Below are 551736 nucleotides of genomic sequence, written 5' to 3'. Positions count from 1 at the left end.
TAGGATGGCAGGTCCCCATCCAACCTCCAATGTAGGAGAGTCCACAACTTCCCAAGGGAATCTGTTCCACAGAAAGAGCTCTAACTGTTGTAACTTAAGGCCATTGGTTTGAGTCCATCCCTCCAGAGCAGGAGAAAACAAGCAGGGGGGGGGGCAGGGGGGTGATGAGGACCTCGCCCAGGAGCTGGAAGAGAAAAGAGAGAGTGACACCTTCTGCCAGGGGGCCCATGTGTGGGTCACCCTCTCCCCACAACAAATCCCACAATGGATTCAACAGATTGAGGTTGAATCCTGACAAGACAGAAGTACTGTTTTGGGGGACAGAGAACGGGCAGGTGTGGAGGACTCCCTGGTCCTGAATGGGGTAACTGTGCCCCTGAAGGACCAGGTGCACAGCCTGGGAGTCATTTTGGACTCACAGCTGTTCATGGAGGCGCAGGACAATTCTGTGTCCAGGGCAGCTGTCTCCCAGCTCCATTTGCTTTGCAGGATGAAACCCTCACTACCCACAAACTGTCTTGCCAGAGTGGTGCATGCTCTGGATATCTCTCGCTTGGACTACTGCAATGCACTCTATGTGGGGCTACCTTTGAAAACTACAATTAATACAGAATGCAGCTGCCGAGACCATATAACACCGGTCCTGAAAGACCTGCATAGGCTCCCAGTACGTTTCCAAGCACAATTCAAAGTGTTGGTGCTGACCTTTCAATCCCTAAATGGCCTCGGTCCAGTATACCTGAAGGAGTGTCTCCACCCCCATTGTTTAGCCCAGACCATGAAGTCCAGCTCCCAGGGCCTTCTGGCAGTTCCCTCACTGTGAGAGGTGAGGTTACAGGGAACCAGGCAGAGGGCCTTCTCGGTTGTGGCTCCCGCCCTGTGGAATGCCCTCCCACCAGCTATCAAGGAAATAAACAACTAACTGAAATCTGAATGCAACCCTGTATCAGGAAATTTTTAATGTCTAATGTTTTACCATGTTTTATGTCCTGTAAGCCACCCAGAGTGAGACACACACACACACACACACACACACACACACACACACACACACACTGCACCCCCTCAGCAGCCCCTTGGGGCAGGGGAGCAGCCTCACTCTGAAGTTGAGGGGGTCCACGTGGAGCTTGTTGCAGAGCAGTTCACTCAATTCGTAAAAGGTCTCCTTGACCTTGTCGAGGTCCATTGATGGCGGAAATGGTGACGGGGAAGACGATCAACATGCTGGAGTGAAGGAAAGAAGGAAGGAGAAAGGTAGAGGCACGGATGCTTGTTATCCAGGTGGAAAGAGGAGCACCTGCCCAACCTGCCTAGAGAGGCAACCACCCCTGGCCTTACCAGACAAGGATATCCCCACCAATGGTGGCCATGTTGACTTTGCTGCAGGCAGTGTTGATGAGCTGCTTCTCCTTTGCGGTCCAGTGCACCATGATGGCTGGCTGTGGGCTGTGAGCTTCTCTCTGCTGCTGGAGAAAACCTTCTGGGCTGAGCTGGAGCTTCTTCCAGGACTGGAGCCTTTTATGCCCTGCGCCAAGGCTCCTCCTCCCAGATTTACAGAAGCCGACCTGGTTTCTGATTTGATCTAAGAATGTCCTGCTTTTCCTTAGGGCATGCCTATTTTCTCTGAGAAAGCCTGAAGGGTATGGAGTAATTGTGAGGATATAGTTCCATTCCACCTAAAAGGGTCAGGCATGTTAGGGAAAAAAATCTAGGTGCAAGGCTGCTCAGTCCCCCAGCTGGTCAGGCAGAGCCCGCGGGTCCCTGCGGAATAAAGGAAGGAGTCCAGCCAACAGGAGCAAATAGCTGTAGACCAAAGTTTATTGCGCAATAGGTTCAAAGAGCAAATTTTGAACCCCGAGGATGGGGTGACAAAGACTTTTAAAACTTTCCCAGCACATCCCAGAATACAGTTTGAAGGGGAGGGGTTAACCTTGGCAAGCATGTTCAGACAAGTCCTTGGTACAAGATTAGCATAAGCAGACATGGCAGGGCAAGACTCAGGTGTAAAATTAGCATAGACAAATATGTCTTAAGTACCCACCACCCAAAAGTACAATAGAAGTTCCTTTGCATGTCTGGAGCCTGAGGCAAGTCAGGTGATGAGATTTGGCTTCCTTTGCCTAACAATGAGCCCAGCAATTGTTACCTCTGATAACTTCCTGGAGTCCTTTTGCAAGGGGAAAATAGCTTTGGAATGGGGGGAACTGGGAAAGGAGATGATTTTATATTATTTTTAAAGCTAGGTGACTTCCCTGAGCTGTCAAAGTTGGAAGGATATATTCAGGCATAATATTTGTAATATTTAACTTTAAAGATGTGCCGCCCCCCTGTAATTGCCGTAACAGGCATGACTGTTGTGTATCACATGCCTGTTTACGTCCAGCACATTCTGCTGGGAACCTCTGTTGTATGTTGCTTTTGTGTTCCTGCTGTTTTGCCAGAGACGAAGGGATGCAGACATGTTTTCCTGTGTTCCTGAACAATGCTGAATAAATGTTGTAAATAATGCTTACATCTGCCTCTGTCTGCCTCATCTGCTGTGTGATGATTTACACACTCTGCTGACAGAGCGGGCACGGGTCTCTAAGCGTATCTGAGGCTTGTGTCGCTGGCTGACTGATGCTGCTCCACAGGAGACCGGTGATCGTCCAGAGTAAGCTGAGGGCCTGCCTGATGCCGTCGTTTCCCTGGCAGCATCCCAACAGTGATGCCGCTCCAGAGCCAAGGAGACAAGCAACTATACAACTTTTAAAAGACACTTGAAGGCAGCCCTGGATAGGGAAGTCCCAAAGGAGCGTCTCCACCCCCATCGCTCAGCCCAGACACTGAGGTCCTCCTCCAGTGATTCAATTACAGTGTACCAGGCAAAGGGCCCTCTTGGCAGTGGCTCCCTCCCTGTGGAAAGACATCAGATGTCAACCTGGGTGGCCTGAAAGACGGACTAGACACATTCATGGATGAGAAGCTATAATGGCTCCTAGTCTGGCTGGCTCTGCTCTCCCTCCACCATCAGAGGCAGCGATGCTTCTGAATCTCACTTGCAGGAAACGGCATCAAGGGAGAGGCTCTGGGGCTCCAATCCTGCTTGCCCATTGGGGTCCATAGTTGGCCATTGGGAGAAGAGGATCCTGGACTCGATGGTCCTCTTTGGCCTGACCCAGAAGGCTCTGACTTTTGTCATTTCCACTCTTAAGGAACCTTGGGAAATGGAGTCTGTGAGGGAGAACTAGGAATTTCCAAGAGAACTTTCAGCAGACATTCTAGACCTTCAAGTCCCCAGAATTCTGCAATACTTTGTTCAACTATTCTCATGCCAATAAAACTTGGTTGTGTGAATTTGCCCAGACTTGGTTGTGTGTATTTCTGGCTGTATGACTTTGGGTCACTTTAGTAGTCTTCAGATCTACCGTAGCTCCTGTCCCCTTTTGGACACCTGTACAGTTGAGCCTTCTGTTCTGCTTCAAAGCCCATATTCTGAGTGAAGCTCTTGCTCAGGGATGGGGAACCTGAGGTCTTCTGGAATGTGGTCTGACTCTGCTTCCCATTGGCAGGCAGTGGGCTCCCAATCCCTGCCCTTGTTGAACCTCCCTGTCTTCCTACCCCTGCCGCTTCCAACTCTCCCTCTGCTGTTCTCTCCCCACGCTGTCAAACCTGAATGTGAGCTCCCTGGGGCAGAGTCTTGTCCTACATTCCAAGGGCCCTCAATTGATACATGGTAAAATAATCATCATCTGAAAGTGCAATTAATTATCCTCAGTGGGCTCAATTATCCTCAAGATACAAGCGATTGAAACTCTGTTTGCAATGCTTTCTTGGGCCCTGCTTCCTCCCAGACAACATCCACACCTTCCTCCCTTACCTGGCCTTGGACACGGCTGTGCGACCTCCGGCCCCCATAACCAGCAACTCAGCCTCACTAGCGCGGACTGCAGAGGGTGAACATGAAACCCCTGTGGGAATGTTCAGGGATGCAGGAGAGGATATATTGTGAGATTATATCCTTATCCAACTTGTGCTAACAAGTTCCCAAAATATCTGCAGAATTTATAGACATTCCCCTTTTAAGTTCGCAACGGTAACGTGTGCTCAGGTTCGCTAGAACCTCTATGATAATTACTCTGGTAATTTCTCCTTTGTTCCCTCTTAAAATAGAAGATACGACACAGACTTTCATAAAAGAGTTTACTCACGTTCTGTTCACAATAGGATCCCAGAAGGCAGACAGGCTTAAAAAGGTAATATACATTTAGAATCTATCTTATAGGAAGATAGTCCTTCTCTACTCTCTTGGCTGAGAGCCAAGAGGGCATCTTTAGTCAGTAGATGTTGCAAGAGCGATGGAGGAGAAGCAAGAGAGATATGGCTGCCCCTGCCCTGTGCTTTTATCATTACTTGCACAGGTGAGGCCACACCCACCTCTGGTCACATGTGGAGGAAGTCTGTCCCAGGAAGTTTACCTGCTGGCTGGACAGACATCCCTCCCCATGTCTTAACATGTACACTCTAGGAATGTTGTAATTGACTGCTCCTGTGTTTACATCCCACAGTTGAGACGGCTAGAGCGCTGGTGGCAGATGACCCATTCTAAAGCTGACCGGACATAGGTTAGAGCTCAATGTCGAGCCTACCAAATGGCGGTAGTGACGGTGAAGAAGACTTTCTTCACCGCCTCTATTGCATCTGTAGAAAACAGCAGCAGGAAACTTTTTCAGGTGGTCTGCAATTTAGCGGAACCACCTGCTACATCGGGGCCCAGTACGGGCCACATGATCTCCTGCAATGATTTTGCAAAGTTTTTTGCAGATAAAATCGCTCAGATTCGGGAAGAAGTAGACTCCACCGTGAGTGCAGGGCCGGGGTGGGAGAGTGCTAGAGTCCTGTCTAGTCAAATTGTGTGGGATCAATTCCAATCTGTTACCCCCGAGGATGTGGACAGGCTGCTTGGACGAGTGAAACCAACCACCTGTCTCCTGGATCCTTGCCCATCCTGGCTTATAAAAGCTAGCCTGGAAGGGCTGGGCGATGGGCTTCGTGGGGTGGTGAATGCTTCCCTCCATGAGGGAGCCTTCCCAGACCCGCTGAAAGAGGCGGTTATTAAACCGCTTCTTTAAAAACCATCTCTAGATGTGGCCACGATGGCCAACTATCGCCCAGTCTCAAATCTTCCATTCTTGGGCAAGGTGATTGAGCGAGTGGTTGCTGTACAACTCCAGGCACGCCTGGAAGAAGCAGACCATTTGGATCCCTTCCAGTCAGGATTCAGGCCTCATCACGGGACTGAAACTGCCTTGGTCGCACTGGTGGGCTAGGGACAAAGGTGAGAGCTGTTTCCTAGTTCTGCTGGATCTCTCAGCGGCGTTTGATACCATCGACCATAACATCCTTCTGGACCGTCTTGAGGGGCTGGGAGCTGGGGGCACTGTCATCCAGTGGTTCCGCTCCTTCCCCCTGGGCTGTGTTCAGAGAGTGGTGGTGGGGGATGAGTGTTCAGACCCCTGGGCTCTCACTTGTGGGGTGCCTCAGGGTTCCATCCTCTCCCCCATGCTTTTCAACATCTACATGCAGCCGCTGGGAGAGATCATCAGGTGGTTTGGGCTGGGTGTTCATCAGTATGCGGATGATATCCAGCTCTACCTCTCTTTCAAATCAGAATTAGTGAAGGCGGATGTTGGAATAGAATTATGTGGTTTTAGCAGAAAAGATATAAAGGATTAAGTAAAAATAATTTGGTGAAAGAAGAGAATGCAAAATTACAACATATTAAGATAAACTATTATGATAAAAACAAAGCTGGAAAGGATTTGCTGTAATATTTAAGTGAATTAGAATACAAAAATGGGAGGTGTGAGGAGGTCAAGGAAGTAAGTGAATGAAAACATGTGATGTAAAGGTTTGATCTGTATTTTTTTTTCAACTGTTTGTATTTTTTCTGTCCTTTCTAATTTTTTTTCTTTTTGTATTTTTTCTCTTCGTAATTTTTAAAATTTGAATAAATATTATTTTTTTTAAAAAAAGAATTAGTGAAGGCGGTGACAGTCCTGTGTGAGTGTCTGGAGGCAGTTGGAGGATGGATGGTGGCTAACAGATTGAGATTGTATCCTGACAAGACAGAAGTACTGTTTCTGGGGGACAGGAGGCGGGCAGGTGTTTTACATCCCACAACACCTAGGGGTTATTTGTATAAATATATCATATACATCCCCTCCTGTAACACTCCCAATCTTCTAGCGCCACCAACCCTTCACATTCCACCAAATTTAATCCTCAATTTTACATACAACCAGCTCATTAAGAAAAATGCAGAATCCATTTCTCTTCTTTTGCGTCTCAGAAGCCGTCAAGATGCTGCACAATGTGGTCCGTCCTGTCCCTTTTCCCTGCTCTTATTTCCACCTTCAGGCTCCAAGGAGATGGGCTGATGTAATCTCCACAAAATCCTGGTCTCCTCTCCTTCCTCCCTCCTAAACTCATAAATCTTCCTGCTTAGCAGACAGTCGATCCAGTTGTCACCCCTCTTTTCTTCTTTACTGCTTTTATTTCTCATGAGGAAGTCCCAAGGGGGGAACAAAATCCCTAAAAAGTCCCTCAAGGTTGTTGCTCTCTGTTATGTATGAGTTGAATAGGATCCAAAATGCAGCAGTCTGTCGACTTCCGGGTTTAGCGCCATCGGTAATGGCGGATTCCCTCTGAGCTGGAGGGACCCACTCCGTGGAAATTGGGTCAAACCGCTGCGGCGAAGCAGAGACCCTTTTTAAATCACAGGCAGGGTGAAGCCTGTGAACGTAGGGCTCGGCGGGCACTTTTCGCGCCCCCCCAACTTGCAAAGGAGTGAAGCGGGTGAGTGGCGCGGTGCTGAGAGCAGACTGCTACCTCCACGGAGCGAAGCCGGAGAGCGCTGACTTCTTCCTCAGACAATTCGACTTCAAAAGCGACTACCCGTGAGTAGGATTAATTGGAAAAAGCTAAGGAAAAAAAGGGTTTTAAATTTGGCCTGAAGCGGGAAGGTATAAACAGGAAGTCTGCCTTCCGCTTTTGTAAATAGACTAAAGCAAAGAAGTTGCAAGCTAAAGCCTCTAAAATTGACTTGAAAGGACTAAAATCCCAACACCCAAGTAAGCGATACCCCCCTTTGATGCAGGAGAAGAGGGGGGGAGAGGCTTGAATTATGTTTACGTTTACCTGCAAGAGAGAAGGAAGGAAATAAAGATCTACTGCTCAAAACCTGCTCAAAAACTTGGGAATGGGCTGCCAATGGACAATAAGATTGCCGTTTTTGAAAGTGCACTGTCTGTGAACAGAGCTACTTTTGACAGCTAGCTCTGCAAGGGGGATACATTGTCTTCTCCTGGTTTCAGAAAGAAAGGATGTAACTGAAAAGTATTAGAAATTGAAACTGACTTTTATTTTGTTTGAAGTGGGGGTCTTAAAGTGCTACTTTGGAACATAACTACTATAGACTGATACTGTGTCCCCCAGAGGAAGTTTCTGAAACTGTTAACAATTAGGCCAGGGGGATTTTCCACTTTAAATTTTCCACCTTAAAACAAGTTGCCGTGGGACTGACCTTGGGTTTTTTAACTGAAGTGTTATGGCAGATGGGAAAGAAAAAGCAGACTATCCTTTAGACAAAACAACGAGGTCTGGGAAATCTTGGCAGCGAAGACCGTCAACATCGGGCCCTTCTGCCCAATCTGTGGCTGCACCTACACAATCTAAGTCAAAAGGTATGTCATCTGAAGAAGCTCTTGCAGCCGCATTAGGCAAAATAAATCAATCATTGGAAAAATTAAGTAAACAGGTGGCTGAAGCATCAACTAAAATTGATCAAAATACTATAAGTATCAACAATTTGGGACAAAAGGTGAATTCTAATACTGAAACTATTGAGAAACTGCTACAGGAATCTACTCTGACTCCTTCCAGTAGCACCTTAAAGACCAACAAAGTTAGTTCTAGGTATGAGCTTTCGTGTGCAAGCACACTTCTTCAGATACCAGATACGTATCTGAAGAAGTGTGCTTGCACACGAAAGCTCATACCTAGAACTAACTTTGTTGGTCTTTAAGGTGCTACTGGAAGGAATTTTTTTTATTTTGTTTTGACTATGGCAGACCAACACGGCTACCTATCTGTAACTGGAACTACTCTGACTCGACAGACAGCTGAAGAAGCTAAGGAAAAAGCAGCTGCAATAGAGGAGAAGATTCCAGGAATACAGAGGCAACTCGAGAACCATAGGTTGACTTTTTCTATGATTGAACTCAAGTAGAAACAAACTAATTTGAGGATCAGAGCAGTGCCTGAATTAGAGAAGGATAACTTGACAGACTTTCTTATGCAGGAATTTGCAGACTTCTGGGGACTGGATCCGGGAAAAGAAGAATTTAAGATCGTGAGTGCTTTTAGACTTGGAAGAGGGGGGAAGAAGAACAGGGTGAGAGACTGTTTGATTACCCTCCGATCAAAAGAGGAGAGAGACAAAATTTTGGGTCTGCACTTCCAGAAGACCTTAGAAATACATCAGTCAAGAGTTGAGATATTTAAAGATATCCCTAAACATCTTTTAGACCTTAGGTCTAACTACAGAGATTTGGTTGCCTTGTTGAGAAGGAACAGATTTATCTTTAGGTGGGAATTTCACCAAGGCCTTTCTTTTAGGTTTAAAGGAAGAAAGATAAAAATAAGGTCTGTGGAAGATAAAGAAAAATTCTTGAAAGATTACAGAGAGGATCTACAGAAAGAATCTGGAGAAGAGCCAGGAGCGCTGGACAGAGAATCATTTGACAGAGGCCTAGAGCAAAGAGCATTCGACAGAGGATCACCGAAAAGAGGAATACTAGACATATCAAGACTATCTTTTGGATTGGACTGTCCAGAGAAAGAAACAGTAATACTGCCGACTGAACAAGAGCAAGCACTTGGTGCAGTTGGAGGAAAAGTAGTATAACTACATCATGGCCTTGCAACTATTGAGTTGGAATACTAATGGTTTGAACTCCCCTCAAAAAAGGAAAAAAATCTTTCACCTATTAAAAAAGGAACAATTGGACTTGATTTGCCTACAGGAAACACATGTGATAAGGCTCCATAGAAAAGTATTGATTAATAAAAGATTGGGCCAAGAATTTATCTCTTCAGATAAAGTCAAAAAAAGAGGAGTAGTAATTTTTGCAAAGGAGAGCCTATCACCGAAATTTATATTTAAAGATGATCAAGGAAGATTTTTGGCAATTGAAATTCAACTACAAGGAGAGAAATTTTTGATAGTAGGCGTTTATGCTCCGAATGAGGGAAAATCAGAATTTTTTAAAAAATTGTATGAAATCTTGTGGGATTATTTGGATTATAATGTCATTATGATGGGGGACATGAATGGAGTGGTATCTATGAACATGGACAAGTCACAGAGACAGGTAGTTACTAAGGACGGCAGATTACCAAAAATCTTTTTTGAAATGACGGACAATATGGATTTAGTTGATATTTGGAGAACAAAGAACCCCCTGGGTAGAGAGGGAACTTACTTCTCGGAAGCCAAAATGACATGGACAAGAATTGACCAAATTTGGATAACTAGAGGAATGGCCCCAAAGATTAGAAAAGTGGAAATTTGTCCTAAAACTTGCTCCAACCATAATGCCGTGAAAATGGAGATGAAATTAACACCAATTGGCTCCTTCAGATGGAGGATGAATGACACCTTATTTAGAGATGAAGAAGTGACCAAGAAGGCCAAAAAAAACCTTGAGAGACTACTTTGAGATAAATATGAATACTACTGTTGAAAAAAGAGTTATGTGGGACGCAAGCAAAGCGGTTATGAGAGGGCTTCTGATACAACAGGATGCAATAAAGAAGAGAACTCAAAATGAGAAAAAAGATAAAATCTTGGAGAAAATAAAAGAAGGTGAGAAGAAATTAAGAGCGAAACCAAAGTCGCAAGAGATTCTGAGAGAAATAAAGTTATATCAAGTACAATATATGAAAATGATAAATCAGGAAATAGAATGGAAAATCAAACAGATGAGACAAAATATATTTGAATCGGCTAATAAATGTGGGAAACTGCTAGCTTGGCAAATGAAAAGAAGACAAAAACTTAACACCATTACAAATTTGGAAGTGGAAGGAAAAAATATACAGAATCCAGTAGAGATTAGAAAATGCTTCCAGAGATATTTTAAACAATTATATACACAAGGGCCACAGAAAGAGATTGATATAGATCAATTTTTGAAAACAAATGGACTACAAAAAATCTCTCGAGAAAATAAGTTAATGTTGAACTACAGAATAACAGAACAGGAGGTAGAAGGTGCCATACAGAATATGCAACTGGGTAAATCTCCAGGGCCGGAGGGTTTAACTTCAAAATATTATAGATCCTTGAAAGATTGGTTAATTCAACCACTAAAGGAAGTTTGTAATGGAATTTTGGAGGGGGGAAAAGCACCAGAGTTGTGGAAGGAAGCTTATATTACACTTATACCGAAAACTAGTTCGAGAAGACACAACTTAAGAATTACCACCCCATATCTCTGCTTAATGTGGATTACAAAATTTTTGCAGACATTTTGGCTAAAAGATTAAAAAAAGTATTAGTGGAAGAGATACCTAAAGACCAAGCAGGCTTTCTCCCGGGCAGACATTTGTCTGATAATACGAGAAATATAATCAATATCTTAGAAAAATTACAAGTGAACATTAATACTAAAGCAGTTTTGATATTTGTAGACGCGGAGAAAGCTTTTGACAACATTTCTTGGAGTTTTATGAAGAAAAATCTTCAGGGGATGGGGGTTGGTCAAGGTTTTGGAAATGGTATAGGTGCAATTTACTCAGAACAAAAAGCTAAATTAATTGTTAACAATGTGGTGACGGAGGAATTTAAGATAGAGAAAGAGACACGACAAGGTTGCCCAATTTCTCCATTGCTCTTTATTTCGGTCCTGGAGGTTCTCCTAAATATGATTAGAAGGGACCAATTGGTTAAAGGTATACAAGTTGGAGCCAAACAGTACAAACTGAAAGCATTTGCAGATGATCTAGTATTGACATTACAGGAGCCAGAATCTAGTACCAAAAGAGTACTTGAACTGATTCAAGAATTTGGTCAGGTTGCAGGATTTAAGTTGAACAAGTTTAAAACCAAGGTTTTAGAGAAAAATCTAACCACAATTGAGAAAGAGAGGTTTCAGAAGGAAACAGGCTTAATGCTGGTTAAAAAAGTACCGGTAAAATACCTGGGGGTTAACATGACTGCTAAGAATGTGAATTTATTCAAAGATAACTATGAAAAATGCTGGTCAGAAGTGAAAAAGGATTTAGAAATATGGTCAAACTTGAAGCTTTCCTTGTTAGGCCGTATTGCTGCTATAAAGATGAATGTATTGCCAAGAATGTTGTTTTTGTTTCAATCATTGCATGGACCACAGGTATGAAATTTACGGCATGTAGTGCCTTAAGAGAAAATATTATGAAAATGATATACAGGTGGTACATGACACCAGTCAAGCTTGCAAAAATATATCATTTGCCCGATAATAAATGTTGGAAATGTAAAGAAAATGAAGGTACAATTTTTCACCTTTGGTGGACGTTCCCAAGGATTAAGGATTTCTGGGAGATGATTTATAACGAAATGAAAAAGGTATTTAAATATACTTTTTTCGAAAAAACCAGAGGCCTTTCTCCTGGGCATGGTCGGCCAATTGGTGCCAAAGAAGGATAGAACTTTCTTTATGTATGCAACAAGAGCAGCAAGAATACTCCTCGCAAAGTATTGGAAGACAAAAGATCTACCCACCCGGGAAGATTGGCAGATGAAGGTGATGGAGTATATGGAACTGGCGGAAATGACTGGCAGAATCCGAGACCAGGGAGAAGAGTCGGTAGAAGAAGATTGGAAGAATTTTAAAGTCTATTTACAGAAACACTGTAAAATTAAGGAATGTTAGAGGGAGGATGGAATGGAGCTAAGTGGTTTTAGCAATAATGTGGTTAAGGGGTACGTAAAAATGGATTGTTAACATGTAAAAATGTAAAGTTATAATATACGACAAAGTATCAAGATAAATGCAAAAAAGGGTAAGGACTTGCTGAAACAACTATTGAACTAGAATACAAAAGAGGGAGGTGTGAGGAGGTCAGGGAAATAAGCAAATGAAAGACAAGATATGGAAAGACTGAAATGTTTTTAATTGCTTTTTTATATTTTCTGTATTTTGTATTTTTTTTGTTTTCTTTTTCTTTTTTCATTTTTTTAATTTTTTGGAAAACTTTAATAAATATTATTTAAAAAAACAAAAAAACAAAATGCAGCAGTCTGATTGGTCTGCAGGAGCCACCCAATGCAGCTCCAGATGGAAGTGAATCCACAACCTGATTGGCTTACAGGAGAATTCCAGAATTAGCAAATCACATGCAGCCTATTTTGTAAATAATGTATATAAAGCAGATACTGTGGGGAAACAATTCATTCCTGCTCACCACTATGAGCTGAATAAAGAGCATGAAATCACTGTGCGACTCTGAGTATATTTCACTCTCCATCTTCTTTCAGGCAAAGTCCTGACTTCTAAAACTAATCCATCGCAAAGAGGCAAATTTAAAGTCCGCTCTTCCCGAAATCTTTGCATTCCTTGCTTCAGGGGAAGGGAGATGACGCAGATCCCGAAAAAGCCCCATAACTTATAACATTCCCTCCCCTCCTTGCCCCGTTCAAGCAAAGCAGAAATCAGCGTCTTTCCAAAGAGATGCTTTTCTCCTGCAGCAGAAATCAGGCTCTTCGCTTGCCTTTGTGTCCCCATTCAAAGCTGTTCCCCGCCCTCCCCACGGGAGTTGGCCAGGGCTGAAATCCTTTGCTGGAGGAGCCAGGCAGCTTTCTGGGGCAGCGAATGGCCAGAGGGCGCAAGGAAGGCGCTTGCTCTGCGCCCGAGGACACCTGGCTGGCAGTCAGAAGGACAAAAGCCACAGGGGGAGCGGCTGCTTCCAAGCCTGGGACGGGGGGAGAACCTCGCCTCTGCTTCGTCTGGGAGACAGGGATGTCCATCCCGGCTCACAAACCCCCCCAAAAATAAATTACCGGGCGAGCGCGGGTCGTGCCCATTCTATACCCTCGGAAGATTAGGGGAGACCTGCCCCTTTCCCCCCATAGACCTCCGCCTGGGACCCCCAAAGGGCGACTTGCCGGGTTCGCTGCCCCTCTGGCGTTTTATTTTGGATCGCTTTGTATGATGTTCCAATGAAGGTGGTAAATTCTTTTGATGCTATTATGGGTGTGAAGTATGTTGGCGGGGGTGTTTATTGGGTTGTATTTGTTTTTATTTGATTATGTGTTTTGTGTTTTTATATCGTAATTTCATCCTGTGAACCCACAAATTTAATGAAGAAATAAATGGATAAAACGAAATGAATTCCCCCCTCTCCCTGCCGATTCGGAGGCAGCTCCGTCCCCGACACCCATCTGGAAAGAGGCAGGGAGGGGCATTGCGGGGGGAGAGTGGCCCTTGGGGGTCTCCCTGGGTGGCCATGTTGGTACCCCCACCCCTTATTCAGAGGGATGGAATCCAGAGCAGGGGAAGGGTCCGCATCCCCCTCTGAGTCTCTCACCCCCAATTTCTCCAGAGTAGGAAGAACAGAGAGGGCAACAGAACAGGAGCAAATACCATGAAATGGGTGGGGAGACAACCAATGAGACCGGGGGGGGGGGCTGGGAGCATCGGGGGGGACCTTGCCAGGAATTTTGGGGATTAAAGATTTGGGGACACAGCAGGGGTCTCTGGCTCTGAAAAGCACTGCAGCTTGGAGGGGGCAAAATGCCATAGCGCCCTAAAACCCCCCACTGGTGCTTAATGATTCCTCTTGAGTGACAGAGAAGACCCCCCCTTTCCACGCCCCCCAACTAACCCCCCACCCCCAGGCCTGTCCCCTCCCTCTGTCCCAGAGAAGGAGACACAGGAAGCCAGGACAGATTGCAGAGGAAGGATTTATTAGAGGGTCAAGCGTCACATGGGGGCAGGAAGGGGTGGCCCCCACCCCACCCGGTGGGTGGCGAGACCAGCAGGAGGCGGCCGCTTCTCCCTGGGGGTGTCTCAGTGGTACCGGTGGGCCAGCGCATGAGCCACCACCTTGACCAGCTTGTGGAAGGCATGGTGGTAAGCAGGGGTGAATTCCTGTCCAAAGGGGGTGGGGGTGGGTGATGAAGACTTCAACAGGAGCTGGAAGAGAAAAGAGGGGGTGACTCCTTCTGCCAGGGGGCCCATGTATGGGGCACCCTCTCCCCACAACAGATCCCACAGCAGATTCAACAGACTGAGGCTGAATCCAGACAAGACAGAATTACTGTTTTGGGGGGACAGGAGGCAGGCAGGTGTGGGGGATACCCTGGTCCTAAATGGGGCAACTGTGCCCCTGAAGGACCAGGTGAGCAGTCTGGGAGTCATTTTGGACTCACATCTGTCCATGGAGGCACAGGTCATTTCTGTGTCCAGGGCAGCTGTCTCCCAGCTCCATCTGGTCCACAGGATGAGACCCCACCCCCAGCTTGTCTCGCCAGAGTGGTGCATGCTCTGGCTATCTCCCACTTGGACTACTGTAATGCACTCTATATGGGGCTACCTTTGAAGGCGACCCTTTTGGCGGTTCCCTCACTGTGAGAGGTGAGGTTACAGGGAAGCAGGCAGAGGGCCTTCTCGGTTGTGGCCCCCGCCCTGTGGAATGCCCTCCCACCAGATGTCAAGGAAATGAAAAACTAACTGAAATCTGAATGCAACCCTGTAACAGAAAATGTCTAATGTCTTACAATGTTTTATGTCCTGTAAGCCACCCAGAGTGACACACACACAGCACCCCCCCAGTCCCCCCCCCGCCAGGCAGCCCCATGGGGCGGCGGAGCAGCCTCACCCTGAAGTTGAGGGGGTCCACGTGGAGATTGTCGCAGAGCAGTTCACGCAGCTCGGAAGAAGCCTCCTTGACCTCGTGCAAAGGGGGCTGGAGAGGATCCTAATGAGAGGACAGGGCCAGACAGGTCCCCGAAGTTAGAGAAGAAACGCCGGGTCCAGGGGAAGACGATCAACAACCTGGAGAGAAGGAAGGAAGAAAGGAAGGAAGGAAGGAAGGAAGGAAGGAAGGAAGGAAGGAGAAAGGGAGAGGAACGGATGGTTATTATCCAGGTGGAAAGAGGAGTTCCTGCCCAACCTGCTTAGAGAGGCGACCACCCATGGAATTACCTGGCAAGGGCATCCGCACCAATGGCGGCCACGTTGACTGTCATCATGACAGTTGCCATGATGGGAGCTTCTCTCGGCTGCTGGAGACAACCTTCTGGGCTGAGCTGGAGCTCCTTCCAGGGCTGAAGCCTTTTATACCCTGCGCCAAAGCTCCTCCTCCTGGATTTGCAGAAGCCGACCTGGATTCTGATTTGATCAAAGAATGCTGTGATTTTCCTTAAGACATCCCTGTTTTCCTCTGAGAAATCCTGGAGGGTATGGAGTAATGCCAACCCTGGGCCAAGGAGACAAGCAAGTATAAAGGCTTTAGAAGACATCTGAAGGCAGCCCCAAAGGAGCGTCTCCACCCCCATCGCTCAGCCCAGACACTGAGGTCCTCCTTCTCCGGTGATTCAGCTACAGGGTACCAGGCAAAGGGCCTTCTTGGCTGTGGCTCCCTCCCTGTGGAAAGACATCAGATGTCAACCTGGGTGGCCAGAAAGACGGACTAGGCAGATTCATGGAGGAGAAGCTCTAATGGTTCCTAGTCCGGCTGGCTCTGCTCTCCCTCCACCATCAGAGGCAGCGATGCTTCTGAATCCCATGTGTGTATTTGCCTTGACTGATTCAGGGGACCTTTCAAGGGGCGCAGAATCATCTTTCTCCTGAGAAACACCTGCCTGGGACCTCAACTTTTCTGGCTGTACGACTTTGGGTTACATTAGAAGTCCTCAATTCTTTCGTCATTCCTGTCCCCTTTTGTACACCTGTTCTGCTTCAAAGCCCATATTCTGAGCGAAGCTCTTGCTCAGGGATGGGGAACCTGAGGTCTTCCAGATGTGGTCTGACTCTGCTTCCCATTGGCAGGCAGTGGGCTCCCAATCCCTGCCCTTGTTGAACCTCCCTGTCTTCTTACCCCTGCCGCTTCCAACTCTCCCTCTGCTTTTCTCTCCCCACGTTGTCAAACCTGAATGTGAGCTCCCTGGTGTAGAGTCCTGTCCTACATTACAAGGGCCCTCAATTGATACATGGTAAAATAATAATCATCATCTTTAAGTGCAATTAATTATCTTCAATGGGCTCAATTATCCTCAAGAGACACGCAATTGCAACTCTGTTTGCAATGCTTTCCTTGGGCCCTGGTAGAGATCACGGCATGTGGCCAGGATTGCCCAGGGCCACCCGTGTCATTGGGAGTGAGGTGGCTGCTTCAGGGGCAGATGCTGGGCTGGAGGACACAGTGGTGAGGCATCGTAGGACAAACACAGCCTACCACCCCCAAGCTGGCTTGCTGCCTTCAGGTGCAGGAGAGAACATTGTCCCATCTCCAGCACTGAAGACAAAGATTCAGCTTCCAGATGAATCACGGGAGCTGCAGTTTGTTAAGTATTGTGGCTCTTTGAGGGGTTAACTACACTTCCCAGCAGTCTTTGGGGGAAATCATGTGCTTTCACTGTACGTTGAGAACAGAGCCTTAGAAGATTTGGGTTTCCCCATCCTTGCTGAGGGTGGGGACAAAACCCATCACCCTCATGCCCTGGCTGACCACCATCAGTGACAGAGCACTGGGCTAAATGGAGCTTGGTCCAATCTGACAGGGCAGTTTCAAATTTCCCAGGAACTCGCATTAAAGCCCTGATAGAGGTATCTACTTCTCTGTGATGGGAGTTACCTGTGAGTAAGACCCTTCAAATTCAAGAAGATATCCCTCTAGCTAGACACGCCGAGAACTGCGCTGTTACTTGTTGCTCTTAAATCCCTTTTATATTGGCCATGATTAACATGATTAACTTGATGGAAATCCCTTTCTCCCAGATGAAGAAGAGGCGAGGTTCTCCCCCCCCCCTGTCCCAGGCTTGGAAGCAGCCGCTCCCCCTGTGGCTTTTGTCCTTCTGACTGCCAGCCAGGTGTCCTCGGGCGCAGAGCAAGCGCCTTCCTTGCGCCCTCAGGCCATTCGCTGGCCCAGAAAGCTGCCTGGCTCCTTCAGCAAAGGATTTCAACCCTTGCTGGGTCCAGGAATGAGAAGGGACTCGCTCCAGCATCCTACTGGCTAAGCCACCCACCCCAAACTCAAACAATATTTCAGAATAAGATATTACATTCACAGCAGCAGAAGACGACCTTTCCGTGGCCCTTGGGCACAGTGGCTACCAGGCTCCTTTAAGGCAGCCCATGGCACACTGTCAAATGCCACAGGGAGGAAAAGCGGGACCCCATCTTCTGGGGCCGCACTCCTGCATGAATCACGTGACCCACACAAGTTCCCTGGCTCCCCAATGTGCTTTTTTGAGGGGAGATTGCATTCCAAAATCGCGTGAGAGCAGGGGCCCCCAAATGACTGCCATGCTCACGCAGGGAAAAATGAGATGTCCCGTTTGTTCTGGCACAGTTGAGGGGATATGCTCTGAGCCACTGAGTGCCTGTGACTGGGGGAGGGGAGAGCAAAGCACGGGAGGGGGGCTGGGGGAGGGGGGGCTTCCGTTGGACATCTGGTTGGCCCAGCTCTCCTCATTTGTTTATTTCCTTCATTCACATGTATTTATAAAAACATTTCATATTCATTTATAAAAATATTTGTACACCACTGTGTCATACAAAACTATATCCAAGAGATTTACATCAGTAAAGAAATAATACCTGTTTAACCTTTGAAAAAGTGAACAACAAACATCGATTAACCATTTGCAAAAGGATGCGTTCTTAATTGCCTGCACAGTCCGGGAGGAATAGAAATGTTTTCAGCAGGCAACTAAAGCTTTGCATGGAAGGCGCCCCCAGAGTCTCCAGTGGCAGAGAGTTCCACTGGCCTGAGGACACGAAAGGTTCAGTTTCTCTCTGTTGTCAAACGAGTCTCGCCAACAACCAGCGATGCTCCTCCAGACTGAGTTATGCTCCTTTAATTCCAAAGCTCGCTGGGCGAAAGTGTATTTTTGCTGTGTCAGAATTGCTGCTGCTTGGGTGATCTGCAGCAGAGTCATTTTCACCTCCTCCTGAGCAACAGGTCGGCCTCTTGCAGCCGGAGCTATGAGGGGGAGCCAGGCCTGACTCAGCAGGAGGCTGGGCAGATTTGCAAAGTGGTGAAGAGAAGAGGCTGCAGGATCAGGACCCCGGAGCAGGGACCGTGCACCAAAGCCTTCCAGAAAGGGATGCCTGAGCAGCTCCTGTTCCACCCTGTGAAGAAAGCAAGGGGAGCTCTCAGTGGAGAGGAGAGGCAGCTACAAGGCGCCATGTTAGGATTGAATCATCATCATCATCATCATCATCATCAAAATTTGTAGGCCACCCTATACCCGCAGGTCTCAGGCGGTTCACAGGATAAAATCACAAGACTAGAATAGTATTCCCTTTTTTTGCTGCTGCATCACAGTGTGGACTCATGTTGAGCTTGTGTGTCAGTGTTAGTAAAAAGCAAAAAAAAGAAGGAAAGGGTTCTGACCTCCCTTTGTCTCTTCAGCCTGGTCCTTGGACCCTTGTCTGTATAAAAGAGTCCACGAGAATATCCTTGCAGAGTTTTATTCTTAAAAGTCCTTGTGCAAAACATGACTGAATAACTATACACACCAGCACTAACCAACCAACCAACCCAAACACCAGCCTCAGCACCAAACTAACATTTCTCAATATATATATATATATATACAACCTGCTGCAAGCCGCTGAGTCATGCTGACCCAGCTTTATTCGCATTAAAGAAACAGTGGCCATTTTAGCCGTGACATTGTGGTCCACCAAGACCCCTAGATCCTTTTCACATGTACTGCTAGTAAGCCAGGTCTCCCCCACATTACATTGATTTTTATTTCTCCATTCCAATTAGGCATAAAATAGTCTTTTAAAGTTTATTGTGCTTTTTCATATATTTCTTGATCATCTAATAAATTCGCATTCAATCTCCAACGAATAGTCTATTCCTATAATTTCACACAAAATTGCATTTTGATCTGAAAGAGTTTTTGGTTGACTGCTGAGGTCATTTTGAATCCTGATTGTGTCTTCTGCGGCATTAGCTACGATTTCCAGTTTGGTTTCAACTGCAAATTGGATGAGCACCCCCTCAATTCTTTCATCCAAGTCCTTTATAAAGACGTCAAACAACGACAGACCCAGGACAGCACACTGCGCACATCACTTATCACTTCTCCCCAGGTTGATGAGGAACCATTAAGGAGTCCTCTTTGGGTTCGGTCAGTCAACCAGCTACAAATCCACCAAATAGTTACCTTGTTCAACCTCCATTTTAACAGCTTCCTCGCTAGAATATCATGGGGGATTTTGTCAAAAGCCTCACTGAATTCAAGATACACTATGTCCACAGCATTCCCCTAATTTACCAAGTTTGTAACTCCGTCCAAGAAGAGAAAAAAGAAAGAAAGAAAGAAATCAGATTGGTCTGGCTGACTTATTTTGGGGAAACCTATGCTGGGTCTCAGTAATCGCAGCATCTTTTCCTAAATGCTCGTAGACCGACTGCTGATGTATGTAACAGGCTGAGCAAAAGAGCAACTGCTCTAGCTTACCTTCCGCTTCAGTTGGGGAACTCAAGCCCAGATCCTCAGTTATAGACGGCCCAGAGAGCCCCTCTTGGCTCTGCAGATCAGCTCATCCAGCTGACGGGACAAACGACCTTCCAGCCATCTTCAGCAGCCAGGATCACATACCCTCCAGCATTTCTCTGATGACAAGAGGGCCGTCCATCAGGCTAGCAATTCCCTCTGCCAGGAGAGCAAGGCAGCTGATGGACGGGCAGTTTTCAGGCCCTGATCATGCGCAAGACCTTTGGTGCTGTTCTCTCACAGGAAAGTGTTTCTGGTTTTGTTTTGTTCAGAACTTTCCCCAGCCCTGCATCTGGGAACTGGTCAGTCAAATAACCAGGTAGCAACATGTCAAATAACCAGGTAGCAACAGGTAGCAACAGGACATAGAAACCCAACGCAAGTGCTTTTCATATCAACATTGAGGGTCTTTTCTGCCTTGCAATGCACCAGTTACTCCACTAATGTTTTCATTTGCTTTTGCCAAGGAATTACGATCGCATCAACACCAGAAACTTAAATCACCTGCAAATCACTTCTGCTCCTTGCACTAAATAAACTTGGGTGCCGTAGGTTTCTTGAATTTAGATTTCTGTTAAGAGACCACTGACACTTTTACACTTTTATTTATTTATTTATTTTGAAAATAATATTTATTAGTTTTCCAACAATTTAAACACTACAAACAACAAAGAGGAAAAAAAATGAACAATACAATACAATACAAAAACACTACATAACACAAACACATTAAACTAACAAAACAAAGCAAAAACAGTTTAAAACACATCAAACAATTTCAATATCTTATCTTTCATTCACTTATTTCAACGACCTCCTCACACCTCCCTTTTTGTATTCCACTTCTGTTAATTGTTTCAGCAATTCCTTTCCATCTTCCTCTGTTTTCTATCCTATAATTATCTTAACACATTCTAACCTTATTTTTTCCTTTAATGCTCTATTAATCTGTTTATATTTGGTTCCTTATAACATTTCTACTGAAGCCATATAATTTCATTCTAACATTTTTCTAACATTCATTAATTTTATAGTATTTCTGTAAATAGTCTTTAATCTTTTTCCAGTCTTCTTCCACCGACTCTTCTCCCTGGTCTCGGATTCTGCCAGTCATTTCCGCCAGTTCCATATAGTCCATCAACTTCATCTGCCATTCTTCCCGGGTGGGTAAATCTTGTGTCTTCCAATACTTCGCAATGAGTATTCTTGCTGCTGTTGTTGCATACATAAAAAAAGTTCTATCCTTCTTTGGCACCAATTGGCCGACCATGCCCAGGAGAAAGGCCTCTGGTTTCTTCAGGAAGGTATATTTACATACCTTTTTCATTTCGTTATAAATCATCTCCCAGAATGTCTTAATCCTTGGGCATGTCCACCAAAGGTGAAAGAATGTACCTTCAGTCTCTTTACATTTCCAACATTTATTATCGGGCAACACTTTTACACTTTTACACGCCCCAAGGTTGGTAGCAAGGATGAATCTTCAGTGGGAGATCTGCTCAGTTGTCCACTGGGTGCCGTCTGAGGGACAGCCTGTCCTTTGGGTTGTTGGGAATGAATTCAGCCACGGTCGGGGGGGGGGGGGCATGTGTTCTTTCCCCATGAGCTCAAGCGTGTGCTGGGTGAATACTTCACACTCCGCAAAGGACACCCCCTTCCATCTCTGCTTTCTCTAGCAGCACTTGTCATGGCGGACTAGCATGGCCTTTCTTAATGGCGCTGCAACTTGCAAAGCTCATCAGGAGCATAAGGGGGCAATGTATTAGGCACCTCTGAGAAGCCCAGAAATGCTGCCTGATGGTTAGCAATGAATAATCTAGCACAGTCCTTCAAAGGAAGTCCCTATTATTCCCATCTGATAGATAAGAACATACAGTGGAATCCAAACCAAGTTTGTTGAGCTTAGAACTCATCAAAATCAAATTAATCATGGCCAATATAAATGGGATTTAAGGGCAACAAGTAACAGCGCAGTTCTCGGCGTGTCTAGCTAGAGGGGTGTCTTCTTGAATTTGATGGGTCTTACTCACAGAAATTGGGATGCAGGTGGTGCTGTGGGTCGGACTTGCCGATCAGAAGGTCGGCGGTTCGAATCCCCGCAACGGGGTGAGATCCCATTGCTCGGTCCCTGCTCCTGCCAACCCAGCAGTTCGAAAGCACGTCAAAGTGCAAGTAGATAAATAGGTACCGCTCCGGCTGGAAGGTAAACTGTGTTTCCGTGCGTGACTCTGGTTCGCCAGAAGTGGCTTAGTCATGCTGGCCACATGACCCAGAAGCTGTATGTCAGCTGCCTCGGCCAATAAAGCGAGATGAGTGCCACAACCTCAGATTCGGCCACCACTGGACCTTAAGGTCACGGGTCCCTTTACCTCTACCTTTTTACTCACAGGTAACTCCCAACACAGAAAAATAGATACCTCTGGCAGAGCATTAAGGCGAGTTCCTGGGAAATTTGAAACTGCCCTGTCAGATTGGACCAAGATCCATTTAGCCCAGTGCTCTGTCACTGATGGTGGTCAGCCAGGGCATGAGGGTGATGGGTTTTGTCCCCACCCTCAGCAAGGATGGGGAAACCCAAATCTTCTAAGGCTCTGTTCTCAACGTACAGTGAAAGCACATGATTTCCCCCAAAGACTGCTGGGAAGTGTAGTTAACCCCTCAAAGAGCCACAATACTTAACAAACTGCAGCTCCCGTGATTCATCTGGAAGCTGAATCTTTGTCTTCAGTGCTGGAGATGGGACAATGTTCTCTCCTGCACCTGAAGGCAGCAAGCCAGCTTGGGGGTGGCAGGCTGTGTTTGTCCTACGATGCCTCACCACTGTGTCCTCCAGCCCAGCATCTGCCCCTGAAGCAGCCACCTCACTCCCAATGACACGGGTGGCCCTGGGCAATCCTGGCCACATGCCCTGATCTGTACCAGGGCCCAAGAAAGCATTGCAAAGAGAGTTGCATTCGCTTGAGGATAATTGAGTCGATTGAGGATAATTAATTGCACTTTCAGATGATTATTATTATTTCACCATTTATCAATTGGAATGTAGGACAGGACTCTGCCCCAGGGAGCTCACATTCAGGTTTGACAGCGTGGGGAGAGAACAGCAGAGGGAGAGTTGGAAGCGGCAGGGGTAGGAAGACAGGGAGGTTCAACAAGGGCAGGGATTGGGAGCCCACTGCCTGCCAATGGGAAGCAGAGTCAGGCCACATCTGGAAGAGAAGACCTTAGGTTCCCCCTCCCTGAGCAAGAGCTTCATTCAAAATATGGGCTTTGAAGCAGAACAGGTGCTACAAAAGAGAACAGGAGCGAAGATGGATATGTAGACTACTAAAGTGACCCAAACTCATATAGCCAGAAAAGTTGAGGCCACAGGCAGCTGTTTCTCAGGAGAAAGATGATTCTGCGCCCCTTGAAAGGTCACCTGAATCAGTCTGGGCAAATACACACATGGGATTCAGAAGCATTGCTGCCTCTGATACACACAACCAAGTTTTCTTGGCATGAAAATAGTTGAACAAACAATTGCAGAATTCTGGGGATTTGAAGTTCTATAATGTCTGCTGAAAGTTCTGTTGGAAATTCCTAGTGCTCCCTCATGGAACTCTATTTCCCAAGGTTCCTTAAGTTTGGGAATGACAGAGCCTTCTGGGTCAGGCCAAAGGGGACCCATCGAGTCTAGGATCCTCTTCTCCCAATGGCCAACTATGGACCCCAATGGGCAAGCTGGATTGGAGCCCCAGAGCCTCTCCCTTGACGCCGTTTCCTGCAAGTGAGATCCAGAAGCATCGCTGCCTCTGATGGTGGAGGGAGAGCAGAGCCAGCCGGACTAGGAGCCATTAGAGCTTCTCCTCCATGAATCTGCCTAGTCCGTCTTTCAGGCCACCCAGGTTGACATCTGACGTCTTTCCACAGGGAGGGAGCCACTGCTAAGAAGGCCCTTTGCCTGGTACCCTGTAGCTGAATCACCGGAGAAGGAGGACCTCAGTGTCTGGGCTGAGCGATGGGGTGGAGACGCTCCTTTGGGGCTGCCTTCAGATGTCTTCTAAAGCCTTTATACTTGCTTGTCTCCTTGGCACAGGGGTGGCATTACTCCATAGCCTCCAAGATTTCTCAGGGGAAAACAGGGATGTCTTAAGGAAAATCACAGCATTCTTAGATCAAATCAGAATCCAGGTCGGCTTCTGTAAATCCAGGAGGAGGAGCTTTGGCGCAGGGTATAAAAGGCTCCAGCCCTGGAAGAAGCTCCAGCTCAGCCCAGAAGGTTTTCTCCAGCAGCCGAGAAAAGCTCCCAGCCCACAGCCAGCCTTGGGTGGGGATTCCCTTGGTGAGTAAGGCCAGGGGTGGTTGCCTCTCTAGGCAGGTTGGGTAGGAGCTCCTCTTTCCACCTGGATAATAACCATCCATGCCTCTCCCTTTTTCCTTCCTTCCTTCCTTCCTTTGTTCCTTCTCTACAGCACACTGGTGGTCTACCCCTGGTGCCAGAGGCTCTTTGCTAACTTCGGGAACCTCTCCAGCCCTGACCTCTCATTAGGATCCTCTCCAGCCCTCTTTGCACAAGGTCCAGGAGGCTTTTTCCGAGCTGCGTGAACTGCTCTGCGACAAGCTCCACATGGACCCTGTCAACTTCATGGTGAGGCTGCTCCCCCACCCCAAGGGGATGCCTGGTGAGGGGGGGACTGGGGGTGCCGTGTGTGTGTGTGTGTTTGTGTGTGTGTGTGTGTGTGTGTGTCACTCTGGGTGGCTTACAGGACATAAAACATGGTAAAACATTTGACATTAAAAAATTTCTGATACATGGTTGCCTTTAGATTTCAGTTAGTTGTTTATTTCCTTGACATCTGGTGGGAGGGCATTCCACAGGGCAGGGGCCACAACCAAGAAGGCCCTCTGCCTGGTTCCCTGTAACCTCACCTCTCACAGTGAGGGAACTGCCAGAAGGGAGCTGGACCTCAGGGTTTGGGCTGAACAATGGGGGTGGAGACCCTCCTTTGGGTATACAGGGCTGAGGCCTTTTAGGGCTTTCAAGGTCAACACCAAAACTTTGAATTGTGCTCGGTGGTCTTAGCGGCCGCTCCCAGTCACCAGTCTAGTTGCCGCATTCTGGATTAGTTGCAGTTTCCGGGTCACCTTCAAAAGTAGCCCCACATGGGGGGCATTTCAGTAGTCCAAGCGGGAGATAACCAGAGCATGGACCACTCTGGCCAGACAGTCCACTGAGGCGTTCCCAAAGTAAAGGAAGGATTAAACTCTGATTAATAAGAATACACACAGAGACTTGAACCAGCAAGACTCTGGGAAGGGTGTGTATAATAATCTCTCTCTGTGTGTGTGCCTCCAGCCCCTGGACCAGGTCGTTTTATTCACAAAAGAGCTTTTTACAGAGTGTTCGCAAGAACCAATCAGATTTCTTCTGAGCATTTCAACAAACCCAAGTAGGGACAAAGTTAAACTACAAACACTAGTTAGGCATGCATACTTTTGGGTAAATGAATGAAAACTACAAAGGAGTGCATTCAGCAACCCTGGAGGTCATAAACAATCAATACACATGAGAAGAAGGATGGTCAGGAGGACAGCGATCATTCTCACCTTTGTGTGAGACCTGTTTCCTGGCCCTAAGATTAACATATCAGAAGAGCTACTTCAAAGAAGCTTGCCCTCTATCTTTATGGCCCAGGATGCATGCCTGGCAAAGCAACTGGACTGTGTATGTGACTTGACAAGCAAGAGAGATGGGCAGTAGAGGAAATGGCCAGAGGTGCAGAAGGTTGTGGGATTTGGTCAGAAATTATTGTCAATGAATCAAACCCAGTCAGTGCAATGCATTCATCGTGGACACAACGGCTTGATGCATATTTTATAATTCCTCATAGTAATCCCACCTGACCCCACACTCTGGATATTTGCACCCCTACAGTAGGCAGGGAGGGTCTCATGCTGTGTACCAGACGGAGCTGGTAGACACAGAATTGACCCGCACTTCTATGGACAGCTGAGAGTCCAAAATTACTCCCAGGGTGTGCACCTGGTCCTTCAGGGGCACAGTTACCCCATTCAGGACCAGGGAGTTCCCCACACCCACCTGCCCAAAGTCCACCCTAAGCAGTGCTTCTGTCTTGTCAGGTTTCAGTCTCAATCTGTTGAATCTGTTGTGGGATCTGTTGTGGGGAGAGGGTGTCCAACACATGGGTCCCCTGGCAGAAGGAGTCACCCTCTTTTTTCTCTTCCAGCTCCTGGGCAACATCATCATCATCATCCAGCTACTCCTCCCCCCATTAGACAGAAATTCACCCCTGCTTGCCCCCATGCCTTCCACAAGCTGGTTGGGGTGATGGCTCATGCGCTGGCCCGCCGGTCCCACTGAGACACCCCCAGGGAGAAGTGGCTAGCTCCTACTGATCTCACCACCCACCGGGTGGGGTGGGGGCCACCCCTTCTTGCCCCCATGTGATGCTTGACCCTCTAATAAATCCTCCCTCTGCATTATGACCTGGTTTCCTGTGTCCTCAATTCTCATGGCGGACTGATCCCCCCCCCATGTTCCAAGGGCCCCCCCCATCTCAATGGTCATCTCCCCACCCAGTTCTGGTCGGTTGCCCTCACTCTTCTTCCTACTCTAGAGAAATTGGGGGTGAGAGACTCAGAGGGGGATGCGGACCCTTCCCCTGCTCTGGATTCCATCCCTCTGAATAAGGGGTGGGGGTACCAACATGGCCACCCAGGGAGACCCCCAAGGGTCACTCTCCCCCCACAATGCCACTCCCTGCCTCTTTCCAGATGGGTGTCAGGGACAGAGCTGCCTCCGAATTGGCAGGGAGAGGGAGGAATTCATTTTGTTTTATCCATTTATTTGTTTATTAAATTTGGGGGTTCACAGTATGCAGTTACGATATAAAACCACAAAACACATAAACAAAACAAAAACAACCCAATAAACACCCCCGCCAACATATTTCACACCCATAATAACATCAAAGGAGTTTTGCAGCTGCATTTAAACATCAAACAAAGCGATCCAAAGTAAAACGCCAGGGGGGCAGCGAACCCGGAAGTCACCCTTTGGGAGTCCCAGGCAGAGATCAATGGGGGGTAAGGGGCAGGTCTCCCCTAATCTTCCGAGGGTATTGAATGGGCATGATCTGCAGCCGTCCAATAATGTCTTTTTGGGGTTTCTGATCCGGGATGGACATCCCTATCTCCCAGACGAAGCAGAGGCGAGGTTCTCCCCCAGTCCCAGGCTTGGAAGCAGCCGCTCCCCCTGTGGCTTTTGTCCTTCTGACTGCCAGCCAGGTGTTCTCGGGTGCAGAGCAAGTGCCTTCCTTGCGCCCTCAGGCCATTCGCTGGCCCAGAAAGCTGCCTGGCTCCTTCAGCAAAGGATTTCAACCCTTGCTGGATCCAGGAATGAGAAGGGACTCGTTCCAGCATCATATGGGCTAAGCCACCCACCCCAAACTCAAAGCAATATTTTGAAATTACAAAGGAAGCTTAAGTATACAGAGGACATTTAGTGCAGCAAAGTGAACAAAACAATTCTCTTAAACAATTATCTTCAACAAAACATTGCTTAAGGAGGTCAACTTTAAAACAGAGCAGAGCAGGAAGGTTGGAGACTTTAGCGAGGCACGTAGGCAATGGCGGAGGAAGAGGAGTGCGGGGGGAGCGCAACGCCCCCAGCAGTTGCATCCCGGTAGGGGGCCATCTCGGCTGCCCCCTCCCGGGCCCGTGCTGGGCACTATGCTCCTGCAAGTGGCATGCCCTGCCCCCAGGACGCGCGTTGGACCGTCTATTGGAATGGTATTTAAAAGATGAAGAAGTCAAATCAGTAATGATGCGTTCTATTTGCAGTGAGTAAACATTTCAAAGCACGTCTATGTTAATGGCAGCCCGTTTCCAGGTTCGGAGCGGTAGTGTTCTAACTTCCTTCACTCTCTCCTGCAGGCATGTACGATCCAACACTTCCCCTCTCTTCTCCTGCTTCCAAGGGAGGGGGGGTTAGATGTTTTTTACTGATGGAAATTTAGTCCTTTAGAATAGGCTTTCCAAGACTTTAGCTTGCAGCCTCTTTGCTTCAGTCTATTTACAAAAGGGGAAGGCGGACTTCCTGTTTTGAACCTCCCCCGTTCGATGCCAAATTAAGACGTTTTAAAAATCCAATTCTTCACTCTACTCACGGGTAGTTGCTTTAAAATCTAATTGTCCACAGGAAAAAGTCAGCGCTCTCCAGCAACAGCTGTGCGGCTTCGCTCCATGAAGAAAGCAGTCGGTTCGAAGCACCGCGCCACTCACCCTGCGTCGCTCCGGATCCCCGAAACCGGGTTTCCCTGCGAGTAGGGGAGGCGCAGAAGGTGCCAGCTGAATCCCATGTTCACAGGCTTCACCCGCCTGTGATTTATAGTAGGTCTCCGCCTTCGCCGTGGCAACCAGACCCAAATTTTCATGAAGCAAATTCCTCTCAGTCAGAGGAATTCCGCCATTGCCGATGGCGCTAACCCGGAAGCCAGGGACCTGATGGTCTATCAGCGAAATATTACAAGACATTGAAAGATTGGCTTTTTCAACCCCTGGTAGAAGTATCTAATTTGATTTTACGAGGGGGCAAAGCATCTGAAACCTGGAAGGAAGCTTATATCACTCTGATTCCTAAACAGGGCCAAGATAGATCCAATGTTAAAAACTATAGACCAATCTCCCTACTCAATGTGGATTATAATTTTTTTGCAAATATAATGACTAACAGGCTAAAGAAGGTTTTATCTAAGTATATCCACAAGGACCAGGCAGGATTTCTGCCTGGAAGACATATGAAAGACAACATTACAAATGTGTTGGATATCCTGGAAAAGCTGGAAGCAAGAAAGAGTTTAAAGCAATGTGAATGTTTATTGATGCAGAGAAGGCCTTTGACAATATATCTTGGAGTTTATGTTATATAATTTTGAGAGTATGGGGGTGGGCCAAGATTTTTAAATGGTATTAAAGGGATTTATCAGGAACAAAAAGCTAAAATTAATGTAAATAATGTCGTTTCGGAGGAAATTAGAATTGAGAAGGGAACCAGGCAAGGGTGCCCACTTTCCCCTCTGCTGTTTATTTCAGTTCTTGAGGTCTTGCTAAGTATGATTAGAAAGGATGAACAAATTAAAGGTATTACAGTAGGATCCAAACAATACAAATTAAAAGCCTTTGCGGATGACCTAGTATTGACATTACAAGATACAGACTCCAGTGCAGTTAAAGCACTGGAGCTGATACAAGAGTTTGGTCTGGTAACAGGATTTAAATTAAACAAGAGCAATACCAAAGTATTAGAGAAAAATCTGGATAATGAGGAAAGAAAATTATTACAAGAAAAGACGGGCCTAGATATTGTGAAAAAAGTTAAATACTTGGGGGTGAATCTGTCTGGGGAAAATTTGAACTTATATGAAGACAATTATGAGAAATTATGGAATGAAATCAAGAGAGATTTGGAGATAAGGTCAAATTTAAAATTGTCATTAATGGGTCGGATTTCAGCGATTAAGATCAATATGTTCCGCCAAGATTCCGTCAAGCCTTGCGGGACCTTGCTCCCCCTGGCGACTCATTGACTGAGCTTGTTGAGGGCTGGAATATCCAGCTCCTGGCAGCCATCGATGAGATCGCACCGAAGCGCCCTCTGTGACCCCGCAGAAACCGGGCTCCCTGGTTTACCGAGGAACTCCGGAAAATGAAGCGGGACCTCAGACAGCTGGAGCGAGTATGGCGGGGTGCCCGTGACGGAGCCTCAAGAACATCTTATAGGGTTTCATGAAAACCTACGAGATGGCGGTGAAGGCTGCTAAGAAGTCTTACTTCTCGGCCTCCATTGCCTCCGCTAGCTCTCGCCCGGCACAATTATTTAGTATAATTAGGTCTTTAACGTCCCTTGAGGGACAGCCAAATTTAAATAACAATTTGACACGCAGCTGTGAGGCATTTGCGAGCTTTTTTGCGGAGAAGGTCTTGTTGCTCCGCCATGACCTCCCTGCCAATTTGGTTACAATAAAGGAACTGGAGGCCCCTCAACTGTCCTTGGGTCCAGTATTGGACCACTTCGACCGGATATCCCCAGCCGATGTAGACAGACTCCTCCAATCTGGAAAGCCCACCTGTCCTCTCGACCCGTGCCCGTCTTGGCTGATTAGAGCGTGCCCAGACGAGGTGCGGGCCCTCCTGGGGGATATCATCAATTTGTCCCTTGGCACCGGGACATTTCCAGGAGAACTGAAGGAGGCAGTGGTGCGCCCGCTCTTAAAGAAAACATCATTAGATCCTTTAGATCTATCCACTTACCGCCCGGTCTCGAATCTTCTGTTCCTGGGTAAGGTGATTGAGAGAGCGGTTGCTGAACAGATTGGCAGGTTTCTGGATGAAACATCGGCTCTGGATCCATTCCAGTCCGGCTTCCGCATTGGTCATGGGACCGAGACGGCTCTGGTTGCCCTAACAGATGATCTTCGTAGACAGCTGGATCAAGGTGGGTCAGGGCTGCTGATTCTTCTAGATCTGTCAGCAGCTTTCAACATGGTCGATCACGAACTCCTGGACCACCGCCTTGCCGACCTGGGGATCCAGGGCGCAGTCCTTCAATGGTTGCGCTCGTTTCTCTCTGGTCAGGGACAGAGGGTGGCGCTTGGGGGGGATTTGTCATCGCGCCACTCCTTGGTGTGTGGAGTACCTCCGGGTGTGATACTCTCCCCGATGCTTTTCAACATCTTTATGTGCCCCCTCGCCCAGCTTGTCCGGAGTTTTGGACTGGGTTGCCATCAGTATGCTGATGACACCCAACTCTATCTGTTGATGGATGGCCATCCTGACTCGGCCCCAGACACACTGACCAGATGTTTGGAAGCTGTGGCTGGATGGTTACGTGGGAGCTGGTTGAAGCTAAATCCTTCGAAGACAGAGGTCCTGTGGCTGGGACGGGGCGATATGGGATTGAGGGGGCAACTCCCATCTCTTGCGGGGGCACAATTAGTGCCAGCACCGTCCGTTAAGAGTTTGGGTGTAATCCTCGACACCTCCCTTTCAATGGAGGCGCAGATTGCAGCTATAACAAAGGTGGCATTTTTCCATCTCTGCCAAGCTAAACAGTTGGCTCCTTACCTCTCTCGCCTTGACCTAGCCACTGTGATCCACGCAACGGTCACCTCCAGACTGGATTATTGTAACTCGCTCTACGTGGGGCTGCCCTTGAGACTGACCCAGAAACTCCAGCAGGTGCAGAATGCTGCAGCGAGACTCCTTACGGGGTCTTCGCTGCGAGATCACATTCACCCGGTGCTATACCAGCTGCACTGGCTCCCGATGGAGTACAGGATCAGGTTTAAGGTGCTGGTTTTAACCTTTAAAGCCCTATATGGCCTAGGACCCTCGTACCTACGGGACCGCCTCTCCTGATATGTCCCACAGAGAAACTTACGGTCTTCAAATAAAAACATCTTGAAGGTCCCAAGCCACAGAAAGGTTAGGCTGGCCTCAACTAGAGCCAGGGCTTTTTCGGCTATGGCTTCGATCTGGTGGAACACTCTGTCACAAGAGACTAGGGCCCTGCGGGACTGGACATCTTTCCACAGGGCCTGCAAGACAGAGCTGTTCCACCAGGCCTTTGGCCAGGGCACAGCCTGACTCCCTCCTTCAGCAATCTTCACTGAGCTCTGGCCCAATGGTTGCCATTGGTTTGATTTGAATTAATTTTATAAGGAATGATTTTAGAGTGTTGTGTTGTACTGCTGTACTGTTTTATTGTTGTTAGCCGCCCTGAGCCCGGCTTCGGCTGGGGAGGGCGGGATATAAATAAAATTTATTCTTCTTATTATTATTATGTTGCCAAAGATACTTTTTTTGTTTCAAGCCCTACCAATTATAGACAATGTAAAATGTTTTTAAGAATGGCAGAAAGCTCTGTCTAGATTTATCTGGAAGGGGGGGGGGGAACATAGAATTAAGTATAAATTACTCACAGACTCTAAAGAAAGAGGGGGATTTTCCCTGCCAGATCTAAAAATCTATTTTGAAGCAGCAGCATTCTGCTGGATTAAAGAGTGGATGCAACTAGAAGATACAGATCTATTAGATTTGGAGGGTTTTGACAATGTGTTTGGTTGGGATGCATATTTATGGTATGATAAGGTAAAGGCCCCCTCCCCCTCTTCATGGATCACTGCCTTGCCGTGGCGAAGGGGCTTGAAGAACTCAGAGAAGCTATGAACTATGCCGAGCAGGGCACCCAAGATGAACAGGTCATAGTGGAGAGTTTTGACCAAACGTGATCCACCTGGAGGAGGAACCGGCAAGCCACTCCAGTATCCCTGCCAAGAAAACTCCATGGACAAAGACAACAGGCATATAAAAGTTATGACGCTGGAAGATGAGCCCCTCAGGTCGGAAGGCGTCCAACATGCTACTGGGGAAGAGCGGAGGGCAAGTACAAGTAGATCCAGAGCTGATGAAGCGGCTGGGCCAAAGCCGAAAGGATGCTCAGTTGCGGATATGCCTGGAAGCGAAAGGAAAGTCCAATGCTGTAAAGAAAAATATTGCATAGGAACCTGGAATGTAAGAACCATGAACATGGGTAAGTTGGAGGTGGTCAAAAATGAGATGGCAAGAATAAATATTGACATCCTGGGCATCAGTGAACTAAAATGGACGGGAATGGGTGAATTCAGTTCGGATGACCATCATATCTACTACTGTGGGCAAGAAACCCGTAAAAGAAATGGAGTGGCCCTCATAGTCAACAAAAGAGTGGCAAAAGCTGTACTGGGATGCAATCTCAAAAATGATAGAATGATCTTGATACGAATCCAAGGCAGACCTTTTAACATCACAGTAATCCAAGTTTATGCACCAACTACTGGTGCTGAAGAAACTGAAATTGACCAGTTCTATGAAGACTTACAACACCTTATAGAAGTGACACCAAAGAAGGATGTTCTTCTCATTATAGGGGATTGGAATGCTAAAGTAGGGAGTCAAGAGATAAAAGGAACAACTGGCAAGTTTGGCCTTGGAGATCAAAACGAAGCAGGGCAAAGGCTAATAGAGTTCTGTCAAGAGAACAAGCTGGTCATCACAAACACGCTTTTCCAACAACACAAGAGACGACTCTACACATGGACATCACCAGATGGGCAGCATCGAAATCAGATTGATTATATTCTCTGCAGCCAAAGATGGAGAAGCTCTATACAGTCAGCAAAAACAAGACCTGGAGCTGACTGTGGCTCAGATCATCAGCTTCTTATAGCAAAATTCAAGCTTAAACTGAAGAAAGTAGGAAAAACCACTGGGCCGGTAAGATACAATCTAAGTCAAATCCCTTATGAATACACAGTGGAAGTGAGGAACAGGTTTAAGGATTTAGATTTGGTGGACAGAGTGCCTGAAGAACTATGGGTGGAGGCTCGTAACATTGTACAGGAGGCAGCAACGAAAACCATCCCAATGAAAAGGAAATGCAAGAAAGCAAAGTGGCTGTCCAATGAGGCCTTACAAATAGCGGGGGAGAGAAGGCAAGCAAAATGCAAGGGAGATCGTGAAACATACAGGAAATTGAATGCAGATTTCCAAAGAATAGCAAGGAGAGACAAGAAGAACTTCTTAAACAAGCAATGCAAAGAAATAGAGGAAAGCAATAGAATGGGAAGAACCAGAGATCTGTTCAAGAAAATTGGAGATATGAAAGGAACATTTCGTACAAAGATTTCCATAATAAAGGACAAAAGTGGAAAGGACCTAACAGAAGCAGAAGACATCAAGAAGAGGTGGCAAGAATACACAGAGGAATTATACCAGAAAGAAACGGATGTCTCATATACCCCAGGTAGTGTGGTTGCTGACCTTGAGCCAGACATCCTGGAGAGTGAAGTCAAATGGGCCTTAGAAAGCACTGCAAATAACAAGGCCAGTGGAAGTGATGGTATTCCAGCTGAACTATTTAAAATTTTAAAAGATGATGCTGTTAAGGTGCTACACTCAATATGCCAGCAAGTTTGGAAAACTCAGCAGTGGCCAGAAGATTGGAGAAGATCAGTCTACATCCCAATCCCAAAGAAGGGCAGTGCCAAAGAATGCTCCAACTATCGCACAATTGCACTAATTTCTCACGCTAGCAAGGTTATGCTTAAAATTCTACAAGGAAGGCTCAAGCAGTATGTGGACCGAGAACTCCCAGAAGTGCAAGCTGGATTTCGAAGAGGCAGAGGAACCAGAGACCAAATTGCAAACATGCGCTGGATTATGGAGAAAGCTAGAGAGTTCCAGAAAGACATTTACTTCTGCTTCATTGACTATGCAAAAGCCTTTGACTGTGTCGACCATGGCAAACTATGGCAAGTTCTTAAAGAAATGGGAGTGCCTGATCACCTCATCTGTCTCCTGAGAAATCTCTATGTGGGACAAGAAGCTACAGTTAGAACTGGATATGGAACAACTGACTGGTTCAAAATTGGGAAAGGAGTACGACAAGGCTGCATTTTGTCTCCCTGCTTATTTAACTTATATGCAGAATTCATCATGCGAAAGGCTGGGCTGGATGAATCCCTAGCCGGAATTAAGATTGCCGGAAGAAATATCAACAACCTCAGATATGCAGATGACACAACCTTGATGGCAGAAAGTGAGGAGGAATTAAAGAACCTTTTATTGAGGGTGAAAGAGGAGAGTGCAAAATATGGTCTGAAGCTCAACATCAAAAAAACGAAGATCATGGCTACTGGTCCCATCACCTCCTGGCAAATAGAAGGGGAAGAAATGGAGGCAGTGAGAGATTTTACTTTCTTGGGCTCCATGATCACTGCAGATGGTGACAGCAGCCACGAAATTAAAAGACGCCTGCTTCTTGGGAGAAGGGCAATGACAGGCCTAGACAGCATCTTGAGAAGTAGAGACATCACCTTGCCAACAAAGGTCCGTATAGTTAAAGCTATGGTTTTCCCAGTAGTGATGTATGGAAGTGAGAGCTGGACCATAAAGAAGGCTGATCGCCGAAGAATTGATGCTTTTGAATTATGGTGCTGGAGGAGACTCTTGAGAGTCCCATGGACTGCAAGAAGATCAAACCTCTCCATTCTGAAGGAAATCAGCCCTGAGTGCTCACTGGAAGGACAGATTGTGAAGCTGAGGCTCCAGTACTTTGGCCACCTCATGAGAAGAGAAGACTCCCTGGAGAAGACCCTGATGTTGGGAAAGATGGAGGGCACAAGGAGAAGGGGGCGACAGAGGACGAGATGGTTGGATAGTGTTTTCGAGGTTACCAGCATGAGTCTGACCAAGCTGCGGGGGGCAGTGGAGGACAGGAGTGCCTGGCGTTCTCTGGTCCATGGGGTCACGAAGAGTCGGACACGACTAAACAACTAAACAACAACAAGGTAAAGGTCCATAATGCTTTCAAAAATCATGTAATTAGGAAATTGTTGTATAATGTTTGGATAAAATATGAAGATCTTTTAGAAAGTCAGACACCCAGATGGCTTTCACCAATGGAGGCAAAGGCCCAGAAAAAGTTAGATATGGATACCAAATGGTTGAGATATTCTGATTTATTGTCGGAAGATGAAGAAGGATATAAATTAAAACCATTTGAACAAATTAAAGATAAGTTAAACTGGTTACATTACCACCAAATTAATTGTATAAAATGGATAAGAAAAACGGTTTTGCTTCTGAAAAATCCAAGGTGGAGACGGAGTAGTTGGATAATAAAGGTAAAAATTTGTCGAAAATGTATAAGTTATTGTTGGAGTGGCATACAAAAGATGAACAAGTTAAATCTGTGATGATAGATTGGGCAAGAGACGTAGGACACAATACAGTGTTTGAGGATTGGGAAAGACTGTGGAAGAAAGGGGTAAAGTTCACTGCATGTACAGTGGTACCTCGGGTTACATACGCTTCAGGTTACAGACTCCGCTAACCCAGAAATAGTTAAGAACTCGGGTTAAGAACTTTGCTTCAGGAGGAGAATAGAAATCATGCTCAGCAGCAGCAGGAGGCCCCATTAGCTAAAGTGGTGCTTCAGGTTAAGAACAGTTTCAGGTTAAGAACGGACCTCCGGAACGAATTAAGTACTTAACCCGAGGTACCACTGTACTGTGTTAAAGGAAAGTATAATGAAAACGATGTACAGATGGTATTTGACTCCTGTTAAATTAGCAAAGATATATCATAACTGTGATCATTTATGTTGGAAATGCAAAGAAAAGGAAGGAACTTTTTGCCACATGTGGTGGACCTGCCCCAAGGTGAAAGACTTCTGGGAAAAGATTAAAATGAACTGAAAAAAATGTTGAAATATACATTTATAAAGAAACCAGAGGCCTTTCTTCTTGGAATAACAGGTTTGGAATTGCCCAACAAAGATGTTAAGTTGTTTTTGTATACCACAACTGCTACTCGAATTTTATCAGCTAAAAAGTGGAAAACCCAAGAATTACCAATGGTGGAAGAATGGCAGATGAAGATGATGGGTTTTTCGGAGCTAGCCGACCTAACCGGAAGAGTCTGCGACCAGAAGGAGGAGGAGTATCAGGAAGAATGGACAAAATTTTATGATTATTTAGCTAAATTTGTTAAGTTAAATTAATTGGAAATAGCTTGCAAGAAACAGATTGGCTTAGGAATTAATATAAGTGAAGTGATGCTGAACATGTTTAATTTTGAATTGATAAGATATAAGGATGTAAATAGGCTAAGTTAAGTTTATAAGAATTATGATTTGGAAAGCAGTTAAAAGGATATGCATGGAAATTCAACCAAGGGGAAGCGAGGAAGTCACTTAACAATGTTAATAAGTGTAATTATAATAAAGTTATGATTTAGGTTTGTTTGTTTGTTTATAATTTTGTGAAAATTAATTTAAATTTTTTTGGAAAAAAAAAACTTTTTTTGTATGCAACTAGTGCAGGAATAATATTACTACCCCAAAGTTGGAAGCAAGAAGAAATACGGTACCAACAAAAGAGGAGTGGCAAATAAAATTTATGGACTATGCTGAGCTGGCAAGACTTACAGGGAAAATTTGAAACCAGCAGGACCAGACTTTTGAAAAGGACTGGAAAAAATTTATGTTGTATTTGAAAGACAATAGTAATTACATAACGTCACTTGTAGAGTTGCAAGAAGTATTGTGAAAAGGACTAAGATTAGCTGGTGTAAGGTTGGACTTACAACAATAAGCATAGTAATAAAATACGTAACCAGAAAGGAATTTAGAAAACCATTGGAAGGGTTTGAAGGAAGTCCTAGGCTGTGACAGCCAAAGATTTGTTACATTGTGTTCGGAGATGTTGTGTTGGAAAAATCTGTGTAAAATTTAATAAAAATTATATTAAAACAAATAGAGAAAATGACATTAACAGATTGGAGAACTGGGCACAAGCTAACCAGATGAATTTCAACAGGGAGAAATGTATTGTAAGGTTGTGGACTTAGGCAGGAAGAACTAGATGCACAAATATAGGATGGGGGAGAACTGGCTTACTAGCAGTGCATGTGAAAAGGATCTAGGGGTCTTGGTGGACCACAAGCTCAACATGAGTCCACACTGTGATGCAGCAGCAAAAAAAGGGAATGCTATTATAGTCTGCTTCCACAGAAGTCTAGTGTCCAGATCCAGGGAAGTCATAGTCCTGCTCTCTTCTGCCTTGGTCAGACCACACCTGGAACACTGTGTCCACTTCTGGGCACCACAGTTTAAGGAGGATGTGGACAAGCTGGAAGGTGTGCAGAGGAGGGAGACCAGGGTGATCAAGGGTCTGGAAGGCAAGCCGTATGAGGAGCGGTTGAAGGAGCTGGGTATGTTAAGCCTGGAGAAGAGGAGACGGAGAGGAGATATGAGAGCCATCTTCAAATATCAAATATCAAATCTTCAAATATCTCAAGGGTTGTCCCATGGAGGAAGGAGCGTGCTTGTTTTCTCCTGCTCTGGAGGGCAGGACTGAAACCAATGGCTTCATGTTGCAAGAAAGGAGATTCTGATTAAATGTTCAGAAATGTTTTCTGACAGCAAGAGCTGTTTGGCAGTGGAACGGTCTCCCTTGGGAGAAGTTGGACTCTCCTTCCTTGGAGGTTTTGAAGCAGACGTTGGATGGCCACCAGTAATGGATGCTTTAGCTGAGATAACTGCATCACAGAGGGCTGGACTAGATGACCCTTGGAGTCCCTTAAAGTTCTGTACTTCAGTTTCTGGATCTCTTGTGTTATGTACTGAGTTGAATGGGATACAAAATGCAGCAGTCTGATTGGTCCTGGAACAATAGGATCCAGAATGCAGCAGTCTGATTGGTCCGCAGGAGCCACCCAATCCAACTCCAGGTGGAAGTGAATCCGCAACCTGATTGGCCTACAGGAGAATCCTGGAATTAGACAATCACGTGCAGCCCATTGTGTAAATAATGTATATAAAGCGGATACTTTGGGGAAACTTTCATTCCTCACTATTATGAGCTGAAATCCACACACAGCTCCGAGCATATTTCAACTTGGCTCTTGCAAACCCAACCTGCTCTGCTAGTAACTGGGCACGTGGGACTCAGTGCAAGGACGGCTGTCGTAACTTGTGTGTTGCACGAACTCTTTAGGTAGAATGGCGTTGGCACCAGGCTGGGGAGTGGGCTGAAACAGTCGATTGGGCAGCGGTCCCCCTTAATGGATGCCACGTGGCTGTTGCATCAAAGTGCCGGCTCCCCTGACATACCTCCTGTTACGGGAACATCCCCCAGGCTCACTTGGATTGTCCAACAAAGACACCAGTCAAGAGTATTGGAGCAAAACAGCAGCCACTTGGCCTAATCTTTATTGTTGCAACAAGACTTCAAACTACCACATGGAAGAAGCAGGAAGAAGCACTGGACAAAGGAAGGCTCCTCTTCTTCCCTGGGGGGGTGGCGAGACCAGCAGGACCGGCAGGCCAGCGCATCTGTCACCACCCCAACCAGCTTGTGGAAGGCATGGTGGTAAGCAGGGCTGAATTCCTTCCCAAAGTCGGCGGCCAGGAGGGTGATGAGGACTTCGCCCAGGAGCTGGAAGAGAAAAGAGCGAGTGACTCCTTTTGCCAGGGGGCCCATGTGTGGGTCACCCTCTCCCCACAACAGACCCCACAACGGATTCAACAGACTGAGGTTGAATGCTGAAAAGACAGAAGTACTGTTCTTGGTGGACAGGGAACGGGCAGGTGTGGGGGACTCCCTGGTTCTGAATGGGGCAACTGTGCCTCTGTAGGACCAGGTGCACATCCTGGGAGTCATTTTGGACTCACAGCTGTCAATGGAGGTGCAGGTTAATTCTGTGTCCATGGCGGCTGTCTACCAGCTCCATCTGGTACGCAGAATGAGACCCTCCCTGACTGTCTGGCCAGAGTGGTGCAAGCTCTAGTTATCTCCCACTTGGACTACTGCAATGCACTCTATGTGGGGCTACCTTTGAAGGTGACGCGGAAACTGCAACTAATCCAGAATGCAGCAGCTAGACTGGTGACTGGGAGGGGCTGCTAAGACCGCCGAGCACAATTCAAAGTTTTGGTGCTGACCTTGAAAGCCCTAAAAGGCCTCAGCCCTGTATACCCACAGGAGTGTCTCCACCCCCATTGTTTAGCCCAAACCCTGAGGTCCAGATCCTGGGGCCCATATTTTGAATGCAGCTCTTGCACAGGGATGGGGAACCTGAGGTCTTCTGGAATGTGGTCTGACTCTGCTTCCCATTGGCAGGCAGTGGGCTCCCAATCCCTGCCCTTGTTGAACCTCCCTGTCTTCCTACCCCTGCCGCTTCCAACTCTCCCTCTGCTGCTCTCTCCCCACGCTGTCAAACCTGAATGTGAGCTCCCTGGGGCAGAGTCCTGTCCTACCTTCCAAGGGCCCTCAGTTGATAAATGGTGAAATAATAATAATAATAATAATAATAATAATAATAATCTGAAAGTACACTTAATTATCCTCAATTGACTCAATTATCCTCAAGAGATAAGCCATTGAAATTCTGGCCCCCATAACCAGCAACTCAGCCTCACTAGCGCGGACTCCCAGGGCCACCCACCCTTCACATTCCACCAAATTTAATTTTACATACAACCAGCTCATTGAGAAATATGCAGAATCCATTTCTCTTCTTTTGCGTCTCAGAAGCCGTCAAGATGCTGCACAATGTGGTCCGTCCTGTCCCTTTTCCCTGCTCTTGTTTCCACCTTCAGGCTCCAAGGAGATGGGGTGATGTAATCTCCACGAAATCCTGGTCTCCTCTCCTTCCTCCCCCCTAAACTCGTAAATCTTCCTGCTTAGCAGACAGTCGATCCAGTTGTCACCCCTCTTTTCTTCTTTACTGCTTTCATTTCTCATGAGGAAGTCCCAAGGGGGGGGGTCAAAATCCCTCAAAACTCCCTCTTCTTTCAGGCAAAGTCCTGACTTCTAAAACTAATCCATCGCAAAGAGGCAAATTTAAAGTCCGCTCTTCCCGAAATCTTTGCATTCCTTGCTTCAGGGGAAGGGAGATGACGCAGATCCCGAAAAAGCCCCATAACTTATAACATTCCCTCCCCTCCTTGCCCCGTTCAAGCAAAGCAGAAATCAGCGTCTTTCCAAAGAGATGCTTTTCTCCTGCAGCAGAAATCAGGATCTCTTCCACGGGGGCGGGAGCCTCTTCGCTTGCCAATTCTGTCCCCATTCAAAGCTGTTCCCCGCCCTCCCCACGGGAGTTGGCCAGGGCTGTTCGGGGACAGTCTGAAATCCTTTGCTGAAGGAGCCAGGCAGCTTTCTGGGGCAGCGAATGGCCGGAGGGCGCAAGGAAGGCGCTTGCTCTGCGCCCGAGGACACCTGGCTGGCAGTCAGAAGGACAAAAGCCACAGGGGGAGGGGCTGCTTCCAAGCCTGGGACGGGGGGAGAACCTCGCCTCTGCTTCGTCTGGGAGACAGGGATTTCCATCCCGGCTCACAAACCCCCCAAAATAAATTACCGGGCGAGCGCGGGTCGTGCCCATTCTATACCCTCGGAAGGTTAGGGGAGACCTGCCCCTTTCCCCCCATAGACCTCCGCCTGGGACCCCCAAAGGGCGACTTGCTGGGTTCGCTGCCCCTCTGGCGTTTTATTTTGGATCGCTTTGTTTGATGTTCCAATGAAGGTGGTAAATTCTTTTGATGTTTTTATGGGTGTGAAGTATGTTGGCGGGGGTGTTTATTGGGTTGTATTTGTTTTTATTTGATTGTGTTTTGTGTTTTTATATCGTAATTTCATCCTGTGAACCCACAAATTTAATGAAGAAATAAATGGATAAAAGGAAATGAATTCCCCTCTCTCCCTGCCGATTCGGAGGCAGCTCCGTCCCCGACACCCATCTGGAAAGAGGCAGGGAGGGGATATGCGGGGGGAGAGTGGCCCTTGGGGGTCTCCCTGGGTGGCCATGTTGGTACCCCCACCCCTTATTCAGAGGGATGGAATCCAGAGCAGGGGAAGGGTCCGCATCCCCCCCTGAGTCTCTCACCCCAAAGTTCTCCAGAGTAGGAAAAACAGAGAGCGCAACAGAACAGGAGTAAATACCAAGAAATGGGTGGGGAGACAACCAATGAGACGGGGCGGGGGCCTGGGAGCATCGGGGGGGACGGACCTTGCCAGGAATTTTGGGGATTAAAGATTTGGGGACACAGCAGGGGTCTCTGGCTCTGAAAAGCACTGCAGCTTGGAGGGGGCAAAATGCCATAGCGCCCTAAAACCCCCCACTGGTGCTTAATGATTCTTCTTGAGTGACAGAGAAGACCCCCCCTTTCCATGCCCCCCCAACTAACCCCCCACCCCCAGGCCTGTCCCCTCCCTCTGTCCCAGAGAAGGAGACACAGGAAGCCATGTCAGACTGCAGAGGGAGGATTTATTAGAGGGTCAAGCGTCACATGGGGGCTGGAAGGGGTGGCCCCCACCAAACCTGGTGGGTGGCGAGAGCAGAAGGAGGCGGCCGCTTCTCTCTGGGGGTGTCTCAGTGGGTCCGGCAGGCCAGCGCATGAGCCACCACCCTGACCAGCTTGTGGAAAGCATGGTGGTAAGCAGGGGTGAATTCCTGTCCAAAGGGGGTGGGGGGTGGGTGATGAAGACTTCAACAGGAGCTGGAAGAGAAAAGAGGGGGTGACTCCTTCTGCCAGGGGGCCCATGTATGGGGCACCCTCTCCCCACAACAGATCCCACAGCAGATTCAACAGACTGAGGCTGAATCCAGACAAGACAGAATTACTGTTTTGGGGGGACAGGAGGCAGGCAGGTGTGGGGGACTCCCTGGTCCTAAATGGGGCAACTGTGCCCCTGAAGGACCAGGTGAGCAGCCTGGGAGTCATTTTGGACTCACATCTGTCCATGGAGGCACAGGTCATTTCTGTGTCCAGGGCAGCTGTCTCCCAACTCCATCTGGTCCACAGGATGAGACCCCACCCCCAGCTTGTCTCGCCAGAGTGGTGCATGCTCTGGTTATCTCCCACTTGGACTACTGTAATGCACTCTATGTGGGGCTACCTTTGAAGGCGACCCTTTTGGCGGTTCCCTCACTGTGAGAGGTGAGGTTACAGGGAAGCAGGCAGAGGGCCTTCTCAGTTGTGGCCCCCGCCCTGTGGAATGCCCTCCCACCAGATGTCAAGGAAATGAAAAACTAACTGAAATCAGAATGCAACCCTGTAACAGGAAATGTCTAATGTCTTACCATGTTTTATGTCCTGTGAGCCACCCAGAGTGACACACACACAGTACCCCCCCAGTCCCCCCCGCCAGGCATCCCCTTGGGGTGGGGGAGCAGCCTCACCATGAAGTTGATGGTGTCCATGTGGAGCTTGTCGCAGAGCAGTTCACGCAGCTCTGAAAAAGCCTCCTTGACCTTGTGGAAGGAGGGCTGGAGAGGTTCCTAATGAGAGGGCAGGGCCAGAGAGGTCCCCAAATTTAGGGTCCAGGGGAAACAAACGCTGGATCCAGGGGAAGACGATCAAGCTGGAGAGAAGGAAGGAAGGAAGGAAGGAAGGAAGGAAGGAAGGAGAAAGGGAGAGGAATGGATGGTTATTATCCAGGTGGAAAGAGGAGTTCCTGCCCAACCTGCTTAGAGAGGCGACCACCCCTGGACTTACCGGGTAAGCACGTCCCCACCCAATTCTGCCACGTCGACTCTCATCATGACAGTTGCCATGATGGCTGGATGTGGGCTGGGAGCTTCTCTCGGCTGCTGGAGAAAACCTTCTGAGTTGAGCTGGAGCTTCTTCCAGGGCTGGAGCCTTTTATACCCTAGGCCAAAGCTCCTCCTCCTGGATTTACAGAAGCCGTCCTAGTTTCTGATTTGATCAAAGAATGCTGTGATTTTCCTTAAGACATCCCTGTTTTCCTCTGAGAAATCCTGGAGAGTATGGAGTAATGCCAAGGGGATAAGCAAGTATAAAGGCTTTAGAAGACATCTGAAGGCAGACCCAAAGGAACGTCTCCACCCCATCGCTCGGCCCAGACACTGAGGTCCTCCTCCTCCGGTGATTCAGCTACAGGGTACCAGGCAAAGGGCCTTCTTAGCAGTGGCTCCCTCCCTGTGGAAAGACATCAGATGTCAACCTGGGTGGCCTGAAAGAAGGACTAGGCAGACTTATGGAGGAGAGGTTATCAATGGCTCCTAGTCTGGCTGGCTCTGCTCTCCCTCCACCATCAGAGGCAGTTTTGTACACCTGTTTTGTACACCTGTTCTGCTTGAAAGCCCATATTGTGAAGGAAGCTCTTGCTCAGAGATGGAGAACCTGAGGTCTTCCGGATGTGGTCTGACTCTGCTTCCCATTGGCAGGCAGTGGGCTCCCAATCCCTGCCCTTGTTTAACCTCCCTGTCTTCATACCTTTGCCGCTTCCAACTCTCCCTCTGCTGTTCTCTCCCCACGCTGTCAAACCTGAATGTGAGCTCCCTGGGGCAGAGTCCTGTCCTACATTCCAATTGATAAATGGTGAAATAATAATAATCATCTGAAAGTGCAATTAATTATCCTCAATCGACTCAATTATCCTCAAGCGAATGCAACTCTCTTTGCAATGCTTTCTTGGGCCCTGGTACAGATCAGGGCATGTGGCCAGGATTGCCCAGGGCCACCCGTGTCATTGGGAGTGAGGTGGCTGCTTCAGGGGCAGATGCTGGGCTGGATGACACAGGGGTGAGGCATTGTAGGACAAACACAGCCTGCCACCCCCAAGCTGGCTTGCTGCCTTCAGGTGCAGGAGAGAACATTGTCCCATCTCCAGCACTGAAGACAAAGATTCAGCTTCCAGATGAATCACGGGAGCTGCAGTTTGTTAAGTATTGTGGCTCTTTGAGGGGGTAAACTACACTTCCCAGCAGTCTTTGGGGGAAATCATGTGCTTTCACTGTACGTTGAGTACAGAGCCTTAGAAGATTTGGGTTTCCCCATCCTTGCTGAGGGTGGGGACAAAACCCATCACCCTCATGCCCTGGCTGACCACCATCAATGACAGAGCACTGGGCTAAATGGATCTTGGTTCAATCTGACGGGGCAGTTTCAAATTTCCCAGGAACTCGCCCTAAAGCCCTGCCAGACGTATCTATTTCTCTGTGATGGGAGTTACCTGTGAGTAAGACCCATCAAATTCAAGAAGACACCCTCTAGCTAGACACGCTGAGAACTGCACTGTTACTTGTTGCCCTTAAATCCCATTTATAGTGGCCATGATTAACATGATTAACTTGATGGAAATCCCTGTCTCCCAGACGAAGAAGAGGCGTGCTTCTCCCCTTGCTGGGTCCAACCCTTGCTGGGTCCAGGAATGAGAAGGGACTCGCTCCAGCATCATATGGGCTAAGCCACCCACCCCAAACTCAAAACATTCACAGCAGCAGTGAATGCTTTCCGTGGCCCTTGGGCACAGTGGCTACCAGGCTCCTTTAAGCCAGCCCATGGCACACTGTCAAATGCCACATGGGGGAAAAGTGGGACCCCATCTTCTGGGGCCGCACTCCTGTGTGAATCACCTGACCCACACAAGGTCCCTGGCCCCACAATGTGCCTTTTTCGAGGGGAAATCGCATCCCGACATCGCCTGAGAGCAGGGGCCCCCAAATGACTGCCATGCTCACGCAGGGAAAAATGAGATGTCCCGTTTGTTCTGGCACAGTTGAGGGGATATGCTCTGAGCCACTGAGCGCCTGTGACTGGGGGAGGGGAGAGCAAAGCACGGGAGGGGGAGGGGGCTGGGGGGGCTTCCGTTGGACATCTGGTTGGCCAGTGGGAGCAATGGGAGCCCAGCTCTCCTCATTTGTTTATTTCCTTCATTCACATGTATTTATAAAAACATTTCATATTCATTTATAAAAATATTTGTACACCGCTGTGTCATACAAAACTATACCCAAGAGATTTACCTCAGTAAAGACATAATACCTGTTTAACCTTTGAAAAAGTGAACAGACATTGATTAAGCATCTGCAAAAGGATGCGTTCTTAATTGCCTGCACAGTCCAGGAGGAATAGACATGTTTTCAGCAGGCAGCTAAAGCTTTGCATGGAAGGCGCCCCCTGAATCTCCAGTGGCAGAGAGTTCCACTGGCCTGAGGACACGAAAGGTTCAGTCTCGCCAACAACCAGCGATGCTCCTCCAGACTGAGTTATGCTCCTTTAATTCCAAAGCTCGCTGGGCGAAAGTGTATTTTTGCTGTGTCAGAATTGCTGCTGCTTGGGTGATCTGCAGCAGAGTCATTTTCACCTCCTCCTGAGCAACAGGTCGGCCTCTTGCAGCCGGAGCTATCAGGGGGAGCCAGGCCTGACTCAGCAGGAGGCTGGGCAGATCTGCAAAGTAGTGAAGAGAAGAGGCTGCAGGATCAGGACCCCTAAGCAGGGACCGTGCACCAAAGCCTTCCAGAAAGGGATGCCAGAGCAGCTCCTGTTCCAGCCCTGTGAAGAAAGCAAGGGGAGCTCTGAGTGGAGAGGAGAGGCAGCTACAAGGCGCCATGATAGGACTGAATCATCATCATCATCATCATCATCATCATCCAAATTTGTAGGCCACCCTACACCCGCAGGTCTCAGGCGGTTCACAGGATAAAATCACAAGACTAGAATAGTATTCCCTTTTTTTGCTGCTGCATCACAGTGTGGACTCATGTTGAGCTTGTGTGTCAGTGTTAGTAAAAAGCAAAAAAAAGAAGGAAAGGATTCTGACCTCCCTTTGTCTCTTCAGCCTGGTCCTTGGACCCTTGTCTGTATAAAAGAGTCCACGAGAATATCCTTGCAGAGTTTTATTCTTAAAAGTCCTTGTGCAAAACATGACTGAATAACTATACACACCAGCACTAACCAACCAACCAACCCAAACACCAGCCTCAGCACCAAACTAACATTTCTCAATATATATATATATATATATACAACCTGCTGACCCAGCTTTATTCGCATTAAAGAAACAGTGGCCATTTTAGCCGTGACATTGTGGTCCACCAAGACCCCTAGATCCTTTTCACATGTACTGCTAGTAAGCCAGGTCTCCCCCACATTACATTGATTTTTATTTCTCCATTCCAATTAGGCATAAAATAGTCTTTTAAAGTTTATTGTGCTTTTTCATATATTTCTTGATCATCTAATAAATTCGCATTCAATCTCCAACGAATAGTCTATTCCTATAATTTCACACAAAATTGCATTTTGATCTGAAAGAGTTTTTGGTTGACTGCTGAGGTCATTTTGAATCCTGATTGTGTCTTTTTTTTATAAATTTTTTATTAGTTTTCCAATTTTTAAAAGACACAACAAGAACAACATACAAACAAACACATAAATTCATAATTTCTTAACCTCATTTTCATAAGCCTCTTTTCTCGGACTTCCCCATACCTTCCCCTTTTTGCATCCTTTTTTTTTTTAACAATTATTCAACAACCCTTTTAACCAATTAAATTTAAATTCATTCTCCTTTTCAGTTTCACCCTAAGTCCAACAAGATTTACCGCTGTAATTCTACGTCTTCCTCTCCCTTAACATTTTAGCACTCCTCAATTTTATAGTAGCTCTTAAGATATATTTTAAACTTCTTCCAGTCTTCCTCCACAGCCTCTTTCTCTTGGTCACAGATTCTGCCGGTCATTTCTGCCAATCCCATAAAGTCAATCACTTTCGCCTGCCATTCCTCCAGCGTGGGTAGCTCTTGTGTCTTCCAATATTTTGCTAGAAGAATCCTTGCTGCCGTAGTAGCGTACAAAAAAAAAATTTTGTCCTTCCTCGGCACCAATTGGCTGACCATACCCAAGAGAAATGCCTCTGGTTTTTTATGAAAGGTGCATTTAAGTACTTTCTTAATCTCATTATAAATCATTTCCCAGAAGGCCTTAATCTTTGGGCAGGTCCACCAAAGGTGGAAGAAGGTACCTTCAGTCTCTTTACATTTCCAACATTTATTATTGGGCAGATGATAAATCTTCGCAAGCTTGACTGGGGTCATGTACCACCTGTAAATCATTTTCATAATGTTTTCTCGTAGGGCATTACATGCCGTGAATTTAATACCTGTGGTCCATAACTGCTCCCAGTCAGCAAACATAATGTCATAACCTATGTCTTGTGCCCATCTAATCATAGCTGGCTTCACTGTCTCATCTATTGTATTCCACTTCAGCAGCAAGTTATACATTCTTGATACATTCTTAGTATTGGGTTCTAACAGTTCTGTTTCTAATTTCGATTTCTCCACCTGGAAACCAATTTTCCTGTCTTGTTTATAGGCCTCCATTATTTGAAAATAATGGAGCCAATCTCGTACCTTGGACTTTATTTTCTCAAAACTTTGTAGTTTAAATTCACCACCTTCTTGTTCTGAAATTTCAGAATATTTTGGCCAATTAGTTCTCATATTAAGTTTCTTTACCTCCTTAGCCTCCATCGGTGAAAGCCACCTGGGAGTTTTATTTTCCAATAAATCCTTATACCGAATCCAAACATTATACAGTGCTTTCCTAACAATATGATTTTTAAAACCCTTATACACTTTAACCTTGTCATACCAAATATATGCATGCCAACCGAAACTATTATCAAATCCTTCCAAGTCTAGAATGTCTGCATTTTCAAGAAGTAGCCAGTCTTTTACCCAGCAGAAAGCTGCCGATTCATAATACAGTCTTAAGTCCGGCAGGGCAAACCCCCCTCTTTCTTTGGAATCAGTGAGTATCTTAAACTTTATTCTGGGCTTTTTGCCCTGCCAGACAAATTTAGATATATCTTTCTGCCACTTCTTGAAACAATCCAGTTTATCAACAATTTGTAATGTCTGAAACAAAAATAACATTCTAGGCAATACATTCATTTTAATTACTGCAATTCGACCTAACAAGGAAAGCTTCAGGTTCAACCATATTTCTAAATCTTTCTTTATCTCTGTCCAGCACTTATCGTAATTATCCTTAAATAAGTTTACGTTCTTAGATGTCATGTTAATCCCCAGGTATTTTACTCTTTTTGCCACCGTTAACCCAGTTTCCTCTTGGAATCTCTCTCTTTCAACATCTGTTAAATTTTTTTCCAGTACCTTAGTTTTTTGTTTATTCAACTTAAATCCTGCGACCTGACCAAATACTTGAATTAATTCTAGGACTCTTTTGGTACTAGTGTCTGGCTCCTGATTGTGTCTTCTGCGGCATTAGCTACGATTTCCAGTTTGGTTTCAACTGCAAATTGGATGAGCACCCCCTCAATTCTTTCATCCAAGTCCTTTATAAAGACGTCAAACAACGACAGACCCAGGACAGCACACTGCGCACATCACTTATCACTTCTCCCCAGGTTGATGAGGAACCATTAAGGAGTCCTCTTTGGGTTCGGTCAGTCAACCAGCTACAAATCCACCAAATAGTTACCTTGTTCAACCTCCATTTCAACAGCTTCCTCGCTAGAATATCATGGGGGATTTTGTCAAAAGCCTCACTGAATTCAAGATACACTATGTCCACAGCATTCCCCTAATTTACCAAGTTTGTAACTCCGTCCAAAAAGAGAAAAAAGAAAGAAGGAAAGAAAACAGATTGGTCTGGCTGACTTATTTTGGGGAAACCTATGCTGGGTCTCAGTAATCGCAGCATCTTTTCCTAAATGCTAGTAGAACGACTGCTGACGTATCTAACAGGCTGAGCAAAAGCGCAACTGCTCTGGCTTACCTTCCGCTTCAGTTGGGGAACTCAAGCCCAGATCCTCAGTTATAGACGGCCCAGAGAGCCCCTCTTGGCTTTGCAGATCAGCTCATCCAGCTGACGGGACAAACGACCTTCCAGCCATCTTCAGCAGCCAGGATCACATACCCTCCAGCATTTCTCTGATAATAAGAGGGCCGTCCATCGGGCTAGCAATTCCCTCTGCCAGGAGAGCAAGGCAGCTGATGGACGGGCAGTTTTCAGGCCCTGATCATGCGCAAGACCTTTGGTTCTGTTTTCTCACAGGAAAGTGTTTCTGGTTTTGTTTTGTTCAGAACTTTCCCCAGCCCTGCATCTGGGAACTGGTCAGTCAAATAACCAGGTAGCAACATGTCAAATAACCAGGTAGCAACAGGTAGCAACAGGACATAGAAACCCAACGCAAGTGCTTTTCATATCAACATTGAGGGTCTTTTCTGCCTTGCAATGCACCAGTTACTCCACTAATGTTTTCATTTGCTTTTGCCAAGGAATTACGATCGCATCAACACCAGAAACTTAAATCACCTGCAAATCACTTCTGCTCCTTGCACTAAATAAACTTGGGTGCCGTAGGTTTCTTGAATTTAGATTTCTGTTAAGAGACCACTGACACTTTTACACTTTTATTTATTTATTTATTTTGAAAATAATATTTATTAGTTTTCCAACAATTTAAACACTACAAACAACAAAGAGGAAAAAAAATGAACAATACAATACAATACAAAAACACTACATAACACAAACACATTAAACTAACAAAACAAAGCAAAAACAGTTTAAAACACATCAAACAATTTCAATATCTTATCTTTCATTCACTTATTTCAACGACCTCCTCACACCTCCCTTTTTGTATTCCACTTCTGTTAATTGTTTCAGCAATTCCTTTCCATCTTCCTCTGTTTTCTATCCTATAATTATCTTAACACATTCTAACCTTATTTTTTCCTTTAATGCTCTATTAATCTGTTTATATTTGGTTCCTTATAACATTTCTACTGAAGCCATATAATTTCATTCTAACATTTTTCTAACATTCATTAATTTTACAGTATTTCTGTAAATAGTCTTTAATCTTTTTCCAGTCTTCTTCCACCGACTCTTCTCCCTGGTCTCGGATTCTGCCAGTCATTTCCGCCAGTTCCATATAGTCCATCAACTTCATCTGCCATTCTTCCCGGGTGGGTAAATCTTGTGTCTTCCAATACTTCGCAATGAGTATTCTTGCTGCTGTTGTTGCATACATAAAAAAAGTTGTATCCTTCTTTGGCACCAATTGGCCGACCATGCCCAGGAGAAAGGCCTCTGGTTTCTTCAGGAAGGTATATTTACATACCTTTTTCATTTCGTTATAAATCATCTCCCAGAATGTCTTAATCCTTGGGCATGTCCACCAAAGGTGAAAGAATGTACCTTCAGTCTCTTTACATTTCCAACATTTATTATCGGGCAACACTTTTACACTTTTACACGCCCCAAGGTTGGTAGCAAGGATGAATCTTCAGTGGGAGATCTGCTCAGTTGTCCGCTGGGTGCCGTCTGAGGGACAGCCTGTCCTTTGGGTTGTTGGGAATGAATTCAGCCACGGTCGGGGGGGGGGGCATGTGTTCTTTCCCCATGAGCTCAAGCGTGTGCTGGGTGAATACTTCACACTCCGCAAAGGACACCACCTTCCATCTCTGCTTTCTCTAGCAGCACTTGTCATGGCGGACTAGCATGGCCTTTCTTAATGGCGCTGCAACTTGCAAAGCTCATCAGGAGCATAAGGGGGCAATGTATTAGGCACCTCTGAGAAGCCCAGAAATGCTGCCTGAAGGTTAGCAATGAATAATCTAGCACAGTCCTTCAAAGGAAGTCCCTATTATTCCCATCTGATAGATAAGAACATACAGTGGAATCCAAACCAAGTTGTTTCCGTGCGTGACTCTGGTTCGCCAGAAGTGGCTTAGTCATGCTGGCCACATGACCCAGAAGCTGTATGTCAGCTGCCTCGGCCAATAAAGCGAGATGAGTGCCACAACCTCAGATTCGGCCACGACTGGACCTTAAGGTCACGGGTCCCTTTACCTCTACCTTTTTACTCACAGGTAACTCCCAACACAGAAAAATAGATACCTCTGGCAGAGCATTAAGGCGAGTTCCTGGGAAATTTGAAACTGCCCTGTCAGATTGGACCAAGATCCATTTAGCCCAGTGCTCTGTCATTGATGGTGGTCAGCCAGGGCATGAGGGTGATGGGTTTTGTCCCCACCCTCAGCAAGGATGGGGAAACCCAAATCTTCTAAGGCTCTGTTCTCAACGTACAGTGAAAGCACATGATTTCCCCCAAAGACTGCTGGGAAGTGTAGTTTACCCCCTCAAAGAGCCACAATACTTAACAAACTGCAGCTCCCGTGATTCATCTGGAAGCTGAATCTTTGTCTTCAGTGCTGGAGATGGGACAATGTTCTCTCCTGCACCTGAAGGCAGCAAGCCAGCTTGGGGGTGGCAGGCTGTGTTTGTCCTACAATGCCTCACCCCTGTGTCATCCAGCCCAGCATCTGCCCCTGAAGCAGCCACCTCATTCCCAATGACACGGGTGGCCCTGGGCAATCCTGGCCACATGCCCTGATCTGTACCAGGGCCCAAGAAAGCATTGCAAACAGAGTTGCAATTGCTTGAGGATAATTGAGCCCGTTGAGGATAATTAAATGCTTTTACAGATGATGATTATTACTTCACCATGTATCAATTGAGGGCCCTTGGAATGTAGGACAGGACTCTGCCCCAGGGAGCTCACATTCAGGTTTGACAGTGTGGGGAGAGAAAAGCAGAGGGAGAGTTGGAAGCGGCAGGGGTAAGAAGACAGGGAGGTTCAACAAGGGCAGGGATTAGGATGGGAAGCAGAGTCAGGCCACATCTGGAAGAGAAGACCTTAGGTTCCCCATCCCTGAGCAAGAGCTTCGTTCGAAATATGGGCTTTGAAGCAGAACAGGTGCTACAAAAGAAAGCAGGAGCGAAGATGGATATGTAGACTACTAAAGTGACCCAAACTCATATAGCCAGAAAAGTTGAGGCCACAGGCAGGTGTTTCTCAAGAGAAAGATGATTCTGCGCCCCTTGAAAGGTCCCCTGAATCAGTCTGGGCAAATATACACATGGGATTCAGAAGCATCGCTGCCTCTGATACACATGAAAATAGTTGAACAAACAATTGCAGAATTCTGGGGATTTGAAGTTCTATAATGTCTGCTGAAAGTTTTGTTGGAAATTCCTAGTGCTCCCTCATGGAACTCTATTTCCCAAGGTTCCTTAAGTTTGGGAATGACAGAGCCTTCTGGGTCAGGCCAAAGGGGACCCATCGAGTCTAGGATCCTCTTCTTCCTATGGCCAACTATGGACCCCAATGGGCAAGCTGGATTGGAGCCCCAGAGCCTCTCCCTTGACGCCGTTTCCTGCAAGTGAGATCCAGAAGCATCGCTGCCTCTGATGGTGGAGGGAGAGCAGAGCCAGCCGGACTAGGAGCCATTAGAGCTTCTCCTCCATGAATCTGTCTAGTCCGTCTTTCAGGCCACCCAGGTTGACATCTGACGTCTTTCCACAGGGAGGGAGCCACTGCTAAGAAGGCCCTTTGCCTGGTACCCTGTAGCTGAATCACTGGAGGAGGACCTCAGTGTCTGGGCTGAGCGATGGGGTGGAGACGTTCCTTTGGGGCTGCCTTCAGCTGTCTTCTAAAGCCTTTATACTTGCTTGTCTCCTTGGCACAGGGGTGGCATTACTCCATAGCCTCCAGGACTTCTCAGAGGAAAAGAGGGATGTCATAAAGAAAATCACAGCATTCTTAGATCAAATAAGAATCCAGGTCGGCTTCTGTAAATCCAGGAGGAGGAGCTTTGGCGCAGGGTATAAAAGGCTCCAGCCCTGGAAGAAGCTCCAGCTCAGCCCAGAAGGTTTTCTCCAGCAGCCGAGAAAAGCTCCCAGCCCACAGCCAGCCTTGGGTGGGGATTCTCTTGGTGAGTAAGGCCAGGGGTGGTTGCCTCTCTAGGCAGGTTGGGTAGGAGCTCCTCTTTCCACCTGGATAATAACCATCCATGCCTCTCCCTTTTTCCTTCCTTCCTTCCTTTGTTCCTTCTCTACAGCACACTGGTGGTCTACCCCTGGTGCCAGAGGCTCTTTGCTAACTTCGGGAACCTCTCCAGCCCTGACCTCTCATTAGGATCCTCTCCAGCCCTCTTTGCACAAGGTCCAGGAGGCTTTTTCCGAGCTGCGTGAACTGCTCTGCGACAAGCTCCACATGGACCCTGTCAACATCATGGTGAGGCTGCTCCCCCGCCCCAAGGGGCTGCCTGGTGAGGGGGGGACTGGGGGTGCCGTGTGTGTGTGTGTGTGTGTGTGTTACTCTGGGTGGCTTACAGGACATAAAACATTGCAAGACATTAGACATTTCCTGATACAGGGTTTCCTTCAGATTTCAGTTATTTGTTTATTTCCTTGACATCTGGTGGGAGGGCATTCCACAGGGCAGGGGCCACAACCAAGAAGGCCCTCTGCCTGGTTCCCTGTAACCTCACCTCTCACAGTGAGGGAACTGCCAGAAGGGAGCTGGACCTCAGGGTTTGGGCTGAACAATGGGGGTGGAGACCCTCCTTTGGGTATACAGGGCTGAGGCCTTTTAGGGCTTTCAAGGTCAACACCAAAACTTTGAATTGTGCTCGGTGGTCTTAGCGGCCGCTCCCAGTCACCAGTCTAGTTGCCGCATTCTGGATTAGTTGCAGTTTCCGGGTCACCTTCAAAAGTAGCCCCACATGGGGGGCATTTCAGTAGTCCAAGCGGGAGATAACCAGAGCATGGACCACTCTGGCCAGACAGTCCACTGAGGCGTTCCCAAAGTAAAGGAAGGATTAAACTCTGATTAATAAGATTACACACAGAGACTTGAACCAGCAAGACTCTGGGAAGGGTGTGTATAATAATCTCTCTCTGTGTGTGTGCCTCCAGCCCCTGGACCAGGTCGTTTTATTCACAAAAGAGCTTTTTACAGAGTGTTCGCAAGAACCAATCAGATTTCTTCTGAGCATTTCAACAAACCCAAGTAGGGACAAAGTTAAACTACAAACACTAGTTAGGCATGCATACTTTTGGGTAAATGAATGAAAACTACAAAGGAGTCCATCCAGCAACCCTGGAGGTCATAAACAATCAATACACATGAGAAGAAGGATGGTCAGGAGGACAGGGATCATTCTCACCTTTGTGTGAGACCTGTTTCCTGGCCCTAAGATTAACATATCAGAAGAGCTACTTCAAAGAAGCTTGCCCTCTATCTTTATGGCCCAGGATGCATGCCTGGCAAAGCAACTGGACTGTGTATGTGACTTGACAAGCAAGAGAGATGGGCAGTAGAGGAAATGGCCAGAGGTGCAGAAGGTTGTGGGATTTGGTCAGAAATTATTGTCAATGAATCAAACCCAGTCAGTGCAATGCATTCATCGTGGACACAACGGCTTGATGCATATTTTATAATTCCTCATAGTAATCCCACCTGACCCCACACTCTGGATATTTGCACCCCTACAGTAGGCAGGGAGGGTCTCATGCTGCGTACCAGACGGAGCTGGTAGACACAGAATTGACCCGCACTTCTATGGACAGCTGAGAGTCCAAAATTACTCCCAGGGTGTGCACCTGGTCCTTCAGGGGCACAGTTACCCCATTCAGGACCAGGGAGTTCCCCACACCCACCTGCCCAAAGTCCACCCTAAGCAGTGCTTCTGTCTTGTCAGGTTTCAGTCTCAATCTGTTGAATCTGTTGTGGGATCTGTTGTGGGGAGAGGGTGTCCCACACATGGGTCCCCTGGCAGAAGGAGTCACCCTCTTTTTTCTCTTCCAGCTCCTGGACAACATCATCATCATCATCCAGCTACTCCTCCCCCCATTAGACAGAAATTCACCCCTGCTTGCCCCCATGCCTTCCACAAGCTGGTTGGGGTGATGGCTCATGCGCTGGCCCGCCGGTCCCACTGAGACACCCCCAGGGAGAAGTGGCTAGCTCCTACTGATCTCACCACCCACCGGGTGGGGTGGGGGCCACCCCTTCTTGCCCCCATGTGATGCTTGACCCTCTAATAAATCCTCCCTCTGCAATCTGTCCTGGTTTCCTGTGTCCTCAATTCTCATGGCGGACTGATCCCCCCCATGTTCCAAGGCCCCCCCCATCTCAATGGTCATCTCCCCACCCAGTTCTGGTCGGTTGCCCTCACTCTTCTTCCTACTCTAGAGAAATTGGGGGTGAGAGACTCAGAGGGGGATGCGGACCCTTCCCCTGCTCTGGAATCCATCCCTCTGAATAAGGGATGGGGGTACCAACATGGGCAACCCAGGGAGACCCCCAAGGGCCACTCTCCCACCGCAATGCCACTCCCTGCCTCTTTCCAGATGGGTGTCAGGGACAGAGCTGCCTCCGAATTGGCAGGGAGAGGGAGGAATTCATTTTGTTTTATCCATTTATTTGTTTATTAAATTTGGGGGTTCACAGTATGCAGTTACGATATAAAACCACAAAACACATAAACAAAACAAAAACAACCCAATAAACACCCCCGCCAACATATTTCACACCCATAATAACATCAGAGGAGTTTTGCAGCTGCATTTAAACATCAAACAAAGCGATCCAAAGTAAAACGCAAGGGGGGCAGCGAACCCGGAAGTCACCCTTTGGGAGTCCCAGGCAGAGATCAATGGGGGCTAAGGGGCAGGTCTCCCCTAATCTTCCGAGGGTATTGAATGGGCATGATCTGCAGCCGTCCAATAATGTCTTTTGGGGGTTTCTGATCCGGGATGGAAATCCCTTTCTCCCAGACAAAGCAGAGGCGTGGTTCTCCCCCAGTCCCAGGCTTGGAAGCAGCCACTCCCCCTGTGGCTTTTGTCCTTCTGACTGCCAGCCAGGTGTTCTCGGGCGCAGAGCAAGCACCTTCCTTGCGCCCTCAGGCCATTCGCTGGCCCAGAAAGCTGCCTGGCTCCTTCAGCAAAGGATTTCAACCCTCGCTTGGTCCGGGAATGAGAAGGGACTCGCTCCAGCATCATATGGGCTAAGCCACCCACCCCAAACTCAAAGCAATATTTTGAAATTACAAAGGAAGCTTAAGTATACAGAGGACATTTAGTGCAGCAAAGTGAACAAAACAATTCTCTTAAACAATTATCTTCAACAAAACATTGCTTAAGGAGGTCAACTTTAAAACAGAGCAGAGCAGGAAGGTTGGAGACTTTAGCGAGGCACGTAGGCAATGGTGGAGGAAGAGGAGTGCGGGGGGAGCGCATCGCCCCTGGCAGTTGCATCCCGGTAGGGGGCCATCTCGGCTGCCCCCTCCCGGGCCCGTGCTGGGCACTATGCTCCTGCAAGTGGCATGCCCTGCCCCCAGGACGCGCGCTGGACCGTCTATTGGAATGGTATTTAAAAGATGAAGAAGTCAAATCAGTAATGATGCGTTCTATTTGCAGTGAGTAAACATTTCAAAGCACGTCAATCTTAATGGCAGCCCGTTTCCAGGTTCGGAGCGGTAGTGTTCTAACTTCCTTCACTCTCTCCTGCAGGCATGTACGATCCAACACTTCCCCTCTCTTCTCCTGCTTCCAAGGGGGAGGGGGTTAGATGTTTTTTACTGATGGAAATTTAGTCCTTTAGAATAGGCTTTCCAAGACTTTAGCTTGCAGCCTCTTTGCTTCAGTCTATTTACAAAAGGGGAAGGCGGACTTCCTGTTTTGAACCTCCCCCGTTCGATGCCAAATTAAGATGTTTTAAAAATCCAATTCTTCACTCTACTCACGGGTAGTTGCTTTAAAATCTAATTGTCCACAGGAAAAAGTCAGCGCTCTCCAGCAACAGCTGTGCGGCTTCGCTCCATGAAGAAAGCAGTCGGTTCGAAGCACCGCGCCACTCACCCTGCGTCGCTCCGGATCCCCGAAACTGGGTTTCCCTGCGAGTAGGGGAGGCGCAGAAGGTGCCAGCTGAATCCCACGTTCACAGGCTTCACCCGCCTGTGATTTATAGTAGGTCTCCGCCTTCGCCGTGGCAACCAGACCCAAATTTTCATGAAGCAAATTCCTCTCAGTCAGAGGAATTCCGCCATTGCCAATGGCGCTAACCCGGAAGCCGGGGACCTGATGGTCTATCAGCGAAATATTACAAGACATTGAAAGATTGGCTTTTTCAACCCCTGGTAGAAGTATCTAATTTGATTTTACGAGGGGGCAAAGCATCTGAAACCTGGAAGGAAGCTTATATCACTCTGATTCCTAAACAGAGTCAAGATAGATCCAATGTTAAAAACTATAGACCAATCTCCCTACTCAATGTGGATTATAATTTTTTTGCAAATATAATGACTAACAGGCTAAAGAAGGTTTTATCTAAGTATATCCACAAGGACCAGGCAGGATTTGTGCCTGGAAGACAGATGAAAGACAACATTACAAATGTGTTGGATATCCTGGAAAAGCTGGAAGCAAGAAAGAGTTTAAAGCAATGTGAATGTTTATTGATGCAGAGAAGGCCTTTGACAATATATCTTGGAGTTTATGTTATATAATTTTGAGAGTATGGGGGTGGGCCAAGATTTTTAAATGGTATTAAAGGGATTTATCAGGAACAAAAAGCTAAAATTAATGTAAATAATGTCGTTTCGGAGGAAATTAGAATTGAGAAGGGAACCAGGCAAGGGTGCCCACTTTCCCCTCTGCTGTTTATTTCAGTTCTTGAGGTCTTGCTAAGTATGATTAGAAAGGATGAACAAATTAAAGGTATTACAGTAGGATCCAAACAATACAAATTAAAAGCCTTTGCGGATGACCTAGTATTGACATTACAAGATACAGACTCCAGTGCAGTTAAAGCACTGGAGCTGATACAAGAGTTTGGTCTGGTAGCAGGATTTAAATTAAACAAGAGCAATACCAAAGTATTAGAGAAAAATTTAGATAATGAGGAAAGAAAATTATTACAAGAAAAGACGGGCCTAGATATTGTGAAAAAAGTTAAATACTTGGGGGTGAATCTGTCTGGGGAAAATTTGAACTTATATGAAGACAATTATGAGAAATTATGGAATGAAATCAAGAGAGATTTGGAGATAAGGTCAAATTTAAAATTGTCATTAATGGGCCGGATTTCAGCGATTAAGATGAATATGTTCCGCCAAGATTCCGTCAGGCCTTGCGGGACCTTGCTCCCCCTGGCGACTCATTGAGTGAGCTTGTTGAGGGCTGGAATATCCAGCTCCTGGCAGCCATCGATGAGATTGCACCGAAGCGCCCTTTGCGACCCCGCAGAAACCGGGCTCCCTGGTTTACCGAGGAACTCCGGAAAATGAAGCGGGACCTCAGACGGCTAGAGCGAGTATGGCGGGGTGCCCGTGACGGAGCCTCAAGAACATCTTATAGGGCTTTTATGAAAACCTACGAGATGGCGGTGAAGGCTGCTAAGAAGTCTTACTTCTCGGCCTCCATTGCCTCCGCTAGCTCTCGCCCGGCACAATTATTTAGTATAATTAGGTCTTTAACGTCCCTTGAGGGACAGCCAAATTTAAATAACAATTTGACACGCAGCTGTAAGGCATTTGCGAGCTTTTTTGCGGAGAAGGTCTTGTTGCTCCGCCATGACCTCCCTGCCAATTTGGTTACAATAAAGGAACTGGAGGCCCTTCGACTGGCCTCGGGTCCAGTATTGGACCACTTCGACCGGATATCCCCAGCTGATGTAGACAGACTCCTCCAATCTGGAAAGCCCACCTGTCCTCTCGACCCGTGCCCGTCTTGGCTGATTAGAGCGTGCCCAGACGAGGTGCGGGCCCTCCTGGGGGATATCATCAATTTGTCCCTTGGCACCGGGACATTTCCAGGAGAACTGAAGGAGGCAGTGGTGCGCCCGCTCTTAAAGAAAACATCATTAGATCCTTTAGATCTATCCACTTACCGCCCGGTCTCGAATCTTCTGTTCCTGGGTAAGGTGATTGAGAGAGTGGTTGCTGAACAGCTTGGCAGGTTTCTGGATGAAACATCGGCTCTGGATCCATTCCAGTCCGGCTTCCGCACTGGTCATGGGACCGAGACGGCTCTGGTTGCCCTAACAGATGATCTTCGTAGACAGCTGGATCAAGGTGGGTCAGGGCTGCTGATTCTTCTAGATCTGTCAGCAGCTTTCGACATGGTCGATCACGAACTCCTGGACCACCGCCTTGCCGACGTGGGGATCCAGGGCGCAGTCCTTCAATGGTTGCGCTCGTTTCTCTCTGGTCAGGGACAGAGGGTGGCGCTTGGGGGGGATTTGTCATCGCGCCACTCCTTGGTGTGTGGAGTACCTCCGGGTGTGATACTCTCCCCGATGCTTTTCAACATCTTTATGTGCCCCCTCGCCCAGCTTGTCCGGAGTTTTGGACTGGGTTGCCATCAGTATGCTGATGACACCCAACTCTATCTGTTGATGGATGGCCATCCTGACTCGGCCCCAGACACACTGACCAGATGTTTGGAAGCTGTGGCTGGATGGTTACGTGGGAGCTGGTTGAAGCTAAATCCTTCGAAGACAGAGGTCCTGTGGCTGGGACGGGGCGATATGGGATTGAGGGGGCAACTCCCATCTCTTGCGGGGGCACAATTAGTGCCAGCACCGTCCGTTAAGAGTTTGGGTGTAATCCTCGACACCTCCCTATAACAAAGGTGGCATTTTTCCATCTCTGCCAAGCTAAACAGTTGGCTCCTTACCTCTCTCGCCTTGACCTAGCCACTGTGATCCACGCAACGGTCACCTCCAGACTGGATTATTGTAACTCGCTCTACGTGGGGCTGCCCTTGAGACTGACCCAGAAAGTCCAGCAGGTGCAGAATGCTGCAGCGAGACTCCTTATGGGGTCTTCGCTGCGAGATCACATTCACCCGGTGCTATACCAGCTGCACTGGCTCCCGATGGAGTACAGGATCAGGTTTAAGGTGCTGGTTTTAACCTTTAAAGCCCTATACGGCCTAGGACCCTCGTACCTACGGGACCGCCTCTCCTGATATGTCCCACAGAGAAACTTACGGTCTTCAAATAAAAACATCTTGAAGGTCCTAGGCCACAGAAAGGTTAGGCTGGCCTCAACTAGAGCCAGGGCTTTTTCGGCTGTGGCTCCAATCTGGTGGAACACTCTGTCCCAAGAGACTAGGGCCCTGCGGGACTGGACATCTTTCCGCAGAGCCTGCAAGACAGAGCTGTTCCACCAGGCCTTTGGCCAGGGCACAGCCTGACTCCCTCCTTCAGCAATCTTCACTGAGCTCTGGCCCAATGGTTGCCATTGGTTTGATTTGAATTAATTTTATAAGGAATGATTTTAGAGTGTTGTGTTGTACTGCTGTACTGTTTTATTGTTGTTAGCCGCCCTGAGCCCGGCTTCGGCTGGGGAGGGCGGGATATAAATAAAATTTATTATTCTTATTCTTATTATTATGTTGCCAAAGATACTTTTTTTGATTCAAGCCCTACCAATTATAGACAATGTAAAATGTTTTAAAGAATGGCAGAAAGCTCTGTCTAGATTTATCTGGAAGGGGGGGGGGGACATAGAATTAAGTATAAATTACTCACAGACTCTAAAGAAAGAGGGGGATTTTCCCTGCCAGATCTAAAAATCTATTTTGAAGCAGCAGCATTCTGCTGGATTAAAGAGTGGATGCAACTAGAAGATACAGATCTATTAGATTTGGAGGGTTTTGACAATGTGTTTGGTTGGGGTGCATATTTATGGTATGATAAGGTAAAGGCCCATAATGCTTTCAAAAATCATGTAATTAGGAAATCGTTGTATGATGTTTGGATAAAATATGAAGATCTTTTAGAAAGTCAGACACCCAGATGGCTTTCACCAATGGAGGCAAAGGCCCAGAAAAAGTTAGATATGGATACCAAATGGTTGAGATATTCTGATCTATTGTTGGAAGATGAAGAAGGATATAAATTAAAACCATTTGAACAAATTAAAGATAAGTTAAACTGGTTACATTACCACCAAATAAATTGTATAAAATGGATAAGAAAAACGGTTTTGCTTCTGAAAAATCCAAGGTGGAGACGGAGTAGTTGGATAATAAAGGTAAAAATTTGTCAAAAATGTATAAGTTATTGTTGGAGTGGCATACAAAAGATGAACAAGTTAAATCTGTGATGATAGATTGGGCAAGAGACGTAGGACACAATACAATGTTTGAGGATTGGGAAAGACTGTGGAAGAAAGGGGTAAAGTTCACTGCATGTACAGTGGTACCTCGGGTTACATACGCTTCAGGTTACAGACTCCGCTAACCCAGAAATAGTTAAGAACTCGGGTTAAAAACTTTGCTTCAGGAAGAGAACAGAAATCGTGCTCTGGCGGTGCAGCGGCAGCAGGAGGCCCCATTCGCTAAAGTGGTGCTTCAGGTTAAGAACAGTTTCAGGTTAAGAACGGACCTCCGGAACGAATTAAGTACTTAACCCAAGGTACCACTGTACTGTGTTAAAGGAAAGTATAATGAAAACGATGTACAGATGGTATTTGACTCCTGTTAAATTAGCAAAGATATATTATAACTGTGATCATTTATGTTGGAAATGCAAAGAAAAGGAAGGAACTTTTTACCACATGTGGTGGACCTGCCCCAAGGTGAAAGACTTCTGGGAAAAAATTAAAATGAACTGGAAAAAATGTTGAAATATACATTTATAAAGAAACCAGAGGCCTTTCTTCTTGGAATAACAGGTTTGGAATTGCCCAACAAAGATGTTAAGTTGTTTTTGTATACCACAACTGCTACTCGAATTTTATCAGCTAAAAAGTGGAAAACCCAAGAATTACCAATGGTGGAAGAATGGCAGATGAAGATGATGGGTTTTTCGGAGCTAGCCGACCTAACCGGAAGAGTCTGCGACCAGAAGGAGGAGGAGTATCAGGAAGAATGGACAAGATTTTATGATTATTTGTTAAGTTAAATTAATTGGAAATAGTTTGCAGGAAACAGATTGGCTTAGGAATTAATATAAGTGAAGTGATGCTGAACATGTTTAATTTTGAATTGATAAGATATAAGGATGTAAATAGGCTAAGTTAAGTTTATAAGAATTATGATTTGGAAAGCAGTTAAAAGGATATGCATGGAAATTCAACCAAAGGGAAGCGAGGAAGTCACTTAACAATGTTAATAAGTGTAATTATAATAAAGTTATGATTTAGGTTTGTTTGTTTGTTTATAATTTTGTGAAAATTAATTTAAATTTTTTTGGAAAAAAAACCTTTTTTTGTATGCAACTAGTGCAGGAAGAATATTACTACCCCAAAGATGGAAGCAAGAAGAAATACGGTACCAACAAAAGAGGAGTGGCAAATAAAATTTATGGACTATGCTGAGCTGGCAAGACTTACAGGGAAAATTTGAAACCAGCAGGACCAGACTTTTGAAAAGGACTGGAAAAAATTTATGTTGTATTTGAAAGACAATAGTAATTACATAACGTCACTTGTAGAGTTGCAAGAAGTTTTGTAAGGTGGACTGTTCAAATTATTGTGAAAAGGACTAAGATTAGCTGGTGTAAGGTTGGACTTACAACAATAAGCATAGTAATAAAATGCGTAACCAGAAAGGAATTTAGAAAACCATTGGAAGGGTTTGAAGGAAGTCCTAGGCTGTGACAGCCAAAGATTTGTTACATTGTGTTCGGAGATGTTGTGTTGGAAAAATCTGTGTAAAATTTAATAAAAATTATATTAAAACAAATAGAGAAAATGACATTAACAGATTGGAGAACTGGGCACAAGCTAACCAGATGAATTTCAACAGGGAGAAATGTATTGTAAGGTTGTGGACTTAGGCAGGAAGAACTAGATGCACAAATATAGGATGGGGGAGAACTGGCTTACTAGCAGTGCATGTGAAAAGGATCTAGGGGTCTTGGTGGACCACAAGCTCAACATGAGTCCACACTGTGATGCAGCAGCAAAAAAAGGGAATGCTATTATAGTCTGCTTCCACAGAAGTCTAGTGTCCAGATCCAGGGAAGTCATAGTCCTGCTCTCTTCTGCCTTGGTCAGACCACACCTGGAACACTGTGTCCACTTCTGGGCACCACAGTTTAAGAAGGATGTGGACAAGCTGGAAGGTGTGCAGAGGAGAACAACCAGGATGATCAAGGGTCTGGAAGTCAAGCCGTATGAGGAGCGGTTGAAGGAGCTGGGTATGTTCAGCCTGGGAAAGAGGAGACGGAGAGGAGATATGAGAGCCATCTTCAAATATCTCAAGGGTTGTCCCATGGAGGAAGGAGCGTGCTTGTTTTCTCCTGCTCTGGAGGGCAGGACTGAAACCAATGGCTTCATGTTGCAAGAAAGGAGATTCTGATTAAATGTTCAGAAATGTTTTCTGACAGCAAGAGCTGTTTGGCAGTGGAACGGTCTCCCTTGGCAGAAGTTGGACTCTCCTTCCTTGGAGGTTTTGAAGCAGACGTTGGATGGCCACCAGTAATGGATGCTTTAGCTGAGATAACTGCATCACAGAGGGCTGGACTAGATGACCCTTGGAGTCCCTTAAAGTTCTGTAATTCAGTTTCTGGATCTCTTGTGTTATGTACTGAGTTGAATGGGATACAAAATGCAGCAGTCTGATTGGTCCTGGAACAATAGGATCCAGAATGCAGCAGTCTGATTGGTCTGCAGGAGCCACCCAATCCAACTCCAGGTGGAAGTGAATCCGCAACCTGATTGGCCTACAGGAGAATCCTGGAATTAGACAATCACGTGCAGCCCATTGTGTAAATAATGTATATAAAGCGGATACTTTGGGGAAACTTTCATTCCTCACTATTATGAGCTGAAATCCACACACAACTCCGAGCATATTTCAACTTGGCTCTTGCAAACCCAACCTGCTCTGCTAGTAACTGGGCACGTGGGACTCAGTGCAAGGACGGCTGTCGTAACTTGTGTGTTGCACGAACTCTTTAGGTAGAATGGCGTTGGCACCAGGCTGGGGAGTGGGCTGAAACAGTCGATTGGGCAGCGGTCCCCCTTAATGGATGCCACGTGGCTGTTGCATCAAAGTGCCGGCTCCCCTGACATACCTCCTGTTACGGGAACATCCCCCAGGCTCACTTGGATTGTCCAACAAAGGCACCAGTCAAGAGTATTGGAGCAAAACAGCAGCCACTTGGCCTAATCTTTATTGTTGCAACAAGACTCCAAACTACCACGTGGAAGAAGCAGGAAGAAGCACTGGACAAAGGAAGGCTCCTCTTCTTCCCTGGGGGGGTGGCGAGACCAGCAGGACCGGCAGGCCAGCGCATCTGTCACCACCCCAACCAGCTTGTGGAAGGCATGGTGGTAAGCAGGGCTGAATTCCTTCCCAAAGTCGGCGGCCAGGAGGGTGATCAGGACTTCGCCCAGGAGCTGGAAGAGAAAAGAGCGAGTGACTCCTTTTGCCAGGGGGCCCATGTGTGGGTCACCCTCTCCCCACAACAGATCCCACAACGGATTCAACAGACTGAGGTTGAATGCTGAAAAGACAGAAGTACTGTTCTTGGTGGACAGGGAACGGGCAGGTGTGGGCGACTCGCTGGTTCTGAATGGGGCAACTGTGCCTCTGTAGGACCAGGTGCACATCCTGGGAGTCATTTTGGACTCACAGCTGTCAATGGAGGTGCAGGTTAATTCTGTGTCCATGGCGGCTGTCTACCAGCTCCATCTGGTACGCAGAATGAGACCCTCCCTGACTGTCTGGCCAGAGTGGTGCAAGCTCTAGTTATCTCCCACTTGGACTACTGCAATGCACTCTATGTGGGGCTACCTTTGAAGGTGACGCGGAAACTGCAACTAATCCAGAATGCGGCAACTAGACTGGTGACTGGGAGGGGCTGCTAAGACCGCCGATCACAATTCAAAGTTTTGGTGTTGACCTTGAAAGCCCTAAAAGGCCTCAGCCCTGTATACCCACAGGAGTGTCTCCACCCCCATTGTTTAGCCCAAACCCTGAGGTCCAGATCCTGGGGCCCATATTTTGAATGCAGCTCTTGCTCAGGGATGGGGAACCTGAGGTCTTCCGGATGTGGTCTGACTCTGCTTCCCATTGGCAGGCAGTGGGCTCCCAATCCCTGCCCTTGTTGAACCTCCCTGTCTTCCTACCCCTGCCGCTTCCAACTCTCCCTCTGCTGCTCTCTCCCCACGCTGTCAAACCTGAATGTGAGCTCCCTGGGGCAGAGTCCTGTCCTACATTCCAAGGGCCCTCAGTTGATAAATGGTGAAATAATAATAATAATAATAATAATAATAATAATAATAATCTGAAAGTACACTTAATCATCCTCAATTGACTCAATTATCCTCAAGAGATAAGCCATTGAAATTCTGGCCACCATAACCAGCAACTCAGCCTCACTACCATGGACTGCAGAGGGTGAACACGAAACCCCTAGGGGTTTTTTGTATAAATATATAATATACATCCCCTCCTGTAACACTGCCAATCTTCTAGCGCCACCCACCCTTCACATTTCTCCAAATTTAATCCTCAATTTTACACACAACCAGCTCATTGAGAAATATGCAGAATCCATTTCTCTTCTTGTGCGTCTCAGAAGCCGTCAAGATGCTGCACAATGTGGTCCGTCCTGTCCCTTTGGCTGTTCTTGTTTCCACCTTCAAGCTCCAAGGAGATGGGCTGATGTAATCTCCACAAAATCCTGGTCTCCTCTCCTTCCTCCCCCCTAAACTCGTAAATCTTCCTGCTTAGCAGACAGTCGATCCAGTTGTCACCCCTCTTTTCTTCTTTACTGCTTTTATTTCTCATGAGGAAGTCCCAAGGGGGGGGGGTCAAAATCCCTCAAAACTCCCTCTTCTTTCAGGCAAAGTCCTGACTTCTAAAACTAATCCATCGCAAAGAGGCAAATTTAAAGTCCGCTCTTCCCGAAATCTTTGCATTCCTTGCTTCAGGGGAAGGGAGATGACGCAGATCCCGAAAAAGCCCCATAACTTAAAACATTCCCTCCCCTCCTTGCCCCGTTCAAGCAAAGCAGAAATCAGTGTCTTTCCAAAGAGATGCTTTTCTCCTGCAGCAGAAATCAGGATCCCTTTGAAGGGGGCGTGTGGCTCTTCGCTTGCCAATTGTGTCCCCATTCAAAGCTGTTCCCCGCCCTCCCCACGGGAGTTGGCCAGGGCTGTTCGGGGACAGTCTGAATTCCTTTGCTGAAGGAGCCAGGCAGCTTTCTGGGGCAGCGAATGGCCGGAGGGCGCAAGGAAGGCGCTTGCTCTGCGCCCGAGGACACCTGGCTGGCAGTCAGAAGGACAAAAGCAACAGGGGGAGGGGCTGCTTCCAAGCCTGGGACGGGGGGAGAACCTCGCCTCTGCTTCGTCTGGGAGACAGGGATGTCCATCCCGGCTCACAACCCCCCCAAAATAAATTACCGGGCGAGCGCGGGTCGTGCCCTTTCGATGCCCTCGGAAGGTTAGGGGAGACCTGCCCCTTTCCCCCCATAGACCTCCGCCTGGGATCCCCAAAGGGCGACTTGCCGGGTTCGCTGCCCCCCTGGCGTTTTCTTTTGGATCGCTTTGTTTGATGTTCCAATGAAGGTGGTAAATTCTTTTGATGTTTTTATGGGTGTGAAGTATGTTGGCGGGGGTGTTTATTGGGTTGTATTTGTTTTCATTTGATTATGTGTTTTGTGTTTTTATATCGTAATTTCATCCTGTGAACCCACAAATTTAATGAAGAAATAAATGGGTAAAAAGAAATGAATTCCCCTCTCTCCCTGCCGATTCGGAGGCAGCTCCGTCCCCGACACCCATCTGGAAAGAGGCAGGGAGGGGATATGCGGGGGGAGAGTGGCCCTTGGGGGTCTCCCTGGGTGGCCATGTTGGTACCCCCACCCCTTATTCAGAGGGATGGAATCCAGAGCAGGGGAAGGGTCCGCATCCCCCTCTGAGTCTTTCGCCCCCAATTTCTCCAGAGTAGGAAGAACAGAGAGGGCAACAGAACAGGAGCAAATACCAAGAAATGGGTGGGGAGACAACCAATGAGACGGGGGGGGGGCCTGGGAGCATGGGGGGGGGACCTTGCCAGGAATTTTGGGGATAAAAGATTTGGGGACACAGCAGGGGTCTCTGGCTCTGAAAAGCACTGCAGCTTGGAGGGGGCAAAATGCCATAGCGCCCTAAAACCCGCCACTGGTGCTTAATGATTCTTCTTGAGTGACAGAGAAGACCCCCCCCTTTCCACGCCCCCCAACTAACCCCCCACCCCCAGGCCTGTCCCCTCCCTCTGTCCCAGAGAAGGAGACACAGGAAGCCATGTCAGACTGCAGAGGAAGGATTTATTAGAGGGTCAAGCGTCACATGGGGGCTGGAAGGGGTGGCCCCCACCAAACCTGGTGGGTGGCGAGAGCAGAAGGAGGCGGCCGCTTCTCCCTGGGGGTGTCTCAGTGGGACCGGCAGGCCAGCGCATGAGCCACCACCCTGACCAGCTTGTGGAAGGCATGGTGGTAAGCAGGGGTGAATTCCTGTCCAAAGGGGGTGGGGGTGGGTGATGAAGACTTCAACAGGAGCTGGAAGAGACTCCTTCTGCCAGGGGGCCCATGTATGGGGCACCCTCTCCCCACAACAGATCCCACAGCAGATTCAACAGACTGAGGCTGAATCCTGACAAGACAGAATTACTGTTTTGGGGGGACGGGAGGCAGGCAGGTGTGGGGGACTCCCTGGTCCTAAATGGGGAAACTGTGCCCCTGAAGGACCAGGTGGGCAGCCTGGGAGTCATTTTGGACTCACATCTGTCCATGGAGGCACAGGTCATTTCTGTGTCCAGGGCAGCTGTCTCCCAACTCCATCTGGTCCACAGGATGAGACCCCACCCCCAGCTTGTCTTGCCAGAGTGGTGCATGCTCTGGCTATCTCCCACTTGGACTACTGTAATGCACTCTATGTGGGGCTACCTTTGAAGGCGACCCTTTTGGCGGTTCCCTCACTGTGAGAGGTGAGGTTACAGGGAAGCAGGCAGAGGGCCTTCTCAGTTGTGGCCCCCGCCCTGTGGAATGCCCTCCCACCAGATGTCAAGGAAATGAAAAACTAACTGAAATCAGAATGCAACCCTGTAACAGGAAATGTCTAATGTCTTACAATGTTTTATGTCCTGTAAGCCACCCAGAGTGACACGCACACAGCACCCCCCCAGTCCCCCTTGCCAGGCAGCCCCTTGGGGCGGCGGAGCAGCCTCACCCTGAAGTTGAGGGGGTCCACGTGGAGATTGTCGCAGAGCAGTTCACGCAGCTCGGAAGAAGCCTCCTTGACCTTGTGCAAAGAGGGCTGGAGAGGTTCCTAATGAGAGGACAGGGCCAGACGGGTCCCCGATGTTAGAGAACAAACCCTGTGTCCAGGGGAAGACGATCAACAACCTGGAGAGAAGGAAGGAAGGAAGGAAGGAAGGAGAAAGGGAGAGGAACAGATGGTTATTATCCAGGTGGAAAGAGTAGTTCCTGCCCAACCTGCTTAGAGAGGCGACCAACCCTGGACTTACCGGGTAAGCATGTCCCCACCCAATTCTGCCACGTTGACTGTCATCATGACACTTGCCATGATGGCTTGCTGTGGGCTGGGAGTTTCTCTCGGCTGCTGGAGAAAACCTTCTGAGTTGAGCTGGAGCTTCTTCCAGGGCTGGAGCCTTTTATACCCTAGGCCAAAGCTCCTCCTCCTGGATTTACAGAAGCCGTCCTAGTTTCTGATTTGATCAAAGAATGCTGTGATTTTCCTTATGACATCCCTATTTTCCTCTGAGAAATCCTGGAGGGTATGGAGTAATGCCACCCCTGTGCCAAGGGGATAAGCAAGTATAAATAAAGACATCTGAAGGCAGACCCAAAGGAGCGTCTCCACCCCCATCGCTTGGCCTGGACATTGAGGTCCTCCTCTGGTGACTCAGCTACAGGGTACCAGGCAAAGGGCCTTCTTGGCTGTGGCTCCCTCCCTGTGGAAAGACATCAGATGTCAACCTGGGTGGCCTGAAAGAAGGACTAGGCAGACTTATGGAGGAGAGGCTATCAATGGCTCCTAGTCTGGCTGGCTCTGCTCTCCCTCCACCATCAGAGGCAGCGATGCTTCTGAATCCCATGTGTGTATTTGCCCAGACTAATTCAGGTGACCTTTCAAGGGGCGCAGAATCATGTTTCTCCAGAGAAATGCCTGCCTCAACTTTTCTGGCTGTACGACTTTGTGTCACTTTAGAAGTCCTCAATTCTTTCTGCACTCCTGCCCCCTTTTATAAACCTGTTCTGCTTCAAAGCCCATATTCTGTGTGAAGCTCTTGCTCAGGGATGGGGAACCTGAGGTCTTCCGGAATGTGGTCTGACTCTGCTTCCCATTGGCAGGCAGTGGGCTCCCAATCCTTGCCCTTGTTGAACCTCCCTGTCTTCCTACCCCTGCCGCTTCCAACTCTCCCTCTGCTGTTCTCTCCCCATGCTGTCAAACCTGAATGTGAGCTCCCTGGGGCAGAGTCCTGTCCTACATTCCAATTGATAAATGGTGAAATAATAATCATCATCTGAAAGTGCAATTAATTATCCTCAATGGGCTCCCCTCGCTGCGTCCAGGAATGAGAAGGGACTCGCTCCAGCATCATACAGGCTAAGCCACCCACCCCAAACTCAAAAGAATATTTCAGAATAAGATATTACATTCACAGCAGCAGAAGAAGATCTTTCCGTGGCCCTTGGGCACAGTGGCTACCAGGCTCCTTTAAGCCAGCCCATGGCACACTGTCAAATGCCACATGGGGGGAAAGCGGGACCCCATCTTCTGGGGCCGCACTCCTCCGTTAATCACGTGACCCACACAAGGTCCCTGGCTCCCCAATGTGCTTTTTTGAGGGGAGATTGCATTCCGACATCGCCTGAGAGCAGGGGCCCCCAAATGACTGCCATGCTCACGCAGGGAAATATGAGATGTCCTGTTTGTTCTGGCACAGTTGAGGGGATATGCTGTGAGCCACTGAGTTCCTGTGACTGGGGGAGGGGAGAGCAAAGCACCGGAGGGGGGCTGGGGGAGGGGGGGCTTCCGTAGGACATCTGGTTGGCCAGTGGGAGCAACGGGAGCCCAGCTCTCCTCATTTGTTTATTTCCTTCATTCATAGGTATTTATAAAAACATTTCATATTCATTTATAAAAATATTTGTACATCACTGTGTCATACAAAAGTATATCCAAGAGACTGATGCTGCTCCACGGGAGACCGGTGATCGTCCAGAGTAAGCTGGGGGCCTGCCTGATGCCGTCGTTTCCCCAGCAGTATCCCAACAGTGATGCCGCTCCAGAGCCAAGGGGACAAGCAACTATACAACTTTTAAAAGACACTTGAAGGCAGCCCTGGATAGGGAAGTCCCAAAGGAGCGTCTCCACCCCCATCGCTCAGCCCAGACACTGAGGTCCTCCTCCTCCGGTGATTCAGCTACAGGGTACCAGGCAAAGGGCCTTCTTGGCAGTGGCTCCCTCCCTGTGGAAAGACATCAAATGTCAACCTGGGTGGCCTGAAAGACGGACTAGACACATTCATGGAGGAGAAGCTCTAATGGATCCTAGTCTGGCTGGCTCTGCTCTCCCTCCACCATCAGAGGCAGAGATGCTTCTGGATCCCATGTGTGTATTTGCCCAAACTGATTCAGGTGGCATTTCAAGGGGCGCAGAATCATCTTTCTCCTGAGAAACACCTGCCTGGGACCTCAACTTTTCTGGTTGTATGACTTTGGGTTACATTAGAAGTCCTCAATTCTTTCGTCATTCCTGTCCCCTTCTGTACACCTGTTCTGCTTCAAAGCCCATATTCTGAGCGAAGCTCTTGCTCAGAGATGGGGAACCTGAGGTCTTCCGGATGTGGTCTGACTCTGCTTCCCATCCCCACTGACCTTTGGCAGGCAGTGGGCTCCCAATCCTTGCCCTTGTTGAACCTCCCTGTCTTCCTACCCCTGCCGCTTCCAACTCTCCCTCTGCTGTTCTCTCCCCACGCTGTCAAACCTGAATGTGAGCTCCCTGGGGCAGAGTCCTGTCCAACATTCCAAGGGCCCTCAATTGATACATGGTGAAGTAATAATCATCATCTGAAAGTGCAATTAATTATCCTCAATGGACTCAATTATCCTCAAGCGAATGCAACTCTCTTTGCAATGCTTTCTTGGGCCCTGGTACAGATCAGGGCATGTGGCCAGGATTGCGCAGGGCCACCCGTGTCATTGGGAATGAGGTGGCTGCTTCAGGGGCAGATGCTGGGCTGGAGGACACAGTGGTGAGGCATCGTAGGACAAACACAGCCTGCCACCCCCAAGCTGGCTTGCTGCCTTCAGGTGCAGGAGAGAACATTGTCCCATCTCCAGCACTGAAGACAAAGATTCAGCTTCCAGATGAATCACGGGAGCTGCAGTTTGTTAAGTATTGTGGCTCTTTGAGGGGGTAAACTACACTTCCCAGCAGTCTTTGGGGGAAATCATGTGCTTTCACTGTAGGTTGAGTACAGAGCCTTAGAAGATTTGGGTTTCCCCATCCTTGCTGAGGGTGGGGACAAAACCCATCACCCTCATGCCCTGGCTGACCACCATCAGTGACAGAGCACTGGTCTAAATGGATCTTGGTCCAATCTGACAGGGCAGTTTCAAATTTCCCAGGAACTTGCCTTAAAGCCCTGATAGAGGTATCTATTTTTCTGTGATGGGAGTTACCTGTGAGTGTTGTTGTTGTTGTTTAGTCGTTTAGTCGTGTCCGACTCTTCGTGACCCCATGGACCAGAGAACGCCAGGCACTCCTGTACTCCATGCCCCCCGCAGCTTGGTCAGACTCATGCTGGTAACCTCGAAAACACTATCCAACCATCTCGTCCTCTGTCGCCCCCTTCTCCTTGTGCCCTCCATCTTTCCCAACATCAAGGTCTTCTCCAGGGAGTCTTCTCTTCTCATGAGGTGGCCAAAGTACTGGAGCCTCAGCTTCACAATCTGTCCTTCCAGTGAGCACTCAGGGCTGATTTCCTTAAGAATGGAGAGGTTTGAACTTCTTGCAGTCCATGGGACTCTCAAGAGTCTCCTCCAGCACCATAATTCAAAAGCATCAATTCTTCGGCGATCAGCCTTCTTTATGGTCCAGCTCTCACTTCCATACATCACTACTGGGAAAACCATAGCTTTAACTATACGGACCTTTGTTGGCAAGGTGATGTCTCTACTTCTCAAGATGCTGTCTAGGCCTGTCATTGCCCTTCTCCCAAGAAGCAGGCGTCTTTTAATTTCGTGGTTGCTGTCACCATCTGCAGTGATCATGGAGCCCAAGAAAGTAAAATCTCTCACTGCCTCCATTTCTTCCCCTTCTATTTGCCAGGAGGTGATGGGACCAGTGGCCATGATCTTCGTTTTTTTGATGTTGAGCTTCAGACCATATTTTGCACTCTCCTCTTTCACCCTCAATAAAAGGTTCTTTAATTCCTCCTCACTTTCTGCCATCAAGGTTGTGTCATCTGCATATCTGAGGTTGTTGATATTTCTTCCGGCAATCTTAATTCCGGCTAGGGATTCATCCAGCCCAGCCTTTCGCATGATGAATTCTGCATATAAGTTAAATAAGCAGGGAGACAAAATGCAGCCTTGTCGTACTCCTTTCCCAATTTTGAACCAGTCAGTTGTTCCATATCCAGTTCTAACTGTAGCTTCTTGTCCCACATAGAGATTTCTCAGGAGACAGATGAGGTGATCAGGCACTCCCATTTCTTTAAGAACTTGCCATAGTTTGCCATGGTCGACAAAGTCAAAGGCTTTTGCATAGTCAATGAAGCAGAAGTAAATGTCTTTCTGGAACTTTCTAGCTTTCTCCATAATCCAGCGCATGTTTGCAATTTGGTCTCTGGTTCCTCTGCCTCTTCTAAATCCAGCTTGCACTTCTGGGAGTTCTCGGTCCACATACTGCTTGAGCCTTCCTTGTAGAATTTTAAGCATAACCTTGCTAGCGTGAGAAATTAGTGCAATTGTGCGATAGTTGGAGCATTCTTTGGCACTGCCCTTCTTTGGGATTGGGATGTAGACTGATCTTCTCCAATCTTCTGGCCACTGCTGAGTTTTCCAAACTTGCTGGCATATTGAGTGTAGCACCTTAACAGCATCATCTTTTAAAATTTTAAATAGTTCAGCTGGAATACCATCACTTCCATTGGCCTTGTTATTTGCAGTGCTTTCTAAGGCCCATTTGACTTCACTCTCCAGGATGTCTGGCTCAAGGTCAGCAACCACACTACCTGGGGTATATGAGACATCCGTTTCTTTCTGGTATAATTCCTCTGTGTATTCTTGCCACCTCTTCTTGATGTCTTCTGCTTCTGTTAGGTCCTTTCCACTTTTGTCCTTTATTATGGAAATCTTTGTACGAAATGTTCCTTTCATATCTCCAACTTTCTTGAACAGATCTCTGGTTCTTCCCATTCTATTGCTTTCCTCTATTTCTTTGCATTGCTTGTTTAAGAAGGTCTTCTTGTCTCTCCTTGCTATTCTTTGGAAATCTGCATTCAATTTCCTGTATGTTTCACGATCTCCCTTGCATTTTGCTTGCCTTCTCTCCCCCGCTATTTGTAAGGCCTCATTGGACAGCCACTTTGCTTTCTTGCATTTCCTTTTCATTGGGATGGTTTTCGTTGCTGCCTCCTGTACAATGTTACGAGCCTCCATCCATAGTTCTTCAGGCACTCTGTCCACCAAATCTAAATCCTTAAACCTGTTCCTCACTTCCACTGTGTATTCATAAGGGATTTGACTTAGATTGTATCTTACCGGCCCAGTGGTTTTTCCTACTTTCTTCAGTGTAAGCTTGAATTTTGCTATAAGAAGCTGATGATCTGAGCCACAGTCAGCTCCAGGTCTTGTTTTTGCTGACTGTATAGAGCTTCTCCATCTTTGGCTGCAGAGAATATAATCAATCTGATTTCGATGCTGCCCATCTGGTGATGTCCATGTGTAGAGTCGTCTCTTGTGTTGTTGGAAAAGCGTGTTTGTGATGACCAGCTTGTTCTCTTGACAGAACTCTATTAGCCTTTGCCCTGCTTCGTTTTGATCTCCAAGGCCAAACTTGCCAGTTGTTCCTTTTATCTCTTGACTCCCTACTTTAGCATTCCAATCCCCTATAATGAGAAGAACATCCTTCTTTGGTGTCACTTCTATAAGGTGTTGTAAGTCTTCATAGAATTGGTCAATTTCAGTTTCTTCAGCACCAGTAGTTGGTGCATAAACTTGGATTACTGTGATGTTAAAAGGTCTGCCTTGGATTCGTATCGAGATCATTCTATCATTTTTGAGATTACATCCCAGTACAGCTTTTGCCACTCTTTTGTTGACTATGAGGGCCACTCCATTTCTTTTACGGGTTTCTTGCCCACAGTAGTAGATATGATGGTCATCCATCAGTAGTAGATATGATGGTCATCCGAACACAGGTAATCAAGTTCGGATTACCTGTGAGTAAGACCCATCAAATTCAAGAAGACATCCCTCTAGCTAGACACGCCGAGAACTGCACTGTTACTTGTTGTCCTTAAATCCCATTTATATTGGCCATGATTAACATGATTAACTTGATGGACATCCCTGTCTCCCAGATGAAGCAGAGGCGAGGTTCTCCCCCAGTCCCAGGCTTGGAATCAGCCGCTCCCCCTGTGGCTTTTGTCCTTCTGACTGCCAGCCAGGTGTCCTCGGGCACAGAGCAAGCGCCTTCCTTGCGCCCTCAGGCCATTCGCTGGCCCAGAAAGCTGCCCGGCTCCTTCAGCAAAGGATTTCAACCCTCGCTGGGTCCAGGAATGAGAAGGGACTCGCTCCAGCATCATATGGGCTAAGCCACCCACCCAAACTCAAAACAATATTTCAGAATAAGATATTACATTCACAGCAGCAGAAGACGACCTTTCCGTGGCCCTTGGGCACAGTGGCTACCAGGCTCCTTTAAGCCAGCCCATGGCACACTGTCAAATGCCACAGGGAGGGAAAGCGGGACCCCATCGTCTGGGGCCACACTCCTGTGAGAATCACGTGACCCACACAAGGTCCCTGGTCCCCCAATGTGCTTTTTTCAAGGGAAAATCACATTCCAACATCGCCTGAGAGCAGGGGCTCCCAAATGACTGCCATGCTCATGCAGGGAAAAATGAGATGTCCCGTTTGTTCTGGCACAGTTGAGGGGATATGCTCTGAACCACTGAGCGCCTGTGACTGGGGGAGGGAAGAGCAAAGCACGGGAGGGGGGCTGGGGGAGGGGGGGCTTCCGTTGGACATCTGGTTGGCCAGTGGGAGCAATGGGAGCCCAGCTCTCCTCATTTGTTTATTTCCTTCATTCACATGTATTTATAAAAACATTTCATATTCATTTATAAAAATATTTGTACACCACTGTGTCATACAAAACTATACCCAAGAGATTTACATCAGTAAAGAAATAATACCTGTTTAACCTTTGAAAAAGTGAACAAACATCGATTAACCATTTGCAAAAGGATGCGTTCTTAATTGCCTGCACAGTCCGGGAGGAATAGAAATGTTTTCAGCAGGCAACTAAAGCTTTGCATGGAAGGCGCCCCCTGAGTCTCCAGTGGCAGAGAGTTCCACTGGCCTGAGGACATGAAAGGTTCAGTTTCTCTCTGTTGTCAAACGAGTCTCGTCAACAACCAGCGATGCTCCTGCAGACTGAATTATGCTCCTTTAATTCCAATGCTCGCTGGGCGAAAGTGTATTTTTGCTGTGTCAGAATTGCTGCTGCTTGGGTGATCTGCAACAGAGTCATTTTCACCTCCTCCTGAGCAACAGGTCGGCCTCTTGCAGCCGGAGCTATCAGGGGGAGCCAGGCCTGACTCAGCAGGAGGCTGGGCAGATGTGTTAAGTCATCCCTGCATATGGAGCTCATGCAGCAAGTCAGGAGGGGGGGGGAGAGCCCATGAGTGGTGAAGAGAAGGGGCTGCAGGATCAGGACCCCAAAGTAGGGACCATGCACCACAGCCTTCCAGAAAGGGATGCCAGAGCAGCTCCTGTTCCACCCTGTGAAGAAAGCAAGGGGAACTCTGAGTGGAGAGGAGAGGCAGCTACAAGGCGCCATGATAGTACTTCATCATCATCATCATCATCGTCATCATCCAAATTTGTAGGCCACCCTATACCCACAGATCTCAGGCGATTCACAGGGTAAAATCACAACGTAAAAACACGAAATGCATATTGAAAACAGAAGCAGCCCAATATGTGCCATGGACCTGGGGAGTGTTGAAGGAGAGGCAGCTGTCGTCAGGTGCAGGATAAAGGGTCAAGGCGCTGCCCTCCAGAGCAGGAGAAAACAAGCACGCTCCCTCCTCCATGGGACAACCCTTGAGATATTTGAAGATGGCTCTCATATCTCCTCTCAGTCTCCTCTTCTCCAGGCTTGACATACCCAGCTCCTTCAACCGCTCCTCATACGGCTTGCCTTCCAGACCCTTGATCACCCTGGTTGTTCTCCTCTGCACACCTTCCAGGTGTCCACATCCTTCTTAAACTGTGGTGTCCAATTTCTCCATTCCAATTATGCATAAAATAGTCTTTTCAAGTCTTTTGTGCTTTTCCATATATTTCTTGATCATCTCATAAATTATCATTCAGTCTCCAACGAAAAGTCTATTCCTATAATTTCACACAAAATTGGATTATGATCTGAAAGAGTTTTTGGTTGACTGTTAAGGTCATTTTGAATCCTGATTGTGTCTTCTGCGGCATTAGCTACCATTCCTGGTTTGGTGCCAACCGCAAATTGGATGAGCACCCCCTCAATTCTTTCATCCAAGTCCTTTATAAAGACGTCAAACAACAACAGACCCAGGACAGCACATTGCGCACATCACTTATCACTTCTCCCCAGGTTGATGAGGAACCATTAAGGAGTCCTCTTTGGGTTCGGTCAGTCAACCAGCTACCAATCCACCAAATAGTTACCTTGTTCAACCTCCATTTCAACAGCTACCTCACTAGAATATCGTGGGGGATTTTGTCAGAAGCCTCACTGAATTCAAGATACACTATGTCCACAGCATTCCCCTGATCCACCAAGTTTGTAACTCCGTCCAAAAAGAGAAAAAAGAAAGAAGGAAAGAAATCAGATTGTTCTGGCTGACTTATTTTGGGGAAACCTATGCTGGGTCTCAGTAATCGCAGCATCTTTTTCTAAACGCTCGTAGACCGGCTGTTGACGTATCTAACAGGCTGAGCAAAAGAGCAACTGCTCTGGCTTACCTTCCGCTTCAGTTGGGGAACTCAAGCCCATATCCTCAGTTATAGACGGCCCAGAGAGCCCCTCTTGGCTCTGCAGAACAGCTCATCCAGCTGACGGGACAAAGGACCTTCAGCCATCTTCAGCAGCCAGGATCACATACCCTCCAGCATTTCTCTGATGACAAGAGGGCCGTCCATCAGGCTAGCAATTCCCTCTGCCAGGAGAGCAAGGCAGCTGATGGACGGGCAGCTTTCAGGCCCTGATCATGCGCAAGACCTTTGGAACTGTTTTCTCACAGGAAAGTGTTTCTGGTTTTGTTTTGTTCAGAACTTTCCCCAGCCCTGCATCTGGGAACTGGTCAGTCAAATAACCAGGCAGGAACAGGAAACAGAAACCCAACTCAAGTGCTTTTCATATCAACATTGAGGGTCTTTTATGCCTTGCAATGCACCAATTACTCCACTAATGTTTTGATTTGCTTTTGCCAAGGAATTACGATTGCATCAACACCAGAAACTTAAATCACCTGCAAATCACTTCTGCTCCTTGCACTAAATAACCTCGGGTGCCGTAGGTTTCTTGAGCTTAGATTTCTGTTAAGAGACCGCTGACACTTTTACACTTTTACACGCCCCAAGGTTGGTAGCAAGGATGAATCTTCAGTGGGAGATCTGCCCAGTTGTCCCTGGGTGCCGTCTGGTGGACAGCCTGTCCTTTGGGTTGTGGGGAATGAATTCAGCCATGGTCTGGGGGTGGGGCATGTGTTCTTTCCCCATGAGCTCAAGCGTGTGCTGGGTGAATCCTTCACAGTCCGCAAAGGACACCCCCTTCCATCACTGCTGTCTCTAGCAGCACTTGTCATGGCGGACTAGCATGGCCTTTCTTAATGGTGCTGCAACTTGCAAAGCTCATCAGGAGCATAAGGGGGCAATGTATTAGGCACCTCTGAGAAGCCCAGAAATGCTGCCTGATGGTTAGCAATGAATAATCTAGCACAGTCCTTCAAAGGAAGTCCCTATTATTCCCATTTGACAGATAAGAACATACAGTGGGATCTAAACTAAGTTTGATGAGCTTAGAACTCATCAAAACCAAGTTAATCATGGACAATATAAATGGGATTTAAGGGCAACAAGTAACAGTGCAGTTCTCGGCGTGTCTAGCTAGAGGGCTGTCTTCTTGAATTTGATGGGTCTTACTCACAGATATTGGGATGTGGGTGGCGCTGTGGGTTAAACCGCAGAGCCTAGGACTTGCCGATCAAAAGGTTGGCGGTTCGAATCCCCGTGATGGGGTGAGCTCCTGTTGCTCAGTCCCTGCTCCTGCCAACCTAGCAGTTTGAAGGCACGTCAGAGTGCAAGTAGATAAATAGGTACCGCTCTGGCCGGAAGGTAAACAGTGTTTCCGTGCGCTGCTCTGGTTCACCAGAAGTGGCTTAGTCATGCTGGCCACATGACCCAGAAGCTGTATGTCGGCTGCCTCGGCCAATAAAGCGAGATGAGCGCCACAACCCCAGAGTCGGCCATGACTGGAACTAATGGTCAGGAGTCTCTTTACCTTTACCTTTTTATTCACAGGTAACTCCCATCACAGAGAAATAGATACCTCTGACAGGGCTTTAGGGCAAGTTCCTGGGAAATTTGAAACGGCCCTGTCAGTTTGGACCAAGATCCATTTAGCCCAGTGCTCTGTCACTGATGGTGGTCAGCCAGGGCATGAGGGTGATGGGTTTTGTCCCCACCCTCAGCAAGGATGGGGAAACCCAAATCTTCTAAGGCTCTGTACTCAACGTACAGTGAAAGCACATGATTTCCCCCAAAGACTGCTGGGAAGTGTAGTTTACCCCTCAAAGAGCCACAATACTTAACAAACTGCAGCTCCCGTGATTCATCTGAAAGCTGAATCTTTGTCTTCAGTGCTGGAGATGGGACAATGTTCTCTCCTGCACCTGAAGGCAGCAAGCCAGCTTGGGGGTGGCAGGCTGTGTTTGTCCTACGATGCCTCACCACTGTGTCCTCCAGCCCAGCATCTGCCCCTGAAGCAGCCACCTCACTCCCAATGACACGGGTGGCCCTGGGCAATCCTGGCCACATGCCCTGATCTGTACCAGGGCCCAAGAAAGCATTGCAAACAGGGTTGAAATCGCTTGAGGATATTTGAGTCCATTGATGATAATTAATTGCACTTTCAGACGATGACTATTATTTCAACATTTATCAATTGGAATGTAGGACAGGACTCTGCCCCAGGGAGCTCACATTCAGGTTTGACAGCGTGGGGAGAGAACAGCCGAGGGAGAGTTGGAAGCGGCAGGGGTAGGAAGATGGGGAGGTTCAACAAGGGCAGGGATTGGGAGCCCACTGCCTGCCAACGGTCAGTGGGGATGGGAAGCAGAGTCAGGCCACATCTGGAAGAGAAGACCTCAGGTTCCCCATCCCTGAGCAAGAGCTTCGTTCAAAATATGGGCTTTGAAGCAGAACAGGTGTACAAAACGGGGCAGGAGCGAAGATGGATACGTAGACTACTAAAGTGACCCAAACTCATATAGCCAGAAAAGTTGAGGCCACAGGCAGGTGTTTCTCAGGAGAAAGATGATTCTGCGCCCCTTGAAAGGTCACCTGAATCAGTCTGGGCAAATATACACATGGGATCCAGACGCATCGCTGCCTCTGATACACACAACCAAGTTTTCTTGGCATGAAAATAGTTGAACAAACAATTGCAGAATTCTGGGGATTTGAAGTTCTATAATGTCTGCTGAAAGTTCTGTTGGAAATTCCTAGTGCTCCCTCATGGAACTCTATTTCCCAAGGTTCCTTAAGTTTGGGAATGACAGAGCCTTCTGGGTCAGGCCAAAGGGGACCCATCGAGTCCAGGATCCTCTTCTTCCTATGGCCAACTATGGACCCCAATGGGCAAGCAGGATTGGAGCCCCAGAGCCTCTCCCTTGACGCCGTTTCCTGCAAGTGGGATTCAGAAGCATCGCTGCCTCTGAAGGTGGAGGGAGAGCAGAGCCAGCCGGACTAGGAGACATTAGAGCTTCTCCTCCATGAATCTGCCTAGTCCGTCTTTCAGGCCACCCAGGTTGACATCTGACGTCTTTCCACAGGGAGGAAGCCACTGCCAAGAAGGCCCTTTGCCTGGTACCCTGTAGCTGAATCAATAGATCCAGAAACTTAATCGTAGACCTGTAAGGGACTCCAGGGGTCATCTAGTCCAGCCCTCTGCAACGCAGGAATCTCAGCTGAAACATCCCTGGCAATTGGCTATTCAACCTCTGCTTCAAAACCTCCAAGCAAGGAGAGTCCACCTCCGCTTGTGAGAGTCTGTTGCACTGCTGAACTGTCCTTACTGTCAGAGAGCTTTTGCGAATGATCAGCGGAATCTCACTTCTTGCATCTTGAAGCCTTTGGTTCGAGTCCTGCCCTCCAGAGCAGGAGAAAACAAGCACGTTCCCTCCTCCATGGGACAACCCTTGAGATATTAGAAGAATGCTCTCATATCTCCTCTCAGTATCCTCTTCTCCAGGCTTAACATACCCAGCTCCTTCAACCGCTCCTCATACGGCTTGCCTTCCAGACCCTTGATCATCCTGGTTGTTCTCCTCTGCACACTTTCCAGCTTGTCCACATCCTCCTTAAACTGTAGTGCCCAGAAGTGGACACAGTGTTCCAGGTGTGGTCTGACCAAGGCAGAAGAGAGCAGGACTATGACTTCCCTGGATCTGGACACTAGACTTCTGTGGAAGCAGACTAGAATAGTATTAGCTTTTTTTGCTGCTGCTGCATCATGCTGGGGACTCATGTTGAGCTTGTGGTCCACCAAGACCCCTAGATCCTGTTCACATGATTTTTATTTCTCCATTCCAATTATGCATAAAATAGTCTTTTAAAGTCTTTTGTGCTTTTTCATATATTTCTTGATCATCTAATAAATTATCATTCAATCTCCAATAAAAAGTCAATTCCTCTAATCCTCTAATCCTCTAATCCCAAAGAGTTTTTGGTTGACTGTTAAGGTCATTTTGAATCCTGATTGTGTCTTCTGCAGCATTAGCTATAATTCCCAGTTTGGTGTCACCTGCAAATTGGATGAGCATCCCCTCAATTCCTTCATCCAAGTCCTTTTTAAGATGTCAAACAACAACAGACCCAGGACAGCACATTGCGCACATCACTTATCACTTCTCCCCAGGTTGATGAGGAACCATTAAGGAGTCCTCTTTGGGTTCGGTCAGTCAACCAGCTACCAATCCACCAAATAGTTACCTTGTTCAACCTCCATTTCAACAGCTTCCTCGCTAGAAAATCATGGGGGATTTTGTCAAAAGCCTCACTGAATTCAAGATACACTATGTCCACAGCATTCCCCTGATCCACCAAGTTTGTAACTCTGTCCAAAAAGAGAAAAAAGAACGAACGAACGAACGAACGAACGAAAGAAAGAAAGAAAGAAAGAAAGAAAGAAAGAAAGAAATCAGATTGTTCTGGCTGACTTATTTTGGGGAAACCTATGCTGGGTCTCAGTAATCGCAGCATCTTTTCCTAAATGCTCGTAGACCGACTGTTGTTATATCTAACAGGCTTAGCAAAAGAGCAACTGCTCCGGCTTACCTTCCTCTTCAGTTGGGGAACTCAAGCCCAGATCCTCAGTTATAGACGGCCCAGAGAGCCCCTCTTGGCTCTGCAGATCAGCTCATCCAGCTGACGGGACAAGCGACCTTCCAGCCATCTTCAGCAGCCAGGATCACATACCCTCCAGCATTTCTCTGATGACAAGAGGGCCGTCCATCAGGCTAGCAATTCCCTCTGCCAGGAGAGCAAGGCAGCTGATGGACGGGCAGCTTTGAGGCCCTGATCATGCGCAAGACCTTTGGTGCTGTTCTCTCACAGGAAAGTGTTTCTGGTTTTGTTTTGTTCAGAACTTTCCCCAGCCCTGCATCTGGGAACTGGTCAGTCAAATAACCAGGCAGCAACAACTCAAGTGCTTTTCATATCAACATTGAGGGTCTTTTCTGCCTTGCAATGCACCAGTTACTCCACTAATGTTTTGATTTGCTTTTGCCAAGGAATTACGATTGCATCAACACCAGAAACTTAAATCACCTGCAAATCACTTCTGCTCCTTGCACTAAATAACCTCGGGGGCCGTAGGTTTCTTGAGTTTAGATTTCTGTTAAGAGACCCCTGACACTTTTACACGCCCCAAGGTTGGTAGCAAGGATGAATCTTCAGTGGGAGATCTGCCCAGTTGTCCCTGGGTGCCGTCTGGGGGACAGCCTGTCCTTTGGGTTGTTGGGAATGAATTCAGCCACGGTCTGGGGGGGGGGCATGTCCCCATGAGCTCAAGCGTGTGCTGGGTGAATACTTCACACTCCGCAAAGGACACCCCCCCTTCCATCGCTGCTTTCTCTAGCAGCACTTGTCATGGCGGACTAGCATGGCCTTTCTTAATGGCGCTGCAACTTGCAAGCTCATCAGGAGCATAAGGGGGCAATGTATTAGGCACCTCTGAGAAGCCCAGAAATGCTGCCTGATGGTTAGCAATGAATAATCTAGCACAGTCCTTCAAAGGAAGTCCCTATTATTCCCATCTGATAGATAAGAACATACAGTGGAATCGAAACCAAGTTTGATGAGCTTAGACCTCATCAAAACCAAGTTAATCATGGCCAATACAAATGGGATTCAAGGGCAACAAGTAACAGTGCAGTTCACGGCGTGTCTAGCTAGAGGGGTGTCTTCTTGAATTTGATGGGTCTTACTCACAGATATTGGGATGCAGGTGGCGCTGTGGGTTAAACCACAGAGCCTAGGACTTGCCGATTAGAAGGTAGGCGGTACAAATCCCCGCGACGGGGTGAGCTCCTGTTGCTTGGTCCTTGCTCCTGCCAACCCAGCAGTTTGAAAGCACGTCAAAGTGCAAATAGATAAATAGGTACCACACTGGCAGGAAGGTAAACAGCGTTTCCGTGCACTGCTCTGGTTCGCCAGAAGCGGATTAGTCACGCTGGCCACATGACCGGAAGCTATATGCCGGCTCTCTCAGCCAATAAAGCGAGATGAGTGCCACAACCCCAGAGTCGGCCACGACTAGACCTAATGGTCAGGGGTCCCTTTACCTTTACCCTTTTACTCACAGGTAACTCCCAACACAGAATTATAGATATCTCTGGCAGGGCTTTAAGGCGAGTTCCTGGGAAATTTGAAACTGCCCTGTCAGATTGGACCAAGCTCCATTTAGCCCAGTGCTCTGTCACTGATGGTGGTCAGCCAGGGCATGAGGGTGATGGGTTTTGTCCCCACCCTCAGCAAGGATGGGGAAACCCAAATCTTCTAAGGCTCTGTACTCAACGTACAGTGAAAGCACATGATTTCCCCCAAAGACTGCTGGGAAGTGTAGTTAACCCCTCAAAGAGCCACAATACTTAACAAACTGCAGCTCCCGTGATTCATCTGGAAGCTGAATCTTTGTCTTCAGTGCTGGAGATGGGACAATGTTCTCTCCTGCACCTGAAGGCAGCAAGCCAGCTTGGGGGTGGCAGGCTGTGTTTGTCCTACGATGCCTCACCCCTGTGTCCTCCAGGCCAGCATCTGCCCCTGAAGCAGCCACCTCACTCCCAATGACAGGGGTGGCCCCGGGCAATCCTGGCCACATGCCGTGATCTCTACCAGGGCCCAAGGAAAGCATTGCAAACAGAGATGCAATTACGTGTTTCTTGAGGGTAATTGAGCCCACTGAGGATAATTAAGTGCATTTACAGATGATGATTATTACTTCACCATGTATCAATTGAGGGCCCTTGGAATGTAGGACAGGACTCTGCCCCAGGGAGCTCACATTCAGGTTTGACAGCGTGGGGAGGGAAAACCAGAGGGAGAGTTGGAAGCGGCAGGGGTAGGAAGACAGGGAGGTTCAACAAGGGCAAGGATTGGGAGCCCACTGCCTGCCAATGGGAAGCAGAGTCAGACCACATTCCGGAAGACCTCAGGTTCCCCATCCCTGAGCAAGAGCTTCGCTCAGAATATGGGCTTTGAAGCAGAACAGGTGTACAGAAGGGGACAGGAATGACGAAAGAATTGAAGACTTCAAAAGTGACCCAAAGTCATACAACCAGAAATGTTGAGGCCACAGGCAGACGTTTCTCAGACGAAATCTGATTCTGCGTCCCTTGAAAGGTCCACTGAATCAGTCTGGGCTAATACACACAATCAAGTTTTATAGGCTTGAGAAAATTAACAAACAATTGCAGAATTGAAGGTCTAGAATGTCTGCTGAAAGTTCTCTTGGAAATCCCTAGTTCTCCCTCACAGAACTCCATTTCCCAGAGTTCCTTAAGACTGGGAATGACAAAAGTCAGAGCCTTCTGGGTCAGGCCAAAAGAGACCCATCGAGTCCAGGATCCTCTTCTCCCAATGGCCAACTATGGACCCCAATGGGCAAGCAGGATTGGAGCCCGAGAGCCTCTCCCTTGACGCCGTTTCCTGCAAGTGAGATCCAGAAGCATCGCTGCCTCTGAAGGTGGAGGGAGAGCAGAGCCAGCCGGACTAGGAGCCATTAGAGCTTCTACTCCATGAATCTGTCTAGTCCGGCTTTCAGGCCACCCAGGTTGACATCTGATGTCTTTCCACAGGGAGGGAGCCACTGCTAAGAAGGCCCTTTGCCTGGTACCCTGTAGCTGAATCACCAGAGGAGGAGGACCTCAGTATCTGGGCTGAGCGATGGGGGTGGAGACGCTCCTTTGGGGCTGCCTTCAGATGTCTTCTAAAGCCTTTATACCTGCCTGTCTCCTTGGCACTGGGATGGCATTACTCCATACCCTCCAGGATTTCTCAGAGGAAAAGAGGAATGTCATAAAGAACATCACAGCATTCTTAGATCAAATCAGAATCCAGGTCGGCTTCTGTAAATCTGGGAGGAGGAGCTTTGGCGCAGGGTATAAAAGGCTCCAGCCCTGGAAGAAGCTCCAGCTCAGCCTAGAAGGTTTTCTCCAGCAGCCGAGAAAAGCTCCCAGCCCACAGCCAGCCATCATGACCGAGATGCAGATCATCATCAATATGGATGTGGCCATCATTGGTGCAGAAGCCCTTGGCAGGTAAGGCCAGGGGTGGTCGCCTCTCTAAGCAGCTTGGGCAGGAGCTCCTCTTTCCACCTGGATAATAACCATCCATGCCTCTCCCTTTTTCCTTCCTTCCTTCCTTCCTTCCTTTGTTCCTTCTCTATTTTTTTTTTTGTCATTTTATTTATTTATTTAGGTTTTTAAAAGATTAACATACGAATCCTAATTTGCAGGTACCAGCTTGGAAAAGACATTCTTTTTTTATATATATAAATATTTATTGAGATTTTTTAAGTACAAAATGCAAAAATAATAAACAATATGACATGTATCATAACATATTTTCAAAGCTTCTTTGGACTCCCTCACGTCTCCCGCTCCCACTTACATCATTGTAAACTTTTTCCAGCAATTTATCATCTTGTTTACATTCTTAAATCTCGTTCATTTAATTTAGTCTAATAATTCTCCAAAAGATTTATATTTTCCTCAATCTCACTTATCGTTAGATTCAAATCTAATTCAGTGGTAGGCAATTATTTATGATCTAGCATCCTTCTTAGCATTCAACCAAATTACAATACTTTTGTAAATAAATCTTGAATTTCTTCCAGTCTTCTTCAACCCTCTCTTCTCCCAGGTCTTGAATTCTACCAGTCATCTCGGCCAGTTGCATATAGTCCATCAGCTGCATCTGCCACTCTTCCAGTGTGGGTAGATCTTGAGTTTTCCAGCTCTTAGCGATGAGTATCCTTGCTGCCGTTGTTGCATACATAAAAAATGTTCAGTCCTTCTTTAACACCTTCTGGCCGACAATGCCCAGAAGGAAGGCCTCTGGTTTCTTAGTGAAGGTATACTTAAATACCTTTTTCAACTCATTATATATCATTTCCCAGAAAGCCTTCACTCTAGGGCAAGTCCACCAGAGGTGAAAGAATGTTCCTTCATGTTCTTTACATTTCCAACATTTATTATCAGACAAATGGTATATTTTGGAAAGTTTAACTGGGGTCATGTACCATCTATATATCATTTTCATTACATTTTCCTTCAGAGCATTACATGCAGTGAAGTTCCGCCCAGTGGTCCACAACCTTTCCCAGTCCTCAAACATAATATTATGCCCAATATCCTGAGCCCACTTTATCATAACCGATTTAACCATTTCGTCTTGTGTATTCCATTTTAACAGCAAGTTGTACATTCTTGAAAGTATCTTAGTCTTTGGTTCTAACAATTCTGTTTCCAACTTCGATTTCTCCACCTGGACCTTTGTTCCTTCTCTACAGCACACTGGTGGTCTACCCCTGGTGCCAGAGGCTCTTCTCTTTCTTCGGGAACCTCTCCAGCCCTGACCTCTCATTAGGATCCTCTCCAGCCCTCTTTGCACAAGGTCCAGGAGGCTTTTTCCGAGCTGCGTGAACTGCTCTGCGACAATCTCCACATGGACCATGTCAACTTCATGGTGAGGCTGCTCTGCTCCCCTGCCCCAAGGGGCTGCCTGGCGGGGGGGGGGGGACTGGGGGTGCCATGTGTATGTGTGTGTGTGTGTGTGTGTGTGTGTGTGTGTGTGTGTGTGTCAGTCACTCTGGGTGGCTTACAGGACATAAAACATTGTAAGACATTAGACATTTCCTGTTACTGAGTTGCCTTCAGATTTCAGTTAGTAGTTTATTTCCTTGACATCTGGTGGGAGGGCATTCCACAGGGCAGGGGCCACTACGAAGAAGGCCCTCTGCCTGGTTCCCTGTAACCTCACCTCTCACAGTGCCTTCCTGGCGCCCTCCGGCCATTCGCTGCCCCAGAAAGCTGCCTGGCTCCTTCAGCAAAGGATTTCAACCCTCGCTGGGTCCAGGAATGAGAAGGGACTCACTCCAGCATCTTACTGGCTAAGCCACCCACCCCAAACTCAAAACAATATTTCAGAATAAGATATTACATTCACAGCAGCAGAAGAAGACCTTTACGTGGACCTTGGGCACAGTGGCTACCCGGCTCCTTTCAGCCAGCCCATGGCACACTGTCTAATGCCACATGGGGGTAAAGTGGGACTCCATCTTCTGGGGCTGGACTCCTGCATGAATCACGTGACCCACACAAGGTCCCTCGTCCCCCCAATGTGCTTTTTTGAGGGGAAATCGCATTCCGGCATTGCGTGAGAGCAGGGGCCCCCAAATGACTGCCATGCTCACACAGGGAAAAATGAGATGTCTCGTTTGTTCTGGCACAGTTGAGGGGATATGCTCTGAGCCACTGAGTTCCTGTGACTGGGGGAGGGGAGAGCAAAGCACGGGAGGGGGGCTGGGGGAGGGGGGGCTTCCGTTGGACATCTGGTTGGCCATTGGGAGCAACTGGAGCCCACCTCTCCTCATTTGTTTATTTCCTTCATTCATATGTATTTATAAAAACATTTCATATTCATTTATAAAAATATTTGTACACCACTGTGTCATACAAAAGTATACCCAAGAGATTTACATCAGTAAAGAAATAATACCTGTTTAACCTTTGAAAAAGTGAACAACAAACATCGATTAACCATTTGCAAAAGGATGCGTTCTTAATTGCCTGCACAGTCCGGGAGGAATAGAAATGTTCACGGCAGGCAACTAAAGCTTTGCATGGAAGGCGCCCCCTGAATCTCCAGTTGCAGAGAGTTCCACTGGCCTGAGGACACGAAAGGTTCAGTTTCTCTCTGTTGTTAAACGAATCTCGCCAACAACCAGCAATGCTCCTGCAGACTGAGTTATGCTCCTTTAATTCCAATGCTCGCTTGGCGAAAGTATATTTTTGCTGTGTCAGAATCGCTGCTGCTTGGGTGATCTGCAGCAGAGTCATTTTCACCTCCTCCTGAGCAACAGGTCGGCCTCTTGCAGCCAGAGCTATCGAGGGAGCCAGGCCTGACTCAGCAGGAGGCTGGGCAGATCTGCAAAGTGGTGAAGAGAAGGGGCTGCAGGATCAGGACCCCGAAGCAGGGACCGTGCACCAAAGCCTTCCAGAAAGGGATGCCAGAGCAGCTCCTGTTCCAGCCCTGTGAAGAAAGCAAGGGGAGCTCTGAGTGGAGAGGAGAGGCAGCTACAAGGCGCCATGATAGTACTTCATCATCATCATCATCATCATCATCATCATCCAAATTTGTAGGCCACCCTATACCCGCAGGTCTCAGGCGGTTCACAGGATAAAATCACAAGACTAGAATAGTATTCCCTTTTTTTGCTGCTGCATCACAGTGTGGACTCATGTTGAGCTTGTGTGTCAGTGTTAGTAAAAAGCAAAAAAAAGAAGGAAGGGTTCTGACCTCCCTTTGTCTCTTCAGCCTGGTCCTTGGACCCTTGTCTGTATAAAAGAGTCCACGAGAATATCCTTGCAGAGTTTTATTCTTAAAAGTCCTTGTGCAAAACATGACTGAATAACTATACACACCAGCACTAACCAACCAACCAACCCAAACACCAGCCTCAGCACCAAACTAACATTTCTCAATATATATATATATATACAACCTGCTGCAAGCCGCTGAGTCATGCTGACCCAGCTTTATTCGCATTAAAGAAACAGTGGCCATTTTAGCCATGACATTGTGGTCCACCAAGACCCCTAGATCCTTTTCACATGTACTGCTAGTAAGCCAGGTCTCCCCCACATTGCATTGATTTTTATTTCTCCATTCCAATTAGGCATAAAATAGTCTTTTAAAGTTTATTGTGCTTTTTCATATATTTCTTGATCATCTAATAAATTCACATTCAATCTCCAACGAATAGTCTATTCCTATAATTTCACACAAAATTGCATTTTGATCTGAAAGAGTTTTTGGTTGACTGCTGAGGTCATTTTGAATCCTGATTGTGTCTTCTGCGGCATTAGCTACGATTTCCAGTTTGGTTTCAACTGCAAATTGGATGAGCACCCCCTCAATTCTTTCATCCAAGTCCTTTATAAAGACGTCAAACAACGACAGACCCAGGACAGCACACTGCGCACATCACTTATCACTTCTCCCCAGGTTGATGAGGAACCATTAAGAAGTCCTCTTTGGGTTCGGTCAGTCAACCATCTACCAATCCACCAAATAGTTACCTTGTTCAACCTCTATTTCAACAGCTACCTCGCTAGAAAATCATGGGGGATTTTGTCAGAAGCCTCAATGAATTCAAGATACACTATGTCCACAGCATTCCCCTGATCCACCAAGTTTGTAACTCCGTCCAAAAAGAGAAAAAAGAACGAAAGAACGAAAGAACGAAAGAACGAAAGAACGAAAGAACGAAAGAACGAAAGAACGAAAGAAAGAAAGAAAGAAAGAAAGAAAGAAAGAAAGAAAGAAATCAGATTTCTCTGGCTGACTTTTTGGGGGGAAACCTATGCTGGGTCTCAGTAAGCATCTTTTCCTAAATGCTCGTAGACCGACTGCTGACGTATCTAACAGGCTTAGCAAAAGAGCAACTGCTCTGACTTACCTTCCTCTTCAGTTGGGGAACTCAAGCCCAGATCCTCAGTTATAGACGGCCCAGAGAGCCCCTCTTGGCTCTGCAGATCAGCTCATCCAGCTGACGGGACAAGCGACCTTCCAGCCATCTTCAGCAGCCAGGATCACATACCCTCCAGCATTTCTCTGATGACAAGAGGGCCGTCCATCAGGCTAGCAATTCCCTCTGCCAGGAGAGCAAGGCAGCTGATGGACGGGCAGCTTTGAGGCCCTGATCATGCGCAAGACCTTTGGTGCTGTTCTCTCACAGGAAAGTGTTTCTGGTTTTGTTTTGTTCAGAACTTTCCCCAGCCCTGCATCTGGGAACTGGTCAGTCAAATAACCAGGTAGCAACATGTCAAATAACCAGGTAGCAACAGGTAGCAACAGGACATAGAAACCCAACGCAAGTGCTTTTCATATCAACGTTGAGGGTCTTTTCTGCCTTGCAATGCACCAGTTACTCCACTAATGTTTTGATTTGCTTTTGCCAAGGAATTACGATTGCATCAACACCAGAAACTTAAATCACCTGCATATCACTTCTGCTCCTTGCACTAAATAACCTTGGGTGCCGTAGGTTTCTTGAGTTTAGATTTCTGTTAAGAGACCACGGACACTTTTACACGCCCCAAGGTTGGTAGCAAGGATGAATCTTCAGTGGGAGATCTGCCCAGTTGTCCCTGGGTGCCGTCTGGGGGACAGCCTGTCCTTTGGGTTGTTGGGAATGAATTCAGCCACGGTCGGGGGGGGGGCATGTCCCCATGAGCTCAAGCGTGTGCTGGGTGAATCCTTTAGACTCCGCAAAGGACACCCCCCCCTTCCATCGCTGCTTTCTCTAGCAGCACTTGTCATGGCGGACTAGCATGGCCTTTCTTAATGGCGCTGCAACTTGCAAAGCTCATCAGGAGCATAAGGGGGCAATGTATTAGGCACCTCTGAGAAGCCCAGAAATGCTGCCTGATGGTTAGCAATGAATAATCTAGCACAGTCCTTCAAAGGAAGTCCCTATTATTCCCATTAGACAGATAAGAACATACAGTGGAATCCAAACTAAGTTTGTTGAGCTTAGAACTCATCAAAATCAAGTTAATCATGGCCAATACAAATGGGAGGAAGTCAAGGAAATAAGTGAATGTAAGTGAGTTAAAGGTTTGACTTGTTTTTTATTTCTTTTTTCATTTTCTGTTTTTTGATGATTTTATATATATATATATGTATTGTTTTTTTCTTTTTCTTCCTTGATTGTTTTCTTTTCTTTTCTTTTTGTAACCTTTAAAATCTTAATAAAATTTTATTTTAAAAAAAATACAAATGGGATTTAAGGGCAACAAGTAACAGCGCAGTTCTCGGCGTGTCTAGCTAGAGGGGTGTCTTCTTGAATTTGATGGGTCTTACTCACAGAAATTGGGATACGGGTGGCGCTGTGGTTTAAACCACAGAGCCTAGGACTTGCTGATCAGAAGGTTGGCGGTTCAAATCCCCGCGACGGGTTGAGCTCCTGTTGCTTGGTCCTTGCTCCTGCCAACCCAGCAGTTCGAAAGCACGTCAAAGTGCAAGTAGATAAATAGATACCGCTCCAGCGGGAAGATAAACAGTGTTTCCATGCATTGCTCTGGTTCACCAGAAGTGGCTTAGTCATGCTGGCCACATGACCCGGAAGCTGTATGTCGGCTGCCTCGGCCAATAAAGCGAGATGAGCACCACAACCCCAGAGTCGGCCACGACTAGACCTAATGGTCAGGGGTCCCTTTACCTTTACCCTTTTACTCACAGGTAACTCCCAACACAGAATTATAGATATCTCTGGCAGGGCTTTAAGGCGAGTTCCTGGGAAATTTGAAACTGCCCTGTCAGATTGGACCAAGCTCCATTTAGCCCAGTGCTCTGTCACTGATGGTGGTCAGCCAGGGCATGAGGGTGATGGGTTTTGTCCCCACCCTCAGCAAGGATGGGGAAACCCAAATCTTCTAAGGCTCTGTACTCAACGTACAGTGAAAGCACATGATTTTCCCCAAAGTCTTCTGGGAAGTGTAGTTTACCCCCTGAAAAAGCCACAATACTTAATAAACTGTAGCTCCCATGATTCAGCTGGAAGCTGAATCTTTGTCTTCGGCGCTGGAGATGGGACAATGTTCTCTCCTGCACCTGAAGGCAGCAAGCCAGCTTGGGGATGGCAGGCTGTGTTTGTCCTACGATGCCTCACCACTGTGTCCTCCAGCCCAGCATCTGCCCCTGAAGCAGCCACCTCATTCCCAATGACAGGGGTGGCCCCGGGCAATCCTGGCCACATGCCCTGATCTGTACCAGGGCCCAAGAAAGCATTGCAAAGAGAGTTGCAATTGCTTGAGGATAATTGAGCCCGTTGAGGATAATTAAATGCATTTACAGATGATGATTATTACTTCACCATGTATCAATTGAGGGCCCTTGGAATGTAGGACAGGACTCTGCCCCAGGGAGCTCACATTCAGGTTTGACAGTGTGGGGAGAGAAAAGCAGAGGGAGAGTTGGAAGCGGGAGGGGTAGGAAGACAGGGAGGTTCAACAAGGGCAAGGATTGGGAGCCCACTGCCTGCCAATGGGAAGCAGAGTCAGACCACATTCCGGAAGACCTCAGGTTCCCCATCCCTGAGCAAGAGCTTCGCTCAGAATATGGGCTTTGAAGCAGAACAGGTGTACAAAAGGGGGCAGGAATGATGAAAGAATTGAAGACTTCTAAAGTGACCCAAAGTCATACAACCAGAAAAGTTGAGGTCACGAGCAGGCGTTTCTCAGGAGAAAGATGATTCTGCGCCCCTTGAAAGGTCACCTTGAAAAAGTTCTTTTTTCATTGCTGCCTCTGATGCTGGAGGGAGAGAAAAGCCATCCAGACAAGGAGCCATTAGAGCTTCTCCTCCATGAATCTGCCTAGCCCTTCTTTCAGGCCACCCAGGTTGACATCTGATGTCTTTCCACAGGGAGGGAGCCACTGCCAAGAAGGCCCTTTGCCTGGTACCCTGTAGCTGAATCACCAGAGGAGGATGACCTCAGTGTCCAGACTGAGCAATGGGGGTGGAGACGCTCCTTTGGGGCTGCCTTCAGATGTCTTCTAAAGCCTTTATACTTGCTTGTCTCCTTGGCACAGGCGTGGCATCACTCCATACCCTCCAGGATTTCTCAGGGGAAAATAGGGATGTCTTCAGGAAAAGCAGGACATTCTTAGATCAAATCAGAAACCAGGTCGGCTTCTGTAAATCCAGGAGGAGGAGCTTTGGCGCAGGGTATAAAAGGCTCCAGCCCTGGAAGAAGCTCCAGCTCAGCCCAGAAGTTTTTCTCCAGCAGCCGAGAGAAGCTCCCAGCCCACAGCCAGCCATCATGACCGAGATGCAGATCATCATCAATATGGATGTGACTGTCATTTCTTGGAATGAATCCCTTCGCATGTAAGGCCAGGGGTGGTTGCCTCTCTAAGCAGGTTGGGCAGGAGCTCCTCTTTCCACTTGGATAATAACCCTCCATGCCTCTCCCTTTTTCCTTCCTTCCTTCATTTGTTCCTTCTCTGCAGCTTGCTGGCCGATGTAACCCTTAAACGAGAGGCTCTTCTCTTTCTTCAGGAACCTCCCCAGCCCGCCCTCTCATTAGGATCCTCTCCAGCCCTCCTTGCACGAGGTCCAGGAGGCTTTTTCCGAGCTGCGTGAAATGCTCTGCGACAAGCTCCACATGGACCCTGTCAACTTCATGGTGAGGCTGCTCTGCTCCCCCGCCCCAAGGGGCTGCCTGGCAGGGGGGGGGGACTGGGGGTGCCCTGTGTGTGTGTGTGTGTGTGTGTGTGTGTGTGTGTGTGTGTCACTCTGGGTGGCTTACAGGACATAAAACATTGTAAGACATTAGACATTTCCTGTTACAGGGTTGCCTTCAGATTTCAGTTAGTTGTTTATTTCCTTGACATCTGGTGGGAGGGCATTCCACAGGGCAGGGGCCACAACCAAGAAGGCCCTCTGCCTGGTTCCCTGTAACCTCACCTCTCACAGTGAGGGAACCGCCAAAAGGGAGCTGGACCTCAGAGTCTGGGCTGAACAATGGGGGTGGAGACCCTCCTTTGGGTATACAGGGCTGAGGCCTTTCAGGGCTTTCAAGGTCAACACCAAAACTTTGAATTGTGCTCAGCGATCTTAACAGCCACTGCCAGTCACCAGTCTAGTTGCCGCATTCTGGATTAGTTGCAGTTTCCGTGTCACCTTCAAAGGTAGCCCCACGTAGAGTGCATTGCAGTAGTCCAAGCGGGAGATAACTTGAGCATGCACCACTCTGGAGAGACAGTCTGTGGGCACGTAAGGTCTCATCCTGTGGACCAGATGGAGCTGGGAGACAGCTGCCCTGGACACAGAAATGACCTGTGCCTCCATGCACAGCTGTGAGTCCAAAATGACTCCCAGGCTGTGCACCTGGTCCTTCAGGGGCACAGTTACCCCATTCAGAACCAGGGAGTCCCCCCCCCACCTGCCTGCCCCCAGTCCACCCTAAACAGTGTTTCTGTCTTGTCAGGATTCAGTCTCAATCTGTTGAATCTGTTGTGGGATCTGTTGTGGGGAGAGGGTGTCCCACACATGGGCCCCCTGGCAGAAGGAGTCACCCTCTCTTTTCTCTTCCAGCTCCTGGGCGAGGTCCTCATCACCCTCCTGCTAGCCCCCCCTTGGACAGGAATTCACCCCTGCTTGCCATCATGCCTTCCACAAGCTGGTCAGGGTGGTGGCTCATGCGCTGGCCTGCCGGTCCCACTGAGACTCCCCCAGGGAGAAGCGGCCGCCTCCTGCTGGTCTCCCCTTCCTGCCCCCATGTGACGCTTGACCCTCTAATAAATCCTCCCTCTGCATCTGACCTGGTTTCCTGTGTCTCCTTCTCTGGGACGGAGGGAGGGGACTGGCCTGGACGTGGGGGGTAGAAACACCTCCTGTTAGTTGGGGGGCTGGGAAAGGGGGGGCTTCTCTGTCACTCAAGAGGAACCATTGAGCACCACTGGGGGGGGGGGTTCAGGACTCTGTGGCACTTTGCCCACCTCCCTGAAGCTGCAGTGCTTTTCGGAGCCAGGGACCCCCGCTGTTTCCCCAAATCCTTCATCCTCAAAGCTTCTGCCAGACTGACCCCCCCATGCCCCCATTGCCCCCCCCGGTCATCTCCCCACCCAGTTCTGGGCAGTTGCCCTCTCTGTTCTTCCTACTGTGGAGAAATTGGGGGCGAAAGACTCAGAGGGTGTTGCGGACCCTTCCCCTGCTCTGGATTCCATCCCTCTGAATAAGTGGTGGGGGTACCAACATGGCCACCCAGGGATACCCCCAAGGGCCACTCTCCCCCCGCAATGCCCCTCCCTGCCTCTTTCCAGATGGGTGTCGGGGACGGAGAGAGGGGGGAATTCATTTCGTTTTATCCATTTATTTGTTCATTAAATCTGGGGGTTCACAGGATGAAATTACGATATAAAAACACAAAACACATAATCAAATAAAAACAAATACAACCCAATAAACACCCCCGCCTACATATTTCACACCCATAATAGCATCAAAAGAATTTACCACCTTCATTGGAACATCAAACAAAGCGATCCAAAATAAAACGCCAGGGGGGCAGCGAACCCGGCAAGTCGCCCTTTGGGGGTCCCAGGCGGAGGTCTATGGGGGGAAAGGGGCAGGTCTCCCCTAACCTTCCGAGGGCATCGAAAGGGCACGACCCGCGCTCGCCCGGTAATTTATTTTGGGGGGTTTCTGATCCGGGATGGACATCCCTGTCTCCCAGACGAAGCAGAGGCGAGGTTCTCCCCCCGTCCCAGGCTTGGAAGCAGCCCCTCCCCCTGTGGCTTTTGTCCTTCTGACTGCCAGCCAGGTGTCCTCGGGCGCAGAGCAAGCGCCTTCCTTGCGCCCTCCGGCCATTCGCTGCCCCAGAAAGCTGCCTGGCTCCTTCAGCAAAGGATTTCAGCCCTGGCCAACTCCCGTGGGGAGGGCGGGGAACAGCTTTGAATGGGGACACAATTGGCAAGCGAAGAGCCACACGCCCCCTTCAAAGGGATCCTGATTTCTGCTGCAGGAGAAAAGCATCTCTTTGGAAAGACGCTGATTTCTGCTTTGCTTGAACGGGGCAAGGAGGGGAGGGAATGTTTTAAGTTATGGGGCTTTTTCGGGATCTGCGTCATCTCCCTTCCCCTGAAGCAAGGAATGCAAAGATTTCGGGAAGAGCGGACTTTAAATTTGCCTCTTTGCGATGGATTAGTTTTAGAAGTCAGGACTTTGCCTGAAAGAAGAGGGAGTTTTGAGGGATTTTGACCCCCCCTTGGGACTTCCTCATGAGAAATAAAAGCAGTAAAAAAGAAAAGAGGGGTGACAACTGGATCGACTGTCTGCTAAGCAGGAAGATTTACGAGTTTAGGGGGGAGGAAGGAGAGGAGACCAGGATTTTGTGGAGATTACATCAGCCCATCTCCTTGGAGCCTGAAGGTGGAAACAAGAGCAGGGAAAAGGGACAGGACGGACCACATTGTGTAGCATCTTGACGACTTCTGAGACGCAAAAGAAGAGAAATGGATTGTGCATATTTCTTAATGAGCTGGTTGTATGTAAAATTAAATTTGGTGGAATGTGAAAGGTGGGTGGCCCTGGGAGATTGGCAGTGTTACAGGAGGGGATGTATATTATATATTTATACAAAAAAACCCCTAGGGGTTTCATGTTCACCCTCTGCAGTCCGCGCTAGTGAGGCTGAGTTGCTGGTTATGGGGGCCGGAGGTCGGACAGCCATGTCCAAGGCCAGGTAAGGGAGGAAGGTGTGGATGTTGTCGGGGAGGAAGCAGAGCCCAAGAAAGCATTGCAAACAGAGTTTAAATCGCTTGTCTCTTGAGGATAATTGAGCCCATGGAGGATAATTAATTTCACTTTCAGATAATGATGGTGATTATTATTATTTTGCCGTTTATCAATTGAGGGCTCTTGGAATGTAGGACAGGACTCTGCCCCAGGGAGCTCACATTCAGGTTTGACAGCATGGGGAGAGAACAGCAGAGGGAGAGTTGGAAGCGGCAGGGGTAGGAAGACAGGGAGGTTCAACAAGGGCAGGGATTGGGAGCCCACTGCCTGCCAATGGGAAGCAGAGTCAGACCACATCCGGAAGGCCTCAGGTTCCCCATCCCTGAGCAAGAGCTTGGCTCAGAATATGGGCTTTGAAGCAGAAGATTTGTACAAAAGGGCGAAGGAGTGCGGAAAGAATTGAGGACTTCTAAAGTGACCCAAAGTCATACAACCAGAAAAGTTGAGGTCCCAGGCAGGTGTTTCTCAGGAGAAAGATGATTCTGCGCCCCTTGAAATGCCACCTAAATCAGTCTGGGCAAATACACACTTGGGATCCAGAAGCATCGCTGCCTCTGATGGTGGAGGGAGAGCAGAGCCAGCCAGACTAGGAGCCATTGATAGCCTCTCCTCCATGAGTCTGGGTAATTCATGAGTCATGAGCAATGGGGTGGAGACCCTCCTTTGGGACTTCACTATCCAGGGCTGCCTTCAAGTGTCTTTTAAAAGTTGTATAGTTGCTTGTCTCCTTGGCTCGGGGGTGGCAATACTGTTGGGATACTGCCGGGGAAACGGGGGCATCAGGCAGGCCCCCAGCTTAATCTGGACGATCACCCGTTTTCTGTGGAACAGCTTCAGTCCGTCAGTGACACAAGCCTCAGATATGCTTAGAGACCCATGCACGCTCTTCAGCAGAGTGTCTAAATCATCACACAGCAGATGAGGCGGACAGAGGCAGATGTAAGCATTATTTACAGCATTTATTCAGCATTGTTCAGGAACACAGGAAAACATGTCTGCATCCCTTCGTCTCCGGCAAAACAGCAGGAACACAAAAGCAACATACAACGGGAGTTCCCAGCAGACTGTGCTGGACATAAACAGGCATGTGATACACAACAGTCATGCCTGACTCTGTTAAGGTGGGATGGAACTATATTCTCACAATCACCATATTTTTCGCTCTATAGGACGCACTTTTCCCCCTTCAAAAATGAAGGGGAAACGTGTGTGCGTCCTATGGAGGGAAGACGCCATAGCCCTGTGACCCTCTCCTGGCTGGAGAGGTGACGCGCGGCTATGGCAGGAGCCTCTCCGGTGCACCTTTCCGCTGCTCCCTGACCTGCTCTTTGGGGCTGGTGGTGGGCTTCCCCCCACTAGCCCCAAAGAGCAGGTCGAAGGGAACCTGAAGCCTGGAGAGCGAGAGGGTTCGTTGCGCACCGACCCCTCTCGCTCTCCAGGCTTCCAGGGTAGCTGCCTGAACGCACCTTAAACGGCACCTTGTTTTAGAGTGGGAAAACAAGAGGGGGGAAATTCTTCCCCTCTCTGCGCAGCACCTCTTGCCGCTTTGCTGAAGGGGCGCTGGGCAGAGAGGGGGAGATTTTTTTTCTTGTTGTCCCCCCTCTAAAACAAGGTGTGTCCTATTGTCCGGTGCGTCCTATGGTGTGAAAAATACGATACTCCATACCCTTCAGGCTTTCTCAGAGAAAATAGGGATGTCCTAAGGAAAAGCATGACATTCTTTGATCAAATCTGAAACAAGGAAGCTTCTGTAAATCCAGGAGGAGGAGCTTTGGCCCAGGGCATAAAAGGCTCCAGTCCTGGAAGAAGCTCCAGCTCAGCCCAGAAGGTTTTCTCCAGCAGCCGAGAGAAGCTCACAGCCCACAGCCAGCCATCATGGTGCACTGGACCGCAAAGGAGAAGCAGCTCATCAACATTTGATGGAGCAAAGTCAACATGGCCGCCATTGGTGGGGATATCCTTGCCCGGTAAGGCCAGGCGCTGGTTGCCCCTGTTGGCAGCTTGGGCAGGAGCTCCCGTTCAGGACTAGGGAGTCCGTTCAGGACTAGGGGGGGACAGCCTATCTCCCCCCCAAACAGTACTTCTAATAAATCCTCCCTCTGCAGTGTGACCTGGTTTCCTGTGTCTTTTTCTCTGGGACGGAGGGAGGGGACACGCCTGGGGGTGGGGGGAAACGTCTCAAGTTAGTTGGGGGGCTAGGAAAGGGGGGGTTCTCTGTCACTTAAGAGGAACCATTGAGCACCAGTGGGGGGGGGTTCATGGCTCTGTGGCACTTTGTCCCCCCCTGTCGCAGGAACCCCCCCAATCATTCAGTTTGTACAAACTTCACACACACTCACACTCACACACTCCATACGCTACGCTTCTGTTATAAATTCATAGAAAATCAACCATACATCGGATTTGCACTGTTCCACTTTTATTTTACTCCATGAAGGAAGGACTACAAAATGGGGAAGGTTTGATACAGGGCAGCCATAATCCCTTCAGCATCCCAGCACATCCACAGGAGCCCTGCCCAGTTGCTATGCCAACCCTCATGGTCCTAGACAGAAGACCATCAAGATCGCAAAGAACTTGCATATGGGAGAGGATTCAGCACAGACTGGAACAAAGGACAATAACCAGCTCTTCCCTCTGGGGGCAGGAAACTGCAAACTCCCCTCTGTCACCTGGAAAATACTCATGGGGAGGGGGAAAGGGGGAACCAGCCAGGTGACAGGAGACTCAGGTTACCACCACAACTCCTCCCTCAACCCCTCCTTTCTGTGATGTATGTATGATGTTTCTGGGGGTGGTCTTGATCTACAGGGTGGCAATTTCAAAAGTCTTTATAAGGTCTTGCACACCATTTTTGTGGGTCCTTCCTCTCTCCTGCAAGTGAGGGGAGCACCCTGTTGCAACAGATCAATAAAGGCCAAGCCTACAGGCTGCTGTTTTGCTCCAAGTTATCCTGGTTGGTGTCTTTGTTTTTGTCCAAGGGAGCCCTCGGATTTTTCCGTTAACACCCCCCAAAGCTGCAGTGCTTTTGGGAGCCAGGGACCCCCGCTGTTTCCCCAAATCCTTCATCCTCAAAGCTCCTGGCAGACTGACCCCCCCAATGCCCCAATTGCCCCCCCTGTCTCGTTGGTCATCTCCCCACCCAGTTCTGGCCAGTTGCCCTCTCTTTTCTTCCTACTCTGGAGAAATTGGGGGTGAGAGACTCAGAGGGGGATGCGGACCCTCCCCTGCTCTGGGATTCCATCCCTCTGAATAAGGGGTGGGGGTACCAACATGGGCAACCCAGGGAGACCCCCAAGGGCCACTCCCACCCCGCAATGCACATCCCTGCCTCCTTCCAGATCGGTGTCAGGGACGGAGCTGCTTCTTAATCGGCAGGGAGAGGGTGGAATTCATTTTGTTGAAATAAACGACAGACGAGTGGTGGGTGTCATATGGGAGGCATCTACCGAGCATGTCTCGGGGAGTCCCTTTTATTGAATATTACAGCATTGCCACATATGTGGTTGTTGCTGATTGGTTAACGCAAGTACAAAGCAAAGGTTACCTATAGACATTAATCATCAATAGATTAAAGGGTGGGAAAAGGAACACAGAATTGGACAGGCGTGAAAGCTTCCTTATTAAATTATAACTAGTGATTAAAATAGGAAGACTTAAACTATTACTAGTGATTAATATACAGCATTCATCCATATATGTGGTCAACCAAGCACTAAGAACAGGTCAGACTAAGAACGAGTCAGAATGCAATGTTTTCATGAACTCATGGTGAACTGAACATTCTAGGGTGATGTGCAGAAACAAAACTTTCCTTAACTTTTTTTAAAAATAATTTTTATTAACCGGCCAAACAAATCAAATTAAATCACATCACATAAATTCTGAATTACAAAGCCGAATTTCAAATTTTGTTGGGGGGACCCATATTTCAAGATCCGAAGGAGGATTCTGATCATCTTCTTGCTACTGTGTTAATGTCCAAATCAATCCAAATCAGTCCAAACAGAGTTCATAATTCTATCCAGTCTTCTCTTGCTGTTTCACATCTTGTTCATATATTGTTCATATATTTCCTCTTTTTTCTTTATGATCTCTTCTGATAGTCTCCTTAAGCCAATAAACACCAATAATAATCCTGTGTGAATTTTCCGTTCTTCCAATCCTCAAATCGAGATGGTTTCCATATATCATCACCTTCATAAATAACAGCGCTCTTTCCATCATGAATTACAGAACTGTCATTCTTAAGTCCCACTGAGGAGTTTCACCCACAATATAAAAACAGCTCTATTTCTCTATTTGTCCTCTCAGACTTAAGTCCTCCAACAGAACTTCCCAATATGGCGATGGCATTTTTAACTGCATCATTCCAAAGCTGTTATACATTCCACGCTCTTCTTAAAACATGCTTTGGTTCGAAAGTTTATCCCCACACAGCCTTAAATCCACAGCTTAAGTCCTTAAAACGACAATTCTGACTTGTGAGGGGAGGGAATTCTTGTTAATCACATAAGGAAAGAAAGGAAAGTTTTCCCCCCTCCCCCATCAGTCATTTGCCATACCGTGTCTTGGCGTATCTTCTCATGATTTAATCTTGACTTGTTTTATCAGAGATCTCTTCTGTTAGCAGTCTTTACTCCCCCTCCTTCCTTGAGATATGTGCATTCCATCATCCAAATTGTTTCTTTTGAAGTTCTTGCAGCTAGTGGCACGGATCAGGGACGGTGTCCAGGAGTGCCGGAATCCCACAGGAGGGCTTTGTGCCTAGTGCCCTCATCCCCACAAATTTGGGGGTGGTATAGGGCACAGCAGGCAAGGGCAGTCCCCCCCACCATCCTGTGGGGGGGGTAGGGAGGCTAATTACTCCCAACATATCCTCCAAATTACCTCGTGTGGGTCGGAGAGATGTTATTGTCAGCCATCTTCCGATGCGCCCCCTAGTGGCCCCCCAAATTCATTTCGTTCTATCCATTTATTTGTTTATTAAATTTGCGGCTTCACAGGATGGAATTACAATATAAAAACACAAAACACATAAACAAAACAAAAACAACCCAATAAACACCCCCGCCAACATATTTCACACCCATAAACTCACCTTCATTGAAACATCCAGGACTCCCTGGTCCTTAATGGGGTAACTGTGCCCCTGAAGGACCAGGTGCACAGCCTGGGAGTCATTTTGGACTCACAGCTGTGCATGGAGGCACAGGTCATTTCTGTGTCCAGGGCAGCTGTCTCCCAGCTCCATCTGGTACGCAGGATGAGACCCCACCCGTCCCCAGTTTGTCTCGCCAGAGTGGTGCATGCTCTGGTTATCTCCCGCTTGGACTACTGCAATGCCCCCCATGTGGGGCTACCTTTGAAGGTGATAAGGAAACTGCAACTAATCCAGAATGCGGCAGGTAGACTGGTGACTGGCAGTGGCTGTTAAGATCGCTGAGCACAATTCAAAGTTTTGGTGTTGACCTTGAAAGCCATGAAAGGCCTCAGCCCTCTATACCCAAAGGAGCGTCTCCACCCCCATTGTTTAGCCCAGACCCTGAAGTCCAGATCCCGTGGTCCATATTTTGAACGAAGCTCTTGCTCAGGGATGGGGAACCTGATGTCTTCCAGATGTGGTCTGACTCTGCTTTCCATCCCCACTGACCGTTGGCAGGCAGTGGGCTCCCAATCCCTGCCCTTGTTTAACCTCCCTGTCTTCCTACCCCTGCCGCTTCCAACTCTCCCTCTGGTTTTCCCTCCCCACGCTGTCAAACCTGAATGTGAGCTCCCTGGGGCAGAGTCCTGTCCTACATTCCAAGGGCCCTCAATTGATACATGGTGAAGTAATAATCATCATCTGTAAATGCACTTAATTATCCTCAGTGGGCTCAATTATCCTCAAGAAACACGTAATTGCATCTCTGTTTGCAATGCTTTCCTTGGGTCCTGGTAGAGATCAGGGCATGTGGCCAGGATTGCACAGGGCACCCCTGTCATTGGGAGTGAGGTGGCTGCTTCAGGGGCAGATGCTGGGCTGAAGGACACAGTGGTGAGGCATCGTAGGACAAACACAGCCTGCCACCCCCAAGCTGGCTTGCTGCCTTCAGGTGCAGGAGAGAACATTGTCCCATCTCCAGCGCCGAAGACAAAGATTCAGCTTCCAGCTGAATCACGGGAGCTGCAGTTTGTTAAGTATTGTGGCTCTTTGAGGGGTTAAACTACACTTCCCAGAAGACTTTGGGGGAAATCATGTGCTTTCACTGTACGTTGAGTACAGAGCCTTAGAAGATTTGGGTTTCCCCATCCTTGCTGAGGGTGGGGACAAAACCCATCACCCTCATGCCCTGGCTGACCACCATCAGTGACAGAGCACTGGGCTAAATGGAGCTTGGTCCAGTCTGACAGGGCAGTTTCAAATTTCCCAGGAACTCCCCTTAAAGCCCTGCCAGAGGTATCTATAATTCTGTGTTGGGAGTTACCTGTGAGTAAAAGGGTAAAGGTAAAGGGACCCCTGACCATTAGGTCCAGTCGTGGCCGACTCTGGGGTTGTGGCGCTCACCTCACTTTATTGGCCGAGGAAGCCGACATACAGCTTCCGGGTCATGTGGCCAGCATGACTAAGCCACTTCTGGTGAACCAGAGCAGCACACGGAAACACTGTTTACCTTCCGACCGGAGTGGTACCTATTTATCTACTTGCACTTTGACGTACTTTCAAACTGTTGGGTCAGCAGGAGCAGGGAACGAGCAACGGGAGCTCACCTCGTCATGGGGATTCGAACCGCGACCTTCTGATCAGCAAGTCCTAGGCTCTGTGGTTTAAACCACAGCGCCACCCGTATCCCAATATCTGTGAGTAAGACCCATCAAATTCAAGAAGACACCCCTCTAGCTAGACACGCCGAGAACTGCGTGGTTACTTGTTGCCCTTAAATCCCATTTATATTGGCCATGATTAACTTGATTTTGATGAGTTCTAAGCTCAACAAACTTAGTTTGGATTCCACTGTATGTTCTTATCTGTCTAATGGGAATAATAGGGACTTCCTTTGAAGGATTGTGCTAGATTATTCATTGCTAACCATCAGGCAGCATTTCTGGGCTTCTCAGAGGTGCCTAATACATTGCCCCCTTATGCTCCTGATGAGCTTTGCAAGTTGCAGCGCCATTAAGAAAGGCCATGCTAGTCCGCCATGACAAGTGCTGCTAGAGAAAGCAGCGATGGAGGGGGGTGTCCTTTGCGGAGTCTAAAGGATTCACCCAGCACACGCTTGAGCTCATGGGGAAAGAACACTATGCAAAAGCCTTTGACTGTGTCGACCACAGCAAACTATGGCAAGTTCTTAAAGAAATGGGAGTGCCTGATCACCTCATCTGTCTCCTGAGAAATCTCTATGTGGGACAAGAAGCTACAGTTAGAACTGGATATGGAACAACTGATTGGTTCAAAATTGGGAAAGGAGTATGGCAAGGGTGCATATTGTCTCCCTGCTTATTTAACTTAAATGCAGAATTCATCATGCGAAAGGCTGGGCTGGATGAATCCCAAACTGGAATTAAGATTGCCGGAAGAAATATCAACAACCTCAGATATGCAGATGACACAACTTTGATGGCTGAAAGTGAGGAGAAATTAAAGAACCTTTTAATGAGGGTGAAAGAAGAGAGCGCAAAATATGGTCTGAAGCTCAACATCAAAAAAAACGAAGATCATGGCCACTGGTCCCATCACCTCCTGGCAAATAGAAGGGGAAGAAATGGAGGCAGTGAGAGATTTTACTTTCTTGGGCTCCATGATCACTGCAGATGGTGACAGCAGTCACGAAATTAAAAGACGCCTGCTCCTTGGGAGAAAGGCGATGGCAAACCTAGACAGCGTCTTAAAAAGTAGAGATATCACCTTGCCAACAAAAGTCCGTATAGTTAAAGCCATGGTTTTTCCAGTAGTGATGTATGGAAGTGAGAGCTGGACCATCAAGAAGGCTGATCGCCCAAGAATGGATGCTTTTGAATTCTGGTGCTGGAGGAGACTCTTGAGAGTCCCATGGACTGCAAGAAGATCAAACGTATCCATTCTTAAGGAAATCAGCCCTGAGTACTCACTGGAAGGACAGATCCTGAAGCTGAGGTTCCAAGACTATGGCCACCTCATGAGAAGAGAAGACTCCCTGGAAAAGACCCTGATGTTGGGAAAGATGGAGTACACAAGGAGAAGGGGACGACAGAGGACAAGATGGTTGGACAGTGTTCTCGAAGCTACAAACATGAGTCTGACCAAACTGTGGGAGGCAGTGGAAGACAGGAGTGCCTGGCGTGCTCTGGTCCCTGGGGTCACGAAGAGTCGGACACGACTAAACAACTAAACAACAACAACAACATTCTAGTCTGCATCCACAGAAGTCTAGTGTCCAGATCCAGGGAAGTCATAGTCCTGCTCTCTTCTGCCTTGGTCAGACCACACCTGGAATACTGTGTCCACTTCTGGGCACTACAGTTTAAGAAGGATGTGGACAAGCTGGAAGGTGTGCAGAGGAGAACAACCAGGATGATCAAGGGTCTGGAAGGCAAGCCGTATGAGGAGCGGTTGAAGGAGCTGGTTATGTTAAGCCTGGAGAAGAGGAGACGGAGAGGAGATATGAGAGCCATCTTCAAATATCTCAAGGGTTGTCCCATGGAGGAGGGAGCGTGCTTGTTTTCTCCTGCTCTGGAGAGCAGGACTCGAACCAAAGGCTTCAAGATGCAAGAAGTGAGATTCCGCTGATCATTCGCAAAAGCTCTCTGACAGTAAGAACAGTTCAGCAGTGCAACAGACTCTCACAAGCGGAGGTGGACTCTCCCTGCTTGGAGGTTTTGAAGCAGAGGTTGAATAGCCAATTGCCAGGGATGCTTCAGCTGAGATTTCTGCATTCCAGAGGGCTGGACTAGATGACCCCTGGAGTCCCTTACAGTTCTACGATTAAGTTTCTGGATCTCTTGGCTCTTGCAAAGCCAACCTGCTCTGCTAGTAACTAGGCAGGTGGGCCTCAGTCCAAGGACGGCTGTCGTAACTTGTGTGTTGCGCAAACAGTGTGGGCTGCATGGCTTTGGCACCAGGCTGGGGAGTGGGCTGAAACAGTCGATTGGGCAGCGGTCCCTCTTAATGGATGCCACGTGGCTGCTCCACCAAAGTGCCGGCTGCCCTGACATACCTCTCCGTCTGGTGGAAATAGGGACATCCTATTCCATAAGAGAATATAAATCATGCCCTGCCCATCTGACTGGGTTGCCGCAGCCACTCTTGGCGGCTTCCAACATATACAAAAACACAATAAAACATTCACAAACTTCCCTTTCCAGGGCTGCCTTCAGATGTCTTCTAAAGGTCGTATAGTTACTTATTTCCTTGACTCGGGGGTTGCATAACTCCATACCCTCCACCATTTCCCCGATGAAAACAGGGATATCCTAAGGGAAAGTGGGACATTCCGGGATCAAGTCAGAAACTGGCAAAGAGGGACGCTTGGAGGGCCTGCCTTGACTGTCATGCTTAGAACTAGGAGTAGCCTCTCGTTTATCGATCCTGGTTGTGTCCTAGTAATCTGCGAAGGAGTTTGGGATATGGGTCTTCTTGTCCCATTGAATCCCCACAAAGACCCTGGGAGGTGGCCAGGCCAAAGCAGAGGCAAGCTTTTTGGCGGGGTTCGAACGCAAGTCTTCTAGGCCCTTTATCCTGCACCTGACAACAGCTGCCTCTCCTTAAACACTCCCCCAAGTCCATGGCACATTTTGGGCTGCTTCTGTTTTCAATGTGTATTTCGTGTTTTTATGTTGTGATTTTACCCTGTGAACTGCGGGTATAGGGTGGCCTACAAATTTTGATGATGATGATGATGATGATGATGATGATGATGATGCAGTCCTATCATGGCGCCTTGTAGCTGCCTCTCCTCTCCACTCAGAGCTCCCCTTGCTTTCTTCACAGGGCTGGAACAGGAGCTGCTCTGGCATCCCTTTCTGGAAGGCTTTGGTGCACGGTCCCTGCTCCGGGGTCCTGATCCTGCAGCCCCTTCTCAGTCATTTGGGGGCCCCTGCTCTCACGCAATTTCGGAATGCGATTTCCCCTCGAAAAAAGCACATTGGGGGGCCAGGGACCTTGTGGGGGTCAGGTGATTCATGCAGGAGTGCGGCCCCAGAAGATGGAGTCCCGCTTTCCCCCCATGTGGCATTTGACAGTGTGCCATGGGCTGGCTTAAAGGAGCCTGGTAGCCACTGTGCCCAAGGGCCACGAAAAGGTCTTCTTCTGCTGCTGTGAATGTAATATCTTATTCTGAAATATTGTTTTGAGTTTGGGGTGGGTGGCTTAGCCAGTAGGATGCTGGAGCGAGTCCCTTCTCATTCCTGGACCCAGCAAGGGTTGAAATCCTTTGCTGAAGGAGCCAGGCAGCTTTCTGGGCCAGCGAATGGCCTGAGGGCACAAGGAAGGCACTTGCTCTGCGCCCGAGGACACCTGGCTGGCAGTCAGAAGGACAAAAGCCACAGGGGGAGCGGCTGCTTCCAAGCCTGGGACTGGGGGGGGCACCAAGACCTTGTGGGGTGCAGTGCTATGAGCCCCTCCAGCCTATGCTCAGCTTGTATATATATATGGAAATAAAAGCAGATTTTTAAAAGGGACCCCAGTCTCCTCTGAACTTCAGTCCAAGGAATATGAATTCTTGGTAAGCGCCTGAAACTCATGGCGTCCTGCACATTTTGGAGATTGGGGTGGCGGTTAGCAATATTTTAAGGTAAATGGACCCCTGACCATTAGGTCCAGTCGTGGCCGACTCTGGGGTTGCGGTGCTCATCTCGCTTTATTGGACGAGGGAGCCGGCGTACAGCTTCCGGGTCATGTGGCCAGAAGGACTAAGCCGCTTCTGGTGAACCAGAGCAGCGCACGGAAACACTGTTTAACTTCCCGCCAGAGCGGTACCTATTTATCTACTTGCACTTTGATGTGCTTTGAACTGCTAGGTGGGCAGGAGCAGGGACCAAGCAACGGGAGCTCACCCCATCGCGGGGATTCGAACCGCCAACTTTCTGATCTGCAAGTCCTAGGCTCTGTGGTTTAACCCACGGCGCCACCTGCGTCCCTTAGCAATATTTTAGTTCTCTCTAAATTATGTTGCTTTGAATGCATCCCTTAGATTTTATTTTGCCAATTATTTTCATCGATTTCCCATACTTTTTAACAAGTTGTCACCAAATGAATACAAATTCAATACAGATTTAAAAGCTGCCTTCTCTCCCACCCCCAAAATGCCCCCTCTGTTTCCCCGACTGCTTCACTCCTTCACTTCACATCCACTTTCCTCCAGGCAGCGGTGATGAGCTGCTTCTCTTCGGCCGTCCACTGCACCATGATGGATGCCTGTGGGCTGGGACAGGGTTACCAGACGTCCCCGTTTCCCGGGGACAGTCCCCGGGGTTGCAAATAAGTCCCCAGACAAATTCCATTCCCTTGTTTCAGACATTACAAATTGTTGATAAATTGGACTGTTTCAAGAAGTGGCAGAAAGATATATCTAAATTTGTCTGGCAGGGCAAAAAGCCCAGAATTAAGTTTAAGATACTTACCGATTCTAAAGAAAGAGGGGGGTTTGCCCTGCCAGACTTAAGACTGTACTATGAATCGGCAACTTTCTGCTGGTTAAAAGATTGGCTACTTCTTGAAAATGCAGACATTCTAGACTTGGAAGGATTTGATAATAACTTCGGTGGGCATGCATATATTTGGTATGACAAGGTTAAAGTGTACAAGGGTTTTAAAAATCACATTGTTAGGAAAGCACTATACAATGTTTGGATTCGGTACAAAGATTTATTGGAAAATAAAACTCCCAGGTGGCTTTCACCAATGGAGGCCAAGGAGGTAAAGAAACTCAATGTGAGAACTAATTGGCCGAAATATTCTGAAATTTTAGAACAAGAAGGTGGTGAACTTAAACTACAAAGTTATGAGAAAATAAAGTCCAAGGTACGGGATTGGCTCCATTATTTTCAAATAATGGAGGCCTACAAACAAGACAGGAAAATTGGCTTCCAGGTGGAGAAATCGAAATTAGAAACAGAACTGTTAGAACCCAATACTAAGAATTTATCAAGAATGTATAACTTGCTGTTGAAGTGGAATACAATAGATGAGACAGTGAAGCCAGCTATGATTAGATGGGCACAGGACATAGGCCATGACATTATTTTTGCTGACTGGGAGCAGTTATGGACCACAGGTATTAAATTCACGGCATGTAATGCCCTACGAGAAAACATTATGAAAATGATTTACAGGTGGTACATGACCCCAGTCAAGCTTGCGAAGATTTATCATTTGCCCAATAACAAATGTTGGAAATGTAAAGAGACTGAAGGTACCTTCTTCCACCTTTGGTGGACCTGCCCAAAGATTAAGGCCTTCTGGGAAATGATTTATAATGAGATTAAGAAAGTACTTAAATGCACCTTTCACAAGAAACCAGAGGCATTTCTCTTGGGTATGGTCGGCCAGCTGGTGCCGAAGAAGGATAAGAATTTCTTTTTGTACGCTACTACAGCAGCAAGGATTCTCCTAGCAAAGTATTGGAAGACACAAGAGTTACCCACGCTGGAGGAATGGCAGGCGAAAGTGATCGACTTTATGGGACTGGCAGAAATGACCGGCAGAATCCGCGACCAAGAGAAAGAGACTGTGGAAGAAGATTGGAAGAAGTTTAAAATATATCTTAAGAGCTATTATAAAATTGAGGAGTGCTAAAATGCTGAGGGAGAGGAAGACGTAGAATTGCAGCGGTAAATTGTGTTTAGTTCAGGGTGAAATTGAAAAGGAAAATGAATTTATATTTAATTGGCTAAAAAGGGTTGTTGAACAATTGTTAAAATAAAGGATGCAATAAGGGGAAGGTATGGGGAAGTCCGAGAAAAGAGGTTTATGGAAATAAGGTAAAGAAATTATGATTTTTTGTGTTTGTTTTTATGTTGTTTTTGTGTTTGTTAAAAATTGGAAATTAATAAAAAATTTATTAAAAAAAAAAAAAAGACAAATTCCATTCCCAGAATGTCCCCGGATTTCATCTAATGTCCCTGGGAAACGCAGCAGCGGCAGTCTCAGCAGCCCGGAGCAGTTGGCTCTGGCTGGCTTCAGGAGCTGCTGGGAAGTGCCCATATGATGGTGGCGCAGGGGCTCAAAGATGCAGCTTCCGGGCTGCCTCCACCTTCCCTGACGCCAGCAACTAAGCTGTGAAGAGAGGCTTCATGCTGCCTATCAGAGCAGCCTCCCAACTCCTACTCGCGTGCAAGCAGGAGGGGGCAGGGATCTCTCAGTTAGGCAACGGGAAGCCTCCCTTCCCAGCTGACGGATCCCCGCCCCTTCCTGTTTGCACGCAAGTAGGAATGGGATTGGGGCTGTCCAATGGGAAGGGAGACAACGCGCTGACCGAGCCTCACAGCCACCGCCACTCTCAGCCCTCCATCTCCGCCTTCCATGCCTGACCCACCACACACCGCTTCACCACCACCACTGAGCTGGGCTAAACTGGAGCTCCTTCCAGGGCTGGAGCCTTTTATACCCTGGGCCACAGCTCCTCCTCCTCCTCCTCTGGGGCCCATCTTGGTGGGGCTGAGGAGGAGCAGGAGGGGGGAAGAGGCTGGCCGTGGGGTGTGGCGCCCTGGGCAGAGCAGGAGGCCCCAGATAGCTGCTTCTCTCTAGAAGACATCAGGCCCCAGCTGCTCTCTTTATCATCTCCTCGCAAGCAGCAGGACCAGGACTGAGCACACAGCCCAGGAGACTCCCCGGAAGCTCACACTCTGAGAGCCATTTTGCAGGGGCAAAACACACCCCACAGATCTCTTAAAAAATATATTATTGAGTTTTCATATTTAATTTCATCTCATTGCACAAATCTATAATATAAAGCATTGCTCAAACAGAGCACCCACTTCCTTCCCTCCCTCTTTCTGACTTCCAAACATCTTTTACTAAATTCTCGCATTTCTATAACCACTTTTTTACCTTAAAACTACTTCTTTTTTATAAAAATTATCTCCTTATATGTAAACCAGTTCCTTATTTTCACATTACAAAGCATTTCAATTCAAACCTATGAACATTTTCAAATGTCTACAATTTTCTTTCATATAGAGTATAAATTTGCCCCAGTCCTTCTGAAACAGTTCGTCTCACTGATTCCAGATCTTCCCCATCAGCTTTGCCATATCCACCTATTCTACCATCTTTATCTGCCAGTCTTCCAATGCAGGAAGTTCCATTTCTGGGCCAGGAGTATTCTTGCAGCCGTTGTGACGTACATAAACAAATTTACATCTTTTTTCTGAATTCCCTCTCCAATTAACCCTAACAAAAATGCTTCTGCTTTTTTATTAAAATTGTATTTAAAAACCTTTTTCAACTCGTTGTATATTATATCCCAGAATGCTTTCACCTTGGTACAAGTCCACCACATATGAAGGAAATTCCCCTCTTTTTCCTTGCATTTCCAACAATTTTTATCTTGGTTTCTATACATTTCAGCTAATTTAGTCGGTGTAATGTACCAGGTATAATGTACATCATCTTCATTAGCTTCTCTTTAAGTGACACAAATGCTGTAAATTTAATGGGTTTTGTCCACAATTTTTCCCACCTTTCAAAATCAATAATAATAATAATAATAATAATAATAATAATAATTTATTTATACCCCGCCCATCTGGCTGAGTTTCCCCAGCCACTCTGAGCAGCTCCCAATCAAGTGTTAAAAATAGTACAGCGTTAAATATTAAAAACTTCCCTGAACAGGGCTGCCTTCAGATGTCTTTTAAAGAAAAGATAGCTGATTATTTCCTTCACTTCTGAGGGGAGGGCATTCCACAGGGCGGGCGCCACCACCGAGAAGGCCCTCTGTCTGGTTCCCTGTAACCTCACTTCTCGCAATGAGGGAACCGCCAGAAGGCCCTCTGATCTGGACCTCAGTGTCCGGGCTGAACGATGGGGGTGGAGATGCTCCTTCAGGTATACAGGACCGAGGCCGTTTAGGGCTTTAAAGGTCAGCACCAACACTTTGAATTGTGCTTGGAAATGTACTGGGAGCCAATGCAGATCTCTCAGGACCAGTGTTATGTGGTCCCGGCGGCCACTCCCAGTCACCAGTCTATTATGTCCCAAAAACACACCCCACAGATCTCATGTGGCATTTAAGACCCATTGCACAGATGAAGGCGCAATGGGAGCCACAAGGGAAATGTCCGGGATGACTCAAACCCAGAGCTTCTCTCAATGAGCCTCCCAAAAGGGGGTGTCTACAATTGGCAGGACGCCGGGGGAAGAGGGGCTGGAGTCTGGCTTGAAAGAGGGGGGCAGTGATTTGTGGGGAACTGGGCCAGTCGGGAGGCAAGAGGCGGAGGCAGGGGACGCTTCAGAGCTGGAGGAAGAGGAGGAAGAGGCAGGGAAGGGCCAGGGGCTTCCCCACCTTCTCCTGAACCTCCGTCTCCCAGAACCAGGACCGGACTGAAGAGGGAAGAGCAAAACAAGGATTATTGGGGGCTAATTATCCTTGCAACTTTCACCCAGAGACAGGAGGGAAAAGGCTTCCCTTGCAGTTCGTCTCAATGCCTGGCTCTCGTTCTGGCATGGATTGTGGGAGGCAGGGAGGCCCTGAGTGCAAAAGCACTTTGCCTGCCAAAGAACCTCCTGTGCCACCATTAAGAAGCAGATGTTCTCTTGTTAATTAGAGCTTAATTGGACTAAAGTACAGGTCATGCTAGAAAAGATGAGATCATAAACTGCAAAACAGAACCAGCGGCAAGGTTGTTAAGGTTGGAACTTGAATCATTGGAAATTAATAACAATGATTAAACAAAAGGAATAAGAAGAGGGAAGATTGCCCTGAAGCCACCCCCCACTGGTGCTCAATGGTTCCTCTTGAGTGACAGAGGACAGAGAAGCCCCCCCCCTTTCCTAGCCCACCGCCAGCCAGCTAACAGGAGGCGTCTTCACCCCCACTCCCCCCCCCCCCGTCCCAGAGAAGGAGACACAGGAAACCAGGTCAGATTGCAGAGGAAGGATTTATTAGAGGGTCAAGCGTCACATGGGGGCAGGAAGGGGTGGCCCCCACCCCACCCGGTGGGTGGCGAGACCAGCAGGAGGCGGCCGCTTCTCCCTGGGGGTGTCTCAGTGGTACCGGTGGGCCAGCGCATGAGCCACCACCTTGACCAGCTTGTGGAAGGCATGGTGGTAAGCAGGGGTGAATTCCTTCCCAAAGCGCGCGGCCAGCATGGTGATGAGAACCTCGCCCAGGAGCTGGAAGAGAAAAGAGGGGGTGACTCCTTCTGCCAGGGGGCCTGTGTGTGGGTTGCCCTCTCCCCACAACCCCCACCCCACGCAGCCACAGCTGGCAGCTGTGGGGTCAAGCCCAAAGGCCAGCTGGGATGGATGAAGGGGTTTGGGGTCCCCTGGAAGGAGGCCGGTCCAGGAGGCAACAGACAGAACCCCACACCGTCCCAGGCTGGCACTGCCATGCCAGGAGAGGTTTGGTGCCAAGAAGCAAACTGGCCCCTGCCAGGGACCTCCTGGGCTCGGCCTCTGCTAGCCGGACAGATCCTTGCTTGACCAGGGACAAGTCAGAAGGAGGAAGGGCAAAGGCCCGCAGGCTCCATTTGAAGGGCCAGAAGGCAAGAGAGTCCATCGAGTTGCCCTTCTTTCCGAGGTAAAGGGGTCGGCTTGCTCAGGGCGTGGCTGAAGGTGCCCACGGATGAGGGGAGCCCACTCTGACTCGCCAGGAGATGACGAGGATTGTGAAAGATAGCCAGGAACTCTCCCCTACTTGGGTATGTGGGTTTAGTTAAAATTCATTGATTTATATCTCTATATTGCTGCTCCATAAAAAACGCATCACATAAAAATAATATGGTAAAATCACAAAAAGTTCAAAACAACTTAAAAGCATGAGAGAGGAGAAGGCTGGAACTTGTTTTCTGGTGCGCAAGAGGGCAGGATCCGAACCAATGGATTTAAATAACAAGAAAGGAGGTTCCCATTAGATATTAAGAGGAACTTTCTTTTAGGGACTCCCTTGGAAGACCCTCCTTCCCTGGAGGTTGTTAAGCAGAGGGTGAGGAGCCGTCTGTCATGAGATTCCTGCAGAGGGGTTGGACTAGATGTCCCTCGGGGTCCCTTCCAACAGAACGGTTCTATGATTTGTGTGTGGGGATTGTGACCCTGCAGAGGGGACCTCGGGCACCCATCCCCCCGCCCTCCCCCAGGCAGCCCTTGGGGCAGGCAGGCTCACCCCGAAGTTGACGGGGTCCACGTGGAGCTTGTCGCAGTGCAGCTCGCTCAGTTTGGCAAAGGTCTCCTTGATCTTGTCGAGGTTCTTGATGGCCTCTCCGAAGGAGGCCAGGACCTTGTGGCCGTGCTGCTTGACTTTGGCGTTGGCACAGATGGCGGCAGGGCTGGAGAGGTCCCCAAAGTGAGTGAATAATCTCTGGGTCCAGGGGAAGACGATCAGCATGCTGGAGAGAAGGAAGGAAGGAGAAAGAAAAAGAAGAGGAGGAGTAGTTTGGATTTGATATCCCGCTTTACCCGAAGGAGTCTCACAGCGGCTAACATTCTCCTTTCCCTTCCTCCCCCACAACAAACACTCTGTGAGGTGAGTGGGGCTGAGAGACTTCAGAGAAGTGTGACTGGCCCAAGGTGACCCAGCAGCTGCATGTGGAGGAGCAGGGAAGCGAACCCGGTTCACCAGATTACAAGTCCACCACTCTTAACCACTACACCACACCGGGAGAGGCATGGATGGTCATTCTCCAGGTGGAAAGAGGAGAGCCTGCCCAGCCTGCCCAGAGAGGCAACCACCCCTGGCCTTACCAGGAAAGGGTCTCCCCACCCAAGGCGGCCACGTCCACTTTGCTCCAGCAAGTGTTGATGAGCTGCTTCTCTTCGGCGGTCCAGTGCACCATGATGGCTGGCTGTGAGCTTCTCTCAGCTGCTGGAGAAAACCTTCTGGGCTGAGCTGGAGCTCCTTCCCGGGCTGGAGCCTTTTATACCCTGGGCCAAAGCTCCTCCTCCTCCTCCTCTGGGGCCCAGCTTGGTGGGGCTGAGGAGGAGCAGGAGGGGGGAAGAGGCTGGCCGTGGGGTGTGGCACCGTGGGCCGAGCAAGAGGCCCCAGATAGCTGCTTCTCTCTAGAAGACATCAGGCCCCAGCTGCTCTCTTTATCATCTCCTCGCAAGCAGCAGGACCAGGACTGAGCACACAGCCCAGGAGACTCCCCAGAAGCTCACAGTCCGAGAGCCATTTTGCAGGGGCAAAACACACCCCACAGATCTCATGTGGCATTTAGACCCATTGCACAGATGAAGGCGCAATGGGAGCCACAAGGGAAATGTCCGGGATGACTCAAACCCAGAGCTTCCCTCAATGAGCCTCCAAAAAGGGAGTGTCTACGATTGGCAGGACGCTACACTGGAAGAGGGGCTGGAGTCTGGCTTGAAAGAGGGGGGCAGTGATCTGTGGGGAACTGGGCCAGTCGGGAGGCAAGTGTCAGAGGCAGGGGACGCTTCAGAGCTGGAGGAAGAGGAGGAAGAGGCAGGGAAGGGCCAGGGGCTTCCCCACCTTCTCCTGAACCTCCGTCTCCCAGAACCAGGAGGGGACTGAAGAGGGAAGAGCAGAGGGAGCTTCTGTGCAGGCGCAGTCTCTGGCTGTGAGGAGCGTAAACGGAGGGAGGGAGAGTCGCCCCTGTTGTTGCAGCTGCTCATGGAGTGCAGACCTGGGAACAGCTGCATCCTAGTGAGTCTTATATTGGGCAAGAAAGAGATAGCTCTCTGCCATGTGCCTTCCTTGGGCTGGGAAGAGCCCCTGAAGCCAGCCATGCCAGCTCCATGGGAGGAAACAGAGCTGGGAGTGGATGGCTTTCAAGCACCGAGAGACTCGACTCCAGAGCTGGAGAAGAAGGTCTGTGAATGTTCACAGTTGGCTCTCTGTCGTGTGTCTCTTGTTGACTGTGAAGGGCAGCCCTTGGAGCTTCATGGAGAGGCTGGTGCAAGGAGAGTATTTATTTATGATCCACCCTTCCCGGCAAGGTCTCAGGAGGGGCTGCAAGCTCAAAGCGCCTTCTCGGTAGTGGGTCCCGCCCTGTGGAACGCCCTCCACCAGATGTCAAGGAAAAAAACAACTGTCCAACTTTTAGAAGACATCTGAAGGCAGCCCTCTTTAGGGAAGTTTTGAATGTTTGGTGTTTTCTTGCTTTATTATTCTTAATATTCTGTTGGGAGCCATCCAGAGTGGCTGGGGAAACCCAGCCAGGTGGGCGAGATATAAATAGCTACTACTACTACTACTACTACTACTACTAATAATAATAATAAACAAGAGATTAAAGTAACTTGCCACATTTGTCTCTGTGGCCATGCAATGCCTCCAGCTGCAGAGGCAGTCTACCTGTCTCCTTCCCTGGGGAACCTGGGTGGGGAGAGGGCTGCAGAAGAGGCGTCTGGTTGGCCAGACAGGATGAGGCCCTTCTGAGGTGGCCAGCATGCCCACATTGGCCACAGGATGGGCCAGAATTCTCCCAAGGGAAACCAGCCCCCAGAACCTGAGCCCAAGAGGCCCTTTCCCCTCTCCTCAGAAGGATCTTTGCCTCCAACCGACTGTGGAGCCACAGCAGAGCCCTCCTGGCAGGAGCCATTGGCAGCCCCCTCTTCCTCCATGAAATTGTCCGATTTTCTTTCAGATTCATCCAAGTTGGTGGCCATCTCTGCCTCTTGTGGCAAGGAGTTCCACAGATTAACTCTGTGCTGCATGAAGAAGGACTTTGTAACCAGTCCTGAATCTCTTCCTGACATGTCAGAAGTTCTAGTGTTAGGAGAGAGGGAGGAAAGCTTCTCTCTTCCACTTTCTCCAGGCCAGGCGTCGGTTTATAAACCTCTGTCGTTTCACCTTTTACTCTCCCCTTTTCTCTAAACTAAAACGGCCCCCAAACGCCAGTCTTTCCCCACAGGGCAGCTGCCCCCTCCCCTGGATCATTTTAGAGTGCCCTCCTTCCCCCTTTTCTGCCAGGGGGCTCAGGAGAGTCTCCCCTCCCCTGGCCACCCAGAGAATCATAGAATCATAGAGTTGGAAGAGACCACAAGGGCCATTGAGTCCAACCCCCTGCCAAGCAGGAAACACCATCAGAGCACTCCTGACATATGGTTGTCAAGCCTCTGCTTAAAGACCTCCAAAGAAGGAGACTCCACCACACTCCTTGGCAGCAAATTCCACTGTCAAACAGCTCTTACTGTCAGGAAGTTCTTCCTTCCTAATGTTTAGGTGGAATCTTCTTTCTTGTAGTTTGGAGCCATTGCTCCGTGTCCGCTTCTCTGGAGCAGCAGAAAACAACCTTTCTCCCTCCTCTTTGTGACATCCTTTTATATATTTGAACATGGCTATCATATCACCCCTTAACCTACTCTTCTCCAGGCCAAACATGCCCAGCTCCCTTAGCCGTTCCTCATAAGGCATCGTTTCCAGGCCTTTGACCATTTTGGTTGCCCTCCTCTGGACACGTTCCAGTTTGTCAGTGTCCTTCTTGAACTGTGGTGCCCAGAACTGGACACAGTACTCCAGGTGAGGTCTGACCAGAGCAGAATACAGTGGCACTATTACTTCCCTTGATCTAGATGCTATACTCCTATTGATGCAGCCCAGAATTGCATTGGCTTTTTTAGCTGCCGCGTCACACTGTTGGCTCATGTCAAGTTTGTGGTCAACCAAGACTCCTAGATCCTTTTCACATGTACTGCTCTCAAGCCAGGTGTCACCCATCTTGTATTTGTGCCTCTCATTTTTTTTGCTCAAGTGCAATACTTTACAATACGGGAGACCTGCCCCTTTCCCCCAATGATCTACCCTGGGACCCGCAAAAGTTCTTCCTAATGTTTAGGTGGAATCTTTTTTCCTGTAGTTTGGATCCATTGCTCCGTGTCTGCTTCTCTGGAGCAGCAGAAAACAACCTTGCTCCATCCTCTATGTGACATCCTTTTATATATTTGAACATGGCTATCATAGAACATGGCTATCAGAGACTTCTGGGCCCCTGAGCATCCAGCTGGTCCTCTCTGACCAGGCCCCACGGAGGCCCCCCCTGGGCCCCCCTGGGCAGAGCCCTCTGCTGCCTCTCCCCACAGACACCAGCCTTCCTCCTTCTTGGCGCCCAAGATCTCCGAGGTCCACTGGGGGCAAGTGGCCGGCAGATGCTTGAAAAAGGGAGGCTGGTTGAGACAGAAGTTTCCCAGATTTGTGCAGCGACTCGACTGGACTTGGGGGGGGGGTCCCAAGGTGGGGGAGCCCTGCTGCTGCCCCCAGAGTCTGGGGGGGGCATCTCTGGCCATGTTCCCAGAAGCCACCAGGGCCAGTGAGGTGTAGTGGTTAAGAGCGGTTGACTCGTAATCTGGGGAACCGGGTTCGCTTCCTTGCTCCTCCACATGCAGCTGCTGGGTAACCTTGGGCCAGTCACACTTCTCTGAAGTCTCTCAGCCCCACTCACCTCACAGAGGGCATGTTGTGGGGCAGGAAGGGAAAGGGGAATGCTAGCCGCTTTGAGACTCCTTAGGGTAGTGATAAAGCGGGATATCAAATCCAAACTCTTCTCTGCCTCCACAGTCAGAGGCAGCGATGTTTCTGAATGCCAGGTGCTGGAATTGCAGGAGGAGAGACTTGCTCTGGGGCCCGGATCCTGCGTTTGAGCTTCCCCTTGGGGAGAACAGGAGGCTGGACTCATTGGGCCCCCTTTGGCCTGACCCAGCCTGCTCTTCTTATGCTGAGAGAGAGAGGGGTTACAGTGTTGGTTTGCCATAGTCGAAACGAAATTTAAAAAATCCTTCCAGTAGCATATTTTAGTGTTGGTCTCTAAGGTGCTACTGGAAGGAATTTTTAAATTTTGTTTTGAGAGAGAGGTTGTCTGTTTGTCTGGACTCTTTAGGACGGGGCGGGTCCGGATTGAGGAGCGCATGAGGCCCCCCAGGCCCCCCCATGTGGCTCTCCAGACTGTTTTGGGCCAGCCCTGTGGGGCAGGTCCAGGTGGGGTGGAGGCCACTCTTCCCAAGTCCTGGCACCCGGCTAACGGGCCCCTGGAGGACCTGGAGGAGGACTTTGCCTGGGGCTGTGGGCGCAGCAGGAGGGTGTGTGAGTGGAGCAGCCCTGGGTGCCTCTGAGGAGACCTGTTTGTGGGAGATTTGGGGGATATCAGGCAGCAGGAGCCTCCTGGCAGGCAGCTGATAAAGGCGGCCCCTCCTGATAGCTCCGCGGAGGAGACCTCAGCCTCTGGCGCTAGGAGCTTGTGGGGGGGGGGGGTGGCATTCGCTGCCTGAGCAAAGGGAACGGGTGGCACCAGCCAGGAGAGGTGGGGGCTCTGGGTGGGTTGTGGGGCGTCTGCCTGAGGCATGAGAGAGCAGCAGCAGCAGCACCCAGTGGCAAGCGAAACAATTCTGGATTATGATACATGAAGAGCTTAAAAAGACATTCAGGAGTTCAATCTTTAAAAAAAAAAACCAGGCATTTTTGCTGGGCTTGGTACTGAGTGACATCCCTAAGGATAAAAAGAATATATTCCTTTAGGCAACTGCAGCAGCCAGAATTGTAGTGTCAAAAAACTGGAAAACCAATAAAATACCAGAATTATTAGAATGGAGAGCCGAATTTCTTGAATTCGCGGAGATGGCAAAATTAACAGCATCAATTAGAGGCTGCTACTCTAAGGGGCAAGGGAACAGTGGGGCAGGCCTTTGCCTCTGCACCCCACTGCGAAACCCTCAGGGCAAAGCCAGGGTCCTCTAAGCGGCAGACTTTGGAGAGGTTTGAGCAACCCTGGAAGAAGACCCCCCCCAGCCCCCCCCCCCCCAGTGCCAAGTATGGAGAGCAGCTCCTTTACTTCCCATTGCTGCCTGGCTGGTCATCCACAAGGATCACATTCGCTTCATTTGCTGTCACTTTGCAGCATTTCTGCCCCCCTCCCCACCCCCCACAGGCCCTCTGGGTGCATTTCAGCTCTTAGCTGGGATTCCTACATGGGACCCCTGCCAACTCTGCCATTCTACGCCCCCCAAAGCAAGCCCCACTGCCAGCCCCCCAAATGCACCCTCTCCCAGTCACATCACTGAATGTGCTGTCTGCCACCCTGTCCTTGCAGCGGTCAGTTACCCCATGGACCTAGGAATCCAGACAGACTGCCTCTGCCCCTGGAGGCTCTATAAGGGCGGAAGAAGAGGTGGCTGGATCAGGCCACCGAGTCCATTCATTCTCCCGTTCTCGCAGGGGCCAAGCGGTTGCCTGTGACACAAGAGAAACACTCTTCCTGGGGTCCCGGCGTCTCCCTTTCTCATTTAGCAAAACACAGGAGATGGTGTTGGACTTTCGGAGGAAGAGAGAGCAAGCCCCGCTGGACATCGGGGAGAGCTGTGTGGAGTCCTTGGAGTTTATCTCAGTGAAGACCTTACTTGGAAAATAAATACAACCCAGGTGGTTAAGAAAGCCCAACAGATACTCCATCTCCTCAGAGTCTTGCAAAAGAACGGTGTCAATCAACATTTGATGATCTCCTTCTACTGGTCCACAATAGAAAGTGTCCTTCCCTACTGCATCACTGGTTTGACATCAACTGACAGGAAGTGCCTACAGAGGGTGGTGAATACAGCACAAGATATTATGGGCTGTCCCGTGAATCCGCTGGATAAAATAGAGGAAGAAGAGTGAAGAAAATTCTCAGGGATGATTCACACCCTGGCTGGCACTTTCGTGATCGCCTGCCCTCAGGCAGAAGATATAGAAGCAGGATTAGTCGCACCAACAGGGTAAAGAACAGCTTCTGTCCTTTGGATGTTAGGCTGCTGAATGAAAAGATGAAAGCAACAGGGCAACTGAATTTCGGGTTTGGGGAATTAAGACTAAGAGAGCTGAGTGGGGGGGGGGGGGGCTCGTGTAATCTCACTGTACAGTGGTACCTTGGGTTACATATGTTTCAGGTTACGTACGCTTCAGGTTACACACTCCGCTAACCCAGAAATAGGTTAAGAACTTTGCTTCAGGATAAGAACAGAAATTGGGCTCCAGCGCCACGGCAGCAGCAGGGGGCCCCATTAGCTAAAGTGGTGCTTCAGGTTAAGAACAGTTTCAGGTTAAGTACGTACCTCTGGAACGAATTAAGTACTTAACCCGAGGTACCACTGTATACAAGTTGTACAAGTGACAATCAAGCATTTCAATTTCAATCTCTACATTCTTCAGTTGGGTTCTCCACACATCTTTAAAACAAAACAAAAAAATTGTGACTTTAAAACAAAACAATTTTTTATTATTTTGAAAGGCCTTTTAGAGCAGCCCTCCCTGCTCTAGAATTCTAGGGTCTTCTTCCAACTTGGCACTCCGGAGTTCAGCTGAGTTAGACCTGCAAGTAGAGACCCATCGAAGCCAAGGCAACCCCCCAGCCTGCGGCTGTGCCCCCCTGAGCCCCCGATCGCCCCCTGGGAGGGAATCCCCGCCCCGCCCCGCCCCGCTCCCGCGGCTCCGCTTTCCCTGCGCAGTCGCTCCGGAGTCCCCGTGTAAACGGAGTCACTCCGCCTGCGCCGCTTCCCTTCGGGGCGCCTGGGGAGAGAGAGAGAGGGAGAGGGAGGGAGAGAGGGAGGGAAATACCCCCCCCCGTCTTCCTCCCCCCCTAACCCAAGAGGCGCCGGCCACGACCGCGCAGAGGTCTCTGCCCCGAGGCGCCGCCTTCGCCCCGCTTCCCTCGCCGCCCGGCGGCAGCAGCAACAGCAGCAGCATCTCCCCACCCGGCCGCCAGAGGCGCTCGAAGCCCGCCTCCGCCGCCGCCTCCGCCGCCGCCCCTGTCGCGCTTAGGCATGCCGGGAAACGTAGTCTTCCTGCCCGGAGTCGGCGCGGCCGCTCTTTCGCCTCGCCTCCCCATTGGCCGAGCCGGCGTTCGACGGGCGCTGATTGGCTGCGGCGTCGCAGGCGCCCAAGTTTGAACCGGGGAGGCGGCGGAGCGGAGCTCGCGGGGAAGCGGCGGAGGAGAAAGAGGCAGGTAGGAAGGAGGGGAGGGGAGGGGAGGGGAGGGGAGGGGAGGGGAGCCCCCCCTCTGAGCCCCCCCCTGAGCCCCCAAATATATCCCCAAAGTCGCGGGGGGGGGGAAGAAAGGAAATATCCCGCTCATAAAAAGTTTATTAAAAAACACCATTGGGCCAATAATAATAATAATAATATTCTGTGGTTGCAGGATGGAGGGGAGGGGGCCTGACTCCTCATGCCCTGGGGGGAACTTGTTGTTTAGTCGTGTCCGCCTCTTCGTGACCCCCTGGACCAGAGCAAGCCAGGCACTCCTGTCTTCCACTGCCTCCCTCATGTTTGTAGCTTCGAGAACACTGTCCCACCATCTCGTCCTCTGTCGCCCCCTTCTCCTTGTGCCCTCCATCTTTCCCAACATCAGGGTCTTCTCCAGGGAGTCTTCTCTTCTCATGAGGTGGCCAAAGTACTGGAGCCTCAGCTTCAGGATCTGTCCTTCCAGTGAGCACTCAGGGCTGATTTCCTTCAGAATGGAGAGGTTTGATCTTCTTGCAGTCCATGGGACTCTCAAGAGTCTCCTCCAGCACCAGAATTCAAAAGCATCAATTCTTCGGCGATCTGCCTTCTTTATGGTCCAGCTCTCACTTCCATACATCACTACTGGGAAAACCAGAGCTTTAACTATACGGACCTTTGTTGGCAAGGTGATGTCTCTGCTTCTCAAGATGCTGTCTAGGCCTGTCATTGCCCTTCTCCCAAGAAGCAGGCGTCTTTTAATTTCGTGGCTGCTGTCACCATCTGCAGTGATCATGGAGCCCAAGAAAGTAAAATCTCTCACTGCCTCCATTTCTTCCCCTTCTATTTGCCAGGAGGTGATGGGACCAGTGGCCATGATCTTCATTTTTTTGATGTTGAGCTTCAGACCATATTTTGCACTCTCCTCTTTCACCCTCAATAAAAGGTTCTTTAATTCCTCCTCACTTTCTGCCATCAAGATTGTGTCATCTGCATATCTGAGGTTGTTGATATTTCTTCCGGCAATCTTAATTCCAGCTAGGGATTCATCCAGCCCAGCCTTTCGCATGATGAATTCTGCATATAAGTTAAATAAGCAGGGAGACAAAATGCAGCCTTGTCGTACTCCTTTCCCAATTTTGAACCAGTCAGTTGTTCCATATCCAGTTCTAACGGACTCTGAAATCCTCAGGTCCTCAGCCTCCGGCCCCCCACTCCAGCTGCCAAACCCAGCTGTGCAGCCCTGACAAAGGGACCAGGCTAGGGGGTGTCAGAGGGAATTGAATTTTATTATTACGGTCACAGACCAGTTCCGGCTCACTTACAATGTCAGAAAAATAATAAAACACAACAGGAATACATTGGGTTGCAATTGGTTATAACGGAGACAATTCGGATATAGCGGCAGTTTAAAATCTTGATCATTAAAATATAGCCTAAAATTGACATTTAAAACCTTAATCATTTTGGTAGTACAGCTTGTTCCCTGAGTTTTATGGCAGACGCACAGAATTTGGCCACCCTTAGCGTGATCTCTAGATGAGACCGTGGAAGAGCAAATGAAGGGCCCAGGGATCTTTCCTGGCCAAGGGATACGTAAACATTGACATGTGTGAAGTGGGAGCCTGCAGGACGGACAGGGGCATGTCTGGATTTCACACACCTTTTCTGTGATGATTGGATCGTGCTGTGTGAAATGTGCTATGGGAAATTGTGGGAAGAGGCCATGTGCCCTTTGTTCTGGGCTCCCTCTTCCTCCTGATCATCATCATTTTTAATTTGTATACCGTCTTTCTATCTTACAATACTCAAGGCAGTTTACAAGCTGAAGGAACAAAAAAATGTACATCCTATAACAATCTAATGCTATACAGAAATGCGATAATAAAACAAAACTTTAAAATAAGCAACTACATCAAAAAAAGTAACATTCAACCATTATTAAAAGGTAAAGGTACCCCTGCCCGTACGGGCCAGTCTTGACAGACTCTGGGGTTGTGCGCCCATCTCACTCAAGAGGCCGGGGGCCAGCGCTGTCCGGAGACACTTCCGGGTCACGTGGCCAGCGTGACAAAGCTGCATCTGGCGAGCCAGCGCAGCACACGGAAACGCCGTTTACCTTCCCACCTCTAAGTGGTCCCTATTTATCTACTTGCACCTGGGGGTGCTTTCGAACTGCTAGGTTGGCAGGCGCTGGGACTGAGCAGTGGGAGCGCACCCCGCCGCGGGGATTCGAACCGCCGACCTTTCGATCGGCAAGCCCTAGGCGCTGAGGCTTTTACCCACAGCGCCACCATTATTAGAATAGTATAAAATAACAGGTAAAGGGACCCCTGACCGTTAAGTCCAGTCGCAGACGACTCTGGGGTTGCGCACTCATCTCGCTTTATAAGCCGAGGGAGCTGGCGTTTGTCCGCAGACAGCTCCCAGGTCATGTGGCCAGCAGGACTGAGCCGCTTCTGGCGAACCAGAGCAGCGCACGGAAACGCCGTTTACCTTCCCACTGGAGCGGTACCTAGTTATCTGCTTGGACTTTGATGTGCTTTCGAACTGCTAGGTTGGCAGGAATAAAATAATAATATCAGCATATAAAAGTTAAACAGAAATCCACTCGACAGTTACAATAAATAATTTCTAAGCTATAATCAATAAAACAACGGTAAGCCGCAGTACATAAAATAATATAGTACAGATTGGGAAGCAGAGACTAGACGGTAGAGCAAGGCAGGTGGAAGGAGGCCAGAACTCTTCCTGGTTTCCTTTGCCACAGCAATAAACAATCTGGGTTTCCTAGCCGCTGTTCGGCTTCCATTTGCCTGGCTGCTGTCTCTTGTTTGACCCTGACCCGTTCTGAGCCCTCAGGGAGAGACCCTAGCGAAGTTGGGGGACAGTTTAAGTACCACACCCCCCAAGATTTTGTCCTTATCAGGATTATCATTGCTGCTGTTTGCATGTTCATCTTCCCAGGGAAAGGATGGGGACGTGATGAGGGCTTATTTTGCACCCAGGTTGCTAGAGAAGGGGCTGCATTTGGAATCACTTAGTTGGAGGGGCCCCCAAAGGTCATCTAGTCCAAGCCCCCTTGCAATGCGGGAAGCAGAGCTAAATAATCCCTGGCAGGGGGCCTGCCCCCCCTCCTGCTTTAAAATCTCCAAGGAAGGAGAATCTGCCACTTTCAAGGGTAGCCCCTCCCCCAGCCATCAGAGCAGCTTCCCTCTCTCTCTTTTTTTTTGATAATTTTTTTTAATTTTCAATGCAAAATTACAACAAAAATTACAAACACTGAATCCAAAACAAAACAGTACAAACAAGAAAAAAACACCCAAGAGAAAAAAGAACAAAACACACACAAACACAGACATCTACAAACAAAACCATATCATCATTCTAATCTAATCATTACATACATCTTGACTTCCTTCCTTTGTTCTAAGACTTCGAAATTTTTATTCTTTCTAAGTTGTGTTACGGAAAATTCCGGGTGCGGAGTTACCCTACCACCCGGCTCGTCGGACGATGTCCGCGGGTCCTAGCGGAAGAAATGAGCTCAGCCGGAGACAGGAGCAATAAACGGAGATCCAAAGTTTATTGCGCAACAGGTTCAAAATGGAATTGAACCCCGAGAATGGGGTGACATAAACTTTTAAAAGTTCCCTCCAAGTCCCAGAATACAGTGCAGCAAACGTCATGAATACATTATGGGAAGGTTGGGTTTCACGGATTACATCATGAATATATTACAGAAAGGTGGGGTTACATGGATTAGCATTTTAGGAAGGGAGGGGGGAATATGCAGAGTAAGAGATATGCATAGATAAACATGGATAAACGTTTCCTGAGTACAGGTGATGGCAAGACAATGGCGCAGATATGCATCGTCTGCCACCTGGCATTGCCCGGGGAAAGGGTTTGGCAGAACGATCCGACCGGATTAGGGTCTTCCTGAGTACGTGACCTGTCGCTCAGGGGATTATGGAAGTGGGGCAGCAACATGGAGTCCGAAGGGAACTGAGTAGAATGACGTCAAGATGGAGAAAGTCGGAGCTTTGGTTGATTTTATATGATTTTTCCAAAGTTTCAGCCCTTTGCCGGTCAAGTGTGTATTGTATATCAGAAGCGGAAACAAATGGATACATTGTAGCAAGACTTTGACAGTTTTACAAGGTCGCTGGTTTCGGTTCCATTGTTTCCGCAGCGGGGAGCCGTCAACAACTTGTCAGGAGGTTAAATGAGGCGTGCAAGAGCTCCCTGAGCTAGCTCCTGCAGGGGAATGCACGCTCTTGATTGGCTAAGGCGCAGCCAGCCATTATAGTCAATGGGGAAAACAGTACGATACGGTCTACTCATGTTAGAAATAGGGCGAAAGTTAGGCTTAAGAAGGAAGGGCTTATTTCGCCCGTATATAGAAGGAAAGGATATTATTTATAAAGTCAAGGGGTATAGTGTGGTGCTTGTGCAACAGTGTGGGGGTTCAGGAGTCACGGCAGAGCTGGGCGCCGTCGAGGTCATCGCCTCGGGCCCCTTACTCAGGAGGAGGAGGAGTGAGGAAAGGTACCCCCCCTTCTCCTTCCGTATCAGTTGTGTTTAATGTAGATTAACAGAGCAGTTTCCCTCTCTCTGCTGCCCCCAATGATAAAAGGTAGGGAGCCTTACACACACAAAAATGAGAGGCACAAATACAAGATGGGTGACACCTGGCTTGAGAGCAGTACATGTGAAAAGGATCTAGGAGTCTTGGTTGACCACAAACTTGACATGAGCCAACAGTGTGACGCGGCAGCTAAAAAAGCCAATGCAATTCTGGGCTGCATCAATAGGAGTATAGCATCTAGATCAAGGGAAGTAATAGTGCCACTGTATTCTGCTCTGGTCAGACCTCACCTGGAGTACTGTGTCCAGTTCTGGGCACCACACTTCAAGAAGGACACTGACAAACTGGAACATGTCCAGAGGAGGGCAACCAAAATGGTCAAAGGCCTGGAAACGATGCCTTATGAGGAATGGCTAAGGGAGCTGGGCATGTTTAGCCTGGAGAAGAGGAGGTTAAGGGGTGATATGATAGCCATGTTCAAATATATAAAAGGATGTCACATAGAGGAGGGAGAAAGGTTGTTTTCTGCTGCTCCAGAGAAGCGGACACGGAGCAATGGCTCCAAACTACAAGAAAGAAGATTCCACCTAAACATTAGGAAGAACTTCCTGACAGTAAGAGCTGTTCGACAGTGGAATTTGCTGCCAAGGAGTGTGGTGGAGTCTCCTTCTTTGGAGGTCTTTAAGCAGAGGCTTGACAACCATATATCAGGAGTGCTCTGATGGTGTTTCCTGCTTGGCAGGGGGTTGGACTCGATGGCCCTTGTGGTCTCATCCAACTCTATGATTCTATATACACAAAAACAATATTGAATCCATAAAATGGAATTCTCCAAATCCTGTGACTCCCCCCTCACCCCCCGGTTCCTTGCATTTTCTTTTCAACTGCAGCTCATTTCTACTCCAAATTATTTTTCTAACCTCAAATTTCCTGTACTATTTCTAAAATTACAAGTGTTCTTAAAATTCTGCCAGTGTATTAACCTGTGTGGTTTTGCCCTCTTGAGCTGGGGGCTGATTTAGCCCAGCTCTGCCCTTTCTGTGACAACGTTTTGGTCTTTCCCCCTAGAACTCATCTCCTTGCCATGCCTCAGAAGAAGAAAAACTCGAGGGCCGGCAACAAGAACTCGGTCAGAAGCAAAAAGGTGGATGCGTTTCTGAAGGATTTTAACCGGGAAGGTAAACTGCTCACTTACTTGCCAGGCTCAGGGGCGCTTCTTCTGCTCTGAGCTTCATGCCAAATGAAACTGTCGCTCTCGTGACGCCATTATACGCATCTCGGGGGCACTGGGGGCACTTCTCGCCTCAAAAGGGATATTGTAGAGTTGGAAAAAGGCACCCAAAATGATGAAGGGGGAGGCAGCCACACACACCCTGCGCTAACAAAGAAAAGTCCCTGAATTTGGGACTTTTTAGTTTAGAGGAAGAGGTGATGTGATTGGAGGATGGATCGCGGCTAACAGATTGAGGTTGAATCCTGACAAGACAGAACTACTGTTTTTGGGGGACAGGAGGCGGGCGGGTGTGGAGGATTCCCTGGTCCTGAATGGGACAACTGTGCCCCTGAAGGACCAGGTACACAGCCTGGGAGTCATTTTGGACTCACAGCTGTCCATGGAGGCGCAGGTCAAGTCAGTGTCCAGGACAGCTGTTTACCAGCTCCATCTGGTACGCAGGATGAGACCCCTCCCTGCCCGCAGATCGCCTCACCAGAGTGGTGCATGCTCTGGTTATCTCCTGCTTGGACTACTGCAATGCACTCTACGTGGGGCTACCTTGGAAGGTGACCCAGAAATTGCAACTAATCCAGAATGTGGCAGCTAGACTGGTGACTGGGAGAGGTTTTCGAGACCAATCTTGAGAGACCTACATTGGCTCCCAGTATGTTTCCGAGCACAATTCAAAATATTTTTGCTGACCTTTAAAGTCCTATACAGCCTCGGCCCAGTAGACCTGAAGGATCATCTCCACCCCCATTGTTCTGCCCAGACACGGAGGTCCAGCTCTGAGGGCCTTCTGGCAGTTCCCTCCCTGCAAGAAGCCAAGTTACAGGGAACCATGCAGAGGGCCTTCTCAGTAGTGGCGCCTACCCTGTGGAACGCCCTCCCATCAGATGTCAAGGAAATAAACACCTCATGTTTAGAAGACATCTGAAGGCAGCCCTGTTTAGGGAATGTTTGATAGTTTTTTGCTTTATTATTATTAATAATATTCTGTTGGGAGCCGCCCAGAGCATAATAAATTGTTGTCGTTGCTGCTGTTGTTGTTAAAGTTTATAAAAATTATGCATCATGGCATCCCATGGAGCTGCCATGTTGGTAGATTCAGGTTAGAGAGTTAGACTGTGGAACTCCCTCCCACAGGAGGCTGTGCTGGCCATCAACTTAGATGGCTTTGAAAGAAATCCTTGCAGGAGGAGAGGGCTATGGAGGGCTCCTGGAAACCGTGGGGCAGTGTGGGGAGAAGGCTGCTCTCGTGTCCAGACCCCACTTGCTGGTCTCCCATTAAGGGCAGCTGGCTGGCCACCGGGAGAGGAGGAGGCTGGACTTAGATGGGCAGGGCTCCCCTTACGGATCCGGAGCCCCTCTCTTCCTCGTGCCTCTTCTCTGCTTCCTCCCTAGTCAAGTTGCGCATCGACCGCATTCGGATGGAAGAAGAGGTTCTCCTGAAGGAAATCGACAACATGTACGACATGGAAATCTTCCGCCATCCCGTGGCCCTGAGGGACATAAACTGGCTCAGCTTCTACGGTACTTTGCGTTAGGCATGGAGCTTGCTTGGGGGGGGGGTGAATTTCTGGGGTCTTGTGGGGTGTAGGTGCTTCCAGGGGTCCTGAGCGCCCGAAGCTTTCGCAGAAGTTCTGGTCTGCGCAAGAGCAAATCGAACAGGGATTCAGGAAGCCTTGGGGAGGCGGCGGAGGAGAAATATCTTTCTAGCCCTCTTTGAATGTCTCTAAAGTTACCAAGAAAAAATCCATTCAAGAGTATGTATTCTGACAAGAATTACAAACTCAAGTAGAGATTACAAACTCTAACAGAGATCTCAAACTCATAAAGATATGTATAAGACAATAATTCGTTACAAAGATTTTCTCTTTCTCACTCGACAATAATGTTGATCCTTATAATTTATCAGCTTGCAGATGGAGACTCAGTTTCAATCATAGAGCAGAAGTCAGATATGGATTAGAAGCCAGGACAGGGCCCTGTTTCGATGTATTCACCTTCATCAGCTAATTTTTAAAGGGTTGTTAAAGTTTGAAGACTTTCGGATAAATATATCCCGTTATTTTCTACGTTTCTCAGGGATAACAACTACTGGCTTCTAATTGTCAGAATACATACTTTTGAATGGATTAGTTTTTGTTACTGTTGACTATTGACTTGTGAGTAGGGACCACTCCCACTACTGAAACTTACATTGGCCAAAGTTCTTGGTGTGCTTTTTTCTTGGTATGTTTAATAACAAGAACTCCAACTTATTTAATCTAAAGTAAAGTTGGCACACTAATTTTGGCTCTTCCCCCCCCCCCGCAAGGCGCACTGTTCCATTGTCTCCCCCCGAGGCCGACCAATGCCAGTGAAAAGCAACTTGCCCTGATTTATTTAGAAAAGTATTTCTGTACTGCCACATTACAATCTACATCCAGGCCTTTTGGGCTAAAAAGCATCATTTAAAATAAAGCAAATAAATGCAGACGATCGTTCAGGCGACTGATCAAAATACAGAACTGCTGCAAAGACTTGCTGGCTCAAAAAAGGAAGTCGGTAGCAAGGGGGCCTCTGCCGAATCTCTGCTGGGAGAATGTTCCTGTGCGGGAGAGGCAGTGTTTCACAGTGGTTAGGACCTGGGAGAGAGCAGAGTTCAAATCCCCGCCTGGGGCCTTTGGCTCAGCTGAACCTGCTTCGGAGGGTCGTTGTGAGGATCAAACGCTGGAGCTCCTGGGATGAAAAGGCGGGTTATAAATGTGATGGGCAGCACAGGCCCTCTAAGCTATGGTTACCAGATTTTTTTCAATGAATCCAGGGACACTTTTTTGTTTTTGAAGCTGAGTAGTAGCAATAGGGAGTCAGTAGTGGGGATGGTGAGGCAAAAGACCCTGGGCCCAAACACATGCGTAATGTATAAAGGTGCAAAGCCCTTCTTCCACACCCTGTGAAACATAAATGTGCAGGGTTTTTTAAAAAACTGGGCAACGGCTCCCCACCCGCAACTCCCGAGCCTCCCCCGATCAGTCAAAACGAAAGGGGAAGGGGGCAGGAGATCTGTTCCACCGGCCGTCCCCAGTTCCCCTTTGGCAGTGGCAGCAGCAGTCAGAAGCCCAGATGTGTTGCGCACATCATATGGGGACTTCCGGCAAGGGAAAATGGCAGGCGCCATGGCAGCGAGCAGCTCCTGAAGCCAGCCAGAGCCAAATGCGCTACCAGGTTGGCTCTGGGCTGCTGAGACAACCGCTGCCACATTTCCCCGGGACAGATTTGCAAATCTGGGAACTGTCCCCGGGAACCGAGGACATCTGGTAACCCTGCTCTAAGCTCCCAGCAGAGGCCACTCTGCAACGCAGGCAAGGAGCAGCTCTTATCCGGATCCCTCCTGCGTGGCATGTTGCACTAAGAAATCAACCTCCCCTTCTCTTTGGCTGGTTGCTCAGCTCCTTCCTATCCTTCCCTTGCGGAGGACAAAGCTGCAGCTGTTCTTTCTCCTTTGGTGGTTGCCGGTTGTGTTCTGATCGCGGCGCTTGCTTTCTCTCCAGGTGTCGGAGGATGCGAGCAAGTCCTGGAGAAAGCCGTCTCGGTAGGTGCCCCCCCCCCATCACCAAATTCCAGGTGGAACTTGCATTGTTTTTCCCCAGGCAGCTTCCTCCAGAAAACTGTTAGAATTCCTGCTCCATGATTGCAGTCATGGGATTGTTGTCTTTCACATGATGGTGTATGTTTTGACTCCACAGATTGGGAAGTGACGGAGACAGGATGTTTGTGTTACTGTGTTCCATGAAGTGGGACTATTGTCCTTTGTTCTTCCTCTTTGCTGTCTGATGCTAGAGAGAGGGGGAGCCATGTTGCAGTGCTCTGTGCGTGTTTATATGTAAATAAAGTAGATTAGCCAAAATGCTGAGTTGCTGAGGTCTGTCACGCAAATTGCGCAAATTCTGCAGATCCCTAAGTGTGCCGGTGTCTGTTGGCATCAGTCGCTGTGATGTTTGGGCAGAAGAAAGCTTTTGAAGCTCCCGAACAAACGACCAGGAAGGAGGGAACATGCCAGTCGGGCATGTGTCTCTACCATGGTCCTACTCGAGTGTAGGCTGAACTCCTCCCTCCCTCCCTCCCTTCCTTCCTTCCAGTGTGTTACACAAGTCTTCTGTCTAATTTCTCAGGTGGACTTGGACATGCTGGAGATCACCAAACTGGCCTCTGAAGCTATTCAGACCCCTCTCAAAACGGCCAGGAAAGGTCAGTGAAGGGCCGCCTTGGGGGCTGGAGGGCCAGAGCGGTCTCCTCGTGAGTTTCCCTGTCCTTTGCACTGCTGGCGAACAGCACCTCACCCTCTGTGTTCCTCTTGTGTTTTGAATGTCTCCCAGCCAAGAGAGCCCGCCAGGCCGCGGAGACCATCAGTGAAGAGTCGGGGCCGTTGTCTCCTCTGCCTGCGGGCAAGAGATCCAGGCAGCAGAGCGAGGATCCTGCAGCCCCCCAGCCGGGAAGTGAGGCTCTTCCGCAGAAAGCAGGGAAGGTGAGGCTCAGGCAACAGAGGGGGGGGGCACCCTGACATACCTGCCGACACCTGGGAGACTTTGCTTCCTTGAAAACTCCACTCCATAGAATTGGAAGGGATCCCAAGAGCAGTGCCAGAAATACGATAATCTTTATTGTCATTGTCCCATACAGAACAACGAAATTGAAAGAAAAAAAATCTACATAAGACATTCAAAACCAGCGATCCTACTATCCCATCTATCCCAACCTGGTTAGCACCCTAAAAACTCTGATAACCCATTTTTAAAATACAATATACTCCCACAGAGACTCCTTACAATGCGTTTAAAACCAAAATTGCATTTGTGTAGAAACTGTTTCTCAGCGGCTAGTCCTAGTCTTTATAACCCTGGACCTTCTTCCAGAAGGCAGAAGCTGAAAGAGATCATTTCCGGGGTGCGCACTATCCTGCGCTATCTCTGCCGCTTTCTTATGGCACCTGGAAGCGTATATTTGATCCAAGGTGGGAAGAGTGCACCCAATTATTCTCTCCGCAGTCTTTGCAACCCTGGACAGCTTTGTTTTTTCCCTGGCCGTGCAGCTCCCAAACCACACACACAGACCATAAGTTAATACCCTCTCCACAGTACAGTGGTAAAATGCCATCGACAGGTCCTTTGAGAGATTGTTTTTCCGGAGGAGTCTCAGAAAATATAACCTCTGCTGTGCTCTCTTCAAACTGAGATATATAAGCTAGGAGCCAAATGGTACCTTAAATCTAGGTTGTATTCACCAGGGGGTCAGACTAGATGGGCCTCGGGGTCCCCTCCCAAGCCACAATTCTACGGTCTCAGCTGCATTGCTTGACCGGAATGTCCTCTCACAACGATTCCCTCGTCCCGGGATGCAAGGAGGAGAAGCCCAAACGGGGGAAATGGAGACGGCATTAACTAGGGGATGAAGGCAGAGGTTTTTCAACTGGCTGCCAGCCTGGAGCCTAGAAATCTCCAGGTGGTCGCAGCTGGACCTGCGCCAGGAGCACCTGAGGGATTTCAAATGCTGGTTCTCACTGTTGCCACTACTCTTGTTTCTATGCCCTGCTTTATATTTTGAAGAACAATTCTGGTCTTTTGAAATCTCCTCTCCTACAAGACCTAATAAAAAGGCTTCTGGTTTTTTAACAAAAGGTCACTATAAACATTTCTTTCATTTCATTATAAATCATTCCCCAGAAATTTTTAACCATCTTACATTTCATACAAGAAAGAAGATTCCACCTAAACATTAGGAAGAACTTCCTGACAGTAAGAGCTGTTTGACAGTGGAATTTGCTGCCAAGGAGTGTGGTGGAGTCTCCTCCTTTGGAGGTCTTTAAGCAGAGGCTTGACAACCATATGTCAGGAGTGCTCTGATGGTGTTTCCTGCTTGGCAGGGGGTTGGACTCGATGGCCCTTGTGGTCTCTTCCAACTCTATGATTCTATGATTCTATGATTTCCACCACACATGGTAAAACGTACCAGGGTGCATTTGATTTAAATCAAATTGATTTAAATCATTAGTCAGTAAGACTTCATTTAAATCATATTTTTTTTACAGAAAGACTCATTCTTGCTGGTATAATCTTAATATTTTTGGAATAATAAATTTTCAGAGTAGTTTTTACAGTTATATAAAAAAATTACTGATGCAGTTATACTATTAGAATTACATAGACAGATACCCGTATTTTTCGCTCTATAACACGTACCCGACCATAACACGCACATAGTTTTTAGAGGAGGAAAATCCGTAGGCATGCCACCCGTAGGCATTCCCTCCATAACACGCACAGACATTTCCCCTTAAAAGTGAGTGTTATAGTGCAAAAAATACGGTAATTATGAAATGATTGTGAGGTTTAATAAGCTAACTGTTTATATTTGGACAACTTTTCTGCTGTACTTTATTGGAAGGAGAAAAGTAATCATTTCCTTAATAACAATTTAAACGATTTATTTAACTAAAACAAAAACATAGTATATGTATCCATGTTTGTTAACTGATGTGGTTAAACGATTTTTTTAAAAAACCCCACACACCTTACACTGAGTTTTAGCACGCATGAAAAACTAAAAACAAATCCTTATTTCCTGAAGAATAGCCTTTGTACTATACTGTAACTTAAATAAATAAACTATCTTTAGATTTTTCCTCCAAAAGCATTTTATTTTCAAAATCCAATTTAAATTATAAAAAAGCTGATTTATTTTTTTTTAAAAAATTATTTAAAAAACCCCATTGATTTTTATCCACCCCAAAACATACCCATAGATTTCTTTGCATTTCCAACACTTACTAGATCCTGTTCTACACATTTTTGCTAGTTTAACCGGGGTTAGGTACCACCAGCACATCATTTTCATATAATTCTCAATTTGCGGCTTCTGCATTTCAGGCAAAGGCGTCGGCCCGAAAGCCCAGGCCTCCGTCGGCCAGGTCTACTCGCTTCAGCAGAAGGTAAGGGCGGGGCTGGGCAGGTGCTTCCCTCCCAAGAGACCCTCCCTGTCCCGGCCGTGGGGTTGCTTTCAGGACCGACAGCCTCGATGCGTCTGGAGAGGGACCTTGAAGGCCACCAGCCACAGTGGCTCCCTGGCTGGAGGCAGCGATTCTTCCGGGTGCCAGTGTCTGGGAATCGCGGGAACAGAGAGTGTTTCTCTTGCGTACCTTCCAAGCGCCCCAGGAATAATAATAATAATAATTTATTATTTATACCCCGCCCATCTGGCTGGGTTTCTCCACAGCCACTCTGGGCGGCTTCCAACAAAGCATTAAAATGCAGTGGTCTGTTAAACATTAAAAGCTTCCCTCAACAGGGCTGCCTTCAGATGTCTTCTAAAAGTCTGGTAGTTGTTGTTCTCTTCGACATCTGATGGGAGGGCTTTCCACCGGGCGGGCACCACTACTGAGAAGGCCCTCTGCCTTGTTCCCTGTAATTTGGCTTATCACAGTGAGGGAATTCCCAGAAGGCCCTCGGAGCAGGACCTCAGTGTCCAGGCAGAACGATGGAGGTGGAGACGCTCCTTCAGGTATACTGGACAGAGTCCATTTAGGGCTTTAAAGGTCAGCATCAACACCTTAAATTGTGCTTGGAAATGTACTGGGAGTCAATGTAGGTCTTTCAAGACCGGTGTTATGTGATCACGGCGGCTGCTCCCAGGCCCCAGTTTAGCTGCCGCATTCTGGATTAGTTGTAGTTTCCAGGTCACCTTCAAAGGTAGCCCCACGTAGAGTGCATGGCAGTAGTCCAAGCGTGAGATAACTAGAGCATGCACCACTCTGGCCAGACAGTCTGCGGGCAGGTAGGGTCTCAACCTGCGTACCAGATGGAGCTGGTAAACAGCTGCCTTGGACACAGATTTGACCTGCGCCTCCATGGACAGCTGAGAGTCCAAAATGACTCCCAGGCTGCGCACCTAGTCCTTCAGGGGCACAGTTACCCCATTCAGGACCAGGGAGTCCCCCACACCTGCCCGTCCTCTGTCCCCCAAGAACAGTACTTCTGTCATGTCAGGAAAAGGGGACGTTCCGTTTCTTTGCGTGCGATCACGGCGGCCAGTTTGTATGCGGCGCTCTCCGCCACAAAAGAACGCTTTTTTCAGGGTGATGATCTCACACAGCCCCCAGAAGACACATGTCCTGGTTTAGCGTCTGAAAAAGTTGGGCGGTGTGCCCTTGCCGTGATGCAGCGATTGGGCTCCTCTTGCAATTTTGGCTCTCTTCTTCTCTTTTTTAACAGGGGAAGCAAAGTGAAGTTTACCACCCCGGCTGGACAGACAATCCAACAGGGCCTGACTGTGGCACCCACTCCCAAGTTTGACCCCAGGTGAGCCCTCTCCCCGCCCCCCTGGGAACTGAGTGTGCATTGGGAGGGGCCAGGCTCCGAGAGCTGCTGCGGTCGAGGCTCCAGGTGGGGGGCACACACACACACCCCTTGCTGCCCCTTTTTGGCAGCCTGGCATTTGTGGGCAAAACTCCTCTTCCAAGGTGATGGCTCTGGGCTGGGCCTTCTTGGCTTGTTTAACATTTATTTCATGAAATTTACAGGGATGTTTTTAGCGGGTGCCGGAAGAGGTAGGGGGGAGACGCCTGCCTGATCTCAAGAGGCAGGGAGTTCCAAAGGCTCCGTGCTGCCATACTAAATGATTGAGTTCTTGCGAATTCAGAGGGGTATTATGGGCCCATTCCACTGACTGAAGGGGTTGTGTGGGCGCCTGTGGGGTAAGGGGATCTCACGGGTAAACTGGTCCCAAGCAGTTAAGGGTTTTCTGTGCTAATGGAAAGGCCTTGAACTTGGCCCAATCTCAAATTGGTGCCGATCGCAGTCCCAGCCGAAGAAGAGTAGATGACCAAGGTGATGGACTAGGCCAAAATGGCAAAGATGACCGTGAATATCAGACACTAAGATGATAAGAAATTTAGTCAAGAGGGGGGGGGGAATTACAGTGGTGCCTCGCAAGACGAAATTAATTCGTTCTGCAAGTTTTTTCTTCTTGCGAGTTTTTCGTCTTGCGAAGCACGCTTTCCCATAGGAATGCATTGAAAATCAATCAATGCGTTCCTATGGAAACCGCCTTCAGACCAGGTCCAGGGACAGTCTGTCCCCCGACCTCTTCTGAAGGCTGGGGGGGGGGGGACAAGGGCTTTTCTTCCCACCGCCAGCCTTCAGAACAGCCTTCTGAAGGCTGGCGGTGGGAAGAAAAGCCCTTCTCCCCACCTCCCGCCCCACAAGCTCCGGGGACAGGAGGGCTTCGCTGCCGACCCCCAACATTTTAAAAGCCCCCGGGACAGCTATCCTGGAAAGGCTGGCGGGGGGGAGCAAAGACTTTTGCCCCCCGCCGGCCTTCAGAAGAGGTCCAGGACCTCTTCTGAAGGCCGGCGGCGGGCGAAAGTCTTTGCTCCCGACGGCCAGCATTTTAAAAGCGGTCCGGGATAGTGGGAAAGTGCAGCGCGGTTCCCTGCTATCCCGGACCGCTTTTAAAATGCTGGCGGTGGGGAGCAAAGCCTTTCGGCCCCCGCCGGCCTTCCTGGACCTCTTCTGAAGGCTGGAGGGGGGGGAAAGGCTTTGCTCCCCACCGCCAGCATTTAAAAGAGGTCCCCGGAGATTTCCCTATGGGCTTGCTTCTTGCGAAGCAAGCCCATAGGGAAATTCGTCTTGCGGAACGACTCAAAAACGGAAAACTCTTTCGTCTTGCGAGTTTTTCGTTTTGCGAGGCGTTCGTCTTGCGAGGCACCACTGTATAGAATATCTTAAGGACTGCAGATACTTAAAAAAGTTAGCAGGATTGCTATATGGCTTATAATGTAATATGATTTAAGGTGAAAAAGATGATAAAATGGATTGGGAAAACGTAATTAGATGCAATAAAAATAGGGGGAAATTGGAAACCAGGTGGGGTGGGGAAGAGTCTGAGGGACTTAAGTACAGTCTTACCTCGGCTTACAGACGCTTCAGGTTTCATTTTTTCGGGTTGTGGACTGCCGAAATCGGAAGGACTGGAATGGGTTGCTTCTGGGTGTTGGTGGTCGCGCATGCACAGAAACGCTGAATCGCAACCCACGCGTACGCAGACACGCCGCTGAGGGTTGTGGACCCTGTGGGTTGCGAACGTGCATCCCGCACGGATCACGTTCACAACCCGAGCATCCACTGTAATCCCAGAAGTGTAGAAATTGAAAATGATCTGAATGTATAAGAATATTCTTTTTAAAAATGGAAATAGAACATAACTAAATAATGTGCTGATCTCTGTCTGCTGCCGAGGCCTTGCAAGAAACGAGGGAGAAAGAGGAGCGTAAACCTGTGACGGAAGCCCTCAGGGGCGCAAGGAGCTCTGAGAATAAAAAGTTCCATATAACACTGCCCCCCCTCCAAAAAATTCTTTCAACCAATCAGATGTTTACCCCCCCCAAAAAAAAAAAATTTCCTTGCAGGCTGTGTGGGAGAGGCAAATGCAGGATTCCCTTTCTTTACGCATTCCTCACAACCCCACCAAGCGGAGACGAGAGAGGCTGCCCTTGTTGTACTTGTCATGGCAATGGGCGCGCCAGGGGAGCTTCTCTTGCAGCCTTCCTTCCATGTATCCTCTGCAGCATCTTCAAGACGCCCGGCCTGCGGACCCCGGCGGCGCACGAGCGCGTCTTCAGCGTGTCCGCCAACGGGAGCCCCCTTGCCGACAGCAGCGACGTCATCATCACGCTTCCCTCCGGCCGAGGGGAGGTAAGGCCCGGATCCGCGCCCCGCGGCGGAGGGAGCCCAGGACCAGGGGAGACGGGAGTGCCGGGAGGGGGGCGGGCACAGGTGCCAGGCGCTCGTCGTGGTCCCTAGCGGGCGGCGACAGCTGCTTCAGCCGGCAAAGAGTACAATCGATGGCCAGAGGGGCTCTGCTCTGACTCCGCGGTCGCAGGCCGTAAATGCTTCCGAATCCCAGTTCTTGGGAAACGGCTAGAGAGTTGCTCTTGCGCTCGGATCCAATAACGGGCATCTGACTCGCCTTGGTGGGAAAAGGGGTCTGGGCTGGATTAGCCCCCAGAAGAGTCATCTTCTAACGCCATGGAACCTCCAGCGCCGGAGGCAGTCTACCTGGCTTCCTAGGGGGATTTGGCCGCTGTGGGAACAGGGACACTGGGCACAATGGGCCTGATCCAGCAGCCAGGAGGCTCTTCGTAGGTTCATGCGCTTTGGCACATGCCCACCTCGTTCTTTCGGATCGGCGGAAGAGGCGGGATGCTTCCCGCCCGCTTGGAGCCATTCATTTCCCACCTGCCAGACTTCCTTCCAAAGCCTTTCCCCTCGAATCCCAAGCGGCCACATGGAGTAACTCGCTTCTCCTCTCCCTGCCCAGAGCGTCTGCATCCGAGCCAGCGAGCTCTCCACCACGGACCTGCGGCGCTTGGACTCGGAGGTGTTGGGGAGGGTGAAGAAATTATCGGTAAGTCTCTGCCTGGAAGCCCCCCACCCCCTTTCCCAGGATCCTTCCAGCTTTCTTCTCTGGAGTGGGAACAAGAGGGTCTCCTCTTGAGCTGGAAGAGCGCAAGGGTTGGCGGAAGGGGGTGGGATCCTGCCCTCGGCTTCCTCCCAGCCCATTCCTGATGGGGGGAGCAGTTTGCAGATTCTGCCTTGGAAGCGTTGCCTTCCTTCCCAAAAGGAGGGTGGGATTTAGGACGGGGGAGAGGAAGGACTTATTCATGCAGCACAGAGTTTAACTGTGAAGCAGTTGGTCCCTTACCTTTCCCGCCCTGACCTGGCCACAGTGATCCATGCGACGGTCACCTCCAGGCTTGACTACTGTAATTCGCTCTACGCGGGGCTGCCCTTGAAGCTGTCCCAGAAGCTCCAGCGGGTGCAGAATGCTGCAGCGAGGCTCCTCACGGGGTCTCTGCCATGGGAGCATATTCAACCAGTGCTTTTCCAGCTGCACTGGCTCCCGGTGGAGTACAGGGTCACGTTTAAAGTGCTGTTTTTAACCTTTCAAGCCCTATGCGGCCTAGGACCCATGTACCTATGCGACCACCTCGGTATGCCCCGCGGAGGCATACCGTTACTTTCTCATGAATAGCTACCGTATTTTTTGCTCTATAAGACTCACTTTTTCCCTCCTAAAAAGTAAGGGGAAATGTGTGTGTGCATCTTATGGAGCGAATGCAGGCTGCGCAGCTATCCCAGAAGCCAGAACAGCAAGAGGGATTGCTGCTTCCACTGCGCAGCGATCCCTCTTGCTGTTCTGGCTTCTGAGATTCAGAATATTTTTTTTCTTGTTTTCCTCCTCCAAAAACTAGGTGCGTCTTGTGGTCTGGTGCGTCTTATAGAGCAAAAAATACGGTATATCCCCCCCCCCTTTGTACCATTCTTCCATTTTATATTCACCTTGCCCCTTCCACTTCCTAGTTATAATATCTCGTGCAGCTGTTGATGATTTTGTGAGCAAGTCCTTCATAGCCTGCGAACCTTCCACCCCGTCGTAAATTGATAATAATAGTACCTCTGGTCCCTTTGCCCCCCCAAAACTGTACATATTTACACCCCCACCACATGGGAACATGAGTCCCGGGAGAGTTGCTCTTACGCTTAGCTCCAGCTTGCAGCTTTGCCATGACGGGCCACTGTGAGGGCGGCATGTTGGGCTGCATGGGCTATAGGCCTGATCCACCAAGCTCCTCTTCTGGTGCTCCCTTATGGAGCCTCCAGCTCCAGGGGCAGTCTATCTGGGTCCCTAGGTTGACAAGGACATTTGGCCACTGTGAGGACAGGATGCTGGGTCGATGGGTCGCTGGCCTCCCAGTGGGCATGGAGCCGTCCCCTTTTGCGGGAGGGGGCTGGGCTAGATGACCCCTGGGGGTCCCTTCCAACGACTCCGTGGTTCCTGCCTTGGGGGGGGGCGGAGAGGGACGTTCGGCCGCTTGACTTCCCTCTGCTTCTTCCTCCTTCCAGACTCACCTTGCGCAGCTCTGCAGCAGCGTGCAGAAGAAGTAGCGCCTGGCCCCGAGGGCGACTGGGAAGCTGGAGCTCAGGGCTTGTCGGCGACGCCGCTCCAAAAGACACCGAGAATTTGAGTCTTGCTGCTTCCTATTTAAAAAAGGGGGGGGGGTTCAAATCCAGCCCAAAGTCCCCATCTCAGCCAAAGTTTTATCAGCATTTAAAGTCTTTCCCTCCCCAAGGGAAGCCCCCTCGTCTCTCTTTCCGCTCTTGCAAGACGCAGGTCGGTTTTCTGCATCCTTGTCTTTTGACTGGATGGGCAGAGGGGGGTGCAGGGCTGCTTCCTCCTCCTTCCAGCTCCTGGCTGCTCCCATGGGGGGGGCGCCTCTCTGGGGTTTCTCTCTCCTAAGGATGGGGGTCAAAGTCCTTGCCGCCCCCACCAGGGCTCCTCTGAGTCTCTGGTTTCTGGTGCCTCTTCCAAAGGCAGCCTGGCCAGAGTCCTTAATCTTCTGCCACTGCCGGTCCTTTGTTTTCCTTTTGGGGGCCAGGGGGTCCCCAGGCAGAGGTCGTCCTCATTTCCCTGGGGGGCGGGTGCTGGACAGGAGCCTCCCAGGATAAAGAACAGGATTCTCATTCTGTCTTTCTACACGGTTATATTGTTTTGCAACTCAAGGAAAAGCACGTTTTGCAACATTTCTGTCCTTTTGCAGGCTCCTGCTGAATCCCTCTGAACCCAGCCGTCGCCCCCCCCCCCCGCCCTTTTACCTTTCTTTTTTGGTGTATAGAAATATTTGATTTTTATGGGTTTTTTTCACCAGGTCTTAGCTACTAAGTTAATTTAAATGCCGTGTCTGGTGTTTATTGGCTGAATAAAGTTGTCCCGTTTTTGTTCATATTGTCCACGTTGTTTTTATTGAGTGAGCCCCAACTTTCTAGGTCTGGGGTGGGAACTGTTGGGATATGAGTACAACGCAGATGCAAACAAGCAGCTTGATGTTTACATCACATGATGCGGCTAGTCCTGGGAAAGAATGTACCAGGCAGTTCACAGGGCGGTTCACAGGGATTTGTTCTGTGTGTAATATGAGACCTTCCTGTTGCGTGTGTGAAGGAAGTCTCAGTCAGTTGCTTGGAGGAGACTGAACTGAACGGACATGTTTTTGTATAGATGTCAAGTCAGAAATAAACCATAGAGATGTAGACTTTCTGACTATCTTCTTTCTCCTGCCGGTGTGCAAGGAAGAAGGGGGTGTGCATCTTCCACGCTGGGAGATGTCGCCTATCAAGATCTTCCTGGACTGCGGGGATGCCAGCCAGGGTAGATCACCGGCAAACAAACCCCGGGAGCCGGGGAGAGGGGCCAGCCTCTCCTGAGGGGGCTATTTAAAAAGGGGGGGGTCAAATCCAGCCCAAAGTCCCTATCTCAGCTAAATTATTAATAGCATTTTAAGTCTTCCCCCCAAGTGAAGCCCCCTTGTCTCTCTTTCTGCTCTTGCAAGATGCAGGTCGGTTTTCTGCATTCTCGTCTTTTGACTGGATGGGCAGAGGGGGGTGCAGGGCTGCTTCCTCCTCCTTCCAGCTACTGGCTGCTCCCATGGGGGGGCGCCTCTCTGGGGCCTCTCTCCCCTACGGATGGGGGATCAAAGTCCCTCTTGCCACCCCCGCCAAGGCTTCTCTGAGTCTCCGGTTTCTGATGCCTCTTCCAAAGGCAGCCTGGCCAGAGTCCTTAATCTTCTGCCGCTGCCGGTCCTTTGTTTTCCTTTTGGGGGCCAGGGGGTCCCCAGGCAGAGGCCGTCCTCATTTCCCTGGGTGGCGGGTGCTGGACAGGAGCCTCCCAGGATAAAGAACAGGGTTCTCATTCTGTCTTTCTACACGGTTATATTGTTTTGCAACTCAAGGAAAAGCACATTTTGGAACATTTCTGTCCTTTTGCAGGCTCCTGCTGAATCCCTCTGAATCCAGCCCCACCCCTTTTCCCTTTCTGTTTTGGTGTATAGAAATATTTGATTTGTATGGGGTTTTTTTCCACCAGGTCTTAGCTACTATGTTAATTTAAATGCTGTGTCTGGTGTTTATTGGCTGAATAAAGTTGTCCCGTTTTTGTTCATATTGCCCACGTTGTTTTTATTGAGTGAGCCCCAACCCTCTAGGCCTGGGGTAGGAGCCCCCCCCCCCCGGAGGGCTGGAGGATCATCTAGGGGGCTCTGGAGGCAGCAGTGGTGACCAGGCTTTGGAAAATAATAATAATTTTCATTTGTATCCCACCCTCCCCAGCCGAGGCCAGGCTCAGAGTGGCTAACATCATAAAACATTAAAATACAATAGTCTATTAAACATTAAAAGCTTCCCCAAACAGAGCTGCCTTCAGATGTCTTCTAAAAGACTGGTAGTTGTTTTTTTCTTTAACATCTGATGGGAGGGCGTTCCACAGGGCGGGCGCCACCACCGAGAAGGCCCTCTGCCTGTTTCCCTGTAACTTGGCTTCTTGCAGTGAGGGAACCACCAGAAGGCCCTTGGCGCTGGACCTCCGTGTCCGGGCAGAACGATGGGAGTGGAGACGCTCCTTCAGGTATACTGGGCCGAGGCCGTTTAGGGCTTTCAAGGTCAGCACCAACACTTTGAATTGTGCTCAGAAACATACTGGGAGCCAATGCAGATCTCTCAGAACTGGTGTTATGTGGTCCCGGCGGCCGCTCCCAGTCTCCAACCTAGCTGCCGCATTCTGGATTAGTTGTAGTTTCCGGGTCACCTTCAAAGGTAGAGCGCGTTGCAGTAGTCCAAGCAGGAGATATACAGAGCATGCACCACTTGGGCGAGACAGTCCGCAGGCAGGGGGGGTCTCATCCTGCATACCAGATGGGGCTGGTAAACAGCTGCCCTGGACACAGAATTGACCATGACGAAGCCACTCTCACAGTCGGAGCCTGGCCCCTGAGCCCTTGCGGCAGAGCATCCCAAGGACCCTCCTGCGTATCTCCTTGGTCTTGACACTGTAGATGACGGGGTTGAGGACTGGAGGGAGGAGGAAGTGCAGATAGGACAGCAGCAGGTAGACCTGGGGAGACGCCTTCCTCTTCTTCCCAAACCTGTGGATCATGGAGAGGCTCAGGAGCGGCGTGTAGAAGAGGAGAACGGCGCAGAGGTGGGAGACGCAGGTGTTGAGGGCCTTCAGGCGCTCCCTCCAGGTGGCGATGCTCAGCACAGTCCTCAGGATCAGGCCGTAGGAGAGCAGGATGAGGATGGAGTCCAGGCCCAGTGTGGAGAGGAGGACAAAGAGGCCGTAAGCGCTGTTGGGGCGAGTGTCCGAACAGGCCACCTTGAGGACGTCCGGGTGGACGCAGTAGGAGTGCGAGAGCACCTTGACCCCGCAGTACTTGAGCCTGCGCAGCATGAAGGGCAGAGGCAGGTGCAGGATCACGGCCCGGAGGACGATGGCCAGGCCCATCTTGGCGATGGTGGAGCTGGTCAGGACGGAGGCGTATCTCAGAGGGTTCCAGATGGCCACGAAGCGGTCAAAGGCCATGGCCAGCAGGATGGCGGACTCCGTGACCGAGAAGGTGTGGATGAAGAAGAGCTGGGCAAAGCAGGCCTCGGCCCTCACCGCCCCGGAGCGCAAGAGGAAAACGCTGAGCATGGAGGGCAGCGTGGAGGCCGAGAGCGCCAGGTCAGCCAGCGCCAGCATGGCCAGGAAGAGGTACATGGGGGCACAGAGACCCTGCCCTGCGCGGATGGCGGCCAGAATGGTGGAGTTGCCCACGAAGGAGACAAGGTACATGGCGCCCAGTGGGAGCATCAGCCAGCTGTGCGCAGAGCCCAGTCCAGGGATGTCCCTCAGGATGAAGATCTGCGGAGTCTCCTCGCCCTCCGTCCAGTTGGAGAGTGACATGGTGCCTCTCGTGTCACACCTGGGGATTCAGAGCAGAGGGAAAACATGGCGGAGCTGGAGAGGAAATCCTGCAGGATCAGGCCAGGGGTGCATCTAGACCTAGAATCATGGAAGTGGACAACTGGAGGGGATCTCACTGAGGCAGGAAGCACAGCTTAAGCATCTAAGACAGATGATTTATTATTATTATTATTATTATTATTATTATTATTATTATTTATAGCCGGTCCTCCCTGGCCGGAGCCGGGGCTCAGGGCGGCCAACACCAATAAAATCACAGTAAAAACATAACAGGGGAAAAAGAAAAATCAATTTAAAATATAGGTTAAAATGCAATTTAAAATGCAGCCTCATTTTAAAAGTGGCCAATAAATCAAGACCATGTTGTTGTTGTTGTTATTCAGTCGTTTAGTCGTGTCTGACTCTTCGTGACCCCCTGCACCAGAGCACGCCAGGCACTCCTCGCAGTTTGGTCAGACTCATGTTTGTAGCTTCGAGAACACTGTCCCACCATCTCGTCTTCTGTCGTCCCCTTCTCCTTGCGGCCTCCCTCTTTCCCAACATCAGGGTCTTTTCCAGGGAGTCTTCTCTTCTCATGAGGTGGCCAAAGTCTTGGAGCCTCAGCTTCAGGATCTGTCCTTCCAGTGAGCACTCAGGGCTGATTTCCTTCAGAATGGAGAGGTTTGATCTTCTTGCAGTCCATGGGACTCTCAAGAGTCTCCTCCAGCACCAGAATTCAAAAGCATCAATTCTTCGGCGATCAGCCTTCTTTATGGTCCAGCTCTCACTTCCATACATCACTACTGGGAAAACCATAGCTTTATCTATACGGACCTTTGTTGGCAAGGTGATGTCACAAGGGGAGGGAAACATAAGGGTCAGACCGAGTCCAAACCAAAGGCCAGGTGGAACAGCTCTGTCTTGCAGGCCCTGCGGAAAGATGTGAAGTCCCGCAGGGCCCTGGTCTCTTGTGGCAGAGCGTTCCAAGTCGTGGCCAGTGCTGAAAGGCCCTGGCCCTAGTTGAGACCAATCTAACCACCTTGCGGCTCGGGACCTCCAAGGTGCTGCCATTTGTGAATCTCAAGGTCCTCCGTGGGGCATACCAAGAGAGGCGGTCCCATAGGTACGAGGGTCCTAGGCCGCATAGGGATTTAAAGGTCAAAACCAGCACCTTAAACCTGACCCTGGACTCCACCAGGAGCCAGTGCAGCTGGTAAAGCACGGGATGAATGTGATCCCACGGCAAGGACCCCGTCAGGAGCCTCACCGCGGCATTCTGCACCCGCTGGCCATCCAACTTCTGCTTGAAAACCTCCCAGGAAGGAGAGCCCACCGTGCCTTCCACTGTCAAACAGCTCTTACTGTTAGAAAGTTTTGGTTTTTTTCCAAATGTTTAGTCAAAATCTCCATTCTTGTAACTGGATGCCATAGGTTCGAGTCCTGCCCTCCAGAGCGGGAGAAAGGAAGCTTGTCCCCTTCTGACAGCCCTTGAGATATTTGAAGGTGGCGATCAGATCTCCTTTTCCCAAGCACCCTCTTCTCCCAGGGGCCAGCTAGATGCCCCTCATGGGAAACGCGCAAGCAGGACTTGAGCAGAAGAGCAGCTCTCCCCTCCTCAGTTTCCCGCAACTGGGATTCAGAAGCATCTCTGCCTCCAGCTGTGCAGGCAGAGCAGAGCCATCCTGGCCAGGAGCCATCGATAACCCTCTCTTCCCCCTTGAATTTCTCCAATACCCTTTTAAAAACCATCCAATTCGGTGGCCATCATCACCTCCTGTGGGAGGGAGTTCCACCGTTTAACTCTGCGCTACATGAAGAACGACTTCCTTCTATCTCTCTCTCTCCTGAATCTTCCAATGTCCAGCTTCCCTGGATCTCCACAAGTTCCACCATTATGAAAACAAGAAATACAGAGACAGGATAAATGAGCTACTGACTTAACTCAGCAGGTTCATTAGGAAAGGAATTGGGGGTGGGATGGGGGACTGGCGCTATCACAATGCTATTTTGCAGAGCTATGGTGCAATCCCATTTGGGCTGCTTTGTACAGTTCTGGTCCCCTCCCCTCCAAAAGGAGTTGGAAAAGATGCTGTGCCCCTTGGTCTCCCACAATGCCCCTCTTCCCTCCGGCTAGCTTGGGTAACCTGGGGGGGAAAAAAGGACAGATCTGGTGAAGAGAGCACAGCAGAGGTTATATTTTCTGAGACTCCTCCGGAAAAACAATCTTTCCAAGGACCTGTTGATGGCATTTGACCATTGTACTGTGGAGAGGGTATTAACTTATGGTTTGTGTGTGTGGTTTGGCAGCTGCACGGCCAGGGAAAAAACAAGGCTGTCCAGGGTTGCAAAGACTGCGGAGAGAATAATTGGGTGCCCTCTTCCCACCTTGGATCAAATATACGCTTCCAAGTGCCATAAGAAAGCCGCAGAGATAGCGCAGGATAGTGCGCACCCCGGAAATGATCTCTTTCAGCTTCTGCCTTCTGGAAGAAGGTCCAGGGTTATAAAGACTAGGACTAGCCGCTGAGAAACAGTTTCTACACAAATGCAATTCTGGTTCTAAACGCAGCGTAAGGGGTCTCTATAGTACAGTGTATTTTAAAATGGGGTTTCAGAGTTTTTAGGGGGCTAACCAGGTTGGGATAGCTGGGATAGCAGGCTTGTTGGGTTCTGAATGTCTTATGTAGATTTTTCAATTTCGTTGTTCTGTATGGGACAATGACAATAAAGATATCATATTGTATCGTATCGTAGTGTGAACCCCCAGCGTTTCCCCAGCACGGAGCAAGCCAGTCTCTGTGCATCCAGCTCACACCCAACTCTCCAGCTATCATTCTCCTACCTGGCGACCAGGTGAGGCAGGTGAAGGAATACGCCACCCATGAGCCTGGGTTGTCCCATCAGGGGCGTAGGAAAGGGGGGGCAGGCTGCCCCAGGTGCCATAATGGAGCGGGGGTTGACAAATTATCAAGGAACAATTACTGCCCTACTAGGGCAGTTCATAAAAATCTTTTTTTAAAAAAAATAAATTCCTGCTCCAAACTTCTTATCTTACTGCACTAGGGATTATATAGCTACATATGAAATTTCATGCATATCAATTAATATATTGACCCTCCTCCACGAAAACAGCTGTTTCCTTGGCCGTTTTCCTATGTCGTGAAGGCTGAAATTTCAACAAAGCACATGCCTTTGCTAGACTCTTCTCGGGCACCTGCTAAAAGCATTCTTCTTTAGGCAAGCATAACTAGATGCTTAGGAAGTAATTTTAATCTTAATATTTTAGCTTTTGTGTGTTTTAAAGTAGGGTTGTTAATTTTTCTTGATTTTACTGCTGTGGTGGTTTTTTTGTTTGTTTTGTTTTGGTAAACCACTTTGCAGGTTTTTAAAAAATAAATGTTATTAAATAAATAAACAATAAATATAAAATAACGCAAGCCAAAACACAATCCATCCTGTAGATTTAAGTATCTGTTCATAGTCGCCTACTTGTTATCAGAGGCTCAGAATCCACATTCCTTTGTAAGAAAATATGAAATAACGTAAAACCATTTTTGCAGGGGGGGGGGGACGAAACCCCAATGGGGGGGTGACAAGAAGTTTTCCACACCAGGTACCACCTGACCTTCCTACACCTCTGTGTCCCATCCCTTAGTTGTAGCTGCCGCAACCAAGTTCCTTTTGGGATGCTGAGGAGGACATTTCGGTGGCCAGCAAAGGTCTTAGAAAGAGGGCTGCCATCTGCCTTACTGCAGGACAGATTTGAGGGTAATCCATAATACGTGGAACGAGTCTGCCCCTGCACCTTGATGGAGGTAGAAACTGTCTCTCATGCCTTGTTACGCTGCCGTTTCTACAGGGATATACGCTCTGTATTTATTATCCCTGCAAAAATATCTGAATGAATCCAAACGTCAATGTCTAAAATCCCTGGTAGAGGACAAGGATCCTGAGATCACGTTAAAGGTAGCCAAATTCTGTGTGATTGCAATAAAACTTAGGGAACAAGCAATACTATCATAATTATTAAGGCTTTATATGATAATTTTAGGTTATATGTTAGTGACCACGTTTTAATTTATATATTTTTTAACTGTTGCTATATCTGTTTTGTCCCTGTTATAAAGGTAAAGGGGCCCCTGACCATTAGGTCCAGTCGCGGCCGACTCTGGGGTTGCGGCGCTCATCTCGCTTTATTGGCCGAGGGAGCCGACGTACAGCTTCCGGTCATGTGGCCAGCAGGACTAAGCCACTTCTGGCAAACCAGAGCAGCGCACGGAAACGCCGTTTACCTTCCCGCCAGAGTGGTACCTATTTATCTACTTGCACTTGGATGTGCTTTCGAATTGCTAGGTTGGCAGGAGCAGAGACCGAGCAACGGGAGCTCACCCCGTCGCGGGGATTCAAACCGCTGACCTTCCGATCGGCAAGCCCTAGGCTCTATGGTTTAACCCACAGCACCACCCCCCGTCCCTAATAATAATAATAATAATAATAATAATAATAATAATATCTCATCCAATCCCCTGCAATGTAGGAATATGCAGTTGTCCCATACTGGGATCAAACTAGCAACCTTGGCATTATCAGCACCATGCTCTAACCAGCTGAGCTACCTAAGCTCAACTGTCCCTGTTATGTTGTTTGTTGTTTAGTCGTTTAGTCGTGTCCACCTCTTCGTGACCCCCTGGACCAGAGCACGCCAGGCACTTCTGTCTTCCACTGCCTCCCGCAGTTTGGTCAGACTCATGTTTGTAGCTTCGAGAACACCGTCCCTGTTATACCTAATTGCAAATGCATTCCTATCATGTTTTGTGACTTCCTTTAATATTGTATGTGGGCTGGAACTGGTCTGTGACCGAAATAATAAAATTCAATTCAATTCAACCATAAGAAGATAAGAAGAGCCTTGTGGGTCAGGCCCAATGGAGCCCATCTGCTGCAGCATTCTCTTCTCACAGTGGCCAACCAGATGGATACACTCAAGGAAGATCTGAGCATCCTCTGTCCTCCTGCAGTTTCAAACAACTGGCCTTTAGAAGCATCCCTGCCTCTGATGTGGAGGCAGAGCAGAGCCATCCTGGCCAAAAGCCAGAGCCAGAGCCAGTGCCTGGCGTGCTCTGGTCCAGGGGGTCACAAAGAGGCGGACACAACGAAACGACTAAACAACAACAACAAATGCTGCAGACCTCCATCAAGAGGGGAGTCACTCCAGACTCTTGGCCTCTTTTCTGAACCGTTTGAACCATACGCCAGTTAAAGGACGGCTTTGTTTTTTCTGAACCAAATCATCTGATGTTCAGCATCGGCTCTTTGCAAACCGGGCTCTTGTTTCCTTTGGCTGATCTGCTCCCAGCCTCCCTGGCTAGCCCCCTCACCCAGGTCACCCAGACAAAGCCCCAACATGCCCTCTCCTTTCCACCCCAGCATGTTCAGCGAGCAGCCTGTGTGACTTACTCAAATCCTTGCAAGAGGCTCCAGAGGAGTCTTGTGCCAGGAGGGGCCTCCTCAACTCCTGCCCCTTGCAGGGTTTATAAGCCGTTGCACCATCTCCCGAGTGGGAGCCTATAATGGGCCTGGGATTTGGAGGGGGGGCAGCTGGGCTCTTGAAGCTGAAGGGTTCAAGCTGCCTTTTCTGTCTGTAGCCTGAAGATGTATGTTGTTGTTATTCAGTCGTTTAGTCGTGTCCGACTCTTCGTGACCCCATGGACCAGAGCACGCCAGGCATTCCTGTCTTCCACTGCCTCCCGCAGTTTGGTCAAACTCATGTTTGTAGCTTCGAGAACACTGTCCCACCATCTCCTCCTCTGCCGTCCCCTTCTCCTTGTGCCCTCCATCTTTCCCAACATCAGGGTCTTTTCCAGGGAGTCTTCTCTTCTCATGAGGTGGCCAAAGTATTAGAGCCTCAGCTTCACAATCTGTCCTTCCAGTGAGCACTCAGGGCTGATTTCCTTAAGAATGGAGAGGTTTGATCTTCTTGCAGTCCATGGGACTCTCAAGAGTCTCCTCCAGCACCATAATTCAAAAGCATCAATTCTTCGGCGATCAGCCTTCTTTATGGTCCAGCTCTCACTTCCATACATCACTACTGGGAAAACCATAGCTTTTACTATACGGACCTTTGTTGGCAAGGTGATGTCTCTTTGTTGGCAAAGAAGATGTATAGGTGGTACTAAATACCCACCAAACTAGCAAAGATGTACAATTAATTAATTAATGATATATTCCTTAAAGATAGAAACAAAAATTATGGATTTAATCATGATAGATCAATACTGGAGACTGGGGTATTACAAGGTCGTACAAAGATGTTGTCTAAAGTATATGAATTTTTTTGTTGGAATGGCATACAAAAGATGAAGAAATTAAGGAGATCATGACTAAGTGGGCAATGGACCTAGGATATAATATCGAGTATGAGAAATGGACAAGACTATGGAATTTAGGAATAGAATTTACCACATCCATGACCTTAAAAGAGAATTTGTTAAAAATGATGTATAGGTGGTACTTAACACCCACCAAACTAGCAAAGATGTACAAAATGAAAAATAAGAACTGTTGGAAATGCACTGTAAAAGAGGGAAATTTTCTCCACATATGGTGGTTGTGTGACAAGGTGAAGACTTTTTGGGATAGTGTGTTGTTGTTTAGTCGTTTAGTCGTATCTGACTCTTCGTGACAAGGGATAATGTGTATAATGAGTTTTAAAAGATATTTAGGTGCACCTTTTATATAAAAAAACCCCCGCAGGCATTTTTGCTAGGAATGGTTGGAGAGAACATTAAAAAGGAAGATCAGAAATTCTTCCTGTATGCCACAACAGCAGGAAGACCGCTCCTTGCACCGAGGTGGAAACAACAGGATATTCCAACAACTGAAGAACGGCAACAGAGAGTATTGGAGTATGTGGAAATAGAAAGGCTAACTGGAAGAATCCAACAGCAGAACAATGAGAAATTCCAAAATGAATGGTCCAAATTTATGGTATACTTAGAGAAAACTGTACATAAATAAAGACACTCACAGGAATGATATAAAATTCCTAACGTTTATTGTAGAAATTTGGTTAGACCATAAGATGTTGAGGCATCTAATCATAAGCTTGCATTTTTATTAAAGCTTATATGTTTAATCAGGGCTTGTATTTTAAGAATGAGCTTTAAAATGTTCTGTTTCATGCCAGGCAGAAGACCAGTTGCCTAAAAACCTTGGCAAGATGTTTTACTCCTAGACAAGGGGCCCCCCTGATTTATAGCAGAAAACAATTCTCAAAGTCGTAAAAAGGGAATTACAGGCTGACAGCCAAGGTTACACTGACCCTACAAATTAAGGGTGGATAAATAGTAAAATGAGCCATATCTTCTTCCTAAGGTTAAGAAGGTCAAGAGCAGTGAAAAAGCATCTAGCTGGCAGAAAGAGAGCATTTTTGGAAGTCTTTTCTAAAGCTGTTTCTTTCTTAAACTAAGATCCTTTTAAGATTTCTTTTCCTTTTAAAAGGTTGTTTATGTATTAAATATATTAGTTTAAATATAATTATGCAAAGGATTTAAGAAATGCTAGATTCTTATTTCATATAGTTGTAAGAGTTGTAACTATCCTGAAATTAAGTCAGCCACCAGCCCCCCTTGCCAGACAGAAGACGCCAATCGAGCACTCCTGATATATGGTTGTCAGGCCTTTTGTTTAGAAACCTTCAAATGAAGGAGATCTCTCAATGTTGATGTGAACTCAAAATCCTTGACATATGCATAAGATAAAAATTCAAGATTAACCATCTGTTTTGGAAGGCAATAGGGCAAGGAGGGCAAGAGGTGAGCTGGTAATTAAGATTCCTTGTTGAGACACATGTAAGATATATTACTACTTATTTGTCATTTATAGATAGAAGAATATATAGCTTTTTGATTTCCATAAAAGGCAAGAGGAAATGGGTGTATCTTTTGTGATTGGTTCTAGCAAACAGCCAATAGGAATTTCAACCAGGCTGATTGGACAGAGGCAGCCACAGGAGGAGCAAGGGGGCTGGATTAAGGAAATATAAGTGCTGGCCAGAATGGCAAGAGGCCAGGCCAGAGCTTGGTAACCATATACCACTGTGCCTCATATTTATTTGTCTGACAAATAAATTATTATTTTAATTTCTCTATTGCTGCGTTGAATATTTCATTCCAGCTAAGCGTTAACCACAAGCAGGGTGCTACATTTTATGGTGCCTCTGTGACTCGGATAAGTGGTCTGCTGGAACGCAGCCCCTTCGCCCTACTGGGCAGGGTACAAGAGAGAGGACCTCTAAACTGCTTACCCAGCGCGCACTGGGAAATTTTTCCAGGGGAACGCAGAAGACTCGTCTGTCTGATACCCTGCTCACTGGCGGCGACGGACCGGGGGGAACCAGAGAAATAAACAGGGAACCAGCCAAGGGTAAGTGCACAAAGGGGTTTTGGCCCTCCAATTAACTGGGAGGAAGAGAAGTCTTGATCAAACTTCTGCGTCTCAGTAAAGGGGAACTGAGTACGCTAGGTGGCTGGGTACATCAGATGGTGATCTGGTGTAGGGAAAGGTTGGGAGGTAGAGTGTGGTGAAGTATCCAGCGCATTGTATGTGTGAGAAAGTACAGAGCAATTTGTAGCTGACCTGAGTGTGGAGTGAGTAGTACTTCGGTTCCCAGTGAGGCGACTCCATCTGGGCAAGGAATCTCACAAAGCGCGTGTCTGTGTGACTGAGTGGATACTTCACAGGGCCATACAATGGGAGTTGGGGGTTCAAAGGGGGGAAATACACCTCTTGAATGTATGTTAAATAATTTTAAGAAAGCCTTCTCAGGGGCATATGGAGTCAAAATGACGCCAGAACGCTTGAGAACGTTATGTGAATTAGAATGGCCAAAATAAAAATACTGGATGGCCATCTCAGGGAACCTTTGATATAAATTTAGTAAGCAAACTTTGGTCTAATATCACCAAAGAAACTGGAGGGTGCCCAGAACAATTTTCATATATAGATTCTTGGCTGAGCACATTAAATAAAAATCCTCCATGGATAAGGGAATGCAAAGTCAAATGATGCAAATTATTGGCTGTAAAAGCCGAAGCTAGGAAAGGAATCTTGCCAAATAAACTCAAACCCATTTTTGAGGGACCAGAGGAAGAGGTGCTTTCACCTCCACCCTATGCTCCACATCGAAGGGAGCCTAATCCAAACACTCCACCAGTTGTAACCCCAAGGCAAGAAACTGGAATGAATAATGGGGGTGGAGTCACAGAGCTTGATTCCTTGATAGATTATGATAAATATCTTCAGGAGGCATTGGAGTCCTATAATAAAGCCCAAGCAGAAGTGGTTATTCCACCTGTGACTCCTAATAGACCTCCATCTACAGTCTCCTTTAGTGGAACAACTGATTGCCTACCCCAAACCCCTGTACATCCAAGTCCTAGAGAAATATTACAGAAGTTACAGGGAGACCTTGATCGGTCAGCAAGCAATACAGCCAGGCGTATAAAGCTGCTAAAAGAACGCCTTGGGACAAATACCATCCCCTATGATTTGAGGCCCCTAGAGCAAAGTGAAGAGAAAGGTCACGTAGTAGCCCCTCTTAGAAGAGTATTTGATGCACTTGAGGAGCCTGTGCTGGTTAACGGGCAACCCGGACCACGGCCACCTCGAACTTCGACCCTGCAATATATTCCATTCACGACTACGGATCTGATGAATTGGAAAACACACACCCATCTTTCGCAGAAAAACCTCAGGCTATGATGGACTTGGTGACTTCAATAGTAAATACTCATAGTCCTACTTGGACAGATTGTCGCCAGCTCCTAAATACTCTTTTCACCACTGAGGAAAGGAGAGACATAATTGAAAAGGCACAGATATATTTGTGTGAGCAGGCCAGAGTGGGAAATATTTTTAATATTGATTGTCATCTTCAGGACAACTTTCCCTTGGAAGATCCTAATTGGGATCCAAACAATGCAATTCACCTGGCCAGACTTACCACCTACCGCCAGACACTTGTGCAAGGTATCCGCAGGGCATGCCAGAAGCCCACTAATATGTCTAAAGTCTCAGAAGGGTAGATGTGTTACCCATAACACTGTTTCGTGTTCGGTGTGCACCCACAAAAAGACTTAAGTTGTCACCTTTTGAGCTCCTGTATGGGAGGCCACCCTCCTTTGTTCAGGATATTCCAGCTGACCTCAAACAAATAGGAGACCATGTGACACAGGAACAAGTGCAGTCTCTCTCCCGTGTTTTTGTTTCTCTTAACAGGTGGGCCCTCGAGCGCACGCCGTGCAGCATTGCCGAGCCGATTCATCAGTTCCAGGCTGGCGATAGCGTATGGGTGAAAGAGTGGAAACGCGATCCACTTGCACCTAAGTGGCGTGGACCTTACACCGTCTTGCTCTCTACTCCAACAGCGGTGAAGGTAGCTGAGGTGACCCCCTAGATTCATCACTCTCGTTTGAAGAAGTCCGAAGGCAGTTGGACGTGCAAAGGTGACCCCTCTAATCCTTTAAAACTGACTCTCTCCAAAAACCCCTGTATCTAGCCCTACCGGGAACGGGCTAGGTCACGGGCAACATTAGACAACCGGCCTGCTGCAGCCACAACCTGGAAGCTGGCTGACCTGCGCACGCCTGAAGCTTGAGGAGCGTCTGAACCAGTGACTGTGAATGGGAAGATTCTCTTATACAATTGATTGACTGCCCCCTTGTGGAACAATTATAAGGGATATTACTCATTGGGGATCCTCGGGATATATGTTTTGGTCTTGGTGGTTCCCCATTTTTGTCACTGGGGGAATTATATTGGGGCTAATATTTATTTGCTATCACAATAAGGTAATCTTTTGTGGAAGGAATGCATATGCTAGACATCAACATGATTTTATTATTAATCCTGATCCCTTGGGAAGGGGAAGGGTCCTTGAATCTGACCAAATTTGCTAAATATGGATTCCGCCATGACCACAATATGTGGGTAGGCTTAGCTGAGATGGTAGCCAATGTTGCAAATAGGACTAATTGCCTTGTTTGCTCTCTTGGGCCAGATGATTCAGAGGGAGGTATGCCCTTATTACCGATACCATTAAATGCCATTGGTATGGTAAGCGAAATGCCACACCAAACAGAAGTACAGAATTTCCCCGGATGGAACTCAACTAAACCAATATGAGTTATACCTGTGCAAGGGGAATTCTGTGTGCATAAATCATCAGATGCAGCTGATCCTACCATGATAGGTTCTTCTCATTGCCACTATACTTGGGATTATATTAAGAATAGTCAAACCTGGGCAAACGGTACTACCTATCGAACTCGGAATACCTTGCCCTGTGCACCTCCTTTTATTCATGCATGGAAAATGGTATGGAACATAACTGTGACAGAAGAAGGCAATCTAACATACTGCACTGTGAATTCTGTACCCCTTTTGATATTTCGCCTTCTGCACTCCACGTACCAAAAACCTCAGACCCGATGGTTGTGGTGGATATGTGGAGAATGGGCATACAAGAAACTCCCTTCCAAATGGAGTGGGACTTGTTTCTTGGGATGGGTATTACCACCAATGTGGATTATGCCCACTAGTTCGGCCAAGCGTACACGAAGAAACGCTGACATTTCTCATATAGCAGGAGGAAGTACCCAAAGTTGGAGCGGTACTGATGATTGGCCACCAGAGCGCATTATAGCCTATTATGATCCTGCCTCCTGGAATCCTGGTGAGCTCATACAAGGGGCACGGGATCCTATTTATAATTTAAACAGAATAATTCGATTGCAAGCAGTAGTGGAACTTGTAACCAATGCAACGGCCCAGAGTTTGAGACTTATTGCACAACAGTTGGATGAAAGTAGAGCCGCCATTTTGCAGCTGAAAATGGGAATGGATTATGTACTTGCCAGGCAGGGAGGCCTATGTGGAGTCTTGAACTTGACAGGGAATGCCTGTTGCTTCAACATTTCTGATAATGGTGAGGCAATCCGTGTGTTGGCCACAAAGATGGAGAATATAGCACATGTCCCAGTACAAACATGGGAAGGATGGGATATGGGATGGCTCACCAATTGGTTACCTAATGTCGCAGGACTCAAAGGGATACTATTGTCTTGCTTGTTTTTCTTGACAGTAGTAATAATGGTTTTATGTATGGTGCCATGTATCATTTCATGTTTTAGAAGTACAATTAGCAAGATGATTTCAAATGAAACTCTACCTCATATCATGGCCCTATACAGAGCTTTACCTCAGGAATATGATGAAGGTCAAGCTATCAAGGACACTTGGGATGAAGGTCCTTGAGCTTGAAAGGGGGGAATGAGGCATCTAATCATAAGCTTGCATTTTTATTAAAGCTTATATGTTTAATCAGGGCTTGTATTTTAAGAATGAGCTTAAAAATGTTCTGTTTCATGCCAGGCAGAAGACCAGTTGCCTAAAAACCTTGGCAAGATGTTTTACTCCTAGACAAGGGGCCCCCCTGATTTATAGCAGAAAACAATTCTCAAAGTCGTAAAAAGGGAATTACAGGCTGACAGCCAAGGTTACACTGACCCTACAAATTAAGGGTGGATAAATAGTAAAATGAGCCATATCTTCTTCCTAAGGTTAAGAAGGTCAAGAGCAGTGAAAAAGCATCTAGCTGGCAGAAAGAGAGCATTTTTGGAAGTCTTTTCTAAAGCTGTTTCTTTCTTAAACTAAGATCCTTTTAAGATTTCTTTTCCTTTTAAAAGGTTGTTTATGTATTAAATATATTAGTTTAAATATAATTATGCAAAGGATTTAAGAAATGCTAGATTCTTATTTCATATAGTTGTAAGAGTTGTAACTATCCTGAAATTAAGTCAGCCACCAGCCCCCCTTGCCAGACAGAAGACGCCAATCGAGCACTCCTGATATATGGTTGTCAGGCCTTTTGTTTAGAAACCTTCAAATGAAGGAGATCTCTCAATGTTGATGTGAACTCAATCCTTGACATATGCATAAGATAAAAATTCAAGATTAACCATCTGTTTTGGAAGGCAATAGGGCAAGGAGGGCAAGAGGTGAGCTGGTAATTAAGATTCCTTGTTGAGACACATGTAAGATATATTACTACTTATTTGTCATTTATAGATAGAAGAATATATAGCTTTTTGATTTCCATAAAAGGCAAGAGGAAATGGGTGTATCTTTTGTGATTGGTTCTAGCAAACAGCCAATAGGAATTTCAACCAGGCTGATTGGACAGAGGCAGCCACAGGAGGAGCAAGGGGGCTGGATTAAGGAAATATAAGTGCTGGCCAGAATGGCAAGAGGCCAGGCCAGAGCTTGGTAACCATATACCACTGTGCCTCATATTTATTTGTCTGACAAATAAATTATTATTTTAATTTCTCTATTGCTGCGTTGAATATTTCATTCCAGCTAAGCGTTAACCACAAGCAGGGTGCTACAATGTAATGCTGTAATATAATAAGGATTGTATGTTTAAAGTGTAACACAAAGACTTATTAAGGAATTGTAGACATTTATAGAATGTATATATAGTAAACACGCTTAAGTAAGAATAATATAGAGAAGCCAGAAGAGGGGTGGAGGGAAGTTAATTCAGATAAGATATAGACCTCCTTCTTTGGAGGTCTTTAAGCAGAGGCTTGACAACCATATGTCAGGAGTGCTCTGATGGTGTTTCCTGCTTGGCAGGGGGTTGGACTCCATGGCCCTTGTGGTCTCTTCCAACTCTATGATTCTATGATTCTAGATTTTAAGGCGAATAATATTGTTAAACTGTATTGTGATTAATATATTTGAAAAAAAAATCAATAAAAATTATTGAGGAGAAAAAACCACAATCTGCCTTTTCTGGTTTGGAGAAAAGGCAAGAAGGAGTAACACACTAGAACTCCTGCGCAATGTTGGGAGATTGCGGACATAATAATAATAATAATAATAATAATAATAATAATTTATTATTTGTACCCCGCCCTGTTGGAATTCAGGCTCGGTCAGAGGTATGTGCCTATCTCTCCAGGCACCGGCTGAATTCTTTTGACCTCCCTCCGGCGACTCCCGGCAGGAAAAACACACGAGGTCCGTTCCGGCGATTTTCCTCAGGCTGTGAGAAAAACACACCAACTGCTTCTCCTCCTCCCTGCTCCCTGCATATCCCCAGGGAGGGGAATCAGACTCAGACAGAAATGTATCTTACATGCTTTTATTCCTGTCTTTAGCAGTCATACAGTGAAAGATGTCCGCTCTCTTCAACAAACAGAGAGAAACTCCAAACTCCACCCATGTACATCCTGTACAGGTCATATGACACACACTGAGCTCACATCCTGTGCTCAATAAGGAGAATGGACTGCCCCTTTGTTTCCATGGCAACAGTCACATACATCCTGTCTGGCTTTGCAGCCACAAGCAGCTGACTGAGCTGCTGGAGCCTTTGCTTGCTGCAGCCTTGCTGCTTTAGAATAACATACTCCCCCTAAAGTATCAATGCGTGCTGCGAGCAAAGCGTCATCCAGAGAAGAAAACAAACAGTTGTTATCCTTATAACACTCCCCTGTTGTTTCAGTTCCACCCTTGGAACTACACGCCACTGGTTTTACCAATGTACCTCTCTGGTTGTGTGACTTCCAAGGAATGAGTGCTTCTGCATTACCTTGGTTAGCAACTCTCTGTTGTGCCTTTGTCTCTGACTCAGACACAGCTTCAATTTGACCTTGGTCGTTTACAACAGCAACACATGCAATAGCTTGGTTGGCAAACTCTTTTGAATACCTCTTGGGTGGTACACCCTTCGTTGCTCTCTCAGACCTACGTAAGAGGTGCTGCTCTCCCTTGCTTTCTGGTTCAGCCTCTGAACTCTCTGGAGAACCAGTACTAAGCTTAATTAGTGGTTCATCCTCCTCTTCTGAGGGTCTAGTCATTATGTGAGATTTCCTCTCAATGACTGTGACAACTGAGCTGTCTGAGCTATCGCTGTCATCATCAGTACTACTGAACTCAATAAGATCAAACTCATCATCATCATCAGAATCATCATCATCACCTGTGGGAAATGTGTGAACAATCACTCGCTCCTGTTCAGGAGCACTCTCTAGAAATTTTGTGAGAATCACCTTACCAGATTCAGACAAAATTACTCTGTAGAGACCCTTTTCATAACCCACAAAAATGCCTCTGGCATTCTTTACTCCACCTGGAGCTTCTGTCCTCACATGAGACCCAAAAACCTTGAAATGGGCAACAGAAGGTTTTCTGTGGAACAGTTTCTCAAAAGGAGAACATCCCAAGTCTTTTGAAACCTTTCTCAACCACGTGTAACAAAAAGACATTAGTGACTCAGCCCAGTACTCATGTGGCAGATGTGAACTAAGCAATTGCCCTTCCATTCCCTTTTGCAATTCTTTGTTCACCCTAACACAGAAACATCTGTTCCAAGCTTCTTCGGAAGCTGCAATTTTGTGTCTTATCCCTTTCTTCTTCAGGAACCTCTGGAAATCCTGTAAGAGAAAAATTGGCTTCTCATCTGTGCAAAGACAATCTATGTCAGCATCATGCATATTTTTAACTTTGTCACAAAACTCTTTAAACCTTTCTAAGGCCTCTTTCGGTCTCTCCAAAAGATAAATCCAGACAAAACCTGTGAAAGAATCAACACATATTAGGTAATACTTTGCATCGCCTCTAGATGGTGCTAAAGGACCAATCACATCAGCATACACCCGCTGAAATGCCCTGTCGACCCTTGAGGTGACCTGCTTGGCGTTCTTCTTGGCTACACCTGCAAAAGAAATCATGTTAGAATCACAAGAATTACATTCCATGTAATCACTTTGATCAAAAGTCAACAAATACAGTCCATCTTTCTCTTCGGCAGAAAGATACAGCTCTCCATCTTTGTAGATCTCGCAGTGTTGATCATCATAGGACAGTTTTAGTCCCTTCTTGGCAATCTGCGAAACGCTGAGCAGATTGTACTTCAACTCTGGAACCAAATAAACATTGTTTATAGTCAAGTTCAGACTTTTAAGATACACAGTCCCAATTCCGGTGGCTTCCAGCTCTTGACCGTTGGCTTGTTGTACAACGAAGCTTTGCTTCTTAAACGATGAAAACAAATCCCTACGATGGGTCATGTGAAATGTGCACCCAGTGTCTATGACAAAAGCGTTCTCCACATCTGGCTTGGTTCCTTTCGACATCAAAGCCTTTGCAGGCTTCGCCTGTGACTTGGCATGACTTCTGCCTGACGCCTCAGACTTCGTGGAGCTTCCCTTGGCTCCTTTGTTCTGACGTGGCTTCCTGCAGTTCCGCTGAAGATGCCCAGTCTGTCCACAATTGAAACATCGGACAACGTTCAAAGCTACAGCGTCTCCTCCAGTAGCTACAGCAGTGGGGGTGTTAGAATTCCGTTCTTGTCTCCCCCTGTCCTTGACTTCCAGAGCAGCAAGTCTGTCCTGTTCGTTCAGAACCACGGCAAAGACCCTGTCCGACGTTAGATCAGCTGCTGGGAGAGACCCCAGCTGACTGGCAACTGTTTTGTAAGTCCGATTCAGGCTGTTGATCACCATGAAGCAAAACACTTCCTCATCCAGACGGAAATTGCGTTCCACCATCTGCTGACACAGAAATTTCATTTCCGTCAGGTGCGCTTGAACATCTCCATCAGGCGCAAGCCTCAGGTTAGTCAGCTTTTCAAAATACAGCAACGCTGAAGAACCTGCATCTCTCTGATGTGTCCTTCTCAGCGTGTCCCAAACATCTTTCGCGTGCTGTAAATCTTGTATATGAATAAGCTGAGAGTCTGACACGCACAGAATTATAGCAGTTCTGGCCTTCACATCCTGTGACTCCCAAACAGGCGTTGGTGCTGCAGGGATGGGGTTCTCAATCACCCCAAACAGTCTCTGATTCTGCAGCAAGGCCTTCATCTTAATAGACCAAGATGCATAATTGTCACTGGTCAAGAGGGGTGGAGAAGGCAGGCCTCCCCCCTTCTTGGCATCCATTTTGAGTCCTTGCATTGACTCTCAAACACAAGCCTCTAAAATCCAATAGCTGGCTTGTTTACACTCTGTGCACCTGGCAGCAATAACACTGGCCGCTTGGAAAGTCCCCTTTCAACAGTTCCTTTGTAAGGGCCTAGTCTAAACACGAGCTGTTTTAGCCTCTCTAGGCACAGCCTGACTTCCAGCCCTTATCTTGAAACTGGCCTGCGTTGCTAAGCAACCACATTCCTTTCCTTGGACAGGAAAAACCACAGGAATGTTTGGAATGCAGACTCTTCTCTCTCGGAGCTGTTTTTCCCAAACGTTGCTCCCATGAAGCAGAGAATTAATCCATCTGCATTCACACTCTTAAGCCCGAAAATCTCATACCTGGGCTCCGTAGCTTGGCTTTCAGCTTCCTCTGGTCAGCTTCTGGCTGCAGAGAATCAGCCTCCATCTCAGGCTTCCATGGAGAGGGATGAAAATAGCAGCTCTGCTCCTATTTCTGCAGACTTCCATGGATCGTAGAAACCATCCTCTGCTACCACTGTTGGAATTCAGGCTCGGTCAGAGGTATGTGCCTATCTCTCCAGGCACCGGCTGAATTCTTTTGACCTCCCTCCGGCGACTCCCGGCAGGAAAAACACACGAGGTCCGTTCCGGCGATTTTCCTCAGGCTGTGAGAAAAACACACCAACTGCTTCTCCTCCTCCCTGCTCCCTGCATATCCCCAGGGAGGGGAATCAGACTCAGACAGAAATGTATCTTACATGCTTTTATTCCTGTCTTTAGCAGTCATACAGTGAAAGATGTCCGCTCTCTTCAACAAACAGAGAGAAACTCCAAACTCCACCCATGTACATCCTGTACAGGTCATATGACACACTCTGAGCTCACATCCTGTGCTCAATAAGGAGAATGGACTGCCCCTTTGTTTCCATGGCAACAGTCACATACATCCTGTCTGGCTTTGCAGCCACAAGCAGCTGACTGAGCTGCTGGAGCCTTTGCTTGCTGCAGCCTTGCTGCTTTAGAATAAAGCCGCTCTGGGCGGCTTCCATAAAAACCAAAAATACACTAAAATATCACAGATTAAAAACTTCCCTGAACAGGGCTGCCTTAAGATGTCTTCTGAATGTCAGGTAGTTATTTATTGCTTTGACATCTGATGGGAGGGCGTTCCACAGGGAGGGCGCCACTACCGAGAAGGCCCTCTGCCTGGTTCCCTGTAGCTTTGCTTCTCGCAATGAGGGAACCGCCAGAAGGCCCTCGGCACTGGACCTCAGCGTCCGGGCAGAACGATGGAGGTGGAGACGCTCCTTCAGGTATACTGGGCCGAGGCCGTTTAGGGCTTTAAAGGTCAGCACCAACACTTTGAATTGTGCTCGGAAACGTACTGGGAGCCAATGTAGGTCTTTCAAGACCGATGTTATGTGGTCTCGGCGGCCGCCCCCAGTCACCAGTCTAGCTGCCGCATTCTGGATTAGTTGTAGTTTCCGAGTCACCTTCAAAGGTAGCCCCACGTAGAGCGCATTGCAGTAGTCCAAGCGGGAGATAACTAGAGCATGCACCACTCTGGCGAGACAGTCCACAAGCAAGTAGGGTCTCAGCCTGCGTACCAGGTGGAGTTGGTAGACAGCTGCCCTGGATACAGAATTGACCTGCGCCTCCATGGACAGCTGTGAGTCCAAAATGACTCCCAGGCTGCGCACCTGGTCCTTCAGGGGCACAGTTACCCTATTCAGGACCAGGGAGTCCTCCACACCAGCCCGCCCCCTGTCCCCCAAAAACAGTACTTCTGTCTTGTCAGGATTCAACCTCAATCCATTAGCCGCCATCCATCCTCCAACCTCCTCCAGGCACTCACACAGGACAGAGAAAAGAAAGTCCTTCTTTGGCGCAACACAGACTTAAACTATGGAACTCCCTGCCACTTGAATGGCTTGAGAAGAGGAATGGAGGGATTCATGGAGAACAGGGCTTTCGATGGCCGCTAGCAAGGGTGTTCTGGGACATTTAGCCCCTAGAGGCGAAACCCCCGGCTCTCTTCCCTGCCCCTTCCTGCCCCTCACCGCCCCAGGTGTCCTCCTCTGACATTGCACCCCCACTCTGATGCCACGTGTGTACAGTTGGCCCACCCCTTACGTGAGGATTTTGTTGGGGAGGGGTCTGCATGCACAAAACCCAAATCTTGCAAAGTCAAGAACCCCCAGAACTGCCCCTCCGCCCAGCGAGGGAAAGGGCTGCTTTCTGGGCTCTGGGAACATTTCCCGAGCCCTGTAAGCAAGAAAAGATCACTGGATGGGCAAGTGGAAGCAGAATAATAAGTAAACGGAAAGCAGGAACCGTGGGCTCCCCCTGTTCTCCATTTATTCGTTTATCTCCCCCTTTGTTGCAAATGACCTGTTATCATTGCAGCCCTTCCAGGCACACTTTTCAGATGCCAACCGCTGACGCCCAGGGCCAGCCCAAGACATTTTGGCACCTGATGCGAATGACAAAATGACGCCCCCTCCTCTCTAGGGAAGAAGGGAAGGGGCAAGCATCTCAATCATGAAGAAGGAGGGAATAAAGATCCTCATCAGGATCTGTTGCCCTTCACACCAAGGGTCATCTAGTCCCACCCCCCGCCATGCAGGAATCTCAGCTAAAGCATCCATGGCAGATGGCCGTCCGATCTCTGCTGAGAAACCTCCATGGAAGGAGAGTCCCCCACCTTCTAAAGGAATCGGTTCAACCGTCAAACAGCTCCTACCCTCAGAAAGTCCTTCCTGATGTTTGGTTGATGGTTTTACAATATACAGTGGTCCCTTGGTTCTCAAACTTAATCCGTTCCGGAAGTCCGTTCCAAAACCAAAGCATTCCAAAACCAAGGCGCACTTTCCCATAGAAAGGAATGCAAAAGGGATTAATCCGTTCCAGACTTTTAATAACAATCCCCAAAGCAGCAATTTAACATGAATTTTATTATCTGATGAGACTATTGATCCATGAAATGAAAGCAATAAACAATGTGCTGCAGTCTCACAATCAATCAGTAGCTGAACTGGGTTCCACACACACACACAGCCACAAAAACACAAAATAAATAGCAAAAACAGACAGACCTCCGCGTAACACTCCAAACAGAAGTGTGGCACTCAAATCGGAAGTGTAACACTCAAAAAGGAGCATGTTCAACTTCCAAAAAAAGTTCGCAAACCAGAACACTTCCTTCCAGGTTTGCAGTGTTTGGGTTCCAAGTTGTTTGAGAACCAAGGCGTTTGAGAACCAAGGTACCACTGTATTCTCCCTGCTTTTATTGATCATGATAGCAGCACGGGTTAGATGTGCGAATCCTCTTTCGACCTCTTTGACTGGAGGACATGGTCAAATGCCCCTCCCCCCCGGCAGATCAACTTTACAAGCACCCCTGCATTTATTCCTGCATCGCAAGGGGTTGGACTAGATGGCTCTGGGGGTCCCTTCCAGCTCTACAATTCCTTGATCCCAGAAAAGCCCAGCCAGGCAGCAGGGCAGCAGCTCAGAGCGGGAGACGGAAGGCGACAATCTGTGTGTGGGGCATCCCTCCCTTTGTTGGGGCATCTCTTCCCTGGGGAAGCCCAGGGGAGCAGGTGGCCAGGTTCCTCGTCTCCCAGCAAGGGACCTCCTCCTGCTGCAGCTCCTCCCCACCTGCTCCTGGCCAAGGGGGAGGCTGCGGAAGCCGAGAGCCATTATCTGGATTCTGTCCCCAGATGAAGCCACAGGGGAAGAGAGCAGAAGGAGCTTTGAGAGCTGGAGAACTGGGGGCTGAAGACTCCCTTGCTTCCTCACCAGCTGGGGTGGAGGAGAGGAGAAGTCCTCTGCTCAGTTGCAGCTGGAGATGTCAGAGGATAAACAAGGCCCTGCCCTGCTCCCTCCCCTCCCAGGCAGAAGCTCATCCATCCAGGACCTGCCTGGTGAGTCAATGCTAGCCACTGCTGTATCGCTTGGAGAAGAAGGAATTTCATTTTGCCCTCAAAATTAAGCACTAAAACTGAACCAAGGAATGGAAGCTGATTGAACAGTTGAGGATGGTGGGTCTGCTTAGCCTGGAGGAGACCGAGAGATGGCATGATAGCCATCTTCAGGTATCTGAAGGGCCCTCACATGGAAGCTGGAGCAAGCTTGCCTTCTTCTGCTCCGGAAGGGAAGACCCAAATCAACGGATTAAAATGGCAATAAAGGAGATTCCGACTAAACTTTAGGAAGGGCAAGAGCTGTTTGACAGTGGAATAGACTGGTGATCTCTCCTTCCTTGGAGGTTTTTAAGCAGAGGTTGGGTGGCCACAAGTTAGGGGTTCTGTAGCTCTGGTTCCTGCATTGTGGGGGGCTGGACTCAATGTCTCCACAGGATCCTTTCCATCTCTACAATTCTATGAAATCCAACTTGTGAATCGTCAGGCTGAGGACGGAACGGACTGAGGTCGCTCTTTCCATTCCTCCAACCTGCCCAGTTCCTTCCATTCTGCCTTCCTCTCTCAGAAGCTACCCTCTTCCAGACTCCACCTCAGTGGGTTGAGATATCATGGAGACAAGCAAGACACTCCAGGTTGCTGAACCTTCCTCTGCCAACCAGAGTGCCTTCCACCCGGCTTCGTTCGTCCTTCTTGGCATCCCGGGCCTGGAGGCGTATCACGGCTGGATTGCCCTCCTCTTCTGCCTGATGTACATCGTGGCCCTTTGGGGCAACTCTTGCCTGCTGTACATCATCGCCACCGAGCGCAGCCTCCACCAGCCCATGTACCTCTTCCTGGCCCTGCTGGCCCTGGCAGACCTGGCCTTGTCCTCCTCCACCGTGCCCAAGACCCTGAGCGTCCTCCTCTCCCTCTCCAAGGAGATCTCCTTCCAGGCTTGCCTGGCCCAGATGTTCTTCACCCACCTCAGCTTCATCGCAGAGTCCACCATCCTGCTCGCCATGGCCTTTGACCGCTACGTCGCCATCTGCCGACCACTGCGCTACGCCACCATCCTCACCCGCCCTGCCATCGTGAGGGTCGGGCTGGCCGCTCTCGCCAGGGGCTTCTGCGTGATGCTACCCACAGTCTTCCTCCTCCAGAGGCTGCCGTACTGTGGGCACCGGGAGATGCCTCACTCTTACTGCGAGCACATGGGCGTCGCTCGCATGGCCTGTGCAGACATCGGCGTCAACATCTGGTACGGCATGGTGACCACCCTTTTGTCCCCCGGCCTGGATGTGGTCCTCATTGCCGTCTCCTACACCCTGATCCTCAGGGCGGTTTTCCGTCTCCCATCCAAGGATGCTCGTCTCAAGGCCATCGGGACGTGTGGCTCCCACCTGTGCGTCATAGTCTTGTTCTACACCCCTGCCTTCTTCTCTTTCTTTGCCCACCGCTTTAGCCACGGTACCATCCCTCAGCACCTTCTCATTCTCCTGGCCAACATCTACCAGCTCCTCCCTCCTGTCCTGAACCCCGTGGTCTATGCGGTCAAGACCAAATGCATCCGGGAGAGGCTGGCTCAGGCCCTCTGGAAAGCGGGGAAGGGGTGCTGAGCTTGGGGTCCCTGAAAGTGTGGGTGTCTGTTTTGCTTGTTTGTTTTATTCATTCGTTGGAAGCATTGCTGGGAATGAACCCTTCCAACTCTACAGTTGGGTGATTCTGTGATTCAGTGCCCTGTTCTGCCCCCTAAAATGAGGGAATGGGTTTTGCCTGGAAAATAACACAGGGGGGAAACAACCCTAACAACTCAAAGCTATTCTAGGCTGTATCAACAGAAGTCTAGTGTCCAGATCAAGGGAAGTAATATTCCGGTTCTATTCTGCCTTGGTCAGACCACACCTGGAGCACGGTGTCCAGTTCTGGGTACCACAATTTAAGAAGGATCTTGACAAGCTGGAACATGTGCAGAGGAGGGTGACCACAATGATCAAGGGTCTGGAAACTAAGCCTTATGAAGAACGGTTGAAGGAGCTGGGTATGTTTAGTTTGGAAAAGAGGAAACTGAGAGGAGACACAGTAGCCACCTTCAAATATCTGATGGGCTGCCACATGAAGATGAGGTGTTGGGCACTGTGTTCAGTTTAGAAGGTGTGCAGTGGAGGGCAACCAAGATGACTGAGGGTCTGGAAACCAAGTCTTATGAAGAACTGTTCAAGAAGCTGTGTATGTTTAGCCTGGAGGTGAGAGGATGACCGTTTTCTTAAGGGCTTTTGCATGGAACGTGGAGCAAGTTTGTGTTCTCCTTAGACGGTAGGACTTAAACCCATGACTACAAGTTGCAAGAAGAATTTCTTGCAGGAAGAATTTCTGTTGGTAAGAGTCATTTGACAGTTTAACAAATTCCCCTGGGAGGTTGTGGGCACCCCTTCCTTTGAAGTTTCTAAGCAGAGATCGGAGGGCCATCTGCCATGGATGCTTCAGCTGAGATTCGTGCCTTGCAGGGGGCTGGGCTAGATGACCCCTGGCAGTCCCTTCCACCTCTAGAATCCAATGATTCTATGATTTCTTTTGCTGCTTTCTCCCATCTCAGACTCTTACTGCTGAGTGTTGGCAGATGGGTATTGGGGGTGGCATCCTTGGAAACTCTGAATCAATGAATCCCCACATTTTGTCCTGGGGTAGATAAGCCCAAAGAGGAGGTCTGGGTATGGGGTAGTCCTTAGAGTGTCAGACTAGGCCCAGAATTCCCATTCTTGAGCACCCCTCATTTCTCTCAGCTCAACCTCGCTCACCAGGCTGTTTGTTGTGAGGCCAAAAGGGGGTGAGGAAAAGATGCCTGCATGCAGCCCTGAGCAATTGGGAGGAAAATGACACTTGTGTGTGAGTGTGTGTGAGAGAGAGATAAGGGCTTTATCTGAGCATTTGGGTCTAGTTCAAAGCAGAGCTTCTGGAAAGGGGAAAAAGCATTTTGGTGAATGGGAAGAACTCAGAGACGGCTCTTTTGTCATGAATGTGTCTGTTGTAGGGGAATTAGAGATTAAAACACATGAGGATGCTTGCCAGAGGAAGAAGTGGCCTGACGAAGAAGAAGAAGAGGAGGAGGAGGAGGAGGAGTTTGGATTTGATATCCCGCTTTATCACTACCCGAAGGAGTCTCAAAGCGGCTAACATTCTCCTTTCCCTTCCTCCCCCACAACAAACACTCTGTGAGGTGAGTGGGGCTGAGAGACTTCAAAGGAGTGTGACTGGCCCAAGGTCACCCAGCAGCTGCATGTGGAGGAGCGGGGAAGCGAACCCGGTTCCCCAGATTACAAGTCCACCGCTCTTAACCGCTACACCACACTGGCTCTCAGCTGACGAGAGCTTGGCATGCTGCTTCTACGGGCGACTCCCAGCCCTTTCTGAAAATGCAGGGAGAGGCCATAACCCAGGGGCAGCTGATGCTTGCTTGGTTATTTACTCCTGACATTTATAGTCCACTCTGTGGCCAAAAGGGGTCATGGAATCATAGAAGTCCCTATTTCCACCAGATGGAGAGGTATGTCAGGGCAGCCGGCACTTTGGTGGAACAGCCACGTGGCATCCATTAAGAGGGACCGCTGCCCAATCGACTGTTTCAGCCCACTCCCCAGCCTGGTGCCAAAGCCATGCAGCCCACACTGTTTGCGCAACACACAAGTTACAACAGCCGTCCTTGGACTGAGGCCCACGTGCCGAGTTACTAGCAGAGCAGGTTGGCTTTGCAAGAGCCAAGAGATCCAGAAACTTAATCGTAGACCTGTAAGGGACTCCAGGGGTCATCTAGTCCAGCCCTCTGCAACGCAGGAATCTCAGCTGAAGCATCCCTGGCAATTGGCCACCCAACCTCTGTTTAAAAACCTCTGAGGAAGGAGAGTCCACAATTTCTCGAGGAAGACCATTCCACTGTCAAATGGCTCTTTGTGGCTGCTTATGACATGAAGACCGCCATAAACAGATTTGCCCTCTGTTGCAGATCCCCCCCCCCAATAATTCAGTTTGTACAAACACAACACACACACACACGACATACGCGACATTTCTGTTATAAATTCATAGTAAATCAACTGTACATCGGATTTACACCGGTCTATGTTTATTTTGCTCCATGAAGGAAGGACTATTAAAGGGGGACGGTTTGATACAGGACAGCCATAATCCCTTAAGCGTACCAACACATACTCAGGAGCCCTACCCAGTTGGCATGACAACCGGGGTGGTCCCAGACAGAAGACCATCAAAGTCACAAAGGACTTGCATATGGGAGTGGATTCAACACGGACTGGAACAAAGGACAATGATCAGCTCTTCCCTCTGGGGGCAGGAAACTGCAAACTCCCTTTTGTCCTCTGTAAATGACTCATGGGGAGGGGGAAAGGAGGAACCAGCCAAGTGACAAGATACTCAGGTTACTGTCACAACTCCTCCCTCAACCCCTCCTTTTTGTGATGTGTCAATGATGTCATGATGTAGTTGTGATGTAGTTCTAGGGGTGTAGCTTGGGGGATTAGTAACTAATAAAAGTTGGGGTCTTTTTTGTTCTGGGCTTCCATCTTGTTCCACCTGGTGGCAGGTGGGAGTCCTGTCACGATGGTCTTCAATCAAGACCAAGCCGACTGGCTGCTGTTTTGCTCTGGGATTCCTGGCTGGTGTCCTTGGTTTTTTTTTGTGGTTTTTTTTTTGTCCAAGGGAGCCCTCGGATTTCTCCGTTAACAGCTCCATACTTCCCACCAGGCATCAGCAGGGTTGAAACACAGTCAGCAGCAAAGCGAAAGGAAATCAGCCCTCAGTCTTGATGAGCAACATGTGGATATTTTCACCCCCTCCCATTGCGAGAATCTCCTGACTTGATGTTTTCAGAAAGGAGGAGGCGGAAACTGCTCTTCGCTTCTTCCGCTCCTGCCTGACTCTCTGGGAGTCTGAGTGTTATCTCTGTAGTGATTAGATGGCTGAGTGAGAACTGTAACACTCATGCAGTCCTGTTACCTCTTTTAGTTTTTAGTTTGCAGTAGCTTTTAGAAAATAAAGACGTTATGCTTCACAGCAATCTTCCGTGTTGTTCATGCTCTGCTGAGTTTGGTGCTCACAATGGACAGTTGTGAGTCCAGTACACTTAGACCTGCTTTCCAGGAGTGGAAGGTCTCAGGAAGTGCTCCCCAGTTGCCTAGCCCAGTCGGGGCAGAAGAAGTTATTGAGCCCAGTCGTTGGCACCGGCTCAAAGGCGTACTGACACAACACACGATCTAGGCAGATTACTTTTTTTGCCCATCCTTAAGCTGTATGTGCTCCTGTTGCACGGTCCCAGCTCCTGCCAGCCTAGCAGTTCGAAAGCACGCCAAAAAGTGCAAGTAGATAAATAGGTATCTAGGATCATTTTTGTTTTCTCCTGCTCTGCAGGGTAGGACTCGAACCCCTAGCTTCAAGTTCCAAAAAAGGAGATTCCGGCTAAACAACAGGGAAAACATTCTGACAGTGAGAGTTGTTTGAGAGTGGAACAGACTCCCTCGGGAAGTTATGGACTCGCCTCCCTTGGAGGTTTTTAAGCAGAGGTTGGGTGGTCCTCCGCCATGCATGCTTTAGCTGAGATTCCTGCATTATCAAGGGGATGGACTAGAGGACCTTTGGGTCCCTTCCAACTCTACAGTTCTATGATTCTATATCCCAGTTTGATCACCGAGATAATCCAGAGGAGCACAGTAAATTGTCCCCCATGGTGCAGATGACCCAAACTGGCCTCAACCAGAATTTGGGCATTTAGTGTCCCTGATCCGATACGGTGGGAAATGTTTCCAGCAGAGATTCAGGAGGCAACCTCACTCCCACTCCCCTTTAAAATTAAGCTAAATGAATAAAACACTCTGAGACGCAGTGCCAAATCTCATTTAGTATTTTTTGCTGGCAATTTAAGTTATTTTTCAGTGGAAAACAGTTTTTTTTTGGGGGGGGGTTACATATTATATTTAGGACAGTTTACAAATCAATATATGTAGCATAACCTTTATCATTTATACAGTGATGAAAATAATATAAAATAATACCAATACCATAATGCAACAGTGCATGTTCTCTGGGAATTTATGATTCCAAAACATAATAAAAAATGACTATTATTCAATAGATGACGTTTGCTGATTATTTTTTATTTCCTATGATAGTAAGTTTTGATAATGTTACTACATTCCAGATTCTTTCAAACCAAAGACTGAAGTTGCTGTGCCTCTGAGAGAGCTATTTTTGCTGCAAACAGTACAGTATTAATTTATCAAATGTATAACAAACTAACAAAATATTCCAACAATTCGAAGAAAGAAAGAAGGAACGGGGGTGGGGGGGGGGAGAGAGACCCAAACAAACTCTGTCATGTAAATCCACCATCTTTACTTTGGGCTTTCAGGCTCCTCTTGAAGATTGAGAATGGTCAGGCTGAGTTGGTAGAAACTCTTCATCTCCCAGATGTCCTCTGACCCTAATGGCAGCCAGGGTGAGACCTTTAGAGGAATGTTCAGCAGAATCCTTCCACGGCCTTTCAAGAAAGACTCAAGCAGTAGACTTTGTCATTTGTTCCCTGTGCCATATGAAGACCCTTGAAATCGTCTCGGGTGGCTACCCATTTGCATGGCTCTTGACCAGCCTGGGTCAACCTGCTGCAGCCCTCCATATGTTTTTGTACAATAGCCCCCATCATGCTGACGGTGGCTGATGGGAGTTGTAGTCAAAAACAGCTTCAGGGTACCAGGTGTGCAATGTCTGCTCTAGGTGGTTCTGCTAAATCTGGCACACAGACAAATCGGTCACTTGCTTCTGCTCATAGCCACTGCTTTCCCTGGGACCAAATGAGCCCATTTCCTCCTGAGCAGCTTCCAGAGACTGTCCTGGATCTCCTTAGTCCTCATGCCATAAATGATGGGGTTGAGGATCCAGGGAAGAAACAGGTATATTGCGCTGAGCAGATTGTGGACATCCTGGCTGGCTGACTTAGCTAAGCGGAAGACAAGAGAGGAGACAAGGCTGCAAGAGTAGACTGTAAGAATGACCATGAGGTGGGTGCCACAGGTGTGGAAGGCCTTGTGTCGGGTGTGGCCAGAGCTCATCTGCATGGATACCTGGAGGATGCAGCCATAAGAACCCAGGAGGAAACAAAAGTCTAAGATGATGGTGATGGTTCTTGCTGCCAGGCCTATAATCTTGTTCCTGGAGATGTCACCACAGGACAACTTCATGAGGGCCATGTGCTCACAGGCAAAATGCCCAATGATGTTGGACCTGCAGAACCTCACCTGGGAAGCCAGGATTACCACTGGGCCCACTACAGCCAGACTCCGGGCAAGAGCGACCAGTGTCAATATCACCAGGAGCTTCTTCGTCATGATGTCTGTGTAGTGCAGAGGGTGACAAATGGCCACATACCTGTCCAAAGCCATCAGGAGGAGTACATTGCAGTCCAACATGAGGACAAAGTAGATGAAGAACATCTGGACCAGGCACTCCGTCAGGGAGATGTGGCTGACTCCGAGAAGGAAGCTGAGGAGCATCTTGGGAAGGATGACGGTGGAGCCACAGATGTTGACTGCCAAGAGCAAAGCAATCAGGACATACATGGGCGAATGGAGACTGTGATCTCTCCTCACAGTGTAGATCAGGATGGAGTTCCCTGCAACAATCATGAGGTAAAGGCAGAAGAAAGGGATGGCGAGGAGATATCTGGACTCTTGGAGGCCTGGGAAGGCGAGCAGAAGGAAGTCTGTGTAGGAGACGTTGGCTGTTCTGTTCTGATCCCCTCCAGCCATCTTGGCAATGATTGGAGATAACAATCCTTAGATCTGAAAAGAGGGAAGAGAGGAACATTTCACTCATTATTTTACAATCTGTGGGTAGTATGGCAGCAGTGACCATTCCTGGACTGGGAGAGCTTCACCATAGTAGTTCAAACACTGGCAACTTTAAGACTGGATCAGTGCAACAGATTCTATATGGAGCTCCCCTTGTGCTCGATTCAGAAGGTGCAGTTTGTGCAGAATGCTGCAGCACAAATGCTTACAGAGTGAGACCCTGTCACCTTTTAGCACCTCTGCTCAGAGATCTGCACTGGCTGCCAATTAGTTACAAGACCAAGTTCCAGGTGTTACTATCTGTACTTAAAGACCTTTCCAGTTTGGGACCTTTTTGCTTCTGGGTTTGCCTTACTGTATAGGAATCTACTTAATACCTGTTCTGCAGCTGTAAGAAATAAATCTTTTAAAGTGTGGCATCACCTCCCTCCTGGAACTCCCTGCGTTTAGACATTAGGCAGGCACCTTCACTGCTAAAAAAAATTCTGTTCAAGACAAGCCTCTCCAGATATGTGCATGTTGTTGTGTTTTAATCTCTTTTTGCTTACTTTTGATTTTAATTGCCTTTTGAATCATTTAATTGCCTTTTGAATCATTTAATTGCCTTTTGTTAATCATTTTACTGCTTTTTTGGTAACCTGCTGAGAGGTTTTATTACAGTCAAGCAGTTTGTTAATGTTGTGAAAAGAATAAGGGGGGGAAATATTTCATCTGTTAGGAGCACATGAAGTAGTTTCGTCCCTTTACCTCAATATTGCCCACACTGACTCAGGGGCGAACGAAGGCCAACCGATATCCGGGACGGTGCAAACCGCTGGCTGTACACATGTTGCGCCACTACGTACAATGCATGTGTGGTGTCACTACGTAGGGCGCATGTGTGGCGTCGGGCATGTGTTGTACATAGAGGTTTGCTGCTGGTGCCACTCGAACGCCGTACGGACGGTGGCGGGATCCTCTGATCGTGGCTGCACTCGCGAATGGAGGATCCTCCATATGCGATTGCGGCATATAGAAATAAAAGACACTACAAATAAAAGGCAAGATGGCACCACAATGAAAGGGAAGGGAAGGTATCTTGCGGGTAAAAGGGATCATTCCCAAGCAGCAAAAAAAGGAGAGAGCTAGGCTTGAACTCAGGATCAGTCCCCATCTGTAAAATGGGAGCAGCAACCTGAGCCAGTTCCAGACAGTTGCAATTTTCAGGTGGGGTTCAATTAAATACTGGCAAATTCAGGTTGTGTAGTTAAAGGTGGTTTGGCTTTCCTGTGCAACAAACCCCGCTCCCTGCAAAATAACCAGACTTTTTGGGGTGAGGAGAGTGACAGGAACATGCCTTGGAGAGAGAGAGAGAGAGGCGGGAGGCAGGTAGCAATTGCTTGTAAGGACCAAAGATGTGATCTGTCTTTGCAGCAGAGCTGTGCTTATCACCAGATGCAGTTTGACAATGTATTTCCCCCCCGGTCTTGTGTAAGCATCCTACATTATATTGTTCTGCCCACCCAAACCTCCTTGAGCTGCAAGTGAGATTCTGGGGGTTCCAGGCACTCACTCAGGGGTTGTGTTTCCTTTGGGGAGCAAGCACAGCAGAGCCTGGGGTGTCTTTTATGATATGTGGCTTATTTACACAAATATACAGCCTATACCTATATAGGGAAAGTGCAGAGCATGTAAGAGAAAGTGTAAGAGCGTCCTGTTCCTCCTATGGCTGCAACCTCAGACGCCAAGAGACCCCAAACATCATGTCTGACTCTCTCTGCAGCATAAAACTGCCGGCCTCATGCTCTGCTCCCTCCTGTCCTCCCAGCTTGCAAAAGTGACCCTTCCCCCCTGTTCACTTGCCTCCTTACCCACTGCAGCCCTGTCCCTCTCTCCTGAAATTCTGGCCTTTTCTCTCTGCTATCTCTCTGCTCAAGGAGGGGCTAGAGCATGTGACTCTTAATCTCAGGTTTGTGGCAATGAGTCCCAGGCTGGGCAAGACGTCTGTATTGCAGGGGATGGAATTAGATGGCCCTTGTGGTCAATTCTATGATTCCATTGAAGTGTGGACAAAATAGACTCTTAAAACACTTAAGAAGTCAACCCAGGAGGCAGAGCAGAGCCATCCTTGCTAATAGCCATCGACAGGAAGGAAGTGGTGCAACATCTCTAGGCAAGCTCGCTTCCCTCCCCTCTTTTTCTCCACAACTGTTCTCCTTACATCTTCCTCCAGATTCTCCCCTAAATCCACATCAGATCAGCTCTTCTTGAAAGAGGGTGCCCAGAATAGAATGTGGGCTTTCCAGACTCTTGTCTATCCAACTTGGAGCCTTGTAAGTCTTGCATAAGGCAACCTGGCTAATGTTGCACCTAAAACAGCAGCCCAGCATACTAGTTTGACTCAGCCACATTCCTTACCTCGTCCTCTTCCGTTTCAGCATCCTCTTTAGGGATAGATGCTGCAGTTTTACCTACCTTGAAATGCTGAGAAGCATCCAAGGGCCCAGCAGGGTCTGAAGGATTCTGTTGTGCCCGACAGGATTAAGTAAGCTCAGGTCTGTTCTCAGAGGAGTCCCAGGCAAGATGGTTCCCTCTTGGGAGCCATAATTGATGGAGTCCATTTTTAGCCTCCAGTTGGGAATTGGCACAGCTCTATCACTATTGGGCAGGAGATGATGGTCAGGTCATAGCCAAGTCATCCAAGCACTACAGATGAAGAAGACACACAAAATTCTACCTTATGCCCTCAGAGCCAAGTTATTCTCAAAGTGGGAATCTTCCTCATGTAGCCAAACTTTAAGAACTGTTTCTGTGAGTTCTGGGAGTGGTTTTCTAGGCTGATTGGGTACAGCTGGTGATGACTACAAAAGGAGAAGTTGCAGTTTGAATTTGCCTGCAGAGAGAGAACACCCACATGCTTTGTGTTTGTTGTTTTTGCATAGCTGTAATAAAACCTTTGTTTGAGTGTTTAACACCAGTCTCATGGTTCTGTCGTCTGCCACCAGAAGAAAAAAAACCCTTTACAGGTTATGGGCCCAGTCCTGAGTGGGCAGAGACTGAGCGTGGAAAAGGACCCAGAGACTGGAAGCAACTCAGCATTTCTCAAGCAGCTGGCTGTGTGAAGGCATCGGCAGGGAGTGTCTGTTTGAGACCAGGAGCCAAACAATTCTTCAAGCCACGTGTGAGTAAAGACTGAGTGGAAAGCTGAAAGCTGGGTGGAGCCATGGCTGGACTTGGAGCTGGAGCTCAAGGGGGAGCTTCATATTTTCCAGTAGAGAAACTGGGAGAGTCCAATTATATGTCATGGAGTTTACTGATGCATTTTTAAAGAAAGAACAATGTTGGACTGGTATTGTTAACCCTCCTGTAAAAGATGAGGATGAAGAAGTAGATGAAGCAGACCAAAGACTGGAGGACAAAGCATATGCCAATCTCCTTTTGAGTTTTGAGAAGTCTGTTTTCTCATGTGCGAGACCTTGAAACAGCAAGTGAGATTTGGAAAGCACTGAGAGCCATACACATTAGAGCTGTTGTGGGCAGCAAAATTACTCTAATGAGATCTCTGTACTGAGCCAGACTGAGGGTGAATGTGTTTCAAAAACCCTTCAAAGTATGCGTGATTTATTTTCAGAGTTAAATGAACTTGGAGAACATTTTTCTGAGCAGAGAAATGTTTATATTGTGCTGTCTTCACTTCCTGAGTCATGGGATAATTTAGTGATGATGCTGGAGGCAATTCCAGAAAGCCAATTAAGGATGCTCTTCTTAACTGGGCGTTTGCTTGATGAGGAGGAAAGATGCCATGAGAGGAAGACGACAACACGTCAGCGTAACTCTGGAAATGGGAGATGGTCCAGTAAAAGATATGCAACTAATGAGGAGTGGCAACATAAAGAGGCTGTTGACCACACAGAGGAAGTAGCTTTCACAGTCAGAAGATGCTATCGTTGTGGGTCAGCCAAGCATTTAGTACAACAATGCACTGTGTCTGTGGGACACAGTTTGCTGGGAAGCAAGAAGACAGGACGAGTCGGATCCAGTATGTTTCTGCAGCAGTTTGAGGCACCAGTCACGACGTTGGACAGGACTGGATTTTAGACTCAGCATTTTAGACTCAAACATTTTTAAGTCTGCACAAATCCTTGTAGAAAAGCAACCTTGTAAATCTGTAAATGTAGTACTAGCTGATGGAACAGTGCATGAGTTAGCTGGAAAGGGTAATGTGAATATTAACTGTTTAAGCACCAAATTTACCAATGTTTTATGTGTACCAAGCTTAGAAAATAATTTGCTTTCAATTGCAAGTCTTGTTAAGCAGGGGTTTAAGGTAACCTTCTCTAGTTCAGGCTGTAAAATAGAGAAAGCTGGAAAAGTGGTTAAAGCGTCACTAAAAAATGGTTTGTTTTGGAAGATCAGCTAATAAGTGAGTCTGGGGCATGTGTTAAAGCCTGTAATAGAGCCTTACATGATGAGTGCCAGCATTTGTGGCATCGTTGTTTGGGGCATGCCAATTTCCACAGCATTGCCAAAATGCCAAAGTTGTTGTTTAGTCGTGTCCGACTCTTCATGACCCCATGGACCAGAGCACGCCAGGCACTCCTGTCTTCCACTGCCTCCCACAGTTTGGTCAAACTCATGCTGGTAGCTTTGAGAACACTGTCCCACCATCTCGTCCTCTGTCGTCCCCTTCTCCTTGTGCCCTCCATCTTTCCGAACATCAGGGTCTTTTCCAGGGAGTCTTCTCTTCTCATGAGGTGGCGGAAATATTGGAGCCTCAGCTTCATGATCTGTCAGAATTAAGTAAGGGAATTAAAATGAAAAAATGTTCAGTTTTTCTGGACTGCAATACCTGCAAGGAGTCTAAAAGTAAGCGAGGATATTATCCTGAAAGTAATAGAATTAGCAAGAAGCCATTTGCTTTAGTACACTCAGACCTTTGTGGGCCATTTGCAGAATCTGAAGGAGGAGCAAAGTTTTTCCTGGTTTTTGTGAATGATTACAGCTGGTATACTTGGGTATACACAAAAGTAAAACTGGTCAACTGATTAAAAATTGGGTCAACTATATAGAAAGCCAACTATATAGAAAGGCAGTTTCCCTACAAAGTTACCCAATTGCAGAGTGACCATGGAGTCGAGTTCATGTCTGAAGCCCTCCAAATATGGTTGAAAAAACATGGTATTAGTCACCGTAAATCGTGTCCTTTTTCACCCAAAGAAAATTTGATTGCAGAACACAAGTTAAGGTCTTAACAAACAATGCTATATTCTATGTTATGTGATTCTGGTTTATCCAGGAAGTTTTGGGGGGAAGCAATTCTCTGTGTTAATTACATACAGAACAGATTATTTCATTCTCTCATAAATAATACCCCTAATTTTTTGCTTTATGGGGGAAAAAATCTGTTTTGGACCATGTTAAAACTTTTGGTTGTTGGCCTTGGGTTCACATCCCAAAAGGACAGAGAAGGAAAGGAGATCCCAAGGCAAAGAGACTTAGATTTGTTGGTTATCAAAGCTGGTCAAAAGGTTACCATTTTGCACTAGGGCGTGGCAGAGTTGTGATATCAAGACATGCAGAGTTTTGTGAGCAAGATGGTTGGGCTTGTTTACATGGAAATTCAGAAGTTGTTTTTTCTTCAGATGATACAGATAAATTTGTGAAATCTGAGGAAGAAAAGCCACAAATTCAAGAAAGTTCTGAAAGTGATAGTGATGAGGAATCAGGGGATGAGGGTCCCAGTACACAATCTCCTAAAACTAAACCAATTTCTCCTGAGCAAGATGAATTAGAAGGGGAAGATAGTCCAGAGGCGGGAAGTGTTCGAGTTAGAAGATCACAAAGAAGGAATAAGGGGGTACCTCCAGAAAGGTTTACTATACAAGAAGTTAAAAGTGTTGATGTGAAGAAAGAACCTCGTGATTATGAGGTTTTAAAGTTACCACACCAGGAAATAGTAATGTGGGAAAATGCAATGAGAGCAGAAATGAAATCTTTGGCAGAACATAATGTGTTTACTATTGAGCCATTGCCAGAAGGAAAAAAGGCAGTGAACTGTAGATGGGTGTATAAAATAAAACACTTGGCAGATGGTAGTGTTAAGCACAAAGCTAGGCTGCTAGCACGAGGTTTTACGCAAAGAAAAGGTGAAAGTTTTGATGAAACCTTTTCTCCTACTGCAAGGAGCAAAAGTGTACATTTGTTGCTAGCTATTGCAGCGCTACATGGGTTTCAGGTAAATCATTTTGATATTGAAACAGCTTATCTTAACACAAATCTGCACAAAGAAATTTTTATGAATGAAGCACCAGGAATTGAGGCAGGCGAACAGAATTCTGTATATAGGTTACACAAAGAAACTATGGACTCAAACAATCAGCTAGAAATTGGAACGATAATGCTTTAAAAAATATTGGCTTGAAAAGAAGCCTAGCTGATAATTGCTTGTACGCTAAAGGAAAGGGTGATAAACAAGAATTATATTTGTCTTACATTGATGATTTGCTTTATTCTACAAAAAATGACAAGCAAGAGGGGGAAATTGCAGAACAACTAAGAAAAGAGTTTAAAGTAAGAGATTTGGGAGCAGTGAAAAATTATCTCAGTCTAGAAATTCAAAGGACAAACGATGGAAGTTTTTTGTTGAGTCAAAAAGATAAAATAATGGAATTACTTGAAAGAAACAATATGCAAAATAGCAAGGGAGTAAAAAGCCCAATGGAAATAGGTTTTTTCAAGAATGAAGGAGAATGCACAGAACCAGTAAATCCTTCACTAGTTGGAAGTTTATTACACATTTCATTGTGGAGCAGGCCAGATTTGAGTTATGCTGTTGTAATACTGAGCAGACTAGTAAGCTGTCTCACAGAAAATGCCTGGAAGGGTATAAAATGTATTTTCCAGTATTTAAAACATACGCTTGATTATTGTTTAAGATTACCATCTTCAGGGTCTACAAAATTGCAGTGTTACGTTGACAGCGATTGGGCCAAACCTGCCTGATAGAAAATCAGTTTCTGGCATGGTGTTTCAATTTGGGGATTCCTTGATAGGTTGGAAGTCCAACCTACTGGAGAATAAAACTCCAAGGTGGCTCTCATCAATGGAGGCAAAAGCTGTGAAAAAACTTAATATGGATTGTATATGGCCGAAATATTGGGAAATTCTAGAACAGGAGGGTAGTAATTTAAAACTGCAGAGTTTTGAGAAACTAAAGGATAAAGTGCGAGATTGGCTTCACTATTATCAAATTCTAGAGGCATATAAGATGGATAAGAAAATTGGCTTCCAGATGGAGAAATCTAAATTGGAAACAGAACTGTTAGAACCCAATACTAAGAATTTATCAAAAATGTATAACTTGCTGCTGAAATGGAATACACAGGATGAAATAGTCAAATCTGCTATGATTAAGTGGGCGCAAGATATTGGTCATAACACTATGTTTGCTGACTGGGAAAGGTTGTGGACCACTCGTATGAAATTCACGGCCTGTAACGCCCTGAAAGAAAATATTATGAAAATGATTTATAGGTGGTACATGACCCCAGTCAAGCTTGCAAAAATCTACCACTTGTCAGAGAATAAATGTTGGAAGTGTAAAGAAAGTGAAGGCTCATTCTTCCACCTCTGGTGGACGTGCCCAAGGATTAAGGCTTTCTGGGAAATGATATATAATGAAATGAAAAAGATCTTTAAGTACACTTTCCTGAAGAAACCAGAGGCCTTTCTCCTGGGTATGGTCAGCCATGTGGTGTTAAAGAAGGACAGAACTTTATTTTTGTATGCCACAAAAGCAGCAAGGATCCTTATTGCAAAGTATTGGAAGACATCAGATCTACCCACTCTGGAAGAATGGCAGATGAAAATGACAGACTACATGGGACTCGCAGAAATGACGGGCAGAATCCGAGACCAGGAGAAAGAGACAGTGGAAGAAGATTGGAAGAAATTTAAGGACTATCTTAATAAATATTATAAGATTAATGAATGTTAGATTGATATGGATTTAAAATAATGTGGTTTTCAGAGACGACGAGTATGAAAAAGAATGGAAGTGGTAAAAAATATTTGGGAAATAAGGGCATGGATTTGCTGATGGGATAATGAAATTAGAATACAGAATGGTGAGGTATGAGGAAGTCGGTGAAACTAGGTTGAGAAAATAAGGTTTGAAAGTTATACTTGTTGTCTTTGTTTGTGTCTGTTTTTATTGTTGTTGTTGTTGTTTTTATGTCTTTTTTGGAAAATTTAATAAATATCATTTAAAAAAAAAAAAGGAAGTCCAAAAAGCAAGGAATCGTGGCCACATCTTCAAAAGAGGCTGAATACTATGCTTTATCGGAGTTGTGTAATGAAATAAAATATTACATTCAAATCCTCAATGATTTAGCTATACAATGTGATTACTCAGTTCAAATATGGGAAGACAATCAAGCTGTAATAACTTTAGCTGGGTCTGAGCAGTTTAAAACTAAATCAAAACATTTGGAGATTAAGTATCAGAATGTAAGTGAAAATGTTAAATAAAACCTGATAATGCTGAAATACTGTGAGAGCGTGCAAAATCTGGCTGATATATTTACAAAAGCACTAACTTTTGGGAAACATGCACAATTAGTGACAGAATTAGGAATTGTTGTGCATGATGTCTAAATATGTTTTGTATATGTTTAAAGTATTGTTTCTGTTTCTGTTTGAATGAGAGGGGGTGTTAGGAGTCATTCTGCAAAGAAACAGAAAAGATGATTGTAACTTTAAGAGCTGTTTCTGTGAGTTCTGGGAGTGGTTTTCTAGGCTGATTAGGTACAGCTGGTGATGACTGCAAAAGGAGAAGTTGCAGTTTGAATTTGCATGCAGAGAGAGAACACCCACATGCTTTGTGTTTGTTGTTTTTGTACAGCTGTAGCTGTGGGTTAAAGCCTCAGCGCCTAGGGCTTGCCGATCGAAAGGTCGGCGGTTCGAATCCCTGCGGCGGGGTGCGCTCCCGCTGCTCGGTCCCAGCGCCTGCCAACCTAGCAGCTCGAAAGCACCTCCGGGTGCAAGTAGATAAATAGGGACCGCTTACCAGCGGGAAGGTAAACGGCGTTTCCGTGTGCGGCTCTGGCTCTGGCTCTGGCTCTGGCTCTGGCCAGAGCAGCGATGTCACGCTGGCCACGTGACCCGGAAGTGTCTCCGGACAGCGCTGGCCCCTGGCCTCTTAAGTGAGATGGGCGCACAACCCCAGAGTCTGTCAAGACTGGCCCGTACGGGCAGGGGTACCTTTACCTTTAATAAAACTTTGTTTGAGTGTTTAACACCAGTCTTGTGGTCTCGTGGTTCTGTCTGCCACCAGAAGAAAAAACCCCTTTTACAGGTTATGGGCCCAGTCCTGAGTGGGCAGAGACAGAGCGTGGAAAAGGACCCAGAGACTGGAAGCGACTCAGCGTATCTCAAGCAGCTAGCTGTGTGAAGGCGTCGGCAGGGAGTGTCTGTTTGAGACCAGGAGCCAAACAATTCTTCAAGCCATGTGTGAGTAAAGACTGAGTGGAAAGCTGAAAGCAACCACCTAATCACAACCGCCTAATTAAAATACTAAAATCCCTGCCCTTGTTGACATCTGCCCTCACCCTGAATTCCGCCACCTACTCCTCATATTAACCATTGTCCTTATTTGGTCAATGCCTCCATGCCTTTTTCTGTTGACGTAAGCCATGTTACAAGTTTAAGTGAGTTCTATGTCTTTTGAAGCCAAGAGGACAGAGCCACATCCTTTTTTAAATATATATATAATTTTTATTTATTTTCCATTTAATGTTATACATTCACACCGTCATTATCCACTATACAGCCCTGGCTCTTTAGAGCCTATTGACTTCCTTCCCTCCTGCCTCATAGTTTTTGAAATTAACCTTTATATCATTGCAATTTATACGTTTTCCAATTCTAATTAGACTTATTAAAGAATGTCTCAAGATTTAAATAAATATAAAAAGGAAGAAAGTTTCTCATTACAAATCTTCTGACAACCCTACTAGTGGTGTTAATTGCTTACAAGGATCTTTCAAATATCGTATAAATTTACTCCAATCCTTTTGGAATACTTGATCATGCTGGTTTCGGATTTTTCCTGTCAACTTCGCTAGTTCTGCGAAGTCCATCATCTTCATATGCCACTCTTCTTTCATCGGTACTTCTTGCTGTTTCCCTATTTGGTCCATCTCAAATCGGTTACCCATATGACCTAGAAGCACCTCTTGCCCAATACTTCCCTGGCCATCTTTCACAAGAAGTGTCTGGTGGCAGTGGCGGATGTTGGCCTTTCAAATTTCAGCATAGCCTTGTGTGATGCCAAAATTCTCTGCCCCCCATCTCCTGCCTTGCATTCTAATAGTTGTGGCACCCCCTTTTGGATTGGCACCCAGTGTGGGTGAACTGGTTGCTCTCTTCTAAATCTGCCTCCGCTGGTGGTGACTGACTGGGAAAGAGATCTCGGGGTTGTGGCAGGCAGCTCAGTGAATATGTTGGCTTGGCATGTGGCACATTTAACTCAGAGGCAAAGAAGCCAGAAATAATAGGATCTGGACAAGAGAGTGTTGCTGTGACCCCCCTCAGAGGCAACAACTTTGAAAGGCACTTTCGGGACAAAATTCAGATTCAGGTGACATAGTCAGAGCAAATCCAGTGGGGGCATCCAGGGAACAGTCTGAGCCACCTACGATGGATCAGTATTATCCTTATTATTTGGAAACACATTTCCTTCCCTTTTGAAAATAGTCTAAATAAAGAAGACAGTTTTTAATATTGGTAGTCCTTGCTTGGTGCTTTGAGATTTGTCAACCAAGGTAAAGGTAAAGGTAAAGGTAAAGGTACCCCTGCCCGTACGGGCCAGTCTTGACAGACTCTGGGGTTGTGCGCCCATCTCACTTAAGAGGCCAGGGGCCAGCGCTGTCCGGAGACACTTCCGGGTCACATGGCCAGCGTGACATCACTGCTCTGGCCAGAGCCAGAGCCAGAGCCAGAGCCAGAGCCGCACACGGAAACACCGTTTACCTTGCCGCTGGTAAGCGGTCCCTATTTATCTACTTGCACCCGGAGGTGCTTTCGAGCTGCTAGGTTGGCAGGCGCTGGGACCGAGCAGCGGGAGCGCACCCCGCCGCAGGGATTTGAACCGCCGACCTTTCGATCGGCAAGTCCTAGGCGCTGAGGCTTTAACCCACAGCGCCACCTTCGTCCCCTTTGTCAACCAAAGAGCCACTTAATTGTCCCAGGTCCCAGTTGGGTTGGGAGATCCCTCAAGGTCTCTGAAGTATGCAGCATAAATACCTCACCGAGAGGCCGAAGCCAACATTTGCTTAGGAGGGGGCATTGCTGCCTTGGTAAGCTGAATGTGCAACCATTCCTAAGGAGGTAGCATTTTGGGCTGTTGTGCCAAGTCAGTGTTCCACAGAGCAAGGCATGCGGCAAGTTGTCCCCTTTGCAATGGTGCAGTGAGCTGGGGTTGTTTCTGACTGTGGAATCTTCCATGCAGTTCTGAGTATGCTGTTGCCACTGCAAAATGCTACCCAACGCAGCTAACAAGGCTCACCTTGCTCCTTGCTCTGGGTTCCCTAACATTTCTTTGGAAAATGCCGACTGTAACACCCCGAGAAAGGTAAGTGCTAAAGGAAGCAGAGGCTGTATTTCCTGACAGGAGGGGAAATATTGGTGGCCTGGCTAGCAGGAGATAAGTGTACCGTGTTGAAGATTTCCAGGAGAGGACAGAGAGGAGTGGAAGAACATTTGGACGCTGGTGGAGAAGAAAGAATGGTGTATATAGCATGCCTGGATAAATCAGTTGGTTAGAGTGTGGTGCTGATAATGACAAGGTTGCAGGTTCATTCCCCGTATAGCACAACTCCTCAGGGTCTCTTCCAACTCTACAATTCTATGATCATTTAGATGAGCCTTTCTCAGCCTTGGGACTCTTCCAACTCTCCAATTCCTTGATTCTTTGTAGCCACCCACCTGATTTGACAATTTTTACAATGCAGCTTACTGAACATACCAAAATATTCACTGAGAAGAGAAATACATTTAAATAAGCATTAATATATGCATATAAATACATAGTTTGAGATGGAATTTTGAAAAATAAACAGATCTTTATTGTATTTATTGCATTTATATCCCACCTTTATCTTCCAAGGATCTCGAAGCGGCTTCCATGGTTCTTCCCCCCTCCCCCCATTTCATCCTTACAACAACCCTGTGAGGTAGGTTAGGCGAAGAGATGGGGCTTGACCCAAGTGAGCTTCATGACTGAGTGGGGATTAACGTGGAAGTGAAATGGAATCATGGGTAAAAACATGTGAAAGTGACAAAGATGGACTGAGATACTCAGGTCTGCCAGTTCTAATCTGGAGATTTTCCTAGAGGAAGAGACTCCCAGGTGTCCTCCGAAAGAGCAGACTTGGGTGTCCAAAACACCTGAGGGCTAATCGCTTACCCCAAGGTGGAGAGATCCAAAACCAGTGACCTTACCACAACTGCTTCATTTATTCACTCAGATAGTTCTTCTTTCTGCTTCTAACAGCCACCCACTCTAGAGAGGTGACTCCACCCTTCCCATGTAACTGAGGTCTGGCAGACAGCCAAGTTTGGCCCTGGGTGTATAGAACATTCCAGTATCATAAAAAGAAGGGATAACAACCGTTACGAGATCCACTCACATAACGGGACCTCCACTTCCCCTCTTCATAGAATTGTAGAGTTGGAAGGGACACAAGGAAAGAGAGTCCACCACCTTCAGAGGGAGACCGTTCCCCTGTTGAACAACTCTTAAATGCAGGAAGTTCTTCCTCATATTTAGTTGGTATCTACTTTCTTGTAACTTGAATCCATTTCATTTGGAGCAGGAGAAAACAAGTTTGCTCCATCTTCCATGTGACAGCTCTTTAGATATTTGAAGATGGCTTCTCTCCACACCCCCTAGAAACCTGCTCCACAGGGTCCCCCAACCCTCTGGAGCAGTTTTTGAAGGTCCACAGAAGGATGCAGTCGAGAGGAGAGGGAAGTAACATTGCACAACTGGCAGTCTGTTGCACCAAAGGAACAGCAGCTTTGGACACAAGCCTATATCTTAATGCCTAGGATGTATAGATAACCTATCTGTAGAAACATTTTCTTAGACTCCCTAAAAATGCGCTACTACAACTGTATAGGGTTCTGTTGCTAAGTATAACCATCTGAATGTTCATCCATCTTCATTTGTTTCCAGTCACATGGAATGATGGTTCCTCCCGTGGTGCATTGGTAAGATGCCGGCCTTCTACAATGCCTGCGTCAGCCCGTCCACCTTCTCCCTCACGGGCATCCCTCAGCTAGAAGCTGCCCATGTCTGGATCTCCATCCCTTTCTGCTCCATGTACATCATGGCCGTGGTGGGCAACTGCACCATCCTCTTCATCATCCGGGCCGAGCCCAACCTCCACGAGCCCATGTACCTCTTCCTCTCCATGTTGGCAGTCATCGACTTGGTCCTCTCCTCTTCCACCATGCCCAAGCTGCTCAGCATCTTCTGGTTGGGCAACAAGGACATTGCCTTCCACTCCTGCCTCCTCCAGATGTTTGTCATCCACTCTTTTGCCACCATTGAATCTGGGATCTTTCTGGCGATGGCCTTTGACCGCTACGTGGCCATATGCACCCCATTGAGGCACGGGACTATCCTGACCCACTCGGTGGTGGCCAAGATCGGGCTGGCCGCTGCTCTGCGGGGCTTCCTATACATCGCTCCACTGCCTCTTCTTGCCCATCGATACACCTACTACCACACCAACATCATTGCACACTCCTACTGTGAGCACATGGCTGTAGTGATGCTCTCCTGCGAGGACATCTCCATCAGCAACATCTATGGTGTAACAATTGGCTTCCTGGTACTCATAATTGATTCTACGTTCATTGGGTTGTCCTATGTCCTCATCTTCTGGGCGGTAATGAGCTTGTCTACCACGGAGGCCCGTCTTAAGACCTTCAGCACTTGCACCTCACACATTTGTGCCATCTTGATCTTCTACATCCCCATTGTTGTCTCCTCCCTGATACATCGGTTTGGGCACAATGTGGCTCCTGCAGCTCACATCCTCCTGGCCAACTTCTATCTCATTTTCCCTCCCGTCTTGAATCCCATTGTGTATGCCGTCCGGACAAAAGAGATCCGGAGGAGGCTGGCCAAGATGCTGTTGTGGTCCAGAGGTGGTCTTGAGTGAGCCTCACAGTTGCTCCTTAAAGGTAAAGGTAAAGGTACCCCTGCCCATACGGGCCAGTCTTGACAGACTCTGGGGTTGTGTGCCCATCTCACTTAAGAGGCCAGGGGCCAGCGCTGTCCGGAGACACTTCCGGGTCACGTGGCCAGCGTGACATCGCTGCTCTGGCGAGCCAGAGCCGCACACGGAAACGCCGTTTACCTTCCCGCTGGTAAGCGGTCCCTATTTATCTACTTGCACCCGGAGGTGCTTTCGAACTGCTAGGTTGGCAGGCGCTGGGACCGAGCAGCGGGAGCGCACCCCGCCGCAGGGATTCGAACCGCCGACCTTTCGATCGGCAAGCCCTAGGCGCTGAGGCTTTAACCCACAGCGCCACCTGCGTCCCCTAGTTGCTCCTTATATGAGGTTTATTCCCCTCTTTCTTTGGCTGAAACATGAATTGAATAGCATCAATCAGAAGACCATGGGAATCACTCAATTAGCTCAATGCAGAGAGTCTTTTATCAAAATCACTTGCAGGTATAGATGGGCAAATTTGTTGACACTGGTTTCTCTCAGTTTGTCATCTTTTCAATGTAAAATTCAGCTCTCCACATTTCCACATCTGTTTGCAATTTAGGTTTTTGCAATTTTGCATTTAGGAAGCCATATAGTGTTAACCATGGCTAATAAGAAATGTTTTTGCCTGTTGCCTAAAGATATGCAATGAAGGCACCAGGTGAGAACTTTCCCTGTTCTTGTGTTGCCACCCACCGGACGTCTCACAGAGGAGGCACATGAAGAAGAGCATCATATGGAGAAAGGTGGTCCTTGAGGTATTGCGGTCCTGAGCCATTTAAGTCTCATTCAATGTTCATTGAATATCCCACCATCACCAGGAGTAGCCCAAGCAATTTTGCTGCCCAACACAAAGGACAAGAAGATGCATTGCCTATTCTGTGCACAAAATTGGACCAGAGGAGTAGTTGACTCTTACTTGACCACTGGAATAGGACAGTCCTTCACTGACCCCAAGAGTAACAGGCTAGCTTCGGGGCTGCAGGGCAGACCACATGGCACACATTTGTAGTGACTTTCTGCCCCTCAGAATTTGTTGCCTGAGGCAACTGCTTCATGCTTGAGCCGGCCCTGGTCATTGTCTAAGCTCCCTGCAAACAAATCAGGCTAGATGCTCATTAAACAGGTTGCTGATTCCAAGGAATGAGGAATCAGGTTTGTTGCACTTGACCTCTGGTGAGCTGTTGAACAAAGCCTGTGCTTTTCTGTATCTGTTTGGGATCCAGAGAGCTAAAGGAGGCCTCTACTGCAACCTCCATCTGCCCACAGGCTTTGGTCATCTTCGGAGACCGCTATTGGGGAACACCTATCGCCTTCTGAGAAACATAAGCTCTCCTCTTCAGAATCCTGGGCCAGCAAGGCAACAGCATCTCAAGGTTGATCTTTGAGATTGTTGAGGAGCAAAGAGGGGGGTCCTGCTGGAGCTGTGAGCTCACTAACCATTGGAAGCATAGTTTAAGTGTAGCTTCTTAACTTTCTCTTTCTCTTTTATTTTTTCTCTCCCTTCCCTTCCATCCTTTGTTCCCCCCTTCTCTCTCTCTTTTGCATCTGGATTAATGTTTTGTTGTTGTTGTTGTTGTTTAGTCATTTAGTCATGTCCAACTCTTCGTGACCCCATGGACCAGAGCACGCCAGGCACTCCTGTCTTCCCCACTGCCTCCCGCAGTTTGGTCAGACTCATGTTTGTAGCTTCGAGAACACTGTCCCACCATCTCGTCCTCTGTCGTCCCCCTCTCCTTGTGTCCTCCATCTTTCCCAACATCAGGGTCTTTTCCAGGGAGTCTTCTCTTCTCATGAGGTGGCCAAAGTACTGGAGCCTCAGCTTCAGGATCTGTTCTTCCAGTGAGCACTCAGGGCTGATTTCCTTAAGAATGGATACGTTTGATCTTCTTGCAGTTCATGGGACTCTCAAGAGTCTCATCCAGCACCATAATTCAAAAGCATCAATTCTTCGGCGATCAGCCTTCTTTATGGTCCAGCTCTCCCTTCCATACATCACTACTGGGAAAACCATGGCTTTAACTATACAGACCTTTGTTGGCAAGGTGATGTCTCTGCTTTTTAAGACACTGTTTGCCATCTAGGTTTGCCATCGCCTTTCTCCCAAGGAGCAGGCGTCTTTTAATTTCGTGACTGCTGTCACCATCTGCAGTGATCACGGAGCCCAAGAAAGTAAAATCTCTCACTGCCTCCATTTCTTCCCCTTCTATTTGCCAGGAGGTGATGGGCCCAGTGGCCATGATCTTCGTTTTTTTGATGTTGATCTTCAGACCATATTTTGCGCTCTCCTCTTTCACCCTCATTAAGAGGTTCTTTAATTCCTCCTCACTTTCTGCCATCAAGGTTGTGTCATCTGCATATCTGAGGTTGTTGATATTTCTTCTGGCAATCTTAATTCCGGCTTAGGATTCATCCAGCCCAGCCTTTCGCATGATGAATTCTGCATATAAGTTAAATAAGCAGGGAGACAATATGCAGCCTTGCCGTACTCCTTTCCCAATTTTGAACCAATCAGTTGTTCCATATCCAGTTCTAACTGTAGCTTCTTGTCCCACATAGAGATTTCTCAGGAGACAGATGAGGTGATCAGGCACTCCCATTTCTTTAAGAACTTGCCATAGTTTGCTGTGGTCGACACAGTCAAAGGCTTTTGCATAGTCAATGAAGCAGAAGTAGATGTCTTTCTGGAACTCTCTAGCTTTCTCCATAATCCAGCGCATGTTTGCAATTTGGTCTCTGGTTCCTCTGCCCCTTTGAAATCCAGCTTGCACTTCTGGGAGTTCTCGGTCCACATATTGCTTAAGCCAGCCTTGTAGAATTTTAAGCATAACCTTGCTAGCGTGTGAAATGAGTGCAATTGTGCGGTAGTTGGAGCATTTTTTGGCACTGCCCTTCTTTGGGATTGGGATGTAGACTGATCTTCTCCAATCCTCTGGCCACTGCTGAGTTTTCCAAATTTGCTGGCATATTGAGTGTAGCACCTTAACAGCATCATCTTTTAAAATTTTAAATAGTTCAGCTGGAATATCATCACTTCCACTGGCCTTGTTATTTGCAGTTCTTTCTAAGGCCCATTTGACTTCACTCTCCAGGATGTCTGGCTCAAGGTCAGCAACCACACCACCTGGGGTGTACGAGCCATCCATATCTTTCTGGTATAATTCCTCTGTGTATTCTTGCCACCTCTTCTTGATGTCTTCTGCTTCTGTTAGGTCCTTACCACTTTTGTCCTTTATTATGGTAATCTTTGTACGAAATGTTACAGATAGGTAGCCGTGTTGGTCTGCCATAGTCAAAATAAAAAAATTCCTTCCAGTAGCACCTTAAAGACCAACTAAGTTAGTTCTTGGTATGAGCTTTCGTGTGCATGCACACTTCTTCAGATACCAGATGCTACAAGACTGTCCCACATTTCTTTGGCAGTTTTCTTATTCCTTATGTAGACTACTTGCTGGTCACTGGCTGCCAAATTAATTATTGCCCTGGCTTTCGCATCTCCTTTTGACCAAGCATTTGTTACAGGGTTGGGAGGGTCATCAGTTACATAGGTCCATACTTCTCTAGAGGTCAAAAGCGCCTCCACCCAAAAAGACCATAAACTATAGTTCTCATCTGTTAGCTGTGGAAAGACCAGAGCCTTCTCAGCTTCTGGAACCCAGTCAACCATTCTGGAGCTCTTCCAGACCCACAGAACTACACTAACAGGAGAAGGAGTTTTCAAACCTTTCTCAGAGTCCAAAAATATGCAGTCATCCACTCAGCAGCTGGGCCCATAACCAAAAGATGTTGGCTATTTGCAGTATAGTAGCGCTGCAGAGAGCTTGCTGGGGAGACCATGCATTAAAAAGGGACTCAAAAAGTACTTAAACAAGGTTTTAATTACAAAAACAAAAACTCCTTATACACTAAATACATCAACAACAAACCAGACCCAACCACCAACCCGTCCCCCAGTGTAAAGGGAGAGCTAGGTGCTGCTCCTTATATACTACACCCAAATGCTGACACACCTTAATCAGTATAACTCAGCAGCACCTGCTGTTTCACAGCTGTAAAGCTGGGTCTCGTTATTTTGCTCTGGCCCTTTCTCTGGCCCCTTAAAGACATACACATCGGGTGGAACAATGATGAACCTTTACATTTAAAGAAACCATTCAGCAACTCTTTCCCTCCATTAAATTCACTGTGTGCTGAAGCAAATAAATCCATCAAACTTCATCAAATGCTCAAGTGCCAATCAACATCTATAATGCATTACATAAATCTTGTTTTCCAAAGCAGATTCTATATGTTTATTTTAATTATTTATTAAATTTACATACTGTTACTGCCTCTCCTGATATGGGACCGCCTCTCCTGGTATGTCCCACGGAGGACCTTACGGTCTTCAAACAAAAACATCTTGGAGGTCCTGGGCCACAGAGAGGTTAGGCTGGCCTCAACTAGAGCCAGGGCTTTTTTGGCTGTGGCTCTGATCTGGTGGAACGCTCTGTCACAAGAGACTAGGGCCCTGCGGGACCTGACATCTTTCCGCAGGGCCTGCAAGATGGAGCTGTTCTGCCAGGCCTTTGGTCGGGGTTCAGTCTGACTCCCTCTCCCCTTTCACAAGAACTTGTATGAAAGTGGCCTCCCAATTTTTCTCACAGGTCCATATAAGTTCAGCACAAACAGTTGGACCGGGTGAGCATTGAAGATCCCTGACCCTAATCTGCGGGGTGCCATCTGATTGGATTTTATTCTGATCCTGATCTGATTTGAGGATGTTTTTTAATTGATTGTCTGATTTTATGTTAATGTGTTACATATTTGATGTTAGCCGCTCTGAGCCCGGCTTTGGCTGGGGAGGGCAGGATATAAATAATTTATTATTATTATTATTATTATTATTATTATTATTATTATGTTACGGAAAAATCTGGGTGCGAGGCTGCTCAGCCACCCAGCACGTTAGGCAGAGCCCGTGGGTCCCTGTGGAACAAAGAAGGAGTCCAGCTACCAACCAGAGCAAATAGCTGAAGATCAAAGTTTATTGCGCAACAGCTTCAAAGAGGAATTGAACCCTGAGAACGGGGTGACAAGGACTTTTGAAAGTTCATATCTTCTCCCAGCATACAGTTCACTAAACATCATCACTACATCATTACTACATCATAAAAGGGGAGGGTATACATGATTAACATAAGAGGAATATGGGGGGGGGCAACGTGAAAATACAGGATATGCATTGGGAGTACATTCTAAGCACCTACAGGAAGAGAACAATAGGACTTAGGTTTGCCTAGTCTTCCACCTGGGAAAGTCCGGAGGAGGGGGTTGCCCAGTGATTGACACCTATCAGTCCCTTCCTGTGCACACGTGACCTCCTGCTTGTGGGATTACGGCGACGGCCGAGGGCTTATCGGGTCCTTGGCCAACAAAGTAGATTGGCAGTGGAATGAAGAGAATCGGTGGACAGTGATTTTCTATGAATTTCCAAGCGTTTTAGGCTTTTTTTTAGTACAGACGGTTTTTTTCAGAAGTAACCTGGTCTGACATTGCTACATTGTATCTAGTTTTGATTGGATTAACAAGGTAACAGGTTTCAACTGAATCATGGCATTGCTGTGTTTTGCTGAAGGGCTGTATTCGATGCAATCTGACTGGCTAGAGCGCATCCTAATGCAAATACCTTGTTCATTCATAAAATACCATATTTGTTGCTCTATAACTCACTTTTTCCCTCCTAAAAAGTAAGGGGAAATGTCTGTGCGTCTTATGGAGCGAATGCAGGCTGCGCAGCTAGCCCAGAAGCCAGAACAGCAAGAGGGATTGCTGCTTTCACTGCGCAGCAATCCCTCTTTGCTGTTCTGGCTTCTGGCTTCAGAATTTTTTTTTTCTTGTTTTCCTCCTCCAAAAACTATGTGCGTCTTGTGGTCTGGTGCGTCTTATAGAGCGAAAAATACGGTACATCAATTGTTCATACCGCCTGCCTGTGTGTAGTTTAGAGATACAGTGGTGCCTCGCAAGATGAAATTAATCCGTTCCGTGAGGCTCTTCGTATAGCGGTTTTTTTGTCTTGCGAAGCAAGCCCATTGACAGCTTAGCGGATTAGCGCTATTAGCTTTTAGCAATCAGTTGTTAAGCGGCTTAGCGGTTTAGGAAAAGGGGGAAAAAGGGGGGGGGAAACCTGCAGGAACTCGCAAGACATTTTCGTCTTGCGAAGCAAGCCCATAGGGAAATTCGTTTTGCGAAGCGCCTCCAAAACGGAAAACCCTTTCGTCTAGCGGGTTTTCCGTCTTGCGAGGCATTCGTCTTGCGGGGCACCACTGTACAGGGTCAGAAATGGTGCTTTATTCTTGGGGTTTTATGCGGTGCTTGTGCAACGTTGTGATGGGGTGAGGGGAGTCCTAGTATGGTAGGGTTCCCTTGAGGTCGCCTCCTTGGGTTCTACGTGTCTTACTCGAGAGTAAGACTCCGTTCATGTGCCCCCCTCCATTCTGTAACAGTCCCCCATTTGGAGATAGATTTGCATTAGAGTTCTGAAAGAACTGCATTCCTTTCTCCGCACCCTAGATCTCGGTGATCATATATTTGCCTTCTCCCAAGTGCTTCATTTGCACATATTTAGGGAAGGTGGCTGTATTCTGCGAGTAGGAATAGGCTCTAAGGGGAAATGAGCTATGTTGGGCAGAACAACGGATAAGCCCCTATGATTCTAGCTAGGTTTGGGAATGCAGGTGAGTGGGCCCCCTTCCTTCTTGTGGTTTCCTGCATCTGGTATTCAGAAGCCTGGCTGCCTCCAGCAAAGCCTGGGAGCCCCCTGGCAGCATTCTCCTCCTCCATGAACCTGTCTGATCCTCTTCAGAAACCATCCACTGCCTCCGGGGGGGGGGGGGGAGAGAGATAGCTCGGCAGTTTAGCTCTGTGCTGTGTGGAGAAGGGCTTTCATTTGTCCCTCTGGAGTCTGCCAATGTCCAGCTTTGTCGCAGGATGGATCCAGCACCTACTCATGGGTCCAGAGGCTGCTCCCCTCCCTGAGGAAGCTGCACACTTGAACTGCAATTACGCGCAAAAGGGAGAAGGAGGCATTGCCAGCAGCACAGACCCCCTAGGGAGGATCTGGGCCAGCATATAAGGGGTGCCAGGGGAACCCCAAGAGCTCCAAGCAGCTGATGCCAAGGACCGGCATGGCAGACACTCCAGCCACAATGGCAGTAAGTGACCCTGGAGACTCCCCCTTCTCTCTTTTTCTTCCTGCCTTCCTACATCTGCGCTTCCTGTCTGGAACCTGCAGGCTTCTCTTTCACCTGCTTGTGTGCTGGATCAGCTCTTGCAGACCCTCTTTTCCAAGGACACTCCTGGATTTGCAGAAGCCATCCCAGATTCTGATTTGATCCTGGAATGTCCTAGTATTCCTTTTATTGTTGTTTAGTCGTTTAGTCGTGTCCGACTCTTCGTGACCCCATGGACAGAGCATGCCAGGCACTCCTGTCTTCCACTGCCTCCCACAGTTTGATCAAACTCATGTTCTTAGCTTCGAGAACACTGTCCCACCATCTCGTCCTCTGTCGTCCCCTTCTCCTTGTGCCCTCCATCTTTCCCAACATCAGGGTCTTTTCCAGGGAGTCTTCTCTTCTCATGAGGTGGCCAAAATATTGGAGCCTCAGCTTCAGGATCTGTCCTTCCAGTGAGCACTCAGGGCTGATTTCCTTCAGAATGGAGAGGTTTGATCTTCTTGCAGTCCATGGGACTCTCAAGAGTTTCCTCCAGCACCAGAATTCCTTGTCATCCCTATTTTCATCAGAGAAAACGTTGGAGGATTTTGGTCCTGCAGGGAGCCGAGAAATTTTGGTTGGGTTGGGTGGAGGACCAAAAATAGGGCAGCGGATTTCCTCCCTATGGAAACATCCATGTTCTACTTGCATTCCTTGTTGCTGCAATAACGATGGCAAGGGTGATTTTTATTCCAGACTCAGCAGCAGCAGCAGGACGGCAGGTTGGAGGGGAGCCATTTCTGGGGCTGCCAGAGCAGAGCCTCCTCCTCCTGCTGCCTGTCATAGAATCAGCATTGGAAGGGACCTCCAAGAATCATCTAGTCCAAGTCGCTGCAATGCAGGGATGGCAGCTAATCCCTCTTTCCTGTTTGCTTCCATCTATCCACCCACCCACCAGTCCTCCTCCATCTGCCTCCACTGTCCCCCCTCCCTTTCCCCTTTTGGAGCTCCATTCACTTCCTTGCTCCCTCTAGCTCATCCTTCCTTTGTATCTTCTCACAAGACTGATTTCCCTCTCCACCCTTCCCTTTCCCTTCTTTCCAACCTTCTCCTCCATCTCTCCCTTGCCCCACTTCTTTCTTTCCTCCTGGGCCCACACTTCCTAGTCTCCTCCAACCAAGGCTCTCCTCTCCCACTTCCCCAGTAAGTCTTGTGCATTTGCAAGGTAGATTCCTTGTCAGTGATCCCTGCATTGTAGAGGGTTGGACTAGATGCTTTTTTGTGTCCCCTCCAAAGTCTATAATCCTATGATTGTATCATCAACAACAGCTCTCCATCCCTGGAAGTCTTTGGGCAGAGGTTGGGGAACCATCTGTCAGGGATTCTGTAGCTGTGTTTCCTGCACTGCAGGGGCCAAATGACGCTCTGGGGTTCTTCTTCTTCTTCTATTTCTCCTCCTCCTCCTCCTCTTCCTCCTCCTCCTCCTTCTGCAGAGGGTAACCTTCAGTGACCTGGTCAAGGGAAGCCACGGCATCACAAGGGTCTGAAGGGAACGTGATGGAGCCAAAGCAGTGATGTGACGTGTGGCTGGAAAAGGTGAACAATAATCTCAGCACAGTCCCAAAATGTCAGTGTTTTGGAATAGAACAGGCACAGGACCATGGACATAGCCAGGATTTATTTATTTTTTGAGGGGTGCAAGCTTTATGTTGGGTGGGGGGCAGAACTGTGATACAATTGGTCAGTTAGTTAAATGTTTTCTATCTATTTACTTGATTTAGGGGGGCCAGCTGCCCCCTGCACACACACCCCCACACTGCTATGCACACACACACAAGAGAATTGTAAAAGTCACCATTACTGCTATTTTACATTGTGCCATTGGCATGGGTGGCCTTTTGCAAAGTGTTAAAGGACAGGTCCCTGCCCTGAGGCAGAATTCAATCCAGGAAGAACAAGAATGATTTTGGCCACAGGGGTTGGGCAGTGGTGAGGGAGCCAAGACGAGACCACAGAAGACCAGAGAGGGGGAAATTATAGGGTGGGTGTATATTTGTACACACACAAACATATATCGTAGATCATTAAGAGCTGCAGAAAATTGGTGTGGCTGTTCTTCATGGGCCAGAAAGTAATTTTAGGCTTATGTCAGCTTGAGACCCTAGGATCGCCATATTTCAAAAAGTAAAAACCAGGACACCCCGAAAGTTGTTGGACAATTCCACCTTTGATATCCTGGCCAGAGAATCCTATGATGGATATTTATGAATTTCTGCATGGCATGTAGAGAGTGGATCGAGAGAATTTTTCTCCTCTCCCAACATTAGAGCCCATAATGAAGATTATTGTTGGAAGATTCAGGGGGCATAAAAGGAAGTCCTTCTTAGTTAAATGGTGGAACTCCCTGCCTCATGTCCACCAACCAATGAGCCTTTCAAGGACAAATTCCAGGAGGAGGAGAGGGCTCTGCTCTGGCTCCACAAGGAGAGGCAGCCATGCTTCTGAAAAGCAGTTGCTGGAAGCCACAGGAGGGGAGAAGAGGGATCCTGCTTGGGGGTTTCCTGTTGGGGCACCTGATCGGCCACTGTGAGAACAGGAGGCCGGGCTAGATGGGCCCTTGGTTTTAGCAGCAGCCGGGCAATAGTCCTTTCTGGGCTCCTGAAAGGGCACAGGAGGAAGCCAGGTGAGCCCCGCGCTTCCTCCAGGGGCCACCCTTCTCTCTCCCTCTTCTAGCTGTGTGACTTTCTCCAGGTCTCAGAAGCTTCGCCAGGGTGGGTCTCTCTCGCGACTCCTTTTCGCAACGCTGGAGGCCCTCAACAGCACAGCCAGCTTACTGGGCCAGTTCTCCTTCATCCTGGTGGGCATCCCTGGTCTGGAAGCCTTCCATACCTGGATTGGGACCCCCCTCTTCCTCATGTACGTCCTGACTGTGCTGGGGAACGTCACCATCCTCTTCATCATCAAGACAGAGCCCAGTCTCCACCAGCCCATGTACCTCTTCCTCTCCATGCTGGCCGCCAACGACCTGGTCATCAGCACCTCCACCTTGCCCAAGATGCTGGCCATCATGTGGTCGGGCACCAGGGAGATTGGCTTCCATGCTTGCCTGACGCAGATGTACTTCATCCACACCTTCTCCATCATAGAGTCCGCCATCTTGCTGGCCATGGCCTTTGACCGCTATGTCGCCATCTGCCACCCTCTCCACTATGCGGCCATCCTTAGCAACACAGCAGTGGCCAGGATGGGGCTGGCGGCGGCTGCCCGGGGCATGATCCTGGTCCTGCCCTGCCCCCTCCTCCTCCTCAAGAGGCTGCCTGGTGGCTTCCGAACAGTCATCCAGCACACCTACTGTGAGCACATGGCGGTGGTCAAGCAGGCCTGCAGTGACACAACTGTCAACCGGGTGTATGGCATCTGCGTGGCCCTCTCAGTGGTGGTGCTGGACCTGGGGCTAATTGCTGCCTCCTACACCATGATCCTCCGGGCCGTCTTCCGGCTCTCATCATGGGACGCTCGCGCCAAGGCCCTGGGCACCTGTGCGGCCCACACCTGCACCATCTTGGTCTCCTATGTGCCCGCCCTCTTCACCTTCCTGACCCACCGGATTGGCCACCATGTGCCTCCGTACATCCACATCCTGCTGGCCTGCCTCTACCTCCTCCTGCCGCCCATGGTGAACCCCCTCGTCTATGGGGTGAAGACCCAGCAGATCCGCCAGAGGGTGCTTGGCCTTTTTGGCCAAGGGCGAAAGGGCCCTGCAAACCACTAGTCACATCCTTGCCCTCCTGGGTGCCAAGCCGGGCTCTGCCAGGCACAGTGCCTCTCCCACAACACTGGCATTTGGGCAGAAACCACGAGAGGGGGCCACAAATGTTTGCTTCCGTTTTATTTATCTCATGTCTGTTTCCAGTTATTTTTATTAGTAAATAAGGTAAGCCAAAGCTTCTCTCCATATGAACCTCATGGGGCTTGGGGCTGCTTCTGTATCCAGCCGAGACTCAGGCAGACTCAGTGCCTGCAAACTCCTTTGAGCAGCTGTGGATGGTTCGACATTCCTGGACTGGGAGAGCCTGGCCGCAGCAGCTCTCGCCTTCGCTTCTTCAAGGCTGGATGACCACAGTGCCCTCCATGTGGGGCATCCCTTGCGCTTGATCCAGAATCTGCAACTGGTGCAGAATGCTGCAGCACAATTTTTCATGATTTCAGTGTATCTTTTTGTAAACTGCCTTTGTAAACTGTTTTGTTTACAATCAAGCGGTATATACATTTTATGAAATAAATAAATAAATGATCACTAAATTTACTGCTTCAAAACATCCCCCAAAATGTCCATTTCCCCATGAGTCTGCTAGGCTGGTTTAGATGCATTCTTTTGCAGTGTCTGCCAAATTATATTTACTGAAAACCATACTTTCTCAATCCATTTGGATATACGTAGGAAATTGGCTTCTCTCTCCTCAATGTGTAGCTATCACAAACTCAGCAGCAGTAACAAGGTTGAATGCTGCAAAGTGGGCCATGAAGCCTCCTGCCTGATGTCAAGTGGCAGGGAGTTCCAAAGTACACTTGCTGCCACATCAAAACATCCAGGGCAGGGCTGGCAGGTTGCACATTCAGTGGCCCAGTATACCACTTCCATAAATGCTTAATTGTGATTCAAGAGACACTGAGGTCCTTGCAGAGATGACAGGGCAGCTTTCCAGATTAGTTAGCTGGGAGTGAGACAGTTGGCAGAGTGGCATTGGGCTCTCTAAGATGCCAGCTACTGCAGCAATTGCTTTCTTGAGTCTTTTTAGCACTGCAATACCATTTCTTTAAAAAATAAAAAAGGTTGATTTTTAAGTCATGGCCGTGTGTGAGCAAATACTCCACATCTGCCAAGCTTTCAGGAGCAGGACTAAGGGGTGAAAGGAAGCCCCCCAGATCCCCAAAGGTTGAGGCAAAGGATCTATCTCCCTTCTTCCTTTTCCTTATCAGTTAATTCCACCTAAGAAATGGGAAGAAAGCAGCTGCTCATGTTAAAATTCATGAGCTGACGATGGTATGATTTGTCAGCAATAAATATGATTTGTTCTTATCTGTAAGTGAAGTCACATTTGAAACAATACAGAAGTAGTCAAAGGGAATTTCCTAGGAAGTCTTTTATTCAGCCTCGCCTGCGATCATATGTGCTGAACACACAGAAACACATTGATAATGTGAAATAACTGGGAGTTACAGACTCCAAATGGGGGCCAAAGACCTCTCGGCCTCTAAGAGTTGCCTCCTATGCCTTATACCATGGGTAGACAAACTAAGGCCCGGGGGTCAGATCCGGCCCAATCGCCTTCTCAATCTGGCCCGCAGACAGTCCAGTAATCAGCATGCTTTTACATGAGTAGAATGGGTCATTTTATTTAAAATGCATCTCTGGGTTATTTCTGGGGCATAGGAATTCATTCACCCCCCCAATATATATATATATATATAGAGAGAGAGAGATTAGCCCCCCACAAGGTCTGAGGGACAGTGGACCAGCCCCCTGCTGAAAAAGTCTGTCTAATACCCTCAGGGCACATTCAACATAAAGTCACAAAATAGAAATTAAATAAACAATTAAAAAACAGTAAACCACCCCTCCTCACCACATTTTAAAAGGGCATTAGATGTCAATCAGCCAAAGGCCTGGTTAAAGAGGTGTGTTTGTGAGGGGACCCAGAGCTTATAGGGTTAATAGCTCGGGATGTGAGGTCCTGTTGCGCAGGGGGGGGGGTGTGTTGGGACTGCACTCAGGCCCCTCCGGTCCAGGCAGGAGACAGTGCCGTGGTACCTGCGGTGGCGGCAGCTGCTGCTGCTCTGAGGAAAGACCAGAGAGCAATGGGTTTGCTAGTGCTGAGCATGGATGCCTCCCAGTTGCCCCACATTGAAGGGTTGGAGAATGCCCAGGCTATTTGGCAGTTACTTGAGAGGGTCCATCACAGAACCACAGCAGGGGCCAAGATCCATGTCACCAGAAGTTTGTTTGAGCTGAGGCTACATCCGGGGGACAGCATCAGGGAGCACGTGACAAAAATGGTGGCTGTTTATAACCGGCTGAGGCAGTTAAACGTGATTTTTCCAGAAGATTTGAAAGTTTACATTCTTCTGAGTTCACTAGACAAGAATTACGACCATTTGTGTCTGAACCTTGAAGCCATGCCCCCAGCAGATTTAACGCTGCAGTTTGTCTCAGGGCACCTGTGCAATGAAGAGGAACATCTGCAGAGAGAGGGTCGAGCTGGCTCAGGCTGTCCTGCTTCCAGGGGGGGGGGCAGTAAAGACTGAAGACACTGCAAAGGCTTTTGCTACAAGTCGTTGTTATCATTGTGGCTCAAAAGACCACCTGCGTAAACTGCCCCAAGAAACAGGATGCCTCCAAGGTCGTTGCCCCAGGTAACCAGATTAGAGGAATGGGACGGCATGGGAACGCACAGAGAGGTCCCAGGGGAAACGAAGGAGACACAAGTTTGCATCATTTGGCAGCTTCCATGGCAACGGTGAAGGATGGCAACCAGAGCAATGTACAGCATTGGGTGATCAACAGTGGAGCAAGTTATCATCTGCTGCCATCTGGTGTCCAAATGCAGAACTGCAGAGCTGTTTCCATTGGAAAAACAGTCTCACTTGCCGAATGGTTCCAAGAGACAGCTGACAACTGTTGAATGTCAGAACAGGCTATTTGTTCTGGAAATGCCTCAAGCAGGTAAGGGAAACACTGAGTCAGCACAGGTAATCTGCCTGAGAGGTTCAAAGTCACCAGTGTATGGGTTGGGTTGGTGCAATGAGAACTAGAGAGTTTTGAGGAAGTTCAACAGTTGCCTGAAGCAGAAGCCAGGAAATGGCAAGAGGCAATGGAGAAAGAGATGAACTCAATGAGGTCTCTAGGTGTGTTCTCCACCACGAAGCTGCCCGAAGGCAAGCAGGCAGTGAGCTGTCGTTAGGTTTACAGAATTAAACCCACAGTGACAGGAGAACCACAGTACAAGGCTAGACTAGTAGCCAGAGGTTTCACACAGCAGAAAGGGTTGCATTACACTGGAGCCTAAAGCTGTATAATGAACGGGTTTTCCACCTTGCGTATGAATTCTTTGATGGGAACCAAGAGAGGAGCTCTTCCAGAAGCTTTATCCACATCCAATAAATTAAATGGCTTCTCCCGTATGAATTCTTTGATGGGAAGTGAGATGGTGACTCTTGCGGAAGCTCTTTCCACATTCCCTGCACTGATAGGGTTTCTCCCCTGTGTGAATTCTTTGATGGGAAGTGAGAGAGGAGCTGCTCCTGAAGCTCTTTCCACATTCCACACACTGATAGGGTTTCTCCCCTGTATGAATTAGTTGATGAGAAGAGAGAATCTTCTTGTCACGGAAGCTCTTTCCACATTCCACACACTGATAGGGTTTCTCCCCTGTATGAATTCTTTGATGGGAAGTGAGATCGGAGCTCCTACTGAAGCTCTTTCCACATTCCATGCACCGATAGGGTCTCTCCCCTGTATGAAGTCTTTGATGGGAAGTGAGATTGGAGCTCCTACTGAAGCTCTTTCCACATTCCAGGCAGTGATAGGGTTTTTCCCCTGTATGAATTACTTGATGGGAAGTGAGATGGCCTCTCTTCCTGAAGGTCTTTCCACATTCCATGCACTGATAGGGTTTCTCCTCTATATGAATTAGTTGATGGGAATTGAGAAGGGAGCTCGTACTGAAGCTTTTCCCACATTCCACACACTGATAGGGTTTCTCCCCTGTATGAATTATTTTATGGGAAGTGAGATGGCCACTCTGATTAAAACTCTTTCCACATTCCAAGCACTGATAGGGTTTTTCCACTGTATGAATTAGTTGATGGGAATTCAGAAGGGAGCTCCTACTGAAGCTCTTTCCACATTCCAAGCACTGATAAGGTTTCTCTCCTGTATGAATTAGTTGATGGGATGTGAGGTGGCCTCTCTTCCTGAAGGATTTTCCACATTCCAAGCACTGATAGGGTTTCTCTCCTGTATGAATTAGTTGATGTGAATTGAGAAGGGAGCTCGTACTGAAGCTCTTTCCACATTCCATACACCGATAGGGTTTCTCCCCTGTATGTATTCTTTGATGAGAAGTGAGATGGCCACTCTGACTGAAGCTCCTTCCACATTCCACACACTGATAGGGTTTCTCTCCTGTATGAATTAGTTGATGGGAAGTGAGATTGGAGCTTGTACTGAAGCTCTTTCCACATTCCACGCACTGATAGGGTTTCTCCCCTGTATGAATTAGTTGATGGGAAGTGAGATGGCCCCTCTGACTGAAGCTCTTTCCACATTCCAAACACTGATAGGGTTTCTCCCCTGTATGAATTCTCTGATGGCAAGCGAGATCAGAGCTCTTCCTGAAGCTCTCTCCGCATTCCACGCACTGATAGGGTTTCTTTCCATTGAGAATTCTTTGTTGGAAAGTGTAATGGAAGCTCTGACTGCAGCTCTCTCCACACACCAAATGTTTACGTGTCTTCTCCTCTCTGGGGATTTTGCTGTGGTCACCCTTTTTCTTGATTTCCAATTCTTCAGAATCTGCAATGGAGACAAAAAGGGATTAGAGCCTCAGGAACAAGTGGAGCCCTCAATTATGGAAGAATGCTAATTAAATGGGTTTTTTAATTGGGCCTCAAGGGTGGGATGTGCCTGGGAGGAGAGGAGAAGGGGAGCCCCAATTATAGTGGTTCTGGGTAGGGGGAGGTAAGGCGTGGGACGAGGAACAGGCCGGGTAAGGGGCACTTGGCCCAGGCAGTTAGTGACTCTGCTGTGTGCCAGCTCCTCCTCCAACCTAGGGAATTGGGGTTGTTGTATCAGCCAGCCCTTGGGTCTGCACTGCTGCTGTTGAACACCATGTCGGCCCAGATTATAATCACCCTCATCCACAATTTGATTATCGTTGAGGAGGCTGATCTGGCCTGTATCACTGAGACCTGGGTGGGTGAACATGGTGGAGTTGGTCTCACCTAGTTGTGCCCACCTGAGTACTCAGTACAGCATCAGGCCAGACTCAGGGGTCAAGGAGGGGGGAGTTTCTGTGATCTATAGAGATTCTCTATCTCCAGGCTCCTGTCCATTGGGGGGGGGGGATCTAGAGTGTGTGTTCCTTGCGTTGTGTAATCGGGACAGATTAGGGATTCTGCTGGTTTACCGCCCGACTCGCTGCCCAACAGTCTCCCTGCCTGAGCTGACAGAACTGGTCTCAGAGGCGGCGTTGAGGACTCCCAGACTGCTGGTTCTGGGATACTTCAACACCCATGTTAAGGCAGCTGCCTCTGGGTAGATCAGGACTTCATGGCTGACATGACAACTATGGGGCTGTCCCAACATGTCTCTGGCCCAACGCACAAGGCAGGCCACACACTGGACCTTGTTTTCTTGACTGGGCAGGAAGAGGGTGATCTGAAAGTGGGGGACATGGACATCAGTCCCTTGTCATGGTCAGATCACTTCCTGTTGAGATTTAGAATATCAGCACCTTCCCCCCTCCATAGAGGCGGGGGCCTATTAGGAAGGTCCGCCCTCAGAGGCTGATGGATCCAGTAGAATTCCAAACAGCTCTGGGGGTTTTTCCAGCTGATATGACTGGTGTTCCTGTTGAAGCCCTGGTCAACCTCTGCAGCACCCGAATGGCTTGGGCAATTGACACGATCACCCCTGAGTACCCTCTCCCACTTGGTGGAGCCTCATTGGCTCCCTGGTATACTCCAGAGCTCAGGGCGAGGAAACAAGCTGGGAGACGTCTTGAATGCAAGTGGAGGAAAGATCCGAATGAGTGCAACCAAACACTGGTAAGGGCTCATTATCAAGTCTACCTAGTGGCAGTGAAGGTAGCAAAGGCATACTTTGCTGCCTCCACTGCACCCTCAGGTAGTCTGGCAGAGCTTTTCCGGGTTGTACAGGGACTTTTACAGGCTGGCCCTAAGGAGGTGATAAACCAGTGGTAGCTCACTTTGACTTGTTTGCACTGCTTTGGTCACCCTGTATGATGACCTCTGTCGAGAGAGACACGAGAACATATCCCTGTTAATTCTTCCCGACCTCTCAGCGGCTTTCAATACCATCAACCATGGTATCCTTCTGGAGCGACTCTCCAAATTAGGAGTGGGTGGCACCACTTTGCAGTGGTTCCAGTCCTACTTGGATGGTCACTCCCAGAGGGTGTTGCTTGTGGAATGCTTTTCAGCCCCATGGAACCTTCAATGTGGGGTTCCGCAGGGCTCAGTCCTATTTGACTGCTGGGTGGTGGTATCTGGTGACACTCAGCTCTGTTTCTCCTTTACATCTGCAGGTGATGCAGTGGAAGTGCTGGACCAGTGTCTTGCCTCGGTAATGGACTGGATGAGAGCCAACAAACTGAAGCTCAATCCAGATAAGACTGAGGCACTGTCAGTGGGTGGTTCCCTAGACAGGATGGCTGGGAGGTTACCTGCTCTGGGTGGGGTTACACTGCCCCTGAAGGAGTAGGTTTGTAGCTTTGGGGTCCTCCTAGATCCTTTGCTGTCGCTTGAGGCTCAGGTGGCCTCGGTGGTCTGGAGTGTCTTCTATCCCCTTAGGCTGGTGGCCCAGCTATGCCCCTCTCTGGACAGGGAGAGCCTAACTGCTGTTGTCTATGCTTTGGTAACCTCAAGGTTAGATTACTACAATGCGTTATAAGTACTGCTGCCTCTGAGGACAGATCAGAAACTTCAGCTAGTGCAGAATTCAGGGGCCAGGTTGCTCACTGGAGCACTGGCTACCAATTAGTTTCCAGGCCCAATTCAAAGTGCTGGTTTTGAACTATAAAGCCTTAAACGGCTCAGGACCACAATACCTCAAGGACTGCCTCTTTCCATCTGAACCCACCCAGACCCGGAGATCATCTTCTGAGGTCCTCCTTCGCCTGCCTCCTCCTCAAGAGGTCCGGAGGGTGGCAACATGAGAACGGGGCCTTCTCTACAGTGGCTCCCCATCTGTGGAATGCTCTTCCCAGGGAAGTATGCCTGCCGCCTTCATTATACAGTCAAAAATGTTCCTTTTTAACCAGACCTTTGCCTGACTTGATCTATATCCTATAATGGCTCTTTTTGGTGGGCAAGAGATTTAGGACATAATATAGTGTTTGAGGGCTGGGAAAGATTGTGGAAGAAAGGGGTTAAGTTCACCGCATGTACTTTGTTAAAGGAAAATATTATGAAGATGACGTATAGATGGTATTTGACTCCTGTAAAATTAGCAAAGGTGTATCATAATTGTGATAATACATGTTGGAAATGTAAAAGGAAGGAACATTCTTTCATATGTGGTGGACCTGCCCCAAGGTGAAAGACTTCTGGGAAAAGATTTATAATGAATTGAAAAAAATGTTGAAATATACATTTATAAAGAAACCAGAGGCCTTTCTTCTTGGAATAACAGGTTTGGAATTGCCCAAGAAAGATGTTAAACTATTTTTGTATGCCACAACTGCGGCTCGTATTTTCTTAGCTAAAAAGTGGAAAACTCAAGAATTACCAACAGTAGAAGAATGGCAGATGAAGATGATGGATTTTATGGAGCTAGCCGATCTAACTGGAAGAGTCCGCGACCAGAAGGAGGTGGAACACCACAAAGAATGGAAGAAATTTAATGATTATTTAGCTAAATTTGTTAAGCTAAACTAACTGGAAATAGTTCCAGTTACAGATAGGTAGCCGTGTTGGTCTGCCATAGCCAAAACAAAAAAAAAAATTCCTTCCAGTAGCACCTTAAAGACCAACTAAGTTAGTTCTTGGTATGAGCTTTCGTGTGCATGCACACTTCTTCAGATACACAGATACTTCAGATACACAGATACACAGATACTTCAGATACACGTGTATCTGAAGAAGTGTGCATGCACACAAAAGCTCATACCAAGAACTAACTTAGTTGGTCTTTAAGGTGCTACTGGAAGGAATTTTTTTATTTTGTTTTAACTGGAAATAGTTTCCAGATACTTAATGGGCTTAGGATTGTATTTATGTTAACTGATAAAATAATATGTTTAGTACAAGAAGGAGAAGAATTAAAGATGTTAATGTTTAATTTAAAGGGTATCAAAATTGGGATTTGGAAAACCGTTATAAGGATATGCAATGAAATTCAACTAAGGGGAAACAAGGAAGTTGTTTTACAAAGTAAATAACCGTTATTTTCAATAAGGTTATGATTTATGTTTGTTATGTTTTGTTTGTTTTGTGTTTTTGTTTGTCATTGATATTGTAAAAACTAATAAAATTTTTGCAAAAAAAATATAATGGCTCTTTTTTGGGGGGGGGGTTAATCGGGTTGTTGTTTTTGTTCTGATTTTATGTATTTGATAATTTATATGAACTGCCCTGAGACCTTCGAGTATAGGGCAGTATAGAAATGAAATAAATAAATAAATTTGTAGTAGAGGAAGAACTGAAGAGACCTGGGTGTTATGTTCATTACCTTTGTGGTTTGTCATTAACCAACATATTTATTATTAGATTCTGATGGATAGTTGAATGTTGCTGTGTTTGATATAAGTTGTTCTTTTTAAAGTTATGGTACTTTTCATATTGGATCAGATTGTTATTACTAATGTTTCATGTGTATATATGTGTTGGAAGCCACCCAGAGTGGCTGGGACAACCCAGCCAGATGGGCAGGGTATAAATAAAAATTATTACTATTACTACTATTATTATCACTGCTACTACTACCTGAGATTCAATAAGCCTGGCTCTTCTCTGAGACGGATTTTGTTTGGCCCAGTCATGGCTTCTCCTCCATCGCCAATGTCAGGCGTCTCTTGGGTCAACCCAAGAAAACAAAAACAGGAAACCTGACAGAAGCTACTTATCTTTCCTAACAACTCTGAAGCTGACATTTAAGATGTCTGGGCAGTTCAGACCAGCCCAACTGTGGTAGAAGGAGGCAGAACTGGACAAAGACTTTTCACAGGGGGAAAATGTTATTTACGGTTTACTGTGGGGGTGTTAGGTTCCCCGGTGTTGTAGGGGGCGCTGTTGAGCTCTGTGGAAATATATGAGGTTTGTCACACGGAGGTATTTTTTAAATTTCCAGGCAGATAGGACGATCCCACAGGGAGCCTTACCAAGAGAGGCCACGATCTCACGATTCTCCTCCATGACGTCCTTATGCAGAGCTCTCTGGTCAGGATCCAGCAACGCCCACTCCTCGTCCATGAAACAAACAGCGACGTCTTCAAAGCACACTGGACCCTAAAAGAAAAAGGGAAATTTCCTCCTCTGAGACAGCAGAAATATGACCTGCTCCAGAATGCTCTGTCTCCTTCCTTCCTGTTAATGGCTGTGTTTTTTTAAAGTGATTCTTTTGCTTCCCACTTTAATAATGGAAGCTTCTTTTAACAAATGAATTCTTTTATTAGGCATTTATTTTATTGCCCCCTCTACTCTCCCCATGCACTGTTCTGGGGAGGGAACGTCAAGGAGAGGAGTGGAGAGCAGTGCTCTTTGTGCTGCTGATGGGGCTAGCTAGGGGAATCGTGGCCACTGCTGGTTATGGTTTCTCCAAAGCGTAGAAGCCTATTTTAGCAGTCCATGGTCAATGTAGAAATAAAGCAGTAACTGCAAATGAATCCTACTGGCAACATTCAGAAGACTGGTATGACAGAGTTATCTGGGCAGGAACTCCCGCAGTTCACAGCTGGAGTTAACTCTTTATCAGCAAGAACACGATGTTCACAGACTTGGCTGAGTTTCAGGCCTAATGAGAACAGAGCTCATTCCCTGAGCCTCTTCCTCCACAAAAGCAGTTGCTGAGAGTGAAGGCCCCCAGCTCCCCACAGCTTTCTAACTCCCCTCCTCTCTGGGGTTTCTGGCAAGGAATCAAATAGTGCACCATTGTGCAGCCTGCCTTTGCTCCTCCACTGCTCCATCCCTCAGCCTCTGTCCCCACAAGGCAGCTTCCCCTGACCTGATCTGGTTCCACAGCCGCTGCTTCCCTTCTGCCCCCATGAAAAGGCGGATCAGGAGGTCTTGCCGGCATCATTCTGTCTCCTGCAAGAGAGAAAAGGTAAGCAGGATGCTAGGAGTGCCTGCTTCTATCACAGGTGAAATAGGGCATCTCTAACTACAGATGGGCCTGAAGAAGAAGAAGAAGAATTTATTATTTATACCCCGCCAATCTGGCTGAGTCTCCCCAGCTACTCTGGGTGGCTCCCAATCAAGTGTTAAAAACAGTACAGCGTTAAATATTAAAAACTTATTTCCTTCACATCTGGTGGGAGGGCGTTCCACAGGGAGGGCACCACTACCGAGAAGGCCCTCTGTCTGGTTCCCTGTAACCTCACTTCTCGCAATGAGGGAACCGCCAGAGGGCCCTCAGAGCTGGATCTCAGTGTCTGGGCAGAACAATGGGGGTGGAGACACTCCTTCAGGTCTACTGGACCGAGGCCGTTTAGGGCTTTAAAGGTCAGCACCAACACTTTGAATTGTGCTCGGAAACGTACTGGGAGCCAATGCAGGTCTCTCAGGACCGGTGTTATGTGGTCTTGTCGGCCGCTCCCAGTCACCAGTCTAGCTGCCGCATTCTGGATTAATTGCAGTTTCCGGGTCACCTTCAAAGGTAGTCACACCTGCTAAGAACATTTGGACGTTTGTGCCCATTTCATATGTTAGTTGTGCAGAAATACTTCTCCCTTCCTTTGGACCCTTGTTCCCAACTGTTCCCCCCCCCCCCAAAAAAGGAACTCACAGATTAGTTGGAAAACCAACAGAACGAGACCAAATGGAGAAAAGCCACCTTCCTCCTTACCCAGTGGCCTCTCTCTGGTGTCCAACGGAGGCCTCTCTGCCTCACAGGAATCCAGGTCCATTTCTGCAAAACGATCCCTTTTCTGAAAGAGCAACAACGATTCCAAACAGAGAATGAATGGTGAGAAATGTTAGAAAGAGAATGACAAGGACAGAAGTTTAAGGGTGTTAGATCTCATTCCCAGAAAAAGGATGGGCCAACAGTAGAGCATTATGGGATGTTCTCCGTCCTGTTTGGAGCCCCTTGGGAGTATCCAGAGGAAAGTCTCTCTCACCTGCTCTCTCTCCTCTGCCTGACTCAGGAGGAAACCTTCGGCCAGGGCCACCGCCTGGGAACTGGTCTCTGCTCCACAGTCCCTCACCCAGCTCTCCATCTTCGGCGGAAGGACAGCCAGGAACTGCTCCAAGATCACCAGGTCCAGCATCTCAGCTTTCGTGTGCCTTTCTGGCTTCAGCCACTGACGATCAAGGTGGTAGAGTCGGCTGCAAACCTCTCGGGGTCCTTTAGCCTCCTGGCAGCAGAACCTCCCAAACTGCTGGATCTGCACCTCTGAGCGGAGGGTGTCCTCCTCACCCAGGATCTTCAGCACAGAGTTTTCCCAGAATCCCCCACTGCTCCCAGTTTGCTTGGCATGGCCTCTTCCTGCTCCAGGGCCAGCTGGGTCTTGCTCATCCATCTGTGCTCTCAGGAAGCCTCTGAGAGATCGGAAGGAACCCTTTGGTCTTCTGCCAAGTTCTGGCCGTGTTAATGAGAAGCTCTAGCAAATCCTAAAAAGCAAAGACATTGTTCTGTTACAGAATTTGTAGTTCACAAGAAGGAACAGGATCCTGAGCCAGCATGGATGAGTCTTGCTAGGAACCAGGGCTGGATGGCACCACAGGCCAAACCATGAGAGATCTTCTTTAAAAAGAGGAGGAGGAGGAGGAGGAGAAGGAGAAGGAGAAGGAGATGGAGAAGAATTTATCTAGTCCTAATAGAAGGAAGATTGCAATGCAAAATGTGGAGGCAACGGAAGGGATTTGTGGGTGATTAATCAGCCTGGTGGCGCTGTGGGTAAAAGCTCAGCGCCTAGGGCTTGCCGATCGTCAGGTCGGCGGTTCGAATCCCCGTGACGGGGTGTGCTCCCGTCGTTCGGTCCCAGCGCCTGCCAACCTAGCAGTTCGAAAGCACCCCCGGGTGCAAGTAGATAAATAGAGACCGCTTACTGGCGGGAAGGTAAACGGCGTTTCTGTGTGCTGCGCTGGCTCGCCAGATGCAGCTTCGTCACGCTGGCCACGTGACCTGGAAGTGTCTCCGGACAGCGCTGGCCCCCGGCCTATAGAGTGAGATGGGCGCACCAACCCCAGAGTCTGTCAAGACTGGCCCGTACGGGCAGGGGTACCTTTACCTTTAATCAGCCTGGTTGCTCCTGCCTTCCAATCAATGCATGAAGTCAGAACTGACTGACAAGGGAGTCATTTGTATCTTGTGAAAAATGGATGCTTGGCTCTAGTGGGGGTTCTCACCCGGGGGTCCTCAGGAGTTGCTCCCCCCCACCCCCACTCCCCTGCTTCTGTCTCCTTTTTTGCACTTGAACTCTCTGCCACTCTCAAGACAGACTCCTGGAGTGGGGTCCCTTTTTCTTTGCTCCGAGGGCCAGGAATGTATCTGGTCAACCACCTGAGGGCCAAGTGGGCAGGGCCAAAGACACCTCCCTTGAAATTTAGGCTAAGGTCCCTGGAGGCTCAGTGAGGAGCAGCGCCCATTTCCAGCTCGGCTGGTTTTCCAGCACCAATCCCTTTGGGAGAGAGAGGATGGGGTCCTGGGATGCCCTGCTCTGGGTGCGAGGGGATTGCTGCAGTGGCCTCCGTGGGGAGCTGCCCTGGGACACACTGGGAAACTGGTCTGCAATGCAGCAGACTATGGGCTGGGATCCCTCTCTTTATTCCTGGCCTCTCTTTCCCACCTTTTTTTCCTTCCTCCCTCCCTCCCCGTGAGTTTTTTTGAGGGGGGGGGGCTAGTCCATCTCGTCCAGCTTTGGAAAACCATTTGCACATGTTTCCTCTGTTGTGCAATGGGACTCCTTTGTTTAAAGAAAGGAGATTTTTTCTGAAGGGGGAGATGGAGGGCCAACTGAGTTTGGGATCCTCTGCTCTGCAGGAAGGAGGGAGAGCGTGGCAGCCCTGGCCCCTCCCTGGCAGGACCCTCTCCTCCCCCCTGACTTGGGGTCCCCCCTCCCCTGCAGGAGCAGATCAGCCCCCCCCCAGGCCTCCTCCCCTGCTGCAGCCCTGGGACCCCCACCAGATCCCAGAGAGAGAGAGAGGAGACTCACCAGATCCCAGGAGGGGGGAGCGAGGCAGCCCTTGCAGGAGAGACACCCAAGCAGGGAAGGACTGGGGGGGGGGGGCTTGGCTCTGGAGGACCTGCCCCCCTTGCTTCCTGGCCTCTCTAGGAAGGCAGCTCGGTTCCCTTTAACCCTTGCAATGCCGAGTCCATCCTGCTCAGCCCTTCCTCCCTTTGCACATCCTGACCGACACGCTGCGCCCCTGAACAGATCCCGGCTCGCCAAGGGTCTCTCAGTTCGGCTTGAATTTCTGGAGCGCAGAAAGGGGGGGGGGGAGGTCCAGAGACGGGGAGCAACTGGGGCGGAGTGTGGAGCGTGTGCAACTCCCTCCCCCCCCCCCCACTTTCCCTCCCGGCTGGGCTTGTGCTGGACCAGAGCAGCTCCTCTTCTGGGGCCACGCCCCCTCTCCCCCCACACCCACCAATAGATTGATTGACATATTTATGGAACCGTTTAAAGCCGATTTTGCGGGGGGGGGGGAGGGAAGAGACCTGAATCCTGATTGGAAGGGATCCAAATGGTCCGGATCCTCCAGACGTGCTTATAGTTGTTCAGCAACTACCTGTTAAATCACCCTACCCAAGAATGGAAGATTTGAGACTGGGCGATAGTTGGCCATATTGGCCAGGTCCAAATATATTTTGGTTTTTTTAAGAACCAGACAGGGTTCTAGCACCCTCCTGCCCTGGCCTTGCTCCCACAGTGCAGTCTACCTTTTTCCGAGTCTAAGCGACTTTATCTGCAAAAAAAACTTTGCAAAATCATTGCAGGAGATCTTGGGGTCTTTACCAGGCTCCGACGGCAAAGGTGGTTCTGTTAAATTGCGAACCACCTGAAAGAGTCTCCTGCTGCTGTTTTCTGCAGGTGCAATAGAGGCGGTGAAGAAAGTCCGCTTTGCCACCACAATCACCACTTGGTAGGCTTGACGTTGAGCTCTAACCCATGTCTGGTACAATTCAAAATGAGTTTTCCACCACTGGCTCTCTAGCCATCTCAGCAATTGTTTCATCATGCTCAGCTCCAGGGAAAACCACGGGGCTATCTGCGCTTCATTCAGTCAGAGAAGGCGCTTCAGAGCTAGACAGTCGATAGCCCTGGTTAACTCCAGATTCCAGCAGGCCACCAGGGAATCAGCTAAAAGGTCATCAACATGGGATAAAGCATCCCCTACCACTCTCTGGAAACCATTTGGATCCATTAAGTGGCGGGGGCAGAGCATCCGTATTAGTCCTACCTCCCCGCAGAGGGGAAGGGTCACAGAGAAGTCCAGTTGCACCAGGAAGTGATCTGACCTGCAGCTAATCTTGCACCAAAGAGTTGCCCCATTTTATCAGGAGACATTCTGTCCTTAAGGTATCAGGAATGCCCTTACTCTTTGTTCACCACATACCAAAGTGTATGCATAATACAGAAGAGGCTCACATGCTGCATGAAGGTGCCCAGAGAGTCCTTTGTTTGCTTGTTTAATTAATATGCAATTAACCAGAGTCCTTATATGGAATCACTAGTAGGGTGTTATCCCAAATGATTGGAAGGTACTCTATGCATATGTATAGCCTTAACAGATAAGGGAAAAGTATAGTAGGAAGGCCCCTTCTACAGGAGGCTTCTCAGTCCTTTTGGATGTTAATCCACCAAGCCTGTCTGTCTGGCCAGCAAAGACAATAAACATTCCTTTGTTCTTCTCATGCAACAGCGTGACATTTTCCTTCAGCCTGTTAATTTGCAAAATCTGACCATGGCAATCCTTTTGTCTCACTTTTGCTTAGCATCACATCACCCACATCCACATAGGTGAACACCAGGTCCAAGGCATGTCCGTGACTATGACCAACGTGACTATGGCCAAACTTATTCAGGGACAGCCACATGAGGCCATGCTTTCCACGAAGTCCCAAGCGGCCCCTTGCGAAGTTGTGTCAGCATGGATGTTAAAATCCCCTAGGACGACCAAGCTAGGTGTCTCCAGGAGAACATCCGCCACGACCTGAAGCAGCTCGGGCAGGGAATCCTTGGTGCAGCGGGGAGGTCGGTACACCAGTAGGAATCCTGTACTGCCCCTATTGCCCAACTTCCAGAACATGCACTCAGAGAACTGGGTCTTCCCTATAGGACGCCTGGTGTCAGCTAATGACTTCCTAAAAATCACTGCAACCCCACCCCTCCATTCCCACATGACCTGGGTTGCTGTGCGTAAGAGAAACCTGGTGGACAAGCTGTGGCAAGGACAGGCCCATCTGCTTCATCCAACCAGGTCTCTGTCACACATGCCAGGTCAAGTCCTCCATCCATGATCAAGTCATGGATGGCAGCTGTCTTGTGAGTCATTGACCTGGCATTTCACAGCAGCACTTTAAGATGTGGGTCTCCCTTGCTGATTCCAGGATCCATCCAGTCAAGACCAGACCCGGAGGCAGGGATCGTCCTCAAACAGCAACTAAATATGCTTCCTTGGTAATGACGCGGTCTGGCCTCAGCGTAACTCCTCCTCCTACCCGTGGTCACTGAGATCGGATGACCCAGTGCATCCACACCCCCCCCCTGTGGAAACTGCCCCAGCCATTCTGTTGGCTGGGGCCCACTCCCAGACAGACCTTAAAACAAAACGCAAACTATACAACAGCTAATAAAACAATAAAAAGCAAAAACAAAACAGCAACAACAATTATACTTAAATTAAGCCCCAACCAGATGTCCATCCCATCCTCAACAAAGCAAAAGGGGGGGGGGGAGAAGAAAAAACTAAAAATGCCATAGACTGCTTAAGAACATTTTAAAACACATTAAACACTTGAAACAGGGAAGCAATAGTAGAACACACACACCCCGCCTGCAATTCCCCAAGAGTTTGTTCCAATGAATCCAGCCCTAGGCCAGTTGGAAAAAGCCTTGGAAGGGAGCAGGCCCTGCAGTCCTCAGCACAGCCGAGAAATCATATTCTCATCATAAATGAGTAATACTTTCTCATGCATGTTTTTTATGCTAATATACAAAGGTATATCATTTCAACTTCCCAAAATGCTGAACTGCTAATTCAAGGGACACTGAAGTCCTTGCAGAGATGACAGGGCAGCTTTCCAGATTAGTTAGCTGGGAGTGAGACAGTTGGCAGAGTGGCACTGGGCTTGCTAAGATGCCAAATACTACAGGGATTGCGTTCTTAGCACTGTAATACCATTTTAATTTTTTAAGATTGGATTGGATTGATCTTTATTATGGCCAGTGGCCCGTCACACGACAGTTTCATACCAACATAATATACTTAAACCTCCAAATTTAAAATCGCTAAAACTTACAAAAGACACACAGGAGCCAAAGCAAAACCAAAAACAAAGACCACCATCATACATTACAGTAAATTTGTAAGATTGTTTTTTCAGTCATGGCAATGTGTGAGGAAATACTCCACATCTGCCAAGCTTTCAGGAGCAGGACTAAGGACTCTTCCTCACCGTCTGTGGACAACACTGTTTTTATTTATTGTCATGGTACAGAAGATAAATTTTGAGACGGCAACGCCAGAATCTCTTATATTTACCCTTCCCCTTCCGCTCTTCTTTGAGGTGTTCCCAACACCGAGATCAAGGACTGAGAGCTTGGACTGGCTCTTCCTCACCACCTGTAGACAACGCTTCCAAGGCTATTTGACCTGTTGGCAGCCTGTCCTTGCCTTGGCAGCCTCCAGCTCTCATCTCCCATCTTCCTTTTCATTATCATCATTTCTACCTACAGGTTTGTTGGGGTTGAGATTATTGAGCTGACGATGGTATGATTTTTCATCAATAAATATGATTTGTTCTTGTCTGTAAATGAAGTCACATTTGAAACAATACAGAAGCAGTCAAAGTGAATTTCCTAGGAGGTGTTTTATTCAGTCTCACCTGCAATTATGTGTGTTCAACACAGAAAGACATAGATAATGTGAAATTACTGGGTGTTACAGTGTCCAAATAGGGACTCGGGTGGCGCTGTGGGTAAAACCTCAGTGCCTAGGGCTTGCCGATCATATGGCCGGCGGTTCGAATCCCCGTGGCGGGGTGAGCTCCCGTCGTTCGATCCCAGCTCCTGCCCACCTAGCAGTTCGAAAGCACTCTTAAAGTGCAAGTAGATAAATACATACCGCTTTATAGCGGGAAGGTAAACGGCGTTTCTGTGTGCTGCGCTGCTGCTGGCTCGCGAGAGCAACTTCGTCACGCTGGCCACGTGACCCGGAAGTGTCTCCGGACAGCGCTGGCCCCCGGCCTCTTAAGTGAGATGGGCGCACAACCCTAGAGTCGGACACGACTGGCCCATACGGGCAGGGGTACCTTTACCTTTTTACAGTGTCCAAATAACACTCAACACATGCAAGCAGATTAATGGCTCCCCACCTCCTTTTTTGAAAAAGTTGTTTTTATTTATTTTCATGGTACAGAAGATAGTTACAACATTAAACAACAAATCACTTGTCCTGATGAAATTGCACACTTTATTCTTGCCATGTGTTACAATTTCATTTGATTATTCTAAAATATTACACCACCTTTTCCCATGAGTGCTGGGTGGATTCTGTTGCGTTTGCAAAGTAAAGGAAGGATTGGACCCTGATTAATAAGAATACACACAGAGACTTGAACCAGCAAGACTCTGGGAAGGGTGAGTATAATCGTGTCTCTCTGTGCTTGTCCGAGTCTGCAGCCCCCTCACCCAGGTAGTTTTTATTCACAAAAGAGCTTTTTACAGAGTGTTCGAAAGAACCAATCAGATTTCCTCTGAGCATTTCCACAAACCCACGTGGGGAGAAAGTTAAACCACTAAAACTAATTAAGCACAAATATTTCTGGGGTAAATAAGTTGAGAACTACAAAGAAGAGTATCTGGCAACCCAGGAGGTAATAAACAAGCAATACACATATGATAAGAAGGATGGGCAGGAGGACAGCGACCGTTATCACCTTAATGTGAGATCTGCTTCCTGGCCCTAAGATTAAGATCCCACATCAAATAAACTTGCCCACTGTCCTTGATGACCCAGGACGCCTGCCTGTCTAAGTGTGTACTGATTCGTGTAGAGCAGGGAGAAATGGGCAGTAGAGGCAAAAGGGCATCAAAAGGGCATGAATGTAGAATCTTATGGGATTTAATCAGAAATTATTGTCAATATATCAAACCCAGTCAACACAATGCTTTCATCGTGGACACGATGGCTTGATGTATATTTTATAATTCCTCATGGTAATTCCATCTGGGGACGCAGGTGGCGCTGTGGGTTAAAGCCTCAGCGCCTAGGACTTGCCGATCGAAAGGTCGGCGGTTCGAATCCCTGCGGCGGGGTGCGCTCCCGCTGCTCGGTCCCAGCGCCTGCCAACCTAGCAGTTCGAAAGCACCTCCGGGTGCAAGTAGATAAATAGGTACCGCTCTGGCGGGAAGGTAAACGGTGTTTCCGTGTGCTGCTCTGGCTCGCCAGAGCAGCAATGTCACGCTGGCCACGTGACCCGGAAGTGTCTCCGGACAGCGCTGGCCCCTGGCCTCTTAAGTGAGATGGGCGCACAACCCCAGAGTCTGTCAAGACTGGCCCGTACGGGCAGGGGTACCTTTACCTTTACCTAATTCCATCTGACCCCTAAAGATTCTTAACAATTTATGTATTGAATAAACATTGGCTTATTCAACCTTATTCAAAGCTTTACTGAAATCAAGATGCACTATTTCCACAGCTTTCCCCTGATCAACAAAGTTTGTAACTCTATCCAAAAAAAGGGGAGGAGATATTTCTCTGGCTTTCCTTGTTTTTGAGAAAGCCATGCTTTCATCCTGTATCTTTATATTGTGAAATCTTCAGATGAAGGACACATCAATTTTAAAAATGGTAATAAATAAGGATACTGACAAGCTGAAACATGTGCAAAGGAAGACAACCAAGATGATATTATTTTATTATTGCATTTATTTAATTTCTATACCACCTTATACCAGGGGTGCCAACTTGAATAAAATACTGAGGGAGAGGTAAGTCCTGCCTTGCATAATCAATCACATGGTGTGGTGTATGCACACCATTTGAATGGCAATGCCTATCAACTGGGGGGGGTGGCCCCTCAAATATTTTAGGCAGAAACAAAGACCTCTCAGCCTTTAAGTGTTGCCTCCTATGCCCTATACCCTCAGGGCAGTTTCAAAATTAAATCACAATATAAAAAACAAAACAAAAAATTAAAAAACCGTAACCCCCCCCCAACACACCACATTTTAAAAGGTCGTTTGATGTCAATCAGCCAAAGGGTTGGGTAAAGAGGTGTGTTTTTCCATGAAGCCTAAAGCTGTATCATGAATGTTTTTATCGGCCCTTTGCATGAATTCTTTCATGAGAACTGAGAGAGGAGCTATAGCTGAAGCAATTGTATGGTTTCTCCCATATGAATTCTTTGATGGGAAGTGACATTGTGGCTGAAGCACTTTCCACATTCCATGCACTGCTAGGATTTTGCCCCTCTGTGAATTCTCTGATGCTTAGCGAGATCGGAGCTCCTACTGAAGTTCCTTCCACACTCCACACAATTATAGGGTTTCTCCCCTGTATGAATTCTTTGATGGATAGTGAGACTGGAGCTTTGAGTGAAGCTCTTTCCACATTCCACACACGGATAGGGTTTCTCCCCTGTATGAATTCTCTGATGGGAAGTGAGATGGGAGCTCATACTGAAGCTCTTTCCACATTCCACACATTGATAGGGTTTCTCCCCTGTATGAATTCTGTGATGGCAAGTGAGGTCAGAGCTCTTCCTGAAGCTCTTTCCACATTCCACACACTGATATGGTTTTTCCCCTGTATGAATTCTGTGATGGCAAGTGAGGTCAGAGCTACAGCTGAAGCTCTTTCCGCATTCCACACACAGATAGGGTTTCTCGCCTGTATGAATTCTTTGATGAGAAGTGAGATGGTGGCTCTTACGAAAGCTCTTTCCACATTCCGCACATTTATAGGACTTCTCTCCTGTATGAATTCTCTGATGGGAAATCAGAGAGGAGCTCGCACTGAAGCTCTTTCCACATTCCACACACTGAAAGGGTTTCTCCCCTGTATGAATTCTCTGATGCTTAGTGAGATCGGCGCTCGTACTGAAGTTCCTTCCACATTCCACACAATTATAGGGTTTCTCCCCCGTATGAATTCTCTGATGGGAAGTGAGATGGGAGCTCATACTGAAGTTCTTTCCACATTCCACACAATTATAGGGTTTCTCCCCTGTATGAATTCTGTGATGGCAAGTGAGGTCAGAGCTCTTCCTGAAGCTCTTTCCACATTCCGCACACTGATAGGGTTTCTCCCCTGTATGAATTCTTTGATGGGAAGTGAGATGGGAGCTCTTACTGAAGCTCTTTCCACATTCCACACAATTATAGGGTTTCTCCCCTGTATGAATTCTGTGATGGCAGGTGAGGTCAGAGCTCTTCCTGAAGCTCTTTCCACATTCCACACACTGATATGGTTTCTCCCCTGTATGCATTCTTCGATGGCAACTAAGAGCAGAGCTATAGCTGAAGCTCTTTCTGCATTCCATGCACTGGTAAGGTTTCTCGCCTGTATGAATTCTTTGATGGGAAGTGAGACAGAAGATTGTACTGAAGCTCTTTCCACATTCCACACACTGATAGGGTTTCCCCCCTGTATGTATTCTTTGATGAGAAGTGAGATGGTGGCTCTTACGAAAGCTCTTTCCACATTCCGCACATTTATAGGGCTTCTCTCCTGTATGAATTCTTTGATGGGAACTCAGAGAGGTGCTTGCACTGAAGCTCTTTCCATATTCCACACACTGAAAGGGTTTCTCGCCTGTATGAATTCTCTGATGCCTAGTGAGATCGGAGCTTGTACTGAAGCTCTTTCCACATTCCACACACTGATAGGGTTTTTCCCCTGTATGGATTATTTGATGGGAAGTGAGATGGGAGCTATGATTGAAACTCTTTCCACATTCCATGCACTGATAGGGTTTCTTCCCAGTGGGATTTCTTTGATCTGGAATGGAAGTGGAATGGAAACTTTTCTTTGAAGTGGAATGGAAACTTTTTCCACTTTCAAGATATTTATAAGGCTTCTCCATTGTGGGGATTATGTCCTGGTCACCCTTGGTCTTGATTTCCAGTTCATCTGCAATGAAGAGAGAAATTGATTAGTGCCTATTGGAGAAAAAGAGCCCACAATTTATGAAGAATACTTGTTAACATTGGTAATAGAAGAATAATTCATGGGTTAGATGAATGGTTTTTACTACAGGGTTGAATGCATATATTAGCAGGGATCAACTAACATCCTTTATATAATAATTTTTTTAATTGGATTTTCAATTAAATGTTTACATAGACAATCAAATAGAAATAATAAGAAATACAGGATTCTCTTGAACTCTTGGACTTCCCACCACCCCTCCCTGGGTTACATATTTATCCTTTTCTTCTGCATATTTTATCTTTCTGTATTATTTCATTTTTCCATAGTATCTCAAGTCCTTGTTACATTACCAGTGTTATTTAAGTCCTTGTAAAGATTTCAGTTGTTTACAGTGTTTTTCCAAATACAATGTGAATTTCCCCCATTCTTTAATGAAGTCTTGGTCTTTGTGGTTTCAGATTTTCCCAGTCATTCTTGTATCTCAGCATAGTCCATCCATTTAGTTTGTCATTCCTCTCTTGTAGGGACCTTATCATATTACCATCTCTGGGCCACAATCATTCACATGGCTTTCATTGCATACATAAAATGTTTTTTCTGCACCTTCAGTTTTTCTGCACCTATAATTCCTAATAATAAAGATTCTGGGTTTTTAACAAATGCCATTTTAAACTGTTTTTTAGTTCATTATTTACTTTCCCAGAACTCTTTCATTATTTTACAATCCCACTACATATGATAAAAGTTGCCTTCTTTCTCTTTACATTTCTAGCAAATGTTAAAACCTGTTCCATACATTTTTTCTAATTTACATGGAGTTATGGGACTTCCGGATGGCTGCTGCTTGCCTCTGGACGAACAGCCTTCGAGCTCCCAATGGATTTAAAAATTCTAATATGGAACGTGAATGGACTAAATGACAAGGCAAAAAGAATTAAGATGGAGCATGCTTTAAATAAGCAAAAACTAGAATTGATATGTTTGTGTCAGGGAACTGACATCGGAGCCAGAAGTGGAGGCAGGGCTCCCAAGCGATGCCGGAGAAGGGCCAAGCAGGGAGAGAGGGAACTCATCGGCTGGGGAAGGAAATCAGCGTAACACCAGGGATAAAGGGGGGCGGATGGGGGAATCGGAGAGGGGGCTCCAGGACTCTTCACTGGAGACCAGCAGGGAGAGTACAGGTCCTCCCCTGCCCACACCCACCCTGCGCAGAAGACTTCCACGCAGGGAAAGTAGGCGTAGACTTGGCGTCAAATAGCTTCTTTGCTGGAAGAGGTTTAAGAAACGCCCACTGACGGATTCTGCTAGCGACTGAACAGCCACGAAGTGAAGGGCTGTCCAGCCAGGAAAGGTTTAACCAGGCTACCTAGCCAGGAGTGGCGGCAACTTATGCACGAGCAACCCCATATAACCATTACAGTTTGCAAGAACCTCATGTCATACAGAAGCACAGGAGAGTTCTCTCTAATAAGAAACTAGGTCTAGAATTTGTTTCCTCAGATAAAAAACAAAAAAGGGGGCATAGTGATTTATGCTAAACCACAGCTCATGCTGTTATTTTAAAATCCAGAAGGAAGGATAGTCATTATCAAGATTTTGGCCCAAGGAGAAAAATTTGTAATTATTGGTATCTACGCCCCAAATTTTAAAAAAGTGAATTTCACCAATTACTTGAGGAAACAACGCAGAATATGTGGGAGAAAAGATAATTCTCCTAGGTGATTTAAATGGAGTGCCTTCCCAGAATTGGATAGAACAAAGAGAAAAACAGAAAACAAACAATCAAAACTACTTCTCTTCTTTTGAATGACAGAAACTATAAACATTTACAATGCATGGAGAACAAAACACCCAACTAAAAGAGAATATACCCATATTTCAGACCCAATAACTCAACGGGAAGGATAAATGCCATTTGGATAACTAAGGAATTAACATTGAGAGTTAGCAAAGCTGAAATAAAACCTAAAACTATTTTGGATCATAATGCAGTCTCAGTTTGGTTAAAGAAAGAGGGAAAACGACCAATGAGATGGAGACTAAATGAGAATCTATTAATCGATAAGATCCTGCAAAAGGCCAAACTGATGCTAAAATAATTTTTTGAACTCAACCTAAATAAAGGAATGGACATCAAAATAGTTTGGGACACCAGTAAGGCAGTATTAAGAGGATTTTTTTATTCAGCAAAATGGCATTAAATTATTATTATTTTTGGAAAATCTGTGAAAGTAGTTTTACGTTGTTTTCCAACAATTCCTTCTCAAACCTCAATATTTCATTTGCAAAACCCTTTCTCTTATCTATTTTAAAAACCTCATTTAACTGGTGATACTGTAACCAATCTGTTAGAAGGTCTCTTATATCTTCAAACTTTTTAAATTGTAGTTGCTGTTCCACTTCCATTAATAACTCCCTATATGTTACCCAATTCTTTCTCATATTTAGTTTCTTCATGATATCACTTCTAGCAGGGAGATCCACCACGGCGTTTTCTCTTCTAAAAAAGTTTTATATATCTCCCATAACTCATTTATTGACTTTCTTACCACATGTTTCAGGAATCCTCTGTGTACCTTCACTTTCTCATACAACAGATATGCATGCCAACCAAATCTATCATCATGTCCTTCCATAGCTAAAAGATCTGGGGTTGGTTTTTAAAAAATATTCCACTCCTGTAGCCAGCAAAGACTGGACGCCTCATAATACACCTTTAAACCTGGTAGGGAGACGCCACCTCTGTCTTTGGAATCTATTAACATCTTACATTTCATTCTTGGCTTCTCCCCTTCCCAGATAAATCTTGAAATATCTTTCTGAAATTGTTTGGAATAAAAATAAAATTCTAGGCACTACATTCATTTTTATCACAGATATCATTCCCCAAAACTCTTAAGTTTGTCTTTATTTCTCTCTAGGTAGTTGTATAAAGGTAAAGGTAAAGGAACCCCCGCCCGTACGGGCCACTCGTGACAGACTCTGGGGTTGCGTGCTCATCTCGCTTAAGAGGCCGAGAGCCAGCGCTGTCCAAAGACACTTCCAGGTCACGTGGCCAGCGTGACAAAGCTGCTCTGGCGAGCCAGCACCAGTGCAGCGCACGGAAACGCCGTTTACCTTCCCGCTATAAAGTGGTACCTATTTATCTACTTGCACTTAGGGATGCTTTTGAACTGCTAGGTGGGCAGGAGCTGGGACCGAACGACAGGAGCTCACCCCGCCGCGGGGATTCGAACCGCCGACCATACGATTGGCAAGTCCTAGGCACTGAGGTTTTACCCACAGCGCCACCCGCGTCCCTAGGTAGTTGTATAGTTATCCTTAAAGAGATTTATAGATTTTGTTAATGAAACTCCTAAATATTTGACCTTTTTATTTACTGTCAGTTCCATAATTGGTGTAATTCATTTTTATGTTGTTCCAACATATTTTTCACCAACATATTCATTTTACCCTTGTTCAATTTGAAACCTGCTATTTGCGCAAACTCATAAATCTAATTTAAGACCCTCGGTGTACTAACCCTAGGGCAGGGGTCAGCAAGGTTTACCTTGCCTGGGCGGTTCAATCCAACGGAGATCTCTCCGCAGGTGCAGATGTGATTTCCGGTTCCACGGAAGCAAGTCCCTGCGCCACTTTACCACAGCATGTGGGGCCTCGCCAAGTGGGTGGCTCAGTTCCAGGGTGGCTCGTGGAAAGGTTAAACAACCCCTGTGGGTCTTAGGTTGCCAATACCATCCCTAGGGTCTTCCACAATAATTACAAGGTCATCTGCAAATGCTGTCAATTGATAAACATTACTTCCCACCATTGCTGGACACTTTCGGGGCTCAAGAAACCCTCTTGAGCTTTTGGGGTGTCACCTTCTCACTTTCCCCCGACCCTTTGGGGTGATCCAAGTCAGTTCCTAAGAACTGGGCACATGCCCTATTGCCATTCTTATGGCAAACTGGAAGTCTCAACTGATATCCTTAGATGAACCTGTGATTCAATAAGCCTGGCTCTTCTCTTGTATGGATTTTCTTTGGCTACATCATGGCATCTTCTCTTTGGTCAACCAAAGACTGACAGGAGCAAAAACAAAAACAGAAAACCTGACAGGAGCTACTACAACTTCCCTAACAACTCAGAGGTTTACATTTAAAATTGTCTGGGCAATTCAGACCAGTCTGATAAGTGTTTAAGTAGCCGCAACTAGAGGAAGAACATTCACGGTGAAAAGAATAATTCACAGTTCAAGGTTTATTGTGGGAATATTGTAATCGCAGGTGATTTAAGGGGGCCCTGTTGAATTTTAAGAAAATTCACAGAGAGCTGTTTTGAATTTAAAAACAGATATTATGATCCCACAAGGAGCCTTACCAAGAGAGGCCACGATCCCACGATTCTCCTCCATGACTTCTTTATGCAGAGCTCTCTGGACAGGATCCAGCAACTCCCACTCCTCATCTGTGAAATGAATGGTAACATCTTCAAAGCACACTGGACCCTGAAAGAAAAAGGGAAATGTCCTCCTCTGAGACAACAGTGTTGTTCACCACCACTCATTGAGCTATGACATTGTTTCACCTCTTGGCCTCTGTCCCTACAAGGCAGCTTCCCCTGACCTGATCTGGATCCACAGCCACTGCTTCCATTCTGCCATCATGAAAGGATGAATGAAGAGATCTAGCCAGTATCATTGTGTCATCTGTAAGAGAAAAAATGTAAGCAGGATGCCAGGAGTGCCTGCTTCTCTCACAGGTGAAACAGGGCATCTCTAACTACAGATGGGCCTTTCAGAAAGCCTTTCCTGCTGAGAGTATTTGGACGTTGGTGCCCATTTCATATGTTTGTTTGTGCAGAAATACATATCCCCTCTTCTGGACCCTTGGTCCCAACAGGCCCCCCCCCCAAAGAAAACAGGATGAAAAGAACCCACAGATTAGTTGGGAAACCACCAGAACGAGAACAAACGGAGAAAAGCCACCTTCCTCCTTACCCAGTGGCCCCTCTCTGGTGTCCAACGGAGGCCTCTCTGCCTCACAGGAATCCAGGTCCATTTCTGCAAAATGATCCTTTCCCTGAAAGAGCAACAAGGATTCAAAACAGTACTTTTTATATCTGTCTTGGAGGTTTTGTTAAATATGATCAGGGGGGACCAGCTGGTAAAAGGAATTCAGGTCGGAGCTAAACAATATAAATTGAGGGCTTTTGCAGATGATTTAGTATTGACTTTACAAGAGCCAGACACTAGTACGAAAAGAGTTTTAGAATTAATTCAAATCTTTGGTCAGGTAGCAGGATTCAAGCTGAACAAACTAAAGTCTTGGAGAAAAATTTAACAACAGTAGAAAAAGAGAGGTTCCAAAATGAGACAGGATTAATGGTGGCTAAGAAAGTGAAATATTTAGGGATCAACATGACATCTAAGAATGTGAATCTATTTAAAGACAATTATGATAAATGTTGGACAGAAGTAAAGAAAGATCTAGAGATATGGTCAAATTTGAAACTTTCCTTGTTAGGCCGAATTGCTGTTATTAAGATGAATGTATTGCCTAGAATGTTATTTTTGTTTCAGACTTTACAGGTTGTGGACAGAATGGACTGTTTCAAGAAGTGGCAGAAAGACATATCTAAATTTGTCTGGCAGGGCAAAAAGCCCAGAATAAAATTTAAGATATTAACTGATGCAAAAGACAGAGGGGGGTTTGCCCTGCCGGACTTAAGACTTTATTATGAATCGGCAGCTTTCTGCTGGTTGAAAGATTGGCTACTTCTTGAGAATACGGACATTTTGGATTTGGAAGGGTTTGATAATAGATTCGGTTGGCATGCATATATATGGTATGACAAGGTTAAAATTCATAAAGGATTTAAAAACCATATCGTTAGGAAAGCATTGTATAATGTTTGGATTCAATATAAGGATTTGTTGGAAAATAAAACTCCTAGGTGGCTGTCACCAATGGAAGCTAAGGGGGTGAAAAAACTTAATATGGAATCTAAATGGCCAATATATGGTGAAATTTTAGAGCAAGATAGTGGGAAAATTAAATTACAGAGTTTCGAGAAATTGAAGTCTAAAGTAAGAGATTGGCTTCACTATTATCAAATAATGGAGGTGTTTAAACAAGACAGGAAAATTGGCTTCCAGTTGGAGAGATCAAAACTAGAAACAGAACTGTTAGAACCCAATACTAAGAATCTATCAAGAATGTATAACTTGCTGTTGAAGTGGAATACACTAGATGAGACAGTTAAATCAGCTATGATTAAGTGGGCACAAGACTTTGGTTATGACATTATGTTTGCTGACTGGGAACAGTTATGGACCACCGGTATCAAATTCACGGCATGTAATGCCTTAAGAGAAAATATTATGAAAATGATTTACAGGTGGTACATGACCCCGGTCAAGCTTGCAAAAATTTATCATTTGCCCAACAACAAATGCTGGAAATGTAATACGACTGAAGGTACCTTCTACCACCTTTGGTGGACTTGCCCGAGGATTAAGGCCTTCTGGGAAATGATTTATAATGAAATTAAGAAGGTACTTAAATGTACTTTTCATAAGATACCAGAGGCATTTCTCCTGGGCATGGTCGGCCAATTGGTGTCAAGGAAGGATAGAACTTTTTTTATGTACGCTACTACAGCAGCAAGGATTCTCTTAGCAAAGTATTGGAAGACACAAGAACTACCCACGCTGGAAGAATGGCAAGCGAAGGTGATTGACTATATGGGACTGGCGGAGATGACTGGCAGAATCCGTGACCAAGAAAAAGAGACGGTGGAAGAAGATTGGAGGAAATTTAAAGTATATCTTAAGAACTGCTGCAAAATTAATGAGGGCTAAAATGTCAAGGGAAAGGAAATTATAGAATTACAGCTGTAACCGATTAAGTATGAGAATGAAATTAAAATAAGAAAATGTTATTATTTGATTGACCTGAGGAGTTGTTGGAAAAAAAGTTTAAAACAGGATGCAGAAAAGGGGAGGTAAGGGGAAGTCCGGGAAGCAAGGTTAATGAAAAAGAGGGTTTGAAATTATACATGTTTACATGTTTTTGTATGTTTTTCTGTGTGTGTTGTTATGTTTATAATTTGTGTTGGAAAATCAATAAAAAATTATTATAAAAAAAAACAACAGTAAGTGAATGGTAAGAATTTTTAGAAAGAGAATGACAAATACAAAAATGTTAAGGGTGCTAGATCTCATTCCATGGATGCCTTCCCACAAAAAGGATGGGCCATCAATAAAGCATTATGGGATGTTCTTTGTCCTGTTTGGAGTCCCTTGGGAGTATCTAGAGGAAAGTCTCTCACCTGCTTTCTGTCCTCTGCCTGACTCAGGAGGAAACCTTCGGCCAGGGCCACCGCCTGGGAACTGGTCTCCGCTCCACAGTCCCTCACCCAGCTCTCCATCTCCGGGGGAAGGACAGCCAGGAACTGCTCCAAGATCACCAGGTCCAGCATCTCAGCTTTCGTGCGCCTTTCTGGCTTCAGCCACTGACGGTCAAGGTGGTAGAGTCGGCTGCAAACCTCTCGGGGTCCTTTGGCCTCCTGGCAGCAGAACTGCCTCACCTGCTGGATCTGCCCCTCTGAGCGGAGGGTGTCCTCCTCACCCAGGATCTTCTGCACAGAGTTTTCCCAGAATCCCCCACTGCTCCCAGTTTGGATGGCATGGCATCTTCCTGCTTCAGGGCCAGCTGTGTCTTGCTCATCCATCTGTGCTCTCAGGAAGCCTCTAAGAGATTGGAAGGAACCCTTTGGTCGTCTGCCAAGTTCTGCCTGTGCTAATGAGAGGTGCTAGCAAATCCTACAAAGCAAATACGTTGTTTTGTTATAATGCTGATACACAATAAGGAGAAGAAAAATGGTTCCCTGAGCAAGTTTGTATGGGACTTGCTAGTAACCAGTGTAGGTCGGACTGTACCACAGCCCTGACTCTGCCCAGGAGATTACCATGACAAATCTGCAGGCAACTGGAGACGGGAGAGGGGGGTTACTGGGGTGGGGTCCCTTTTTCTTAGTAATCTTGGGATACTCCTGGATCCAACATGTTCCCTTAAGGCTCATGTGGGGAGAGAATAAAGGCCCAAGAAGACAGACACACACACACACACACCATTATCATTTGGCACAATCTGGTTGATCTAAATTTGAATTCAAAGAAAAATCATTGCATTCTATTTGCATTCTCCCAGGTTCCTCAACAGACGAGCATGTTATCCTGTTTCATTCGCCACTTAAGAGGAAAAATGACTATTACTCCTATTTACCCCAAGCACATCCACAAGGAATGTCCTGTTTACCCTTTTCCCAGATTCAGGCAGGTAGCCGTGTTGGTCTGACGCAGTCGACATATATAAAAAAATAAAAAAATTGTCCAGTAGCACCTTAGAGACCAACTAAGTTTGTTCTTGGTATGAGCTTTTGTGTGCATGCACACTTCTTCAGATACACACAGGTCTGTATCTGAAGAAGTGTGCATGCACACGAAAGCTTACTGTATAACAAGAACAAACTTAGTTGGTCTCTAAGGTGCTGCTGGACAATTATTTTTTTTAATTTCCCCTTTTTCTGTTTTGGTTTAAACTAACTCACGAACTAAGAAGCTATACACAGACCACTAGTAGTGAAACATATGATGCAGATCTTGCTGCAAATACGTTGTATTATTTTTTGTGATATACAAAACCCCAGTAGAAAGTTATTCCAGAAAGAGAATAAAAAGACAACAAACACACCCAGGCCCCAACCGGCGCTGCATCTTCGCAGCAGGATCAGGCCACTTCCAAGAGTATTGGCTTTCTCCAAAAAGGCTGGACCTGTCCTTTGCTAAGGATGCTGAGAGTTGCTAGGCGACCCCCCTCCCCAGGGATCTCTAGGAAAGGGAGCTCAGTCGGGGGACGGGATGGAGAGAGAGGGTCTCCCAACCACTCTCAGCACTGGGCGGGGGAGGGGCTGCCTCTTTCACCCCAGCCCAGGTTTGCTTCCTTCCCAGCAGGTCCTCTCCTGCCTGGATGGTGAGACCTTCCCTAATTCTCAGCAGGGCTTTGTGTTCAGTTTCCAAAGATCCTCTGGGGGCTTGGATGTCTGAATGGACACAAGTGTGCCAGCCAGGATGAGGCCAGAGGGTCCCTCTTGCGTCCAGCCTCCTCTGACCACAGGGCAGCCTGGTGCCTCTCCTGCCTTGCTCCCCTGCAGGACTGGAGCACAAGAGCCAAGCTCTCCTCCTGGGGGATTCGGGAGCCCCCACCGCCCTCTCCTCCTCCTCCATGAACTGGTCCCATCCTCTTTCAAGCCACCCGGGTTGGTGGCCCCCCCTGGCTCCTGTGGGAGGGAGTTCCACAGTTCAACTCAGCACCTCCATCTTCCAAAAGGATTTACTGATTTATTGCTTAAGTTGTTGCTTTCCATTTCTTTTATCAGTGGTACCTCGCAAGACGAATGCCTCGTAAGACAAAAAAACTCGCAAGACGAAATAGTTTTTCGTTTTTTGAGTTGCTTCGCAAGACGAATTTCCCTATGGGCTTGCTTCGCAAGACGACAACATCTTGCAAGTTTGTTTCCTTTTTCTTAAAACCGTTAATCCTATGGGAATCCGTGCTTCGCAAGATGAAAAATTCGCAAGACGAAAAAACTCGCAGAACGAATTAATTTCGTCTTGCGAGGCACCACTGTATTGTCCAAACCTTTCTGTCTGGCAGCAGCCTATGCTAACAGACGTGGCTGATTCCTAAATCTGAAGGGAGTTTATTTGCATGCCCCTTTCCCCCTGACACACAGACAACACCTTAAAGGAGCAAGCAGCACATTTCTACAAATGCAGAACAGTACTGTAGTTGCAGACTTCGTGTGACCTCGCCCCTCCCTCACTGAAGTCTCTGCTTTTCTGTGCATGAGCAGATCAGGGTCCCCCAGGCATCTTCCCCTGCTGCAGCCCTGGGACACCCCCCCTTCTCCCCACTGCACCCTCGGGGGGGGGGGGAGGGAGGAGACTCACCAGATCCCAGGAGAGGATTGCCCTTCCCAAAGGAGTAAGCAGCGTCTTTATAAAAATGCAGAATATAGAGTACTGTAGTTGCAAACCTCGCGCAACCCCGTCCCTCCCTGGCAGGACCCCCTGCTCCCTGGGGCTCGCCCCCCCCCCCCCACGATCCACCCTCCCCTGCATCCCTGGGACCCCCCCCCCCCTTCTTCCCACTGCACCCTGGGGGGAGGAAGAAGAGACTCACCAGATCCCCCTGGAAGAGAACAATGCAGCCTTTGCAATAGCAGAAAGCAACCCTGCCCCCCCTTGCAGGAAGGGGAGGGAGGGGCTTTTCCTCTGGAGGACCTGGCCCCCCTTTACTTCCCGTCCTCTCTAGGAATGCAGCTCAGTTCCCTTTAACCCTTGCCGAGCCGAGTCCACCCTGCTCAGTCCTCTCTGCCTTTTCTCTCCTGCATTGCACAATCCCAGAGATGCTCATTTTATTTTTGCTCTTGGTTGGTCTGTGATCCGCTCCCTCCCTTGGCCAGAAAGTGGAGGAAGAGGTTGCAGGGAAAAGAGGATTGCAGGAAGCAAGGAACCTCATCCTAGAATGGGAGGGATAGAAGGGAGCCCTGAGGGTCATCTATTCCAGCCCCCCTGCAAGGCAGGAATCTCAGCCAAAGCATCCAACCGCTTCTTAAAAACCTCCAAGGAGGGAGAGTCCGCCATCTCCCAATGTTCTTCCTGCTCTTTAGGCAGCAGAAACTGCTTTCTGGTCCTCTGGGTCCCTTATTCTGGGTGCTCCCCTCTAGGGCAGGAGAAAACAAGCTGGCTCCCTCTTCCATGGGTCAGCAGCCCCCCAGATATTGAGAGGTGGCTCTCAGGTCTCCATCCAGGCAGGTCTCAGCTGAGGGAGGAACAGGAAGACTGCGTCTCCTGGGACTGGAGATAGGAGGCCCCACATCCACCCCAATAAATATTCCTGCAGGTTTTTAGCTGCCTTTCAGTTCCTTATACCTTCTAGTCCAGAACAACTTGGCCACAATAAGGAAATTTTGCCTATGGTACGACTATTTTCCACACACCCATTTCGACTCTCTGGCACCCTATCTGCATAACTTAGTGATTCTAAAATATAGACACGCTTTTACTCTCGCAAGATTGAATGTATTTCCTTTGGCTGGACTTGAGGGACGATTCCCGCAGATTCCACACAGAAAATGGTTATGTCCCCATGGAGATGGCAGTACCAAACTGCTGGTGCATATCCTTTTGGCTTGCGCATTTTATAAAGAGGAATGAGGTTATTGTTGAATGGTTTCTTTAAATGTAAAGGTTCATAATTGTTCCACCCGATGTGTATGTCTTTAAGGGGCCAGAGCAAAATAACGAGACCCAGGTTTACAGCTGTGAAACATGGCAGGTGCTGCTGAGTTGTATTGATTAAGCTGTGTCAGCAATTGGGTGTAGTATACAGTGGTGCCCCGCAAGACGAATGCCTCGCAAGACGGAAAACCCGCTAGACGAAAGGGTTTTCCGTTTTGGAGGCGCTTCGCAAAACGAATTTCCCTATGGGCTTGCTTCGCAAGACGAAATGTCTTGCGAGTTCCTGCGGGTTCCCCCCTCCCCCCCTTTTCCTAAGCCGCTAAGCCACTTATCAGCTGATCCGCTGATAAGCCGCTTATCAGCTGATCCGCTAAAAGCCGCTAAACCGCTAATAGCGCTAATCCGCTAAGCTGTCAATGGGCTTACTTCGCAAGACGAAAAAAACCGCTATACGAAGAGCCTCACGGAACGGATTAATTTCGTCTTGCGAGGCACCACTGTATAAGGAGCAGCACCTAGCTCTCCCATTACCCTGGGGGATGGGTTGGTGGTTGGGTCATGGTTGTTGATGTATTTAGTGTGTAAGGAGTTTTTGTTTTTCTTATTAAAACCTTATTTAAGTTATTTTTGAGTCCCTTTTTTAATGCATGGTCTCCCCAGCAAGCTCTCTGCAGCGCTACCATACTGCAAATAGCCAACAGTTATCACCCCTCTTTTACTGTCCATTCCAATTTGCCCAACCACTGTCACCGTGTCCTTTCTCTTGGCAGATCCAGATGAGCAGGTGACAGCAAAGGTTGCAAGGTTTTTAGCCAGGGCAATTAGAATAAGATCCACTATTTGACTATTAATCCAAAACCCTAAAATGTATTTTATATAATGGACTTTAAAAATCTATATTCTTTGTAAATCATATTGTTTTATTGCTATGGCCAATGACTGACACAAATAAAGATTCATTCACTCATTCCTTGCACCTTTGTGCAGATGTGGGCCAGGGCAGAGGGGTCTGTGCAGAGGGCAGGGAGAGCGGCTGGGCTGCTCTTCTTCCACAGGTTTCGAACTCTTCTCCTCACTGGCCCCGTTGGCCAACACTCCCTTTTATGCACCTGCCATTCAGGGGGGTCTGGACTGCCCCTCTTTTTGCCCCTCTACTTTTTGGAACCAACTAATTCTCTGTGGGCAGGGAAACTTGACTTCTCCTAAAACAGTAAAGGTAAAGGGACCCCTGACCATTAGGTCCAGTTGTGGACGACTCTGGGGTTGCAGCGCTCATCTCGCTTTATTGGCCAAGGGAGACAGCATACAGCTTCTGGGTCATGTGGCCAGCATGACTAAGCCACTTCTGGCGAACCAGAGCAGCGCACGGAAATGCTGCTCCGTGAGGGAGCCTTCCCAGACCCGCTGAAAGAGGCGGTTATTAAACCGCTTCTTAAAAAACCATCTTTAGATGCGGCCACGATGGCCAACTATCGCCCATTCTCAAATCTTCCATTCTTGGGCAAGGTGGTTGCTGAACAACTCAAGGCACGCCTGGAAGAAGTGGACCATTTGGATCCCTTCCAGTCGGGATTCAGGCCTCATCATGGGACTGAAACTGCCTTGGTCGCACTGGTTGATGATCTCCGGCGGGCTAGGGACAAAGGTGAGAGCTGTTTCCTAGTTCTGCTGGATCTCTCAGCGGCGTTTGATACCATCGACCATAACAGCCTTCTGGACCGTCTTGAGGGACTGGGAGCTGGGGGCACTGTCATACAGTGGTTCCGCTCCTTCCTCCTGGGCCGTGTTCAGAAAATGGTGGTGGGGGATGAGTGTTCAGACCCCTGGGCTCTCACTTGTGGGGTCCTCAGGGTTCTGTCCTCTCCCCCATGCTTTTCAACATTTACGTGCAGCCACTGGGAGAGATCATCAGGAGGTTTGGGCTGGGTGTTCATCAATATGCGGATGATACCCAGCTCTACCTCTCTTTTAAATCAGAACTAGTGAAGGCGGTGAAGGTCCTGTGTGAGTGTCTGGAAGCGGTTGGAGGATGGATGTCGGCTAACAGATTGAGGTTGAATCCTGACAAGACAGAAGTACTCTTTTTGGGGGACAGGAGGCGGGCAGGTGTGGAGGATTCCCTGGTCCTGAATGGGGTAACTGTGCCCCTGAAGGACCAGGTGCGCAGCCTGAGAGTCATTTTGGACTCACAGCTGTCCTTGGAGGCACAGGTCAAATCTGTATCCAGGGCAGCTGTTTACCAGCTCCATCTGGTACGTAGGCTGAGACCTATCTGCCTGCAGACTGTCTCGCCAGAGTGGTACATGCTCTGGTTATCTCCCGCTTGGACTACTGCAATGCACTCTATGTGGGGCTACCTTTGAAGGTGACCCGGAAACTACAACTAATTCAGAATGCGGCAGCTAGACTGGTGACTGGGAGCGGCCGCCGAGACCATATAACACCGGTCTTGAAAGACCTACACTGGCTCCCAGTATGTTTCTGAGCACAATTCAAAGTGTTGGTGCTGACCTTTAAAGCCCTAAATGGCCTCGGTCCAGTATACCTGAAGGAGCGTCTCCTCCCCCGTCGTTCTGCCCGGACACTGAGGTCCAGCTCCGAGGGCCTTCTGGCAGTTCCCAGGCCAAGTTACAGGGAACCAGGCAGAGGGCCTTCTCAGTAGTGGTGCCCGCCCTGTGGAATGCCCTCCCATCAGATGTCAAAGTGATAAACATCTACCTGACATTCAGAAGACATCTGAAGGCAGCCCTGTTCAGGGAATTTTTTAATATGTGACATTTTAGTGTATCTTTCATCTTTGTTGGAAGCCGCCCAGAGTGGCTAGGGAAACCCAGCCAGATGGGCGGGGTACAAATAAATTATTATTATTATTATTATTATTATTATTATTATTATAAAAACACGCTGATTCCTGGACCATCCGCGGGCCGGATTGAGAAGGCTGTTGGGCCGGATCCGGCCCCCAGGCCTTAGGTTACCTACCCCTGTGTTAATGGCATCTTGAATCCCAATTCTGGCTTTTGTGACATTAGCTGCCCCTCCCAGTTTGTCATTTATTTATTGATTGAGTGAATTTGTATACCGCTCTATACCCACAAGTCTCAGGGCGGTTACAACAGACAAGCACAATATAAAAACACAATATACAGACTTCCGGTTTGCCACAAAGGGGAAGAAGGAGCCAGTGACTTTCTTCAGGGAGTGCCATTGCCATGTTTAGAGACTGGGGGGTTCCACAGATGCTTTGTGTCCCCAAACCTCCTTGGGGGAAGCTGGGGAGACTGGAGAGGACCTGCTGAAACGATCTCCATTCTTGCCCCCAAATTGGCAGCTCTGCGCCGGAAGGTCGAGCCACGGCACAGGGTCATATTGCCTCAACGGCAAAAAGTCTTGTAACCCTCGCTGGAGTGGGAAGCTTTCCCAAAAAGGAGAAAAGCCAAAGAAAAGATAGAATGGAAGAAAAGATTGAAGAACCAATTTGGCTAAGTTCCGGAGAGAAAAAGGGAAGTCCTTTCCAGAATTGGGAAAAGAAGCATGTGCAAAAAATCTGGCAGAAAAAGCCAAGGTAAAGCATAACATCTTGAGAAGACATGGAGGAGAGAAAACACGAGAAGGGAGAACAAAATCGTTACAATTGTTACAATTTAAAAATTAGAGATAAATACCCACCCTGAACTATATATCCAGTCGAGAGGATGCAAAATTGCCAGGGGGAGAGAAAGCAAGCAGTTACGGAGTCTTCTGTGAATCTTTAATTATACAGATTGGGGGGGGGGGGAGAGACACGAAAAGACTGTATGTTAATAGAGGATGAGCTGCCTCACTTAATGTAATTGAAACCTTGCTCCTTCAAAGTATTTGAGTTCAAAGACTGTGATAAAGAGGGGAAAAGAACAATATCGTGGTTCTCAAATGGATAACATAGGTTACTACAGAAGAAAGAAAAGAAAATAATATTCCCCAAGACAACAGTGGGAGAGACATCCAGTGGAGACATTCGGAATAACAAAAAACAATAATTTAATTGGAAAGAAAAACAGTCTAACAGAAAAAAAATGGCTGCACAAAAGAAACCACCCACACCAGGACAAACTAAAAGGGGGACGACCTAAGGAGATGCCAATATAGCAGAGATCCTGGTGGAATTAGGAAAAGATTTGCAAAATAACACCAAAAATATGGACAAATTGACAACAGAAATCAAAACACTATCCAGTAAAACTAATGGTTTGGAAAAACCAGTCCAAGCTTTGGAGGAGACAGTTAAGAGAAAGAAAGAAGAGAATTGAGAGATAAAAAGGGATCAAGATAGAATGAAAACAGAGCTAGCCACAGTAAGAGAAACTCAGAAGGATACAGTAAATAATATTGCACTTCTGGAATTAAAACAAAATGACACAACACTACGTTTGAGAGGCATCCCTGAGCATCGGAATGAACAAATCAGAGTTAAAAGGAACCAGGAAAAGAGATTTCTGTTTTTTTGTCACTTATTTAAAATGTTTGAAAGGAAAGATTCTTCTTTGCTGTATTGTTTTCGTTTATGCTTTGTTGATGTGGGATATTGTCAGAAAAGGAAATAAATAGAATATATATCCAAAATAAATAATAAAAACAAAAAAAATAGAAGATGGAGCAAGCTTGTTTGTTCCTGCTCCAAAGGGTAGGACACGAACCAGTGGCTTCAAGTGAACAGAACTGCGATTCACACTACACATCTGGAAGAAGTTTTTGACAGCAAGAGCTGTTAGTGGAATGAAATCCCTTGGAAGGTGCTGGAATCTCCATCCTTTCGAGGTTTTATGAAGTTGGATGGTCACCTGTCATGGATGCTTTAGTTGCAATTCCTGCTTTGCATGGGGGGGACTAGATGATACCAGGCATCACTTCCAACTCCACAATTCTATGATTCTGTGATTCTGTGATTCACAATTCTGTGAGTATTTGTATGAAAAGTGAGCTTCACCTTCTGACAGAAGCTTTTTCCACATTCCATGCATTGATATGGTTTCTCCCCTGTATGAATTCGTTGATGGGTATTGAGATGGGAGCTCTTACTAAAGCTCTTTCCACATTCCACGCACTGATAGGGTTTCTCCCCTGTATGAATTCTTTTATGAGAAGTGAGATGGGCACTCTGACTGAAGTTCTTTCCACATTCCACACACTGATATGGTTTCTCCCCTCTGTGAATTCTTTGATGGGTATTGAGATGAGAGCTTTTACTGAAGCTCTTTCCACATTCAAAGCAATTATATGCTTTCTCCCCTGTATGAATTCTTTGATGGAAACTGAGATCGGTACTCCGACGGAAGCTCTTTCCACATTCCACGCACTGATAGGGTTTCTCCCCTGTATGAATTCGCTGATGGGTATTGAGATGGGAGATTGTACTGAAGCTCTTTCCGCACTCCATGCACTGATAGGGTTTCTCCCCCGTATGAATTCTTTGATGGGAACTGAGAGAAGAGCTCATACTGAAGCTCTTTCCACATTTCATGCACTGATAAGGTTTCTCTCCTGAATGAATTCTGTGATGGGAAGTGAGATGGGAGCTCCTACTGAAGCTTTTCCCACATTCCATGCACTGATAAGGTTTCTCTCCTGTATGAATTCTTTGATGGTCTGTGAGATGGGAGCTCGTACTGAAGCTCTTTCCACATTCCACACACTGATAAGTTTTCTCCCTTGCATGAATTCGTTGATGAGAAGAGAGAGAGCGCTTGTCACGGAATCTCTTTCCACATTCCACACACTGATAGGGTTTCTCTCCCGTATGAATTTTCTGATGGGATGTGAGATAGGAGCTGGTAGTGAAACTCTTTCCACATTCCACACACTGATAGGGTTTCTCTCCTGTATGAAATCTTTGATGAGAAGTGAGAGAGAATCTGCGACTGAAGCTTTTTCCACATTCCAAGCACTGATAGGGTTTTTCTCCTGTATGAATTCTCTGATGGGAAGTGAGACAGAAGCTCTGACTAAAGCTCTTTCCACATTCCTTGCACTGATAGGGTTTTTCTCCTGTATGAATTCTCTGATGGGAAGTGAGTTTGGAGCTGTCCCTGAAACGCTTTCCACATTCCACGCACTGATAGGGTTTCTCCCCTGTGTGAATTCTTTGATGGGAAGTCAGGTGGTAGCTATCCGTGAAGCTCTTTCCACATTCCATGCACTGATAGGGTTTCTTTCCAATGAGAATTCTTTGCTGGGAAGTGGAACGGGAACTCTGACTGCAGCTCCCTCCACAGACCACATTTTTACGTGACTTCTCCACTCTGCAAATTTTGTCATGGTCATCCTTGATTTCAAATTCTTCAGAATCTGAAATGGAGACAAATAGGGATTAGAGCCTCAGGAAGAAATGGACCCCCCAATTATGGAATAATGCTAATTAAATTTGTGGTAGAGGAAGAACTGAATCCTGCCACCTGTCCAAATTCTTTTATCAGTTGTAATGTTCTTAATTAGGCTTTATTTCATGTTCTCTGTTGTTATTATTAGGTCATGCGCAAAGGCTTTTAATTTGTAATATTTTCCCTGTACTACTATACCTTTTATCCTCTCATCTCTTATTTTTCAGTTCAAGATTTCCAATACTAAGATAAATAGCAGTGGGGACAGAAGGCACCCTTCCCTGGTCCCCTTCATTATGTTACAGCTATCTGTGATGTTGCTGTTTATAAGTTTTGCTCTCTGCTTCAAATAGATTGCCTCTATTCCTCTGCAGAAAGTATCTCCAAATCCCATTAAGTTACCGTATTTTTCGCTCTATAACACGCTCCCAACCATAACATGCACATAGTTTTTAGAGGAGGAAAACAAGAAAAAAAATATTCTAAAAGAAACAGTGGGTGTATGATTTTTGTGGTTCATGCTGTGGCCACAGACATGTGATCTGACGGTGAGTTTGGGGTAGCCCAATGCAAAAATCCTGAGGATCCATGTGGATCCGTGCTTTGTAACCACGTTTTTGCACCACTGCGGCCCCAGGCAACAGTGGGTGCATGATTTTTTTGGTGCAAGCTGTAGCCATGGACATGCTATGTGATCTGATGGTGAATTTGGGGTGACCCAGTGCAAAAATCCTGAGGATCCGTGTGGATCCGTGCTTTGTAACAATGTTTTAAGTGGGGAGGGAAGGGAAAGCACTCAAGGGACAAGGAACACACGTGGGGTGGGTGGAGAAGGATGCTGTTAATAATACAGAAGAGGGGTATAAGAGGAGAAGGCTCTTATAAGAGGAGTGGGGAGGAGAGAGTGACAGAGAGCCTGCTTAAAAAAACGTTGCTGCTATTTAGCGAGTGGGGCGGAGAGAGAGACAGAGTGTGAGGAGAACCTGAGCTTACAGGGTTAAACAGCTCAGAGTGTATGCCCTGTCTACAATTTGGGAGGGGGGAGATTCTGCGTCATTTCCGAGAGTCTCCAGCCTTTGTTCTTTCTCTCTACTTTCGCTTTTGAGGAGAGTGGACGTGTTTTCACGATGCTGTTTGACAATGGATAGTCTGCTGTAAATCAAAACTGCTTCTAGCTACTAATATCCTGAGTGGACTTTATTTAAGCACACTGAAGAAAGCACTTGAGTTTGCAGCTTTCTCTGACCGCTGCTTAACTCTGCGTTTGCTTAGAGCATCGGAATGTGGCCCTTTGAAGTCCGGAGGCCTGGCTGGTAGCTGCGCAGCCGAAGCGGGCTGGATGCCAAGGCTTATCTGAGCAATAAATCTTCAGAGAGCCTGCTTGAAAAAACGTTGCTGCTATTTAGCGAGTGGGGAGGAGAGAGAGACAGAGAGCCTGCATGCGAAAAACTTTGCTGCTATTTAGCGAGTGGGGAGGAGAGAGAGACAGAGAGCCTGCTTGAAAAACCTTTGCTGCTATTTAGCGAGTGGGGAGGAGAGAGGGACAGAGAGCCTGCTTGCTTTAAAGAAGCCAACCGGACATCTCCCGCTTTGCTCCTTTAAAGCAAGCAGGCTCTCTGTCCCTCTCTCCTCCCCACTCAGCGGCTCTTCTCCCGCTTTGCTGTTTCAAAGCGAGCCACGGAGGAGGGAAGGAAGGGGAACCATGGATCCTCTACTCACGACTGCAGCAGATTCCCCCCGCCATCTGTAGGCATTCCCTCCATAACACGCACAGACAATTCCCCTTACTTTCTAGGAGGAAAAAAGTGAGTGTTATGGTGCGAAAAATACGGTAATCTGTGTTTTCATAAAGCTCCACAAGATATTATCAAACGCCTTTTCTACATCTACTAACATGAGAACTGCTGGTTTGTCATTTCTGGTTTCTAGGTGTTCCAATATATTGATAATATTTCTTATATCCAGGGAGAAAGCCCACATGGTCTTCATGGATTATTTTTCTCAGGGTCTTTTTTAATCTTTCCACTAAGATGGATGCGAAAAGTTTGTAATCATTATTGATTAATGAAATTGGTATGTAGTTTGAAATAAGTGTTAGATCTGTCCCATTTGGGAATTAGTGTTATAAATGCTTCATTCCATGTCTCTGGTGTTTTCCCTTTGGCTAGTATATCATTCATTACATGTTTTGAAGGTTGTGATAGGACTTCTTCCAGCTACTTATAATAGCAGGCTGACAATCCATCTGGACTGGGCGACTTCCCTGATTTCGCATTTGTATTGTTGGATTTCTATGGCTGTAATTGGTGTTTGATTTTTTCCCCACTCAGAATTACTGGCAGGTTATTATGTTTTAAAAATTCTTCATCCCCCCCCCCCCCGGTTTTCCATTTCTTTTTGGTATAGTTCTCTGTAATAACTTACAAAAAAATTACATATTTCATTCGATTCATCTATTCTTTTGTTTCCCAGTTTCATTTTGTTTATAATCCTATCACTGCCTTTTCTTGAGTTGCCAAGCCAGTAGTTTTCCTGGTCTGTTGGCAAACTCGAAATTTCTATGTTTTAATATTTTAATATTCCATTCCACTTCTTGATTTATTAGCATAGCAAATTTGGTTTGTAGCAGTTTGATATTTTGTTTGATTGTTTCGTTGTCTGGGTTTCTTAATACCTCTTTTTCCTTTTAGCTTATCTCCACCAATATTTCTGTTTCTTTTCTTTTATTCCTTTTTGGATCACATTTTGTTATTTCATGTTTTTATATGTTTTGGAAGCCACCCAGAGTGGCTGGGGAAACCCAGCCAGATGGGCAGGGTATAAATAATAATAATAATAATAATAATAATAATAATAATAATCACTGCTACTAATACCTGAGATTCTCCAATGTCAGTAGTCGCTTTGGTCAACCAGAGAACGACAGCAGCAAAAACAAAAACAGAAAAACTGACAGAAGCTACTTATCTTTCCTAACAACTCTGACATTTAATATGGCCTGGGCAGTTCAGACCAGCCCAATTGTGGTATAAAAAGGCAGAACTGGAGGAAGACTCACAGAAAAATAAGTAATTTACTGTTCAAGGTTTATTGTGGGGGTGTTAGATTCCCAGGTGTTGTAGGGGGCGCTGTTGAGCTCTGTGAAAATATATGAGGTTCGTCACACAGAGGTATTTTTCAAATTTTCAGTCAGATATTAAGATCCCACAGGGATCCTTACCAAGAGAGGCCACGATCCCACGATTCTCCTCCATGATGTCCTTATGCAGAGCTCTCTGGTCAGGATCCAGCAACGCCCACTCCTCGTCCGTGAAACGAACAGCGACATCTTCAAAGCAGACTGGACCCTAAAAGAAAAAGGGAAATGTCCTCCTCTGAGACAGCAGAAATATGACCTGCTACACAATGCTCTGTTATTTCCTTCCTGTTAATTGCTGTGTTGTTTCAATAGGATTGCTTTGCTGCACACTTTTATTATGGATGCCTATTTTAATGTTTTAATGGAATTCTTTTATTCTGCATTTTAATTATGGGTATTCATCTTTGTGCAAATAGGTAGTATTCCACCGTGTGTTTCTCATACTGTAACACCAAAAAAATGGACAAATTGACAATAGAAATCAAAACACTATCCAGTAAAACTTGTTGTTGTTGTTGTTTACTCGTTTAGTCGTGTCTGACTCTTCGTGACCCCATGGACCAGAGAACGCCAGGCACTCCTGTCCTCCACTGCCCCCCGCAGCTTGGTCAGACTCATGCTGGTAACCTCGAAAACACTATCCAACCATCTCGTCCTCTGTCGCCCCCTTCTCCTTGTGCCCTCCATCTTTCCCAACATCAGGGTCTTCTCCAGGGAGTCTTCTCTTCTCATGAGGTGGCCAAAGTACTGGAGCCTCAGCTTCACAATCTGTCCTTCCAGTGAGCACTCAGGGCTGATTTCCTTCAGAATGGAGAGGTTTGATCTTCTTGCAGTCCATGGGACTCTCAAGAGTCTCCTCCAGCACCATAATTCAAAAGCATCAATTCTTCGGCGATCAGCCTTCTTTATGGTCCAGCTCTCACTTCCATACATCACTACTGGGAAAACCATAGCTTTAACTATACGGACCTTTGTTGGCAAGGTGATGTCTCTACTTCTCAAGATGCTGTCTAGGCCTGTCATTGCCCTTCTCCCAAGAAGCAGGCGTCTTTTAATTTCGTGGCTGCTGTCACCATCTGCAGTGATCATGGAACCCAAGAAAGTAAAATCTCTCACTGCCTCCATTTCTTCCCCTTCTATTTGCCAGGAGGTGATGGGACCAGTAGCCATGATCTTCGTTTTTTTGATGTTGAGCTTCAGACCATATTTTGCACTCTCCTCTTTCACCCTCAATAAAAGGTTCTTTAATTCCTCCTCACTTTCTGCCATCAAGGTTGTGTCATCTGCATATCTGAGGTTGTTGATATTTCTTCCGGCAATCTTAATTCCGGCTAGGGATTCATCCAGCCCAGCCTTTCGCATGATGAATTCTGCATATAAGTTAAATAAGCAGGGAGACAAAATGCAGCCTTGTCGTACTCCTTTCCCAATTTTGAACCAGTCAGTTGTTCCATATCCAGTTCTAACTGTAGCTTCTTGTCCCACATAGAGATTTCTCAGGAGACAGATGAGGTGATCAGGCACTCCCATTTCTTTAAGAACTTGCCATAGTTTGCCATGGTCGACACAGTCAAAGGCTTTTGCATAGTCAATGAAGCAGAAGTAAATGTCTTTCTGGAACTCTCTAGCTTTCTCCATAATCCAGCGCATGTTTGCAATTTGGTCTCTGGTTCCTCTGCCTCTTCTAAATCCAGCTTGCACTTCTGGGAGTTCTCGGTCCACATACTGCTTGAGCCTTCCTTGTAGAATTTTAAGCATAACCTTGCTAGCGTGAGAAATTAGTGCAATTGTGCGATAGTTGGAGCATTCTTTGGCACTGCCCTTCTTTGGGATTGGGATGTAGACTGATCTTCTCCAATCTTCTGGCCACTGCTGAGTTTTCCAAACTTGCTGGCATATTGAGTGTAGCACCTTAACAGCATCATCTTTTAAAATTTTAAATAGTTCAGCTGGAATACCATCACTTCCACTGGCCTTGTTATCTGCAGTGCTTTCTAAGGCCCATTTGACTTCACTCTCCAGGATGTCTGGCTCAAGGTCAGCAACCACACTACCTGGGGTATATGAGACATCCGTTTCTTTCTGGTATAATTCCTCTGTGTATTCTTGCCACCTCTTCTTGATGTCTTCTGCTTCTGTTAGGTCCTTTCCACTTTTGTCCTTTATTATGGAAATCTTTGTATGAAATGTTCCTTTCCAGTAAAACTAATGTTTTGGAAAAACCAGTCCAAGCTTTGGAGGAGACAGTTAAGAGAAAGAAAGAAGAGAACTGAGAGATTAAAAGGGATCAAGAAAGAATGAAAACAGAGTTAGTGACAGTATGAGTCCCAAAGTTCACAGCTAGAGTTAACTCTTTATCAGCAAGAACACGATGTTCACAGACTTGGCTGAGTTTCGGGCCTCATGAAAAGAGCACCTGATTCCCTGAGGATCTGTCAGTTTGCACTGTCAATCAATTAATGGACTAGTTGCCTAGGTAGAAGTTTCTTTAGTGTGGAGATATATGAAAAGTGAGATTATATAGTGCAAAGTTTGAAAAGAGTGAAGACCCCGGCTCCCCACAACTTTCTAACTCCCCTCCTCTCTGGGGTTTCTAGCATACGATTGAACAGTGCGCCAGTGTGCAGCCTGCCTTTGCTCCTCCATTGTCAAACGTCTCCTGGCTCTGAGAGACAAGCAGGGAGGGTGGATTCTGGCAGAAGGAGAGGGAGCCCCCGGTGGCTCCTCCTTCTCCTGACTCACCTCTGCCTCTCGACCTTCCTCTCCCACTCACCTCCTTCCTCTTCTGCCTCTGATTCTGCACTGCATTCTGCCACAGAGTCTCCCAGCTCACTAAGCCCTGTTACCCCTTCAGCTTCTGACACCTCCTCTTCCCAGGCTTCTCCCTCTTCTCCCTCTACCCGCTCATCCTTCCTCCACCTCCACTCCTTGGGTTCTGACCCATCTTCCCTTCCTGGTTCCCCAGCTGCTTCCTCCCACCATTCCTCTGTGCCCAACCAGTCCATGACATTGCTCCATCCCTCGGCCTCTGACCCCACAAGGCAGCTTCCCCTGACCTGATCTGGTTCCACAGCCGCTGCTTCCCTTCTGCCCCCATGAAAAGGCGGATCAGGAGGTCTTGCCGGCATCATTCTGTCACCTGCAAGAGAAAAAACGTAAGCAGGATGCCAGGAGTGCCTACTTCTCTCACAGGTGAAACGGGGCATCTCTAACTACAGATGGGCCTTTCAGAAAGCCTTTCCTGCTGAGCGCATTTGGACGTTTGTGACCATTTCATGTTAGTTGTACAAAAATATATCTCCCCTCCTCTGGACCCTTGGTTCCGAATGCCTCCAAACAGAGAAAAGCCACCTTCCTCCTTACCCAGTGGCCTCTCTCTGGTGTCCAATGGAGGCCTCTCTGCCTCACAGGAATCCTGGTCAATTTCTGCAAAGATATCCATTTCCTGAAAGAGCAACAAGAATTCAAAACAGAGAATGAATGGTGAGAAATGTTAGAAGGAGAATGACAAAGACTTAAAGGGTGTTATATCTCATTCCATGGATGTATTCCAAGAAAAAGGATGGGCCATCAATAGAGCATTATGGGATGTTCTCTGTCCTGTTTGGAGCCCCTTGGGAGTATCCAGAGGAAAGTCTCTCTCACCTGCTTTCTCTCCTCTGCCTGACTCAGGAGGAAACCTTCGGCCAGGGCCACCGCCTGGGAACTGGTCTCCGCTCCGCATTCCCTCACCCAGCTCTCCATCTCTGGGGGAAGGACAGCCAGGAACTGCTCCAAGATCACCAGGTCCAGCATCTCAGCTTTCGTGTGCCTTTCTGGCTTCAGCCATTGATGGTAAAAGTTGTAGAGTCGGCTGCAAACCTCTCGGGGTCCTTTGGCCACCTGGAAGCAGAACTGCCTCACCTGCTGGCTCTGCACCTCTGAGGGGAGGGTGTCCAGGATCTTCTGCCCAGAGTTTTCCCAGAATCCCCCACTGCTCCCAGTTTGGATGGCATGGCCTCTTCCTGCTCCAGGGCTGGCTGAGTCTTGCTCATCCATCTGTGCTCTCAGGAAGCCTCTGAGAGATCAGAAGGGACCCTTTGGTCTTCTGCCAAGTTCTGCCTGTGCTAATGAGGCGCTAGCAAATCCTATAAAGCAAATACATGTTTTAGTTACAGAATTTTTAGGTCCGAAGAAGAGAAATGTTCCTTGAGCAAGCATGGATGAGTCTTCCTAGGAACCAGGGTGGGACTCTACCAAACCATGAGATATCTTCTGAAGAAGAAGAAGATGGAGGAGGAAGTGGAGAGAAGAGGAAGAAGAAGAAGGAGAGGAGGAGGAGGAGGAGGAGGAAGCAGACTCTAGCCCTCCTAGAAGAAGATTGCAATGCAAAATGTGGAGGCAACTGAAGGGATTTCTCTGAGGTGAATCAGTCTAGTTGCTCCTGCCTTTGAGTAAATGCAAGAAGTCAGAACTGACTGACAAGGGAATAATTTGTATCTTGTGGAAAATGGATGCCTGGCTCTAGTGGGGGTCCTCGCCTGGGGGTCCTCAGGAGTTGCTCTCCCCCCACCCCACTCCCCTGCTTCTGTCTCCTTTTCCTGCACTTGGTCTCTCTGCCGCTCTCCAGACAGACTCCTGGGGTGGGGTCCCTTTTTCTTTGCTCTGAGGGCCAGGTATGTATCAGGCCAACCCCCTGAGGGCCAAGTGGGTGGGGCCAAAGACATATCCCTTGCAATTTAGGCGGGTAATCTATTATTATTATTATTATTATTATTATTATTATTATTATTCTCTTAGATGGCTGAACACACGCACAGCCACTGATGCCCAGGTCCCTGGAGGCTCAGTGAGGAGCAGCGCCCATTTCCGGCTGGTTTTCCAGCAACAACCCCTTTGGGAGAGAGAGGATGGGGTCCTGGGATGCCCTGCTCTGGGTGCGAGGGGATTGCTGCCGTGGCCTCCGTGGGGAGCTGCCCTGGGAGACACTGGGAAACTGGTCCCCAATGCAGCAGCCAGACTATGGGCTGGGATCCCTCTCCTTATTCCTGGTCTTCCTCTCCCACCTTTTCTTCCTCCCTCCCCGTGGGGTTTTTTTTTTGGGGGGGGGGCTAGTCCACTTCGTCCAGCTTTGGAAAACCATTTGCAGATGTTCCCTCTGTTGTGCAATGAGGCTGAGCGATGTCACAGAGAGTTAAAGTCCCAGGGACTCCTTTGTTTAAAGAAGGGAGATTTCGGGGGAGTCATTGTTTTTCTGAAGGGGGGGTGAAAGGCCAAATGAGTTTGGGATCCTCTGATCTGCAGGAAGGAGAGCGTGGCAGCCCTGGCCCCTCCCTGGCAGGACCCTCTCCTCCCCCCTGACTTGGGGTCCCCCCCTGCAGGAGCAGATCAGGCCCCCCAGGCCTCCTCCCCTGCTGCAGCCCTGGGACCCCCACCCTGACTTGGGGTCCCCCCCTCTTCCCGGCAGGAGCTCTCTCCTTCCCTGACCTTCCTCCTGGCTCTCAGCCCCGGGGCTCCTTCCTCCTCTGGGTAGCAGGAGCATATGGGGGGGGGGGGTCTTTGCACCCCTGACCCTCTCCTCCTCCCTGACTTGGGGTCCCCCCCCCGCATGAGCAGATCAGCCCCCCGCCAGGCCTCCTCCCATGCTGCAGCCCTGGGACCCCCACCAGATCCCAGAGAGAGAGAGAGGAGACTCACCAGATCCCAGAGAGAGAGAGGGGAGACTCACCAGATCCCAGGAGGGGAGAGCGAGGCAGCCCTTGCAGGAGAGACACCCAAGCAGGGAAGGACTGGGGAGGGGGGGCCTTGGCTCTGGAGGACCTGCCCCCCCCCGTCTGTTTCCTGTCCTCTCTAGGAAGGCAGCTCGGTTCCCTTTAACCCTTGCAAGGCCAGTCCCCCCAGCTCAGCCTCTCTCGCTTGGCAGAGCCTCATATTCTTATTATTTTTTATGCATTTTGGGGGGCAGCTGCCCCCCCCGGCTCCGCCCATGCCCAGATATCCTTTTGGGGGTGAGGCTCTTGGCTGGACTCTGAGCATCTCCCTCCCTTGGCCAGAAACCAGAGGAAGAGCCTGCAGGGAAAAGGGCTTTGCAGGAGGCAAGGAAGCTCCTCCTGGAATTCCGGAGTGGAGAGAGAGGAGGGGATCCCAGGGTCATCTAGTCCAACCCCCAGCAGTGCAGGGATCTCAGCTCAAGCATCCAGGGCAGATGGCCCTCCGATTTCTGCTGAGAAACCTCCAAGGAAGGAGAGTCCCCCACCTCCCAAGGGAGACCTTTCCCCTGCCCAACTGCTCTTAGATGTCCCTCAAGGCAGCGGGTCCTGAGTTCGAGCCCTGCTGAGACAATGGCACTGGCTGCCAAGGAGGAACCAAGAGAAGCTCAAAATAAATAAATCATATTCTCATCATGAATAATATCTTTTAATGCATGCCTTTTATGCTTATACACAAACGTATGCCATTTCCCCTCCCTGAAATGCTGAATTGCTCATTCAAGGGACTAACAACGGATGGTGGTGGTTGTTAATATTTATTAACCTGACATACCGCCCTTCAGCAAGAGATCTCAGGGACGTTTAAAACACAGAACATATAAAAAGCAGGCAAATGATGCTGTTCCTTTTCCCCTGCCTTGTCCAGGCCACTCCTTCCCTCCACTAAATTCACTGTGTGCTGAAGCAAATAAATCCATTAAACTTCATCAAATGCTCAAGTGCCAATCAACATCTATTATGCACTACATAAATCTTGTTTTCCAAAGCAGATTCTATATGTTTATTTTAATTTTTTATTAAATTTACATACCATCCTTTATCCAAAGATCTCCAACGGTTTGACCTCACCTCCAGAGGTGCCCTGTCTCCCGAGAGAGACGGATGCCAGCAGCAGCAGCAATGGGCATACAAGTCTATTCCCTCTAGAAGGGGTTGAGGCTTCCTCTACCGTATTTCCTGGGGAGAAGGTCCCAGGCACATGCTGCCGTGACTGTTGATTTTGACGGCAGCTTGATACAGGGTGCAGATTACTTTATTCAACCAGATCAAGAGAAGTCATAGTCCTGCTCTATTTTGCCTTAGTCAGACCCCGTCTGGAATCCTTTGTCAAGTTCGGGGCACTACAACTCAAGAAGGATGTTGAGAAGCTGGAAGGTGTGCAGAGGAGGGCAACCAAGATGATCAAGGGTTTGGAAACCAAGCCTGATGAGGAACAGTTGAAGCAGCTGGGTATATTTAGCCTGGGGGAAAAGGAGACTGAGAGGAGAGCCATCTCCACATATCCCAAGGTTCTTTCCCCCTGCTCTGGAGGGTGTTGCAGGAATTTATGTATAGGTTGGGGGGGTTGCCCCTCCAGCAGATATCATGCACATGTAGCCCACTACCAAAATCAGCACAATTGCTTTTGTGACTTTTGTGACTTGTCCCCACAAAACACTTCATCTCAGTTTCTTCCTATCTGTTCAAAGGTTCAAAGGGCCTCTGCTGCACAATACCAAATGTAAGAATTCACTGATAAATGTACTGGCTCACTGGGAAAACTTCAGAAATTCATATAGACATGTGAGTTCAGCTACTCAAGTAGCAGGGAGTTCCAGAGTACACTTACTGCCACACCAAAACACCCATGTTTTAAGTTGGAGGTTTCAGGTTGCAAATTCTGTTGTCCAGTATTAGTGCTTCTTAAACCAATATTACTTTCATTCAAGGAGGAAACTGAGTTTTATTTAAACTATTGCAAGACAGAAATACAGAAAACAGATGAGCACACGAAAGCTCATACCAATAACAAACTTAGTTGGTCTCTAGGTGCTACTGGATAATTTTTTATTATTTTGTTTTGACTCTTCTTCTTCTTTGGCAATCACTCGTAGCCGAGTGAGATTGTCTTCCATAAACACAGTTTTAACAATGAGTCCGTAAGTGACTGTGGAGGCCAATTCTGGATCCACACGTCCTTCCACAGTGGGGACATGGGTTTCCAGGCAGGAGCTGATCATGGTGTGGATTTGCCAAGCGTACCTTCCTCCTAGCACATTTCTCCCTTGGGTCCTGAGTTCGAGTGTCTTCAAAGTCCATGAAAACTTTGGTAAAGGCTGTTCTCCAACTGGAGAGCTCTCAGGCCAGTGTTTCTCAGTTGTCAGTGTTTTTACATTTTTTTTAGATTTGCCTTGAGACAAATCCTGCAAAAACAAATTAGAGATGAGCTTGCAGTATCTCCAAATCTGGGAGAGTTGTGTACAGCTATTAACCAAATGAAAAACAACAAAGCCAGTGGGTCTGATGGGATACCTGCCGAAATCTTCAAAGAGGGTGGAATTGTTTCAACTACGGCAGACCAACACAACTACCTACCTGTAACTGCAAATTTTGTGTCAACCATTCACGAATGTTCAGTAAACAGGTTTTCTGAAAGCTACCATGGTGTCTTTAGTTTAAGCATAAGCAATATTTTGTTTTAGTACATCACAACAGATGGAAAATGTAAGACTGTCAGAGGAGAGTTCTGAGGAAGAGCAAACACACATATTTCAGTGAACAAGAGTTGTAACACAGAGGATGGCTTGGTCTCATGAACCGAGAAAGGAAAAATCAGGAAAAATCCAGAAGTGTAATTTTAGAGCACATTTTTTCCTCAGCAATCATTTACCTCAGATTGATTTCACTTATTCAAGAAGCAATAGTAAATATTCACCACTCCCACTCACCTCAGCAGAACTACCAGATGTCTATTTAATTGAAATTAACTTAGTTTAATGGATGGGTTCTCATGGCAATTTCTCCACGAGAAAGAGAGCCTCTCCAGGCTTCTTCTCCATCTGGACCCCACCGATATTCCACCAGAAATTTGGAAATGGACTTGCAGGGCGGGGGTTGTGTCAGGAGCAGGGCAGCCATAACTCACATGTGCTCCGTCAGTGAAGTTAACTACTTATTCAAAGGAACAAGACAGCTCAAGAGAACAGGCCTAGTGAGCACAGCAACTCACCCCTGTAGCTCTTGCCCCATGAGGCAGTTGTGGGGACTGAAGGACTCCACCTTCCCACAGTTCCCTAACTCTCTTCCTCCTCCTTCCTAAGCAATCTGAGGTTCCCCCGCATTGCCCATCTTTGCTTCTCCTGCTTCATCCCTCTCCTGGTGCTGGGGGAGCTGCTTGCAGCAGGAGGGGAAGACAACCTGCCTTCCTTGCCAGCCTGGCTGATCTCTGCCTCTTGGCTCCCCCTCCTCTCCAGCCTCTGCTTCTGCCTCTGCTTCTGCACTGCTTTCTGCCACAGCCTCTCTCTGCTCACTAAACCCTGTTGCCTCTTCTGCTTCTGACACCTTCTCTTCCCAGTCTTCTCCCTCTGGCCATTCATTATTCCACCACCACTCCCCCGGTTCTGGGTCAAGGCCACCAAAAATTGTAAGTTTGGGTTTCATACTGGTTCAAAGGGCAGGGGCAGGGTGCTGGCAGGAGATTCTTGCTGAATTACCCCCACCCCAGGTTCAGCAAGTCTCACTGCATGGATACGGAGACCATGTTGGTGCCATCTGAGCTCCTGGGCATCGCCATCAGTTCGTGGGGTTCTAGTCTGTGTTCAGGATTTCAAGTCACCCACAATATAGTAGCCTCCAAAGACACTCCCAGTAGAAAATGGGAGAGCAGTGCCTTCCTGGTATGGTTCTTCCCCTGCAAGAGTTGCTCTGCGACTTCATAGAACTGTAGAATTCAAAGGGGACCCCAAGGGACATCTAGTCCAACCATCTACGCCGTGAGCTGCTTGGCCACCATCATCACCTCTTCCTGCACAGGAGAGCCTGCAACACCCGGTCCCGGATCTTCTTCGTTCGCACCCCATAGATGATGGGGTTCAGGGTGGGCGGAACCACCAGGTAAATGTTGGCGATGAAGATGTGCACGGCGTGAGGGACATTGTGGCCGAAGCGGTGGGTGAGGAAGGAGAAGACGGCCGTGGAGTAGAAGACAAGGATGACACAGATGTGGGAGCTGCAGGTGCCCAGTGCCTTGAGACCGGCCTCTTTGGAGGGCAGGCGGCAGACTGTGCGCAGGATCAGGGCGTAGGACAGGCTGATGAAGCACACGTCAAAGCCCCCAATCAGGAAGGCCAGGGTCAGGCTGTAGCCCCTGCTGGCCGCTGTGTCCGCGCAAGCCAGCTTGACCAGAGCCATGAACTCGCAGTAGCTGTGGGCAATGACCTTGGACTTGCAGAAAGGCAGGCGGCCCACCAGGAAGGGGTGCGGGAAGAAGAGGACCACGCCCCGGACCACGACAGCCAGCCCAATCTTGGCCACCACGGCGTTGGTGAGAACGGTGGCATGGCGCAGAGGGTTGCAGATGGCCACGTAGCGGTCATAGGCCATGGCCAGGAAGAAGCCGGACTCCATGGCCGTGAAGGAGTGGATGAAGAACATCTGGGCCAGGCAGGCGCTGAAGTTGATGGGCTGCCTGCCAAACCAGAAGATGGCCAGCAGCTTGGGCAGGGTGGAGGAGGAGAGGACCAGGTCGGTGAGGGACAGCATGCAGAGGAAGAGGTACATGGGCTCATGCAGGCTGGGCTCCGTCTTGACCATCAAGAGGAGGGACAAGTTCCCCAGCAAGGCCATGAAGTACATGGAGCAGAAGGGGATGGAGAGCCAGGCCTGCAGGGACTCCAGCCCTGGGATGCCCAGGAGGGTGAAGGGGCCTGGAGCGCTGGCGGTGGCATTGCGAGAAGTGCCAGGCAGCATCATGGATCAGGGCCAGGGGCATCTTTGGGCGGCACAGCTGGGTCGGCCGAGGAGGAGACCCTGGGGAGAAACAAAGCACAGGGCAGCCTCTGGTTAGGGTGTTGCTAGCATTTGTGCCTTATTTATTAGACAATGTATTTTACAAAAAATAAATTTTAGTAATGGGGGAAGAAAACCTATGTAATGTAATGTAACAGCTGCAAAATCTCGTGACTCCAACTAAGGTTACAGAAACACTGAATAATTGCCTTGTTGATTTGTTAGCTCCCTTTAAAATTCACCATGTCTGTGTCATAAGTAGTGGGGGGGTTGGGGGGGAGTTGGAGGTTGTACCACTGTTGCTTTGCTGAATGTGGAGGCTCCAAGAACAAGCTGCCTGGAGGAGTTTGTGAGGACAGACAGACCGGCAACTTACGCACTGCTGCAAAGGAGCTTTGAAAAGCAAGAAGCAAGAAGATCCTCTCTTGGGCTCAAGGGAGAGAAACGCATTGCATTGGACTTGATATGCATAAATACTACGACTGCTTGTTAATAATTGTCATCCTGCAAGAAAAGAGTCATATTCAAAATCTTGTGTGTGGTGTCTGCTTCATCAGGAGGTGAAACAGCTGCATCGCTCTGCATGTGTTTCAAAGCTGCAAAGGATCCGCAGAGCTGCGCATGTGCCGGGCACCTGAGTGATCGGCCTTCCTCCGAACGCCAGGAGAGCTGCTGGAGATCTGGCTCACCAACATCTGCATAAGCAGCAAATGCGATTCCCATCAGCACCGGCAGCTGATATGCAGGGTCTGGGCTGCTAGCGGCTGACCAGGAGCCAGACCCTGGGGTGGTAGGGAGAGCTCATGGAAAATGTGGAAAAGACAAATTCCATGCTGGGAATCCTTAGGAAAGTCATGGGAAATACAACATCTGATATCCTAATGCCATTATACGGCTGGAGGATTGGGAGGCTGGTCTGCAAGATCTCTGTGGGTCCCTTCCAAGTTCTGACTTTGTGTCTCTGCGCTTAGAATCGAGTAGCAGGAACCTGCTGAACTGCTCCCACCTGTCTCTTTGCAAGATAATGACTTTAGCTGGCCCAGCTACCTACTGATAAGGGAAAATCCTGGGGTGAGGGTTTGCTCCACTGCCCAGCTCATTGGGGTGCCAGTCCCTGCGGGTCTCTCCCGGTCAGCTAAAGAAGGAGTCTCCAGCCAAGTTAAAGAAGCAAAGAGCGGTCAGTAGGCCTGATCTTTATTTGTTGCAATGAGCTTCAAACACACAAAGAGTAGGAACCCAGAGCGTGGGGTTGCGTGAACTTTTAAGACTTTTCCCCCCTTCCAACTGCATCATCGATACATCACAAATATGTCACAAAGTAGGAGTGTTTGGCAAGCAGAAACATCAGCTCATCACCCACCCCTGTCTATAACCCTGGTTTCTTGACATCTTTTAACTACCCTCTTCCCCAAAGACCAATGAGAGCATTTCTACATCCCCCTAGCTGTAGAGCTTCCCTGTGTTTCTCCTTTGAAAATATCAGGATCCAGTCCACCATTCCGAAGGGTTTCTGCCTGGGGTGTGTGCTGCCCTTGATTGCCTCCTGCCTCCTATTGTGAGGCCAAGTTCACACCTAATGGAGGGGCAAGGAGTAGTGACCTTATGTTTAAGGGGTGATGGAGGCGGGGGGGGGGCTAGGATTCCCCTCTTCCAGAGGAGTCATTAGCGATTATTTGATTCTATATTGGATAGTCAGAGAAAACAGTAAGATACATGGAATCTGCTTATTGCTACAATTTTACAAAGAAGCTTTTCTGAGCTTCTTTGCTGTTGTGGATGTCTAGTTCCTGTGTCAATGGTCATTGTCCTGGCCTTAGTTTGAGGCTGTGGTGAGGAGAGTCGTTTAACTGCCCCCTCCTTCCTGGTTTTAACACTATCCACAGAAACAGCTGCAGAACGCAACATGCACCAGGAGACTTCGTTTGGTCAGAATCAAGTATACTCTTCTAGGTAAACGTAAAGGGACCCCTGACCATTAGGTCCAGTCATGACCGACTCTGGGGTTGTAACACTTATCTCACTTTATTGGCCAAGGGAGCCGGCATACAGCTTCTGGGTCATGTGGCCAGCAGGACTAAGCCGCTTCTGGCGAACCAGAGCAGCGCACGGAAATGCTGTTTACCTTCCCGCCGGATCGGTACCTGTTTATCTACTTGCACTTCATGCTTTTGAACTGCTAGATTGACAGGAGCAGGGACCGAGCAACGGGAGCTCACCCCGTCACGGAGATTCGAACCGCCGACCTTCTGATCGGCAAGTCCTAGGCTCTTTGGTTTAACCCACAGCGCCACCCGCGTCCCTATACTTTTCTAGAGTTAACGATAAATACATAACGTCTGGAAAATGAGCCACCAGAGCTGCTAGAGGGCCTTGGAAATTTGTGTCTGGGGCTTTCTAGACTTGTCTACCCTTTTATTATCTGAAACCAAAGGAGCATATTGGTTGCCAGATAATATTTATCTCCAGCACTGCTTTGGCTCCAGCACAGAGCAAGCCGGTCTCTGTGTCTCCAGCTTCCAGCTCAGCTAACGCACAACTCTCTCTGGCTCTTGCTCTCCTACCTAGCAGCCAGGTGAGATGGAGACAGCCCCCCCCCCCCGTAGCCTGGGTTCCCCCATCCCTTAGCTGCAGCTCTTGCATCCCAGCTATTCTTTTGGGATGATGAGGAGGACACTCAAGTGGCCAGAGAAGGTCCTTGTCTTACCGAGAAGCTTCTCTGAGCAGTCCAGCCACGCAAATCCTCTGATCGATTCTAACCCTCCCTGGTTACAGAACCCCCAAGAATTAGCAGGGACTCGGGTCATCAGCCAGATCATCAGCCAGACAGATCCTCCAAACCCACAACATTATTTCTGCAGCCACTGTCCCTGCTAGGCTCTTGACCCCTCCTCACAACAGCCAGATGTCACCAGTGCTGCCCCCAGACTTACCTGGAGTTGGAGCCAGGGAGGCAGGAGGTCTGCTTCCCCATTGCAGGAGCTATGTGCCTGGGATCCCCGCTTGCAAAAGTGTGCCAGGGTTAGGAGGCATGTCATTTATATCCCATCCTGCCTAACCCTCTCCACCTGATCCTACAGGTCCACAGCCCATCCGTGGCCTCGTGGGACTCGCTACATGCCCAGCACAAAGAGGCCCAGGGGGGTGGACCATTTGAGCAAAAGACCTCACAGCCTTCCTTCCTTCCTCTGCCATCCCCCGAGGGGGCAGGGTGCCAAGCACTAGGGAGGCAGCACTGGGCATGCATGTTGTTTAAGTGCTCTCGTCGGTGCTTTTTTTCTTAAAAAAAATGTTTAGGGGGAACTCTCATTTTGACTCAAGAAAATCAAATCTGGGAAAATAAATACAGTAAATGGACAAAAGTACAAAGATTCACAAAATGTTTAGGGGTCTGCGCACCCCTGCATACCCCCAGAAAAAAGCACTGGCTCTTGTTATATTTACAGTATTGAAACATGGTTTGTTGTGTATTGTTATATTCACTGTTGTTCTCCTATGCTATTATGAAATTGTTGCAATAATCTATTGTTTTGCTAGATTATCATGACATTGTTTTTGCAGTGTTTGTTTGCAATGTGTTTCTGCTTTCTTTGTTGTAAGCCGCTTTGTGTGTGGAAAAGTGGCATGCAAAAAAAATGAATGAACGAATGTGTTGTCTTGGGGAAGCAGAGAAGCAGGAGCAGAAGAAAACTTAAGCCTTCCCACAGTGATTAGGTTAAAAGTCTGTCCCAGACTCTGTTTCATAAGGCAAGGCCATTGCATTGGAGAAGATCCTCAACAGACACTCTTCTGAGCTGACCGAGAGGCTGCTCTGCTGGAAGCAATTCCTACCTTCTTATGTTCAGAGCAGGACGCGGGTGGCGCTGTGGGTTAAAGCCTCAGCACCTAGGACTTGCTGATTGAAAGGTCGGCGGTTCGAATCCCCGCGGCGGGGTGCGCTCCCGCTGCTTGGTCCCAGTGCCTGCCAACCTAGCAGTTCGAAAGCACCTTTGGGTGCAAGTAGATAAATAGGTACCGCTTACCAGCGGGAAGGTAAACGGCGTTCCGTGTGCTGCTCTGGCTCGCCAGATGCAGCTTGTCACGCTGGCCACGTGACCTGGAAGTGTCTGCGGACAGCGCTGGCTCCTGGCCTATAGAGTGAGATGAGCGCACAACCCTAGCGTCTGGCAAGACTGGCCCGTACGGGCAGGGGTACCTTTACCTTTACCTTTTATGTTCAGAGCAGCTGAGAGGCACAGAACAGACCTTGCGGCTGCCTGGTGTCAGGGACCGTGGTGCTGAGGGCTGTGCTGAGGATGAATGGTGGGAGACTCCCCCTGCTCCAGATCCGAATCCTGCATCTTCCCAGGAGCAGGAGGACAGTGTAGATTTAGAACAGTGGTTTGCAGAGGGACAAAATTCAGAAGGCAGAAGCTGGGAAAGACTATATGGGGAAGAGCTAGAAGCTGCACTAGGAGAGAGAGGGTTAAGAGATTCCCAGTCTCTGCAAAGCAATCCTGCACTCAGTCCAAGGTCAAGAAAAGCTCAGAGAGTGGCAGAACAGAAGGCACTCAAAGCACAGCGGGTACAAGATCAGATTATAAGATGTGGATTAATAGGGACCGAAGGGGGTGGAATCCTTAATTGGGAGCACCGCCATTTCTAGGAGATGGGCTCTTTGTTTTCTTGCTGTGATTATTAAGGTTTCTAACTGGTAAGAAGACTCCTTTCCCTTTGTTCTGCTTATCTGCTGCCACGGCCCGGGGGGGGAGGGGGGAGAGGAAGCCAATTCCCTGAAACCTGACACTGGGTGGCCTTTTTGTTCATCAGGAAGTTATTGTTTATTACTATTGTTTATTAAATTTGTATGCCGCCCATCAGCTGAAGACCGCAGGGTGGTTTACAGCATAAAAATACACAATGGAAACACAAAATACACATCATAACAGCAGCAGCAGCAACAACAACAACCAATAACCCGCTCTCACACTTTGCAGAGTTCACTCCTGAATGATCTGGTGAATGTGCCCTCCAGAGAGCCCCTCCAGGACACCTTCTTTGCCAAGTGAGCCCGCAGACATGGCACAACGAGGAGCAAGAGGAGCCCCCAATTGCAGGCTTGAGGAACAGTCCTGAGCTGGAGATCTGCCTGCTGCCTCCCCCAAAACATTGCAGGGGTTCCACTAGATGATCCTTTGGGACCCCCTCAAACTCTATAAGTCTAGGATTCTTGGACCCTGTATCCTTTGCCTGCTGCCCTTTTCTGGCCAACCTTGCCTGCCATTTGAGCCCAGGTGCCCTCAGAACAGCATCTTCTTCCAGGCCCATTCCTAGGCTTACTTTGGGGCCAGAAGCAGCAACACAGCCTCCCAGACCCCCAGCTGTAGGAGAGCAGATATCCAGAGTGTGGGGGTCAGATGGGATTACTATGAGGAATTATAAAATATGCATCAAGCCGTTGTGTCCACGATGAATGCATTGTGTTGACTGGGTTTGATTCATTGACAATAATTTCTGATCAAATCCCACAAGCCTCTCCACCTCTGGCATTTGCTTTCTCTACACCTGACAGGCACGTATCAGCATTCTAATACACAGGCCAGTTGCTTCATCAGGCATCCTGAGTCATAAAGATGATAGTTAGCTTTGAGGTAGCTATTGTTAAGGTTTGTTAATCTTAGGGCCAGGAAGAGAGTTCAGGAAGAGAGTTCACATGGAGATGGTAAATACTGTTTACTGCTGTTTATGACCTAAAAGCATTCCTCTTCGCTTCCTCTTTTATTTACTCTGAATTACATATGCATGCTCAAGTAGGAAATTAGTTCTTTGTAGTGTAACTTTGTCCCACGTGGGGGCTTTGAAATGCTCAGAGGAAATCTGATTGGCTCTTGCGTACACTGTGTAAAAAGTTCTTTTGTGAATAAAACGACCTGGGCAGGAGGGTGGACAGGAATTATTATTATACGCACTCCTCCCAGAGTCTTGCTGGTCAAGCGTCTGTGTGTATTCTATTAATCAGAGTCTAATCCTTCATTTGCTTTGGGAATGCCACACCAGCACCCAAAGTCTAGAAGTCAGGATGTTTCCCTTCCTGGTTCTGGTACGTGAGGCCGCTGCAGGTTTTCCTGTCATCATTTTGGAAACATCATGTCACCTGAATAACACGACAGCTTTCCCCAAGATGCGGCAGTCAAGATGTTTTGGACTACAACTCCCATGAGCCTCAGCCAGCGCAGTCATGCATCATGGCACTATTAGATTTTAGCTTCTGGTGGCACTGTAGGTTGAACTACAGAGCCTAGGACTTGCCGATCAGAAGGTTGGCGGTTCGAATCCCCGTGATGGGGTGAGCTCCTGTTGCTCAGTCCCTGCTCCTGCCAATCTAGCTGTTCTAAAGCACGTCAAAGTGCAAGTAGATAAATAGGTACCACTCTGGCAGGAAGGTAAACGGCGTGTGCTGCTCTGGTTTGCCAGAAGCGGCTTAGTCATGCTGGCCACATGACCTGGAAGCTGTACTCCGGCTCTCTCCGCCAAAAAAGCGAGATGAGCGCCACAACCCCAGAGTCGGCCACGACTGGACCTAATTGTCAGGGGCCCCTTTACCTTTTAGGAATTTCTAAAGTCTGGTTCAGATTGTCCGCAGCAAGACAGAACAGGCCGTAGCTCCAGGGTTCCCATACTTTTCATCTTGTGTTATTTTTTTTTTATTATTTTTTTTAAATAAAATTTTTATTAGTTTCCAAATTTTTTAACATAAACAAAAACAACATAAAAACAAACACAAAAAATCATATTTTCTTAGCCTTATTTCCATAACCCTCTTTTCCCGGACTTCCCCATACCTTCCCCTTTTTGCATCCTTAATTTTAACCCATTATTCAGCAACCCTTCTTAACCAATTAAATGTAAATTCATTCTCCTTTTCAATTCCACCCTAAAGTTAAACACAATTTGCCGCTGCAATTCTACGTCTTCTTTTCCCTCAGCATTTTAGCACTCCTCAATTTTATAATAGTTCTTAAGATACATCTTAAATTTCTTCCAATCTTCTTCCACAGTCTCTTTCTCTTGGTCGCGGATTCTGCCGGTCATTTCTGCCAGTCCCATAAAGTCGATCACTTTCGCCTGCCATTCCTCCAGCGTGGGTAGCTCTTGTGTCTTCCAATACTTTGCTAGAAGAATCCTTGCTGCCGTAGTAGCGTACAAAAAGAAATTCTTATCCTTCTTCGGCACCAGCTGGCCGACCATACCCAAGAGAAATGCCTCTGGTTTCTTATGAAATGTGCACTTAAGCACTTTCTTAATCTCATTATAAATCATTTCCCAGAAGGCCTTAATCTTCGGGCAGGTCCACCAAAGGTGGAAGAAGGTACCTTCAGTCTCTTTACATTTCCAACATTTGTTATTGGGCAAATGATAAATCTTCGCAAGCTTGACTGGGGTCATGTACCACCTGTAAATCATTTTCATAATGTTTTCTCGTAGGGCATTACATGCCGTGAATTTAATACCTGTGGTCCATAACTGCTCCCAGTCAGCAAACATAATGTCATGACCTATGTCCTGTGCCCATTTAACCATAGCTGACTTCACTGTCTCATCTAGTGTATTCCACTTCAACAGCAAGTTATACATTCTTGATAAATTCTTAGTATTGGGTTCTAACAGTTCTGTTTCTAGTTTCGATTTCTCCACCTGGAAACCAATTTTCCTGTCTTGTTTGTAAGCCTCCATTATTTGAAAATAATGGAGCCAATCTCGTACCTTGGACTTTATTTTCTCATAACTTTGTAATTTAAATTCACCACCTTCTTGTTCTAAAATTTCAGAATATTTCGGCCAATTAGTTCTCATATTAAGTTTCTTTACCTCCTTGGCCTCCATAGGTGAAAGCCACCTGGGAGTTTTATTTTCCAATAAGTCTTTGTACCGTATCCAAACATTATATAGTGCTTTCCTGACAATATGATTTTTAAAACCCTTATACACTTTAACCTTGTCATACCAGATATATGCATGCCAACCAAAGTTGTTATCAAATCCTTCCAAATCTAGAACGTCTGCGTTTTCAAGAAGTAGCCAATCTTTTAACCAGCAGAAAGCTGCCGATTCATAGTAAAGTCTTAAGTCCGGCAGGGCAAACCCCCCTCTTTCTTTAGAATCGGTAAGTATCTTAAACTTAATTCTGGGCTTTTTGCCCTGCCAGACAAATTTAGATATATCTTTCTGCCACTTCTTGAAACAGTCCAGTTTATCAACAATTTGTAATGTCTGAAACAAAAATAACATTCTAGGCAATACATTCATTTTAATTACTGCAATTCGACCTAACAAGGAAAGCTTCAGGTTCGACCATATTTCTAAGTCTTTCTTTATCTCTGTCCAGCACTTATCATAATTATCCTTAAATAGGTTTACATTCTTAGATGTCATGTTAATCCCCAGGTATTTTACACTCTTTGCCACCACTAACCCAGTTTCCTCTTGGAATCTCTCTCTTTCAACATTTGTTAAGTTTTTTTTCCAGTACCTTGGTTTTTTGTTTGTTCAACTTAAATCCTGCGACCTGGCCGAATACTTGAATTAATTCTAGAGCTCTTTTGGTACTAGTGTCTGGCTCTTGCAAGGTCAATACTAAGTCATCTGCAAAGGCCTTTAATTTGTAATGTCTGGCTCCGACCTGAATCCCTTTTACCAGCTGGTCCCCCCTAATCATATTTAGCAGAACCTCCAGGACCGATATAAAAAGTAATGGGGATATTGGGCACCCCTGACGTGTCCCTTTTTCTATAGGTGATTCATCCATGACCACATTATTTACAATTAACTTTGCCTTTTGCTCAGAATAAATTGCACTTATACCATTTTCAAACCTTTGGCCTACCCCCATCCCATGGAGATTCTTTTTCATAAATTTCCAAGATATATTGTCAAAGGCTTTCTCCGCGTCCACAAAAATTAAAACTGCCTTAGTATTAATGTTCACTGTCAACATTTCTATAATGTCAATTATATTCCTTACATTGGTAGATATATGCCTACCCGGGAGAAAGCCTGCCTGATCTTTATGGATCTCCTCCACCAGCACCTTCTTTAATCTTTTTGCCAAAATGTCTGCAAAAATTTTATAATCCACATTAAGTAGTGATATAGGGCGGTAGTTCTTGATCTGTTTTTTATCAACCTCAGTCTTTGGTATAAGTGTAATGAAGGCTTCTTTCCACGTCTCAGGTGCCCTTTTCCCCTCTAATATCTCGTTGCAAACCTCCTTAAGCGGCTGTATTATCCAGTCTTTCAAAGTATCTGGAGGTCCTGGGTGACAGTTCCAAAGAGGACAGTTCCAAAGAGTAAACAACAAGGCAGCTAACCTCATCTTGTGTTATTTTGCCCCTTTCCATTCGTTTGAGCTTCTCTGACAGCTCTCAGCTGTTTCCTTCGCTTTGTCCCAGCCTTTGGCTTCCCAGCATAGATCTGGCGGTTAAAGGCTCAGAACCCCCATGGGTTGCCCTGCTACAGCCAGCCCCACATCAAAATGCTGCGTTGAGAAAATAAAGTCCAAGGTATGAGATTGGCTTCATTATTATCAAATATTGGAGGTGTTTAATCAAGACAGGAAAATTGGCTTCCAAGTGGAGAAATCAAAACTAGAAACAGAATTGTTAGAACCCAATACTAAGAACTTATCAAGAATGTATAACCTGTTGTTGAAGTGGAATACACTAGATGAGACAGTTAAATCAGCTATGATTAAGTGGGCACAAGACATTGGTCATGATATTATGTTTGCTGACTGGGAACAGTTATGGACCACCGGGATGAAATTTACGGCATGTAATGCCTTAAGAGAAAATATTATGAAAATGATTTACAGGTGGTACATGACCCCAGTCAAGCTTGCGAAAATTTATCATCTGCCCAATAACAAATGCTGGAAATGTAACGAGACTGAAGGTACCTTCTTTCACCTTTGGTGGACCTGCCCAAAGATTAAGGCCTTTTGGGAAATGATTTATAATGAAATTAAGAAGGTACTTAAATGTACTTTTCATAAGAAACCAGAGGCATTTCTTTTGGGCATGGTCGGCCAACTGGTGTCAAGGAAGGATAGGACTTTTTTTATGTATTCCACCACGGCAGCAAGGATTCTTTTAGCAAAGTATTGGAAGACACAAGAATTACCCACATTGGAATAATGGCAGACGAAAGTGATTGACTTTATGGGACTGGCGGAAATGACTGGCAGAATCCGTGACCAAGAGAAAGAGACGGTGGAAGAAGACTGGAAGAAATTTAAAGTATATCTTAAGAAAATTGATGAGTGCTAAAATGTCTTCTTCTTTTTTTTAAAGATAATTTTTATTAAATTTTCCACAGCTTTTTATCATAACAAACAAACAATAGAAAACATGCAACATGTATAATTTCAAACTCTTAATTTCATATTCCTTACTCTCCCGACTTCCTCATACCTCCCCTTTCTGCATTCTCGTGTCGAATTAATTAATTAACAAATCCCTCCCTTACTTTCAACTTAATTATAGTAACACTCATTTTCTTTAACTTAGCCATTATCGCTGTTAACCCCTATTTTTCTCATTCAACATCAATCTAGCATTCACTAATTTTTGAGTATTTCTTTAAATAGTCTTTAAATTTTGTCCAATCTTCTTCCGCCGTTGCTCTTCCCTGGTCTCGGATTCTGCTCGTCATCACTGCCAAACCCATATAGTCAATCACATTCGTCTGCCACTCTTCCACGGTGGGTAGGTCTTGTGTCTTCCAGTACTTTGCGATGAGTATTCTTGCTGCTGTTGTAGCATACATAAAAAAGGTTCTATCGTTCTTTAACACCAATTGGCCGACTATGCCCAGGAGAAAGGCCTCTGGTTTCTTAGAGAAAGTGTACTTAAGTACCTTTTTCAGTTCATTATAGATCAGTTCCCAGAAAGCCTTAATCCTTGGGCACGTCCACCAAAGGTGAAAGAATGTTCCTTCTGTTTCTTTACACTTCCAACATTCGTTCTCGGGCAAATGATAGATTTTTGCAAGTTTGACTGGGGTCATGTACCACCTATAAATCATTTTCATAATATTTTCTCTCAAGGCATTACATGCCGTAAATTTCATCCCGGTGGTCCATAACTTTTCCCAGTCAGCAAACATAATGTCATGACCAATATCCTGCGCCCATTTAATCATTGCAGATTTAACCATTTCATCTTGTGTATTCCATTTCAACAGCAAGTTGTACATTCTTGACAAATTCTTAGTACTAGGCTCTAACAATTCAGTTTCTAATTTTGATTTTTCCACCTGGAAGCCGACTTTCCTGTCTAATTTAAAGACTTCCATTATCTGATAGTAATGAAGCCAGTCTCTCACTTTCCCTTTTAATTTCTCAAAACTTTGCAATTTCAATCTGTCTCCCTCTTGCTACAAAATTTCCCAATATCTCGGCCAATTGACCTCCATGTTTAGTTTTTTAACAGCTTTTGCCTCCATTGGCGACAACCACCTTGGAGTTTTACTTTCCAACAAATCTTTGTATCTAATCCAGACATTATATAATGCTTTCCTGACAATATGATTTTTAAAACCCTTGTGAACTTTTACCTTGTCGTACCACAGGTATGCATTGTGGATAGTTTCAGAACTCACAGGGTTAAGGAGTTCTGGATGACGTCTCTCCAGTCCTGAGGCGTGACTAGAGGGAGTGGCTTGAGTCCACTGCCTGTTTGTCTCTGCTTTCGAGAGAGACGGAAGCAGCCATGAGTGCTCAGAGTCCCGGGAAAACCAAGAGAGGTCTTTTTATTGTTTTACTGCTGAAATAAACACTGACAAATAGACACACTAATGTCTGGGTGTGTTTGATCTTCTAAACACCAAGGAGCGACAGCCCGCTGTGTTTTACTCTGCAATCGTGGCGAACAGAGGATCGGAGCAGAGTGGCGCAGCTGAGAGAGAAGTGTGCCAGGCTCCAGTTCGATTAAGCTACGGCTAATTGGCGTCATATACCAATTAGCTACGCCACGCTTAACAGGTTATGGGTCGCTAATTACTGCTTTGAAGCTGTTGCGACGTTGTGCCGGTGTGTGTTTGAAGCCAGGAGGCCAAGACGCTACAGAAAGCTGAGGTCCTGTCTGCGTTCTGAGGCAGCAGAGCAGCTGGCTGAAAAGGAGCTGAGGAGCAGCTGAAAGCCGGGTGCCGGAAAGCTGGCTGGATACGTGAGTAAGCTGGGGCCCCGGGGAAGAGGATGGCAGACAGCCAGGTCTTTGAGGAAATTCCGTTCGAAAAGCTCACTGTCCAAGGATGGGCAACCTGGTCCAGAAAAGTGAGGGGTTGGTTTTTGGCTACAGGGCTATGGCATCCAAGCCAGAGGGAGCCAGAGGGAATACCCCTCAAACCAGGTCTGCTGGGACAGACGCTGCAGGCTTTGAGGCTGCGTTGCCAGAAGATAGCCAGCAGAGAATGCAAAGAGAGCTTGGTATGCTGAAAGCATGCGTACACGCATCGCTCTTGCCTAGTTTGGAGGGCATAGAGTCAGCAAGGGCTGCCTGGGAGGTGCTGAGAAGTTTGTGTGAAACTTCAGCAGGAGGCCAGAGCCCTGAGGAAGTCATGAAAAGCCCAGAGATGGCTGGAGCCCTTGTCCCTGAAGTGAAGATCAGGGGGGCTGAGAATTCCAAAGGCAAGTTTGAAAAGTTTTCCACTGTGAGTGCCGGAGTGGAACGCAGTTTCAGAGTGGGCAGGGCTGGCACAAAGAGCTCTTCCAGAAGAAGGGGGGCCAGGCCGGCTGAGAGGAGCCCTGGGCAGTGTTTTTCCACTGATCGTCGCTGTTTTGTTTGTAATTCAACTGAACATCTGCGTCGCTCTTGCCCCCACCGAAGCAAGGAGACGAGGCAGGATGTTGTCAAGGTCGCTTCTCATGGGAACCAGCCAGGTTTCTGTGGAAACCAGCCCGGCAAGGGGGCCAGGCGTGGGAACGCGCAAGGAGTACGTGCTTTAGACAATGATGATGCTTATCAACTGACGGCCAGTCTTGCAAAGTTTGAAGACAGCTCTAAGAGAGACAATGAAATGTGTTTTGTAATAGACTCTGCAGCTAACCGGAATCTGATTCCAGAGACCCCTGCTGTCGAGATGTGGAATTGCAGGGCAGTTCCAGCTGGGAAAACTGTTCAGTTTGCTGATGGAGAAAAAAAACCTTTGTCTAACGTTGCAAATGTTTATTTTTCTGTTTTGCAGGGGCAGTTGGAAGTTTACGTGGTACCTGGGATGAAACATTGTCTTTTATCTGTCCCTTATTTGTTACAGGAGGGGTATAAGGTTTGCTTTGAAAACAATGTTTGTACAATCTCCAAAGGAGGGAAGCAACTGGTCAGAGTTGCAAAGGGGCAGAATGATCTCTTTATTCTTAAAACGCCTCTGAAGGGTGAGGGGAATGCTGAGAGGGCACAAGCTATGCGTGCTACAGTTCCCACTCATGTTTCATGTGCGTGTGCGTGGCACAAGAAGACAGCGCATAGTTCTCTTGAAGAAATCCAGATGTTAACGGAGTGCACTAAGGGTTGCAGGATAGAAGAGTGTGGAAAATCCCTAAATTGTAGGGCATGCAAAAGGGCCAAGGTAAAAGGGTGCAGTTACCCCAGGGTGGACAGGGTAACCACAAAACCTTTTGAGCTTGTGCACATAGACCTGTTTGGTCCCATGGCAGAGCCAAGTCTGGGAGGAGCCAGGTTTCTGCTGACAATTTCTGATGACCATACACAGAATTCCTGGGCCCATGTTGTGAAATGCAAGGAAGATGCAGCGCAACTGATTAAAGATTGGGTTGCGGAGGTGGAACTAAGGTTCTCCACCAAGGTGCAGGGGGTCCAGTGTGACCGAGGTGCACAGTTTACTGGGTCTGCTCTGCAGACGTTCTTTCACCAGAAAGGGATACATCACAAGGTGACTTCTCCTCAAGAGAGGGGGATGGCAGAGCTCAGGAGTGAAGCTCTGGTTAAGGCTACACAGGTCTTGCTGTCAGACTCTGGTTTACCTCCAAGCTTTTGGGGGGAGGCAGTTCGGACTGTGAATTTCACTTTGAACCGGTCCTACAATTCAGTGGTAGGTGACACCCCGTTCTTCATGTTGTTTTTGCAGTGTCCCGTGCACAGCGGAATGATGAGGAATACGTGCACATACTCTATATTGCTTTATTTACAATTCAAAGCTGGTAGATTACAGAAAAACATCTTGCCTCTGCCGGAGCAGAGAAAGCATCCTCTCTCCTCTGAAGCACGGAGAGAAAAAACACTGTGAGAACAGTGAAAAACAGGAAACCAGTGTACGTCACATCCAGTCTCCTTTCCCGTGGGAAAACCCAACAGCACAGACTGTGGAATGTAAACACCTGTCTTGTGACAAGCACTTCGCTGCACAGTGAAGAGAGCAGAAACCAACATCCTCCCCCTTTCTGTGAACATCACTGGGCAGCGTGTTTGTACAATATCAGTACAAACCCAACTTCTGCACATAGGTACAGTGTTGATCCCTTGATACAATCTTGGACAATACATCAGCAGGAATTTCATTACCTGGCATATAGGACACCGTTACGAGTCCCTTCTGAATACGTTCCCTAGCATGTTGCAACTTCAGTTGCAAGTGCTTTGTGCTTTGCTTACAACCTTCAGAATTCAGCAAAGCCAAACATGCTTTGTTGTCCTGGTAAACCTGGATTGGACATTTGACAGGAATTTTCATGTCTTTGCACAATTGTAACAACCATTCACAATCTTTAAGTGAATAAGACAGTGCATTCAGTTCAGCTTCACAAGTACTTAAGCTAACTGTTGTTTGCTTCTTGCATGACCAATCAAATAGACCCTGATTGTACATATAGCAAACTCCAGACGTACTTTTCCTGTCTGTAGTGTCACTTCCAAAACTTGCATCTGCAAATATCTCAAGACCACCAGACTTCTGATTGTTAAATCTCAGTCTGTAATGCATAGTGCCTTTCAAATAGCGCGCTATGCGTTTCAGAGCTTTCCAATCCTTAACAGTAGGATTGTTGACTTGTCTGCTTAGCAAATTACAGCTAACAGCAATGTCAGGTCTTGAACATCTGGCAATGAAGTTTAGCTTGCCTAGCACACTTCTGTATAGTGTAGTGTCAGAAAATGCTTCTTCAGTGTCATCTACCTGATAACCTGTTGTCATCGGTGTGTCTACAGGGTTAGCATCCATCAGGTTTAGTTTGCTTAACACATCAGCAATTTTCCGTGATTGGTGTACTAGAATGTTACCATCTTGATCTCTCTCTATTTCCAGAGATAGGTAGTTGTTTACCTCACCAAGATCTTTCATGTCAAAGTGCTCTTTCAGTTGAGCTAGGGCGTTATTGTACATTGTGACATCTTCCCAAAAGAATAAAATATCATCAACATAAAACAAACAATACAGTTTCTTTTGCCCCTCCTCTTTGACAAATACACATGGATCAGCTTTCCCTTGCTGAAAACCTAGAGAAAGCAATACTTCAGTGAGTTTTGTGTGCCAACACCATGCACTTTGTTTGAGACCATAAAGGGACTTTTTCAGAGCACAAACATATCCCTGTTTTACCTGTACACCATCAGGTGGAAGCATATAAAGTGATTCACCTAGAGATCCGTACAGAAAAGCTGTATTCACATCATGGTGACTAATGTGTAGATTCTCCTTCCTCCACCAGTGGCTTGTGGGGGTCTTGCGTGAGGGAAAACATAGTGATGTAGAATGTCAGACAGGAGTTCATCCAACGAGAAAAGTTTGAGGTCTGTGAGACAAAGTTGGGTCAGGAAATGCATTCTTTCAGGTAAAAGTCAACTTATTACTGAAACATGGTGTTACAGGCACAGCTTCTCTTAAACTTCAGTTGCTAAAAACCAGGTGCTACACTTCAGGTTTCCAGAATAGGTGGTAAATGGCTCAACTCTGTTTCTGTCACTTCACTCTCATTCCTTAGTTATCACAGTGAAACACTTTTGACACAGCACAGCTTCCTTCACGGCTTAATATTTTGGAGACCAAAGAGGAGGACCATGTTCCCACATCTTCTCCCTCCAGCTTAACTCCCATCTGAATACTCTCTCCAGACCCTCAACATGGTCTCCCCATCTCAGCTGTGAGGCTCCTTCCTCTGGCTGGACAGATATTCTCCCCTGAGAAGATGTCCCTCTCAGATCAGGGCTTTGCACCAGATGAGTCTTGGGGTCCATTCCAACTCTGCAACTCTCTGTTTCTGTGAAGGAGGGAGTCCTCTTGCTCCTCCTTTGGGCATGGCAGTGCTGAGGAGGATCTCTCCTGGGACCTTGAGCCAGGGAGCCCTCACCCTCCTGCAAAATCTGCCTGCTTCTGCAGCTTCCTTCTGAGGCGACTCCTTCCCTCAGGCCAGTGACATCGATCCCCTGAGTGATCCCTGATCCCTTCACAGGACTCTCTCATGCACAGTGGAGAGCAGCTGGCAGAGTCTGGGAGGTGCGCGTCCTTGGAGATGCCAGTGCAGAGGGCACATGGGCACTTAAAGTCACCGCAGCAGCAGCAGCAGCAGAGTCGGGCAGCCTGACCAAAGTTGAGACACTGAGCGGGAGCCTCAGAACTGGCTGGGATGTGGAGGTGGCCTATGGGCAGCAGGTAAGCCTGGGAGGGAGGCCGGAAGGGCCGGGGCAGGCTCACGTCTCAGAGAAAGAGGCCAAGGAAGAGCAGAATCACAGAATGGGAGAACTGGAGGGGATCCCCCAGGGTCACCAAACCAGCCCCTGCCATGCAGCGATCGCAGTTAAATGCTCCCTGGCAGGTGGCCACCCATCTTCCCCTTAAAGGCCTCCAAGGAAGGAAAGCCCACCCCCTTCCGAGAGAGTCTGTTCCACCACCCAACAGCTCCTGTCTTCAGAAAGTGATATGTAATGTTCAGTCAGAATCTCCTTTCTGGTAGACAGAAGCCATCAGTTTGAGTTCTCCCCTCTGGAGCAGCAGAAGACAAGCTTGCTCCATCTTCCAGGGCTCTTCAGATACTTGAAGACGGCTCTCGGGTCACCTCATCTTCTTTTCTCCGGGCATCCCCAACTGTCTCCCCCCTTCGTCACAAGGATTGGTTTCCAGGCCCCTGAACACCCTTCCCACAAACCTTCCAGTTGTTGCTCAATATCTTCCTTAAACTGGACACAGGACTCCAGGTGGGGCAAAATACCTAAACACTTCTGAGCCCTCAGCCTTCAACGAAATCGAGCTCAGGGCAGGGTGGAAGCACCATAAGATACCCCACTTGAAACCGTCAAGATCTCAACATGGGCGTAGCCAGGATTTAGGTTAGGGGGAGAGGACACCCCTCGCCATCATCCTCTGTCAGATTCAGAATGAAATGCCTCAACAACAGTTGTTTTAAATTGATTTCTTTTCGCCCCAAGTGCTCAGAGAATCCTGTCAAAACCTTTCTACAATTTTTCCTTTGTACTTGATTTAGGGGGGAGCAGCTGCCCCCCCACGCCAGCTGGCAATGCCCATGGATCTCAATCCCATGCCCATCCCCCACCCCGAATCAAGTCTCTTGATAGTTGCTAGCCAGGATGATGTCTCTTCTCTGACTCCAACCAGGAAGTCAGAGGCAGCCATGCTTCTGAAGCCAGTGGCTGGACGCCACAGAAGGAGAGAGTTGTTCTTGGGCTCGGATCCTGCCTGCGGGTTCCCCGCAATGGGCACCTGGGTGCCGCTGTGAGAACAGAATGATGGGCTAGATGGGTCCTCTTTGGCCTGGTCTGGCAGCCTCTCCCAGCTTCTCTCACCCTCCATTCTCCGATTTGCTTTTCCCAGGTGTCTGGAGCTGCCGCAGCAATGACGACCGTGGGCAACACCAGCCTCCGGCCCCTCACCTTCCTCCTGACTGGCATCCCTGGGCTGGAGGCCTCCCAGCACTGGCTCTCCATCCCTCTCTGCTCCATGTATGTCCTGGCTCTGCTGGGGAACGCCTTGCTCCTCGGGGTCATCAAGCTGGAGCCCAGCCTCCACGAGCCCATGTACCTCTTCCTGGCTGCCTTGGCCATCACGGACCTGGTCCTCTCCACCACCACCCTGCCCCAGATGCTGGCCATCCTGTGGCTAGGGCCCTGCACCATCAGCTTCCACGCCTGCCTGGCCCAGATGTTCCTCATCCATGCCTTCTCCTCCGTGGAGTCGGGCATCCTGGTGGCCATGGCCCTGGACCGCTACGTGGCCATCTGCCTTCCCCTGAGACACTCAGCCATCTTGCGGACGTCCACTGTGGCCAAGGCGGTGCTCCTGATCTTCCTCCGGGGTCTGATCCTCATCGCTCCCTTTGGCCTGCTCCTCCAGAGACTGCCTTTCTGCGGCCACAGGGTCGTCCTCCATGCCTACTGCGAGCACATGGCGGTGGTTAAGCTGGCCTGCGCAGACACCACTGTGAACAGGATGTATGGCCTCTTTGTGGCCCTCTTTGTGGTGGGCATGGACGTCCTCTCCATCGCTCTCTCCTACACCCTGATCCTGCGCGCCGTCTTCCGCCTGCCCTCCACTCAGGAGCGGCTGAAGGCCCTCAGCACCTGTGCTTCCCATGGCTGCGTGATCCTTATCTTCTACATTCCGGGGCTCTTCTCCTTCCTCACCCACCGCTTTGGCCACAGGGTCCCCCACCAGGTCCACATCCTCCTGGCCACCCTGTACCTCTTGGTGCCACCCATGCTCAACCCCATCGTGTACGGGGTGAAAACGAAGCCAATCCGAAGCAGGGTGGCCAGGGTCTTCTACGGGAGGGTGGCTTGAGGTCTGGGGGGAATGATCCGGGAGGGTGGACTGCCCACAGCAGCCTTTGCAGCATCGGAAGGCCGTCCCTGAACCACACTGGCTAAGACGGCTCTCTGCTCCCACCCACAGCATCCGGAAAAGGCAGAGGCACTTTCTCAGTCTTGGTGTCCTGGGAAAAGGCAGAGTTTCTTGGTTAGGATGGTTCTGACATGGTGGTGTTCCCCCCAAAGGACTGCATGACCTGCAACACGGAGGAGGAGAGAGTTCAGAGCAGGTCATCCCTCCAAAAATGGGGGGAAAGGGGGATTCTGGTCCAGCTGGGCAAAGGAAGACTAGCTCCTAGAACTTCCATGAACCGTTGCAAAAGACGACTTGTTCGTTGTTGTTGTTTAGTCATTTAGTCGTGTCCGACTCTTCGTGACCCCATGGACCAGAGCACGCCAGGCACTTCTGTCTTCCACTGCCTTCCGCAGTTTGGTCAGACTCATGTTTGTAGCTTCGAAGACACTATCCAACCATCTCGTCCTCTGTCGTTCCCTTCTCCTTGTGCCCTCCATCTTTCCCAGCATCAGGGTCTTTTCCAGGGTGTCTTCTCTTCTCATGAGGTGGCCAAAGTCTTGGAGCCTCAGCTTCAGGATCTGTCCTTCCAGTGAGCATTCGGGGCTGATTTCCTTCAGAATGGATTGGTTTGATCTTCTTGCAGTCCATGGGACTCTCAAGAGTCTCCTCCAGCACCATAATTCAAAAGCATCAATTCTTCCGCGATCAGCCTTCTTTATGGTCTTCCTGATGTTTAGTCCGAATCTCCTTTCCTGCCCTCCCCTCTGGAGCAGCAGAAGACAAGCTTGGTCCCTCTGGCAGCCCTTGAGATATTGGAAGATGGCTCTCCTCTCAGTCTCCTCTTCTCCAGGCCAAACATACCCAACTGCCTCAACCGTTCCTCATCAGGCTTGGTCTCCAGACCCTTGATCCTCCTGGCTGCCCTCCTCTGCTCCCCTTCCAGCTGCTCAGTACCCTTCTTGAACTAGACAAAGGTCTCTCTGATCTCAAAAGGATATTAAATTAATTCGAGGAGGGGGAGACAGTGTATTGGCTGGACTAGGACATGGGTTCGAATCCCCACTCGGCCATGAAGGTCACTGGGTGCCCTTGGAGTCAGCCCCCCTCCCTCGCAGGGTTGTTGTGACAAGGAATGGGGTGGAGGAAAACATGTAAGGCACCTGGAGATCCACGAAAGATCAAGGTGGTATATAAATATAATAAATTAAAAAATATAAAGTAAAAAATAAAATGGAGAGCTTCCATATTCAGGAGGTGTGTACCTCTGAATGCTCCTTGCTGTGTCTCTATGTGTGGGGGGGACAACAGAAGAGGGGCTGCAGCCTGAATGCGCGAGCCGAATGTGGTGTTAAGAGCAGTAGACTCGTAATCTGGGGAAGCAGGTTTGCGTCTCCGCTCCTCCACATGCAGCTGCTGGGTGCCCTTGGGCCAGTCACACTTCTCTGAAGTCTCTCAGCTTCACTCACTTCACAGAGTGTTTGTTGTGGGGGAGGAAGGGAAAAGGAGATTGTTAGCCGCTTTGAGACTCCTGAAGGGGAGTGATAAAGCAGGATATCAGATCCAAACTCTTCTTCTACTACTACTTTTCCATCTGACTTGTGAGCTTATTGATTTCACCTGTGGATGGAAGCTTCCTATTGAACCAGAAGGAGAAAGTTCTTCATTTGCTAGAGCAGTTTGGCATGGAAAACTGCAAAGCAGTTCAGATTCCCATGACACCAGATTTCCCAAAGACAGTGTGTAATGATGAATTTGATCAGCTTGATTTGTACCACTCAAAAATAGGACAACTGTTGTATTTAAGCCGGTGGTCAAGGCCGGACATTACGTGTACTACAAACGTTCTGAGCCAACGTGTATCTAAACCCAGTACTGCCAATTGGTGTGCAATGAAAAGGCTTATCAGATATCTAAAGGGCACATTAAGTGTATGTTTAGAGATATCTAGTGCACAAAACAAGAGACTAGAAGTTTTTGTTGATGTGGACCGGGAGAGCTGCGTAGCTACCAGAAAATCTACAATGGTTATGATGTTTGCCAATTCCCTAATAGGATGGAGGTCAAAGAAACAGGGATTTGTCACAACCTCATCCTGTGAGGCAGAATATGGGAGTCTGTTGCTAGCATGCAATGAAATGAAAGACCTAGATGGTAAAGTGGATTTGCCCATCCAGGTGTATGAAGATAGTCAATCATGCATTGCATTAGCAGGCTCGGAAATAATAATAATAATAATAATAATAATAATAATAATAATAATAATAAATTTTATTTATATCCCGCCCTCCCCAGCCGAAGCTGGGCTCAGGGCGGCTAACAACAATCAAAATAATCCAACATTCTAAAAACATTCATTATAAAATTAATTAAAATCAAATTAAAATCAAATTGATGGCAACCATTAAGCAAAATTCTGTGCAGATTGCCAGAGGAGGGGGTCAGGCTGCGCCTTGACCAAAGGCCTGGTGGAACAGCTCCGTCTTGCAGGCCCTGCGGAAAGATGTCAGGTCCCGCAGGGCCCTAGTCTCTTGTGACAGAGCGTTCCACCAGATTGGAGCCGCGGCCGAAAAAGCCCTGGCTCTAGTTGAGGCCAGCCTAACCTCTCTGTGGCCTGGGATCTTTAGGATGTTTTTATTTGCAGACCGTAAATTTCTCTGTGGGACATACCAGGAGAGGCGGTCCTGTAGGTACGAGGGTCCTAGGCCATATAGGGCTTTAAAGGTTAAAACCAGCACCTTAAACCTGATCCTGTACTCCACCGGGAGCCAGTGCAGCTGGTATAGTACCGGATGAATATGATCTCGCAGTGAAGACCCCATAAGGAGTCTCGCCGCGGCATTCTGCACCCACTGGAGTTTCTGGGTCAGTCTCAAGGGTAGCCCCACGTAGAGCGAGTTACAATGATCCAGTCTGGAGGTGACCGTCACGTGGATCACAGTGGCTAGGTCAGGGTGAGAGAGATAAGGAGCCAACTGCTTAGCTTGGCAGAGATGAAAAAATGCCGCCTTTGTTATAGCTGTAATCTGACCTCCATAGAGAGGGAGGTATCGAAGATTACCCCCAAACTCTTAACGGACGATGCTGGCACTAATTGCGCCCCTGCAAGAGATGGGAGTTGCCCCCTCAATCCCATATTGCTCCGTCCCAGACCTCTGTCTTCGAAGGATTTAACTTCAACCGGCTCCCACGTAACCATCCAGCCACAGCTTCCAGACATCTGGTCAGTGTGTCTGGGGCCGAGTCAGGATGGTCGTCCATCAACAGATAGAGTTGGGTGTCATCGGCATACTGATGGCAACCCAGCCCAAAACTCCAGACAAGCTGGGCGAGGGGGCGCATAAAGATGTTAAAAAGCATCGGGGAGAGAATTGCACCCTGAGGTACTCCACACACCAAGGAGTGGCGCGATGACAATTCCCCCCCAAGCGCCACCCTCTGTCCCCGACCAGAGAGAAACGAGCGCAGCCATTGAAGGACTGTGCCCTGGATCCCCACGTCGGCAAGGCGGTGGTCCAGTAGTTCGTGATCAACCATGTCGAAGGCTGCTGACAGATCTAGAAGAATCAGCAGCCCCGACCCGCCTCGATCCAGCTGCCTGCGGAGATCATCTGTTAGGGCGACCAGAGCCGTCTCGGTCCCATGACCAGCGCGGAAGCCGCACCAAAACATATTGCTATTCATCATGCAAACGTTAGAGCTAGTGTACAGGATGGGGTAATCAAACTGGAGTATTGTCAATCACAAGATAATATTGCTGATTTGTTTACCAAGCTGTTGCCAGCAACAGGTCATAACGAACTGATGACAAAACTGGGTTTATATATATAAGTGTATGTATGTTTTGTTTCTATTGGATTTTTTGTTTTGTTTTGTTTTGCATTTAAGAAACAGAAGGGGTGTTGGGGGGCACTAGGGGCGCCTTGGAAGATGGCGGATATTAACATCTATCCAGCTCGCACGAGGTAATTAGAGGCTGATTATGGGGAGTAAATCAGTCTCCCTTCATCTCTCCAGGGGGGAGAGATGCAGTTTTCACCCGCTGTTGCCATAAATCACCCCCGAGTTCGGAAGAAGGAGGGGTGAAGCACTGGGTGCACAACCCTCGGCGGGCCTTGGAACTCCTCCAAAGCTGCTTCCAGGTGCGAAACTAGTTGCGTTACTTAAAAGGAAAAAAATTGGTGAAAGATAACGGACATGCTTCAAGAGAGGCAGGAGGTTCTTATCTGCTAACAATTTTACCACTGAAATGAAGAAGACTGAGACAGAAGATTACATCAAAGTACTACAGACATGCCTTGTCCATGTCTGTAGTACTTTGATGTAATCTTCCGTCTCAGTCTCTTTGTGATGCAGTTAGAATGGAGATTGGATACGAGACCTGTGTTGCAGGAGGTTTGGTCTTGGGGAGGGTGAGCCAAAGATTTATTATTTTTGATGAGATTGTGAACTGGAAGGGGCAGCCCTCCTGGAAAAAGACTAATTTACGATGCAACAGGTCGGGAAAGTTAAAGAGTGAGCTTTTAGACTGTATTTCATCGGGACGACAAGATGGCGATTGCTTGCTCGAGCGGAAATGCCTGGATTATTGGATGAGAGCGATTTACAAGAGAGCAGTACAAAGCCCACACAGAAACACAAATAAGACTTTTTTTCAACCCACTTGCAGAGCAAATCGGAGGAGAATGGAAAGGAAAATGAGTAATGACAAGGATTGAGAAGAAGGGACTGGAAATATCATTCTTAATATGAAAGCAGCAGAAATATTCGAGGATTGGACTCCTGCTGATCAAAAAGCATGGGTACCCCCCACAAAAATTTATAATTTGGAAAACAATTGGATTATATGATATGTATTGTTATAATTTGGATTAATTGGTTTGATGTGTTTAATTTGGTAATATGAAACTTAATAAAAATTATTTTTTAAAAAAAGAAACAGAAGGGGTGTCACAGCTTAAAATTAGCCACTGTTTCTTTAATACAAAAGGAACTGAATCAGCATGAGTTGGTGGCCTACAATGAATCAGCAAAGCCTGCATGATTCATGCAACCTTCCACCCACATATGCCTATAATATATAGGGTGGTCATTGATGGTCTGTTTGTGGGTTGGGTTGTCAGATGGTAGAAAGCTGGTTGCATTTGATATGTAGAAAGCTGTCGGTCGTGGTTGGAGAAGAAGATTTTTAATAATAAAAGCAGCATTCTGCAAAGTACTCTTTCTCAAGGACTCTTTGTGCCGACTAGGGTCTGAGGACCAGGCAAAGGAGGTCAGAACCTTTTCCTTTTCAAACACATAAAAATCACTGCAAACCCCCCTCCCTGCCCACAAGACCTGGGTTGCTGTGCGTAAGAGGAACCTGGTGGACAAGCAGTGGCAAGAACAGGCCCACCTGCTTCATCCAACGGAGTGTCTGTTACAAAGGCCAGGTCAAGTCCTCCATCCATGATCAAGTCGTGGGTGACAGCCATCTTATGAATTATTGACCTGGCATTGCACAGCAGCACCTTCAGGTCACGTGGGCATCCCTTGCGGATTCCAACATCCATCCGGTCAAGACCAGACCCGGAGGCAGGGATAGTCCTCAAACAATGACTAAGCTGACCTCCTCCGTCTGGTCTTAGCGTTAACTCCTCCTCTTACCTGTGATCACTGAGATCGGGTATCCCAGTGCACCCCCCACCCCCCATGGAACCTGCCCCAGCCATTTTGTTGGATTGGGCCCCCTCCCCGGCAGCCCTGGCCCTCTCCCCTTAAGAATCAAATGCAAACTATACAATAACCCAATAAGTCAGTAGAAACTAATTTAAACAACACACAACAACTGTTGAGCAGGGGAAGTCTGGTCCTCACCCTCCAGGCCAAGTGGGAAAAGGCCTTGCAAGGAGAAGAGGAGGAGGAGGAGGAGGAGGAGGAGGAGGAGGAGGAGGAGTCTGGATTTGATATTCCACTTTATCACTACCCTAAGAAGTCTCAAAGATGACATCAATAACCTCATAGGTCAGATGGAAAAGTAGAAGAAGAGGAGGAGGAGGAGGAGGAGTTTGGATTTGATATCCCGCCTTTCACTCCCTTTAAGGAGTCTCAAAGCGGCTGACATTCTCCTTTCCCTTCCTCCCCCACAACAAACACTCTGTGGGGTGAGTGGGGCTGAGAGACTTCAAAGAAGTGTGACTGGCCCAGGTCACCCAGCAGCTGCATGTGGAGAAGCGGAGACGCGAACCCGGTTCCCCAGATTACGAGTCGACCGCTCTTAACCACTACACCACACTGGCTCTCAGCTCTTCCTTCCAGCACCCAGGGCAGGAGTAGCAGCAACCATGGAGATTCCACCTGCCTCCTTCAAAAGGAGGGCAATCACCTGAATAAAGAATTTGAGGTGATACATCATTGGTCTACTTCTCATGTGTTCTGTCTTTTAAAAGTCCCTGAGATCTCTTGATGAAGGTGGTATATCAACTTAATAAATAATAATAACAACTGCCATGCATTTTTTGTCCATTGAATCAGCAATTCAGCATTTCTGGAAGGGGAAATATTGTATGTTTCCATAGCAACATGCAGAAGAAAGTTTTGCTCATTCATGGTGTAGCAGGAACCCCCCCCCCCAATCATTCAGTTTGTACAAACTTCACACACACTCATACTCACACACTACATACGCTACGCTTCTGTTATAAATTCATAGAAAATCAACCATACATCGGATCTGCACCGTTCCACTTTCATTTTACTCCATGAAGGAAGGACTACAAAATGGGGAAGGTTTGATTCAGGGCAGCATAATCCCTTCACCATCCCAGCACATCCACAGGAGCCCTGCCTAGTTGCTATGCCAACCCTGATGGTCCCATACAGAAGACCATCAAGATCACAAAGAACTTGCATATGGGAGTGGATTCAGCATGGACTGGAACAAAGGACAATGATCAGCTCTTCCCTCTGGGGGCAGGAAACTGCGACTACCTTTTGTCTTCTGAAAATGGCTCATGGGGAGGGGGGAGAAGGGAACCAGCCAGGTGACAGGAGACTCAGGTTACCACCACAACTCCTCCCTCAACCCCTCCTTTCTGTGATGTATGCATGATGTTTCTGGGGGTGGGCTTGACCTACAGGAGGGGAATTTCAAAAGTTTTTATAAGGTCTGGCACACTATTTTTCTGTGTCTTTCCTCTCACCTGCAAGTGAGGGGAATACCCTGTTGCAACAGTTCAATAAAGGCCAAGCCTACAGGCTGCTGTTTTGCTCCAAGTTATCCTAGTTGGTGTCTTTGTTTTGTCCAAGGGAGCCCTCGGATTTTTCCGGTAACAATGGTGAGAATATGATTTATTTATTTTGAACTTCGCTTAGTTCCTCCTTGGCAGCCATTGTGATTGTTTAAGCAGTGCTAGAACTCAGGACCCGCTGCCTTGAGGGACATCTAAGAGCAGTTGGGCCCTCTGAAATGAGGCAACCACAAAGTGAGTGTAACTGAAGGAAGAACTTGTGTGTCTCAGGGCCAGATTGTTGCCCTCAGGAGAGGGAGACCAGGAACACCCCCCCAAGCAGGACCCAGAGAGCCAGTCCCCCCCCCCTCGTTATCTCCTTCCCCAGAGAACAGCTCTCCCAGGCTGGCTTCTTGCACTGGTTGAAGCAGGGCTCTCTCTCCCCAGCCAGAGCGGCGGCAACGTCTTGCCTGCTGCACTCCAGCCTGGGCTGCGCTGCTCCTCCGCTTCCTGGCCGAGGGACCGAGGGAGATGCTCAGAGCCCAGCCAAGAGCCAAAGGCCCCCCCAAAAGGGACCGAGGGAGATGCTCAGAGCCCAGCCAAGAGCCAAAGCCCCCCCCCAAAGGGACCAAGGGAGATGCTCAGAGCCCAGCCAAGAGCCAAGGCCCCCCCAAAAGGGACCGAGGGAGATGCTCAGAGCCCAGCCAAGAGCCAAAGGCCCCCCAAAAAAGGGACCGAGGGAGATGCTGAGAGCCCAGCCAAGAGCCAAAGGCCCCCCCAAAAGGGACCGAGGGAGATGCTCAGAGCCCAGCCAAAAAAGGGACTGAGGGAGATGCTCAGAGCCCAGCCAAGAGCCAAAGGCCCCCCCCAAAAAAGGGACCAAGGGAGATGCTCAGAGCCCAGCCAAGAGCCAAAGCCCCCCCCCCAAAAAAGGGACCAAGGGAGATGCTCAGAGCCCAGCCAAGAGCCAAAGGCCCCCCCAAAAAAAGGGACCGAGGGAGATGCTCAGAGCCCAGCCAAGAGCCAAAGGCCCCCCCCCCAAAAAAGGGACCGAGGGAGATGCTCAGAGCCCAGCCAAGAGCCAAAGGCCCCCCCAAAAAGGGACCAAGGGAGATGCTCAGAGCCCAGCCAAGAGCCAAAGGCCCCCCCAAAGGGAACGAGGGAGATGCTCAGAGCCCAGCCAAGAGCCACAGCCCCCCCCAAAAAAGGGACCGAGGGAGATGCTCAGAGCCCAGCCAAGAGCCAAGGCTCCCCCCAAAAGGATCCCATGCCATAGGCAGAGCCAGGGAGAAGCTGCCCCCTTAGAGCCATTCAAAATGACAGAAATGAATAGAAATCAGAGTTCTGCCCTGGCCACGTGAGTGTGCAATGCAAGGGGGGGGGTTAAGCTGGGGGGACTGGCCTTGCAAGGGTTAAAGGGAACCGAGCTGCCTTCCTAGAGAGGGCAGGAAGCAAGGGGGGGCAGGTCCTCCAGAGCCAAGGCCCCTCCCTCCCCAGTCCTTTCCTGCTTTGGTGTCTCTCCTGCAAGGACTCTGGACTCTCCTGCAAGGGCTGCCTCGCTCCCCCCTCCTGGGATTTGGTGAGTTTCCCCTCTCTTTCTCTGGGATCTGGTGGGGGTCCCAGGGCTGCAGCAGAGGAGGGGGGCCTGGGGGGCCTGATCTGCTCCTGCAGGGGGGGGGACCCCAAGTCAGGGAGGAGGAGAGGGTCCTGCCAGGGAGGGGCCAGGTCTGCCACGCTCTCCTTCCTGCAGATCAGAGGATCCCAAACTCATTTGGCCTTTCGCCCCCCCTTCAGAAAAACAATGACTCCCCCGAAACCTCCTTCTTTAAACAAAGGAGTCCCTGGGACTTTAACTCTCTGTGACGTCTCTCAGCATCACTGCACAAAAGAGGGAACATCTGCAAATGGTTTTCCAAAGCTGGACAAGGAGGTGGACTAGACACCCCCCCCAAAAAAAATAAAACAAACCACGGGGAGGAAGGAAGAAAAGGTGGGAGAGGAAGGCCAGGAATAAAGAGAGGGATCCCAGCCCAGAGTCTGGCTGCTGCATTGGGGACCAGTTTCCCAGTGTCTCCCAGTGTCTCCCAGGGCAGCTCCCCACGGAGGCCACGGCAGCAATCCCCTCGCACCCAGAGCAGGGCATCCCAGGACCACATCCTCTCTCTCCCAAAGGGATTGTTGCCAGAAAACCAGCCGGAAATGGGCGCTGCTCCTCACTGAACATCCAGGGACCTGGGCGTCAATGGCTGTGCGTATGTTAAGCCATCTAAGAGAATAATAATGTCCAGATACATTCCTGGCCCTCAGAGCAAAGAAAAAGGGACCCCACCCCAGGAGTCTGTCTGGAGAGCGGCAGAGAGACCAAGTGCAGGAAAAGAAGACAGAAGCAGGGGAGTGGGGGTGGGGGGAGCAACTCCTGAGGACCCCCAGGCAAGGACCCCCACTAGAGCCAGGCATCCATTTTCCACAAGATACAAATTATTCCCTTGTCAGTCAGTTCTGACTTCTTGCATTTACTCGAAGGCAGGAGCAACTAGACTGATTCACCTCAGAGAAATCCCTTCAGTTGCCTCCACATTTTGCATCACAATCTTTCTTCTAGAAGAGCTAGAGTCTGCTTCCTCCTCCTCCTCCTCTTCTTCTTCTTCTTCTTCCTCTTCTCTCCACCTTCTCCTCCTCCGTCTTCTTCTCATGGTTTGGTACAGTCCCACCCTGGTTCCTAGGAAGACTCATCCATGCTTGCTCAAGGAACATTTCTCTTCTTCGGACCTAAAAATTCTGTAACTAAACAATGTATTTGCTTTATAGGATTTGCTAGCACCTCATTAGCACAGGCAGAACTTGGCAGAAGACCAAAGGGTTCCTTCCAATCTCTCAGAGACTTCCTGAGAGCACAGATGGATGAGCAAGACCCAGCTGGCCCTGGAGCAGGAAGAGGCCATGTCATCCAAACTGGGAGCAGTGGGGGATTCTGGGGAAACTCTGAGCAGAAGATCCTGGACACCCTCCGCTCAGAGGTGCAGAGCCAGCAGTTGAGGCAGTTCTGCTGCCAGGAGGCCAAGGGACCCCGAGAGGTTTGCAGCCGACTCTACCACCTTTGCCACCAGTGGTTAAAGCCAGAAAGGCACACGAAAGCTGAGATGCTGGACCTGGTGATCTTGGAGCAGTTCCTGGCTGTCCTTCCGCCGGAGATGGAGAGCTGGGTGAGGGAATGCGGAGCGGAGACCAGTTCCCAGGCGGTGGCCCTGGCCGAAGGTTTCCTCCTGAGTCAGGCAGAGGAGAGAGAGCAGGTGAGAGAGACTTTCCTCTGGATACTCCCAAGGGGCTCCAAACAGGACAGAGAACATCCCATAATGCTCTACTGTTGGCCCATTCTTTTCCTGGGAAGGCATCCATGGGATGAGATTTCACACCCTTAAACTTCTGTCCTTGTCATTCTCTTTCTAACATTTCTCACCATTCATTCTCTGTTTGGAATCGTTGTTGCTCTTTCAGAAAAGGGATCGTTTTGCAGAAATGGAGCTGGATTCCTGTGAGGCAGAGAGGCCTCCGTTGGACACCAGAGAGAGGCCACTGGGTAAGGAGGAAGGTGGCTTTTCTCCATTTGGTCTCGTTCTGTTGGTTTTCCAACTAATCTGTGAGTTCCTTTTTTGGGGGGGGGGGGGAACAGTTGGGAACAAGGGTCCAAAGGAAGGGAGAAATAGTTTTGCACAACTAACATGAAATGGGCACAAACGTCCAAATGTTCTCAGCAGGTAAGGCTTTCTCAAAGGCCCATCTGTAGTTAGAGATGCCCTGTTTCACCTGTGAGAGAAGCAGGCACTCCTGGCATCCTGCTTATCTTTTTTCTCTTGCAGGTGACAGAATGATGCCGGCAAGACCTCCTGGTCCATCTTTTCATGGGGGCAGAAGGGAAGCAGCGGCTGTGGAACCAGATCAGGTCAGGGGAAGCTGCCTTGTGGGGTCAGAGGCCGAGGGATGGAGCAATGTCATGGACTGGTTGGGCACAGAGGAATGGTGGGAGGAAGCAGCCGGGGAACCAGGAAGGGAAGACGTCTCGGACCCCAAGAAGTAGAGGTAGAAGAAGGATGGGTGGTCAGAGGGAGAAGCCTGGGAAGAGGAGGTGTCAGAAGCTGAAGGGGCAACAGGGTTTAGTGAGCTGGGAGACTCTGAGGCAGAATGCAGTCCAGAATCGGAGGCAGAAGAGGAAGGAGACGAGTGGGAGGAGGGAGGATGAGAGGCTGAGGTGAGTCAGGAGAAGGAGCAGTCAGTGGGGGCTCCCTCTCCTTCTGCCAGAAGCCACCCTCCCTGCTTGTCTCTCGGAGGCAGGAGATGTCTGAGAATGGAGGAGCAAAGGCAGGCTGCACACTGGCGCACTGTTCAATCGCTTGCCAGAAACCCCAGAGAGGAGGGGGCTTGGAAAGCTGTGGGGAGTTGGGGGCCTTCACTCTTGGCAACTGCTTTTGTGGAGGAAGACACTGTCTTAAAATTCTACTCAATATTGATCCAGAGCAGAACTACAATGTATAGTTAGCAGAGTGAAATTGTAAAGACGTTGCAGTATTCCCCAAAATAGACCAGAGGCAATTGTATTTCATCCAGCAGAGCTTTACTGCTACTGAAGGCAAATAAGCATAATGGTCCCACATCCAAAACGTTCAGGATTGGCCCTGTTCATAAGAAATCCAGTTGCAGCAGACTTAACTGAAATTTCCCACAACTTATAATAAATTTAAACCTTAACACTCAGCATACTATGTACAGAACACCAGAAGGAAGAGAGAGAGAGAGAGAGAGAGAGAGAGAGAGAGAGAGAGAGAGAGAGAGAAACCCAGGCTTCTTCTGGCCTCTTCTTATAGTCAGCATGACCTTGACAGAAGAGATGACAGAACCACTTTAACCCAGCTGTACTCAGCTTCTCTGAAGGAATAACCCAAACATCAGGAACCTTCTGCTTGTTTTTTTTACGCAGAGAAGCTTCCGGAACCCTCTTGAATTAATTAGTATTGTTGTTTTTGTTTAGTCGTTTAGTCGTGTCTGCCTCTTCGTGACCCCCTGGACCAGAGCACGCCAGGCACTCCTGTCTTCCACTACCTTCCGCAGTTTGGTCAGACTCATGCTGGTAGCTTCAAGAACACTGTCCCACCATCTCGTCCTCTGTCATCCCCTTCTCCTTGTGCCCTCCATCTTTCCCAACATCAGGGTCTTTTCCAGGGAGTCTTCTCTTCTCATGAGGTGGCCAAAGTATTGGAGCCTCAGCTTCACGATCTGTCCTTCCAGTGAGCACTCAAGGCTGATTTCCTTCAGAATGGAGAAGTTGGATCTTCTTGCAGTCCATGGGACTCTCAAGAGTCTCCTCCAGCACCATAATTCAAAAGCATCCGTTCTTCGGCAATCAGCCTTCTTTATGGTCCAGCTCTCACTTCCATACATCACTACTGGGAAAATCATAGGTTTAACTATACGGACCTTTGTTGGTAAGGTGATGTCTCTGCTTTTTAAGTGCTGTCTAGGTTTGTCATTGCTTTTCTCCGAAGAAGCAGGCGCCTTTTAATTTTGTGACTGCTGTCACCATCTGCAGTGATCATGGAGCCCAAGAAAGTAAAATCTCTCACTGCCTCCATTTCTTCCCCTTCTATTTGCCAGGAGGTGATGGGCCCAGTGGCCATGATCTATGTTTTTTAATGTTGAGCTTCAAACCATATTTTGCACTCTCCTCTTTCACCCTCATTAAAAGGTTATTTAATATCTCCTCACTTTCTACCATCAATGTTTTGTCATCTGCATATCTGAAGTTGTTGATATTTCTTCTGTGTCCAGTACTGTGTCCAGTTCTGGGCACCACAGTTCACACTTCAAAACGACCTTGACAGATTAGAGAACTGGGCCAAAACAAACAAGATGAATTTTAACAGGGAGAAATGTAAAGTATTGCACTTGGGCAAAAAAAATGAGAGGCACAAATACAAGATGGGTGACACCTGGCTTGAGAGCAGTACATGTGAAAAGGATCTAGGAGTCTTGGTTGACCACAAACTTGACATGAGCCAACAGTGTGACGCGGCAGCTAAAAAAGCCAATGCAATTCTGGGCTGCATCAATAGGAGTATAGCATCTAGATCAAGGGAAGTAATAGTGCCACTGTATTCTGCTCTGGTCAGACCTCACCTGGAGTACTGTGTCCAGTTCTGGGCACCACAGTTCAAGAAGGACACTGACAAACTGGAACGTGTCCAGAGGAGGGCAACCCAAATGGTCAAAGGCCTGGAAACGATGCCTTATGAGGAACGGCTAAGGGAGCTGGGCATGTTTAGCCTGGAGAAGAGGAGGTTAAGGGGTGATATGATAGCCATGTTCAAATATATAAAAGGATGTCACATAGAGGAGGGAGAAAGGTTGTTTTCTGCTGCTCCAGAGAAGCAGACACGGAGCAATGGATCCAAACTACAAGAAAGAAGATTCCACCTAAACATTAGGAAGAACTTCCTGACAGTAATAGCTGTTCGATAGTGGAATTTGCTGCCAAGGAGTGTGGTGGAGTCTCCTTCTTTGGAGGTCTTTAAGCAGAGGCTTGACAACCATATGTCAGGAGTGCTCTGATGGTGTTTCCTGCTTGGCAGGGGGTTGGACTCGATGGCCCTTGTGGTCTCTTCCAACTCTATGATTCTATGATTCTTCCGGCAATCTTAATTCCAGCTAGGGATTCATCCAGTCCAGCCTTTCGCATGATGAATTCTGCATATAAGTTAAGTAAGCCGGGAGACAATATACAGCCTTGTCGTACTCCTTTATAGGAAATACTTTCTGCACTAAGAAATGCAAAGTGACAGACCCTCCGGGAATGAGCTGCTCTTTTCATTACGCCAGAACCTCAGCCAAGATAAAGAGTTAACTCCAGCTGTGAAGTGTGGGATTTCCTGCCCAGATAACTCTGTGACACCAGCCTTCTGAATGTCGCCTGTAGGATTCATCTCTAGTTGCAGTTTTCATGGAATCCTAGAGTTGAAAGGGACCCCAAGGGTCATCAAGTCCCACGCCCTGCATTGCAGGAGTCTCAGCTAGATCACCCAAGACAGATGGCCATCCAGACTAGGCTTCTTGTATTTCTATATTGAACACTGAATGCTAAAACAGGCTTCTAAGCAGTGGACAGACAATTACAAATAGTGTCCAGGATTCACCTAGCCAGCCCCATCTGCTGCAAAATGGGGCCCGCCCCCCCACTCCTCCCCCCACTCCTCCCCCTCTCCATGCCCCCATGAACCCCTTGAATTTGGCTCTAGGGCATTGGGAGGGAACCTCCCCAGAGCAACTCACGAGGAGAGGAGAAAGGGGATGCTTCCATCGGGGAAACTGGGATGCTTGCGTAGGCAGAATAACGTGGAAAACATAAGCTGGAGAACCACCTATTTGCACAAAGACAAATACCCGTAATTAAAAGCAGAATAAAATAATTGAATTAAAGCATTAAAATAGCTACCCATAATTAAAATGTGCAGCAAAGCAATCCTACTGAAATAACGCAGCAGAATTAGATAAACTAACAGGAAGGATTCAAAACCGGCGAGACCAGAAATTCCCGGAAGACTGGAGTAAATTGAACAGTAATTGTGAAGAACAGACGACGTTTGTAGGGTTGCAAGAAGTTTTGTGAGGAGTATTATTAGAAGTATGGAAAAAATGGACAAGGGGGAGGATGATTTGTTAAGAGATGTAAAGGCAATATAAAATTAAGAAATGCATAAGAAGTGGTGAAAATGGTGGATCATCAGCGGTGCTGATGGAAGTCTAAAAAGATTGTATGTGATAAGTTTTGTGGTACATTTTATAGTTTATTAGTTAAAATTATATATATATATATAGCGCAGCAATTAAGAGGAAGGAAACAACAGCGCATTGTGTAGCAGATCATATTGATCCTGTTTCAGAGGAGGACATTTCCCTTTTTCTTTTAGGGTCCAGTGTGCTTTGAAGATGTCGCTGTTCGTTTCACGGATGAGGAGTGGGCGTTGCTGGATCCTGACCAGAGAGCTCTGCATAAGGACGTTATGGAGGAGAATCGGGGGATCGTAGCCTCTCGTGGTAAGGCTCCCTGTGGGATTGTCCTATCTGCCTGGAAATTCAAAAAATACCTCTATTTGACAAACCTCATATATTTTCAGAGCTCAACAGCGCCCCCTACAACACCTGGGAACCTAACGCCCCCACAATAAGCCTTGAACAGCAAATTACAGTTTTTTCTGTCAAAAATCTTCCACCAGTTCTGCCTTTTTATACTACGATTCGGCTGGTCTGAACTGCCCAGACATCTTAAATGTCAGCTTCAGAGTTGTTAGGAAAGATAAGTAGCTTCTGTCAGGTTTTCTGTTTTTGTTTTCTTGGGTTGACCCAAGAGACGCCTGACATTGGCGATGGAGGGGATGCAGTGACTGGGCCAAACAAAATCCGTCCCAGAGAAGAGCCAGGCTTATTGAATCTCAGGTAGTAGAATCAGTGATAGTAATAATTTTTATTTATCCCCTGCCCATCTGGCTGGGTTGTCCCAGCTCCTCTGGGTGGCTTCCAACACATATATACACATGAAACATCAATCCCATATAAAAGGATATTAACTTTAATTGAACAACTTATACTAGTGGCTAAAATCATGGAAACCTTTTTAAAAAGTGTGTTTGATGGCTCATAACACCACTTTTTTGGGAAGTGATACCATAGGAAAGGGACGCGGGTGGCGCTGTGGGTTAAACCACAGAGCCTAGGGCTTGCCAGTCAGAAGGTCGGTGGTTCGCATCCCCACGACGGGGTGAGCTCCCGTTGCTCGGTCCCTGCTCCTCCCAACCTAGCAGTTCGAAAGCACATCAAAGTGAAAATAGATAAACAGGTACCACTCCGGCGGGAAGGTAAACTGCGTTTCTGTGCGCTGCTCTGGTTCGCCAGAAGCGGCTTAGTCATGCTGGCCACATGACCCGGAAGCTGTCTGTGGACAAACACTGGCTCTCTTGGCCAATAAAGCGAGATGAGCGCCGCAACCCCAGAGTCGGTCACGACTGGATCTAATGGTCAGGGGTCCCTTTACCTTTACCTTACCATAGGAAAGATAATTTAATGAAGATTGCAATGCAATAACTTTTATGAAGGAGTATTTATTAGAACAACAGTCATAAAAAAGAAATGTGAAACGCTTAGAAAAAAGGAGATATACAACGCCTTCCCATGGAGTGAAGCAAGTTTTTTAGTTCTGCAGCTGTAATAATGTGAAACCAAGACTGAATTATTGCCTCTATTAATTGGGCTTTATTGCTGGGTTGCTTCTGACTAACAAGTTTCTTTAGTCGGCTCCCAAGATTTTTGCTTGGGCTATTCCCAGGCCATTCCAGCAGTGGAATAGGATTTCACATTTCACATTCAGAACACTTCAGTTCAGGCTCAAGTATTTGATTTATGTATTTGGGGGCATTGACGTTCCCATTAATGACACAAATTCTGCCCACACCTTTTGCTGTCCTACAACCCCAGATCCTCACACTGTCTGGGTGTTTCACGGTCGGTATAATGCAAGTAGGATGTAAATCTTCTCCGATTCTCCTCCTCGCGTATTTCATGCCCTCACTACCAAGCAAGGAGATTGGGGTCTCATTGCTCCAAATAACACTGTCCCATTGTTCCGCTGTCCAGTTACCATGGGTTTAAGCCCAGTTTAATCTTTTCCACCTTGGCTTGAGAGATAATGGCTTTTCCCTTGGAATTCTAGCATTATACCAGTCCTTGCACTCAACTTCACCTTACATTGCTCCATGTCATCTTGTAAACACCCAGATGATTTTCTTCTGTCACGTAGGCACAGTCTCTTCATCCTTCGATCGTCACTTGCTGTTGTGCACCTTTTCCTTCCTTTACCAGTCTGATTTTGTAGTGACTGAGTCTCCTTATACCTCTTCACAAATATAGAAAGGCCAGCTTTGGTTAGGTTTTCCTCAATCTTTCTTCTTCTTTTTTCTTTTTAAAAAATGAATATTTATTGAATTTTATAACAAATAAAAATATCTCAATCATCGTGTTATATACAATTGTTCTCCCTCCCGTCCTCCGGACTTCCCTCAACTCTGTTACAATATGAGAACATCGCAGCTGCAGACAGCCAGCTTGTTGACATCATGTGATATGGCTAGCTGTGGGAAAGTAAATTCCCGGAAGTTCACAGGCTTTGGAAGTCTGTGTCCAGTATGTAATTTGAGACCTTCCTGTTGCGTTTGTAAAGGAAGTCTTTGTCACTTGCTGGGTGGAAACTGAAGTGATCGGACACGTTTTCTGTAGAGCTGTAATGTCAGAAATAAACAATATGTAAATAGATTTCTGACTACTCTTCTTTCCCCTGCGAAGGGGGAGAAGTGGGCGTGCATTTTCCCATGCTGGGAAATGTCGCCTATATCAAGATCTCCCTGGTCTGTCTGGGAACGCAGCCAGAGGCAGATCACCGGTAAACCAGCTCCGGGAGCAGGGAGAGGGGACAGCTTCTCCAGATGGGGCTAGTTTTCCAACAAACTCCCCCTCTACTGAGTTATTTAGTTTTATTTATTGTGTCCTGCTTTATATAAAAGTAAATTCCCTTATCATTTTGTTAAAATTTCTATTACTATAATAAAGTTGTGAATGTTTATTCAGACCCTGCCAGTGAGTCCAATCCATTTTGTTGTTTCTGCAAATAACCTGTAAATGGTTCCCAAACTCTTTCAAAATCCTTTTTGTCCTTCTCTCGTAGTTTCTCTGTTAGCTTAGCCAATTCTGCATAAGTCATCAGTTTTTCGTACCATTGTTCTTTTGATGGTATTTCTTCCATCTTCCAATTTTGTGCAGTCAAGATTCTTGCCGCTGTTGTAGCATACATAAATAATGTCCATTTTTCTTTTGGCAGCTCTTGATTTAAATACCTTTTTCATTTCATTATATATCATTTCCCAGAAAGCCTTAATCCTTGGGCACATCCACCAAAGGTGAAAGAATGTACCTTCAGTTTCTTTACATTTCCAACATTTATTATCGGGCAAATGATAGATTTTTGCAAGCTTAACTGGGGTCATGTACCACCTGTAAATCATTTTCATAATATTCTCTCTTAAGGCATTACATGCCGTAAATTTCATGCCGGTGGTCCACAACTGTTCCCAGTCAGCGAACATAATGTTATGACCAATATCTTGTGCCCACTTAATCATAGCTGATTTAACCATTTCATCCTGCGTATTCCATTTCAACAGCAAGTTATACATCTTTAACAAATTCTTAGTTTTTGGTTCTAACAATTCTGTTTCCAATTTTGATTTTTCCACCTGGAAGCCAATTTTCCTATCCAGCTTATAAGCCTCCATTATTTGATAGTAATGAAGCCAGTCTCGCACTTTATCTTTTAATTTCTCAAAACTCTGCAATTTCAGTTTATTCCCTTCTTGTTCCAAAATTTCCCAGTATCTCGGCCATTTTGACTCCATATTAAGTTTTTTTACAGCCTTTGCCTCCATTGGCGACAACCACCTTGGAGTTTTGTTTTCCAGCAAATCTTTATACTTAATCAAGACATTGTACAATGCTTTCCTGACAATATGATTTTTGAAAGCTTTATGAGCTTTGACCTTGTCGTACCACAGATATGCATGCCATCCAAAAGCATTGTTAAAACCTTCTAAGTCCAAAATGTCTGTATTCTCAAGAAGCAGCCAGTCTTTCAACCAGCAGAAAGCTGCTGATTAATAATATAGTTTAAGGTCTGGCAGGGCAAATCCACCCCTTTCCTTTGCATCAGTTAATATCTTAAATTTTATTCTGGGCTTCTTGCCCTGCCAGACAAATTTAGAAATATCTTTCTGCCACTTCTTGAAACAGTCCATCTTGTCAACAATTTGCAATGTTTGAAACAAAAATAACATTCTAGGCAATACATTCATCTTTATAGCTGCAATTCTACCCAACAAGGAAAGCTTCAAATTTGTCCAAATTTCTAAATCTTTTTTCACTTTTGTCCAACTTTTCTCATAGTTATCTTTAAACAAATTCACATTTTTAGCTGTCATATTAATCCCCAAGTATTTCACTTTCTTAACCACATTTAACCCTGAAACCTCTCCATTTCTATAGGTGTTAAATTTTTCTCTAATACCTTAGTTTTTAATTTGTTCAATTTAGATTCTGCAACTTGACCAAACTCTTGAATTAATTCTAGAACCCTTTTAGTACTAGATTCTGGCTCTTGTAATGTAAGTACCAAATCATCTGCAAATGCTCTCAATTTGTATTGTTTAACTCCGACCTGTACCCCTTTAACCAGCTGATCCCTTCTAATCATGTTCAGCAAAACCTCCAGGACTGATATAAAAAGTAATGGAGAGATTGGGCACCCCTGATGTGTCCCTTTTTCTATCTTGAATTCTTCCTTAACCACATTATTTACAATTAGCTTTGCTTTTTGCTCTGAATATATTACACCTATACCGTTTTCGAATCCTTGGCCTACCCCCATCCCCTGGAGATTCTTCTTCATAAAACTCCAAGAAATATTGTCAAAGGCTTTCTCCGCGTCCACAAATAGCAAAACTGCTTTAGTATTTATATTCACTTCTAACTTTTCCAAAATGTCAGTTAAATTCCTTACATTGTCTGACAGATGTCTTCTCGGGAGAAAGCCCGCTTGGTCTCAATGAATCTCCTCCATCAAAACTTTTTTCAATCTCTTAGCCAAAATGTCAGCAAAGATTTTGTAATCCACTTTTAGTAACGAAATAGGGCGGTAGTTCTTAAGTTGAGTCTTTTCAGTCTCTGTCTTCGGTATAAGTGTAATAAAAGCCTCTTTCCACGATTCTGGTGCCCTTTTCCCCTCCAGAATTTCATTGCAGACTTCCTTCAAAGGTTGTAATAACCACTCCTTCAAAGCTTTATAATATCTGGAAGTCAGCCCATCCAGTCCCGGAGATTTACCCAATTGCATGTTTTTAATGGCACCTTCTATTTCCTGTTCAGTTATTTTCTGATTTAAAACTATTTTACTTTCATGAGAGATTTTTTTTTATCCATTTTTCTCAAGAAATTGTTCTATGTCCGATTCTTTCTGCAGCCCTTGTGAATATAGTTGTTTAAAATATCTCTGGAAGCAGTTTCTGATCTCAATTGGGTTATAGATGTTCTTTCCTTCCACTTCTAAGTTTGTAACCGTATTCAGTTTTTGTCTTTTCCTCATTTGCCAAGCCAATAATTTACCACATTTATCTGCTGATTCAAAAGTCTTTTGTCTCATTTGTTTAATTTTCCATTCTATTTCTTGATTCATCAATTCCATGTATTGTGTTTGATATAACTTAATTTCTCTCAAAATCTCATGAGACTTTGGTTTTGATCTTAATTTCCTTTCACCTTCTTTTATCTTCTCCTAAATCTTATCTTTCTTCTCATTTTGGCTTCTCTTCTTTATTGCATTTTGTTGTATCAAGAATCCTCACATAACGGCTTTACTTGCGTCCCAGATTACTCTTTTTTCAACATTGGTCTTCATATTTATTTCAAAATAGTCTCTCAAAGTTTTTTGGGCCTTTTTATATACTTCTTCATCTCTAAATAAGGTGTCATTCATCCTCCATCTGAAGGAGCCAGCAGTTATTTGCTTCATCTCCATCTTTACGGCATTATGGTCGGAGCAAGTTTTTGGGCAGATTTCTACTTTTTTTATCTTTGGTGCCATTCCTCTAGCAACCCATATTTGGTCAATTCTAGTCCATGTCATTTTGGCTTCAGAAAAGAAGGTTCCCTCTCTCTCAAGAGGGTTTTTTGTTCTCCAAATATCAACCAAATCCATATTGTCAGTCATTTCAAAGAAAGTTTTTGGTAGTCTTCCATCTTTAGTAACTACCTGTCTTTGTGCTTTGTCCATATTTGTAGATACTACTCCATTCATGTCTCCCATCAAAATTAAGTTGTAATCCAAATAGTCCAACAAAATCTCATGCAACTTCTTGAAAAATTCAGATTTCCCCTCATTCGGTGCATAAATTCCCACAATCAAAATTTTCTCTCCTTGGACTTGAATTTCAATTGCCAAGAATCTTCCTTGTTCATCTTTGAAAATAAATTTCGGTAGCAATTTTTCTTTTGCATATATCACCACTCCTCTTTTTTTAACTTTGTCAGATGAAATAAATTCTTGTCCCAATCTTTTATTAACAAGAATTTTCCTGTGTGACCTCATCACATGTGTTTCTTGTAAACAAATCAAATCCAATTGTTTTTTCTTCAATATATGAAAGACAGCTTTTCTCTTTCGGGGCATGTTCAAACCGTTACAATTCCAGCTTAGAAGTTGCAGAACCATGATGGAACTATTTACTTTCCCCTCCTACTGCTCCGAGTAGTTGTTCTTCCTCTGTCGGTGGTTTCAACCCAAATGATAAGTTTGCTATGTCCAGTATTCCTTTTCCTGATGAACTCGGCTCCTCCCCAGATTCCACCTCCTTCTGGAGATCCTCTTCGTGGTCTCTCAAGAACTTGTCTTTATCACTCACAGTCCTTATTTTTATCTTCCTTCCTTTGTATTTGAAAGATAGGCCTTGGTATTTTTTAGTTTTTCAAAGCTCTGCAATTTTAGTTTATCTCCCTCTTGTTCCAAAATCTCCCAATATTTTGGCCATCTGGCCTCCATATTGAGCTTTTTCTGAGCCTTCGCTTCCATTGGTGACAACCACCTTGGGGTTTTATTTCCCCGTAAGTCCTTATATCTTATCCAGACATTAAACAATGCTTTCCTAACAATATGGTTTTTAAACGCTTTGTGAGCTTTAACCTTGTCATACCACAAATATGCATGCCACCCAAATACATTATTGAAACCTTGAAAATGTCTGTGTTTTCAAGAAGCAGCCATTCTTTCAGCCAGCAAAATGCAGCTGATTCATAATAAATTTTGAGGTCTGGCAGGGCAAATCCACCTCTTTCTTTTGCATCGGTTAGTATTTTAAATTTTATACTGGGCTTCTTGCCCTGCCAGACAAATCTAGAAATATCTCTCTGCCACTTCTTGAAACAGTCCATTTTGTCCAAAATTTGCAATGATTGAAACAAAAATAACATTCTTGGCAATACATTCATTTTTATAGCAGCAATGCGGCCTAGTAAAGAAAGCTTCAGGTTTGACCATATTTCTAAATCTTTTTTCACTTCTGTCCAGCATTTTTCATAATTATCTTTAATTAATAATATACAATCTGTAAATTTTATGTCAACCTTCCACAATTTTCCCCAACTTGCAACCTGAATGTTGTGTCCCACATACTGAGCCCATTTAAACATGACTGATTTAACCTCCTCATCTTTGGTTTCCCACTCTAATAAAATGCTATATACCGTATTTTTCGCTCTATAGGACACACTTTTCCCCCTCCAAAAATTGAGAGGAAATGTGTGTGCATCCTGTAGAGCGAATGCAGTCTGCGCAACTAAGCCCAAAGCCAGAACAGGGAGACGGAGCGCTGCGCAGTGCTCCGTCTCGCTGTTCTAGCTTTGGGATAGCTGCGCAAAGCCTCCGCAGGGCAGCGGGGTGCCTTCACCCCGCTTCTCTGCGGAGGCATCAAAGGCTGCACTCCGGGGGCTTCAGGCAGCTATCCGCAAGCCTTCCGAGTGCGGCAGTAGTTCCCGCTGTGCTCAGAAGGTTTGTGGATAGCTGCCTGTTCTTGGGGTCGGGGGAAGACCGTCCCCAGCCCCGCAAGCTCCGGGAGTGGCGGCAAGGTTGCGCTCAATCTTGCCGCTGCTCCTGGACCTGTTCTGGGGCCTGGGGTTGGGGGACCCCACCCCAGCCCCACGGCTAAAAACGAAGCCAAGATAGCGAGCAGGATCCATCCCGCTCGCTGTCTTGGCTTCTGCCAAAGCCGTGCGCAGCCTCTCCCAGCTGCAGGGGTTGGCACAGCTAAAGAGGAAGCCAAGACAGCCAGCGGGATGGATCCCGCTCATTTTCTGGGCTTCTTTGCTCTTTGGGGCTGGGGGGGGGGAGAAATAAGTTTTTTTCCTTGATTACCCCCCTAAAAACTAGCTGCGCCCTATGGAGCGAAAAATACAGTACTTTTTAAAACAAAATTGGATAAAATTGGAAAAAGAAAAAGAATCCTCCATCTTTCTTCTAATTTCTTCATAACTGTAGCCTTTTTCACTTAATAGTACTATTTTACATCACTTTCTGGGTGTCCAGTCAACTTCTGGTGCCATTTCTTTAATTTTATTATGTTTTACAAACCACTAAATGAAAAAACACCAAATAACCAACCAACATGATAGCCATCACACAACACACTGCCAAAAGTCAACCTAAGCAAGTTGTGCTTCCTTTTTCTGGTTATTCAGTTTTGACTTTTGATAGAATACACATACAGATTACATTCTTCATTAAATTATCTTTCCATAGATATTACTCAAAACAAAGTGGCGTTACGAGCCATCAAGTATCTGAAATACTTGATCAAGAGTTTTTCAATGGCATAAAGGCAATCTATACAGAACAGAGAGCAAAATTAATAGTGAACAATGTTATCACTGAAGATATAAAAATATCTAAAGGAACAAGACAAGGTTGCCCGCTATCGCCATTGTTATTTATAACGGTTCTGGAAGTTTTTTTAAATGCAATTAGACAAAACAAACAAATAAAGGGGGTAGCAGTAGGTCAAAATGAGTATAAAGTTAAAGCCTTTGCCGACGATTTGGTACTGACTATGGAAGAACCAGCAGAAAGTATAGAGGAGGTACTGGACGAGATGGATAAATTTGGTACGGTGGCAGGATTCAGATTGAATAAAAGAAAGACAAAAATGATTGTAAAAAATATGGATCAAAAGATGATCGATTTAATGCAACAACGAACAGAGATAGAGGTGGTGAAAAAGGTTAAATATTTGGGAATTTGGGTAACAGCCAAGAATATTGATCTATACCAAAATAACTACATCCCGGTATGGAAGGGAATAAAGAAGGATCTGGAGGTGTGGGCCAGAATGAAATTATCATTTTGGGGAAGAATTTCTACGATAAAAATGACGGTGCTACCAAAGATGTTATTCCTATTTCAGACCTTACCCATATTAAAGGGTACAGGAATTTTTAAAGAATGGCAAAAAGTGATTTCAAGGTATATCTGGCAGGGGAAGAAGCCTAGAATAAAATTTAAATTACTGACGGATGTAAAAGAAAGAGGAGGCTTCGCCCTGCCAGATATGAGACTATATTATGAAGCAGCCTGTCTATGCTGGCTAAAAGAATGGATAAAGTTAGAAAATAATGAATTATTAGATCTTGAAGGATTTGATAACAGATTTGGGTGGCACGCGTATCTTTGGTGTGACAAAAAAAGGGTTCATAAAGGATTTGGAAACCACATCTTCAGGGGTTCACTAATAGAGGTTTGGGAGAGATACAAGAATATACTGGAACCAAAAGTTCCACACTGGCTGTCCCCGTTAGAGGTAATAACTGTGAAGAAGATCAATATGAGAAATAAATGGGCCACTTATGGGGAACTGATAGTTAATGAGGGAGGAAAATGGAAACTGAAGCCATATGAACAAGTTAAAGATTTAGTTTATGATTGGTTGCACCATTACCAAGTTAATGAAATATTTAAAAAAGATCTGAAGGAAAAGGGTTATGTGGAAAGGGAATCAAATTTCCAAAAGGACATTATAAATAATGAGTATAAAATTCTGTCAAAAATGTATAAGATATTGCTGGAATGGAATACGAAAGATGAAGAGGTCAAATCGGTAATGATACAGTGGGCAAAGGATTTTGGGTACAATATTCAATTTGAAGATTGGGAAAAACTGTGGAAAGAGCATTTAAAATTTACAGCATGTATCACACTGAAGGAGAATGTGATGAAAATGTTTTATAGATGGTATATGACACCTGTAAAATTAGCAAAGATGTATAAGGTTGATAACAAATGTTGGAAGTGTAAAGACAAGGAAGGGACATTCTTTCATCAGTGGTGGGAATGTAAGAAAGTGAAAAGTTTTTGGGAAATGATATATAATGAGTTGAAAAAAATGTTAAGATATACTTTTGTGAAAAAACCCGAAGCTTTTCTTTTAGGTATGGTAGGAAAGGACATCAGAAGAAAGGACTGTAAGCTTTTCCAGTATGCGGTAACGGCAGCCAGAATCCTGTTGGCTCAGAAGTGGAAACAAGAGGAAATACCGACGATAGAAGAATGGAGACTAAAAATGACAGACTATGCAGAACTGGACAAATTAACTGGGAAAATTAGATATACTAAAGATCAAAAGTTCATCGAAGACTGGGGGAAATTTGTGGATTATCTGAAAAATATATGTGGTGTGAATACAACGCTAGCGGGATTTAAAGAGGCACTGTAAAAAAAAGAAAATAAGTATTGTTTATGAGAAATAATAGGAGTAAGGAGGAAAAATGGCAATACGAAAGAAGGGAATGTGTATTAAAGGTGTAACCACGGACGATTGTCAGAGACGTTGAAGGAAGTCAAAAAATAACTATGATTTGTTGTATGCGGGATTGAACGAAGAATTGGAGGGAATTTTATAAAATGTATAATAATAAAAATTATCATTAAAAAAAAAAAAATGAAATACACTTTCCCCCAAAAAGGTTTCCACAATTTTAGCCACTATTGTATATCAAACAAATCAACATTCATCAATCCATCAGAATATATTAATAAAAATGTTGGTTAATGACAACCAACAAAGGCAAACACCCCACTCCCTTCAGTTCTTCTTGATTTGTTCCTGAGGCTCTAATCCCTTTTTTGTCTCCATTGCAGATTTTGATGAATTGGAAAACAAGAACAAGGATGAACATGACAAAACCCCCGGAGAGGAGAAGCCATGCAAAAATTTGGAATGTGGAGAGAGCTGCAGTCAGAGCTCCCATTCCACTTCCCAACAAAGAATTCTCATTGAAAAGAAACCCTATCAGTGTGTGGAATGTGGAAAGAGCTTTAGCCAGAGAGGCCATCTCACTCAGCATCAGAAAATTCATACAGGGGAGAAACCCTATCAGTGTGTGGAATGTGGAAAGAGCTTCAGTATAAGCTCCAATCTCACTAAGCATCAGAGAATTCATACAGGGGAGAAACCCTATCAGTGTATGGAATGTGGAAAGAGCTTCACTCAGAGCTCCTCTCTCACTTCCCATCAGAGAATTCATACAGGGGAGAAACTCTATCAGTGTGTGGAATGTGGAAAGAGCTTCAGGAAGAGCTCAGGTCTCAGTTCCCATCGAAGAATTCATACAGGAGAGAAACCCTATCAGTGCCTGGAATGTGGAAAGAGCTTCAATACGATCTCCTATCTCAGTTCCCATCGAAGAATTCATACAGGAGAGAAACCCTATCAGTGCATGGAATGTGGAAAGAGCTTCATTCAGAGCGCCAATCTCAATTCCCATTATAAAATTCATACAAGAGAGAAACCCTATCAGTGTGTGGAATGTGGAAAGAGCTTCAGGAAGAGCTCTGGTCTCAGTTCCCATCAAAGAATTCATACAGGAGAGAAACCCTATCAGTGCCTGGAATGTGGAAAAAGCTTCAATACGAGCTCCTATCTCAGTTCCCATCGAAGAATTCATACAGGAGCGAAACCCTATCAGTGCATGGAATGTGGAAAGAGCTTCAGGACGAGCTCCTCTCTCACTTCCCATTATAAAATTCATACAAGAGAGTAACCCTATCAGTGTGTGGAATGTGGAAAGAGCTTCACTCAGAGCTCCTCTCTCACTTTCCATCAGAAAAGTCATACAAGAGAGAAACCCTATCAGTGTGTGGAATGTGGAAAGAGCTTCAGTTACAGCCACCATCTCACTTCCCATCAGAGAATTCATACTGGGGAGAAACCCTATCAGTGTGTGGAATGTGGAAAGAGCTTCAATACGAGCTCCTATCTCAGTTCCCATCGAAGAATTCATACAGGAGAGAAACCCTATCAGTGTGTGGAATGTGGAAAGAGCTTCAGTTACAGCCACCATCTCACTTCCCATCGAAGAATTCATACAGGAGAGAAACCCTATCAGTGTGTGGAATGTGGAAAGAGCTTCATTCAGAGCTCCAATCTCACTATGCATCAGAGAATTCATACAGGGGAGAAACCCTATCAGTGTGTGGAATGTGGAAAGAGCTTCAGTTACAGCCACTATCTCACTTCCCATCAGAGAATTCATACGGGGGAGAAACCCTATCAGTGCATGGAATGTGGAAAGAGCTTCAGTCAGAGCTCCCATCTCACTAAGCATCAGAGAATTCATACAAACGTTGGAAAAACCATTATATAGCCTTAGGAGCCAGGCAATCAGCACCTTTGGCTGATTGACATCTAATGCCCTTTTAAAATGTGGTAGGGAGGGGGGTTACTGATGTGTATTTTGTGTTTTTATATTGTCTTTTTATGTTGTAACTGTCCTGAGACATGTGGGAACAGGAGTCGACTTTTAGAGGCCGATGGGTCTTTGCCCCCCCCATAATATACAGTCGTACCTCTTGTTACATTTGTTTCAGGTTACGTGTTTTCAGGTTGCATCATGCGGTGACCCGGAAGTGCAAGAAAGAGTTACTTCCAGGTTTTGCCGCTCACACATGTGCAGACACGTAAAATGACATCACGCAAATGCGCAGAAGCGGTTAAACGCGACCTTCACATGCGCAGACACACAGATGTGGATTGTGTTCCTTTCAGGTTGTGAACGGGGTTCCTGAACTGATCCCGTTTGCAACCAGTTGGGAAACCCCCAGTTGGTACACATTGACATTCCAATGGCGTACATGCATCATGTGATTTATTTTGCAAGGCGGGCCTTACCTGCTCCCCCCCCCCCAATATTTTATTCAAGTTGGCACCACTGGGTCGGGTGGTATACAAATTAAATAAATAAATAAATTGCCCTCCTTTGCACATGTTCCAGCTTGTCAATATCCTTATTATCATTTTTAAAGTTTATGTGCCCTTCATCTGAAGATTTCACAACTGAAACATACAGGATTAAAGCATGGCTTTCTCAAAACAAGTCTAGCCAGAGAAATCTCTCCTCCCCTTTTTTTGGATGGAGTTACAAACTTTGTTGGTCAGGGGACAGCTGTGGAAATAGTGCATCTTGATTTCAGTAAGGCTTTTGACAAAGTCTCCTGTGATATTTATGTGAGGAAGCTGGTAACGTGGGCTGAACGAGGTAACTGTTAGTTGGATTTGACTGACCGAACTCAAAGAGAACTCCTTCATGGTTCCTCATCATCCTGGGGGAAGTGACAAGAGGGGTGCTGCAGGGTTCTGTCCTGGGCCCGTTGTTGTTCAACGTCTATAGAAATGACTTGGATGAAGGAACTGAGGGGGTGCTCATCACATTTGCAGGCAACCCCTGCTGTGAGTTCCTGCAGGTCCTGTCCCTGCCTCTCTCCATCTGGTCCAGGATGGGACCTGCTGTCCATCCTGGCTGATAAAAGCAAGCCGGGAAGGGCTGGGTGATGGACTTTGTGGGGTGGTGAATGCTTCTCTCTGTGAGGGGGCCTGCCCAGACCCACAGAAAAAGATGGTTATTAAACCGTTTCTTAAAAAAAATATTTAGACCTATCGCCCAACCTCAAATCTTCCATTCTTGGGCAAGGTGATTGAGCAAGTGATTGCTGAACAACTCCAGACATGCCTGGAAGATCCAGACCATTTGGATACCTTCCAGTTGGGATTCAGGCCTCATCATTTGACTGAAAATGCCTTGTTCACAGTGGTCGATGATCTCTGGTGGGCTAGGGACAAAGGTGAGAGCTGTTTCCTAGTTCTGTTGGATCTCTCAGTGGCTTTTGATACCATTGCCCATAACATCCTTCTGGACCGTCTGGAGCAGGGGTGGCCAACTCCCGAGAGACTGGGATATACTTTCAAAATTAAAATCTGGCAGTGATCTGTGGGAGTCATAAAGACATGGCAGAGGCTTGTATTGCCATGTGGTGCCTGCTGACCTTGGTGACCGGCATGTCTGTGCCTTGCAATGTATTGAATGTATTGACCTTATATGGAGTTGTGTTCCCTCTGGGCAGTGATTACCTTACCTTTTGAGGTACCCCTCCTTTTGAGGCCAAAATGACATCCAAAACATAACGATTTTGTAAGACCACCTCTCTCATTTCAGATACCTCCTGGTTGAGATTCTTCAATGCTTTTATGGTATCATTTAATAATCCTTCTGTCCAATTTGCTAGCCGATGGAGGTCCCTATAGTTCATTGCTGCACCCACTGAGGGCAGCAAGGCCCGAGAAATCTGGGTACCGGTATATTGATTTATGGGTGAATTAACCTCCCAACGATTTATGGGTGAATTAACCTCCCAACCTTCTAATTTTTAGCCATGCACTGGTGTCACTCCTACAGCACTGAGATTGGTCACTGTATGTTCCTGTAAGAGAACAAGAGCTATTAAAAGTGAAATTCAATGTATATTGACAGTTGGGATATATGCCCCATGATTCTTTTCCCTGCTCAATTTGAAAACAAATGGGGGCAGGCTCATGGAGGGTCAATTGTACTGGAGGCCAAAAGGATTGCTTAACATTTGTAAATTGAAAAGATCCATTAACAGGCACACCATGAAGCATTAAGCCTGAATGATGGGCAAAAGGGGGCATGTGCATACACAACCAACATTTAGAAGCCCGCAATAAACTGGCAAACATAATCATATCTTGTACAAAAATATTATCCCTCCAAATCTTATGATAATTTTCTCCCCTAAAAGTCTTATTCAACAATGATGTTCTTCTAGTTTGAGAGTGGCTGAGCCGTGGATACTGCCAGCCAGGGTAGGATTTTGACGACAGCGGCTTGCCAGCTGATAAGGTGAAATATGGTGGTTTCAACTGGACTGGGTCGTCTGCTTCTCTTCCTTGTATAACAGTGCAGCAAAGGATGGCGAGGCAGATGGTGAGGAAGGCACTTCCGCAGTTGAAGGGACTCGCCATGGCCGTACGCATTGAGCTGGAACCCACAAAGGCTTGTCCTCAACATCCACTGCTGCGTCCCCTCGTCCCCACATGATCAGCGGAACAGGTCCATGCCACGCAGGATCAGGCAAGCGTCGGTACACCACCAAGGGGCGGGGGAGTGCCTCCTCCTTCCTAAAATGCAATTCAGTGGGGGTATGGGTCCTATTATGTGGATATAAAAAATGGTTAAGTACAAAAAGAACCTGGTGGACTGCCGAAGGGATATCTGCTGTTGGTATGTTTCGGCCGCCAAGCTGCTTAATCAATAGTGCTTTGAACGTCAGGTGCGCTCTTTCCACTATAGCTTGCCCTGTGGAGTTAAAGGGTATACCATGAGTTAATTTCACATTCCACAACATATAAAATTCCGAAAATGTTTTAGAAATACATGCTGGACCATTATCAGTTTTGATACGCGCAGGTTTACCCATGACTGAGAAACAGCGGATAGTGTGCTGGATGACATGCCGAGCTGTTTCCCCCCTCATGGGTGTAGCCCATATGAATCCAGAGTGGGTGTCCACCGTGAGGTGAACCTTGGAGAGTGGAGCCAACACAGGTGTGTGTGTGACATCCATCTGTCAACACGCCAATGCAGACGTGCCCCTAGGATTGACAGCATCAAAAGGAATGGCCAGCGGCGATTTAGAACAAGAAGCACATTGGGAAACAATATCCCTTGCTTGGGCCAAAGGAATAGAAAACTGCTTTGCCAATGCTTTCGCAGGGAGGTGAAAGGTGTTATGACATAGTACAGGATCAGAAAAGAGAGAAAAGGCAGAAATGTCCCTCAACGCTGCATCTGCTCTTGCATTGCCCTCTGCTAAATACCCTGGGTGTGATGTGTGGGAGCGAAGATGTGCAACATAATAAAGGAACTCTCTGTGCTGAAGTAAGGCCTGTAGGGCAAGAAACAAAGAAAACAAGTCAGAATCCAAGGAAGGAGTTATATAAGATATTGGTAAAACAGTAAAAATGTGATATACATACTGAGTATCCACAATAAGATTGAAAGGTTGAGTAGAAAAGGATTGAAAGGCAAGAATCACAGCCGCTAGCTCAGCTCGCTGAGCAGAAGACTGTGGAGGGGTAATTAAACATTTCCATTTTCCTCCCTCCTCCCATGTCACCACCCCCCTACTTTTTGTTCCATCCGTGAAGAGGGTCAGTGCAGAGGGAAGAGGTGTAAGAGACAAGGGGGTGGCCAAAACATAGGTGACCTGTGTCAGAAATGTCAAACGGTCGTCCTTCGGAGGGTTAAAAATGATGACACCTATAAAATCAGCCAAGGCGATTTGCACGGCAGCATTAGTTATGAATAAGTGGTGCTGTTCAGTCTGTGAGAAAGGCAAATGAATTGATGCAACATCAAAACTGCTCAAGGCCATGGCACGAGAACGTCCTTTAATGACAATGTCTGATGTGGATTCAATTACTGAATAAATGTTTTTTGGTTGGGTATTTGGTAAATGTAGCCATTCTATAATGCAGATAGTCTTCCTCTTGTCCGTTTGAGCATATAAAATTCCTGTTGGCTACAATGGTGTAGCAAACACTGCCAGATGCAGCTCGTGTGCAGAGGCTTCTGTGATCCTGTCCACGAGAGTAGATCGCAGGTGCTGATTAACGGTTTGTAATGCAGTGATCATTGCTGAAGTGACCTGGATTACATCTGTTGGATCCTTGTGTCCCGCGAGCGCCGAAAACAATGGTGATAATGTGCTATTTTTTATTTAGCGCCGCCGCCAGCAGATGAGCCTTGTGGGTGGCTGTACCTACAGACTGACAAATGCGAAGCATTGCTGCTGTGTCTGTGGTAGGATTGTGTATTATTGTTCGCAATGCAACTTTACAATCCTCATTCGTATTTTCAAAGGCCAATTGTTTGATAATTATTTGTTTGGCTTCAGGATTATCAACCTGGCAACTCACTGCTGTAATCAGCCTGTCCATAAAGGAAGAATATGATTCTCTTGCCTCTTGCCTGATTGAACCCCATCTAGACTGAATACTGGTGGGTTCTGGAATTTTTCTCATTGCTTGTTTAGCAGCAAGGGCGGTATCCCTCAATAAGATTTGCAGCAGTGTGGCTTGCACTGAAGCCTGAACAAAGGGACCACGCCCCATCATGGCATCTATGAGATCTGCGAGGGTAACGTTAGGGTTATTCCCTCTGATTTGTTGTAATAAAGCTGCAGCATAAGCATGGCAGGCAGTTTCCCATTCGTGGGCAAACAGTACGCCCGCTGATGGAGGTAACACTGTACGGGCCAGAAGCATTATGTCATCTGGAACCAAAAGCTGGGCTAATGTGGCTTCCAAAAGCGCCTGCATATATGGGGCTTGAAGTTCATTGGTCTTCACTGACTGCTGCAACACTTTCATAATCTTAAAGTCAAAAGGTTGGTGTTGGGCTTGGGTGCCTGCTGGAGCACCAGCAGGGGGCACTATAACGGGAAATGCCACAGTATCCTGAGATAAGGAACAGGCAAGAACTGCACGTTGAAAGGGAGTAGCTGGTTCTGTTGGTGAGGGAGCAGGATCATTGCCAACCAGACCATGATATTTTTGCAGGATTGGATCCTCTGCAAGGAACTATAGTCCGGAGGCTTGGGGTCTGTGCCTGGCAGTGTATAGAGTGCATTGACCTTATATGGAGTTGTGTTCCCTCTGGGCAGTAATTACCTTATATGGTGATGGGTGTAGTAAAAGCCATGACCGGACGATGTAACGTGAGACATTGGCAGACGGCCATGCAGGCTGAGAGAGACAAAGGATAATAAAAATTACCGGACAGGAGAGAAGTCGAAGGAGCTGCTCCTCCATCCTGAAAATACTGCTGTCTCACTGTGTCTTTTTTCTATGCTGTGCACCATTTGTGACGGCTGGTTTCCATCAGTGATCTACCCCCATTTTTTAGGAATTGAGGTCAAAGAGTTGTTGAGCTTTTTTCTTTTGGGGGGAGGGGAAATGCCCTGTCTTTTAGGGATTCAGCTCTAGGTTGTTGACCTTTTTTTTAAGGAGGGAGGAACAGATGCAGGCACCACTAACCTTACAATTGCTGGCCAGATAACGGCCTCGGTTTCTAAACTCCAGCTTCCCTTCTGCAACAATAGAGGCCGGTGCAAGGAGAGAGGGCGGCGCCAGAAGGGGGCCAGTGATCAACCATGATCTACCAAAACATTGCAGGCATCGACCAGTAGATCGCAATCAATGTGTTGGACATCCCTGGTCTAGAGCATGGGTAGGCAGACTAAGGCCCGGGGGCCAGATCCAGCCCAATCCCCTTCTAAATCCAGCTCGTGGATGGCCCAGGAATTGGCGTGTTTTTACATGAGTAGAATGTGTCCTTTTATTTAAAATGCATCTCAGGGTTATTTGTGGGGCATTGGAATTTGTTCATTCCGCCCCCCCAATATAGTCCAGCCCCCCACAAGGTCTGAGGGACAGTGGACCGGCCCCCTGCTTAAAAAGTTTGCTGACCCCTGGTCAAGAGGGGCTGGGACTATATATACAGTAGTTACTGTCCTTCCTCCTGGGCCATGTTCAGAAAGTGGTGTTGGGGGATGAGTGTTCAGACCCCTGGGTTCTCACTTGTAGGGTGCCTCAAGGTCCCATCCTCTCCCCCATGCTTTTTAACATCTATATGAAGCCTCTGGGAGAGATCATCAGGGGGGTTGGGCTGGGTGTTCATCAGTATGCAGATGATACCCAGCTCTACCTCTTGTTTAAATCAGAACCAGTAAAGGCAGTGAAAGTCCTGTGTGAGTGTTTGGAGACGGTTGGAGGATGGATGGCGGCTAACAGATTGAGGTTGAATCCTGACAAGACAGAAGTACTGTTTTAGGGGGACAGTAGGTGGGTGGGTGTGGAGGACTCCCTGGTTCTGAATAGGGTAACTGCCCCTGAAGGACCAGGTGCGCAGCCTGGGAGTCATTTTGGACCCACAGCTGTCCATGGCGGCACAGGTCAATTCTGTGTCCAAGGCAGCTGTCTACCAGCTCCATCTGGTACACAATCTGAGACCCTACCTACCCCCAGACGGTCTCACCAAAGTGGTGCATGCTCTAGATATCTCTTGCTTGGACTACTGCAATGCGCTCTACGTGGGGCTACCTTTGAAGGTGACCTGGAAACTGCAACTAATCCAGAATGCGGCAGCTAGACTGGTGACTGGGAGCAGCCGCTGAGACCATATAACACTGGTCCTGAAAGACCTACATTGGTTCCCAGTACGTTTTCGAGCACAATTCAAAGGGTTGTTGCTGACCTTTAAAGCCCTAAATGGCCTCAGTCCAGTATATCTGAAGGAGCGTCTCCACCCCCATCGTTCAGCCAGGACATGGAGATCCAGCGCCGAGGGCTTTCTGGCAGTTCCCTCTCTGCAAGAAGTGAGGTTACAGGGAACCAGGAAGAATGCCTTCTCGATGGTGGCGCCCTGTGGAACACCCTCCTGTCAGATGTCAAGGAAATAAACAACTACCAGAATTTAAAAGACATCTGAAGGCAGCCCTGTTTAGGGAAGCTTTTAATATTTGATGGACTATTGTATTTTAATATTTTGTTGGAAGCCGCCCAGAGTAGCTGGGGAAACCCAGTCAGATGGGCGGGGTATAAATAATAAATAAATTATTATTATTACTATTAACACCAAACCGGGAGGGGAGGCTAATGTTGCAGAAGGCAGAATCAGACCACTTTATTCTGCCTTGCTCAGGCCCCACCTAGAATACTATGTTCGATTCTTGGCACCACCATTTAAGTATCTTAAATTTTGTTTGCCAGGGGAAATGAAGGTGGGGGAACACAATCCACATTCTTTTTATAACATGTGGCCAATGTTTATTGAATATATAAATTGTTAAGACTGTTGCCGGAATCCAGCCAGCACTCATAGGAAAATGTGGCGTGATCTTTTAGAGTAATCAAATGAAATGTGTAACACATGGCATGATGAAGCTCTGCAATTTCATCAGGACAAGTTATTTGTTGTTTACTGTTGTAACCATTGCTTTCTTTAAAATTATCTTTTGTACCATGAAAATAAATAAAAGCAATTTTTTTTCTTTTAAAAAGGAGGTAGAGAAATCATGTGTACTATTCCAATAATCTGCTTATATGTGTTTTCTCTTATTTGGAGACTGTAATTTCACATTATCTATGTGTTTCTGTGTGTTCAGCACACATGGTTGCAGGTGAGACTGAATAAAAGACTTCCTAGGAAATTCCCTTTGACTGCTTCTGTATTGTTTCAAATGTGACTTCACTTAACAGATAAGAACAAATCATATTTATTACTGATGAATCATACCATTGTCAGCTCATAAATCTCCACCCCAAAAAAACCTGCGCTTTACATGAGCAGCTGCTTTCTTCCCATTTCTTAGGTGGAAATAACTGATAATGAAAAGGCAGAAGGGAGATAGACCCTTTCCCTCAACCTTCGGGGATCTGGGGGGCTTCCTTTCACCCCTTAGTCCTGCTCCTGAAAGCTTGGCAAATGTGGAGTATTTGCTCACACTCTGCCATGACTTAAAAATGAATCTTCCAAAAAAATAAAAATAAAAATGGTATTGCAGTGCTAAAAAGGCTCAAGAAAGCAATTCCTGTAGTAGCTGGCATCTTAGAGAGCCCAATGCCACTCTGCCAACTGTTTCACTCCCAGATAACTAATCTGGAAAGTTGTCCTGTCATCTCTGCAAGGAATTCAGTGTCCCTTGAATTAGCAATTAAGTATTTCTGGAAGAGGAAATGATACACTTTGTATACAGTCTCTACTTACAACCGCCTCAGGTTACAAACACTTCAGGTTACAAACTCCACTAACTTGGAAGACTTACTTCGAGTTGAGAACTTTGCCCCAGGACGAGAATGGAAATCATGTGCCAGCGGCGCAGCAGCAGCAAGAGGCCCCATTAGCGAAAGCACGTCTCTAGTTAAGAACAGTTTCAGGTTAAGAACGAACCTCAGGAATGAATTAAGTTCGTAACTAGAGGTGCCACTGTATTAGCATAAAAGCATGCATCAGAAAGTATTACTCATTTATGATGAGAATAGGATTTATTTATTTTGAACTTCGCTGGATTCATCCTTGACAGCCAGTGCGATTGTTTTAGCAGTGCTAGAACTCAGGACCCGCTGCCTTGAGGGACATCTAAGAGCAGTTGGGCAGGGGAAAGGTCTCCCTTGGGAGGTGGGGGACTCTCCTTCCTTGGAGGTTTCTAAGAAGAGATCGGATGGGCATCTGCCACGGACGCTTTCACTGAGATCCCTGCATTTCTGGGGGTTGGACTAGATGACCCTGAGATCCCCTTCTATCCCTCCCACTCCTGAATTCTAGGATGAGGTTCCTTGCTTCCTGCTGATGTAAAAGGATCATGTGGTGTGTGCCCTGTCACAGTCCTGTAACCTCCTATTAATAAAGTGTTTGCCAACAGATTGTCCGTACACCCTTTAAAGCCCACGTCTTCAGCTCCTGCATGGGCTGAGTGTCAGGAGCACCTTCTCTGACCCTTCGATCACAGGAACGCAGGAACAGGAGAGCACAGCATTCCTCTGGAACATGTCCTGGTGCAGCGGACTCACATTTGCTACTGTGAGCACCTCAAATGCAGCAGAGTAATGGAAGCGAAACAATGAAGGTTTTGTTGCATGTTGTTGTTGTTGTTGTTTAGTCGTTTAGTCGTGTCTGCCTCTTTGTGACCCCCTGGACCAGAGCATGCCAGGCACTTCTGTCTTCCACTGCCTCCCACAGTTTGGTCAAACTCATGCTGGTAGCTTCGAGAACACTGTCCCACCATCTTGTCCTCTGTCGTCCCCTTCTCCTTGTGCCCTCCATCTTTCCCAACATCAGGGTCTTCTCCAGGGAGTCTTCTCTTCTCCTGAGGTGGCCAAAGTACTGGAGCCTCAGCTTCACTATCTGTCCTTCCAGTGAGCACTCAGGGCTGATTCCCTTCAGAATGGATACGTTTGATCTTCTTGCAGTCCATGGGACTCTCAAGAGTCTCCTCCAGCACCAAAATTCAAAAGCATCCATTCTTCGGCGATCAGCCTTCTCTATGGTCCAGCTTTCACTACTGGGAAACCCATAGCTTTTATTATACGGACCTTTGTTGGCAAGGTGATGTCTCTGCTTTTTAAGATGCTGTCTCTGCCTAATAATGATATGACCAGCCCTGTGGGAGACCAAGGATTCGGTGCTCCTTACGTGCTCCTTAGGTGCTCTACTTTTTAAGATGCTGTTGCATACCTTATTTTGTTCCATACCTCATTTTATTACTACTGGTTAAACAAAACAAAAGAACATAACAAACATGCACGTGAGAGTCAGGTCTCTCATACTGCCACCTATGAGATCAAAGAAAAACAGCGGAGTGCTAGAGACAGAAGACTAGAAGAGTGGTTTCCGCCCCTCTTTTCTCTGAGACAGAAAGTAAAACAAACATGATCTTTGCAATGGGAGGGATGAAAATACTGTGACAAAGACTAACGGGATCATGTATGACCTCAAAGCTGAAATAATGGTGTAAAATATGACACCAATGAAAGAAACGCCCTCTGAAATGAGGCAACCACACAGTGAATGTAACCAAAGGAGGAACTTGTGTGTCTCAGGGCCAGGTTGTTGCCCTCAGGAGAGGGAGACCCAGGAACCTCCTCCCCCCCCCCATTCTCCAGCCTTCCTCTGGCTGCAGCAGGGCTCGCTCTCCCCAGCCAGACCAGCAGGGTCTCGCCCGCTGCGCTCCAGCCTGGGCTGCGCTGCTCTCCCGGCTGCTGCTCCTCCGCTTTCTGGCCAAGGGACCGAGGGAGATGCTCAGAGCCCAACCCACAGCCAAAGTCCCCCCTGCCAAGCGAGAGATGGCTGAGCCAGGTGGACTCGGCCCTGCAAGGGTTAAAGGGAACTGAGCTGCCTTCTTAGAGAGGACAGGAAGTGGGGGGGGCAGGTCCTCCAGAGGCAAGGCCCCTCCCTCCCCAGTCCTTTTCTTGCTTGGGTGTCTCTCCTGCAAGGGCTGCCTCGCTCCCCCCTCCCTGAATCTGGTGAGTCTCCGTTCTCTCTGGGATCTGGTGGGGGTCCCAGGGCTGCAGCATGGGAGGAGGCCGGGGGGGGGGCCTGATCTGCTCCTGCAGGGGGGGACCCCAAGTCAGGGAGGAGGAGAGGGTCCTGCCAGGGAGGGGCCAGGTCTGCCGCGCTCTCCCTCCTTCCTGCAGATCAGAGGGTCCCAAATTCATGGGACTCATTTTGGATTCCACCTTCTTCTTTAAACAAAGGAGTCCCTAGGACTTCAACTCTGTGTGACGTCTCTCAGCATCACTGCAAAACATCGGCAAATGGTTTTCCAAAGCTGGACAAAGAGGTGGACTAGCCCCCCCCCCCCAAAAAAAAAAACATGGGGAGAAAGGAAGAAAAGTCTGGCTGCTGCATTGGGGACCAGTTTCTCAGTGTCTCCCAGGGCAGCTCCCCACGGAGGCCACTGCAGCAATCCCCTCGCACCCAGAGCAGGGCATCCCAGGACCACATCCTCTCTCTCCCAAAGGGATTGGTGCTGGCAAAGCAGCCGGAAATGGGCGCTGCTACTCACTGAGCCTCCAGGGACCTTGGCATCAATGGCTGTGCGTGTGTTAAGCTATCTAAGAGAATCATCATAATAAATTGGCCACCTAAATTTCAAGGGAAATGTCTTTGGCCCCGTCCACTTGGCTCTCTGGGGTTTTCCAGATACATACCTGGCCCTTGGAGCAAAGAAAAAGGGACCCCACCCAGGAGTCTGTCTGGAGAGCAGCAGAGAGTCCAAGTGCAAATAAGGAGACAGAAGCAGGGGAGTGGGGGTGGGGGGGAGCAACTCCTGAGGACCCCCAGGTGAGGACCCCCACTAGAGCCAAGCATCCATTATTCACAAGATACAAATGACTCCCTTGTCAGTCAGTTCTGCCTTCATGCATTGACTGGAAGGCAGGAGCAACCAGGCTGATTCATCTCCTGGAAATCCCTTCAGTTGCCTCCACATTTTGCATTGCTAGAAGGCTAGAGACTTATTTCGTCTCCTCTTCCTCCTCTTTCTTTTAAAAAAGATAGCTCATGGTCTGGGATGCGGTGCAGTCCAGCCTTAGTTCCCAGCAATCCATGCTTGCTCAGGGAACCATTCCCCCCCTCCCCCCCGTCCTACAGATTCTGTAACAGAACAATGTATTTGCTTTGTAGGATTTGCTAGAGCTTCTCATTTAGACGGACAGAACTTGGCAGAAGACCAAAGGGTTCCTTCCGATCTCTCAGAGGCTTCCTGAGAGCACAGATGGATGAGCAAGACTCAGCTGGCCCTAGAGCAGGAAGAGGCCATGCCATCCAAACTGGGAGCAGTGGGGGGTTCTGGGAAAACTCTGTGCAGAAAATCCTGGGTGAGGAGGACACTCTCCGCTCAGAGGGGCAGATCCAGCAGGTGAGGCAGTTCTGCTGCCAGGAGGCCAAGGGACCCCGAGAGGTTTGCAGCCGACTCTACCACCTTTGCCATCAGTGGCTGAAGCCAGAAAGGCACACGAAAGCTGAGATGCTGGACCTGGTGATCTTGGAGCAGTTCCTGGCTGTCCTTCCCCCGGAGATGGAGAGCTGGGTGAGGGAATGCGGAGCGGAGACCAGTTCCCAGGCGGTGGCCCTGGCCGAAGGTTTCCTCCTGAGTCAGGCAGAGGAGAGAAAGCAGGTGAGAGAGACTTTCCTCTGGATACTCCCAAGGGGCTCCAAGCAGGACGGAGAACATCCCATAATGCTCTACTGATGGCCCATCCTTTTTCTGAGAAGCCATCCATGGAATGAGATCTCACACCCTTCAAGTCCTTGTCATTCTCTTTCTAGTATTTCTCCCCATTCTCTGTTTTGAATCCTTGTTTCTTTTTCAGGAAGAGGATCATTTTGCAGAAATGGACCTGGATTCCTGTGAGGCAGAGCGGCCTCCGTTGGACACCAGAGAGAGGCCACTGGGTAAGGAGAATGGTGGTTTTTCTCCTTTTTGGTCTCATTCTGTTGGTTTTCTAACTTGTCTGAGGGTTCTTTTCATCTTGTTTTGGGGGGAGACAGTTGGGAACAGGGGTCCAGAGGAGGGGAGATGTATTTTTGCACAATTAACATATGCAATTTGGGACGCAGGTGGCGCTGTGCATTAAACCACAGAGCCTAGGACTTGCTGATCAGAAGGTCGACAGTTCAAATCCCTGCGACGGGTTGAGCTCCCGTTGCTCGGTCCCTGCTCCTGCCATCCTAGCAGTTCGAAAGCACGTCAAAGTGCAAGTAGATAAATAGGTACCGCTGCAGCGAGAAGGTGAACGGCATTTCCGTGCGATGCTCTGGTTCGCCAGAAGCAGCTTAGTCATGCTGGCCACATGACCCAGAAGCTGTATGCCTGCTCCCTCGGCCAATAAAGCGAGATGAGCACCGCAACCCCAGAGTCGGCCACAACTGGACCTAATGGTCAGGGGTCCCTTTACCTTTACCTAACATATGAAATGGGCACAAAGTTCCTAATGCACTCAGCAGGTAAGGCTTCTCAAGGGCCCATCTATAGTTAGAGATGCCCTGTTTCACCTGTGAGAGAAGCAGGCACTCCTGGCATCCTGCTTACCTTTTCTCTCTTGCAGGTGACAGAAGGATGCCAGCAAGACCTTCTGATCCGCCTTTTCATGGGGGCAGAAGGGAAGCAGCGGCTGCGGAACCAGATCAGGTCAGAGGAAGCTGCCTTGTGCGGACAGAGGCCAAGGGATGGAGCAATGTCATGGACTGGTTGGGCACAGAGGAATGGTGGGAGGAAGCAGCCGGGGAACCAGGAAGGGAAGACGACTCAGAACCCAAGGAGTGGAGGTGGAAGAAGGATGAGCGGTCAGAGGGAGAAGAGGGAGAAGCCTGGGAAGAGGAGGTGTCAGAAGCTGAAGGGGCAACAGGGCTTAGTGAGCTGGGAGACTCTGTGGCAGAATGCAGTGCAGAATCGGAGGCAGAAGAGGAAGGAAGCAGGTGGGAGAGGAAGGTCGAGAGGCAGAGGTGAGTCAGGAGAAGGAGGAGCCACCGACAGCTCCCTCTCCTTCTTTCCTTCTTCCAGAAGCCACCCTCCCTGCTTGTCTCTCAGAGCCAGGAAATGTCTGACAATGGAGGAGCAAAGGCAGGCTGCACATTGGCGCAGTGTTCAATCAGAAACCCCAGAGAGGAGGGGACTTGGAAAGCTGTGGGGAGTGGGGGGCCTTGCCTCTTGGCAACTGATTTCATGGAGGAAGACCCTGACATGGAATTCTACTCAATATTGATCCAGAGCAGAACTCCAATATATAGTTAGCAGAGTAAAATTTAAACATGTTACAGGATTCCCCAAAAATAGACCAGAGGCAATGGTATTTCATTCATCAGAGCTTTACTGCTACTGAAGACTAATGAGCATAATGGTCACAAATCCAATACATTCAGGATTGGCACTGCCCATAAGAAATCCAGTTGCAGCAGACTTAACATAAATTCTCAACATAACTTATAATAAGTCTAAACCTTAACACTAAGCATACTGTGTACAGAACATCAGAAAAAACCGAGACAGAAAGAGAAAGTGAAGCCCAGGCTCCTTCTGGCCTCTTCTTATAATCAGCATGACCTTACAGAAGAGATAACAGAACCAGTTTAAACCAACTGTACTCACTTTCTCCGAAGGAATAACCCAAACACCAGGAACTTTCTGCTTGTTTCTTCCAGAGCCCTCTTGAATTAATTAGAATAGGAAAGAGCTCTACATATCAGATCAATACTTTCTGTACTAAGAAATGCAAACCGACAACCTCCCCATTTATTTTGTGAAGGAAGTACTGATAAGCAAAACACTTATAGAAAAACATTTACACAAAACAGCTATCTTATAAACCTTATCTTATCTTATCATCATCTCATCTTTTCTTATTTTATTTTAACTTATCATCTTACCAAAATATATATTATCCACTCAAATATATAAACCAAGGCCTGAAAGCCACACTTTATAGCAGGCAGGTCCAATGTCCATTTTGGGGACCTAAAGCCCAACAATTTCAATCCGAAAAAAAGGTCAGCAACTTTGGTCAGCCCTCACACATGTTTACTACATCAAATCTGGCCTTCTTTGAAACAAGTTTGGGCACCCCTGCTTTATAGCAAACCTAAACGGCCTCGGTCCAGTATACCTGAAGGAGCGTCTCCACCCCCATTATTCCACCCAGACACTGGGGTCCAGCACCAAGGATCTTCTTGTGGTTCCCTCGCTGCGAGACGTCAAGTTGCAGGGAACCAGGCAGAGGGCCTTCTTCGTAGTGGCAGCCATGCAGTGGAACACCCTCTCACCAGTTGTCAATGAAATAAACAACTACCAGACTTTTAGAAGACATCTGAAGGCAGCCCTGTTTAGGGACGCTTTTAATGTTTGCCGCACTATTGTATTTTAATATTTTGTTGGAAGCCGCACAGAGTGGCTGGGGAAACCCAGCCAGATGGGCGGCATATAAACAATAAATTATTATTATTATTATTACTATTATTATTACTACCTCTCTAACAAAATACTCAACAGAGCACCTCTTTACAAGAGCACTTAAACAAACTTTGCACTATATAATCTCACTTTTCATATACCTCCACACTAAAGAAACTTCCACCTAGACTAGTCCATTAATTGACAATACAAACTGGCAGACCCTCAGGGAATGAGCTGCTGTTCTCATGAGACCTGAAACTCAGCCAAACTAGGCTTATTGTATTTCTATATTCACCACTGAGTGCTGAAATAGGCTGCTATGCTGTGGACAGACAATAACAAATAGTGGCCAGGAGTCACCTAACTAGCCCCATCCGTTACAAAATGGGGCCTGCCCCTCATTCCTCCCCTCTCCATGCCCCCATGAACCCCTTGAATTTGGCTGTAGGGCATTGGGAGGGAACTCCCCAGAACAACTCACGAGGAGAGGGGAAAGTGGATTCTTCCATCTGGCAAACTGGAATGCTTGGGTAGGCAGAATGATTAGAAAACCACAAGGTGGAGTACCAACTATTTGCACAAAGACGAATACCCAAAATTAATGAAATAATTCAATTAAAATGTCAAAATAGACATCCAGAATTAAAATGTGCAGCAAAGGAATCCTATAGAAACAACACCACAATTTACAGGAAGGAAACCACAGAGCATTGTGTAGCAGATCATATTTCTGCTGTCTCAGATGAGGACATTTCCCTTTTTCTTTTAGGGTCCAGTGTGCTTTGAAGATGTCGCTGTTCGTTTCACGGACAAGGAGTGGGCGCTGCTGGATCCTGACCAGAGAGCTCTGCATAAGGACGTCATGGAGGAGAATCGTGGGATCGTGGCCTCTCTTGGTAAGGCTCCCTGTGGGATCATCCTATCTGCCTGGAAATTCAAAAAATACCTCTATCTGACAAACCTCAAATATTTTCACAGAGCTCAGCAGTGCCCCCTACAACACCTGGGAACCTAACGCCCCCACAATAAACCTTGAACAGCAAATTCCAGTTTTTTCTGAAAACCATCTTCCTCCAGTTCTGCCTCTTTATACCACGGTTGGGCTGGTCTGAAATGCCCAGGCCATTTTAAATGTCAGCTTCAGAATTGTTAGGAAAGATAAGTAGCTTCTGTCAGGTTTTCTGTTTTTGTTTTCTTGGGTTGACCCAAGAGACGCCTGACATTGGCGATGGAGGGGAAGCCATGACTGGGCCAAATAAAATCCGTCCCAGAGAAGAGCCAGGCTTATTGAGTCTCAGGTAATACTAGCAGTAATAATAATAATAATAATTAATAATTTTTATTTATCCCCTGCCCATCTGACTGGGTTGCCCCAGCCACTCTGGGTGGCTTCCAACACATACATACACATGAAACATTAATAATAACCATCTGATCCCATATAAAAAATACATTAACTTTAAATGAACAGCTAGTGGCTAAATCGTGGAAAATTTTATTTATACCCTGGTCTCCACAGCCAAGACCAGGCTCAGGGTGGCTAACAACCAGTAATAAAAACAAGTTGATTATAAAACAATTTAAAAGATTAAGATACAACATTAAAACATTAGGATGCAGCCTCTTCACAGGAGGAGAAAGGAAAAAGAAAGAGGGGGAGGGAATCAAACTGATTCTAAGCCAAAGGCCAGATGGAACAACTCTGTCTTACAGGCCCTGCGGAAAGAAATCAGATCCTGCAGGGCCCTGGTCTCATGAGACAGAGCGTTCCACCAGACCGGAGCCAGTGTTGAGAGGGTCCTAGGCCGTGAAGGGCTTGAAAGGTCAAAAGCAGCACCTTAAGTCTGACCCTGTACTTCACCAGGAGCCAGTGCAGCTGGAAAAGCACTGGGTGAATATGCTCCCATGGCAGAGACCCCGTGAGGAGCCTCGCTGCAGCATTCTGTACCCGCTGGAGTTTCTGGGACAGCTTCAAGGGCAGCCCCGCATAGAGCGAATTACAATAGTCAAGCCTGGAGATAACTGTCGCATGGATCACTGTGGCCAGGTCGGGGCGGGAGAGGTAAGGGACCAACTGCTTGATGCGGCGACGGTGGGAAAATGTCGCCTTGGCTGTTGTTGTAACCTGCACCTCCATGGAAAGGGAGGCCTCAAGGATTACACCCAAACTCTTAACGGAAGGCAATGGCAAGAGAAGGGAGTTGGTCCCTCATCCCCTCATTTCACTTGGGCTATTCCAGGCCATTCCAGCAGTGGAATAGGATTTCACATTCAGAACGCTTCAGTTCAGGCTAGTTATTTGATTTATGTATTTGGGGGCATTGACGTTCCCATTAATGACACAAATTCTGCCCACACCTTTTGCTGTCATACAACCCCAGATCATCACACTGGGTGTTTCACGGTCGGTGTAATGCAAGTAGGATGTAAATCTTCTCCGATTCTCCTCCTCGCGTATTTCATGCCCTCACTACCAAGCAAGGAGATTGGGGTCTCATCACTCCAAATAACACTGTCCCATTGTTCCGCTGTCCAGTTAACATGGGTTTAAGCCCAGTTTAATCTTTTCCACCTTGGCTTGAGAGATAATGGCTTTTCCCTTGGAATTCTAGCATTTAGACCAGTCCTTGCGCTCAACGTCACCTTCCATTGCCCCATGTCATCTTGTAAACACCCAGATGATTTTCTTCTGTCCTGTAGGCACAATCTCTTCATTCCTCGATCGTCACTTGCTGTTGTGCACCTTTTCTTGCCTTTACCAGTCTGATTTTGTAGTGACTGAGTCTCCTTATGTTGTTGTTTAGTCGTGTCCGACTCTTCGTGACCCTTGGACCAGAGCACGCCAGGCACTCCTGTCTTCCACTGCCCCCTGCAGTTTAGTCAAACTTATGCTGGTAGCTTCGAGAACAATGTCCCACCATCTCGTCCTCTGTCGTCCCCTTCTCCTTGTGCCTTCCATCATTCCCAACATCAGGGTCTTCTCCAGGGGGTCTTCTCTTCTCCTGAGGTGGCCAAAGTATTGGATCCTCAGCTTCAGGATCTGTCCTTCCAGTGAGCACTCAGGGCTGATTTCCTTCGGAATGGAGAGGTTGGATCTTCTTGCAGTCCATGGGACTCTCCTTATACCTCTTCACAAATATAGAAAGGCCAGCTTTGGTTAAGTTTTCCTCTATCTTCTTCTTTTTTCTTTTTTTTAAATGAATATTTATTGAATTTTATAACAAATAAAAATATATCAATCAACATGTTATATACAAATGTTCTCCCTCCCGTCCTCTGGACTTCCCTCAACTTCCCCTCTACTGTGTTATTTAGTTTTATTTATTGTGTCCTGCTTTATATAAAAGTAAATTCCCTTACCATTTCTCTAATTTTTCTGTTACTATAATAAAGTTGTGAACGTTTATTCAGACCCTGCCAGTTGTTATTTCTGTAAATAACCTGTAAATGTTTCCCAAATTTTAAAATCCTTCTTGTCCTTCTCTCGTAGTTTATCTGTTAGCTTAGCCAATTCTGCATAATTCATCAGTTTTTTTAACATTGTTCTTTTGATGGTATTTCTTCCATCTTCCAGTTTTGCGCTATCAAGATTCTTGCCGCTGTTGTAGCATATATAAATAATGTCCATTTTTCTTTTGGCAGCTCTTAATTTGAGATACCTAACAGAAAGCCTTCAGGATGTTTACCAAAGTTCATTTTATACATTTCTTTCAGTTCAGTTTATATCATTTCCCAATTTTTTTAATGCATTTGCATTCCCACCACATGATCCTTCCTTTTCTTTACATCTCCAGCATCTCTTATTTTCTTTTTTAAACATCTTTGCCATTTTCCCTGGTGTGATATACCATATATACATCATTTTCATGTAATTCTCTCTTAATAATATACAATCTTTAAATTTTACATCAACTTCCCACAGTATAACATAACACACTGGCAAAAGTCAAGCTAAGCAAGTTGTGCTTCCTTTTTCTGGTTATTCTGCTATGACTTTTGATAGAATACAGATAATTACATTCTTCATTCAATTATCTTTCCATTGATACATAATTTTGTGGTATTACTCTAAACGAAGTCGTGTTACAAGCCATCAAATATCTGAAATATACTTTCCCACCAAAAGGCTTCCACAGTTTTGGCCACTACTGTATATCAAGCAAATCAGCATTCAACAATCCATCAGAATATATTAATAAAAATGTTGGTTAGTGACAACCAACAAGGGCAATGAACAAAGACCCAACTCCCTTCAGTTCTTCTTGATTTGTTCCTGAGGCTCTAATCCCTTTTTTGTCTCCATTGCAGATTTTGATGAATTGGAAAACAAGAACAAGGATGAACATGACAAAACCGCCGGAGAGGAGAAGCCATGGAAAAATTTGGAATGTGGAGAGAGCTGCAGTCAGAGCTCCCATTCCACTTCCCAACAAAGAATTCTCATTGGAAAGAAACCCTATCAGTGCATGGAATGTGGAAAGAGCTTCAGTCAGAAGTCCAATCTCACTAAGCATCAGAAAATTCATACAGGGGAGAAACCCTATCAGTGTGTGGAATGTGGAAAGAGCTTTAGTCACAGCTCTGATCTCACTAATCATCACAGAATTCATACAGGGGAGAAACCCTATCAGTGCATGGGATGTGGAAAGAGCTTCAGTCAGAGAGGCCATCTCACTAAGCATCACAAAATTCATACAGGAGATAAACCCTATCAGTGTGTGGAATGTGGAAAGAGCTTCAGTTACAGCCACAGTCTCACTTCCCATCAGAGAATTCATACAGGAGAGAAACCCTATCAGTGTGTGGAATGTGGAAAGAGCTTTAGTATGAGCTACAATCTCACAAAGCACCAGAGAATTCATACAGGAGAGAAACCCTATCAGTGTGTGGAATGTGGAAAGAGCTGCAGTTCGAGTTCCCATCTCACTTCCCATCAGAGAATTCATACAGGGGAGAAACCCTATCAGTGTGTAGAATGTGGAAAGAGCTTCAGGGAGAGTTCCCATCTCACTTCCCATCAAAGAATTCATACGGGAGAGAAACCCTATCAGTGCATGGAATGTGGAAAGTGCTTCAGTCAGAGCTCCTCTCTCACTTCCCATCAACTAATTCATATAGGGGAGAAACCATATCAGTGCTTGGAATGTGGAAAGAGCTTCAGGAAGAGCTCCTCTCTTACTTCCCATCAGAGAATTCATACAGGGGAGAAACCCTATCAGTGCGTGGAATGTGGAAAGAGCTTCAGTACAAGCTCCTATCTCACTTCCCATCAAAGAATTCATACGGGGGAGAAACCCTATCAGTGCATGGAATGTGGAAAGAGCTTCATTCAGAGCGCCAATCTCACTTCCCATCAGAGAATTCATGCAACAGTTGGAAAAACCATTATACAGCTTTAGGAGCCAGGCAAATCCGCACCTTGTTAATCAGGTCTTTGGCTGATTGACATCTAATGCCCTTTTAAAATGTGGTAGTGAGGGGGGTTACAGATGTGCATTTTGTGTTTTTATGTTATGTGGGAACAGGAGTCGACTTTTAGAGGCTGAGGGGTTTTCCCCCCCAATGATATATTTGAGGGGGCCACCCACCAGTTGATAGGCATTGCCATTGCAATGACCTGCATGTGTCATGTGATTGATTGTGCAAGGAGGGCCTTACTTGGCCCCCCACCAATATTTTATTCAAGTTGGCACTACTGGGTTGAGTATTATAGAAATTAAATAAAGACATAAATCACCTTCCTTTGCACATGTTTCAGCTGGTCAATATTTTTATTTATTATCATTTTTAAAATTTATGTGCCCTTCATCTGAAGATTTCACAATATAAACATACAAGATGAAAGGATGGCTTTCTCAAAAACAAGTCAAGCCAGAGAAATCTCTCCTCCCCTTCTTTTGGATGGAGTTACAAACTTTGTTGATCAGGGAACAGCTGTGGAAATAGTGCATCTTGATTTCAGTAAGGCAAATTTTGACAAAGTCTCCCGTGATCTTTCTGTGAGGAAGCTGGTAAAATGTGGGCTGAATGAGGAAACTGTTAGGTGGATTTGACTGACCGAACCCAAAGAGGTCTCCTTCATGGTTCCTCACAATCCTGGGGAAAAATTGACAAGAGGGGTGCTGCAGGGTTCTGTCCTGGGCCCGTTGTTGTTCAACTTCGTTATAAATGACTTGGATGAAGGAACTGAAGGGGATGCTCATCACATTTGCAGACACCAAACGGGGAGGACAGGTCAATGTGGCAGAAGGCAGAATCAGATCAAGGGCAGGAATAGTACCACTTTATTCTGCCTTGGTCAGGCCCCACCTAGAATCCTATGTTCTATTCTGGGCATCACAATTTAAGTATCCAAAATGTGGGGGAACACAGTCCGTATTCCTTTTATAACACGTGGCCAATGTTTACTGAGGGACGCAGGTGGCGCTGTGGGTTAAAGCCTCAGCGCCTAGGGCTTGCTGATCGAAAGGTCGGCGGTTCGAATCCCTGCGGCGGGGTGCACTCCCGCTGCTCGGTCCCAGCGCCTGCCAACCTTGCAGTTCGAAAGCACCTCCGGGTGCAAGTAGATAAATAGGGACCGCTTACCAGCGGGAAGGTAAACGGCGTTTCCGTGTGCGGCTCTGGCTCGCCAGAGCAGCGATGTCACGCTGGCCACGTGACCCGGAAGTGTCTCCGGACAGCGCTGGCCCCTGGCCTCTTAAGTGAGATGGGCGCACAACCCCAGAGTCTGTCAAGACTGGCCCGTATGGGCAGGGGTACCTTTACCTTTTTAATGTTTACTGAATACATAAATTGTGAAGACTGTTGCCGGAATCTAACCGGCACTCTTGGGAAAATGTGGCGTGATCTTTTAGAATAATCAATTGAAACTTTAACACATGGCTGGATGAAAGTCTGCAATTCCATGAGGACAAGCTATTTGTTGTTTACTGTTGTAACCATTGCTTTCTTTAAAATTACCTTTTATAGCATGAAAATAAATAAAAGCACAGGTTTAATTTCATCTGGAGACGGTATCTCCCATTATTTTCACATAATCTAAGAGGCTGAATGAAACACTAGAGAAAAATCCTTCTTGACTGCGTCTGCATTGTTTCAAATATGAGTTCACTTACCCATGTTACGGAAATGACGGGGGGGGCACATCTTTATAGTTATTGCAATGTTACAAATATTAGGCCTGAATGTATGCTTTTGACTTGACAGCACAGGGAAGATACCTAGCTCTATAAATTCGTAGAAAATCCATACTTTAACCGACTCTTCTCATTCAAATGCCATTTTAACCCTGAAAGAAAGGTGAATTTGGGCTCCACCTCCCTCCATGAACCAAGAAGCAGGAAGTCATGTAGGCAGCCGGAAGAGGGCATCTTTCCCCAAGCCTGAGAGCACATACACGGCCCCCCACCCAGGGAGTGACGGGGGGGGGGCAACAATAGACGTCCCCAGAGGCAATTTAGCAAGTCAGGGGTTCTGAAAGCCCATCTCTGGACAAGTCCTGAGGGCAAGGAGATGCCAAGGGTTTCATTGTTCTTTGGGTGATGGGCACTTAAGAGGTGTTGGGAGCGGTGTCCGGCCCCTGCTGAACTTGTGTATGTCTTATATCCCCTCCTCCTTTGTGATGTAGTATGGGCCTATTCATGATGCCCTGTGAAATGTATTCTGGGTAAAAGTCAAGGTAACCCTTGGTTCTGGCTTCTTGCTCCTGTGGGGACCTGTTGGGCAACAAGAAAGATCAAGGACTACTGACCGCTGTTTTGCTCCAAATTACTTGGCCGGAACTTCTTTCTTTTACCGACCGCATGGATCCATGAGGGACTTGCACCCCGACTGGCTGGGCTGATGAGTCATCTCTCCACCTGGAATCTTCCGTAACACCCATAAAGCTGAGAAATCGTACCATACTCAGCTTACGGATCTCAACCCCAAGAAACCCCAAGACACAGAGTAGCTGCCTTTCCCCCAATTTCTTAGCTAGCAATAACGGATATTGAGAAGGAAGAAGAGAGAGAGAGGTAGGCATCCTTTGGGCGATGCTGCCCCACTCCAGTTTGCCTCTGTCGGCCCCTGATCCCCCTTTCCTGTGGCCCCTGAATGGCTCTCTCCTCATCCGTCTGTCTCGGGAGACAATGGAGGACGGCTCAAGCGGTGGGGAGATGGCAAGGCCTGCTGGGGCAGCTGGCTGCTGTGACGGACAGCAGAGCCAGAGCAGAGTCTGGGGTGCAGTGCCTCACCATTCCACCAGGGGGCCAGAGCCGCTTTCTGATTGGCTACCCAGAGGGGGGTGGCGCCAGCACTTTTGGAGGGAAAATAAAGAGCGCCGTTTCTGAGGGGATTTGAGATGGGAGAGAGGGAAGGTTGGGAGAAGATGGGGATGAGGAGAGGGTGGAGGGAGGGAGGGAGAAGTGGCTCTGATCTGAGTGGATCCTCCGCTCTGAGGAGAATATCTATGGAGCCAGAGGAAGGAGCCTCACAGCTGAGATGGGGAGACCATGTTGAGGGTCTGGAGGGAGTGAAGCTGGAGGGAGAAGCTGTGGGAAGACTCTCTTCTTCTTCTTCTGGGGTCTCCTTCCAGTCAGGAGGAGAGAGATCTTCTAGGAAAAGGAGATTCCCAAGTCCGTGGCAAGGGCTGAGAGGATCCCCTGGGTCTGGCATACGAAGGAAAATACCTGAGGGGAACCGAGGAAAAGTGGCCCCTGGCTGTGAAGGAAGCTGGGCTGTGTCAAAAGTACCTCACGGAAAGACCCCTCATAACTAAGTTCGGGGGTGAGAGAGAAGCAGCAGAAAGAGACTTAAACATTATACTGTAGTATTCACAGTGTACCTCGGGTTAAGTACTTAATTCGTTCCGGAGGTCTGTTCTTAACCTGAAACTGTTCTTAACCTGAAGCACCACTTTAGCTAATGGGGCCTCCCGCTGCTGCCGCACAATTTCTGTTCTCATCCGGTAGCAAAGTTCTTAACCTGAGGTACTATTTCTGGGTCAGCGGAGTCTGTAACCTGAAGCGTCTGTAACCTGAGGTACCACTGTATTCTGGATACCTAAAGTGTAACAACTGATTTTGAGAAGAAGGGGTTCGAGAAGGGAAGCAGCAGTTTAGCGTCAGAGCTCATTATTTTGAGTTATTTCCGTCCAAAAAGCTCGACAACTCCTGGCCATCCCCCCCTCTCAAAAGGGAGGTGTCCCCCAGCCCTGGACTCCCCCAGAACAGCTCTCCCAGGCCGGCTTCTTCCTCCAGCTGCACCAGGGCTCTCTCTCCCCAGCCAGAGCGGCGACAACGTCTCGCCCGCTGAGCTCCAGCCTGGACTGCACTGCTCCTCCGCTTCCTGGCCGAGGGACCGAGGGAGATGCTGAGAGCCCAGCCAAGAGCCAAAGGCCCCCCCAAAAGGGACGGAGGGAGATGCTCAGAGCCCAGCCAAGAGCCAAAGGACCCCTCAAAAAAGGGAACGAGGGAGATGCTCAGAGCCCAGCCAAGAGCCAAAGGACCCCTCAAAAAAGGGACTGAGGGAGGTGCTCAGAGCCCAGCCAAGAGCCAAAGCCCCCCCAAAAGGGACCGAGGGAGATGCTCAGAGCCCAGCCAAGAGCCAAAGGACCCCCCCAAAGGGACCGAGGGAGATGCTGAGAGCCCAGCCAAGAGCCAAAGGCCCCCCCCCCCAAAGGGACCGAGGGAGATGCTCAGAGCCCAGCCAAGAGCCAAAGGCCCCCCCCAAAGGGACCGAGGGAGATGCTCAGAGCCCAGCCAAGAGCCAAAGGCCCCCCCCAAGGGAACGAGGGAGATGCTCAGAGCCCAGCCAAGAGCCAAAGGCCCCCCCCCCAAGGGAACGAGGGAGATGCTCAGAGCCCAGCCAAGAGCCAAAGGACCCCCCAAAAGGGACCAAGGGAGATGCTCAGAGCCCAGCCAAGAGCCAAAGGCCCCCCCAAAGGGACCGAGGGAGATGCTCAGAGCCCAGCCAAGAGCCAAAGGCCCCCCCCAAAGGGACCGAGGGAGATGCTCAGAGCCCAGCCAAGAGCCAAAGGCCCCCCCAAAAGGGACCGAGGGAGATGCTCAGAGCCCAGCCAAGAGCCAAAGGCCCCCCCAAAGGGAACGAGGGAGATGCTCAGAGCCCAGCCAAGAGCCAAAGGCCCCCCCCCAAAGGGACCGAGGGAGATGCTCAGAGCCCAGCCAAGAGCCAAAGGCCCCCCCAAAAGGGACTGAGGGAGATGCTCAGAGCCCAGCCAAGAGCCAAAGGCCCCCCCCAAAGGGAACGAGGGAGATGCTCAGAGCCCAGCCAAGAGCCAAAGGCCCCCCCCAAAGGGACCGAGGGAGATGCTGAGAGCCCAGCCAAGAGCCAAAGGCCCCCCCCAAAAGGGACCGAGGGAGATGCTGAGAGCCCAGCCAAGAGCCAAAGGCCCCCCCCAAAGGGACGGAGGGAGATGCTCAGAGCCCAACCAAGAGCCAAAGGCCCCCCCAAAGGGAACGAGGGAGATGCTCAGAGCCCAGCCAAGAGCCAAAGGCCCCCCCCCAAAAAAGATCCCTTGCCATAGGCGGAGCCAGGGGGGGCAGCTGCCCCCTTAGAGCGTTTCAAAATAATAAAGAGCTGAGGTTCAGAAAGGCGAGAGAGGGCTGAGCTGGGGGGGACTCGGCTTGGCAAGGGTTAAAGGGAACTGAGCTGCCTTCCTAGAGAGGACAGGAAGCAAGGGGGGCCAGGTCCTCCAGAGCCAAGCCCCCCCTCCCCAGTCCTTCCCTGCTTGGGTGTCTCTCCTGCAAGGGCTGCCTCGCTCCCCCCCCCTGGGATCTAGTGAGTCTCCCCTCTCTCTCTCTGGGATCTGGTGGGGGTCCCAGGGCTGCAGCAGGGGAGGGGGCCTGGGGGGGCCCTGATCTGCTCCTGCAGGGGGGGGACCCCAAGTCAGGGGGGAGGGGAGGGTCCTGCCAGGGAGGGGCCAGGGCTGCCACGCTCTCCTTCCTGCAGAGCAGAGGATCCCAAACTCAGTTGGCCTTCCGCCCCCCCTTCAGAAAAAATCTCCTTTCTTTAAACAAAGGGGTCCTTAGGACTTTAACTCTGTGTGACGTCGCTCAACGGCATTGCACAACAGAGGAAACATCTGCAAATGGTTTTCCAAAGCTGGACGAGGAGGTGGACTAGACACCCCCCCCCACTCAAAAAAAAGGTGGGAAAGGGAGGCCAGGAATAAAGAGAGGGATCCCAGCCCAGAGTCTGGCTGCTGCATTGGGGACCAGTTTCCCAGTGTCTCCTAGGGCAGCTCCCCACGGAGGCCACTGCAGCAATCCCCTCGCACCCAGAGCAGGGCATCCCAGGACCACATCCTCTCTCTCCCAAAGGGATTGTTGCTGGAAAACCAGCCAGAAATGGGCGCTGCTACTCACTGAGCCTCCGGGGACCTTGGCATCAGTGGCTGTGTGTGTGTTCAGCCATCTAAGAGAAAAGTAAATTTCCTGTCTTTCACCCTAAGCTTCAAGGGAGATGTCTTTGGCTCCACCCACTTGGCCCTTGTTCAGATACATTCCTGGCCCTCAGAGCAAAGAAAAAGGGACCCCACCCCATGAATCTGTCATGAGAGCGGCAGAGAGACCAAGTGCAAGAAAAGGAGACAGAAGCAGGGGAGTGAGGGTGGGGGGAGCAACTCCTGAGGACCCCCAGGTGAGGACCTCCACTAGAGCCAGGCATCCATTTTTCATAAGATACAAATTATTCCCTTGTCAGTCAGTTCTGACTTCTTGCATTTACTCAAAGGCAGGAGCAACTAGACTGATTCACCTCAGAGAAATCCCTTCAGTTGCCTCCACATTTTGCAGTGCAATCTTTCTTCTAGGAGAGCTAGAGTCTGCTTCCTCCTCCTCCTCCTCCTCCGTCTTCTTCTTCAGAAGATATCTCATGGTTTGGTAGAGTCCCACCCTGGTTCCTAGGAAGACTCATCCATGCTTGCTCAAGGAACATTTCTCTTCTTCGGACCTAAAAATTCTGTAACTAAACAATGTATTTGCTTTGTAGGATTTGCTAGCACCTCATTAGCACAGGCAGAACTTGGCAGAAGACCAAAGGGTTCCTTCCGATCTCTCAGAGGCTTCCTGAGAGCACCGATGGATGAGCAAGACTCAGCTGGCCCTGGAGCAGGAAGAGGCCATGCCATCCAAACTGGAAGCAGTGGGGGATTTTGGGAAAACTCTGGGCAGAAGATCCTGGACACCCTCCGCTCAGAGGTGCAGATCCAGCAGGTGAGGCAGTTCTGCTGCCAGGAGGCTAAAGGACCCCGAGAGGTTTGCAGCCGACTCTACCACCTTTGCCATCAGTGGCTGAAGCCGGAAAGGCACACGAAAGCTGAGATGCTGGACCTGGTGATCTTGGAGCAGTTTCTGGCTGTCCTTCCCCCGGAGATGGAGAGCTGGGTGAGGGAATGCGGAGCGGAGACCAGTTCCCAGGCGGTGGCCCTGGCCGAAGGTTTCCTCCTGAGTCAGGCAGAGGAGAGAAAGCAGGTGAGAGAGACTTTCCTCTGGATACTCCCAAGGGGATCCAAACAGGACAGAGAACATCCCATAATGCTCTACTGTTGGCCCATTCTTTTCCTGGGAAGGCATCCATGGGATGAGATTTCACACCCTTAAACTTCTGTCCTTGTCATTCTCTTTCTAACATTTCTTGCCATTCATTCTCTGTTTGGAATCCTTGTTGCTCTTTCAGAAAAGGGATCGTTTTGCAGAAATGGACCTGGATTCCTGTGAGGCAGAGAGGCCTCCGTTGGACACCAGAGAGAGGCCACTGGGTAAGGAGGAAGGTGGCTTTTCTCCGTTTGGTCTCGTTCTGTCGGTTTTCCAACTAATCTCTGGGTTCTTTTCATCAAGTTTTTTTTTGGGGGGGGGGAGTTGGGAGGAAGGGTCCAGAGGAGGAGAGATGTATGTCTGCACGACAAACATATGAAATGGGCACAAATGTCCAAATTCTCTCAGCAGGAAAGGCTTTCTGAAAGGCCCATCTGTAGATAGAGATGCCCTGTTTCCTCTGTGAGAGAAGCAGGCACTCCTAGCATCCTGCTTACCTTTTTTCCTTTTGCAGATGACAGAATGATGTTGGCAAGACCTCCTGATCCGGCTTTTCATGGGGGCAGAAGGGAAGGAGTGGCTGTGGAACCAGATCAGGTCAGGGGAAGCTGCCTTGTGGGGTCAGAGGCCGAGGGATGGAGCAATGTCATGGACTGGTTGGGCACAGAGGAATGGTGGGAGGAAGCAGCCGGGGAACCAGGAAGGGAAGACGGGTCAGAACCCAAGGAGTGGAGGTGGAGGAAGGATGAGCAGTGAAAGGGAGAAGAGGGAGAAGCCTGGGAAGAGGAGGTGTCAGAAGCTGAAGGGGCAACAGGGCTTAGTGAGCTGGGAGACTCTGTGGCAGAATGCAGTGCAGAATCAGAGGCAGAAGAGGAAGGAGGCAAGTGGGAGGAGGGAGGTTGAGAGGCAGAGGTGAGTCAGGGCTGAATACAGTGCAGAATCAGAGGCAGAAGAGGAAGGAGGCAAGTGGGCAGAGGGAGGTCGAGAGGAAGAGGTGAGTCAGGACAAGGAGGAGCCACCGGGGGCTCCCTCTCCTTCTGCCAGAAGCCACCCTCCCTGCTCGTCTCTCAGAGCCAGGAAATGTCTGACATTGGAGGAGCAAAGGCAGGCTGCACACTGGCGCACTGTTCAATTGTATGATAGAAACCCGGGGGGGGGGGACTTAGAAAGTTGTGGGGAGCCGGGGTCTTCACTCTTTTCAAACTTTGCACTATATAATCTCACTTTTCATATATCTCCACACTAAAGAAACTTCTACCTAGGCAACTAGTCCATTAATTGATTGACAGTGCAAACTGACAGATCCTCAGGGAATCAGGTGCTCTTTTCATGAGGCCCGAAACTCAGCCAAGTCTGTGAACATCGTGTTCTTGCTGATACAGAGTTAACTCTAGCTGTGAACTATGGGATTTCCTGCCCAGATAACTCTGTGACACCAGCTTCTGAATGTCGCAGGTAGGATTCATCTGTAGTTGCAGTTTTCATGGAATCCTAGAGTTGAAAGGGACCCCAAGGGTCATCAAGTCCCACCCCCTGCATTGCAGGAGTCTCAGCTAGATCACCCAAGACAGATGGCCATCCAAACTAGGCTTCTTGTATTTCATAGAATCATAGAATAGAATCATAGAATCATAGAGTTGGAATAGACCACAAGGGCCATCGAGTCCAACCCCCTGCCAAGCAGGAAACACCATCAGAGCACTCCTGACATATGGTTGTCAAGCCTCTGCTTAAAGACCTCCAAAGAAGGAGACTCCTTCCACATTTCTATATTCATCACTGAGTGCTAAAATAGGCTTCTAAGCAGTGGACAGACGAGAACAAATAGAGGCCAGGATTCTCCTGGCCAGCCCCATCTGCTGCAAAATGGGGCCTGCCCCCCCACTCCTCCCCCTCTCCATGCCCCCATGAACCCCTTGAATTTGGCTCTAGGGCATTGGGAGGGAACCTCCTCAGAACAACTCAGGAGGAGAGGAGAAAGTGGATCCTTCCATCGGGGAAACTGGGATGCTTGCGTAGGCAGAATAACGTGGAAAACATAAGTTGGAGTACCACCTATTTGCACAAAGACAAATACCCGTAATTAAAAGCAGAATAAAATAATTGAATTAAAGCATTAAAATAGCTACCCATAATTAAAATGTGCAGCAAAGCAATCCTACTGAAATAACGCAGCAGAATTAGATAAACTAACAGGAAGGATTCAAAACCGGCGAGACCAGAAATTCACGGAAGACTGGTGAAAATTGAACAGTAATTGTGAAGAACAGACGACGTTTGTAGGGTTGCAAGAAGTTTTGTGAGGAGTATTATTAGAAGTATGGAAAAAAATGGACAAGGGGGAGGATGATTTGTTAAGAGATGTAAAGGCAATATAAAGTTAAGAAATGTATAAGAAGTGGTGAAAATGGTGGATCATCAGAGGTGCTGATGGAAGTCTAAAAAGATTGTATAAGGGATAGGTTTTGTGGTACATTTTATAATTTATTAGTTAAAATTAAATATATATATATATATATATATATATATATATATATATATATAGAAATAGCGCAGCAATTAAGAGGAAGGAAACCACAGAGCATTGTGTAGCAGGTCATATTTCTGCTGTCTCAGAGGAGGACATTTCCCTTTTTCTTTTAGGGTCCAGTGTGCTTCGAAGATGTCACTGTTCATTTCACGGACGAGGAGTGGGCGTTGCTGGATCCTGACCAGAGAGCTCTGCATAAGGACGTCATGGAGGAGAATCGTGGGATCGTGGCCTCTCTTGGTAAGGCTCCCTGTGGGATCATCCCATCTGCCTGGAATATCAAAAAATACCTCTATGTGACAAACCTCATACATTTCCACAGAGCTCAACAGCGCCCAATACAACACCTGGGAACCTAACACCCCCACAATAAACCTTGAACAGCAAATTGCAGTTTTTTCTGTGAACCATCTTCCTCCAGTTCTGCCTTTTTATACCACAATTTGGCTGATCTGAACTGCCCAGGCATCTTAAATGTCAGCTTCAGAGTTGTTAGGAAAGATAAGTAGCTTCTGTCAGGTTTTCTGTTTTTGTTTTTGCTGCTGTCAGTCTTGGATTGATGGACGGGATGCCATGACTGAGCCAAACAAAATCCGTCCCAGAGAAGAGCCAGGCTTATTGAATCTCAGGTAGTAGTTGCAGTGATAATAATAGTAGTAATTTTTATTTATCCCCTTCCCATCTGACTGGGTTGCCCCAGCCACTCTGGGTGGCTTCCAACACATACATACACATGAAACATTAATAATAACCATCTGATCCCATATAAAAAATACATTAACTTTAAATGAACAACTTATACTAGTGGCTAAAATCGTGGAAACTTTTTAAAAAGTGTGTTTCCGAGGTTTGATGGCTCATAACACCACTTTTTTCGGAGTGATACCATAGGAAAGATAATTTGATGAAGAATGCAATGCAATAACTTTTATGAAGGAGTATTTATTAGAACAGCAGTCATAAAAAAGAAATGTGAAACACATAGAAAAAGGGAGATATACATAAATTCTCTCCATGTCAATTAATACTAACTTTGGTAACCTTTAGCTTTAATTCCGGCCTTACAACACCTTCCCATGGAGTGAAGCAAGTTTTTTAGTTCTGCAGCTGTGATAATGTGAAACCAAGATGGAATTATTATTAATAATAATAATAATAATAATTTATTTGTACCCTGGCCTCTGCAACCAAGACTGGGCTCAAGGTGGCTAACAACCAGTAATAAAAACAAGTTGATTAAAATACAATTTAAAAGATTAAGATACAACATTAAAACATTCGGATGCAGCCTCTTCACGGGAGGAGAAAGGAAAAAGAAAGAGGGGGAGGGAATCAAACTGATTCTAAGCCAAAGGCCAGATGGAACAACTCTGTCTTACAGGCCCTGCGGAAAGAAATCAGATCCTGCAGGGCCCTGGTCTCATGAGACAGAGCGTTCCACCAGGCCGGAGCCAGTGTTGAGAGGGTCCTAGGCCGTGAAGGGCTTGAAAGGTCAAAAGCAGCACCTTAAGTCTGACCCAGTACTCCACCGGGAGCCAGTGCAGCTGGAAAAGCACTGGGTGAATATGCTCCCACGGCAGAGACCCCGTGAGGAGCCTCGCTGCAGCATTCTGCACCCACTGGAGTTTCTGGGACATCTTCAAGGGCAGCCCCGCATAGAGCGAATTACAGTAGTCAAGCCTGGAGGTGACCATCGCATGGATCACTGTGGCCAGGTCAGGGCGGGAAAGGTAAGGGACCAACTGCTTGATGCAGCGAAGGTGGGAAAATGTCGCCTTGGTTGTTGTTGTAACCTGCGCCTCCATGGAAAGGGAGGCATCAAGGATTACACCCAAACTCTTAACGGAAGGCAATGGCAAGAGAAGGGAGTTGGTCCCTCATCCCCTCATTTCGCTTGGACTATTCCCAGGCCATTCCAGCAGTGGAATAGGATTTCACATTCAGGCTCAAGTATTTGATTTATGTATTTGGGGGCATTGGTGTTCCCATTAATGACACAAATTCTGCCCACACCTTTTGCTGTCCTACAACCCCAGATCATCACACTGTCTGGGTGTTTCATGGTCGGTGTAATGCAAGTAGGATGTAAATCTCCGATTCTCCTCCTCGCGTATTTCATGCTATCACTACCAAGCAAGAAGATTGGGGTCTCATCACTCCAAATAGCACTGTCCCATTATTCCGCTGTCCAGTTAACATGGGTTTAAGCCCAGTTTAATCTTTTCCACCTTGGCTTGAGAGATAATGGCTTTTCCCTTGGAATTCTAGCATTTTGACCAGTCCTTGCACTCAGCTTCACCTTCCATTGCCCCATGTCATCTTGTAAACACCCAGATGATTTTCTTCTGTCCTGTAGGCACAGTCTCTTCATTCTTCGATTGTCACTTGCTGTTGTGCACCTTTTCCTGCCTTTACCAGTCTGATTTTGTAGTGACTGAGTCTCCATATGTTGTTGTTTAGTCGTTTAGTCGTGTCCGACTCTTCGTGACCCCATTGACCAGAGCACGACAGGCACTCCTGTCTTCCACTGCCTCCTGCAGTTTGGTCAAACTCATGCTGGTCCCTTCGAGAACACTGTCCCCTTCTCCTTGTGCCCTCCATCTTTCCCAACATCAGGGTCTTTTCCAGGAAGTCTTATCTTCTCATGAGGTGGCCAAAGTCTTGGAGCCTCAGCTTCACGATCTTTCCTTCCAGTGAGCACTCAGGGCTGATTTCCTTCGGAATGGATAGGTTTGATCTTCTTGCAGTGTATGAGAGTCTCCTTATACCTCTTCACAAGTATAGAAAGGCCAGCTTTGGTTAAGTTTTCCTCAATCTTCTTCTTTTTTCTTTTTTTAAAATGAATATTTATTGAATTTTATAACAAAAATATATCAATCAACATGTTATATACAAATGTTCTCCCTCCCGTCCTCTGGACTTCCCTCAACTCCCCCTCTACTGAGTTATTTAGTTTTATTTATTGTGTCCTGCTTTATAAAAAACTAAATTCCCTTACCATTTTTCTAATTTTTCTGTTACTATATGTCAGAGCTGCCCAAGGTCCCAGCTCACAAAGGACCAACGCTAGTTCTTGCTATATACAAAAGTCTTTATTAAGGTTCAGTTTCCATTTCAAAGCCGCGGCGCGCAGCTCTACGTCTCAACCCTAGACCGCTGAAGCTCCATCTGAATCTCCTCCTCCTCGACACCAGTTCAAGACCCTAGCCTTGCTCCACCTCCTCCTTTGCTCCTTTCTCCTCTGGGTCCTTCTGCCCGCTGGGGTGTCGCCCTTTCTGGACTCTTCTGATGCTGATTCCCCGGATACTTCCCCCTGCTTCCGGCGTGCTTTAGGACCTGGCTCCCAATCCAACCTCCCTGCTGTCCCGCGCTCCTGTACATTTGAACTTGGCGCGTGCGCCCAGCCGGCAACCTTCCTCCTGACCGTTACACTGCTCCTGTCACTGCTTCCCCCTTCGGGGGGGGTTAGCTGGGTCTGACTTCCCCTCCGTTCCCTCACTCAGTGATAGAGGCGTGGTCAGCCCTGCCTCATCTTCTCTCCCCACTGGAGTGGAAGCCGGCCCTGACACATGGGACTCTTCCCCCCCCGCTACGCCCTGGTGGGGAAGCTGGTCCCGATCTCCAGCTGCTGCTTTGGGAGTCGCCGCTGGCCCCTTGCTTCTGGTGCGTCCTTCCCGGGACCCCCCTTGCCCTGGCCATCGGTGCCCCCTTCTGGGAATCTTCCGAATCGCTGGAGAAGCTCATGGAATCTCTCGGCCCACTGTCATACTCCCCTACGCTGCCCTCGGATTGTTCCCCTTCGCTCTCCGCTTCCTCTCTCCCCTGTGCCTCTGCTCCTGAACCCCTGACACTATAATAAAGTTGTGAACGTTTATTCAGACCCTGCCAGTTGTTGTTTCTGCAAATAACCTGTAAATGGTTCCCAAACTTTTAAAATCCTTTTTGTCCTTCTCTTGTAGTTTATCTGTTAGCTTAGCCAATTCTGCATAATTCATCAGTTTTTCTTACCATTGTTCTTTTGATGGTATTTCTTCCATCTTCCAATTTTGTGCAGTCAAGATATTTGCCACTGTTGTAGCATACATAAATAATGTCCATTTTTCTTTTGGCAGCTCTTGATTTGAGATACCTAATAGAAAGGCTTCAGGATGTTTACCAAAGCTCATTTTAAACATTTCTTTCAGTTCATTTTATATCATTTCCCAATATTTTTTAATGCATTTGCATTCCCGCCACATGTTCCTTCCTTTTCTTTACATCTCCAGCATCTCTTATTTTCTTTTTTAAACATCTTTGCCATTTTCACTGGTGTGATATACCATCGATACATCATTTCCATGTGATTCTCTCTTAATAATATACAATCTGTAAATTTTATATCAACTTTCCACAGTATAACATAACACACTGACAGAAGTCAAGCTAAGCAAGTTGTGCTTCCTTTTTCTGGTTATTCCGCTATGACTTTTGATAGAATACAGATAATTACATTCTTCATTAAATTATCTTTCCATTGATACATAATTTTGTGGTATTACTCTAAACAAAGTCGTGTTACGAGCCATCAAATATCTGAAATACAGCGGTTCCCCGCAAGACGAATGCCTCGCAAGACGGAAAACCCGCTAGACGAAACGGTTTTCCGTTTTGGAGGTGCTTCGCAAAACGAATTTCCTATGGGCTTGCTTCGCAAGACGAAAATGTCTTGTGAGTTCCTGCGGGTTTTTTTCCTTCCCCCCTTTTTCTAAGCCGCTAAGCCGCTTATCAGCTGATCTGCTAAGCCGCTTATCAGCTGATCTGCTAAGCCGCTTATCAGCTGATCCGCTAAGCCGCTTATCAGCTGATCCGCTAAGCCGCTTATCAGCTGATCCGCTAAGCCGCTTATCAGCTGATCCGCTAAGCCGCTTATCAGCTGATCCGCTAAGCCGCTTATCAGCTGATCCGCTAAGCCGCTTATCAGCTGATCCGCTAAGCCGCTTATCAGCTGATCCGCTAAGCCGCTTATCAGCTGATCCGCTAAGCCGCTTATCAGCTGATCCGCTAAGCCCCTAATGGGCTTGCTTCGCAAGATGAAAAAAACCGCAAGACGAAGAGAATCACGGAATGGATTCTTTTCGTCTTGCGAGGCACCACTGTATACTTTCCCCCCAAAAGGCTTCCACAGTTTTGGCCACTACTGTATATCAAACAAATCAACATTCAACAATCCATCAGAATATATTAATAAAAATGTTGGTTAATGACAACCAACAAAGGCAATGAACAAAGACCCAACTCCCTTCAATTCTTTTTGATTTGTTCCTGAGGCTCTAATCCCTTTTCTCTCTCCATTGCAGATTTTGATGAATTGGAAAACCAGAACAAGGATGAACATGACAAAACCCCCCGAGAGGAGAAGCCATGCAAAAATTTGGAATGTGGAGAGAGCTGCAGTCAGAGCTCTCATTCCACTTCCCAACAAAGAATTCTCATTGGAAAGAAACCCTATCAGTGCATGGAATGTGGAAAGAGCTTCAGTCAGAAGTCCAATCTCACTAAGCATCAGAAAATTCATACAGGGGAGAAACCCTATCAGTGCGTGGAATGTGGAAAGAGCTTTAGTCACAGCTCTGATCTCACTAATCATCACAGAATTCATACAGGGGAGAAACCCTATCAGTGCGTGGAATGTGGAAAGAGCTTCAGTCAGAGAGGCCATCTCACTAAGCATTACAGAATTCATACAGGAGAGAAACCCTATCAGTGTGTGGAATGTGGAAAGAGCTTCAGTCAGAGCTCCTCTCTCACTTCCCATCAACTAATTCATATAGGGGAGAAACCATATCAGTGCTTGGAATGTGGAAAGAGCTTCAGGAAGAGCTCCTCTCTTACTTCCCATCAGAGAATTCATACAGGAGAGACACCCTATCAGTGCATGAAATGTGGAAAGAGCTTCAGTACGAGCTCCTATCTCACTTCCCATCAAAGGATTCATACAGGGGAGAAACCCTATCAGTGTGTGGAATGTGGAACGAGCTTCAGGGAGAGCTCCCATCTCACTTCCCATCAGAGAATTCATACGGGAGAGAAACCCTATCAGTGCATGGAATGTGGAAAGCGCTTCAGTCAGAGCTCCTCTCTCACTTCCCATCAACTAATTCATATAGGGGAGAAACCATATCAGTGCTTGGAATGTGGAAAGAGCTTCAGGAAGAGCTCCTCTCTTACTTCCCATCAGAGAATTCATACAGGGGAGAAACCCTATCAGTGCATGAAATGTGGAAAGAGCTTCAGTACAAGCTCCTATCTCACTTCCCATCAAAGGATTCATACAGGGGAGAAACCCTATCAGTGTGTGGAATGTGGAAAGAGCTTCATTCAGAGTGCCAATCTCACTTCCCATCAGAGAATTCATGCAACAGTTGGAAAAACCATTATACAGCTTTAGGAGCTAGGCAAATCCGCACCTTGTTAACCAGGCGTTTGCCTGATTGACATCTGATGCCCTTTTAAAATGTGGTAGTGAGGGGGGTTACAGATGTATATTTTGTGTTTTTATGTTGTGTTTTTATGTTGTAACCGTCCTGAGAACAGGAGTCGACTTTTAGAGGCTGAGAGGTTTTTGCCCCCCAATGATATATTTGAGGGGGCCACCCCCCAGTTGATAGGCATTGCCATTCCAATGGCCTGCATGCGTCATGTGATTGATTGTGCAAGGAGGGCCTTACCTGGCCCCCCACCAATATTTTATTCAAGTTGGCACCATATTTTATTCAAGTTGGATGGAGTTACAAACTTTGTTGATCAGGGGAGAGATGTGGAAATAGTGCATCTTGATTTCAGTAAGGCAAATTTTGAAAAGTCTCCCGTGATCTTTCTGTGAGGAAGCTGGTAAAATGTGGGCTGAATGAGGAAACTGTTAGTGGGATTTGACTGACTGAACCCAAAGAGGACTCCTTCATGGTTCCTCATCATCCTGGGGGAAAGTGACAAGAGGGGTGCTGCAGGGTTCTGTCCTGGGCCCGTTGTTGTTCAACTTCGTTATAAATGACTTGGATGAAGGAATTGAAGGGGATGCTCATCACATTTGCAGACGACATCAAACGGGGAGCGGAGGCCAATGTCACAGAAGGCAGAATCAGATCAAGGGCAGGAATAGTACCACTTTATTCTGCCTTGGTCAGGCCCCACCTAAAATCCTGTGTTCTATTCTGGGCATCACAATTTAAGTATCCAAAAGGTGGGGGAACACAGTCCGTATTCCTTTTATAACACGTGGCCAATGTTTACTGAATACAAAAATTGTGAAGACTGTTGCCGGAATCTAACCAGCACTCTTGGGAAAATGTGGCGTGATCTTTTAGAATAATCAATTGAAACTTTAACACATGGCTGGATGAAAGTCTGCAATTCCATGAGGACAAGCTATTTGTTGTTTACTGTTGTAACCATTGCTTTCTTTAAAATTACCTTTTATAGCATGAAAATAAATAAAAGCACAGGTTTAATTTCATCTGGAGACGGTATCTCCCATTATTTTCACATAATTTAAGAGGCTGAATGAAACACTAGAGAAAAATCCTTCTTGACTGCGTCTGCATTGTTTCAAATATGAGTTCACTTACCCATGTTACGGAAATGACGGGGGGGGGGGCACATCTTTATAGTTATTGCAATGTTACAAATATTAGGCCTGAATGTATGCTTTTGACTTGACAGCACAGGGAAGATACCTAGCTCTATAAATTCGTAGAAAATCCATACTTTAACCGACTCTTCTCATTCAAATGCCATTTTAACCCTGAAAGAAAGGTGAATTTGGGCTCCACCTCCCTCCATGAACCAAGAAGCAGGAAGTCATGTAGGCAGCCGGAAGAGGGCATCTTTCCCCAAGCCTGAGAGCACATACACGGCCCCCCACCCAGGGAGTGACGGGGGGGGGGCAACAATAGACATCCACAGAGGCAATTTAGCAAGTCAGGGGTTCTGAAAGCCCATCTCCAGACAAGTCCTGAGGGCAAGGAGATGCCAAGGGTTTCATTGTTCTTTTGGTGATGGGCACTTAAGAGGTGTTGGGAGCGGTGTCCGGCCCCTGCTGAACTTGTGTATATCTTGCGTGGCGAGTTCCCGCCCCCCACCAGGATAAATAAAGACACGAGACACCATAATTAAGGTTAATTGGGCGAATTAGGCCACAACTTTATTGAATTCAGGAATGAGAGGCATTGGCATTGGCATTGGTCCTAACGACTATCCGGCTCCAGCCCGTTTGCTGGAGACACGGGGAAGGGATAACCTTATATCGGGGGAGTCTCCTGCCGAGGCACGTCGACTAGGAGCTCCCCCGGGTCACCGCTCTGGGTTGTGCCTTTGGTTCACACCTCCATAGGCTTCGGACAGAGCCACGCCCCCCGGAGTCCTTTAACGGACCACCCTTCGCTCACTGGGGGGAGGTGATGGCGTTCCTCCCCCCCCCCACACACATCCTCTTAACCCCTTCTTACCAATGCCTACCGCCACACGAGCAATCGCTCGCCGCCAATACTCTCATGCCTGAAACCAATCCCTTATCCCCTTTGCCAAATATCATTTCTCGCATCCGAAAGATGCACGCCATCAAACCAGTAGAGGGCCTCACCGTTGAGACATATGCCCGGGTGGTCAATGACACTCCCACCAGGGCTGCCACTCTACGCACCACTGCCCTATTTATGGCTATCGGGCACCTGCAATCTCTCCAAACCCGCCTCTCCATCCACGAGGCCCAAATAAAATAGTAGTGATGTTTGGGTAAGAGGCCTTAAGTTCCTCAAAATCACTAAAGATATGCCACATCAAGTCGACTGCCTTTCTGTAAGCTAACTCTTTTCGCCTAATTGGATAACTAAAGCATCTGGGGGGCCCTCCGCTGCCGCTCTGGCCCTAATAGCGGGCAACATTTCAGCCTAGCGCATTTCCCTTCGAGAGATCCAAGATATATTGATGTAGCTAAGGTGTGGCCCGAGACCGGAATTGATGGCGCGGACCCTGGCCCAATGCACCATGCTGTGCCCGATTATCCAGATGCGCGCCCTCATAGCTCCTGCACCCTAGGTCCCCGTTAACGGCATGGTTTCTATCCCAGTGGACGGTGCAGGGCCTATACTCCAAATATGCATCACAACGTCACCTGAAAGCAAAAGAAGGTAACAAAGCCAGGTCAGGTATACTGTGAACAATCACAAGGTCTTACGAATATATCCTTTATATGCATCAGACTTCCCTTAATGCATCAGACCTCCACTGCCCCAAAGTCCTTCATCCTTTCAGATGAGAGTCCCAAATGCACTGCTGTGGTGGCGGCCCCAATCCTAAAGGAGTTAACCACGAATTCAGCTGAGGGTAAACCGCAGGCAGCAAACGCCCTTCTCATAACACGCATGGACTGATGCCGTGCAAGGCCGGAGCCATCCCAATGTTTGAGGAATGGACCTGAGACGGTTGGTTTCACGTACATGAATTGTTTAGTGTCCTTTACTGCTGATTGGTTCTGGAACATTGGACATGCAGGACTAAACTGGATCTGAACAAGGTCAGGACTCTCAAACTACCTCGGGCAGCGGAATCTGGTTGGCCCTTATAAACCACTTCGCATAGCGCCAAAGGCAATGGAGTATGCAGCTGTAAATAACTGGGCCTTGTCCTCGGACCAATAGATACTTCTTAATTTTTATTTTTATTTCGTTTTCTATATATATATATTATTATTATTTTACTTTTATTTATTTATTTATTTAGGAATTAGCATAGAATGTCATAAGTTAAGGGCCTTCTACCATCACTTTTAGGAGGCTGCGGCCTGCGCCAGCCCCACAGTGTCCTTCACACTAAGTAGGCCACACCAGGGTCTCTGGATTAAACAACCTTACAGAAAAAGGAGATTGCCGCCTACTGGATGTTTAAGAGTCTTTGCTGCACGACCCAGCATCCTCCAATGTACCAAGTATTGCAGAGATTCAGCCTTGGTAGGAGGCGTGTCAAGCTTAGGATTTTTTAATTTGCCTTGAGGTGTGTCAAGCCTAGTTTTTGTTTTTTTGTTTTTTTAATTTGCCTTGAGGTGTGTCAAGCCTAGTTTTTGTTTTTGTTTTTGTTTTTTTACTACTACTACTATAGGGACGCAGGTGGCGCTGTGGGTTAAAGCCTCAGCGCCTAGGACTTGCCGATCGAAAGGTCGGCGGTTCGAATCCCTGCGGCGGGGTGCACTCCCGCTGCTCGGTCCCAGCGCCTGCCAACCTAGCAGTTCGAAAGCACCTCCGGGTGCAAGTAGATAAATAGGGACCGCTTACCAGCGGGAAGGTAAACGGCGTTTCCGTGTGCGGCTCTGGCTCTGGCCAGAGCAGCGATGTCACGCTGGCCACGTGACCCGGAAGTGTCTCCGGACAGCGCTGGCCCCTGGCCTCTTAAGTGAGATGGGCGCACAACCCCAGAGTCTGTCAAGACTGGCCCGTACGGGCAGGGGTACCTTTACCTTTACCTTACTACTACTACTACTATTATTATTATTATTATTATTATTATTATTATTATTATTATTTTATAAATTTGCCTTGAAACTCCATAAAGTCCACCCAAGCCTTTTTATAAGATCTAAGCGTGGGCGGGGCTCCTGAAGCTAATACTCCCTTCAGGACATCACGTTCCCAAGGCTCCAAAGGTGCTCCTGGAATGGCTGTGGCAATTTGCTGCGCCTGTGCATCCGTGATGCCCTTGATAACCCCAGGGTAAATTTGGTAGAAAAATAGATGTTTAATTCTAAGCACTAAAGGACAAAGGTCCGGGACAGATTTGCCACTCTAGGAGAGTGCAATAATTGTTTAGACAGGACACTGCCAACCGTCTGATTTTCGGTCCAGAAGCATACCTGGTGATTCCTGAACTCTTCAGCCCGCAAATACCATTGTACTTTTCCATGAACTAACCTTCAGGTCCGACTTGACCACTTGAGAGAGGCGCACTCAGTGTTGCGGAGCGCGCAGTCCCGCTGACAGCTTAGCCAATCACCCACAAAAGGCAGGGGACACTACCCAGCATGCAACGTTGAGGTGACCAAAGTGTGAATTTACCCTGGCCAAGGGTGACCTTCTTGAGGGGAAAAAGTTGCAGAATTAATTTTTAAGTGCTGCTAGCCACCCCCTTGGTGGGCGGGATGTCTGTGCAATTGTGTCCAATTCAATACCCAAAATAGGTTATGGTCAAAACTGGACCCTCTGTTTTGTCCGCCATCAAAGGTACCCCAAGCTCCTCAGGTGAAAGCCTCTAAAGGAGAAGCGCAATCAGGGCTATTACTAATGATGGGGGGGAAGAGTTATCAAGGTAATGGGTCACTTAGAACCAGTTCTAAAGCGAAGAGCCCAGTCCAGAATTGCACTAAATGACTCAAAGTGCACAAGCCACTGAGTACCCTATCGGCATAGATTTGTCTATGGAATAAGCCCCCTCAAATCTAAAAACCTAGCCATGGAAATTCCTCAGGGTGAATTGGCAGGAGACGGAAAGTCAACTCAATGTCACACATGGCCAAGAGCGCGCCCCTGCTGAACCTGCGCATACACTTTATAGCCTGATCAAAGGAGGCATATTTCCCAGAACAAGGCTTCTGTGGTATTGCATCATTGACTGAGCCACCTCTAGGGTAGGGTAGGTTGTGGATCATAGGATACTCTCCTGGAGTCTATGGGGGGACAATGCCTAAAGGTGAAATGAGTAAACCCACTATAGGTGGCTCCCTGAAGGGGCCGGCCACCCTCCTGGCCAGAAGTTTCTTTAATTTCTCTCTTTTTTTTCTCTCCCCCCCTTTTTTTGCAATAGCTGGCATTTCCCAAACTGATTCTTTGGGGTTTTTTTTGGGGGGGGGGGGTTCCCTGAGTTAGGGGTAATGAAATGAGGATCTTGAAGCCATAAGAGAAACTCTTTCCCGGGATACTTTGCTGCCTCTATTTTAGGGTATCTATCGAGAAGGGTTCTAAGAGGTGAGAGCTTAACAGAAGAGAACATCCCAGTCAAGGGCCAAATTCATACCAGTTTGTGGCTGTTCTTTTTGGCGGGTCTGTGAGCTTTTCAAGACCCCTGGTGGGCTGTTTACCTTTCAAACATGAAGACGCTGGGTGGTTACCTAGGCACTTCTCACATTCATGCGCATACTTACAATTTGGCCCCTGGCACACACCCGTGTTGTACGTGTCCCAGCAAACCTCACGGTGAGGGACTCGCTTAGCTTCAAATTTTCCAACTTCCCTTTTTCCACATAGGGACCCATATGCTCCATCCAGTAATTCTGGTCGCTCGGAACGCAGCAGGTGGTGGGCAGCAGGAAGCTTTTCTGAATTGTCCTCGGCATCAGAAGGCTTACTTCTTTTGCTCTTCTTGGCCGAATGCTTCTTCTTACTTAGACTTCTTTCTCCCTTCCACAGCATTCCCTGTGGAATACTGGGAAAGTCTGGGGTATACTGAGAGGCAAAAAGGTTATAATTGTAAGCATGAGCCCTACCTCCCGAGGATCTGTCATTGGAAACCCAGGGACACGTAGACTGTAATTATGTGTGAGGATGCATAAATGGATTGCTACCCGAATGTGGAACCCTAAATAAGGAGGCCAAAGTGCAAGGGAGCTCCTCACTATTTCGGAAGAGGCCGCAGTGACCATGGGCCTGAATTGTTGGTAAAAGGTTTCAAAAGCAGAGGAAACACTGGCTAGGCCTGTGGGTTGCAGGGCACAGGAGGCTACCCTGACCCATCTTGGACACAGGACCCACTGTTGAATCATTGGCTGCTCTCAGCACTGCTGCGGTGGCCGCGGAGGTGCCGGGGCGGTCCACAACATTAGGTGGCGTATCCGGGATGCATTCTTGGGTGAGCGCAAGAGGTGCCGCTGCCACCTGGTCTGCGGGCCTATATTGCCTATAAAATGTCTAAAAAGCATTGAAAAACTGTGCCAAAGTATGTGGGTTACTAGGCACTACGAAGGCCTGAGGCCCCTCTTGGTTCCCTTATGCCCCCCCCCCCCCAGATACAACAGGCATTACAAAGCCTGGGACCCCTCCTGGTTCCCTTGTGCCACCCCAGATATAGCTGCTTTTTGAGCAGACATAGTTTGATACTCTTAATTAGCCTGGTTCTGTAAAATCAACGCCAACTAGCTTGGATTATATGCGTGAGCTGCGAGCAATATCACGGTAGTTCAGTATTGTCTGCACTGGTAAGTTTAAAGGACCCAAAGATGCCTAACTAATCTCCAACAAATTGTATTTAGCTGCAAACAATATCACCGTAGCTCAGTATTATCTGCACTGGATAGCAGTCCAAAATACCAGCCCACACCTCAAAGCAATGTATTTAGAGGAATACTGAGTCTATAATAAACAGAAGAGAACCTTTGATAATGTAAGCAACTATGCAGCAAGCTAGAGGTAGAATTATAAATTGTAACCCAGCAATACAGCAGTGAAAATGATAAGTTGACTTATGCAACAAACCTATAAGCAAAGCAAAGCTCCCAAGAGCCCTTAAGCACTATTATTAAAATCAACCAAATGAATTAAATTGCCAGATTAAATATATACTTGTAAACTAACAGATGAAATACCAGAAAGAGATGGACGTAGAAGAGGCATGAGCTATTTACTTTAGATTCCCTATAAACCTGTATGCAAAGCTCGCAAGAGATTGCAGGCGAAGAAGCCCTTCAATAAATCAAATGATATAAAACCCGGATCTCTTTTTCCTTATAAATGAGTTGACTATACCGAATTATAAAACTTAGTGCCTAGACAGAGAGTAAATGACACAGCTCCACAGAGCACCGCAAGCTGAATGAAATAATTTGAATTCCAATATACTATGCACTAATGCTTCAATTTAATTTAAATGCGTTTCGTAAATTCCCAGAATGAAATTCTCAAGAGTGTAAGTATAAACAAAAGCAGTCAAATTAATTAGAGGATATTAATTCTAAGATTAGCCTAGCCAGAGACGCTGTAGCCAGCTCTATACAAGCTTATGCACCAAGAGGAGGGGCTCCCTGCAGCCCCTTGCGCGCTCATATTTAAGCTAGGCTCTATTAATAATGGTGCTATCATCCTTTGTTTATATTGCTTATGTTTATTTCCTTTGTTTATATTGTTTATATTGCTTTTGAATTTAAAACCAACGAGAAAGTGAGGGGCACTCAAAAAGGAGATAGCTCCCACGTGGTTTTGCCTCTCCTAAAATGGCCGCCGCCGCAAGGCCACGTGGGCAATCAAAATAGCAGCCGTAATGCGTTCCCGTTGCCTAGCGACAATCATCACGTGCGGAAACACTTAACGCTAACCCTTTAACACTGAAAAAATTCCGCAGCCTCAAGAGCAAAACCTGCAGGCATTCCCGACGTACCCCTTATGAACGTTAATTATTCCCCTGATTTTCTCGCTGGTTAGGCTTAAAAGGGAGGGTTTGTAAAATTACTTCCCACGTGGAATGCCTATAGTAAAATGGCAGCCGCCCGGAAGGCCATGTGGGCGGATGAAATGGTGGCCGGGGCACGCTGGTTGCCCGGCAACGGCGCAGCTGCTTCCGACGCTTTCCAAGTCTAAACTTCTGCGCGAAAATAAAACAGCCTGTAGAACTCACCCCCTCAAGAATGCTGCTGAAATGATTATTTAACAAGAAATTCTGCCCCTCACCCCGGCAGGAAAATGAAACACAACGGGCACAAAACGCAGCCCGCTCTCCTCCCGCAGCTGCCATTCCGCCTAATTGCACCGCGCTCCCCTGCACAAACCCCTAGCTAAAACCTGAAGCCCCAACAGCAAAACCTGATTGGATGGGTGCGCTGCGTCCTCCAAACGGCCGTGGAAATAAGGAAGAGGAGCCAAACGTTCTTCCCTGAGCTCCTTGCAGAACAGGCAGTCAGCAGTCGAGGGCAGGCAACGGATCACCAGAAAAAGCTCCACAGAGCTGAATAAATTCCTCTGAAGGGGGCATGCAGCAGCAGGCACAGCAAGCTCCTGAGGGCAGGGAACTTGCACCAAAACACACAGAGCTCCCTGTAAAACTGTAGACGTGAAAGAGATGCTGGAAGGAAAGCACACAAACACACACACAGTGATTTTAGCTCAATTTACAGCTCCGGTGTTAAACTGCAGCAGCTGGAATGGAGCGCAAAGGGGGAAACCCCCAGAAGGAGAAAAGCCCCACAAAACTAGAGATAACAACTCCTGAAAAGCAAGCAGTTTAGAAATCAAGCAACACCAGCAGCGAATGCTGGAAATTCCCTGTAAAAGAAAGGGAGTTTTTTCTGTGAAGCTACAGCATATTCCACGAGGTGCCCTGCAGCTCAAGAACAAAGGCAACGAAGAAGCAAGGCAGGAACGCTCCAGGCAAGGCAGATAAGATCTCCCACAAGCAGGAACAGCTGATATGCGGGAAACAAACGTGGGGGCGAGCCGGCGAAAAGAGGGCGAGCATCCTCTGCGGCGGCCCTAAATAGGGCAGGCCCGGCCGGGATTCCCCTGCTCTCGCGGGGGCTGGGCGTGAAGCCCGCAACCCCACCTCCTGGGCAGGCCGGAAGTGGCTTTATACCCCTCCTCCTCCGTGATGTAGTATGGGCCTTCCAGTAGCACCTTAAAGACCAACTAAGTTAGTTCTAGGTATGAGCTTTCGTGTGCATGCACACTTCTTCAGATACAGATGCACACGAAAGCTCATACTTTAAGGTGCTACTGGAAGGAATTTTTTGTTTTGACTATGGCAGACCAACACGGCTACCTATCTGTAACTGGTAGTATGGGCCTATTCATGATGCCCTGTGAAATGTATTCTGGGTAAAAGTCAAGGTAACCCTTTGTTCTGGCTTCTTGCTCCTGTGGGGACCTGTTGGGCAACAAGAAAGATCAAGGTCTACTGACCGCTGTTTTGCTCCAAATTACTTGGCCGGAACTTCTTTCTTTTACCGACCGCATGGATCCATGAGGGACTTGACTTGCACCCCGACTGGCTGGGCTGATGAGTCGTCTCTCCACCTGGAATCTTCCGTAACACCCATAAAGCTGAGAAATCGTACCATACTCAGCTTACGAATCTCAACCCCAAGAAACCCCAAGACACAGAGTAGGTGCCTTTCCCCCAATTTCTTAGCTAGAAATAACTGATATTGAGAAGGAAGAAGAGAGAGAGAGGTAGGCATCCTTTCGGCGATGGTTCCCCACTCCAGTTTGCCTCTGTCGGCCCCCGATGCCCCTTTCCTGTGGCCCCTGAATGGCTCTCTCCTCATCCGTCTGTCTCGGGAGACAATGGGGGACGGCTCAAGCGGTGGGGAGATGGCAAGGCCTGCTGGGGCAGCTGGCTGCTGTGACGGACAGCAGAGCCAGAGCAGAGTCTGGGGTGCAGTGCCTCACCATTCCACCAGGGGGCCAGAGCCGCTTTCTGATTGGCTACCCAGAGGGGGGTGGCGCCAGCACTTTTGGAGGGAAAATAAAGAGCGCCGTTTCTGAGGCAATTTGAGATGGGAGAGAGGGAAGGTTGGGAGAAGATGGGGATGAGGAGAGGGGGGTTGGAGGGAGAAGTGGCTCTGATCTGAGTGGATCCTCCGCTCTGAGGAGAATATCTATGGAGCCAGAGGAAGGAGCCTCACAGCTGAGATGGGGAGACCATGTTGAGCGTCTGGAGGGAGTGAAGCTGGAGGGAGAAGCTGTGGGAAGACTCTCTTCTTCTTCTTCTGGGGTCTCCTTCCAGTCAGGAGGAGAGAGATCTTCTCGGAAAAGGAGATTCCCAAGTCCGTGGCAAGGGCTGAGAGGATCCCCTGGGTCTGGCATACAAAGGAAAATACCTGAGGGGAACCCAGGAAAAGTGGCCCCTGGCTGTGAAGGAAGCTGGGCTGTGTCAAAAGTACCTCACGGAAAGACCCCTCATAACTAAGTTCGGGGGTGAGAGAGAAGCCGCAGAAACAGACTTAAACCTTATACTGTAGTATTCACAGTGGTACCTCGGGTTAAGTACTTAATTCGTTCCGGAGGTCTGTTCTTAACCTGAAACTGTTCTTAACCTGAAGCACCAAAGGCCCCCCCCCCAAGGGACCGAGGGAGATGCTGAGAGCCCAGCCAAGAGCCAAGGCCCCCCCAAAAAAGGGACCGAGGGAGATGCTCAGAGCCCAGCCAAAAGCCAAAGCCCCCCCCCAAAAAAGGACCGAGGGAGATGCTCAGAGCCCAGCCAAGAGCCAAAGGCCCCCCCAAAAAAGGATCCCTTGCCATAGGCGGATCCAGGGGGAAGCTGCCCCCTTAGAGCCATTCAAAATAATAAAGAGCTGAGGTTCAGAAAGGCGAGAGAGGGCTGAGCTGGGGGGGACTCGGCACTGCAAGGGTTAAAGGGAACCGAGCTGCCTTCCTAGAGAGGCCAGGAAGCAGACAGGGGGGGCAGGTCCTCCAGAGGCAAGGCCCCCCCCCTCCCCAGTCCTTCCCTGCTTCGCTGTCTCTCCTGCAAGGGCTGCCTCGCTCTCCCCTCCTGGGATCTGGTGAGTCTCCCCTCTCTCTCTCTGGGATCTGGTGGGGGTCCCAGGGCTGCAGCAGGGGAGGGGGCCTGGGGGGCCTGATCTGCTTCTGCAGGGGGGGGTACCCCAAGTCAGGGAGGAGAAGGTCAGGGGTGCAAAGACCCCCCCATATGCTCCTGCTACCCAGAGGAGGAAGGAGCCCCGGGGCTGAGAGCCAGGAGGAAGGTCAGGGAAGGAGAGAGCTCCTGCCGGGAAGAGGGGGGGACCCCAAGTCAGGGGGGAGGAGAGGGTCCTGCCAGGGAGGGGCCAGGGCTGCCACGCTCTCCTTCCTGCAGATCAGAGGATCCCAAACTCATCTGGCCTTCTGCGCCCCCTTCAGAAAAAATCTCCTTTCTTGAAACAAAGGAGTCCCTAGGACTCGGTGTGACATTGTTCATCGTCATTGCACAACAGAGGGAACAGGTGCAAGCGGTTTTCCAAAGCTGGAGGAGGAGGTGGACTAGACACCCCCCCCAAACAAAACCCACGGGGAGGGAGGGAGGGAAAGGTGAGAAAGAGAGGCCAGGAATAAAGAGAGGGATCCCAGCCCAGAGTCTGGCTGCTGCATTGGGGACCAGTTTCCTAGTGTCTCCCAGGGCAGCTCCCCACGGAGGCCACGGCAGCAATCCCCTCGCACCCAGAGCAGGGCATCCCAGGACCACATCCTCTCTCTCCCAAAGGGATTGTTGCTGGAAAACCAGCTGGAAATGGGCGCTGCTCCTCACTGAGCCCCCAGGGACCTTGGCATCAGTGGCTGTGCGTGTGTTCAGCCATCTAAAAGAATAATAAATTTCCTGCCCTTCACCCTAAGCTTCAAGGGAGATGTCTTTGGCTCCACCCACTTGGCCCTTGTCCAGATACATTCCTGGCCCTCAGAGCAAAGAAAAAGGGACCCCACCCCATGAATCTGTCATGAGAGCGGCAGAGAGACCAAGTGCAGGAAAAGGAGACAGAAGCAGGGGAGTGGGGGTGGGGGGAGCAACTCCTGAGGACCCCCAGGCGAGGACCCCCACTAGAGCCAGGCATCCATTTTCCACAAGATACAAATTATTCCCTTGTCAGTCAGTTCTGACTTCTTGCATTTACTCGAAGGCAGGAGCAACTAGACTGATTCACCTCAGAGAAATCCCTTCAGTTGTCTCCACATTTTGCATCGCAATCTTCCTTCTAGGAGGGCTAGAGTCTGCTTCCTCCTCCTCGTCCTCTTCTTCTTCTTCCTCTTCTCTCCACCTCCTCCTCCTCCGTCTTATTCTCATGGTTTGGTACAGTCCCACCCTGGTTCCTAGGAAGACTCATCCATGCTTGCTCAAGGAACATTTCTCTTCTTCGGACCTAAAAATTCTGTAACTAAACAATGTATTTGCTTTATAGGATTTGCTAGCACCTCATTAGCACAGGCAGAACTTGGCAGAAGACCAAAGGGTTCCTTCCAATCTCTCAGAGGCTTCCTGAGAGCACCGATGGATGAGCAAGACTCAGCTGGCCCTGGAGCAGGAAGAGGCCATGCCATCCAAACTGGGAGCAGTGGGGGATTCTTGGAAAACTCTGTGCAGAAGATCCTGGGTGAGGAGGATACCCACTCCTCAGAGGTGCAGAGCCAGCAGTTGAGACAGTTCTGCTGCCAGGAGGCCAAAGGACCCCGAGAGGTTTGCCGCCGACTCTACCAATTTTGCCACCAATGGCTGAAGCCAGAAAGGCACACGAAAGCTGAGATGCTGGACCTGGTGATCTTGGAGCAGTTCCTGGCTGTCCTTCCCCCAGAGATGGAGAGCTGGGTGAGGGAATGCGGAGCGGAGACCAGTTCCCAGGCGGTGGCCCTGGCCGAAGGTTTCCTCCTGAGTCAGGCAGAGGAGAGGAAGCAGGTGAGAGAGACTTTCCTCTGGATACTCCCAAGGGGCTCCAAACAGGACAGAGAACATCCCATAATGCTCTACTGTTGGCCCATTCTTTTTCTGGGAAGGCATCCATGGGATGAGATCTAACACCCTTAAAGCTTCTGTCTTTGTCATTCTCTTTCTAACATTTCTTGCCATTCATTCTCTGTTTTGAATCCTTGTTGCTCTTTCAGAAAAGGGATCTCTTTGCAGAAATGGACCTGGATTCCTGTGAGGCAGAGAGGCCTCCGTTGGACACCAGAGAGAGGCCACTGGGTAAGGAGGAAGGTGGCTTTTCTCCGTTTGGTCTCGTTCTGTTGGTTTTCCAACTAATCTGTGAGTTCTTTTTTTTTGGGGGGGGGGGAGGACAGTTGGGACCAAGGGTCCAAAGGAAGGGAGAAGTAGTTTTTCACAACTAACATGAAATGGGCACAAACGTCCAACTGCACTCAGCAGGTAAGGCTTTCTGAAAGGCCCATCTGTAGTTAGAGATGCCCTGTTTCACCTGTGAGAGAAGCAGGCACTCCTGGCATCCTGCTTACCTTTTTTCTCTTGCAGGTGACAGAATGATGCCGGCAAAACCTCCTGGTCCATCTTTTCATGGGGGCAGAAGGGAAGCAGCGGCTGTGGAACCAGATCAGGTCAGGGGAAGCTGCCTTGTGGGATCAGAGGCCGAGGGATGGAGCAATGTCATGGACTGGTTGGGCACAGAGGAGTGGTGGGAGGAAGCAGCCAGGGAACCAGGAAGGGAAGATGTCTCAGCCCAAGGAGTGGAGGTGGAGGAAGGATGAGCGGTCAGATGGAGAAGAGGGAGAAGCCTGGGAAGAGGAGGTGTCAGAAGCTGAAGGGGAAACAGGGCTTAGTGAGCTGGGAGACTCTGTGGCTGAATACAGTGCAGAATCAGAGGCAGAAGAGGAAGGAGGCAAGTGGGCAGAGGGAGGTCGAGAGGAAGAGGTGAGTCAGGACAAGGAGGAGCCACCGGGGGCTCCCTCTCCTTCTGCCAGAAGCCACCCTCCCTGCTCGTCTCTCAGAGCCAGAAAATGTCTGACATTGGAGGAGCAAAGGCAGGCTGCACACTGGCGCACTGTTCAATTGTATGATAGAAACCCGGGGGGGGGGGACTTAGAAAGTTGTGGGGAGCTGGGGTCTTCACTCTTTTCAAACTTTGCACTTTATAATCTCACTTTTCATATATCTCCACACTAAAGAAACTTCTACCTAGGCAACTAGTCCATTAATTGATTGACAGTGCAAACTGACAGATCCTCAGGGAATCAGGTGCTCTTTTCATGAGGCCCGAAACTCAGCCAAGTCTGTGAACATCGTGTTCTTGCTGATGAAGAGTTAACTCCAGCTGTGAACTGTGGGATTTCCTGCCCAGATAACTCTGTGACACCAGCTTCTGAATGTCGCCTGTAGGATTCATCTGTAGTTGCAGTTTTCATGGAATCCTAGAGTTGAAAAGGACCCCAAGGGTCATCAAGTCCCACCCCCTGCATTGCAGGAGTCTCAGCTAGATCACCCAAGACAGATGGCCATCCAAACTAGGCTTCTTGTATTTCATAGAATCATAGAGTTGGAATAGACCACAAGGGCCATAAAGTCCAACCCCCTGCCAAGCAGGAAACACCATCAGAGCACTCCTGACATATGGTTGTCAAGCCTCTGCTTAAAGACCTCCAAAGAAGGAGACTCCTTCCACATTTCTATATTCATCACTAAGTGCTAAAATAGGCTTCTAAGCAGTGGACAGACGAGAACAAATAGAGGCCAGGATTCTCCTGGCCAGCCCCATCTGCTGCAAAATGGGGCCTGCCCCCCCACTCCTCCCCCTCTCCATGCCCCCATGAACCCCTTGAATTTGGCTCTAGGGCATTGGAAGGGAACCTCCTCAGAACAACTCAGGAGGAGAGGAGAAAGTGGATCCTTCCATCGGGGAAACTGGGATGCTTGCGTAGGCAGAATAACGTGGAAAACATAAGTTGGAGTACCACCTATTTGCACAAAGACAAATACCCGTAATTAAAAGCAGAATAAAATAATTGAATTAAAGCATTAAAATAGCTACCCATAATTAAAATGTGCAGCAAAGCAATCCTACTGAAATAACGCAGGAGAATTAGATAAACTAACAGGAAGGATTCAAAACCGGCGAGACCAGAAATTCCCGGAAGACTGGAGTAAATTGAACAGTAATTGTGAAGAACAGACGACGTTTGTAGGGTTGCAAGAAGTTTTGTGAGGAGTATTATTAGAAGTATGGAAAAAATGGAGAAGGGGGAGGATGATTTGTTAAGAGATGTAAAGGCAATATAAAGTTAAGAAATGCATAAGAAGTGGTGAAAATGGTGGAACATCAGAGGTGCTGATGGAAGTCTAAAAAGATTGTATAAGGGATAAGTTTTGTGGTACATTTTATAATTTATTAGTTAAAATTATATATATATATATATATATATATATATATATATAACGCAGCAATTAAGAGGAAGGAAACAACAGAGCATTGTGTAGCAGATCATATTTCTGCTGTCTCAGAGGAGGACATTTCCCTTTTTCTTTTAGGGTCCAGTGTGCTTTGAAGATGTCACTGTTCATTTCACGGACGAGGAGTGGGCATTGCTGGATCCTGACCAGAGAGCTCTGCATAAGGATGTCATGGAGGAGAATCGTGGGATCGTGGCCTCTCTTGGTAAGGCTCCCTGTGGGATCGTCCTATCTGCCTGGAAATTCAAAAAATGCCTCTATGTGACAAACCTCATACATTTTCTTTCTTTCTTTTTTCTTTCCTTCTTTTTTATTGGCATTTTCCAAAAAAGAAAAAACATAAAGAAAAAAACATAACAAAACACTGATACAAAATGATAAATATAATAAATAAAGAATTAAATAATACATTCTTTGCAATCACACATGTTGTCATCATATCTACATTGCGCTAGATCACGCCTCGACTTCTTGCGGTTTTCTTTCTTTGCGGATATTGGATATAAATCCTGGGTCCAGCAAGCTTCCCAGCGCAGCTCCGTATCCCTGGAAGCTCTGAGCTGGCCTAGCAGAGTAATGCAGCGGTCCTGAGTCCATGTGAGAAAGGGATAAATCAAGTCCAAAAGACAGATCGGTTCTTATCTTTAGAAGCGTTTATTTACAAGCCATAAATCAGTCTTTTTCCCGTCGGAAGCCTCCGCCATTCTGGCATCTCTCCGTGCTTCCCAAAAGCACACAGACACAGCCTCTCCGTTAAGCTGTGTCTCTCAGCGTCTCTCGGTAGAACTGAAAGTAACTCTCACAGACAAAGCCTGTGACGTAAAGCCCTGCTTCAGGCCCCTCCCAGATGCAGGGCACCACTGAGTTTTAAACCTGTCTGTTCCAAACTCCACAATTCTCTTCTCTTACAGTTTCATCGAGTTTTTTATATATACATCACAAGAGTTAATCTAATCCTGCTATAGTCCTAAACTTCTACAATTAGTTTCTATGTGTGTTACAAATTTACTCCATTCTTCTACAAACTTTGATCCTTTTTGGTTTCTAATCCTATGTGTTATTTTCGCTAATTCCGTATATTCAAATAATTTTACCTGCCATTCCATAACATTTGGGATTTCTGATGTCTTCCATTTTGTGCAACTAAAATCCTGGCTGCCACCGTTGCATACTGAAATAACTTATGATCAACCTTTTTTATTTCATCCCCTATTATCCCTAATAAAAATGCCTCCAGTTTTTTTGGAAAGATATACCTAAAAGTTTTCTTTAATTCATTATATATTAGATCCCAGAATCTTTTCATTTTCTCGCATGTCCACCACATATGATATAGGTCTCCATCTTTACTTTTACATTTCCAGCAAGCTTTGTTTCCCATTTTATACATTTTTACTAATTTGACTGGGGTAATATACCACCTATACATCATTTTTTCTAGGTTTTCCCTTAAAGTGGAACATGCAGTAAATTTCATTCCCTTATTCCATAAAGTTGTCCATTTCTCCTAATCTATGTTATAACCCAGGTCAATCTCCCACTTTACCATCACCTCCTTGATTTCCTCGTCTTTGGTATCCCATTCCAATAGAAGACTGTACATCTTTGATAAAAGCTTTGTTTTCCCTCCAAGATTTCTGTTTGATATTTAGATTTTTTCTCACTGAATCCTAATTTTTTATCTTCATTCCATAAAGCATTTACCTGTTAATTTGTTTTTTAATTCCTCGTATGTTTTAATTTTCCATCCTCTATCCGTTTTTACTAAAACAATTTCAAAAGTTATTCTTTTTCCTTCCACGTTCAGTTTTTTGGTTGTTAGTTTGTCTATCGGTGAAAGCCACCAGGATGTGTTTCTTTCTAATAATTTTTTTTCTCCCAAACTTCATATAGAGCACCTCTAAAAATGTGATTCGAAAAGCCTCTATGAACTTTGGCCTTATTAAGCCACAAATAAGAATGCCAACCATTGTTGTTGTTGTTGTTTAGTCGTTTAGTCGTGTCTGCCTCTTCGTGACCCCCTGGACCAGAGCATGCCAGGCACTCCTGTATTCCACTGCCTCCCGCAGTTTGGTCAGACTCATGCTGGTAGCTTCGAGAAAACTGTCCCACCATCTCGTCCTCTGCTGTCCCCTTCTCCTTGTGCCCTCCGTCTTTCCCAACATCAGGGTCTTTTCCAGGGAGTCTTCTCTTCGCATGAGGTGGCCAAAGTCTTGGAGCCTCAGCTTCAGGATCCGTCCTTCCAGTGAGCACTCAGGGCTGATTTCCTTCCGAATGGAGAGGTTTGATCTTCTTGCTGTCCATAGTACTCTCAAGAGTCTCCTCCAGCACCAGAATTCATAAGCACCAATTCTTCGGCGATCAGCCTTCTTTATGATCCAGCTCTCACTTCTGTACATCACTACTGGGAAAACCAGAGCTTTAACTGTACGGACCTTTGTTGGCAAGGTGATGTCTCTACTTTTTAAGATGCTGTCTAGGTTTGCCATCGCCTTTCTTCCAAGAAGCAGGCGTCTTTTAATTTCGTGACTGCTGTCACCCTCTGCAGTGATCATGGAGCCCAAGAAAGTAAAATCTCTCACTGCCTCCATTTCTTCCCCTTCTATTTGCCAGGAGGTGATGGAACCAGTGGCCATGATCTTTGTGTTTTTGATGTTGAGCTTCAGACCATATTTTGCGCTCTCCTCTTTCACCCTCAATAAAAGGTTCTTTAATTCCTCCTCACTTTCTGCCATCAAGGTTGTGTCATCTGCATATCTGAGGTTGTTGATATTTCTTCCGGCAGTCTTAATTCCGGCTTGGGATTCATCCAGCCCATGCAACCATATCTGTTGTTAAATCCTTCTAAATCCAATAAATCTGTGTTTTCTAACGTAATCCATTCCTTGATCCAACATAGACAAGATGCTTCATAATACAATTTTAAATTTGGAACAGAGAATCCCCCTCTTCTCTTCCAATCTGTCAATAATTGAAATTTAATTCTTGGTCTTTTTCCTTGCCAGATGAATTTTGACAGTGTTTTTTTGCCAATCCTTAAATTGTGTTGATTCCTTAATTACTGGAATTGTCTGAAAAATAAATAGCATCTTCGGAAGAATGCTCATTTTTATTGCGGCCATTCTCCCAGACCAAGATAGCTTTATTCTATTCCATCTGTCCAAATCTCTTTTAATTTCTTTCCATGATGTATTGTAGTTATCACTGATTAAATTAATGTTTCTCATTGTTAATTGGATCCCTAGATATTTCACTTTTTTCGCTACTTTAATTCCATATTTTTGTTCTAACTGCTCTGTCACATACTTCTCCAGATTTTTGGTCATCATTTTTGTTTTTGTTTTATTTAATTTAAATCCTGATAATTTACCAAACTCCTCTAATTCTTGTAATGCTTTACCAACAGTAATTTGTGGTTCTTCTAGAGTAAGTACCAGGTCGTCTGCATACGCTTTCAATTTATATGCCTTCTTTCCAATTTTGATTCCACGAATTTCCGGTATTTTCCTCATCCTGTTTGCTATCACCTCTAGAACCATTATAAATAGCAGGGGTGGAATAGAGGGTATCCTTGTCTCGTTCCTTTTGTAATTTCAAATGACTGTGTCAAATTGTTATTAATAATTAATTTAGCTGTTTGTTTAGAATATATAGCTCTTATACCCTTCATAAATGTTCCCTCTATCCCCATTGCTTCCATACTTTTTAATAAAAACTGCCACGACACATTGTCGAACGCTTTTTCTGCGTCAATGAAAATTAACACTGCTAGTATTTCATTTCTGATTTCCAGATATTCTATGATGTTTACAATGTGTCATATTATTTTTAAGTTGTCTATTGGGCAGAAACCCAGCTTGATCTTTATGAATGAGGTCTTTCAAGCTTCTTTTCAATCTATCTGCTAATATGTTTGTAAAAATTTTATAGTCATTATTTAACAAAGAGATGGGTCTGTAATTTTTGATATTTAATCTGTCCATGTCTGGTTTAGGGATCAGAGTTATGTGCGCTTCCCTCCATGTGTTCGGTATATTCCCTCCTTGCATAATATTATTCATAACTTCACCTAATAGAGGGATAAGTTGTTCGTCCAAGGCTTTGTAATATTTTGTCGAAAGTCCATCTGGGCCTGGAGCTTTGCCTGTTTTGATCCTTTTTGTTGCATTTTGGATCTCTTCTGTTGTTATTGGCTTATTCAATTGTTCCTTTTCTTCCTCTGTTATTTTTTCCCCTTTGAAATTTTGCTTGTCTCCTCATTCTCCTTCTTATATAAGTCTTCATAAATTTTTGGGAAGATTTTCTTTATTTCCCTTGGATCTTCTATCTGACGATCTCCTAATTTTATTTTATTTATCACACTTTGTTTTTGCCTTTTTCTTAATTGCCATGAAAGGAGTTTTCCTGTTTTATTGGCTGATTCAAAAAAATTTTGTCTCATTAATTTAATTTTCCATTCCACCTCTTGGTTTACTAGTATCAGAAATTGGGTTTGTAACATTTGAATTGCTTGTTTGTTCTGATCATCTTTGGGTTTTATCGTTAATTTCTTTTCACACTCTTCCAATTGTGCCAGGATGTCTTCTTTTTTCTTTTCTCTCAGCTTTCTTCTGTAATTATTTTGTTTTGAGGAAACCTCTCATGACTGCTTTGCTTGCATCCCAAACAATTTCCAAATTTGTTTCCTTGTTTAAGTTCCATCTAAAATATTCTTTCAGGCTTTCCTTGGCTTTTTCAATAACCTCTGAATTCTCAAAAAGATTTTCGTTCATCCTCCATCTATATGTACCTTGTACACTGCTTTTTACCTCTAAAATTATGGGATTATGATCAGATGAAGTTTGGGGTAGAATTTCACATTTCAATATTCTTGGGGCTAGTTGTCTTGAGGTCCATATTTGGTCTATCCTTCCCCAGCTTTGATGTGGCTCCGAGAAAAAAGTGAATTGTTTTGTAGTTTGATGTCTAAGTCTCCAGACATCTTATTAGTTCCAGGTTTCCCACCAAATTAAAAAAAGTCTTTGGTAGTTTACCCTGGTTGGCTTTCTTCTTTTTTATTGATCTGTCCATTTCTGGCATTACCACACCATTGTAATCTCCCATTAGAATAGTTTTTTGATCTTCTATTTCTAATAATCTTTCTTCTAACTTCCTGTAAAACTCTACTTTGTGTTTGGTGCATAAATTGCAACCACATTTATTTTTCCCCCTTGGTAATTAATTTGTACCCCCAGTACTCTCCCTTCTTCATCTTTGTAGATTAACTTAGGTTCCCATTTCTCTTTAACATATAACACTACCCCTCTCTTCTTAATCACATCTGAATTTATAAATTCTACCCCTAATCTTTTATTTTTTAAAATATGTTTGTGTTTTTTAGCAACGTGTGTCTCTTGTAAACAAATTACATCAAGGCTTTTTATCTTCAAAACATCTCTAGTTATTTTTCTTAGATTTCTTGTTTAGTCTGTTCACATTCCAAGTTATTAATTTCAAAGTCATTGTAATATATTCTAATCAACCGTAATTAGATTCAAATTCAGATTCTTGTGGTTTCCCCCTTTAGGTTCTCCTCTTCAAATTCTTTCCCCTCTTCTTCCTCTTCTATTTCCTCTTCTTCTTCTTCTTCCTCTTCTTCTCTTCCCTTCTCCTTCTCCTTCTCCTTTCTTCTTTCTTCTAGTTCAGATTCCTTTTCTCCAAATCTATATATTGGTCTATCTGCTTCTACCTTTCCTAACTCTTTCTCGTATCGCCTTATAAATTTCTTCACTTCTTGAATATCAGTCAATCTAAATCTTTTGTCTTTATAGTAGAAGGAAAACCCTTCTGAGAATTCCCACCTATGTTGTACACCATTTCTTTTCAGCACGCTCACCCGTTGTTTATAACCATCCCTCTTGCGTAGAAATCTCATAGGAATTTCTTTAAAGATAATAATAGGCCTGCCATCTATTATCAATTTTTTTGGTAACTCATTTTCAATATTGTTTCTCATATCTAATGAATTAAATATCATTAGACAATCTCCTGGTAGTTTTTTTAGATTTAGCCTTTAAGGATCTTACTTTGATTCTAAATGCATTCTCCACAGTATATTCAATTTCTTCTTCTTTCATATCCATCCATCTTGCCAATTCTCTAATCATTTTAATTTTTATATTTTCATTCATTTCTTCCCCTACACCTCTAAATTTCAGATTCAATTGTCTCTGCCTCATTTCAAGCATGGCTAAACAGTCCCATACCTGCTCCTGAATTTTATTCAGGTCCCCTATCTCCTCCTTGATCTTTTCTGTCTCCCTTTTATTTTCTTTCACCTCTTTTTGAATCCTTTTAGTTGATTCTTCAATTGTTTTAGATCTAACTGTCAGATCCTTAATCTTGTTCGTGAGCTCCCCCACCACCCCCTCTATTTTCTTGTCTAGCATTTCTTGTACTTCTCCTAATTTTTTCTCCATGTGTTGTTCATTTTGTTTAAATTCTTCTTTTATTTTCAGCCATGAAATATCCAAATCATTGATCTCTTCTTGTCTGGAGATTTTCCTTTCTGCTGGAGTTCCCCCAATTTCCCCCCAATTTTTTCCTGACATTTTATACAGTTCCAATATAAATTCAATATATTTCAATATAAATTCAATATATTCCAAAAATAACAGTTTTCTGACACAAGGGTGTAGGTGTCCACCACAAAACTTTAAATATGTATCCCCAGAGTAGCAAAATGTCAAGAAAAAGAAGAATATAATATCGTGCAGACACTCACTAGACCTCTAGATGTCACACTCACCCTCCCTTCCTATTGCAATGACTAATCACTTTTATCTATCTATTCCCAATTTACATTACTCAAATCATTAATTATCTCATGAATAGCACACCATACATTCAGTCTGATCAAATAATATGAAAATAAAGAATTGCTAAATAAATTTAGTTATTAGTCCCAATTATAAATTTATCTGAAGGAGCTTCCTCTTCTATTCTTCTCTGTCTTTAACTCAGTCTTTCTGTAGTCTTCAGCCACTTGTAGACCTAATCCACCATGCTGAATTTGAGGGAGGACTTTATATATTTTTAAAGTTTCAGTGTTTTAATCTCTACCGCCTCAATCCGAAAAAGATAAACCTAAACCCAATAGCCATTATCAAATTTCAAATTTCCTTTTCTTGGCCTCTTTTTGGCCTAATCCATTGGAGTGTGATATATCGCCCTTTCGTGTCCAAATCGTGTCCAAAAAGAAAAAAAAACGGGGGGGGGGTAGTACGTTTAAGCTCTTCTCTTTTCCTAGCCTCTTGTTGGCTTAATCCTCATGAGGATAAAAGAAAAGCAGAGAGGGAGTAAAGGTCAATAAGAGTCAGTACCCAGGAAGGAGAAAATACCATTAAAAGAAAGAGTAGTAGTCTGCCGGGGAGAAAACAATAATCCACTTTACAATATATATGAAGCATAAACATGTGTGGCTTAATTTCCTCTATTTAAATTCCATTTGGTTCTAATCCTTTTTTTTTTTTGTCCTTGTAAAATGTCTCTTTATTTTTATTTTTTTTATAATATTTTATTGAATTTTACAAGAAAAAACAAAGAAAATTTAACAATCCAACATAAAAATCCACAAATATTACAAAGAAAAGACAAAAAAAGAAGAAAAAGAAAACACACAAAAAAAACAAATTTAGCGTAAAAAAACCCTCTCTTTCCGTTTCGTAACCTTCAAAACCTTATTTCCCTTACTTCCGCCCGCCTCCTTTCTTGTATTCCACTTAAAAATTTATTCAGCAAGATCATTCGTATTCATTTTCATCCTTTATCCCTCCCTTTGCACTCTTATTTAACTTAATCCCTAGAACCCCTTCTTTTCCTTTTCAATGTCCTCAACATTCAAAAGTTTTACAATGTTTTTGTAGATAGGCTTTGAACTTCTTCCAGTCCTCTTCCACCTGCTCTTCTCCTTGATCTCGAATTCTGCCGGTCATTTCAGCCAGTTCCATATAGTCTATTACTTGCATCTGCCATTCTTCCAAGGTGGGTAGATCTTGCGTCTTCCAATGCTTTGCGATGAGTATTCTTGCTGCTGCTGTAGCATACATAAAAAAGGTTCTGTCCTTCTTTGACACCAACTGGCCGACCATGCCCAGGAGAAAGGCCTCTGGTTTCTTCAGGAAGGTATACTTAAATACCTTTTCCAGTTCATTATATATCATCTCCCAGAAAGCCTTAATCCTTGGGCACATCCACCAGAGGTGAAAGAATGTCCCTTCAGTTTCTTTACATTTCCAACATTTATTATCGGGCAGGTGATAAATTTTTGCAAGCTTGACTGGGGTCATGTACCACCTTTCATAATATTCTCTCTTAAGGCATTACATGCTGTAAATTTCATACAGCTGTTCCCAGTCAGCAAACATAATGTTATGACCAACATCTTGAGCCCATTTTATCATAGCAGATTTTACCGTTTCGTCCTCAGTGTTCCATTTCAACAGCAGATTATACATTCTCGACAATATCTTAGCATTGGGTTCTAACAGTTCTGTTTCCAACTTTGATTTTTCCACCTGGAAACCGTTTTTCCTATCCAAATAATAGGCCTCTCTTACTTGAAAATAATGTAACCAGTCGCGCACCTTATCTTTAAGTTTCTCATAACTCTGCAATTTCACTTTGTCTCCCTCCAGCTCCAAGATTTCCCAATATTTAGGCCAGTTAGATTCCATGTTAAGCTTTTTCAGGGCCTTTGCTTCCATAGGTGAAAGCCACCTTGGGGTTTTATTTTCCAGAAAATCTTTATATTTCATCCAGACATTAAACAATGCTTTCCTGACAATATGATTTTTAAATGTTTTATAAACTTTAGCCTTGCCGTACCACAAGTATGCATGCCACCCAAAAACATTATCATATCCTTCCAAATCTAAAATGTCCGTGTTTTCAAGAAGTAGCCAATCCTTCAACCAGCAGAAAGCTGCTGCTTCATAGTATAACTTAAAGTCCGGCAGGGCAAACCCCCCTCTTTCCTTTGCGTCAGTGAGGATTTTGTATTTTATTCTGGGCTTTTTGCCCTGCCAGACAAATCTAGAAATTTCTTTTTGCCACTTCTCGAAACAGTCCATTTTGTCAATGATTTGTAACGTCTGGAACAAAAACAACATTCTTGGCAATACATTCATTTTGATAACAGCAATTCTACCCAGCTTCAAGTTTGTCCAAATTTCAAGATCTTTTTTCACTTCTGACCAACACTTCTCATAGTTATCTTTAAATAAATTTACATTCTTCGAAGTCAAGTTCACCCCTAGGTATTTTACTTTTTTCACTAATGTTAAGCCTGTTTCTTCCTGAAACCTTTCCTTCTCTACCGGTGTTAAATTTTTCTCTAAAACCATAGTCTTAAGTTTATTCAATTTAAAACCTGCCACCTGACCAAATTCTTGTATTATTTCCAAAGCTCTTTTAGAACTAGGGATTGGCTCCTGTAATGTCAATACTAGGTCATCTGCAAAAGCTTTGAGTTTATAGTGTTTGACTCCGACCTGTATACCCTGAATCTGTTGGTCCCTTCTAATCATGTTCAGCAAGACCTCCAGGACTGAAATAAAAAGCAAAGGGGAAATTGGGCAGCCTTGTTGTGTCCCTTTCTCTATCTTAACTTCTTCTGTAACTACATTGTTCACTATTAATTTTGCCTTTTGTTCTGAATAAATCGCACCTATACCGTTTCCAAACCTTTCTCCAACCCCCATCCCTTGCAAATTTTTCCTCATAAAATTCCAGGAAATATTGTCAAAGGCTTTCTCCACATCAATGAATATCAATACAGCTTTTGTATTAATATTAACTTGTAATTTTTCCAAAATGTCAATTAAATTTCTCATATTATTTGACAATTGCCTGCCTGGGAGAAAGCCAGCTTGGTCTTTATGTATCATTGTTACTAAAACTTTTTTTAGTCTTTTAGCCAAGATATCAGCAAAAAGTTTGTAATCCACATTAAGTAGGGATATGGGGCGGTAGTTCTTGAGTTGTGTCTTTTCTGCCTCATTTTTCGGTATAAGCGTGATGTAAGCTTCTTTCCACGACTCCGGCGCTCTTTTCCCTTCCATAATTTCATTGCAAACCTCCATTAGAGGTTGAATTAAATAATCTTTCATATCCTTGTAATATTTGGAGGTTAGCCCATCCGGGCCTGGAGACTTGCCTAGTTGCAAATTCTTGATGGCACCTTCGACCTCGTGTTTAGAAATTTTGTCATTCAGTATTAATTTATTCTCTTGAGATATTTTTTGTAGTCCATTTGTTTCCAAAAAATTCTCAATTTTAATTTCATTCTGTGGCCCTTGTGCATACAATTGTTTAAAATATCTCTGGAAGCAATCTTGAATCTCCCGTGGGTTTTGTATATTCCTTCCATTTACTTCAAGATTAGTCACAGTATTTAATTTCTGTCTTTCCTTCAGCTGCCAAGCTAGCAGCTTTCCGCACTTATTGGCCGATTCAAAGGTTTTTTGTCTCATTTGTTTAATTTTCCATTCTATGTCCTGATTGACCATTTTGAAATATTGTGCCTGGTAAAGTTTAATTTCTCGTAGAATCTCTTGAGACTTAGGTTTAGTCCTTAATCTCTTCTCGCCTTCTCTAATTTTCTCTAAAATCTTTTCTTTCTTTTCCTCTTGAAGTTTCCTCTTTATAACATTTTGCTGAATCAAAAACCCTCTCATTACAGCTTTACTTGCATCCCAGATTACTCTTTTTTCCACAGTAGTCTTCAAATTTATTTCAATATAGTCTTTCAAAGTTTTTGGGGCCTTCTTAATAATTTCACAGTCTCTAAATAAGGTGTCATTCATTCTCCATCTGAAGGAACCATTCGGTGTTAGTTTCATATCCATCCTCACTGGGTTATGGTCAGAGCAGATTTTTGGGCAGATTTCCACCTTTCGAATCTTGGGTGCCATCCCTCTTGTAATCCAAATTTGGTCAATTCTTGTCCAAGTCAAGTTGGCTTCAAAGAAGAAAGTCCCCTCTCTACCTAGGGGATTTTTAGTTCTCCAAATGTCAATCAAATCCATATTGTCTGTCAGTTCAAAAAAGGTCTTTGGTAGTCTTCCATCTTTTGTAACTACCTGTCTTTCAGATTTATCCATATATGTCGACACAACGCCATTCATGTCTCCCATCAGAATAATGCTTTGGTCCATAAAGTCCATTAACGTCTCATGCAGTTTCTTGTAAAACTCTGATTTCCCCTCATTAGGTGCATAGACTCCAATTATTACTAATTTCTCTCCTTGAAATTGTATCTCAATTGCCACAAATCGTCCATGTTCATCTTTAAGGAGAAATTTTGGTGATAATTTCTCTTTTGCATAAATCACAACTCCTCTTTTTTTTACTTTGTCCGATGAAATGAATTCTTGGCCTAACTTTTTATTTATCAATAATTTCCTATGGAGTCTTGTTATATGTGTTTCTTGTAGACAAATTAGGTCCAATTGTTCCTTTTTCAACATATGAAAAATCTTCTTCCTTTTACTAGGGGAGTTCAGACCTCTAATGTTCCAAGTTAACATCTACAGAGACATGTTGTTGTTGTTATGATGTTCCTCCAACTGCTCCTAAAAGTTGCTCTTGATTCGACGGCTGTGTCTCTTTCTCTAGTTGGTCCAGTCCCAAGGGGGTTCTTCCTAAGTCAAGTGGTCTCAACCCTGGTGTTTCCGAATCTTTTGTTCTGGCCTCTCTTTGTAATTCTTCTCCAAAGTCTCTCAGGAAACTCACTTTATCTTCCTCTGATCTTATCTTTATTTTCTTTCCTTTAAATGTAAACAAGAGGCCTTGCGGAAATTCCCACCTGAACAAAATGCTGTTTCTTCTTAGCAGGTCCACCAAATTTCCGTAGTTGGCTCTAAGGTCAAGTAGGTGTTTCGGGATATCTTTAAAAATCTCAATTCTCACCCCTTGGATCTCGAGTGCTTTCTGATAGTGGAGACTCAGTATTTTATCTCTTTCTTCTTTTGACCTTAAGGCAATCAAACAGTCTCTCGCTCTATTTTTCCTTTTGGCCCTTCCTAGTCGAAAAGCACTCACTATCTTAAATTCTTCTTTGTCTGGCTCCAGGTCCCAGCACTCCTCAAATTCCGATGTAAGAAGTTCTATTAAATCTCCTTCTTCTATTTCTGGGACCGCCCTGATTCTCAAATTAGTCTGTTTCTCTTTAAGTTCAATCAGAGAGAATTGTACCTTATAATCATCCAATTTTTTATTTATTGGCGGTATCTTTTGTTCAACTGCCAATACCCTCTCTTTTGCTTCCTCTGCTGTCTTCTTTGTCTCCTTAGATTCCTGCAACAATCTGTCAATCGCCTGGGTGTTGGAATTTACATTTGTCCCCAAGTCGTTTACTTTTTGCCCCAAATCCTTAATAGTCGAAGTATTTAAATCAATCTTAGCTGTCAAAGTTTGTAGGGCAGATAGGATCTTGTCTAATGTTGCAGAGTCCGATCCTGTTCCTTTTGGTTCTTCCCTTTCTGTGACTTGTGGGGCAGGAAGTCCTGCTGCTGATGTTCTTCTATGCAGATATTGTTGCTGTGCCTGCAGCAGCTGCTGTTGTTTAACTTTGGCTCTTGTTGATACTGGGAGGCTTTTCTTGCGACTTATCTGGTTGTTGTTTTTTGGTCCATTACTTTGCCTCTAAAAGTCAAGGTCACACACACAGTTCCCAAGCTTACTTCTTAACCATAAGCAATAACAGCTGCAGTGGAAAATCCCCAGCTATAACACAAAGTTCCTCTAGGGGAGCAAAGTGCCAAGTTGTTTCATCAATGGTTGTTAAACAGTAACTTCATAAGCTCCCCAGTTATCTTCCCAATTGTTACAGGAATAAAATAGTTACAAACTTGGAAGCTCCCTTAAATTGTTGCCAGTCTTTCTCAGAGTTCAACAGTAAAAGTTACAATGTCCATAAAACGGTGCGTTCACAGTAGCCTTCCAGTTGTTTAAAGCAGACCAACAGACCAAAATCAAGGATGAAGCGGTGGATTTTTTATCCCCCCTTTACCTGCTTAGGGGGGTTTCTTTTGGTCTGACAGTGAAATTTAGCTGTATTCACAAGGAAAGTCAATGGTTCAAAGTTCCCTTGTCCCTTGCTTTCATTCTATTTACAAGATCGGCAAAGCGGACTTCCTGTTTGCACTTTGCCGATTTCAGGTCCAAATTTAAATTCAAGTTCAAAGTCCCGATCAAAGCGTCAAGTTCAAATTCAGAGTCCAATTTTAGTAGGTCTTATGCTTTGATCTTTCCCGGATTTCCGAATTCTTACTCATGGATAGCTGTTTTAATCCGACGTTTCACAGGAAAAAGGCCAGAGCTCTCCGGTAACTGCCGCGCAGCTTCCCTCCGCAGAAGTAGCGATCGACTCCAGCACAGCGCTGCACCCCCGCTCCGCTCCGGAGCTCTTTTCAGAGCTCCTTTGACAGTTGGGGGGGCGCGAAAACGTGCCCACTGAGTCCCACGGCCCCAGGCTTCTCCCGCCTGCAGGTTTTTTAAGGGTCCTCCGCTTCGCTGTAGCGGTGGACCCGGTTCTCTGCGGAGCTTCTCCCTCCGTTACAGAGGGAATCCGCCATTACCGATGGCGCCGCCTCCGGAAGTCAAATGTCTCTTTAAACTTCTTAAACCACCTTCCCTCTCTCCCTCATAAGTCTTCTCCCAAAATAAGATTCAAAGTTTCTACTTATCTCTTCAGCTCTTTGTTTTAAAGTAGCCTTTGCCTCAGCACATTGTTACTGAGGACTTTCACTTTTGTACTCACTCAGCAGGGAGTGTTATTTCCTTTTTCTGCTCTTGCGACTTTCTATCACTGCATCATTTTCTCTCCGCTGCTGGGATAGACTCCCTTCTTCATCCTACCACATCTGAATCTTCTTCGGTAGAAAAATACGGTAATTGAACAATCATAATTGCATTACATTCTTGATTAAATTATCTTTCCATTAATATATTATTTTATGATATTACTCCAAAAGAAGTGGTTTTATGAGCCATCAAACGTCTGAAATACACTTTTTTCCAAAAGGCTTCCACAATTTTGGCCACTACTGTATATCAAACAAAGCAACATTCAACAACCCATAAGAATCCAATAATAAATATGTTGGTTAATGACAAACAACAAAGGTAATGAACACACACACAGTTCCTTTCAGTTCTTCTCCATTTCTTCCCAAGGCTCTAATCCCTTTTTGTCTCCATTGCAGATTGTGATGAACTGGAAATCGAGAACAAGGGTGACCACAACAAAATCCCCAGAGAGGAGAAGCCACGTAAAAATTTGGAGTGTGGCGAGAGCTGCAGTCAGAGCTCCCATTCCACTTCCCATCAACAAAATCTCATCGGAAAGAAACCCCATCAGTGCATGGAATGTGGAAAGAGCTTCACTAATAGCTCCTATCTCACTTCCCATCAGAGAATTCATACAGGGGAGAAACCCTATCAGTGTGTGGAATGTGGAAAGAGCTTCAGTAGGAGCGACCATCTCAATACCCATCAAAGAATTCATACAGGGGAGAAACCCTATAAATGTGTGTTTTGTGGGAAGAACTTTGCTGATAGATCCACTCTCACTTTCCATAAAAGAATTCATACAGGGGAGAAACCCTATCAGTGTGTGGAATGTGGAAAGTGCTTCAGTCAGAGCCGTCATCTCAGTTCCCATCAAAGAATTCATACAGGGGAGAAACCCTATCAGTGTGTGGAATGTGGAAAAAGCTTCCATCAGAGATCCTATCTCACTTCCCATCAAAAAATTCACACAGGGCAGAAACCCTATCAGTGTGTGGATTGTGGGAAGAACTTCACTGATAGATCCACTCTCACTTTCCATAAAAGAATTCATACAGGGGAGAAACCATATCAGTGTGTGGAATGTGGAAAGAGCTTCAGTAGGAGCTCCTCTCTCAATTCCCATAAAAGAATTCATACAGGGGAGAAACCATATCAGTGTGTGGAATGTGGAAAGAGCTTCAGTCAGAGCCACAATCTCAGTTCCCATCAAAGAATTCATGCAGGGGGAAAACCCTATCAGTGTGTGGAATGTGGGAAGAACTTCACTCATAGATCCTCTCTCACTTCCCATCAAAGAATTCATACAGGGGAGAAACCCTATCAGTGCGTGGAATGTGGAAAGAGCTTCAGTCACAGCCACAGGCTCACTTCCCATCAGAAAATTCATACAGTGGAGAAACACTATCCGTGTGTGGAATGTGGAAAGAGCTTCACTAATAGCTCCTCTCTCACTTCCCATCAAAGAATTCATACAGGGGAGAAACCATATCAGTGTGTGGAATGTGGAAAGAGCTTCAGTAAGAGCTGCAATCTCACTTCCCATCAAAGAATTCATACAGGGGAAAAACCCTATCAGTGCGTGGAATGTGGAAAGAGCTTCAATCAGAGGTCCTCCCTCACTTCCCATCAAATAATTCATACAAGGGAGAAACCCCATCCATGTGTGGAATGTGGAAAGAGCTTTAGTTCGGGCTGCAATCTCACTTCCCATCAGAGAATTCATACAAAGGTTGGGAAATCCTCCATTATATAGCTTTAGGAGCCAGGCAAATACCTACCTGTTTAGGGAAGTTTTTAATGTCTGATGTTTTAATGTATTTTTAGTTGTTTGTTGGAAGCCGCCCAGAGTGCCTAGGGAAACCCAGCCAGATCAGCAGGGTATAAATAATAAAGCAACATCTTTGCTATGAAAATTGTCCATTACTCGACTTGCTGTATAGACACTTGTCGGCAGGGCCTTGCTTGTACTCAAGCTGCATCAGCATCTTGTGCAGTTTCTGAAGAAGTGTGCATGCACATGAAAGCTCATACCAAGAACTGACTTAGTTGGTCTTTAAGGTGCTACTGGAAGGAATTTTTTTTGTTTTGACTATGGCAGACCAACACGGCTACCTATCTGTAACCTCTCCTTTATCAGTTTGTGATGGCAAGGATGGCCTTGGCTCTACCAGTAGAACAGGGAAGACACGTCTGTGCCTTATCTTATATCCTGACCACAAAGGCGCACAGACCTAGTCTGGGAACAGTGCCAGAGGGTGTTCTTGGAGATGGTGACCTCTTGCTCCAAGATAAGAGTAGGAACAGGAAGATCCTTTTATGGTCAGAAGTAAGGAATATCCTTTTATGGTCAGAAGTATAGGAAGGAATACCCATTTATGGTTAAGAGTGTCGGAGCAGGAACATCTGTGATGTCCACCTGCGTGTACAAGCTGACGTGGTTGGATTCCTGGGGAAGGGGGAGAGGGTGTCTGGAGGATATATATACTGCATGAAATTTCTCATTTCTTTGGACTTGCTGTGGACACACCACACAGGTGCCTTTCTGCTGTTCCGGAGAGCAGAAATAAAGGACTCTTTCTCTGAACCAACCCTCGGTGTCATTTGACTTCCTTCCTCCTGTCCGGGAGCAACACAGACCCAATCGGTGAACTCCAATAAGGCTGCAGAATGACAAAAAAAGAACCCCAGACGGGAATTATTGTGTTTATGCTGATGCATCAGCTCATTAGCATTTGGAAAGACAGTACAGAAGAGAATTCTGGATGTCAGCCTGGGCTAATGGCAGATTGGTTGTGGCACAGTTTAAAATGCCCTGTGAGCGGAAAACGACAATGTTTAAGATCTAGGACACATAAAGGACTGACCCGCCTGTTAAATTAAAGGATGGATTAATCTATAGACCTAGGGGGAGGTGAGCCTTCATCATTTTCTTTTCATATATTTGTATCTGCAGTTCTACCTGGCAAACCTCTCTGGGAAAGTCTACTATTTGAAATATGCATTAGGGACGGAAGCCAGGACCTTCACCACATAGGGGCAAAGTGTGTTCCTCTTGGGATCATGCAGAGCATGTTCTAAATCTGAATTTCCATTCAGCAGATTGTAGGAATGTAGAATCGTAGAGTTGGAAGGGACCCTGGGGTCATCTAGTCCAACCCCTGGTGAGGCAGGATAATCAGGAGACGCTGGACAAAGGTTCCCTTTGGCAGAACTGCTAAGCACCAGGTGTGCGCCATCCGGGTTAGCGCCATCGACTAATGGCGGATTCCCTCCGAGCTCCGGAGGGAATCGGCTCCGCAGGATCGGGTCTTGTCCGCGGCGGCGACGCGGGGACCCTTAAAAATCACAGGTGTAGATGCCTGTGAACGTGGTGACTCGGTGGGCACCATTTGCGCCCCCCAAACCGTGAAGGGGCCTTTTTAAAGGCTACAGAACGGGGACGGGGTACGGCGTGGTGCTGTGAGTAGACTGCTACTTCTGCGGAGCGAAGCCGCGTGCCATTGTCGGAGAAGCGCTGACTTTTTCCTTGGAACATTTGGACTTAAGAATAAGAACCTGTGAGTATATACGGAATTCGGAATTTAAAGAAAAGTTTTGATGAATTAGGAACGAGCGGGGAGGGATTAAAAAGGAAGTCCGCCCCCCCCTCTTTGTAGATATTTTAAAGCAAAGAGCTTGCTATTTAAGGTCGAGAGAATCTTCTTTTTCTTTAAAAGCTTTGAACCTTCACGGTTTGACACCACAAGAGTGTTACCGGAGGATAAAAGTAACTTTGGGAGTTAAAGTTTCACCCCCCCCCAAATCCGGGGGCGTCCCGTGAAAAGAGCCGGTTGATGAAGTACTGAAGAGTTTGACAGCTGTCAAACCAGCTGTCAAAGGAAAGAAAAAAGGGAACTTTGTTTTGCCGCCTCTGTTGGCTATATTTGATGCAACTTTTTGAAAATAAGAGAGAGTGGATACAAATTAACTTGTATACTGGGTCTAAACTGAAAGACATTGAATTACTAAAATCCCCCCTTGTGGGGGGTAAGGGACATTACAAGAATGGCTGAAGGAAAGGAAAATCAGACTGAACTCAATAGAATACTTGTTCTCCTGGGAAAATTACAAAACCAGACCGATGTTTTGTCTACAAGTGTGAACACTTTGGCTTTGGCAGTAAATAACATTGTTGATACTGACAAGGAATGGAAGCAAGAAATTTACACAATTGAACAACCAGAGAAAGCGGAGAGCTATGAGAATATGGAGAAAGAGATAGATGCTGTTATTGAAGAAAAGGAGGGAGGAGTTCTAACTTTGCAGATGTCAAAGGAGAGCCACAATTTGGGGCCAGACAGGAAGACAACAAAGGAGAATAAAAATTTGAGATGGAAAACCTGCCTTGAGATGGAAAATGAAGATCTAAGGATTACAAACCTGACCAAAGGGGACGATGGAATATGGAGAGCTTTCAGACTTGAGAGGAAGATGAAATTAGTTTTGGAATACCCCACAAGCGTCAATTTTAAATATAGAGGATTAGCTGAAAAAAACATGGACCCTGAGGGGTTGGAGCCCCTCCGAGCTCTGGGGCTTAACATCAAGGACTGTCAAAGAGGCCGGCAAAGAGGAACTGAGGGTGATTTGAGAGCCTCGGACGTGAGATCTCCAGGCTAAACAGTAAATGACGAACTATTGGGACCAAAACCGGGAAAGGGAGGGTGGAGTTTAGTTCTCCAAAGGGTATATAATTCATAACTAATTTTGTTGAAATGTGTTGATGATTTGTTTAGAAGTTGGGAAAGCCGTGGATGGGAAATTGGCCGACTTTAAGAAATATGCTTAAGTATAAGAAATGAGATATAGGTATTTATGTTTAAGTTTAGATAGATGAAAATTGGTTTTCAGAATGGTTAAATTAAAATGAAAATAAGAATTGCAAAAATAATTTAAGGAAATGGAAGAAAGAGGAAAGGTAATATTATAAGATGTAAAAAATTTATTAATTGAAGATTGAGAAATAAGTATAAGAATTTGCTGGAACAACAATGGAATCAGAATACAAAAGGGGGAGGCGTGAGGAGGTCCGAGAAAGAAGTTATATGAAAATAAGCATTTGAAATCTCATATGTTTTTTAATTGTTCTTTTTAAGTTTTTCTTTTCTGTATTTTTGTTACTTTTTGTTCTATTTTTGTTATGTTTGTTATTGAAAATGCTAATAAATATTCATTAAAAAAACAAAAAAACAAAGGTTCCCTTTGGCAGAACTGCTAAGCACCAGGGGCAGAAGGACAAGATTCTGGCTCCTTCTGCCGCCTGCAATCCAAGGCCCAGAGTGGGTGTCTCTGCCATTGCTGATTTCTCATTTCATGCAGCAGAAGAGCCACTAGAGTTGGGGGGCAGAAGCAGGGGGGGGGGGGGGAGGTGGCTGGTCCGGTTGGATGGTCTCTCTGGCAGCGCCAGGAAGCCCACGAAGAAGACATTTCTCTCATTGCCTCTTGGAGGAAGAAGGAGAGGAAGGTGTCTGTCTCTGAAAGCCAAGCTGGCTGCATCACTTTCCCCTCCCTGAGGTTTCTCTCACTGGCCATGGGCAGGGGGGAGTGGCTGTTCCTGGTGGCTCCCCTGGGAGCTGGGGCGGGCAGGAGACGACCAGACCACCCCGCAGAGTTTCTGGCTTCAATGTTCCAGTGTCCCCTTCCACCACCCTAGCCCCCCAGGGGCCTCCATGGCACTTTAACTGTACGGACCTTTGTCGGCAAGGTGATGTCTCTGCTTTTTAAGATGCTGTCTAGGTTTGGCATTGCTTTTCTCCAAGAAGCAGGCGTCCTTTAATTTCGTGACTGCTGTCACCATCTGCTGTGATCATGGGTGCTCTCTCTCTGCAGGTAAATTCAAACTGTAACTTTCCCTCCTTTTGTAGTCATGACCAGTTGAACCTAATCAGCTCAGAACTCACAGAAAAGGTTCTTAAAGTTACAATCAACTTTTCTGTTTCTTTGCAGAATGACTCCTAACATGGAATGAGGAGAGGCTGTTAAAGTATGGATTTTCTAGGAATTTATAAAGCTAGTTACCTTACCTGAGCTGTCAAGTCAAAAGGATACATTCAGGCCTAATATTTGTAACATTGCAACAACTATAAAGATGTGCCTCCCCCATGATTTCCATAACATTTAAATTTTTTTGCCTAGGGAATTCCAGGAGGTGGGGGAATCATTTGTCCTATTCCAATAATCTTCTTGCATAGGTTTAATGTTATTTGGAGACACTTAACACCCATTAATTTCACGTTATCTAGGTGTTTATTCAGGTGAGGATGAATAAAACACTCTAGAAAAATCCTTCATGACTAGCTGCTTTTCCCCAATTTCTTAGCTAGAAATAACTGATATTGAGAAGGAAGAGAGAGAGACCCTATCCCTCAAACTTTGGGGATTTAGTAGGCATCATTTGGGCGATGCTGCCCCACTCCAGTTTGCCTCTGTCGGCCCCTGATGCCCCTTTCCTGTGGCCCCTGAATGGTTCTCTCCTCATCCGTCTGTCTCGGGAGACAATGTGGGACAGCTCAAGCGGTGGGGAGATTGCAAGGCCTGCTGGGGCAGCTGGCTGCTGTGACGGACAGCAGAGCCAGAGCAGAGTCTGGGGGTGCAGTGCCTCACCATTCCACCAGAGGGCCAGAGCCTCTTTCTGATTGGCTACCCAGAGGGGGGTGGCGCCAGCACTTTTGGAGGGAAAATAAAGAGAGCCATTTCTGAGGGGATTTGAGATGGGAGAGAGGGAATTCTGAGAGAAGATGGGGATGAGGAGAGGGTGGAGGGAGGGGGAAGTGGTTCTGACCTGAGTGGATCCTCCGTTCTGAGGAGAATATCTATGGAGCCAGAGGAAGGAGCCTCACAGCTGAGAAGGGGAGACCATGTTGAGGGTCTGAAGGGAGAATTCAGATGGGAGTGAAGCTGTGGGAAGACTCTCTTCTTCTTCTTCTGGGGTCTCCTTCCAGTCACGAGGGGAGAGATCTTCTAGGAAAAGGAGATTCCCAAGTCCGTGGCAAGGGCTGAGAGGATCCCCTGGGTCTGGCATACAAAGGAAAATACCTCAGGGGAACCGAGGAAAAGTGGCCCCTCGCTCACGGACCAAAGTATGAAGCCGTGAAGGAAGCTGGGCTGTGTCAAATGTACCTCACGGAAACACCTCTCATAACTAAGTGAGGGGATGAGAGGGAAGCAGCAGAAAGAGAGTTCAGCCTTTCACCACCTATTCTGGAAACCTGAACGTCTACCTGAAGCGCAACAACTGAATTACAAGAATTCAGAATTACAAGCCTAGTAGATGAAGGGAACGCAGTGGATGTAGCCTACCTTGATTTTAGCAAGGCATTTGACAAGGTGCCCCATTATATTCTTGTAAAGAAGCTGGTAAAATGCGGACTTGACTATGCTACCACTCAGTGGATTTGTAACCAGCTGACTGACCGAACCCAAAGGGTGCTCATCAATGGTTCCTCTTAGAATATAATCATAGAGTTGGAAGAGACCACAAGGGCCATCGAGTCCAACCCCCTGCCAAGCAGGAAAAACTCTTCATCCTGGAGAAGAGTGACTAGTGGGGTGCCACAGGGTTCTGTCTTGGGCTCAGTCTTATTCAACATCTTTATCAACGACTTGGATGATGGACTCAAGGGCTTCCTGATCAAATTTGCAAATGACGGATGTCAGGGGCTCAGGAGCAGAGGCAAAGGGGAGGGAGGGAACGGAGAGCGAAGAGGAAGAATCTGAGGGCAGCGTAGGGGAGTATGACAGTGGCCCGAGAGATTCCATGAGCTTCTCCAGTGATTCAGAAGATCCCCAGAGGGGGGCGCCGATGGCCAAAGCAAAAGGGGTCCCAGGGGGGACACACCAGAAGCAAGGGGCCAGCGGGGATTCCCAAAGCAGCAGCGGGGGATCAGGACCAGTTCCCCCACCAGAGCGGAGTGGGGGGGAAGAGTCCCATGTATCAGGGCCAGCGTCTCCTCCAGCAGGGAGGGAAGATGAGTCAGGGCTGGCCACGCCTCCATCGCAGAGTGAGGGAACGGAGGGGAAGTCAAGTCCAGCTAGCCCTCCCGAGGGGGGAAGCAGTGACAGGAGCAGTGTAACGGTCAGGAGAAAGGTTGCTGGCTGGGCGCGCGCACCAAGTTCAAATGTACAGGCGCGCGGGACAGCAGGAAGCTCGGATTGGGAGCCAGGTCCTAAAGCACGCCGGAGGCAGGGGGAAGAATCCGGGGACTCAGCATCAGAAGAGTCCAGAAAGGGCAACACCCCAGCGGGCAGGCGGACCCAGAGGAGGAAAGAGCAGAGGAGGAGGTGGAGCAAGGCTAGAGTCTTAAACTGGTGTCTGGGGGGAGGAGATTCAGACGGAGCTTCAGCGGTCTAGGTTTCAAGACGTAGAGCTGCGCGCCGCGGGTTTGAAATGGAAACTGAACTTCAATAAAGACTTTTGTATATAACAAGAACTGGCGTTGGTCCTTTGTGAGCTGGGACCTCGGGCAGCTCTGACAACACCAAACTGGGAGGGGTGGCTAACACCCCAGAGGACAGGATCACACTTCAAAACGACCTTGACAGATTAGAGAACTGGGCCAAAACAAACAAGATGAATTTTAACAGGGAGAAATGTAAAGTATTGCACTTGGGCAAAAAAAATGAGAGGCACAAATACAAGATGGGTGACACCTGGCTTGAGAGCAGTACATGTGAAAAGGATCTAGGAGTCTTGGTTCACCACAAATTGACATGAGCCAACAGTGTGACGCGGCAGCTAAAAAAGCCAATGCAATTCTGGGCTGCATCAATAGGAGTATAGCATCTAGATCAAGGGAAGTAATAGTGCCACTGTATTCTGCTCCGGTCAGACCTCACCTGGAGTACTGTGTCCAGTTTTGGGCACCACAGTTCAAGAAGGACACTGACAAACTGGAACGTGTCCAGAGGAGGGCAACCAAAATGGTCAAAGGCCTGGAAACGATGCCTTATGAGGAACGGCTAAGGGAGCTGGGCATGTTTAGCCTGGAGAAGAGGAGGTCAAGGGGTGATATGATAGCCATGTTCAAATATATAAAAGGATGTCACATAGAGGAGGGAGAAAGGTTGTTTTCTGCTGCTCCAGAGAAGCGGACACGGAGCAATGGATCCAAACTACAAGAAAGAAGATTCCACCTAAACATTAGGAAGAACTTCCTGACAGTAAGAGCTGTTTGACAGTGGAATTTGCTGCCAAGGAGTGTGGTGGAGTCTCCTTCTTTGGAGGTCTTTAAGCAGAGGCTTGACAACCATATGTCAGGCGTGCTCTGATGGTGTTTCCTGCTTGGCAGGGGGTTGGATTCGATGGCCCTTGTGGTCTCTTCCAACTCTATGATTCTATGAACTGATTTTGAGAGGAGGGAGTTGAAGAGAAGCTGTGCCTGGAGGACTTCCGGGTTAGCGCCATGGGCAATGGCGGAATTCCTCTGATTCAGAGGAACCCGCTCCGCCAAAATCGGGTCTTGCCGAGACGGCGAAGGTGGAGACCCCTCAAAAATCACAGGCGGAGGAAGCCTGGGAATGTGGGATTCGGCTCACACCAAGAGCGCCCCCCCTACTCACGCGGAAACCCCTTTTCGGGGGTTCTGAAGTGACGCGGGGTGAGTGGCGCTGTGTCTCGAATCGACTGCTATTTTTGCGGAGTGAAGCCGCACAGCCGGTGTCGGAGAGCGCTGACTTCTTTTTTTGGACTTTCGGATTTCAAACAACAACCTATGAGTAGTATGGAAATTGGATTTAAAAAAAATATATTCTTAAATTTGGCACGATCAGGGAAGGTCCAAACAGGAAGTCCGCCTCCCCTTTCTGTAAATAATTTAAAGCAAAGGACCTGTCAACTAAGGTCGTGGAGAGGTTCTTTTTTTCTTTTTCTCTGTAAAGACTTTAATTCTACGGATTGACACTATAAGAAATTCTGTCTGGAAGCAGGGGAGCCTGCAGGAAAAGAACTAAATTTGGGAATTGATGTGCCACCCCCCCCCCCCAGACCCGGGAGTGGTCCATGAGAGCTCGTTGATGAAGTATAGAACAATTTGACAGCTGTCAAGCTAGCTGTCAAGACGCAAAAAGAGGACTTTGTTTCTGTTGTCTTCCTTTGTTACAAGCTTGTTTTTGAAAAGAAGGAAGGACTGTTACAATTTAACTGGACTTTTGGATCTGTGCTGAAAGGAGTAAAAAGAAACTTAAATTCCCCTAGAGGGAGCTTCGGGATATTGCAGAGAATGGCTGTTGGAGAGGAAATCCCGTTTGAACTGAATAGGACATTCTTTCTCTTGGGAAAGTTGCAAGGTCAAATTGATGTTTTTACTACAAATGTTACAACTTTGGACACAAGAATGAATACCATCATTGAACTTGATAAGAACTCGGCACAGGAATTTCATTCAACTGAACAAACAGGGAAATTTGAGGAGGAGAATTATGTTGTCTCTGAAGAGAAGAAAGGGGGAGCCGTAACCCTGCAGATGCGAAAGGAGAGCTGCAATTTGAGGCCTGACATGATGGCAACAAGGGGAAATAAATTTTTGAAGATGGAAGCTTGGCCTGAATTGGAAAGCGAAAGATGGAGAGATCTCCTTATGTGGAGATCAGATGACCCTAGGATTACAAGTTTGATTCAGGTGGAAGTTGGACCTTTGGGGACATTTGGATTTGAAAGGAGAATGAAACAAAATTTGGAATACCCCATAGGCCTTCTAAGTACGGAGGTCTGGCTGGAAGGAATGTGGATGCTAGTGGGTTAGAGCTTCCCCGAGGTTTGGCTTTTAATACTAAGGACTATCAAAAAGACTGGCAGAGGGGACATGAGAGAGACTTAAGAGCCTCCGATGTAAGATCTCCGGGCTGATGGCTTCTCGAGACTGATGGACTTATGTTGGGGACTGAAACCAGGAAGGGGGTATGGGTGGAATGGAAATTGGGAACTCAAAGGGTATTGTCAGAGCTGCCCAAGGTCCCAGCTCACAGAGGACCAACGCCAGTTCTTGTTATATACAAAAGTCTTTATTAAGGTTCAGTTTTGATTTCAAAGCCGCGGCGCGCAGCTCTACGTCTCAACCCTAGACCGCCGAAGCTCCATCTGAATCTCCTCCCCCCAGACACCAGTTCAAGACCCTAGCCTTGCTCCACCTCCTCCTTTGCTCCTTTCTCCTCTGGGTCCGTCTGCCCGCTGGGGTGTTGCCCTTTCTGGACTCTTCCGATGCTGAAGAGTCCCCGGATTCTTCCCCCTGCCTCCGGCGTGCTTTAGGACCTAGCTCCCAATCAGCGCTCCCGGCTGTCCCGCGCGCCTGTACATTTGAACTTGGCGCGCCGCCCAGCCGGCAACCTTCCTCCTGACCGTTACACTGCTCCTGTCACTGCTTCCCCCTTCGGGGGGGCTAGCTGGATCTGACTTCCCCTCCATTCCCTCACTCAGCGATAGGGGCGTGGTCAGCCCTGACTCATCTTCTCTCCCCACTGGAGGGGAAGCCGGTCCTGACACATGAGACTCTTCCCCCCCGCTACGCTCTGGTGGGGAAACTGGTCCCGATCTCCAGCTGCTGCTTTGGGAGTCGCCGCTGGCCCCTTGCTTCTGGTGCGTCCCTCCCGGGACCCCCCTTGCTCTGGCCATTGGTGCCCCCTTCTGGGAATCTTCCGAATCGCTGGAAAGGCTCATGGAATCTCTCGGCCCACTGTCATCCTCACCTACGCTGCCCTCGGATTGTTCCCCTTCACTCTCCGCTTCCTCTCTCCCCTGTGCCTCTGCTCCTGAACCCCTGACATCCATCCCCCCTCGAAGCCCCCCCTTCCCCCCTCCCCCTCTTCAGGTGTGGGTTCTGGGTGCTCCAGTGTTGTGGGGGTGAGTGCTGGATACAGTTCCTCCCCTCTGGTGTGCAGCTGGCTGGCTGGGTCCGGCCAGTCCGGAATGGGCTCGTCGACGTCGATCTCCTCTGCTTCCATCTCTCTGCAGCTGTGCTCGAACCCAGGATCCTCCCCCAACACGTCCATGTCTGTCTCCCCCCCGGTCGCCTCGGGGGATTCTGCCTGCCAAGGCCACTTCAGCAGTTCCCTGCTCCAGCCCCCCTCCTGTTGGCGATTTGCGGGGTGGGTCTGGTGCGTTCCCTGGCGCCTGGAACCTGTGGGGTTCCTTGTAGGGTGTAAGCACTGATCTATGAAAGACCGGGTGCATTCTGGAACCCTCCGGGAGTGTCAACCGGAAGGCTACCGGATTGATTTGTGCCTTGACTTGGTAAGGCCCTAGCTGTTTGTGTCAGAGCTTCTTCTTAGCTAACGTCCTGGCCGGCACTGCCTGGGCTGCTAACCAGACCCAGTCCCCCACCCGGATGTCTTCCCCGACTCTCCTGTGCCTGTCTGCCTGCACCTTGTATGCTTGCTTTGCTAGTTCTAAATGCCTTCAGAGCTGCTCGTGGACCTCCCGCAATTCCTCTGCCCAAGCCTCTGCTCCCTGTGTCTCCCCCTCCCGGGAAGGTTCTGGGATGCCGTCCATTGTTGGCGAAGAACGGTGTCACCCCCGTGGACACGTGCTTCGTGTTGTTGTAGGCAAACTCGGCTAGCGGTAGGTAGTCCACCCAGGTCGAGGGCTGTTGATTCGCGTAGCATCGCAGGTACTGCTGCATGATGGCGTTGACCCTCTCCGCTTGTCCGTTGGTTTGCGGATGTCTTGCTGACGCTAAGTTGATCTTGACATTCAGGATGCCCAGCAGCTTCTGCCAGAAGCTTGAGATGAATTGGCAACCCCGGTCGGACAAGATGGACCGCGGTAAGCCGTGAGCCTTAAATACATGGTCTATGAACAGCTTGGCTGTCTGTTCCGCTGTGGCCACCTTTGCACAAGGAATGAAGTGCGCCATCTTGGTGAACAGGTCTACGACCACGAGTACCGCTGTCTTGCCTCGCGAGCTGGGCAGATCTGTGACAAAGTCCAGGGCCACTTTCTCCCACAGCTCGAGAGGCGTCTGTAGCGGTTCCAGCAATCCCGCTGGCGGCCTGTGTACTGGTTTGGCCCTTTGGCATGTGTCACACCTAGAGACGTAATCCGCGACTTCTCCCCTCATCTTGGGCCACCAAAAGTCTCTGGCTACTAATTCCGCCGTCTTGTCCTTGCCGAAGTGCCCGGTGCTGGGCGCGTCGTGTAACTGCACCTTCGCGCGGAGGTCGTCCCCCGGCACGTAGAGGGCCCCCTTGCGGATGAGCAGTCCGTCGCGTATCTGGAACTCGTCGTCCTTCGCTGTGCCTCTTCGCACCTCTTCCATCTTGGATCGTGCGAAGGAATCCGTCTGCAGCGCGCGACGTACGGCGTCCAGATCCACGGTGGCCGAAGCGCACGCCCACGCTTCCGGTGCGAAAATGTGTTTGGCTGCCACCGGTGCCACTTCCTTGAGATACTGTGGCTTCCTGGATAGCGCATCCACCATGACATTGTTGTCTCCCGGGATGTATTCTATCCTGAAGTCGAAATCCGCAAAGAACTCCGCCCAGCGGATGTGTCTCTGGTTCAGGAACCGCGCCGTGCGCCAGTACTCCAGGTTCTTATGGTCCGTGCGGACCTGCACCGTGTGTTTGGCTCCGATGAGGAAGTGCCGCCACGCTTTGAAGGCTGCATGAATGGCCAGCAACTCCCTGTCCCAGATGGTGTAGTTCTGTTCCGACTTGCTGAGTTTCCTGGAGTAGAATGCGCACGGCCTCCAGTCCCCTTGCGGATCTTGTTGCAACAGGACCGCCCCCACCACTCTGTCCGAGGCGTCCGTCTCAACCCTCATTGGTTTGCTGGGGTTGACGTGTAGCAGCTGTTCTTCGGACGTGAAGAGACGCTTGAGTCTCTGAAAGGACTGCTCCGCCTGGTCCGTCCAGGTGAACTTCTTCTTCTTGGAGCCGAGAGTGTCCGTGATGGCTGCCGTGATGGCTCCATCGCGAACCCCTTGATGAACTTGCGATAAAAGTTGGCGAAGCCGACGAACTTCTGGACCTCCTGATTGCGCGGGCTCTTCCAGTCCAACACCGATCGGACCTTGGTGCTGTCCATGGCGAGTCCCTTGTCGGACAGCTTGTAGCCCAGGAAATCCACCTCCGTCATGTCGAACTGGCACTTCTCCAGTTTGGCGTAAAGTCTGTGCTCCAGTAGTATCTGCAGGACCTCCTTGACGTCTCTCTCATGAGCCTTCTGTGATTCTGAGAAAATCAGGATGTCGTCTAGGAAGCAGACGCACTTCTTGTAGAGGAGTCCCGCTAACACGTGGTGCATGAAGGCTTGGAAACAATGGGAGCCATTTTGTAAACCAAAAGGCATAACTCTGTATTCATAGGTGCCTAAAGGCGTGAACATGGCCGTCTTCCACTCGTCGCCCTCCCACATGCGTATAAGATTGTACGCCCCTCGCAGATCCAACTTGGTGAAGATGCGTCCCTTCCTCACCATCGCAAGCAGGTCGTCGATCTTGGGCATGGGGAATGCCGTGGGCTTCGTCCTCGAATTTATGACCCTGTAATCAACTACAAGCCTCTTTTGGGGCGTGTCTTTTTTCTTCACAAAAAACACGGGACTGCCCCCCACTGCTTTGGATTCTTGGATGAATTCCCGCTTCAAGTTGTGATCTATGAACTCCCTGAGTTCTTGCAGTTCGTCTTCAGACATGGAATACAGTTTCCCCGTCGGCAGCGTCGCCCCCGGCAGGAGGTCAATCTTGCAGTCGTAGGGCCTGTGGGGAGGCAGCTTGTCCACTTCCTTCTCGCAGAAGACCTCCAGAAACGCCTTGTACTTGTGGGGTACCGCTTGCAGCATGGCTAAGTGTAGCTGTGGTCCATCCTCTTGCCCCTCCTCCTCCTGGCTAGTCAGGATGCAGTGTTCTGCGCAGTAGGAGGAGCCGAAGGTCAATTGACGCTGGTACCATGCTAATGCCGGGCTGTGCCTGTCCAGCCAACTCATGCCCAATACTATGGGCGTGTCTGACAGGTGGGTGACATTGAAGCTGATGACTTCGCGGTGATTTCCAATTCGCATCACCATTGGCAGCGTTTGCTGTACCACCTGTCCTCCCAGCAATTCTCTTCCTTCGACCGTGACAACTTTCAGGGGCATCGTGGCTGGCAGGAGCGCTATGCGCTGTTGCTTGATGAAATCCACTCCGATAAAGTCAGCGTTACTACCAGAGTCAATGGTAATGGGCACTTCCATAGTGAGTCCATTGGGTAGCTGGAGCAATGCAGTGAGTTGCACCACCGGTTTGGGCGGGAGTGGGTCTGTGGGCTGTAAAATCTCTGGGGACTGCTTCACTGACTCGCCTGGCTGGGCCCCAGTGCCTCTGCCTCCAGCCAGGCTTCGTCGTTTCCCTGCAGCTGTTCCCCCTGCTGAACTGCTCCTTTTACTGTTGCTGAGGCTGCAGTGTGCTTTTGGAGCCTCTGGGGGCACTCCTTGGCCATGTGCTGTGCACTGTCGCAGATGTAACACTTCCTGCTCCCTCTAGGAGGCTTCGCCTTGACTGCTCCTGGTGTTTGGGCTCTGGTCGCTGTCTGAGCCCTGGCACCACCTATCTCCATCGGCTCTTCTCCCCCTCCCGGTGGAGGCATGGACTGGGCGCGCGCTGTCTCTCTGGGTAGGAAAGGAGTTGATCTGGCTGGTGTGCGTCCTAAACGTCCGTCATCTTTGCTCCAAGGGCGTTTTTCCAGACGCACCCCTATCGCCAGCGCTCTTCGGACGACTTCCGTGGTGCTGTTGGGTCTCTCCCCCCTCGCAATTTCATCCTTCACAGCCCCATTCAGCCCCTCCCAGAACAGGTCTCGGACGGCAGCTGAGTCCTTTTCCCAGCCCAGCGCATTTACCAACGCAAAAAAGCGGGAGTGATATTGTCTCACAGTGGCTTTCCCCTGCTTCAAACCATGCATTTCCCTTCTGGCCACATCCACATCAACCGTTGATTTAAAACAAGCGTCCATAGCCTAGATAAAGGCTGTTGAATCTTTGAGGGCGGGGTCATTTTCGCGCCATAAATTGCACAGCCACGATTTAGCTTCCCCATGCAGATGAGTTATTATGAACCCCACTTTCTCCTCCTCATCTCTAAAGTCTTTCCGAAGCAAATTGAGCGCGAAAACTATGTCTGCCCTGAAATTAGGATACTGCTGCAGGTTCCCGTCGAAATGGGATACGATGCTGCCCCCCCTCTTTCCGAGGCCAACTCCCTCCGGCTTGGGTCATGGCAGCCCCTCCTTGCTCAAACGTTCCAACCTGGTTTGCAGATCCTGGCAGAACGCTGCTGCTTCCTCCTCTCTCTTTCTGGATGCTGCTACTTCCATGGAAAGCCTCGTGACTGCTTCTTGCAGGGCTGTCACTCTCTCCTCTGTAGCCATCCTTGCCGATCTTCGTGAGCTCGCAAAACACCAAGTTTTGCCCCTCGCTGCGCCAACTCAAGCTGCGAAGGTTTTAAGGAGACGGAGCTTACTGTCAGAGCTGCCCGAGGTCCCAGCTCACAAAGGACCAACGCCAGTTCTTGTTTTATACAAAAGTCTTTATTAAGGTTCAGTTTTGATTTCAAAGCCGCGGCGCGCAGCTCTACGTCTCAATCCTAGACCGCTGAAGCTCCGTCTGAATCTCCTCCCCCCAGGCACCAGTTTAAGACCCTAGCCTTGCTCCACCTCCTCCTCTGCTCCTTTTTCCTCTGGGTCCGTCTGCCCGCTGGGGTGTTGCCCTTTCTGGACTCTTCTGATGCTGAGTCCCTGGATTTTTCCCCCTGCTTCCGGCGTGCTTTAGGACCTGGCTCCCAATCCGAGCTTCCTGCTGTCCCGCTTGCCTGTACATTTGAACTTGGCGCGCGCGCCCAGCCGGCAACCTTCCTCCTGACCGTTACACTGCTCCTGTCACTGCTTCCCCCTTCGGGGGGGTTAGCTGGATCTGACTTCCCTTCCGTTCCCTCACTCAGCGATAGGGGCGTGGTCAGCCCTGACTCATCTTCTCTCCCCACTGGAGGGGAAACCGCCCCTGACACATGGGACTCTTCCCCCCCGCTACGCTCTGGTGGGGAAGCTGGTCCTGATCTCCAGCTGCTGCTTTGGGAGTCGCCGCTGGCCCCTTGTCTCTGGTGCGTCCCTCCCGGGACCCCCCTTGCCCTGGCCGTCCGTGCCCCCTTCTGGGAATCTTCCGAATCGCTGGAGAAGCTCATGGACTCTCTCGGGCCACTGTCATACTCTCCTACGCTGCCCTCTGATTCTTCCCCTTCGCTCTCCGCTTCCTCTCTCCCCTTTGCCTCTGCTCCTGAACCCCTGACACTGGGGGTTGGACTGGATGACCCTGGGATCCCCTCCTATCTCTCCACTCCTGAATTCTAGGAGTGCCTCCTGTAAAGTCCTTTCCCCTGCAAGCTCTTCCTCTGGTTTCCGGCCAAGGGAGGGAGATGCTCAGAGTGTTATGTATTGAAGTACCACTGTATATAGTTTTCACTCAGGTCCACGTCAGTTACTTTAGGCGGGAAACCCTGGGTGTTGCTGCTACAATGTTGACAGCCTATAAAAGCCGGCCGGCTGAGCTGTTTGCTGTCCAGTTCCAGCTTACAAATAAAGAGCTGCTTTGGAGAAATCGTATTGAACACAGTGCTGTGTATTGGGTCAAAGGATTTTATATCTGTATTATTATTGTCTGTATTGCATTAGTGTAAAGTAACTGCCTTTTGGTTCCAGAGGGTACAGCTACTATTGGTTCATTTAAGCTGCTGTATTTGGATCCTCTGTCTTATTGGTTTCCTCCAAAAGGCAGGACTGTGATTGCCTGAGATTGTTCCCTCCAAAATGTCTCCTTTCTAGCTAGTTCCCTGTCCCTATAAATGTAGCTCTCCCCTCCTCAGGCCCCAGTCTTGTTTGCTTTAATAAAGAAGTGTTACTAGAGAACTGTCTCCAGCATATTATGTCAAGAGAGCTGAAATCACAAACCCCACGTCACAACAACTGGCGACGAGGATGGGATCCGGAATGCTGAGGAGCGGTTAAACACAGCCCTGCCTCAGAGTCCGGATTGTAGCTAAAACAAGACTCACTGGCCAGCTGAGAAGACGACCCTGCCCACAGGACAATGGAGAGTCCAAGGGTATTGGAGCCCTTCCAGCCATCAGAGCCCAACACATGGGAAGACTACGTCGAACGCTTCGAGTTCTTCGCAGAGGCTCAAGGGATCACTGATGCCAGCAAAAGAAGGGCCACATTCCTGAGCTACTGTGGGCCTGAGATCTTCACGCTGGCTAATGCATTGCTTGCCCCAGCGAAGCTAAGTGAGACATCTCTCAAGGATATTCTTGCCTGCCTAACAAGCCATTTAGCGCCTACTGAGACCAAGATGGCCCGGCGGATGGAGTTTCATAAGAGGCAGCAGCGTGCTGGGGAGTCTGTATCTGCATTTCTAGCTGAACTGCGGAAGCTCGCTCAGCACTGCGACTTCCAAGATCTGGAAGAGACTCTCCTGGATCGGTTTATCGGTGATCTGAGCAGCAAGAAAGCCAGAAGACGCATCGTGGCTAAAGAAGAGGTTACCCTTGCTTCAGCCTTGAAGGAGGCCACCGCCACGGAGAATTATGAAAGAGAGGAGCTTGATGCCAGTCGCAGGGTCCCTAAGCCACAGATAGAAGTTGTGCATGCCATGGACGAGCTAGAGGCTACTCCGAGCCAGAGCCCAGTCCGTGGGGTCGAGTCAGTGCGTCAGGCCTGCACAGTGCACAAAGATCACCGAGGCAGGTGCCCTGGTTGTGGCGGAAACCATGAGCGGAAGAGTTGTCGTTTCCGGGATGCTATGTGCCGGACGTGCGGAAAGACAGGTCACATCGCCAGGGTCTGTAGATCGGCGGCGTTGGGAGCGACAGGAGCACCTAGACTGGAGCATCGCAGACCGCCCACAGCAACCCATGTTCCACAGGACTGCCACTACGTAACGGAGATCAACGGGAGGGTCGTGCAGTTTCCAGCGCAAGGCAAGGCACACGTCAAGGTGAAGATTGAGGGTCAGCTGTGCGACATGGAGGTGGACTCCGGATCTGGATTCACTATCGTGTCGGACCAGACCGCGAGGACATTCTTCCCCAGGGGTAAGTTGCCCCCTCTGGAGCCCTTCCCGGCAACTTTGCAGTCATACTCAGCGGGCCGCATCCATGTCATGGGAATGTGTGCCGTGAGAGTACAGTTCCGGGACAAACAGGCGGTACTCAAACTGGTGATTGCGAAGGGCGGTCGCCCCAGTCTCCTGGGCACTGACTGGTTCCCCGCCCTGGGACTAAGTATATCAGGGCTTAATTCAATCCAAACCTGCCCTGAGATGAGCGAGGCGTTATGCAAAGAATTTGCTGGTCTCTTTAATGGAAAACTGGGTTGTTATAAAGGGCCCCCAGTTGACTTCGAATTGGACCCTGGGGTGGCCCCAATCCGACTTAAACCAAGGCGAGTGCCATTTGCACTGCAACCCAAGATCGAAGCAGAGCTGGAGAAATTGGTCAAGCAGGGAGTTCTCTCACCCGTGGACTCCGCTAAGTGGGAGACTCCAATCGTCACGCCCCTTAAAGCAAATGGGGAAGTCAGGATCTGTGCTGATTACAAATGTACTATCAATAAGGCACTCAGGGGAAACTCATACCCAATTCCAGTCGTATCACATCTGTTGGCTAAACTGGCTGGGGGCAAGGTGTTCGCCTAAATTGACCTGGCACAAGCTTACCAACAGCTGCCAGTAACCCTACAATCAGCGGAAGCACAGACTATTGTCACACATAAAGGGGCATTCAGAGTTAACAGATTACAATTTGGAGTTTGTGTGGCCCCAGGGATTTTTCAAGGGCTCATGGAACGCCTGTTAAGAGGTCTGCCGGGGGTCTTGCCATTTTTTGATGATGTTTTGATTGCTGGAAAAGACCCACAGGAACTGGTTGTGCGTGTCCGTGCGGTGTTGCTCAAGTTCAAGGAGGTGGGGTTGCAACTAAAAAAGGGAAAATGCAGTTTTGGGGTGCCAACTGTGGATTTCTTGGGGTTTAAAATTGATGCATCAGGCATCCACCCCACAGGTGCTAAGGTTAAGGCCATCATTGAGGCACCACGACCACAGAACAAGACGGAGTTGCAGTCATTCCTGGGACTTATTAACTTTTATCATTCGTTCTTACCCCAGAAAGCTTCGGTAGCTGAACCATTACATAGACTGTTGCAGAAAAAGAATGTGTGGCGATGGGGGCAGGAGCAGCAGAAGGCTTTTGACTCCTTGCGAGGAATGCTGAGTAGCGGGAGCGTCCTGGCTCATTATGATGAGTCGAAGCCTCTGGTCCTGGCATGTGATGCCTCTCAATACGGCCTGGGGGCGGTGCTGAGTCATAGGGAACCGGATGGGTCGGAAAAGCCCATCTCTTTCTATTCCCGTACGTTGTCGGCCACGGAGCGCAACTATGCTCAAATTGACAAAGAGGTGCTTGCTATTGTGGCAGGAATCAAAAAGTTCCATGATTATGTGTACGGTCGTCATTTCTCCATTGAAACGGACCACAAACCACTGTTGGGGTTGTTCAACCCGAACAAACAAACGCCACAAATTCTCTCCCCCAGAATGTTGCGTTGGTCTATATTCCTGAACGGGTTCCAGTACACCTTGACCCATGTGCCGGGGAAGCGGTTGTGCCATGCTGATGCGCTGAGTCGATTGCCCCTTCCTGGCGGGAGCAATGAGGATCCTGCTCCAGCGGAGCACATAATGATGCTGGAAACACTTCCTGGGGCTCCTGTAACGGCTACTGATATTGCTGAGAAAACAAGGAAAGATGCTGTTCTCTCCCGTGTGCTCACTTGGGTGGGGAGGGGGTGGCCAGGTGGTCCTCATGAAGACAAATTCAGGCCTTATGCGACAAGGCAGCACGAGTTGTCCATGCATAAGGGTTGTCTCCTGTGGGGAGATAGGGTGATCATCCCAGCACCACTGAGAAACAGGGTTCTTGAGACGCTTCACATGGGACACCCGGGAATGGTCAGGATGAAGTCGCTAGCCCGATGTTATGTGTGGTGGCCTGGAATGGACCAGAACATAGAACAATGGGTACGAACATGCAAGGCATGCCAAGAGGTGCGGCCAGAAGTGGTCAGAGCACCAGTTCACTGGTGGGAGCAGTCCAGAGCTCCCTGGAGCCGGCTGCACTTAGATTTTGCTGGGCCATTCCAGGGGAAGGTCTTTTTGGTTATCGTTGATGCATATTCCAAATGGTTAGAAGTGGCGATGGTCCCTAGCATGGCATCAGCTGCCGTAATCAAGGTGTTGAGGCAGCTGTTTGCAACCCACGGGTTACCTGAGACCATTGTATCAGATAATGGCGCGGCTTTTGTATCCCAAGAATTCAGGGCATTCTTGGCTGATAACTTCATAAGAGGGGTCACATCCGCGCCCTTTCACCCATCCTCCAATGGGCAGGCGGAGCGCATGGTAAGAACAGCCAAAGAATCCATTGCGCGCTTAATGGAGGGTAACTGGTCAGCTCGCATCGCGCGAATGTTATTTTTGCAGTATGCGATGCCGTGTACTGCGACGGGCAAGTCGCCAGCCGAGCTGCTCTTGGGTAGAAGATTGGTAACGGTGCTGGATTATGTCCACCTGGATAAAATGCCAAACCGTAATTGAAGAGCAACCCCCCAGGCTGAGACTGACACAACAAGGTATCTCGCCCCTGAAGATCTGGTCTGGGTGAGGAACTATTCACGAGGTTCGCGGTGGGTGGCTGGTGTGGTCACCCGGACTAGTGGACCGGTGTCCTATTATGTGACCTTGGAAAATGGGCAAGTTTGGAAGAGACATATAGATCAGCTGAGGCGCCAGGTGCTCAGCAGAGAGGAGTCTGATAATTCATCCCTGGCTAACGACGCAGAGCTGCAAGACCAGGTTGAAAATGGCCCAGAGGTGCAGTCACCAGGGGTCTCAGCAAATGAACCAGGGTCTGCTAGTCCTCAGGATGACGAGGTACAGGTAGGGCACCCTGAGATGTCTGGGACTCCATCTGTTCCTGACGAAATCCCTATAGCAGCCCCCCTACCACAGGTGACACCCAATCCAGAACCGGCAACACCTGTTGTCAGGAGATCAAGTAGAAGTTGTAGGACCCCACAGTAACTGAGAGATTACGTCTGCTGTGCTCACTAGGGGGGGAGGGGTGTTGTGTATTGAGTCAAAGGATTTTATATCTGTATTATTATTGTCTGTATTGCATTAGGGTAAAGTAACTGCCTTTTGGTTCCAGAGGGTACAGCTACTATTGGTTCATTTAAGCTGCTGTATTTGGATCCTCTGTCTTATTGGTTTCCTCCAAAAGGCAGGACTGTGATTGCCTGAGATTGTTCCCTCCAAAATGTATCCTTTCTAGCTAGTTCCCTGTCCCTATAAATGTAGCTCTCCTCTCCTCAGGTCTCAGTCTTGTTGCTTTAATAAAGAAGTGTTACTAGAGAACTGTCTCCAGCATATTATGTCAAGAGAGCTGAAATCACAAACCCCACAACACACAGAGCCCAGCCAAGAGCCAAAGGCCTCCCCCATAGGCGGAGCCAGGGAGAAGCTGCCCCCTTAGAGCCATTAAAAAGAACAGAAATGAATAGAGATCAGAGTTCTGCCCTGGCTAAGTGAGTGCGCAATGTGGGGGGGGGGGGGCTGAGCTGGGGGGACTCGGCACTGCAAGGGTTAAAGGGAACCGAGCTGCCTTCCTAGAGAGGACAGGCTGAGGTTTCCGGCTTCCCAGGCAGCAAGGTCCCTCTTCTTCCTTTGTCGAGTCCTCCTCTTCGTCCCCCCCCCCCGGACCCTCCTCTCTTTCTCAGCATCAGGGTCTTTGCCAGGGAGGCTTCTCTTCTCAGAGCCCAATTCTGGGAGAGCGCGAGAGAGGCTGAGCTGGGGGGGGGGGGGGGACTGGCCTTGCAAGGGTTAAAGGGAATCGAGCTGCCTTCCTAGAGAGGACAGGAAGCAGACGGGGGGCAGGTCCTCCAGCTCCAAGGCCCCTCCCTCCCCAGTCCTTCCCTGCTTGGGTGTCTCTCCTGCAAGGGCTGCCTCGCTCTCCCCTCCTGGGATCTGGTGAGTCTCCCCTCTCTCTCTCTGGGATCTGGTGGGGGTCCCAGGGCTGCAGCAGGGGAGGGGGCCTGGGGGGGGGCAGATGTGCTCCTGCAGGGGGGGGACCCCAAGTCAGGGAGGAGGAGAGGGTCCTGCCAGGGAGGGGCCAGGGCTGCCACGCTCTCCCTCCTTCCTGCAGAGCAGAGGATCCCAAACTCATTTGGCCCTCCGCCCCCCTTTCAGAAAAACAATGACTCCCCCGAAATCTCCCTTCTTTATACAGTACAAAGGAGTCCCTGGGACTTTAACTCTGTGTGACGTCGCTCAGCGTCACTGCACAACAGAGGGAACATGTACAAATGGTTTTCCAAAGCTGGACAAGGAGGTGGACTAGCCCCCCCCCCCCCAATAACTCACGGGGAGGGAGGGGGGAAGGAAGGAACGGTGGGAGAGAAAGGCCAGGAATAAAGAGAGGGATCCCAGCCCAGAGTCTGGCTGCTGCATTGGGGACCAGTTTCCCAGTGTCTCCAGCCATCTAAGAGAATAATAATGTCCAGATACATTCCTGGCCCTCAGAGTAAAGGAAAAGAGACCCCACCCCAGGAGTCTGTTTTTCAGAGCGGCGGAGAGTCCCAAGTGCAAGAAAAGAAAATTGAATTTGGACAACTAGCTGGTTTTAAACTTAGTAACGCCAAGATGAAAAGGTTAACTAAAAATACAGTTTAAGATATGGTGGAAGAATTGCAATGCAAGTATTTGGGAATATGGTTAACAGCAAAGAGTATAAATTTAGCTGGCCCTTGGAGCAAAGAAAAAGAGACCCCACCCCAGGAGTCTGTCTGGAGAGCGGCGGAGAGACCAGGTGCAGGAAAAGGAGACAGAAGCAGGGGAGTGGGGGTGGGGGGAGCAACTCCTGAGGACCCCCAGGCAAGGACCCCCACCAGAGCCAAGCATCCATTTTCCACAAGATACAAATTAGTTCTGACTTCTTGCATTTACTCGAAGGCAGGAGCAACTAGACTGATTCACCTCAGAGAAATCCCTTCAGTTGCCTCGGTGTGACTCTCCCACGAAATCTCCCTTCTTTAAACAAAGGAGTCCCATTACACAACAGAGGAAACATCTGCAAATGGTTTTCCAAAGCTGGACGAGGAGGTGGACTAGCCCCCCCCAAAAAAAAAACCATGGGGAGGAAGGAAGGAAAGGCTGGCTGCTGCATTGGGGACCAGTTTCCCAGTGTCTCCCAGGGCAGCACCCCACGGAGGCCACTGCAGCAGTCCCCTCGCTCTCAGAGCAGGGCATCCCAGGACCACATCCTCTCTGTCCCAAAGGGATTGTTGCTGGAAAACCAGCCGGAAATGGGCGCTGCTACTCACTGAGCCTCCAGGGACCTGGGCATCCATGGCTGTGTGTGTGTGAAGCTATCTAATAGAATAATAAATTTCCTGCCCTTCACCCTAAGCTTCAAGGGAGATGTCTTTGGCTCCACCCACAGGGGGTGGCCCTCAGGGTGTTGTCCAGTTACACACCTGGCCCTCAGAGCAAAGAAAAAGGGACCCCACCCCAGGAGTCTGACTTGAGAGCGGCAGAGAGTCCAAGTGCAAGAAAAGGAGACAGAAGCAGGGGAGAAATGTGCCCAGAAGTGGGGGTGGGGGGAGAGCAACTCCTGAGGACCCCCACTAGAGCCAAGCATCCATTTTTCACAAGATACAAATGACTCCTTTGTCAGTCAGTTCTGACTTCATGCATTTACTTTAGTGGAGCTTTTATTGTTTGATGAATTACTGTATTTTAATATTTTGTTGGAAGCCGCCAAGAGTGGCTGGGGAAGCCCAGCCAGATGGGTGGGGCATAAATAAATTATTATTATTATTATGATTTATTTACTGGAAGGCATGAGCAAGCAGGCTGATTCACATCACAAAAATCACTTCCGTTGCCTCCACAATTTGCATTGCAATCTTCCCTCTAGGAGGGCTAGAGTATGGTTACCAGATATTTTTCAATGAATCCGGGGACACTTTTTTTTTTTGGAAGCTGAGTAGCAACAGGGAGTCAGTAGGGGGATGGTGAGGCAAAAGACCCTGGCTCCCTCTCCTTCTGCCAGAAGCCCCCCTCCCTGCTCTTCTCTCACAGCCAAGAGACGTCCGAAAATGGAGGAGCAAAGGCAGGCTGCACACTGGCGCACTGTTGGATTGCTTGCAAGAAGGGTCAGGGTTGGCCCTGTCCATAAGAAATCCAGTTGCAGCAGATGAATGCCCATAATTAAAACACAGAATAAAAGAATTCCATTAAAGCGTTGAAATAAGCACCCAGAATTAAAATATGCAGCAAAGCAATCCTATTGAAACAGCGCAGCAATTAAGAGGAGGACATTTCCCTTTTCTTTTAGGGTCCAGTTTGCTTTGAAGACGTCTTTGTCTGTTTCACTGACGAGGAGTGGGCGTTGCTGGATCCTGACCAGAGAGCTCTGCATAAAGACGTCATGGAGGAGAATCGTAGGATCGTGGCCTCTCTTGGTAAGGCTCCCTGTGGGATCATCCTATCTGCCTGGAAATTCAAAAAATATCTTTATGTGACGAACCTCATACATTTCCACAGAGCTCAGCAACGCCCCCTACAACACCTGGGAATCTAACACCCCCACAATAAACCTTGAACAGTAAATTACGTTTTTTCCCTATATATATAATTTTTAAAATTATTTTCCATTTAATATTGTACATTCGCCACATCATTATCCGCTATACCACCCTGGCTCTTTGGAGCCTCAACTTCCTTCCCTCCAGCCTCATGGCTTTCAAAATTAACATTTATATCATTGCAATTTGTACATTTTCCAATTCTTATTACACTCATTACAGAATGGCTCAAAAATTAATATAGAAAGGTAGAAAATTATCATTACAAGTCTTCAGACAACCCTGCTAGTGATGTTAATTGCTTACAATAATCTTTCAGATATCGTATAAATTTACTCCAACCCTTTTGGAATACGTAATCGTGCTGGTTTTGAATTTTTCCTGTCAGTGTCACCAGATCTGCAAAGTCCATCATTTTCATCTGCCAATCTTCTAACAGAAATTCTCACCATGTCAATTAATACTTAGTTTGGGAACCTTTAGCTTTAATTCTGGCCTTGCAACGTCTTCACATGGAGTGAAGCAAGTTTCTTAGTTCTGCAGCTGTAATAATGTGAAACCAAGATGGAATTATTGCAACTATTAATTGGGCTTTATTGCTGGGTTCCTTCTGACTAACAAGTTTCTTTAGTAGGCTCCAAAGATTTTTGATTGGGTTAAGGTCTGGACTATTCCCAGGCCATTCCAGCAGTGGAATTGATTCTCTTGAAACCAACTTTTGCACACAGCAGCAACATGACATGGAGCTGAATCCTGCTGAAATAGAAAACAAACAAACAAATAAAAAGGTTCAGTATCTGGGAAAAGATCACATGCAGAAGGCTTCAGTTTGGGCTCAAGTATTTCATTCATGTATTTTGGAGCATTTACATTCCGTTTTATGACACAAATTCTGCCCACACCTTTTGCTGTCATACAACCCCAGATCATCACACTATCTGCGTGTTTCACGGTCTGTGTAATGCAAGTACACTGTCTTGGGCCCGGTCTTATTCAACATCTTTATCAACGACTTGGATGATGGACTCAAGGGCATCCTGATCAAATTTGCAGATGACACCAAACTGGGAGGGGTGGCTAACACCCCAGAGGACAGGATCACACTTCAAAACGACCTTGACAGATTAGAGAACTGGGCCAAAACAAACAAGATGAATTTTAACAGGGATAAATGTAAAGTATTGCACTTGGGCAAAAAAAATGAGATGCACAAATACAAGATGGGTGACACCTGGCTTGAGAGCAGTACATGTGAAAAGGATCTAGGAGTCTTGGTTGACCACAAACTTGACATGAGCCAACAGTGTGACGCGGCAGCTAAAAAAGCCAATGCAATTCTGGGCTGCATCAATAGGAGTATAGCATCTAGATCAAGGGAAGTAATAGTGCCACTGTATTCTGCTCTGGTCAGACCTCACCTGGAGTACTGTGTCCAGTTCTGGGCACCACAGTTCAAGAAGGACACTGAGAAACTGGAACGTGTCCAGAGGAGGGCAACCAAAATGGTCAAAGGCCTGGAAACGATGCCTTATGAGGAACGGCTAAGGGAGCTGGGCATGTTTAGCCTGGAGAAGAGGAGGTTAAGGGGTGATATGATAGCCATGTTCAAATATATAAAAGGATGTCACATAGAGGAGGGAGAAAGGTTGTTTTCTGCTGCTCCAGAGAAGCTGACACGGAGCAATGGATCCAAACTACAAGAAAGAAGATTCCACCTAAACATTAGGAAGAACTTCCTGACAGTAAGGGCTGTTTGACAGTGGAATTTGCTGCCAAGGAGTGTGGTGGAGTCTCCTTCTTTGGAGGTCTTTAAGCAGAGGCTTGACAACCATATGTCAGGAGTGCTCTGATGGTGTTTCCTGCTTGGCAGGGGGTTGGACTCGATGGCCCTTGTGGTCTCTCCCAACTCTATCATACTATGGTTTTCACCAACGGAAGCAAACGCACAGAAAAAGTTGAATATGGAGAGTAAATGGTTGAAATATGCTGATTTACTAGTGGAAGATAACGAAGAATTTAAATTAAGACCATTTGATTAAATTAAAGATAAATTGGATGGATGGTTACAATATTATCAGATTAATGAATTATATAAACGTGATAAGAAAAATGGTTTTGCAACAGAAAAATCCAAATTGGAAATGGAATTGTTAGATACCAATGTTAAAAATCTCTGTAAAATGTATAATTTGTTGTTAGAATGACGTACAAAGGACGAAAAAGTTAAATCTGTGATGATAGATTGGGCAAGAGATGTTGGACACAATATAATGTTGGCAGATTGGGAAAGACTGTGGAAGAAAGGCGTTAAGTTTACTGCATGTACTGTATTAAAAGAAAATATTATGAAAATGCTGTATAGATGGTATTTAACCCTGGTGAAATTAGCAAAGGTGTATCATACAAATGATAACTTGTGTTGGCAATGCAAAGAAAAAGAAGGTACTTTCTATCATATGTGGTGGACGTGTCCTAAGGTGAAAGACTTCTGGGAAAAGATATATAATGAATTGAAAAAATGAAAAAATATATATTAAAAAACCAGAAGCCTTTCTACTTGGAATAATAGGACTGGAATTGCCAAAAAAAGATGTTAGACTTTTTTTGTATGCCACTACAGTGGCAAGACTTTTATTAGCCAAAAATTGGAAATCGCAAGAGATGCCAACAATAGAAGAATGGCAGATGAAGATGTTGGACTTTTTGGAGCTGGCCGACCTGACTGGAAGAATCCATGACACAGAAAGGAGACTGGAAGAAATTTAAAGACTATTTAGCTAAATATTGTAATATAAGATAAAGAGAAATTTCTTGGAAGTAATAATTAGGCTTAGGGGTATGTCAGGGAACTGCCATCGGAAGGGCAGGTGGTGGAAGGGCTCACGGAGGCTAGGAGAGACTTAGCAGCAGAGGAGGGAACCAGCAGGGGGAGAGAAGGAGCTCTGAGGGAAAGAGAGTCGGAGGGATGGCTCAGGGACACTTCCAGCGAAAACAGTGGGGAAGTTTCAGGACCTCCTATAGGGATACCCACCCCTCGCCGGAAACTGTCGCGCCGTGAATCCCGAAGATGCGTTTCCGTTAAGGAGCTTTTATGTTGGAAGAGATTCCGCAAACGCCCACTGTCGGATTCTGCCAGCGATTGAGGGAGTCATGTTTAAGGGGGCTCCGCTATAGACAGAGCTTTGATAATCAGGCCAAACTCTGAGGGACTAAGCTTTACGCACAAGCAGCTCATCATCCCATCACAGGGTAGAATAAGAATATGTTGTTAATAAACATTAAGGATTAGAATACTAATAAAGGAGAAGTTGTTAGCAAATGAAAGAAGTTAATATTATTAGAAATATGAATTTGGAGAACTGCTAAACTGGTGATATGAAATTCAGGTAGAGGGGATTCAAGGAAGTCAGTTATCAATGAAATGAAATTAGGATTTGGAAGTAGAAATTCTTTATGAGTTTTTCTTTGTTTTTGTGTATTGTAATGTTTTTCTTTTTTCTTGTTTCTTGTTTATGTGATAAATGTGAAAACCAATACAAAAAATTTTTTTGGGGGGGGGAAGAAAGAGAAGAAAGAGAACAAGGACAGGAAAGTCCAGGAGGATAATTAAAGAAGCAGAGTTTCCCACAACTATATTATGATCCCCTTCATGGATCACTGCCTTGCCGTGGCGAAGGGGCTTGAGGAACTCAGAGAAGCTATGAACTATGCCGAGCAGGGCACCCAAGATGAACAGGTCATAATGGAGAGTTTTGACCAAACGTGATCCACCTGGAGGAGGAACCGGCAAGCCACTCCAGTATCCCTGCCAAGAAAACTCCATGGACAAAGACAACAGGCATATAAAAGTTATGACGCTGGAAGATGAGCCCCTCAGGTCGGAAGGCTTCCAACATGCTACTGGGGAAGAGCGGAGGGCAAGTACAAGTAGATCCAGAGCTGATGAAGCGGCTGGGCCAAAGCCGAAAGGACGCTCAGTTGCGGATATGCCTGGAAGCGAAAGGAAAGTCCAATGCTGTAAAGAAAAATATTGCATAGGAACCTGGAATGTAAGAACCATGAACATGGGTAAGTTGGAGGTGGTCAAAAATGAGATGGCAAGAATAAATATTGACATCCTGAACAAAAAAAATTCCTTCCAGTAGCACCTTAAAGACCAACTAAGTTAGTTGACATCCTGGGCACCAGTGAACTAAAATGGACGGGAATGGGTGAATTCAGTTCGGATGACCATCATATCTACTACTGTGGGTAAGAAACCCGTAAAAGAAATGGAGTGGCCCTCATAGTCAACAAAAGAGTGGCGAAGGCTGTACTGGGATGCAATCTCAAAAATGATAGAATGATCTCGATACGAATCCAAGGCAGACCTTTTAACATCACAGTAATCCAAGTTTATGCACCAACTACTGGTGCTGAAGAAACTGAAATTGACCAATTCTATGAAGACTTACAACACCTTATAGAAGTGACACCAAAGAAGGATGTTCTTCTCATCGTAGGAGATTGGAATGCTAAAGTAGGGAGTCAAGAGATAAAAGGAACAACTGGCAAGTTTGGCCTTGGAGATCAAAACGAAGCAGGGCAAAGGCTAATAGAGTTCTGTCAAGAGAACAAGCTGGTCATCACAAACACGCTTTTCCAACAACACAAGAGACGACTCTACACATGGACATCACCAGATGGGCAGCATCGAAATCAGATTGATTATATTCTCTGCAGCCAAAGATGGAGAAGCTCTATACAGTCAGCAAAAACAAGACCTGGAGCTGACTGTGGCTCAGATCATCAGCTTCTTATAGCAAAATTCAAGCTTAAACTGAAGAAAGTCGGAAAAACCACTGGGCCGGTAAGATACAATCTAAGTCAAATCCCTTATGAATACACAGTGGAAGTGAGGAACAGGTTTAAGGATTTAGATTTGGTGGACAGAGTGCCTGAAGAACTATGGATGGAGGCTCGTAACATTATACAGGAGGCAGCAACGAAAACCATCCCAATGAAAAGGAAATGCAAGAAAGCAAAGTGGCTGTCCAATGAGGCCTTACAAATAGCGGGGGAGAGAAGGCAAGCAAAATGCAAGGGAGATGGTGAAACATACAGGAAATTGAATGCAGATTTCCAAAGAATAGCAAGGAGAGACAAGAAGACCTTCTTAAACAAGCAATGCAAAGAAATAGAGGAAAGCAATAGAATGGGAAGAACCAGAGATCTGTTCAAGAAAATTGGAGATATGAAAGGAACATTTCGCTCAAAGATTTCCATAATAAAGGACAAAAGTGGAAAGGACCTAACAGAAGCAGAAGACATCAAGAAGAGGTGGCAAGAATACACAGAGGAATTATACCAGAAAGAAATGGATGTCCCGTATACCCCAGGTAGTGTGGTTGCTGACCTTGAGCCAGACATCCTGGAAAGTGAAGTCAAATGGGCCTTAGAAAGCACTGCAAATAACAAGGCCAGTGGAAGTGATGGTATTCCAGCTGAACTATTTAAAATTTTAAAAGATGATGCTGTTAAGGTGCTACACTCAGTATGCCAGCAAATTTGGAAAACTCAGCAGTGGCCAGAAGATTGGAGAAGATCAGTCTACATCCCAATCCCAAAGAAGGGCAGTGCCAAAGAATGCTCCAACTACCGCACAATTTCACTCATTTCACACGCTAGCAAGGTTATGCTTAAAATTCTACAAGGAAGGCTCAAGCAGTATGTGGACCGAGAACTCCCAGAAGTGCAAGCTGGATTTAGAAGAGGCAGAGGAACCAGAGACCAAATTGCAAACATGCGCTGGATTATGGAGAAAGCTAGAGAGTTCCAGAAAGACATCTACTTCGGCTTCATTGACTATGCAAAAGCCTTTGACTGTGTCGACCGCGGCAAACTATGGCAAGTTCTTAAAGAAATGGGAGTGCCAGATCACCTCATCTGTCTCCTGAGAAATCTCTATGTGGGACAAGAAGCTACAGTTAGAACTGGATATGGAACAACTGATTGGTTCAAAATTGGGAAAGGAGTACGACAAGGCTGTATTTTGTCTCCCTGGTTATTTAACTTATATGCAGAATTCATCATGCGAAAGGCTGGGCTGGATGAATCCCTAGCCGGAATTAAGATTGCCGGAAGAAATATCAACAACCTCAGATATGCAGATGACACAACCTTGATGGCAGAAAGTGAGGAGGAATTAAAGAACCTTTTAATGAGGGTGAAAGACGAGAGCGCAAAATATGGTCTGAAGCTCAACATCAAAAAAACGAAGATCATGGCCACTGATCCCATCACCTCCTGGCAAATAGAAGGGGAAGAAATGGAGGTAGTGATAGATTTTACTTTCTTGGGCTCCATGATCACTGCAGATGGTGACAGCAGCCACGAAATTAAAAGACGCCTGCTTCTTGGGAGAAGGGCAATGACAGGCCTAGACAGCATCTTGAGAAGTAGAGACATCACCTTGCCAACAAAGGTTCGTATAGTTAAAGCTATGGTTTTCCCAGTAGTGATGTATGGAAGTGAGAGCTGGACCATCAAGAAGGCTGATCGCCGAAGAATGGATGCTTTTGAATTATGGTGCTGGAGGAGACTCTTGAGAGTCCCATGGACTGCAAGAAGATCAAACCTCTCCATACTGAAGGAAATCAACCCTGAGTGCGCACTAGAAGGACAGATTGTGAAGCTGAGGCTAAGAGAGTCTGTGTACTGGTCCAGTAAACGCTTCCGCTGTGCAACCAGCAACAGTTCTCTTTGCAGAGCATTAATTAAGTCCAGTGCAGAGATTCTTGTTGCAGTACAAGCTTCAGAGTCTCAGCAGCAAAGAAATAACGACACAGGGAAGCCTGTCTTTCCAAAGACAGGTTTATTGCAGAAAGATAACAGAAACACCTCCGGAGCTTTCAGACATTTTTGCTTCACGCCCCCCACAGGCAGAGAAAACAAACACTCTTTATATACTGAGCAACTTAACAACTTAACGAGCTTGACTACTTAAAGTCACATGACATTGCTAACTTGCCAGCGTCTTAGGTTTCACACCCTAACACCCCCTCTCGCTGGCAATACAAAAACAAAATTACTTCAGACCCATTTCTTCACAAAAGTTTTCATGCCGCTGGAACCCAAGCGGTTTTGTAAAACCATCAGCTTGATTTTCATGACTGAGACAGTAATTTAATTTAACAATTCCTGCTTTTACCGTTTGACAAACATTTTGAAAGCGGATATCCAAATGTTTTGTACGACCTTTAAACTGCCCATTTTGTGCTAACTTAAGACACGGTTGATTATCACCCCATACAGTGATTGGAGTGATGGCCTTTTCATACATCTCTTGTGCCAAGCATTTGTAAAATTCTAGATCTCTACATAACTCAGATAAGGCACAGAACTCAGCTTCTGTTGACGACAAAGCAATCAGGTTCTGTTTCTTGGATCTCCACCCAATCAGAGAGTTACCAAATTTTATTACACAGCCAGACACTGATTTTCTATCCTTTAAATTTGCCCAATCACTGTCTGCCCAACAAGTAATCTGTGCTTGTCCTTCAGAAGATAATTCAAGGCAAAAATCTTTGGTGTATTGTAAATATCTTAACACTCTTTGAATTCCTTTCCATGCATTTACAGTAGGTTTTGAAGCTTCTCTGCTGAGTAAGTTAACAGCGTAAGCAATGTCTGGTCTACTCCATTGCGAAAGATGAAGTAAGCTTCCCAGTGCTGACTGAAAGATTTCAGCACGCTTGAATTCAGCACTATCCTTGAACTCATTGTCTTTTACAAAACCCATTTCCATTGGTGTTCTAACACCTGCACACTCCGTCATGCCAAACTTTTTCAACATTTGCAATATCTTGCCTTTTTGATTCAGTAGAAAACTGCCATTTTTGGTCCTATCTATCTGAACACCAAGATAGACCTTTACATCACCAAGATTCTTAACTTTGAAGTGTTTATTTAACTCTTTGGCTAGTTTTTTTACTTGTTCTTGTGTCTTTGAAGTATAAATCAGGTCATCTACATAAACAAGCAAAGATTCTTGAGCATCTCCTGAACCTCTGAAATATAAGCAATTGTCAGCCTTGCTCCTGCTAAAACCAATGCCTACCAAAACGTCATTCAAACACTCATTCCAATTATGAGCAGATTGCTTGAGTCCATAAATAGATTTATGTAGTTTCCATACCTGATTTGATTTACCAACTTTCAATCCTGGCGGTAGCTCCATATAGAGCTCTTCAGCCAAGTCTGAATGAAGATAAGCTGTAGAGACATCAAATTGATTCACTTTGAACCCTTTCTGAGCAGCAACTGCTAATAGTGCCCGAAGGGTTTCACTCCTTGAAGTGGGTGCATAGACTTCGGAATAATGTAACCCCGCTCTTTGCGTAAAACCTCGAGCTACAAGCCTTGCTTTGTACTCTGGTTTCCCCATCGCTGTTGTCTTTATCCTGTACACCCACCTACAACTTACTGCCTTGGTACCTTCTGGCAGTTTGGTGATGGAAAACACACCCAGTTCTTTCATAGAATTTAACTCCTTTTGCATGGCCTCACGCCACCTACTGGCCTCCTCCTGGGGTAATTGCTCAACCTCCTCAAAACTTTCAGGTTCGCAATTTGCCAAACCAGCCCAAACACTAATAGCTTGGTACCTTTCAGGAGGTTTACCTTTGTTGGTACGCTTGGAACGCCTTAACAGTTCCTGCGATGTTCCTTCAGTTTCCCCCTCTGACCCAGAATCACTAGTCGTCACCTGTTTGTCACTAGTAGTTGAAGAACTTTCTGATTCTGACTTTACACGTCTCTCTTGCTGTACGGGTGAACTTTTAGAGCTAGAAGATTCTGACTTTACAGACTTGGGTGAACTAGATGATTTCTCACCTTCGTCCTCAGACTCAAATTCCTCAGCCTGTTCTGGAACTAATGCCTGCCCTGGGGCCTGAGTTTCATTGTTACTGTTCACCACATCAAATAGTATGTCAGGATTTCCATGAATTTTATTCCAACCATCCTGTTCACAAAATTCTGCACTTCTGCTGATTGTGATTTTTGTTTGATTGCCTTCTACATTCACAAATCTCCAACCTTTTGTGTTTGCTTGATAACCACAGAAAAACATTTCTTTAGATCTAGGATCGCCTTTCCTACGTTGTGCCCTAGGCACCAGCACATAAGCACGACATCCAAAAACTCTTAGATGATCAATTTTTGGTTTTTTCCCAAATAGCATGAAGTAAGGAGTGTTGCCTACTGTGCTATTGTACACTCTGTTAAAAGTATAATTTGCATACAGTGCAGCCTCAGCCCAAAACCGCTGTGGAAGTCCAGAATCAAACAGCAAAGCAGCAATGGCTTCCTGTAATGTTCGAAATTTTCTTTCGGCAACTGCATTCTCCTGTGGTGAATAGGGATTGGTAAGTCTATGAACTATACCTTTCCTTTTTAACCACGTCTCCAGCGTGTGGTTCACATATTCCCCACCACGATCTGATTGTATTTTACGCACCCTGGTGTCAAATTTACATTCGACTTCTTCAATCCAATCCATCAGGATGGAAGCTGCTTGTGATTTTTCTTTCAGAAAGAAAACCCAACTAGCCCTTGAAAAATCATCCACCAAAATTTGCATAAATCTCGCACCTCCAAGCGATTTGACTGGCATAGGGCCACACACGTCTGTGTGCACAAGTTCAAAGGGTTTCTTGCTTACTCTATCAGATCTAGGATAGTTACATGTCTTAACCTTAGCATGTTTACAAGCACAACAATCCAGAAAATTTGGACAGGGTTTAATGTTACACTCCTCAGCTAAATCTGGCATCTTGCCTACATACTTAAAGCATATATGAGCTAACCTTCTGTGTAGTAGATGTGCACAACCTGTATGAGGAGCCTTATTTACACACTTAGCTTGCGCTTCACCTGTTGAACATCTACCTGCTGCTAACTGCTCTTCATCCAAAAAAAAAGCCCATCCTCACAGGGAATTTTAACTAGCTCCTTCCCCTGTTTCGAAATGGTGCACACATCATTTTCAAACTCAACCTTAAAACCACTTTTTACCAGGCATGACACACTCAAAAGTCCATTCTTCATTCCTGGAAGAACGAAAACAGGAAGGTTAGTTTGCAAACAATTAACATAAATTGTGCCTTTACGGTTCATTTCTCGTTTACTATTGTCTGCTATAGTCACAGTTTTTGCAACTGGCAATGTCTTGCAGTTCATCAAGCTGCCACTAGATGTCGCTGGAACTAAACTGTGACTTGCTCCACTGTCAATAATCCACTTCAAGATTTGTTGGCTCCTTTTAGGACTCTGTTGTGCTGCCATTGCAGATAGTCCCTTATCAGCACCTGCTCCCCCTCTGGATCGTTGATTCTTGTAGTTCTCACTTCGTCTTCCCCTGTAGCTCCGGAAACTGACCTTGGACTGTTGAAATTCCTGTTGCTTTTCTGGACACTTTGCTATCAAATGAAACCTGCTGCCACATCGAAAACATGACTTGCTGGCCATAGCAGACACTTGTGAGGCTTCCTTACAGCTCTGCCTGCTAGTTCCCCCACGCTCTATGGTGGCTCTATGGTGAATTCGCCTAAGAGCTTCCCAAATTTCAAATGCAGACCTTAAATTTTCCACATGAGGTAATTGGGAATCGTCTATCGATACCATCAACATGCATCTAGCTTTAGTGTCCATTTTATCATGTTCCCTGTTCTGAGCATGTGCAGCAGCCTGTTGCTCTGCTGTGGCATCTGCTGCAACAGCCACAAACGGCTTTCGCCTCTGGACATAGTCAGCCCACACTTCTTTGGCTTCCAACCAGACTTGAGCCCTCTTAGACCACTCCACGTAATTAGCAGAGTTCAACTTTGTAAAGGGAACCTGGAAATTTTCCACTGCCATTCTTGGGGTTGGCTGCTACTCCCTCTGTGTGCCCTTGCTTCTCTTTCCCCTTGGGATTTGTTTTACTCACTTTTCAGACGCCTCCAGCCTCCTCTGAAGCCTTTTAAACTTTTTCCCCTCCGTCTCTTCACTAGCAACCTACCACCGTCCTCTGTTTTTATTAACAAAACAAAAAACACAACGGGAGGTCAAGCTAGCCTTTTGCAGCTTATGAAGCTGTAAATCTTCACTTACGCAGCTCTCTCAACTTTCTGCAGCCTCTCAGTTCCTTTAAGAGCTGGATTTACGACCAAGCCGGTCTTCTCTCATCCGAAAGCTTTCACTTTCTCTGCACACAATACAGCTGTAGAAACGTAGAAGGATCCATAACCTAAGAGAGTCTGTGTACTGGTCCAGTAAACGCTTCCGCTGTGCAACCAGCAACAGTTCTCTTTGCAGAGCATTAATTAAGTCCAGTGCAGAGATTCTTGTTGCAGTACAAGCTTCAGAGTCTCAGCAGCAAAGAAATAACGACACAGGGAAGCCTGTCTTTCCAAAGACAGGTTTATTGCAGAAAGATAACAGAAACACCTCCGGAGCTTTCAGACATTTTTGCTTCACGCCCCCCACAGGCAGAGAAAACAAACACTCTTTATATACTGAGCAACTTAATAACTTAACGAGCTTGACTACTTAAAGTCACATGACATTGCTAACTTGCCAGCGTCTTAGGTTTCACACCCTAACAGAGGCTCCAGTACTTTGGCCACCTCATGAGAAGAGAAGACTCCCTGGAGAAGACCCTGATGTTGGGAAAGATGGAGGGCACAAGGAGAAGGGGGCGACAGAGGACGAGATGGTTGGATAGTGTTTTTGAGGTCCATGGGGTCACGAAGAGTCGGACACGACTAAACGAGTAAACAACAACAACAACAACATATTATTGTACTTAAGTGCAGTTCCGTATTTGATGTTGATATTTGATGTTGATATTTGACTTTGTGTCTAATAAAAATTCATGAATTTGAACATTATATCGTGGAGCATCAATGGCTTGAACAATAAGGTAAAAAGGAAGAAAACTGAGCGTATCTTAAGAAAGAAAAATTGGGATGTCATTGGTCTCCAGGAAACACATATAGCAAAGAAACATGACAGAGTTTTGACAGAAAAGAAATTAGGAACAGAATACATAGCTTCAGATGTTTCCAAAAAGAGAGGAATAGTTATATATATATATATATATAAACCGAAGGATAGATGCAAAAATCCTACCTAAAGATGACAAGGGAAGAATATGCATATCTGGCGCCATGGTGCAAAGATCCCTCCGGCGCCCCTCCCCCCGTTCCCCAGAGTTCATGACCTTTTTTAAGGGGGAGGGAACCCCAAAGTTGTTGACTTTTTAAGGAAAGGTTCTACCTTTTTTTAGGGAGCTGACACCACACTTACACATTATCTCTGGCAAAGCAAAACAGGAAACAAACAAACTTTTTTAGTTGCTCATTAACAATGCACATTTATACAACACCTCCACGTCCCCCCCTAGTTTTCTTAAGACAAATTATCTTATTGTATAACACCTTGTTTTTAGCAATGTTGATTTCTTTTAAAATTCAGATCTTTTTTTAAAAAACAAAACCCTAAATGACTGCAAAAATTAAAAACCATCCAAGATGGTCACAGCAGAGCAGAGCCAGAAATTATAGATAAAGCCTAAATCTGGCAACAGACAGGAAGGGGTTCCCCCCCCTTAACCTGGTGTGTGTGTTAATGTATGCATGTGTAAAAGAGAAAGAAATCTATAATCAAGTGATGCTATGCAGCAAGAACTAGCTAATGTGATCTGCACAGAAAACAACAGCATTAGGAAGCATCATTGTTTTAAACAAAAGCAAAAGATCCAGAAGGAATTGTCAGCTGGTATAGCAGTGCAACACTTCAGGCCATTTTTTGGCACAAAGAGGACAGATCAGTGTGACTTTTTCATTCTATGCACTAGCAGGGCTTTTGTTGCTCTGATGGTGTTAAGTGCTCTGATGGTGTTTCCTGCTTAGCAGGGGGTTGGACTCGATGGCCCTTGTGGTCTCTTCCAACTCTATGATTCTATGATCTCTTCTGTCACTTCTATGATGTCCATTTCCCCTTTTCTTATACCGCTCCTCTCCTGCATTCCTGCAGGCTGAGAGGCTTGGAAACTGGCCCAGACAAGCTATTGTCTGATAACTCCTGTATTTCTCTGGGCTGTGACCTCCCCCCCTGTACTTTCCTCTGTTTTTCCCATAACAATCCTCCCTTCGTCCCATTCAAGTCTGGCAGCTGCTGTTGCTGGCTTGTTGGCTCCAGCCTGACAAATTCAGATAACCGAACAAACTTTGTTGCATTACATTCTTGATTAAATTATCTTTCCATTGATAAATAATTTCACAATATTATTAATAATACTTTTATTGTCATTGTACAACCTGTGTACAATGAAATTAAACAAGCCTCCCTCCCAAAGAAGTGGTGTTATGAGCCACCAAACCTCTGAAATACACCTTCCCCCAAAAAGCTTCCACAATTTTGGCCACTACAGTATATCAAACAAAACAACATTCAACAACCATCAGAATCTAATAATAAATATGTTGGTTAATCACAAACAACAAAGGCAATGAACACACACCCAACTCCCTTCAGTTCTCCTTCTTTTGTTCCTGAGGCTCAAATCTCTTTTTGCCTCCATTGCAGATTGTGATGAATTGCAGATCGAGAACAAGGGTGAACACGACAAAATCCCCAGAGAGGAGAAGCCACGTAAGAATTTGGAGTGTGGAGAGAGCTCCCATTCCAGTTCCCGACAAAGAAATCTCAATGGAAAGAAACACTATCAGTGCATGGAATGTGGAAAGAGCTTCAGTCAGAACTCCTCTCTCACTTCTCATCAAAGAATTCATACAGGGGAGAAACCCTATCAGTGTGTGGAATGCGGAAAGAGCTTCAGTCAGAGCTCCAATCTCACTTCCCATCAAAGAACCCATACAGGGGAGAAACCCTATCAGTGCATTGAATGTGGAAAGAGCTTCAGTATGAAGTTCTCTCTCACTTCCCATCAAAGAATTCATACAGGGGAGAAACCCTATCAGTGCATGGAATGTGGAAAGAGCTTCAGTCAGAGCTCTGATCTCAATTCCCATCAAAAAAGTCATACTGGGGAGAAACCCTTTCAGTGCATGGAATGTGGAAAGAGCTTCAGGAAGAGCTCCCATCTCACTTCTCATCAAAGACTTCATACAGGGGAGAAACCCTATCAGTGCGTGGAATGTGGAAAGAGCTTCAGTTACAGCCAAAGTCTGACTTCCCATCAAAGAATTCATACAGGGGATAAACCCTATCAGTGTGTGGAATGTGGAAAGAGCTTCAGTCACAGCCACTATCTCACGTCCCATCAAAGAATTCATACAGGGGAGAAACCTTATGAGTGCATGGAATGTGGAAAGACCTTCAATCGAAATGACTGTCTCACTTCCCATCAAAGAATTCATACAGGCGAGAAACCGTATCAGTGCATGGAATGTGGAAAGAGCTTCCGTCAGAGCTCCGATCTCAATTCCCATAAAAAAATTCATACTGGGGAGAAACCATATCAGTGCATGGAATGTGGAAAGAGCTTCAGTATGAAGGCCTCTCTCACTTCCCATCAGAGAATTCATACGGGGGAGAAACCATATCAGTGCTTTGAATGTGGAAAGAGCTTCAGTCAGAGCGCCCATCTCACTTCCCATCAAAGAATTCATACAGGGGAAAAACCCTATCAGTGCATGGAATGTGGAAAGAGCTTCAGTCAGAGTTCTGATCTTACTTCCCATCAAAGAATTCATACAGGGGAGAAACCCTATCAGTGTGCAGAATGTGGAAAGAGCTTCACTCACAGCCACTATCTCACTTCCCATCAAAGGACCCATACAGGGGAGAAACCCTATCAGTGCATTGAATGTGGAAAGAGCTTTAGTCGGAGCTACTCTCTCACTTGCCATCAAAGAGTTCATATTGGGGAGACATCCTTCATTATGTAGCTTTAGGAGACAAGGAAATTGCACTTTTTAAAAATGTGGTGAGAAGAGGGTTACATAAGTGTATTTTGTGTTTTTATATTGTGTTTTTGTTTTATGTTGTAACCGTCCTGACACGTGGCAACAGGAGTCAATCTTTAGAGGCTGAGGGTTCCCCCCCAGTAAAGCATTTGAGGGGGCCACCACCCAAGTTAGTAGGCATTGCCGTTCTAATGGCCTGCATGCATCATGTGTTTGATTGTGCAAGGCAGACCTTACCTGACCCACCACCAATATTTTATTCAATTCAGCACCACTGGGTTGAGTATTATACAAATTAAATAAAGACATAAATCGCCCTCCTTTGCACATGTTCCAGCTTGTCAATATCCTTATTTATAATCATTTTTAAAATTTATGTGCCCTTCGTCTGAAGATTTCACAACATAAACATACAGGATGAAAGCATGGATTTCTCAAAAACAAGTCCAGCCAAAGAAATCTCTCCTCCCCTTTTTTGGATGGAGTTACAAACTTTGTTGATCAGGGAACAGCTGTGGAAATAGTGCATCTTGATTTCAGTAAGGCTTTTGACAAAGTCCCCCATGATCTTTCTGTGAGAAAGCCGGTAAAATGTGGGCTCAATGAGGAAACTGTTAGGTGGATTTGACTGACTGAACCCAAACAGTCCTCCTTCATGGTTCCTCATCATCCTGGGGTGCTGCAGGGTTCTGTCCTGGGCCCGTTGTTGTTCAACATCTTTATAAATGACTTGGATGAAGAAACTGAGGGGGTGCTCATCACATTTGCAGATGACACCAAATGGGGAGCGGAGGCCAATGTTGCAGAAGGCCGAATCAGATCAAGGGCAGGAATAGTACCACTCCATTTTGCCTTGGTCAGGCCCCACCTAGAATACTGGGTTCAATTCTGGGCACCACAAGTTAAGTACCTTAAATATTGGTTGCCTGGAGAAATCAAGAAGGTGGGGGAACACAATCCGTATTCCTTTTATAACATGTGGCCAATGTTTATTGAACACATGTATTGTTAAGACTGTTGTAGGAATCCACCCAGCACTCAGTAATTTTTAATAAACATTAAATGTGGGACGTGTAAGCACTAACCCCCCCCCCCCGATCTCTCAGAGTGAAAATACCTCTGTGGGTGGGATCGGCTAATAGGATAGCTTGAAGAACTGGGTCAGTCACTGGCGCTGTATGTATATATAGAGAACCATTGTATATATATGGATAATCAGTTGTGACGGCAGTGAGACACGCAAGAGTGCAGTTCATTTATAAAGTTGGTTTTATTCCGAGAAGAACAGATTACCAGGAGCTCTTCTCCCGTGAGCTGGTCACCATTACGATGATGACTCAACTAAGTTTTCAGTGTCACGTTTCATCCTACAAATGCAACGTGGGAGGAAACTTCTCTTCGTACTCTGTGACAAATTGTGTCCTTTTTCCTGTAACCCCCCTACGCTCTTGAATACTCGAAGGCTGGCTAGCCATGTCTGAGAGGCTATCTGTGGAGTTTGGCCTTTCACCTACATTCTGGGAGAGTGTTTCCATGATAACCCCCCTCCTTTTGCTCTGGGTCATCTTCCAACCCTGGCAGCTGCTTGGACTCTGACAGAGGTGTTGAAAACAAATGAAATTAGACACAAGTGGGAATTTCCTGAAGGTATTTCCTTCACCTACAAAGATAGAAGAAAGACTTTTAGATCCCCAGAATTCGGAAAATTTTGGCGGAAATACAAAATATACAAAATAGGCTTGGGAGGTGGTACAGCTCAAGAAAGAGAAGAAAGTGAACAAGGACAGGAAAGTCCAGGAGGATAAGAAAAGAAGCAGAATTTCCCACAACTATATTATTGTACTTAATTGCAGTTCCGTATTTGATGTTGATATTTGACTTTGTGTCTAATAAAGATTAATGAATTTGAACATTATATAGTGGAACATCAATGGCTTGAACAATAAGGTAAAAAGGAATAAATGAGTGAATCTTAAAAAAGAAAAATTGGGACATCATTGGTCTCCATGAAACACATATAGCTAAGAAACATGACAGAGTTTTCATAGATAAGAAATTAGGAACAGAATACATAGCTTCAGATGTTTCCAAAAAGAGAGGAATAGTTATATATATGTATAAACCAAAAGAGATGCAAAAATACCACTTAAAGATGACGAAGGAAGAATATTAGGAATACAATTGACAAAAGGCAGAGAAGAAATAATTTTGTTGGGGGTATACGCACCAAGAGGAAATAAAACAAACTTCAAAAACAACCTTGAAGATAAGCTATTAGAATACAGTAATGACAGTAATGATCATCATGGGAGACTTCAACAGAGTAACATCCCTGGCTCTAGATAGAATGGAGAGAGATGTAACATCAAGAAAAGGGAAGTTCCCAATAACATTTAATCAATTGGTAGAAGATCTGAACTTAAAAGAGAGAGGGAAGGAAGCTAAAATCCACCGCTCAGAACCTGGGAACGGGCTGCCAATAGACAACAAGACTGCCGTATTTTGAAACGCGCATTGTGAATAGACCACTCGCTGACAGCTGGCTCAGTAAGAGGGATACATTGTTTTTAGCTGTCCTCCTCTGACCTTAAAAAGGAGGGAAAGTAACTGAAAAGTAACAGAAAATTGAAACTGATTTATTTATTTGAGTTGGGGTTTAAAATGTGTTATTTTGGATTAAAACAAGTATAGACTGCAACTAGAGGAAGTTTCTGAAATTGATACAACAGTTGGATCAGGGGAATTTTCCACTTGTAAGATAAACTGTGTAGCTGTGGGATTGACCTTGGTTCTTTTTTGTTTAAGTGTTATGGCAGATGGGAAAGAAAAAGTAGATTCATCACTCCCAGACAAAACAACAAGGTCTGGGAAGTCTTGGCAGCGAAGGGCATCAGCATCTGGCCTTTCTGCTTCATCTGCGGCTGTACTAACACAATCTAAGCCTAGAGGAGTGTCATCAAAAGAAGCTCTAGCGCTTGCATTGAGTAAGATAAATGACTCATTGGAACAGCTTAATAAAAAAGCAGATGCGACAAATGCAAGAGTGGATGCTGCAACTACTAAAATTGACTTAAATACAGAAAGTATAAATAGTTTGGGACAAAAGGTGAATACCAATACAGAAACTATTGAGAAATTGTTACAGGATTAAATTTTTTTTCCTTGTGTTTCTATCTAATTCTGGTGTCGGCACCGCGTTTAAATCTCCAAGTAGGACTAGTTTGTTGTTATCTAAATCTAATAAAAGTTGTTCCAATTTTTTTAAAAACTCCATTCTATTTGAGTTTGGGGCATAGACTGTTACCACATTTATTCTCTCTCCCTGGTAATTAATTTGGATTCCTAAGATTCTTCCTTCCTCATCTTTGCATATTTGTTTGGGTTCTAATTTCTCTTTCGCATAAATTACTACTCCTCTCTTTTTCTTAGAATCTGAATTGATAAATTCTATTCCCAACCTTTTATTTATTAGAATATGCTTGTGTTTTTTAGCAACATGGGTTTCTTGGCAACAAATGACATCAATGTTTTTTTTCTTTATAATCTTTTCAAATTTATTTCTCTTGGGCTTATCGTTAAAGCCGTTCACATTCCACGAAAAAAACTTAAGAGACATTTTGGGTTATTGCTAGGTTCACTTTATCCTTATTTCTGCTTTATAATCTGGTATTATTCCTTCTTTTAGATTCTCTGCCTTCTCCTTCTTCTTCTTCCTCCGACTTTGAATCCTCCGTTTCCTCCTCTGACCCCACCCCCCCACCCCCGGCTCCGTCCCCCCTGCCCCCCCCACAACCAGGTCACCTCCTTGCTGTCTTGCCTCCTCTCTACCCAAATCTTTTTCGTATCTTCTCAGGAACTTTTCTGCTTCAAGTGTATCTGTCAACTTGAATTTTTTATTCTTGTAATAGAGAGAAACCCCTTCTGGGAATTCCCATTTATATTGGATTGCATTTCTTTTCAACACACTTGTCAGCTGAGTATATCCTTCCCTTTTGCGGAGAATCCTAACTGGAATTTCTTTGAAAATAATGATTGGGCGGTCTCCAATCACTAACTTTCTTTTAAAGTTCGTTCTTAATATTGTATTCTTCATTTCAATGGTATTAAAAATTACCAAGCAATCTCCAGGGTTTTTTTTAAATTTGTTTTGTTGTGGTTTTCCTCTTATTCTAAAGGCATTCTCTATAGTATATGCTACTTCTTGTTCTTCCATCTGTAACCATTTTGCAAGTTCTTTGACTATTCTTTCCCTTATATTTTCATTTACTTCTTCTACTATCCCTCTGAATTTTAAATTAAGATATTTTTGGCGCAGTTCTGTCATAGCTAGATTGTCCCACAGTTGATCTTGTGTTTTATTTAAACTTTTTATTTCATCCTTTAACCTCTCAGTTTCTTTCTTTTGGTCCCTCAAATCTTTCTGTGTTCTTTTATTTGATTCTTCAAATATTTTTGATTTGACTGTTAGGTCTTGTATCTTTTTCGTCAGTTCCCCTACAACACTTTCTATTTTGTTATCTATTTGCTCCTGCAGTTCTCCTAATTTGTTTTCCATGTGTGCTTCCCTTTGCTTGAATTCTTTGATTTTTAACCATAGAATGTCTAAATCTTTGACCTCCTCATGCCGGGATACCTTCCTTTCCACCGGGGTACCTCCAGTTTTTTTTGTATCTTTCCCCGACATCCTATGGGTTGTTTCTCTCTCCCCAAAGGGGCTCACAATCTTATTTATTTTGTTTTCTTTTTTTCTTTTTTTATAATTTTATTTTTTGTTTTTTGTTTTTTGAGCCTCTTTTTTGTTTCCCCCCTTTCAAAACCTTTCGTTTTCTTAATTCAGTATACCTATTTCCACTATTCACTTCATTTACGTTTTCAAAAACCTTTTGTTGTTAAATACTCAAAGTTTAGTTAGTATGTTAGTATAGTTGTTTTAAAGACCGAGAAGGTTAGCCAAAATTAGAAGGATGTAGGCAAAGATCAAATATAGTGTCCTTCTTTTGTAGTCCAGGGGGAATTGAATAGTCTTTCTATGTTCCAGAACTTTCAGCCACTTGATTGACTTAATCCAATTTCCAGAGGTTATGTTGGGTTTTTGCACTCTGGAGACTCTGGGTCCAAATTCCAATGACTTTCTATCCACAGTTTCTTGTCATCTAACGTGGGGGTTTTATCTGGCAACTTACAAGGCGACCAATTCAAATGTTGTTCAGATGGTTCAGATAGTTCAGAATCCTTCCATAGCCAAAATGTAAAAAATGAGTGTAAGAATGAATTAAATAGGTTTTTAGTTGAGTTAAATTTTTACATTAGAGGGGAGAGAGGGGAGAGAGAAGGAAGAAAGGCAAGGAGGATAAATATTCTAAAGAAAAAACGGGGGGAAGCAGAGGGTGGAGAGATAAGGAGGGGTGACTGGGGAGCACAAAGGGGAGGAGAAAGGAACACTAAATAATATATGTAGTAAATAAGAGGATTTTATACAGCGGGTGATTATACTTTTGTTTCTTAAAGTTTTATCTTGGCAGTAAGAGTCTTAAAAGAATCTTAAAAGCGCCTCTCTTCCGTGTCCTCAGATGTTCACAAATTGAAGGCTTTTTCCGTTACAGTTCTTTTATACTTGGACCACGTTCCCAACCAATTCTTTCAGGACTTTCATATCTTTCTTTCAGGTCCTTCTCCCAAATGCTTTTACAGGCAGTTCATATAAACAGATCTTTTTCTCTATTTAAACCCGCAAAGGTCCCGTCTTAAAGAGGCTCGATGTCAGACTGTTTTTTAAATCTTGGCAGCTCCTCTGAATAGAAGTCCGTGGCTGTGAGATATTTCAGGCTTTTTTTTTTATGTTCGTTACTCTAGAAGTCCAAAATATTTGCTTTGTAACTCAAAAGGTCCAAGATAATTGACAATATTTCCTGGAGTTTTATGAAGAAGAATTTACAGGGGATGGGGGTTGGCCAAGGTTTTGGAAATGGTGCAATCTATTCAGAACAAAAGGCTAAATTAATTGTCAACAATGTGGTGACGGAAGAATTTAAGATAGAGAAAGGAACACGACAAGGTTGCCCAATCTCTCCTTTGCTTTTTATATCAGTCCTGGAGGTCCTTTTAAATATGATTAGAAGGGATCCATTGGTTAAAGGTATACAAGTGGGAGCTAAACAGTACAAATTGAAAGCATTTGCTGATGATCTGGTATTGACATTAGAGGAGCCAGAATCTAGTACCAAAATGGTATTGGAACTGATTCAAGAATTTGGTCAGGTAGCGGGATTTAAGTTGAATAAGATGAAAACTAAGGTTTTAGAGAAAAATCTAACAGTGATTGAGAGAGAGAGGTTTCAGAAGGAGACAGGATTAACATTGGTTAAGAAAGTGAAATACCTAGGGGTTAATATTGTGAAGGTGTGACGTAGCTAATTGGATTGGACCCCAATTAGCCGTAGCTAATCAAACTGCAGCCCGGCACACTTCCCTCTAGCTGCCTCCTTGCTGCGCCGATCCTCCGTCCGCCACAATTGCAGAGTAATAACACAGCGTGCTGTTGCTCCCCGGTGTTTAGAAGATCAAACACACTTCGACATTAGTGTGTTTATATCTCAGTCTTTATTCAAGCAGTAAAACAATAAAAGAGAACTCTCCTGGATTTCCCCGGACTCAGAGCGCTCATGTTGCTTCCGTCTCTTTCGGAAACAGAGACAAACAGGCAGTGGAATAAAGCCACTCCCTCAAGTCACGCCTCAGGAATGGAGAGACGTCACCCAGAACTCCTTAACCCTGTGAGTTCTGAAACTAGCCACACACCCTCTTCTATCCAGTCCTGAGGTAAGCTGGGTATTTACCTTTACAGACCTCTGTGAGATCAGTCCCTTTCCCAATGCCTTGCGCCTCTTCCTGGCGTCCTTGTCAGGCAACTGTGGAACCTCCTCACAACTCCCAGGTTCGCACTGTGCGAAAGCAACCCATGCATTAGTGACCTGAAACCTCTCGGGTGGAATTCCCTTCGTGGCGCGACTGGACCACCTGGGCACAAACTCAGGTACTTCCTCTGACTCACTGTGGTCAGCAGGTGTGTCCTCACCATCAGTATCCTCCCCCTCTGACTTAACGCGTCTTCGGGCCTTTTGTACTTTGCTAACAGGAGACGAAGGCTCACTCTTGGGCTCTCTTTTAACAACTTGTGGAGATGCCCAACCCTGTTCTTGACCTTGTTCAGAAACTTGGTCGTCAGCAACAGGTTCAGCCTCTGCCTCTCCTTCCTCCTCAGAGTCAGACAGACATTCTGAGAGAACGTCATGCCTTGCAGGAGTCTTTGACCAACCATCCTGCTCATAGAACTCAGCATGTTTACTAACCAGAAGCTTGGTCTGATCACCTTCTGGATATGCGAACCTCCATCCCTTTGTTGCAGGTTCATATCCACAGAAGATCATTTTCTGGAACTTGGGTCCACCTGGCCTTTGTAGTGCCTTTGGCACTGGCACCAAGGCCTGTGACCCGAACGCACGGAAGAAATGTATCTGCGGTTTCTTTCCGTGGAGCATGAAGAACGGGGTGTCACCTACCACTGAATTGTAGGACTGGTTCATAGTGAAATTCACTGTCCGAATTCCCTCCCCCCAAAAGCTTGGAGGTAAACCAGAGTCTGACAGCAAAACCTCTGTAGCTTTAACCAGAGCTTGACTTCTGAGCTCTGACACACCCTCCTCCTGAGGAGAAGTCACCTTGTGACGTATCCCTTTCTGGCGAAAGAACTTCTGCAGAGCAGACCCAGTAAACTGTGCACATCGGTCACTCTTGACCCCCTGCACCTTGGTGGAGAACCTTAGTTCCACCTCCGCAACCCAATTTTTAATCAGTTGCGCTGCATCTTCCTTGCATTTGAATGCATAAGCCCAGGAGTTCTGCGTATGGTCATCTGTAAGTGTCAGCAGAAACCTGGCTCCTCCCAGACTTGGCTTTGGCATGGGTCCAAAAAGGTCTGTGTGTACAAGCTCAAAAGGTTTTGTGGTTACCCTCTCAACCCTGGGATAACTGCACCCTTTTACCTTTGCCCTTTTGCATGCCCTACACTTTAGGGATCTACCACACTCTTGTATTTTACAACCCTTAGCGCACTCCGGCAACATCTGGATTTCTTCAAGAGTACCATGCGCCATCTTTTGGTGCCAAGCACAGGCACATGAAACATGAGTGGGAACTGTAGCACGCATAGCTTGAGGCCTATCAGCATTCCCCTCACCCTTCAGAGGCGTTTTAAGAACAAAGAGATTATTCTGCCCCTTTGCAACACTGAGCAGTTGCTTTCCTCCCTTGGAGATTGTACAAACATTGTTTTCAAAGCAAACCTTATACCCCTCCTGTAACAGACAAGGAACAGATAAAAGACAATGTTTCATCCCAGGTACCATGTAAACTTCCAACTGCGCCTGCAAAACAGAAAGATAAACATTTGCTACGTTAGACAAAGATTTTTTCGTCCCATCAGCAAATTGTACAGTTTTCCCAGCTGGAACAGCCCTGCAATTCCACATCTCGACAGCAGGTGTCTCTGTTATCAAATGCCTGTTCGCTCCAGAGTCAATTATAAAGCACATTTCATTGTCTCTCTTAGAGCTGTCTTCAAACTTTGCGAGAGAAGCCGTCAGTTGATAAGCATCATCATTGTCTAAAGCACGTACTCTTTGCACCTTCCCACGCCTGGCTCCCTTGCCGGACTGGTTTCCATAGAAACCTGGCTGATTCCCATGGGAAGCGACCTTCAAAACATCCTGTCCTGCCTCCCTATTTCGGTGGGGGCAGGAGCGACGCAGATGTTCAGTTGAATTGCAAACAAAGCAGCGACGATCAACAGTGGAAAAACACTGCTCAGGGCTCCTCAGCCGGCTTGGCCCCCCTTCTTCCGGAAGAGCTCTCTGTGCCAGCCCTGCCCCCTCTGAAACGGTGTTCCACTCCGGCACTCACAGTGGAAAACTTTTCAAACTTGCCTTTGGAATTCTTCGCCCCCCCCCCCCCCCCCCGACGTGCCCATCAGGAACTGGGGCTTCAGCTATCTTTGGGCTCTTCATTCCAGGGCTCTGGCCTCCTGCTGAGCTTTCACACAAACTTCTCAGCACCTCCCAGGCAGCCCTTGCTGACTCTACGCCCTCCAAATGCGGCAACAGCGATGCGTGTACGCATGCTTTCAACATGCAAAACTCCCTTTGCATTCTCTGCTGGCTATCTTCTGGCAACGCAGCCTGAAAGCCTGCAGCGTCTGTCCCAGCAGCACCTGGAGTGGGGGGTTCTGGCTCCCTCTGGCTTGGGTGCCACAGCCCTGTAGCCAAAAACCAACCCCTCACTTTGCTGACCCAGGTGGCCCATCCTTGGAAAGTAAGCTTTTCGAACGGAACAGTCCATGATTCATGGCTGTCTGCCATCTTCTCCCCGGGGCCCCAGCTGTACTCACGGAACCAGTCAGCTTTCCGGCACCCGGCTCTCAGCTGCTCTCAGCTCCTGTTCAGCTCCTTCCAGCCAGCTGTTCTGCCTCAGAACGCAGACAGGACCTCAGCTTTCTGTAGCGTCTTGGCCTCCTGGCTTCAAACACACAACGGCACAACGTCGCAACAGCTTCAAAGCAGTAATTAGCGACCCATAACCTGTGAAGGCGTGACGTAGCTAATTGGATTGGACCCCAATTAGCCGTAGCTAATCGAACTGCAGCCCGGCACACTTCCCTCTAGCTGCCTCCTTGCTGCGCCGATCCTCCATCCACCACAATTGCAGAGTAATAACACAGCGTGCTGTTGCTCCCCGGTGTTTAGAAGATCAAACACACTTCGACATTAGTGTGTTTATATCTCAGTCTTTATTCAAGCAGTAAAACAATAAAAGAGAACTCTCCTGGATTTCCCCGGACTCAGAGCGCTCATGTTGCTTCCGTCTCTTTCGGAAACAGAGACAAACAGGCAGTGGAATAAAGCCACTCCCTCAAGTCACGCCTCAGGAATGGAGAGACGTCACCCAGAACTCCTTAACCCTGTGAGTTCTGAAACTAGCCACATCTAAGAACTTCTAAGAATGTGAATTTATTTAAAGACAATTATGAAAAATGCTGGATGGAAGTGAAAAAGGATTTAGAAATATGGTCAAATTTGAAGTTATCATTGCTAGGCCGAATTGCTGTGATAAAAATGAATGTATTGCCAAGGATGTTGTTTTTGTTTCAAACATTGCAAATTTTGGATAAAATGGATTGTTTCAAGAAGTGGCAGAGAGATATTTCCAGATTTGTCTGGCAGGGCAAGAAGCCTCGAATAAAATTTAAGATATTAACTGATGCTAAAGAAAGGGGTGGATTTGCCTTGCCAGACCTTAAACTTTACTATGAATCAGCTTCTATGAATCTATCTTCACTTCTGTGATCTCCTTTGTCACACGGCCTTCCTCTGGGCCCTGGCCTGCTCTCTTGTAATGCTAGCTGCCGTGGGGTAGCCTCGGGTCTGGACTGGCCTCCTCCACGTGTCCTTGCCCTCCTGGTGCGCTCCTACCTGTCCTTGGAGGTGGCGGCTGTGGCATGGCAAGGTTGGGGCTCCCCTCTTTTTTCTCCTTCCTCTTTCTCTCTCTTCCTTCTCCTTCTCCTCTCCTCCTTCTCCCTGCCTTGGCTCCGGCGTTTTCCTGGCCCTGGAGCACCGCTGGGCAGTCGGACTGCTGGCTGGGTTCTCTTGCTCCCGGCTTGATTTGGGTCATGGGGGGAGCAGCGGTTCCCCCTGTTGACCTGCTGGGGGTCCTCGGTTCCCCCTCAGCAGTGGCACCCACCATTTTGCCTCACTGGAAGTCCCCATATGATGTGTCTTGTGCTGCTGAACCAATCACGCAACATTCATTCCCTACTAATAAATCTACAACACTTAAAATATAAATCCGGGGGCATTAAATGAAATCCCGGGACATTCCAGGGATAGATTTTGTCCGGGGACAGTTGCGTGAATGTGGGGACTGTCCCCGGGAAACGGGGACGTCTGTTAACCACACTCTATTCCAACCCCCTGCGTTGCAGGAATCTCAGCTCTGAATGTGCCTTGGGAGCCCTGGGCTGGGTTTCCCCAGCTACTCTGGGCAGCTCCCAAACAGAACACTAAAAACAGAATAAAACATTGAAAACTTCCCTAAACAGGGCTGCCTTCAGATGTCTTATAAACGTCAGATAGTTGTTTATCTCTTTGACATCTGGTGGGAGGGCGTTCCACAGGGTCGGTGTCCCTACCAAGAAGGCCCTCTGCCTGCTTCTCTATAACTTTGCTTCTCGCAGTGGGGTAACTGCCAGAAGGCCCTCAGAGCAGGACCTCAGTGTCCAGGCTGAACGATGGGAGTGGAGATGCTCCTTCAGGTATACTGGGCTGTTGAGGGCTTTAAAGGTCAGCACCAACACTTTGAATTGTCCTTGGAAATGTCCTGGGAGCCAATGTAGGTCTTTCAGGACTGGCGTTATATGGTCCTGGCACCCGCTCCCAGTCACCAGTCTAGCTGCTGGATTCTGGATTAGTTGTAGCTTCTGGGTGACCTTCCAAGGTAGCCCCACGTAGAGTGCATGGCAGTAGTCCAAGCGGGAGATAACTAGAGCATGCACCACTCTGGCGAGACAGACCGTGGGCAGGGAGGGTCTCAGCCTGTGGACCAAATGGAGCTGGTAGACAGCTGCCCTGGACACAGAATTAACCTTCACCTCCATGGACAGCTGTGAGTCCAAATTGACTCCCAGGCTGTGCACATGGTCTTCTAGGGGCAGTTAACCCATTCAGGACCAGGGAGTCCCCACTACCTGCCCGTCCCCTGAAAACAGGACTTCTGTCTTGTCGGGATTCAGCCTCAGTCTGCTAGCCACCATCCATAGCGATCCATAGCTGCCATCCATAGATGACGGCATCATGATCCTGGCAGTTTTCTGCTCAATTCCTTTGCTAAGGACCTTAGAGTGACATTTGCCTCTTTTGCAGCTGACACATTCTGGGTCTTGACATCCTGATGCAGACAGAGGCTAGCTAAGATTATGATTGATGAAAAATAATTCATTTTTTGGGCGGGGTCCTCATCTCTGGCCTAGTTTGGCAGGCCCACTTTGGCTAGGGGAATCCTGGACTGGCAGTGGCTCTGTCGCAGGAAACCCCCCCCCCCCAATCATTCAGTTTGTACAAACTTCACACACACTCACACTCACACAATACATACGCTACGCTTCTGTTATAAATTCATAGAAAATCAACCATACATCGGATCTGCACCGTTCCACTTTTATTTTACTCCATGAAGGAAGGACTACAAAATGGGGAAGGTTTGATATAGGGCAGCCATAATCCCTTCAGCATCCCAGCACATCCACAGGAGCCCTGCCCAGTTGCTATGCCAACCCTGATGGTCCTAGACAGAAGACCATCAAGATCACAAAGAACTTGCATATGGGAGTGGATTCAGCACAGACTGGAACAAAGGACACTGATCAGATCTTCCCTCAGGGGGCAGGAAACTGCAAACTCCCCTCTGTCACCTGGAAAATACTCATGGGGAGGGGGAAAGGGGGAAACAGCCAGGTGACAGGAGACTCAGGTTACCTCCACAACTCCTCCCTCAACCCCTCCTTTTTGTGATGTAGTTGTGATGTAGTCTTAAGGGTGTAGTTTGGGGGATTAGTAACCAATAAAAGTTGGGGGTCTTCTTTTGTTCTGGACTTCCACTTTGCTTCACCTTGTTGCAGGTGGGAGTCCTGTCGCGACAGTATCCAATAAAGGCCAAGCCCACAGGCTGCTGTTTTGCTCCAAGTTATCCTGGTTGGTGTCTTTGTTTTTGTCCAAGGGAGCCCTCGGATTTCTCCGTTAACAGCTCTCAATGGCCAGCTGGCTCAGTGGTTAGAGGCATCCAGATGGGACTCTTGCTGGCCTTCTGCCACTTTGGAACAATCTCCACATGAGACAGTTTGGGGGGAGAGAGAGTCGGAGGGGTTGGAGGGAGGGAGAAGTGGCTCTGATCTGAGTGGATCCTCCGCTCTGAGGAGAATATCTATGGAGCCAGAGGAAGGAGCCTCACAGCTGAGATGGGGAGACCATGTTGAGGGTCTGGAGGGAGTGAAGCTGGAGGGAGAAGCTGTGGGAAGACTCTCTTCTTCTTCTTCTTCTGGGGTCTCCTTCCAGTCAGGAGGAGAGAGATCTTCTAGGAAAAGGAGATTCCCAAGTCCGTGGCAAGGGCTGAGAGGATCCCCTGGGTCTGGCATACAAAGGAAAATACCTGAGGGGAACCCAGGAAAAGTGGCCCCTGGCTGTGAAGGAAGCTGGGCTGTGTCAAAAGTACCTCACGGAAAGACCCCTCATAACTGAGGGGATGAGAGGGAAGCAGCAGAAAGAGAGTTCAGCCTTTCAGCACCTATTCTGGAAACCTGAACATCTCCCTGAAGTGCAGCAACTGAATTGGAGGGAAGCTGTGCCTGCAGAACCGTGTTTAATCCTGAGACATTTAGCTGAAGTAATAAGTTAACTTCTATCTGAAAGAACACATCTCCTGTCTTCACTTTGTTTCACCATTTTCTTTTCTTTTTTTGTAAATAAAGCTTTCCTTATCTGATTATCTCCTGCCAGAGACTCCCTGGATTGCAGTTTCCCTCACACAAAGTAGCCTGTGGGAAATCGTAGACATTTGTTCAATCTTCATCATCCTCATTTTATTTTATTTGTAACCCTTATATCGTTAAAACAACGCTCAAGGTGGCTTACAACATGATAGGCAAAGGGCCTTCTCGGTGGTGGCGCCTCTTCTGTGGAACGCCCTCCCATCGGATGTCAAAGAAATAAACAACTCTCTGACGTTTAGAAGACTCCTGAAGGCAGCCCTGTTTAGGGAAGTTTTTAAGGATTGATTCATGATGAGAATATGATTTATTTATTTTGAGCTTCTCTTGGTTCCTCCTTGGCAGCCAGTGCCATTCTTTCAGCAGGGCTCGAACTCAGGACCCGCTGCCTTGAGGGACATCTAAGAGCAGTTGGGCAGGGGAAAGGTCTCCCTTGGGAGGTGGGGGACTCTCCTTCCTTGGAGGTTTCTCAGCAGAGATCGGACGGCCATCTGCCCTGGATGCTTGAGCTGAGATTCCTGCATGGCGGGGGGTTGGACTAGATGACCCTGGGATCCCCTCCTCTCTCTCCACTCCTGAATTCCAGGAGGAGCTTCCTTGCCTCCTGCAAAGCCCTTTTCCCTGCAAGCTCTTCCTCTGGTTTCCGTCCAATGGAAGGAGATGCTCAGAGTGTTATGTATTGGCCACCAGGAATATCGTGTACAGTGGTACCTCGGGTTAAGAACCTAATTTGTTCCGGAGGTCCGTTCTTAACCTGAAACTGTTCTTAACCTGAAGCACCACTTTAGCTAATGGGGCCTCCTGCTGCCATCACGCCGCTGGAGCACGATTTGTGTTCTCATCCTGAAGCAAAGTTCTTAATCCAAGGTACTTTTGTTGGGTTGGCGGAGTCTGTAACCTGAGGCGTCTGCAACCTGATGCGTTTGTAACCCGAGGTATCACTGTATATAGTTTTCACTCAGGTCCACGTCAGTTACTGGGTGTTGCTACTACAATGTTGACAGCCTATAAAAGCCGGCCGGCTGAGCTGTTTGCTGTCCAGTTCTGTTCCAGCTTACAAATAAAGAGCTGCTTTGGAGAAATCGCTGCATCGTCTACCCACTATTGAACACAGAGCCCAGCCAAGAGCCAAAATCCCCCCCCCCCCCAAAGCACATCTTGCCATAGGCGGAGCCAGGGGGCAGCTGCCCCCTTAGAGCCATTAAAAAGAACAGAAATGAATAGAAATCAGAGTTCTGCCCTGGCTAAGTGAGTGCGCAATGTGGGGGGGGGGCTGAGCTGGGGGGACTCGGCTTGGCAAGGGTTAAAGGGAACCGAGCTGCCTTCCTAGAGAGGACAGGCTGAGGTTTCCGGCTTCCCAGGCAGCAAGGTCCCTCTTCTTCCTTTGTCGAGTCCTCCTCTTCGCCCCCCCCCCCGGACCCTCCTCTCTTTCTCAGCATCAGGGTCTTTGCCAGGGAGGGTTCTCTTCTCAGAGCCCAATTCTGGGAGAGAGCGAGAGAGGCTGAGCTGGGGGGACTCGGCTTGGCAAGGGTTAAAGGGAACCGAGCTGCCTTCCTAGAGAGGACAGGAAACAGACGGGGGGGGCAGGTCCTCCAGAGCCAAGGCCCCTCCCCCCCAGTCCTTCCCTGCTTGGGTGTCTCTCCTGCAAGGGCTGCCTCGCTCTCCCTCCTGGGATCTGGTGAGTCTCCTCTCTCTCTCTGGGATCTGGTGGGGGTCCCAGGGCTGCAGCAGGGGAGGAGGTCTGGGGGGGGGCCTGATCTGCTCCTGCAGGGGGGGACCCCAAGTCAGGGGGGAGGAGAGGGTCCTGCCAGGGAGGGGCCAGGGCTGCCACGCTCTCCCTCCTTCCTGCAGAGCAGAGGGTCCCAAACTCAGTTGGCCCTCCATCTCCCCCTTTCAGAAAAAATCTCCCTTCTTTAAACAAAGGAGTCCCATTGCACAACAGAGGAAACATCTGCAAATGGTTTTCCAAAGCTGGACGAGGAGGTGGACTAGCCCTCCCCCAAAAAAAAAGGTGGGAGAGGAAGGCCAGGAATAAATAAAGAGAGGGATCCCAGCCCAGAGCCTGGCTGCTGCATTGGGGACCAGTTTCCCAGTGTCTCCCAGGGCAGCTCCCCACGGAGGCCACGGCAGCAATCCCCTCGCACCCAGAGCAGGGCATCCCAGGACCACATCCTCTCTCTCCCAAAGGGATTGGTGCTGGCAAAGCAGCCGGAAATGGGCGCTGCTCCTCACTGAGCCTCCAGGGACCTGGGCATCAGTGGCTGTGCGTGTGTTCAGCCATCTAAGAGAATAATAATAATAATAATAATTAGCTGCCTAAATTCCAAAGGAGATGTATTTGGCCCTCAGGGGGTTGAACAGATGTATACCTGGCCCTCAAGAGAAAGAAAAAGGGACCCCACCCCAGGAGTCTGTCTTGAAAGTGGCAGAGTCCAAGTGCAAGAAAAGAAAAGAGAATTTGGGCAACTAGCTGGTTTTAAACTTAGTAACGCCAAGATGAAAAGGTTAACTAAAAATACAGTTTAAGATATGGTGGAAGAATTGCAACGCAAGTATTTGGGAATATGGTTAACAGCAAAGAGTATAAATTTAGCTGGCCCTCGGAGCAAAGAAAAAGAGACCCCACCCCAGGAGTCTGTCTGGAGAGCGGCGGAGAGACCAGGTGCAGGAAAAGGAGACAGAAGCAGGGGAGTGGGGGTGGGGGGAGCACCTCCTGAGGACCCCCACCAGAGCCAAGCATCCATTTTTCACAAGATACAAATGACTCCTTTGTCAGTCAGTACTGGCTTCATGCATTTACTTTAGTGAAGCTTTTATTGTTTGATGCATTACTGTATTTTAATATTTTGTTGGAAGCCGCCAAGAGTGGCTGGGGAAGCCCAGCCAGGTGGGTGGGGTATAAATTTATTATTATTATTATTATTATTATTATTATTATTATTATTATTAATTTACTGGAAGGCATGAGCAAGCAGGCTGATTCACATCACAAAAATCACTTCCGTTGCCTCCACAATTTGCATTGCAATCTTCCCTCTAGGAGGGCTAGAGTATGGTTACCAGATATTTTTCAATGAATCCGGGGACACTTTTTTTTTTTTTTTTTGGAAGCTGAGTAGCAACAGGGAGTCAGTAGGGGGATGGTGAGCCAAAAGACCCTGGTTTCCTCTCCTTCTGCCAGAAGCCCCCCTCCCTGCTTGTCTCTCTGAGCCAGGAGACGTCTGAAAATGGAGGAGCAAAGGCAGGCTGCACACTTAATTTACGGAAGCATTTAATGTTTGATGAATTACTGTATTTTAATATTTTGTTGGAAGCCTCCCAGAGTGGCTGGGGAACACCAGCCAGGTGGGTGGGATATTATTATTATTATTATTATTAATACTAATAATAATAATAGTTGTTGTTGTTGTTGTTGTTGTCAATTGAATTGATATACCAACCTTCATCAAAAGATCTCAGGAACATTGAAAACATAGAACTCATAAAAAGTATACAAATGATAATAAGGATAAAGGGACCCCTGACCATTAGGTCCAGATGTGGCCGACTCTGGGGTTGCGGCGTTCATCTCGCTTTATTGGCTAGGTTGGCAGGAGCAGGGACCGAGCAACAGGAGCTCACCCCGTCATGGGGATTCGAACCGCCGACCTTCTGATCGGCAAGTCCTAGGCTCTGTTGTTTAACCCACAGCGCCACCCGCGTCCCTTATACAAATGATACATCACCTCAAATCCTTTAATCAGGTGAGTTTTCTCCTTTCGAAAGAGGCAGGTGGAATCTCCACATTTGTTAAGAGAATAAAGTTGCAAGGCTAGTGAAATATGGGGAACCAAGAGCATCTGCTTGGCATGCAGTGTTGTTGTTGTTGTTGTTGTTGTTATTTACTGGAAGGCAGGAGCAACCAGGCTGATTCACATCACATAAATCCCTTCCGTTGCCTCCACATTGTGCATTGCAATCTTCCTTCTTGGAGGGCTAGAGTATGGTTACCAGATATTTTTCAATGAATCCAGGGACACTCCCACCCCCACCCCCCCAAGCTGAGTAGCAACAGGGAGTCAGTAGTGGGGATGGTGAGGCAAAAGACCCTGGCTCCCTCTCCTTCTGCTTGTCTATCCGAGCCAGGAGACGTCTGACAATGGAGGAGCAAAGGCAGGCTGCACGCTGGCGCACTGTTTCGCTTGCCAGAAACCCCAGAGAGGAGGTGGCTTGGAAAGCTGTGGGGAGCCAGGGGCCTTCTCTTTTGGCAGCTGACTCAGTATTGATCCAGGCAGAACTCCAATGTATAGTTAGCAGAGTGAACATGTAAAGACGTTACAGGAACCCCCCAAAATAGACCAGAGGCAATTGTATTTCACCCAGCAGAGCTTTACTGCTACTGAAGACAAATGAGGATACGGGTCCCAAATCCAAAACGTTCGGAATTGACCCTCTCCATCAGAAATCCAGTTGCAGCAGACTTAACTTAAACTTACCACAACTTATAATAAGTCTAAACCTTAACATTCAGCATACTATGTACAGAACACCAGAGGGAAGAGAGAGAGAGAGAGAGAGAGAGAGAGAGAGAGTAAAACCCAGGCTCCTTCTGGCCTCTTCTTACAGTCAGCATGACCTTGACAGAAGAGATGACAGAACCACTTTAACCCAGCTGTACTCAGCTTCTCTGAAGGAATAACCCAAACACCAGGAACCTTCTGCTTGTTTCTTTGATGCAGAGAAGCTTCCGGAACCCTCTTGAATTAAATAGTATAGGAAATATCAATATCAGATCCATCCTTTCTGCACTAAGAAATGCAAACTGACAGACCCTCAGGGAATGAGCTGCTGTTGTCATGAGGCCCGAAACTCAGCCAAGATTGTGAATATCGTGTTCTTGCTGATAAAGAGTTAACTCCGGCTGTGAAGTGTGGGATTTCCTGCCCAGATAACTCTGTGACACCAGCCTTCTGAATGTCGCCTGTAGGATTCATCTGTAGTTGCAGTTTTCATGGAATCCTAGAGTTGAAAGGGACCCCAAGGGTCATCAAGTCCCACCCCCTGCATTGCAGGAGTCTCAGCTAGATCACCCAAGACAGATGGCCATCCAAACTAGGCTTCTTGTATTTCTATAATCATCACTGAGTGCTAAAATAGGCTTTAAGCAGTGGACAAACGAGAACAAATAGAGGCCAGGATTCACCTAGCCCTCCCCATCTGATGCAAAATATAGCCTGCCCCCCATTCCTCGATGCCCCCATGAACCACTTGAATTTGCCTCTAGGGCACTGGGAGGGATCCTCCCCAGAACAACTCATTAGGAGAGGAGAAAGTGGATCCTTCCATCAGGGAAACTGGGATTCTTGCATAGGCAGAATAATGTGGAAAACACAAGGCGGAGTACAAAGATGAATACCCAGAATAAAAGAATTCCATTAAAGCGTTAAAATAAGCATCCATGATAAAAATGTGCAGCAAAGCAATCCTACTGAAACAACGCAGCAATTAAGAGGAAGGAAATAACAGAGCATTGTGTAGCAGATCATATTGATCCTGTTTCAGAGGAGGGCATTTCCCTTTTTCTTTTAGGGTCCAGTTTGCTTTGAAGACATCTCTGTTTGTTTCACGGACGAGGAGTGGGCGTTGCTGGATCCTGACCAGAGAGCTCTGCACAAGGGCATCATGGAGGAGAATCGTAGGATTGTGGCCTCTCTTGGTAAGGTTCCCTGTGGGATCGTCCTATCTGCCTGGAAATCCAAAAAATACCTTTATGTGACAAACCTTGTATATTTTCACAGAGCTCAGCAGCGCCCCCTACAACACCTGGGAATCTAACACCTCCACAATAAACCTTGAGCAGCTGTGATGGGATGATGAGCTGCTTGTGCGTAAAGCTTAGTCCCTCAGAGTTTGGCCTGATTATCAAAGCTCTGTCTATAGCGGAGCCCCTTAAGCATGACTCCCTCAATCGCTGGCAGAATCCGACAGTGGGCGTTTGCGGAATCTCTTCCAACATAAAAGCTCCTTAACGGAAACGCGTCTTCGGGATTCTCGGCGCGACAGTTTCCGGCGAGGGGTGGGTGTCCCTATAGGAGGTCCTGAAACTTCCCCACTATTTTCGCTGGAAGTGTCTCTGAGCCATCCCTCCGACTCACTTTCCCTCGGAGCTCCTTCTCTCCCCCTGCTGGTTCCCTCCTCTGCTGCTAAGTCTCTCCTAGCCTCCGTGAGCCCTTCCACCACCTGCCCTTCTGATGGCAGTTCCCTGACATCCACCTCCCCTCCAGGGCCCCCTTCACCCCCTCCCGTCCCTTCCTCCATGGGCGGTGAGGATGCAAAACCCCGGAAAGAACCTCCCTCATCTTCCGAAGTCTCGAACACTTCCCTCCACCGGTTGCCGTCCCTTGTCCCCGAGTACTCCTCCTCATCGGAGTCTACTCCTTCTTCCAGCTCCGATTCTGGGAACCCTTCGAACTCCTCTTCCTCGTCGGTGGTGCCAAAATGTTCCCTCCGGAACCTCATTACAGACTGAGGTTTCCTCGGGAACCGTTGATGAAACGTTTCTATTAAAACCTCGTCATTGACTTCCTCTGCAGTTACCCAGGTGTTTTCTGACTCTGGTTCCCCTTCCCAAGCTACCAAATACTCCACCTGATTACCCTTCCACCTGGAGTCAATGATTTCCGCCACATGGCTGTTGCGTTCCCTTTCTTCTATGACTGGTCCCTGTGTGAACACCCCTTCACGTCCCCCCCGTACGGTGACAGCAATGACCTGTGGAATACTGGGTGTAGTTTCATGTGGTTCGGTAACCTGAGTTTGAACGCCACTGGATTGACCTGTTGTATGACCTCAAATGGTCCCAATCTTTTGGGTCTCAATTTCTTACAACCCCCTTTGAACGGCAACCCTTGGGTCGATAGCCACACCTGGTCCCCCACCCTTATGGTTTCACCTTCCCTTCTGTTCCTGTCTGCCTGCTTCTTGTATTCTTCTTTGGCCCTTTCTAGGTTGAGTTGGAGCTGACGATGGATTGCTTCCATCTCTTCTACAAAATGTTCTGCTGCCGGGACGCTCCATCTTTCCCCTCCTTCCCCTGGAAATGCCCTGGGATGACACCCATAGTTGGCCAAAAAGGGACTCATCCCTGTGGACACATTCTCCGCATTATTGTAGGCAAATTCTGCCAGAGCCAACTTTTCTACCCAATAATTTTCTCTGTCATTGACATAACACCTCAAGTATTGTTGGAGGATACTGTTTGCTCTTTCCGCCTGCCCGTTGGTTTCAGGGTGTCAGGCAGTCGAAAGATTAACCTCTACGTGCAGTAAGCTCATGAGCTTCGTCCAGAACCTGGACATAAATTGTTTCCCTCGGTCTGAGACCACCCTCAAGGGGGCGCCATGCAACCTAAAAATGTGTTCTACAAACAACTTGGCTGTCTCTTCTGCCGTGACCGCATGTGAGCATGCTACAAAGTGGCACATCTTGGTTAACAGGTCTACTACAACCATGATGGCTGTTTTTCCCTTGGATTTCGGCAGATCCGTCATAAAATCTATGGATACTGCCTCCCATGGTCGTTCTGGTGTGGGTAGTGGTTCCAATAACCCCGCCGGTGCCCGCCTCTCCCCTTTTGCTCGCTGGCATCGGTCACACCCTCTTACATACTCCCGTACATCTTCCCGCACCTTGGGCCACCAAAACTCCCTGGTAACCAACCACATGGTTTTGTGTTGCCCAAAGTGCCCCGCTGTGGGGCTGTCGTGCAACTGTTTGAGTACCCTCCCCCTCAATTCTCCTTCGGGTATATACAGTGCCCCTTTGTAATACAATGCCCCGTTCCTTTCCTCAAAACCTCCTGGGTTCTCTCCCTCCCTCCGGAGTCCTCTGAGCTTATCCTGGGCGTATTCATCATTCTCAGTTCCCTCTACCAGTTCTCTTTGCCCCACCAATGCCGCCCCACACACCCAGTGGTCCTCTGGGATGATGTGTCTCTCTTCTGGCGCTCCCTCCCCCTCCAAATATTCTGGTTTTCGGGAGAGAGCGTCCGCCCTGACGTTTTCCGGGCCTGGCACGTAACAAATTTCAAAGTGGAATTTGGAGAACTCCTGGGCCCATCTCACTTGTCGTTGGTTGAGTACTCGTGCCGTTCTCCAATACTCTAGATTCTTGTGGTCAGTGCACACTTGGACTTTGTGTTGTGCACCAATTAGTAAGTGCCGCCATCTTCGGAACGCTTCATGAATGGCGAGTAGTTCTCGGTCATACACGGTGTAGTTCCTCTCAGATTTATTCAACTTTCGCGAGAAGAAGGCACACGGTCTCCACTCCGACTCACTCTTCCCCGGCTGCAGAAGCACCGCCCCTACTGCCCGGTCTGATGCATCAGTTTCTACTCTCATCGGTTTTTGTAGATCCACATGCAGGAGCTGTTCTTCAGATGCGAACGCTTTCTTTAGCTCTTCGAACGCTCGCTGCGCCTCTACCGTCCAAACAAATTTCTTCTTGCTGCTGAGACAATCAGTGATGGGAGCCGTCAAGTGGGCAAAGTTCTTGATGAACTTCCGATAGAAGTTTCCAAACCCTAGGAACCTTTGCACGTCCTTCTTCATTTTCGGGGTCTTCCATTCCAGTACCGCCTGAACCTTGCTGGGATCCATGGCCAATCCCTTGTCTGACAAGCGGTACCCCAGGAATTCCACCTCCTTGGTATGAAACTGACACTTCTCCAGTTTCACCCACAGCTGGTTTGCTTGCAGCTTGCCCAGTACTTCCCGGACGTCCCGTACATGCTGCTCCTCGTTCTCTGAGTATACCAACACGTCATCTAAGAAGGCCACGCAATTCTTGTAAAGCAAAGGTCCCAGGACGTGGTTCATGAATGATTGAAAACAGGCGGAGCCTGCTTGTAGACCGAAGGGCATAACGAGATACTCAAAAGCCCCTAAAGGGGTGAACATGGTGGTTTTCCATTCATCCCCCTTCCTCATCCGTATCAGGTTATACGCCCCCCTCAGGTCCAGTTTGGTAAAAATCTTTCCCTTCCTCACTCGGGTCAAAATGTCATCAATTCTGGGCATGGGGAAAGCCACTGGTTCTGACACGGCATTCAGGGCCCTGTAATCCACTACAAGCCTGGGTTTATCCGTGGTTTTTTTGTCCACAAAAAACACTGGGCTGCCCCCCACCGCTCTTGACTCTCTGATGAAACCCCGTTTCAGTTTTTGTCAATGAACTCCCTTAACTCCTGCATCTCCCTATCGGACATGGCGTACAGCTTGCCCACTGGCAGCTGGGCCCCAGGGAGTAGGTTGATTTGACAGTCAAAGGGTCTATGCGGGGGCAGTTTATCTGCTTCTCTTTCGCTGAAGACATTACCCAGGTCGGCGTATTGTCGGGGCACCTTCCCTTTATCAGTTACTTTCGTCCCTGCTAGAGTGGCCTTGGCTCCTTCCTGAGCCTTCCCCTCCTTGCAGTGTTCTAGGCAATGTGCTGACCCAAAGGAAACTACCCGCTGGTGCCATCCCACTAGCGGATCATGCAGCGCTAGCCAGCTCATCCCCAAAATAATGGGCGCTCCTCCCAAGGTGGCCACATTAAACGCTATCAGTTCTGTGTGTCTTGCCACCTTCATTATCATTGGGACAGTCTGTTGGTTAACTTCTCCCCCCAACAGCTCCCTCCCATCAATCGTGGTCACCTGCAAAGGGTTACTTAAAGGGATAGTCTGTATCTGGTGTTCGGCTGCAAACTCTTTACTCATAAAATTACAGGAGCTGCCTGAGTCCAATAGCGCCTTTATCTTTAGTGGGTGTCTGTTTGGCAGCTCTAGCAACACCTCTATTACAAGCGCTGGTCTTGGGGGCTCCGGCGTGGGCACATTCACTGCTCTTTGGCCTGGCTGCTGTGCCCCGATGGTGGCAGCCAGGCGTTGGCTTTTACTTGCTCCTTAACCCCCTCCTCCTCCCCCCCAACAGCTCCCGCCATCCCTTGCCATTCCTTTCTTTGCGGGCAGACTCTGGCAAAGTGACCTGGCTGTTGGCAGAGAAAACATTTCTTGGCGCTCTTTCCCTCCTTCTTCCCCCCTTCACTGGGTTTTGAAACTGCGCGCGCGCGCGCTGTTCCAATTTCCATCGGCTCTACTGGCGGGGAATGCTTCTCTGGAATCTCTGGAATGCGGAAATCCCTCCAACGTTCCCCTTTCCCTTCCCGCTTCTCCAAAGCTCTTGCCTCCTGGCGTGCTCCTATGGCCAGCGCGGATTTGGTCAGCTGGTCCATAGACTCCGCCCTGGGCGCCCGGGAAAGTTCGTCCTTCACCGCCGAAGATAGCCCTTCTTCGAACAGCATTTGTATCGGTTCCGCCGACAGGTCCCACCCCAATTTATGGATCAACATGGTGAACTCAGTCCAGTACTCATGGACAGATCGGTTCCCCTGTTTACACGCCATTAACTGTCTGCGCACCACTCCCTGCTCAATCTCGCTGGAAAACATCAGATCCATGGCGTGAAAAAACTTCCTCGAGTCCTTTAGGGCGTCATTATTCGCTGCCATCAGGGGCCTCGCCCAGTCTTTCGCCCCCCCCTTCGAGATGCCCAATCACAAACGCTACCCTCGATTCCTCATCGGGAAAGTCATCAAACTGCAGATTGAGGGCATATTGCATCTCTGTCCTAAAGGCTTGATAGTTTCTGGGATCACCCCCAAACTTTTGTACCAATCCTGGCACCTTCCTTGCGAGTGGGGTGGTTTTTCCCTTTTCTGCATCCTGAGCCCGCCTCTCCTCGAGCCTCGCCGTTTGCAGTGCTAGCTGGACTTCCAACACCCTGTACCTTTCTTCCAGGCTTGGACCCGCTCCAGCTCCTCCTGCGTCTCCGGCTCCTGTTGGGTTGCTCATGATGCCTCTCCTTGCACAAGCGGCTTTCAGGGACTGTCGGATTGCTGTGATGGGATGATGAGCTGCTTGTGCGTAAAGCTTAGTCCCTCAGAGTTTGGCCTGATTATCAAAGCTCTGTCTATAGCGGAGCCCCTTAAGCATGACTCCCTCAATCGCTGGCAGAATCCGACAGTGGGCGTTTGCGGAATCTCTTCCAACATAAAAGCTCCTTAACGGAAACGCGTCTTCGGGATTCTCGGCGCGACAGTTTCCGGCGAGGGGTGGGTGTCCCTATAGGAGGTCCTGAAACTTCCCCACTGTTTTCGCTGGAAGTGTCTCTGAGCCATCCCTCCGACTCACTTTCCCTCGGAGCTCCTTCTCTCCCCCTGCTGGTTCCCTCCTCTGCTGCTAAGTCTCTCCTAGCCTCCGTGAGCCCTTCCACCACCTGCCCTTCCGATGGCAGTTCCCTGACAGCAGCAAATTACACTTTTTTCTTATATATATAATTTTTAAAATTATTCTCCATTTAATATTGTACATTTGCATCATCATTATCCGCTATACCACCCTGGCTCTTTAGAGTCTCAACTTCCTTCCCTGCCACCTCATGGCTTTCAAAATTAATCTTTATATCATTGCAATTTGTACATTTTCCAATTCTTACTACACTCATTACAGAATGGCTCAAAATTTAAATATAGAAAGGTAGAAAATTTCTCATTACAAGTCTTCAGACAACCCTGCTAGTGATGTTACTTGCTTACAATAATCTTTCAGATATCGTATAAATTTACTCCAACCCTTTTGGAATACTTAATCGTGCTGGTTTTGAATTTTTCCTGTCAGTGTCACCAGATTTGCAAAGTCCATCATTTTCATCTGCCAGTCTTCTAACAGAAATTCTCACCATGTCAATTAATACTGAGTTTGGGAACCTTTAGCTTTAATTCTGGCCTTGCAACGTCTTCCCATGGAGCGAAGCAAGTTTCTTAGTTCTGCAGCTGTAATAACGTGAAACCAAGATGGAATTATTGCCTCTGTTAATTGGGCTTTATTGCTGGGTTGCTTCTGACTAACAAGTTTCTTTAGTTGGCTCCATAGATTTCTGATTGGGTTAAGGTCTGGGCTATTCCCAGGCCATTCCAGCAGTGGAATTGATTATCTTGAAACCATCTTTTGCACACAGCAGCAACATGACATGGAGCTGAATCCTGTGGAAATATAAAATAAAAATGAATCAGTAAATATTTATATAAATATATCTAAATGCTTCAGTATCTGGGGAAAGATCACATGTGGAACGCTTCAGTTTGGGCTCAAGTATTTCATTTATGTATTTTGGAGCATTTACATTCCGTTTTATGACACAAATTCTGCCCACACCTTTTGCTGCCATATAACCCCAGATCATAACACTATCTGCGTGTTTCACGGTCGGTGTAATGCAAGTAGGATATAAATCAGGGGTCGGCAAGCCTTACCCCGTCTGGGCCAGTTCACTCCCACAAACCGGATCCATGGGTAAGATCGCGCGCATGAGTGCGATCTCTGCCGTCTGCATCTCTGCAGAAGTGATTTCCGGCACCGCAGAAGCGAGTCCCTGTGCTGCGCCGCGCCGGTTTAGCGCAGCACGTGGGAATATGCTGAGCAGATGGCTCAGTTCGGGGGGCCGCTCGTGGGCCACTTTCGGCCCATAGGCCACAGATTGCCAACCCCTGATGCAAATCTCTGATTCTTCTCCTCGCATATTTCATGCCATTAGTACCAAGCAAGGAGATTTGGGTCTCATCCAAATAACACTGTCCCATTGTTCTGCTGTCCAGTTAACATGGGTTGTAGCACAGTTTAATCTTTTCCACCTTTGCTTGAGAGATAATGGCTTTTCCCTTGGAATTCTAGCATTTAGACCAGTCCTTGCACTCAACTTCACATTACATTGCGCCATGTCATCTTGTAAACACCCAGATGATTTCCTTTTTATATATATATATATAATTTTTTTATTAAGGTTTTTACATTACAAAAAATAAAAAGAAAAAGAAGAAAAAAGAAAGAAAAAATACAAAGTAAAAATTGTTAAAAACAATCGATCTTTCCATCACATTATTTTTCATTAACTTGTTTCTCGGACCTCCTCATACCTCCCTTTTTTGTATTCCAGATCAAATTATTAATTCAACAATTTCTTTCCCTCTTTACGCTATCCAAATCTTATTTTTAAATTATTACAATCTTGAATTTTTACTTATATAAACCCGTTTTTTCATATTCTTTTAACCCATTACAGTTAGAAACCACTTAATTCCAATCCAACATTATTCTAACATTCATTAATTTTACAGTGTCTCTGTAAATAGTCTTTAAATTTCTTCCAGTCTTCTTCCACTGACTCTTCTCCCTGATCTCGTATCCTGCCAGTCATTTCTGCTAGTTCCATGTAGTCCATCACCTTCATCTGCCATTCTTCCAAAGTGGGTAGATCTTGTGTCTTCCAATATTTTGCGATAAGTATTCTTGCTGCTGTTGTGGCATACATAAAGAAAGTTCTATCCTTCTTTAACACCGATTGGTCAACTATGCCCAGAAGAAAGGCCTCTGGTTTCTTCAAGGGGGTATATTTAAATACCTTTTTCAGTTCATTATATATCATCTCCCAGAAAGCCTTAATCCTTGGGCATGTCCACCAAAGATGAAAAAATGTGCCTTCATTTTCTCTACATTTCCAACATTTATTATCGGGCACATGATAAATTTTTGCAAGCTTGACTGGGGTCATGTACCACCTATAAATCATTTTCATAATATTCTCTCTTAAGGCATTACATGCCGTAAACTTCATACCTGTGGTCCATAACTGTTCCCAGTCAGCAAACATGATATTATGTCCAACATCTTGTGCCCATTTAATCATAGCGGATTTAACCGTTTCATCCTGAGTGTTCCATTTCAACAGCAAGTTATACATCCTTGACAAATTCTTAATTTTGGGTTCTAGCAATTCTGTTTCTAATTTTGATTTTCCCACCTGGAAGCCAATTTTCTTGTCCAAATTATATGCCTCCATTATCTGATGGTAATGAAACCAGTCTTGCACTTTATCTTTTAATTTCTCGAAACTCTGCAGTTTCAATCTATCTCCTTCTTGTTCCAAAATTTCCCAATATTTCGGCCACTTGGCCTCCATATTGAGCCTTTTCAGAGCTTTCGCTTCCATCGGTGACAGCCACCAGATAATTTTCTTCTGTCACGTTCGCAGTCTCTCCATTTTCAATCGTCACTTGCTGTTGTGCACCTTTTCCTGCCTTTACCAGTCTGATTTTGTAGTAACTGAGTCTCCTTATACCTCTTCAAAAATTTGGAAATGCCAGCTTTTGTTACGTTTCCCCCAATCTTGCTTCTAATTTCTCCATAACTATAGCCTTGTTCACTTAATAGTACTATTTTACATTGCTTTATGGTTGACCAGTCAACTCTTTGTGCCATTTTAAAATTTTTATCATGTTCTGCAAACTCGCTAAATGAAAGAACACAAAAGAACCAACAACAACTTGATAGCAATCACATAACACACTGACAAAACAAAATTTAAAAAATCCTTCCAGTAGCACTTTAGAGACCAACAAAGTTTGCTGTTGGTATGAGCTTTCGTGTGCATGCACACTTCTTCAGATACCAGCTCCTACCAATAACAAACTTAGTTGCTCTCTAAGGTGCTACTGGAAGGAATTTTTTTATTTTGTTTCGGCTAAGAAAGATCAACACGGCTACCTACCTGTAACACTGACAAAAGTCAACCTAAGCAAGTTTGCTTCCTTTTTCTGGTTATTTGGCTATGGCTTTTTAATTTAATACAGATAATTGAACAAAGTTTGTTGCATTACATTCTTGATTAAATTATCTGTCCATTGCTAAATAATTTCACGATATTACTCCAAAAGAAGTGCTGTTATGAGCCGGTGTTATGAGCCATCAAACCTCTGAAATACACTTTCCCCCAAAGGCTTCTACAATTTTGGCCACTACTATATATCAAAAAAAGCAACATTCAACAACCCATCAGAATCTAATAATAAATATGTTGATTAATGACAAACAACAAAGGTAATGAACACTCACCCAACTCCCTTCAGTTCTTCTTCATTTGTTCCTGAGGCTCTAATCCCTTTTTGTCTCAATTGCAGATTGTGATGAATTAGAAATCAAGAACAAAGGTGAACACGACAAAATCCCCAGAGAGGAGAAGCCACGGAAAAATTTGGAGTATGGAGACAGCTGCAGTCATAGCTCCCATTCCACATCCCATCAAAGAAATCTCATTGGAAAGAAACCCTATCAGTGCACGGAATGTGAAAAGAGCTTCAGGAAGAACGCCCATCTCACTAAGCATCAGAGAATTCATACAGGGGAGAAACCCTATCAGTGTGTGGAATGTGGAAAGAGCTTCCGTCAGAGCTCCGATCTCACTTCCCATCAAAGAATTCATACAGGGGAGAAACCCTATCAGTGTGTGGAATGTGGAAAGAGCTTCAGTCGGAGAAACTCTCTCACTGTACATCAAAGAATTCATACAGGGGAGAAACCCTATCAGTGTGTGGAATGCGGAAAGACCTTCAGTGTGAGCTCCTATCTCACTGTACATCAAAAAATTCATACTGGGGAGAAACCCTATGAGTGCATGGAATGTGGAAAGAGCTTCAGTCGTAGTGCATCTCTCACTTCCCATCACAGCATTCATACAGGGGAGAAACCCTATCAGTGTGTGGAATGTGGAAAGAGCTTCAGTCACAGCCACAATCTCACTTCCCATCAGAAGATTCATACAGTAGAGAAACCCTATGAGTGTGTGGAATGTGGAAAGCACTTCAGAATGAGAAGCAATCTCAATACCCATCAAAGAATTCATACAGGGTACAAACCCTTTCAGTGCATAGAATGTGGAAAGAGCTTCAGTCAGAGCGCCAATCTCACTTCCCATCAAAGAATTCATACAGGGGAGAAACCCTATCAGTGCGTGGAATGTGGAAAGAGCTTCCGTCAGAGCTCCGATCTCACTTCCCATCAAAAAATTCATACAGGGGAGAAACCCTATCAGTGTGTGGAATGCGGAAAGAGCTTCAGTCGGAGAGACTGTCTCTCTTCCCATCAAAGAATTCATACAGGGGAGAAACCCTATGAGTGCATGGAATGTGGAAAGAGCTTCAGTCATAGCTCCCATCTCGCTTCCCATCAAAAAATTCATACAGGGGAGAAACCCTATCAGTGTGTGGAATGTGGAAAGAGCTTTAGTCGGAGCTACTCTCTCACTTCCCATCACAGAATTCATACAGGGGAGAAACCATATCAATGTGTGGAATGTGGGAAGAACTTCAGTGATAGCTCCCATCTCACTTCCCATCATAAAAGTCATACAGGGGAGAAACCCTATCAGTGTGTGGAATGTGGAAAGAGCTTTAGTCGGAGGTACTCTCTCACTTCCCATCAAAGAATCCATACAAAGGTTGGAAAAACCATTATACAGCTTTAGGAGACAGGCAAATCAGCACATTTTAAACCAGGCCTTTGGCTGATTGACATGTAATGTCCTTTTAAAACGTGGTGGGGAGGGGGGGTTACAGATGTGTATTGTGTTTTTATATTGTGCTTTTATGTTGTAACCATCCTTAGACCTGTGGGTGCAGGGGTTAGGAGCCTACCCTTAGAGGCCGAGGGGTCTTTGCCCCCCAATAATATATTTGAAGGTGCCACACCCCCAGTTGATAGGCATTGACATTCCAATGGCATGCATGCATCATGTGATTTATTGTGCTATGCGGGCCTTACCTGATCCCACCACCAATATTTTATTCAATTCAGCCCTACTGGGTCGAATATTATACAAATTAAATAAAGACATAAATCGCCTTCCTTTGCACATGTTCCAGCTTGTCAATATCCTTATTTATTATCATTTTTAATATTATGTGCCCTTCATCTGAAGATTTCACAATATAAACATACTAGATGAAAGCATGGCTTTCTCAAAAACAAGTAAAGCCAGAGAAATCTCTCCTCCCCCTTTTTTGGATGGAGTTACAAACTTTGTTGATCAGGGGAGAGCTGTGGAAATGGTGCGTCTTGATTTCAGTAAGGCTATTGACAAAGTGCCCCCATAAAATATTTACTTGGAAGCTGGTAATATGTGAGCTGAACAAGGTAACTGTTAGGTGGATTTGACTGACCAAACCCGAACAGACTTCCTTCATGGTTCCTCATCATCCTGGGAAAAGTGACAAGAGGGCTGCTGCAGGGTTCTGTCCTGGGCCCGTTGTTGTTCAACGTCTATAAAAATGACTTGCATGAAGGAAGTGAGGGGGTGCTCATCCCATTTGCAGACGACACCAAATGGGGAGCGGAGGCCAATGTGGCAGAAGGCAGAATCAGATCAAGGGCAGGAATAGTACCACTTTATTCTGCCTTGGTCAGGCCCCACCTAGAATACTGGGTTCAGTTCTGGGCACCACAAGTTAAGTATCTTAAATTTTGGTTGCCTAGAGAAATCAAAAGGTGGGGAAACACAATCCATATTCCTTTTATAACATGTGGCCAATGTTTATTGAATACATGTATTTTTAATACTGTTGTAGGAATCCACCCAGCACTCAGTAATTATTGTTAAACATTAAATATGGGGTGCTTAAGCACTACCCACCCCCCCGATCTCTCAGAGTGAAAATACCTCTGTGGGCGGGATCGACAAATAGGATAGCTTGAAGAACACACCAGCCCTGTGTGTACCTAGAGAGAACCACTGTATATATAGGGATAGTAAGTTGTGATGGCAGTGAGTCGTGCACGAGTGCAGTTCATTTATAAAGTTGGTTTTATTCCAAGAAAAGAACAGATTACCAGGAGCTCCTCTCCCGTGAGCTGGTTGCCATTACGATGATGACTCAACTAAGTTCTCAGTGTCACGTTTCATCCTACAAATGCAACGTGGGAGGAACCTTCTCTTCATACTCTGTGACAAATCGCATCCTTTTTCCTGCTCTTGAATACTCAAAGGCTGGCCCGCCATGTCTGAGAGGCTATCAGTGGAGTTCAGCCTTTCACCTACATTCTGGGAGAGTGTTTCCATGACAACCTCCCCCCCTCTTTGCTCTGGGCCATCTTCCAACCCTGGCAACTGCTTAGAATCAGAAGCTTCCTGTATCCTGACATCAGTGTTTATATAGAGAAGAAATAAAAATGTCAACTAATACCAAGAAAGGACAGCCAAACCCAACACTCCTTACTTTAATGGCAAGATGCCACTCCGTAGTGTTTGAGCTTCTTGTGGTGGTTTTTAAAAAAGAATAAGCAGAGTAAAAAGAACAGGACTTTGAAAGGGGGGAGCTGCTGAGCTGCCTGCTGCTGCCTGTGTACTAAAAATTTTGTGGACTGTGACTGGGTGACTTGACCTTGACACTTTGGAATAGTTACGGCTAATGGGGTAGATAAACCTGAGAAAAGCAAAGTTAAAGACAAAAGAGGCTCCAAAGACCAACCTTTGAAGAGTCAGTGATGCATATGTTAACAGAAATAAGAACAGATTTTAAAGGAACCCAGCAGAATGTACAGGAGCTAAAACAAGAATTTGCAGATTTGAAATCAGGTTTTCAAGAGGTCAGGGAAGAAGTTGCTGATCACGATAAAAAGACTGATGGAATTGGAAACAGTGAGAGTACTTGATGTGGAGAGGACCCAACAGGAGGCGCTTAATGCAATTGCCTTCTTACAGATGAAGGAACGTGAGAACCAACTGAGAGTGAGAGGCACACCTCAATTGGAACAAGATAATCTTAAGGATTGGCTAATTGAGGAGTTTACAGCCTGCTGGGATCTGGAAAAAGATGAGTTAAGTTCCTGGATTGAGATGGCCTATAGGCCATCTAAGAAAGATTCAAAAGTGGTATATGACTGTATACTGGTTTTCAAGACAAAGGAACAGAGAGACAGGATTTTGAGCCTACATTACAAAAAAAGTCTGAAGATAAAAGACAAGCCAATTGTTTTGTTCAAGGAGATTCCAAAACACTTTTTGAATTTAAGGAACAATTACGCGGACCTGGCTGGAGCTCTGAGAAGGAAGAATATCTTCTTCAGGTGGGAGTTCCCAGAGGTCCTCTTCTTCAAATTTCAAGGAAGGGAACAAAGAATTAAGACCGTTGAAAAAAAATGAGTTTTTTGGGGGGAAAAAACATTGAGGAACTTGGATTGGAAAGTCCACAGGCATCGGGGGCAGGTGCGGGGGCTCCCTAATATCACAAGATGGCACTGAGAATTTACTCTTGGAATGTTAACGGCTTGAACTCACGACAAAAAAGGAACCAAGTGTATCGTGTTAGCAAAACAGAATTTGGATATAATTTGTCTGCAAGAAACTCATGTCACCAGATTACATAGAAAAGTACTTCAGAATAAAAGACTTGGACAGGAATTCATTTCATCGGACAAAGTGAAGAAAAGAGGAGTGGTCTTCTATTAAAGTAAAATGGAATCGTAAAATGTTGTTTAAAGATGAGGAGGGAAGATATATTGCAGTAAAAGACAAGGCAGAAGGCGAGAAATATTTGCTCTTGGGAATTTATGCACCAAATGATGGCAAAGCGGAATTTTTTAAGAATCTGGAAACAAGATTTCTGTATTATATGGATTACAAATTGATTTTGATGGGAGATTTGAACGGTGTCACATCAACCCTTATGGATAGAACACAGAGACAGAAAGTTATGAATTCTGGCAGACTACCGAAGGTCTTTTTTGAAATGGTGGACAAATTTGATCTGTCAGACATACGGAGAGTGAGAAATCCAACAGAAAAAGCCTTCACATTCTATTCCGATGCAAATCAATCATTCTCAAGAAATGACTATTTATGGATATCCAGAGATATTGTTCCCAGAGTAACAAAGTTGAAATATGCCCAAAGACTTGCTCTGATCATAATGCTGTTTTTGGAAATGAAAATATTTCTGCAGGGATCCTTCAGATGGAGAATGAATGATGATTTGTTGAGGAATGAACAGACAACTGGGAAAGCCCAAAAGACTCTTAAAGATTACTTTGAGATACGGACTAAGAAAATAGACAATATTTTGTCTCAATTAAAAGATAGCAGAATTTGAGATGTAACCCAAAGAACCTGCAGATCCAAAAGGAAATTAAAGCTTTACAGATTCAGTATTCCCAGAATATAAACCAGGAAATAGAATGGAAAATAAGGATGATGAGACAAAGGAATTTTGAATCTGCAAATACATGTGGAAAACTGCTTGCTTGGCAGTTAAAAAAGAGACAGAAACAAAGTACTACTACTAATATTGTATCAGAAGGAAAGTCTGTGGATGGCCCTGCAGAGATAAGAAGATGCTTTCAGAAGTATTATAAACATCTGTATAAAAGTGGAAAAGAAGTTAAAGATAAAATTGAGCAATTTAAATGGATTGCAAAAAATTCCCTAAAATAAAAAGATCCTGCTTAATGGAATGATTACAAGACAAGAGGTTGAGAATGCAATAAATGAGATGCAGCTAGGCAAAGCACCAGGGCCAGATGGTTTGTCAAGAAAGTACTATAAGACCCTGAAAGATTGGCTTATTCAGCCAATGATGGACGTGTGCAACAAGATATTAAGAGGGGACAAAGCACCTGAAACCTGGAAAGAAGCTTTTATAACCCTGATGCCAAAACCAGATCAAGATAGGTCCAACGTGAAAAATTATAGACCAATCTCACTACTCAAAGTGGATTACAAAATTTTTGCTAACCTTTTGGCCAATAGGTTGAAGAAGGTGCTAACAGATTATATTCACAAGGATCAGGCAGGATTTCTGCCTGGGAGACATATGAAAGATAATATTAGGAATATAATTGATGTGTTAGAAAGGTTGGATGTTTAAAAAAAACTAAAGCGATGTTAATGTTTATTCTGAGAAGGCCTTTGATAATGTTTCATGGAGTTTTATGAAAAGAATTTAGAAAGTATTGAGGTTGGACAAGAATTTTTAAATGGTATTAATGTGATCTATTTTGAACAAAAAGCTAAAATTATAGTTAATAATGTGGTTTCAGAAGAAATTAGAATTGAGAAAGGAACCAGGCAAGAGTGCCCACTTTCCCTTCTGCTTTTTATTTCGGTCCTGGAGGTTTTGCGAAATATGCTAAGAAAAGAGGAGGAGGTTAAAGGAATAACAGTAGGCTCTAAACAATATATAGTGGTACCTCGGGTTAAGTACTTAATTCGTTCCAGAGGTCCGTACTTAATCTGAAACTGTTCTTAACCTGAAGCACCACTTTAGCTAATGGGGCCTCCTGCTGCTGCCACACCGCCGGAGCACAATTTCTGTTCTCATCCTGAAGCAAAGTTCTTAACCTGAAGCACTATTTCTGGGTTGGTGGAGTCTGTAACCTGAAGCGAATGTAACCTGAAGCATATGTAACCCGAGGTACCACTGTAAGTTAAAAGCCTTTGCTGATGATCTGGTGTTAACTTTAGAAGACCCAGACTCCAGTGCAGTGAAAGCACTGGAGCTGATTCAGGAGTTCGGACAAGTAGCAGAATTCAAGTTAAATAAGAGCAAAACCAAAGTGTTGGGGGGGAAACTTAGATAATGAGGAGAGAAAAATCCTTCAGGAAAGATAGGCCTTGTTTTTGTGAAGAAAGTGAAATATTTGGGTGTGAATTTATCAGTGAAAAATTTGAGTTTATATAAAGATAATTATGAGAAACTATGGAATGAAATTAAGAGAGAACTTGAGATCTGGTCAAATTTAAAATTGTCATTAATGGGCCGAATATCAGTGGTTAAGATGAACGTATTGCCAAAGATGTTTTTATTCCAAGCTTTACCAATTATTGACAGTGTTAGACGTTTTAAAGAATGGCAGAAAGCATTGTCTAAATTTATAAAATAAAATAATATTTTAATATAATATTAATGTTAATATTTTAATATAAAATATTAACAGAAGCAAAAGAGACTGGGGGATTTTCCCTGCCAGATTTGAAGATTTATTTTGAGGCAGCAGCTTTCTGCTGGATTACGGAATGGATTCAAATAGCTAATGCTGATGTGTTAGATTTGGAACGATTTGACAATGTATTTGGTTGGCATGCATACTTATGGGATGACAAGATATTGGCTCATAAAGGTTTTAAAAATCATGTAATTAGAAAATCTTTATATAATGTATGGATAAGATATAAAGCTCACTTGGAAAGGAAAACACCCAGATGGTTTTCATCAATGGAAGCAAACGCACAGAGAAAGTTGAATATGGAGAGTAAATGGTTGAAATATGCTGATTTACTAGTGAAAGATAATGAAGAATTTAAGTTAAGACCATTTGATAAAATTAAAGATAAATTGGATGGATGGTTACAATGTTATCAGATTAATGAACTATATAAACTTGATAAGAAAAATGGTTTTGCAATAGAAAAATCTAAATTGGAAACAGAATTGTTAGATACCAATGTTAAAAATCTCTCTAAAATGAATAATTTGTTGTTAGAATGGCATACAAAGGACGAACAAGTTAAATCTGTGATGATAGATTGGGCAAGAGATGGACACAATATAATGCTGGCAGATTGGGAAAGGCTGTGGAAGAAAGGGGTTAAGTTTACTGCATGTACTGTATTAAAAGAAAATATTATGAAAATGCTGTATAGATGGTACTTAACCCGAGTGAAATTAGCAAAGATGTATCATACAAATGATAACTTGTGTTGGAAATGCAAAGGAAAAGGAGGTACTTTCCATCATATGTGGTGGACGTGTCCTAAGGTGAAAGGCTTCTTGGAAAAGATATATAATGAGTTAAAAAAATGTTGAGAAATACATTTATTAAAAAAACAGAAGCCTTTCTACTTGGAATAATAGGACTGGAATTGCCCCAAAAAGATGTTAGACTGGTTTTTGTATGCCACTACAGTGGCAAGACTTTTATTAGCCAAAAATTGGAAATCACAAGAGATACCAACAATAGAAGAATGGCAGGTGAAGATGTTGAACTTTTTGGAGCTGGCCAACCTGACTGGAAGAATCCGTGACCAGAAAGGAGACACAAGAGGACTGGAAGAAATTTAAAGAATATTTAGCTAAATATTGTAATATAAGATAAAGAGCAATTTTTTGGAAGTAATAATTAGGCTTTAGGAGTAGAATAAGTATATGTTGTTAATAAACATTAAGGATTAGAATATTAATAAAGGAGAAGTTGTTAGTAAATGAAAGAAGTTAATATTATTAGAAATATGAATTTGGAGAACTGCTAAACGGGTGATATAATGAAATTCAGGTAGAGGGAATTTGAGGAAGTCAGTTATCAATGAAATGAAACTAGGATTTGGAAGTAGAAATTCTTCTTTATGTGTTTTTCTTTGTTTTTGTGTATTGTAATGTTTTTTTTTCTTTTTTCTTTTTTATGTGATAAATGTGAAAACCAATACAAAATTGGGGGGGGGGGGGAAAGAGAAGAAAGAGAACAAGGACAGGAAAGTCCAGGAGGATAAGAAAAGAAGCAGAGTTTCCCACAACTATATTATTGTACTTAAGTGCAGTTCCATATTTGATGTTGATATTTGACTTTGTGTCTAATAAAAATTAATGAATTTGAACGTTATATTGTGGAACATCAATGGTTTGAACAATAAGGTAAAAAGGCATAAAACTGAGCGTATCCTAAGAAAGAAAAACTGGGACGTCATTGGTCTCCAGGAAACACATATAGCAAAGAAACATGACAGAGTTTTGATAGATAAGAAATTAGGAACAGAATACATAGCTTCAGATGTTTCCAAAAAGAGGGGAATAGTTTTATATATATATATATATATATATATATAACTATATATATATATATATAGTTATATATATATATATATAGTTATATATATATATATATATACCAAAAGATAGATGCAAAAATCCTATCTAAAGATGACGAAGGAAGAATATTAGGAATACAATTGACAAAAGGCAGAGAAGAAATAATTTTGGGTGGGGGTATACGCAGGGCCATCTTAAGCAAATCTGGTGCCATGGTGCAAAGATCCCTCCAGCGCCCCTCCCCCCGTTTCCCAGAGTTCATGACCTTTTTTAAGGGGGAGGGAACCCCAAAGTTGTTGACTTTTTTAGGAAAGGTTCTCCCTTTTTTTAGGGAGCTGACACCACACTTACACATTATCTCTGCTTGGGAAAGGAAAACAGGAAACATAAACTTCTTTAGTTGCTCATTAATTAACAATGCACTTATATATACAACACCATGTTTTGTTTTTTCTTGTTTTTTAAGACAAATTATCTTAATGTAACACCTTGTTTTTAGCAATGTTGATTTCTTTTTAAATTCAGATTTAAAAAAAACAACAACCCTAAATGACTGCCAGAATTAAAAACCATCCAAGAGGCTCACAGCAGACCCAGAAATTATAGATAAAGCCTAAATCTGGCAACAGACAGGAAGGGGTTTTCCCCCCCTTAACCTGGTGTGTGTGTTAATATATGCATGTGTAAAAGAGAAAGAAATCTATGAGCAAGTGATGCTATGCAGCAAGAACTAGCTAGTGTGATCTGCACAGAAAACAACAGAATTAGGAAGCATCATTGTTTTAAACAAAAGCCAAAGATCCAGAAGGAATTGTCAGCTGGTATAGCAGTGCAACACTTCAGGCCATTTTTTTCGCACAAAGAGGACAGATCAGTGTGACTTTTTCATTCTAAGCACTAGCAGGGCTTTTGTTGCACTGCCCACTGTGATCCAAGCCAATTTTGCTTGTGTTCCTTTGACCCACAATAATTACACACACAATATCAGATTGCAGAACTAGCTGGAACATATCCAAGGGAAAGCATATTATTGTTCAGAGGTGCTTTCCTTTCACAAGAGATTAAAGGAAAATAAACACAGGGGGGGAAAGGATCATCTTAAATAAATTATCTGAGATAGTTCTCTGTTAAAGCACCTGATAGGATATAATAGTAGCGGCTTATGGAACACAGGAAGCTGAGTTTATTGTCTACAGTGACTGGCAGTGGTGAGGGTTTCAGACAGGGGACACTCCCAGCTCTACCTGAAGATATTGAGGATTGAACCTGGGATCGATCTACTGCATGCAAAGCAGCAGCGCTCACACTACATGGGAATATATATAGATATATGGGGTTCAAGACAGCCTCCATGTTCTGTAGTCTCAGATGCATGTGGGCCAGCTAAAATCTGACAAGTCACTCCTGGTCTTAAATTGTCCAAGCAAAATGGCCTAGCTTTGTTGGGATACTGCCAGGGAGATGGGGGATCAGGCAGGCCCCCAGCTTGCTCCGGACGATCACCGGTCTCCCATGGAACAGCATCAATCAGTTAACAACACGAGACTCAGTTATGTCCCAAGACCTGTGCACACTCTGTCAGCAGAGTGTATAAATCATCCACAACGAAAGAGGCGGACAGAGGAATATGTGCAAGCAAAAATGTACAGCATTTATTCAGCGTAGTCCAGGAACAAAGGAAACCATGACTGCTTGCCTTCGTGTCCAGCGAAAAAGCCGTAACACAGAAGCTACATAGGACGGAAGTTCCCAGCAGTGCTGGGAGTAAACAGGCATGTGACACACAAACGTCATGCCTGTACCCTTTTAAGCTGGAATGGAGCTATATCCTAACAAGCGTAACCTGGCACAAAAATGAGGAAAAAATGCTGAGCTTCGATATACCTCAGTCAGTAAAGCATGAGACTCTTAATCTCCAGGTTGTGGTTTCAATCTTGGGCTGGACTAGATGGCCCTGGTGGTTCCCTTCCATCTCTGTGAAGGGTTCTGCTATTCTGTTGTATCTGAAGGGCTGTTCACAGGGAAGATGGAGAGATGCTTGTGCTGTGATTCCTGCACTGGAGGGGGTTGGTCTAGAGGACCCTCGAGGGTCCCTTCCAACCTTCCAGTTCTGTGGTCCTATGGTTAAAATACTCATGGATGGGATGTGCCCTGCCAAACCAGCCTGTAGCCCAAGCCCCATTCACCAGGCGAGACCCGGTGAGCCGAAGGAGCGCTCCGCAGTGGCAACGGGGCTGCCCAGGAGAGCAAAAGGCAAGAAACCATCAAGATAAAAAATAATCAGATTTGCCCCTTAGCACCAACAGCAAATAAAGCAAAGGTCCACCTCAATATTTAAGCTCCGTAGAAGGTCTACCCTTTGAGTAGTGCTTTTTTAAAAAAAGGAAACAGAAGGCACAACATGTACATGCAGTTTATTCTATCCCATTTTCTGAACTACTGCTATCATTTTCCATTTTCTCTTCCTCTTCCTTTTTGTCATTTTTCTCGTGGCCTTCTAAAAACTGCTTTGGGGGGAAACCTGCTTTTCCTCCATTTTTTCTGGCCTTCACATAGGCCCTGTTCTAAGAGCTGCATTTTATAGCACTCACTTTCTAGAACTCACTTTAGTGTTTTAAGCCCTAAATAACTTCGGCCTCACATGGCTGAAAGACCTCACAGGGGCAGAACCTCACAGGTGGGAAGATCAGCAGAGGGGAAGCTTTGGGGGAATTTCACAGCCCTTGGAATTTGGGGGGGGGGTGGTCCAGAAGATAGTATTCTCTGTGGAATCCCCTAAATTGTGGAATTCCCTCCTCACAGTTATGCTTTGGGCAAAAGAGGAAGATGAACCTCTCCACCTTTGAGATCTGGGAGCGGCCACAGAGACCACATAACACCGGTCTTGAAAGACCTACATTGGCTCCCAGTACGTTTCCGAGCACAATTCAAAGTGTTGGTGCTGACCTTTAAAGCCCTAAACGGCCTCGGTCCAGTAGACCTGAAGGAGCGTCTCCACCCCCATCGTTCTGCCCGGACGCTGAGGTCCAGCACCAAGGGCCTTCTGGCGGTTCCTTCATTGCGAGAAGCAAAGCTACAGGGAACCAGGCAGAGGGCCTTCTCGGTAGTGGCGCCCTCCCTGTGGAACGCCCTCCCACCAGATGTCAAAGAGAACAACAACTACCAAACTTTTAGAAGACATCTGAAGGCAGCCCTGTTTTGGGAAGCTTTTAATGTTTGATGTATTATAGTATTTTAATATTCTTTTGGAAGCCGCCCAGAGTGGCTGGGGAAGCCCAGCCAGATGGGCGGGGTATAAATTATTATTATTATTATTATTATTATTATTATTATTATTATTATTAGTGTTCTCAGGGCCCCCTCTATTCCTTTGATTGTTTAACTGTTTTGAATTTTGAATTGTAACCCAGTCTGGGACATGTTGGTAAAGGGTGTGCAATTAATGATGATGAGTAGAACAATAACAACAACAACAACAACAACAACAACAACGTGAAATAGCAGAAATTGCTTTAGGTATGCGCCTTTTTTTTTTTTTTTTTTTGGCCACGAACACTAGTAATCAAGAAGAAAGGAGAGCAAAATTTTCAAGTTCAGAGGTTGTTTATTCAGTGTTTATTCCCATGAAAGCAGTTGTGCTTCAAGAGCAAAACAAACTACTGACAGATTTTTTCCCCCATTTTCACCATACTTTTCTGCCAAACAGGCTCTCAACGGATTATTTAGATTAAGCTGATTATTTGGAGATTGATTTTTTAGAACCAATTACTTGGTAAAAATATAACACATCATCTTTCATTCTAAGAAGGCCCAGTCCTGCCTTCTCCCCCAAGACTCAATGGGACTTCGCCCATTCCTGAGTTGCACCATGTACAAAATAGCCAGGCCAGTGATCCACCGAGTCCAAGATCCTGTTCTCCCAGTGGCCAAGCTGCTCTCCTGCAATTTAAGAGTGCCAAGTTCTATGAAACGACTTGGTATTCGTCCTTCCTTTCTTTTTGTAAAAAGCGCTCTTTGGGTGAGGCATATTCTATCAAATAAAAACAAAGGAACAAAATATTAGGGGAGTTAAAAGGTTGAAACAGGCTTGACATCCACTTGGCTGGGAAATTGTTTTGGTCTCTTTCTCCCTCCCCCAGCCCCCCCCCCATCCGTACTATTAGTGAATGGATTGACTATAAGGTGTTCCATTCTAGATTAAAAATGAGCTCGTTCATTCAAACATCATTAAGAATAATACTTGTTAGTTTCCGCTTGGCATTCTGACTTATGTAGCTGAGTAAGGTTTACTCAAATCCAGTTAACAATTATATAGTTGAACAATAGGCATCTATGATGAAATACTATGTTGTTGTTGTTCTCTCTCTCTCCTCACACATACCCCCCTTGCAGGAGTCTGGACTAAGTGATCTTCAGGATTCCTCCCAACTCTACCATTCTATGATATGATGAAATACTATACTACGTGTCTCTGTGTGTTTATTTTATAAAATTTACACACCGCTTGATTGTAAAAATCCCCAAAGTGGTTTACAAAACACAAGCCAGTAAAAGCAAGAAAAAATTACAACCCTACTTTAAAATGTACCCAAGTAAAAATACTGAAACTGATTAAAATGACCTCAACTTCCTAAGCATCTGGGTAAAGGTAAAGGGACCCCTGACCATTAAGTCCAGTTGTTACCTACTCTGGGGTTGCGGCGCTCATCTCGCTTTCCTGGCCAAGGGAGCCGGCGTACAGCTTCCGGGTCATGTGGCCAGCATGACCAAGCCGCTTCTGGGGAGCCAGAGCAGCGCACGGAAACGCCATTTACCCTCCCGCCAGAGCGGTACCTATTTATCTACTTGCACTTTGACGTGCTTTAGAACTGCTAGGTGGGCAGGAGCAGGGACCGAGCAACAGGAGCTCACCCCGTCGTCGGGATTCGAACCGCTGACCTTCTGATCGGCAAGTCCTAGGCTCTGTGGTTTAACCCACAGCACCACCCATGTCCCAGCATCTGGGTAGGTTTGGCTAAAGAAGAATGTTTTTAAACAGGGGCAGAAAAGAGAACTGTGAATATATGTTTGTGTGTGCATATACAGATGTGTGCCTTTCTCAAACTCGAATCCCCAGATGTTGTTGCACTACAACTCCCATTGTCCCTAGCTACTAGGACCAGTGGTCAGGGCTGATGGGAGTTGTAGCTCAACAACCCCTGAAGGCTGATGCGTGGAGCTGGTACATACCAGGTTTCCCTGCCCCTTTGAGCCACTGGGAGCCAGCTAGGAGCGCCCATCATACACCCCCCGCCAGCTGGCTCCCAGTGGCTCAAAGGGGCAGGGAGGAAAGCCCTCTGTCGAGTCGGGGCTCTTGCTTCCCTCCAGCTACTCACTCAGGAAGCCAGCAAACCTTCCATGATGGGGCGTTCCCAAAGCAAAGGAAGGATTAGACTCTGATTAATAACACACAGAGGCTTGAACCAGCAAGACTCTCTGGGAGGAGTGCATATAATAATAATTCCTCTCCACCCCTCGGCCCAGGTCGTTTTATTCACAAAAGAACTTTTTGCACAGTGTACGTAAGAACCAATCGGATTTCCTCTGAGCATTTCAAAAAAAACAAAACCCACGTGGGGACAAAGTTAAAGTTAAAACTACAAAGAGCTAATTTCCTACTTGAGCATGCCTATGTAATTCAGAGTAAATAAAAGAGGAAGCGAAGAGGAATGCTTTTAGGAAGGTCATTGTCAGGGAACTGACATTGGCTCAGAGGCGAGAAATAGAAGGGCAGTTGTGTTACAGGCAGCCTCTGAAATTCTTGTGAAGCAGTTCCTTTTCTGGGGAGGAGGAACGCCCCACCTCCCATGGGGAAGAGGTGCAAGGATCAGAGGATGCTGTTGGGAGCCTTAACACCACTCCCGGGCAAGCCGGACAGGAGGTGTTAACGGAAAAATCCGAGGGCTCCCTTGCACAAAAACAAAGACACCAACCAGGATAACTTGGAGCAAAAGAGCAGCCTGTAGGCTTGGCCTTTCTTGATCTGTTGCAACAGGGTGCTCCCCTCACTTGCAGGAGAGAGGAGGGACCCAGAAAAATGGTGTGCAAGGCCTTATAAAGACTTTTGAAATTGCCACCCTGTAGATCAAGACAGTGGCGTAGCGTGGATAATCAGCACCCGGGGCAAGGCAAGTAATTTGCACCCCCTAACCCATGGATTTGCGCCCCCTAACCCATGGATTTCCCTAACCCCCAGATGTTGCGCCCGGTGCAGCCGGCCCCCCCTGCACCCCCCACGCTACGCCACTGGATCAAGACCACTCCCAGAAACATCATACATACATCACAGAAGAGGTGTAACCTAAGACCACCCCTCAGATACATCACACCTACATCACAGAAAAGGCGATCTAAAACAAATTTTAATATTGTTTTTCTCCTGTTGTTGTTTATCTCCTGTCTGGCAGGTTACTTGATTGGATTTCCTGGGTAGCCTGGCCAGTCTTTCGTAATGATAAATATTTAGTTCCTGGGCCAGGTCACAGACTCACACCCTATTCAAACACAGACATACCCTTAAGACAGGATTTGTGAAGGAAAAGACGATGGGGAGGCTTTTCCAGTTTGACCTTGCAGAGAAAAGATTTGCTCAGTTTAGGAATCAAAATGGTTCCCGGTTGGCCTTCCTGTGCTGATCTATGTATGTGCTTGGTTGGTACACTTTGTTGAATGGTTTCTTTAAATGTAAAGGTTCATCATTGTTCCACCCGATGTGTATGTCTTTAAGGGGCCAGAGCAAGGGCCAGAGCAAAATAACGAGACCCAGCTTTACAGCTGTGAAACATAGCAGGTGCTGTTGAGTTGTATTGATTAAGCTGTGTCAGCAATTGGGTGTAGTATATAAGGAGCAGCACCTAGCTCTCCCATTACCCTGGGGGACGGGTTGGTGGTTGGGTCTGGTTTGTTGTTGATGTATTTAGTGTGTAAGGAGTTTTTGTTTTTGTAATTAAAACCTTATTTAAGTTATTTTTTAGTCCCTTTTTTAATGCATGGTCTCCCCAGCAAGCTCTCTGCAGCGCTACCATACTGCAAATAGCCAACATCTTTGGTTATGGGCCCAGCTGCTGTGGATGACAGCATATTTTTGGACTCTGAGAAAGGTTTGAAAACTCCTCCTGTTAGCATAGTTCTGTGGGTCTGGAAGAGCTCCAGAATGGTTGACTGGGTTCCAGAAGCTGAGAAGGCTCTGGTCTTCCCACAGCTGACAGATGAGAACTATAGTTTATGGTCTTTTCGGGTGGAGGTGCTTTTGACCTCTAGAGAAGTATGGACCTATGTAACTGATGACCCTCCTGACCCTGTAACTAATGCTTGGTCAAAAGGAGATGCAAAAGCCAGGGCAATAATTAATTTGGCAGTCAGCGACCAGCAAGTAGTCCATATAAGGAATAAGAAAACTGCCAAAGAAATGTGGGACAGTCTTGCAGCAGTGCATGTTAGAAAAGAGTCAGCGTCTGCATTGACGTTTTTCAAGCAGTTGTACCAGACTAAGTTGCAGCCTGGTGGTCATTTGGCAGCACACTTGAGACATCTGGAGGCAATACGTGGCGAATTAATTCGAAGGGACATGGACATACCATGTTCAGTATGTTTTTATCATTCTTTGTTCCCTTAACGAGGACTTTGATGGTATAGCTAGCCAGATATCTGCCGTTCTGCCAGCACAATTAACTGTGGAAGGGGTAACGGCAAGATTAATGGGCGAGTTGGATAGAAGGGAGGCTTGTGCCATAAACACTCCTATTTCCAGAAAGAATGAGGAACGCCATATGCAAACTTGTGGTGATACAACTGCATTTAAAGCTGCCAAGCGTTATTGGTTCTGCAGTAAGCAGGGACATTTTGCAAAGGACTGCAGATCCAAAAGAAAGCAAAGTACTCCTAAGCCTGTTTCTGTTCGTCAGTCACGGTTGTCAGCCCAGCAGTCGACATCGTACCGTAAAGACAGAAACGAGCCGCGAGCTTTTCACGCTCGGACTGCAGATCATAAAAGAATTAAAGGTGCCAAGTGGAAGTCTTTTATTGTGGACTCAGGAGCCTCTCACCATGTTTGCAACGATCGAAGTTTGTTTATTTCTTTCGAAGAGGAAATTGGTAATGTACATTTAGCCAAATCACAAGTCTTGCAGTCGCTTGGCAGGGGTACTGTTAAACTTGACTCTTTAAACATTACAATAGCGAACTGCATTTACTGCCCATCAGTGGACAATTTATTATCAGTAAGGTGTTTTGCTCGTCAAGGCATAAGTGTGCGTTTCTTAAATTCAATGTGTGAGTTTTTTGAGGGGAACAAACGTCTATTGTATGCCCGGGACTCTGATGGTTTATATAGACTGCATTTTCGCACCTACTCCCAATCGCCTATAAATTGCAGAGCAGCACAGTCAAGCCAGGGGTTGAGGAATGTAAGGCCTCATTCTGGGTGTGTCCACGAGGCGCACAGAATTCTAGGACACCTGAATTTTGCTGATGTAATTAAGACAAAGAATATTGTTAATGGCCTCAACTTAAAACCATGTAAATTCTTTATGCAATGTCTATCTTGTTGCAAGAATAAGATTAAGGTTGCACGCAAGGGTAGGTGCTCTGATAGGAAAGTAACTGAGCCATTTGAACGTGTACATTGTGACTTAGTTGGGCCACTCCCACCATCATTAGGAGCTTCTAAGTACTGGCTCACTCTGATAGACCAGTATAGTAGATATTGTTGGACTTCTGCAATAGCTGAAAAGTCGCAAGCATTTGAGAAGTACAAAGCTTTTGGCAACTGGGTAAAAACGCATTTTAACAAACCTATTAAGAACCTGTTTTCTGACCGGGGCGGGGAATTTGTTTCTGAGGATTTTGAGAATTTCCTGGAAGCGCAGGGGACTACTCATGAGTTATCTTGCCCTCGAAGTCCCTGGCAAAATGGGCTTGTTGAAGTTGTGCAGCGCGACCTACAGGCAGGGGTTAAAACTTATCTGCACGATGCTAATCTGCCCAAAGACTTTTGGGCTGAAGCACTTAATGTGTTTTGTTATGTTAGAAATCGCAGTTATCATTCTGGTTTAGATGTCACCCCCTATGAGAAGCTGTTTAAAAAACGCCCTAATCTGAAATACCTACGCATTTGGGGTTCAGATGTAATTATGCATTATCCCGCTAAGCAGAAATTGGGTGAGCGTAGTGTTCAGGGAAAATTCATGGGATACCAGCAGGGGGCGTACAGAATTTACATACCAGCAACTGGCAAATTTCATATTACCAGAAGCATGATACAAACTGTAAATTGGAATGGAGTTGCTGTTTTCCAAGATACTGATGGTATAGATAGTACTGAGGAAGAAGAGGAAGAAGCAGCAGCAGCAGGAAATGGTGCTTCTGAATTAATGGAAAAAGACAAAAAGCCTGTTGAATCTGATAATTTGCTTGATGATTTAAAGTCACAGGCACCCGAGGGGAGTTTAGATTCTCTTGAGTTTTCTGACCGTGAGCTTAGCCTACAGGCACCTCTTCAGTCTGACAATGATGATTTACAACCTGAAACTAGTAGTTCACTTAGTCCCATTAAGTCTGAGGAGTCTGACTCTCCTTCCGGAACAAAACAAAAAAATCCTTCCAGTAGCACCTTAAAGACCAACTAAGTTAGTTCTAGGTATGAGCTTTCGTGTGCATGCACACTTCTTCAGATACACTGAAACAGAAGTCACCAGACCCTTCTATATAGTGAGAAGGTGGGGAGGGGTATTACTCAGAAGGGTGGTGGGATTGGGTGATTGGCAGATAGCTGTGATGAGCCTGTTGACGACTCTTAACGACTGCAATAGGTCTTACAGGAAAAAGCAAGGGGTGAGAAGGTGAAAAATGGCTTTGTCATGTATAATGAGATAAGAATCCAATGTCTTTGTTCAGACCAGGTCTCTCCATGGTTTTAAGTTTGGTAATAAGTTGCAATTCAGCAGCTTCTCGTTCCAGTCTATTTCTGAAATTCCTTTGTAATAGAACAGCTACTTTGAGATCTTGTATAGAATGTCCTGGGAGATTGAAGTTTCTCCTACTGGTTTCTCTGTCTTGTGATTCCTCTGTCTTGTGATTTCTCCTTCCGGACTGAGACGTTCAGATAGAAAGAGGCAGAAGCCACAACGCTTTGCAGATGAACATTTTAATACTGTCAAAACAAAAAAAAAAATCCTTCCAGTAGCACCTTAAAGACCAACTAAGTTAGTTCTTGGTATGAGCTTTCGTGTGCATGCACACTTCTTCAGATACTGTGTATGCCAATAAGGCAGTTTTTGAGCCAAAAAGCTACAATGATATTCAGAATTTGCCTAAGCACCAAGCTGCAAATTGGTATAAAGCTATGAACTCTGAGATAGCTTCTTTAAAAGAGCATAACACTTGGTCTCTTGTACCACAAACCCCAGATATGAGACTTATTGATTCAAAATGGGTTTATAGAGTTAAAATGAATGACAAAAATGAAGTTGTAAGGTACAAAGCAAGATTAGTTGCTAGGGGTTTTCAACAAATTCCAGGCGAAGATTATGATTTGTGTTATTCACCAAGTGTAAAATATGAAACAGTTAAAATTTTGTTAAAAGATGCATCACAACGTGGAGATTCTGTTTATCACCTAGATATAAAAACTGCATATTTGTTTGCAGATTTAAAAGAACAAATTTTTATGCGTGTCCCTGAAGGCATAGACGCCGCTGAAGGTTTGGTATGCAAATTAAATAAATCCCTTTATGGTCTGCACCAAAGTGGAAGGAATTGGCACCAAACTTTAGCAAAAGAATTGCTGGATATTGGTATTTCACAAGGAAAGGCAGACAATTGTGTGTTTATAAAGGAAAGGGCAAACTCTGTAACAAAGCTATGTGTGTATGTAGATGACGTGTTAATTTCTACAAAAACTAAACAGGAATATGAAGAGGTAGTTTCACAGTTACAGAAGAAATTTGATGCGGTGGAATTAGGCATAGCTAAAAATTACTTGGGGACGCAGGTGGCGCTGTGGGTAAAAGCCTCAGCGCCTAGGGCTTGCCAATCGAAAGGTCGGCGGTTCGAATCCCTGCGGCGGGGTGCACTCCCGTCGTTCGGTCCCAGCGCCTGCCAACCTAGCAGTTCGAAAGCACCCCTGGGTGCAAGTAGATAAATAGGGACCGCTTACTAGCGGGAAGGTAAACAGCGTTTCCGTGTGTGGCTCTGGCTCGCCAGATGCAGCTTTGTCACGCTGGCCACGTGACCCGGAAGTGTCTCCGGACAGCGCTGGCCCCCGGCCTCTTGAGTGAGATGGGCGCACCAACCCCAGAGTCTGGCAAGACTGGCCCGTACGGGCAGGGGTACCTTTACCTTTACCTTTACCTTTACCTTTACTAAAAATTACGTATCCATGCAAATTGAGAAAGGCAAAAATGGATCTTTTCTGGTTCATCAAACTGCAAAAATTGATGATCTTGTTGAAATGCTATGTTTAGAAAATGCAAATGGGAAGGAAACGCCCATGGTGTGTGGTTTCACCTTTACAGGTGAAGATAAGCCATTTCCTAACAAAACTTTGTATTGTTCTGCTATAGGCAAGCTAAATTTAATTCAAAGAATCTCAAGACCAGATATAACTTATGCTTTTCACTTTCTGGCAAAATTTGTGGAAAAGCCCACTACACAATGTTTCTCTGCTCTTGAGAGTGGTAATGTACCTTAAACATACCAAACATTATAGGTTGCAGTTTACATCAAGTATTAATAAAGGTTTTGAAATTTTCTGCGATGCATCTCATGCAGTGGAACAAAATAATTGCAGGGGTGTGTCTGGTATGGTGTTTTGTTATAATGGTTGTCCTTTTGAATGGAAGTCCCAGACACAAACCATTATTTGTCTCTCCACAACAGAGAGTGAATTATGTGCATGCGTTCAGGCCACTCGTGATGTAGAATGGTATCTGCAAGTATTCACAGACCTACAGATGCAAGTAACACTACCAGTAAAAGTTTACCTTGATTCCCAGAGTGGACTCGCCATCCTATGTTCAGAAACCAATACGCAGCGCACTAGAGTCTTAAGATTACGTTTACAGTTTGTAAAGAAACTGATTGAGGATGAAATGATTGTATTTCAATATGTTCAAGGTGACAATCAAATTGCGGACATTTTTACTAAAGCACTTCCAAAGGTTACACATGAAAGACATGTACAAAGTATGCTTTATGTTTTTGTTCCACAAAGATGAACCGCAGGGGAAATGTTGAATGGTTTCTTTAAATGTAAAGGTTCATCATTGTTCCACCCGATGTGTATGTCTTTAAGGGGCCAGAGCAAGGGCCAGAGCAAGATAACGAGACCCAGCTTTACAGCTGTGAAACATAGCAGGTGCTGCTGAGTTGCATTTGATTAAGGTGTGTCAGCAATTGGGTGTAGTATATAAGGAGCAGCACCTAGCTCTCCCATTACCCTGGGGGACGGGTTGGTGGTTGGGTCTGGTTTGTTTGTTAATGAATTTAGTGTAAAAGGAGTTTTTGTTTTTGGAATTAAAACCTTGTTTAAGTTATTTTTGAGTCCCCTTGTGCTGATCCCGGGGGGAAGGTTACCATAGGCGAAGTCAAAGTCCGGTCCTGGGTCACTAGCCAGGAATCAGTCCACAAGGAGCGGGGCGGGGTCCGAAACAGGAAGCCGGGCGGGGACAGGAGCACTGGAGAGTCAGGTCTGGGTCCGGGCAGGAACAGGAACTCAACAACGACGTTGCTCCCGCAACCTGGGACCGGGCCGACTGGCCTTTATATGTTCTGAGGCCAGGGGCGGTCCCGGCCCCCAGGAGATCCGCCTCTCTTGGCCTTAAGGCGAACACTCCTCCTGGGAGCAACCAGTTCCCTTCGCCTCTCTGCCCTGAGTCTCTGCAGTTCAGGAGAGGCTAAAGGGTTACTGGGTCCAGGGGGAGACTCACCTGCAGGCACTGAGTCCTCAACCACCTCTGGAGCCAGAGTGGGATCACCTGGTGCCTGCTCCTGAGGATCCAACACAGGTGTAGGCGCTTCAGAATCAAGGCCCTGCCCCAGTTCAGCCGGCCCTGGAGGCGGGGACTCCTGTGCAGGCTGGGATTCCTCTGGTTCAGCCTCTGAATCGGAATCTCAGGCCATCACACCCTTTTTTTAATGCATGGTCTCCCCAGCAAGCTCTCTGCAGCGCTACCATACTGCAATTAGCCAACACACTTATGAACATTACCATATATCTAAGACCATAAAATTCCTATCACAGTGGGAAACACCCCCTTGCCATCGCCCATCCTGCGCAGTAGTCTAAGGCACAAAGAGGGAAGGCGAAGGCTGGGGGTAATGAAACTCTTGTGTTGGGGGAGGTCCAAAGAAAGACCACTCCTGGATTCTGCTAGCAATTGAGCCAGACATGAGCTTTGGGGCTCATCACTGTAAATAGTTTGCACCAAATAAAGCTGTCAAAGACAGGTTGGAGTCCTCCCTGGTTACTCTTGAGGAACCGCAACGGCCATCTGACAGTCCTAAACAGGAGTAAACAGGAGAGGCAGGATTTACCATCTCCTTGTGAACTCTCTTCCTGGCCCCTAAGATCTCTCTAAAGATTGAACTACATCAAAGTAACCTACTATCTTCATGTACTGAGGATGCCCAGCGAAGCAACTGGCAACTGGGCTGTGTTCGTGTCTTGTCAAGCGAGAGTAAGAGGACAGGGAAGCAGAGGCGTGGATTGATCAGAAATCATATCAAAATGTCTCAAACCCAGCCAACGCCATGCTTTCATTGCTGACACAAATGGCTTGCTCCATATTTTTTATAATTCCTCATAGCAATCCCACCTGATCACTACATAAGAACGCTGAGGGAGTGAGGGGACGGAGCCTCGCGGGCAGGAAGGAGCAAGCGATCAGGCTCCTGGGACTGCGCACATTTCCTGCACCACTTCCAGGTCATGTGGCCAGCATGACGAAGCCATGGCGAACCAGAGCAGCGCATGGAAACACCGTTTATCTTCCTGCCGGAGCGGTACTGTGGCGATCACACAGGGCCCCCGGCCGTTTGATGGTCTATTGACCCTGTGCCACCACTGTGATTGCTTTCTTCGCTGCCACCACCCCGCTTCTCACGGGGACACACGGAGTCCAGACAGTTGCTAACACAAACAAATAACCAAATTTATTTGTAAATGCAGGAACAAGCTTATGGTTTCAGTTTATTTTTCTCTTGTCAGTTTCTTAATCTTAGTTCCTAACAACTCCAAACTGATTATTCCAACTATCTATCTGACTCAACCTAACAATTCCTCTCACTCCCTCACAATACAACTCGACCAACCCACACCTAAGCCTCACTCTTCCTTCTTCAACTCCCAAACCTCAACTGACTTTTAAAACCTCCCACTCTATCTTTTACTCCCCCCTTGCATTCTCACTGGCCAATCACATCACACCCATTTTAATCCTTTCCTATGACCCATCCTAGGAGGTAAACGCCACAGGTACCTATTTATCTACTTGCACGTTGACATGCTTTCAGACTGCTAGAGTGGCAGGAGCAGGTTTCCTTGGTCAGACCCCACCTAGAATACCTAGAATACTGTGTTCAATTCTGGGCAGCGCAATTTAAGTATCTTAAATTTTGTTTGCCTGGGGAAATCAAGTGTGTGGGGGAAAACAATCCGTATTCCTTTTATAACACGTGACCAATGTTTACTGAATACAAAAATTGTTAAGACTGTTGCAGGAATCCACCCAGCACTCATGGGAAAAGGTGGCATGATCTTTTAGAGTAATCAAATTAAACTTTAACACATGGCATGATGAAAGTCTGCAATTCCACAAGGACAAGCTATTTGTTTACTGTTGTAACCATTGCTTTCTTTAAAATTATCATTTGAACCATGAAAATAAATAAAAGCAATATTTTTTAAAAAAAAGAGGTGGGGAAATCATGTGTACTATTTCATTAATCTGCTTGTATGTGTTGAGTGTTATTTGGAGACTGTAACTCACAGCTATTGAGAGCCAGTGTGGTGTAGTGGTTAAGAGCGGTGGACTCGTAATCTGGGGAACCGGGTTCGATTCCCCGCTCCTCCACGTGCAGCTGTTGGGTGACCTTGGGCTAGTCACACTTCTTTGAAGTCTCTCAGCCCCACTCACCTCACAGAGTGTTTGTTGTGGGGGAGGAAGGGAAAGGAGCTTGTTGGCCGCTTTGAGACACCTTGGGGTAGTGATAAAGCGGGATATCAAATACAAACTCTACTTCGTCTTTGAAATATACTCAGAGTCGCAAAGTGATTTCAAGCTCTTTATTCAGCTCATAGTGGTGAGGAGGAATGAATGAATGTCCCCTCAAGGTATCTGCTTTATATACATTATTTACACAATGGGCTGCACATGATTGGCTAATTCCGGAATTCTACTGTAAGCCAATCAGGTTGTGGATTCACTTCTATCTGGAGCATGATTGGGTAGTTCCTGCCAACCAATCATACTGCTGCATTGTTCTAGGACCAATCAGACTGCTGCATTCTGAATCCTATTGTTCTAGGACCAATCAGGCTGCTGCCTTTTGGATCCTATTGTTCTAGGGCCAATCAGACTGCTGCAGTTTGGATCCTATTCAACCCAGTACATAACACCCCTCCCCTCTAAGTTCCAGTCCTGCCCGGGAGGTCGCATTCATAGTCCTCGAGGTACGCCGGCGGCCTACGTGTGCGTTGCGGCCTGGGGTGTTCCCTGGTCCGGGGTTCAGGTTCTGGCTCGTGTTCCAAGGATGCTGGCTGTGATGGGGCTGTTTGGTCTGGCGCAACCGGCTCACTCAGTCGTGGTTCTGGTTCCGGTGTCCTTTCGGCCTCGCGGGTCCTCTCTGTATTTACTGATTCTGCCTCTCCTGCTGGCCCCTCGTGCTCTATGGGCCTCACTGCCCCTCTGTTCCCTTGGGACTCCTCTGCCCTTTCCTCCTCCTGGTTTTCTCCTGGGAATCGTCGCCGTATCTGGTCGCAGTGGCGGCGCCAGCATTGCCCCCCATCCGTTAGCACCTCATACGACACGGGGCCAGTGACCCTGGTGACTGTGGCGGGTACCCATGCTGGGCCTGCCCCAAAATTCTTTGCGTACACTGGGTCCTGAGCCTCGAAGGTCCGGGGGTTCTTGCCTTCCCCCACCACTGCCTCATCCTGAGCTCTATCGGGGTGAAGGCGGTCCAATCTGATTGCAAGGCGCCGACCCATTAGTAGTTCAGCGGGGCTCCGGCCAGTCGTTGAGCTGGGGGTGCTGTGCTGTGCTAGAAGGAATGTGGCAAGGCGGTACTCCCAATCCCCTTGTGTCATACGGCGAAGGGTGTCCTTGGTGGTCCGCACCATGCGTTCTGCTTGGCCATTGGTGGCAGGGTGGAATGGCGCCGAACGGATGTGGCGGATGGCGTTCTGCGTTGTGAAGGTTTGGAATTCTCCTGACGTAAATGCAGTCCCGTTGTCTGAGACGAGAGTGTCAGGGAGCCCGTGGGTTGCAAACAGCCTGCGTAGTACCCGGATGGCTGCGGACGTAGAAGTGGACGGTACCAGTGCGACTTCCAGCCATTTGGTGTAGGAGTCCACCACTATGAAGAATGTTTTCCCCTGAAAGGGGCCAGCGAAGTCCACATGCAGGCGTGACCATGGTGCTCGGGCGGACTCCCAGGACTGGACTGGGGCCCTTGGGGGATCTGGGCGGGATTCTTGGCAGGCCTGGCAGTGTTTGACCCAGGCCTCTATCTCTCCGTCGATCCCTGGCCACCACACATAACTCCTGGCAAGGGCCTTCATTCTTACTACCCCTGGGTGTGTCTCGTGTAGGGCTGTGAGGACCCTTTTGCGGAGGGGCTGGGGAACAACGACCCTGCTTCCCCATAACAGGCACCCCTTGTGGGCCGACAGTTCATGTTTGCGGGTTGTGTAGCCGGCGAATTCTGGCCCGGGGCTGCTGCTGGGCCATCCCCTCCACACCCAGTCCAGGACCCGGGAGATGACCCTATCTTTCTTGGAATGGTGTGCAACTTCTTGTGCCTGAATGGGGCGGTCAGGAAGCAGCTCCAGGCTCATAACCTCTTGTGCAGGTGCTGGGTCGGGGCCTGTTTCCGGTAGTGGTAGCCTGCTGAGGGCGTCCGCATGGCCCATCGCCTTCCCTGGACGGTGAATCAGTGCATACTGGTAGCTGGCAAGGAAAATTGACCACCTGAGGACGCGAGGAGACAGCACTTGGGGGGTCTGCTTTTCAGGGGCAAACAAGCCAAGCAACGGCTTGTGGTCAGTCACCACGGTGAAGGGCCGCCCGTACAAGAAATCATGGAATTTTTTTACTCCCTTCACGATTGCCAGACCCTCCTTGTCGATTTGCGAGTAGTTCCGCTCGGTTGCGTTGAGTGTCTGGGAAAAGTATGCCACTGGTACCTCTCTTCCATCCGGGAGTTGGTGTCCCAGGACAGCGCCAATTCCATAGGGCGAGGCGTCGCATGCTAGCACCACCGGCAGCCTCTCGTCGAAGTGTGCCAAGACCGAGTTTGAGACAAGCAAGTCCTTGACTGCCTGGAATGCGGCCTCCTGGCGCTGGCCCCACACCCAAGGGGCCCGCTTGTCCAGGAGTCTGTGTAGGGGCTCCGCTACCGCCGCCTTGTGGGGAAGGAAGGAATGGTAAAAGTTCAATAGTCCCAAGAAGGCCTGAAGTTCAGTCTTGTTCTTGGGCGCTGGGGCATCACAAATGGCCCGTACCTTGTCCCCAGTCGGGTGGACCCCTTCTGCGTCCACCATAAATCCCAGAAAGTCCACCTGAGGCACTCCTAGTAGACATTTTTCCCGCTTCACCTTGAGACCCGCCGTCTGGAAACGGTGCAGAACGGTGCGGAGGCGGTCCTCAAACTCCTCTGGTGTGGGCCCGGCAATCAACACATCATCGAAGAAGGGGGTGACGCCAGGAATCCCTTTAAGTAGAGAGTCCATTAGATTCTGGAATATGCCTGGTGCCACGCTGATACCGAATTGCAGCCGCTTTACCCTGAATGCTCCTCTGTGCGTCACAATCGTCTGTGCCTCTGCTGTGGCCTCATCTACTGGCAGCTGTTGATATGCTTGGGCCAAGTCCAGCTTGCCAAAAATTTTCGACCCAGCCAGGGTGGCAAGAACATGGCTGACCACTGGCACTGGGTATGCATGGGCCGTAAGGGCCTTGTTTATGGTACATTTGTAGTCTGCGCAGATGCGGACCGAACCATTAGGCTTGACGGGTGTGACAATTGGGGTTTCCCAGGGGGCATTAGGCACCGGCTCCAGCACTCCTTGCTCCACAAGCCGGTCCAATTCCTCGTCTATACGGGGTTTCAGGGCGAACGGGACCCGGCGGGCCTTGAGCCTGACCGGTCGTACTGCGGGGTCAAGCTGTAGAGCAATTGGGGGGCCCGTATACTGTCCCAATTTCCCATCAAAAACCCCCGGAAATTCCTTGCATATGGCGTCCACGTCCACTTGTAAGCTAGTGTGGTTCACCCCGGTGACGGCTAGCCCCAGTGGTCCAAACCATGCCAATCCCAGTAAGCTAATGTAGGGGCCCTTGACCACCAGCAATTCCAGTTGCCGCGTCCGCCCTCGGTATTGCACCCTGAAGGTCCCCACCCCCATTGTGGGGACCTTACGTTTCTGGAAGTCCCGGAGGGTGAATGGGGCCGGCCTGAGTTTGGGACCCCCAGTAGGACACAGTTTCCTTAAGGTCCTTGCCGAGATTATGGATAGAGTTGAACCCGTGTCAAGCTCCATGCGGCATGGGGCCCCCTCTATCTGTACGTCAACATAAATTTTCTCTACGTTGGGGTGGGGCAACTGGTATACCTGGAAGTCCGTGAGCTCAGTCGAGTTGCCTTGGTGCGTTGGGCCCCGGGACCTGGGGCTCTTGGATTGGTCATCTGATGCCTGGCGTCGGGTGGGCCGAGCCCGACACACCCGGGCGATGTGTCCCGATTTTCTGCACTGCCTGCACTCTGCGTTGCGGAAACGGCAGGTCCTCCTCTCGTGACTTTCTCCACAGCTTGCGCAGTTCCCTCCTTCTCGTCGAGGCAGCTGTGGTATGTGGGCTGCTTGAGTGCGCTGCTGTACTCGGTGCACCTCCTCCCTGTTGGATCCTGAGTCGTCGGTGAGGTCTTCATGGTGGACCCTCGGTTGGGATGGCTGGCTCGGCCGTGCCTCTTGCGTCGACCTCTCGGCAGCTTCCGTTGCCAGGGCCTCCTCCAGAGCGACCTGGAACGTTAGGTCCTTCTTAGCGTAGAGGCGTCGTTGCAGCTTCTCATCCCTCAGGCCACCGACGAGGCGGTCACGAAGCATGTTCTCCAGCTCTGAGAAGTTGCAGAACCGGGCGGCTTGGCGGAGAGAGGTCACAAACCCAGTTATGGTTTCCCCAGGGGCTTGCCGCTTTGCGTAGAAGGCATTTCGACGAGCCACCACTGAGGGCTGCGGCGAAAAGTGCCCCTTCAGCTGTTCCATTATTGTTTTGTATGGAACAGTAGCGACGTCTTCAGGCGCAAGGAGAGCCCGGGCGATTTCAAACGTCTCCTCTCCGCAGACGCTGAAGAATATTGCCCTCTTCTTGGCGTCTTCTTCATCGGTGACCCCTTTGGCTTCTAGGAGGAAGGTGAAACGGGAGGCGTATGCTTCCCAGTCTCCAGATGCTGGGTTGAACGGCGAAAAGCTGCTGTTGGTTGCCATTCTGAGTTCCTTGTGTCCCGGAGCTGAAGCCTGGATACACGGTGCGAGGCAGCGATGCGGCAGGTGGCGGTGCTGCGGTGCTGTGTGTGGCAGTCAGCTCAGCGGGATCCCACCTTCGTCGCCAGTGAAATATACTCAGAGTCGCAAAGTGATTTCAAGCTCTTTATTCAGCTCATAGTGGTGAGGAGGAATGAATGAATGTCCCCTCAAGGTATCTGCTTTATATACATTATTTACACAATGGGCTGCACATGATTGGCTAATTCCGGAATTCTACTGTAAGCCAATCAGGTTGTGGATTCACTTCTATCTGGAGCATGATTGGGTAGTTCCTGCCAACCAATCATACTGCTGCATTGTTCTAGGACCAATCAGACTGCTGCATTCTGAATCCTATTGTTCTAGGACCAATCAGGCTGCTGCCTTTTGGATCCTATTGTTCTAGGGCCAATCAGACTGCTGCAGTTTGGATCCTATTCAACCCAGTACATAACACCCTTCTTCTATTTCACATTATCTATGTGTTTCTATGTGTTCAGGACACGTGATTGCAGGTAAGACTGAATAAAAGACTTCCTAGGAAATTCCCTTTGACCGCTTCTGTATTGTTTCAAATGTGACGTCACTTACAGATAAGGACAAATCATAGTTATTGCTGACAAATCATACCACAGTCAGCTCATTAATCTCAATCCCAACAAACTCTGCGCTTAGCATGAGCAGCTGCTTTCTTTCCATTTCTTAGGTGGAAATAACTGATAAGGAAGAAGGGAGATAGACCCTTTCCCTCAACCTTTGGGGATCTGGGGGGCTTCATTTCACCCCTTAGTCCTGCTCCTGAAAGCTTGGCAGATGTGGAGTATTTGCTCACACTCTGCCATGACTTAAAAATGAATCCTCTTTGAAAAAATTAAAAATGGTATTGCAGTGCTAAAAAGGCTCAAGAAAGCAATCCCTGTAGGATTTGGCATCTTAGCGAGCCCAGTGCCACTCTGCCAACTGTCTCACTCCCAGATAACTAATCTGGAAAGCTGTTCTGTCATCTCTGTAGCAGGAACGCCCCCCCCCAATCATTCTGTTTGTACAAACTTCACACACACTCACACTCACACACTACATACGCTATGCTTCTGTTATAAATTCATAGAAAATCAACCATACATTGGATTTGCACTGTTCCACTTTTATTTTACTCCATGAAGGAAAGACTACAAAATGGGGAAGGTTTGATACAGGGCAGCCATAATCCCTTCAGCATCCCAGCACATACACAGGTGCCCTGCCCAGTTGCTATGCCAACCCTGATGATCCCAGACAGAAGACAATCAAGATCACAAAGAACTTGCATATGGGAGTGGATTCAGCATGGACTGGAACAAAGGACACTGATCAGATCTTCCCTCAGGGGGCAGGAAACTGCAAACTCCCCTTTGTCTCCTGGAAGTGACTCATGGGGAGGGGGGAAGGGAGGAACCAGCCAGGTGACAAGACACTCAAGTTACCACCAACTCCTCCCTCAACCCCTCCTTTCTGTAATGTATGCATGATGTTTCTGGGGCTGGGCTAGACCTAGAGGAGGGGAATTTCAAAAGTTTTTATAAGACCTTGCACACTATTCTTCTGGGTCTTTCCTCTCACCTGCAAGTGAGGGGAGCACCCTGTCGCGACAGTCTTTCTTCAATAAAGACCAAGCCTACAGGCTGCTGATTTGCTCCAATTTACTCTGGTTGGTGTCTTTACTTTTTGTCCAAGGGAGCCCTCAGATTTTTCCGGTAACATCTCTGCAAGGACTTCAGTGTCCCCTGAATTAGCAATTAAGCATTTCTGGAAGTGGAAATGATACACTTTTGTATATTAGCATAAAAAGCATGCATTAGAAAGTGTTACCACCTTCGCTGGTGGGAGCAGCTGAGTGGACCAGGCCTCCTCCTGATAGCACCTGGGCTGCCAACCTCCAGGTCAAGTCATCCAGTTTTGCAGCAAGCAACCCAAAAAAATGAGGGGGGGGGCAGGCTCTCTGGGACCTGGCATGGCCGTAGCTCTTCAACCTGCCTCCTCACACACAAGCAACCCCAAAAAATTGGGGCTGCCAGCTTCTGAGTAGCTCTCATCTCTTCTAGGATCAGGTGCTTAAGGCGCCTGTTCAGACGCTGCAACACACTCTTTCCACCCACAGGACCTCAGATGTTACGCCCTTTGGGAAAGTGGGGAGGAACGGAAACCAGCGGCCAACAGCCTCCCTTCTCTGCTGGCCTTTGCCTGAAGGTCCCCCATCTCAGAGCAAGTAGATTCAGTCCTTTGAACACTTCCATCTCCCCAAGAGGCTCCCAAGGCTACTCATCCTCTGCAGTTGATAAGAGACAGACCTGACTGAAAAAAACAGCTTTGTCTTCTGATGACACCAAAGAATTCTAGAAGACATTAACCCTTTATGGATGCACGATTCCCACATACAGGTTTCTTGGCAAGACAAGGGCCTTCTCTGGCCACTTGAGTGTCCTCCTCAGCATCCCCAACGAAGGAGCTGGGTTGCAAGAGCTGCAGCAAGGGGGGGGGGCAACCCAGGCTAATGGGGGGGGCTGTCTAGCTAGGAAAGCGAGACCCAGAGACCGTTGTGGGAGACCCAGAGACCGGCTTCCTTTGTGCCGGAGCCAAAGCTGCGACAGATGGAGAAGCCAGACCTGCTGGGGGTGTCCGTGCTGTGAGCCCCTCCATCCTACACTTGAATTTGTGAGTAAAGAGGTGGCAGAAAGAAATTTCCAAATTTGTCTGGCAGGGCAAGAAACCCAGAATAAAATTTAAGATTTTAACTGATGTAAAGGAAAGGGGGGGATTTGCCCTGCCAGACTTTAAACTCTATTATGAATCAGCAGCTTTCTGCTGGTTGAAAGACTGGCTGCTTCTTGAAAACACAGACATTTTGGATTTGGAGGGTTTCAACAACTGTTTTGGGTGGCATGCATATTTGTGGTATGACAAGGCAAAAATTTATAAAGCATTTAAAAATCATATTGTCAGGAAAGCATTGTATAATGTTTGGATTAAATATAAAGACTTTTTGGAAAATAAAAGTCCAAGGTGGTTGTCGCCAATGGAGGCAAAGGCTGTGAAAAAGCTTAATATGGAGTCCAAATGGCCGAAATATTGGGAAATTCTGGAACAAGAAGGGGATAAATTGAAATTGCAGAGTTTTGAGAAACTAAAAGACAGGGTGTGAGACTGGCTTCATTTTTACCAAATAATGGAGGCTTATAAGTTTGACAGGAAAGTTGGCTTCCAGGTGGAAAAATCAAAACTAGAAACAGAACTGTTAGAATCCAATACTAAGAATTTGTCAAAAATGTATAACTTGCTGTTGAAATGGAATACACAGGATGAAACGGTTAAGTCAGCCATGATTAAGTGGGCACAAGATATTGGTCATAATATTATGTTTGCTGACTGGGAAAGGTTGTGGACCACCGGTATGAAATTTACGGCATGTAATGCCTTGAGAGGGGAATATTATGAAAATGATATATAGGTGGTACATGACCCCAGTCAAGCTGGCAAAAATCTATCACTTGCCCGATAATAAATGCTGGAAATGTAAGGAAAGTGAAGGTACATTCTTTCACCTTTGGTGGACGTGCCCAAAGATTAAGGCTTTCTGGGAGATGATATATAATGAAATGAAAAAGGTATTTAAATATACCTTCTTGAAGAAACCAGAAGCCTTTCTCTTGGGTATTGTCGGCCAATTGGTGTTAAAGAAGGATAGAACTTTTTTTATGTATGCAACAACAGCAGCAAGAATACTCATCGCAAAGTATTGGAAGACACAAGATCTACCCACCTTGGAAGAGTGGCAGTTTTTTTTTAGATAAATTTATTGTCATTGTCCGTATATACACAGTATACACAACAACGAAAATCAAACACCCAAGACCGGATTCACATACACATTTGCACGTATCTCCAACACTCTCATCCTATTCAGACATAATCTATTAAAACATACATAATCCAGAATATAACACAACCTATTAGAAGCATAGCATAACCTAAAACCTATCTCATTCCTTACTACTCACTGCTTGCTATCTCTTACAACTGGCCCTGAGATCATTGTTTAGTGCAATCAGAGCTCTTGGATAGAAACTATTCAGAAGGCGTGTGGTTCGTGTTTTCATTGTCCTATATCTTCTGCCCGAAGGCAACAGTTCAAAGAGGTTGTGAGCAGGATGGGTGGGATCTCTCAGGATATTGTGTGCCTTCTTCAAGCTGCGAGACTTGAAGATCTCATCCAGGGTTGGTAGTTGGAGCCCAATAACATTCTGGGCAATTTTAATTATTCTCTGTAAGGCTTTTTTATCCATTCCAGAGCTGCTCCCATACCACGATAATATACTATAGGTTAAGACACTCTCAATGGTACTATGATAATAGGACAGAAGTAGGTGCTGAGATAGATTCAATCCTCTGAGCATTCTCAGGAAATACAACCTCCCCTGCACCTTCCTCACAACCATATTAATATTTGCAGTCCATGAGAGGTCCTCAGAGATGTAAGTGCCCAGGTATTTAAAACTACCAACCCTCTCCACCTCCTCGCCATTTATGTGCAATGGTAAAAATACACTTTTCTTTCGCCTAAAATCAATTATGAGTTCTTTGGTTTTTTTGGTGTTAAGCATAAGATTATTTTCTTTACACCATTGAATTAACCCCTGTACTTCTTTCCTATAAGCAGCCTCATCATTCTCACTAATGAGCCCCACCACTGTTGTATCATCCGCAAATTTGATGATTTTGTTGGACTTATACAGTGGGGTGCAGTCAAATGTGTACAGGGAATAGAGGAAGGGGCTTAACACACACCCCTGAGGGGCTCCTGTGCTTAATACTAGAGTAGAAGAGTGGTAAGGTCCCATTCTCACTGTCTGCGGCCTATCGGTCAGGAAATTCCTTACCCACAAGCAGATCTTCTGATGTATACCCAAATTGGTCATTTTAAGGAATAACCTGTCTGGTAGAATTGTATTAAAGGCAGAACTGTAGTCCACAAACAACAGCCTTGCGTAGGTTCCCTGTCGTTCTAGATGACTCAGTACAGTATGGACAGCGATGGAAATAGCATCATCAGTAGATCTATTCCTTCTGTATGCAAACTGGAACGGATCTAGAGTGGATGGAAGACCAGCCTTAATATAATCTAGCACCAATCTCTCAAAGCATTTCATAACGACAGATGTTAGGGCTATTGGTCTGTAGTCATTGAGAGATACCACCACTGACTGTTTAGGGACTGGCACTATAATCGATGTCTTCAGGCAGGTAGGGACAGAACCCTGCAACAGGGATAGATTAAAAATGTCCGTAAATACACCAGCTAATTCTGCAGCACAGTCCCTAATAACTCGTCCCATAATTCCATCCGGTCCAGCTGCCTTCCTAATATTAATGCTCCGAAAAGCACGTTGTACGTCGGAGGTCTGTAATAAAAGTGGTTGTTTATCAGTAATAGTTCCTGATGGTGTGCTGGTAGCCAATGCTGTAGTGACGGTGGTTCCAGTTCCCACCTCAAAATGACTGAAGAATTGATTCAGCTGATCAGCCAGGTGCACACTGCTGTTAGCCAGTTCGTTTTTAATATTTTGCCCTGTAATTTGTCGCAGGCCTTGCCATACACGATGAGGGTCGGAGCTCTCAAAATGCTTTTCGATCCTCCGGCAGTACATGGCTTTAGCATCCCTGATGCCCTTTTTCAGTTTGGCTCTAGCTTCTCTATACTGTTGTGCATCGCCAGAGTGAAAAGCAGTATTCCTTGCCTTTAGCAGAAGATACACATCCCTGTTTAGCCAGGGCTTGTTGTTAGGAAACACCCGTATTTGTTTGGTGGTAGTAACGACATCAATGCAGCTTTTGACATAGAACAGTACTATTGAAGCGTATGTGTCCACATTATTCTCCACAAAAAGTGACCATTCAGTGTTCCGAAAGCAATCTTGAAGTTGCTCGGGTGCACCTGCTGGCCACACTCGTATCTCTCTAGTTGATGGTCTAATTCTGCGTACGAGAGGTCTATATGATGGTATCATAAGTAAGGATATGTGGTTGAAGATGATAGACTACATGGGACTAGCAGAGATGACTGGCAGAATCCGAGACCAGGGAAAAGAGATGGCGGAAGAAGAATGGAAGAAATTTAAGGACTATCTTAGGAAATACTGTAAAATTAATGAGTGCTAGAATGACGTGGGTTCAGAAGTTAAGTGTTTCAGCGGTATTGATTAAGAAAAAAGAAAAGAAAAGTGAAAATTAATTTGAGAATAAGGGAGAGGATTTGTTGAACTGATAATACAGAAATTGGAATACAGAAAGGGGAGGTATGAGGAGGTCGGGGAAGTTAGGTATATGAAAATAAGGGATTGAAATTATACTTGTTTGTTTGTTGTTTGTTGTTTGTTTTTTATTGGTGTGTTTTCTTTTTGTGTAATATTTGAAAATGTAATAAATATCTTTTTTTAAAAAAAGAAGAATTTGTGAGTAAATAAAACCAGATATCATAAAGACACCACACTCTACGCTGACCTTCATTCCAAGGAAATTGGATCTTTGGTCAGCGCCTGGGAGCCCTGGAATCTCAGAGACAGGGGTAGTTTACAAATACAAAACACAAACACACACAATCATTTGTGCCTGTGTTCCTGACACACAACCAAGTGTGAAGGGTGCATGACATGCTTTAGCAACAGCCCTCCTGTAAACGAAGAAATGCAACCTGGTTGACTCAAAAAGGCAACAAGGGAATCTTCTCCGGTGTCCCAGGAGGTCTGAGGGCCCTTAAAGAAAGGAGCCATTTCTGCACCCTGAGACACCAAAAGGTCAGCAGACTCCCCTGCGAATCCTGCGGAGCTGAGCTCCTCCTCCCGTCTTCTCCAGGGCCAGTTTCTGCATGGGGGGGGGGGGTCTGCCTGCTTTGCCCTGCACCAGCCACAAGCACCAAGCTTCTCTCCTTGCCTGCCCACCCCCCATATCTACCCCAGATGAACCCCAAGAGACAGTAGTTTATTTTTTTCCCCTGGCCCTAACCACAGTCTTCTGCAACCTGGTGCCCTCCAGGTCTTTGGGCTCCAACTCTCATCAGCCCCAGCATCATCGGGGGGGGGGGGGCTAATGGTATTTGTTGTCCAGAGGAAACCATGTTTCAGAAAGCCAAAGCATTGCAATAAATCAGTCTGAGAAGATAGTTTCCCCCCCCCCTTCCCATTTATTGCTTCATTAAAAGCATTACTATTATGTGCTTAAAAAATAATTACACAAATATAGAGGGAAAATCTAAAATATTCTATCCCGTTTTTTTCTGCATTCTTTATTGCATTCTTAAATCTCACTGTATAGTGATGTGTCTTCCCCAAAATTAAAATGAAACAGACATGAAGATGACATTGGCCCACTTTGCATACAGCCTTGTATACCTGCTTTATGAACAACAACTGCAGTTTAACATGAACATTCTTTGGAACTTCCCCTTCCTGAGCCTGGCTCCCTCCCTCCTTGGGGTCTTTTGGCCGGCAGGTCCACACTTCCTTGTCCCAAGAGGCTTTGGGGAAGTGACGGCTTTGCATGAAGACGCTGGTGACATGCTGCTTCTGTGGGAAGGTTCTAAATGCTTACAGTATACCAGATATTTCTATTAATTCCATTAATATGTAATTGTTTCTTAAATTATTACTCTTTTTCTATGTGTTTAGCTATCTTAAGTGTAAGCTGCCTTGGGTCCCTGTCAGGGAGAAAGGCAGGATAACAACAACAACAACAACAACAACAACAACAACAACAACAACAACAATAACTCTGGTATATCAAAAAGTTATTGTTCCTCCTCCTCTCCAAACTGTGCTGCAGTGAATTGGGCCAGAGTCCAGCTTGCCAGGATCAAAGAACTGCAGAGAGTTCTGAATCAGACCGCCGATCCATCTACCTCAGGATGGCCTACACTGATTGGCAGCAACCGCTCTCTGGGGTTTCTCTCCCAGCCTTACAAAACACTCGGATTACGTACAGCATGATATATATCTGAACTCCCACTCAACAGATTGTAGGAATGCAAAATAGAATCGTAGAGTGGGGAGGGACCCTGGGGGTCATCTAGTCCAACGCCCTGCAAGGCAGGATAATCAGGAGACGTTGGAGAAAGGCGCCCTTTTGGAGAACAAGAACTGCAGGATCCTCCTGCGCAGCTCCCGGGTCCGGATGCCGTAAATGATGGGGTTGAGCACCGGGGGCAAAATGAGGTAGAGATTGGCAATGAGGATATGTGCATAATGGGGGATGTTGCGTCCGAAGCGGTGGGTGAGGAAGGAGAAGAAGGCAGGAGTGTAGAAGACACAAATGACTGCAACATGAGAGCCACAAGTGCCCAAGGATTTGAGCCGGGCCTCTTTGGAGGGGAGCCGGAAAACAGACTGCAAGATCAGCACATAGGACAAAAGAATGAGGACCAAATCTAGCATGAGGAAGGCAATGGCGAAGAGGCCGTAGATGACATTGACCGAGATGTCAGCGCAGGCCAGCTTGGCGATGCCCATGTGCTCGCAGTAGGTGTGGGCAATGATGATGTGGTCGCTGCAGAAGGGCAGGCGGAGAGTCAACAGGGCAATGGGCAGCACCAGCATAGAGGGTCTCAGAGCCACGCCAGCACACATCCAGGCGATGCGTGGCTTGGTCAGGATGGTGGTGTACCTCAAGGGGTCACAGATGGCCACGTACCTGTCAAAGGCCATGGCTAGCAGCACAACAGACTCCATCCCCGTGAAGGTGTGGATGAAGAACATCTGGGCGAGGCAGGAGCCAAAGCTCATCTCCCCGAGGCCAAACCAGAAGATGGCCAGCATCTTGGGCAGGGTGGAGGTGGAGAGGCCCAGGTCGATGGTCGAGAGGAAAGAGAGGAAGAAGAACATGGGCTGGTGGAGGCTGGCTTCCGTTTTGATGATGAAGAGGATGGTGCTGTTGCCCACGAGAGCGATGATGTAGCCGAGGCAGAAGGGGATGGAGATCCAGGAGTGGAGAGCTTCCAGCCCTGGGACCCCCAGCAGGATGCACGTGGGGGAATGAAAGTGGGTGGCATTAGACAGTGGCATTCTCCTCCTGCCTCTGGCCAGGTGTGGGTCACTTCATCCCTGCCAAGAAAAAAGAAACAGACTAGCAGGTAGAACCATTTGGACGCGAGTAGAGATGCCTGAAGATGGCCATGGTGACCTATGATGGCAGCCAAGGGACCCGTCTCACATTCAGGAGTCAAGAGGAGCATGGAGGCAAATGGGAATAGGTGAGTGACTGTAGAAAGGGGGTAGGAGTCAAGAGGGACAAGGAGGAAGCTAGAACCAACACTGCAGTTTTAACCCCCGTTGCAGGGGGTTGGACTAGATCACCCCTCAGGTCCCATCCAACTCTACAGATCTATGATTCTATGATTATTGCATACATGAAAAGGGTTACAGGTGCAGGAGTGTGAAATGTCTGGGTCTCAGCTTTTGCACATAACCTCCTGTTGCCTTGGCAACCAGTCTTCCGTGAGGGGCCACTGGCATCCCTTCCTACATCTTTCTCCCTGGCTTGTCAAAACACCCTAGCAAAACACCCTGAGTCCTTCTAGGGTCAGATAGGGCCGGCATTCAGTGCAGGAGGAAGGCATGAGAGCTGCAGAAGGCAGGCACACAGGAACCGGGAATCAAAACGTTCATTGGTACATTCTCTCTCTCTCTAAAAAAAAGGTTAAATGCACTTAGCGTTGGAACAGTTAGAACAAAGTCTGTATCAGGAATCTAATATCTAATCAGATGTCAAAGTTTTTACATCACAAGCAACTGGCATTCAGATGCATCGCGGCCTCCCCATGTGGAGGCAGAGAAGAGCCATTCTGGCGAGGGCGAACCCTCTCACCTGCAGAGCCACAGGGAGATCCGTCAATCACCAGGAGAGCATCTGCTTCCCATGCAGAAGGTCCCAGGTCTGGTCCTCAGCAACTCCAGGCCGGGGGCTGGAGAGACTGCCTGCCTGAGACCCTGAAAAGCCACCGCAGCCACTGCTGTCCACCTCTAGGTTAAGGTGTCGTTCGGCTCAGCCTAAGGCAGCTTCTTCTGCTCCTGGTGGAGTTTTGCAAGCAGCTGCATCCTGCTCAGAGCAGCGCTCTTGAGGCCACCTGGCTGAGCAGGAAGCAGCCTTTATGGTGTCTTTGTGGAGAACGAGGGAGGGGCCATCTCAAGGGGCTGTTCAGAGACATTTTCCATCCCAAACAGGTCCATTGCGCCAAGGTATGCCCAGCTGTGGGGCATCTCTCCAAGGCCACCGGGTCGGGGGACAATGGACAGCATTCATCCTTGAGTCCCTCCAGCACAGAGCTGCCCCCAGGGTTTGATGACCACAGGGCTGGGGAATCTGTGGCCCTCCGGGTATCCATGCAACCCATCTCCCATCATCCCTGACCACGAGCTGTGCTGTTTGGGACTGAGGGAAGTCAAAAGGACCACGGTGTCCCCATCCTGGGCTGCAGCCTCTAACTCCAGCGAGTCCAAGTGGAAGAAGAGAGGAAGGCTAGCCTGGATTTGAATTGTTTGAAGTTTCAGGCTAGCCTTCCTCTCTTCTTCCACCGGGAAGAGGGAAGAGGTGTCCGCAAGGATGCAACGGAAGAAGCTGCTCCATCCCTTTTGGGGTTCATGCCTCTGGAGCAGCAGAAAATAAGGTTGCTCCATCTTTTATGAGAGAACCCTTCAGATATTTGAAAATAGCCATCATAGAATCACTAGATTCCTCACCACCTCCATCAGAAGCCTCTGGCACTTGGTTCCTGCCTCCCTGTTCCCCAACGCTGCCCCTTGCCTTGGCAGGGAGACACACAGCCCTGGTCATCAGGCATCCCTGAGCCCCTTCAGGATTTCTCGTCAGAAATTGTTCCAGGGGAGACAGGAAGCCAGAAGGACTGACTAAGGGATGGCGTAAAAGTGCCTCCTTTGCAGAGGCTCCTATCAGTTACACTGCCCACACCCGGACAATTCTTCCGCTCAAAGGCTGAGTGTGAGCCCAGGAATTGAGATATCTCCCCCATGCAGGCACTTAGAGCACAGGTGTCAAGGAAATAAACAACTACCAGACTTTTAGAAGACATCTGAAGGCAGCCCTGTTCAGGGAAGTTCTTGATGCTTGACTGTCTTGTGTTTTTATAAATTGTTGAGAAAGCCACCTAGAGTGGCTGAGGCAACCCAGGCTGATGGGTGGGGTACAAATAAAAAGATGGTGGTGGTCCATGTCTCTTTTAGTTGAGATTCTTTAGTTGAGTTGCTTTAGCTGAGATTCCTGCACTGCCGGGGGTTGGACTAGATGGACCTCAGGGTCCCTTCCAACTCCACAGTTCTGTGGTTCTAGGATTCCTTCTCCAGGGCAAAGACCAAGTCAAGTGCTTTTGAAGTAGCCAGTAATTTAAGAATTCTTAAGTCCTCAGCTGAGTAGCACCTTTTATTTTTGTTGTTGTTGTTGTTGTTGTTGTTGTTGTTGTTTAGCCATTAAGTCGTGTCCGACTCTTTGTGACCCCCTGGACCAGAGCATGCCAGGCATTCCTGTCTTCCACTGCCTCCCGCAGTTTGGTCAAACTCATGCTGGTAGCTTCAGGAACACTGTCCCACCATCTCGTCCTCTGTCTCCCCCTTCTCCTTGTGCCCTCCATCTTTCCCAACATCAGGGTCTTTTCCAGGGAGTCTTCTCTTCTCATGAGGTGGCCAAAGTCTTGGAGCCTCAGCTTCAGGATCTGTCCTTCCAGTGAGCACTCTGGGCTGATTTCCTTAAGAATGGATATGTTTGATCATCTTGCAGTCCATGGGACTCTCAAGAGTCTCCTCCAGCACCAGAAATCAAAAGCATCAATTCTTCGGCGATCAGCCTTCTTTATGGGCCAGCTCTCACTTCCATACATCACTGCTGGGAAAACCATGGCTTGAACTATATGGACCTTTGTTTGTCTCTGCTTTTTAAGATGCTGTCTAGGTTTGTCATTGCTTTCCCCCCAAGAAGCAGGAGTCTGTTAATTTCGTGACTGCTGTCACCATCTGCAGTGATCACGGAGCCCAAGAAAGTAAAATCTCTCACTGCCTCCATTTCTTCCCCTTCTATTTGCCAGGAGGTGATGGGACCAGTGGCCATGATCTTTTTTTTTTTTTTTTTTTTGAGTTTCAGCACCTTTGATTAGAACCATCCCAAAAGTCACCAGCCGTTTGAGCTCTCCATGACTCCTTCCTGCAGGAGGCAGGGATGGCCCCCAATTTGGGTGGCTTTGAAAGAGGATTGGACAAATTCAGGGGGGAGGAGAGGGGTCTTGAGGGCCAATAGTGCTAAGGAAGTATCAAAACTTGGGGTTGCCCAATTTTTTGGGCCCTGCGGGTCCAAAATTGGTCAGGTTCAAGCAAGAGACCACAGCCCAGTTAAAGAAGCCAAACAGCGGCTATTAAGCCTGATCATTTATTTGTTGCAACTACCAGTAATTTTCCACTCCTAAGCAAGCAAAGAAGAACCCAGAACAAAAGGTTACATCCAATTCAAATGTTCCCATGATTTCCCATACAATATTTCAAGAACCTTAATCGGAGATGTCAGAATCATGTCAGAAAAGAGGTGTGGTACCAGGTAGAAATCTGAGTCCCTGTCCCTCAAGGCTGCAATTATTCATTCGTCTTTCCCTTTCCAAAGAAACATTCCTTTATTATCTTGAATCAGTTGGCGCCACTTATTCTTGCTGCACCTGGTGAACTCCCAGCCTGCGTTGCGTTTCCCCAGCAGGCATTGTGAAGGTGATGGGCTTCTGTCTGGCTCTTTGCCACGTGGGCTCTTGCCCAATCTGCCAGTTAGGAGGGGGATTGTGGCTGACCCCCACCCACCCACAGGGTAACGCAGGTCTTCTCCCCCTTCTCCTCTCCAACATCATTACTACCTTTGGAACTAAAAAGAATTTTTTTTTGGCTATTTTGGGTGATCTTCTGTGTTTTATAGGGTTCCCTTGCCTTATTCTGATAAGATGGCCATAAGCATTGGTTCCTGAGCATTTTAACGGGTGCTCTGTGTGTGTGTGTGTGTGTGAGAGAGAGAGAGAGAGAGAGAGAGAGAGAGAGAGAGAGAGCACAGTAGCTTTATTTTGAGTCCCTGCAATGCTTCGGGTGGGACGCAGGTGGCGCTGTGGGTTAAAGCCTCAGCGCCTAGGGCTTGCCGATCGAAAGGTCGGCGGTTCGAATCCCTGCGGCGGGGTGCGCTCCCGCTGCTCGGTCCCAGCGCCTGCCAACCTAGCAGTTCGAAAGCACCTCCGGGTGCAAGTAGATAAATAGGGACCGCTTACCAGCGGGAAGGTAAACGGCGTTTCCGTGTGCGGCTCTGGCTCGCCAGAGCAGCGATGTCACGCTGGCCACGTGACCCGGAAGTGTCTCCGGACAGCGCTGGCCCCTGGCCTCTTAAGTGAGATGGGCGCACAACCCCAGAGTCTGTCAAGACTGGCCCCTACGGGCAGGGGTACCTTTACCTTTAATGCTTTGGGTGCATTGGTTGGGTGCCCCTGCTTTTGTCCTTAAATAGCATCAGTTGGCGGCAGCAATGCTTTTAAATACCAGTGGCTAGAAAGGGCAGGAGGGTAGAGCAGCTCTTGTGCTCAGGTCCTGCTTGTTGTTTTTCCCCTTGAGGCATCTGGTCAACCACTGTGTGAAGAGGCGGCTGTGCTGGCGGGGCCATTGGCTTGATCCTTCCCCAGAAGCTGTAGCAGAACTCCAGGATCCAGATGAAAAAGGCGGGGGCTGCCTTGCAGACCAAGGAGGTCCACTCAGCTGCCCTGCTGATGGAGATGCATCTGTGGTAGCTGCTGGGTGTGAGAATGTTGTGGATATTAGGAGAGGATATATGGATTCAATATTATCCTTCCTCGCCCACGCTAGTGAGCTGGCAGCAGAGCACAATCCCTAGCACACAGCAGGAAACTAGTTGATGGATTCATTAGAACCATATACATTGAGCAATCTAGTCTGGCTTGTGCTGACTGGATTGTTCCTGGTAAATTCCCCTTTAGTTCCCTCTTAAAAATAATCATGACACTGCAGTCTTCTTTTAAAGGTAATGATAAGCATTATTCCAGCAGCCTTAAGGCTTTTCAATGCAAAATCTGTTTCCCAACTCCTGTATGCTGCAAATGTCTGGCATAATGAGGACCTGCCTGAGCTAGAAGGCTTTCAGGCAAAATTTCTACAATCTCTGCTGCAGGTACCCAACTGTGTCCCCAACTCCATACTTCTGTTAGAAGCTGGTGAATGCCCAATTTCAACTAAAGCATGGTGGGCTGCCCTAAAACATTGGCTCAGGATTTCAGTGTTTGATCTAGGGAAGGGTTTGTACCAACACCTGACCAATGAGGAATTTGTCAGCAAATGGCAGAAAACCATGGCTAGAAAAGCCACCTCTATTGGTCTGTCACCCCCCAACTGTATTACCTGGGTTATGAAGGCGCCCTAAAGACGTTAAGGCAAAGATTATGGGATAATACACACAGTGACTTGCGATCTCGATCACACGCAGCCTGTAGTCCGTTGGCAGTAGGAGTACAATATGGGCATGTCTTTAAGTTAACATCTTACATTAAAAACCTGACACTACCAAATTATTGAAGATTATTCACCAAAGCCAGATTAAACGTCTTTCCCTCTGCAGTTTTGGATGGCAGGTTGAGAGGAGTTCCCTACCAGGACAGACTTTGCTCGCGTGCTCAAGACATCGAGTCCATAAAACATATTTTGCTGCACTGTGCAAAGTACGAGCAAGCCCGGGCTGAACTGATATTACCCTTGCTGGTGCCTTTCCCAGGAAAAACAGAGGCTCACTATGCCAGGTTCTATTGGAAGACTGGACAAACGCTAGAACATTAGCAGTGGTGAAGTTTTTATCAGTGGTTGCAAGAACCAATGATCCCCATCTTTAAGTCTGAACGAAATGCTTGTTTAACCTGGAGGTAGGCTGTCTGAATTGTGCATTGCTTTGTAATGATTTGTTGGGTCTCTGGACTGTAATAAAGATTGATGATGATGATAAGCTTTGCTTACATTCAGTTCACAGTATGGTCCTGAAGGCAGGCTTGAGCTTTTAGTTACAGTTACAGAGAAAGGTATGGCTTCATCCTCTGTGAGGGTTGAGCCCATGCGCTGCTGGCTGAGAGCCGGCAGACAGCAGAAGGCAAAATGGAGAGGAGGGATCAAGAGAGAGCAGCATAAGAGGAAGATGGCTGTGTGACCAGCCCCTTTGTAGGGTCTGCCAGGGTCACACCTATCTACCTGGTCACATGCAGGGGGAGAATGCTCCAGACCAGGTGTGACAGGAAGTCTTCCCGGCTGGAGCAACATTCCCCTGTGTGTCCACTCTGGGTAAATAGGAAACATTGTATTTGACTGCTTTGATGTTCCTTCCCACACTGGGAGAGGTCCACCTTTTCCTCCCTGTGCAGTGATGCGGAGGGGGGGGCATGTCTTCTTCACCTTCTTCTTCGCTACAATATATCCATTTATTTCCAATTGTCAATGTCAAAAGGGACTAAAATCTATAAAATTCATAGAAACTCAACGTGCCAATTTGCTCAATTTCTCTAGGACTCCATGACACCTCCCCTGTCCTCCATAATCCCTCAAGTAAGGTGTCAAGACCCTAATCCTGTCAAATCACTCTGCCAAGCCTTTCCTCCGGGCAATGCCAGGTGGCAGACTATGCATACATGGACCATTGTCTTCTCATCACCGGTACTCAGGAAGTGTTTGTCTGCGCATATCTCCAGCTCTGCATATTCCCCCCTCCCTCCTCCATATGTTAATCCTGTGTAACCCAACCTCTTCTTAATATATTCATGATGTAATCTGTGTAACCCAACCTCTTCTTAATGTATTCATGATGTAACTGGGATGTATTTTGCACTGTATTCTGGGACATGGAGGGAAGTTTCAAAAGTTCATGTCACCCCTTTCTCGCGGTTCAATCTCGCCTTGAACCTGTTGCGCAATAAACTTGGATCTTCTGCAGCTTGCTCCTGTTTCCGGCTGAGCTCATTTTCCTCCGCAGGGACCCGCGGACTTAGTCTGACGAGCTGGGTGGCAGAGCAACCTCACACCCAGATTTTACCGTAACAGCAGAGATGTGCAACACCAGCTTCACCTGCCTTCCTCTTTCTTCCTGGTTGGGATCCTGGGGCTGGAGTCCCTTGACGTCTGACTCTCCATCCCTTACGGCTGCGTGGACCTCACAGCCTTGCTGGGGAACGTCTCCGTCCTGCTGGTCTCCCCAGCCTCCACCAGCCCATGTTCCTCTTCCTTGCCGTTGTGGCCCTGACCCACCTGGGCCTCTCCACCTCCATCATGCCCAAGCTGCTGGGCATCTTCTGCCTCAGCACCAGGGAGACCAGCCTGAAGTCCTGCCTGGCCCAGATGTTCTTCCTGCACACCTTAATGGCCACAGGGTCGGGTGTCCTGCTAGCCATGGTCTTCGACCACCACGTGGCCATCAGCACCGCACTCAGGTACGGAGCCATCCTCACTCCCCTCTGGTGCTGGCCCAGCACAAGGCCCTTGGCACCTGTCATCCCCACAGCACCATCACCCTCAGTTTCTGCATCTCTTTCCTGACATCATCCTCTCCATCCTCTACCTGTTGGTGCCCCCATGCTCAGCCCCATCATTTAGGGGGCCAAGACCAAGCAGATACGGGCCAGGCTGCTGTTATTGCAGGCAAAAGCGAAACTCTGAAGCTCCCACCCTGCAGTGGGAAAGAGGAAGAGAGAGGCATTGGGACACCTACCCCCCAAAAAGGAGACAAAGATTTCATAGAACAGAACTGTAGACTTCAAAGGGACCTCAAGGGTCATCATGCTCAACTCCACTTCCTGCTTTGTGCCTGAACAAGGATCCCAGTAATCTACCTTTGAAAATGAGGCTTGAAGCCTTCTCAGGACAAAATGTGTCTTGGCCTCTGTTGGTCACCAGACTAGATGGATTAGAAGAAGAAGAAGAAGAAGAGTTTGGATTTGATATCCCACCTTTCACTCCCCTTCAGGAGTCTCAAAGCTGCTCACATTCTCCTTTCCCTTCCTCTCCCACAACAAACACTCTGAGAGGTGAGTGGGGCTGAGAGACTTCAGAGAAGTGTGACTGGCCCAAGGTCACCCAGCAGCTGCATGTGGAGGAGCGGAGACGCGAACCCGGTTCCCCAGATTACGAGACTACCGCCCTTAACCACTACACCACACTGGCTCTCAAATTCATGGAAGAGGAGAGGGCTATCGGTGGCTATTAACCAGGGTGACCATCCACAATCAGAGACAGTCATGGTTCTGAAGACCAACTGCTGGAAGCCAGTTCCTCTTGTGCCCTCGGATCCTGCCTGCGGGTGGTTTCCATCTGGTTGGCCGCTGTGAGAAGAACAGGATGCTGGCCTAGGTGGGCCATGGGCCTCATCCTGGAGGCTACACCCCTACCTCCCACACCAGCTACTTGTATTTACCAGAACATGCACATGTTCTGCACAATTTGCATGCTCAACAAGGTTGCAATAATTACATTCACATCGTTAAATTAATGCCCCTTCTAGTTATCTCTAGTTATCTCTCACTTGGACTACTGCAATGCGCTCTACATGGGGCTACCCGGAAACTACAACTAATCCAGAATGCGGCAGCCAGAGTGGGAGCGGCCGCTGAGACCACATAACACCGGTCTTGAAAGGCCTACATTGGCTCCCAGTACGTTTCTGGGCACAATTCAAAGTGTTGGTGATGACCTTTAAAGCCCGAAACGGCCTCGGTCCAGTATACCTGAAGGAGCGTCTCCACCCTCATCGTTCTGCCCGGACCCTGAGGTCCAGCGCTGAGGGCCCTCTGGCGGTTCTCTCACTGCGAGAAGCCAAGTTACAGGGAACCTTCTCGGTAGTGGCGCCCGCCCTGTGGAACGCCCTCCCACCAGATGTCAAAGAGAAGAACAACTACCAGACTTTTAGAAGACATCTGAAGGCAGCCCTGTTTAGGGAAGCTTTTAATGTTTAATAGGTTATTGGATTTTTGTGTTCTGTTGGAGGCCACCCAGAGTGGCTGGGGAAACACAGCCAGATGGGCGGGGTAGAAATAATAAATTATTATTATTATAGTTGGGCTGAGTGGAACCGCATCAGAGCTGAGTCAAAGGTTTTCCCTCCCTCAAAAGGAGTCATGCACAGTTCCTTGGAAAGAGGTGGGTGGCCGAGACTGGCAGGTTTTAGCCTCGGGGAAGCGGGTGTTTCCCCAGGTTCTTCCTTCCTCGTGCATCTCAGGAGTGCCCAGGTCTCTTCTAGGCAAGCCATAATTGGGAGAATTACTAAGGTAAAAGTGAAGGACCCCTGGACAGTTAAGTCCAGTCAAAGATGACTCTAGGGTTGCGGTGCTCATCCCGCTTTCAGGCCAAGGGAGCTGGTGTTTGTCCACAGACAGTTTTCTGGGTCATGTGGTCAGCAGGGCTAAACTGCTACTGGCGCACAGAGGACTGTGATGCCTTCTTCCCCAGGGAATGCGACTGTTGAGGTCTGCTATGGCCTCGCAAGGGGTTGCAATGGAATTTGGGAGCAGGCAGCCAGGCAGCCCCCTTCTCCTTGCCAGCAGCAGTTGCCTCCTCTGTCAGAGATAGGATGTGTCTCCTCATGCCAGAGTTTGATGAGCAATGCTCCTTCCCACACGACGCCAGCCTTGGCCGTCAGCCACCTCTGCACCTGATGTTGCCCAAGAAGAGGTGGGGGCTGCTGAGAATAAAAAGGTGTGTTCCCCGTCCCTCCCTCATTCGACTCTCTTGCTTCAGACCTGCTGCACATCTTCCTTCAGAGCCACCATGAGTCTTGGAGGATTATCCCCCACCGAAGCGGCCACTCCTGAGATTCAGGCAATCGCTGACCAGGTGAGCTGCCCTCTCCCCATAGATTCCTCTCCCCCTCCACCACCACCATGCAGAGAGAGGCTCTGGGGCTCTGCCTCTTCTGGAGACAGAGTAGGGGTGGGGAAGTCTGGCTTCCAGCCTCATTGCACTGAGGCTTTTCTTGACTCACTGTGGAAAATGACAGCCGTGTTGAGGCCTGTTTCTCAAGGATTCCCAAATGTCAGTGCTAGCTGACCACAAGCTCATCATGAGTCCATAGTGTGACGCAGCAGCAAAAAAAGCTAATGCTATTCTAGTCTGCTTCCACAGAAGTCTAGTGTCCAGATCCAGGGAAGTCATAGTCCTGCTCTCTTCTGCCTTGGTCAGACCACACCTGGAAGATGGTGTCCACTTCTGGACACCACAGTTTAAGGAGGATGTGGACAAGCTGGAAGGTGTGCAGAGGAGGGAGACCAGGGTGATCAAGGGTCTGGAAGGCAAGCCGTATGAGGAGCGGTTGAAGGAGCTGGGTATGTCAAGCCTGGAGAAGAGGAGACGGAGAGGAGATATGAGAGCCATCTTCAAATATCTCAAGGGTTGTCCCATGGAGGAGGGAGTGTGCTTGTTTTCTCCTGCTTTAGGGGTTAGGACATAAGTAGGCAAACTAAGGCCTGGGGGCCGGATCTGGCCCAATCGCCTTCTCAATCTGGCCCGCGGATGGTCTGGGAATCAGCGTGTTTTTACATGAGTAGAAGGTGTTCTTTTATTTAAAATGCACCTCTGGGCTATTTGTGGGGCATAGGAGTTAGTTCATTTTTCTTCTTCAGAATATCGTCTGGCCCTCCAGAAGGTCTGAGGGGTAGTGGACCGGCCCCCTGCTAAAAAAGTTTGCTGACCCCTGGGTTAGGACTTGAACCAATGGCTTCAAGTTACCAGAAAAGAGATTTTGGTTTTCTGACAGTAAGAGATGTTTGATGGCGGACCAGTCTCCCTGGGGAGATGGTGGACTCTCCTTCCCCGAGTTCTTTAAGCAGAGATCGGACGGCCCTCTGTCCTGGATGCTTTAGCTGAGATTCCTGCATTGTGGGGGTTGGACTAGATGCCCCTTGGGGGTCCCTTTCCAACTCTACAAGTCGATGATTCTATGAAAGGCTTTGGGGGCCTTGTGCTCTCCAAGTGTACAACTCCAACCAGCTCCCGGCCAGGATGGCCAAAGCACTAGGAGGGCATCCAATGGGGAGGGGCTGGTGCCAAAAGCTTTTCCCCCCCTTGCCTGTCCCAGGGAACCTCCAGCAGCCTCTTCTGGCCCCCATGAGTGAGCCAAGCCTCTCCGCCTCTCCCCCCCCCACCCTCGGGGCCCTTTCAGCTTCCTGCTGCCACAACCATCAGCCTTTGCCTTCTTCCCGCAGGTGAAATGTCAGCTGGAAGCAAAAGTGAACCAGGCATTCAACCTCTTTGAGGTTACTGAGTACAGGACTCAGGTGGTGGCGGGCACCAACTACTTCCTCAAGGTCAGTGGCCCTTTCCTGGCTGGTTTATTTATTGCATCTCTATATCAGCTTATCCTCCCGGGACCTCCAGGGGGCAGGCATGGCTCTCATCCTGCTAAGAGACGCCAGGCTGTTTTGAGACATTCTCCAAGGAGAATCTGAGTAAATCTTAGAAATACCGTATTTTTCGCTCTATAAGACGCACCAGACCACAAGACGCACCTAGTTTTTGGAGGAGGAAAAGAAGAAAAAAATATTCTGAATCTCAGAAGCCAGAACAGCAAGAGGGATCGCTGCGCAGTGAAAGCAGCAATCCCTCTTGCTGTTCTGGCTTCTGGGACAGCTGCGCAGCCTGCATTCGCTCCTTAAGATGCACACACACATTTCCCCTTACTTTTTAGAAGGGAAAAAGTGAGTCTTATGGAGCAAAAAATATGGTAAATTTCTGAGGGCAAGCGACGTCTGACAGTAATGGACTCCCATGGAAGGTGATGGCCTCGCCTTCCCTGGAGGTTTTTAAACAGATGTTGGATGGATATACAACACAACACAACACAACATTTTTATTAAGTCTCCAACAATATTTCAAAGCATTTATCATCATATGCACAGCGGGTGGTGCAGACCACTGAGCCTAGGATTTGATGATCAGAAGGTTGGCGGTTCGAATCCCCGCGACGGGGTGAACTCCCGTTACTCAGTCCCTGCTCCTGCCAACCTAGCAGTTTGAAAGCACGTCAAAGTGCAAGTAGATAAATAGGTACTGCTTCGGAGAGAAGGTAAACGGCGTTTCCGTGTGCTGCTCTGGTTCTCCAGAAGCGGCTTAGTCCTGCTGGCCACATGACCCGGAAGCTGTACGCCGGCTCCCTCGGCCAGTAAAGCGAGATGAGCGCTGCAACCCCTGAGTCAGCCACGACTGGACCTAATGGTCAGGGGTCCCTTTACCTTTACCTTTACCTTTACCATGTTTCTTTTTTACCTTCCAACCCTCCTTGCCTGATGTTTGTTTTTCACTCATTTTTATTAGCTGTTTTATAACACAAATATTTTTATCATCTAAACCCCGCTGCTGTTGAATCTTTCATTCATCCACTGCTCATATTTCAAATCCTGCCCATGACTTCATAACTGGGTGATAATTTGATAGGTAATCCACCAGCGGTTCCCATTCCTCTTTAAACCCTTTGTCATTACGTCCTTTTAATTTGGCACTTTATTATTTTTATTTATTGAATTTATATCCTGCCCCATACCCAGAGGTCTCAGGGCGGTTCACGGAGCAAAATCTCACCATTTCAGAATATTCCATCTGTTTCACAAGCCGTTTCTCCTTCGTTGGTTGTCCTTTCTCTTTCCACTTCTGTACATACAAAGTTCTAGCTGCTGTTGTCGTGTACATAAATAGAGGAACCATCGGTCAGGCGGTCTCTGCTGGTGACACCCTTTCTGTCTTCTTCCCTCCTCCTCCTCCTCCTCCTCACAGATCCGGTATGCAGAGGACAAATACGCCCACCTTCGTGTGTTCCAGAACCTTTCAGGCAATCTCACGCTCCACGGTTATGAGCTGAACCACACCAGGACGGACCCCATCACCTACTTCTAGCAGCAGCGGAGAGCTCAAGAGCTTTAGGACCTCTTTCAATAAAGAGAAGGTCTTGGAAAGAGTCTCTGCCTTTGAGAAGTTGTGCAAGGGGAGGGAGAGGGAATGAGCTGTGGGGTGAGAGAAAGGCCCCAGCAGCCCCTGGAAGGGGAAGGGAGAGAGAGAAAGGTGGCATTTGTGGGGAGGAAGCGGGTGTGGCAAGGAACAGCTGTAATGGAGGTCGCCTTCGATGCCACCCCTTCCATGAATGCCAGTCTAGGGAGGGCAGCGGTGAGAGAGGCACTCCGGGAGGCCTCCCTTTGGGGGGGGCAAGAGGTGCGATGTGGGGGGCTTGGTCTTGGATAGAGTGTCATCAGGGGCACATTTGATTTCCAAAGAGAAGGAAGTTGGAAAGTCAAAACCTAGAGGGGCAAATCACTGTGAAACTCTTAAAAATGTAATATGAGAAGCAAACTGGAACACAGAATGTGGCCATTAAAAAGTGCAAGCAGACGGAAAAGGATGCTTAAAAAGACTCTGAGGAACACATGGCCGAAAACATAAAGACCAACAACACAAAGTTCCTTGAAAATAGTAGTAGCAGGAAGCCATCGAGGGAGGCGGCTGGTGCCACCCGTTCCCTTTGCTCAGGCAGCGAATGCCACCCCCCCCCCAGAAGCTCCTGGCGCCAGAGGCTGAGGTCTCCTCCGCGGAGCTATCAGGAGGGGCCGCCTTTATCAGCCGCCTGCCAGGAGGCTCCTGCTGCCTGATATCCCCCAAATCTCCCACAAACAGGTCTCCTCAGAGGCACCCAGGGCTGCTCCACTCACACACCCTCCTGCTGCGCCCACAGCCCCAGGCAAAGTCCTCCTCCAGGTCCTCCAGGGGCCCGTCAGCCGGGTGCCAGGACTTGGGAAGAGTGGCCTCCACCCCACCTGGACCTGCCCCACAGGGCTGGCCCAAAACAGTCTGGAGAGCCACATGGGGGGGCCTGGGGGGCCTCATGCGCTCCTCAATCCGGACCCGCCCCGTCCTAAAGAGTCCAGACAAACAGACAACCTCTCTCTCAAAACAAAATTTAAAAATTCCTTCCAGTAGCACCTTAGAGACCAACACTAGAATATGCTACTGGAAGGATTTTTATTTCATTTCGACTATGGCAAACCAACACGGCTACCTTACCTATAACCTCTCTCTTTCTCAGCATAAGAAGAGCAGGCTGGGTCAGGCCAAAGGGGGCCCAATGAGTCCAGCCTCCTGTTCTCCCCAAGGGGAAGCTCAAACGCAGGATCCGGGCCCCAGAGCAAGTCTCTCCTCCTGCAATTCCAGCACCTGGCATTCAGAAGCATCGCTGCCTATGACTGTGGAGGCAGAGAAGAGTTTGGATTTGATATCCCGCTTTATCACTCCCCTTCAGGAGTCTCAAAGCGGCTAGCATTCCCCTTTCCCTTCCTGCCCCACAACAAACACTCTGTGAGGTGAGTGGGGCTGAGAGACTTCAGAGAAGTGTGACTGGCCCAAGGTTACCCAGCAGCTGCATGTGGAGGAGCGGAGATGCGAACCCGGTTCCCCAGATTACGAGTCCACCGCTCTTAACCACTACACCTCACTGGCCCTGGTGGCTTCTGGGAACATGGCCAGAGATGCCCACCCAGGCCCTGGGGGCAGCAGCAGGGCTCCCCCACCTTGGGACCCCCCCCCCAAGTCCAGTCGAGTCGCTGCACAAGTCTGGGAAACTTCTGTCTCAACCAGCCTCCCTTTTTCAAGCATCTGCCGGCCACTTGCCCCCAGCGGACCTCGGAGATCTTGGGCGCCAAGAAGGAGGAAGGCTGGTGTCTGTGGGGAGAGGCAGCAGAGGGCTCTGCCCAGGGGGGCCAAGGGGGGCCTCCGTGGGGCCTGGTCAGAGAGGACCAGCTGGATGCTCAGGGGCCCAGAAGTCTCTGGGTGGCCAGGGGAGGGGAGACTCTCCTGAGCCCCCTGGCAGAAAAGGGGGAAGGAGGGCACTCTAAAATGATCCAGGGGAGGGGGCAGCTGCCCTGTGGGGAAAGACTGGCGTTTGGGGGCCTTTTTAGTTTAAAGAAAAGGGGAGAGTAAAAGGCGAAACGACAGAGGTTTATAAACCGACGCCTGGCCTGGAGAAAGTGGAAGAGAGAAGCTTTCCTCCCTCTCTCCTAACACTAGAACTTCTGACATGTCAGGAAGAGATTCAGGACTGGTTACAAAGTCCTTCTTCATGCAGCACAGAGTTAATCTGTGGAACTCCTTGCCACAAGAGGCAGAGATGGCCACCAACTTGGATGAATCTGAAAGAAAATCCGACAATTTCGTGCAGGAAGAGGGGGCTGCCAATGGCTCCTGCCAGGAGGGCTCTGCTGTGGCTCCGCAGTCGGTTGGAGGCAAAGATCCTTCTGAACACGAGTTTCCAGAAACCACGGGAGGGGGGAAAGGGCCTCTTGGGCTCAGGTTCTGGGGGCTGGTTTCCCTTGGGAGAATTCTGGCCAATATGGGCATGCTGGCCACCTCAGAAGGGCCTCATCCTGTCTGGCCAACCAGACGCCTCTTCTGCAGCCCTCTCCCCACCCAGGTTCCCCAGGGAAGGAGACAGGTAGACTGCCTCTGCAGCTGGAGGCATTGCATGGCCACAGAGACAAATGTGGCAAGTTACTTTAAACTCTTGTTTATTATTATTATTATTATTAGTAGTAGTAGTAGTAAGCTATTTATATCTCGCCCACCTGGCTGGGTTTCCCCAGCCACTCTGGATGGCTCCCAACAGAATATTAAGAATAATAAAGCAATAAAACACCAAACATTCAAAACTTCCCTAAAGAGGGCTGCCTTCAGATGTCTTCTAAAAGTTGGACAGTTGTTTATTTCCTTGACATCTGGTGGGAGGGCGTTCCACAGGGCGGGACCCACTACCGAGAAGGCGCTTTGAGCTTGCAGCCCCTCCTGAGACCTTGCCGGGAAGGGTGGATCATAAATAAATACTCTCCTTGCACCAGCCTCTCCATGAAGCTCCAAAGGCTGCCCTTCACAGTCAACGAGAGACACACGGCAGAGAGCCAACTGTGAACATTCACAGACCTTCTTCTCCAGCTCTGGAGTCGAGTCTCTCGGTGCTTGAAAGCCATCCACTCCCAGCTCTGTTTCCTCCCATGGAGCTGGCATGGCTGGCTTCAGGGGCTCTTCCCAGCCCAAGGAAGGCACATGGCAGAGAGCTATCTCTTTCTTGCCCAATATAAGACTCGCTAGGATGCAGCTGTTCCCAGGTCTGCACTCCATGAGCAGCTGCAACAACAGGGGCGACTCTCCCTCCCTCCGTTTACGCTCCTCACAGCCAGAGACTGCGCCTGCACAGAAGCTCCCTCTGCTCTTCCCTCTTCAGTCCCCTCCTGGTTCTGGGAGACGGAGGTTCAGGAGAAGGTGGGGAAGCCCCTGGCCTTTCCCTGGCCCTTCCCTGCCTCTTCCTCCTCTTCCTCCAGCTCTGAAGCGTCCCCTGCCTCTGACGCTTGCCTCCCGACTGGCCCAGTTCCCCACAGATCACTGCCCCCCTCTTTCAAGCCAGACTCCAGCCCCTCTTCCCCCGGCGTCCTGCCAATCGTAGACACCCCCTTTTCGGAGGTTCATTGAGGGAAGCTCTGGGTTTGAGTCATCCCGGACATTTCCCTTGTGGCTCCCATTGCGCCTTCATCTGTGCAATGGGTCTAAATGCCACATGAGATCTGTGGGGTGTGTTTTGCCCCTGCAAAATGGCTCTCGGACTGTGAGCTTCCAGGGAGTCTCCTGGGCTGTGTGCTCAGTCCTGGTCCTGCTGCTTGCGAGGAGATGATAAAGAGAGCAGCTGGGGCCTGATGTCTTCTAGAGAGAAGCAGCTATCTGGGGCCTCCTGCTCGGCCCAGGGCGCCACACCCCACGGCCAGCCTCTTCCCCCCTCCTGCTCCTCCTCAGCCCCACCAAGCTGGGCCCCAGAGGAGGAGGAGCTTTGGCCCAGGGTATAAAAGGCTCCAGCCCGGGAAGGAGCTCCAGCTCAGCCCAGAAGGTTTTCTCCAGCAGCCGAGAGAAGCTCACAGCCAGCCATCATGGTGCACTGGACCGCCGAAGAGAAGCAGCTCATCAACACTTGCTGGAGCAAAGTGGACGTGGCCGCCTTGGGTGGAGAGACCCTTTCCTCGTAAGGCCAGGGGTGGTTGCCTCTCTGGGCAGGCTGGGCAGGATCTCCTCTTTCCACCTGGAGAATGACCATCCATGCCTCTCCCGGTGTGGTGTAGTGGATAAGAGTGGTGGACTTGTAATCTGGTGAACCGGGTTCGCTTCCCTGCTCCTCCACCTGCAGCTGCTGGGTCACCTTGGGCCAGTCACACTTCTCTGAAGTCTCTCAGCCCCACTCACCTCACATAGTGTTTGTTGTGGGGGAGGAAGGGAAAGGAGAACGTTAGCCGCTGTGAGACTCCTTCGGGTAAAGCGGGATATCAAATCCAAACTACTCCTCCTCTTCTTTTTCTTTCTCCTTCCTTCCTTCTCTCCAGCATGCTGATCGTCTTCCCCTGGACCCAGAGATTATTCACTCACTTTGGGGACCTCTCCAGCCCTGCCGCCATCTGTGCCAACGCCAAAGTCAAGCAGCACGGCCACAAGGTCCTGGCCTCCTTCGGAGAGGCCATCAAGAACCTCGACAAGATCAAGGAGACCTTTGCCAAACTGAGCGAGCTGCACTGCGACAAGCTCCACGTGGACCCCGTCAACTTCGGGGTGAGCCTGCCTGCCCCAAGGGCTGCCTGGGGGAGGGCGGGGGGATGGGTGCCCGAGGTCCCCTCTGCAGGGTAACAATCCCCTGTTGGAAGGGACCCCGAGGGACATCTAGTCCAACCCCTCTGCAGGAATCTCATGACAGACGGCTCCTCACCCTCTGCTTAACAACCTCCAGGGAAGGAGGGTCTTCCAAGGGATTCCCTAAAAGCTCCTACTCTTCAGAAAGTTCCTCTTAATATCTAATGGGAACCTCCTTTCTTGTTATTTAAATCCATTGGTTCGGATCCTGCCCTCTTGCGCACCAGAAAACAAGTTCCAGCCTTCTCTTCTCTCATGCTTTTAACTTGTTTTGAACTTTTTGTGATTTTACCGCATTATTTTTATGTGATGCGTTTTTTATGGAGCAGCAATATAGAGATATAAATCAATGAATTTTAACTAAACCCACATACCCAAGTAGGGGAGAGTTCCTGGCTATCTTTCACAATCCTCGTCATCTCCTGGCGAGTCAGAGTGGGCTCCCCTCATCTGTGGGCACCTTCAGCCACGCCCTGAGCAAGCCGACCCCTTTACCTCGGAAAGAAGGGCAACTCGATGGACTCTCTTGCCTTCTGGCCCTTCAAATGGAGCCTGTGGGCCTTTGCCCTTCCTCCTTCTGACTTGTCCCTGGTCAAGCAAGGATCTGTCCGGCTAGCAGAGGCCGAGCCCAGGAGGTCCCTGGCAGGGGCCAGTTTGCTTCTTGGCACCAAACCTCTCCTGGCATGGCAGTGCCAGCCTGGGACGGTGTGGGGTTCTGTCTGTTGCCTGGTGGACCAGCCTCCTTCCAGGGGACCCCAAACCCCTTCATCCATCCCAGCTGGCCTTTGGGCTTGACCCCACAGCCGCCAGCTGTGGCTGCGTGGGGTGGGGGTTGTGGGGAGAGGGCGACCCACACACGGGCCCCCTGGCGGAAGGAGTCACCCCCTCTTTTCTCTTCCAGCTCCTGGGCGAGGTTCTCATCACCATGCTGGCCGCGCGCTTTGGGAAGGAATTCACCCCTGCTTACCACCATGCCTTCCACAAGCTGGTCAAGGTGGTGGCTCATGCGCTGGCCCACCGGTACCACTGAGACACCCCCAGGGAGAAGCGGCCGCCTCCTGCTGGTCTCGCCACCCACCGGGTGGGGTGGGGGCCACCCCTTCCTGCCCCCATGTGACGCTTGACCCTCTAATAAATCCTTCCTCTGCAATCTGACCTGGTTTCCCGTGTCTCCTTCTCTGGGACGGGGGGGGGGCGGGAGTGGGGGGGAAGACGCCTCCTGTTAGCTGGCTGGCGGTGGGCTAGGAAAGGGGGGGGGGCTTCTCTGTCCTCTGTCACTCAAGAGGAACCATTGAGCACCAGTGGGGGGCGGCTTCAGGGTGCTGTGGCTCTTGCCGAGTTGGAAGGGCCCCCAAGAAATCATCTAGTCCACCCCTGCAGGGCATGTTCCCCTTCCCACCATTTCCTGGTCATTGTCCCTGGCCAGTTGTCCTCCTTGCTTTACCTCCTGGGGAGACTTGAGAGACTCAGTTGGAGATCCCAGCTCTGCCCCCCCCCCCGTGCTCTGCATTCAGCCCCTGCCAGTCACACACTTGATGCCTCCCCCCCCCTTATGAAAGACACCCTCTGCCACCTGGCCTGGTCTCTCTCTCTCCGCTCTGCCCGCTGCTCCTGGCCCACCAAGATGTGGTGGCTGCCCCAAGTCTGGCCCATTTGGCGTGGCTTCTTTGTTGCAGAGCAAACAAGCCTCAACAGAGAGACCAGGTGGTGTGGTGGTGGAGAGGGTGTGAGAGGGGGGAGATGCCTCCTGTTAGCTGGTGGGGGTCTGGGAAAGTGGGGGGCTCTCTGTCACTCAAGAGGAACCATTGAGCACCGGTGGTGGTGGGTGGGGTTTCAGGGCACTGTGACACTTTTCCCTTGACACTCCTGGCAGGCTCCCTTCAATGCTCCAAGGTCCAACGTCCGTTGTCTTCCTTCTTTCACCTTCTGGGGAAATCAGGGGGGCCGCTGCCTGCTCTGGCTTCAGCCCCCTCCTGCTGGGGGGCACCCAACCAGTGCACCAGGGACATGACACAAAGTGCACACACAAGGCACACACCCAGCCCCTCGAGAGCGAGGACCTTCTGAGCTGAGGACTAGACAACGGCATGGCAACACAGCAAAGGATCATGCTCGGCCGTGCATTCTTGACAAGAATGCATGCGCACACAGCACCATCAGCCCTGTGACTCATGCGCACATTCTGCTTGCCAAGATAAGGCCAGGAAGCTTCATTTCCCCCTATCTGCAACTAACGGACCAATCAGAAGCTGTTCTGTTTGACAGCTGGCTAATCAGGGCCCATTTTACCTTTAAATCTCCCTTATGGAACAGCAGCCCCTGGGGGGGGGGGGATGCAAATGGCAGGCAATGCAAAGGAGCTGGGCTGCTTCTGCAAAAAGGAAGGAAGTCTCCACTATGAGCCTCCAATGAATGGGAAAGACACGGAAATTCAACAGGAATCTGGTTAATGCAAGTTTTTACCCAGTTCCAGTGGTAATAAGGTTGTTATCCAGATGTACAGGGTGTTACAGGGAAGTCTTGCCTCACCACGCAGAACATCACCAAAACCTCATTCGTTCAGGTTCAAGGCTCCATTCACAAAGTGCCTGTCTAATCAGAAACTGCAGGTCCCTGACGGCAGCCCCGAATGTCCAGAAAATTAAGAGCAACACATCTGCAAAGGCATCTGCAAGGGAAGCTCAGCTCAGTTTGCAGAAGGAGCCCCTGACTCCCCCCTGAGCCCCAGGTCTCCAACAAAGGAAAACAGGGGAAGTGTCAGAACCAAATCTAGCAATTCGCTGGTAAATGCATCTATGTACAGGCTCAATGGGAAACCTCTCACAAGACATCGCTTGCTGCATCCATCTTCTCAGTTCCAGTGGCATTTAGGACCCAGGGAAGTGAGGTATAAGGGGCGGGGTGAGAGAGCCCACCATAATCCACAGATGTACAGTCACTCCTGCAGGGCCTTCCAAATGAGTCGTGATGGTGATATCCTGCCCCAAGAGTGTCAGACAGATCACCATCTCAATCGCAATGCCTACCTGCCCCATAGTGGTACACTATGGTTTGCCCCACAGAGGACCTTAAGGTCCATGAATAACCATAGTTTAGAGGTCCCTAAGGAAGTCAGACTATCCTCCCCCAGGGCAGGGCCTTCTCAGTGGTGGCTCCGACCTGGTGGAATGCTCTGTCCCAGGAGAACAGGGCCCTGCAGGATTTAACCTCCTTCCTCAGGGTCTGTAAGATAGAGCTATTCCACCTGGCTTTCCATTTGGACTCAGCCTGATCTTTTATTCCCCTTCCTCCCCTTTTCATGAAGATTCCCCGCTCTGGGATCCTACAACTAATTCTCCCCTGGTCTCCTCGCTGGCCCAAATAGGATTAATTTAGCCAGCTAGCCCTGGGGATCATCTCATGTTTATTGGATGGATTTCCCCCCTAAACTGATTTTTCAATTCTGATTTTATTGTTATTCGCGTTTTATACTGTATTTTATGCTGTTTTTTGTTGCATCAATTAAGTGTTTAAAATTTGTTGTTAGCCACCCTGAGCCCTGTTAGCCGTTTTCTGAACCAGAAAGGGCGGGGTATAAATAAAAATTTATTTATTATATTATCTACAAGACAAAGGGGTGTCCCTCAGGGACCCGGGAACTGTACATGTTTTCCTCTGTACTGTGATGGAGTATGTGTGAAAGACCGTATTTGATTGACAGGGGCCTGCCTGGATCTCAGGTTCTACCTGTGACCACACTTTTTCTGTGACATATCTCTGGTGCCTTGATGACACATCCTGAGATGTATTATGGGAAACTTTGAAATAGGGATGTAACCCATTGTTCTGCGCTTCTAACTGCTTCGTCTTTGAGGGAGTGGGAAACCTTGTTGCTCCTGCCTGGCAGATTGGGCAAGATCCCACATGGCCAAGAGCCAGATAGAAGCCCATCACCCTCGCAATACAGGTAGGGACCTCCAACCCAGGGTGGGAGTTCACCAGGTGCAGCAAGAATAGATTTTCCCAACTGATTCAAGGTAACAAAAGGGAAGGTAAAGACTTTCTTTGGAAGGTGAAAAGCAGGTGAATAATCGCAGCCTTGAGGGACAAGACTCTGTCTGGGACTCAGATTTCCGCCTGGCAACGCACCTCCTTCTCTGACATTTTTTTATGATGCTTCTTGAAATATATTATGGGAAGTTGTGGGAACTTATAAAAGCGGATGTAACCTTTTGTTCTAAGTTCTTCTTCTTTGCTTCATCAGGAGTGGGAAATTAGCTGCAACAAATAAACGATCAGGTTTACCAGCCGCTGATTAGATTCTTCAACTGGGCTGCAATCTCCTGCTTGAACCTGATCACTTTTGGGCCCACAGGACCAGATCCGGACAAAGGTGGGTAAACCTCTTAAGAAATGTACCCCAAGTTTTCAGACTTCCTTAACAGGCCCCTCATGTGACGCCTCACCCCCTAATAAAAGCCACCCTCTGCCTCTCAGGTGGCAATTCTTCCCTGCTGCTCCCTGGGGCAGCTAATAATAATAATAATAATAATAATAATAATAATAATAATAATAATAATAATTTATTATTTATACCCCGCCCATCTGGCTGGGTTTCCCCAGCCACTCTGGGCGGCTTCCAACCGAATATTAAAATACAGTAGTCCATCAAATATTAAAAGCTTCCCTCAACAGGGCTGCCTTCAGATGTCTTCTAAAAGTCTGGTAGTTGTTCTTCTCTTTGACATCTGAAGGGAGGGCGTTCCACAGGGCGGGCGCCACCACCGAGAAGGCCCTCTGCCTGGTTCCCTGTAGCTTTGCTTCTCGCAATGAGGGAACTGCCAGAAGGCCCTCGGAGATGGACCTCAGTGTCCGGGCAGAACGATGGGGGTGGAGACGCTCCTTCAGATATACTGGACCGAGGCCGTTTAGGGCTTTAAAGGTCAGCACCAACACTTTGAATTGTGCTCGGAAACGTACTGGGAGCCAATGCAGGTCTTTCAGGACCGGTGTTATGTGGTCTTGGCGGCCGCTCCCAGTCACCAGTCTGGCTGCCGCATTCTGGATTAGAAGCAAGCCCAGCAGGGCTTACTTCTGAGGAGACATGCACAGGCAGGTGGGCCTGGTGCTGCCGCCTGGACATGCAGAGCGTGACTTGTCCTCTGGTAGTGAAGGAGCAGCTTGCCAGCAGTTAACTCCTTGCACACTGGAAGTCCTTCCCCTGGAATGGAAACTGTCCCTTTGCACAGAAACAGACAGGAGGAGAAGCCCCAACTAAAGAGGAATGGCTTCAAAAGTTGATGGACTATGCGGAAATGGAGAGCAAAAATAAGAGATAAAAGAGACGAAGTGTTCCTGGAAGAGTGGAGACTATTTGAAGAACTGTTATGGTCAAATGGAAACATGTGCAGGGTTCGAATTATGAGCAGCAGAATGAAAACAAATTGAAATAGAGGCTAATTGTATTAAAGTATGGCATATAAAAAAGGGACGCGGGTGGCGCTGTGGGTAAAACCACAGAGCCTAAGACTTGCTGATCACCCCGCGACGGGGTGAGCTCCCGTTGCTCAGTCCCAGCTCCTGCCAACCAGTGTTTAACCATGCGCTCTGTGAAAGGCGGTGAGGGAGAGATAAGTGTGCCGTCTAACAATGGTGGCAACCGGTCCCTGGCCTCCCTGTGTGCCAGTGGTCCAGCCTGGGCACCGGCCTGTGATTGTGGCAGAGGGTTGGACTAGATGACCCCTTGGGTCCCTTCCAGCTCTACAGTTCTGCAGACCCCACAGCCCGTTCCCCCGACACTCAGCAGCAGGGAGAGGGGTGTCCTCAAAGCACCTCAATCCCACCCTCTGGGCCTCTCCCCCCCCCCAGAGACCTGCTTCTCCTGCCCCCTTGGCCCCTCTCCAGAGGATATCCGGCTGTTTTGTGCTTCCTTCCTGGAGAATTGGGACAAGGCGTCTGCATCCCGGTTTCAGACAGGATCCCACCCGCTTTGGCCCGAAGCCCAGAGCCTTGCCATCATCTCCTGGACAAACAGGATCTTGCTGGGCCCCTGCAGGAAGGCAGGAAGGCAAAGGAGCTGAAGGTCCACGAAAGCCAGAAGGGCTTTGGAACTCACTGCCACTGGATTCAAGGGGAATGCAAGCAGGTTCAAAAGCCAGTGTGTTTTCTGGAAGTGCATTTCCTCAGGAAAAGCTTGGTTTCCTTCTCACGTTCAGGGTCAGGAATAAGTCGCAAAGGCGGTTCTGGGTTGGGTCTCCTGGTAACCACTGAAATGCCCGTCTGGGGGTTAGCTAGTGTGCTGCAGCTGTCAGAGTGTGGGACCAGGACCTGGGAGACCAGAGTTCGAATCCGACCCCCACCCCACCCCAGCCCTGTAGCTCAGTGGGTGACCTTGTGCCAGCTGCTCACGACCCCTTTGACTGGCAGAAGGGGCACTGCCAGAGGCGACACCTGACGCCTCTTCTGCTTCTGTATGCACTCCGTATTTCAGTGTGGCAATCCTTGCACTTTGGGAATTGTTAGATTCAAAAATTAAGAACTTGTCAAGAATGTATAACTTGCTGTTGAAATGGAACACTCAGGATGAAATGGTGAAATCTGCTATGATTAAATGGGCACAAGATGTTGGACATAACATAATGTTTGCTGACTGGGAGCAGTTGTGGACCACAGGTATGAAGTTCACGGCATGTAATGCCTTAAGAGAGAATCTAATGAAAATAATATACAGGTGGTACCTGACACCAGTCAAGCTTGCAAAAATTTATAATTTACCTGACAATAAATGTTGGAAATGTAATGAGACTGAAGGTACATTCTTTCACCTTTGGTGGACGTGCCCAAGGATTAAGACCTTCTGGGAGATGATCTATAATGAAATGAAAAAGGTACTTAAATATACCTTCCTGAAGAAACCAGAGGCCTTTCTCCTGGGCATGGTCGGCCAATTGGTGCCAAAGAAGGACAGATAATTTTTCATGTATGCAACAACAGCAGCAAGAATACTCATCGCAAAGTATTGGAAGACACAAGATTTACCCACCCGGGAAGAATGGCAGATGAAGTTGATGGAATATATGGAACTGGCGGAAATGACTGGCAGAATCCGAGACCAGGGAGAAGAGTCGGTGGAAGAAGACTGGAAAAAAATTAAAGATTATTTACAGAAATACTGTAAAATTAATGAATGTTAGAAAAATGTGGGAATGAAGTTATATGGCTTTAGCAGAAATGTTATAAGGAATTAAGTATAAATAGATTATTAGAGTATTAAAGGAAAAAATAAGGTTAGAATATGTTAAGATAATTATAGGATAGAAAACAGAGGAAGATGGAAAGGAATTGCTGAAACAATTAACAGAAGTGGAATACAAAAAGGGAGGTGTGAGGTCGCTGAAACAAGTGAATGAAAGATAAGATATTGAAATTGTTTATACAATTGTTCATATTGTTTTTGTTTTGTTTTGTTAGTTTAATGTCTTAGTGTTAGTGTTATGCAGTGTTTTTGTTTTTGCATTGTACTGTATTGTCTTGTTTAACTTTTTTTTTCTTTTGTAGTGTATAAACTGTTGGGAAAGTAATAAATATTATTTTTTTTTAAAAAATCCTTGCACTTTGGAACTCCCTGCCACATGACATGAGACGGGTGCTTTTGCAGGGCTCTTTCCAGCACCTTCTCAGCACCTTCTCCTCCAGGCAAGACCCCCCAGACGCTCCCAAAGTCAGTGCCAGCCTGGATCTGTTGTTTCCAGCCTGTCGTTGTTCCAGCTTTCCAAAAGTCTGGCAATCTTGCTGCAAATTTTCCTAATGGATAATTTCATTGTTTTTTGGAAAGAGCTTTGAGGCTGCTATTGTTTCACGATCAAGAGGTGTGTAAATTTTATGGAATAAGTAAATACTGGAAGAAGATATAATTTTTTTCTTACATTTTAAAAATGTATCATCATGAAAAAGAGAGGAAAGGATGGGGGGAAATGACTTTTCTTTAGTGATCTTGCGGCCCCCCACCCTGACCTCCGGGCCTGACCTCCGGACCAATCCAGGCATGGTCACCCCGCACCCAGGGACCCCTTGGCAGACCCGGGTCCCAATCCCTTGCCAGACCAGCGCCTCCCCCCCCCCCCACGAGCCCAGGCTCAGCCACGGGGCGTTGGCAGGGCTTGCAATTGGGGGCAGAGACTTCCTCCCCAGGAGGCGGCGGGGGAGGCGCGGCGCTCCGCACGCGCTCAGAGGCGCCCTCGCCTCCGCCTCCGCCCGGGCACAGAGGGAGGGGGGTCCCCGCCGGGCCGCCTCCCCCTTCCTGTCTCCCGGCCGGAGCCAGCGGAAGTTTGGCGGCTGCCCGGCCAGCCGAGGAAGGAGGAGGAGCAGGTAAGCCGGATTGGGGTGGGGGGAGAAAAAGACACGTTGCCGGGGGGGGGGGGGAAGGAAAATCTGGCCCCTCCCCCTCCCTGCGGCCACCTTGCAGCGCCCCTCCCCCAGCCAAGGAGCCCCCCACCCCGCAAAAGCTGCCCATTTTGCAGCCCCCCCCCGACAGACAGGCGTCCACTTCTCTCCCCCCCCCCCTTGAGCTCTCCAGGCGCCCCCTTTCTGCTCCCTCCCCGTGGGGGCGCGGGAAGATGGGGGTCTTTATTTCCTGCCCCCCCCCATTCCTCTTCTGAGCTCCGCCTCCCTGCAGGGCTGGACGGTTCTCGCCTCGCCAGCCCCCACCCCGCCGGGAGGGGGGCGCACACGGGGGTCTTGTGGGGAGAGGCCCGGCCGCGCCCCCCCCCCCCCGCCGTCCCCTTCCGCACCCACCCACCCACCCTACAAGTCCTCCGGCCCCGCTCCGCGAATTGGCCCCATTTCACAGCTTCCAAGGGAAGGTCGAGGCTCGGCTCTGTCTCCCCCCCACCCCATGGATCCTGCATTCCTCGGCGTGCAGAGCCTGATTCCCCCCCCCCGCCCAGCCCAGCCGCCCCCCCCCCTCGGGCTTCCTGCTCAGTGCAGGGCAAGACCAGGCAAGACTCGCCCTGGGCAATCTCCCCCCCCCCCCCGCGCCCTTTCCTGCCTCCCTATAAATACCGCGGCGGGGGGGGGCAGAGGGAGTGTCTCCCCATTGCACAAGGTGCGGCTGGGCATGTCTGCAGCGGAGGGACTGGCCCGGCCTGGCTGGGCTGGAGGTGCGTCCCCCCCCCCCGGCATGCAACACCCCTTTCCTTCTTGTGGGGGGCTGGGGGTGCGGAAGCACATCCTGGTTCCCTGGGCTGGGTCTGACAGGGAGAGGGAGGTAGCCGGCATCCTGCTCCCCCCCCCCCCCTCGACAGCAAGAGCACCTTGGGCAGGAGGGGGTTACTGGCCCGGCTGCTGAGGGTGGGGTGGGGGGGATGAATCAGCATCCGCTGCTCCTGCTGAGGCAGCCGCCCTCCGCACCCTGACCGGCGGGGCCCCTGGGTGCCAGCAGAAGGAAGAGACCGGCGGCAGGAGGGGGAGAGGGTCTGGCAGCAAAGGTCAGCCAGAGGGGGGGCAGTTTGGGGGGCATGGAGGCGTGGGGTGTTCTTCAGCACCCAGAGTTCAGGGAAGCGGGTGGTCTGACTCAGACCCTTGGCTCCATTGAGATCAGTGCAGCCCGCTCTGGCCGGCAGCAGTTGCCCTCCAGGGCTCTTTCTCCCATTGGGGACCTTCTGCATTCCAAGCAGGTGTTTTGCCCCGGAGGGAAAGCCTTTCCTTTCAGCCCTGGGGCCACAGAAAGCTGACTCAGGCACCCAGCCCATCTGGCGCAGCATGGCCAGCACTCTGGCTGGCAGCTTCTCTCTGGGATTCTGGGCAGGGTGCCCCTCCCAGGCATTCCCAAAGATGCCGCCAACGGGGTTTGTGCCAGCGGGGACCTTCTGCTTGCCTAGCAGGCGCTTTCCCACTCCGCTGCCACCCCTTGTCTCTGAGAGGAAGCTCAGCAGAGCGTGAGATCCTCCGGGCTGTGGGTTCAAGCAGCGGGTTGGGCTGGATGACCCTCGGGGTCCCTTCCAAGTCCCCCACTCCTGTTAGTCCTGGTTCTTTAGGAAAAGTTGCCTGGTAAAGGAACAGAGGGTCAGGCCCTGGGGGAAACTCAGCATCGCTTACTCTGACTGGCAGCAGTGGGGGGGGGTCTGTCTCACAGCCTGGATTAGCATTCTGCATGCCAAGCGGGTGTCCTGCCCTTGCGCCCCTTCCCCCTGTCACCTGCCTTAACCCTCTCTCTCTCTCCCTCTCTCCTAGGCTTCTCCCCCACCCTACTTCCCAGCCCCCCACCTCGCCCGCGGAACCGGCCCGGACCCCTCCCTCGGTGCCACCACCGCCCGGACCCCGCCATGCCCCGGGCCTGGCATGGAGCCCTCTGGCAGCCTGCTTCAGGGCAAGCCCTTCTACTGCCGGGAGTGGGCGCTGGGCCGGCTGGCGCTCAGCCTGGAGGGGGGCGGGGGGGTGCTGGTGACGGGGGGCCCGGGCAGCGGCAAGACGGCCCTGTGCACTGAGGCCCTGTGGCCCACCTCCGAGGCGGGGCGGCGGGTGGGGCTGAGCGAGAGCGTCTTGGCCTGGCACTTCTGCCAGCCCCACGATGGCGCCACCTGCTCCCCCCGAGGCTTCCTCCTCCGGCTGGTGGCACAGATCCGGCAGTGCCCCCTGCTGCCCGGGTACGGCGAGCGCCTGGGCCGGGCGGATGCCCAGAGCACCCTGGAGAACGCGCAGTGCAAGAAGGACCCGGACGAAGCCTTTCGCAGGTGAGAGAGAGCCCCCGCCCTGCCCCCCTGGGGGGTGGCATCCTGGTCGCCCCACCGTCCAGAGGGCAGGATCCCCCCTCCTCCTCCTGGATCAGGCCCATCGAGCCAGGCATCTGTGTCTCGCAGTGGCCAAAAACTCCTCAACATACCTGGAAATTGCGGTAGACTGCCACTGCACCTGGAGGCTCCATAAAAGCGTCAGAAGTGCCTGCTGGCTCCCAAGGAGGCAGGGTGGGAAAAAACCAATCATTAAAAAAAATGGATTTTTTAAAATTTAAATCGTATTTTTTAAATAAAATGCTTTTGGAGGGAAAATCATTCTAAAGATAGTTTTCGTTATAGTCCAAAGGCTATTCATTAGGAAATAAGGATTTTGTTTTTCATGTCTGTTAGAAGTTTGAGTTTTTTGTTTGTTTGTTTAACCACATCAGTTAACCAACAGGGATACATTTGCTAGAACGTTATTGTTTTAGTTAAATAAATTGTTATTAAGGAAATGGGTTTTTTTTCCCTCCTTCTGATAAAGTACAGCAGAAAAGTTGTCCAAATATAAACAATCAACTATGAAATTATTGTGAGGTTTAATAAGTTATCTATGTATTTCTAATACTATAACCAAAGTAATTTTTGATATAAGTGTAAAAAACTACTCTGGGAATTTATTATTTCAGAAATGAAACCTTCACCTGTTTTTAAATATTAAGATCATACCAGCAAGAATGAGTCATTATGAAAAAATAAAATAAAAATTGATTTAAATCAAATCCATGCTGCCCACAAGCAAGATCTGAGTCCAGGAGCTGCCTCACTATCCTGTCGCCACTTAGCTCACCTTTTCTCCAAACTAAAAAGCCCCAAACGCTCTATTCCGCCCCCCCGCCCTCCCACGTTGAATTGATCTTAATGCTGCCCCTGTTTACAGCTGTGCACAATTCCCCCCCCCCATATATTCGATTAATGTTTTCCACTCTTCTCTAAACATGTTTTCTTCTTGTTCTCTTATTCTACATGTTAAGTCTGCAAGCAGAACATATTCCGTCAGCTTAAGTTGCCGTTCTTCTTTGGTTGGGACCTCGCTCGTTTTCCGTTTTTGGACTAACAAATCACGTGCCGCAGTATTGGCATACATAAATAATCTTTTCTGACACCTGGGAATTCCAGTCTGAATTATCCCCAACAGAAAAGACTCTGGGGGTTTTTTTGGGGGGAAAGTACTTTTAAACATTTTTTCCAATTCATTATGAATTATTTCCCAATATATTTTTTACCCTTTTACAAGTCTACCACATATGAAAGAATGCCTCTGGGTCTTCCCCATTTGCAATAATCACATTGTGTGCCCCCCCCCAGCATAACAATTTATCAAAGATACATCATCCTCATTTCCCCCTCCCCATTTTTTCCCTCCCCCCCAAAAGAAAAACCCTCCCTCCCCCCCCCACCCCAGACTTCCCTCAGCTCCTCTCTCTGTGTTTTCAACACTTGTTATTCTCTGCATATTATGAAATTGTAAAGATCCTTAATTTATCTATATATATGTTACCAATATATGCTCCAGTCCAGGGGGTCACGAAGAGTCGGACACGACTAAACGACTAAACAACAACAACAAACATGTTACCAATAAAAAGTTTGTGCATGTTTATTCAAAACCTGCCAAGGAGTCCAGTTCATTTTGTTGTTTCTTTAAGTAATTTGTAAAAGGTTCCCATTCTTCTTTAAAGTCGCAGTTGTCCTTATCACGTAGTTTATGAGTTAATTTCGCCAATTCCGCTTAGTCCATCGGTTTCTCTTGCCACAGTTCTTTGGTCAGGATTTCCATCCTTCTGCTATTAAGACTCTCACCACCGTTGTCGCATACATAAGATATTTCTCAGTTTCCTTGGCAGGTCTTTTCCTAAAATGCTTCAGGCTTTTTTTACAAATGTTAACTGGAACATTTTCTTCAACTCGTTGTACATCATTGCCCAAAATGTTTTAATTTCACCCTTCCTTCCTTCTTCCATCCCCAGGGCTGTCCTGCTGCCCCTGCTGGACCTGCCGCCCCCCGCCAAGCCCCTCCTGCTGGTGGTGGACGCTCTGGACGCCGGCCAGGCGGAGCGCGAGGAGGAGCGAGCCCCCCCTCCGGGGCCCAGCCGGACCATCGCCCAGCTCCTGGGGGGCCACCTGCAGCTGCTGCCCCCCTGGCTGCTCCTGGTCTGCACTGCCCGCTCCCACAGCAAGGGGGTGCTGCGCCTCTTCAACGGTATGGGGGGGGCCGGCCGGAGGGGAGGGGGGCCATGGACTTGGGTCCGCCTGGGGCTCTAAAAGCCGGGCGGCTCTACAGGAATGGCTTCAGAAGTCCAACCCCCTGCAGTGCCCAATTGGCAGCTGACTTCTCTTTAACATTAATCTTCTTTAAAGTTGCATATCACCCTTCATCTGGGATAGCCCAGTTGGAAGAGCATGAGACTCTTACTTTCAGGGTTGTGGGTTCAAGTTCTGTGTTGGACAAAAGATTATTGCTGGGGTGGGTGGGGCGTAAGTAAATAAATAAATAATATTATCGCTGCATTGCAGGGCGTTGGGCTGGATGGTACCTTCCAGTTTTACAGTATGATAATTTAGAACTTAGATAATTTAGAATTTAGATGCGGGTGGCGCTGTGGGTTAAACCACAGAGCCTAGGACTTGCCGATCAGAAGGTCGGCGGTTCGAATCCCCACGATGGGGTGAACTCCCGTTGCTTGGTCCCTGCTCCTGCCAACCAGCAGTTCAAAAGCATGTCAAAGTGCAAGTAGATAAATAGGTACTGCTCCGGCAGGAAGGTAAACGGCGTTTCTGTGCGCTGCTCTGGTTCGCCAGAAGCGGCTTAGTCCTGCTGGCCACATGACCCAGAAGCTATTTTTGGACTACAGTTCCCATCCTCCCTCACCACTGCTCCTGATAGGTTGGGATGATGGGAGTTGTAGTCCAAAAACAGCTAGAGAACCAATATCCAATTGGAAAACTTTTATTGAATATATGGGCAAGAATTGTTTACGGCTGAAAATGCTGGCAGCATTAAGACAAATTCAACAGGGTAAATAAGTTTTGGTGGATGCAATAATGGAATACTGATTGGTATAGGTTTTTGTAAAATATGCAGGGATTTGTGATATGTAAAATGAACCATGGAAAGAGAAGAAGGGCAGTCCTGATATACTAAGGATGTAAAACAAGATTTTTATATTGTAAAACAGAAAGTTTAATAAAAATTATTAAAAAAACAGCTGGAGACCCAGGTTTGGGAAGCACTGATCTATAATAATCTATAATAATGATCCTGAAACAGTTCACAACATAAAAATACAGAATAAAACCAGCTAAAACCATAAGATTATGGTTACAATCTTCAGTGTTTTTAAAGCTTTTTGTACTTTAATTGGTGAAAACCACCTTGAGCCTTGAGGAAAAGATGGCATATACAAAATATTATTACTATTTCGTGGCACTTTCTAGGGTGCCCCTGTGGGTGCCAAGTGCAGCCAACTGTTGGCATGTTATCCCCACTTTTGGGGGGCTCACATTTTTGTTGGGGGGCTTTCTGGGGGGAGACCCAGCCCCTTCTCACCCCTCGGTTCTCCCCTCGACACCCCGCAGGGTTCCGTCGGCTGTGCCTGGACGACCTTCGCCGGGAGCCAGTGGTCTGCGATGTCCAGCAGTACATCCTGGCGCGGCTGGACCGGGAGGAGCCCCTCCGGCGCCACCTGACCCGCGACACGGCCGAGGCCCTGAGCCAGCTGCACATCAAGAGCAACGGGTGCCTGCTGTACCTGGAGCGGGTGCTGGACGGTGTGGCGGGCGAGCTGGTCACCCTGCGGGAGGTGCGCCACATCCCGGGCACCCTCTATGGCCTCTACCTCTGGCTGTGCCAGCGTCTCTTCCCTGGCCAGGACTTTGCCCTTGTCCGCCCCCTGCTGGAGGCCCTCCTGGCCGCACCGCGCCCCCTGCGCCCCATGGAGCTGTACGCCGCGGTGTGGACTCGCCACCCGGTGCCCCGGGAGGAATTTGAGGGCTGGCTGGCATCCCTAGCGCCGCTGCTGCACCAGGGACCCAGTGGCACTTGCATCCTCTTCCATGCCAGCTTCGCCGAGTGGCTCTGCGATGTCAAGCACTGCACCCAGAGGTACCTCTGCTGCCCGGCCCGTGGGCATGCCTCCCTCGCCATGAGCGCCTCGTGCCGCGCACCTGCACTGCTACCCGAGCAGGTGCATGAACTGGCGCTCCACCTGCTCCATGCTGAACTGGGCATGGAGGCTTGGCAGCTGGCGCTGTGGCTGGTGTGGTGCGGGGCGCCAGTTGAACACTGCCTGGAGCCTGAGGAGGCACTGCTGCTGCCCCTGGCGCCTGCGGTGCTGGAGCTTCTGGTGCTGGCGGGGGCACGGATGGGCTCCCAGGGGCCTGGACCATCCCTTCAACAGGCCCTCGAGAGGGAGGACTCGGTGCGGCTGCTCTTGGAAAACGGCGCCAGCGTCAACCAGCGGGACGTCACAGGGCGCACCCTGCTGGCCAGTGCTGCTCACAGCGGCAACCACGAGGTGGCGGGTCTTCTCCTGGCACGTGGGGCGCAGGCCGAGGTCCCGGACCGTCATGGGCAGACGCCCATGACCCTGGCTGCCCGCCAGGGCCACACCAAAGTCCTGCTCTGTTTGCTGGCACACGGCGCCCAGGTAGATCGCCCTGACCGGGAGGGCTGGACGGCACTGCGGGCAGCTGCCTGGGGGGGCCACGGCGAGGCCGTGGGGATCCTGCTGCGAGCCGGCGCCAACGTGGACTGTGCTGACGCAGAAGGGAGGACGGCACTGAGGGCAGCGGCCTGGGGTGGCCATGAGGAGATAGTTGCCACACTGCTGGAGCACGGAGCCGACCTCAACCGGGCAGATACAGAGGGACGCACGGCACTCATTGCTGCGGCCTACATGGGGCACCGCGAGATTGTGGCGCTGCTGCTGGCACACGGAGCCCACGTCGACCACGCTGACGTGGACGGGCGCACGGCCCTGTCGGTGGCGGCCCTGTGCGTGCCTGCCAGCCGCGGCTACGCCAAGGTGGTGGAGCTCCTCCTGGACTACGGGGCATCCCCGGGGCACAAGGACCGGGATGGCATGACCCCCTTGCTGGTGGCTGCCTACGAGGGCCACGCCGACGTGGTGGAGCTGCTGCTGGAGGCCGGGGCGGACGTGGACGAGGCCGACGGGGCTGGTTGTGCTCCTCTGTTGGCAGCCGCCTCCATGGGCCACCGTGCCGTGGTGGACACCTTGCTGCTCTGGGGGGCGGCCGTCGACGGGCTGGATGGCGAGGGCCGCACGGCACTGGGTGTGGCCGCTGGGCAGGGCAGCGAGGCGGTGGTTCGGGCGCTGCTGGAGAGAGGCCTGGACGAGAACCACCGGGACGCCCTGGGCTGGACCCCACTGCACCTAGCTGCCTGGCAGGGCCACGCCAGGACGTGCGCCGCGCTCCTGGAGACCGGGGCCCGTGTGGCGGAAACAAACCGAGACGGGAGGGTGCCCCTGATGCTGGCTGCCCAGGAGGGCCACACGGACACCGTGCAGCTCCTGCTGGACCGCGGCTCCCCCATCGACCACCAGGGCTACGACGGGCTCTCCGCCCTCTCACTGTCCATGTTGGGGGGCCACCGATCCACGGCCGAGCTGCTCCTGCGCAAGGGGGCCGACGTCAACCTCTCGGACGCTGAGGGGCGCCCCATGCTGTACCTGCTGGTGCTCGAGGGGCGCTTGGAGATGGCGGAGCTGCTGCTGGAGAATGGGGCTGGGCTAGAGGGGCAGGACGCCCAGGGACGCTCAGCTCTGCATGTGGCCTGCTGGCAGGGCCACGCCAAGGCGGCGCAACTGCTGCTGAGCTACGGGGCCGACGTGGACGCGTTGGACACGGAGCGCCGTTCTGCCCTGCACCTGGCAGCCTGGAGGGGCCACGCCCAGATCGCCCGGCTACTGCTGGAGGGCGGGGCTCAGCCTGACCATGCCTGCAACCAGGGGGCCACGGCGCTGGGCATCGCTGCCCAGGAGGGGCAGGCAGAGGTGGCAAAAGTCCTGCTGGAGCATGGGGCCAGCCCTGGCATCCTCGACAGAGCCGGCCGGACTCCGCTGCGTGTGGCGGCCAGGCGGGGCCACCGGGACGTCCTGCGGCTGCTGGAGGGGCATGGGGCTGCGCCTGGCTCCCCGGGCTCCGTGGGCAGCTCCCCCTCGGCCTCGGTGGACTCGGCGGCAGGTGAGCACCCCAAGTCGCAGGCCTCCCTCTGTTCCTCAGGCGCCGCCACCTCCTCCACTTTCCACTCGCTGGCCACCGCGCAGACGGTCCCCGTGGACACCCTCAGCTTCACCCAGCAGATCCAACAGCACTCACTGCCTCGCCGGCGCCAGGCTGCCCTCGCTGCCCTGCCCCGACCCACAGTGGCTCAGGACAAGCACAACGGGGAGGCCGTGGAGAGCCCCTTGCTCCTCTCCATCGACACCCTGGACCCCCACCTGCACCTCAAGGCAGCCATCAAGCTGCAGTTCGAGGGCCCCACCTGCGGCTACGAGTACAAGCAGGAGACGCCCCTCTGACAGGCACTGGGGGGACGGGCGTTTTCGTGAGTGGGTCTGCTAATGCACAAAGGCCTTAGTGATGGGCACTGCCACCACTTGGGGGTGGAGAGGCAGGGTGTCTGGTTGCCTCTCCCAGGACAGCACTAGTGAGGAAACGGGTTGTGGGATGTGTGGGTTAGGTTCATGGTCTGGGGGGCAGAGACTGGAAGGCAGAAATCGAGCCCGGCTACATAGCACAAAGGATCACCATCTAGGGGGCCGAGCAGATAGGGGCACTTTCCCCACGGCTCCCGGCAACACAGTCGAGGTGCCTTGGACTCCAAGTTGCCAGTTTGGGAAGGTGGACAGAACACCTGAAAAAGGTTAACAGCTCCTGAACTTGAACTTTGGGGCTGTGGAAATGGTGTTTGGGGTTGGACAAGAGCCAAATTCTGTGGTTAGGATTTCAAGGGAGAGGAAGGCTGGGCATGTACAGAGTGTCTTTTAGCAGGGAGGTGCCCGCTGCGTGTTCCTGTGCTGGCTTGAGGTCCAATGCCAGGCTTGCCTTAACCACCTTGCCCGCTCTCTCACTGGGAGGTGGCACCTGCTCTGCCATGGGGTGCAGTTGAGGGGGCCATATCAGTGGGAGCCCATCCCCAAAGGGGTTGCGCACTACCTGTGCAACAGTAGACTGCCCTCCGCCACCGCCTCTAGGCCCAACCAGAAGTAGAGGCGGCCTCTAGCTCTCCATAGCGGGGCCGGCAGTCCAGGTTCTCGGCTTCTTTCCCTTCAGTGCCCCCGTGGTTGTGTTTCAGAACTTGCAGAGTCAGGAGGGACCCCAGGGTCATCTAGCCCAACCCCACACAATGCCAAGATGGGCTATTGGTGGAGAAAAAGCACAGGGGACCTTCTCCACAGCCACACCCCAAGAAATACACATAGCCCACCTCTCCGGGGGTCCCTGGCTCAAGCCCTGCCTTTGGGCCCCGTGGCCCTTGGGTGCCTGTAGGTGGCAAGCCCCTCCCCCACCCCTGGTGCTGTGACCATATGCTGCCTTCGTTGGTGTCTTAACCACTTCTTTAATGAGTTGCCACAAGTGACTTTGGAACCACTGGATACCAAAAATGGCTGGTGGGAGGGAGAGCGCCCGCCCTCTTTCCCTTGTGGGGCAGCCCTCTCCCTGCCCAGTGCCTCCTGCCTGCCTCTGGGAGCCGGCCAGCCATTCTGGGGGGGGGGGATCGCCTCCTTGCTGGGGCCCAAGATGCGATCACGGTGCTTCGTTGCTTCTCCAGGGACCCTCGTGGCTCTCCTTGATTTGCAGAACTCCCGCCATCAATAAAGGTCCAACTCTGGAAACATTCTTGTCCTGGCATCTGTTGGCAGGGTGGGCGTGGGGAGGACTCAAAGGGTGGGGGACGTCCTTGCGTGCAGTGGCCTAGCAAGGGTTGCCAGGTCAAAGCAACTGTCCTTGGTAGAACTGGGCGATATAGTGATAAATGCTCTGAAACCGGTATGGCACTCAGATCAGAAGACCAGTTCCAGACATTTTGAGCTGGCAAGACCTCTTGCTAGCTGGGGGGGCACAGGCCGACGGACGGAGCCTGAGAAGGTCCTGGGCAAGTACCCTCGAAAGCTCTGTTTGCCTGCTTGAACCTTTGAGGAAGCCCTCTGCCCCACGTGTGCTGGAGAGGTATCTGGACTTGGTCAGCTGTAGGGCAGGAGGCTTCCTGCCCCCCAGCTGAGCAGTTGAATGAAGTCCTGGTGCCCTCACACCAGCCAGAGCCGTATCAAGGCTTTGTGGGGTGGGGCGATGTAACTCGGCTGCTTTTTCCTCCCCTAAGGTGGGGGGCAGGAGGCAGCCAGGGTCAGACATCATGATATACAGGTGAAATTTGAAAAATTAGAATATCGTGGAAAAGTTCATTTATTTCAGTAATTCAACTTAAAAGGTGAAAGTAATATATGAGATAGACTCATGACATGCAAAGCAAGATATGCCAAGCCTTTATTTGTTATAATTGTGATGATTATGGCGTACAGCTGATGAAAACTCCAAATTAGCAAGCTCAGAAAATTAGAATATTAAATGAGGCAGTAATTGATGCAAAAGGGGCCCAAACCAAGTACTGAGTACATATGCATGCTTCTACTTCTCAGAGGTCCAATATGGCTCCATTTGCAATCCTTGTTTTGCCGATTTCATTTAATATCCTAATTTTCTGATATGGTTACTCCTTGATCATCACAATTATAACAAATAAAGGTTTGACATATCGCGCTTTGCATGCCATGAGTCTATCTCATATATTAGTTTCACCTTTAAGTTGAATTACTGAAATAAATGAACTTTTCCACGATATTCTAATTTTTTGAGTTTCACCTGTATCTAACGTATCGTGATACTTGGTCGCTGATCTCTTGCAATGCTCAGTGGCCAACCAGAGGCCCAACGGGGAGCCCAGAAACAGGATCCCGAGTGCAGAAGCAACTTGCTGCTATTATTCCATGGAGGCTGAGCTGAGCTGCTGGGGCCAGAAGCCACTGAGAGCCCTCTCCCCATTCAAATTCTATCCAAAGGCTATTCAAATTCTGGTTGCATTAGAATTTGTCGAAATCGAGCTGAATCTGAAAATTTCAAAGGCAGCAGATTATTGTTCCACATGCAAAGAACATTGAGAGCAAGAATAAGGATTTATTAATTCAATTTATATACCACCCTTTATCCAAATGTACAATGTTTAGAGCAGCATAATAAAAACATAATGCAGAGTATGATAACGGAGAACATAATATAATCGCACAAACACATTTAAAGGGATGCAGAATATGAATCAGCCAAAGGCCTAATTTGAAGAGGAACATTTTCACCTGGTGCCTAAAGGTGTATAATGAAGGCACCAGGCAAACTTCCCTAGGGAGAGCATTCCACAGACAGAGCCACTGCAGAGAAGGCCCCGTTCTCGTGTTGCCACCCTCCGGACCTCTCGAGGAGGGGGCTCACGAAGGAGGGCATCAGATGATGATCTCAGGGTCAGTTCATTTGAAGAGAGGTGGTCCTTGAGGTATTGCAACCCTGAGGATTTATGGGTCAAAACCAGCACTTGGGCCCCAAAACTAATTGGCGGCCAGGGTAGTCGGGCTGGGGTTGGCATTACAGGCTGAAACTGTCTCATCCTGGTGAGCAACCTGACTGCCGAATTTCGCACCAACTGAATTTTTCAAACCATCTACAGAGGCAGCCCTGTGTATAACAGTAATCTAACATCAGCATCAGCATCATTATTATTTTGTACCCCGTCCATCTGGCTGGGTTTCCCCAGCCACTCTGGGCAGCTTCCAACAAAAATTAAAAATACATCAAAATGTCACACATTAAAAACTTCCCTGAGAAACAGCCTTCAGATGTCTTCTAAAAGTCTGGTAGTGTTCTTCTCTTTGACATCCGATGGGAGGGCGTTCCACAGGGCGGGAGCCACCACCGAGAAGGCCCTCTGCCTGCTTCCCTATAACCTCACTTCTCACAGGGAGGGAACTGCCAGAAGGTCCTGATAGCTGGACCCCGGTGTCCAGGCTGAACGATGGAGGTGGAGGCGCTCCTTCAGATATACTGAACTGAGGCCATTTAGGGCTTTAAAGGTCAGCACCAACACTTTGAATTGTGCTCGGAAACGTACTGGGAGCCAATATAGGTCTTTCAAGACTGGTGTTATGTGGTCTCAGCAGCCGTTCCCAGTCACCAGTCTGGCTGCCACACTCTGGATTAGTTGCAGTTTCTGGGTCACCTTCAAAGGTAGCCCCGCGTAGAGCGCATTGCAGTAGTCCAAGCGAGAGATAACCAGAGCATGAAGCACTCTGGCGAGACAGTCCACCTAGAGGTTACCAGAGCAGAGATGACGGAATTGAGGTTATCCCTGGCCAGACACAGGCGTAGCTGGGCCACCAGCTGAAGCTGATGGAAGCCCTCCTGGGCCACCAAGAGCTCCGGAGTCTCAAACAACAAGAATGGCTCCAGGAGGAAATCAATCTATGTACCTGCTCAGCTCCTTTTTTTAGGGGTCCCAGGTGGGGGAGGGGCAAGGCAGGAAGGTGTCTTGGTCCTGGGAGTCCCAGCTCTCTCCCAGCTGTAATAAGACATTGTGGGGCACCCCCACACACACACAAGCATCCCTACTCAGTTTGGGGGGGCAGGAGTCGGGGTCTTGCACCCCACTGTGAGTGGGGTGGGAGGAACCCGTCTTGGCCCACCTTCAACAATACTGGAAGGTTTTCAGGCAGTGGTGCATGCTGTCTGCCACCACTAGGTGGCGCTCCCCAAGAAGGGCAACCCCCCGGGGGCTGCTTAACCCCTCGGTGGCCACAGCCCAACCCCTCCCTCGCAGAGGGTAGCAGAAGACAGAGTGGGAGAGGCGCCCCCAGTCGGCCACCACCACCCGCCCGGCCTCATCCAGGGAGACCCCCCAGGGGTTGGTGAGCAGCGGGGGGCGGCCCGGCCCACCCAGCACCCTCAGGAGCTGCCAGGTGGGGGCCAGCACCTTGACACAGCAGCCCCCATCCAGCCCCCGCTCAGAGATGGCCACCTCCCCCCGGCTGTTGGTGGCCACCAGGTAGGGCTTGACAAAGCCCCCTACGGCCTCCCGCCGCACCAGCCGGCCCCTGGACACCCCCAGGACATGCAGCGCCCCCAGACGCGTGTCAGCCACCAGGAACTCCCCCCGGGGGGCAAAGGCGATGCCCCGGGGGCTCTGGAAGCCCTCGGCCAGGGCTTGCAGGAGGCGGCCTTGGGCACTGTAGAGCTCCACACGGCGCCAAGAGGGGCTGGTCAGCACCACGCAGCCCCCCCTGCCCTGGGCCACGTCAAAGTAGGCCTTGCCCGGCAGGGGCATGGCCCGCCCCCCAGCCCGCCCCACTTCCTGCAGCCGGCGGTTCCCAAAATCCACCACAAAGAGGGAGCCGGCGGGGGTGGCACACAGCCCATGTGGGAGGCACAGCTGCCCCTCTCGGCTGCCCCACGCCCCCCACTGCCCCACCAGCCGGTTGCAGGGAGGGCTGGGGGGTCCCAGGTGGCGGGGCACAGCTGGGACGCACTTTAAATGGGGGCTCGGGGGCTCCCCCCACCCCAGCCGGGTCCCCTTGAGGAAGGCGACCCTCTCCGCTCTGCGCCCCGCCAGCTCCAGGCAGCTGCCCCCCAGCTGCCCCCCAGCTCCCTGCTTGGCTCTGTGCAGCCGCCCCAGGGACTCCGCCGAGGCCCACCGGGGCAGGGCCCCCCTGGCTGAGGGCGCCCGGCTGCCCAGCATAGCCATCTCCCGGAAGGGGCCCGATGCCCCCATCTCCCCACTGCTGCTGCTGTCAGAGGCCTCTTCTTGTACCCAGACTGCCCTGGCATGGAAGAGGGTGGCAGGCTCCAAAGGCAAGGGCGTGCCAGGGGCGTCGGCCGGGTCAGGGAGCCCTTCTGGAAGGGACAGGCCTGGCCTGGCTGCACCACCCGTTTCCTCAGCCCCTGGCGAGCACCTCACGGGCACCGTCGCAGAGACGGCAGGCATTGCCTCGGCTGGCAGGGCTCCCTCGCTGCCTTCGGCCTCCCTCACAGCAACCTCTGCCACTGTCCCCATCTCCTCTGCCCAGCTGCACATCTCCCCTCGGGATGCCAGTCCAGCCTCAGCAGATGGGGCCCCCCCTGGCACCTCCGAGGGACAGCTCTCGCTTGCCTGCTCCTTGTTGCCACCCTCTGGGCTGCTCCCTTCCGTGGGCACAGCGGGGCCTCCTCCTTGCCCTTCTCCTTTGCCCCTGGCAAGGACCTTGCTTGAGGCCAGACTGAGGACCCTCTCCTCCAGCTGGAGCTGCCCCAGGATGTGCGTCGGCCGTCCCTGCAGAGATGGCATGAAGCAGGCCCAGGTGAGCTGAAGCGAGAGGGCACTGGCACGGGCAAGCAGATCCCGGGCCTCCTGGGCCCTCTCGGTGGAGGGTGCTGCCAGGAGGCAGGTATGGAGGTGGCTCAGCTGCTGCCGCAGGGCCTGGATCCTGGCTGCGCCCACTCGTGCCGCCTCCTCGTTGGCATCCTGAAGAGCAGCCAGCTCTCTTTGCAGCCTCAGCCGCTCTGCCCGGGCACATGCCCACAGCCGCTCCTCTTCCTGCAGCCCTGCAGCCAGGGCCTCCTCCAGGGAGCGCTGAGCCCCCACCAGGCCCACCAGCTGGCGCTGCTGCAGGGACTTCAGCCAGTCCTGGGCGCCACTCAGCGCCAGTGCCAGGGCCTTGTGATCCACAGGGCTTTGTGCCATCTCCTAGGGAGGGGGCCTTGAGACCTGGGAAGAAAGAGAGGGTGAGATGGGGGGTGTTATGGAAATTACAGGGGGGGGCACATCTTTAAAGTTGTTAAATATTACAAATATTATGCCTGAATGTATCCTTTCAACTTGACAGCTCAGGGAAGTTACCTAGCTTTAAAAATAATATAAAATCAACTCCTTTGCCGGTTTCCTCCATTCCAAAGCTATTTTCCCCTTGAAAAAAGGGACTCCAGGAAGTGCCCAGAGGTGACAATTGCTGATTGTTGGCCAAGGAAAGCCTAATCCCCTCACCAGGCTTGCCAAGGGGTCCAGACATGCAAAGGAAGTTCTGTTGTACCTGGGTCTTGCCCTGACATGTCTGCTTATGCTGTGGTGTGGTGCAGTGGTTAAGAGCAGTAGTCTCGTAATCTGGGGAACCGGGTTCGCGTCTCCGCTCCTCCACATGCTGCTGCTGGGTGACCCTGGGCCAGTCACACTTCTCTGAAGTCTCTCAGCCCCACTCACCTCACAGAGTGTTTGTTGTGGGGGAGGAAGGGAAAGGAGAATGTGAGCCGCTTTGAGACTCCTTCGGGTAGTGATAAAGCGGGATATCAAATCCAAACTCTTCTTCTTCTTCTATGCTAATCTTGTACCAAGGACGTGTCTGGACATCTTTGCCAAGGCTCACCCCTCCCCTTTGGTGACATGTCTGTGATGGAGCAAGGATGCTGTACGAACTGTATTCTGGAATATGGTGGGAAAGTTTTAAAAGACCTTGTGGCCCCATCCTCGGGGTTCCAAATTCCTCTTGGAACCTGTTGCGCAATAAACTTTGGTCTACAGCTGGTATTTCCTCTGGTTGGGGGCTGGACTCCTCCTTTATTCCGCAGGGACCCGCGGGCTCCGCTCGACCAGCTGGGGGACTGAGCAGCCTCACACCTAGATTTTTCCCTAACAGGTGGCATCAGCCTCGCCAACAAACAGGCTACCTGGGGGGGTGAGATGCAAAGGTTTGGCTGGCCAAGCGCAGTTAAACTGTGGAACTCCCTTTTTAAAAAGGTTATTCCAAATCTTTTTTAAAAGACCAGAGGCATTTCTGTTAAGCATCGTTGGCAGGAACGTCCCAAAGGCCTTTAGGGAGGGATTCTTATATGCAACGGCCGCAGCTCGGACTTTGGTGGCAAAGGGGTGGAAGGAAGACGAAGCCCTGACAAAAACGGACTGGCACTATAAGCTACAAGAATTTGCTGAGATGACACAGCTGACAAATCGCCTGAGAGGCAATTCAAATCAAAAATTTATGGGAAAATGGGATAGAATGTATTAGATAAAATGTAAAAGAAACATACAATAATATGAGTACATTCATTTGTTAAAAAAAAAAAGGAATATACGACAGGATAGATATGTGCTGGTACATACTGTATATGATTTGGGGGTGGGGGAATTGTCTTCAATTTTCTCTTTGTTTTTCTTTTATTTCTTTTCAGGTATATAAAGTTTGTATATAATCTTGGTATACATGTTGGAAAATATGTTATGATAAGCTCTGTAATGTAATATGACAATGTTTACCAATGTAATATAATAATGCTAATAAATAAATAAATAAATAAAACTCGGGGGTGTGTGAAAAAAACAAAAACAGACTGTGGAACTCCCTGCCACAGGAGGAACGGATGACTACCAGCTTGGCTCTGCTCTGCCTCCGGGGTCAGAGATGGCGACGCTCCCAAATGCCACTTGCCGGAAACCACAGGAGGGCGAAGGGCTCAGATGCTGCTTGTGGGTTTCACACGCATTTAGTTGGTCACAGTGAGGGCAGGAGGCTGGACTGGGTGTTCCCCCTTTGGCCTGGCCCAGCAGCCTCTTCGGATTTCCTTGTGGAACCTCCAGCCCCAGAGGCAGTCTATCTGCACTCCTAGGTTCTTGGGAGTATTTGGCCTGTGTGAGAACATGGCTCTGGACTTAGCTACCGTATTTTTCACTCCATAAGACGCACCTTTTTCCTCCTAAAAAGTAAGGGGAAATGTCTGTGCGTCTTATGGAGCGAATGTGTGGTCCCTGGAGCCGAATTGCCCAGGGGTGAAAAGCAGGTCATGTTTTTGTTTTTGTTTTGAAAGAGGGAAGTGGGTGTTGAAACAAAGCCGCTGATAGTTTGCCGATCGGGGAGCGAGATAAGGGACTCTAGAGATAAAGGAGGCTTCCTGGGAGGGGGAGGTAAAAGTCCATGGATCATCAGGATTTTTGCATTGGGTCACCCCAAATTCACCCCAAATTCACCATCAGATCACATAGCATGTCCATGGCTACAGCCTCCACCACAAAAAAATCACACATCCACTGTTGCGTGGGACCACAATGGTGAAAAAACATGGTTACAAAGCACGGATCCACATTGATCCTCAAGATTTTTTCATTGGGTCACCCCGAATTCACCATCAGGTCACATGTCTGTGGCCACAGCATGAACCACAACTACCATACATCCACTGTTTCGATCAGAATATTTTTTTTTCTTGTTTTCCTCCTCTAAAAAACTAGATGTGTCTTATGGTCAGGTGTGTCTTGTGGAGCGAAAAATACGGCAGTTAAGTGTCGCCATTCGCATCTCATAGAATCATAGAATCCTAGAGTTGGAAGAGACCACAAGGGCCATCGAGTCCAACCCCCTGAAGTTGCTTTGTGCTCTAGGACCCACAAGGCGGGTCTTCCCCACCTCACCTGCCTGCCAGGTAGGAGAGCGAGCGACAGAGTTTTGGGGTGGGATCTGAGCCTGGAGACGGGGACGCAGAGACCGGCTCACTCTGCGCTGGAGCCAAAGCTGCGACTGCTGCAGAAGTAAGATCTCCTGGGGTGCTGCTGTGGGAGCCCCTCCATCCGTCACTCAGGTTGTATGTAAATAAAATCATATAGCCCAAAGACACCACCGTCTCCGCTGACCTTTTCCCCAAGGAAACCAAAGATGGATCTGAAACTCCTGGCGTCTCTCACCTCTCAGAGACTCAGAGACTCTCAGAGGCTAGGCAGGTAACATTATCATTATGCGTTATATCTTGCGCTGCCCCGTATATAACGAAGCACGAGAATGATTTTTAGCACCTATAATGACCAGGTCCCCTGCCCAGAACCCCTCTGACATGATTTCATATCTCCTTGCTGTTACCGGAAAAATCTGAGGGCTCCCTTGGACAAAAAGTAAAGACACCAACCAGAGTAAATTGGAGCAAATCAGCGGCCTGTAGGCTTGGCCTTTATTGAAGAAAGACTGTCGCAACAGGGTGCTCCCCTCACTTGCAGGTGAGAGGAAAGACCCAGAAGAATAGTGTGCAAGGTCTTATAAAAACTTTTGAAATTCCCCTCCTCTAGGTCTAGCCCAGCCCCAGAAACATCATGCATACATTACAGAAAGGAGGGGTTGAGGGAGGAGTTGGTGGTAACTTGAGTGTCTTGTCACCTGGCTGGTTCCTCCTTTCCCCCCTCCCCATGAGTCACTTCCAGGAGACAAAGGGGAGTTGGCAGTTTCCTGCCCCCTGAGGGAAGATCTGATCAGTGTCCTTTGTTTCAGTCCATGCTGAATCCACTCCCATATGCAAGTTCGTTGTGATCTTGATTGTCTTCTGTCTGGGACCATCAGGGTTGGCATAGCAACTGGGCAGGGCACCTGTGTATGTGCTGGGATGCTGAAGGGATTATGGCTGCCCTGTATCAAGCCTGCCCCATTTTGTAGTCTTTCCTTCATGGAGTAAAATAAAAGTGGAACAGTGCAAATCCAATGTATGGATTTTCTATGAATTTATAACAGAAGCATAGCGTATGTAGTGTGTGAGTGTGAGTGTGTGTGAAGTTTGTACAAACAGAATGATTGGGGTGGGGGGGTGGGGTTCCTGCTACATTGCAGACATAGATAAGTATGTGACCTGGCATGTAGCACTCTTTGCAACTGCCGCTAGGGAAATTAGAGCAAATTATATAGCCAAGGTAGCCACCAACTTTAAAGGAGATGAATTTATTTGACCCTATCTACATCAAGATATTACCAAACTCCGAATATGATTGCACATTGTATTAATTAACATTATTTTTTAATATATTAGTGGCCATGTGATCATTTTAGCCTATAAATTTTATTGTTTAATGTCTTAATATTAAGGTACTTTTATAGCTCTGTTTAGAGTAGGTAATGCCTTGTCTTGAGTTTTTTGTATCAATCCAGTATATTTTCTTTTAATTGTTGAATGATTCTGTGTACATTGCGGCAGCCTTTGGCTATGTGCAATAAAACTGACTGATTACTGCTTTATTGCAGTTTACGGCCACCTGCCAGGGAAGCTTTTGAGGTGATTCCTGCATTGTGGGGGGCTGGAGTCGTTGGCCGCTGGAACCCCTTCCAGCCTCACTATTTCCTGTGAGTTTCGCCCGCTACTTTAGGGTCCCAGGGCAGGTTGCACCAACTGAAACACAACGTTATTGTGCAAGTACAATATTGCAAATCAGTGGGTTCAAAACCTGCGGGATCAGAGATTCTCAGAAGACTAGGGTAAATTTACAGACTATTTGAAAAGTAATTGTGATCGACAGATTATGCTAGTAGGTTTGCAAGAAGTTTTGTAAGGTGAATTATTTGAAATATTGCAAAAAAGACAATGAGGGAAATTATTAGTTAAAGATAATTAAAGGTAATATGAAATTAAGAAATGCATAATAAGTGATAAGAAGAGAAAATCACCAGAGGTGTTGACGGAAGTCCGAAAAATATTGTGTAAGATGTGAAGTTCTGTGGTATTAATTAATATGTTAAAAACTAATAAAAATGTATTTTTTTAACAAAACAATACTGCAAAGCACTAAAAACAGCTGGAAGAGACTCCAGAGGATGGAATTTAGCTGGTCCTAAGAGCATCCATTGCATCTCTGGCTGCCAGGAGCTGGGGAGGGAGGGAGAGGCTAGCATGGCAGCTGCTGTCTCAGGTGTCACCATGAATATCTCATGAGCCCTGGCAGACTCTCTCTGTCTCTTTCCCCACGGCTGCCCCATTCCCAGGCCAGCCTGCTAGGCGCTCAATTCCTCTGGGGCAGACAGATCCGCAGGGGTGTTGGGTGCTGGAAAGGAATTGGGGGTGAGCTTGTGGAGGAGCTATGCAGGAGACAGAATTACTGGGGTGAGGGTAAAGTCCCCCAAGTGCTAGGGGGTGGCTGGGACCTCTCCTCCCCCTCCTGTGGGTCCCCAGGGCCCCACGAGGAACTCACCTTCTCCCTGAAGCAGCAGGAAGATGCTCAGAAGGGTGAGGGGGCTTCGGCCAAGGACAGGTGAGAGAGGAAGACAGGGAGAGAGAGGAAGTGGCAGGCAGGTGGAGGCAGGTGGGGGCAGAGAGGCGTCACGTGATCCTGGAGGCTCCAGCTGGGGGCAGGCTGGGTTGGCAGCCTCTGCGGGGAAGCTCAGAGCAGGAGGGGAGGGGGACAGGTGGGGGCACAGGTTGCCCCACCCTCTTCAAAAAGGCACCTGAATAGGATGCTTTAGCTTACAGAAAAGGCGAGGAAGAGGCAACACGATAGAAGCTTATAAGATTACAGCGTGGAGAAAGTGGAGAGATCAAGCTGAATGTGGGAAGATTCAGCGTGGATAAAAAGAAAGTCACACAGTGCAGTGACTATGGAACTCCCTCCCACAAGAGGCAGGGATGGCTAGAAACCTTGATGGTTTTACAAGCGGATGGGAGGCAGCCGTGTTTCCAAATACCAGATCCTGGAAAATGCAGGAGGGGAGAATTGCTCTGGTGCTCGAATCCTGTTTGTGGGTTCCGCTTTGGGGCAGCCGTTGACCCCTGAGAGGAAAGGAGGCTGCACTAGGTGGGCCGCCTTTGGCCGGATCCAGCTGAGCTTCTCCTGTGGAGATGCAGCTTCAAATTCCATAAAGAGGGTTGAAGAGCAAAAAAGAGCCATGACCCTCAGGGTCCCTTCAGGCTCTGCAGTTCTACGATCCTGGAACCCCAAGAGGCAGAGACATCTGGAGGGAGGGAGGCTGGCTTCTGCTGGGCTGAACAATCAGGCCTACACACCAAGTGTTACATGCCCACCCCTCAGCTCCCTCTGAGACCACGGCTGTGTGCCACCAAGGTAGAATCATAGAATCATAGAATCCTAGAGTTGGAAGAGACCACAAGGGCCATCGAGTCCAACCCCCTGCCAAGCAGGAAACACCATCAGAGCACTCCTGACATATGGTTGCCAAGCCTCTGCTTAAAGACCTCCAAAGAAGGAGACTCCACCACACTCCTTGGCAGCAAATTCCACTGTCAAACAGCTCTTACTGTCAGGAAGTTCTTCCTAATGTTTAGGTGGAATCTTCTTTCATGTAGTAAAAAGGTCAAGGACCCCTGGATGGTTGAGTCCAGTCCAAGGTGACTATGGGGTTGCGGCGCTCATCTCGCTTTCAGCCCGAGGGAGACGGCGTTTGTCCGCAGACAGTTTTCCGGGTCCTGTGGCCAGCAGGACTAAGCCACTCCTGGTGCAACGGGACACTGACGGAAACCAGATCTCACAGAAAAGCTGCTTACCTTCCCTCTGCAGCAGTACCTATTTATCTAGGTGGGTGGTGCTGTGGTCTAAACCACTGAGCCTCTTGCTCTTACTGATCGGAAGGTTGGTGGTTTGACTCCCCCCCCCCCCCGGGCTGAGCTCCTGTTGTTCGGTCCCTGCTCCTGCCAACCTAGCAGTTTGAAAGCCCGCCAGTGCAAGTAGTTAAATAGGCACCACCAAGGAGCAGAAGCTGAGCAGTGGCTCACCAGGAACCTTGGCAGCCTGGCAGGCCCAGCTCAGGCGCAGGTGGAAGGAGCCATTGTCCAGCTGTAGCACTGGGTGCTGTTGAATGGTCTCTTTAAATCGGAAGGTTCATTATTGTTCCACAAGATGAGTATTTCTTTAAGGGCCAGAGCAAATAACATGGCCTAGTTTTACAGCTATGGGACGCAGGTGCGCATGGGATGCAGGTGGCGCTGTGGGTTAAAGCCTCAGCACCTAGGGCTTGCCGATCGAAGGGTCGGCGGTTCGAAGCCCTGCGGCGGGGTGCGCTCCCGCTGCTCGGTCCCAGCGCCTGCCAACCTAGCAGTTCGAAAGCACCTCCGGGTGCAAGTAGATAAATAGGGACCGCTTACCAGCGGGAAGGTAAACAGCGTTTCCGTGTGTGGCTCTGGCTCGCCAGAGCAGCGATGTCACGCTGGCCACGTGACCCGGAAGTGTCTCCGGACAGCGCTGGCCCCTGGCCTCTTAAGTGAGATGGGCGCACAACCCCAGAGTCTGTCAAGACTGGCCCGTACGGGCAGGGGTACCTTTACCTTTACCTTTAGTTTTACAGCTGTGAAGCAGTATAGCAGCTGCTGTTAAGTTATGTTAATTAAGCTGTTGGGTATGGTATATAAAGAGCAGCATGTCGCTCTCTCAGTACCCTGGTGGATGAGTCATGCTTATTGATTTATTGTAAAAGGAGTTTTTGTTATTAAAACCTAGCAAAAGTTATTTTTGCGTTCCTTGTAATGTGTGGTCTCCCCAGCACGCCTTCTGCAGCACAACTAATCTGCAAATAGCCAACAAGTGCAGGTCCCAGTGGACATCGCTCGCAGAAGGAAACCCCCCCCCCAGCTCCCTCCTCCGTCACCCTGCTCTGCCTTGGCAGTGTCCAACCCCTCTGCCAACTGGAAGCCAGAGCTGCGCTTCAAGGCTCTTCAGACAGGCCCTAATAACAGAAAGTGGCAGTTCTTGCTCTCATGAAGAAAACAGACATTTAGCAAAAATTTAAAAATCCGCCTGGAAGACATGTCCACGGGAAGCAGGACATATGGCAGAGGTTTTCTGTTATTATAAAGCAGCAATGCAGCAGCAAGCATAGGCTATAGCAGCCAAGTCAGCTGCTTGTGGCTGGAAAGCCAAACAGGATGTGTGTGACTGTTGCCATGGAAACAAAGGGGCAGTCCATTCTGTACTGAGCACCGGATGTTAGCTCAGTGTGTGTGTCATATGACCTGTACAGGATGTACATGGGTGGAGTTTATTCTTACTGCTGTTGAGTGCAGACATGTTTCTCTGTACTGATGTAAAGGACAGAAATAAAAGATGTAAATAGATTTCTGTCTGCTTCTTTCCCCTCCCTGGGGGACACCAAAGGGGAGAGAGAAGGAACGGTGTGTTTTTCTCACAGCCTGAGAAAAATCGCCGAGACCTCGCCAGCTTATCTGCCGGGAGTAGCAGCCGGGAGGTCGCCAAGGAATATCTGCCAGTGCCTATGCTGTGGCACATTCCTCTGACCCAGGCAGAATTCCAACAGTGGTAGCAGAGGATGGTTGCTACGATCCATGGGAGTCTGTAAAGATAGTAGCAGAGCTGCTGTTTTCATCGCTCCATGGAAGCCTGAAGCAAGAGGCTGTTTCTCTGCAGCTAGAAGCTGACCAGACGAAGCTGACAGCCACGGAGCCCAAAGGTATGAGATTTTCGGGCTTAGAAGTGTGAATGCAGATTCATTCTCTGCTTCACGGGGAGCAGCGTATGGGAAAAGAGCTCCAGTGAGAAGATGCCTGCATTCCAGACATTCTTGTGGTTTTCCTGTACAAGGAAAGGAATGCTGTTGCTTAGCAACGCAGGCCAGTTTCAAGATAAGGGCTGTACAGTCAGGCTGTGCCTCAGAGAGGCAAAAACAAAGTTTATTTTGACTTAGGCCCTAACGAACTGTTGGAAGGAACTTTCCAACGCAGCCAGCGTTGAGAGCTGCCAGGTGGCCAAGAGTGTAAACAAGCCAGCTATTGGATTTTAGAGGCTTGTGTTTGAGAGTTAAGGCAAAGGACTCAAAATGGATGCCAGGAAGGGGGGAGGTCTGCCTTCTCCGCCCCTTCTGACCAATGAGAATTATGCATCTTGGTCTATTAAGATGAAGGCCCTGCTGCAGAATCAGAGACTGTTTGGGGTGATTGAGAACCCCATCCCTGCAGCACCAACGCGTGCTTGGGAGTCACAGGATGTGAAGGCCAGAACGGCTATAATTCTGTGTGTGTCAGATTCGCAGCTTATTCATATACAGACTTTAGAGCACGCGAAAGATGTTTGGGACACGCTGAGAAGGACACATCAGAGAGATGCGGGTTCTTCAGCGCTGCTGTATTTTGAAAAGCTGACCAACCTGAGGCTTGCGCCTGATGGAGATGTTCAAGCGCACCCGACGGAAATGAAATATCTGCGCCAACAGATGGTGGAACGCAATTTCCGTTTGCAGGAGGAAGTGTTTTGCTTCATGGTGATAAACAGCCTGAATCGGACTTACAAAACCGTTGCCAGTCAGCTGGTGTCCCTCCCAGCGAATGAATTGACTTCGGAGAGGGTCTTTGCCGTGGTTCTTTGTGAACATGACAGACTTGCTGCCCTGGAAGTCAAGGACAGGGGGAGACAAGAACGGAGTTCTAACACCCCCACTGCTGTTGCTACTGGAGGAGACGCTGTAGCTTTGAACGTTGTCCGATGTTACAATTGTGGACAGACTGGGCAACTTCAGTGGAACTGCAAGAAGCCACGTCAGAACAAAGGAGCCAAGGGAAGCTCCACAAAGTCTGAGGCGTCAGGCAAAAGTCATACCGTCTCAAAGGCAAAGACTGCAAAGGCCTTGATGTCGAAAGGAACCAAGCCAGAAGTGGAGAACGCTTTTGTCATAGACACGGGGTGCACATTTCATATGAACCCAAACAGACAGCTATTTTCGTCGTTTAAGAAGCAAAGCTTCGCTGTACAACAAGCCAACGGTCAAGAGCTGGAAGCCACCGGAATTGGGACTGTGTATCTTAAAAGTCTGAACTTGACTATAAACAATGTTTATTTGGTTCCAGAGTTGAAGTACAATCTGCTCAGCGTTTTGCAGATTGCCAAGAAGGGACTAAAACTGTCCTATGATGATGAGAACTGTGAGATCTACAAAGATGGAGAGTTGTATCTTTCTGCTGAAGAGAAAGATGGACTGTATTTGTTGACTTTTGATCAAAGTGATTACATGAATTGTAATTCTAACATGATCTCTTTTGCAGGTGTAGCTGAAAAGAACGCCAAGCAGGACACCTCGAGGATCAACAGGGCATTTCAGCGGGTGTATGCTGATGTGATTGGTCCTCTAGCACCTTCTAGAGGCAATGCAAAGTATTACCTAATATGTGTTGATTCTTTTACAGGTTTTGTCTGGATTTATCTTTTGGAGAGACCAAAAGACGCCTTAGAAAGGTTTAAAGAGTTTTGTGACAAAGTTAAAAATATGCATGATGCTGACATAGATTGTCTTTGCACAGATGAGAAGCCAATTTTTCTTTTACAGGATTTCCAGAGGTTCCTGAAGAAGGGATAAGACACAGAATTGCTAGTTCCGAAGAAGCTTGGAAAAGATGTGTCTGTGTTAGGGTGAACAAAGAATTGCAAAAGGGAATGCATGCGCAATTGCTAAGTTCACATCTGCCACATGAGTACTGGGCTGAGTCGCTAATGTCGTATTCTTATACGTGGTTGAGAAAGTTTTCAAAAGAATTGGGAAGTTCTCCTTTTGAGAAACTGTTCCACAGAAAACCTTCTGTTGCCCATTTCAAGGTTTTTGGGTCTCATGTGAGGACAGAAGCTCCGGGTGGAGTAAAGAATGCCAAAGGCATTTTTGTGGGTTATGAAAAGGGTCTCTACAGAGTAATTTTGTCTGAATCTGGTCAGGTGATTCTCACAAAATTTCTAGAGAGTGCTCCTGAACAGGAGAGAGTGATTGTTCACACATTTCCCACAGGAGATGATGATGATTCTGATGATGATGATGATGAGTTTGATCTTATTGAGTTCAGTAGTACTGATGATGACAGCGATAGCTCAGACAGCTCAGTTGTCACAGTCATTGAGAGAAAATCTCACGTAATGACTAGACCCTCAGAAGAGGAAGATGAACCACTGATTAAGCTTAGTACTGGTTCACCAGAGAGCTCAGAGGCTGAACCAGAAAGCAAAGGAGAGCAGCACCTCTTACGTAGGTCTGAGAGAGCAACGAAGGGTGTACCACCCAAGAGGTATTCAAAGGAGTTTGCTAACCTAGCTATTGCATGTGTTGCTGTTGTAAACGACCAAGGTCAAATTGAAGCTGTGTCTGAGTCGGAGACAAAGGCACAACAGAGAGTTGCTAACCAAGGTAATGCAGAAGCACTCATTGCTTGGAAGTCACACAACCAGAGAGGTACATTGGTGAAACCAATGGCGGGTAGTTCCAAGGGTGGAACTGAAACAACAGGGGAGTGTTATACATATAACAACTGTTTGTTTTCTTCTCTGGATGATGCTTTGCTCGCTGCATGCATTGATACTTTAGGGGGAGTATGTTATTATAAAGCAGCAATGCAGCAGCAAGCAAAGGCTCTAGCAGCTCAGTCAGCTGCTTGTGGCTGGAAAGCCAAACAGGATGTGTGTGACTGTTGCCATGGAAACAAAGGGGCAGTCCATTCTGTACTGAGCACCGGATGTTAGCTCAGTGTGTGTGTCATATGACCTGTACAGGATGTACATGGGTGGAGTTTATTCTTACTGCTGTTGAGTGCAGACATGTTTCTCTGTACTGATGTAAAGGACAGAAATAAAAGATGTAAATAGATTTCTGTCTGCTTCTTTCCCCTCCCTGGGGGACACCAAAGGGGAGAGAGAAGGAACGGTGTGTTTTTCTCACAGCCTGAGAAAAATCGCCGAGACCTCGCCAGCTTATCTGCCGGGAGTAGCAGCCGGGAGGTCGCCAAGGAATATCTGTCGGTGCCTAGAAGAGGTAGGCACATTCCTCTGACCCAGGCAGAATTCCAACATTTTCAACCTTCTTGGGTCCACAGCTCCCTTGACCAACTCCCTTCTTTCTGCAGCCCCCCTGTGGGGCTCAGGAGCCCAGTTGTGCCACCCCTTGCCTGGAGAGCTGGCAGCCTCTCACCCTTTTGGAACCCCCTCCCTTGTGGAGTGTTCCCTCAGCCTCCACCGCTCCTGGTCTCTGAGCCACCCCCCACAACCCAAAGAGAGGTGCTTCCTCACACTGCCCCACAAGGGCCTTAGTGGCCCATTGGAGACAGGCCAAAGCTGAACGGGAGGCAGCAGTGGCAGCGGCAAACACAAGAACGGCCAGCGCAGCGCATGTGAAATATACTCGGAGTCGAGAGTGGATTTCATGCTCTTTATTCAGCTCATAGTGGTGAGGAGGAATGCAAGTTCCCCTAAAATATCTGCTTTATATTCATTATTTACTCAATGGGCTGCATGTGATTGGCTAATTCCGGGATTCTCCTGTAGGCCAATCAGGTTGTGGATTCACTTCCACCTGGAGCTGGATTGGGTGGCCCCTGCAGACCAATCATACTGCTGCATTGTTCCTAGGACCAATCAGACTGCTGCATTCTGAATCCTATAGTTCTAGGACCAATCAGACTGCTGCATTCTGAATCCTATTGTTCTAGGACCAATCAGACTGCTGCATTCTGAATCCTATTGTTCTAGGACCAATCAGACTGCTGCATTTTGGATCCTATTCAACGCAGCATATAACAGCCTGCCTGCCTGGCCTCCCACTTGTCTGTCCATTCCCAACAACATGGGCTGGCGGGCTGGGCTCCTTCACCCACTTCAGCTCCTGGCAACCAGCACCCCCTGACCAACCCCAGGAACACCATTCACCTGCAGCCATGGAAGCCTTTGGGAGGCAGAGATGTGAGGGGGCATCAGAAGAGGAAGGGAAGGAAAGAGAGGCAGAGGCCAGGGTTGCCCACAGCACCCCAACCATCATTCAGGGCACCCAGGGTGCCATGGCACATGGGTTGAAAACCACTGCCATAAAGCATTTTGTCTTCTTTTTTTGGTGAAGTACCAACTCCTAGAGGGGCAGCTCTGTAACTTGGCAGAGTGAAGAGACCTTGGATAGGTGGGGAGGAGAGACTCATGACCCCCTGGCAGTTCCTTCCTCCTGCCCCTGAAACAAAAAAGAAATATACCGTATTTTTCGCTCCATAAGATGCACTTTTTCTTCCTAAAAAGTAAGGGGAAATGTCTGTGCGTCTAATGGAGCGAATGTGTGGTCCCTGGAGCCAAACTGCCCAGGGGCAAAAAGCAGATCATGCTTTTTTTTTTTGGAAGAGGGATGTGAGTGTTGAAACAAAGCCGCTGATCGTTTGCCGATCAGGGAGAGAGATAAGGGACACTAGAGATAAAGGAGGCTGCCTGGGAGGGGGGAGGTAAAGAAAGCAAACTTGCAAAAGGGGGAAATAGGAAGACTAAAGCAATAAGGAGAGAAATTAGAAGAAAAGGAGGAGCAAAAAACTGCTCCAGCTAAGGAAAAGACATTAAGGCAAACAAGAGGGAAGGGAGTGTTGACAGGAAGCAGCTGATTGGTGGGATCGGGAGAGAGATAAGGGACTCTAGTGGAGGCTGTTTGGGAGGGGGGAGGTAAAAGCCCATGGATCCTCAGGATTTTTGCACTGGGTCACCCCAAATTCACCATCAGATCACATGTCTGTGGCCACAGCATGAACCACAAAAATCATACATCCACTGTTTCAATCAGAATATTATTTTTTCTTGTTTTCCTCCTCTAAAAAACTAGATGCGTCTTATGGTCAGGTGCATCTTATGGAGTGAAAAATACGGTATATTCTTCTCTGTTGGAGGCCGAAGCTGAGAGTGGCAGGCCTCCTGGCCCTGTGGCAGAAGACGAGGGGGGGGCAAGGTCCAGCTGCCAGGCCCATTGGCTCCTGGGTGTGTGTGTGGGGGGGGGGGGGAATGGTGGGAAAAATCTTATCCCATGTCCTGGGACAGCTCTGCCTCCTTAGCGTCTGAATCTTCTTCTGCCCATCCTGTATGGGCCTATGGCCGTAAATAAAATTACCTACCTAAAATTACCTACCTTCTGCCCATCCATTTCTTGGGCTATTCTGAATTGAGATCCCACAAGGAAATTGCAAGGTAAGTGGGGGGGGGGCTGATGCCCTCTGCTCCCCCCTCACTCACCTCAGGCCTCCTCAGCTGCTCCACTTCCTGATGGGAGCGGGGGGGGGGGTGTCTTCATCTTGGGCCTCCCAGTACGATGCTTTTCTAGATCCTTCTCAAATATATCTTGCCCAAGAAACCGCTTTTGCAGCCAGGCTGGCCATAAGAGCACTGGAAGGAGGTGCTGGATCCAGTCCAGCCCCCTGATCTCACAGCGGCCAACCAGAGGCCCACGTGGAAACCACCCCCCAGCCGGATTCCAGCACAAGAGCTGCCCCCCATCTCCTGCGGCTTCCAGCAATGGGTCTCCGAAAGCCTTGCTGCCATCAACTGATCTCTTCTCCTCCATGAATTTGCCTAATCCTCTTTTCGAGCCATCCAAGCTGTCTCCTGTGGCAGGGAGTTCCAGAGGTTAACGATGCGCTGCGTGAAGCAGGACTTGCTCTTCTCGGTCCTGAACCTTCCAGCATTCAGTTTAAATCTTTCCTCTGCCCACCCTCCTTTCTCATCTGCAAAGGTGGCACCAAACGTGCCCCCCCCCCCCGCCGCCTTGCCGAGGGCTGTCTCCCCCTCCCTCTGAGCTGCTCAGATGCAGCCCCCTGGGGTGATGGCGGCAGGGGGCCCTTTGTGACCTCACAGGCCAGCCCTGCCTTCTGCTGCTCCAGCTCCAAGCCTGCCCACCTTCCCAGCCGCTGAACACCCCCTCCATGTCCAGCCCCATGCCCTTGGCCTTGCCCATGCCCACGCTCTCTTGCCACCCTCCCGGACCCCTCTAGGCCTTGTCCAGTTGCTTGCAAGATGGACGGCGGGGTCCAAACCCTGCAGATTGGGGAGGCGGATGCCAATTGGGAGCTGATCCGGGACAAGGTGAGGAGGAGGAGGAGGAGGAGGAGGAGGAGGAGGAGGGGAGCTGGCCTGGCGAGGGGCACCCTGGGAAGGAGGGGCAAGTCTGCAGCATGGGCTTCCTGGCTGCCCCTCACACCAAGACCCCCAGCGCGGTATCAGGGGGGCCCTGCCCCATCTCCTCAGGTGGAGAGAGTGATGCCTCTGAATGCCAGGGGCCGGAGACCCCAGGAGGGGAGAGATGCTCTGGGACTCAGATCCTGTGTGCAAGTTTCCCATTGGGGCATCTGTCTGTCCCCTGTGAGAACAGGAGACGGGCCTGATCCTGCAGGCACTTCCCTGGAGAGGGGCAGCAGAGCTAACCTGACCTGGGGGCTCTCATGTGACGCCTTGTGGGGTCCTCAGTTTAAGGAGGAATATGGCTCATCCTGGTCCCCCTCCTCTGCCCACCTTCCAGCTTGTCAAACATCCTCCTTAAATTGTGGTGCCCAGAAGTGGACACAGGACTCCAGGTGTGGTCTGACCAAAACAGAATACAGTGGTACCTCTGGTTATATACTTAATTCATTCTGGAGGGTCCATTCTTAACCTGAAACTGTTCTTAACCTGAGGTACCACTTTAGCTAATGGGGCCTCCTGCTGCTGCCACACGATTTCTGTTCTTATCCTGAAGCATCCTGAAGGGCAACCAAAATGGTCAAAGGCCTGGAAACGATGCCTTATGAGGAACAGCTAAGGGAGCTGGGCATGTTTAGCCTGGAGAAGAGGAGGTTAAGGGGTGATATGATAGCCATGTTCAAATATATAAAAGGATGTCACATAGAGGAGGGGGAAAGGTTGTTTTCTGCTGCTCCAGAGAAGCGGACACGGAGCAATGGCTCCAAACTACAAGAAAGAAGATTCCACCTAAACATTAGGAAGAACTTCCTGACAGTAAGAGCTGTTTGACAGTGGAATTTGCTGCCAAGGAGTGTGGTGGAGTCTCCTTCTTTGGAGGTCTTTAAGCAGAGGCTTGACAACCATATGTCAGGAGTGCTCTGATGGTGTTTCCTGCTTGGCAGGGGGTTGGACTCGATGGCCCTTGTGGTCTCTTCCAACTCTATGATTCTATGATTCTATGATTCTTAACTCAAGGTACTATTTCTGGGTTAGCGGAGTCTGTAACCTGAAGCGTATGTAACCCGAGGTACCACTGTAATAGAGTGGGACTATGATTTCCCTTGATCTGGACATTAGCTTTTTCTCCTGCTGCATCACACTGTGGACTCATGTTCAGCTGTTCAGCTTGTGGTCAACCAAGACCCCTAGATCCTTTTCACATGCACTGCTAGTAAGCCAGGTCTCCCCCATCTTATATTTGTGCATCTGGTTCTTCCTGCCTAAATGCACAACTTTACTTTTGAAACAAAAAATTTTTTAAATTAAAAAAATAAAAGAATGCCTCCCAGTAGTACATTAGAGATCAACTAAGTTAGTTATTGGTATGAGCTTTCGTGTGCATGCACACTTCTTCAGATACACTGAAATTGTAGTCACCAGACTAACTAACTTAGTTGGTCTCTAAGGTGCTACTGGAAGGAATATTTTATTTTAATTCAATTTGTTTTGTTTTGTTTCGACTACAGCAGAGCAACAAGGCTACCTACCTGTAGCTAGAACCTGACTTTTGTCCCCAGTGAAATTCATTTTGTTAGCTAGCACCCGGTTCTCCAATCTGACAAGGTCATTTCGAATTCAGATTCCGTCTTCAGTCTCTCTCCAGCCGTGATCCCGGGAGGGTTGCCCTAGATGCCCCTCGGGTGCCCCTCCCCATCCTGACCCCCCCACCTCTCTCTGGGCAGGTGGTGGAGGAGCGCTTCGGCCCCACGGTGGTCCCGGTGCCCTTCCTGGAAGACGCCGCCTCCTACGACCTGCTGACGGTGCTGATCAAGAAGCCCCCCCTGGGCCACGGTCTCCTCTCCCGCCAGCGCTGCCTGGTGCCCGTGGGGCCCCTGGAGAACCTGCTGCAGGAGGGCACCCCCGCCCGGGAGCTGACCCACTGCACGCGCGAGTACAACGCCCGGGTGCGCGGCGAGTCGCGCTACGAGGAGACGCGGCTGGTGGCGGGCGCGCTGCGCCACCTGCGCCTGACCATGTCGGGGGTCCACAAGAAGGTGGCCTTCCTGGTCCTGCGCCCCGGGACCGTGGCCCTGCGCCCGGACCTGCCCTGGCTGCGCTCGCAGAGCAGCGTCTACGTGGTCTACGAGGTCTTCTACTGCGCCAGCCTGGCCCTGGCCGTCACGCAGGGCGCCGAGCGCAGCATCTTCCACCGCGAGCAGCCGCTGCCCGTCGCCTTCTCCTGCCTCAAGTTCGCCCTCGGAGCCAAAGGGGTGCTGGGCTCCCAGAAGCCCACCGGCCACAGCTTGCCTGCCAGGGCCGCCTGGGTCCGCATGGCGGTGCTCGAGCCCCCCAGGACCCCGGCGCCCCCCCTGGAGAGCCCCCTGCCCAAGGAGGAGGGCAAGGCTGCCCGCAAGCGCTGGAGACCCCTCAGCAAGCCCACGGGGACCCTGGCAGGTGAGGCAAGCCCCCCGTTTCGCTGCCGACTTGGCTGGTCATCGGTCAGGGATGCTTGAGCCGAGATTCCTGCATTGCAGGGGTGGAAATGGATGACCTCGGGGGTCCCCTCCCACTCTGAGATCCTGATTCTATGGAGAGGGCTCTCCGCAGCCACTAGGCGGGGCGGCTGCGCTCTGCCTCTACAGCTGGAGGAAGTTTTCAATGTTTGGTGCTTTCATTATTGGGGGCAGCCGGGTTTCTGGGTCCCAGGTGCCGGAAGTCGCAGGAGAGAAGAGCTGTGTTTGAATCCTGCTTGTGGATCTCCCTGGGTGGCCCCCTCTGACCCAGAGGAAAACCTCTTCTTCTCTTCGTAGGCTTGCAGCTGTGCTTTCAAGTGGGGGTAAAAATAAGGTCCATATTTTTGGCATCTGGCAACCTACAAGCCCCTCTGGTTTCAGACAGCACATGGGAAGAAGAGTCTAAAGAAGCCCAGGGCACAAATTTCTGGCGGCCTTCTAGTGGCTAAATGCCTCTGTCTCAATTTGCTGGCATCTAGATCCCGCCCCCCCCCGGTCATTTCTCAAGGGCACCCCCCCCCCACTGCCGCCTGGCACCCCCTTCCAGCGACTTGGCTCCCTGCATTGCAGGGAATTGGACTAGAATTCGGGGTTCCCCACCTGTGGGTCCCCAGAAGTTGTTGGACTACAACTCCCATAATCCCTGAGCTCTGGGCCTTGCTAGAAAGGGGTGATTGAGAAAGGCTGGCTAGATGATCCCGAATTGTGGGTGGGGGGGTGCCATTGCTTGGCCTGTTCAGAATTGCCCCCCCCCCTTGATACAAGGTCCACCTGCGTTAGCTGCGATTCCTGCACTGCAGCAGGTTGGACTGGATGATCCTTGGAGGTCCCTCCCAACTCTACGATTCTCTGCTTTTCCCACGAGGGGAGAAGCGCTTTGGGGAGAGGGCTGCTCTTGCCCCCAGCCAGGCCCCCACTGGCAAGAGCCCCACATTAGCCCCTACAGAGGCCTCTGCCGGGCTTCTCCCCCTATGCCCCAGCTAGTGGGGCTGAAATGTGGGGGGGGGAGGTGGTGGTTTGGGAATGTCCAGCGGACAGCAGGGCACCTTCTGGGAAGGTCTAGGAAGCCAGGGGTTCCTGCGCCACAGGGGGCTGGACTAGATGCCCTTGGGGAGCCCCACCCAACTCTTTTATGCTGCGATTCTTCTGGTCCCCGCAGGAAAATGGCCCTTCCGGCGCCACCACCCCAAGTCCGGCCCGTCCACTGCCAGCCTGGCTGACGCTGAGAGGCACTCCATGTCGCTGCCCCTCCTGCAGAGCGCCACGGCCGAGAGCGACACCGAAGAGTGAGCCCAGAGACGCCGCCAATAAAGAGCCCTTTGCACCCAGAGCCATTCGTGTGGCCCCGATTGGAGGGGGAGGGCGGGCGCAGGAAGCCGGGGGGGGGGGGGAGCAAGCCAAGAGAGAGAACCTGCAGCGGGGGGGGGGGGGCAAGTCCCAGAGGAGGAGCTACCTCATGCTCTGGGGGGCACCCATCTAGTAGTTTAGAGGTCCCGAGCCCTAAGGAAGTCAGACTATCCTCCCCCAGGGCCAGGGCCTTCTCAGTGGTGGCTCCAACCTGGTGGAATGCTCTGTCCCAGGAGACCAGGGCCCTGCAGGATTTAACCTCCTTCCGCAGGGCCTGTATGACAGAGCTAATCCGCCTGGCTTTCCATTTGAACTCAGCCTGATCTTTTATTTCCCTCCTCTTCCCTCCCCCTCCCCTTTCTTTGAAGATTCCCCGCTCTGGGATCCCACAGCTAATTCTCCCCTGGTCTCCTTGCTGGCCCAAGTGGGACTAATTTAGCCAGCTAGCCCTGGGGATCATCTCATGTTTATTGGATGGATTTCCCCCCAAATTGATTTTTGAATTCTGAATTCATTGCTATTCACATTTTATACAGTATTTTATGCTGTTTTTTGTTGCATCAATTAAGTGTTTTAGATTTGTTGCTAGCCACCCTGAGCCCGGTTTTCTGAACCGGGAAGCGTGGGGTATAAATAAAAATTTTATTATTATTTATTATTAGTAGGAACACACTTGTCTGAGGCTCCTTCCACCACCACCCATTGGTCGGAGCAGCTGAGAGCCTGGGGGGGGGGGGCTGTGTGTGCGAAGTCCCTCCCACACTGAGCAAGAAGCTGAACTTTAGAAGATTCAGGGCAGACAAAAGCCCTTTGCGCAGCACAGAGGCGGACACTGGAACTCCCTGCCACAAGAGGCAGTGCTGGTCGCCAACTTGGAAGGCTTTAAAAGGGGATTAGACAAATTCAAAGAGGGCTGTCAAAGGCGACTCGGCAGTTTGGGGCAGTGTAGGGGTGCAAATATCCAGAGTGTGGGGGGATCAGCTGGGATTACTATGAGAAATTATACAATATACATGAAGCCATTTTGTCCACTATGAAAGTCATGGCGTTGACTGGGTTCGATTCATTGACAATCATTTCTGATTAAATCCCACAAGCCTCTGCATTTCTGGCTATTTTCTCTACTGTTCATTTTCTACGCCTGACAGGCCCCTATAAGCATTCTAAAACACAGGCCAGTTGCTTCACTGGGCATCCTCAGTACATAAAGATAACAGGCAGTTTCTTTGATGTAGCCTTCCTTGGTTTTGTTAATCTTAGGGCCTGGAAATAGTTTCACATAAAGGTGAGAAAGATACTTATCTCCTTGCCAACCTTCCTCTCGCGTTTATTGCTGTTTATGACCTCCGGAGTTTCCTAAAAGCTTTCCTCTACCCTGTTTTATTTATGCATACTCAGAGTTGTCTCTGTAGTTACTTTGTCTCCACGTGGGGTTTTTTTGAAATGCTCAGAGGAAATCTGATTGGTTCTTACGAACACTGTGTAAAAAGTTCCTTTGTGAATAAAACGAGGAATTATTCTACGCACCCCTCCCAGAGCCCTACTGGTCAGGCCTCTGTGTGCATTTTATCAGAGTCCAATCCTTCCTTTGCTTTGGGAACGCCTCAGGGCAGCCCTGCGTCCAAATACCAGCCGCTGGAAAGGGCAGGAGGCGAGAGCAGCTCTCGCACTCGGGTCCTGCTTGTGAGAAGAGGCTGGGCCAGATGAGCCCCCTTGATCCAGCTGGGCTCCTCTCAGCTCCCCCAATTCTCTGCCCTTGGTTGGGGGCAGAAGACCGAGAAGGGAGCTTTGGGGCTGGGTGCCCGACTGCCAGCGATGCTTCAGCGGCGGTTCCTGCATCGCAAAGGACTGGGCTGGAGGACCTCTGGAGGGCCCTCGCAACCCTGCAATTCCACAGCGGGCACAAAGGGCAAGTGATGGGCCCCCCTGCCCTCTCCCCCCCCAATGCAAAATCACCCAGGCCACATCCAGCACTGAGAGAGAGCTTCTTTTATACATATTGCAATGAATTCTCCAGAAAAAAAACATTCATTCCCAATAAATTAAAAAGGTCCTTGTCCTGGTACGGAGTTTTCTTTAAAAAGGTGCCCCCCACCCGCCCCACGGGGTGCCCCCCACAGGCTCCCCGATTAGTGCAGACCCAGCCAGGGCTGAGCCGGGGGGTGAGGGAGAGTCGGGGGAGATTCCAGTTAAGAGTCCCGGACGGGGGTGGGGGGCATGGAGTGGAGTGTTCGGGAGGGGGAGCAGGCGGGCAGTGGAGGGAGGGGGGTGTCCCGGCCGCGCTCACTCCGGCCCCCCCGCCTCGGCCTTCTCCTCGGGGGGCTCCAGCAGGAAGGGCGAGGTGACGGCATGCGCCTGGGCGATGGCGGCCAGCTCCTTCAGGAACTCGGCGAAGATGACGGCGCAGTAGACGGCGTTCTTGACCCTCAGCGCCTCGCTCTGCTTCTCGGCCGAGGTGCGGAAGAGGGAGCCCCCCGCCAGCGCATGCATCACCGGCCCCTCGCGCATGTGCTGCAGCGCCAGCTGGGCCGCCTGCCGCGCCCGCGTGGGGCTGTTGGTGTGGCGCATGATCAGCTCCCCGATGGACGGCTTGCGGCTCTTCACTGCGGGGGGGGGGGGGGGAGAAAAGGGGAGGGGGTCAGCGGCCGGCAGAGTTTGGAGAGGGAGAAGAGCCCCCTGGCAAAATCCCCCCCCCAAAAAAAAACGCCATGGGGAAAATCAGATTTCCCAGTTCGCACATTTCAAGAAAGAAAAGCCCTGGAATGGCAGCTGCAAAACTCCTCAACAACAGAACAGGCAACGTTAAACTGCGGAACTGCCTGCCACAGGAATCAGTGGGGGCCTGGCTGGCTCTCAAAGGAGACCAGGCCAATTCATGGAGGGGGAGAGAAGGTTCTGCTCCACCCTCCGCAGTCGGAGGCAGAGATGCTTCTGGGTACCGGGGGCCGGGGGGGGGATCTCGTGTTCAAATCCTGCTTGGGGGTCTTCCCTTGGGGCATCTGGTGTGGGAAGAGGTCCCCCTCTGGCCTGACCCAGCAGCCTCTTCGGATTTCCTTGTGGCACCTCCAGGCCCAGAAGCAGTCTACCTGCACTGCCAGGTTCAGGGGAGTATTTGGCCTCTGTGAGAAGAACAGGGCTCTGGACTTAGCTGGTTAAGCGTCGCAATTCGCACCTCCAAAGAAGTGGCTTTGTGCTCTCAGATGAGCCTGTGGTCAGGCGCGAGGGCGGCAGGCCAGGAGACCCCCAACCCCTCCCTGCAGGGCCCCCGCAAGGCAGCTCCCCTATAGCCACACACCGTAAATACTCCATAGGTCAGCAGCTGGGGGGGGGGGGAATCCAGCCCTATCGCCCCACAGCTGGGCCTGATCCAGCAGGGCCTCTTTGGATGGTCTGGTGGAGCCTCCAGGCCCAGAGGCAGGCTACCTGGAGTCTTAGGCTGCTGGGGCCCTTTGGCCACAGCGAGGAGAGCAGGATGCTGGGCCGGATGGGGCCCCCTGGGCTTGATCCTGCGGTCTCCTTTCCCAATCAGAACCACGATAATCAGCCGCCCAGAGTGGCTGGGGCAACCCAGTCAGATGGGCGGCTTATTATTATTATTATTATTATTATTATTATTATTACTACTACTATTATTATTATTATTATTATTATTATTATTATTATTATTATTTCAGTGGTGCCTTGGTTCTCAAATGCTGAAAACCCGCAAGTACGTGTTCCAGTTTCCGAATGTTTTTCGGAAGCCGAACATCTGACGCGGATGTCGACTATTGTTTCTGTGGCGCCTGCACCGATCAGAAGCTTGGTTTTCAAACATTTTGGAAGTCAAACAGACTTCCGGAATGGATTAAGTTTGGCGCTTTTGTTTTTGCTATTTATTTCGCGTTTCTGCTTCTGAGGCTTTTTTGGTTCATTTCTTTTCCTGACTGCGTGGAACCCAGTTCAGCTACTGATTGAGTGATTGACTGACTGTCTGACTGTGGAAATGGATCCAAGCCCCCCATCCAAACAATGACTACCATCAGGGCGGGTAAGAAAAAATAATAATTTAAATTTTTATCAGCTACAGTACTGTCTTATTTATTTGATAGTATGGTACATTGATGATTGCTTTCATTTTATGGACCAATGGTCTCAGATAGTAAAATTCATGTTGAATTGCTGTTTAAGGGGTTGTTTTTAAAAGTCTGGAACGGATTAATTCGTTTTGCATTCCTTTCTATGGGAAAGCGTGCCTGGGTTTTGGGACGCTTTGGTTTTGGAATGGACTTCCGGAACGGATTAGGTTTGAGAACCAAGGTAACACTGTATTATTACAGTCATACCTCATGTTACAGCTGTTTCATGTTATGTTCTTTCAGGTTATGTCCCGTGGCGACCCGGAAGTACCGGAAAGGGTTACTTCCAGGTTTCGCTGCTCATGCATGCGCAGACGCGCAAAATGACGTCACGCACATGTGCAGAAGCGGCGAATCGCAACCCGTGTACACGCAGACATGGGTTGCGTTCTTTTCAGGTTGCAAACAGGCCTCTGAAACAGATCCCGTTCACAACCAGAGGTAAAGGTAAAGGGACCCCTGACCGTTAGGTCCAGTCGTGGACGATTCTGGGGTTGCGCCGCTCATCTCGCTCTATAGGCCAAGGGAGCCAGCGTTTGTCTGCAGACAGTTTTTCCAGGTCATGTGGCCAGCATGACTAAGCCGCTTCTGGCGAACCAGAGCAGCACACGGAAACGCCATTTACCATCCCACCGGAGCGGTATCTATTTATCTACTTGCACTTTGACATGCTTACGAACTGCTAGGTTGGCAGGAGCTGGGATCGAACGACGGGAGCTCACCCCGCCGCGGGGATTCGAACCGCCAACCTTCTGATCGGCAAGCCCTAGGCTCTGTGGTTTAACCCACAGCGCCACCCGCTTTTAACCAGAGGTACCACTGTATAATTATTATTATTCAATAGCAGGCTTCCACGGACTCTTGTTGGAGAGTCATCCGTGCCCAGGGGACCCCTGGGGCATGAGGACCTCTCTCTAACCCCTAGCCATCCCCCGAGCCCCCACAGCACCCAGACAGCCACCTCCCGGGCCCCCCGCCCGCCCCGCCCCCTCCTCCTCACCCAGAGTCTCCGAGCGGCGCAGGGCGGGTGCGGCGTTCTGGGTGTCTGACCAGTCCAGCTTCCCTCTGGCCACCAGATACTTCTTGGCTTTGGAGAGGAGGGAGGGAAAGTCTTCCTGGGAGGCGGCAAAGCTCTCAATCTTGTTTTTGACTGAGCCCAGGACCTGCCAGGGGGAAGAGGGAGGGTGAGGGGCGCTGCCAGGAAAGGGGTCTGCCCCCCCAGGAGGGTCTCTCCCCCCCCCCGGGCTCCTGCAAGGGTCCATTGCATCCGTTTGCTCTTGCCCGGTCAATAACGTCCTTAGGAGGACAACCAAATTTAAGCACAAATTCGACCTTGTAAGCCACTCTGAGCCCGGCCTTGGCTGGGGAGGGTGGGGTATAAATAAAAAATATTATTATTATTATTATTATCATTATTACCTGGATGAGGGACTTGACGCTGGGCTGGAAGACCATGTTGGTGTTGAGGAGGAAGGAGCGCAGGAGCGGCTGAGGGTGGGCGGCCAGCTGGGCGATGAGCCCCGTCAGGAGGAAGTTGACGTAGAGGGAGTTCTGCAGCATGTTCTCCAGCTTGGCCAGCAGCACCGCCACAAAGGGCCCTGCGAGGGAGGACAGCGGGGGGTCAGCCCAGGGGAGTCCCCGTCCCCCCCGCAGAGCCACTTCCAAGGGAACCCGGTTACTTTCTTCTCGAAAATAATTTCTGCTAAATTTTCTGCTTCGCAATTTCGACAAAATATCAACGGCTTCCCTCCTCCTCTTTCCATGGTTCCTTTTGCATATCACAAATCCCTGCATATTTTACAAAAGCTTTACCATTCAGCCAGGGCCGGATTTCAGTTTGATGCGGCCCTTGGCTCCTGGAGGGAATGGGGCCCTTTATGTGTCCAGCTCTCCTTTGTCAACAACAAATTGCCGCTGCTTTTAGTGTTGAATACCGTATTTTTTGCTCTATAAGACTCACTTTTTCCCTCCTAAAAAGTAAGGGGAAATGTGTGTGTGTCTTATGGAGCGAATGCAGGCTGCGCAGCTAGCCCAGAAGCCAGAACAGCAAGAGGGATCACTGTGCAGCGAAAGCAGCGATCCCTCTTGCTGTTCTGGCTTCTGCGATTCAAAATGTTTTTTGTCTTGTTTTCCTCCTCCAGAAACTAGGTGCGCCCTATGGTCTGGTGCGTCGTATAGAGCGAAAAATACGGCATATGCTAGATGGTAATTGATGGAGCTAAGAGGTATCTCAAGCCATTTGCACATCACAAAAGATGTATTTTATCAAAGTAATTGCTGAACTGGAATACAATTAAGAAGTAGTTTTTCTTATAGCTTGGAAATGTACATCCAGTTTTCCCCCCTAACCCTAGAGTGGGGCCCTAAGCTATAGCTTGTTTAGCTTATATGTAAATCGGGCAATATTCCTTTATTGCATCCATCAAAACTGTTGAATTAATCTTAATGCTGCCCACCTTTTCAGCTGCACACAATTCCCCCCCCCCATATATTCAATAAACGTTTTCCACTCTTCTCTAAACATGTGCCCTTCTTGCTCTCTTATTCTATATGTTAAGTCTGCAAGCTGCACATATTCTTAAGCTTAAGTTGCCGTTCTTCTTTGGATGGGACCTCGCTCGTTTTCCGTTTTTGGGCTAACAAAACATGGGCCGAAGTATTGGCATATATAAATAACCTTTTTTGACACCTGGGTATTTCAGTCTGAATTATCCCCAACAGAAAGGACTCTGGGATTTTTTTTGGGGGGGGGGACGGTAATTTTTAAACATTTTCTCCTTCCTTGCAGCTTTTAAAGCAGGTTTTGTGATTCTGTGAGCCCACTGAGCCACTTGGTGCAAACAGGGCCAAAGACCCGACAGGGGACTGCAGAGATGTAGACGCCCCCGCCAAGGATCATTTAGGTTCCCCCCACCCACCTGCAATGCATATGCCCAAGTGGCTAAGGTCTCCTTTGCATGCAAAAAGGCACCTGCAGCTTCAAGAAAAGGGCCAGAGCTCTCTCTCTGCCCAAGAGCCTCCAGGGACACTGGGGGCTGGATGTCCCAATGGGCGGAGACGGGATGGGGCAACATCAGCCATGTTGCTCTGCAGGGGAAAGGCCCCCCCTCCCAGATGGGGTCACGCCAAGGGAGAAGAGGCCCCTGGGTGACACCAGCGCTGCCCCTTGGCAGCCGCTGGCTCCTGGGGGTGGGAGCCCCATCGGATCCAGACCAGCCTTGCCTGCACTGGAGAGATGCTGGGGGGCGAGGGCGGGGGGCAGGTGGAGAAAAGGCAGGAGCAGGGAAGGAGCAGCAGCAACAAACAACAACGCACACAGACCCGGTGGGAGGGGGGGTCTGAAGGAAGGAAGGAAAGGAAAGATGGAAGGAAAGGATGGAAAGGAAGATGAAGAAAGGATGGAAAAGAAAGATGGAAGGAAGATGAAAAAGAAGGAGAGGAACGTTGGATGGATGGATGGATGGATGGATGGATGGAAGGAAGGGAAGTAGACAGGAAAAGGAAGAAACAGTAGAAGGGAAAAGGACAGAGAAAGGGGGAGCAGAGGAGAAGACGACGGACGAAACTGGAAGCAGAGAAAGAGAAAGGAGTCACGTGAATGGAGCCCAAGGCTGGGCGGGCAAAGTGGGCAGCGGGCAGAGTGCCCATGTGTCCCGACTCCTTCCGAAGGGAACTAGGACCCCCCCCACTGGGCCCCAACCATCTGCTGCCCAGGTCTGACCCCTCTGACCCCCTCCAGAAGTTCCTCTGGGGAAGCCCCGCTCAGGCTAAACTCCCACCTTGCACAGCAGACTTCGCCTTGGGAGGCAAGGGGGGCCCCTGGAGAGTGGGGGGCCTCCAGGAGCAGCAGGGGCCAGAGAGACCTCCAAGGAAGAGGGTGGGGTGCCCCCAACGACTCACCTGTGAACGGCTGGCTGGGGAGGGCGCCCGGGGTGGGTGGGGGGCTGCCGACAATCTGCGCCAGGGGGTCGACCAAGCGGGTGGGCCCCAGGCTGCCCTCAGGGGGAGCGGCGAAGCTGTGATAGGCCTCCTCTTCCTCGGGGCTGAGGGGGTCCGCCTGGGGGGGCTCCTCCTCCTCCTCCCGGCCCCCGTTCGCCATCTCGTCCTCCAGGCGCCGCAGCTCTGCCGCAAACCTCTCCACGGGGTGGGCGCCCCCATTCTCGGCTGGCGCCAGCGACTCGTCCGGGCCGGGGGCCTCAGGGAGGCCCCCGTTCTCCACCACGGCCCCCTCCTGCGGGCACCGGCGGACCTTCTTGATCAGCGCGGGCTCCGAGTGCGCCCCATTCAGCAGGGGCCCCGGGTCCTCGGTGCCGGGGGAGGCGGCAGGGGGCGAGGTGCCAGCGTCCGGGGTTCCCTTGGGGGCAGCCCCCTCCTCAGGCGGAGCGCCCCGCTTCTTAGTCCGGGGGGAGGCAGGCCCCGGGTGCCCGCCGGGCTGGAAGGAGGTGTAGGCGAGGGGGTCGCCCTGGCGGGGCAGAGAGGGGTCCAGGCTGGCGGGAGGGGGCCGCTCTCCGTCGTAGGGGGCCGACCAGACGCGGCAGGCCCAGACACAGCGGTCGACGTTCAGGCGGGCGTCACGCAGGTATTCCAAGTAGTTGCCCTCCAACTCGCAGGCCTCCTCCCAGCGAGGGGGGGTCCGGTGGGAGGGGCTGCTGACGGGGGTCCCCGGGGAGCGGGGGGAGGCGGGGCCAGCGGGATCGGGGCCAAAGCTGGGCTGGCGCATGAAGAAGGAGAGGCGCGAGGGCGTGGAGGGCTTGGGCACCGTCACCACCGAGGAGGAGTCCACACTGGGGCTGCCGTGACCTGGGGGGGGGAGAGAGGAGGGGGGGTCACTAAATCGTGGAGTTGGAAGGGACCCCGAGGGTCATCTAGTCCAATGTGGGACCCACAACCCTGAGATTATTCCTGGCGCCCCCCACTGGGGTTGCTGGAAGACCTGCCCTTTTCCTGCCCTTTTTGCCTGGCCAGCAAGGGAGACCAACCCCATCTGTTTAGCTGTGGGGGTGGACTAGATGAGTTTGGGGGATCCCGTCATAATCTGCAGTTCTGCGATTCAGTTAACTCCTGCTCAGCCCAAACAGGGAGTAGAGGAGGCCTTGCAACCCCCCAGCGGGAGAATCCTGCCCTCTCCCCCCACTCAAAGAGGCGTGGGTCCAGCACCCACTGCAAAAGCCCTCCAGGCTCCACTGCCCCAGACCCCCAGCGAGGATATCACTACCCCCCCCCCCCGGCATGCAAACTGGGAGGAGGCAGAGAGGAGCCCCACCAATGTCATCAGTGCCAAGGCCCCCCCCTGCCCATTCCACATGCCCCACCCACCCAGCCACGAGAGGCTCACCCTTGGACCAGGTGGCGTGCTCCTCCTCTCGCTCGGGGGGCGGGGGGCTCTCTGGGCGGCAGCACTGGGGGACGAGCGAGAGGAACTTGCTGGCCGCCTTGCCGTAGAGGTCCAGCTCCTTTACCGCCCGCCTCTGGCTCAGCATGACGTGGCTGCAGGGGATCAGGTACCTGCCGCGGAAAAGCAGAGCTGCGGAGGGGAACCCAAAGGCCATCCAGCCCACCCCGGCGGGGCAGGAAGCGCAGCCGGAGAACCACGGCAGCCACAGAATCGTAGCGTTGGAAGGAACCCCGGAGTCATCTACACCAACCCCTGAAAACAGCGGGGAGGACACCCTTATGGGTCCCAGACATCCCTCTTTCCTGGGGACAGTCCCTGGATTCACACATTTGTCCCCGGATTTCATTTAATGTCCCCGGATTTATATTTTAAGTGTTGTAGATTTATTAGTAGGGAATGAATGTTGTGTGATTGGTTCAATGGCATAGGACACATCCAGCGAGGCAAAATAGCGGGCTCCACTGCCCAGGGGGAACCAGGGACGCCTGGCAGGTCAACTGGGGGAACTGCTGACCCCCCTCCCTGCAACCCAAATTGAGCTGGGAGCGAGAGAAACCAGCCACGAGTCTGACTGCCCAGCGGCACTCCAGGGCCATGAAAACCCCGGAGCCAACGCAGGGAGAAGGAGGAGGAGGAGAGAAAAAGAGGAAGGAGAAAAAAGAGGGGAGCTCTCTTTTTTAAGATAACTTTTTTCTCTTTTCAAAAAAGAAGTGGCTCTGGATTCAATGAAAAAAATCTGGTAACTTTAGGTTACCTGGAAGAGGAGGCTGATGGGTCAAGAGGGCCAATGGTGCCACCAGGGGGAGCCCCCGCACCAGGGAAGTCTCTGGGAGCAGGAACAGGGAGCCCAGGGCTCTGTTGGCGAGAACGGGAGGATGCCAAGGTTGCGGGTTCGATCCCTGCCTCGCAGGGGGCTGGACTAGATGACCCTTGGGGGTCCCTTCCGACGATCACATGAGCCAGAGAGCCAAGGGGTCGGGAGGGGGGGCTACCTGAGCACCAGCTGCAGCAAGACGTCTTCACAGTGCAGGTTGAGCAGAGTCCGGAAGAGGCTGAGTGAGACCATGCAGAGCTGGGGGGGGGGGCGAGAAAGAGAGGAATGAAGGGGGCAGTGGGGCAGAAGTCTCCCCCCACTCCAGCCCCCACCAGCAACACCCCCCCAAGCCAACCCCTGGGCAACGAGGAGAAGAATCACATTCTCTTTTTGTGGGAGGATGTCTTCCTGCCCCCCCCCCCGGGATAGGGATGAGCCCACCCCCGCCCACCCCGATCCCAGGACCCCTTTGTGTGGGATAGGGCAGGAGCAAAGAGCGGCCACACCAGCCCTGCAAGGTAGGACACTGTGCTTCTGGCACACGGCTGACTCCAACCCCGCTGCCCCGTCCCCGTGGTGTCTTCCCCACATGCGCACCCCCCCCCCGAAGACACACCCGGGAGTTGCTGGCGATGCGGGAGACCAGCGTGTCGAGGATGGTGCTGTTGTCGTGGCGATGGAGGAGGAGGAAACGCAGGAAGGTCTTCAGGAGGGGGGCCTCGCTGATGCTGCGCAGGAACAGGTCCAGGTAGGCCGTGCTGGCAATCATCTCTTCAATGGAGGTCTGGGGGGGGGGCAGGGAGGTGGGAATCAGGGGGCTGTCACACCCCAGAATTGACCAGCCAGATGGTACCCTGAAGGTCATCCAGGGGGGCAGAAGCTGGACCAGTCCTGGTGGGGCTCATGCCTCCCCCCTGCTTCAGTCCCACACATCATCTCGGTCCCTTTGCCCTCGCTCCCCACTAGCTTGGCGGTGAGAAGCAAAGCCAGTTCTGAGCCAGGCGTGCTCCGGCAGCAGGACTGATCTGGGGGGGGGGGGAGAAGGCTTGCTATTCACCTGCCCCAAAGGCAGCTCTGAGAAGCCTGGGGGGGGAGGGAGCGGACGGTAGGGGGGGGGTCCTCCCTGGCCAGGCCACACAACCCCCCACCCCAGCCCAAGCGTGAACTGACCTTGTGCAAGGCGGGGCCCAGGACCGGTACTAGGAACCCGTTGTGGATGTAATCCACCAGCTGCTTCTGGACCAGCGGATGAGCCACCTGGGGGGGGGGGAGGAGAGAAGAAGGTGAGAAGCGCCCCCAGGATCAGGCCAGGGGCCCAGCCAAGCCAGCGGCCTGCTCTCACAGGGGCTATCAGACGCCCCACGGGGAAACTCACAAGCGAGACCCGAGTGCGAGAGCTCCCCTCCCCTCTGCTGGCTTCCAGCAACCGGAAGGCAAAAGAGTGTCTAAATAAAGTGTGTCACCAACACGAAAAGGTTAGAGAGCTCTGGGTGCGAGTGTTGGACCTGGACCTCACAGACCAGGGTTCAAACCAAGCGTTGACGGAAGGCAACTATGGGCCCGCCTTCTCCCAGCCTATCCTACCTGGCAGGATTGCCGTTGCTAAACTGCCACCTCTGACTGACAAGAAGTAGCCGTGGGCAGCCCTCTCCTCCTTCAGGGATCTGCCCAATTCTCTTTTAAGAAAAAGACAAAACATTAAACAAAGCCACAAAGACTTGTGAACTACCCAGCCTAAAATGAACTAATAACATCTGGTTTCAATAGATTCAGCAAATCAGTCTCTTAAGCTTAAACCAAGAAAGAGTATTCTCTGTAACTTCCGGGTTAGCGCGATCGGGTAACGGCGGATTCCCTCCGAGCTCCGGAGGGAATCGGCTCTGCTGAAGACGGGTCTTGCCGCGGCGGCGACGTGGGGACCCTCAGAAACCGCAGGCGCTGAAGCCTGCGGACTTGGTGACTCGGCGGGCACCTTAAGCGCCCCCCGACCCGCGAAGAGCCTTTTTAAAGGCTTTGGAGAGGGTACGGAGAGTGGCGTGGTGCTGTGAGTAGACCGCTACTTCAGTGGAGTGAAGCCGCGAGCCATGACCAAAGAGCGCTGACTTTTTTCCTTGAACATTTGGACTCAAAAAGAAAGAACCCGTGAGTAATATGGAATTTGGACTTTGAAAATTTATTTCTTTTGAATTCGGTACGATCGGGGGAGTGTTAAAAAGGAAGTCCGCACCCCCCTTTCTGCAGACATTTAAGGCAAGAACTGGATAACTAAGATCGAGAGACTACCTTTCTCTGTGTGAGATAAAAGTTATTAATTTCACAATTGACACTAGAAGTTTTGAGCTGGAGGTTAAGATCTGAATTTTAGAAGTTGATGTACAACCCCCCCCCCCCCAGACCCGGGAGTGATCCGCAAGTGAGCCGGTTGAGGGGACAAGGAGTTTGACAGCTGTCAAACGAGCTGTCAAACGAACTGTTCAAGCTAGAAGAATCTGTTACATATTTTGCAGACCAGATGGGTTACATTTGATTTAAAGTTGTTGGAAACAAAGAAGAAACAAGTACTAGTAATTGATCGTTGGAGAAGGATTACAAAGTAACAAGAACCCCTCTAGGGGGGATTCTGAGGCACTACAATGGCTGCAGATGGAAAATTACAGGCCGAGTTGGAAAAAAACACTTTTTCTCGTGGGAAAACTTCAGGACCAGAGCACAGCCATGGCTACAATGATTGCGACCTTGAATTCTAAAGTAAGCAATTCTGCTGGCTGTGTTAAGGACTTGACAAAAGAAAACTCTGCAGTTGAACCAGAAGACGTGACAAAAGAAAACTGCAGCTGAACCAGAAGAGATATCTCTAGAGTCAGAGGAGAGCGAAGGAGGAGCGGAAATAAGTCAGGAAGAAAAGGCCAACCAAAAGCCTACAAATGGGGAATACAAAGAAAATAAGACATGGACAATGAGAATCTGGTTGAAAATCAAGGATGAAGAAGAGAGAGATCCCCTTAGGGGGGAATTGAAAGAGCTATGGATTATAAATCTGTGTAAGACGAAAGAGGGAGCCCTTGGGACATTCGGATTATTTGGACTTAAAAGAAGTAAGAAACAGGATCGGGGCTCCACTCTCGAATATGGAGGGCTGGTTGGAAGAATCACTGACCTCATTGGGATTGAGCTCCTTCGAGACCTGGTGGCCAACATAAGACTATCAACAAAACCGACGAAGAGGGACTGATAGAGATTTGAAGGCCTCGGATGTGAGAAATCCAGGCTAAGAACTGATATTATGGACATTTTTTGGGGGGGGATCGAAACCTGGAAAGGGGGGGGGCGAGGCTTCTTTTATAAGGTTATGATTTTTATGTCTAGTTATTATGCTTAGTATTTAATATGATAATTGAGAAATTGTTGGAAGGGAATCTAGGTCAATCTTAGGAAAGGATGTAATGATTATAATGGACCTGTATAAGTTAAAACTGGATAATTAAGAAGAATTAAGTATAAGAACTTGCTGAACTAATTATAGGATCTAGGGAGCATGAAGGGGGGATGCGGGGAAGTCAGAGAATCTGGTTATGAAAGTAAGAATTTGAAATTGTACATGTTTGTTTGTGTTTTTGTGTGTTTGCTATGTCTATATAAAATGTGAAAACTCAATAAAAATTTATTAAAAAAAGAAGAAAAAAGAAAGAGTATTTTCTATAAGACTGAATATCAATATATTTATCAAGACTTTGAGATTAGACCACTGAAGAAGCCCAGAAAACCACCTTGGGAGTGTGCCACCTGCAAGCCCCAGTTAAAGGGCCCCATTGGGGCGAACCCGCTTCATGGATCACTGCCTTGCTGTGGCGAAGGGGCTTGAATAAATCAGAGAAGCTATGACCTATGCCATGCAGGGCCACCCAAGATGGACAGGTCATAGTGGAGAGTTATGTGATCCACCTGGAGGAGGAACCGGCAAGCAGAGACATCACCTTGCCAACAAAGGTCCGTATAGTTAAAGCTATGGTTTTTCCAGTAGTGATGTATGGAAGTGAAAGCTGGACCATAAAGAAGGCTAATAGCCAAAGAATTGATGCTTTAGAATTCTGGTGCTGGAGGAGACTCTTGAGAGTCCCATGGACTGCAAGAAGATCAAACTGATCCATTCTGAAGCAAATCAGCCCTGAGTACTCACTGGAAGGACAGATCCTGAAGCTGAGGCTCCAGTACTTTGGCCACCTCATGAGAAGAGAAGACTCCCTGGAAAAGACCCTGATGCTGGGAAAGATGGAGGGCACAAGGAGAAGGGGACGACAGAGGACGAGATGGTGGGACAGTGTTCTCGAAGGTACAAACATGAGTCTGACCAAACTGCAGGAGGCAGTGGAAGACAGGAGTGCCTGGCATGCTCTGGTCCAGGGGGGCACAAAGAGGCGGACATGACTAAACACAACAAATTGGGGCGAACAGCGTCCTTTTAATTACTTGGACTGCCAGGGCGAAACAGGTCAAAACGCTGGCACCCTGTCGTCTACAACTTCATTGGCTACAACTTCATTAACATCTATCCACAACTCCACTAGCATCTCTCAGTATTGTGAATATCACTGAACTTACCGTATTTTTCGCCCCATAGGACCCACTTTTCCCCCTCCAAAAATGAAGGGGAAATCTGGGTGCATCCTATGGGGCGAATGCAAGCTTTCGCTGAAGCTTGGAGAGCGAGAGGGGTCGGTGCGCACCGACCCCTCTCGCTCTCCAGGCTTCAGGAAGACATCCGCAGCCTAGGCAGCCCTGCGGGAGGTCCGGCAGGGCTGTCTAGGCTGCGGATAGCAGCCTGCTTCCCGGAGCATCGGGCGCCCTGAAAGCAGAGCACCCGGCGCTTCGGGAGCGCATCCGCAGCCTAGGCAGCCCTGCGGGAGTTCTCCGCAGGGCTCCCCACGCTGCAGATAGCAGCCTGCCGCCTGAGGCAGACATCGGCCAGCCCCACAAGCTCGGGGGACAGCAGGGAGGCGCAGCGCTGTTCCTCGACCTGGTTCGGTTTCCCCGACCTGCTTTTGGGGGGGAAATAAAGGGAAAAAAAATTTCCTTTATTTCCCCCCCCCCCAAAAAAAACTAGGTGCGTCCTATGGGACGGAGCGTCCTATGGGACGAAAAATACGGTACTTTTTGTTGGTATGTTCATGAACTTATCTAAAAGACTGAGTTAAGCATTTGGAAAATCTATTGAAACCAGACATTATAAGTTCATTTTAGGCTGGGTAGTTCACAGGACTTTGCGGCTTTGTTTAATGTGTTGTATTTTTCTCAGAAGGCTGATAAAGTATGTACAATTATTGTTCTGTGCATATTAATTGCCAACGTGTTGCATGAGTTGCACTGAGGCTGCATTGTTCTAGCAATTCTCTTTTAAAGCCATCCAGGAGGGCGGCTGGCCCTGCGTCCTGCAGCAGGGAGTTCCGCAGTTTAACTCTGTGCAGCCTCCTCAAGTGCTGCCAAGAGACCCCCAAAACCACCCAACCTTGGATTTTCCTGGTCTCTGCACCCGGCGAAACCTGCGGTGCAACTCCATACAACCCGGCAGCCTGGGTCTGCCCGCTAGTCAACGGATTGTAGCACTACAGAGTTGGCAGGGACCCCCAGGGCTCATCCAGTCCAACCCTCTGCCATGCAGGATATGCAACCAAATCCCTCTGCGCCTGGATTTCTGTCCCAGAAAGGGCCCAGCTGCTGCCAGAGCTGTGGTTGGGGGTGTGAGGAGGCGAGCCAGCCCGCCCGCCCCTGCCCCTTCCCCCCCCCAAAGGCGGACTCACCTGGATGACGGCATTGCAGAACTCCAGCGAGTTCATGAAGAGGACCAGAGAGGGAACGCCCACCCAGTCCTCCCGCCGCAAGAAGTGCCAGTCGTCCCCCCGGACCTCCAGCTTGCGGGGCAGCGAGGAGTACAGGGCACTCAGGCCAGTAGCCAGCACCTGGGGGAGCGGGCGAGGAGAGAGAAGGCGTTGGGGAAAAGAGGGGAGTTCAAGATTTATCAGGTGCAAAACTGCCTGGCTCTTCTCAAAGAGCCTGGGCTTTCCAAACCAGAAAATAAACTCTGGCTTCCGGGAAGAAGGAGAAGACTCCCCAGGAAGCCTGGAGACACACACACACACACACACACACACACACACCCCACGGGATGAGGGGCTGTGCAAAGAGCATGGGACACCCATGAAGGCAGCCCTGTTGAGGGAGGTTTTTTAATGTTTAATGCTGTATTGTGTTTTTAATATTCTATTGGGAGCTGCCTAGAGTTGCTGGGGGTGCCTGGCCAGATGGGAAAAGTATAAATAATAATACTAATAGTTATTATTATAAAGAACAGGGGGTGGGGTGGGGGTCTCCTTCCCTGGAGGCTTTTAAGCAGAGGCTGGATGGTCGTCTGACACGGATGATCCAGCTGAGATTCCTGCCTTGCAAGGGACTGGACTAGATGTCCGTTGGGGTTCCCCTTCCAGCTCTACAATCCTAGGATCCTTTGAAGTGGCCTGGGGGTCGGGGACTCTGCAGATTGAGGTTGAATCCTGACAAGACAGAAGTACTGTTTTGGGGGGACAGGGGGTGGGCGAGTGTGGGGGACTCCCTGGTCCTGAATAGCGCAACTATGCCTCTGAAGGACCAGGTGCGCAGCCTGGGAGTCATTTTGGACTCACAGCTGTCCATGGAGCGTCTCCACCCCCATCGTTCTGCCTGGACATTGAGGTCCAGCTACAAGAGCCTTCTGGCGGTTCCCTCAGTGCAAGAAGCCAAGTCACAGGGAACCAGGCAGAGGCGCCCTCCCATCAGATGTCAGGGAAATAAACTGAGTTTTAGAAGACATGTGAAGGCAGCCCTGTTTAGGAAAGCTTTTACTGTTTGTTCTTTTATTGTGTTTGTTCTTTTATTGTGTTCTGTTGGAAGCCGCCCAGAGTGGCTGGGGAGGCCCAGCCAGATGGGCAGCGTATAAGTAATACATTTTATTATCATCATCATTAGTATTACTATTACTACTTCTTCAATCTACACAGGATTGTATCTGGGGCAGGACCAAATCTGGGGAGGTTGGAACAGAAGCCTTGGCATGTAGGATTCCAATTGAAAGGTTTTACAAATCTTTTGCTGCTTGCGTATTGTCGCTCCATGTGCCTAGTCCTCATGGGGGGACCCTGGAACCTCTCAGGCCAGGGCACCCGTGCTCTGCGGTGCCCAGAGCGCCCTCCGCGCTCCTGCTGCCCCAGACACTCACAGGGGACTCCAGACGTCATCTAGTCCAACCCCTGCAACGCAGGAGCCACAGCTGATTCGGGACAAGGCTTCTGCCCCCCGCCTCCCACCCCCCACCCCCGCTGCCCCCTTCCTTACCGGGCAGAAGAAGGAGTTGTCGGTGATGTAGCGGGCGACGGTGTGGCTCCCGGCGGAGAGGGCCATGAGGAGGAGGAGGGCGTCTCTGGCCTGCTGCCCCACCAGCCCCTCGCGGTGGATGAGGGGCACCAGCAGGGAGAAGACCAGCAGGTTGGCGGGGCCCGGCTCGCCCGCCGCGGGGGGGCTGTGGAAGAAGAGCTCCAGCAGGGGGGGCTCCCGGGCGGCCGAGACGCAGAGCTGGTGCAGCAGGAGCACCAGGCTCCCCTCCAGGGCCGGCGAGGCCGGGCCGGCGCACAGGCCCAGCAGGCGCAGGAGGGGCCCCAGGACGGGCCGGTGGCGCAGGAGGGGCTGGTGCGCCTGGCCCAGGAGCACATCGTAGAGCTTGAGCAGCTCGGCCTTGCGCTCCTCGGGGAGCTCCCCCCGCCGCAGGTGCCAGGCCAGCAGGCGGCCCAGGACGTTCTCGGCCAGCGCCAGCTCCAGGATGGGGCCCGGGGAGCCCTCCGCCCGGGGGCGCTCCTCCGCCAGCAGCGTCAGCATCTGCAGAGTGTGGTTGCGCACGGCACTCAGGTCGTCCGCCGCGCCCCCCTGCGCCCCCCGCGAGGCCGGGCTCTTCTCCAGGATGCGCAGCACCTGCAGAGCGGGGGGAGAGAGTCAGAGGGAAACCAAGGTAGACTGCCTCTGGGGCTGGAGGCTCCGCAAGAGGAGCCTCTGCTCTCACGGATGCCCCCAAACTCTCCTGTAGTGTTCCCAAAGCAAGGAAGGATTAGACTCTGATTAACAGAATACACACGAAGCTTGACCAGCAAGGCTCTGGGAGGAGGGTCAATAATAATCCTCTCCCCCCCCCCTTGGCCCAGGTCGTTTTATTCACAAAAGAACTTTTTACACAGTATTCGTAAGAACCAATCAGACTCCCTCTCAACATTTCAAAACCTCACGTGGGACAAAGTCAGATCAGAAGAAATTCTTTTAACCACAAAGAAACTATTTCCTACTTGAGCATGCATCTGTAGTTCAGAGTCAATAAAATAGGAATAAAAGGAGGAATGCTTTCAGCAAAACCACGGAGGTCATAGACAGGAGAGGCAGGACGGCAGAATTTACCATCTCCTTGTGAACTCTCTTCGTGGCCCTTAAGATCTGTCTAAAGATTAAACCACATCCATGCTACCTTCTACCTTTATGACCCAAGACGCCTGATGAAGCAACTGGCCTGTGTTTCAGAATGCTTATAGGTGCCTGCCAGGTGTAGAGAACGCAAATGGCAGAGGTGGAGAGGCTTGTGGGATTCGATCAGAAACCACTGTCAATGAATCAAACCCAGTCGACGTGATGCTTCCATCGCGGACACAATGGCTTGCTTCATTTTTCATAATTCCTCATAGCAATCCCACCTGACCCCCACACTCTGGATATTTGCACCACCAAACTCTCCCCCTCCTGTCCATACACAAGGGCACAACATGACCTGCTTTTCACCCCTGGGCAATTCGGCTCCAGGGACCACACATTCGCTCCATAAGACGCACAGACATTTCCCCTTACTTTTTAGGAGGAAAAAGGTGCATCTTATGAAGCAAAAAATACGGTGATTTGTATAATTTTTGAATAATATTTGTATAATTTTTGATATTATATTGAGAGAGAAAACACACACACTCACACACAAAAACATTTCTCTTCCTGTGGTTCCCAACACCCAGGATGCAGAACGTTGCTGCCCCTGTTTTGGGGGGCAGAGCAGACCCCCTGTGGCTGCTAGCCCTCGATAGCCCTCTCCTCCTCCTCCATGAATTCCTCTGATCCTCTTAAAGCGGCCATCAGTCTCCAGTGGCAGTGAGTTCCACAGCTGTCCATGCACGCCCCCCCCACCCCGAAGCCTCTCTTGGGGGGAACGTCCCCTCTCCCCCCCAACCACCTCCCTGCCAGCCACTCACCTGGACCCAGTGATTCTTGAAGACCATGAGGCAGGTTTCGGGGTCGGCCGCCATGGGGCTCTGCAGGCTGGCACCACGGGTTCCCCGGTGCCCCCCGGCCCCCGCCCGGGGGTTCAGCTTGCTCAGCCAGCTCATCCTCTCCATCGGGAATGGCAGTGCTGTGGGGGGGGTCACGGGGGGGGGGGAGAGGCTGTGGCGGGCGGTCAGGGGTCACAGACGGCCGTGCGCTGGACTGGCTCCTCCGAGGACGGCTGCTGGACACGGGGCGGGCAAGGAGGGGGGGCGGGAGGTCCTTGTGGCCAGGGGGGGCGCCATGCTGCTTCGGAGGAAGCCCCGGCCTGCGGAAACAGAATGTGGGGAGGAAAGAGTGAGCGGGAGCCGTGACCTCAAACTGGGGTGTATTTTTTTAATAATCTTTATTAATTTAAATGACACACTTATACAAAGAATTTACAATTTCATACTACAAAAAGAAAATTAAAGAAAAAACAATTAAGAAAAGAATTAAGAAGAAACAGCAAATTTATGTACATAAAGAAAACACTTAACCTTCCTAATTAATACTAAATTAAGCAGTTAAATAAAAAAGACTTCTGACAAAACGAGTCTTCCAATCATTCTCATTGTACTGCATATACTGTCGTTTTCCCCCCGCACAGTTTTATATTCTTTCATATTGTTCCCGTCTACTCCACAAACGGTCTTTGTTGTGTTTACAAGTGTCACTCAAGTTCTGCTAATATGGTGTGGTTGGTACAATATGATCTTATGTAATCCTTAAATATTCTCCATTCTCCAAATATTTTCTGGTTCAATACTCCTCTAACTCTTCCCATCAGTTTTTCTAGTTGCAAATATTCTAACATGAGTATCTGCCAATCTGTGATGGTCGGAATTGTTTCCTTCTTCCACTTCCTCGCCACAAGAATTCCTGCTGCTGTGGTGGCATACATGGTCTTATGTCTTTTTCAATTTCTAATGGTAAAATGCCTAAAATAAAGATCTCTGGGGGTTTTTTAAAGGTAAGTCTGAATAATTTCTTGAATTCATTATAGATATTATCCCAGAATTCCCTAATGATTGCACAAGTATATGACCCCACATCTATTTTACATCTCCAGCAAGTCGGTGACCCCCCTTTATACATTTCCGCTAGTTTCAAGGGGGTACAATGCCATCTATATAACATCTTCATGATGTTCTCCCTAAGTATGCTGCGAATTTAATATCTACCTTCCACAATCTCTCCTATTGATCCATATATATATGTTGTATTCCAAACTCTTTCAAAGGAATTGCAAAATTGCAGGGTCGGAAGGGACCGCGTGGGTCATCCAGCCGAACCCCCAGCAATGCAGGAAGCCCCGCTAAGGAACCCCCAACATACGGCCATCCAAACTCTGCTTGAAAACCTCCAAGGAATAATAGAATCATATAGCCAGAAGGCACCCCAAGGGTCATCCAGTCCACCCCCTCCAATGTTGAGCAACTTTTTTTCTTTTATTTAACATTATTATTACCAAACACAAGCAAAATACCTACAAATACATACATATATTTTTCAGATAAGCAGATAGGAAGTGCAGTGTAAGCGATGGAAGTCAATCAATGAAGTTTTATTATTGAGATATTTGTAGAATAAATCTGGAAGAAATTCTTCCAATTTTTCTTCTTACTTCTTTTTCTTTTTCTTTTTTATATATGTGTGCTTATCTGAAAGTATATGTTGAGCAACTTTTCAAACAAAAGAAACAGCATTTTCCCCCCCTTGCCGCCACCCCCCCAGACATGAT

General features: G+C 47.9%; 20 protein-coding genes and 9 long non-coding RNA genes across 32 annotated transcripts; 16 read left to right on the top strand and 13 right to left on the bottom strand.

The window, feature by feature from the left end:
- The first annotated feature begins 24001 nt into the window (after positions 1-24001).
- On the top strand, positions 24002-26243 carry LOC307215149. Its single transcript, XR_013838321.1, has 3 exons — positions 24002-24083; positions 24214-24389; positions 25990-26243. It is a non-coding gene; the product is annotated as an uncharacterized lncRNA (long non-coding RNA).
- A 15366-nt stretch (positions 26244-41609) lies between these two features.
- Positions 41610-42718, bottom strand: LOC307215212. Its single transcript, XR_013838388.1, has 2 exons — positions 42545-42718; positions 41610-41861 (listed from the first exon to the last, which is right to left on the bottom strand). It is a non-coding gene; the product is annotated as an uncharacterized lncRNA (long non-coding RNA).
- Positions 42719-53129: 10411 nt separating this feature from the next.
- On the top strand, positions 53130-55058 carry LOC307215107. The gene is made up of 2 exons (XR_013838266.1): positions 53130-53225; positions 54801-55058. It is a non-coding gene; the product is annotated as an uncharacterized lncRNA (long non-coding RNA).
- A 12187-nt stretch (positions 55059-67245) lies between these two features.
- LOC307215210 lies at positions 67246-68334 on the bottom strand. Its single transcript, XR_013838386.1, has 2 exons — positions 68167-68334; positions 67246-67496 (listed from the first exon to the last, which is right to left on the bottom strand). It is a non-coding gene; the product is annotated as an uncharacterized lncRNA (long non-coding RNA).
- A 16484-nt stretch (positions 68335-84818) lies between these two features.
- LOC307215117 lies at positions 84819-94567 on the top strand. The gene is made up of 3 exons (XR_013838278.1): positions 84819-85276; positions 86530-86705; positions 94342-94567. It is a non-coding gene; the product is annotated as an uncharacterized lncRNA (long non-coding RNA).
- Positions 94568-112583: 18016 nt separating this feature from the next.
- Positions 112584-114564, bottom strand: LOC307215074 (hemoglobin subunit beta-1-like). Its single transcript, XM_079974237.1, has 3 exons — positions 114404-114564; positions 113826-114048; positions 112584-112837 (listed from the first exon to the last, which is right to left on the bottom strand). The coding sequence occupies exons 1-3, from the start codon at positions 114493-114495 to the stop codon at positions 112709-112711; spliced, it is 444 nt and encodes a 147-aa protein (XP_079830363.1). The 5' UTR covers positions 114496-114564; the 3' UTR covers positions 112584-112708.
- A 6915-nt stretch (positions 114565-121479) lies between these two features.
- Positions 121480-141208, top strand: CDCA8 (cell division cycle associated 8). Of its 2 annotated transcripts, none has more exons than XM_079974120.1 (11): positions 121480-121587; positions 127240-127349; positions 128792-128920; positions 130924-130964; positions 131545-131620; positions 131749-131897; positions 134296-134357; positions 135637-135723; positions 137991-138117; positions 138743-138829; positions 140329-141208. In XM_079974120.1, the coding sequence occupies exons 2-11, from the start codon at positions 127256-127258 to the stop codon at positions 140368-140370; spliced, it is 894 nt and encodes a 297-aa protein (XP_079830246.1). In that variant the 5' UTR covers positions 121480-121587; positions 127240-127255; the 3' UTR covers positions 140371-141208. The 2 variants fall into 2 exon arrangements, with proteins under 2 accessions (XP_079830246.1, XP_079830247.1); XM_079974121.1 differs by having other exon boundaries at positions 121513-121583.
- Positions 141209-143224: 2016 nt separating this feature from the next.
- LOC307213925 (olfactory receptor 51G2-like) lies at positions 143225-144199 on the bottom strand (the record flags this gene model as incomplete). Its single annotated transcript, XM_079972156.1, has 1 exon — positions 143225-144199. The coding sequence occupies one exon, from the start codon at positions 144197-144199 to the stop codon at positions 143225-143227; it is 975 nt and encodes a 324-aa protein (XP_079828282.1).
- Positions 144200-152271: 8072 nt separating this feature from the next.
- LOC307215213 lies at positions 152272-155595 on the top strand. The gene is made up of 2 exons (XR_013838389.1): positions 152272-152623; positions 154478-155595. It is a non-coding gene; the product is annotated as an uncharacterized lncRNA (long non-coding RNA).
- A 10279-nt stretch (positions 155596-165874) lies between these two features.
- Positions 165875-187167, top strand: LOC307213924 (uncharacterized protein; the record flags this gene model as incomplete). Its single annotated transcript, XM_079972155.1, has 4 exons — positions 165875-166716; positions 171523-171545; positions 172338-172873; positions 186214-187167. The coding sequence occupies 4 exons, from the start codon at positions 165875-165877 to the stop codon at positions 187165-187167; spliced, it is 2355 nt and encodes a 784-aa protein (XP_079828281.1).
- On the bottom strand, positions 171868-172915 carry LOC307214949 (olfactory receptor 52K1-like; the record flags this gene model as incomplete). The annotated part of the gene is made up of 1 exon (XM_079974064.1): positions 171868-172915. One exon carries the CDS (start codon positions 172913-172915, stop codon positions 171920-171922), a length of 996 nt encoding a protein of 331 aa, XP_079830190.1. The 3' UTR covers positions 171868-171919.
- Positions 187168-196374: 9207 nt separating the features above from the next.
- LOC307213923 (olfactory receptor 52P1-like) lies at positions 196375-198212 on the top strand (the record flags this gene model as incomplete). Its single annotated transcript, XM_079972154.1, has 2 exons — positions 196375-196403; positions 197148-198212. 2 exons carry the CDS (start codon positions 196375-196377, stop codon positions 198184-198186), a joined length of 1068 nt encoding a protein of 355 aa, XP_079828280.1. The 3' UTR covers positions 198187-198212.
- A 76-nt stretch (positions 198213-198288) lies between these two features.
- Positions 198289-211688, bottom strand: LOC307214759 (uncharacterized protein). The gene is made up of 6 exons (XM_079973737.1): positions 211529-211688; positions 209492-209984; positions 209218-209299; positions 208378-208460; positions 207536-207662; positions 198289-202989 (listed from the first exon to the last, which is right to left on the bottom strand). Exons 2-6 carry the CDS (start codon positions 209891-209893, stop codon positions 201578-201580), a joined length of 2106 nt encoding a protein of 701 aa, XP_079829863.1. The 5' UTR covers positions 209894-209984; positions 211529-211688; the 3' UTR covers positions 198289-201577.
- A 5737-nt stretch (positions 211689-217425) lies between these two features.
- Positions 217426-230017, bottom strand: LOC307214711 (uncharacterized protein). The gene is made up of 6 exons (XM_079973631.1): positions 229922-230017; positions 227007-227499; positions 224674-224755; positions 224300-224382; positions 224055-224181; positions 217426-219671 (listed from the first exon to the last, which is right to left on the bottom strand). Exons 2-6 carry the CDS (start codon positions 227406-227408, stop codon positions 217996-217998), a joined length of 2370 nt encoding a protein of 789 aa, XP_079829757.1. The 5' UTR covers positions 227409-227499; positions 229922-230017; the 3' UTR covers positions 217426-217995.
- A 4961-nt stretch (positions 230018-234978) lies between these two features.
- On the bottom strand, positions 234979-246358 carry LOC307214757 (uncharacterized protein). The gene is made up of 6 exons (XM_079973735.1): positions 246185-246358; positions 244123-244604; positions 243841-243922; positions 243534-243616; positions 240559-240685; positions 234979-237306 (listed from the first exon to the last, which is right to left on the bottom strand). Exons 2-6 carry the CDS (start codon positions 244513-244515, stop codon positions 235886-235888), a joined length of 2106 nt encoding a protein of 701 aa, XP_079829861.1. The 5' UTR covers positions 244516-244604; positions 246185-246358; the 3' UTR covers positions 234979-235885.
- A 3862-nt stretch (positions 246359-250220) lies between these two features.
- On the bottom strand, positions 250221-251177 carry LOC307215393 (olfactory receptor 52P1-like; the record flags this gene model as incomplete). Its single annotated transcript, XM_079974585.1, has 1 exon — positions 250221-251177. The coding sequence occupies one exon, from the start codon at positions 251175-251177 to the stop codon at positions 250221-250223; it is 957 nt and encodes a 318-aa protein (XP_079830711.1).
- Positions 251178-269045: 17868 nt separating this feature from the next.
- LOC307214978 (olfactory receptor 52L1-like) lies at positions 269046-269990 on the top strand (the record flags this gene model as incomplete). Its single annotated transcript, XM_079974095.1, has 1 exon — positions 269046-269990. The coding sequence occupies one exon, from the start codon at positions 269046-269048 to the stop codon at positions 269988-269990; it is 945 nt and encodes a 314-aa protein (XP_079830221.1).
- Positions 269991-278177: 8187 nt separating this feature from the next.
- Positions 278178-406067, top strand: LOC307214677 (uncharacterized protein). Its single transcript, XM_079973524.1, has 10 exons — positions 278178-278816; positions 280046-280527; positions 280733-280826; positions 281095-281177; positions 313492-313618; positions 324714-325195; positions 325401-325482; positions 325773-325855; positions 327902-328028; positions 402810-406067. Exons 2-10 carry the CDS (start codon positions 280135-280137, stop codon positions 404132-404134), a joined length of 2796 nt encoding a protein of 931 aa, XP_079829650.1. The 5' UTR covers positions 278178-278816; positions 280046-280134; the 3' UTR covers positions 404135-406067.
- LOC307215038 (zinc finger and SCAN domain-containing protein 31-like) lies at positions 309425-312138 on the top strand. The gene is made up of 4 exons (XM_079974192.1): positions 309425-309950; positions 310147-310228; positions 310882-310964; positions 311975-312138. Exons 1-4 carry the CDS (start codon positions 309549-309551, stop codon positions 312074-312076), a joined length of 669 nt encoding a protein of 222 aa, XP_079830318.1. The 5' UTR covers positions 309425-309548; the 3' UTR covers positions 312077-312138.
- Positions 349833-366173, bottom strand: LOC307215223. Its single transcript, XR_013838401.1, has 3 exons — positions 366090-366173; positions 363469-363580; positions 349833-349903 (listed from the first exon to the last, which is right to left on the bottom strand). It is a non-coding gene; the product is annotated as an uncharacterized lncRNA (long non-coding RNA).
- Positions 406068-421392: 15325 nt separating the features above from the next.
- LOC307214813 (uncharacterized protein) lies at positions 421393-441240 on the top strand. Its single transcript, XM_079973835.1, has 3 exons — positions 421393-421483; positions 423309-423435; positions 432777-441240. Exons 1-3 carry the CDS (start codon positions 421454-421456, stop codon positions 434117-434119), a joined length of 1500 nt encoding a protein of 499 aa, XP_079829961.1. The 5' UTR covers positions 421393-421453; the 3' UTR covers positions 434120-441240.
- Positions 441241-462349: 21109 nt separating this feature from the next.
- On the bottom strand, positions 462350-462958 carry LOC307215177. Its single transcript, XR_013838351.1, has 2 exons — positions 462826-462958; positions 462350-462557 (listed from the first exon to the last, which is right to left on the bottom strand). It is a non-coding gene; the product is annotated as an uncharacterized lncRNA (long non-coding RNA).
- A 664-nt stretch (positions 462959-463622) lies between these two features.
- Positions 463623-468418, top strand: LOC307215171. Its single transcript, XR_013838344.1, has 2 exons — positions 463623-463917; positions 467707-468418. It is a non-coding gene; the product is annotated as an uncharacterized lncRNA (long non-coding RNA).
- An 833-nt stretch (positions 468419-469251) lies between these two features.
- LOC307214959 (olfactory receptor 52E4-like) lies at positions 469252-471967 on the bottom strand. Its single transcript, XM_079974075.1, has one exon. It carries the CDS (start codon positions 470310-470312, stop codon positions 469350-469352), a length of 963 nt encoding a protein of 320 aa, XP_079830201.1. The 5' UTR covers positions 470313-471967; the 3' UTR covers positions 469252-469349.
- Positions 471968-479983: 8016 nt separating this feature from the next.
- Positions 479984-483253, top strand: LOC307215073 (cystatin-A-like). The gene is made up of 3 exons (XM_079974236.1): positions 479984-480140; positions 481508-481609; positions 483072-483253. The coding sequence occupies exons 1-3, from the start codon at positions 480075-480077 to the stop codon at positions 483189-483191; spliced, it is 288 nt and encodes a 95-aa protein (XP_079830362.1). The 5' UTR covers positions 479984-480074; the 3' UTR covers positions 483192-483253.
- Positions 483254-487180: 3927 nt separating this feature from the next.
- Positions 487181-489152, top strand: LOC307215404 (hemoglobin subunit beta-1-like). The gene is made up of 3 exons (XM_079974603.1): positions 487181-487341; positions 487697-487919; positions 488899-489152. The coding sequence occupies exons 1-3, from the start codon at positions 487250-487252 to the stop codon at positions 489025-489027; spliced, it is 444 nt and encodes a 147-aa protein (XP_079830729.1). The 5' UTR covers positions 487181-487249; the 3' UTR covers positions 489028-489152.
- A 7090-nt stretch (positions 489153-496242) lies between these two features.
- LOC307214644 (uncharacterized protein) lies at positions 496243-506610 on the top strand. Of its 3 annotated transcripts, none has more exons than XM_079973386.1 (4): positions 496243-496343; positions 498207-498706; positions 500719-500951; positions 502328-506610. In XM_079973386.1, exons 2-4 carry the CDS (start codon positions 498315-498317, stop codon positions 505291-505293), a joined length of 3591 nt encoding a protein of 1196 aa, XP_079829512.1. In that variant the 5' UTR covers positions 496243-496343; positions 498207-498314; the 3' UTR covers positions 505294-506610. The 3 variants fall into 3 exon arrangements, with proteins under 3 accessions (XP_079829512.1, XP_079829513.1, XP_079829511.1); XM_079973387.1 differs by lacking the exon at positions 496243-496343 and adding an exon at positions 497056-497134; XM_079973385.1 differs by lacking the exon at positions 496243-496343 and adding an exon at positions 497327-497461.
- Positions 506611-526154: 19544 nt separating this feature from the next.
- LOC307214991 (uncharacterized protein C11orf42) lies at positions 526155-530300 on the top strand. The gene is made up of 3 exons (XM_079974111.1): positions 526155-526382; positions 528200-528911; positions 530130-530300. The coding sequence occupies exons 1-3, from the start codon at positions 526314-526316 to the stop codon at positions 530258-530260; spliced, it is 912 nt and encodes a 303-aa protein (XP_079830237.1). The 5' UTR covers positions 526155-526313; the 3' UTR covers positions 530261-530300.
- Positions 530301-532289: 1989 nt separating this feature from the next.
- Positions 532290-550215, bottom strand: FHIP1B (FHF complex subunit HOOK interacting protein 1B). Its single transcript, XM_079973486.1, has 11 exons — positions 549944-550215; positions 548007-548636; positions 546440-546598; positions 541815-541901; positions 541261-541428; positions 540823-540902; positions 539771-539940; positions 538336-539235; positions 535855-536033; positions 535436-535598; positions 532290-532920 (listed from the first exon to the last, which is right to left on the bottom strand). Exons 1-11 carry the CDS (start codon positions 550085-550087, stop codon positions 532601-532603), a joined length of 3000 nt encoding a protein of 999 aa, XP_079829612.1. The 5' UTR covers positions 550088-550215; the 3' UTR covers positions 532290-532600.
- Positions 550216-551736: the final 1521 nt, after the last annotated feature.

The sequence above is a fragment of the Podarcis cretensis genome (genome assembly GCF_951804945.1).
Source record: "Podarcis cretensis genome assembly, chromosome: 4".
Lineage (NCBI taxonomy): Eukaryota > Metazoa > Chordata > Lepidosauria > Squamata > Lacertidae > Podarcis > Podarcis cretensis.
The sequence above is the reverse complement of the archived record's forward strand: the minus strand, read 5'-3'. Positions and strand labels throughout refer to the sequence as shown.

Bases quoted from the DNA above. Each gene is read 5' to 3' on its own strand.
- LOC307214991 (XM_079974111.1), top strand. From the start codon at position 526,314: ATGGACGGCGGGGTCCAAACCCTGCAGATTGGGGAGGCGGATGCCAAT. The intron at 526,383-528,199 runs GTGAGGAGGAGG...CTCTCTGGGCAG, and splicing joins GGGAGCTGATCCGGGACAAG to GTGGTGGAGGAGCGCTTCGG. The intron at 528,912-530,129 runs GTGAGGCAAGCC...TGGTCCCCGCAG, and splicing joins GCCCACGGGGACCCTGGCAG to GAAAATGGCCCTTCCGGCGC.
- LOC307215073 (XM_079974236.1), top strand. From the start codon at position 480,075: ATGAGTCTTGGAGGATTATCCCCCACCGAAGCGGCCACTCCTGAGATT. The intron at 480,141-481,507 runs GTGAGCTGCCCT...TTCTTCCCGCAG, and splicing joins TTCAGGCAATCGCTGACCAG to GTGAAATGTCAGCTGGAAGC. The intron at 481,610-483,071 runs GTCAGTGGCCCT...TCCTCCTCACAG, and splicing joins GCACCAACTACTTCCTCAAG to ATCCGGTATGCAGAGGACAA.
- LOC307215404 (XM_079974603.1), top strand. From the start codon at position 487,250: ATGGTGCACTGGACCGCCGAAGAGAAGCAGCTCATCAACACTTGCTGG. The intron at 487,342-487,696 runs GTAAGGCCAGGG...CCTTCTCTCCAG, and splicing joins GGTGGAGAGACCCTTTCCTC to CATGCTGATCGTCTTCCCCT. The intron at 487,920-488,898 runs GTGAGCCTGCCT...TTTCTCTTCCAG, and splicing joins TGGACCCCGTCAACTTCGGG to CTCCTGGGCGAGGTTCTCAT.
- LOC307215074 (XM_079974237.1), bottom strand. From the start codon at position 114,495: ATGGTGCACTGGACCGCCGAAGAGAAGCAGCTCATCAACACTTGCTGG. The intron at 114,049-114,403 runs GTAAGGCCAGGG...CCTTCTCTCCAG, and splicing joins GGTGGGGAGACCCTTTCCTG to CATGCTGATCGTCTTCCCCT. The intron at 112,838-113,825 runs GTGAGCCTGCCT...TTTCTCTTCCAG, and splicing joins TGGACCCCGTCAACTTCGGG to CTCCTGGGCGAGGTTCTCAT.
- LOC307214959 (XM_079974075.1), bottom strand. From the start codon at position 470,312: ATGCCACTGTCTAATGCCACCCACTTTCATTCCCCCACGTGCATCCTG.
- LOC307214644 (XM_079973386.1), top strand. From the start codon at position 498,315: ATGGAGCCCTCTGGCAGCCTGCTTCAGGGCAAGCCCTTCTACTGCCGG. The intron at 498,707-500,718 runs GTGAGAGAGAGC...TTCCATCCCCAG, and splicing joins CCGGACGAAGCCTTTCGCAG to GGCTGTCCTGCTGCCCCTGC. The intron at 500,952-502,327 runs GTATGGGGGGGG...GACACCCCGCAG, and splicing joins GGTGCTGCGCCTCTTCAACG to GGTTCCGTCGGCTGTGCCTG.
- FHIP1B (XM_079973486.1), bottom strand. From the start codon at position 550,087: ATGGAGAGGATGAGCTGGCTGAGCAAGCTGAACCCCCGGGCGGGGGCC. The intron at 546,599-548,006 runs GTAAGGAAGGGG...CCGCTCCCCCAG, and splicing joins ACAACTCCTTCTTCTGCCCG to GTGCTGGCTACTGGCCTGAG. The intron at 536,034-538,335 runs GTGAGTCGTTGG...CCTCCCTCGCAG, and splicing joins CCCCAGCCAGCCGTTCACAG to GGCCCTTTGTGGCGGTGCTG.
- LOC307214711 (XM_079973631.1), bottom strand. From the start codon at position 227,408: ATGGATGAGCAAGACACAGCTGGCCCTGAAGCAGGAAGATGCCATGCC. The intron at 224,383-224,673 runs GTAAGGAGGAAG...TTTCTCTTACAG, and splicing joins CACCAGAGAGGGGCCACTGG to ATGACACAATGATACTGGCT. The intron at 224,182-224,299 runs GTCAGGGGAAGC...TTTTTCTTTCAG, and splicing joins TGGCTGTGGATCCAGATCAG to GGTCCAGTGTGCTTTGAAGA.
- CDCA8 (XM_079974120.1), top strand. From the start codon at position 127,256: ATGCCTCAGAAGAAGAAAAACTCGAGGGCCGGCAACAAGAACTCGGTC. The intron at 128,921-130,923 runs GTACTTTGCGTT...CTTTCTCTCCAG, and splicing joins AAACTGGCTCAGCTTCTACG to GTGTCGGAGGATGCGAGCAA. The intron at 134,358-135,636 runs GTAAGGGCGGGG...CTTTTTTAACAG, and splicing joins TCTACTCGCTTCAGCAGAAG to GGGAAGCAAAGTGAAGTTTA.
- LOC307214813 (XM_079973835.1), top strand. From the start codon at position 421,454: ATGATACATCACCTCAAATCCTTTAATCAG. The intron at 421,484-423,308 runs GTGAGTTTTCTC...TTTTTCTTTTAG, and splicing joins ACCTCAAATCCTTTAATCAG to GGTCCAGTTTGCTTTGAAGA. The intron at 423,436-432,776 runs GTAAGGTTCCCT...TCTCAATTGCAG, and splicing joins TAGGATTGTGGCCTCTCTTG to ATTGTGATGAATTAGAAATC.
- LOC307214759 (XM_079973737.1), bottom strand. From the start codon at position 209,893: ATGGATGAGCAAGACCCAGCTGGCCCTGGAGCAGGAAGAGGCCATGCC. The intron at 208,461-209,217 runs GTAAGGAGGAAG...TCTCTCTTGCAG, and splicing joins CACCAGAGAGAGGCCACTGG to GAGACAGAATGATGCCGGCA. The intron at 202,990-207,535 runs GTAAGGCTCCCT...TCTCCATTGCAG, and splicing joins TGAGATCGTGGCCTCTCTTG to ATTCTGAAGAATTGGAAATC.
- LOC307215038 (XM_079974192.1), top strand. From the start codon at position 309,549: ATGGATGAGCAAGACTCAGCTGGCCCTAGAGCAGGAAGAGGCCATGCC. The intron at 309,951-310,146 runs GTGAGAGAGACT...TTTCTTTTTCAG, and splicing joins AGGCAGAGGAGAGAAAGCAG to GAAGAGGATCATTTTGCAGA. The intron at 310,229-310,881 runs GTAAGGAGAATG...TCTCTCTTGCAG, and splicing joins CACCAGAGAGAGGCCACTGG to GTGACAGAAGGATGCCAGCA.
- LOC307214757 (XM_079973735.1), bottom strand. From the start codon at position 244,515: ATGGATGAGCAAGACTCAGCCAGCCCTGGAGCAGGAAGAGGCCATGCC. The intron at 243,617-243,840 runs GTAAGGAGGAAG...TTTCTCTTGCAG, and splicing joins CACCAGAGAGAGGCCACTGG to GTGACAGAATGATGCCGGCA. The intron at 240,686-243,533 runs GTCAGGGGAAGC...TTTTTCTTTTAG, and splicing joins CGGCTGTGGAACCAGATCAG to GGTCCAGTCTGCTTTGAAGA.
- LOC307214677 (XM_079973524.1), top strand. From the start codon at position 280,135: ATGGATGAGCAAGACCCAGCTGGCCCTGGAGCAGGAAGAGGCCATGTC. The intron at 280,528-280,732 runs GTGAGAGAGACT...TTGCTCTTTCAG, and splicing joins AGGCAGAGGAGAGAGAGCAG to AAAAGGGATCGTTTTGCAGA. The intron at 280,827-281,094 runs GTGGCTTTTCTC...TTTCTCTTGCAG, and splicing joins GCCACTGGGTAAGGAGGAAG to GTGACAGAATGATGCCGGCA.